This window comes from Sarcophilus harrisii, chromosome 1, assembly GCF_902635505.1.
Source record: "Sarcophilus harrisii chromosome 1, mSarHar1.11, whole genome shotgun sequence".
In the NCBI taxonomy this organism is placed as follows: Eukaryota; Metazoa; Chordata; class Mammalia; order Dasyuromorphia; family Dasyuridae; genus Sarcophilus; species Sarcophilus harrisii.
In genome coordinates this window covers 156,167,645-156,578,303 of record NC_045426.1, presented here as the reverse complement: position 1 = coordinate 156,578,303, position 410,659 = coordinate 156,167,645, and the positions used below count along the sequence as shown (strand labels likewise).

The 410,659-nt window shown below is 34.9% G+C and overlaps 5 protein-coding genes and 1 pseudogene across 13 annotated transcripts; 2 read left to right on the top strand and 4 right to left on the bottom strand.

Annotated features, from left to right (window-relative positions):
* Positions 1-119,391: 119,391 nt before the first annotated feature.
* On the bottom strand, positions 119,392-256,661 carry NLN (neurolysin). 2 transcript variants are annotated; one of them, XM_031965579.1, is made up of 13 exons: positions 256,544-256,661; positions 212,074-212,333; positions 203,415-203,563; positions 182,635-182,742; positions 178,228-178,330; positions 177,201-177,361; positions 171,622-171,757; positions 168,348-168,714; positions 164,314-164,515; positions 136,441-136,627; positions 135,129-135,257; positions 133,292-133,428; positions 119,392-121,707 (listed from the first exon to the last, which is right to left on the bottom strand). In XM_031965579.1, the coding sequence occupies exons 1-13, from the start codon at positions 256,582-256,584 to the stop codon at positions 121,573-121,575; spliced, it is 2,115 nt and encodes a 704-aa protein (XP_031821439.1). In that variant the 5' UTR covers positions 256,585-256,661; the 3' UTR covers positions 119,392-121,572. The 2 variants fall into 2 exon arrangements, with proteins under 2 accessions (XP_031821439.1, XP_031821442.1); XM_031965582.1 differs by having other exon boundaries at positions 256,356-256,633.
* Positions 232,854-235,674, bottom strand: LOC116423262 (annotated as a pseudogene).
* Positions 256,509-331,942, top strand: SGTB (small glutamine rich tetratricopeptide repeat containing beta). Of its 4 annotated transcripts, none has more exons than XM_031965648.1 (11): positions 256,509-256,527; positions 258,854-258,981; positions 277,761-277,864; positions 281,220-281,289; positions 295,711-295,810; positions 321,767-321,871; positions 323,143-323,281; positions 323,387-323,449; positions 324,470-324,507; positions 324,863-324,946; positions 327,056-327,195. In XM_031965648.1, exons 2-11 carry the CDS (start codon positions 258,882-258,884, stop codon positions 327,165-327,167), a joined length of 915 nt encoding a protein of 304 aa, XP_031821508.1. In that variant the 5' UTR covers positions 256,509-256,527; positions 258,854-258,881; the 3' UTR covers positions 327,168-327,195. The 4 variants fall into 4 exon arrangements, with proteins under 4 accessions (XP_031821508.1, XP_023351548.1, XP_031821498.1 ...); XM_023495780.2 differs by lacking the exon at positions 256,509-256,527 and adding an exon at positions 256,960-257,042 and having other exon boundaries at positions 327,056-331,942; XM_031965638.1 differs by lacking the exon at positions 256,509-256,527 and adding an exon at positions 257,062-257,205.
* Positions 331,269-368,886, bottom strand: TRAPPC13 (trafficking protein particle complex 13). 4 transcript variants are annotated; one of them, XM_003759402.4, is made up of 13 exons: positions 368,805-368,886; positions 360,372-360,440; positions 359,227-359,326; positions 352,249-352,333; positions 347,632-347,759; positions 346,176-346,248; positions 345,431-345,475; positions 341,719-341,736; positions 339,727-339,860; positions 336,301-336,499; positions 334,752-334,852; positions 332,969-333,119; positions 331,269-332,788 (listed from the first exon to the last, which is right to left on the bottom strand). In XM_003759402.4, the coding sequence occupies exons 1-13, from the start codon at positions 368,848-368,850 to the stop codon at positions 332,681-332,683; spliced, it is 1,257 nt and encodes a 418-aa protein (XP_003759450.2). In that variant the 5' UTR covers positions 368,851-368,886; the 3' UTR covers positions 331,269-332,680. The 4 variants fall into 4 exon arrangements, with proteins under 4 accessions (XP_003759450.2, XP_012396519.2, XP_003759449.2 ...); XM_012541065.3 differs by having other exon boundaries at positions 332,969-333,116; XM_003759401.4 differs by lacking the exon at positions 341,719-341,736.
* SHLD3 (shieldin complex subunit 3) lies at positions 364,127-368,913 on the bottom strand. The gene is made up of 2 exons (XM_031965683.1): positions 368,805-368,913; positions 364,127-365,099 (listed from the first exon to the last, which is right to left on the bottom strand). The coding sequence occupies exon 2, from the start codon at positions 364,968-364,970 to the stop codon at positions 364,218-364,220; it is 753 nt and encodes a 250-aa protein (XP_031821543.1). The 5' UTR covers positions 364,971-365,099; positions 368,805-368,913; the 3' UTR covers positions 364,127-364,217.
* A 418-nt stretch (positions 368,914-369,331) lies between these two features.
* TRIM23 (tripartite motif containing 23) lies at positions 369,332-408,141 on the top strand. Of its 2 annotated transcripts, XM_031965595.1 has the most exons (11): positions 369,332-369,709; positions 375,280-375,442; positions 383,756-383,877; positions 393,149-393,427; positions 394,882-395,064; positions 395,316-395,531; positions 397,733-397,867; positions 402,113-402,242; positions 402,895-403,005; positions 406,712-406,836; positions 407,653-408,141. In XM_031965595.1, exons 1-11 carry the CDS (start codon positions 369,428-369,430, stop codon positions 407,830-407,832), a joined length of 1,926 nt encoding a protein of 641 aa, XP_031821455.1. In that variant the 5' UTR covers positions 369,332-369,427; the 3' UTR covers positions 407,833-408,141. The 2 variants fall into 2 exon arrangements, with proteins under 2 accessions (XP_031821455.1, XP_031821464.1); XM_031965604.1 differs by lacking the exons at positions 369,332-369,709; positions 383,756-383,877 and having other exon boundaries at positions 375,348-375,442.
* The last annotated feature ends 2,518 nt before the right edge of the window (positions 408,142-410,659 follow it).

Below are 410,659 nucleotides of genomic sequence, written 5' to 3'. Positions count from 1 at the left end.
GAACCAGATTGGTGGTCACTTCCTGAAAATTCCCGCTCATTAGTGTTCGGATCCCCACCTCTTGCCTTTGTCTCCCCTGAATGAAAGAGCTCTATAAAAATCTTTGGAATCTCACATTCCATGCTGAATTCTTTGAGATGAAAGTCCAATTCAGCTCTGGGGGGAAATGGATCAGAATCCATTTTCTGATCTGCCCCCAGAAATTCAAATAAAATATTAAAAACTCTCTAATCTCTATCTTGCCCCAGTTTCCCCATCATTATACCTTCTTCTACATTCCAGGGGCTTTCAAATATAAATTTTACCATCATGCTTCCCTCTATAACAGAGATCGTTTTGCATTCTTATGATGTATTTTTATAATAATAATAATAATAGCTAACAATTATATAGCATTTTTTCACAGATGAAGAAAATGAGGCAAACAGAGGTTAAATGATACCTAGTGTATTAGAGACAGCTAGTGACTGTCTGAGAGAAGATTGAATTCAGGCCTAGTGCTCTATCTAGTTCACACACACACACACACACACACACAGTTTGCTATTTTTCAATGAGTTTAAACTATGTTTTTCCATGTTCATACCTCTTGATCTGGTCAGTGACTTTGAATGCACTCCAAGTTCCAAATTCTACAGCCAATGCAGTTACATACTAAACTAGAATATCTTATCTTGCTTTAAATCAGTGAACAGGGCTTTTCTATTATCTGTCATTGTGCTCTTCTTGAAGTAGGCTCCCTAATCTCTTCAAACTGGGGACTGCATGAACTAAGTGCATGTTCATTAATTCCTCCTGCATTAGAAATAGAAGACATTTTATTTTTCTTCAAGAAAGGATAAATTATCTCTTAAACTTTTCAAAAGGTTTTGTGGAGTAACAGAAATATGATTACAGACTGTATCCTGCTTTTAAAACTATTATAAATGAAAAATTCTACATAATGACAATTTTTTTCCTCAAAATCCCAATTGATATCTAATACCTTCAAATACAATGAATTTGAACACCTTATTGACACCTGCAACTGTACAGTATTGGAGGGAGGAAGGAATAAGAAGAAATAATCATAAGGAAGAGAATTTCTTTTCACTAGGTCAAATATAGGGATTTTAATTTTATTATAAGTAGTAAAGGTTCTTAATCAGTTCTGAAAGATGAGAATAAACATGATTGTTATAAATAATTTTACAAAAATATTTTGAAAGTATTTTCTAATTTGATACTTGACAGTTCTTTTTTCTGCTACTATGTTTCTTTTTTAAAAGTTTATGTAGATGTGTATACATATACATATACATACATATATGTCTTTATTTTACTAGTTACATGTAAAACATTTTTTACATTTGTTTTTAAAACTTTGAGTTTCAGATTCTCTCCCTTTCTCCCTTCTCATTCCTTGTCCCCTTGAGAAGGCACTCGAAGTTATGCAAAACATTTCCATAAAGGTCATGCTGTGAAATAAAACATAGATCTCCACTCCTCCCCCTACACCTCCTACTCTGCAAAAACAAAAACAAAAAAACAAAAAAATCACTTAAGAAAAATAAAATTGAAAAAAAATATGCTTCAATCTGTATTCAGATACAATTAGTTCTTTCTCTAGGTATGGATAGCTTTTTTCATCATAAGTCCTTCAGAGTTGTCTTGAATCATTGTAATGCTAAGATTTGTACCACTATATTTCAATGACTCTTGTGGCCTCAGTGGAGTGAATACTCCTTTCACCTTCTATCACCTTTCAATTCTTAAACAAGTGTTTTCATAAGGAACCTACTGTTGTGATGACCTTTCCCTTGTTCTTTTAGTATTTTAAGAATATAAATGTAACTTTAATGCTATCCATATATTATCTTTCATTTTTACTACATGACAAGTACATTTCTTCTAGTCACTCATATTCTCAATAATGTCTTTTATGTAGTCATCATGAGCATTAAGTCACAGCTTATTTAATGTTCATCATGAGTCATTCTATTACTTTTGTATTCTTTTTCATTTTGATTCCAGCATTGTACAGGTCCTTGACTTGCAGCAACTATACATAGCACCACCAAAAGAATATTTATAGATTGAGCTTTAAAATTATAGGATATTGAACTTATATATATTGAGTAGTATATGTAATGAATCTAACCATAGTTTTATTATTTTTATTTACTTGTTAATTTATCTCTCAACCATCTCCCTAGTATAAACCACTAATTATTTTTTATCATTTTGTAATATTCTTCTTTCCAGATCACAGATATGCTAAATGAACAAATAAGATCTTAATACTGACCTTTGTGGCTCTTCAGACTTCTACTGAACAGTATCACCTTCTTTTGGACACTAACACTACAATTTCTCTACTCAATGCAACTCTACATCTACCAACTTTATAAGTTATTTTTATTAAGTACCTTACTTGCTCATCATATAAACTTCTTTCTTTTCATTTCAGCCTTCCCTTATCCCTTCCCACTTAACAATATCTACCTAGATATACTATGTAGGTGGAGTTAAGTGAAAGTTGGGAGTTTGGCAGATTAAGAAAGACTTTCTGGAGGAAATGAATTATAAGGTAAAGATATTCAGGGAATGTCCTGGAGAAGATCCAATTTATCTTTAACCAGTCCAAACTTGAATGTAAACAAGGAATTACAAAGAAGGGAAAAGTTTACATTTAGTGGATTTTTGAGAAGACAGGTCTTATTGCTTACAAATGGACTTGAAGGACATGTAAAATCTTTATTGATCATCTGTTAGAGTTCCACAGCTATTGAAATTTGAAGAACTTGAATTGATCATTAAATTAAAGACATCATTAATGGACACTTTCAATACAATGGAAGTTCAATTATTGCTACAACAAATCAGTGTATTTTCTTTACCAAAAATCAAAATTATAAACAAAAACAACAAAACAATCTGATGTTAGTCTTCACAGCCCTATTATCTCCTGTTTTTGATGAACAGTTCCCCCCCAACCTTTCTTTTACCCTCGTAAATCGATGTTTTATATAACTATTTAATAAGGCAATGCATAACCACCCACTTTCTCTTCAACATATGAGTTTCATATTTTACTCTTCATTTCTTACTTGGTTCACTTCTCCAACTTCTCCACCATGTCCCAGTAAACTCATTATTGGGAAAATCTCCTTATGCAAGATCCCACCAGTCTTGCCATTTCACTTCATCACTATCCCTTTGTTCTTCTGATGGAGAGTGGGGCAATGAACTCAAAAGCTTCTATCTAAAAGGAGCTCAGCTCTAAATATCTCCTCATTCTCCACCTGACTCTAGTACTCTGATGATCCTGGGGTGGGATTGAGAAGGAATAAAGAGCAGTACTCGGAAAATTTGTATTGGTTAAGAAATGGGAATGCTAAATAAATGCACAAATCCATGTTTACCATCACCTCTTGCCTCTTGATAGAATGCAGAGGTGAGGTGGGAAGTGAGCAGACCAACCCGAGCCCAAAGGAATGAAAGAAGACAGTATAAAGCAGTGTCCAGAAAGGGTGAAGTATAGATGGACTGAGAGGGTGCTGAGATTAACTTGAGTATATAGAGATCACTGAAATATGTAAACTTGGTCTACAACACTTTTTTCTCCGCTCCATGTCAGTAGGGAATGGAGTTGAGGAAGGTGGATGGGTAATTTGAGAGAAGGGGAGAAGCTGCAGTGTCCAGCACTCATGTCCATCACTCAACTTCCTATTTCTCCTCTCATTTGATGTTAGGAAGGCTGTTGGGGACAGAAAAGCTTTTTGAATCCTCTCAAATGTTATCAAAGCAGTCACAAGTTGGAAGTTTTATTCCTTTAATTGCTTCTTCCATTTCTATGTTATTTGAAACTTTTATTGAGAAAGGAGAATTCAAAATCTAATGAGGAAAGAAAATTCTTCCCCTTCAGTCTCTCTCTCCACCCAAGCATAGGCTGAGTAGGAACAGAGACACTGTGGCAGCTCAAAAAAAAAAAGTGGATTTTTTTTTTTTATTTCTACTTTCCCCTCTTGTTCCATCACTCAGGACAATTTTCTAGGATTATTTCCTGCATTATTCTGTCAAAGTTCTCTTTCTGGTCACAACTTTCTGGCAGTTCAATTATTCTTATATGTTCTCTCCTTGATCTGTTCTCCAGATTTGTTGTTTTTCTTATGAGATGTTTCACATTCCATTCTATTTTCTCATTTCTTATAATTTTGTTTTGTTATTTCTTGGTCTCTCACAGCTTCATTGGCTTCCCCTTGCCCAATTCTAATTTTCAGAGTTATTTTCATCTTTGAGACTCTGCACCTTTTTTCCTAATTGGTTAACTTTTTTCCCCCATAATATTTTTGTTTTTCTGTAATGGTTTTAATTTTTTTCTTTAGTTTTTCCTCAATATTTCTCATGTGATTTTAAAATTCTTTTTTGAGTTCTTCTATAAATTCTCTCTAGTCAAGGAGCCATTTCATGTTAGTCTTTGGGATAAAAGCTTTTTTTTTTTAAACTAAAGTGTCCTCCTCTGAAGATGAATCTCAGTTTTCCCTGTTCCTATAATATGTTTCAGTGGTGGGGTTCTTTCTTTGCTGATTAATTTTTTTAATAAGAGGTATTAGTATAATATCTGTAATTGTGGGGTGGGGGGATAGTGCCAGAGGTGTTTGCACTCAGATGGGTTAATCCCAGTGGGGGTCTTTTTTCATATCTTATTAGGTTATATCAAGAGGACCCATGTTCTGCCCTGTCTTCTTGGTTTTTCACTAGTCTATGTTCACCCCGCAGTGCAAATTTGTTCTATTTGTGCAGGAAATCGGGAGAGTTTGAAATTTACCAACCTACTCCTCTATCTTCCCAGAATCCTCCTCCACAATTTAAATTTTTTAAAAATAATATTTTCCCATACTATAACTGTTTGCCCTTCCTTTCTCCAGCTCATTTATAGATAAGGAAACTGAAGTAAATAAGGTCACACAGTTACTAAGTGTCTGTCTGAACCCAGATTTGAGCTCATTAAGATGAGCATTTCTTACTATGCAATATAATGTTTGGGCTAGCTTTCTGGAGGTCCTAGGGACCAGCCTTGATCTTAGTGCAGGAGTGAAGGAGGTAGAAGAGCCACCAGGAGGATTGTCAAAGATGGAATGTCTCATTTCCAGTCCTCCTTAACCCTTATATACCTTATTGTAATTACATCATTGCAGCATAATGATTATGTGTGAACTAGAGAACCATTACATCACTATGCTAAGTACTAAGTGAACTAGAGAACCATTATCTCATCAATTCCATTGAGTTAACATTTTATTTCAAGTATAAAGAGAGTTCCAGTCCTCTACAATGGAATATTATTGTTCTATAAGAAACGACTAACAGGATGATTTGAGAAAGGCCTGGAGAGACTTACATGAACTGATGGTGGATGAAATGAGCAGAACCAGGGATCATTGTACACGGCAACAACAAGATTATATAATGATCATCAATTCTGATGGATGTGGCTCTCTTCAACAAAGAGATGATTCAAACCTATCCTAATTGTTCAGTGATGAGGAGAGTCATCTATACCCAAAGAGAGGACTGTGGGACCTGAGTGTGGACCACGACATAGCATTCTCACTCTTTCTGTTGTTTGCTTGCATTTTGGTTTCTTTCCCAGTTTTTTTTTTCCTTTTTGATCCAATTTTTCTTGTGCAGCAAGATAATTGTATAAATATATATTCATATGTTGGACTTAACATTTATTTTAACATATTTAACATTATTGTACTACCTACCATCTAGGGGAGGGGCTGGGGGGAAGGAGAGGAAAAGTTGGAACAGAAGGCTTTGCAAGGGTCAATGTTGAAAAATTACCCATGCATATGTTTTGTAAATAAAAAGCTCTAATTAAAAAAAAAAAAAAGAGTATTTCTGACTCCAGGTCTAGAATTCTATTTATTGTGCTATCCTGCTATCTACTCAGACTATTGAGGCTAAAATAAACTTGATGAAAAAGAATTAAGAAAAATAGGAAGCACAATGTAAATGTCTTATTATTGATGCTGTCTGATTTTATTCAGGATTTCTGTTATTATTTATGTACACACATATGCATGTATACTATAGATGTATTATGTACATATCATTATTTCATTATGAGAAGAAATAAATCAATTTTTAATTTTTGGGAAAAATAATCTTTTCCCATCAGAAGGAGCAAAGATAACTATAGTACTATCTTGGTTAAGGCAGAAACCAGAATAGGATAAGTATACATGAATAGTATTTCTTGGAAAACCTGTTAGGTATTAAGAAAATTTACTTCATTCCATCTAAATCAGAACTGGCAAAGGCAAAATAGGCACTAGTTAAGATATAACACATAGGGTGGATTAGGGGAGAAACAGAGCAGCATTATTAATACTGTTCTCTCTGTTATTCAAATAAGGCACCTCATCTGCTAACTTCATGCCTTTTACCCCTTCTTTATGTCCTATTCATAGAATCTTTCACTTCCTTTAAAACACATATCAAGCATGATACTCTTCCAGTTCCCCACCTGTTATCATTCTTCCTCATCAAGAATCTTGCATTTAAATACTTGTATTTATTATATGCATGTTTATTTTGCATATATGTATATATTTATGTATTATTTCTTTTATAGAATGTAAACCTTTTAAAAGCAGGAATTTTTGCATTCCCAGCTTTGTATTCCCAGCACCAAATACAGTGCCTCTTTGGCATAGTAGGTACTTAATACATGCTTGTTGATTGATCCCATGCCATTTTTATATGTATATATTCTACCTGTTCATAAGTTCATAGGTCTATTATTTTCTTTCCTAAATATGTTGGTAATATATTTAGAATATTTTGTAATGCATCTAGTGGACATACATTTTTGTGAAAGAGTATTTTATATGTTTTTCTTTTCTAAATCTCTTTATTTACATCAAATATCTCTGATTAAATTCTGATATACAAGATATATAGGGAATTAACATATAAAGATGATTAAGAAGCCATTCTTCCAATAAAATAATGATCAAAAAATTTAAAGAGTTTTCAAAAGAAGAATCACAAACTATCAATAATATTAGGGATTACTCCAAATAACCAATAATGAAAGAAAAATATAAATTAAACTCTAAGCATTTGATATGCATCCATCAAATTGATTAAAATGACAAAAATAGTTGATGTTGGAGGAACTTTGAGAAAACAAGTTACCCTAACCAGAACTCTGTGTCATACTGACTGCTTCCCACCCCCCTTGAAGTAATTGGGATTAAGTGACTTGCTCAGGGTGTGCTAAGTGCTAGGATGTGTTAAGTGTCTGAGGTCACATTTGAACTCAGGTCCTCCTGACTTCAGGGCTGGTGCTCTATCCACTGTGCCACCTAACTGCCCCCACTGACTGTTCTTTAAAAAAAAGTCACTAAACTGGTCTAGAGATCTTACTACTTGGCAATACCACAAGAATTTAAGGATAAAAAGATCTTATACATACAAAAATATATATAGTAGCATTTTTTTGTAAGTAGAAAAAAAGAAAGAAAAGAAAATGAGTCCCAATCAAGGGGAAAATAGGTAAGAGTAATGGAATGTTATCTGTCAGTAAAAGAAAATGAATATGAGAAATTCTGAGAAACATTGAAAGATGTGTATAAACTGGTGCAAAGTAAAGTAAGCTAAACCAAGAAAACAATTTTAACAATAATTACAATAATGTAAATTAAAAAAAAAAACTAAAACAAAAAAATTGAATTTCATGTAACTGTAATGACTAACCTTGTTTGGAGAGATTAGGAATAAATTTCTTTCTTTTGGGTGATTCTATGTACAAAATGGCATGCATTGTTGTCTTGGTTGTTTTTGCTTAACTGTGTTTCTTGATTACAAGGGAGGACTATATAGATGGAAAGTGGATATGTATCTATAAATGATGTAACAACAAAAGACATTAATACATTTTTTTAAAAAAATCCTTAGCAGAAATTCTAAAGAGCTTTCTTTAAAAAAAAAAAAAAAAAAAGCATAGGATTTTGACAGGGAAAAAAAACTCATGATGCTTTGTTTTTTAAGCATTGTAATTAACAAGGTAGTAAAGGAATATTTGTGCAAATAATTGCTTTCTCCAAATTTTGCAGATTATGAAAAAAGATTCCTTGTTGTCTTCCAAAGCAAAGAAGAATAAAACTGCTTTGAATCTGAGTTTAGTATCTCAAGTACAAGTCTTTATTGCTCATAATTTTATTAATACTTTTTAAAAGTTAACCACGAACATTTGTTTCCAAGGCAATACCACAAACCTTGAACAGGGCACAAGATATAAAGTATACCTCTGGTGAGGATAAGGCAGGTCTAAAAAGACACAAAGATTAACTGAGATCCTAACAACCTGGCTCAAGTTTTCTTCAAAGAAATCTGCTATTTTGTAGTTGAGAGAGAGCAAGACTGCTCAGGGTAAATGCTTCCTAACTGTTTCTGCCATCTGGATAATAAATTCCACTGTTCTGTATTATAAAAATCAACCAATCAACAAGTATTATTAACTCATTTCAATGTGCTAGACTGGGGATGGTCTATACATACCAAAATATACATAGTAGCATCTTTTTGTGAGTAGGAAAAAAAAAAGAAAATGAGTCCCAATCAAGGGATAAATGGCTAAATGTAATAGAACATTTATCTGTCATTTAGAGAAAATGAATATGAGGAACTCAAAATCAACTGCACCAAACAAGACTCCCAAGTGGCCCCAACCAGATTAAAATGTAATTGGGAAATGTTTAATTAAATAAACAATACAAACAACATATATGATATTGATTTGCAGTTTTCTAATCAATATACAACAGGAATCAATTTCCTAAACTTCATGGTCCTAAACCTCAAAAGCAATCCTTGCCTTCTAAGTTTGTGTTCAAGGGAAAAACTCCAATTACCTTTCCCTAGTACTGCTGGTACTTTTCCAGCAATCTATATCAATTTGAAGATTAATTTTGGAAAACTTCTCTTTAAAATGTAAACTATGTTAATATGTATTTTAAAATATTTATTATGAAAACAACTTTATATAAATATATTAAACAAAACTATTTACAATATAGAACACATTTAAATATAAAATAACAATATTAGAGTATTGGTAATACCTAAACCATTTTCCAGTCTCAGTGATTATATGCTCATATTATAAGAATATTTAAGAATATAATTTTCAAAAATTAAATCAATTCATATATTGTTTTAGTTCTCTTTCTTTGAAGGGGAAGAGCTGTTTAGAGCTTTTTTCTCTTTTATCTACATTATTTAATGTGTGTTTTTACATATTTTTATAGTCCTTATTTATAATGACAGTATAACATTCTACTATTCTGATATACCATAGTTTGTTCAGCCATTCTCCAACTGTTGAACATTTAGCTTATTTCCCATTGTTCACAATTACCAAAAAATACATCTATAAACATCTTTGTACAGATAGTTCTTTATTTCTGTTTAATTACTTCCTTAGCATGCATTTCCCAAAGAAGGATTAAAGGATTAAGGGGGTATGATAAATTTTATGACTCTTGTTATATAATCAAATTCTTTGTACACCTATCTATTCTCCTGGGCTGAGTTTATAATTAGCAACATAGTTAAGCAATTAGGATGGAAGGAATGGTTACTGGCATTTTTAGACTAACTCTTATTCTTTTGGACAATGAGAAATTGAGTGCAATCAGATAGGACCTTTGTTGCAATAGAGTAAAATGGCTCTGATGGCCAGGTGTCACTTGGAGTTTTCCTTTGCATGTTATATCACTATGTCTTTATGGTTTAAGGAAAGTAACCATGAAACTGTCCCTTGTGCATGTTCTTAGAGGTGTCTTAGGTGCCTGTGGCTCTACTGACCAATTTCTTTTGAAATTCAGGTGTCTACAGTATAATACCACTGAGGAGTCAATCTATAAATATTTTGTGCCTCTGACTCCTCAGAAGCTATATCCTAATAGCATCTGAGATCATTCATTTTGCTTCAGATACTATCATTAAGACTGTCACACCCCAAATAGAATATATCTGTCAATAACAACATAGACCCGTTTCTACAAACTTCTTTGGACATATAAAAAATAAAGTTTTTAAGTGAGAAGTTGGAATTGTAAATATAAAAGATACCAATGAGTTAGATATGACACTTTTATGGAAATACTACATAATGGTACCTGTGAAAATATAAGCCTAAACTACTAATAAACTTACAAAAATATTAAGTATCATTCAATAGCAATCTAGAGTTATTAAATAAATCAACTCTTTTTTCTCTTTTCTATTGCTGCCTTTTGTTTTTTTCATCATCATCATTTCTAAGTATATTCATTCCTCCCTCTTTTATCCAATATATAATATCTTTAAATAAATACTTTTTAACAAAATAAGGAAAAATGTAGTTTAATCTAAACTAACCAATGCATCAACCATGCCTTACAGTATACACAATGTTCTACATTCATGGTCCTTTAATTCTGTAATGAAAGATGAGAGGTGCATTGTCTCAATTCTTTTCTTGAGGTAAGGTATAATTGTCGTAACTATATAGCATTCAATTTTTATTTTACCATTCCCTTCATTTAATTGTTCTGATAATTGTACATAGTTTTCCTGATTCATCTTCCTTCACTCTGTATCATATGTTTATATAAGTCGATATTTCTCTGATTTCTTCATGTTTATCTTATGATACTATAAGGAGAAGTCAAAGCTTAAACTATATCATAAAATATGTCTTTAGAGGAAATAATGCTTTTAAAAGGAGTATTTCTGATAGGAGAAGTGTAATTATAGATTGAATTCAAAAGGAAGCCAATATTTCAGGAATATATCCTTTATTGACTGACTACCTTGTTTTTTCACATTACGTTCCCCAAATCTTCCTCTATCCTCAACCCCCAGCCCATACATACATGCATATATATTCCAGCTAATGATTCAGTAGATAACTTGACTGAAAAGACTGAAGCCATTTCAATGGAATTTCCTCAACTTTTCCTGTCAATTCCTTGAAATATTATAGGAAAGATATCAAATATATGCCTTTGAATAGACACTCTTTTTTTTTTTTTTTTGAATAGACACTTTCTAGTGCAGTCAGAACCAGATTAAAATGTAATTGGGAAATATTTAACAAAATAAATAAAATTATAATAGAATATGGATAACATTAATATAGCGTTAACGGCATTCAACAGCTTCAAAACTTGTCAAATTCAGTATTCTATGCATTTTGATAAGGAAAAAAAATCTTTAGCACTTGATATTTACTAGTCATTCATCCCATTTAAATGTTGTCTTGGTTGAGCAGTAGGGATTTGAGGTTGGCCAGGCATACATAACACCACCACCAATGCTATTATTGTCTTTGGCTATGGACAGCTCCTCCCCGTGCTGGACTGTCAGGTTGGAGCCCAAGATGCTGAGTTTGTTTATATAAGTAGACAGGTCTAAGGGCAGTTCCTGCATGATGACAGGGCTGCAACATGTAGTATTCCAGTGCCCAAAACAGTAGTACTAGAAGGGGTACTCAATAGGAGGAGAAGCAGCAAGAGCAGAAGCTCCTAGATGCAAATAGTGGCAAGCAATCAGAGCCATAGACAGCAAGGAATCATAGCTTCTGCTTCCACATCCAGGTCCCAGTCTTCAAGCTTAGAGAGAGTAAGGGTTGGGGGGGGGGGGGAGAGAATATAAAAGTCAGGATTCTTCTTGGAAAGTGAGTTGGTCAGCAAAGGAGCTGCCCTGCTGGGCTGCGCTAGACTGGGCTGGCTTTTTCTCAGCTGGAAGCCCCACTTACCCTTTTGAGGAATTGAATGGGGAGAGATTGTTAGGCTGTAGATTGGAGATGTACTCTATGAGAAAAATTTATTCTGGTACTCCTCATTTTTCACCATTCATAGTGCCTTCTGGAACTAACTAATGAAGAATACAGAGATACTATTGTATGTGGTTTTCTAAGTCAATGTGCAGCCTCCAGGTATGATTTTGCCATTTCTGTTTGAATTTGATACCACCACTTTACAGAATCATGAGCCACCCACCATCTTCTTCTCAAACATCTCAAAAGGAGATTTTCTCCTCTTTATTAACTTTAATACCTCTAATTGCATCTATGATCCCATCTCCCACTCATCTCTTCTATGACAACTTTTTTTCAGCAATCATCTCTTTATTCTTGCATCTTCAATCTCTCCCTCTCTATCATCTTGTACATCTGCCCACAAGTCTGTTTAGGTATCCCCAATGCTGAAAAAAAAATCCAACCCCATTTTTTCTCTCCCTTTCTCTTTTTCTTTGTTCTCTCTTTCTCCCCCATACCCCCCCTCATCTTTTTCCTTCACTTAATTGGCAGATTTTTTGGGGAAAAAGTACTCTACCTAATGCTATTTCAACATCCACTTCAGATATGACTGTTGTCCACATAACTTTTCTGAAACTGCCTTATCAAAATGTTACTAAAGACTTCTTAATCACCAAAGATAATGACACTTTTTTAGTCCTTATCCTCTCTGATTAATTGTAGCCTTTGGCTCTTCCTTCCACTTCAATGAAATCATATTCTCCAGGCTGTCCTGCTATCTCTTGAACAATACTGGTCTGTATCTGTTGTTTTCTCATTCTATTCTTAATCCTTAAGGTTAATTCTCCCAAGGTTTTGTCTTCAATCTTTTCTCTTCTAACTTTACATTCTCTCCACCATCTACTTCACTCTATTATTTCAAAACTTTATTGTTAGCCTTGCCATCTCTTTTGAATTTCCACATATACCCAATTGCCAACGTGGTATTTCTATCTAGATGTCTGATAGAATAACTAATGGATAGAGTAAAAAAGGCCTGGGTGGACCACATATAACAGAAATTTATACATAGATCTGGAGTACCTTCTATCTTTGTGGAGATTAGAAAGATACATATGACTGGATAGTTGTAATGGGCTGAGCCTTGAGTTGATGCACTGAGATCCCAAGCACGTGAGGCTAAATAGTAATTGGACTATACTCTATTAATATGCTTGAATAAAGAATGGCCCCCTCCCATTCTCTGTGCAAGTCCTGATGTGTTGTATAGGAAATGACGATTTTGGTGGGTGGAGGCAGAGAGACAGGAAGAGAGGCTGAGAGAGATTGGCCTGGGTTCTATGCTGGTAGCTGCTGGTTGTGTGGCTGCTGGTCTAGCTAGCTTTTTGACTCAGCTGCACACATTGCTGGTGCCCATTCTCATCCACCTCTGATCTTTCTTCACTGAGAATAAAGATTGACGATTTTCCCCTAACCTGAATTCCTGACTCTGGCTGATTTTAAAATACGCGGTCTTCACAGATAGTCACTCCCTCATTCTCCTATCTTCAAATGGGACACAAGATTCAGAATTATGTCTAAACCACATCAGATATTTGCAGTTTAGGAATTCAGTTAACTTGGGGATTCAGTATAAAAGCTAACTTCCTAAATTGCATAGATGGGAAGACTAATTCCACTTAACCTGGAGGGTAAAAGCATAATTTTGTCTAGTTTAACTTCCCCTCCCCACCATATACTTATTACACCAAAGACATCATATATAGTGAATACATATACTTTTTGAAGCAAACAAGACCCAGGAAAGTTCTATAAATTAGTTAAGGTGACAATATTCATAATAGTAAAAGGGGATATAAAATCCAAGAACCAGATGAAATTATAGCTCGACCAGGTCAACAACAATCTCATCTGCATAACCACTTTGAGTCATATCTGAATGTGCAGAAATTGGGAAGCAAAGGACTTGTTCAATGGATGGCTCCTTCATAATGGTAGGGACCTCTGATTCTCCAGTGTCTGCATCTTGCTCCATCTCTTACTCCATCTCCTCTCATTTTTTTCTTTTGCTTTTCTCTCAAAAGTTTCTCAACAATCAGAAGTTAAGGGTTAGATTCCAAATCTGTATTCTGATAAAGCTTCCCAGATACTGGTGAATCAACAATTTGCTTAGGTGGCAAATTCTATCACCTATCAGTTAGGATTATTTTCCTCACTATATATTCCATCTTCAACCCATTACTCTCTAGTACTTGTTGTGACAAAATTAACCTTAATCCTAAATTATATCCACCACTTCCTGTATGCTCTTAATAATGAAAGAACAGTAAGAATTCATAACCCAATATTAACTATACCCACTGAGCAGTGGGGCAAAATTATTTTATCCTAAAGAGGAAACATGGAAATCAAAACAAATATTTTATTCCAATCCCCTCCAAATAGATGGAGAAAGTGGTTCAGATAAAGTTAAACTCTTTGCCTAATCCACAGAGCTGGAATTTGAACTCAGATCTTCTGACTCCATATCATATACTATTTCTACTACACCAAGTGACTGAAGGTCTCTTCTAGCTCAATTTTTGATAAGTATGATTAAGAGATTCAGGGTTGATAGAGGTATTTCATCAATGTTTTTCCATTAAACCATATCCTTAAGTTTCAAAAAGGTATTCTAGAATGAGGGCCACTATCTCTAGGATCAAGGTCAAGGCTCCTAGTAGTGAGGATGCAGATGAGTTAGAAGAGGATATGATTAGCATACTGCTTGCCATGAAAGAATGCTTTCTTAGGTAGGAGGTGTTTTGTGAGATGAGCTGTTATTTGTCAAAGCTTTATGGTAGTTCCTCTATAATAATATCCCCATTAATTCAGTTCAGCTCCCTTCCTCTATCTCCATTGTTTCTGACTGCTGCTACAACCTCCATTTCACAGCTGCTCCCTAACCTTCTGCTTTTGTTGATACTTGTGAACTTTGTGGCTACAGTCTGATTATTGTAATATAATTATGTAGACCATCCCTCAAGTACATGCTCTCCCTCTGGGCCTGTTAATTGCTCTCCATCCCAAAATGATGTGTGTTCACTTTGGTTAAAAAAAAAAATCCAACCACTTTTTCAAAAATTATTGTAAAATAAATACACATCCAACCAAAACTAAATGCTAAATAGCCAAATTGCAACAGAGACCACAATTCATTCAGTCAATGTAGTTTTTACTCAGTAAAACTGATGGAAAATAAAATCCATTATGCACAATTGTCATTTACATAGAATCTTTTTTTCTTTCTCTTCCTTTAACTTAGAAAATGATCTTTTTAATGGTGTTGCCATTCTTATGTATGAATATGATGGGTAAAAAATAAACTGTGAAGAGGGTTATGAGTGATCTTGAATCCTTTTATGGTACATGTTTCATGGTCCTCTGATGAGCAGCTGTGAGTTCTAATTGCAGGACCCATAACTATTTCCTTCATAGGCCCATACTCAAAACAAGTCACCACATTGTTGATTGCTACACAACAGAGAGCTAATGCAAATTTATTTCAAGGGATGATTCAGTGTGCTCTGGCAGAATTTCTTTTTCTGTTAATCTTGTTTATAGTTTCTCCATTTCAGTCCACACAGTTATATAGAAATCTTGTCAACCTTTTTTTGTGACATGCTTAATGAAGGATAACAAAGCTTTGCTGATCTGGGTTTCAGTGTTCTACTGCTGCCTGGTCTCCACAATCTTGTTCTTATCACACCTTGATTAATAATATCCTACACAAATCAAGGAAAAGTGGTCCAAAGATTATAACTATTTCATCAATTGCAGATTTCATCTCATGCCCTTTCTCCCAGTCTTGTCTGAAAGTTTGTGTTAAAATGAATATGCTAGTCCACTAAAATATTATATTCCCTAACTGTGCTTCAATAGAAGCAAAAAACTAGATTATTAACCTGCTGTTCAATCCCTGCATAAACTACAAGGCCTTTCAGGAGGAAGTCAGGCTGTGCCAAGAACACTAAGGATTGCAGTTTCAGCATTTCAGGGTCAAGTTCAACATTTGTTCCATTCACAAAACTCCCACTGACATCAATGGGAGTTCTGTGCAGTGGAGAATTTCTTCCTCAGTTAAAATGATTTCTATAATGCTTTCTATTTTGCCAGACTATTTTCAACAACAAATGAAGTGAAAAAAATGTATATGCTGTTGTTAAAATTTTTCCCCAACATGTTATAAATATGCTAAACTGGATTATAATAAAAGATAATCTGCAGAAAAGATTTTTAAACAATTCATGGTATTTATTTAGATTGTAAACAAAATACATACAATTACATTTCTAACAGATTTCTTTATCACATTGTCTCACTGAGTTATTTTTCACATTTTCCAAGAAATTCAACCATTTATAGACCTAAGAAATTTTATGATATATGATCTTTCAAAACTGACTTATTGGGAACATTAATTTCTTAAGTTTATTAGACCTAGGTATATGAAGCTAAATTTCAATTTCACAATTCATAGCAAAAGCACATATTTTTAAACTCTGAAGTTTTTAAAAATTGTTCTTAAAATTGCTAATGTATGAGCTTTCCCCCTTTAAAGAGCAATTCTTGTTTTCTGATGAACATTTTCTATATTAGGAATTACACACTGATTTACATTATATCTTCTAGCACAATTTCTGGAACAACATTTGTGACCTCTAAAATCAAGGCAGCGGAAATGAGCTTTCTTTCTAGCAAAAGAAAAAAAAGTAGATTCTTTTAAATAACAGGATTGTGTTTATTTGGCATAGTTCTTTAAAGACTGATTGGATTAATTTTTTAAAATGATAATTTCTCTATAAAAAGTTTTTGCATGGTACATTTATACTCCATACAGGATGATGTTCATACTTTTCTCTGCTTCTAAAAAACAGTTTTTAGTTTTGGTTTAAAATAAGGTCAGAAGCGAAAGAAAGAAAGCTATGAAGCAAAAAACAAATAACAAAAAACTGTGATGAAATATAACTCAAGCCAACATTCTGACCTTCTTTAATTCTGTTTTGGGGACTTTTAGATGCCTCCTATTAGCACGACAAGCTTTTATAATGAAGTATATTCAAAAGAATGAGGCCATTCATCTTTGCACATTGGATTTCTCATGTTTACCAGGAAATCCTGGGATCACCTACCCTCACTAGTTTATGCTGGATTTCACAATACTCTTTTTTTTGTTGTTTTTTGAGAATTAAAATTACTCTACAGAAACTAAGTTACTAAGACTCAAGATAAACCATTAAGATATATTGCAACTTCTGTTTATTCCATTATTGTGAGGCCTGGGAGAAAAGTAGACAATGTAACAGGGAAGCGGTCAATTCATTTATGGTTCTATAAGGTAGTCCTGCTGGTAGTTTGGGGATATTGGCTATGTGGGGTTCAGAGGAATTAATTATGTTTGGTTTAAATATGTGTCTATTTTTATTTTTATCTTAGGAGTATAGGAGGAATTTTATTCAATAGAAATATTTTTAGGTTTCAAGCTGAGATAATAATGAGAAACTATCAGTTGGGAGGGCAACTTAAAAGGTGCTCATGACCCTATATTCCCTATCAAACATTGATCTCACACTAATCAATTAATCTATCAATCAACAAACATTTATTAATTGGTCATTATGCATCAGACCCTGTTCTAAGAGCTATGGTAGAAAGATAAAAATGGAGCAGCTTCTATCCTAACAAACCCCATTCCATCTGAGAGACCCCGTGTGTATATGTGTGCACATACAAAATGAATACAAACTAATTTTTTTAGGGGTAACAGCTCTAGCAGCTGTGGGGATGAGACTATAGCTACTGACTATCTCCATTATGACATAAAACAAAGCTCAAAATTGTTCTTCACAATTTTTGCCATTTCAGCTGTGTTCTTTCGGCAGAAACTCAAACCACTGTTGCTTTTTGGATGCATAATTTGGTTTTTTATATGCCACATTGATGTGTTTCATTTTATTGAATGGTATCTGATGTTTTTAAAAACTTTAATTCAACTCAATCTAATCCAATAAGTATTTATTAAGTGCTTATAATGGCCTAGACATTAGGGATGCAATGGAAAAAATGGTAAGTTCCTTTTCACTTTGCCAACCTTATTTTTACTTAAGAATTCCTTGATTTTTCCAGCTGCCAACTTGAAACCACCCCACCATGAATACTGTGTTTTAATCTGATCCAGCAGCTGAATTCTATGTAAATTGTGTGTTCCCCTCCCAACCCCATATTCAATCCCATCTATCCCCAAGAGGTCTCCTAATGAAGCTTGGAATGCTGAGTCCTGCATTCTGGCCACAATGGGTCACAATCATAGTAGCATCCACTGGGTACTTAGAATTTGTTCTGTGACATCTCCACACTGGGACAGACTTTTTACTGTTTTAAACACTAAAAACACAAGTGAAATGCTTCATAATAAATTAATTGAGACTTTATTTTAAAAAAAGAAAGAAAAAAAGAATCCTTGATTTTTCTTTTAATTTTTGCTTACTACCTAGAAGTATTTTGGTGCAATCACATGTGTCCCATCCTCCAAAACTATCCTAATTTCAAAATACCCCAGGGGTTTATGTTAAATGAAAATCATAGTTCATGAGCACTTATCAATGTTTACTTTTATTATCCAGAAGAAATGAGAGCATGCAGTGAAATAGCATAATTAGAAAAATGTCAATAAAACATTGTAATCCTGGGATACACTCTTCCACAGAAACATACACCAACAGATATGCATAGGAAAAGTCTTGAGTGACCTCATGTCAGTATCATAGAAACTATTTTCATGATTTTCTTATATTATATATATATAATTATTTAGTCATATTGAATATGTTTTTCAGTTGGTTTTGCTCTTCTGTGTTGGTTAAAATGCCAATAAGGTTGATATTTTTTGGTTTCCAAGTTTGGCAAGGTTTGTGCCTTTTCCTAACCAGCAATTTTTAGCACCTTGAGTTCCCAACCCTATTATGAGTCCAAGGCAGCTCCAAAATCTACAAGCTCTTAAGGCACTATCCCCCAAAGTCTGAGCCAGTGTGAAGATAAAGCTGATTAGTTCAGTCACTGTTTCTTACAATCAATGGTTATCGTTCATTCTTCATTTCTGAGGACAACCAGTGACATGATGGGGTGAGATCTTGACTCCAGCTTGAATTGGATTGAAATGAGGCAGTTGCATAATGTCATCAGCCTCACTTTCTCTCCCAGAGTCATTGAAATCCAGTGGCAAGACAAAAGTCAAGATGCCTGAGATGCTCTGGGACGCAGTAGTTTCTTTGATGTCTGACCAAGCTCTTAAGAACTCTACAGCACTTGCTTCAGCTACCTTCATGGCCACTGGAACAAATTGTTCTCATCTACCTATTCTGCTGGAGAGAAGCCTTCACATACTTGAGGTAAGTGAATCTCAGAATCTGTTCTGTGACATCTCCACTGGAACAAATTCCCTAACTCATCAACTGGTTTGGGGGCTGTCAGTTCCCCTTTTACTAGAGTCAGGCTGCTGCACATGCTATAACTTCTTGGAGCCACAGATGAGAGTGCAGTGGTAGCTAAACATCAAAGGTGGATTAAGAGCCTTGAAAAGGGCTCAAAAAGCCCTCACATTTATTTCTCCAATGAATCCAATGGACCCATTTTGTCAGTCAGAGATTAAGTAACTTGCCCTAGATCATATACCTAGGAAGTCTCTGAGGCAGGATTAGAACTCAGATCTTTCTTACTTTAGGCTAAGTATACTATCCACTAAGCCATCAGCTACCTCATTATGCCTTTTATGCTTCGTAGCTTGACATACCCACTGAAAATGCTAGCACTGAACCACCCTTCTGACTTGAATTTACCACTTCAGTTTGTATCTTGGCTTAAAATTTCAATGTATAGGTGTCCCAAAAATTTTAGTTCTGTGTTTAAATCATTTAAAAGCTTAAATAGCTTAAAACAACACTAAGACTTTTGGAAAATCCTGTAAATTATCATTAGGAGGCCATTTCAGACAAATGAATAAATGTCAGAGATCCTGTTTGGAAAATTATAAGTTTCAGTATATTTCAAAGATTTCTTTTAAAAGCAATTTTAAATTATCAATATTAAAACTGCCTACAGCAAGAGGATGAAAAAGTAAGCCTCATTCCAAGAGAATATCCAGTCGTGCAGAAATGAAGCCCAAGCATGCAAAAGAACTGAGTTAATAAGGGTCAAATAGGGATAATGAAATAGGCCTTGAGCTACATACATTGTATCTGACAATTGGTTAAATAGAACTTAGGGACTTAAAATTCATAGATTTGTCCCTGTTTGATGCCCAAATATTTGGCATTGCACATATTTTCCTAGTCAAGCCTTAAACAATAAAATATCTTATATTTATATGGTCCTTTATAACCTACAAAGTGCTTTCACAAAAGTGAGTTTAAGTAAATCATTTCATTTCTAGGTTGCCCAGTTTCCTCTCCTGTAAAATGAAAGATTTAGAATTTCAGTTCAATAAATATTTAGCTTTAGTTAATCTATCAATTAATCAATCAAGCACCAAATACTCATTAATCTACCACAATATGCCAGGCACTTTGCTACTAGACCATTGGGTAGCTGGTAGTGCAAGTAGATAGAATGATGAGTCTGGAGGTAAGAAGACCTGAAATCATATATGGCCCAGTAAAATCATTTAACCTCTGTTTTCTTCATTTTCTTCAGTTATAAAATAGTGATAATAACAGTACCTACCTCCTTAGTATCATGGCTGGCACATAGTAAGGGCTATATAAATGCTTTTTTTCCCCTCTAAATTTCCTCTATTGGATTACCCCACTTGAATAAAAAAAGGCATTCCCATTATTCTAATACAAAGGATATAAATTTTCCAGTAATCATTTCTCTCACAGTTTTTATATTTTTTATTTTGAACTTGATAAATAGCAATAAATATGAACTTTCCATATAACAAAAACGGGAAAAAAAGAATTGTGTGTGGAACTATGAATCTCCACTTCATACATTTTCTTTTTTTTTTCTAAGGCAATTGGGGTTAAGTGACTTTCCCAAAGTCACACAGCCAGGAAGTGTTAAATGTCTGAGATCACATTTGAACTCAGATCCTCCTGATTTCAGGGCTTGTGCTCTAACCACTGTACCAATTAGCTGCCCCCATACATTTTCTTAAAGAATGTAATGAATTCCTATTAGATTGTAATTTCCGTAAAAGGGAGGAACTGTCTTTTGCCTCTTTTTATATCCCCAGTGTTTAGCACAGTGCCTGGCACATGGTTTATGTCAGTTTCAAAGCTCTTCATAATCACTTAAAATATGTACAAAGAGTAACGAACAGTCAACATTTGTCTATCCTTATTGATAATAAGGAACAGCAATGTGGAGAATTTTTCAAGTGAGTATAATCTAAAAGTCATTTACATTTGGTTTTAGAACACATTATATTATCTTTAAATTGGAAGTCTGCCTTATAATTTATGCTTTGCTTAGGCCAATATTCAAATTAGTTTGTATTCCCTTCTGAGCACCTGAGTAGTATGAAGAAATACAAGAAAATCTGGGTCAGGATGAAAAATTTACAATAGAAAATCTACTATATGGATAATCATTGTGTTGCTCATTAAAGATATTTTTCCCCCAGAGGATTCAGAGAATATTAATAAGAACCCAAATTCTCTTCTCAACAGGGACTGAGTGATATAATTTGATATTAGCATTACAGGTAGTTATGACTGCCTTCCAGCTGAACCCTGAGGACTTGAGAGATGAAATATTTCTCTTGTAGCAGAACATGATAGCATATACTGCATAGCTTGGAGCTTGTTAGTTTTAAATCACTGGCAGCTGGAACAGCAGAGAGACTGCCAGGCCTTTCGAATCATGAGACTGAAACTCAAAAAGTAGGTTGGAACTGGAAAGATACAGAATTGCTAACTAAAGTATGACAATTTTGACTGTCTAGATACTTTAAAGGGTGTCTAGTGATAGTGTTTCAAAAAAGAAAGAAAAATATATCTATAAAGCAGTTAAAGAATGTCAGTCAATAAACATTTACTGTGTCTACTCTGTGCCAGAAATTATGCTAGGTGCTAAAGATACAAAGAAAAGGTGGGGGGGGGGGGGGGGGAACTCAGCCCCCTCCTCCCAAAGAGTTCATAAAATGAAATAGAACTTTGTACACACAAGAGATATAGTTGTTGTTCAGTCTTGTTCAACTTTTTATGACCACACTTGGGGTTTTCTTGGTAAAGATGCTGGGGTGGTTGGCTATTTCCTTTTCCAGCTCATTTTACAGATGGGGAAACTGAGATAAAAGACCAGATGTGAATTCAGGAAAATGAATCTTCCTGATTCTAAAACCAGTGTGCTATCCACATCCAAAGAAAGAACTACGGAGACTGTGGATCAAAGCATCCTATTTTCATCTTTTTGTGTTGCTTTGTTTTTTCTTTCTTGTGGTTTTTCCCTTTTGTTCTGATTTTCCTTTTTCAATGTAGCTAATATGGACATATGTTAAAAAGGACTGTAAATGAATAATCTATATCAGATTGCATCATGTCTTGGGGAGAGGGGAGGTAAGAAAGGGAGGGAGAGAGAAAAAATTGTAATTCAAAATCTTACAAAAATGAATGTTGAATATACTTTAACATATCTAACATGTATGGAACTACTTGCCATCTAGGTGAGGGGATGGAGGGAAAGAGGGGAAAAGTTGAAACAGAAATTTTTACAAGGGTCAATGTTGAAAAATTACCCATGCATATGTTTTGTATATAAAAAGCTATAATAAAAATAAATAAATAAATAAATGGATTTTTTTTTTTTTAAAATGAATGTTGAAAACTACTTTTACATATAATTGGAAAAAATAAACTCATTATTTAAAATTCGCCTGTGGTAAGTTAGTTTTGAGCTAGAACTTGAAGGAAGCCAGAAGATGGAATTGGGGTTTGGGGGCAAAAAGTGGAGAGAACATTCCATCAATGAGAAAAAACCATTGAAATACCTATAGTTGGAAGATGGGTTGTCTTGTGTGAGGAACCCAACAGCAGGATATTGCAATAGTCCAGGCATGAAGTAAACAAGGGCCTGCAGCAGGATGATGGTAGTGTTAAAGGAGAGGAGAAAACATATGAGTTGTATAGGAAAGTACAGAAAGTGTTTCAGAGGGAAACAAACAAATATGACAACTTTGGAATTAATGTGATGAAAATGATCTATTCTTGAAAACCATCTCTATGGAGGATTATGCCATATTAGATTTTTATTTTCTGTATGGAAATATATACATGTAAATCTTTATGTTTATTGGAATTTATTAATTTAAGAATGACAAAAGATTTTGAAATTTTAAAAAAGAGTACCTCAACACGTGAGATTTTGATTGTTGGTTGTTTTTAAAATATTAACCCTATTGCCACTTTCTAAATCCCTTACAACAAATGCAGGATCTTTGTAATTCCTGTTTACTGCATCCCTAGAAGAAAAAGAACAACAATTTAAAAACAAAAAAACTCTAGATTCCAATCACCTATACTTTTTATGCCAAACAGTTTGAAAATTTTGTTTATCTCCAATTTTACTTCTTGCAAACATACTGAGTCCAGGCTTATATGGAATTCTCCACAGTCAGGTCTAGCATTCTATACAGTTTGGGGGAATATCAGAAGCCATGCCATCAGACTAAATGTTCATGGCTTTGAATAAGAACTATATTGAACTAGACTAAAAGTCTGGTTTTTTTTTTAAGTAAACATTTCCTATGGATGACTAGTCTGAGTACCTCTGACAGCAAAACACCTAAAAAAAAAAAAGGAACTGAGTACAGATCTGATAAAGGAACACTTAAAACTGCATAGTGCTACTGCTTATCTTACAAATTTTCTGGAGAGCAAGACTGAAAAGGGCTGGCTGTCACTGATGAAAGTAGAAAGCTAACCTCCTCTTCTCCCATTATCCTACTCCATTAATTTTCCTCAAAACTCACTTTTCTTGTGATTTCACTATTTTTATACGTAAGTCACCCTTCACCCAGTTTCCCATCTTTATTACCTTGTAATTAGTTTTAATTCTTCATTTTATCTTACCTCTTATAGACAATCAATTACTAAGACCTGTTGATTTTACACCAAAAACACTTGAAGCTCTCTCTTCTTTTATGTGTCCCATTGCCATTAACTATAGTACAGATTTCCATAAATTCCTTATCACAATTACCTCCTAGCATCTTCTAGTCTTCCTTGTCTCCTTTCTCTTCCTTGTCCCTCTTTTAATCTGTTCTTCACACTGTCAGATTTACCTTTCTTAGAAATAAATTTAATCGTGTCATTACCTTCTTAATAAACCTCCAATGACTTCCTATTACGCAGAAAGTAACATTCAAACTCTGCCCAAATTTACTAATCTCTACCTCCTAGTATATTACCTAACTTTTTAGGTTTATCTGAAATAATTCCTATTTGTAGATTTTATGCTTGAGTCAAACTGGACTACTTGCTCATTCCTACATGCTGAATTTTCCCATTTTCCTGCCTTTAGTGAAGATGCTCTGTTGCCTGAAATTTCCTCTTATGCCTATTCTTGAATTCTAACCCATACTATAAAACCCAACTCAAATACTATTTCCTCCACAAAACCTTTCCTTCTTTGCTGATTCTTCCCTTCCCCCAAATCAATAATCACCTTCTGTTCTCCCTCAAAATTAATCTAGCATTTTGTTTGTGCATTAAACTATGTTATTTATGTTAGAGTTACTGGCTTATTTCTTATATTGTTTAATAGACTGTACACGCCATAATAGTACTGACAGTAGTTCATCTAAACAAAGGACCTAGCACAACATGAAGAACACAGTAGGGCATGTTATAAATGTATATTAAGTTTAATTGCTGTTCATTTAATTTTAGTCATTTCAAAGTTAAAGTTAGAAGTTTTTTAATGGATTAGAAAAGATTAGAGGAGGCAAAGCATAAAACTTTTAAAGAGGCAACAGCTTGCTTTAAAAGAAAAGAATTAATGGAGAAAAATGTTTAGAAGATAAAAGAATAAGGAGATGCCAGTACTAGAAAATGCAATATTTGACTAAGCATGTGGAGTAGCAATTTTGTCCTTGTTAGGCATTCAGGGCAAAAAGTGACTAGCTCTTTCTTAAAGTTCTAAGGTCAAAATAGGCAACATGAGAATGTCGATGAGTTAAAATAATGTCTTCACTTTAAGTGATATAAGGAACTTATTGCATAGTATGGCATCTCAGAATTAAAGTCATTCAAAAGTAGATTTTTAAATGCTTAGAACTAGATTTAGTTGTCCAGGGATAGAACCATAAAAGAGCTAAAGATAAGTCCTGGCTTATAAAGAACTGGCAGGATCCTTGAACAAACAAAAAGAAAGAAACAGGAAAAAAAAAAGTAATTTTACCCAGCAAAGAGCAACACATTGATTTCACCAAGGAAAGGAAGTAAATCTACAATATCAGAGGCATAAATTGCTTGGATCATACACATTGATCATCTTTATTCCTTCTCCATGTGCTCCTCTATGATAGTTCTTTGTGTATGTTTCCTACCCACAATTCCTACCATGTATGATCCTTACATATGCTTCTATGCTTCTCCCCTAGTGGTAGGGCAGCACCCAGTGGGAAAATATATCCCTATATGTATGGGGTTTAAGAGTGGGAAATCTTTTCTGTCAACCATTTTGTTATGCTATTTATTTAAATATCTTGATTTGAACTTCTGTCATCTGGTTGGTATAATAAAAGAAACACAGTGATGGAGGATCATGAATTATAATTTTTTGAGTCAATGATTTCCCATCAAGTGCTTTGAATCTGGAGTAGCTTTTGGGAAGCTCACATATGATGAGAATTTAAGTGCTTGGTAACTAAAACAAAGACCGTAAGTAGAATAGTAAAAGAATAGAGTTTAAAAAAAAAAAAAAAAAGAAGCAAATGAAGTTGTAGTTAGTAACTTTTTTTCTTACTGACAAGAAGATCCTTACTTAGCCATAACAGGAAAAGTTTAAGCAGGAAAAGTGCTGAATTAATTTAATTTATATAGCTACTCTGCCTTTAAGTTGCTTGGTGGTCCATTGGTCAAGCAGAAGGGACTTATTGGAGCTTCTTGAGCTTTTTGTACTCAAGCAACTGGGAAATGATAGCTCAGCAGCCTTAGTACTCTAAACAGTTAAGTCTCCAAAACTACTTCAATAATGTTTTAAAATTCAATTGAATCAATAATCAAGCATTTATCTTTTTCTCTTCCTTCCACCCCCATCTGAATAAAGAAAAAGAAGAAAACTTTCTTTAAAAAAATGTCAAAGAAAACAATTTCCCATACTGATCATGTCCATTTCATTCTGTATATTAATCCATTTACCTCTATAAAATGATAAAGGAAGGGACTAGCATTATCTGTCCTCTGGAATCATGATTATATATGACTGCATAGATAAATTTTTTAAGTTTTTCAAAAATTATTTTTTATTTACAATGTTCATATTATAGTAGAAATTGTTCTGGTTCTACTCACTTTACCCTGCATCAATCTATACAAGTCTTGTCAGATTTGTCTTCTGGTTAGTCTTGATGGCTTTGTGTAATTGAGCTCTTAAACTGTTTAATGGAATAATTTAGACTATATCCAACAAACTTTTGATTTAGGTAAAAATAGAACTTCTTATCCATAAAGGACAAATTAACTATAAAAATAAGTAATTCATTATGAAAGGAATACCTGTCATTGCATAATTTGCCAACAGTTTTTCCTGTGATTATCTATAAACTTGGACATTGCAAAGTGAATATCATCCAAGAGTTTGTCCTTTAATTTATTGGTGGTTCAATGAAAAAAATAAAATTTTTTACATTTACATTTGTCTTACTGTCAATTCTAACCTTCATTGTTCTCCACATAATCAACCACACATTTGATTTTGTCTTAGCACATTACATTCCAATCCTATTACCAGAAGTTTAACTCTTCCTGGCAATTTACCATGCTATTATGAATATGACTGATTGAAGCAGCTATATAATCCAGTACGGGTTTTCCAACTTGATATATATAGAATAATGAATGCTACAATAAGCCCAGTTATGACTTTCTATTTCTCCTACCACAGGACAATGCAACCACTGCATATGCAAAATCCTCAAGCTGAAAATTACTACTAATTAGCAAGACACTGAATGTTGTGATGAGAAACATTTAGAGGAAGGTAAAGAGGTAAAAGAGAGATATAAGCTGATTATAAAAATATGAATTAGTGAATTTAAAACAAAGGACCCTGAAATATCTTTATTTTTTTTAATAGATAGATTCATTAGCCAGGAGTCTTCTTCTCCATGAGAAAGAAGAAGAGAACCTTCTTTTTCTGTGATTTAAAAATTTAGTGAAAAGATGAAGAAATTCCTGTTTCATCCAACCTTGACTATGCTTTTCTTGTTTTATGCCTGGATGCTAAAGAAAAGCATAAACCTTCCCTGCCCTTTAAATATAAAATTGATTCTCAAGTAGTATTGGGAAACTTTTTAAAATTTTCTCCTAAGAAGTCAAGGGATCATAGAAAATAAATTGAGGCCCACAACCAAAATAATTTAATTATTTGATTAGAGAGAGATAGAATAGGATCTACTTGATTACCTTTTTTTTTTTTTTGGAGGTCATCAGTGTTTTAAATGACATGCTCATAGTTACACAGCTAGTAGATACATTTAGGTCCTCCTGGCTCCGGGGCCAGTGTTCTATTTACTGCACCATAGAGCTGCTTCTCAACTACTTTTTTAGAAAGGGAAGCAGTTTTGGGGCAGCTAGTTGGTATAGTGGATAGATCACCAGCCCTGAAGTCAAGAGTACCTGAGTTCAAATCTGATCTCAGACACTAAACACTTCCTAGCTGTGTGGCCCTGGGCAAGTCACTTAACCCCAATTGCCTCAGGAAAAAAAAGAATGTGGGAGAAAGTGAAGCAATTTCATGGCAAAAAGGTCCCCGAGGTCCTACTCTGATTCATCTTTGTAGAGGGCTGAAACTATTGAGTCCATGCATTGAGGTCAGGACTGCTGAGCATTTGAGGCTAACTACCAATTGGACAATACTCTATGGGCATATGCTTGGAAAATGGTCCTTTCCACTATTCATGCTGGCTCAATGATTGGTGTATGCAGAGGATTGTAGGAGGGACTAGGGGATGGAGTAAGACTAGCCAGAGTCATACTTGTGGTGGTAGACAAGGAAGAAGGTGGTTGTGGAGATTCTGCTTCCATCCTGTTCAATCCTGCATCTAAGACCAAGAATAAAGACTAAGGACTTTTGCTTACCCTGACTCTGGCTGATTCTGAAGTATCTGGGGTGCTAGTGGGTGGCATAGCAAGTCCCTTTGGACCCTTAAAGGGTATTCAAACAGAGTCTACCTTTAAGCAGTTCCTACCTAACTGGAAAATACAATTCTGGTATCAGACCATTTTCTAAGAACCAGCTTAGCTAAACATTAAATGTGAAGAAGCTAATCATTCATAGTTTGGATACTTGGTGATGAAGTCTTTGGAATGGAAGCCTACAAAACAAAACAAAAATTTTATACACACACACACACACACACACATACACACAAATGGCCTTCAGTCCTGCATAGTCCCATTATGCTTCAGTAGTAACTATGACACAGCAAGAGAAAAGGAGGAATAGGGTGCCTCACAATTTTCAGATCAGCTTTAGTCAATCAACAACATTTATTAATCACCTACTATGTGCCAGGCACAATGATAAGCACTAAGGATACAAAGAAAGGCAAAAGACAGTCTCAGCTAACAAAGAGAAGTCAGGAAGCAAAGAAGAAAATAGGAAGATGCTAGGGATCTTTTCTTTGGGCTATATTTCAAAAAAGTGGAATTATTAGAGCAGAAGGCATAAACAGTTTTATAGTTTTTATTATATATAGACAGATTGTTCTTGAGAGTAATTGAATCAATTTATCCTACAACTAGACTGCCTAGAGCAAGGATAAATATTTAATTTTATCATATGCATTATAGACATGTCTGTCTATCCCTCTATCTACCTACCTATCATCTCTCTACCTTATATGTCTATATTTATCTATCCCTCTATCTCTCTGACCTGTTAAAGTGATGGATTTTCTTTATACATTTCCTTGTCCATATAAGTCTTGAATTATACAGATGAATCCCATTTGATCATAGTGGTTAATTCATTCTTTCCCATATTGCTGCATTTTCTGTACTAAATTTTTACTTATTTACATTTAGATTCATAAATTAATTAGCCTATAGTTTTCTTTGTGTGTGTGTGTGTGTATGTGTGTGTGTGTGTGTGTGTGTGTGTGTGTGTGTATTGTATTAAAACAGCCCAAGATTACATTAGGATTTTTTTGGTTATAATATTGCACTGTTGACTCACATTAACTTTATTGCTGTACTATGACTGCTGTGATTAGTGTCTGGTTTGTGTTTTCTATGATCCTTTTTATTATATGCATAAGGATATATTTTCTTCTTAAAATTTCGTAGTCATAAGTGCCACTTTCCCACTGGAGAAGAAAAATAAATCAATATTGCTAGCTAGAGAAAATATATGCATATTACAGTTTTCCATAGTTATATCAATAAATAAAATCTTATTCTACTCTCATCCATGCTCCCCCACTTTGTTAGAATTTTTTGGTATTGAGATTCTATTTCCTTACTCTAAAGAATTTGAGTTAGCATCCATATATAATGTCCAGGCAAAAAATCATAAGCATTTGCACAAGTTTTGATACTTACTCTAAGAACAAATCTAGAACATTCCACTGGAACTAGCCTTGTAATTTAAGGGTCAGAATATTATGGGAAGATTCATAAGCATACCCATTGGCTAGTATCCTGTAAATGTTAATTTTCTTTGTTTCTTTTACTTTCACTCTTAAAACTAATCCTCATGTTTGTGGCAGCCCTTTTTGTAGTGGCTAAAAACTGGAAACTGAATGGATGCCCATCATTTGGAGAATGGCTGAATAAATTATGGTATATGAATATTATGGAATATTACTGTTCTGTAAGAAATGACCAACAGGATGATTTCAGAAAGACCTGGAGAGACTTACATGAACTGATGCTGAGTGAAATGAGCAGGACCAGGAGATCATTATATACTTCAACAAAAATACTATATGATGACCAGTTCTGATGGACCTGGCCATCCTCAGCAATGAGATCAACCAAATCATTTCCAATGGAGCAGTAATGAACTGAACCAGCTATGCCCAGAAAAAGAACTCTGGGAGATGACTAAAAACATTACAATGAATTCCCAATCCCTATATTTATGCACACCTGCATTTTTGATTTCCTTCACAAGCTAATTGTACAATATTTCAGAGTCTGATTCTTTTTGTACAGCAAAATAACGTTTTGGTCATGTATACTTATTGTGTATCTAATTTATATTTTAATATATTTAACATCTACTGGTCATCCTGCCATCTAGGGGAAGGGGGGGGGTAAGAGGTAAAAAATTGGAACAAGAGGTTTGGCAATTGTTAATGCTGTAAAGTTACCCATGCATATATCCTGTAAATAAAAGGCTATTAAATAAAAATAAAATAAAATAAAATAAAACTAATTCCCAATAAATAATCTCATAGAATTATATTCATCAGAACCCAGATAGCACTACAGTACCTGATATCACATCTGAAATCCACATTTAAACATTAAATAAATTGGGAAATATACTTCTTAACTAGATTCTGCATTCACTCATCTTATTCCACACTAATCATCATCTCTGTGTCCCCAAAGAGAAGAAACTGTCTCTAGCACACATCAGAAATGGGACTTTTTTCTTATATGAAAAGGTAAAATTGGAAGCCATTTTAAAAACTGAAACACCACCCAATTTGATATGGATTTGGAGTAGCACAGCATCCCATTCATCTCTAGCTCTTCTGAGACCTTAGTAAACTATAATCAATAACCTTTGGATACTTATTCTTATTTACTTAGGACAAGACTCATTGATAATATTTGTTTGTTGTCTCCCTCATTAGATTAGTGAACTCCTTAAGGGCAGGGACTGCCTTTTGCCTTCTTTGTATCTCCAATGCTAAGCACATCATAGGTGCTTAATAAATGCTTATTGACTGACCAACTGATTTGATATATGGTTGGGAAACAACCTGTAAAAGAACTTAGAAGGTGATGTTTATTCTACCAATGCTTTTTCATAATAAAAAAACAACAAAATGGAATCATATTCTTTACAAATTTCAATTATTTGTGAAATAGTAAAGATTTGGACCATTGTTGAATACAGTTTTTGAACATCTGTTTGTTCTCCATTAATAATACTTTCATTGAAGATGCCCTCAATTCTTTATAGATGAACCTCATAAAAATGGGCATATTTGGGAGGTAAGATTATTGACTGGTAGTTACTGGTCAGTCTTGCTCTCTTTTAGGGGCATCAGGGGAAGCAATGAGATTTAAATTTTCCCCCCACATCTTCCTTTAGATACTTTATAAATCAGTTTCTCAAAGCTTTCAGAAATGCACTGTCTTTTTTTTTTTTTTTATTTAATAGCCTTTTATTTACAGGATATATACATGGGTAACTTTACAGCATTAACAATTGCCAAACCTCTTGTTCCAATTTTTCACCTCTTATCCCCACCCCCTACCCCCTCCCCTAGATGGCAGGATGACCAGTAGATGTTAAATATATTAAAATATAACTTAGATACACAAGTATACATGACCAAAACATTATTTTGCTGTACAAAAAGAATCAGGCTCTGAATTATTGTACAATTAGCTTGTGAAGGAAATCAAAAATGCATGTGTGCATAAATATAGGGATTGGGAATTTAATGTAATGGTTTTTAGTCATCTCCCAGAGTTATTTTTCTGGGCATAGCTAGTTCAGTTCATTACTGCTCCATTAGAAATGATTTGGTTGATCTCGTTGCTGAGGATGGCCTGATCCATCAGAACTGGTCATCATCTAGTATTGTTGTTGAAGTATATAATGATCTCCTGGTCCTGCTCAGAAATCCACTGTCTTTAGCATGAACCTCCTCTCTATATACTTGATGTAACTCAGCTGTTTTTCCCTGTCTTTGCTCTTCTTGATGTCATTTCTACTTCTCTGTATGTAACTCAAAGACTACAATATTAGGGTCCAGCAATGGTGGTTCTACTATCCTTGATGGAGAAAATAATTCCTTGTAATAAATTTTGCAATTTTTTTCCATCTTTCTCCTTTTTGTAGTTCTTTCTAGGATCTTCCTTAAATGCCCTTAAATGAGATAATTTTGCTTAGTTGACTATTTTGCCAAGCTTTCTTTAGGCTGGCTTTACCCTACTATTCCTTTTTTTTAGTTTATGAAAAAAATAGTATTCCTAGTTGGTTGTCTTTCTTTTATTAGCATAGGACTTTACAGTAGATTATATTCTTACTTAGTAGAAAAACAGAAAAGTTCTTTTTCCCTTTTTATTAGCAGTTCCGTATTTTGGAGCAACTCAGAGTGCTCTAACATGGCTGCTTCTAACTATTCAAAGGCAATATTCTAGAAAATAGCTTCAGGTAGGTTGCTAAAAGTGTTAAATAGGGAACCAATTACTATTATCTCATGGTGACTTGGGGAAAAGTCAAAAACATCTCAAGGACATTAACTGGCCTTTATTTTGCTCACAGTAATTCTTAACAAAACTAAATTCTCCAGATTTTATAGACTCTTTTTTTTCCCTTATAAATTCTAAAACAGTTTGAAAAATGACAATTTTAGTTATCACTCAGAGTGATTTTAGAACTTGACAGCTATCCTGAATGTTGCTTCATTGAATTCTACCCCCAGAGAATGGTGTCAATTTCAGGGGGAAAAATGGGGGTGTGCTTTAATTATACTTTATCCTCAGGACAATTTCCATTTTTTACCTCTTTGGAAGCTCTCTTGCTTTTTAATTTTAAAACTCATTTGATGAAAGAGGCATTAACTAACAAATCGATCAATCCCTTTGATCTTGTGGGAGGGAGAGGAGCGCTTCTAATTACTATTAGCTGATAGTGAAGCATTGTTTCAATTTTTGTTATTAGTCAATTTGATAACACTTTCTATTTCACATATTATAGGTCCTCTTCTCTGAAAAACCCTAAGTGTTTTGGGTTTGTTTTTTTTTTAAAGGTAAATATATTAACTAGCTAATTGATGGCATAATGGATAGAGTATCTGGAGTCAGTAAGGAAGATTTAAAGTTAAATTTAGCCTCAGATACTTACTAGTCATATGATTGTGGGTAAGGGATCTAGTTATCTCAACTCCAAAGTAGGGGTAATAATAGAATCTAGGGTTCTTGTGAGGATCAAATGAGATCATATTTGTTAAAGTGCTTAATGGCAGCTAGAGACCTTAGTGGAGAGAATTCTAGGACCTGGAGTCAGAAAGATTCACCTTCCCGAGTTCAAATCCAACTTCAGATACTTGTTAGCTGTATGATCCTAGGCAAGTTCTTAACCTTGTTTGGTTCAACTTTTTCATCTGTAAAATCAGATAGAGAAAGAAATGGCAAACCACTCTAGTATCTTCGCCAAGAAAACCCTAAATGGGGTCATAGAGAATCAAACACTACTAAAACAATTGAATAACAACAATAAAATATTTAACATGGTGTCTGGCGGATAGCAGGCGCAATCTAAGTGATTATTCCTTCTGTTAACCTAATTATTCCTTACAATATATTCATAAAATAGGAGTGTGTAGATATTATAAAATTATGTTATAAAATAGTTATGGAAATATTTTACCAGAAGTCATTCTATATATCTAAAAAATCATAATCTGGATGAGCAAATGGGTGGATAGAGTTGGGCCTATTTGTGGAACATCCCAGAAATAGAAGTTTTGATAATTGCTTCTAAGTTCCATTGATCACTGCCCCATTCAGCTGCTATTTTCCCAGACCAGGATATTTACGTTTTCAAGAGGACCCTGTCACTTAATCTGTTAATTGCAAAGGTAGCCTTAATGAATAGTGGTCAATGCAAATTGAGTTTTCTATGCTTCTGTTTAAATGAGATGCTAGAAATTCTTATCTCAGTAGTTATTCTATTATACATGTTTAACATATATTGGATTATATGCTGTCCAGGATAGGGAATGAGGGGAAGTAAGGGAGAAAAATTTGGAACACAAGGTTTTGGAAGGGTAAATGTTGAAAACTATATTTATGTATATTTTGAAAATTAAAAAGCTATTATTTAAAAAAAAAACAACAACAGAAAAAAGAAGTTATTCTGGAGAGATTGTGGAATAATGACTAGGTATCTGGTCTCAGTGTCCTGAATGAATGAATGAAAAGGGATTTGTTGAAAGTCTTCTATGTTTCAGACACTGTGTTAGGTACTAGAAGATACAAAGGCAAAAGTGAAATTGTTTCTGTCCTCAAGAGGTTTACATTCTAATATGGCATATCTAAACTCTATAAGGGAGGTTCTCCTTCTCTCTTCCATCTATGAAATGGTTTAGGTATCTATGTCCCTTTCCTCATCCAGCAAAAAACATGGAAGTAATAGTGGCTAAGAGGGGAAGAGGGAGAAAATCCTTATTTTGAAAGAGAAAATTAAGCTTTAATTTAGCTCTTTTGGATATTGTTAAACAATGGCAACACTGACTCATTGGAAAGAATATCTGCGCGAGGGGAGCTCTAATCTTCTCAATATGGATATTTCCTCTGACAGGGTAGATTGCAATCCAGGCACACTTACTTATAAATCTTCCAGAGACTCTACCTAGCATAAGGGAAATCTTCCTTAGGTCTCTTTGAAGTCCATGGGCACCATGTAGCATTTATGACCATCTGTTCTTCCTACTTCTAGCTATTCAAACTGACCCTCTTGCTTTCCTATATCCTGAATACTCTGCTTTACATCACTTCTTATGCATAGGTCTTTATTAGAAATATTCTGCACTCTGTGTACTCATGCCTGATTAATTTCTCCATTATAGTCATTGTACTTATTTTATCTCATTGGAAAGACACATTCAAAAGAATAAAATTAGATCAACAGTTAAGACCTTTGAGGGTTACCTGAACTTCTTGGTTACTCTCTAATATTAAAGACATTTAAATCATATATATGAATTCCTTGTGATGAATCTCTATTTTGACCTTAAAAACACGTGACTTATATGTCTAAAGCCTGTTCATTTACCTCTATCTCAAACAAGATACGGTTAGACAATAATTGTCTTGGGATTATTTGAGTGTGAGTCTGTTTAACAAAACAAATGAACAGATAAGCCTACTATAGATTTCTGAGATTTTATAATCTTGAATGTATCTAAGATAAATATATAGCATATATTACTTCCCACCACTTTGAGAAAAGAAGTGGTGATGCAGTAGGAAGTATATTCAACTTGGAGTCATGGGAACTGAGTTAGTGGCTAAACCCATATGACCTTGAATCAATTATATAACCTTTCTGAGATCTGCAAAATGAGGGCATTGATCTAGATGAATAGAGTCAAAACAAATAAAAATGCATCCCTGTGAGCTTCAAGTTGACTTAGAAAACCATAAGGTAACAATATCTGTTTTATTGAATTTTTATTTACTTTGTTAAACATTTCTTAATTACATATTTTGATCAGGCAATTAAGTTTAAGTGATTTGTTTAGGGTTATATAACTAAAAAATATAAGTGTCTGATATCAGATTTGAATTCAGATCCTCCTGACTTCAGGGACAATGTCCTATCCACTATGCCATCTAGCTACATTTTGATTTGTTTCCAGTGCTTGCTATCTGTTTGACAGTTCTGATCTAAATGACCTTTGAGGTCCCTTTTAGATAGATGATCATATGATATTATGATAAGGCAACATGTCACTCCATCAAAGACATTAATTATTTTTTAAAAAATAAATTTTTATTGCCATCTTTCATTTTTAAAAAGCCCAAATTTCCTTCCATCAATCTCCCTCCATGAAAGTCATCCCTATGACAAAGAGTTTTTTTAAAGAAAAAATCAAAAAGTAAAACTGATCAATTCAAGGAAAAGTCACATAATACAAGGCTCCATATCTGTGAATCTTTCTTCACTTCTATTAAGTAGTAGGGAGTGGAGGTATGGTCTCATATCTTTTCTTTGGAGCCAAAGCTTGCTTTTTGCAATTTTACAATATTCATTTTTTAAAAATTCTATTGTTCTTTCCATTTGTATGGAAAAACATACATATATTATGTATATTATTTTCTTGATTTAACATTAATTCTTAACTTCTGTATTTATTTTTCCAAATTACATGTTAAAATTTTTAACATTTATTTTCAAAAATTTTGAGTTCCAAATTCTCTCCCCTCCTTCCTTCTCCCCTCCTCCCTTGAGAAGGTAACTAATTTGATATAGATTATTCATATGCAGTCTTGTAAAATCTGTTTCCATATTGTTTATGTTGCAAAAGAAAACAGACAAAAAAATAAGGAAAATTAAATGTTTTTTAAAAAGTGTGCTTCAACCTGCATTTAAAGCTCATAAGTTTTTTCTCTGGAGATGAATGGCATTTTTCATTATGGATCCTTTGAAATTAATCTCAGATCATTATTTTGATCAGAGCAGAGAAGTCTTTCACAGTTGACTTCTCACAATACAGCTGTTATTGTGCACAATGTTTTTGTGATTCTACTATCTTCCTTTTTGCATGAGTTCATATAAGATTACCCAAGTTTTTCTGAAACCATGCTGCTTATCACTCCTTATAGCACAATAGTATTCCATCACAATTATATACCACAACCTATTCAGCCATTCTCCAATCAATGGGGCATGTGCTCAATAACCAATTCTTTGCTACCACAAAAAGAACTGATATAAATTTTATATATATATAGGTCTTTTTACTTTAAAAAAAAATTAAATCTCTTTGGGATATAGACCTAGTACTACTCTTACTGGGTCAGATGGTAAACAGTTTTATAGCCCTTTTAGAATAGTTCCAAATTGCTTGTCAGAATGGTTGGATCAATTTATAACTCTACCAAAAATGCATTCGTGCCCCAATTTTTCCACATCCTCTCCAACATTTGTCATTTTCCTTTTCTGCCAAGTTAGCCAGTTTGATACATATGAGGTGGTACCTCAGAGTTGTTTTAATTTGTATTTCTCTAATTAATAGTGCTTTAGAGCATTTTTTTCATAATGAATATAGATAGCTTTGATTTCGTCTACTTTACTTCATAGCTTTTGACTTCTTATCAATTAAGGAATGACTTGAATTCTTGTAAATTTGACTCAGTTCGCTATCTATTTGAGAAATAAGACCTTTATCATAGAGATTTCCTGTGAAAATTTTTCTGAGTTTTCTGCTTGCCTCCTAATTTTGGCTGCATTGGGTTTGTTTGTATAAATCCTTTTTAATTTAATGCAATCAAGTTTTTCATTTTATTTACATAATTATCTCCATCTCTTGTTTTGTCATAAGTTTTTCCCTTATCCATAAATCTGTCAAGTAAGATATACTATGCTCCCCTAATTTGCTTATGATATCACCCTTCATATCTAAATAATGGGGGCAGCTGGATAGCTCAGTGGACAGAGTACCAGCCCTAGAGTTAGGAGGACTTACATTTAAACCTGGCCTCAGACATTTAACACTATGTGACTCTGGGAAAGTGACTCAACCCCAATTACCTTGAGGGAAAATGTATATATATAAGATTTTCCCATTTTGACCTTATTTTTAAATATAGTATGAGATGTTAGTTTATATTTTCCAGTTTTCTTATCAATTTTTGTTAAATTATGAGTTCTTATGCTCAAAAAGTTATCAAACTGTGCATACCCTTTGATCCAGCAGTGTTACTACTGGGCTTATATCCCAAAGAGATTATAAAGAAGGGAAAGGGACCTGTATGTGCACGAATGTTTGTGGCAGCCCTTTTTGTAGTGGCTAAAAACTGGAAACTGAATGGATGTCCATCAGTTGGAGAATGGCTAAATAAATTGTGGTATATGAATATTATGGAATATTACTGTTCTGTAAGAAATGACCAACAGGATGATTTCAGAAAGGCCTGGAGAGACTTACACGAACTGATGCTGAGTGAAATGAGCAGGACCGAGATCATTATATACTTCAACAACAATACTATATGATGACCAGTTCTGATGGATCAGGCCATCCTCAGCAACGAGATCAACCAAATCATTTCTAATGGAGCAGTAATGAACTGAACTAGCTATGCCCAGAAAAAAGAACTCTGGGAGATGACTAAAAACCATTACATTGAATTCCCAATCCCTATATTTATGCACACCTGCATTTTTGATTTCCTTCACAAGCTAATTGTACAATATTTCAGAGTCTGATTCTTTTTCTACAGCAAAATAACGTTTTGGTCATGTATACTTATTGTGTATCTAAGTTATATTTTAATATATTTAACATCTACTGGTCATCCTGCCATCTAGGGGAGGGGGTGGGGGGGTAAGAGGTGAAAAATTGGAACAAGAGGTTTGGCAATTGTTAATGCTGTAAAGTTACCCATGTATATATCCTGTAAATAAAAGGCTATTAAATTTAAAAAAAAATTATGAGTTCTTGTCCCAAAAGCTTAGATTTTTTGGGTTTATCAAACACTAAATTTCTATGGTCATATTGTGCACTTAATCTATTCCACTAATCCATCATTCTGTTTCTTAGATATTATCAGATTGTTTTAACAATTACTGCTTTGTAATAACAGTGTGAAATATAGCACTTCTGGGCCACGTTCCTTCACATTTTTTCCCCAAGAACACTGTTTAAAAAATGAAAAATAGCCAATTTTATTCAAATTCACAATATTTCAAGTTCTCTCTAGAACTAATGTTTTGTATGATATGTTTAAGTTGGAATTTTTCAATGTGTTCCTCTTCCAGAGTATTTTAGTAGAAATCAGAGTCTTGAGTAGCCTACTTAGGAGCCTCTGACCTACTATTCTAATTAAGTTTTTTCTCAATATTTTTAGTCAGTAGCTGGCTTTGAAAAGAAAGGCTTTTAGTCATATCAATCATTTGAAGATAGGGTGACACTACATTGTTACCCATAACCACATGACCCAATTTGAAGTCACTCTTGGCATCAAGCCTGGCATTTCTAATCAAATTGGTCATCCATCTTTCAGCTTTTTCAGGAGAACATTAATTTTTAAGGAAGAAGGTGACCAAGAGAATTAGTGACATCTTCTCTAGTAGTTCCTCAGTTATTTTAAGATACTTATTCCAGTTAATGGTTGTTCTTTTTGATCCATTTTTCAGTCATCTCTGACTCTACATAACTCCATTTAGAGTTTTCTTGGCAAAGAAACTGGAGTCGTTTTCCTTTCCTTTTTTCAGCTGATTTTATAGAGAAGGAAACTGAAGCAAACAGGATTAAATGACTTTCCCAGAATCACACAGCTAGGAAATATATGAGGTCCGATTTGATCTCAGAAAGATGAGTCTTCCTGGTTCCAAGCCTAGTATTCTATCCATTGTGCCTCCTAGCTACCCAGTTAATGGTTAATGAAGCTCAATGGCTAATTTAAAAAAAAAAAAGTTAAGCCCACAGATTGAAAGAAGTGAAAAAAAATTTTTTTTTTTGCTTTTTTGCCGAGGCAATTGGAGTTAAGTGACTTGCCCAGGATCACATAGCTAGGAAGTGTTAACCTGATTTCAGGGCTAGTGCTCTATCCACTGCAACACCTGACTGCCCCTTGAAAATAATTTGAAAAAAAAAAAACCTTATTCTGCTTAAGCAAAATAATTGAGTCATATATTTATAAAACTTTTGTAATAGAGAAGAAGAATTTTCTTCCAGGGTCCAGCTTGTTAACCCCTGGGTGGTAGATAATCTCCATGGTTCATTTTGCCCAAACCAATCTAAATTCTTGATCTTTTTTCTTCAACCATTGTTAACAAATCATTTAAGCTCAATATCATTAGTAAAAAAGAATTTTCTTAAAATAGTAGTCATGAAATCCAAGAAAAAATACTATTAATAAGCACTCCCAACTTACCCTCAAAGCAAACCACCTCACTTTCTCCCAACCCTCTTTGTTCTACCATTCACTAGGTTGATTTTGGGTCTCAGAAAGTGAGAAAAACAGGCCTACTCAGAGAGAGCAAGAGATCTCTCAATTGTTCATGGCAACGAGGAAGTACAGGGAGTATGCTTAGGTTTTCCCCCTGAGCTCTGATGGCAGGAGAAAGGTAGGTTCCTGACAAAAACAGTACAGAGGCACTGCATTGCCTCCGGTTTGGTCAGCTGGACAAGACAGTAATGATCATTGGAGGAAGTCATTACAGGTTGGAGAAAGATTGCTCTTCATCTGTCCTAGTGCCAGAAAAGAAATTGCACAAATGATTATACCATGTTAATTTGTTTCTCTCATCTTTCTCTTGGCCAGTGTTCCTTTAGAAAACCCTGTCACTAAGTGTTATCTAGTGAGAATCTTAACTAAAGCAATCATCAGCAGTGGGACATTCCTGATGCTCAGGTCTGTGCCTTCAGAATAAGAAGAAAAAGAATCAACTGTATTGATCCATAACGGCCCCTGGCATAGACCCAGGAAATATTCTTCTCCTTTCTCTGAATGAATCACAGACTTATGAAAAAAAAAAGAATGCATAATAGAGAAAGTACTATTTTTTTTTAACAGAATAAAATCTCTGCTGATTTTCTCCTTTCATGCCTGTAGGCTCTTCTAAGATATATCAGCTGAACACAGAGTCTGTGGAAGAAGAAAAATTGGCCTAGAGTGGTGAGTCTGTTTGTCATTGAGGAACAGCTTAGTTTATGTCAGGACCCCACCACTCCCAGCCTTGTCCATTAGATTTTGTCAGCCAAGGGATCTCATGAAAATAAAGAGGTTGTCATCTGCATTGGTGGAGAGAGACACTAAAAGAAATCCTGGTTCTTCAAAGTATTAAAGTATAAATAATCTGAGAAAAAAACTTGGAAATATGAAGATAAATAGCAATCCCTTATCTTTTTTTCTGGCTTCAGTAAAACTATATGAAAAATTAACATTCCCTGTGGGTTCTTTGTGTTCATACCCAAAGGGAACTTAGAAAGTAATTTTGCTCAAAAACCAAAATTAAATACATTACTAATTTTAACTTCATCTACTCCCACATGATAAATTGCAATTAAAATCAGATCTTGGAATCCCAATCCATCCTGAGTTGATGGTTACAAAACATCTCATTCCGGATTCTTAGATGAGCAGCTGAAATCTTATAAATCCTTTCTGTTTAATTGACATTTATACATCTCTTATATTGAAACAATAAAGTTTAAAGGTGAATCTAATCTGGGTGTAATTAAAAAGGTATCTGGGAAGCATTCTTTGATAGGATGTTATCTACACAGTTTGTTAATGATTATGAAACTTAGTGAACCACATTTCCAAATAGTCACTAAAGTTTTCTGCCATAGTAACTTAAAATGCTCTGCTGAAAAACATTTTCCCCCCTCAAAGTGCTTTCATGATATTTGCTCATCATTCTTTACTATTTTCCTGAGGTAAATAGATAGAAAGTATTGTCCACATTCAACAGACAGGGGAAAAAGACCAAGAGAAATGAATGAACATGTCCAAGGTTACATAATATATCAGTAGCAGAGCAGAAAGAAAACTCAAGTTTTCTAATTCCCAGGGTTGTGATATTTTGCAATACTTTACTTAGTCAGCCTAAGTCCTTAGATGTCAAGCTTGCCCATATTATAAGTCCTTCAAGCCTGGTACAATCTGCCAGAGCTTTTGCTCCTTAGGCATATCCTTTAGAACATGGGACACCTCCATACCACAGTGAGGTATTGTACAATTTTAGCAAAGGGAAGCAATGTGCTTTTAAAAATCTGCCATGTGGGGGAATAACCTTTAAAGGAAGAATATTATATTGGGTTCCCCCCCAAAAAAATTTGCATTTCTAAGTGTTCCCTTTGTTGACAGTGATTTGGACATAGTAAATAAAGTACTGGACTTACTAGGTGTAATCATGGGAAAGTCACTTAGTCCTTAGCTTCCTCATCTGTAAAATGAACTGGAAATGGAAATGACAAAACATTCCAGTATCTTTGCCAAGAAAACCTTAAACTGGTTGCAAAGAATTGGACAAGACCAAAAAATGACTAAACAGCAATACACACACACACACACACACACACACACACACACACATATATATATAATAGTTATTATATAATAATAGGGCAAGGAATCAAATCAGTTCTAGTTGGATTTGGTCCATTGGAGTACATATTTGTAGAAGACAAGCATCAGTGTGATTTTGCCTTTGTATCTCTTGCAATATGTATCATTTATGTTGGCAACAGTTATTTTTTCAGGCTGCTATAGTTAGACTAAGAGTCTTCATTTGGGTAAATTTAAACATAAAATAAAATTTAAACATTAGTCTTAGTGAATTTGAATTGGCCACTTACTGCCAGTAAATTCATTATGCAGCTTAAAAGAAAAGTAACAACAATCCATATTTATATTGCACTTCAAAAGTTTGCAAAGCACCTTATGTACACTAGCCTAGTTGATTTCACAGCCACCCTTTGAGGTAAGTGTCACAGTTTTACAGCTATTATGTGTATTGCTATTTAGTCATTTTTCAGTCTTGTCCAATTCTTTGTGACCAATTTAAGATTTTCTTGGCAAAGATACTGGAATGATTTGCCATTTCCTTTTCCAGTTCACTTTACATATGAGGAAGCTGAGGCAAATAGGGTTAAGTAACTTTTCCAGGGTTATACCTAATAAGCCCAATACTTTATCCACTATGTCCAATTCACTGTCAATAAAGAGAATGCTTGGAAAGATAAAAGTTTGGGGGGGGGGGAACAGTATAATATTCTTCCTTTAAAGGTTATTCCCCACATGGCAGATTTTTAAAAACACATTGCTTTCCTTTGCTAAAATTGTACAATACTTCACTAGTATGGTATGGTATGATATGGAGGTACCCCATGCTTTAAACGTTATGCCTAAAGAGCAAAAGCTCTGAAAGATTGTACTAGGTTTGAAGGGCTTATAATATGGGCAAGCTTGATATCTAAGGATTTAGACTAAATTCTGAGAAGCTCACTGCCAAAAGTCTTCTCACCAGGAGGGTGAGTTTCTTTGGCCCAAGGGACTATCAAAAGCCAACTGCTGATGTGGTAGAGGCTGGAACTAGAGGAGGAAGATGGAAATTCATGAAAGTATGAGCCTCTAAACAGGTTTAGGTTTCTATTGAAAAAAATCTGGAAATAGCTTTTATAATCATATTGTTTACAGTATAAGTAAGCTCATAGGACCCAAAATTTTATATTGATTTATATTGATTAAGGCCTTAGAGATCCCTATTTCCTCCATACCTACAATGGCATCTCTACTCTTTGAACCCCTGGTTATATACATAGTCCTCTCTCACTTGCATGTCATGGAATCACTTCTTTGATGTCATGGTCCTCTTCAAGAATGAAGGACAAATAACAATAACATATACAAAGCTATTAAGGGGACAGCATGCTGGTGCAGTGGATAGAATCCTACCAGACCTGGACAGGTCACTTAACCTCAGTTTCCTGAAATATAAAATGGAGATAATAATAATACCTATTTCAAAAGGTTATTGTGAAGATTAAATAAGATAATAATTGTAGAGCCTGTTACACAGTAGGTACTATATACATGTTAGCTATTATTATTTTTACTTTACTCCCAAAGCTCAGGTTAAATGCTGCTTCCTACATGAAACCTTGCCCAGTTCCCTAATACCTAGAATGCCCTCTCTCCACATCTCCACTCCTGATTTTCTTATCTTTAATCAAGTCTCAGCTAAAATCCCACTTTCTAGAAGTCTTATCTAATGCCTTGCTTATTTCTAATTTATCCTGTAAAAAACTTTTTTTTTTGCAGAATTGTTTAATATTGCTTCACACATACACATACATGTCCATAGTAGGAACTTAGTAAATGCTTGTTGACTGATTGATTCATAGATTTAATCCCATCTCTATTTTACTCCATATATACTTCTCTGAACTGTGTCTGACTTCTCCACCTTTTCCCCTTTCCCTTTTCTCCCACCCACTGATTTTTAGCTTTAGTTCATGATCAATATTGGGAGGTTGAAGGGAAGGAGAAGAGAGAAACAGACAGTGAAAGAGCCAGAAAGAGAGAGACAGAAGGTATGGGCAGGGATCAGGGAAGTGGAGAGAAGTAGAAAGATAGAAGATTGGCAGGTAAGAGATGAGATTTCACCACCTCAGAAAAATAAGCATAAATTAAAATTTTATTCTCTTCCTTAGGCTGCTCTCTCCTTGCTCCTGCTCCAATTCCATTGTTTACCTCTTCTGCTTTCTCACTAACTCAAACCCTGGTATAAAAGGCCTTGACTACAGAACTTCTGCCCTGTCTCTTTCTAACATATTTAAGACACGGCTTCTATTTTCAGCTTTTTACCCCTCAAAGAAATCCACAAATCAGTGCTTAGAAGGAGCTCAGATGAGGAGATATAAGGGATCAGGGCTCCCAGAGACAAAGCCAGGAAGGGAAAATATACTCCTGGGCCCAAAGGCTAAGGCAGTTTCTACTTTCAACTTAAGAACAACTGTCCAGTCATAGCTATTGTTAAATAATAACATGAACAGGGAACAAAGCCTTTGTTTATGCAACTACTGCTGGCCAAACTGGTTAGATAACTTCTTTCTAACAACAATACTCGATTCAAAAACAACATATTTTTATGACAACTGTCAAGAAACAGTGTCATCGTTTATTCAAAGGGACAGGTTCTCAGAAATGAAATCTGTACAAATATTTAATTCTTTTAAAGTTAAAGAGAATGTGAGCATCATCTCCACTAGACAACTGATTTGCTAAAGAATTCAATTATTTTTAAAGGGAAAATTAATATACAAATAAAATTAAATCTAAAAATGTGCCAGGCAGTTAGGGATAAGAATAATGTGTTTTAACTCACTAAACCTATTTTACTGTAACTTTTATTAATTTTTTTAAAAGGAAAAAAAAATTCCTGACCTTGTCAAACTACACATCCTGGAAAAAATAGATCTTATAATCGAGAAAGACTATTATAACCTAAATTCTAACATATTAATGGTATAATTCTAAGGAAGGTATCTGAAAAGAAGATGAAGTGGCAGATAATTGATTTTTGAGCTTAGTACAAATTTTAAAGATATCTTTGTTCAAGAAAAGTAATAAAAAACTTAGAAATCCAAATCTCTTATTAAACCATAATTGTGATTGCTGTGGAAAAAAAATTGGATCACCCCATTTATCAGTGTAGTGAACTTTAAAATTATTTTTACTTACTGATTAGGCTGGAGATATAGAGGATTGCATATTTAGAGTCAGAAAGAATCTTTGAGTCCATCCAGTACAATTTCCTCATTTTATAGATGAGGAGATTCTAAGAAAGAGAAAAAGTGATGGGGAGGGGGAAGGAGGCAGAGAGGAAAGAGAGCAAGGGAGGGAAAGAAAAAGGAAGATAGAGAGTGTCTCAGTATCTCACAGCTAACAAGTATATAAGAAGAGATTTGAATCCAGATCTGTCTGACTCTAAAATTCAGTTGTTGTTTGTCCTTTGTTCTTGAAGAGGACCATGGCATCAAGGAGGATGCTATGACTTGCAAGTGAATTGGACTGAAGTGAGAGAAGGCTGTGCAAGGTCACCTGTCTCTTTGTCTCCTCCAGAGCCACCTAAGTTCAGTGGTCAGATATAGATCAGGATGGCTGGATGCATCTTGAAGGTAGGTGCTTTTGAACTAACACTTGATATTTGTGTATGGCAAGGCTTATATTTGACTCATCTGAACATGTAGGTACTCCCTTTAGCTTTAATAAAGATGGGATAGGGTTCATCTAATGATAAGGTGTTTTTTTTTTTAATTTAATGGCATTTGTAATGTCCTGGCTAGCTTTCTGTAGGTCCTCCAGAAGGGCCTTGGTCTCAGTAGGATAGACGCCACGAAAATAGACAAGAATAGAATCCAAAGTTTTTACTGTCTCTTACACAGAATGTGTCTGTCATAGTCTGACCCAGTCTCTTTTGGCAGTCTAACAGTCTGACAGTCTCCCCTTGAGTCTGACTGCCTGTCCCCAGTTCTTATATACCCTATTACAATTACATCATTACAGCATACTGAATATGTGTGAATTGGAGAACTATTACATCATCATGTTAAATACTAAGTATATGTAAACTAGATAACTATTGTCTCATTAATTCCACTGGGTTAAACCATGATGTAAGTATCCTTGTTTCAAGCATAATACAGGTGGTTACATACTCCTTGACTTCTCAGGAAAGGTGAGAACATCAAAAGGAGGTGAGAACACCAAAGGTGAAAATGGGAAGCCAAACCAGATATTATTAGCAGGTTCCCTCTGGGCTGAAGGATTTTATACCTCACCCAGAGTTCCCCCACTATCTGTGGCCCTTTACAGGTATCTTTTGTTGTTTACAACACTGTCATTTCCCAGGCTAATTCTCCTTCCTCTCTCCAGAACAACCCCTTTATAACAGAATAAAAAGTGGGGGGAAATAGTTCAGTAAAACTAACCAACATATAGAAAAAGCTTGACAATTTAAGCTAGGAAAACTATTTAAAACTTCACTAAGTCTATAAAATAATTTAGGTAGTTTGATTGGTTTGGCACTAAGTAAATTAATTTAAGTAGAATTGTCATTTTTATTATATTAGCTCATCCTACCCATGAACAATGATATTTTTCCAATGAGATCTGACTTTATTGTACGAATAATGTTTTGTAATTGTGTTTTATTAATTAGTAGTTCCTGAGTTTGTCTTGGCAAGTGGACTCCTGAGTATTTTATATTGTCTGCAGTTATTTTAAATGAAATTTCTCTTTTTATCTCTTGTAGTTGGGCTTTGTTGGTAATACACAGAAATGTTGATGATTTATATCCAGCAACTTTGCTATAGTTGTTATTTATCCCAATTATTTTTTAGATTTATATGCACAAAAATAGTTACAGCTGCTCTTTTTATGGTAGCAAAGAATTGGAATTTGAAGGCATGCCCATGAATTGGTGAATAGTGGAACAAATTGTGATACATAAATGAATACTATTTTGCAATAAAAAATGATGAGTAGTCAGATTTCAGAAAAAAATTGGAAAAGCTTACAATAACAGATACTGAATGAAATGAGCAGAACTAGAACTTTGTACACAATAACAGCAACATTGTGTGATGATCAACTATGATAGATCTAGCTCTTCCCAGTAATACAATGATCGAACATGATTCTAAAAGACTCATTATGGAAAACGTTATCCATATCCAGAGACAAAACTATGGAGTCTGAAAGCAAATAGAAACATACTATTTTCACTTTTTTTTTTTTGGTTTTTCTTTCTGGTGATTTTTTCCTTTTGTTCTGATTCTTCTTTCACAACCTGATTAACTGAAAATATGTTTTAAATGATTGTACATGTATAATCTATATTAGATTGTTTGCCATCTTGGGGAAGGAGAAGCGGAAGGAGAGAAGAAGAAAAAATTGTAATTCAAAATCTTATAAAAGTAAATGTTTAAAACTATTTTTTACATTATTTAACATTAAGTGGGGGAGAAAACTTCACTAAGACTTTTGGGATCCATTGTCAATGCAGAATTTCGCACCCATAATGCCCTATCTTTGCTAAGAAGAAGGAGAAGCCTTTTTATGTCTCTTATTTGGCACCAAGTTTGGTCATCATGACTTTACAGAACTGAGTTTTGCTGATCATGTTCTTGTTCTTTCCATTAATAGTGTTACGCTCATAGTGCATAGTCTTTCCTTGATCCCTCTGATTCAGCTTACTTTCCTTTATATTACTTCATATAACTCTTCCCTGCATAGCAATAATTTATCAAATGTATCACAATTTTTCTAGCCATTCCTCAACTGATGGGCATTTACTTTGTTTCTAGTTCTTTGGTGTATGTTGAATACAAATAGTTTTTAACACAATCAATATAATAATTTCACTTGAAATTAAATTTCAAACTTGATGTCCCAACTATTACACAAAACTTGTAGTTTATGACCTCATCCAATACAGTCAAAACATGCAGAAGCACTATGTTACATATAGTTGTAAGAGACTTGTATTAAGGAGAGGTTTGAATTCTATTTATTATTTTAATTTTTTCCCATTGTTTTCTTTAGTTATATGAAAGTTCTAGATTGTCTTTCTCTCTTCCTTCCTATCCTGTACTCTTTATTTCAGATTTATAAATGTATGTAAAACCATATCATGTGTACTTCTATTTATCAGTTCTTTCTTTGGAGATGGATAAGATTTTCCTTCTTAGATCCTTTATAATCTGAATATTTATACTACTCAGAATAATTATTATACATTTATTCTTCAAACTCTTGACTCACTTCACTTTTCATTATTTCATACATTATTTCCATGTTTTTCTAAAATCAACCAATTCATCATTTCTTTCAATATGGTAGTATTGTCACAATCATATTACATAATTTTTTTAGCCATTCCCTGACTGATAGGCATTCCCTCAGTTTCTAATTCTTTGCTACTACAAAGAGAACTGCTATAAACATTTTAGAACATATAGGTTCTTTTATTTCCTCTTAGCCCCAACACCTTATGATACAGACCTAGTAGGGGTATTGCTAGATCAAGGGGTATATATGCAGTTTTATAATTTCAGACTTGTCTTCAAAATGATTGAATCAGTTCACAATTCCATAAACATATATTAATGTCTCAATTTTTCACATCTTTTCCAACATGTTATTTTCCTCTTCTATTGTTTTAGCTACCTGATTGGCGTGAAATGACATCTTAAAGTTGTTTTAATTTGCATTTCTCTTATCAATAATGATTTAGAGAATTTTTAAATTGATTTTTAATTTTGTATCTAACCCTGAGCAAGTCACATAATATCTTTCAGTCTAAATTTCTTTATCTGTATAGTGGCAATAATAATACTCAAAGTATTTACTTACTTTACAGATTGTCATGAAGATCAAACAAAATAATGTATGTAAAATGCTTTGAGAATCTTAAACTTTATACAAACACTGCCTACTATTGTTATTGCTCATGTAGTTTATTTGTACCCTGAAATGTTACCCCTCTTCACTTGTGGAATCCTGACTTTCCTTTAATGTCTAATTCAAATGCCTCCAGTTCCCATCCCTCCCCTTACCTGTAAGACTCTCCATCTTCAGAAATTACAGCATATTTTGTTTTGTTCTCTTCCAAGGCACATAAGTAATCTTATAAAAGATGTCCTTAGTCTCAGTGGAGTTTCAAGCTCCTTTAAAATTTCACTTAAGATTTTCTGTACATGATGGATATTCTTTATTTATGTGTGTATCTTATCCCTTACTAGATTGTAAGTTTCATGAAGGAAGGGGAGGCTCAGCTCTAAATTGGCAGCAGGGGCTGCTGGGAATTGTATTATTCTAGCTATATAGGAGAGGGATATAGAAAACACACTTACCAGCTTCTTAAGTACTGATGTGCCTGAAAATAACTTTCTGTTAGCATATCCTTGTCTTGCAATACTACTGGGCCCTGGTAAGTTTATCTGGTCTTTACTTCCTCTCCTCCTCCCTGCCCTTCCTCTAGGTTCCCTGCCCCCCAAATCCACCCATTTAGCAAATCAGTCTATATTATTTCTTTGGTTTCTGATCCTTTAAAATAGAGTTTATATGCTGAATGTATATGTAAAATGTCTTTTGTTTCCAGATAAAGATAGTATGACTTTCCTTCTGAGCAGATTTCGATACAGAGGAAGTAGGTTAAGCAGTGACTAGCAGTTTTTGGAGTTTACTGTGGATCAGAGAGGAAGTTTCTGCTCAGTGACTAGGGAAGACAAAGATTTCTTCCTAGTCTGGGGGTTCCCAATTTACTTAATTCCATTGTTATTTGGTAAAACTAGCTCCCTAAAATAGCAGAAAGGGAAAAACAAGAATGAATAGATAAAGCCAAGTGTCACAGATTCTTTCTCTTCACCTGAACCTCTTGGACCCCTTGGCTAATTGTAACCCTTGGCTTAGAACTCAGATCCCAAAGCCATAATCCAAGAAAACAACTATTATGAAAATGCTATCTGGCATATCAGCCACTGAAAACATAGAAAATAAAATTCTTGCTACCCCAAATGCTTGGCATTATCAAATGGTTCAACTTCAGAAGCATTATGTGATTTTATCAGTGGAAATTAAATTACAGAAGATACATTACCATCTTTTTGCCACTGAACCTTAAGATTCATGGAGCCTTTCCATCTTCATTTGACTTCTAACTGAAACATCCTTGAAGTATCATCTCTCCCATTAAAATGTAAATTACTTGAGATGGGGGACTATCTCCATTTTCCTGTTTAATAGTTGACACCATAATAAGAGTTTAATAAAAAAATTTTTTTCATTTATGTATTCTTTGATTATTTCATTTGCCTGAACCCTTTGATAACTACCACAGTCAAATAGGCTACATGAATTTATTAAGCACATATTAAGTGTCAAACACAGTCCTAAGAATAGTGGATACAAACACACAACAAAGAGTCTTAATTCTTGCATCTTCCACAGACTGAGGCATCTTTGAGAAAGGCTTAGGTTTCCATCTCACCCAGACCACCCACCTGAATCTTTCAAGTGGATAAATTTTATTGGAACCACTGAGAAAAAAACTCAAACCGACTAGTAATGAATTGAAATAATCATGGGTGCTATGAAATGTGAACAATTATTAGCTGTCTAAATAATATAAGTTCTAATTTTTTTCTATTTCCCCAAAAAGATCAAGCACAAAAGAAAGGAAGAGTCTCCCCTCAATGGACACAAAAGGGAGCCACAAAAGTGCCAGTGGAGGACTGGAAATCCTGAAATTTACAAGCAGACACAAGAGGAAAACAAAGGTTGGTCCAGTCCTAGACTTTTCTCCTTTAAAAGTGAGGCCCCAGTAGAAACTTACCTTTGAGAAAAGAGTCTCTAAATGGTGGAGAAATATTCTCATTTGAGAAGCTGCTGAAAAAAAATGGCTAACTGCCCATAGAAGCTAGAAGACATCAAGTTCATTAGAGATGGAAGGTGATTTACCTTCCATCTCTTTCGACCTCCTCATTTTAATGATGGAGAATCTGATACCCATAAAAGGAAATAATTTGCCTAGAGTCACATCATGAGTAAAAAGCAGATGAGAAGGGGACCCCACTCTCCTGACTCCCAATCCAGTGCTTGTTTACTACACCACATCTTAAGCCTGTTTCAGGTCACAATGACAACTTCAATTAGTGCTGTTGTGTAATTCTTTTAAGTCTACTACAAACAAGACTGTAAAACAGAATGGTTTTATTCTATTCAACTTACATATCCTCAGTGGCTAAAATCACGAAGGAATTTGGGCATTTTTGGTTATTTCTAGTTTTTAAAAGCCTTAATCTCAGAATTTGAGTGGGGTGCTTAGGGGACTTCTTTTAGTTCAATTACATTACTTGCTATTTTATTTAGGTTTATTTTTTTAAAGGTGTTATTGCTTTTTATTGATGTTTTTAAATATCATCTCCCAATTATTGTGCTCTCCCACTTCTGAAAATATTTTTGTGACAAAAAGAACAAGCTAAGCAAAATCTGCCTATTTATCAAGAGTGTTTGATGAGAGCAATCAATAGCTGTCCTCTCCATTTAGAGGAGAGAAACGTGTTGTTTCATCTCAAAAAAAAGCAGACTGCTTATTTTTCTTTTCTTTTTTTTCCTAGTTTTTGTATCCTCAGAACTTAGCATGATGTTATTGAGATTCCCCATAGAGGATCACCAAAATATTGAGGTGCAGTTAGACTCTTTCTATACCAGGCCATCAGAATGTTGGAGTTGGTCACCAAATGATGAAGTACTGGGTGATACACCAAAAGTATATAGGGCTTATGGGCCAGTATTATGAGCTGTACTGAAAGAATTTTTAGGGATAGACCTCCAACTCAAGGGGCAAAAATTTTATTACACTAAGAACAGGTCAAATCCATAAGGGTTTTTAGAAATTAACAAGGGGGAAGACAAATTCCCCAGCAATAATCAGGAGGAAGATGCCATTAAAGGACAAGAAGCTAAAAGGTGGGATTACAGCATTGACTGATGTGTTAAATTCAGAGAAAGCAAGGATCTACAGTAAGAGCAGATGTTTTTATAGGGGAAATATAACTTTGGGGACATGACATCATAACTGAATATAATAAAGGTGGGGTTTCTAGACTGTAATCAGAAGTTCACTTGAACAACAACACTTAAGGCTGAAAGGATCCCATCAGTGCCCTTTCCTAATTGCCTCAAGGAGTATCACAATCCTATGTTCAGACTTTCTTTGAGAAAGACTACATGGATACCCAGGAACTCACTAGTTATCAAACACTTAATAGACATTTAATAAATGCTTGTTTATCAATCAGTTTTCTCCCTTGTCCCAAGATAGAATATTGCAAATAGAAAATTTGCACTGGACTGGAAAAAAGAGTCCAGGGATCAGACTACTTTGAATCAGAAATTCTCAAATCTTATTTTAAGTGATTGTTTTAATTTTCTCAATCATTATCTCCCCACTTCAAAGCCCTTAAGAATTGGCAAAAGTGATAGACTTTAGTTTCTTCTGTTTCCTGCTGGCTCTCTACTTACCTAGTTGAGGAGGCAGTTAAATGGCCAAAAGGGAAGACACTGGACTGGTGGACACCAAGGATAATAAGCAAATTGGATAATTAAACCCCAATTAATCTAAAACTGGCTAGTTAAATTGATCTCACTATTTAAACCTATATTTAACACTTTAATTCAGCATTTAACAGAATGAGATGGAAAAATACTAGTCCTGGGAGTTTGAATGACATAACATAAATATAAAATTAAGGAGAATTGGGTAGTTTTTTAAAAACAAAGATGGGGGAAAAACCCTTCTGATATTTAAATAAAGCAACTGCTAAATGACATAGGATATACAAATGAGGCAAGTAAAATCAATCAATTGGCATTTCTGAAGCACTTCCCACTAGATCAATGTTTCCATTTCTAGTCTATAGTAATACAGAAATAAATCAAATAGTCCTGGTTCTCCCAGAGTTTGTATTGATTCCACCAAATAAAAAAGAAATGTAGGAATGAAGAGATTGAGATTTTTCCCTGACCAAAATATAGTACCAAAAAATTAGACTTTATAGTAAATAAATATACAACATGGGCTGATGGATGGAAAGCACGGACTGGAATTCTTTAGGTTTTCTTTTGTCCAGAATCAAATTCATTTGTCCATACGAGTGAGATTTGTAAGAGAGTATAACCTTAAATAAGGTAAGTACCTGCAACTTAAAGCTTTGGTATCTCTACAAACATAGGGATCTGAAAAGAATAGACTACCTGAAGACTTTCCACTTGGCTTTTGCTAACTGAGTAAGAGTTGATTGAACCAGATGAACACCAAAGGTGAATGAGCACCCTGAAAAGGGCTCAGCAAGCCCCTACATCAGAGGTGCTAGTCTTCCTGAATACCCCAATATATCCTAGTATTGTGGTTCTCATAGTGTGTTCTTGGAAATCCTCAGCTATTTTGAAGGGATTCACAAGATGAAAACTATTTTCATAACTATAAGACCTTTTAATTAATAATATTGTAAATATTGTTAGATATCAATGAGACCAAGTGAAGAGTTCTTGAAAAGTCTATGAATTGGAGTAGGTCAGACCCTTTGCCAAACTTTCAGAAACTCCCTATTCTCAGGGCTGTAAGATAAAAAAGGTCAGACCCTAAGTCTAAGCTTCAGGAAGTTATGTGACCCACAGGAAGTAGACAGCATTGCTAAGCATTGGTCAATAGTTACTTCCTTTTCAGTCCATCCAATGAACCCAAGTCTTTTGTTATTTAACTAATTCAACATTTCTAACTCACTCCGGCCAAACACTATGCTGGGAGAAGGGAGCTGAAAGGCTCCATCTGCTCATCTAGTGTATTTGTACCTCTCCTTGCAAGAACCAAATAAATGCTTCCTGTTTGTATCTGAAGATGCTTCTGAGTAATCAATTTGGGTAAGAGAGTCTAGCACCCATCCCACACAGATATAATCCATATAAACAAAAGTTCTTGGGGAGGGAAGATTCTTAAAACAACAAAATCGGAAAGATATATTGAGATCAAAAAGTTTGACATTCACTGAAGTAGTAAACTGAAGGTCCATAAGAACAGAAACCCTTTGCCCTACAGGGAGCAAGGTTAGCAGACATGTTTTTGAAGGAGCCAGAACAGAGGAGCACATCCAGCAGAGTCATGGAATAAGTCAGAGAAGAGTGAAATAATGTGATGACAAGTTGTCCCCGCAAGCAACCATCTCTAACAGCTTGATTTAAACTATGGTTAAATTCCAGGGTTAAATTTATAAATATAAATATTATATTTAAAAAATCAACAATTACAAATAAATCAGACCAACCACTGCAGCATCTCTTGCCAGAAAAAAAAAATCTAAATGGGGCCATAAAGGGTCAATATGACTGAAAATAACTGAACAACAAGAACTAGACAGAGCTCAAACTGCAGTGATAAAACCATTAAGAATCCACAGTCACTTCCATTTCATAATGAGATATCAGATTAGGATTTCAATGAAACAATAACAACAATAATAGCTCCCTGTTCATTTGGAATGCTAATCTTGTGAGATAAGGAATAAATGAACTGTTATTTTGTTCCCAGATAAAGAGCCCAAAGGGCTATCAAACTGTACATACCCTTTGATCTACCAGTGTCTCTACTGGATCTGTATCCCAAAGAGATCATAAAAAAAGGGAAGGGGACTTACATGTTCAAAAATATTTGTAGCAGCCTTTTTTGTGGTGGCAAGGAACTGGAAACTGAGTGGATGCCCATCAGTTGGGGAATGGCTGAATAAATTATGGTATATGAATGTTATGGAATATTATAAGAAATGATCACCAGGATGATTTCAGAAAGGGCTGGAGAGACTGACATAAACTGATGCTAAGTGAAATGAATAGAATTAAGAGAACCTTGTACATAGCAACAACAAGATTATGTGAGGATCAACTCTGACGAATGTATCTTTTTTCAACAATGAAGTGATTCAGACCAGTTTCAATAGACTTATGATGGAAAAAACCATCTGCATCCAGAAAGAGAATTTTGTGGGGCTGAATGTGGATCACAAACGTGGTATTTTAATCTTTTTTGTTGTTTGCTTGCTTTTTTTTTTTCTCATTTTTTCCCTTTTTGATCTTATTTTTCATGTGCAGCATGATAAATGTGGAAATATGTATAGAAGAATTGCACCTGTTTAACATATATTGTATTGTTTGCTGTCTAGGAGAGAGAGTGGGGAAGAGGGAGATGAACATTGAAAACTATCTTTGCATATATTTTGAAAATAAAAAGCTATTATAAAAAACAAAACAAAACATGCACTGGGTTATACACATAGGAGCAGCTGCACAGGAAAAATCAAATCAAAAAGGGAAAAAATGAGGAAAAAAGCCAATGAACAAGTGCTGCCTCTGAAGTCTAGAAAACTTGTGTTCCAATCTAGGCTTAAAAACAAGATGAGTGTCTATAATAATTTTACATATATGTATATATGTATTATATATAATTATATACACACATACATACATATATATACATATATACACACACACACACACACACACACACACACATATTTGTGTCTAATGATAGCCATGAGGGAGCAGGGGAAAGATGAGAAAAGGGGGAAAGGAAATTTATTTGATAACTTTGCGTATTTGAAAAGGAATAGCCAGTTGTATGTAGTGGATTTTTAGTTTCATGCGCAATCATCTTTTTTACTGGATGTTATGGAAATGCTTGTTTTATTCCTTAAATTAAAAAGATAAATATTTTTTAAAATATGAAAAAAATAAAAGAAAAAACTTAATAAGAAGTGTATAGCCCATTATCAAATAGCTATCACAGCATCAGAAGGTATATATTAGATATGGAGCTGAAAATAACCTCAGAAATCATCTGGTCTCCAATTTTCTTATTTGTCAATATAGAAACTGGGACTTAGGAATAGGAAGTGGCTTTCCCAAGGTAATAAAGGTAATGTCAGAGGTGGAATTTGAACTTAGGTTTCCCTGACTTCAAAGATGGCACTATACCATTGGAATTTAAGCCCATGGCTCTCTAATTAAAAAAAAAAGAAAGAAAGAAAGAAAGAAAGAAAGAAAGAAAGAAAGAAAGAAAGAAAGAAAGAAAAGAAAGAAAGAAAGAAAGAAAGAAAGAAACTCATCAGAGTGGCAAGAGTATTTCCATGCTTTCTTTTCTTTTTTTCCTTCTCATTTTGGGAGCACATTTTATTTTATTTTATTTTAAGAGTTATTATTTTTCCAACTGCATGTAAAGATAGTTTTCTACATTCATTTTTATAAGATTTTTTAGTTCCAATTTTTTTTTCCTTCCTTCCCTTATCATTTCCCTTCTCAAGGCAGGAAGTAATCTGATATAAGATATACATTTTAACATATTTCCACAGAGTTATGAAAATTAAATTTGAAAAATGAAACTTAAATTAGAAAATTTAAACCCACAAGGACATCAAAGAATAATCAGGGGTGAGGTTTTATATTTGAACAAGATCCCTCTGGATTTTCCCCTCTTCCCCTCTTCAGGTTATCTTTCTCCAAAAGAATGAAACAACGTAAACTCCTTGGGGACAGGGGCTGACTAGGTAATGAGAGGTAGACATTCACATTCCATAACTTTTGTAACATCCAATTGATGGAGAATCAGGGGAGGAACTTGTGCTTCCAGATAGGAAATAAAATTCTGCCTTTGCAATTTCAAAAAGATGTCTGCTAAACTAGGCACCTATTCTTGCAAGAATGTAAAATAAATCTTTTCTGTATTCATCAGCGAGTCAGTAAAGTTCTTGGTAAGATATTTTGTTTCTTACAAATAGTATGCTTCAATCTATATTAGTCTCCATAGTTCTTTCTCTGGATGTGGATGACATTTTCTATGTTTTCTTAAGAACAAAGGTTATTAGCTAACAGAATTCTCCAGCAGGGCTGACTGTGGGGAGATGATAGGGAAAGGCCTACAATAGGTTCATACTTCTTTTTTTTTTTTTTCAGAAATGAAGAATTCAAGAAGCACCTGAAGCAATTATAACCCAAAGAATAAACCTACAGCTTTGATTACTGTCAGCCAACCTATTATTTGCCCATTCTGATAGTGATGTTCCAACACTGCTACCACACTGCCAAGTAATTAATCATTTACTCAAGAAAACAGAACATAGTACCTACAAATCCATATCTTTCAGAAAACTTAGAAATTGGTATTTAATTTTGTTATTAACAAGTTTTATACTGAATCTAAGTACTGTCCTTTATAGGTAGTGCTGTGTAGTGCCTTCCCTTCATTTTAGAAAGTAAGATCATTTTAGATTTCCAGTTTTTCCTGTCTATAACTTCTTTGTACATAGCTGTTGACCCCATTACATACACACAGACACATACACTTAAATTGTGAGCTTCTTGAGGGCAAGAACTGTCTCTGCCCTTCTTTGTAGTCCAAGCCCTTAACACAGTGTCCAGCACATAGCAGGCACTTAATAAATGCTTGATTTGACTTTGATATAGTCTATAACTGAGTTTTTCCAGTGATGGTGAAAGGATTTGTCTTAAGTTATCCACATGACCTTTGTAGCAGAAAGAGCAGTGGATATGGATTCAGAAGACTGGGAGGAGCAGGGAAAGTTATTGAATCCTGGCTTTACCTTTTCTTCCCCTAACTTCAGAGCAAATAAGCTCTGTGGACTTCATTTTCTGAAGTTGTAAAATCCAAGTATTTTATTACAACTCCTTCTACAATTCCTTCTAGCTCTAATTCCTCTAGAAACTAGAAGGTAGGTAGATAGCTAAGACATGAGTTCAAATCCAGCCTGAAACACTAGTAATCGACTCCTGATGTGGGTAGGCAGAGAGAAACTGAAGCATTGATAAAATTGTTCCTTGGAGCAGACAGGAAGAAGGCTCTGATAGAGATCACTTTAGTTCCATAGTCCCACCCTCTTGTGGAGATAATTCAATCAGAAATCCAAGTTATGTCAAATCCATGAGGCTAAATTTTCCCTATACATCTACCATGGTTCATGTCATATGGACTGAACCTCCTTGGATCAGTCCATCACAACAGTCTGTCTCATGGTATCTTTTCCCTTACCCCTCATGTTGTGTCTCTCCTAACCCCACCATGCCTTCTCTGTCTCCTCTCTTGACCCTACTTTTTCTTCTAGCCAACTAACTTTTTTAGGGTGTTGACTCCCTTTCAGAATTAGGCTGCCAGTTAAAAGCATGTCCCAACCTCATGGAGTATTTCCTTTCTCCTAATAAATGGCAAGTTCCACTAGGGAATTTGTTTTTTCCAACCCCATTTCATATTTATCATTCCTGGTATCTATTATATCTCTTCATTTTGTCTGTAATCTCTTCTAAATAGACCTACTTTTGCCAAAGAGAATGGACATTATGAATTTTTCACATGATTGAACTCCTACATTGTCTACCATCATATGGTGTTTGCATCAACCATGTCACTAGCTATGTGACAGAGGCAAGTCACTTAACCAACTCAGTCTCAGTGTCTTCAACTGTAAAATGGGGATGATAATAGCATCTACCTTGTAGGATTGTTAAGAAAATCAGAAGAGATTATATTTGTAAAAAACTTGGCATATAGAAGATGCTTAATAAATGCTTAACAAATAATTATTATTAATTAATAAATAATAAATAAAATAATTTTTAAAACCTCTCAAAAATTGATATGGGTCTTTCTTCTCATTGATGGAGATTGTGCCACAATTTCAAGAGTGGAGTTAGTGAAAACTAGAGAAAAGAAAGATTCAGGTCTTCTAGTTTCTAGCTTTGAGAGAGAAGTTATTTGATGTCAACCTTTCTCTAGGCCCTTGAAAAGAATTTAGCTTTCAACCATTCTACTCCTTGTAGGAGCACAGATTAATCTATCTCCACCAATGAGGAAAAAGTCTCATACTAATAGGAACTGAGGCTCTGGTTATATTTAATTCCTTATAATCGTTAGCACACATTTTTCAGGTAGTTGATCAGGATGTGAGGTCACAACCTAACTCCGTCATTTTTTTAGATGATATTATTAAAGATTTATTAGATGATAAACTCTGGGGAGTGGTAATAGAATGAGGAGAGTTGGATTAGACTTAGTTTCTCAAACTTTTTCCACTTGTGATCCCTTTTCAACCAAGACATTTTTGAATGATCTTGGGTATATAGGTCTTTAAAATAGGTACACAAATCAAACATTTACTGTTAATAAATCATAATTTTACAACTCCCAATTCAGTTACAAAACCCTTTGGGGTTGTGAGCCACAGTTTAAGAACTGGGGCGGGGGGGGGGGGGGGGAGGACTAGATGACCTCAAGAATTCCTTCCAGCTTTAGATCTTGGCTCTTTTGCTTTCATATAAAAAGTCTTCAACTTTGACAGATTATATTTATGATCACAATGTTACACAAAACAGCCATGACAAGGCATAGCCAGGCTTATCTTAATGCCAGATGCAACTGTCATTGCTATCAAAAAGGAGAGATTCTGCACAGTCACTCAGTAACCATGTTGGACAATTTAGTAAGAGCAGGACACATTCTGTCAGAGGATGCCAGTGGAACAAGGAAGGGTAGAGATTGTTCCAACCAAATGAATTAGTCATTTACCAATATCACTCAGTTAAGGTAAGCATATTTGTTTTTAAAGGTGAAAAATAATGGGGACAAGTTTAAATCTGTTCTTAAGAGACAAAAAGCACTTGGCAAATTGACTTAAAACATGATTTATATCATCATCCCATTTGACATTTACATAGCTCTTTTACAAAGCACTTTCACATAGTACATGAGGAATAGTACAGAGGAATACCAGGAAGTTAGGTGGCACAATGGATAAAATATTGTGTTGGGTGTCAGACATCCTAGCTTCAAATTCTAGATCTTCCTTAGTTTCACCTGTGTGATCTTGAGTAAGTCCCTTTCTCTTTCTGTGCCTTAGTTTCTTTAGATATAAAAAGGCATTTGGAAGAGAGATGATCTCAGAAGTCCCTTTCAGCTTTAAATATATGTTCCTACGATCTCACTTAATCCTCTTTAAAGTAAGAAGAGCAGATATTAATATATTCATTTATAGATAAGGCAACTGAGTTTGAGAAAAATTAAGAACTTGTTTAGGATGCTAGTGAGTGGCAGAGTTAAGATCAGATCTAAGTTCTTCTGGCTTCCAACTCACTGATGTTTACACTTCACACTGCCTGGTTGTGTCCCTTTGTTCAGGAGCTCTCCCGCCAAACTCTTTTCACCAACTTTCAAGATCCACATGATATAGCATCTCTTTAACCAACCCTATTTCCCCATTATTCTCCAACAATCAATCAATCAAGAAACATATTAAGTACCTCTTGTATCAAGCACTGTGCTAAGCTTTAGAAATACAAAAAGAGGCAAATGACAGAACCTGTCACCAAGGAGAGCTAATAAGAGAGACACCATGCAAACATATAGGTAAAGCAAGCTATATATGCGATAAATAAGAGAAAATTAACTGAGGAAAGACACTGGAATTAAGAGGGATTGGGGAAGGCATCCTATAAAATATGGGATTTTAGTTGGGACTTAAGCCACTTACAAGCATCTTTCTGTTCCCAGCAGATTATTTCCTTAGTGTCCATTAAATGCCATTCTCATTCTCCTTTTCTTCTAAGCTCATCATGAGCTTGTAATACCAGTCTCGTATCACAACTGGGGAGCCTCCAAAATGTAATGCTGGAGAAACTGAGGCAAGATAGAGATTAGAGAGGTTTTAATATTTTATTTGGATTTCTGAGAGGGAAAGATAGTCTGGAGAAAGAGCAGAATCAATTCTGCCTCCAGGGCTGAATTGGACTTTTGTCTCAAAGAATCCAACATTGAATGTGAGATTCCAATGATGTTTATATATATATATAGCTCCAGAGATCAAGGGAGGCAAAGGTAAGGGATGGAGTCAAGCACTGGTGGGCACTGGAATTTCCAGAAATGGACCATCAATTCGGTTCTGACAGGGAGGGGGGTGAGGACCATAAATTCTGATAAACTGGGAGTGAAGGGGGTAGTCACTACAGACAGAAAGTCTGGAATTTAGAGATAGAGGATACTAATTAGGTGTCTGAGATAGGACATCTGGAGTTTTAGCTTTTGGAATGCCAGAGTGGCCAGATCTCTACAGCCCTAATTATCTCAGCCCTAATGAACAGGAAAGGGGAGTTGCAATCAGGGGGATTGAGGCAGAACAATTCAAGGAAATGAGGCAGAACAATTTAGGGAAACTGAAGCAGGATAGTTTAGGGAAACTGAGGTAAGACAGTAAAAGGAAACTGTGGCACAACAATCTGACCCTGTAAACATGATTAGTCGTTGCTTTAGTCAGCATTATTAAGTCTTTCAAAGCTGCTTGTCTTTACAATATTGTTATTTTGTAAATTTTTCTCCTGATTCTACTTGCTTCACTCTGCAACTATTCATAAAAATCTCCCCAGGTTTTCCTAAAACCGCACCATTCAATTTTTCTATCATAATTTGTTCAACTGTTCTCCAACTGATAGACACTCCCTTAATTTCAACTTCTTTACTCCCACAAAAAACATTTGTAATTTAGATTATATTAGAGGGACTGAAACAATTATAATACAAATAGTAAAGATGTATCCATGAGAGATACAAACAAACTAATATGAGGTCTGAGTAGGGACAGGCTATTACAGATTTTGAGGTAGTAGGGACTTTGAACTAGGTTTTGAAGGTTGGACAGTAGTTCAAGTATGAGAGAAAGGAGGTGGAGAGAGAATTCCAGATATAGGTAGCTAGGAGAAAAAGCAAAGAATCAGGAAAACATTGGGTGTTATTGTAGAGCAAATAGTAGTTTTTTTGGAGCATAAGTATAGGTGGAAGACACAAATCTAGTCAGACACTTATTATCTGTGTGACTTCTGAATAAGTCACTTAATCCCAATGATGGGAACTTTAAATCAGCTTGTGAATTCTAAACCAGCTTATGCTCATGAATTGCTAAAAACAAAACAAAATGAAATGAAATGAAACAGAACAAATAAACAAACAAAATGAGCCCATCCTGTTCCTATTATTAATTATATAATCAGGTAAGTTCTCCTAGGAAGTCCTGTTTGTATAGAATGATGTGAAGTCAGAGTCCATTGTTAATCCATTCATCCAGTCTTCAATATTTGAGCCTGTCTTGATTAGCATATTTTTAGACAACCCAGCTCCTTCCTGATTCATTCTCTAACTTCCTGGGTCCTGCCCCTCTAACACCACTCCTTCATCCTGAGACTTTCAAAGTCTTGTCCCCCCCAAAAGGAAGTTGCTCAATCAGTGTGATTCTCCTTTGCCTAGTCATATTTGTTTATGCCCAATGAGATATTTCATGTAAATAAGTGGCAAAACTCTGTTATCTGTGATGGATATTTATGTCATGGCTGTAATATGTCACTAACCACTATGCTTCAAAGAGAGAGAGAGAGAGAGAAAGAGAGAGAGGGAGAGAGAGAATCCCTGATATAAATAAATGCTTCCTGGGTGTTTCTCCTTTCACACTCTCTACCACGCAACTCTAGTCTAATTAAGTTTTAGAGTTCATATGAAGGGATCAAATCAATCTATAGACTGAAGCCCTACAAGGGTCCTTTGTTACAAATAATTGTAAGCTCAAATTCAAATATTTGCAACTCAAGTTCTATTGCTAGTCTGATATTACATTCAGTGTTTCACACCCATAGTCCCCCACCTCAGTAAATAAAGGAGGGAGTCTAATAATGATGTAAATAAGAATTAATTTAAGAGAACAGAACTAATTCATTCTTCTCCCTTCTTAAAAATAGTCTTAATGTTACCTTTTGTTTTTACAACAGATAATTTCCCTAACAGCCTCCCTTGAATGCTTCCCTGTAACAACAACAAAAAAATTATGCAGAGATCAACATAGAAATTGCATGTGATAGTAAATATCATATTCCACCATAGTGTACATACAACATTCTTCTATTAAGAAAAAAAGAATAATTATTGTTTCCTTCTTATTGTTTCTTCAGGACCAATTTTGTTCAATACAAGTTACTCACAGTTCAATCGCTTTTTAGTGTTTTCATTTGTGTTTTTATAATTATTTGTATATATTGTTCTTTTGTTTCTGCTTTCTTTGTTTTGTATCACCTCACATTTCTCATATTTTTCTGAATTTGTCACATTTGTTATTTCTTTGTCATTTTTCAGTTGTGTTTGACTCTTTCTGAAGGTGGTATGAGTTCCATATCTGGTCTCTCTATCCTAACCATAGAATTTTTCATACACTTGACCCAATTATTTGTCCATGTTACTCTCTACTTCTTACTTCATTTTCCTAAGCTCTCAGGGATTCACATAATCACTTGTCTTGGTGCTAGCTCTCCCCACCTCACCCCCATCTTTACCATGAGTCCAGTGTTTTCTAACTTTGTATAAAAATTGTCCAAAGATTTATTGATAGGTATTGCTGGCAATCATATTTATCAATGTGAGTGGGGAAAAAAGCTACAAATCTATGTGCTCAGAGCCTAGACCTATGGTTTCCAAAAATTGATGGGTACTGAGCAGCAATTTTATCAACTCTATATTGGTTTTAGTTACCTAGGCAAGATGGGCACAATGGAATCTTATAGAAAGAAGAGGGGAAAGATAACAGCTTACACTGCAAACAATAGCAGAAGAGAAAGACATATATCAGGTTAAAATAATATATTAGTTAGCAACCACTGTGGGGCTATAGCTGGAATTTGCAAACCAACCAATTAATAGCCTGAGCTAAAGTCTGATATTTTGGCTTAATTATACAGGCTATAGCTAGTTATTTGACTTGTTCATCTTAGGTAAATGATGGCAAAAAAGTTAAACTAAAAATTCTCTCATCACAACTTCCTCTAGAGGAAAAAGCAGCTTTTCTGCCTACTTGTCATGGGCAACTGACATTTTCCTGGACAGCTACCATTAATGGCAAGGTAATCCCATACTATAGAACAAGAAGAAAACATTATTTCTTGGCCAACAATCTTAAAACACATGGAATTTTCTACTTGTGAGTATGGTAGCTTTTTTAAAATTAAAATTACATTAAATATTTTTATTAACATTTATTTTTTTTCTACCTATTCTCCAATAAATAAAGAAAAACAAAATCCTTTGTAACAAATAAGTATAGTCAAGTAAAACAAATGTCCATATTATTTATGTCCAAAAATGCACAACTTACTCTGTTTCTTGAGTCTATCTTCTCTTTATCTGGGTAGATAGTGTACACCATCATGGATCCCCAAAAATTTTGATTGGTTACTGAATAAAATTCTTATGCCTTGGAAAGTTATTCATCTTTATAATGTTGTGTATTGAACAAATTGTTTTCTTGGTTTCATTCTGTATCAGTTCAGAAAAATCTTCCTAGCTTTCTCTGAAACTATGCCTTGCCTTTCATCATTTCTGAGGACACAATATTATTCCATTATATTCATAAATGATAACTTGCTAGGCCATTCTTCAGTTAATGTTTTTGTGCATATATACATATGTGTGTGTATATATTTCTGATATTTCTTCAAATAACCTAACATTTTGTGTAGTTAAGTATTGTACAAAATTGTAAAAATGATTCATTTTGTCAATATAGAAGTATAGTCACTGAAAAGAGAACATAGTCATTAGTTCACTTTCAGTAAATTATTTTTTTATTATGCCAAATGACATGATTTTTGATATTGCAGAACCATGGTTCTTCACTATGGACAATTGGTGATAAAACAAGCATCACTAAACTGTGTATGATTAGATACCGCTATTAGATCTGTTCCCCAAAGAAATAAAGAAGAAAAGGACCCATGTGCACAAAAATATTTATACTAGCAACAATTAGAAACTGACCATGTGTCTGTTAGTTGGGAAGGGGTTGTACAAGTTATGGTATATGAATGTAACAGAATATTATTGTACTGTAAGAAATGAAAAAGGAAATCATTTTTAAGAAACCTAAGAAGAATTGTTTAAGATGATGCAGACCAAAATGACAACCAGAGCAATTTGTACATTAATAACAACCATTTTGAAAGAATTAGCTGATCAATGAAATGACTAACTAGAGGATTTGTGATGAGACATACAATCCACTACCTGACAGGGAAAAGTGATTGACATAAAATTCAAATTAAGACACATTTTTCAGACATTGACAATTCAGAAATTTATTTTGGTTGATTATGCATATATTTTACTTTTTTTCTTTCTTTTTACTTTCTTTTTCATGGGGAAAAAAGTAGGAGAGGGAGAAAATAAAATTTTAATTGAAAAAATAAAATAAACTTTTGAAAAGTTCAGATCATTTGCATTATGTTTATCATCATCACTGAATATTTACTAGATCCCTCCTATTATGACCAAGGCTGTGCTCTAGGTGACAAAGGAGATATAAAGATACAAGGGGAAATGACTCCCTTTCTCAGGGTGATTACAATGTAGTTATAGATGACATATACTTGTAAAAACCCAGTATATTACAAAGTAGTATAAAGGCCAAAGTAGTTGTTCTGCTAATGTGTTGTTGGAGCTCAGGGGAATGAGTGGGACTAGGTGAAGATTTCTCAAAAAACCTATGAGATGGAGTGAGTAAGACCCTAGATCTAAGCATCAGGAAGTTACATGACCCATGATATGGAAGAAGTAGACAGCATTGTTGACCATTGGTCAATGGTTACTTCCTTTTCAGTCCATCCAATGAATCCAATCTATTTAACCTAGTCAACATTTCTGGCTCGTCGGGCCAAGCATACCATGCTGGGAGATGGGAGTTGAAAGGCTCTATGTCTGCTCAACTAGTGTGTTTGGACCTCTCTTTCCAAGAACTGAATAAATGCTTCTTGTTTGTATCTGAAGATGTCTCTGAATAGTCAATTTGGGCAAGGGGGTCTGAAAAAAACCCGGGAGCACAAGTTGAAGAAGAAGAAGCCCGAGGGTAGGTGAACAGTCAGGTAACTTGTGTGTGCATAATTCAGAGGTAAAGTGGAAGGAGCAGTCCAGAGAGTATAGCTGCTCTCCCCAGAGTTAGTGCTTCCTGTGCCCTTGGGCTGTCCTTAGGCTAAAGGACACTGGGATCATCAAGGCTTGGTGAACCAACATTAAGAGGTGCCACCTAGTAAGCTAGAAGGAAGTCATGATAAATGGCACAGAGCAGGAGCACTCTGGATGACTGCTGGATGGAAGGCACTCCTCCAGGCTTGAGGATCCGAGTAGAAATGTTGGCTCTGTGTATTATAGGATCTCAAGCTATGAGATTGGAGTTGCTCTCCCCAGAAGAGGAGAGGAAGGAACAGTTCTAAACCAAATCTTCAGAACAAAAATACACTTGATGAAATATTGCTGTTTTGTGTGGAGGGAAGGGATAGTCTTTTTCCATGCAATTTTTGTCTGTGTCTCCCCTTCTCAGTATGGACCCCACTGGGCAGGGCCAGCTCTATGATCCTTATTAGTCTGAAGCAACTCCAGAAGATGAAATCTTCATCCCTCTCCCCCAAATCAATCTGGGTCTCGACTGCTTGAGGTGGGAATGATGGGATAATGGCTCTGAGGCCGCCCTACCTCCACAGTGCTGTAGTTCCACAGATAACACTGGCTACCAGATGTCAATCTGTTGGTCTGTGATGGCAGGGTTTCCAAGACAGATTGTGGGAGTTGGTGAAAGTAGGATCTCTAATGTCTGCTCATTACTTTAAGCATCAATATCCCAATGAAGCAGGTTGTGATCCCTTTAAGAAACTATTCCTTTCTGATTGATTTATTCCTTTCTGATTCCCAACCCTTCCTAGCTGATACATTATCAATTCAGGAAGCTAGGACCTTTGATTCACAAATCCTGGTCAAAAGCACCCCTTTGAAATCCAATAGGAGATCTGGGCTTGTCCCAGCCCCCACCGGATCTGAGCCAACTTGGGATTTCACCCACGGGCTCCCTTTAGCTAAATCATTATAAAAGGAGCCAAACTAAAATCCTCTCTTTGCAGAGGTTCCAAACATGCCAGCCCTATGCTTGGCACCTCAAAGAGCCTCTGCCCATTGGAATACTGTTTCCAGTGCCTTCTTTTCTTTACTCTCACCTATGTCCTTAACTAGACTTTAAGCCAGCTCAGCTGGTATGTTTGGATTTCTCCTTTCAAGGACTGAATAAATGCTTCTTGTTTGTATCTGAAGATGCTTCTGAGTAGTCAATTTGGGTAAAGGGGTCTGGCACCCATCCCATACAGGAAAGGAAAAGAGACAATTTTCTTTTCTTTCCTCCCCCTCCCCCCACCCCAAATTGAGTATGCAAGAAATTTAATATAGGTTCTACATATGTTTAATTTAATTTTTTTTTTTTTTTTTGCTGAAGCAATTGGAATTAAGTGACTTGCTCAGGGTCACACAACTAGGGAAGTGTTAAATATCTGAAGCCAGATTTGAACTCAGGTCCTCCTAACTTCAAGGCTGGTGCTCTGTCCACTGTACCACCTAGTTGCCCCAAAAGAGACAATTTTCTAGCAAGAGGGATAAGGCAAGAGACATTCGACTGGGGTTTTGAACATCTGACCTGGGCTTTGAACACTAAAACTTTGATAAGTATAGAGGAAATGGAAGATCATTTGAGGAGGATGACTAACATGCCCTAGAGCCCAGAAAAAAAAAAAAGCACAAAGTAGGTTTTGAAGGAAGAACAGGTTGCCTGAAATGCACTGGAAGATACTTAGATATTTCAATGCTTCTGTTTTCTCCCACAGACCACATCTTTACAGTCACATAATTAACTAAACAACAGCAAGAATCTATGAGCCTGCTGTGTTTATTGTTTGCCGATTACAAAAAAAGCATTTGACCAAGTAGAGCAAAACATAGCCTTTAATCTCCTCCAGTGATGTTTCACCCCTACAGATGTTCAGATCATAGAAGATGCCTTGATGGATGCAACCACAGAGATTAATTTGTAGGATAGTCCTCTGGTTATAAATATCAAGTGAATCATAAAATGGGCTCTTGAAAGGTATGCCCTTTTTAGGGCATAAGGTATAAGGTATCCCAAGTATAAAGTATCCGGAAGGAAAGAAATTACTATGACTGGTAGGATCTTCGAGTGTTCCCAATTGCAGGTGACATTGTGCTTGTGTCTTTCACACCTACTCAGTTTTCAATCCCTTTCCACTACAAAAAGAGCTAGTATAAATAATTTGTTATTCTTTTGGATCCATTTCTTTGGGAATATAAGTCTTGTAGTGGGATCTAGCTAGGTACAATTTAGTGATGCTGATTTCACCCCCAGACTGCCATACTGTAGAACCATGATTCTAAAGTATTAATAATCATGTGAATTTAGAATCATAAAAACAAATTTTTTACTGAAAGTAAATTAATAAATATCTACGTTCTGTCTTCATTGAGTATACTTCTATACTGGCAAAATGAATCATTTGTACAATTTCATATAGTACTTATTACACAAAACGTTAGGACATTTGTAAAACACCATCATGCCATTGGAAATTAAGGGGATGCCCATCCACTGGAGAAGAATTGAAAAAGTTGTGGTATGTAATTATGATGGAAAACTATTGTGCTATAAGAAATGATGAGCAGGTTGCTCTCAAAAAACAAAACAAAACAGAAAAAACCTGGAAAGACTTCCATGAACTCTTTCAAGTTAAATGTATTATGTACAAAGTAACAGTACTCATATAAGATGATCAGCTGAGAATGTTATTCTCAGCAAAACAATGATCTAAGACCACTTTGAGGGACTTATGATGAAAAGTGCTCTTCATACTTAGAGATAGAACTGATAGTGTATGAATATACACTGAAGCCAATCTTTAAAAAAACAATGACAACCTTTATTTGAGTTTTTTTGGGGGGGGAGATGTGGGGAAATATATATATATATATATATATATATATATATATATATATAATATGACTTTTATGGAAATGTTTTATATAATTTTACATGTGCCTTCTCAATGAGCAGGGTAACAGTGGAGAGGGAGAAAGGGAGTAAATTTGGAACTCAATGTTTTAAATAAATGTTAAATATTGTTTTACATGTAACTGGGGAAAATAAAAAAATATTAAGAAAAAAAGGAAGGAAAGAAAAAGAAAAGAAAGAAAGAATGAGCAAGATGATTTCAGAAAAACTTGGGTAGATGTGTAAACTCATGCAAAGTGAAGTTAGCAAAACCACAAAACCATTGTACACTAAGCAGTATTGTAAGGCTGATCAACCATGAAAGAATTAGCTACTCTGAATAAAATAATGATCTGAGATAATTCTAAAGGACCCATAATGAAAAAATGTTATCTGCTTTCAGAAAAGGGACTGATGAACTCTGAATGCAGATTGAAGCACACTTTTCTAACTTTATTTTTTGTGTATTTTTTAAAAATCTGTTTTCTTTTGCAACATGGCTAATATGGAACTATGTTTTGCATGACTCCACTTGTATAATCAACATAAATCACCTGCCTTCTCAAGAAGGGAAGAGGGACAGCAAAAGGAGAATTTGGAACTTGAAATATTTTAAAATAAATGAAAATGTAATTTAAAAATACTTAACAAAAATAAAAACATATTTAAAAAAAAGAAATATTACCATGTTCCAAACTTTAAAGAGCCTCTTCAATTAAATTCATAGTAATGCAAAGGCTTAGTAATCTTCCTAAGAAGACTGGCCAATGTTCATATTATGACATACAGTCAGATAGTCATACCCTTGTCTTAATCCATAAATACAGATATCTCAGATAGGTTTTGAATACAGATAATGAAGTGAACCCTGAAAAGAATGGATTATATTTGATTTGACATATTTTATGGAAGAAAAAGTAGGTGGATGGAGAGAAAGAGAAAGAGAAAGAGAAAGAGAGAGAGGAAGAGAAAGAGAAAGAGAGAGAGAGAGAGAGAGAGAGAGAAAGAGAGAGAGAGAGAGAGAAGTGTTTGGGGTCAGATTGCATAAGGCATCAAGTGCCAGATTAAGGAATTTGAACTTTGTCCTCCAGGGTTTTGCTTGGCATTTAGTATCTCCCTTTAGAAATTTCTGGCATCCTCATTAACATCCTACTACGAGGGTTAAGGATGTTTTCCTGAGCCTGGATACTATCAATCTCTTTTTTACATTGAGGATGACTATAAATCGTCAGACTAACTTACTTTGTACTGGTCCTATAAAAGGGAGACTCCTTCTGAGAGATTCTATGATGAGGAGAGAACTGTGAGCGAATTAAGAAAAATCTGGAGACTTGGGAGATAAAAGCCTATGCCTGAGCACTGTTCGTGTTTGTGGAGCAGCTAAGAGCAATGTAAGAGATTTAGGAATGGAGACTTCTGCTACCACCCATAAGGCCTGAGAAGTGTCAGTGAGTTAGAAATAAGGCATGTGATTCCAGGACATGGTGGAATCACATGATACATGAATAAAAAAATGAAAAAAAGTATTAAGTACTTCTAATGTTTCAATTTCTAAGAAGAAGCTCATATGCTAAAAGGGGGAAATAACCTGTAAAATTGCATTTCAACTGCAAGATAGATGAAAAGACCTCATTGTGCATAGAGTACAGAGAAGATGGTAATGAATCTTCTCTAATGTTATTTCTACTGAGAAAAACCATATTCTGTTGCTGAACTATTTTTGACAAGGCCAGATTGAGGTGAGAAGCACTTTCTTTTCCATATCCACTTGCCTTCATAACTGTGGCTGATGAGGAGACAAGGGCTACCTCACTTGTAGAGGGGTTTTCCAAGTCTCATCTGCACAGGGATTGCAGAGGCTAAACTAAAAGAATGAAGTCATGGTTGTGGGCAATGTGGTGTAGAGAAATAGTCCCTATGGGGACCAAGCTAGAAATAGAGCTAATAATATGAAGACTCCTTCTTTTTTGTGCCTCTTCAGTTTACCTGCTGTGGAATTCAGCCCTTTGGATAGAGGAGTTGGGACACATTTGGGGAAGATGGTTTTCTGAATAAGGCCATGTTCCTTACCTATACTTTTATAAAGAAAATGGCACTCAAAAGGAAATTAAACAAGCAGGTTAGCTTTGAAAATAAAATTTTTAATTCATTAGATTTTTTTTAAAAAAAGCAAGTTGTAAATAGATTTGTATTCTCTTTTATAATCCTCATATACTTAGTATATAGAAATGTCCTTTTTTCCCTATTTATTAAATTAAGAATAAAAATAAGTAATAATATTAAAAAAAAAAAAAAAAAAAAGAAAAGAAAATGAGGATATACCTGAAGCCATGTTGCCTGAAGTTAGAAAGATAGAATGGAAGGGAGTCAACACATGAAGAAGCAAAAATCTAGACTTTGCCCTGTACTACAGCCATAAATTATTCACATGGTATGTCTTTGATGAGAAGGGATCTACCTCTATTTCTACCATATGTTGTTTTCCTTCCAGTGGAAATCCAAATCTTTAGTACAGAACTATTAGGTTGATTAGGTTCTTAGACAAATGCATGATTTGCCAGAAAAGTGAAGGGGAATTATATTGATTAAAGGCCATAATTTATGTGTCTCTATCATTTTGCATTTTCTGTGAGATAAAGTAAAGCATGTCCTGTGTCTTAAGTGGCTGCTTAGGAACTGAACCCCTTTCACTCACAACAGTAGAGAACCACACATAAGTTTTATTCTAAAGTTTCTTGAAGAAATTCTGGGTGGGAACCACAAACCTGAAGATTGGGATTCTGGGTCCTGAGTTACATAGCACTACAGAATGATCAAATAATAAATATTTATTGACTCTAATACACTGTGTGGTCTAGGAACTGTAAACAGGGCCAAGAGTTCTATTCCCTCCTCCCATTAGTAATATAATAGAACAATGAGTTTATCAGATTAGTTTATTGTTACCTTGGAAGGCAGGGCAGTAGCCAGGGTAAGATATGGGATAGGTAGGAGGAAGAAGTAAGTAGAGCAGCTGTAAAGGATGGGGGAGGGCTCCCTGAATGAGAACAATGAGTGAAAGAGGGCTCCTTATGAGGCTCCCCAGTGGCTTCTTTGTGCTGTGGGAAATCTAGGGTGGGGCAGGGAATAGTGGTGGAATATGAGAGCTGTACCCCTCAGATCTACTGTCCTTCAAGGCTAAGGGTTCATTGTTCAGGAGAGTATCTGCTTGTTAATGAGATGAGTCAAAACCCATAAAGACTCATTCAGCCTCTCTATGTACTTAAAAGTTGCAACTTGGCTTCTTTCTGGGTGGTTGAATGGGCTACTCTAAGCAAAGAGGCTTTTTGACAGCAAGAAAGGTTTTTTTTTTTTTAATGGAGTTTTAGGAAAAAGTAGTCTGTTGATGATGTATAGAATGATAAATGCATCATTTTAAACTTTTAACTAATATTTTGTATAAAAATAAGAATCTTCGCTCTACCACACAGGAAATAAATAACAATAGCTGTCAAAGGGTGCCTGGAACACAAAATAATTAGCTTTACCTACTGCAGAAGTATTTTTTTCAGGCTTTAGGTGCAATTTGAAACAAACGAAAAGAAAACTAACAGTTTTATTAATAAATACTTCTTTTCCCTTTACACTACAGTTACTTTTCAGCTATATTTCTCACCTCACCACTAAATGAGACTTCCCTTCTAATAAAGAAAAAACTGACCACAGAAGTAGTCACATATGACAAGGGCTACAACCTCTACACTTATTATTCACATCCTCCTACCCAAGAAAGGAGCTACTTCCTCATCTTTTTTTCAGATAAAGATTTGGTTTCATTTTAGTATTTTAGATGTTATGTCTTAAAGATATTATTGTGTACTTCTTTCCAGCCCTTTAATTCATACCTATCTGATCTAGCTTTTCCCCATTAGAAGAAATTTAGGTTACTCCCCATGTAACCGTCTCAAAAGCAGTATCAAAAGTAAAGGGATAGATTTCTAGACTGAGGAGAATCTCCTTGGATTTAAATCAGGACCTGGCTAGTCATCTCAAGGACCGCATTTTAGTTTGGCTAAGACCATAGAATGTTTAACTCAGTCATTTCATTTCTCCAACTTGAGCTTGAGAGTCTTTAAGATAGACCCAAGATTAGGCTTCAGGTGAATAAAATAGGGGCCAGATAGATAAACAGCCATAAACAAAGTAAACAAACAGGGATCTCAGAACATTTCCAGGGAAGATGGAATGTGCAAGTTAGAACAGTTCTGGGCAGGTGTGCCCTAGCTTGATTGACATGTACAAGAAGCTGGAATCTCCTCAAGCCAACATGACAGAAGAAATGAGTTGGCTCAAGTAAGAAAATTATTCCTTAGCCATTTCTACAATTTTACAGCTAATGTTTCCCACATTAGTAAGAGGGGAAGGAAAGTCCTACTGGTTTTCCACTACTGATGTTTTCTTTGCTTTCCATACTAAAGAAGGAGGTACCCAGGCTGTCGTCCCATCCCCTGCCCCCAACTTCAGGATATTTTGGATATCCCCTTTAAGCTATTTCTGCCAAATAGCAGCTGACACTGTGAAGTCACCTTCTGCCCTTCAAAGATGGAAATAGATTTCTACATATTAGCATATAAAGTTTCAGAGGAAGCTTTGACTAGTAGCTGAGGATGCTATGACTTTCCAGGCATGAGAAGTTTGCTGTTTATTGACTTAATATTGGCTTGATGGCTTGACATTAACCTTACTAACCAACCTATTAATCTACTAATGCCTTAATTCACATCTAAAAATTGATGCTTCCACTCAGGAGAAACATTCTTAGCTTCCTGGTACATGAATAAAAGGTCCCCATTTCTGCCTGAGGGATTGTCTGAAATATTTCTCAGCCCAATGTAGATAAAGAGCCGCATTGGCCCATCAATGAAGTCTAATTAGATGTGCATCAAAACAGCTCAGCTCCCATACCATTTGTTTTCTCAGTGCTCATTTTTTAAAAGATTCCATATGAGAAAGATAAGGTATTGGTATAAATCCATCATCATAATAAGACAAGGAAAGTTGTATTGACTATCTGGGTTCAAATATTGCTTGATTCCTGAAGACTAAGCTACAATGTTCTTATGATGTGAATCCTAAAATAGCTTATTCTTAGGAATTGCTTGAGGGAGCCCATACTGCTCCTTTGTCAACTATGATCAGGTTAGTTTCCCAGACTGTACTGTTTCCATAGAATGATGTGAAGCCGGAATTTTTTTTTTTTAATAGCCTTTTATTTACAGGATATATACATGGGTAACTTTACAGCATTAACAATTGCCAAACCTCTTGTTCCAATTTTTCACCTCTTACCCCACCCCCCCCTCCCCTAGATGGCAGGATGACCAGTAGATGCTAAATATATTAAAATATAAATTAGATACACAATAAGTATACCTGACCAAAACGTTATTTTGCTGTAGAAAAAGAATCAGACTCTGAAATATCGTACAATTAGCTTGTGAAGGAAATCAAAAATGCAGGTGTGCATAAATATAGGGATTGGGGAATTCAATGTAATGTTTTTAGTCATCTCCCAGAGTTCTTTTTCTGGGCATAGCTAGTTCAGTTCATTACTGCTCCATTAGAAATGATTTGGTTGATCTCGTTGCTGAGGAGGGCCTGATCCATCAGAACTGGTCATCATATAGTATTGTTGTTGAAGTATATAATGATCTCCTGGTCCTGCTCATTTCACTCAGCATCAGTTCATGTAAGTCTCTCCAGGCCTTTCTGAAATTATCCTGTTGGTCATTTCTTACAGAACAGTAATATTCCATAATTTTCATATACCACAATTTATTCAACCATCCTCCAACTGATGGACATCCATTCAGTTTCCAGTTTTTAGCCACTACAAAAAGGGCTGCCACAAACATTCATGCACATACAGGTCCCTTTCCCTTCTTTATAATCTCTTTGGGATATAATCCCAGTAGTAACACTGCTGGATCAAAGGGTATGCACAGTTTGATAACTTTTTGAGCATAGTTCCAAACTACTCTCAAAATGGTTGGATTAGTTCCAACTCCACCAACAATGCATCAATGTCCCAGTTTTCCGCCTCCCTCAACAATCATCATTATTTTTCCTGTCATCTTAGCCAATCTGACAGGTGTGTAGTGGTATCTTAGAGTTGTCTTAATTTGCATTTCTCTGATTAATAATGACTTGGAGCATTTTTCATATGACTAGAAATAGTTTCAATGTCTTCATCTGAGAATTGTCTGTTCATATCCTTTGACCATTTTTCAATTGGAGAATGGCTTGATTTTTTATAAATTAGAGTTAATTCTCTATATATTTTGGAAATGAGGCCTTTATCAGAACCTTTGACTGTAAAAATATTTTCCCAGTTTATTGCTTCCCTTCTAATCTTGTCTGCATTAGTTTTGTTTGTACAAAAACTTTTCAGTTTGGTATAATCGAAATTTTCTATTTTGTGATCAGTAATGATCTCTAGTTCTGCTTTGGTCATAAAGACCTTCCCCTTCCACAGGTCTGAGAGGTAAACTATCCTATGTTCCTCTAATTTATTAATAATTTCATTCTTTATGCCTAGGTCATGAACCCATTTTGACCTTATCTTGGTGTACGGTGTTAAGTATGGATCAATGCCTAGTTTCTGCCATAGAAGCCGGAATTTTTGATAATCCATCTAGCCTGCTTCAACCTTGATGGGAATTTAGATTTCCCAGCCTGTCTTATTAAGACAAGACAGACACAATGTGAACTCTATCAACCATAATTGCATACAAAAAGGAAGTTAGCTTTCCCAAATTGTCTTGATTAGTATATCTTTAGATAAGTCAGGATTCCACCTGGCTCCTTCCTTGATCTCTCCCCGGTTCCTCCCCTTATTTCCTAGATCCTGCCTCTGCTCTCCTGAACTGTGTTCCCCAAAAACAAATTGCTTAGTCACCTAAGACTCTGCCTTGCTCTGTCATGGTTGATTAAGCCCGTGTGTTATTTATGTAATAAAATAGCAAATCTTTGGTACTATGATAGATGTCTGACTTGATTTTTTTCAAGTCGATTGAACTTTATGCTCTCCCAAATCTACTTCATATTACCATACCTCAAATTTTTATTACCACTTCACCTAGGCCTTAGTTTCTCATCTTTAAAATGAGATGATTACATTAGATGGTCTTTGAGGTTCCTTCAAGCCCTAAATCTGTGATCCTATGAATCTCTCTTCTGTTGGTTAAAAATAGAAGTAGTAAGTGTTTTGGCCTGGAACCATGAAATATATTTATGATTTTTAAATGTTTTGTCTAATGCCAAGTCCACACATCAACACTAGCAATTACTGACTGAGAACATATGCATCTCTTCTCAGCTGAATGACATAGATACCCCTTAAATGATGGTCACATGCTCTTTGAGGAGTGAGCAGCTGTTCTTTGTCCCATTTTATTTGGCCTAAATATAAGCTGTTAGCTCTTTGGAAGATTGTACTTGTCTGTTTCTCTGGTGAGGCTCTGAGTATAACTAATGAAGTATCTTTTAGAATAACAACAGATTATTTCGACTGATTCCTTATTAGCTCTCTTTCAAAAATGATCATTTTAGGATAGGTCTTTTTAACCTGTTTTATGATGTTGACCCCTTCTGATACAGGATTCTACCCCTTCTGAGAATAAGGTTTTGAAATGCACAAAATAAAATACATATAATTATAAAGAAAGTCAATTATAATTAACTAAAGTTATCAAATTTTAAAAAGTTTTTAGAGCTCAAATTAAAAAAAACCCTGTTTTAGATATATACCAAAATATTCATGGCAGCACTTTTTGTGATACCAAAAAGATTGATCACTCCTTTATTGGCCCCAGTCTCACTAATTTGTATCTCTCCTCGTTTAAGGGTTGTTTACTAGCTGCCTATACCTTCTCTTGTCCAAATCTCCTCCACCTTCAAAAAACTCCCCCTTTATCCATCTATGCTCTCTAGATATTGTCCTACATCTCTTCCTTGCTAAATTCCTTGAGAAAGCTATCTTCATTCTGCATTTCCTCTTCCTTTCCTCCTGCTGTTTCACCTCTGTGCAATCTGGCTTAGGATCTTAGATGAAATAGCTCTCTAAAGTTACCAATGATTCTTGATAACAAATCTAATGGCATTTGTCTCCATTTTTATCCTGCCTGACCTCTATGTATCCATTAACACTGTCAATTATCTTCTCCTTGAAAATTTCTTTAGGTTTTCATGACATTGCTGATTTTCCTCCTATCTGTCTGACCAATCTGTCACACTATTCTTTATTGAGGATAATTTGAGGATAAATTGAGGATAATTGAGGATAAATCAGAGGCTTGCTTTATGCAGATGATTCTCAGATCTTTTTATTCAGCCCTAGCATCTCTTCTGACCTCCATTTTCTGTCTCCAAATATTTATTAGATATCTCAAACTAGATGATCCATGTTGTTTTTCAGGTATCTTTCAGTTATGTTCACCTCTTTATGACACCATGTGAGGTTTTCTTTTTTTTTTTATGTTTCTTTTTTTATTTACAAGATATAGGCATAGGTAATTTTTCAACATTGACCCTTGCAAAACCTTCTGTTCCAACTTCTCCCCTCCTTCCTTCCACCCCCTCCCCTAGGTGGCAGGTAGTCCAATACATGTTAAACATGTTAAAGCATATTTATACAGTTATCTTGCTGCACAAGAAAAATCAGATCTAGAAAGAAAGAAAAAACCTGAGAAGGAAAACAAAAATGCAAGCAAATAATAGCAGAAAGAGTTCAAATGCTATGTTGTGGTCTACACTCAGTTCCCACAGTTCTCTCTCTGGGTATAGCTGATTCTCTTAATTACTGAACAATTGGAACTAGTTTGAATCATCTCATTGCTGAAGAAAATCATATCCATCAGCACTGATCATAGTATAATCTTGTTTTTCCCATATATAATGATCTCCTGGTCCTGCTCATTTCACTCAGCATCAGTTCATGTGAGTCTTTCCAGGTCTCTCTGAAATCATCCTGCTGGTCATTTCTTACAGAACAATAATATTCCATAACATTCATATACAATAACTTATCCAGCCATTCTCCAATTGATGGGCATCCACTCAGTTTCCGTTTCTTGCCATTACAAAAAGGGCTGCCACAAACATTCGTGCACATACAGGTTCCTCTCCCTTCTTTAAGATCTCTTTGGGATGTAAGCCCAGTAGTAACACTGCTAGGTCAAAGGGTATGCACAGTTGATTGTTGAGTTGATCGTTGAGCATAGTTCCAAATCACTCTCCAAATTGGGTGGATTCATTCACAATTCCACCAACAATGTATTGGTGTTCTAGTTTTCATTTGGGGTTTTCTAAGCAAGGATAATGAAGTGGTTTGCCATTTCCTTCTTCAACTCATTTTATTTTTATTTTATTTTTTTTCAATTCATTTTACAGGTGAGGAAACTGAGGCAAAATGGGGGTAAGTGACTTGCCCAGGGTCCAAGGCTGGATTTGAATTCAAGAAGAGAGGTCTTCCTGACTCCAGTAGATCTCCCATAGACATCTAAAGTTCAACATGTCCAAAACTGAACTTGCTACTCACTCCCCACCCCCAAATACTCATCTCTAATTAATTTTTCTTTTATTGTAAAGGACACCATGATCCTCATAATCACCTAGGTTTACAACTTTGACATCATTCTGGACTACTCATATACACTCGCCCTATATCTCCAATAAATTGCAGAGCCCTGTCTTTTCTACCTTCACATCTTTCATAGTATTCCTCCTTCTTTCTTCTGACATTGCTACTACCTTGGTGCAGACCCTCGTCCTCTCACAAGCGAATGGTTACAATAGCTTGCTGGCAAGACTACCTACCTCAGTTCTTTCTCCACTTCAATCAGCTGCTAAAGTGATCTTCCCAAAGCACAGATCTGACTATGTTATGCAGACTCCTATTCAAAAAGTACCAATGACTTGGAGTTTCAAAAAACTCCAAGATGAAATATAAAATCTGCTGGCATTCAAAGCCCTTCACAACCTGATTCTTTCCTACCTTTTCAGTGTTCTTATACCTTACTCTCTTTTGTGTGCTCTGTGATCCTGAGATGCTGATACCCTTTTTTATCCTTCACACAAGACCCCTGTATGCCCTTTCCCCCCATCTCCTGACTCTATTTTCACCGACTGTCCCCCAGGCCTGGAATCCTCTCCATCCTCATTTCTGCCTCCTGGTTTCCTTCAAGTCTCAACTAAAATCCCATATTTTACAGGAAACTTTTCCAATCCCTCTAAATTTTACTATCTTCCCTCTGGGATTCTCATTCTGTATTTTGCCTTGGTACAGAATGGTTTGCATGTTGTCTCCTTCATCAGACTGTGAACTCCTTGAAGTCAGGATCTCTTTTTGCCCTTTGTCTCCTTTGTGCCTGGCAGAGATTAGGTGCTTAATAAATGCTTGCTGATTTGAGTACTAGAAAACTGACAACAAAGAAAGCGCTTATTGACTGGGGAATGGCTGAACACATTATGGCAGATAAATGTAGCAGAGAATTAGTATAAAAAAAGCTTATAAAGATTTAGATCAGCTCAAAGGTTTTCCAGACTTTGCTGGCCATATCTATATGTGATAATCCAGGAATGTGGTTAATCAGATAGGATTGACAATGACTTTGCTCCAGTAAAACTGTGAAACTGATTATGATTGATTAATAGCTAAGAGTTTTAGTTAATCATTGCAACTAATATCTATGGATTGTATTTGAGTCAAATACTGCAGGCCTTAGCAGCTAGAGCCTATAAACCCAAAAGGCTTGTCTTTGAGATAAGAAAGATAAGGAGTAGATGAATGGGCCTGATCATGAGGTGTTCTGCTCAGCACTGGATCACTCTGCTGCTGATCTGTTACAGGACTTTCAGAAGGCTTTACTCAATTCTGTGTTTTCCCTGTTGCTGTGGATTTTGAAGTTCCCTCTTGCAAGTCCATAAAATATAAGCCCACCTTTGCTACTAATACAGACCAATCAGTCTTAGTTTGTGTCACTGAACCTTACATAACCACCAAACTATTAAAAACTGCTCTGACTGTGAGGTGTATCTTTGGTCACCGAGAGACCACTGACCTCTATTATTGGTAATTCTAGACGTGTTGATAGATAAATTGTGCTTGGAATTTTGTGTCCAGTTTCTCTTAATTACAGATTTATAGCAACAGGGTTTTTGCTTTTTTTTCTGTGCCATTTCATTTTTTACTCAGATGAGGAAAAAAGAAAATATAGAGTTGAAAAACTAGGGAAAACCAAAAGTAGGTTATTTGGTAGTTAGATTAATGTAGAAGAATATGAACCAGAGGTAGTCTAAGCTTCCATAACTGAAACTGGGAACTATGAAGAATGCTCATCATAAGATTTCAAAGGTAATAGGGAGCCATTGGCATTTATTGAGTTGGGGGAAAGGTAACATGATTAAGTCTGAGCTTTAGGTAGATCAGTTTGGCTCTTGATTAAAGGATAGACTGGAGTTGGGGAGAGACAAAGTAGAGAAACCACTAAAAAAGCTATTGGAATAGTTCAGGAGCAAGGTGATAAGAACTTGTACCAAGGTGAGTATGTGAATAGAGAAAAGGGGATGTGCATACAAGAAATATCTTGAATTTAGAAACAAGGGTTGGCAATTGATTGTGTGTGAATGAGAAGTCCAGATACACTTTAAGCCAGGCTTTTTGATTTAAAACCTGGCTGACTGGGAGGATATTGGTAACCTTGACAGCAATAAGAGAGTTGGAAAGAGGAGAAGATCTTGGAGGGAAAGATGAATTCACTTTTGGAGATGTTTTGTTTGGACTGCCTATAGAACATCCAGCTTGCTTTTTTCTAAAACTGTTAGGATTAGAGCTCCTATTGAAATAGAAGAAAGAAATGTTATTAAAAACCTAGTAGAGCGAGTGAACCCAGGTGGATTACATTACATGCTGCAGTAGGTAAAAAAGGATGAACATTGATGAAAGGCTTTTAGATTTAGTAGTTAGGATTCATTGATGCAAATGTATCACCTAAAGACATCAGAATTCAGATTAATGTAATGATCACTGGACTCTAGTAAATTGATGATGAAACATATTCCTCTCATCTTATTAATAGCCCATTTGATGGGCTATGATGTAAAATGGTGTGTCTGAATTTAGACATAGTTAATATATTCATTTGTATTGGTCCTAGCTATTTCTCTTTGAGACAAGGGAGGAGCAATGAAAGTGAAAATTCTAAAAAACGCTAATGAAATATTTTAAAAGATTATAAAAGGAAGAAAGCAAGGGATGGGAGTGAGAGGGAACAATTTAACAAAACCATTCAACACCTTAACTATGACAGTAAATACAATATTCTACATGCATAGTCACTCACCTCTAAAATGAAGGGACAGATTAATTTTCTCAGTTTTTCTCCATGCTTGATTAGCATAAATACAGAGCACATATTTCTATTTTACTATTTCCATTTGCATTATTATAGTAACATAGGCTCATAGGATACTAAATTTAGAGCTAGAAAGGATCTTAGAAGTCATTTAATTCTATTCCCCTTATTTTACAAATGAGAAATATTGCGTGCAACATATTTTTTAATTATTCCTTCATCCATTGGACTTTGATGTCTCTGGAGGACAGAGTGAGGCTGATGACTTTAAGCAACTCTAATTCACAAGTTAAGACATCACCCGTATAATATTATTGGTCCTTTTCAAGAAGAACAAACAACAACTTTGTTTTGTTTTCTTTGCTACCATTAATATTTTGGTGGGTATAGGAGCTTTATTTGTGTCATTGCTATCCTGGAATATATAGCTAGTAGGAGGAATTCAAGGTCAAAAGGTAGGAACCGTTTAATTTTTTTGTATAATTCCAAATTGCTTTCAAACAGTTGAACCAGTTAGGTTCAAATTTGCAGAAGAGATTGAACTGAGAGTGCAGTAATGTATCTGTTTTTCCATAGTTTCTTTGGTCATTTCCTTCTTTGTAACAGTTCTCTTGGTATGTTTGAGATGAAATCTTAGAGTTGTTTTTGATTACATTTATCTTCTTGTCAGTGATTTGGAGCAACATGCATTAATTCTTTAAAAACTACATGTGATCAATTGTATCATGAAATTACAAATGAGAGTAATTTATAATCTGATGAATTTTAGTAGCAGTAGTAACCCATAATCATTAATTTTTTTTCATTTAAAAAATTCTCTTGATAAAGATACAGTGGTATAGTTACCTAACAGCTGCTATTTTGCATCATCCAACACTTGGCAGAGTGCCTGAGACATAATAGACACTTATTAAATGCTTATTGATTATTGATTGATCAGTAAATGGAATTTCCTTTTTGGCAGTTCATGCTAATGAAACTCCAGGTGGGAGCAAACAACAACAAAAAAGAAAATAAAACAGATCAAGATCTGCTTTATTTTTTGTTTTCATATTCCTAGTGCTTAGTACAATGTCTGACATGAAGTAGGCACTTAATAAATGCTTGTCTATGGATAAATTGATTGATTGACTGGCTATTGACAACCACTAAATAGCACTTCTGCCTCTAGCTGACCCGAAGTAGATTGGGACTACTTAGCACAAATGAAACCATGCTCCATTTAAAATACATCCTTATTAGAGAACCCTGTTTACCATTGCTGCCTGCTGATTTTAGAAATATTGTCCCCTGAAACTAACACCAGGAATCCTTGATTATACAAATAATCAACATGTACAAATTTGCCATCTCATAATTTAGCCAGTAGGAAACAAACCCATAAGACATGATCTGAATTTTGAGATTCCCTTGGACAGAGCTGTGTCAGTGTCTTTTCAATACGGTCACTTGGGTGATAGTTGGAAACTAGGGATACATTTTGCATGTTTCAGGGTTTGGGTAGAGATAGTGCCTTACATTTTTATATATATCCAAAACATTGTAGAAAAGTAAAAGATAAATTGTAGGGAAAGCTACATTTCAGGAAAAGAGTAAGTGTACTAATTAGGCTCTGTTCTGTCTAAAGCAAGGGTTATTAACCTAGAGTTCATAAATTTGTTTTTAAAAATGTTTTTTGATAACTATATTTCAATATAATTGGTTTCCTTGGAATGCCATGCATTTTATTTTATACATTTAAAGATATGAATTTAAGAAGAGGTCAGACAAATCATTTCCAATGGAGCAGTAATGAACTGAACCAGCTACGCCCAGAGAAAGAACTCTGGGAGATGACTAAAAACCATTACATTGAATCCTCAGTCCCTATATTTATGCCCACCTGCATTTTGGATTTCCTTCACAAGCTCATTGTACAATATTTCAGAGTCTGATTCTTTTTATACAGCAAAATAACGGTTTGGTCATGTATACTTATTGTGTATCTAATTTATATTTTAATCTATTTAACATTTACTGGTCATCCTGCCATCTAGGGGAGGGGGTGGGGGGTAAGAGGTGAAAAATTGGAACAAGAGGTTTGGCAATTGTTAACGCTGTAAAGTTACTCATGCATATAACCTGTAAATAAAAGGCTATTAAATAAAAAAAAAATAAAAAATAAAATAAAAAAGAAGAGGTCAGAGACTTCACCAGAATGCTAAAGAAGCCCAGCCAGTAAAAAAAAAAAAAAAAAAAAAAAAAGGTTAGGAACTCCTGCCCTAGAGTAAACATAGTGAAACTGGCAGCTGGACATGGAAGAGCAACCTATTTGAGGCTCCATGGATTGTTATCCAACAATCCTCTGGAAGACAAAGCTAATGATACAATAAAAAGAATATGTTGTTCCAGGGTACATAGCTACTATTAATAACACAGACTCTATTCAGGAAGTCTACACAGATAGCTCACAAATACAGGAAAGTAAATTAGAAGCCCACTTTAAAATGCCTAGCTTGAACTCCTGCAATTGTCCAATTACTGATAATGACACATGGCACAGACAAAATGAATCAAAAATTAGGAATAAGACTAGAGTGTCTATTATATCAGGGCTTAAACTTTTTCCACTCATGACCCCTATTCACACAAGAAATTTTTATGTGAGCCTGAGTTTATAGGTAATAAAATAAAATATTTATTGATAATAAATAATAAAGGAATTTTTAAAAGTAATTTTTGGTATAAATACAATTTTGCCATTTATTAAAAATCAAAACAAATTTGTATATAAAGAGATAGATGTTCTTGCTTATTTTTACACAGAGAATTAAATCTTAGCAGAATATTTGATAACTTTTATTATCAATTTTTTCCCAACCCCCACATTCAAAAATGCCCATATGGGGTCATGACCTACAATTTAAGAAGCTTTTTATTATATTATTCAATGCTAGAAATATTATGTTTTTGATGTTCTAAATATATATATGTATAAGTGTGATATGTATTATGTGTGTATATGTGTGTGTATGTTTTCGAGGCATTTGGAGTTAAGTGACTTGCCTAGAATCACACAACTAATATGTGTCTGAAGTCAAATTTCAACTCAGATCCAACTGACTTTAGAGACCAGTCCTCTATCTAGCTGCCCTCATATTTTTTCTTTTAACAGGATAAAGAAACTGAGAGAAGGTAAAAAACCCAAACTCAGGTCAAATATTTATTGATAGAATTGGGACTGGAATTCTAACTTCTCAGTTCTCAGTCTCTTTGCATCAAAATGCACCTTTTAACTTATTAAAATGACTGTTTTTTGTTTCCAATTTGGTTTATGTGAAAGAAGACAGTACTAATTTCTATGTCTGTCTGGTAGATACTTAATTAGGCAGATTATTCCTGATCCTCATACCAGAAGCTGTCTCATAAGTCTACTGGAAAGTTCATCCTTCCTCAGGGAGAAAAACAATTTGTGATTAGAAGCTAATTTGATGAAGTTTGCAAACATTTCTATGACAGGAGAGAACAAATTCCCAGTTGGATACTTCTCTACCTCTATGACTCATTCATTCCTTCAACGAAGCATTGGTAAACACTGTAAATCAGGATCACTGTCAGATTTGGGGAAATTCAAAGGTATAAACAAAATAGCCCCTGCCTTCAGGGAGCTTATATTCTAATGGGAAAAACAATGTATACACAACAGTCAATACCACACACACACACACACACACACGTACAATAAGTGCCTCATGGTAAGTGACACACAGCAGGTAGTTAAATACTTGTTTATTAACTCTCAGAGTTGTTGCAAGAAAGTACTTTGTAACCCTTCAAGTGCTACATAAACCCTCAATTTTTTTCTCTCTCTCACATATTTCTATGTTCACAGCAGCCCTTATGGTGACTAAGGTACTGTGGTGCTTGACTTGGAGGGTGAGGACGAATATGGTGCTGCATGTGTGTTCATATTTACATAATGCATGTTTGGTAATCTGAACTTTGGCAATCCTGTACAAGAGATAATGCCTGGAACACTATTTTGGTGCCCTTGAGAAATTCACAGAACCAGAGGAAGGTCTGCACATGATTGGTTTATTCTCCATGGGCAAGTAATAGAAAGAATTGTACAGTGAAGAGAGATCGCAGTTTTCATCGATACAGGGAATAGCCCACCCATAACAATTTATCTCAATTATAGTTTAACCATGCCAAATCATCATAAATAGGGGTGGGACTAGAGCCAAGAGCTGAGATCTGGATTTGGATTTGGATAGACCTGGATTAGGATTCTACCTCAGACAATTTTTGTTGGGGAGATTGGTTCTTCCTATCTTATCCAGGCTGAAAGTACAATAGCCACTCATAGTTGGATTTTTATCCTCCCTTAGAAAGACAACTTCTTTGAGTCACAGTTTCCTTATCTGTGAAATAGAGATAATAATAACCTCAGTATTATTGTAAGGATCAAATAAGCTAATATATATATATATATATATATATACACATATATAATGCTTTTAAAATATTATATTTGTATAAGCCATTACTTTTTTGTTATTATTTATCTGTCTGGCATTGAATTTGTCTCTTCAGGTCTTCTGTCAATGAATGTGTAGCTAAGTGGACATCAAATGTAAAGGTGGGCTCAGAATTATACAGAAATTTATTATGAAAGGGGTACCTACTGGATGACCCAGGCTTCTGGGTCTGCTAAGAAACCAGGAGAAAGGCAATATGTGGCGTCTTGAGTCCAGCGAGCTTTGGTGAGCTTAGTTAGAGGACTCAAAGCATGTATAAGAAGCTAAATGAAAAGACTGATTTCATCATCACAGGTTGAATCATCCAGGAATATCTGGCCGGTGGGAATTGCTTCAGGTATACCAGCCAGAATAGCAAATATGAGGTAAGGCCAGAGAGAGAAAAATCCTGGGAAAATCTGACTCACTCCCCTTTTTGACTTATTTCTCTCTCACTGCTTAGCAAGAAATCATTTTCATAATATAAAACATAGATGTCTAACAGGTCCTATCATGGTAACAACATCACCTTCCAAATTTGTTTTAACTAAGATTATTGGAAACTCTCTTATTATATTTTAGTTTGTAGGGAACCAAGACTGAAGAGATATGTGGTGAATGATTAATAATAACTGAGGAAACAATCCAAGCTATATCCAAGCAAAACAGGCATTATCAAATGGATTGATTGACTCTCCAGTTCAGTCCCCAAACACTAAATATTGAGACAGACTTGCATGAATTAAAAGCAATCAAATAAAACCAATTAATTCTATTTTAAAAATTGACCAGTGTACAAGTCAGAGTACAAAATTAGGTAATCTGATTTCTAATTGGAGGAAATATTAGGGGCTTTCCAAGTTGGGGTGGATGAAGAATGAGTTTCAGCCAAGTTTCAAAGGTGATGAGTTAGTTTCGGGGTCTTTCTTTTCCCAGGATTGAGAGATGCTAATTAATTGCCTCCACCTGCATTTATAAAACAATAGATGACTTATATCATCTAGTTTCCCAGGGTGATTTGCAAAGAAACAATAGAATAAAGGAGAATACATGAGGCAGCACAAAATGGAGTCACTGTTCATGATATAGATTCTCATTGGTTCTCTTGATTTCCACATCAAATTAACTCCATTTTATAACTGGCCTTTATCTCATCATGAAATCTTCTTTTTAAAATCTTCTTGAATTTTTTTTCCATTTGTGACTCCTTTTCACCCAAGAAATTTTTACATGATCCAGGTATGTAAAATAGATATACAAACAAAATATTTACTGATAATAAATAATAATTTTGCTACTTCCACATTCAAATATGGTGTCATGATCCACAATTTAAGAAGCTTTGGAATGGAGGGACAACAGTTTAGACAAGTGACTAATCAATATATATTATAATGGCTTACATTTATATCTGTTAATCAGTAAACATTTAGTAAGTTAATAAGTTGCTGTTTATTATTTGTCAAACCTTGTGCTAGGCATGGAAATTCAAAGACAAAAAGAAAGCATTCTATAGAGGCAAATGATATGAAAGCATAAAATGTAAATATAAAACTAATAAATAAAGTAAATACAAAGTAATTTTGAGGTGAGTACACCTCAATTTGAGGTGGGAGGCAGGGATCAGGAAAAACCTTTTAACACTTGAACTTGAATGGGATCAGGTGAAGTTTCTCAGAGGCTGTTGGACTTTAGGCCTAAATTTCAGGAAGTCACATGATTCCTATTCTCATGTGGAAATGAGGGCTGCAGTGCAGAAAAGGTCAGACCCTAGGTCTAAGCTTCAGGAAGTTAAGTGACTCACAGGAAGCAGATAGTATTGCTGACCATTGGTCAATGGTTCCTTTTTAGTCTATCCAATGAATGGGTTGAACCCAAATCTCTTTGCTATTTAATTCATTCACTTATGCTGGACTGCTCAGTTGATGTGCTTGGATGTGTCCTTGCAAGGACCAAATAAATGCTTCCTGTTTGTATCTGAAGATACCTTTAAGTAGTCATTTTGGGTAAGGGGTCTAGCATCCATCCCACACAAACCCAACTTTTAAGGAAGCAAGAGATCCTAAGAGTTGTCAGGGAGAAGGTAGTGCATTCTAGGTATGGGCAGAAGAGATAAGATAATATAATGTATGTGAGAAAGAGCAAGTTGGCCAATATGGCTGAAGTGGAAGAATGTGTGAAAACAGTAATAGCTATCAAACTCGAAAAATCAAATTGGAATCAAATTGTAATGCATCTTAAGTGCCAAAGAGCAAAATCTTTATTTGGTCCCAGAGACAATAATGAATTCCTGGAATTTTTCAAGTAGGGGAGTGATATGGTCAGATTTATGCTTTGGAAATAAACTTTGGCAGCTGTTTGGAGAATTCACTGAAGAAGAGACTGGATACAGGGAATCCATTGAGAACTACTGTGATGATCTACAAAAGAGGCAGTGAGAGCTTGACCTGGGTTATGGTTTGAAAGAGAAGGGAATGGATTTGAGAAATATTGTGGTGATAGAATTGATAAAACTTGACAGTTGTTTAGATATCATAGTAAAGGAGAGTGAAGAGTTTAGGATGATTCTGAGTGACAGGAAGTGGTGATACTTTTGAGAGAAATAGGATAATTTAAAATAAAGGATAGGTTTTTGGGGAAAGATTAATGAGTGCCTGGAGGAACTAGTATTGCCCTTACATGTGCTATGTGTTTAATTGAAACTATGGAAAAACTAAGATGTCATTACACAGTGAAACAGGTAGAAGAAAAAAACAGTATGATACAGTAGAAATAATGATAAAAGTGGCATCATTGTGGAACCTGAAGAAACTTAGATTGAAATATTACCTCTGACATTTCCTAACTGTGTTACCACCAACGGTGATATCATACATTAGCTATCCTCAGTGCTTGGTGATGAGGGGAGCCCCAAAACTCTTTCTCTTTTTCTCTATCTCTCTCTGACTTTGGGGGGAATGCTAAGCTCTCCCCTGAGAGACCCCCCAGGGAATCAAGATAAAAATGGGTTCATTCTGTTATCTGGGTGGGACTAATTGAATACAGGACCACTCCTAGCCCTATTGAGTCGGAAATTAGCCCAGAGACACTCTTTCAATTCCAAGATTTTCTATTCTGCTCCCAGCCCCCATCAAGAGCTGCCACCAGCTTCTAGACAAGGTTCTAGGAAGCATTTTGGGGCTCATTCCTTGCAGAAGACCTAACCTGCCATGTCAAGGAACCTCTCTCTCCTCTTGGTATAAGCTGCAACCCTCTGCCCACTGAAATGACATTCTCTTTCAGCGTTACTCCTTCCTTATCTCTCTCTCTCTCTCTCCTATTTCCCTAACAAGACCTTATTCACTTTCTCTGCTAGGATAGGATTTTTCTGCTAAAAACTTTATACCTTCTGTGGGGACCTTGCCATCAAGGAATTCAGTCTTTCTACCAAAAGCTGACTTCCCAATGCCAATAAGAAACTTCTTTTTGCCAGTCTAGCTTTTTGGGTTCATAAATTCCTTTATGAAGGACCTCTGTGCCGACCAAAGGGGTTTCCACAACTCCCTGCCCTGTGTCGAACCTCATCATTTGGGGACACAACCCCAAACCTCATCACTTGGGATCTTTTCATTCTGGAACATTTATCCATTCCTCAAAGCTTATACCCTAGAAAATCTCTCAGTTTGGTCAACCTTCTTTTCCCATTGGTGAATTCCTCCCTGAGTATCTCCATTTGGGAAAGGGGTTCAGGCTAGCCAAATTTTACTACCCTCCCAACTATGCATTTGACTTCTTGGACTTCAACTTCATGCTCCTTAATTTCCCCTAATTCCTTTCACTTTTCTTTTCCATTCGTATGTATAGTTTTTCCTCTTTAGAATGTAATCTCCTTGAGAGTGGGACTAATTCTTTTGTTTATATTTAAATCCTCAATGCTTAATACAATGACTGGCACATAGGAAGCCGTTAATAAATGCTTGCAGCTTACCTACATGTTAAGTTTGAGACATCTGTGGAGCATTTAGTGGAAAATGTCCAATAGATTGCTGACAATGCAGGGCTAGAGTTCAAGAGCAAGATTATTAGTTTTTGCCTATTAAAATAGTTTTCAAATTTCAGCTCAAGAATATGGAATACCTTTGAAATACATTTTGAAAAATAGAAACTTACATGGAAACAGCACAGTGTAAAATGACAATGATATTGGAGTGGAAATCGGAGGATTTGGATTTGAATCTCAGCTCTGATATTTAGCAGTTGTATGATAATGGCAAGTTATTTTTCCTTTTGGGGTCTCAGTTTCCTCATCAACAAAATGTGAGAGTTGAACTAGGCAAAATCTAACGTCCCTTTCAATGAGATCCATTGACCAACCAATCTGATAAAGTCAAATTTTCATTCTTTTTTTGTCCCCACATAAGTATTTTATTTTACTTTTTAAAAATGTAAATTAAATTTTAAATACACATTTCTTTATGAATCATGTTGGGAGAGAAAAATCAGAACAAAAGGTAACCATGACAGAAGAGAAAAAAGTGAATATTGTATGTGTTGATTTCTATTTAATTTCCATAGTTCTCGTTCTGGATTCAGGTAACATTTTCTACCCAAAGTTTTTTGGGACATTCTTAATAAAGAAAACATGAAGTATTTATGAAAAGGATGAAAAAGTTTTAAAGGAACTGATGATTATACTGGTGAATTCTTGATTAAATCAGCTGTAAAAGATACTGTTTTCCATATTTGCCCTGCAGCCTCTAAAGTCTGTTCAGCAATGCCTGAATGCACCTAGAGTAGAAGAGATACACTTGAAAAATGACCCTTTAAAAGGTATTGGTGGGTAAGAGGGTAGTCAAGTTGTCATGTTATCTGGGGGCACCATGGCAACCAGGCAAAGGAGTTCATTTGTTTGGAAAAGGGCAGTTGGAGGTGGAGGAATGGGAACAATGCCAAGTATAGAGATTTTAGCTGGCTGGGTGGTCAGTGGGTCAATGGAGGACAGAACAATGCTGAACATTGTAGATATAAGAGATAAAGGGGCCAGGAGGCAAGAAGGAAAAGATACAGGAGCAAGGCAGGTACATGTAATATCCAAGGAGCTGATTTAGAAAATTGGAAACTAAGGGCAGTTCAAGAGCAAAAGCAGGGAAATTAAAATCACCTCAAGGGAGGACAATAATGGGATTTTTTTTTTTTTATGAGAGACCTTTTTTTCCCCTTAACTTCAGATAGGACGGAGGTAGCAAGATGAGGTGTTTGGTAAAGAATAGTTTCGAACCTCTTCTCCAAGATTAAGCTAGATAAATATGAGGAAATGGAAGGGAGGGAAGGGAAAGGAAGATATAGGTTCAAACCTCATCTTACTTGATAGCTATGTGACTCTAGGCATATCACTTCACTGGTCTATCAATCAGTCAACCTTTATTAAGAGCCTGCTTGTGTCAGATATTGTACTAAGACCTGAGGATACAAAGAAAGACCAACTATAATCCCTGAGCTCAAGCAATTTACAATCTAGTGGTAATGTGCAAACAAATAAAGTATGGAACTAGTGAGGATACTCAATGGATAGAGCTCTGGATCTGGAGTCAGGAAGATCAGAGTCCAAACCTGCCCTCAAATATTTACTAGTTGTGTGATCTTGAACTGGTCATTTAATCTCTGTTTGCCTGCTCCACTGGAGAAGGAAATGGCAAACAATTCAAGTATCTTTGCCAAGAAAACCTCACGAAAATTATGATTCATGATGTTATGAAAAGTGAGACAGGTTTAAATGACTGAACAGTAAACTATATATAGGATAAGTAGGAAATGAAAAAAAAAAAAAAAAAAGGAATGTACCAAAATTAAGAGAGGTTGGAAAAAGCTATAAAAGATAGGATTTTACTTGGAACTTAAAGGAAGATGGAGAAATCTGTAGATAGTTATGTCATCTGTAAAAATGATGGCCTCTAAGGTCCTAAATCTATAATTAATTAATATGGCAAATTAGCCTGTTCTTATGAGATTTTTCATCTCTATGTATGGAAGAGCAAAGAATGGGGCAGAAATCCATTTGCTTAAATAAGACATAAGGTTATATGCTTAAATAAGGTATCATGGTGATTTGCATTTGTGTAGCACTTTACAATTTACTTATATCTCAGCAACTACTCCAAAGAACCTGCTAAGATGGGAAGCACAAGTATTATCATTATGATACAGATAAGAAAATCAAATTAGGACAGCAGATGAACTTGCCCAAAGGCAGAAGTAGTAAAACTAGAACCATAATCCAGATCTTTCCAGATCTGTAAATGTTGTCTAATCTTGGTAGTTAGTGAACAAAGGAGGGGATATCATTTTAAGGACAATTTTTTTTTATGTTAGTATCTTTGATAATAAATTCATTCATATTCATATATTTTATTTTTATATTATTTATATTCCCCATAACATTGCTTCCTTTCCAACCCTCTCACAAATCCATCCTTTTTTTCCCCCTGAGGCAATTGGGGTTAGGTGACTTGACCAGGGTCACACAGATAGGAAGTGTTAAGTGTCTGAGGTCAGATTTGAACTCAGTTCCTCCTGATTTCAGTGCTGGTGTTCTATCCAGAGTCACCTAGCTGCCCCAGATCCATCCTTTTTAATAAAAAATAAAAAAGAAGGGGGAAAATTCTACAAAGCAAACCAAAACATTGAAGATATTAACATTTTGTGAAATATGCCAAACCTGTTCATGTAAAATTACTTGCTACTTTTAATCCATTCCTTTTTCTTTAATATTCCTGAATTCCTACCTTAATAAAAAAAAATTTCTATTACTTTCAATTAACTATCCATTTTTATGACCCTTTGTGAGAAATTACCTATGCTGCCAATGAGAAGTGGTAAGATATCAAATAATATGTGCTTGATCTTCTGAACAGCAAAAACAAAACAAATCATGAAAATACATTCTTATTTTAAAATTATTTTATGTGATGTCATCCAAGACTATCTCAAAATATTCCTAAAGATGTAATCCACTCTACAAGGAATTATTAATTGAGTGGATGCCCATCAGTTGGAGAATGGCTGAATAAGTTGTGGTGTATGAATGTAATGGAATATTATTATTCTATAAGAAATGATGAGCTGGCTGATTTTAGAAAAGACAGGAAAGTACTGATGCTGAATGAAGTGAGCAGAACCAGGAGAACATTGTACACAGTAACAGCAAGATTGTGTGATGATCAACTATGATGGACTTAGCTCTTGACAGCACTGCAGTGGTGGAAGACACTTTCGATAGGCTTGGGATGGAAAATGCCATCCACATCCAGAGACAGAACTATGGAGACTGGATACAGATTGAAGCACACTATTTTCACCTTTTGTTTTGTTTGCTTTTTCTTTCTTGTGGTTTTCCCCTTTCGTTCTAATTTTTCTTTCACAACATGATAAATATGGAAATATGTTTAAAATTTTGTATACATATAATCTATATCAAATTGCTTGCTGTCTTGGGAGGAGGGAGGTAAGGGAAGAAGGGAGGGAAAAAATTGGAACTCAATCTTACAAAAATTAATGTTGAAAAGTATCTTTATATGTAATTGGAAAATAAAATACTATTCTTTAAATATATACACTAGCACTATATAGTAAAACAAACAGAATTTGGAATAAAACATTGGGTATATAATAGGTAGATTATTTTACCCAAGTATCTGTTTTTAAAATGGGGGGCGGGAAGCAGATCTATTCTTATACCCTTCATTTTTGACCTTGGCTTTGCACAGTTAGAATCATCAAAGACATCCCACAGTGCTCTGCAGCCTAGGGAAGGAAGTCAAGAATATTAAATCTTCCTGCAGTGAAATTTTTCTGAAAGGCTGAATGGAATTACTCCACTTGAAATGCAGCCAGAACTCTGGAGTAAACAACCCCACCCTTGGTATTTAAAAAAAGGGCCCAGGAAATCTTTCAGGGCTCAAGGTAACCTAGGCACTCAACTCAATCTCCTCACAAAGGCTCTGAGCAGGCCTTTGTACAGCAGAAGCATGCTCCTGGGGGGCAGGGCACATTCCAATCTCCAGCTGGGCCTCCTGAAGGTGTTCCCTGGGCAAAGTATTAACTCTGCCTCCTTTTCCTCAACCCCACCCTTCATCCTTCACCCAATGTTTGTAGTAAATGTCACATACAGTAATTCGCTAAGCCAAAGGTATTGATGAATAGAAAAGGAATTCAAGGGAAAATATGAAAAGGCGGGGCTAGTTTATCATTATTCTTGTAGCTTAGCTTTGCTTTGTAGATTGTAGTTTTGCAAAATTGTTATAACCATATCTCCAAAATTGATTGGTGTAAAAATGCCATTCTTAACTGTCATTAAAGTTACACAATAAAATGTATATAAGTCTTGTAGAAGATCATAAATCTCCCTACAAATGTCTCATATTGAAAAAGAAAAATTGATTCTCAGGCAGAGATACCTGTAAGAAAAGACAGTCTACATTTAGAGAGAACAACACAATAGTGGGGGAGGGGAAAAGAGGGAAGAAAGGAAGGTATCTAATAATTTACTGTTCTATAGTGCTTGAAATGTTTAGAGCTTGAAAATGGTCTTTTCCCATCATTGCTAAATATTCAGTATAAAAACAGGTATTAAGTGTCTACTATGTGCTTGAGATTGTATTAAATGCTGAGAATAATAAAGAAAAAGAGTCCTTTCCAAGTTTCTCTACAATAATATTCCTATAGTAGCAATTATCAACCTCAATTTGTCCAGCCAGCCCCAATCAATAAGTGTGTTCTTGTTCTCTCTCTCTCTCTCTCTCTCTCTCTCTCTCTCTCTCTCTCTCTCCAATTTTCAATTAGTCAAGTCAACAAGTATTTATTAAGTATCTACTATGGACAATCACTAAGCACAGGGGATTGTTGTTCAGTTGTCTGAATTTTGTGACCAGATTTTGGATTTCTGTGAGAAAGGTATTGGAATGTTTTGCCATTTCCTTTTCTGGCTCATTTTACAGATGAGGAAATCAAGATAAACAGAGTTAAGTGACTTGCCCATGATCATAGTAAATGTCTAAAGGATGAATTTGAGCTAAAGTTTTCCTGACCCCAGGCCAGGTGCTCTATCCACTGCACCACCTAATTGCCCCAAACTGGAAATACAAAGAATCAAAAGATTTACTGCCAAATCATAAAGGAGAGAAAAGGACCCACATGTGCAAAAATGTTTGTAGCAGCTCTTTTTTGTGGTAGCAAAGAATTAGATAAGGAGTTGATGTCCATCAGTTGGGGAATGGCTGAATAAGTTGTAATACATGAAGGTAATGGAATGTTATTGTTCTACAATAACTGATTTTACAAAGCTGATTTTACAAAGACCTGGAAAGATTTACATGAACTGATGCTGAGCAAAACAAACAGAATCAGGAATACATTGTACACAATAACAGTAAAAATGTGCGATGATCAAATATGAAAGACTTGTTTTTCTCAGTAGTTCAGTGATCCAAAGCAATCTCAATAGACTTTGGACAGAAAATCCTATCTGCATCCAGAAAAAGAACTGAGGAGACTAAATGTCAATCAACATATGCTATATGTACTTCTTTTTTTAAAAAACTCTCTTATGGTTTTCCCCTTTTACTCTGATTTTTCTCTCCCAACATGATTCATAAAGCAATATATATTAAAAATAAATACTACAATAGAAAAAATTTCCTGCCTTCTAATTACATCCAGACAAACATGTACAAAACAAGCTATGTACAAGTCAAATAGGAAATAATAAAAGGAAGGGATTGGAATTAAGAAAGATTTCTTGAAGAAGAGGGAATTTTAGCAGAAACTTGAAAGAAATCAGGAAAACCAGGAGACTGAAATGGGGACATTCTAAGGATAAAGGACAATCCATGAAAATTCTTGAAGGTAGGAGAGGGAATGTCTTATTTGTTGTTTCAGCTGTTTTTCAGTCCTGACAGATTCTTTGTAACACAATTTGGGATCTTCCTGCTTCCAGGACCAAGTTTTATTCACTGTGCCATTTAGCTGCCTAGTGACTGATGAGAGAGGAACATTCCCACAATCACTGGGTTGGAGAGGACACTGTGTAAGCATAAAGTGTAGGAGGATTGGAAAGGGAGGGAGAGGCCAGGTTATGATTCTTACCTTGAACACATCTGTCCATTTTATGAGTGCATTCATGAGTGATTATGTGGAACTCTTGGCAATAATAATGCCTTCCTTTTTTTTTTTTTTTAAAAGTTTTATTGATTTTTTTTCCTGTAATTTTCCAAACTGCCTTCCTCCCCCAATGGAATTGTCCTGAGTAACAATATATAACTGAGTATAAGAACTGACACACTAGTTATATCTGTCCTTCCTGAATAGCCCTCTTCTACTCCTCATTCTCATCGCCCCCTTCCAAGAACCTTCTTTGGTGATATAGGAAAAAGCAAACAAAAGGAACCAAAAGATCAAACTCTATATTCCTATCTACCACAGTTTGCATTTCTGGTCAGCAGAGTTTTTTTCCTATGAAAAAGACTTTCCTTATTTTCCCTTCAGAAGCTATAGATAGATAGACGTATCTTTATATAGGAATGAGAGACAGACACCTCTCTATAGAACTATTACACACATGTATAGGTATATAAACACCCAGAGACACATCTTTCTCTCCCTCTCCATGTATGTATGTGTGTGTGTGTGTGTGTGTGTGTGTGTGTGTATGGCACAGCAGAGAGAGTTCTAGGCCTGAAGTCAGGAAGTATTGTCTCCTCTCCTGTAGTCAGATCTGGCTTTAGACACTTAATAGTTGTGTGACCCTAGCAAGTCATACAATCCTGTTTCCCTCAGTTCCTCATCTGTAAAATGAGTTAGAGAAGAAAATGTCAAATCACTCCAATATCTTTGCCCACAAAACCCCAAAAAGGGTCATAAAGAATTGACACAACTAAAATGACTGAATAATAACAACATATATCATATATACACACAAATATAATTATGTATATTTATATATGTATAATTTAATTTATTTTTGAACAAGTTATTTTACTGTTCATCTTCAAGTATAAATATTTGATTTTATTGAGATCCAACCTCTACTACAGTATCACTGTGTAAAGCCTCAGATAGATGCCATCTTTTCCATTTCCAACATCTCTTTATGGGTTATCTCTTTCATTAGAATGTAAGTTCTCTGTATCAGATTGCTTGTTGTCTGGGGAGAGGGGAAGGAGAGGAGAGGGAGAAAAATCTGAAACAGGGTTTTTCGAAGGTGAATGTTCAAAATGATCTTTGCATGTATCTTGAAAAATAAAATATCATTAAAAATAAAGTTATCACCAAAAAAACCCAAAAGAATATAAGTTTTTTGAAGGAAGAGACTGTCTTTTGTAGATAATATAGACCCAAAGTTCATTAGTAGAATACTCTCCTCACTGGTGGAGATCACTGTGCCTGTGTGAGCCATGAAGTAGAGTTGGTGAGAGTTTCTTTAAGTCTCTTTGGTTTCTGACTTCAAGATAAAAAATGCACAATATTAACCTCTCATCAGCTTCCCTGAAAGGAGAAAGACCCTGGGAAGAAGCTGACATGATAGCAGTGGTCTCTATCCTGTCCCTCTCCTTACCTTGCTATATGAGGAAACTTTAGGGAAGTTCCTTCTTTGGGTTAGATGTGTGACTTTCTCAACTGAGTTATCTCACTCCCAGAAGAAGAGATCATATCCTATGTGTATTGTCTGGTACGTGTACACACACACACACACACATCCAGTCTCATATATTACTTTCTTAGATTTTTTGTTGCTATCAATGTGAATAAATGTATTTCTTTGCCATTTGTTATGTGTGTCCATTTTGTAGAATTGGTATGTGGTGAGAGGAGGGTCAAGTCTTGGAGATAAATCTTGGAGCTCTTCTTTCCCCATTAAGAAATAGTGATCCAATAACAGCACAAATGCACGATGATCAACTATGAAAGACTTATTTCTTCCCAGAGTTTCAGTGTTTCAAAACAATCCCAATAGACTTTGGACAGAAAATTCCATCTGCATCCAGAAAAAGAAAAAGGAGACTGAATATAAATCGACACATGATATAGTCACTTTTTTTTTCTGTTGTTTTTTTTTAATCTCTCCCATGGTTTTTCCCTTTTACTATGATTTTTCTCTCCTAACATATTTCATAAAGTAATGTATATTAAAAATAAATAAATTTACTAGGAAAAAAAAGAAATAGTGATCAACAATCATTCTGAAAAGTAATTTGGAATTATGCCCAACGGGCTATAAAACTGTGCATACCTTTTGACCCAGCAGTGTCTCACTGGACTTGTATCCCAAAGAGATTATAAAAAAGGGGAAAGGACTCACATGTGCAAAAATGTTTGTAATAACTCTTTTTGTAGTAGCAAGGAATTGGAAATTGAATAGATGTCCCTCAGTTGGGAAATGGCTGAATAAGTTATGGCCCATGAATGTAATGGAATATCATTATTCTATAAGAAAGGATAAGCAGGCTGATTTCAGAAAAGTCTGGAAAGACTTACATGAACTGATATGTCAAATGACGTGAAGTGAGTGGAACCAAGAGAACATCGTACACAGCAATAAGATTATGTGATGATTAGCTGTGAAGGACTTGGCTCTTTTCAACAATGAGGTGATTCAAGGTAATTCTCATAGACTTATAATGGAAGGAATCAACTACATCCAGAGAGAAAAAAAAGAGAACTATAGAAACTGAATGTATATCAAAGCATAGAATTTTTACCTTTTGTTGTTGTTCTTTGTTTGCTTGTTTTTGTCTTTCTTGTTTTTTTTCCCCTTTTGATCTGATTTTTCTTGCACAGCATGATGAGTATGGAAATATGTTTAACCTATATTAGATTGCTTGCTGTCAAGGGGAAGGGGGAGAGGGATAGAGAGAGAAAAATTTAGAATACAAGGTTTTACAAGGGTGGATGATGAAAACTATCTTTGTATGTATTTGGAAAAATAAAAAGCTATTATAAAAAAGAAACAAAAAGAAATAGTGATCAAGAGTTTAATTTGAACCTTAAAGTTATTTCCCATAATTAACTATTTAAGGGAGCAGATAGGTATAAAGTTAGACTATTTCTTATATTTGAAGAGAGTAGAGTGGCCAGTCTCTGACCTTAACCTCCAACTTTTCCCTTTGGCAAGAATTAAAGTTTGCCTTGGGAAAAGGTAGAGAGTAGAAACATTAGATATAACATTTTTATCTTTTTTCTAGCCACACATGCCATCTGTTGTTACAAGTGTTTACATTTATAACTCCATTGCTTAGTACAATACCTGTAACCTAATAAGGACATAGTAAATGTTTTGTCTCTCTGTTTCTGTCTAAATGAGACTAAAAAGTTTCTCTTAAAAGAAAGTGATTATAAATGATTTTACATGTAACCCTACAACTATGTTATCTATTAATTATTAAAAGAAACAAAATCTTTGTACATTAGTGTTAATAAGGTTGGAATAAAGTTATTTTATGTTCATATCAGAAAGAAAACTTTTCTTTGTAATTTATGTTGTCACATTTACCAAAGATTAGGCTGGTTTTTTTTGTTTTAATGTTTTCATTTTTATTATAAACTAATAAACATCAATAAATAGGAGCACTTTATAATACAAAGAAAAATTAAAAAGAGAATTATAATGAAACTGTACATGAAGTTGTTTTCCCCCAATTTATTTTGTATTCTTTTGTGTAATTCAAATTTAATAAGGTAATTCTATTTTTCTGCTTTCTCCTATTTTAATGATAAATTAGTATCTTTCTTTTCTTCCTTTTTGAAAAATTATCACTAATACTACTTTGCCGATCACCCTTTCTCCTTCAAAAAAGAAAAAAATAAAAGCCATCCCTTATAACAAATAAGTATATTTATGAAAAGCAAATTCATACTTTGGCTGAGTCTGAATATCCTATTTTCCTTCTGTACTTCTAGTTGATCACCACTCTGCTAAGAGACAGGAATTGTAATGATCATAGTTAGTAAATCTTTCAAGATTATTTTCCTTCATGCATACTTATATTGTATTTAATTTATATTTTAACATATTTCACATGTATTGGTCAACCTGCCATCTGGGGGAGAGGATGGGGGGAAGGAGGGGAAAAATTGGAACAAAAGATTTGGCAATTGTCAATGCTGTAAAATTACCCAGGCATATAACTTGTAAATAAAAAGCTATAATTTAAAAAAAATTTAATTTAATTTAAAAAATTAATTAAGGGAAAAAATTATTTTCCTTTAAAATTTGTAGTCACTGCATAAACTGTTCTTCTGGTTGTGTTGACTGAGTTATATCACACTGCATTGTCACATCTCCTATGTTTCTCTGAATCCTTATTATTTTATTTGTTACAACATAATATGTCATTTAATTTATATATGATAATTTCTTCAGTCATGTGAGAAAATACCTTACCAAGAACTCCTTGCTGTTGACTTGCTGTTGAATCCAGGAAAAGATTTTATTTTACTTTCTTGCAAGGGTGGGCATCTAAGCTAAGTAAGCACACCCTTGTAGCACAAAAGCATAGTCTTTTATTCTCTAAACCAAAAGGCAAGTCCCTCCCCTGTTTCCCTGTTTCCCCCACATTGTCTGGGTACTACAGAGGTTATAGTCTATCCAAAGCATCTAATTCCCCTCCATGAGTCTCCATTCTTAACTACATTTCCTCTTGCATTCACCTTGTTTGGAAATAGTTCAGTCCCTCCCCTGAATCCCCATTGGCTGGGTACTACAAGGATTATAATCTATCTGGAAAAACTAATTCCCTGACTTGATTCTCAATCCCAATTATATCTTCCCTCCACTTGAGTGTGAGTCCCCACTCTGATTACATCTCATAAAGCTTCATATTCTAATTTATGACTTCCCTCCATAAGTTTTTGTTTCTCCTTGTTTTACCAGCTTACCCTTTAGATTCCATTTCTTAGGTTTCAATTTCATTGGTTTTTTTTTTTTTTTTTCTGATTTAAGTTTCATTTTTCTAATTTAAGTTTTGTAATTTTCTGGAAACTAAACCCTCATTGAAATTTCACATTCCCCTTCAGCCATTCAATTGGCAGAAACTTCCTTTGTTTCCAGTTCTTTTGTAAATATGAATCCTTTTCCTCTTTTTTCGATGACATTGGAGTATATGTTTAGTTTAGTAGTGCTATCACTTAAAGAGTATTCACAGTTTAGTGACTTTTGGGATACAGTTCCAAATTGCACAATTCTAACAATAGCATATTGATGTGGCGTCAATCTTATACCCCTCCAGAAATTTTCCATTTTCATTTTTTGAGGTTGTGAGGTGGAGTCTTAGAGATGTTTTACTTCATATTTTTCTTTTGATGAATGACTTGGAGCACTTTTTATATTATTGAATTTTATGCATTTTTGAAGTTATCTTGAAGTAATACAATTTAAAAAATTATAATTTCTTCCTAGCTTTTGTTAGTATTGAATTGAAATATCACACTGTGCAATTCTGGTTTACAGTTGTTCAATCATTTTCAATGTCCAAGTTTTTGTGACTCTATTTGGAGTTTGCTCGAGTGGTTTATATTTTTCTTCTCCAGATCATTTGATAGTTGAGGAAACTGAGGCAAACAGAATTAAGTGACTCACCCAGGTCACATAGTGAGTTTTTGAGACTGAATTTGAACTCAGCTCTCCCTGATTCCAGGCTTCACACTCTTTCCCCCATGTATTTGGCCAATTTTGGTTCATATCCTTCCATAATTCATTCAGAAAACATCTGCTTAACCATTCCTGGAAATCACTGAACATTCCATCACTACCCAGACTGCCCCTCAGTTGTTTTTCAATGATTTCCAAATACATAATGTAAGCATAAACTCCCCTCAATAAATTGGATACATTTAGGGGTGAACAAGGCACACAAAAAAGCTATAGTGATGTGCAAACTGCTTTTAAAAAAAAAAATCAAGAAAAAAGCTCTCATTACTGTGTAGAAATTCAGAATATCAAGTAGTATCTTCCATCAGGTTATGCTGAGCAAAGCAAAACTTTCTAGCCAAAAGAAAAAATGTCCAGTTAGAGAGCTAGAGGTCAGACACGCTCCTCCCCCTCTACCATCTGTCCAAAACACTTCTGTTTTAAATAGTTTTGAGCATCCCCAGAGATATTCTCAAAGGAATCTATTAAGGAAATTACTTGTCACAATCCATGCTAAAAAAGAAAATGAAGAAGTAAATGCGACACTTTTATAAAAACACTTAAGTTTTTCAAAGTTCTTTCTTCAAAACAGCAGTGAAGCTGGCAGCACATCTTTGATTACTTATATTTTACAGATGTGGAAACAGAGAAGCCTGCTCATGTTTCTCACACCTAGTAAGTACCAGAGCTGGGGTTTGAAATTTAGTCTCCTGACTCTGACTCCCATGATTTTCCCCACTATACCACAATGACCAAGATACTCCGTGAAGTGCATATTTTTCTCATTGAGTCACAAACCACACTTTTTGCCAGGATTGGTAGGAAAAGAGCATAAGATTTCAATCATGCCCTAGTATCAGAAGTTTAAAGGTTGGGGTAGTGGAAACACATCCACTAAACTTTTTCACTGACTCATTGTAGCATGGCAGTGACCCTTATTTCTGGAAGGCCAGGTCATTAGGACATGTGATCTGGCAGGTTCAATCGAGGCTTTAACTATGGGGCTTTTGTCTGTGAATCAGGCTAGCTAAACTTGAAAGAATTCGTCACCAAATTGGCTTTAAGATGATGAGCTTCCTCAGCCAGAATAACTTGCAAATAATGTCTCCCCAGATGGAGAAGGATTGTGATAGGTTTTTGGGAAGGGAGTCTCCCCACCAATGAAATGATGGGTTTTGGAAGTATTGAATCAAAACAAACAAACAAACAAACAAACAAAAACACTGGCTTTAAAGTCAGGTCAGGATTTGAATTTCTGTTCATTCTTCTACTTACTATCCCAGTATGTGATTTTAGACAAAGTTTTGCTTCCATGAGTACAAGGTCCTAAAGGTCACTAGCCTTCTTTATTTAGCAGCAGGTTAACCAATCCCTGCCTTTTTTTTTTTTTTTTTTCTGTCCATGGAGGTAAACAGAAGAGAAAGCAAATCTGAAATTACTTTACTTAGCAGAAGTTAAAACTAATAACTGAAAAGAACTCTTAATTTAAAGATATTGAATATGAATTTCATTTATCAAAATTTACCATCCCTACCTTGTCTTCCTGACAAATTGTCAGTTTTTTGTTTTTTTTTTTGGTAGAAATCAGATGTCAGGTATATTAATAAACCTGAAAACAAAACAAAACTAAAGTGAAATAAAAACAAAACTTTAAATAAATTTCTAGGTATATTCTTTAAAAGAATTGTAAGTTCAATGAAATATATATTTTCTTTCTTTTCCTGGGAAATGACTTAACATTGTACTGGTTTCTTTTTTCATTCAGTGAGTCACTACCTTATACAGCATAACATATATTTTTATTTTTAAATATTAATTGAATAATGGATGCAGATTTGATTCCCTTATGCTTCAGATTAGAGATGATCTCTGCATTGAGACTGTCAGCTCCTTGAAGGCAGAGAACATGCCTTATCTAAATTCTTAGTCTCTTTGAGCATTTAGCCTTGACCTTCATTAGCTTATTGGATAAATCTCCATGAATATAAAAAGATTAATTCCAAGTACAATTATAATTGGGAATTGAATTGTTGTTGAGTTGTTTGAGTTGTGTACTATTCACTGTGACCCCATTTGGTTTTTTGGAGGGCTTTTTTGACAGAGATACTAGTATAGTTTGCCTTTTCCTTCTCCAGCTAATTTTACAAATGAGGATCTGAGACAAACAGAATTCAGTAACTTGTATAGGGTCACACAGATTGTGTGTCTGAGGCCTTGTTGAACTTGAGTCTTCTGGATTCCAGGCTCTAGCACCCTAGTACCGCATCATCTAGCTGCCTCTAATTGTAATTACAAATTGTAATTATGTCCCTCCTAAATTTTCCTTCTTTTTAGTTCTCTGGTATCCCATTCGCTTACTAATCAACTTAATTTCACCATAATTGCTTCTGATTTTACTCCTTTCAACTTCTAATATTTATAAGACATGATTTCCCACAGCATATTTTATATATCTATATCTATATCTTTTTTTTTCCCCATTCAGTTGACAAACATTTATTAAGTACCTACAAGGTGCTAAATGAGTGTATAAGAGGAGTTGAGGATATTAAAGCAAAAATGAAAGCATCTCTGCTCTCAAGGATCTTACAGTTTTATTCATCCTCCTATCATTCAGGTTTATAACCTTGACATCAACCTCCATTATTCCCATTCACTTAGCTTCCAAATCCAATAAGTTGCTAAATCATATCAAGTCAATTGCTTTCTCCCTTACCAATCCCCTTCTTTCTATTCACCCAGATACTTCTCTAGTTTAGATCCTCATGTTCCTCCCTTAAATTATTACAATAACCCAATTGGTCTTCCTGCCTCCAATTTCTCCTCTGTCTTCCATATAACTACCAAAATCATATTGCTAAAGCTCAACTCTGACTGACCATATACAGTATATTACTCTCCTTCTTAAGAAGCTCTAATAATTCTCTATTGTTTCTAGGATGAAATTCAAACTCCTTTATCTGGCATTTAAAACTGTTCACAATGCAGTTCCAACCCACTTTTTCCATACTTATTACATATTGCCTCCCTTCTGGCACACTCTCTGGTCTAGCCCAAGTCTAGACTTTTTCCACTCTTGACCCCTTTTTGCCCAAGAAGTTTTATGTGACCCTGGGTATTTAGAGATATAAAATAGGTATACAAATCAAACATTTATTGATAATCATATTTCACAACCCTCACATTCAGTTATGAGTCTTCATATGGGGTCGAGAACCCACAATTTAAGTTGGGGTCTAGCTAAATGACCTATTTGCAATACCCCTTCCTGCCATAACATTCTGTTTTTCATCAGCTTATGTACAGATTGTCCCCCATGTTTAGAATGATTGTTTCCTCATCTCTATCTTTTAGAATCCCTAATCTCCTTCAAGGCTCAATTCAAGCATTACCTCCCATATGAGGCCTTTTCTGATACTCCCTCTATTAACACTCTACCCATCATTTTGTATTTACGTTGCATGTATTTTGAATCAATTTATATGCTACGGGTCTTTCTTTCCCTTCGACAGAATTGAATTTATTTATATTTATATTTTGTATATTTAGAAATATATTTATATTTCTTCATGTTTATTTATATTTAGTATTTATTTTTTTTACCTCCAGCACTTAGCATAGTGTTTGGCACATAGTATTTTTAAAAGCCAGGATTATTTTTTAAAGTACTAAGTGCCTAGATTTTCCAAAGTGAATTGATTGGTAGGAGCTAGGCACTGGAATAAGGTCTATAAAAACTTAATTCCAACAAACTTGATCAGGAAATTGCTTTTCTCCATCTACCTCATTGTGGACACCTATTGTTCCAATATTTTCCCTTTCATTGCTTTTTTTTTTTTTTCTCTTTTCTGAGGCAATTGGGGTTAAGTGACTTGCTCAGGGAAACACGGCTAGGAAGTGTTAGTGTCTAAGATGCATTTTGAACTCAGATCCTCCTGACTCCCGGAATGGTGCTCTATCCACCTTTATATCTTGCTGCTTGTTTTTAAAAAACATATACTATGCAGCAAATACATTAAAAAAATGAGACAGTAAAAAGAGAAGAAGAATAAACATTTATTAAGTGTCTTCTGTGTCCCAAACATGGTGCTAATATAATCTCTTTTGAATCTCCCCACAGCAAATGAAAACATTACATTATTATCATCATTTTTTAGGAAACTGAGGCAGACAATTTAAATGGTTAAGTGAAATCCTAGGGTCACACAGCCAGGTAGCCTCTAAGATTGATTTTGAACTTGTCTTTCTGATTCCAGTCCTAGCCTTCTATCCACTGTGCCATGTATACCTCCAAAGGTTCAGATAGTTTAAAACACTTTTCTTTCTTTTTTTTTAAAAATGAAAGCTTTTTATTTTCAAAACACATGCATAGATAATTTTCAGCATTCACCCTTGCAAAACCTTGTGTTCCAATTTTTTTCCTTCCCACCTCCTCCCCTAAATGGCAAGTAATCCAATATATATTAAACATGTGCAGTTTTTCTATATATATTTCCACAAATATCATGTTGTACAAGAAAAATCAGATCAAAAAGGAAAAAAATGAGATAGAAAACAAAATACAAGGAAACAACAACAAAAAGAGTGAAAATGCTATGTTGTGATCCACTCTCAGTCCCTGCAGTCCTCTATTTGGGTGTAGATGGCTCTCTTCATCACAAGATCATTGGAATTGGGCCTGAATCATCTCATTGTTGAAGAGAGCTATGTCCATCAGAAATGATCATCATGCAATCTTGTTGTTGCCATGTACAATGATCTGCTCATTTTACTTAGCATCAGTTCATGTAAGTCTCTCCAGACGTCTCTGAAATCATCCTGCTGATTGTTCCTTACAGAACAATAATATTCCATAGCATTCATATACCATAATTTATGCAGCCATTCTGGGCATCCACTCAGGTTCCAGTTTCTTGCCACTACAAAGAGGGCTGCCACAAACATTCTTGCACATGTGGGTCCCTTTCCCTTCTTTATGATCTCTTTGGGATATAAGCCCAGTAGTAACACTGCTGGATCAAAGGGTATGCACAGTTTGATAGTCCTTTGGTAGGCCATAACCCTTAATCTGAAATCACCTAAATTAGATTTTGAAACACAGAGATACAAAACATGCACACAATAATATACTGAGGATGTTCATTCAACATTTATTTATTTCTCAAGTCAGCTTTGTGAAACTAGTCCCTACTGGTTTCTGGGATAGCTAGAAATTGCTTAATTGGTTAAAAAAAAAACTTTTCTGGAAGAAGTGATCCCAAAGAGGGATTCAAGAGAACACAGAATCTTTCCTTCCTCCCTTCTTCCCTCCTACCTTCCTTCCTTCCTCCTTCTCTTCCTTTCCTTTCCTTTCCTTTTCCTTCCTTTCTCTTTATTTTTTTTCCCCGGTTACATGTAAAGATGGTAAGCAATTTGGGATAGGTTATATGTAGATGATATGTTAAGTATATTATCATATTAATTATGTTTTAAAGAAAAGAAATCCTCAGTAACCCATCATACCTTGCTTAATCACACCCCCACAGGATACAGCAGTGACTAATATTAAACTATGAATGAAAGTTTGATTGAATCATCTGATGGGGAAAAAAAAACGAACAACAAAAAAGACAAGTGGAAAAATAGTATGCTTTAATCTGCATTCAGACTCTATCCGTTCCTTTTCTGGAGGTGGATGGCATTTTTCATTATGAGTCTTTTTGTCTTGGATATTTTGTTATATTGTCTTTGTGCATTTCTGAGGAAAGCTTCATCCTGTTGCTTTTCTTACAAGAGACTGAAACATCCTACCTAAAAGAGATAATACCTTACACAAATTCATTATAATAAATAACAGTAAGCTCCTAAATGAGTCTCTTAAAAAAAGTTAGAACATGAGAACACCAGATTCTTAGAATTTTCCAAAATGCATTGATTGGCATATGCTGGGGATTGGAGTAAGGTCTTTGAAAACTTGATGATAACAAATTTGATGATTAGGAAATTGTTTTCCTGCCCATACCTCATTATAGACATTTTAATTAGGTTCTTCCAGTCTTTCCTCCTTCATAGTTCTAAATTATCAACCTGCTCTAGTCTTTTGAATAGATGTTCTTTTGTGTTGACGTAAGTTGTAATTGTAATAACACTGAAGGGAAAGTAAATGTGAAACACGCCTGTGCCATAAATTTCTATGTAAATACCTGTAAAAAGATTAAATTTTTCAAAAAATGTGGGTTTTAAGAATTTCAAGGGAATTAATGAAAAAAAAAAAATCAAATGAAGGTGGCTTAGCTGTACCAGATCTAAAATTATATTATAGAGCAGCAGTTACCAAAAGTATTTGATATTGGCTAAGGAATAGATTAGTTGATCAGTGGAATAGTTTAGGTTCAAGGGATAAAACAGTCAACAAATATAGCAACCTAGTCTTTGACAAACCCAAAGATCCCAGCTTTTGGGATAAGAACTTACTGTTTGATAAAAATTGCTGGGAAAATTGGAAACTAATATGGCAGAAACTAGGCATTGATCCATACTTAACACCGTACACCAAGATAAGGTCAAAATGGGTTCATGACCTAGGCATAAAGAATGAAATTATTAATAAATTAGAGGAACATAGGATAGTTTACCTCTCAGACCTGTGGAAGGGGAAGGTCTTTATGACCAAAGCAGAACTAGAGATCATTACTGATCACAAAATAGAAAATTTCGATTATACCAAACTGAAAAGTTTTTGTACAAACAAAACTAATGCAGACAAGATTAGAAGGGAAGCAATAAACTGGGAAAATATTTTTACAGTCAAAGGTTCTGATAAAGGCCTCATTTCCAAAATATATAGAGAATTAACTCTAATTTATAAAAAATCAAGCCATTCTCCAATTGAAAAATGGTCAAAGGATATGAACAGACAATTCTCAGATGAAGAAATTGAAACTATTTCTAGTCATATGAAAAGATGCTCCAAGTCATTATTAATCAGAGAAATGCAAATTAAGACAACTCTAAGATACCACTACACACCTGTCAGATTGGCTAAGATGACAGGAAAAAATAATGATGATTGTTGGAGGGGATGCGGGAAAACTGGGACATTGATGCATTGTTGGTGGAGTTGTGAACGAATCCAACCATTTTGGAGAGTAGTTTGGAACTATGCTCAAAAAGTTATCAAACTGTGCATACCCTTTGATCCAGCAGTGTTACTACTGGGATTATATCCCAAAGAGATTATAAAGAAGGGAAAGGGACCTGTATGTGCACGAATGTTTGTGGCAGCCCTTTTTGTAGTGGCTAGAAACTGGAAACTGAATGGATGTCCATCAGTTGGAGAATGGCTGAATAAATTGTGGTATATGAAAATTATGGAATATTACTGTTCTGTAAGAAATGACCAACAGGATGATTTCAGAAAGGCCTGGAGAGACTTACACGAACTGATGCTGAGTGAAATGAGCAGGACCAGGAGATCATTATATACTTCAACAACAATACTAGATGATGACCAGTTCTGATGGATCAGGCCATCCTCAGCAACGAGATCAACCAAATCATTTCTAATGGAGCAGTAATGAACTGAACTAGCTATGCCCAGAAAAAGAACTCTGGGAGATGACTAAAAACCATTACATTGAATTCCCAATCCCTATATTTATGCACACCTGCATTTTTGATTTCCTTCACAAGCTAATTGTACAATATTTCAGAGTCTGATTCTTTTTGTACAGCAAAATAACGTTTTGGTCATGTATACTTATTGTGTATCTAATTTATATTTTAATATATTTAACATCTACTGGTCATCCTGCCATCTAGGGGAGGGGGTGGGGGGGTAAGAGGTAAAAAATTGGAACAAGAGGTTTGGCAATTGTTAACGCTGTAAAGTTACCCATGCATATATCCTGTAAATAAAAGGCTATTAAATTAAAAAAAAAATGTGGGTTTTATTGATTTTTTTATATTATTATTATTAGTGAAGCAATTGGGGTTAGGGGACATTCCCAGGGTCACACAGTTAGTAAGTGTTAGATATCTGAGGCTGGATTTAAACTCAGGTCCTTCTGATTTCAGGGCCGATGCTCTATCCACTGTGTCATTTATCTGCCCCCTATTAATTTCCTTTTACAACATAGTGATGGGAGGTGGGTAGGGAGGACAATCTTTTCACTTACTCCACAGTGAACTCTCCCTTGTGACAATTAAGCAAAAACATTTGCTATAGTGACAATACCTAGCAGAATATACAAAATCCATTTTCTCTCTGTTGTTTCCATGTCATTGTGATTGGTCTTAAATTTGTATCTGCTGTGAGGAATGGAATGTTTTCCCCTGGGCTTTCCAATGATTTAGTAAGACTTTAAAATCAAAGGCTATGAGAGTATCTCTTGTACCCAGCTTTTTGCTAGTCTTATCTGTGATTTCAAAGAACAGGAACACAGTCACATTCACTAATGATAGGATTTATTGACACTATAGAATTGGACTTCGGAACACTCATTCCTACTGTAAGGATATAATAAGATACATATGACAGTATTCCAGATTTCAATTTGAATCTGACTTTGGAGAAAAAAAGCCAGTTATGGAAATGCTGCCAGGAAATTATTTCTGAAGAGACTTAGAAATAGATTCTGGATAGCTCTTGAGTTTTAGGGGCTAAGTGGTTTTATCCTGAGGCACAATGGATAGAAGGCTGAGTCTGGAGTTAGGAAGACTTGAGTTCAAATCCAGTGTCCAGACAATTACTAGCTGTGTGATCCTGGGCAACTCACTTAATTCTATTTGCCTTAGTTTTCCTCATCTGTAAAATGAGCTAGAGAAGGAAATAGAAAATTACTCCAGTATTGCTGCCAACCTTCCCTCCCTCCCTTGCCCCCAACCCCAACCCAAATGGACATGCCTGAAAATGACTGAACAACAGCAAAAGATAAACCGGTTGAGAATATGCAGTCCCTGAGTATCCCTTAGTAAACCAATTATGAGGTCAGACAAGGCTATACATTGAGATGAGTAGAACACTTGGAGTCAGGGGCACTATTTATGGATTCTTTAGCTGCTCTTGTATCTTTGATATATGTCATTTCCTTTTGTAGTCCTACCACCCTGTATCATAGACAAGTAATTAAGATTATGTATGTCAGTAATTAATAACCAGTTCCAAAGACAACGAAATACTTATATATAGAACTATTTATATTTATATATTTATATGTAGAACTATAGCTCATTTGGTCTTCAAAGTGTCTTACATATAGAATTTCCTTTTTATGAAGACATTTTATAGACAAGGAGACTCTCAAAGAGTTTAAACAATTTTTCCAAGGTCACACAGCTAACAGGTGGCATCACTAGCCATTCTGTGTTCATTCAAGTGGAGATAAATAGAACCCTGTTTTGTTGATTAAAGTTCTTTTCAGCACCATAAGGCTGCATTCTGTTTTCAAAGATCACTTTGATGTGAGCTCCTTGGCTGTTTATGCTATTACAGCATAGTTCCTTGAAGACTGTGTTTTGGAGAAATAATGCAAGTAAATGAAAATTTATATCCTTCTAGAAATGTAGAAACATGGAAAACATAGAACCAATATGATAAACAAACACAATTTATCATTAATAAAATAAAGATGAAAAAGTATGCATGCTGAGTGAAATACTATTATATTTTCAGGCAGTTTGGTTGGGAGAGAGAACTTGGGATAAAGGAATGAGTCAGTTTTCCAATTCCCACATTTCCACTCCAAGAACAGTTGTATCAAAACAAATATACAGTTTGATAGTTCAACCTGCTTTACCTTGTGAACTTGATATGCCAGTGGGTAAATTTACAGTGAATTTGTGGGCATGGAATTGTAAGGACATTTGAGAGGAAAATCATAATAAAAATGATAATTTTGAAAACTTAAAGTTTCAGCCCTTGGTTGGAGAGTTTATCTCATGCAGGTTCTTAAGAGATTTGGATAGTACAATTTGTTATCTCCCTATTCACTACATTACTGAAATATCATAAGATTTATATGAAATTGTATTAGAAAATATGTTCAACAGCTCCTATCATTCTTTTCTCTCTTAATAATGGTTGCTGTCTTATATTTCTAACAATAGTATTTCATTGATGGGAATGAAATAATGAAGAGTTAGAAGCAAAAGTCTTTACCCTTTGAAATGTGTAAAGATTTTAAAAGAAGATGCTTTAATCCATGTTTAATCATTTTTATTGACCATTAAATTATTTTTTATAAGTTATATCTTTTTCTTTTTCATAAACTGATATTTTAAAAAAAATTTCCCCAATTACACATAAAAATAATTTTAAACATTCATTAAAAAAATTTTTTTTGAGTTCCAAATTCTCTATCTCCTCCCTTTCTTATTTCCCCTCTATGAGAAGACAGGCAAATTGATATGGGTTATACATATGCAGTCATACAAAACATATTTCTTATGTTAGTCATGTTGTAAAAGAAAACAAAGACAAAAAAAGAAAAAGTAGAGAAAAAATATGCATTCATTCAATATGCATTCAGACTCCATAAATTCTTTCTCTAGAGATGGATACAGCAGTTTTTAATCATATGTCCTTCAGAATTATCTTAGATCATTGTGTTGATGAGAATAATTAAGTCATTCACAGTGTCATCATAATATTGCTGCTACTGTATACAATTTTTTTTGGTTCTATTCATTTCACTTTTGCATCAGTTCTGAGAGTACCCTACTCATCATTTCTTTTCTTTTAAAAAATTTTAGTAGTATTTTTATTTTTACAAATACATGTTTTCAACATTCATTTTTATAAGACTTTGTGTTCAAAATTTTTCTCCTTCCCTCCCTTATTTCCTCCCTCTCCAAGTAAGCAATCTGATTTAGGTTAAACATGTGCAATCCTTTTAAACATATTTCTCATATTTGTCATGTTGTGAAAGAAAAATCAGATCAAAAGGGAAAGAAAAAAATTAAACAAACAAAGGTGGAAAATACTATATTTCAATCCACTTTCAATCTTCATAGTTCCCTCTCTGGATGCAAATGGCATTTTCCATTCCAAGTCTATTGAAGTTGTCTTGAATTACTGCATTATTGAGAATAGCACAAGTTGATCATCACATAATCTTGTTATTACTATATACAGTGTTCTCTTGGTTCTGCTCATTTCACTCAGCATCAATTCATGTAACTCCAGACTTTTCTGAAATCATCCTGTTCATCATTTCTTATAGAACAATAGGATTCCATCACAATCATATACAACAACTTGTTCAATCATTCCCCCCTGGACAAACATCCTCTCAATTTCTATCTGCTTGATTAAAAAATCTGCTATACCAATATCTGATTGCTTGCTGTCTTGGGAAGGTGGGAAGTAAGGGAGCACAGGAGAAAAAAATTTGAAACTCAAAATCTTACAAAAATGCATGTTGAAAACTATTTTTACATGTAATTGAAAAAATTAAAATGCTATTAAATACAAAAAGGGAGTTGCTAAAAATGTCTTCTCTTTATGTTGATCCCTTCCTCTTCTGTTGTTTGTTTTTTCTCTTTTGGGTTACAGATCTAGTATTGCTTGGTCAAACAGTATGCATGATTTTAAAGCCTTTTGGACATTATTAATTTAAGTTTTATTTTATTTTAAAATTTTATTTAGTATTTTATTTCCCCCAGTTACATGAAGAAAATGATTTTTAACATTTGTTTTTGAGTTCCTGATTCTTTCCCTTCCTTCCTCTCGCCCCCTCCACCCCAAATTGAGTATGCAAGCAATTTAATATAGGTTCTACATATGTTTAACTTAATTTTTTTTTTTTCTGAGGCAATTGGGGTTAAGTAACTTGCCCAGGATCACACGGCCAGGAAGTGTTAAGTGTCTTGAGGTCAGATTTGAATTGAGATCCTCTTGACTTCAGGGCTTCCACTCCACCAACTAACTGCCTCAACTTAATTTTTTAAAAGCCCCAAAACTTCTTTAAAGAAGATGTAAAATTCTTTATTTTATAGTTATTTTGAATATCGATAGCTTCCTTTAATTTAGTTTGAATTAAAACATTAGCAGCAGAAACTTGAAATGGAATAATTCTTTCTATAAAATAGCACTGTGGTTATTGGTTTTGTGATCTCAAAGAGTCAGGCACAGAGTAGACACTTAATAAATGTTTTTTGGCTATTCTCAGCTACATAATAGCCCAAGAAAATTCTGAAGGGCTTATTATGAAACGTGCTATTTATCTCCAGAGAAAGAATGATGGCGTCTGAATGCAGATCGAAGCATGTTTTTTAAAATGTGATTTTTCTTGTTGTTGGGTTTGTTTTTTTGGAGGGGCTGAGTCTGTTTTCTGTTTTAACATGATTAATATAGAAATATGTTTTGTAAGAGTGCACATGTATAACCTATATCAAATTGTTTGCCTTTTCAAAAGAAGGGAGGAAAGAGGGAAGGAAATGAAAAGGGAGTGTTAGGGGTGGCTAAGTGGTGTGGCAAATCAAGCATTGGTTCTGGAGTCAAATTTGACCTCAGACACTTCCTAGCTGTGTGACCCTGGGAAGGTTATTGATTCTCTTCACCTCTCCCCCCCCCCCCCAAAAAAAATGTTAAAATTGTTTCCACATGTAATTAAGGAAAAAAATAAAAAGAACTGTTCTTGACTTGTTCACCAACCTTGCCTCAGTTTCCTCATTTGTAAAAATGAAGGGTTTGGACTGGCTGGTCCTTGAGGCAGTTTTTAGCTCTAGATCTGTGATCCCAGCTTTGACCTTTCTCAGCTCTACTTGCTTGCTGTAAAGATTGTTCTTGTGTTGCATATAAGCTGTAACTTTATCTTTACTGTCATCATCATTTTCTCATAGGCACTAAATCTTGATGGCCAACTATTGCTTTCAGTCTCAATATATATGATTGTCATTGCAATTTTAGGTGTCACCAAACCCCAGCACGCCTTGTGTTTTAGTCTCACTAGCTCGCCCTCTCAGCTGCTGGATGCACGACCTTAACCTGGGAGCGACTCAGTGTTTTCAGGGTGAAGGCAGTTTACTCTGGGCACGTGATTCACTTTCTAATGCAATGACTTCATTTCTTTTATCCCAAAGGAATGCAGCGGGTGTACTGACATTTTGTACATTGGCACAGGGGAAAACAATTCGTTGCTGTGCTACAATTCCCCATCTGTGCCCTGATAGGATGCTGGGGACTAACTAGGAAAACTGACAAGCCCATCAGTCTCTTTCAAAGTTTAGGTTAATACAGGTGCACACTATGTTTAGAGACCAAATTGGTTTTTTAACTAGCTGTTAAGATGGATTTTCTAAGGGAAGCCTAACTTTTTGAGACCATTTGGTTATTTGGCACATCATAGAACTTGTGTGTGTGTGTGTGTGTGTGTGTGCCTCAGAGATCATTAATCTAATTCAAATGCCTCACTTTTTTTTCCCTGAGGCAATTGGGGTTAAGTGGGGGTACTCAGGGTCACACAGATAAGAAGTGTTAAGTATCTGAGACCAAATTTGAACTCAGGTCCTCCTGACTTCAGGACTGGTGCTCTATCCATGGCACCACCTGTGCCCCTGCCTCACTTTTTAAAATGAAAAAAAAAATAAACTGAGCTTAAGGAGGTCAGCAAGTAAAATACCCCAAGAAATTGCCCTGTAAAATAATTATTGAAATGAAAGAGGAATTAAAGAAGTGAGTCTTACAAGCTCAGGAGTCATTCATTGGGTCTCACTAGTTCCCCAATAAACTTTCATTTTACTTCAGAAATGCACTGTGCTGTTCAGTCACCTTCCTAAAGAATTTAACAGGAGGAAAGACAACTTTGTGGTTGCCCCCAAATGAAACAAAAAAGGGACCATGTAGAGACATATAAGGACTTGTAGTTTGAAAAAAGGGTCATTTCCTACTACCTGCTCCCAACTAGAAATTCACTTCTCTTCTAGTCTCTGACATTGGGACTGCATGTGAAAGAGCAGTTTCAAAGGCTCTGGCTGGAGCCCTAATAATTGAAGCTGAGCAAGAGTGGGCCATGTGCATTTTGAGAACAGTGAATGCATTGTTCATTACAATAAAAGTTCCACTTGTCAGCCACACAAATATTTAATACTCTGAAAAGGCAGATCTGATTTGTAACTAGGAGAGCAAAATAGCTCTTTTGGTTTCTCCCACTCTGATTTGAGTAGACTAGAACTTACTATTCTCATATTCTTGTATGAAGTCACACAGTTCTGCTAACTCCAATTCAATCATGAAAAGGGAGTGAGTAAATTCCTGCCAGAGCAATCACTCCAGCCCTTGAAGAGGGAAAAGACATCACAAAAGCAGCCAAACTATTTCCTGTTTATAACTTTTAGTCATGAATGGGTACTCCTCCAGATTTACCTCTAATACCTCTTGGACCTTATATGAAAGACCAAGTTATTCTCTGTGACCTAGAAGGACTCAGTAGTGACAAAAGTGCTATTTGTTTGTACCCATGCTTTAATAATGTGTTGTGTTAATGATGTTATGATGTTAACCAATGTGAAAGGTTGTTTACAATTTTTTAATAACTGAAGAAGGTAGGATAGCTAAAAGGTATTACTCAAATAAATATATGGATAAAAAACTAGATAAGGGAAGAATAAGTTTAAATTCAGAGCCCTGAATCTCTGCAAAAAGCCTTTTCTTCAGGCTTTTGCCATGTATATATTTTGAGTTTTTAAAAATTCTTATATGGACCTCAAAGCAGAATACGACCTGTTCAGGGGATAACTAAACCTACAAGGTAATAAACAGCTGAAGAAAGCTACATATAATTGACACTAAGGTCTACTTTTCATTCTCATCATTTCTTGTTACTAGCTATAGTATATGGAGTAGTAGGTCTCTAATACTAATGCTCCCTGGCTTACTCTGAGTATCTCTATATAATTCTCAGCAATATAAATTTTTAGCTTTAGGCAATATTTATTGGATAATTAATGTTTAGCATGTCAGGAAGGGGAGTAAGCTAGGATGGAGCATTGGACTCAGAATCAGGAAGACTCATCTTCATGAGTTCAAAATTGACTTCAGACATTTAATCGCTGTGACTCTGGGCAAGACATTTAAGCCTGTGTGTCTCAGTTCCTCATACTTAAATGAGATGAAGAAGGAAATGGCAAACCACTCCAGTAACTTTGTCAAGAAAACCTCAAATGGGGTCATGAAGAGGCAGATATGACTGAAGAAACTGAACAACAATAGGTCAGGAGGAGCCCCATGCCATTCATCAATATAGCTAAATAAAAAATGTACTTGTAGGGGCAGGTAGACAACACAGTGGATAGAGTATTAATCCTGAAGTGAAGAGGACTTTGAGACCAAATCTGACCTCAGACACTTAATACTTACTAGCTGTGTGACTCTGGGCAATTCACTTAACTTCAATTGCTTCGACAACAAAACAAACTAAAAATGTACTTGTAATCAATTGATTTCACAGATTAGTGAAAATTTTTTTTACTTGATATTTTTTATTTCTTGCCTATTAAGATTTTGACCATAAGATCTAAGAAGCTTTTGAACAATATTCAATGTTATAAGCACTTTGTTCCAGGAATCATGCTAGGTGTTAGGCAGTTGAGGACCAAATGGAAATAGCTCCTGTGCTCAAAGTGCTTATATTCCTCTAATGCACTTCAACCAGCCAGAACATTATCAAAAAGAAAAAAAGAAGCTTATTTGTAGGGGAGGAGATGATAAAGTTTTAATCACTATTGGTAGTATTATGGTAATTATGTAAAATTGATGGAATTTTTAAGAGTTCAATTTTACAACATAATTCATTGTTTTTAGAATTAACAGGAAAACAAATGGCTATTTTAAAAGGGAATTGGGTGTATATGCAATTTCTTTTATGCTCAGACAGGAGAGACAGATTCTCAGAATTCAATTTAATTCAGTTCCACTAATATTATTTGAGAATGTGCTATATGCAAAGCATTATTCTACTGCTAGAAAAGTATTCCCAGGATCATATTTTCCTGTTTCTAAAATAAAGGTCACTGCTTCCATGATTATGCCTATGTAGAAAACCTCTCTGTTTTATGTAGATAAAGAGCTTCCTGCTGTGGAAATCTCTTCCTGGCAGGTATGAAAAGAATATCTCACCCATGCATTTTGAAACAGCTTCATCTGAAAAGTAGTTATCTCACCCTTGCCATAGAATGCATATTTTTTTCACACAAAAGGACCTTTTGAAAAAAGTACACGATAATCTTAGGCTTTATTAGAATTGTTTTGATGTGTGGAGAGCAGAATGGTAAATCCCAACATTGTGTAAATCCTCCTGAATGAATCCCATGTGCCCTAAGTCTCCTCCCTTCAGTTCCAGATTATCCATAGTACAGTTAATCTACTTCTGGATAATCAGTAGTTAATTGGGGCTGGGAAATTAATTCATGCTCAAACCACACAATTGGCTCAAATATTTATTGTATATAATTGTAGAGATCTAGCACAAAGACATATTTCCTGAGCAGTATTATTTCAAATCTATAATGTTGCAAAAACATCATAAAAAAAAAACCCAACCTATAATTGTGAATTCACTTTCCCCAATCCTTAGTGTTTTCTTTGAAAGAAAAAAAAAAGATGATTCAAATGCTTTGTCACATTAATGTCATTAGAATCATAAAAGTTGAGGGGTGGAAGGGACCCCAGAGGCCATCTCATTCAATTCAACTACAATGTATAGTTTATAATCTAGATGTAATAATACAGGTCATTTGTAGCTTGTGTTTAAGATCTTACAAACCTGCTTTATACCTTAATACAGTGTTTACTAGCCTGCTATTTACAAAGGAGGAAATATTTTTGGTGGACATTTCTCCAATAAAAATAATTCTAAATCAATTTTGTCTATTTGTCGCTCTAAGAAACTGGCTGTACCAAATCTCTTCTACTTTATCTCACCAAAATTTTAAAACAGGATGAAGATTCAATTTCCAAAGGTGTATCCAATTTCAGATAGGAAATATACAACTATAATGCAGTTGTGGTGTGGTGAAAAAAAGAAATGTTCACTGCTTCCATTCAAAACAGATAGAGTTTCACTTTTAACACTCTTTGGGCTCAGTTAACTATATTTAACTGAGGAAGTCAGATATTTTCATGTACCAGCTAGCCTCTGAGCAAGGAAAGTTCTAAATCAGAACAGAATAAAAACTAGTGGCATTCAAACCTGTTGTTTCAATGGGCACACAAGACCACTGCATGCCATTAATTCATATGTGAAGACTGAAAACAAAACAAGAAAGCAGAAAATTAAATTCTTTTGCTAAAAGTCAAGGCTTTCAAATTACAGGAACATATACATATTTTCTCCCCATCAGATCATTGTCCACTCAATATTCATTTATTATACAATCCTATATGTCAAGACCAAAGAGTCCAGGGCTATGATTTTCATTCTGTTTTGGAAAGGTGAAAGTCCTTGACTGTCAACAATTCAAGTAAGAACTCTTTAAGTAATAACTCTTTTATTATTCTTACAAAGTTGACATTTATTCTGGAGGAGAAAACCTGTATCATTGGCCATAATATTTTTTCTTCAGCTCCTTAAATGAACTCTTCAGCCATTGCAGTTAGACTCCCACTAATAAATATGTGATGGTTTAGACCTTGTTCTTGAAGACTTAGATCAGGCTGAAATTGCCTGGTAACGAAGGGGAAACCTAGGTAACCAAAGAGACTTTGTTATATGTGACTCAGTTCATAAATCAGTAGAATATGTTTGCCAAATTTCAATTTCTGTGTTTATCTGCTATTCAGAGGGCCTCCAAGACACTATATACTCTGATCTCAAAATAAGAATGAACAGATGGATTGCTATATTTTAAATGGCCTTAAAAAATAAACCTTTAATTTTATTCTCCCTAAATCATGCTAAAAAATACTTTCTGTGAGGTTGTGGTTTCATAAATTGTCTTTTTCTAAGCTTTTGAAATCAGGCACAGATCCAAAATGAGAAGTGCAACCTCAGGAGTTATGATTCTACATGCTCTAATCTTACATGCAGAAAGAAGCAATTCTAGAAATGCTTCTTTCTTGTATATTATGATACAATTTCATTGTACACACTCCCTTTCATACAAATTATCTATTTTTTCTTCCTATGAAATAATGTAACATTCAATAATGTTAAAAAAAAATGAAAGCAGAGGGAAAATACATTGGAGAACAGAAGAGTGAAGAGAGCTTTCAGTTGAAGTGTAAAAACAGGATACTATGAATTCCCAGGGTATGGCAAAAGGGCTCTATGGGGGCCAAACATTGGCATTCTAGCTGCCTCAGTGCAGGGGAAAGGGAAGCCAGGAAGGCTAGGTATCCAAAAGAGTATTCTAAGCATTAGCTTGTCTTTAGCAGGCCTGCTACTACTTCTGGAGTCTGCAACATCTGTTCATCAATGTTTCTTGATAGGAATTTTTCTTTAGGGTGAATAGCTAAAATAGGGATTGAAAAATAAAAGGTTCTTATTCATTATGTCCTGAGCCAGGAGGACAACTAACTCCTCATTTCAGGATGGGAAGCAGCTGGAACAAATATCATATTTAGAACGTGGAGGGACCTTGAGAGACCATTTAATTCAAACCCTTCATTTGATAAATAATGAACTGGGATCCAGAGATTCAGTGACTCAATTACAGGAAGTAGCAGAGCTAGGATCTGTATCCAAATATTCTGGGTTATGTCTCTCAATCTAGTATTCTTTCTAGGGGAACTTCTTTCATAAGCAGCTGAGGGAAATGACCCTAAGAGCTCGTCTTGTTCACTAGATTGCAAGAGAATGTACAGTAGGAGTTTAAATTCATTTTCCAATTAAGATCACATGGATAGTTTTTCCGTTAGGTATAGGAAAAAAAAATTACTGTTTACCTGGACATATAGTAGATAATTAGGACTTAGGTAAGGGAGTATTTCTTGGTGACCAAAGGAAAAACCTTCAAGATTGGTGATTAAAAAAACAAACAAACAAGAGATAAGATAGATTTGTAAAGCCTATCTGATTTCTGTTGTAAGTGTTTTATATAAAAGTACAGTACTAGAATAATTTTTTTCCAACTTTCTGGCCCATTGCTTCTCTTCCTCCTTCCTTGCAATCCTTACCTTGACACTATTTCCTTCCTTTCATGGTACTTAAGCCAAGATAGGTCCATCTGCCACACTACAGAGTTTCTTAGAATAGGTTCCTTACCACTCCTCTTATTGGAGAAAAACTTATGTGGACTTACTACTACTTTGGCAATCATAGAACAAGATAGAAATCTTGTGTTATAGCAGTTTGGCACAGACATCTTGGACATGAATTTGTGATCTATATTTGGCCCCCAGGTGACATAATCCAAATATTACCTGGCATATCCTGACTAAAATAAATTCAGACGAAAGGGTAGAAAAAGTGAGGGACAAGAGAAGGGATGAGAAGAGAGGATCTAAGTTAAAGCCAAATCTAAATCATAACTCATAATCCAAATAAGTGTAGCAGAAAGTTGAAAAGATGAGATCTGATGTGATAAAGTGACTAATATGTCACTGAGGCAGATACTTTTAGCCCTGAACTATATAGCCAAGGTAATGGAGGTACCTCTGTGCTGGTAAACATCCAGTTAAAGTTGATTCAAAGCCCCAAGGAAATATTTACAACATAAGAGAATTATGTGAATATTCATTTGTATTCACAAAAATCACATGTATAAAACTTTAAAATGTAAGAATGGACTAAATTAACTATTGAACAATGTACATTAATTTCAATTCAAAAACTGTTAGGTTTCTCACATGTATATTAATTAGATTACAATTTAAAAAAAACAAACAATATGAAATTTTTATAAAAAGAAGTTAACGTATATACTTAAATGATGTTTTTATAACTATGATTATTTTCTAATGGGCTGTTCCTACAATTACATTTGGGGTGGGGGTGGGGAGGTTGGAATTCAGTGGTTAAGCTTGTGCTTTTTAAACATAATGAAACTCTACATATTTTCAGGTGTGACATCCTCTTCTGTTTTAATGTTCAAAAAACTCTTCAAGAAACATCAATTTGTCTTGTAGACATGACTGCTACAAACGATTCCCAGTTTTACAGAGTGTTCAGGCCTTTACTTATTAGGAATGCCTTTTGGTTTGGCTCACGTTTCAAGAACGTTCGGAGCATGTCCATGCCGTCTTGTGATCCCCCAGGCTTCAGGATAAGGTTTCTGTATTTCATTCCAACCTAATAAAATAAAACATTATGTCTGAGAGTTCATGTTTATACCAATTTTCCAAATCTATATATAGGTTTTTAAAAGTTGGTAGGGGGAAGGGGAAAAGGAAAGAAGTGGAAAGACAAGAACTTCTAGCTGGATTCTCTCCTCTTGGAATAGAATTGCTTAGATTTTTCTTAGTATTTTTCTGGAGAGCAGATTCAGTTGTTCTTCTCTGATTCTCTTTCTTCTCAGAAGTTAGACTTCAGGTGTAAGGCAGGGAAATAAGTACAAAAAATATCTGATATGTTAATGTTGAGGATTCTCTAGCAAGCAGAGCTGCAACTTCTGTATAAAGTAAACTTGCTCCATTCTTAGTTATTCCCTCAAATTACCAGTTCTAGCTCTAAGAGAAAGCAAACAAAACAAATGCTATAAGGGAGGATTCTAATGATTTGAAGTTACTGCTGTAACTTTCTTAGAAGAGGTTGAATTACAAGTAGCTCCCACTAGATTTGGGGCCCAAAGAGAAAAAGTCCCATTACGGTGATGGTGGAGTATTGGGCACTTCACAAAGTTTGGCTTGAAAGCCTAGGATTCACATGTATGACATCCATCTATCTATCTATCTATCTATCCATCCTGTAATTTAATTTGGGGAATCCCTATATTTTATGCATCTATTTAAACATAATTCACTGGAGAAGGAAATGATAAACTACTTCAGTGTTACTGCCTAGAAAACTCCATACAACATTACAATACACAACTGAATGACTGAACAACAGTAACAACATGAATATAACAAGTATCATTTGTCCACTATAGAGTAATGAAGCCGTTATAACTAAAGGCTGTGACGACAACCTCTTCAGCACAAAAAGGGAGTTTCCAAAAGGAAAGGTAGGAAATAATCCTTTGATGGAAGATCTAAATCTTTTTGGGTCAAGAGGACTAAGACTCCACTCCCTTTAAGATGAGCTAGAGAACTGCTAGTGAGTAAAGCAGAACAAACTTCTGACACACATATGATTCTGAGTAACAACCACGAGGGAAGTGGCAATGGCACCAAACACATTATTAATATGGAACAGGGAAAATGGATGCATGAAATCAACAGATTACCTCTGCCACATATTTCAGCCAACTCTTGATTTTTCTCCTCAAACAAACCTTTCATTGCTAGATAAGAGGCATCAGTGACAGATGTGCTTTACCTGATTCTTTTACTTGCTTCATAAACATAGTCAATAAAGATTTATTAAGTGCCTACTATGAGCCAGGGACATAGTTGGGCAGGAAGGTGGTACAGAGAACGAATGCTAGGCCTAAAGTCAGGAAGACTCATCATCCTGAGTTCAAATCTGACCGCAGACACTCTTTGTGACCCTGGGCAAATGACTTAACCCTCTTTGCCTCAGTTCCCTTATCTACAAAATGAGCTAGAGAAGGAAATGCAAACCATTCCAGTATCTCTGCCAAGAAAACCCCAAATGGAATCATGAAGAGTGAGACATCACTGAAAAACAACTTAAAAACCACTCATGTCAGGTATTATCCTAAGTGCTGAGGATACAAAGAAAGGCAGAAGATAATTCCTTCTCTCAAGGAATACATACCCTAATGGGAAGACTCAATATATAGGATAACAACATGTGGGATATATGTACAAACAAGATAAGATAAGTGAAATTGGAGATAATTGATAAAAGGGAAGGCTCTGGCATTAAGGGGGATTGGAAAAGGCTTTTTGTGTAAAAGGTGGGATTTTAGCTGTCCAGAGAGTCCAAAGACATAGATGAAGAAGGAGAGTATTTCAGATATAGGAAACAGTGGAAAAGACATGAAAGGAATATTGGAATAGCTGAAACAATAATCTATTGTATATCATCCGAAAAGTAAGTTAAGGTATGAGAAGTGGATATGTCCATTTTGGTCATGACTAGAGGTATTTGTCTTGTACCAAGAAACCCCAAGTCAAAACTTTAAACCTCAGCCACAAGTTACATCTTTGACTCTTATGTTTCTTTCCTTTTTTTACATCTAAATTTGAACTATGCTTTTCATCACAAGTTGCTAAATAATGAGATAATAAGTAGTGAAAAGAGAGGAAGAGGAAGAGGTCACACTAAGTTAATAGTCCAACTGAGGATTAGAGGAGTTACAGTCCATTTGGCTAACAGATGGGAAGAAATCTGTCTTGGTAATAACATATGTGTGCACATATCATGTTTATTTAGCTTTTTAACATTTAAGAGCCACTATTTAAAGATGATACACAGGGAATTCTCTTCATCATTTTCCTAGCTGGCTACTTTCCTGGACTTCATCAGTTACAGAAACTATCATTCTGCAAGATGAAATCACACCTGCTCTGATCACTTCCCACCCAGATTGCATGATCATGTCATGTCCCTTCAGGTAACCTTGCCCCATTTTCCCTTTCCAACCTATCTGTAAGGATTGTATCCCATACTGTGAGCTCCTATGGGCAAGGGCTGTTTGATGCTTTTTTTTTTTTTTTTAAATCCTCAATTCTAGCACATAGTAGGAGCTTAATAAGGGATTTCTGACTCTGACCTAGAGTACATTCGTCATTAAAATCTGAATTAGTGAGTTAGTAAAAGAAACTTTTCCCACACTTTATGCAGGAGGATGCTGAGATGCAGGAAAGTTAAATAGCACGACTAAGACAAATGTTAAATCTAAGAGCTGGGATTGGAATCCAAGTCTTTTGACTCTAAGATCTTTCTACTATCAATCAGTCAATCAATAATCATTTTTAAGTGCCTACTATATCTTAGGTCCTGTGCTAAACTCATATAAATATATAAAAAGAGGCAAAAAGCAATCCCTACCCTCAAGGAGCTTACAATTGGATGGAGGAGAAAAATGATCCATAGCATGCCAGGTCCTTATCCTCTATTAGCTCCCAAAAGCTGTCCAAGCTCATAGTCATTGCTTCCATGACAGCTCATCTTCTGCTTTTGCCTTCATTCTTTTCCACTTTCAGGGTCTTTTCCAATGAGTCCTGTCTTCTCATTACATGGTCAATGTAATGAACAAAGTAAATACTGGATAAATAGTAAATAACTAATAGAAGGAAGACACTAGAATTAAGAGGGAGTAGACTAGGCTCACTGTGACAAAATGATATTTCTTATTACCTCTGCCCAGTAACATTTGCAAGCCAATGACCTTGAATCCATCAGGGGCTAATGGTTAGATAACCTATAGCAAAGTTCCTATCTGCAATTTGAAGTTGAGAGCCTTGAGAAAGAATTTGGGCTTACTGGAAGAGTTGTTATTTGTACTTTTAGAAGGGTACGGTAAAAGAAAAAAAGCTTATTCTTGCTAGTAGTAAGAGAACAAAAAATAGACTTTATCCACTGACTAGCCTTGACATTCATTTAGCTACTAAATGACAGGCACAGATTAAGTGGCAGTGTTGTGATGAGGCAGCTCATGACTCATCCAAAAGGCCAAGTCATTTTGGAATAGGGCACTACTCAGGCTCACACTATGTGGTTTAATACACTTCAAGCCTTTCACTGCTTACCAGCTCCAAACAAGTTGATTCAATTTCCTGAATTACAGTGCAATGGTCTCTTAATAGTTTCATTTCCTTCACAATGAGGTTTTGAGAAGAAACTCAGAGTCCTTGTGGTAACAGGATCTTGTTTTTCTAAAAAGGGTTAAGTGAATTCTTGTGCTTCGGGAAAGCATCAGGCTCTCAGGGTAAGGGAATAGAGCCAGTCCAACCATCCTGGACAGAGAAGAGGCAAAAGCCTCTATCTTGAACTGGTCCATTATATCCAGGGACTAGAGGTTCATGGGGTCCATGTGGGACAAAAGTGGATACTGCTTCCCGACCTCTTAAGCCAGTTGACTCTGTAAACCCTTTAAAAGACAGCTTTATTTTCTTTTTAGTTTTGCATCCTAAGCATTTAGCAGGATATCTGGTAAATAGGAAACTAAGTTTCTTCATTTGTAAAATGAGCTGGAGAAGGAAATGACAAACCACTACAGTGTTTTTGCTAAGAAAACCCCAAATGGAGGTCATGATAGGGGCAGACATGGCTTAAAAAAGGATAACAAGAAATGGTAAATAGAGGCACTAAATAAAATTTTGAAAATTAAACTGAATTAAAGATGTAAATAATTACCAATAATAACTATTTTATAAGGAACTGGTCATTTCTGAGATAAAAGCATGAACACAGGATAGTCGGGGAACTCCTCTATTTTATACAATATAAATGAAAGGGAAAAGTTCAAACATTTGGTTCAGTGGCAAACATTCTTTAGTCCATGAATGAATTGGTTCTGTGGCTAATAATTTTTGCCCCAATGAACCAAACTCTCATAAACCAATAAACACTTTCAGCAAATGGGGAGACTGAGTACTTTCCCAATTGTTCATATTAAAAAACTATCCCTGGATTGTTTGCCTATTCACGGGAACTTCTTGCTAGCAATACTGTAAAAATGGGTTCATATCAAATTATGTGTGTATGCCTTTTAATAATAGAATCCTTGTGTCTTTAAGAGATTATATAAGTTCTCCCTAGTGTTGCTTTCTAAAGCCTGGGATCTTCTGGAGTGTTACTTATTGGCAGTATCTATTAAATAGTCATTTCTTTTACTTGAAATTCTTTTGAAAATACTAATGTTCTGTTTAATATATATTGGATTACTTCTCATCTAGGGAGGGGGGTGGTAGAAAGGGAGGGAAAAAATTTGGAATAAAAGGTTTTGCAAGGGTGAAAGTTGAAAATTATCCATGCATATATTTTGAAAATAAAAAGTTTTAATTAAAAAAAAGAAAAAACCCTAATGTTCTTTTAAATAAAGCTAGAGGTAGAACAGTAGGTGTTTTTATTAGCACATATGTGGAAGCAGTCATCATCTCCATTTTTAAAATAGATAATGACAAAGGTAATATTTTGTCCGAAGAATGACAAATAGGTAGGATGAGGCATTTAAATTATTCAACTATTGGGCAGATCTATAATCATTCAAAAAAGTTTGACTTTTCCATACAGGAAACAGCAAGGCTATGAAAAAAATTTATTGTTCAGACCATAAATAGCAATTAAAAGGACAAACTACAATATGTATCCATCACTATATATACACACACACACACACACACACACACACATATACATGGCTTGGACAGATACCAAAGTGTTTTATATATGTCTAGGAAAGAGACCACATGTGGACAATGGATTGCATCTAGAATTAGACAAAAGAAAGAGTGGACGGGGTTGCCTTTGTGACTATGCAAAGATGTTTAAGTAATCTCAAGTTTTTTCCTCAAACAAAGGCCCATCTTTTAAATACCAACTTCTGATATTGTTGTATGGCTATAAATCCTAGAACACTATATTCTCTGAAATTCAACCTATTGTATTACCCTCAGCAGTGAAAAGTACACGTAGGATATGAAGCAAGTTGCCATATATTACAAAGAATTCTTAAAGGAGAAAGGTGTAAAGGTATCATCAAAGAAATGTGTGAGTAAAAAAGAGAGTCTAATCACATGGTGATGGTAAAGTATAACCCCTGGACATCTTATGTGCACAACTGATGTTAAAAGAAAATGAAAAGGCTCCTAAGTATACTAGGTAGATCCATTGTGGTGAATTTAGGGGAACAAATGAATTGGAATGACCCAGGATAGGAAGTCCTGGATAGATTGTCAATTTCTTAAGCACTTTGTATATGCCAGGCAAAAACACAATTGTCATTTCCCTCAAGGAGCTCACATTCTATTGGGAAAAAGGAGTAAAATAGCACTTGGCTATGGGATTGTTTATATGGTGGTGATAGAGAAGAAAGACAGCTGGATTTACTGTTGTGGTTTGAATCACTAGAGAAAAATCTAGTGATGAGCTCATAGACCCACTGGAGTTTAGCATATGTGCTTTGTTTGAGACATCATGTAGAGGAAAATATAAATAGATCTATATCAGTGTGTGTGTGTGTGTGTGTGTGTGTGTATACACATATATATTTCAATAGGTTTTTAATGATGATCTCTCATCTTCATATCACACGGATTTTCCCTGTCTCTCTTCCCATTCCCTACTTCCAGAGAACTATCCTTTATAACAGACTTTAAAAAAAAGGAAAGAGAAAAAAATCAGCAAAACTCATTGATATGTAGAAAATTCTGATATTTAATGCCTTGTTCTACATTTATAGAACTCTCCCTCTGCAAAAGAATAAGAGAAGAAATCTTTGCATAATTATTACTTGGGGATAAGATAATAAATTACTAATAGCATGGCAGGGTGAAAAGCAGCATGATGTAGGAGATTAGAGCTGGAGTGAGGGAGACTTGGGTTCAAATATTGCTTCAGACATTAGCTGTGTGATCCTAGGTAAATTATTTAACCTCTCTGTGCCTCAATTTCCCCATCAGCAAAATGAGGGGTTGGACTTGATGGCTTTCTAAGATCTTTTTCAGTTTTAAATCTATAAGTTGTGAACAACTGTAAATTAACTGAATGATGTATGTGAGGCTAAAATACTGGGAAGTTTCTACTTTATTTATCTCTCTCCCTCTGCCACTTCAGTAGCTTGAAGTATAGATGTGGTCACAATTGACTCCTCATTCTACTGTTATTATTCATTCCAGTAAAAGCACCAGGAGTTTTACAGAGGATAAGAACACATACAACATACCTTGCCCAGAACATGCCTGTCCTTTCTCAACTTGCCCACAAATCCTCCTCAATTTCCCACCCCCTACTGAGTGTGGCTCACAATCTAATATTTTGATTTTTTTTTGGTTGCTGTTTGCTTACACTTTGTTTTCTTTCTCATATTTTTCCTTTTTGATCTGATTTTTCTTGTGCAGCATGATAGCTGTGGAAATACATATAGAAGAATTGTAGATGTTTAACATATATTAGATTAATTGCTATCTAGGGGAGGGCAATAGGGGGAAGACAGAGAAAAAAAATTGGAACCCAAGGTTTTGCAATTTTGAAAATTATCTATGTATGTTTTGAAAATAAAAAGCTTTAATTAAAAAAATCCCTACCCCCTATTTTTTAAAGGATGATAGAATGAAGGTAGAAGAGGAGAATTTTGAAAAGGTTAATTTGGCAATAAAAAAAAGGGAGGAGAAAAGTCAAGGAGAAAGAAAAAAAGAGGCTGTGCATTACCTGTACTTAAGGCAAATCTCAAAAAGTCAACATTCTCTCAAGAGGCTAGAGACAAAGAAATATCTATCTATCTATCTATCTATCTATCTATCTATCTATCTATATGTCTCTGTCTTTCCTATATCTTATATGTTGTCTCTCATTAGAATGTAAGCTTCTTGAAGCCCAGAACTATTTTTTCATTGTTATCTTTAGTCCTTGGCAGAGTACATACCACCAAGTGAGTAGTTAAAAATGCTCAGTTACTGGTTGAATTTATAATTGAAATGCTCAGCAAGTCGTTTTTATTTTTCTTCTCTTCTCTAAGTCAGGCAAGAGAATAAAAGAATTCTGAATCTGGGATAGGGAGAGGAAATGATGAAAAGAGAGACAAAACATATTGGAAAGAAGACCAATAAAAACATAAGGAAGAACCCACACCTAAATATCCTAAACAGAAAAGAAACTGCACAATCTTTAATGGTCTCCAGAAAGGGAAAATCCACAAGATACCTTAGAAACTCATTCTAATTACAGTTTTATCAAAATTTCCAAAGTTCGAAAGATTCTGAAAAAGACTACTACTATACTAAGACCTTGACAGTGGGGTCATTTTTCCTGATGTTAACCCTGAATTCTTCTTGGTTCTCTGTGTGTCTAAACTTGCTTATGTAAGACTATGTCACCTCTGAATAGAATAAAAGATTAAAATAAAAGCATTACTTATATTCTGAGTCTTTTCTGAGATACTTTTGAAAGTGATGCTTAAACTTAATTTCTTTTCTTTGTTAAAGGGCAAGTGAAGCAATTCCTCAAAATGGAAGAAAAAGAAAATAATTTTGACCAAACATATAATTGTCCTTGAATTGAGAATGTTTGTTGTTCATTTGAAAAATTTTTCACAATGAAGTTGATCATAAACATAAATGATTTCTGCCAACCCCAGGATAAGAGGCTTGTTTTTTTGCAACTACATCTGGTGTATCCTTCAGAAAACTGCAGCCATACCAGAAGCTGCTACCCTAGGCAGCCTCTGAAGGAGGTGACTAAGGTCTCAGATGGCAAAATGACTTTTCCAGGCATCTCCCAAATTTCCCCAAACACATTTTAGCTGCTATCTTAAAAGCTAATAAAAGAGTTGGAGTACAACTAAAGCTTTATTTTCTCGGTGAAAAGAAACCCAAGAAACTGACTGCAGGTGAACTAGGCATAGGCTGAAATCAGAGAAATAAAGTTTCAAGGCATTTACCAGAAATCCAACAGCTTTAAATATTTATAATTAAATTAAAATTATTTAAATCTATAATTATAGAAATATGACAGCTTTAATAGTCTGATAGTGAACCTCAGACTTCCTACTATGTCTCTAAACAGACTGTCTGTATATGTATAGAGATAAATACATACATTTCCACACGTACATATTCATGTTTGTAGGAGAAGCAGTGAGGCACAATGTATACAGAGCTGGCTTCAGAGATGTAAAGACTTGGCTTTGGTATGCGTTTGTATTCCTGTATGTCTCTTTGAAAAATCGGCCCACCTATTTAACATGTATAGGAGGACTGCTTGCCATCTTGGGGAGGGGGTGGAAGGAGGGAGGGGAAAAATCGGAACAGAAGTGAGTGCAAGGGATAATGTTGTAAAAAATTACCCTGGCATGGGTTCTGTCAATAAAAAGTTATTAAAAAAAAAAATCAGCCCAGTGTCTGCTACTGCTGACTCTAATTCCCAGTTCTGTGCAAGATTTTTTTAATAATATGTTCTCTAAATGTCCCTTCCACATAATGTTCACGGTTGTATGTATGATCTGTCACAAGAGTAGAACAATTGTTCTAAGCTTTCATGGTACCAGTGTCACTGATGCTATGAGAATAGGAAAGAAAGAACTGGATGTCATAAGAGTGGAGAAGTCACAAGAAAGGTAGCTCAGAGCAATTGACAGGATGGACAATAGTATCAGAGGGAAGTGGTTAAGGGAAATTAGGTGGCATAAAGTCTCTTAATCTATACTATGCTACTGAAATACAGAATCTTGGGGAAGCTAATTTTGTTTTGATTCAATTCAAATAAATGGCTTCATGCTCTCTTCCATCAGCTTTTTAGTCATTGGACCTTGAAATACTGGAGTCTGATCATCATGCCTACTTGGCTTCTAGAAATCCAACTCCATTGTATTCCTGAATCTATATTAAAAATATTTTGGCTAGTAGATTACTAGAGAGTTTCAAAACAAGACCAACATAGCAGTATACAGAGGAAACAAAGACAGTTCTTGAATTGTGGAGTTATCCATCATCTGACTGATCCTTTAGCATATAGTAGTCTGGTTATATAAAAAGACATTTGAGCTGAGAAAAGTCACTGATATTGGTAAGATGAATGGGACCAGGAAGGAGATGACTGAGCGGAATGTATAGAAAGAGGTAGTACCTTAAGTTTTTCAAAGAAGCCATTTAGGATTTATTATAAGTGAGGCCATCATAATTAAGGCTTTCTTGGTGTGTTTAAGTCCCATATAAAGGATAAAATCTATTTAAAGTTTAAAAAAAAATTAGATATGCTCTCTTTAGTGGAACCAAGAGAAAGTAAATCCAACCAGATGTTTTCCAAATTAAATCATTCATCCATTCAAGAAATAACCATTTATGTGCAAGCATAGTACAGAACATAAAAATATAAAAGAAGCAATCCTTGCCCTAATGACCTTATAATCCAGTGCTGGAGTTGAGACATAAAAATAAAAAACAAACCAGTCAAGAAAATAAGTGCCATATGAATGATATAAATAAACTTTAGAGAAGGAAGAGCTCATTTCTGGTTGGAGTGATTAGGGAACACTACAAAGACATGGATGAAGTATTTGAGTTGGTTCTTGAAGCATCATAAGATTCTGATAGCTGAAGATGAAGGAGAAGGCAACTCAGGCATAGTAAAAAAACATGGGCAAAGCAAAAAAGAAGCTATCCCTGTGTGTGTTTGTGTGTGTGTGTGTGTGTGTGTGTGTGTGATTGTAAAATAAATCTGTTTGACTAAAACATCAAGTTCATCAAGGGAAGTAATAAATGGAGATAATTACTAGAAAGGCAGATTGGGACCAGATTGTATAAGGCCCTAAATACTATGTTAAGAAAAATGTTGAAGTTTCCCCCTTTCTGGTTTATGTCATAAGATTACTTTTTGTGCCTTTTAGACCAGCCATATTGAACTACTTAGTTTCCTTCCCACTGCTCTGCCTTTGTTTGCAGTTTCCTAGCTTTAGAATAGTCTCTACCCATATTTTCATCTATTAGAATCTAAACCACTCTTCAAGGTTAAATTCAAAGGCCACCTTCTCCATGCCCTAGTCATCCCTCGCTATCCTAGGAATGTTCTAATCCAAAGAACAAGAATGGAGAAAGCAGATAGTGGGGGCAAGATTTAAGAGACCAAGGAAGTTAGGGCATCAAATAAGCTCAAGTTAAAAGACTGATCTGTGTCACAGCTGGACAAGGTGTCTAATTGGTAAGGTTCTAGGCATGAGAGATCCTAGATGAAATCGGTGCAGGATGCAGGAGAGGTGAAGGGTACACTTAGGCTTCAGTCAGAGTGAGGGCACAATGCTCTCAGATCATATAAACAAATGTTTTTTGAGCATCTAGCATGTGGAAGCCACTGTGCTTCTATGCTGGAAAGGCCAAGGACAGGAAGGACTTTGAGAAGCCTCCACTTTAGCTATCTATTCTTCTGACCATTGCTTCAAACCACAGGAGTTCAGAACTATACTATAGTATAGTTCTAATAGAAACTATTAGCAGTAGTGAACACAGTGCCAGTCAGGTGAAACTTCAGTAGAGCAGGATGTAGGGCTGTAACTAAGGAGTCTTTGGCTGGTGGCCACCTGGTAGACTATTCACTGTACAGTGAAAGAAAAAGCTCAGGTTAAAGAAGTAACTTGGATTATTGAAAGGCATTCCTGTAACTGAGTAAGCCCCAATAAGGGGCACCAGCAATGGAGAAAAGGTGCCTTCCACAGAAAAAGTCCAGTGAAAGCACGCACACAGTATCAAAACCCAAGGAAATCATTTGGATCTGGAAAAAGCTTACCTTCTCCCCAGTTCCCATAATGCGAAAACATAGCAGAGCACATGTCAAAACAAGAACTATAATGCCCAAGTGCTGTCAACAAAGCTTTTAATTTTTTAATTATGCAACATATTGGAATGTTAATGAGCAAGAAAATGTAGTTAGCATTAAAAAAAAAAAACCTTATGGAATTGGATTTAATTACTTCTATCTCTCAATTCATTACTAAGCATGCATGATTTATAGAGATACAGAGGGCTAGAATGGAACATAAACTATTACAATACTCTAAAATTTAGGTCCATCAATAGTTTTACTACTTACAGAGAGAGGGAAAGAAAGGACCTGAGATTAACCTAAGGAAAAAAAAAAAAAGCAAATACTCTACCTCTGGATTCATAATTCCTTCTTTTTCAAAACAGCTATAAAATATGTCCATGGAAAACACTTCACTCCACAAATATCCATAATACTGGGCATCATAGCCTCCTGCCAAATGTCCAAAAGTTGCTGGCATGTTTGTACCTTAAAAGAAACATAAAGGTAAATCAATGCCATGAATAAAGTGAACAGTTTGAGACTCTCAGCTGGCTAAAGTTTCCATGCTGGAGGGGGTGCCCAGTGCATCTGACTTCCCCCATAGTAAGGCTTGGATTGCTGCCCTAGGCCAAGGTGTTTACAAACGGCTCTCTTATCTTAGGCCCCAGCTTAGGGCTTTTAGCTCAGGAATGTCTAACAATAGTTTCAGAGGCCCTGCCCATAGCCTTTGGATGTTTCAGAACTCATCTGTCTCTTTAATGCCTATTAATCATACTCCTGATCCATCTCTCTCTATTTTAAATAGTAACATGAGTATTAAATATTTCAGGACTACACTTGGGTTTTAGGATAATAACTACTTAAATGGGTGCTTTTTATTTAAAGATTATCAAAAGTGTCTCACTAATTAAATTTAACTTGCTAATTTCTACCACAAGACTGAATAGCTTCTTGAACCCACAATGGGGAATATTAGTGACCCAAGGCACAAAACTGTCCTGTTAATAATCTAAGTTACATGACTGATTGGTTACGCTAATCTCTCTTCTATCTTTATATGTGGCTGAATCACTTCAATAAATATTTCTGTCATGAGTATTATTGTCTTGGCTTATTAATATCCGAACTAAAAGGAAACTCAAAAACTTTCTAAGTTGAACTCCCTCACTACACAAATGAAATACCTGAGGACCAGAGATAACAGTGTACATCCCCTACATCTCAGATTAGGAGTAGCTATTAAAGTAAAAAAGGAGGAAGTCAGACTCTGCCAGTCAAACAAATTCAAAATAAATTGTGTCAAACTATGCTTAATTTTTAGTTCCAGCCTTTAGGAGTAGAAAAGTCTGTGGCTCTGTAGAAGGATCTGTGTCCTTCCTTCACAGTAGCTCCTAGTAGAGTGGAAGAAAGCTCCTAGTAGAATTGCACAGGTTAGCACCCAGGAGGTAGGCCTGTTATCCCATCTTTTTAACTCTTTGACTCTGGTCTTACTGCAAAAATATCCTGTGATGGGGTAAAGCAATTTTGTTAAGGTGTCAGGAAGCACCTTTGTACTTATTGGAAGTAATTAGGACTTGACAGGAAAACAACAAACCCAAAAAATCCAGAAGAGATTAGGTCATCAGTGGCTTCCAATTGCCTCCAGGACCAATTAGTAAATCTTCTGTTTATCTTTTAAAGTCGTTTCCTACTTTTCTTCTCTCATCTCACTCTTCCACCACATAAGGGACTTTGGGCAACCTTGCTGGTTCATAAACAAGACACTGTGTCTCCAGACTCTGCATTTTCACTGGCTATCCCCCATTCCTAGAATTCTCTCTCTCCTGTTCTGTGTCTCCTGGTTTCCTTCAAATCTTAGTTAAAACCTCACTTTTAGCAAGAAGTCTTTTCTAATCTTCCTTTATGTTAGTGCCTACCCTTTAAGAAGAGCTCCAGTTTATCCTGAATATATCTTGTTTGTATACAGTTGTCTGCATAATGTTTCCTCTCATTAGATCAACAGCTTCTTGAAAGCAGTGACTGTTTTTGCCTTTCTCTGTGTCCCTAATGCTTAACAAAGTGCCTGGAACAACAGTAAACACTTAATACATACTTCTTTTCTGGGTTGTCTTCCTACCATGGTTAAGACCATACCCTAGGCTGCACAGAAAAAAAAGATAACTAAACCAAATTTTTGATTTACATACCTGGGGTAGCTGAAATGCCTAGAATCTCTGAACAGTATCTGGCATATTCCTTTGAGGAATCCAATGATGCATCAGTATGGAGAGCTTGATCAACTTTGCTCAATACAATCTGGCGGAGGGTCAAAAGACCTAACAGAACAAAAGAGGAGACAGGTTTTTGATGAAGAAGAAGTATATGTTCTTTCAAACATGCTAAGATCACAGATTCCTAAAGAAACACTGATTTCAAAAGAAATAATCATGTTCTCTGAAGAGTGAGAACAAGTTATAAATTCTTTGAAAGAGTATTTCAGCATGTAAAAGCTACTAAACTTCTCCCTTTAGATTCATTTCCAAAGCTTCTTAACTCCAGTAAAATTATCTCCCATTATCACTAATGAAAATGTTTTTTTTTTTTACTTTTTAAAAATTTTTTAAATTTTTTAATAGTCTTTTATTTACAGGTTATATGTATGGGTAACTTTACAGCATTGACAATTGCCAAACCTCTTGTTCCAATTTTTCCCTTCCTTCCCCCCACTCCCTGCCCCAGATGGCAGGATGACCAGTAGATGTTAAATATATTAAAATATAAATTAGATACACAATAAGTATACATGACCAAACCGTTATTTTGCTGTACAAAAAGAATCAGACTCTGAAATATTGTACAATTAGCCTGTGAAGGAAATCCAAAATGCAGGTGGGCAAAAATATAGGGATTGGGAATTCAATGTAATGGTTTTTAGTCATCTCCCAGAATTCTTTTGCTGGGCATAGCTGGTTCAGTTCATTATTACTCCATTGGAACTGGTTTGGTTCATCTCATTACTGAAGATGGCCAGGTCCATCAGAATTGATCATCATATAGTATTGTTGTTGAAGTATATAATGATCTTTGGCCCTGCTCATTTCACTCAGCATCAGTTCGTGTAAGTCTCTCCAGGCCTTTCTGAAATCATCCTATTGGTCATTTCTTACAGAACAATAATAATCCATAACATTCATATACCACAATTTATTCAGCCATTCTCCAACTGATGGGCATCCCCTCACTTTCCAGTTTCTGGTCACTACAAAGAGGGCTGCCACAAACATTCGTGTACATACGGGTCCCTTTCCCTTCTTTATGATCTCTTTGGGATATAAGCCCAGTAGTAACACTGCTGGATCAAAGGGTATGCACAGTTTGATAACTTTTTGAGCATAGTTCCAAATTGCTCTCCAGAATGGCTGGATGTAATGAAAATGGTCTTAAGGAGGAAACAGGATCAAGTGAAGGACAGATCATAATTTTGCACACAGAGACTTCTTCCCTAGCTTTCAGTCATACCTGTGTTGACCAGTCGAGAAGCAACAAGTTTTTCAAGAAGATCATCTGTTATAGGGTTCCCATCTTTATAGTGCTTTGAGAGTCGTCGAAGAGAATCCTTGTCCCACACCCAGTTCTCAAGCATTTGGGAAGGCACCTCCACAAAGTCTGTTTCTACATTAGTTCCACTAAATCGAGCAAAATCAGTCTGGAAGGAAAGACATATAAACATTACAGAAAATATAAAATAATTGCAACTTATTTTTGCAGGATTTATAGAATGTTATATTGCTGGATTCTCACAGTAATACTAGTAAGAAGATAGCTAGTATAATCTTGTTAACTCCCTTTTAAGGATCAGTAGAGGTAATGTGCCTTGCCTGGCTTTTCAGGGATCATAGCCAACTCTGGAATCCAGGGTCTTTTGACTCCATATGTAGTCATTTCTTCTCTGTATCACACTTTTTCCTTAAGTCACATGAGGATATTCAAAAAAATCAGAATAGAAAGAATTCAAAACTAGTAAGCATAATAACACACATTTATATAGCATATTATCATCTGCAAACTCTGGGAGGCATGATCTAGAATGAGGAAACTATAATGGGGAATTAGGAAAACCTGAGTTCAAACCCAGACTCAGACACTTCCTAACTATATGATCCTGGGGTTGTCATTTAACCTCTGTTTGCTCCATATGGATAATAGCATCTACCTTGCAAAGTTGTCAGGATTAAATGAAATAATATTGTAAGAAGCATAGCACAATATATGGCACATAGCAGGTGCTACATAAATGCTTATTTCCTTCCTCCCACATATATTTTTTCTCCCAAACAAGTTTCATTTGTTTAGGAAAGTCTTTGGTGAGGAAACTCACTCCATCATTGTTTTAGGGAGATACTGAGGCACTGAGAATAAATGACTTGCCGAGGATCACAAAGTCAAGATGTTTTGATCCAGGTCTTTTTGACTCCAAGATCCACCTACTATGCTATCATGTATATCAACAATCTTTTTTACAGATGAGGAAACTGAGCCTTAAAGAGAAGCCAAGAGTCAAAAGTGATTAACTTCAATGCTGGAACTAGAACCCTAGTTTGATTTAAAATCCAATTTTCTTTTCACTTTGACATCTTACCTCATATACAGATCAAATAAAACTGGAGTTCACCTCAGCCCTTTAAAAAAAGCAATATTAAAACAACCTCAGGCAATCAAATGAAAATAAAATATTGTATTCAAGCAGCATGAAAAATAACCTGCTTTGTAATCTATATTGAGCAATTATTTCATGATTTCTCAGCCTCAGACACTTGAAAAATCACCAGGAAACCATGACTGACATGAATATTGGCCTGTACTAAAAATAAAGAATAAAAATCTTCATTTTGAAAGTCAAAATATTTCTAAAAAACGTTCCATTCAAAACAAAGAGTTCCATAATATAGGAGAGGCAAGTTCACCTCAACTCCCTCTTCCAGCTGCTCACTTATGTTTATTCAATACATGCCTTTCTAGAACACTCATCACCCCATTGCTTAAGTATTCAAAAACTAAAGAGTTAAATTATGGTACTATGAATTGCCTCCACATTTATTTTTTCATTTTGGGAGGCAAAGGAAGAATTATAATCTAAGTTTAACGATGATACATTTATAGTCTCTGAAAAAATGAAAATCAACTAGGGAGACTAGGTGACAAATTGGAATCAGCAAGACCTGAGATGGATACTTATTAACTGTGCTTGCTATCTGTGTGATCTTAGGAAAGTCACTCAAACTTTTCCAGTTGCAGCTTTCTCATTTGTTGTAAAACAGGATGGGAAGAGAGGATCTACTTCCTAGAGTTAGTGTGAAGTTCAAATGGGATAACATGCAAAGAGCCATGGAAGTACTAGTTGTTATTATTGTTGTTGTTAGATGCATAACAGATGTGAGTAAAATAAAACCTTTACAAACAAGGAATTATGAAGGGGAAATAGTGGAAAGTGTCATCAAAGAAAGTATGGATGAAAAAGAAGGGCTACTAGCCAGTGGTAAAAGCAAGGAGTTCAGCACAGAACATCAAGAAGGGAGGAAGGCCAAATCAATCAATAAACATTTATTGAATTCTTACTATGTGCCAGGATGGTTAAGTGGCATAGTGGACAGAATGTCAGGCCTGGAGTCAGGAGGATCTGAATTCAAATCCAGTTTCCAGGCAATTACTAGCTGTGTGATTCTGGACAAGTCACTTAGCCCTGTGTGCCTTGGGTAGGAAATGAGGACATTTGTAAAGTGAGCTGGAAAAGGAAATGGCAAACCATTCTAGTGTCTTTGCCATGAAAACCCCAAATGGGATGACAGAATTGGACATGACTGAAATGACTGAACAGCAAATGTGTCTTATACCATGCTGAACATGTCAAGGGCAAGAAGCCTCCTTATTTACTAGCTCTTATAATAATAAGTATGTTGGTAAAAGCTAAATCAGGAAAAGCCAAAACTGAAAAAGAATATTATCAACCAATTTCCCTAATGAATATTGATGTAAAATTTTTAAATAATGAGAGTGTGTTTGGTAAAAGTTAAATAAGAAATATCAACAAAACTTCTCGACCAAATGAACTTGGTCAAGGGTCTACAATAGGGAGACTCCAGAGATGAAGTGGTAAAAGGGCATGGACAACAGTTATATGAGATGGGAAGGCATGGATGTGCTGAGATCTGCATCACAGAAGGAAATATTCACATCAATAAGATCACCTGTGCATAGATCATTAAGAAGAAAAGCAAAAAGACTAAGTGAGTTTAGACTGTATTTTGGGATGTCCAAGAAGGATATGGGTGTCTCAAGGACACCCATTGTGTCCTTGGAACTTTAGGAGGAAAAGATACTTTAATGGAAAATTGTAGAGGGCTGGAACTCTCTATCTCCCCCTTTAGTTCCGGCTCTCTACAGAAAATGAGAGAAATTACTAGTTGGTGGGAGTAAGAGTGGGGAGGAGAGAAGGAGATTTCAGCAGAATGGAGGGATCACATGATTTAGAGAGCATTAACAGGCTTTAGAAATCATCTAGTCCAACTTCCTCATGCATAAAATGGGAAAAGAAATAATTTACTAAAGGTTACACAGGTAGGAAGGTTTTAACTTCAAGACACTGGTCAATATTCAAAGCTCTGTCCAACAGAAGAAGGCAAACTCCTTTAGGAAGGATATTGCCTCAGTACATGCAATTCTATTAGAATTTTCTAAAAATAAAATTTTTCTTAAAATAGAAGGAAGTCTTTGAAGGAAGCAAATTCTCTATTATTGAAGGTCTTCAACTGGAGACCAGATGACTATTTGTTGAAATTATTGGCGAAGGAACTTCAGTTCAGATTGGGTTAAGGGAATTCTGATGTTTAAATTCTATAATTTTATACATGGATGTGGAGCTATTGGAATACACTGGAGTCACCTGACAGTGGCTGCTGGAGATCCAACCCAGACCTGCTGAATGGATCTCCTCTTGTGAGAGGATGATACAAAGAAACTGAGTGACAATTTCTGTTCTCTGACTTTTCTGACTGAGAGGCTGTTGCATTGTCTGACCTCTCTCCTCTTCCCTCTGCCTCCAATTTATCCCATTCCCAGTGCACAACACTTGTGTCAGCAAAGGCTGCTTTGCAACTCCTTCAGATGCTGTGATCCACAGCTGTGGAGACTCTCAGAGAATTGACCAGCCCCCTTAATGGGGACCTGGAGTTCAAGTTCAGGCTCAGACCCTAGCTGTGTGATAGTAGATAAGTCACTTTACCTGATTTGGACACAATCCACAAGGGTCATAAAGAGTCAGATGTGACTGAACAACAACAAAAGAGAAAATGACATTGGAAAAGGTAAAGAAATATTTACTGGCTTTGGATAATAGATTTTTAAAAACAGAACTGTTAAAAAGTCATTCAAGCAAAAAACAAACATCTCAGACAAAAAGTTTTAGTATCATTGGTATGAACCAATACTTTTTAACCTTCTTATATTCTACAACACATTGGTAAATTGCCATTGGCAGTGGAAACATGGCCCTCTTCCACCTGGGTAGTAGGGAGAATGGTTATCATCTGGTCTTTTCTCCCCAGATCTTTGTCCTATACCTGTTTCTCTCATGCTATTTTTACTCAATGCATTTTTATTTCTTCAGTCTCTTCACCTAGGGTCCTAGTTATAGGGACCAAAAAGGGATAATTCTGTCTATAGCAAGAGTTAACAGATGGGATGTAGTATTGGCAGCTTCTCCTATTTTGTTCTCTGCTCTAGGCAGGAGCACAGATGTCAATCCAGTCTTGCGTTCTGCTGCCCTCTTTTTAAACAAGAAAAAAAAAAAAGATTGCTCATTTTCCTGTGAAAACTGGGCTGATTACTGAGGTAGAAAATGCAAGTATCAAAGAAGAAAGAGAATTAGAGGGGCAGAGCCAAGAAGCTGGAGAGAAGCCAAGGAAGTTGCTTGGGCTCTCCCTTGCTTCCCTTAGAAACAACATTAAATCAAGCCTGTAAAAGAATTCTGGAGTGACAGGATCTACAAAAAGATGGAATGAAACAATTTTCCAGCTCAAGATAATTTAGAAAGATTTTAGGAAAGGTCTGTCTCATTGGGGTAAAAGGGAAATGGAACCCAGTCCACTGAGGCCCTATCCCCTCCACAGTCCTAGTTTAGCATACCAATGGCACTGCAGGCCAGCTGTAAGGGCTCTAACTCCAGGACAACAGGCAAACTTCTAGTCCTAGAACTCAGGGCACAACAGGCATGACTAGGCTGGGCCACTCAAATGCAGTGGACAAGCCACCAGTCTCAGAGACTCTAATGCAGAAGCAGTGATCAAACCCTTGGGCACCAGTGCAAAAAGTTTGGGACAATGTCTCCTGTGCTCCAAGAGCAAAGCTCAACTTTAAAAAGTGAGTTAAAAAAAATTCCTGAAAGCTATTATGGCTTTCTATGATTTTCTAAGGAAAATCAAAATACAAACTCAGAAGCCAACAATGTTAAAATGCCTACATATAAAATCTCAAAGAGGAAGATGAATCGGTCCCAAGTCCAAAAAGTCCTCTTGGAAGAACTTAAAAAATATTTTAAAAAATCATACAAGTAGAAGAAAAATTGAGGAAAGAAATGAAAGTTATGCAAGAGAATTATGAAAAAAGTCAAGAGCTTAGAAAAGGAAGCAGAAAAACTGATTGGAGAAAACAATTTCTTAAAAAAATAGAATTGGTCATATTTGAAGGAAGGGAGGGAATCCACTGAAGAAAGCAACTCCTTTAAAAGTAGAATTAGCCAAATGGAAAAGGAAGTACAAAAGCTAACTGAAAAAAATGATTCATTAAACTTAGAATTAGGCAAGTAGAACCTAATAACTCTGTGAGACATCAAGAATCAATCAAACAAAATCAAAAGAATGAAAAAATTGAAGGAAATATAAAATATCTCACTAGAAAAAAGAATTGACCTGGAAAATACATGCAAGAGACACAATTTAAAAATTATTGGACTACCTGAAAGACATACTCATAAAAAGATCTTGGACAGCATCTTTCAAAAAATTATCAAGGAACACTGCCCTAACATTTTAGAACCAGAGGGTAATATAGTTATTGAAAAAAAAAATCCACTGATCACCTCCTGAAAGAGATACCAAAATAAAAATTCCAAGGAATTTAGTAGCAAAATTCCAGAACTATCAGGTTAAGAAGAAAACACTGCAAGAAACTATTCAAATATCAAGGAGCTATAGTCAGAATTACATAGGACTTACTAACTTATACACTTAAGAATCAGAGGATTTGGAATATCATAGTCTGGAAGGCAAAGGAACTGAGATTACAACCAATAATATTGTTGTCACAGTGTATTTTCCCTGTTTTTCACTTTTGATTAAATCTATTTCAACTTTAACTTTGTCTGAGATCATGTTATTATCCCTGCTTTTTTAATATACTAAATTCTACTACTATTCTTTATTTTATTTTTATGTGTAACTCTCATTTTTGTTTCCTGAAAGCAACAAAATTGTTGAATTTAAAATTTTAATCTGCTATCTATTTCTGTTTTATAGATAAATTCATCTCACTTTCTAATATACAATTATTTCTGTATTTTTCTCCTTCCTATTTTTCCTCACTATCATTCTCAACCTATTTTCCCTGTCTTTTCTCACTCCTCTGCTTTACTTCTATCTGTTACTTTGCCTTCCTATTCCTTAATCCTCTTGCCCCACCATATCTTTGCCCTCATTTCTTTCTGAATCAGTAGACTTTTATAGCCTTCTAAAAATATGTTGTTCCCTCTTTAACCCATTCCCCAATGAATGCAAGGTTCCAGCATTCCCCATCCTCCCCCTACTACCTTCTTCAGTATCCACTTTTCTTTTTATGCATTTGTATGAGATATTATTCCTTTTTATCTCTCCCTACATAGTTTTATTTTTTTAAGAATCTCCCTAGCATACTCAGTTCAATCCACACCTTTCTTTTAAATTATCAAATATAGATGACAATCATAGGAGTATTGCTACTACTATTTTCACATATGTGAAATAAACGATTTGATCTTATTGAGTCTGTGTGGGAAAAGGTGAAGAACTTACAGATTAAGCACATATTGACCAGAAACTGTTAGCTAAAGTAGATCAAGCTTATAGGCCTCAGTGTCGGCTCCTCCGGAGTCACGTGATTTTACATAAGGCCTGGACTATATTCCATTGTCCAATGTGGTGGAAGAAGCTGTATATCACCTTGTCTACTACATTCCACTGATCAACTAGGGGAACAGTAGACTTATGTGACCAATCACAACACATAGAAGGCGGGACTTTGGAGGTTCTTTGTCTGAAATGTATAAAAGCTGTAAGCATTTTCAAGGCTCTGGCCCTATCTGCTGTGAAATTTGGCTATTCTGCTTTCTATGAGTGATCTTGGTAGTAGTCAAATTGGGTAGGTCTTTTTGTCCCAAACAAGTCTCTTATAATTGGTCTTAAATATTTACCTTATATTTTTCCTGGATGTCATATGTCAAATTTTATCTTAAGTTCAGGGGATTTTGTCACAAAAACCTGAAAGTCTTTGAGTTGATTAAATGTTCAAATTTTAAAAATTCAGGATTATATTTAACTTGGCTGGTTAAGTTACTTTTTATTGTAACCTCAACTCTTTTGCTCTATGGAGTATAGCTGCTAAGTCTTCTGTAATCCTTAGTATAGCTCCGCGATATTTACATTTTTTTTAAATTGCTTCCAATATTTTTTTCTTAACCTGGGAGCTTAGCTATGATATTTCTGTAAGACTTCTTCCTGGGATCTTTTTCAAATGGTGATCAGTGGATTTTTTTATTTCTGCTTTGCCTTCTTGTTCTTGAAGTTCAGGGCAATTTTCCCCTTGTAATATTGTATCAAGATTATTTTTTATGGCAATTTTCAGGTAGTCCAACTATTCTTTTTGTATTTCTCATCAATTTATTTTCCATATCAATTGTTCAATATCTCTTCTATTTTTTCATTTTTTTTTCTAGTTAAACATGTACATTCATTTTTTAAAAAAACACATTTCTATATGAATCATGTTGGGAGAGAAAAATCAGAACAAAAAGGAAAAACCATGAGGGAAAAAGAAACAGAAGAAAAAGGAAAAAAGTTAATATAGGATATGTTGATTTACATTGTTTCCATATTTTTTTCATTCTTTTGATTTTTTTTTAATGATTTCTTGGTTTAGAATATCATGAGCTTCCCCTTGCCCAACTCTAGTTCTCAAGAAATTTTCTTCCTCAAGTTTTTGATTTTCTATTTCCAATTGATTAACTTTCTTTTCATAATTTTATTGATTTTCTTGAATTGCCCTTTTCCCCTATTTTTCCCTTGATCTGTCTAATTTGATTTTTTAGAAGCCCTTTTAAAGTTGTTGCAAGAACGTTTTTGTGCTAGGAAAAATTTGACATTTTTCATTGAAAAAGAAGTGGCTTTTAAAAAAATCTCCATTATATTTCTCTAAATATGAAATCAGATCTTCTCTATGCCCATAGTAACAATCTCTGGTAGGGATCTTTCTCCTTTGCTTACACATTTATATTTATTTATTTACTGCTTTATTTTGTTTCTAGTAGCTATCAAATTGTAATGTCAAGGTATGGGGAATGATGTCCCAAATCTCAGGTCCCCAAGGTCTGTCTTGGGGTCTAACTTTGGAGACTCCTCTCCACAACTAAGCTACAGTTAGGGCTCCCAGCCACAGTGTTCCACAAATGATTTTGTTCTCTGTAATTTCTCAGGTGGTTGCAAACTACAGCTATCCTCTCTATCCTAGAACTGAAAGCAGGGTATTTGCCCTCCTGCAAGGGTCTCTGCCTCTACCTTTACCCTGTGTCTCTGCTTCACAGAGACTTCTTGTAAACAATATATTGTAGGATTCTGGTTTTTGCTCTCCTCTGTTTTTGTTTTATGGGAGAGTTCTTCCCATTCACATTCATAGTTATGATTACTGTGTATTTTTCTTCATCCTATTTTTCCTCCTGTTTGTCTTTTCTCTCCTTCCACCTCTTCCCTCCTCACCAGTGTTTTGTTTCTGTCTACCACCTCCATCTATCTGCCATCCCTTCTGTCAGTCCTCTCCTATACTCCAATCTCATCTCCTACTACTTTCCTGTTGGGCAAGATGGATTTCTATATTCAAGTGATTGTGTATACTATTCCCTCTTTTAACCAATAGTGATGAGAGTAAGGTTTAAGTGATGCTCATCACCCACTCTCCCATCTTCCCTTTTACTGTAATAGGTTTTTTTAATGCCTCCTTTTGATTATGGCTTTCAGGATATATAATGATTCTGACACTATCACTCCTGGATCTATTTTTCAGATTTTTTTCCAGTGAGGTATTTTATATTTCTTCTATTTTTTCATTTAAAAAAAAAAGTTTGATTCTTGCTATATCATAGAATCATTAGCTTTCAGTGGCCAATTTTAAGGAGTTATTTTCCTCAGGTAGCTTTTGTACCTGCTTTTATGTTTGACCAATTTTACTTTTTAAGGAGTTGTTTTCTTCAGTAGATTTTTGTATTTCCTTTTTTTCCACTTGGCCAATTCTACTTTTTAATAAGCAATTTTTCAAGCTGTTGATTCTTTTTTTATTTTTTTTAATGCTTAATCTTATTTTTATTTAATATTTTTCCCAGTTACATTTAAAACAATTTTAAAATATATTTTTTAAAAACTTTTAAGTTCCAGAAGCTCTCCCTTAGTCTCCATTAAGAAACCACATGTGAAATTATGCAAAACATATTACAACATGACTTTTATGGAAATGTGGAAAACATATTTTTATGGAAAACATAGATCTCTTACCCTCAAAAAAAAAATCCTCAAGAAAAACAAAATTAAAAAAGAAAGAGAGAGAGAGGGAGAGAGAGAGAGAGAGAGAGAGAGAGAGAGAGAGAGAGAGTATGATTCAATCTGTATTCAAATAGTCAGTTTCTTCTCTGGATATAGTTAGTATTTTTCGTCATAAGCCTTCCAAAGTAGTCATGGATTATTGTATTGCTGAGAATGACAAAGTTGTTTACAATTGGAGTTGAGTCTTTTTTCATAATTCTCTTACATCACTCATTTCTTTTCCCATTTTTTCTTCTATCTATCTCATATGATTTTTAAGCTCCTTTTTGAGCTCTTCCATTTCTTTCTGGGTTTGAGATCACTTCCCAATTTTCCCTAGAGTTTTGTCCATAGGTGTTTTGACTTTGTTGTCTTCTTCTGAGGTTGTGTTGATCTTCTCTGTCACCATAATAACTTTCTATGATGAAATTCTTCCTTTTGTTGTCATCGTTTTGTTTTTTTCTCATGGGAGAGGGTATCTTTTTCCTTTCTTTTTAATTTGAGGTCTGCTTCTGTAATGGAAGGGACATGGTCTCAGGCTTCTTGTGTCAGGGGCAGACCCTGGCAATTTACCTGACAGTCCTACACTTAAGTACTGAGAATACATGAGGGACCTTTGTATCTGTTACCATGCTGAAGGAGTGATTTGAGGGTGGCTGGCACTGCTGAAGGTTGTAAAGGTCTGCCAGCTTACTTGGTACTGAGCTGAGTGTCTAGTGTGTACTGAGGCTAGTAAACGGTTTCTGTGTTTCCCAGGGGTACACTAAAATGCATGGTGGTCTGTCCACTAGAGGCTGTTTGCTTGCTCAGGGATATGCTGACGCACTTGGTGCTTCACAGAGCTGGAGTCTGCCTGTTCTCCTGATTATGCCAAGGTACATAGAGAATCCTGATGTTGGCTTTTGCCAGATCTATCATATTGGTAGATCTGTTCAGGATCTCCCACTGGTTTCCCAAAATGGGGCTTGCTGATATGCTTACTGTCTAGGACTGTACTCCCCTTTAGCCTTAGTGACACAGACATTTCTTGCTGATCTTTCAAATGTCTTAGGATTCAGAACTGCTTCACCCCATTTTTTTTGCTTGTTCTGCACGATTTGTTTGGGGGCACTATTTTATGGTTGTTTAGAATATGGAAGAATTAGAGTGACTTTCACTGCTTCTTCCACTATCTTGGTTCCTGGAAGTCTCCAGAAATCAAATTCTTAGAGAAGTTAAGAGAACTACAGGAAGAAAGAAAGCAAAATTATACTAGTGAGGTTCAGAATGCAATAAAGCTAACCACAAAATGAATGAGAGAAATTAAGCATAGAATTTTAGAAAATTTGAATATGATAGATCTCTGGAGAGAATTGAGTGGAGTCAGAAAAGAATATAACTTTTTTGGTGTTAGATGGCACCTACATAAAAATTGACCATGTATTAGAGCATAGAAACCTCTGAAGGTTTTTAATGGGAAGGCAGAAATATTAAATGCATCCTTTTCAGATCATATTGCAACAAAAATTATATACAGTAAAAGACCACAGAAATATAGATTAAAAATTAATTGGAAGCTAAATAATCTAATGCAAAAGAATGAATGAGTTAAACAAGAAATCAAAGAAACAATAATTTCATAACATAGCCATATTTATGGGATACAGCCAAAGCAGTCCTTAGCATAAATTTTTTATCTCTAAATGATTATATGAATAAAACAGAAAAAGAGTACATCAATGAATTGGAAATGCAATTTAAAAAACTAGAAAGAGAAAAAATTACAAATTCCCAATTACATATCAAATTAGAAATTCTGAAAAAAATCAAAAAGATTAATAAAATTGAAAGTAAACAAACAAACAAACAAACAAACAAACAAACTATTGAACTAAGACTTGTTTTTTGGGGAAAAAACAATCAAATAAACTTTTGGTTAATTTGATTTATAAAAAGAATTTAACCAAATAACCAGCATCAAAAGTGAAAAGGGGGAATTCATCACTAAAAAAGAAGAAATTAAAGCAATAATTCAGAGCTATTTTGCTCAACTGTATGCCCATAAATTTGACAATCTAAGTGAAATGAATGAATATTTAGAAAAATATAAATTGCACAGATTAACAGAAGAGGAAATAAAATACTTAAATAAAACCACATTTTCCCTAAAATTTAGAAACACACGTTTTAGGGGAAAAAATTAATAAGCCATTAATGAAATCCCTAAGTAAAAAATCTCAAGGGCTAGATGAACTTACAAGTGAATTCTACAAAACATTTAAAGAACAATTAATTCCAATATCATATTAAGTTAAATTATTTGGAAAAAATAGGTGGAATCCTACCAAATTCCTATTATGACACAAATATGGTGCTGAAAGCTAAATCAGGAAAAGCCAAAACTGAGAAAGAAAATTACCGACCAATTTCCCTAATGAATATTGATGTAAAATTTTTAAATAAAATATTAACAAGGAGATTATAGCAGTTTATCACCAGAATAATACACTATGACCAAATGGGATTTATACTAGGAAAGCTAGGCTGATTCAACATTAAGAAATCTATCATAATATATCATATCAATTGCAACTAACAAAAATCATATTCTTATCTCAATATATGCAACAGAAATTTTTGACAAAGCAGCACCAATTTTTTTCTAAAAAAAAAAAAAGTTAAAGATTATAGGAATAAATGGAACTTTCCTTAAAATAAGTAGTATCTATCTAAAACCATCAGAAAGCACTAGCTGTAACGGGGAAGAGCTAGAAGCCTTTCCAAGAAGCTCAGAGTGAAACAAGATTGTCCATTATCACCACTATTACTCAGTATTGTACTAGAAATGTTAGCAATAATTTTGATTACATTAAGTTAAAAAGGTTTTGTACAAACAAAACCAATGCAACTAAGATTAGAAAAAAAGCAGAAAGCTGGGGGACAATTTTTCCAGCCAATGTTTCTGATGAAGCCCTCATTTTTCAAATATGTAGAGAACTGAGTCAAATTTGTAAGAATACAAATCATTCCCCAATTGATAAATGGTCAAAATATTCAATAAGCAGTTTTCAGATGAAGAAATTGAAGAATATTCTCTAATATTCTCTCATAAGTAAATTCTCTCATAAGAAGAAATTCTCTAAATCACAACTGCTTAAAGAAGTACAAATTAAAACAACCCTGAGGTATAACCTCACACTTATCAGATTGGCTACTGTGACAAAAAAGTAAAATGATAAATACTGAAGAAACTACGGGAAAACTAGGACACTAATGCCTAGTTGGTAGATCTGTGAACTGATTCAATCATTGTGGAGAGCAATTTGGAACTATATCCAGAGTCAATCAAATTGTGCATACCTTTTGTTCTAGCAATATCACGATTTGGTCTGTATCCCAAAGATATCATAAAAAAAGAGAAAACAACCTATATGTCCAAAAAATATTTATAGAAGCTTTTTTTTTTTTTTTGTGGTGGCAAAAAAGTGGAAATTGAAGAGATGCCCAACAATGGGGAATAATTTAACAAATTGTGGTAAATGAATGTAATAGAATACTATTGTGCAATAAGAAATGATGAGTAGGCAGATTTCAGAAAAACCTGTAAAGATTTTTATGAACTGATGCTGAATGAAGTGAGCACAACCAGGAGAACACTGTACACAATAAAAACATCATTGTGTGATGATAAATTATGATTTATTTTAGCTCTTCTCAGCAGTTCAATTGTTGAGGGGTGAGAGACTCTAACAGAGTTTGAGGGTCCCCAGGCTGGTGTCCCAGGTTTTACAAAACAATTTGCGGTCCCAATCTCCAAGTGAGGTTTTGGCAAAAATGGGTTATTTTCACTGAGCAGCTCTTTCTCTCAGTGGGTTAGTTTCTGATTAGGAAGTTAGAAAAGATTTGGGACACATGGTTCAATTTTAGCTTTTTATGGCCTGAGGCTAGGGAGCAATCTTTGGATGATTTGAGGGACTAATTTCCAGGTCAATATTGGGTGGTGATTATTCCGGTGGCCAAGTGAAAGAGCTAGGAGGAGCTGTCAAGAGATTCAGGGTTTTCTGACCCAAGCCTTCCCCCACAAAGATCAGGGGATCAAAGAGTCCTTACTACATCACAATGATACAGTAAAATTCTTCAAGACTTATGATGGAAAATGCTATCTACCTCTAGAACTATTGGAGCCTGAATGCAGATAAAAATATACTATTTTCACTTTCCATTTTTTGTGGCTTTTCCCTTTTGATCTGTTTCTTCTTTTACTACATGACTAATGTGGAAATGTTTACATGATTGCACATAAATAGCCTATATGAGATTGCTTGCCATCTAAGGGAGGGGTGGAGAAGAGAGAAGGAAATAAAAATTTGGAACTGAAAATCTTATAAAAAATGAATGTTGAAAAATAACTTTACATGTAATTGGAAAAAAATACTATTTACCACCCCCCCAAAGAAAACTTAAAAAAAAAAGAATAGAATTAGCAGCTAGAATTTTTTCTGCTGCTACTCTCAAGAGTATCTAAATTCTAAAAGGGAATCCTTGAAAAATGGATCTTTGGGAGAACATTAAATATCTTAGAGCTCTGGTAAGGGGCACATATGATAATACAGATCCTGACAAACCGCCTTTCTTTATATAACTTACAGTATATTCCTCCTTTTTTTTTTTTTACTATATATAATATATGTTATATTATTATTTTTAATAATTATAACTTTTTATTGACAGAACCCATGCCTGGGTAATTTTTTACAACATTATCCCTTGCACTCACTTCTGTTCTGACTTTTCCCCTCCCTCCCTCCACCCCTTCCCCTAGATGGCAAGTAGTCCTATGCAGGTTAAATATGTCACAATATATCCTAGATACAATATATGTGTGCAGAACTGAACAGTTCTCTTGTTGCACAGGGAAAATTGGATTCAGAAGGTAAAAATAACCCAGGAAGAAAAACAAAAATGCAAACAGTTTACATTCATTTCCCAGTGTTCTTTCTTTGGGTGTAGCTGCTTCTGTCCATCATTGATCAATTGAAACTGAGTTAGATCTTCTCTTTGTCAAAGAAATCCACTTCCATCAGAATATATCTTCATACAGTATCGTTGTTGAAGTATATAATGATCTCCTGGTCCTGCTCATTTCACTCAGCATCAGTTCATGTAAGTCTCTCCAGGCCTTTCTGAAATCATCCTGCTGGTCATTTCTTACAGAACAATAATATTCCATAACATTCATATACCACAATTTACCCAATCATTCTCCAATTGAAGGGTACCCATTCATTTTCCAGTTTCTACCCACTACAAACAGGGCTGCCACAAACATTTTGGCAGAGAGTATATTCCTCCTCTAGATGTTTCTCTGGGCTGATAGCCAGAATTAATTTCTCCTTTAAAACTCTTAGCATCTCATTCAAATGATCTTTATCCATTTATCATATTCCACTTTGCTTTGTTATTATTTATTTTGTTTCTTAGATTGCAAGTCTCTTGAGGGCAGAGTCCCTAATTTATCTCTGTAACTGTCCACAAACTAAGAGAAGATAGCACAGTGTTTAGAACGGCCAAACCTAGAGTCAGCAAGATCTGAGTTCAAATGTGACCTCAGACATTTACTAGCTCTGAGACCTTGGGCAAGTGACTTAATACTAGTTGCCTCAGACAAATAATTGACAAACTACTTTAGATATCTTTGCCAAGAAAATTCCAAGTGGGGTCACAAAGTGTTGGATGGAATGGAATAAAAACAAATGCAGAGAATTGTCTTGTATGAGAAGTAATATAATGTGAATCTGGTACTTTGGTAATTATGCCTTCTGGAAAAATCTTCCAAGACAGTATTACCTTAGACTGACTTGTCTGTCGATAGTAAATTGTGTTATTTGAATGAATTTATTCAATACTTATCTAGTCTCAGATAGGGAGCTAAGACTTGGGGATACCAACATAAAAAAAGGAGCCAATTGTTGCTTTCAAGAAGTTACATTTTGATGGGGCAGTGAAGGAGAAAGATAGCTAGAAAGGGAATTTTGGTCTAGGGAATGACTGAATAGAACACTGAATCTTTTTTTCGGGCTAGAATCGACATCAATACTTTTTTGATTACAGAACCAAGAGCAGATAATAGAAAGGAGATGGGGAAATAAGGGTGTGGTGATAGAGCAGAGAGCTATACAGATAGAAAACATTATCTAGTCTGGGATAGGCTAGTTTGTACTCCCATAATCTTTCACTGAATAACAGCCCTAAGGTGGAAGTTCCACTTAAGTAGAATGGATTAATTCCTGTAGTGAACTGGAGGCATAGGGTAAAGCTTCAGTGTATTTCCTTGGTTGTAGTTGATTATCTTATAGCTTGGATGACTGAAACTAGGGTTATGGTGCACAAATTCTCAATGAGTGAGTGCCCTAGTTCCTGTACTCTGTCTTGATGAATTAATTTCACTACTCCTGTACTGCTACTCTACAGAATTCTCTTAAATCTATACATCTTATCTCTTTCTTGAGGAAGAGGAGTAGTCTTCATCCTCTTCTTCTTTCTTGTCCGGATTCCAGGGCTAATGCTGTATCCACTTAGTCACCTAGCTCTTCCTCTGCATCTCTAATTGCTGGCTGGATATCTCCATCTAGATGCTCCATAAAAATCTCAAATTCAACATGTCCAAAATATAATTTACCATCCTTCCCTGTCAGATTCACTTTTATTTCAAACTTCCCTGTTACTGTCAAGAGTTTGTCCCAACTTCCCAGTCATTTAGGCCTCCAACCTAAGTGACTCGCTTCACATATCCAATCTGTTGCCATTATTTAACTTCACAAGAACATTTGTTTATATCTCCTTTTCGCCTCTCACATAATCACCATCCTAGTTCAGGCTGAAATTACCTCTCCTTTGGATTATTACAATTGCCTTTTAACTAGTTTCCCTAACTTAGGAATCCCCAGTAGGTGGCTAGGTGGAAAGAGCACTGAACCTGAAGTCAGAAAGACCACAGTTCCAATATAGCTTCAGACACTTAACCCCTGGACAAGTTAGTTAACTTTAATTTGCCTCCATATCCTTATCTTTAAAATGCCCCAGGCATTGTGAGGATAAACTTCAGTAATTCCCAATTATCTCTAGAATAAATATGAACCTTCCCTGTTTGTCATTTGAAGTTCAAATAATGGCCACTTCTTATCTTTCCAGTTTAACTATAACTCCTTTTCTTCTTATTCTATTATCTAGTTGTTCTAGCCTGCTTGTATTGAGAGCCAGGTGGTACAGTGGATAAAACCCTTGGCCTGGAATCAAGAGGACCCGAGTTCAAATTTGACTTCAAACATTTAAACTGTGTGACCCTGCACAAGTCAATTAACCCTGTTTGCCCAGTTTCCTCATCTGTAAAATGAACTGGAGGAGGAAATGGCAAACCTCAAATGGGATCAACAGAGCTAGTGAACAACACCCATAACGGCATGTTATTACAAGAACGTGACACTCCATTCTCTCCTATTTTCATGCCTTTGCACTGGTTGTTCTTCATGCCTGAAATACTATGTCCTCCCCTTTACCTCTTAGGGTTCCTTGGCTTCCTTTAAGACAGTTCAGATCCCATCACTTGTGTAGGAAGCATTCCCCAGATTAAATCTTGTCTCCCCACTAGAATCTACCCTCTTTGAAGGCAGGGACAATTTTTGCTTTTTTTTGTATCTCTGGTGCTTAGCATGGTCTCCGGCACATAGCAAGTGCTTAATAAATGATGCTAAATTTATAGTTCTAAAGGGCAGGTCTGACCATATTATTCCTTTGCACACAAAACTTTACTGGCTTCATATTATTTATAGGATAAAATGCAAACTCCTTAATTCTGGCCTTTAAAGTCTTTTACAATCTGGCTTATCTTCCAGGTTGATTATACATTATTCCCAGTCATACATTTTATGCCCAAGCCAAAATGGTCCATCTGCTATTTGCCTGTACACTAGACAAAGAATTAATACATAGAAGTACGTGTAGAATGATTTTTACATATATATATTTGTGTCTAATGGTAGCCATCTTTACGGAGAATGGAGAGGAAAGAAAAAAACTTACACAACTTTACTACATATTTAAAAGGCATAGCAAGTGTTATATAATAGATTTGAAGTTTCATGTGCAATCACCTTTTAAAAATAAAATAATTTAAAAAAAAACTTGTAATAAAAAACAAAACAAAACAAACTTGTAAGACTTAGTATGGCCTTATCTGACAAAAAGCTCCCTAACAGTAGTAATTGTTTAACTCAATGTAATTAAATCTCCATTGCCTGGCACACAATAGGCACTTAATAAATGCTTGTTGACTGATCTGTGACTACGTTGAATTGTCACAGTTACAAAGTAAGCTCCTTGAGGGAGGAAATTGTCTTACTTTTTATCTGAATCTTCAGTGTCTAGCAGCATTTAGCACATAGAAAACATTTAGTAAATGACTGATTAATCTGTGACTGAAGCAAGCAAACCTCTGATGATTGTAATTTAAAAATAAAATAAAGGTAACTTTATAGTATCAGCTAGCACCATTTAATGGTTCAGGAAAAAATGTAGTCTTGATATTTGGCATGCATATCATGTCTATGCAAATTATTTAAAAATGATTTGCTTGTGAGGGGAAAAAACCCGTCAACCCGAGAACAAAGCCTGGGAGTTTCAGTCCTCTGAAAAAAGCTGAACAAACGAATGTCTAACAAGAAAGAACTGAGATGCAAGAAAAGAACCACTGGAATGTTTGTGTCACTCTGGTACAGAAGAGAAGGCTTATTTTGCTCACAAGCCATTTCGTAGGTGGGGAGAAGAAGGGGGAACACAGCCAGTGAATGAACAGATCAACAATGTCTTCTAAGGAACAAAAGGAAATATTCTGAAGGAGGGGAGTCTAAAAATAGCTCCATCACTCATTAATTTCCCGACATGTCAGTCATGCTGATTCTCTGTGTGCCCTCAAGGCAACTCCATTTGCATAATTTTTTTTTTCAAATAAAAGCAGCAAAAACCCAGCAAAATTCAAAGACTCTATTTCCAGTAAACAACTAAAGCTCCAAACAGACAAGAATTCATAGTTAACCGCTACTGGTATGTGACCCTAACAAAAAAATCAGCAACAACAATATGTTGTATATGGGAAAGAGCTAGTGCCAGCAGAGGCTGGGAACCCCTCTACATAATGGAGTCAGTCCTACATTGAGGAGTTGGGGGCCTTCTCTGTGGGTGTAAAGCAGCCTCTGAATTATTTACTCTTCTGTTACCGGGGCAAGTTTAATTGTCCAGCTCTCTGACTCATCTCTACATTCCTTAAATCCTTCCTATAGTTCTCAATGTGAAAAATTGTAGGGTGTTGAAGTAAACTAACTCTGAGAATTAGAGAACGATGCTAACAAGCATTCCAGAGATACTAGAGTATTTTAAAATTAGATTCGATGTCCCACAAAATAAATAGAGTAATTCACTGAATCAAACCCAGGCAGGTGGCAACCCCAAAGTAACCAGGTCCTACTGCGGCAAGAAAAACTCTGACATGAAATACCTAGAAAACAATGCAAGCATTAACTCCAGTCTGGTTAAAAATCCTTGAGAGGAGAAAAGTTCCCTGAAATCCATGCCTAAAATCTACTTCATTAAGAGCTCTTAACACTCCAGCAGAACCTACAACAGATGACTTGATACTGTAAAGAGAGATTAACTTGCCAACTCATACATTAGAAGTGTGCCAAAATAAACTTTGTATGAACTGAACTACTGAAAATTCTCAGCTACAACTCGGTTTTACTTAAACAACAAAGTCACCTGGCTTGTCCTGCTAATTAAGAAACCTGTTTTCAGCAGTCCCACCTAAGGGTTGTTTTCATAAGCCAGAACCCCAGGAGAGATGAAGGAGACTGCTGAAATCAATGATGGTACTTGATTTGTAAAAGACCCGTCTCATGAGACTTGACCTTGGTGGTTCCGGGTTTTCCACATTATCGATTTCTAAGTCGAGTTGCTCTGCCTCCTGACCTGAAAGATCTATCGTCAAATTCAAAGAATACAGAGAAGTCCTTGGAGGGAATAAATTCAGCCACAGAAAAGGGACAGCTGCAACCCACAAAGAGAAAGCTGAAACACCATTGGCTCTTTTCCCAAGTGACCTGTATTCCCATCCATCACTGGGAGTAATAATAGTAAGAAGACTATGAATCACACGTTTAGTCAGAATTTTATGTTACTTATTAACTACCCTTCTCACAGGATTGTTGTGAGGAAAGCATTTTGTAACCCTTAGAGTGCAGCCTAAAGGAAAATTATCATTATTGTTATCTACTCAACATCCCTGCAATTCAAGTAGGTCAGTTTCATCATCTCCATTTTGCAGATGTATAAAATGACACGTGCATTAATTGCCTGGGGTCAGTGGCAAAAGGAAACCAGAATGCTGGAGACTTAAATTCCTAGGCCAGCCAGTTCTCTCCTACCTTTCCTTATTGACAAAGTGCTTTTCATTTCCATCTCCTCCTTAACAGATGGATATCAGTAAATTACTATTCAATTTCAAATAAGGAGGCATTTTTTAAAAAGTGACCTGTATTAAGCTCAGTTCATTAGCCTGACATTAAATGACAGCAAAGAGCAAGAGAAGTAATAGTTTTAGTCTGTCAGAAAATGGTTGGGTTGCCTGGGGTTGAGGTGAGTTACTTTCTGGGACTGTCTTTCCTGCCTCAATCCAGGCTGAAAAAATGCTAATCAAATTGTCCTCCTAATATGCTCATTTTCCTTCATTTAAAATTTATTTTCAGTTCCAAACACTCTCCCTTCCTTCAGTCCTCCTCCACCCATTAAGAAAGCAGAAACAAGATACCCATTATACCTTTGAAGTCATGCAAACAAATATTCTTATTTTTAATACTCATCCTGAATTTTCTGTTCTTACTTCAGAAAGAGAAGTTTTAATAACAATTATAATAAAAAAACTATGAAACATTTAAAGTTCACAACATGCTTTTCCCCCCACATATTCCTCCAGTCTGAGCTTCTCACCAACCTCTCAAGGTAGGTATTGCATGGATTAAAACACTCTTAACAGATGGGGAAACCAAAACTGAGAAAGATTAAGCAAATTGCAAACTATCATCTATCAAGTGAATTTCTGCAGCAGGAAATGCACTCTGGTCTTTTGGACTTTATATGAGGTCCTTTACACACTACATTAAGCTGTTTCTCATTAGTAGGCAGCCTTCTCTCTTAAATTGCTTCTATTTGAGAAGGGTGAGGCTCCACCAGGGACATATATTGCCTGAGGATTCACCAGGTACAATCTCAACCCTGAAAGCAAAGCTATTGCCAATGTAGGAAATAAGCAGAAGAAAGGCAATATAACTGCTAAAACCTAGCTAGGATACAAGTGGGTGTGAAAGGAATGGGGGTGGTGGCTAAACCTAAACTAAGATTTAAAAAATGGTAGCTTAAGCAGGAAATGTATAAAATCAAAAGAGAAAACATTCTCTCTGGATGAGCCCAACTCTAGGGGTTGGCAAATTGGAAGTCTATTTTTGTATAGCTCTTGAGTGAGAACAGTTTTAAATAAAGATTTGATTTAAATGAAATTAAAGTATTTAAAAATGTAAAAATCATTCTTAACTCAAAGACTGTATTAAAACAGAACCCTTTCCCTCTCCCTAGTTTGCCAATCCCTGCAGACTTAACTGCAGAACTGATGGTTCTGTCTCTTGGCATCTCAACATCTCTGAACTGCCAATCTCTATTTCTATCTAGACTTTGGGAATTGATCCCTGTTGATTCTAGACCCTGCCTGGTTGTTACTCAATTTTAATTGGCTCTTTTGTCTTTCTGTGACCTCTCAACATGTTTCTGGGCACACTTACACTGAATAGCAACTACACCAGGGCCCCAGACAAGAAGGAGTAATACATATGCATGGCATTGTGCAGTTCTTTAATTTTAAAGCCCAGGGTTCTTCACAGTTTTTTGTATCATGGATCCTTTTTTGCAGACTGAGTACTACTCTTCTCAATGACTTTAAATGCATAATATGAAATACATTGGATTACAAAGAAAATCATTTATAGTGAAATACAGTCACCAAAATATATATTAAAAAAAGTCATGAATCCAGGGTAAGAACCCCTATTCCAGACTAATTTGCATGTTACCCCCTAGATATCAACATTTTTCAGTGTACTTTGGTGCAGTTTTACAAATGCCATAATTTATCTTTAAAAAGTACACTTCTATACAATTCAGTTCAACAAGAACAACTAACAAGTAAGCATTTTAAAATGTGTACCAGGTGCTAGGCTTTATATTGAGTACCAGGACACAAAACGCAGTTAAATGGGCCCTGTCTTCAAACAATTTACATTTACATGGGGAAGAGATTATGTACATTGTAAATATGTACAGAATATAAAGAACATGAATAGTAGTATATATAGTATATAGTAATTTGGGGAAGAAGAATACTAGAATTTGGGGGAAATGGGAAAGACTTCATATAAAAGGTAACATTTAAGCTGTTTTTTGTTTTTTTTTTTTAAAGCAAGAATTTTTTTGGAGGGGTGGTGGGGGAATGTTTGAAGCAAGCCAGGGATTCTAAGAGATGGAGGCAAGTAGGGAAAGTATTTTAGGCTGTGGGATTCAGAATGTAGAAAAGCATGGAGAAGGGAGATGGTGCTCTTTTGTGTGAGGAATAACAAGCAGACCAGAATGGCTGGACCAGAGAGGACAAAGACTAGGGAAACAAAGGAAGAAGGTTCTAGACGTCAAAGAGCTTTAAATGTCAGACAGAGGATTTTATATTTGATCCTAGAAGTAATAGGATGTTGATTGACAAGGAGGGTGATATGGTCAGACCTGCACTTCAAGTAAAATTACTTTGCCAGCTCTGTCAAGTAAGTACTGGTGTCGGGAGAGACTTAAGGCAGGAAGACTAATTCGGAGGCTATTACAGGACTCCAGGCAAGAAGTGAGAAAGGGCAAGAGCCAGGTGACAAAAGGTAAGCTAGGTTAATGGCTGAAGTGGACACATTATGTGACACATTTAGAGCCAAGTAAGGCATTGAGGATACAAAAGCAGAAAAACAATGTCCTCAAGGAATTTACAATCTAATTGGGGGGGTTAGAATCGCAGATACCCAAAGAAACATAAGGTAAACAAGAACAACAAGATGTCTCTGTCTGGGATAACTTGCCAGCTTGGAATCAGGAAGACCTGAGTTCAAATCCAGCTTCAGAGACTTATTAGCTGTAGTCAGTTAACGCTGTTTGCATCAATTCCTTATTTAGTATCTCTTCCAAGAAACCCCCTCAATTGGAAACGACTGAAAAACTGCTGAACATACAATTAAGGAAAATTAAAAGAACATTTTAATACCCCTTTCTCTACAGGAAGCCTTTTTAGATCCTTTTTAATTTTAATGTTCTCCTGTTGAATATTTCCAATTAATTCTGTACAAAGATTGTTCATAAATAGTTGTTTACATGTTGTCTCCCTCCATTAGATTGTGAGTTTCTTGAGGGCAGGGACTATCTTATCTTTCTTTGTATCCACTGTGTATGCTTATCATAGTGTCCGGCACATGGCAGGTGATTAACAAATGCTTATGATGGCATAATTTTTCATACTTTTCAAAAAGGGCTTTCACATTACCGAATTGGATTCTTAACAACAGTGAGGTTAGTGGGGTTTGACCACTTGCCTCTGAGTGATACAGAGAGAAGAACCAGGAATCCAGATACCCAATGCAGATAGTGTTCTTTATTATACTATGCTATCTCCTGATTAATGCAATACTGGCTTACGGACAATCGTCAGTAAGTTAAAAATAATCTGATAACAACATGAAGTCTTTTCCTTCCCTTCACACTCTCCTCTTTATCCTTTAACTTTCAAAATTACAAGGTTTTACTGTAATCCTGGAATATTAATGTATCAAAGTTGTCACCCGGACTTAGTATCATGTAAACCTTATGATTGTGCTTAAATCACAACCAATACCAAAACCAGAATGGAGGTTGGTTTTTTAAAAAATCTCTCTCTCATTCTCTTTGTCTCTATCTCTGTCTGTATCTCTCTGTCATTCTGTCTCTTTCTTCCTATGTATCTCACCTATCTCAGAGATGAGAGAACAGGACTTGAAAATGTCAGTGATTATTGAGATACCAAACCACAACAAGGCCATGAAATAGGAACAGATACCAGGAGATTCTTTAGATCATTATCTTCCTAATGACTTAGTAGTGACAACATGAAGAAATGCATTTAGTGATTATCTCTCTCTGAGATACTGACCAAATATTGAACTAGTGTTGCCTCACGCCTGAAAACTGGCCTGTTCTACCAACACATCCCCAAGACAAACCCAACAGGATTACAAATCTACAGACAGCTGTGATGGAAGACTCAACCACTGAACCACCATCTTTCAAGCTAATCTGCTAAATGTGTGTTGCAAGCTATTTATTCACTCACTCTTCCCAGACAGACAAGACAGGCTATTCTTGTATGTGGAGATGATGCCAAAGCACCATTATGTTGTTTAGGGAAGAAAAAAAGGGTCTGAAATTGTTATGCAGCTGGGTCTTGGTGGGACCTATCAAAAACTTGAAAAATAAATCCACTAAACACTGGCTCCAAATATTGCTCTTTAAATATATTTTAAAGCCTTGGACTATGGGAGCACTTAAAGGGATTAATAGTCAAGCAAATAAGAAATTTAAATAGTTATTTAGAGATAATCCTACAAGAAGTTTGACCAATCAAGGTAATGTATTAAAAGCCCTGTTTTGCAGGGTGTGACACATTTGTGTGCATTAATGAGGTCAGGCAAAACTCACACTGCTGGATATATTCTTCTAACATAAGGAAGAGATTCCTGTCTGGTAAATGCAGTATGCTCAGGTATGCTGATAAGGGAGGAGTTGATCAGATATGAAATATCATAGTGCTTAATAAGTAGTTAAAAATTTTTTTTCTATTGATATTTTATCTATCATCCCTCCTCTTACCCTCTTCTCAGAGGGCCATACTTTATAATAAAGAAGAAAAAAAGAAGAAAAACCGTTCTGCAAAACAATGAAAAAGTTTGACTTTTTTTTTTTTTTTTTTGCGGCAATTGAGTGACTTGCCCAGGGGCCCACAGTTAATAAGTGTTAAATGTCTGATTCTTGAGCCAGTGCTCTATCACTGTGTCATGTAGCTGCCTCCAAAAATCTAACTTTAAATGTAGTAAAGAACATAATTTTCAAAATTGAAGCAGCTGATCTCATGATAGTAGCAAAAAACCTAAAATCTAAAGGGGTGCCCTAAACAAATTGAGAAGTATGAATAGAATGGAATACTATTTTGCCATCAGATGAAGAAAGGGACTAGTCCTGATGGATCAGGCCATCCTCAGCAACAAGATCAACCAAATCATTTCTAATGGAGCAGTAATGAACTGAACTAACTATACCCAGAAAAAGAACTCTGGGAGATGACTAAAAACCATTACATTGAATTCCCAGTCCCTATATTTATGCACACCTGCATCTTTGATTTCCTTCACAAGCTAATTGTACAATAATTCAGAGTCATTCTTTTGTACAGCAAAATAATTTTTGGTCATGTATACTTATTGTGTATCTAAGTTATATTTTAATATATTTAACATCTACTGGTCATCCTGCCATCTAGGGAGGGGTGGGGGTAAGAGGTAAAAATTGGAACAAGAGGTTTGGCAATTGTTAATGCTGTAAAGTTACCCAATATATCCTGTAAATTAAAGGCTATTAAAAAAAAAAAAAAAAAAAAAAAGAAATGAAGAAAGGAATAATTTCAGAGGAAACTGGGAAGATCTCTATGAATTGACACAGAATGAAGTGAGCAGAACCAGTTTTTTTAAAAAATGGAAAAAAAAATTAGAGACAAAACAGATTTGAAAGACTTTAGGATTATAATCATAAAAGTTATAAACCAGAAAATAGACTGAAAATGCAGAATGAGACATATATTATTGGATATGCTCAATATGGGAATTTGCTGGACTACGCAAGTTTGTTATTGGTGTTTTGATTTTTTCACTTTTTTGTGTGTGGTGGTGGTGTTCAGTTGGAGAGCCAATGCAAAGGAAAAATGAAAAATACTTGGGAACATAAATATTTTTAAAAGGAAAAGGAAAGATTAAAAAAAATAAAAAGTAATTGGCCCAATTTAATTGCACAAATGACTTACAGAAGTAAGGAAGATTATAGTGGGCTTTAGGGGGTCTATGATGTGGTCAAGGTAAAAAGCAATAAAAAGCAGCTAAGTGCAACAGTAAAAATAAATGCTGGACATGGAATGAGGAAGACCTAAGTTCAAATACTGCTTAAAACCCATATTAGCTGTTTTGGTCATGTATACTTGTTGTGTATCTAAGTTATATTTTGATATGTTTGACATCTACTGGTCATCCTGCCATTTGGGGAGGGGTGGGGGGTAAGAGGTGAAGGATTGGAACAGGAGGTTTGGCAATTGTTAATGCTGTAAAGTTACCCATGTATATATCCTGTAAATTAAAGGCTATTAAATAAAAAAAAAAAAAAAAAAAAAAACCATATTAGCTGTATAATTCTGAACAAATTGCTTAACCTTTCAGCCTCAGTTTCTTCATCTAAAATGGAACAATAACAGTACCTGTTTCCCAGGGTTGTAGAGAGAATCAAATTAAATAATACATTAAAATAAATCTTCACATGCCATATAAATACTAGCTATAATCATTATTATTAATGCTATCTATATCTATTTACCTATCTATCTATATATGTATATATATATATATATATATATATATATATATATATAAAACCATTAAAACTCCTTGAAAACTTATTTCAGTGAAAGAAACCAAAGTATTAAAATATCTTTGCATGAATTCTCCAAACCCAAGAAAGCACACGAGCTAGAAACCAATATGCTTGCTTTCCCTAAGGTTAGCCCACCACTTCTCCAGAATCAGAGACTTAATAGGACCCCAGCAACAATCTATAACTTGAAGATAAGAAGTTAGGTTTTGAATTCCTAACCTCCCTACTCACCAAGGTTAGTTTGTATAAAGCTACAAAATACAACAGATAGAGACCATTAATTTTTCCCTTCTTGAATGGTCAGTCTGTCCACCGTCTATAGAATCTAAACTGTTTAGGGATGATTACTTGGGACTTGCCAAGACACGCTGAACCAGTCCTTTTCTCTTTGATGAAAATCTGCACTTTTACATTTCATTATTTTCACTCTCCTCATCTTCAGAACACAAATCTTTTTTTTTTCTTTTCTGAGCTCCCAAGAGAGTCTCCAATGCCATAATTCTCAAACCCCTTTTCCCCATGAGAATCCTCATGAAGCCTGTGTCTTTTGAAAACCAGGGTGGGATATTTCTCATGTTTCTTGTGTTTCTGCTGCCTGGGACACCACTGACTCTGTCCTCCTTCAGTCTGCTAGGGATTCGTGTTTCCAGGTATGCAGATAGCTTCTGGGATGATTTTTGAATGTTCTAAAGTTCTGTGCTTTTTGAACTTCCTAAAATATTTGTTTTAGTTGTAGAAAAAGTAAAACAGGAACTGCTCAGAGGGAAGGAAAAGTAAGTCACAGGATATATCACTATGGAACAACTATTGAAATATGGCTCATTGGTGCCATGAAATAATTATTTAGGTACCTTGGGATGAATTTTTTAAGTATTCTGAATTTCTTTCACTCAAAGTAAAGGAAGGTGGGGAGGGGAATAATCACATTATGATTTGGATCTGAATACATATATTGTATCATTTTGTCTCTTTTTAAAGATACAATATGTCATTTCCAGGAAATAAATAATATAAAACTGAAGTTAGTAAACAAAAGGTTAATGTGCACAAGAAACAGATCAAATTTCAGGTACTATTTATCAATTCTACATCAAGGTCTTACAGGGAAGAATAGAAATGAAAAGTCAGTATATGGCACCCAACCAAAGAAGTTTGCTCTGTTTCCATAAGCTGAGTTCTCTTAGGCTTATGCCTCTGAAGTAGGGTGTGGTAATGAGGAGCCACACAAGCTGAAGGTTATGTAACTTTGTCCTAAGATCTACAATTAACACAATGACCAACTGTAATTCCATAGGGTTTATAATGGGCTCAATATGAAGAACAAGACACACTTTTTTTGCACCTTTGTCCAAAGTAAAGATTTGTTTTGCTCAATTCTGCAATTTTTATTTTAACAAAATAAAAATAGTTTTGGTTTTCTTTCTTGATGGGGACATATAGAAGGAGGTAGGAAGAAGAGAAGAATTTATTAAATGGGGAAAAAAATTTTAATTCAGTAGAGAAAATAAACAAAACGTTATAACTTTGTACCATTGCATAATAATGGCAAAACCTTTGAACAGGTTTTTAAAAAAGGGATTTTTAGGTGACAAAACAAGATACCAGTCAAAAGAAGAAAAAACCATGAGATCTGGAATAAAGCAGTGGTAACAATGGGGTTTTGAGGGGGAATGAAAGATTTCAAAAAGCCACTCACCTGTGCACATATCTGATGCATGACATGACCAAACTCATGGAAGTAGGTCCTCACTTCATCATGCCTCAGCAGGGAGGGACGGCCTGCAACAGGCTGGGAGAAATTTACTACCAAGGCAGCCACGGACATCATTCGGCTCCCATCAGGTAGGAGACAGCCTGGCTGAAGGCCAAAGCAGGCTGCATGGCCATACTTTCCTTCCCTGAGTCAAAGAGACACAGAAACACACAAAGAGGTTAAATGCCTGTGACGTACAGATTGAGAACTTATACAAACAACGGTCAGCCACCATAGCATGCCAAAGGAGATGGAGAGTAGAAAAATATGGATGTGGCTCTTACTATACTTCATTCACTTTGTGGAAAACAAGGTAGCTTGTGATTTTTGCTTGTGTTTTTTTTTTTTAATAATTTCTTTTCTAATGACATATAAATATAAGTTTTAACATTAATTAAAAAATTTTTTGAACTTCAAATTTTCTCCCTCCCTCTCTCCTCTATTCTTTCTCTAAAAAGGTTATAGGTTAAATAAGTTATACATATATAATTATGTAAGATATATTTTCATAGTAATCATAAAAAAAACAAGCCAAAAGGAAAAGAAAAAAAAAAACATGAAAAAAAAGTGAAAATAGTATGTTTTGATCTGCACTCAGATTGTAAAGGTATTAAAAACACAGCCTTGAAGTTATATAATCAAGACTCCTTTTATTGGGGAATACGACTCTTTGAAAATTATTCCTGTCCTGGCACATTTGACCACCCAAATTACTTTAATAACATCCTTGTCATTTTTGAGGATAGCACCAATTCAGCTTTTATACTTAGCACAAAGGTAAAAGCCAATTTGAAGTCAAAGTTAGTTTTCATTTTATACAAATGGTTGTTTCTTCTCATAAGACTGGGATCCAATTCTAGACTAAACCAGAAACAATTCAATTCTTCCTTTGTTCAAAAGGGAAAAATTCATACTACCAAAAGTAGTCAATTTATAAATAGGACTGTTTTGTATGAAACAGAATACTCTGCCTTCGATTGGAAAGAGGTACCCAATACCATATAAACTCACCTCTCCTTGGAGGGAAATAGTATCAAGAATGATAACTTCAAAGCTATAGATCACCTTATGAAGGCCATAGGACTTGCTTTATTCCTTTCAGATTTATGTTTTTTTTTTTTTTTTTTTTTTTTTTCCTTTGCTTTGCTCTTTCCTTCCTAGTATCTCCCATAATTTTCTGGCTCTTATCTGCTGAAGCTGCTACAGTTAACAAGGAATTGGTTTATCTTGAATCTATTCTGAGTCCTTTTTATTTAGAAAATCTATGTCATATAGAACCCCTATTTTAATGTTTATTCCCAAACTTTCTACATTCCCACAAAAGATAATTACAATTATAGTTAAGGCCAGACTTTAGAAAAGTGATGGTAAGGGCCTATTCTCTGAAAATCCAATTCAATTGAAGCCAATTCAATAAACTAATAAGGTGCCTATAGCATGTAAAGCATTATGCTTGCTGCTAAGGAGATGAAGAGGAAAAAAAAATAAGCCCTGGCCTCAAGGAGCCCATGTCTACTGAATGCTGATAAATATGATGTCTATGACTAATGCAAAGGAGAACTTCAACCAAAAGAGACTAAGACTAGTATTCAATGACTATAGTGATCTAATGTTTGATAAACTCAAAGATTCCAGCTTCTGGGATAAATACTCACTATCTAACAGAAATTGATGGGAAAACTAGAGAATAGTATGTCAGAAACTAGGCATCAACCACTATCTAACACCCTGTACCAAGATAAGGTCAAAATGGGTTCATGAAGACAGAAAGAATGATATTATAAGCAAGTTAGGAGAACAAGAGGTAATCTCAGATCTGTGAAAAAGGAAGAAATTTATGGGGAAAGAAGAACTAGAGAACATTATAAATGCAAAATGGATGATTTTGATTATATCAAATTTAAGAGATTTTGTACATACAAAACCAATGCAGTCAAAATTAGAAGGTAAGCAGAAAACTGGGAAAAATACTTTTACATCCAGTGTTTCTGATAAAGGCCTCATATCTAAAATACATATAGAATCAACTCAAATTTATGAGAATACAAGCCATACCTCAACTGACAAATGGTCAAAGAATGTGAATAATTTTCAGGTAGAAATTAAAGCCATTTCTAGTCATATAAAAATATAAATCATAATTTATTAGAGAAATGCAAATTAAGACAACTCTGGGGTACTACTTCACACCTCTCAGATTGGTTAAGATGACAGAAAAAGATAAAGATAAATATTGGAGGGGATGTGGGAAAACTGGGACATTAATTAATGGTGGTGGAGTTGTAAACTGATCTAACCATTTTGGAGAGCAATTTGGAACTGTGCTTATCCTTTGATCCAGCAGTGTCACTACTGGGTCTGTATCCCAAAGAGATCATAAAAGAGGAAAAAGACCCACATGTGTAAAAAATACTTCTAGCCCTTTTTCTAGTGGCAAGGTATTGGAAATTGAGTGGATGTCCATCAACTGGGGAATGCCTGAATAGGTTATGGTAAATGAATTTATAGAACATTATTTTTCTATAAGAAATGATGAGCAGGTTGATTTCAGAAAAGCCTTTGGAAAGACTTACATAAACTGATGCTAAGTGAAGTGAATAGAATAAAAAAAAAACATTCTACACAATAATAGCAAGGCTATATGAGGATCAACTGTGATGGACTTGGTTCTTCTAAGCAATGTAGTGATTCAAGACAATTTCAATAAACTTGGGATGGAAAATGCCAATTGCATCCAGAGAGAGAACTATGGAGACTGAATGTAGATCAAAGCATAGTATTTTCATCTTTTGTTGTTTGTTTGATTATTTTTTTCCTTTCTCAAACCTTTTGATTTGATTTTTCTTACACATGACAAATATGGAAATACGTTTAGAAGAATGGCATATGTTTAGCCTATATTGGATTGCTTGCTGTCTTGGGGAGGGACGGGGAAGGGAGGAAAGGAGAAAAATTTAGAACACAAAATTTTACAAAAATGAATGTTCAAAACTATCTTTACATGTATTTGGAAAAATAAAACACTATTTAAAAAAGGATTCTAAGAATACTTGAAGAAGGATAACTCACTTTCAGCTAAGGTTACATATCAGGACAGATTTCATGGAGAGAGGAGACAGTACCAAAATTTATTCTTAAAGGGAGAGGAGGATTTAAATGGGGGGAAAAGTGTTTTCTATACATAGGAAATGGCCTAATGTGAAGACACATGGACGTGGGGCAGTATGGGATGAGATCTGAGAACAGCTGGTAGACCATTTTATCTGAAATGTAGAGATTATGAAGGGGAGTAGTGTGAAATAAAGGTAGGTTGGAGCCAGATTGGAAAACCTTAAATGCTAGGCTAAGAAGTTATATTGAGTGTATCTTGGCAGAGTGAGGGAGATTTGCAGGCAAAAATAATTACTCTTGAATCTGGAAAGGGACCTGAGTAAGAATTCTGATAACTATCACTGCGGTCTACATGTTCCTTGGTACCTCTCATTTTAAATAAGCATTTTAGTGATTTTATTTTAAGCAATATAATTGCATAGAACAGCTAAAGCTCGCATTGGACACTAGTTGAACTATAACAATATTGATATGGTCAACCAGGTGCCACTAAATGCACCAAATAACTACTCATCCTCTTACCCAGCAACTACGGGAAGTCATTTAGAATAGGTAATTTCTGCCAATTAGTGACCTGGGGATACTATATTTTCTTTTGCTGTAGCAAAACTGAGGACTGAAACTGATCTCCTAGGGGTTTTACAGACATTTTTAGAGAATGGGAAAGAGAGTCAGAAGAACAGATCAGATTTAACACCTAGCGCTATGCAGCAACTCATATTGAGAATGAAGTTGAGAGGATTAATTCCAGAATGGAGACTAGTGGACTCTCAACAATGTGAATTTTAAAATAGCCAAAGGCAAAGAATGTAACAGAATTATTATCAATATAAGGCTAACAAAGTGAGGAGTGATTATAGAATTACCTTGGGTATAGGTCCAAGTAAAACTGCCCTAACACTTCTTCAGTAGCTTTATCTTTTACCGTATAGAGAGTAACGCTTTCATTCCAGACATGTGCATCAGTCACTTGCTCAAATGAAAGGCTCAGCACCTCTTGGTAAATGTTTAGAAGACCTTCGGTGACCACTTCCATTGGGAAGTATTCTTTGAGCTTCTCTTGGTTGATGGAGTACTTGAGCTCTTCTGCCTGGGTCATGTAGTAATGCAAATCCCATGCATTGATTTTTCCATCATATTCAAACCCTTTTTCCTCACATTCTTTTTTCTTCAAATTCAGAATGAACTCTCTCTCTTCTTCACCCAAAGGTTTTAGTTTCTGGCTCAAGTCATCTGTAATGGTAATGAAGACGGTTAATATTTTGATTTTTTTCAGTAGGGTAATTCATTCATTAAACAAGAATTTATTAAAAATTTATTATATGCCAGATACCATGCTAGAGAACGTAAGGTATGTATGTCTAATACATATATTGTTTTTTTACATACAAATAATGTTTTGCTTTTTTTTTTTTTTTTTTTTTTTAACACAATGTCTTCTTTAAAAACAAAGCAAAACTTTGAAGGGGTCTGTTTTTGTCTATATCACAGTCACTTATGGAAAAAATTCCTCTTCTCCCACTCCCTTCAGATTGAACCCTATCTCATAACAAGGAAGAAGGATTAACCAAAAATTGACTACAAGTGACAACATATTTCTATAACATTCTACCTTTGTAGCTCTTTGTCTCCTTGATGTGAAAAGGATGGTATATTTTACTATTGATTCTCAGGAATGACCACCATTTTTCTCTTTTCCTTTTTTACTCTCTTTTTAGAGATTAAAAAAAAATTATACTGTTATAGTCATTGTGTCATGTCTCTTTGATTCTGCTTATCTCACTTCACATCAGTTTCCTTTGCATCAAACTTTCTTTGCTTCTCTGGATTTCTTAAAGTAGTTATGTCTTCCTAAAGGACAATACATTGCACTGATATGTCATGATGTATAGCTCAGTCATTCCAAAACTGGTGGACATTCACCTTGTTTTTGATCCTTTGCGGCAAGAGTTACTGCTATGAATATTTTGTAATAATTTAGATCTTTTTTTTTTTCTACCTGTCTTCCTTAGGGAATATGTTCAAGTGTTAGGCTAAAGGTAGTCTTAGTCACTTAGCTAGACTTAGTCACTTTTCTTGCAGGATTTCAAATTAATATCCGTAACAGTTGGATCATTTCATTGCTTGACCAGCAGATTCCTGTTTTAGCACAGTCCTCCAGCAGTAACTGCTTCTGTTTTTTTTTTTTTTTTCTTTGCAGGCGAGGGGGACATCATCATCTTTGTTTTTAATCTCCATTTTTCTTACTATGGGTAAGATGCATGCTTTCAAGTGATTATTTAATCTTCAAATTCTTTTGATAATTGTTCATATCCTTTGGCCACTTACCTACTGAAGAGTCAAAGCATCTTCCTGCACAGAGAACATGCTCGGTAAACGTTTGCTGAATGAATTCACTATGGGGTTTTGTAAGAGCAATGCTAATTTCCTCTCCCACAAAGTTTCTGTGGCTTCTCTTGCCCTGGTACATTTTGTACCAACAAAACCCTAAGTAGATGATATTCTTTTTCTCACATGGACAGTCTGGCTAGAATTGATTCAGAGGAAATTTTAAGTTTTTAATGTCATGATTCAAGGAACCAGGAAGTACAGAAACCAGATTCACAGACATGTTTTTCTCCTAAAGAAGGTTCATATCTTTCATGAAGCTAGAGGAAGAGAATATAAAAATATAATTTGAATTGTTTGGTTGATCTTATCTACAAAAAGTACAACTTATAAGGCAGATGGCATTGGGCCTATCATCAAGTCATCTTTATGAGGGGTGAATAATGGGACAAATTCCATTCTATAGATGAGGAAAATTGCCCAAAGAAACATAATGAAGAAGTAGCAGATTTGGGATTTGAATCTAACTCTCTCTCCACTGTATCATCTGCTAGCATGAATATTTTGACTAGGAATACCAAAGATAGAATTTTAATGTAGAGAGAACACAAAAAAAATTCAAAAGTAAACATTACAAAATTATAAAGATTAAGTAGGACTTGAATGAAGAGATGTGATAAGACACCTACAACTGCTCCTTTGTGGAGTGGAAGGACTAAAGATTACATATTCTGCAGGTTTTTGGACTTTTTCTGACTTTTTAGACTTTTTTCTTATCAATTAGTTATGATGACTTTTTTTTTCCTTCTTAAAAAAAATACTTTTTGTCATATAGGTTGATTTTTTGGGTGGGGGAGGGACAGGTTTATATGGGATACTATGCTAATGTAAGAAAATGGAAACAGACACAAAAATTTATTTTTAAAAAAAGTAGTCTAGAAGGAAAATTATAATATTCGCAAAATAAGAACAACTCTACCCTAGAGGCTAGTTGTAAACAAACAGAATTTGTATATAGTATCTGCCTCCCTCTGTTTAAGGGGAAACAGAATGGAAATAAATAGCTGACATGAGGAAAAAGTGATATGAAGTCCACAACTAAGTGACATGAGCTGACAAAGCTATGAATTTCAGAAACAGATTATAATATATAACATATAAACCAGATGTGAATATAGTAAGTAAATAGTTCCCTGAACATTTAATATTTATTTGCTATCTGGTATCAATGGTTTGGCAGTTCATTTGCGCACTGACTGCTAGGCCCAGAGTCAAGAAGCCTCATCTCCCTGGGTTCAAATCTAGTCAGACACTTATTAATTATGTGACCCTGAATAAGTCACTTAACCCTGTTTGCCTTAATTTCCTCATCTGTAGAATGAGCTGGAGAAGGAAATGGCAAGTCATTTTAATATCTTTGCCAAAGACAAATAGGATCACAAAAAGTTGATGTCAACTTAAAAAAAAGACCAAACAACAAACCAATGGTTTAGAAAGATGTTAAAAAAAATTTTTATTTTTAAGTACCTTGTTTCCATTTTCCAGTATGTGCTATGCATCTCCCAGAAATTTTCAGTTTTTGCTAGATCTTGATAGCAGTGAATGAAAGAGATGTAGTAACACTCTAGTTGGGACTTTAAAGGTCTTATTAAACATTACTACAAAAACAAATTTGACCCTAAAAACAACAGACAAAATGGAGTTCATATACTTGTTCAGTTCTGGCTCCTTCTGCAGTACTCCTGTACTGCAAAGAGCCCAAAAAAGAGGAAGTATAGAGAAAGATTCCGTGGTTTATAAACTAGAACCCACCTAAAAAGTCAGCAACACAGCTTGTACTCTTGGCAGTGTTAAGTTCTAGTACAAAGTCAGCATGAGTGCTATAGCCAAGTAGTTTTGCTACTTTGGCCCGCAGTGGAAGTAGCTGTTGCAGAATTTTAGTGTTTTCCTGAAAACCAAAAGACAAATAAAGATAGTCATTAGCAAAAGACAGACTTTTAAAAAGGGAAGAATTATTTTTATTATATTTTGTAGTAGTAAGAAGTAATAAACTTTAAGAGACTTTTAGTAAGTGATTCATTGAGAATGCTATAATTTGAATAACATTTATTAGGTAAAAGGATAGAGTTGGAAAGATAATGGAATTTCTCAGAGATGAACTATGATCCTAAAGGAGGAAAAAAAAATTGTATTTCCTTCCTACATGTGTTTATATCAGTTTTATAAGTATAGTCATGTCATTAATGGCAATCACATCCCAGATGGCAGTTTTGAAATTTATATAACTTAAGCACTTCTAATATGACTGCATGAAATAGGAACCATTAACAAGGTTTGAAAGTACATGATAATTTCCAACTGTTCTTCATTCTTACTTTTATTTAACTTTTTTTTAAAAGATATTTTTAGGTATTTTTAGATATTTAGATATTTAAGATATATTTAGATCTTTTAAGATCTTTTTAGGATCATTTGTATGCAGTCAAAACATTCACAAGTAACATTTTCTGAAAAACTTGAAAATAAACAATAAACCTAGATTACCTTAAAAATTGTCATAATCCTATTTACTTCTCCCCTTTCACCTGAAATAGTGAGGTTTGGCTGAAGTGAGATTTGAATTTGCTAGCTAGCTAAATAGAAGTATACCTCGATTTAAGTAATGCTTAATTTTCATTTGTTAAAATTATAATCTTAATTTCCACTTGAACCCATAAACTGGTAAATAACATAGGAGTTCAACTTTGAATTCTAATTTTGACTCTATTATTAAATTTCCATGACCATAGGCAGATGGTTTCATCTTTTTGCATTTAAACTGGAAAATGTGAATAATAATACAAAGCCCAATTTATATGATTGTTTAAAGTTTAACAAATGGATGTCTTCAAGGTATTTTCAGAGCTGTTTACATTTTCAAAGGGCTAAACATGATCATTATGGAACCAATATTAAATCATGTCAGAAACTATGTTACATTTTGGTGTCAGCCTGCACAATTATTGCTGTCATAAACAGCCTTCCTTTTTTGCAAGATAATGATGCCATTATAATAATTTGTACTAGCATAGCATTTTCCAAAGAGCTCAAAGTGCATGTACAAATTCCATACTATTTACAGAGATTTACAAAAATCCAAAGACAGATGACAGCATCTCCATTTTTTTGATTCAGAAAATTTAAGCACAGAAAAATAACACAATTGGCTACATAATCATATAATGATTTGTGATAGAACCAGAAATTCTGAGCTCAGTTCAAATCTAGTGCTCTATCTAGTGCTTGATAATGTTCATTCAACTTGTTCATTCATTCAACTTTCTGGCAGTTGATAGTTCTTCCATAACAAAACCAAAGAGCTGAAGTTTGCAAGTATTTCATGAGCAATGTAAAGAACCTTTCTGGACTGTGGGAAATGAGTGTGGACCACAACATAGCATTTTCATTCTTTTTGTTGTTTTTTGCTTGCATTTTGTTTTCTTTCTCTTTTTTTCCCTTTTTGATCTGATTTTTCTTGTGCAGCAAAATAATTGTATGAATATGTATACATATATTGGATTTAACATATATTTTAACATATTTAACAAATATTGGATTACTTGCCATTTAGAGGAGGTGGTAGGGGGAAGGAGGGGAAAATTTAGAATACAAGGTTTTGCAAAGGTCAATGTTGAAAAATTATCCATGCATATATTTTGAAAATAAAAATCTTTAATAAAAATAAAATAACCTCTCTGAGCGAACAAATAATAAAAGATGAACACTAGTGATGGTCAGGGGTGACAGGTATATTGCAGGCATCCTATTACACATCCTATGATGTGTAATGATAAAGAAGTAGATAAAGTGATGGATTTGGAGTCAGAGAACCTGACTTCAAATCTTGACTCTGCCATTTATTACCAGTATGTTTCACCAGTCACTTTATATAGCTGTGTTTCTCCAGTGTAAAACAAACAAGTTGGGTCATTTCTCCAGGATAAAACAAAGAGGTTGGACCATAAATAGTACTGAAAATCTCTTTCATCTCTAAATTTATGATCCCAAGATAGTTCATTATCTAAGCTGATGGACCATAGATAGAATACATAACTAAAAGAATGATTTGTAAATGAGAGGAGGATCATGAAAGACTGAGTAGTATAACAAATACTATAGATAAGAAGTAAAACACCTGGAAATTTGAATAAAGAATGGATGAATAATCTTGACTAACTCTTTGTGACCCCATTTGGGGTTTTCTTGACAAAGATATTGGAGAGTTTTGCCATTTCCTTCTCCAGCAACTTTTACAGATGAAAAAACTGAGGTAAACAGAACTTGCCCAGGGTCACTAGCTATTGTCTCACTGGATTTGAACTCAGGTCTTCTAGACAGCATATAAAATGGAAAATCACCAAAAAGAAAGAGTTTACAGTCTTCATAGGTATCACTGTCTTGTGCAAACAACCATGTATCTTTGTACATGAGTATATGGTATTCACTTTCTGTCATATCAAGTTTTCATGTTGCAATATCATATTTAAACAGTATGCTTAAAATTATCTTGGCTACTGAATTTCTTTTATATATATTTAATTTAGCTAGCTGATTAGGAGGGAAATCCCTTATCCTGGAACTTCAATCATTGTAACATAGGAGTTTTTAATCTAGAGTTCATAGATTGTAAATTTGGTTGAGATATAAATTACATCTTTATTTATACTAATCTCTGATTGAAATTTAGCATTTTCTTAATTTACAGATGTAGGCAATAAACAACAGCAGTATTATCAATATCTGTGATTTTGTCATCAATAGAAATCATCGATATTTTCATATTCTATTATAGTTGTTGAAGATATCTTGAAATATAGATATACATTGTTACTTTGAAATCACTGATTATTAGACTTGCCTCTGCAGCCCTTTTTGTAGTGGCTAGAAACTAGAAACTGAGTGGATGCCCATCAGTTGGAGAATGGCTGAATAAATTGTGGTATATGAATGTTATGGAATATTATTGTTCTGTTAGAAATGACCAACAGGATGATTTCAGAAAGGCCTGGAGAGACTTACACGAACTGATGCTGAGTGAAACGAGCAGGGCCAAGAGATCATTATATACTTCAACAACAATACTAGATGATGACCAGTTCTGATGGACCTGGCCACCCTCAGCAATGAGATCAACCAAATCATTTCCAATGGAGCAGTAATGAACTGAACCAGCTACACCCAGCAAAAGAACTCTGGGAGATGACTAAAAACCATTACATTGAATTCCCAATCCCTATATTTTTGTCCACCTGCATTTTTGATTTCCTTCACAAGCTAATTGTACAATACTTCAGAGTCTGATTCTATTTGTACAGCAAAATAACGGTTTGGTCATGTATACTTATTGTGTATCTACTTTATATTTTAATATATTTAACATCTAGTGGTCATCCTGCCATCTGGGGGAGAGGGTAGGGGGTAAGAGAGGAAAAATTGGAACAAGAGGTTTGGCAATTGTCAATGCTGTAAAGTTACCCATACATATAACCTGTAAATAAAAGGCTATTAAATAAAAAAAAAAGAAAAGAAAAAAAAGAAAAAAAAAAGACATGCCTCTGGATCACATATGATTGTAGTCTTATTGCCTTTAGACTATTTCAATATAATTTGTTTCCTCTATAATTTTATGTATTTTATTTTTTGCATTTAAAAATATTATTCTGAGAAAAGGTCAATAGAATTCACCAAGCTACCAAAGGGGTCCATTATATAAAACAGGTTAAGGATTCCTATTCAAATACCATCTTGGTTCCTAAAAGAACCTGGGATAGAATTAGATATAATTTTTACTCAAAAGTTTTTTTCCCTTCTCCCAAAGAACAGGTGAGAATTAGCTCCAGGAAATATTAGTAGGAATCAATCTGAAGGGGTTGGTTTATAATTGTCTGCCCTTTCCCTTCATCTTGAAGATGAATCAGTGGAAATCCTAGAGATGAAACTGGGAGAAAGAGAAATACAAACAGTTGCAAGAACCTTAGTGGTAGGATTTGAGTGGGGAACGGGGCATGGTTAATGATGACTGCTTTTTATTCAGGTTTGACTCTCACTGAGACATGGTCTTTCTATCCCCTTCCTCATCTATTTTATCCCATATGCTCTTCTGCTTCCTAAAATCTTCTGTTTTATAATGCTAGATTTCTTTGCAGGATATATGACTTAATCATTGTAGGGAAGTCCTGTTGAAGAAATGCACTTCATTAGTATAGATTTATAGGCTTCCAGAGTGCCTTGCCCTACTTGCCCAGAATTGAATCTGGGTCCTTCTGACCTCAAAGCCACCCTGTTATCCATTGTACTACATTTCCTCTCATAGAAAATGGTGTATGCACCAAGGTTAGAGTTTTTGGTGAAGTGGCTTAAACTCTTTTTGGAGTAATAATAATACTATTACATAAACAAAATGAAGAACTAAATACTTATTAAGATGAATTAACTAGATTTTAAAAGTAGGAACAAGTCTTCCAACGCTGTGTATTATATTAACATTTCCAGTCAACGGTATCTGTACTTTGGGCTTAAATAGAAGTGAATTTGATCTGACAAATATGCCCACTGCTTCCAAGAACTTAAGGCTGAAATGTATCAGAAAATATGAAATAACTGTTTATTGCTACTTATCAAGATGACTAAAACCCAATATATTTTAAAGGAACCATCTATGAAAAACTTCATATTCAAAACGCCTGAATATAATTTTTAAAGCTAAAATCTTATAACCTTCCTTCTAACACAGATTAGAGTGACTTCTGCAATGGAAAGCATTTTCTAAATATAGACTCAGAAAAACAACCTCTTATTATCCTTGATAGAAAAGTTTCTTCAGATATGTGAATTATAAAAATTGTCAGCCAAGAGTACACTTGATCAACTTGGCAATTACTCCTGAAAACTAGTTTGATAAGGTTGATAAAGAAAGCAGACAGATGTTCTGTTCAAGGGAAAATAGATCCAAATGATTACACAGTAGATTTTAGAACAGACTTAGAAGCCTGACCTTTTGAAGGTACAGTTTGTTCCATTCACATCAAAAAAAATATAGACTAAAATAACATAAATAAAATTTCCCAGAATGCTAACACCAACTAAGTTTTCTTCCCTCTGTCTCTAACTTTATTCCTCTATTTCCCAGCCCTCCTCTTTCTTTCTGTTTCTTTATATCTATTCCATAATGGAGAAGTCATTAGGAAATAAAATAGCCGGAGTTGAGTCAGCTAATTAAAATAAAAAAGCATGAATCATGCTCAAATTGGAAAATACCTCTATAAAAGTTTACTGCAATTCTGATCAAGAAAGTAAATCTCTTTCGTTATCATTTGTAAGTCGAAAAGGATAAATGCAAACATTTATCATACCTCTTTGCATCTTGTATTAAAAGCCATTTCCATCTTCCTTCTGGTTTCTGGGATACAACATTTTTTCATAACAGGAAAGTAGTGGGGATATTTTAAGGTTACTTTATATTTGTTATCTTCTACTTTTTCTAAGCTGTCAAGAAAATCATCTGGAAGAGCGCCTGCAAAACACAATTTTCTCATATGTTAATTTCATACCTTAAAGATGAGTCTACTGCAGAATTGGCAAGGAGCCTATAAGAATCTCCAGGTATTTGGAATTAAGTGAATTTGAAAATAAGAACAAGATAAATTCCCACAATATCCTAAGGGCAAAGTATTCTAACTATGAATATGCTTAACTGTTCCTATAAGATCACTGTGTTGTTAGAAAATCAAACTAAAATAGATATAGAAAAAGAGGAAAATTGCTTAACTCATCTATTAGAATAAAAGCAGAATATCTGCTAAACACCAGAAAGAGTACTATTCAGGGAAGCTGGAAACTCTCCTTTGGAAATCTTTAAAATTTGTCTGCAATTGGGGATGGTTTGAACATGGCCCGTTCTAAAGAAAGGGTAACAGAATAAATGACTTCTTTTTTAAGAATTGCAATTAATCTTTTTTCAATTTTCAATCATTTTTTTTCTTCCTATTTCCCTCTCCAATGGAAAAAACACAAAAACAACAACAAAATCCTTGTAAGAAAAAAAAAAGCATAGTTAAGCAAAACAAATTCTCATATTGGTCATGTCCAAAAATATATGTCTCATTATGCAGGTTTAATTCACAACTTATGTCAAAAGGTAGGGACTATGTTTCATCATCATTTTTCTTAATTAGAAGTGATCCAGTGATCAGAATTCTATAGTTTTGAATTTTAATGAATAGTTTCTTAAGGGTTCTCTCAATCTTTACTTTTTAATTTCAATATGAAAAATAAATTGAAGCACAGTTTAATAAAGAACTTGCCCATATGATCATATACCATTTAACCTATACCATAATACCATTTAATCGTTTAAATCTATGAAATTTCAATATTTACCAAGTTCTTCCTTAGAAAATATAAGAAAGGTATTATCTTCATTGAGGTTTTTGTTGAAGTCTATACATAATTCACTCATTCTCTTCTTCATTGCTTTGATTTCCTGGATTGAGGATAAAGATTAGTAAGGGTCAAAAGTCAAAATAAACTTTTAATATATTTTAAAAGCATATTCAGATTTTTATTTTTTTAAATTTATTTAAAACATTTTAATTTTAATTTATTTTCAATAAAAATAAATTTTAAGTATTAAAAAAAGAAGTTTTAATACCAAACTTATACAAAATGTTTTACCATGCTTGTATGTATGTGTATATACATATATTCACACATACACACATATACACATAAACACATATATAGATGAAATTATAGAACTGCATTTATGTGTATGCCCACACATCTGAGTAGGAGGTAGAGAGACTTTATACTTGATGTATTCCTCATACTAATGAAATCATAGGTCTGGACCCCAACTTCCCCCAAATACATTCCTTTTTTTCCATATATAAGAAACTAATTTAAATTCACTGACACGTTTGATATTTTTGTCTTGCAGAAAATTGGCTGATGGTCCCAAAGTTTGGAGAGAGATACACAAAACAAAGAAAGCAGAAGAGAGAAGGGAGTCTGTGCCTGAAAAATTAAGGTTCAAATGCAATAAAAGGAACCATTACTCAGGAAGTATTTGTAGCTTCTTTCAAAAAAAAAAATGGCAGCATAGACAAAATAGCAATTCTGATGATATTATAAAATGTATTATAATATTGGATTACTTGCTGTCTAGGGGAGAGGGTGGGGAAATGGGAGAGGAAAATTTGGAACACAAGGTTTTGAAAGAGTGAATGTTGAAAACTATCTCTGCATATATTTTGAAAATTAAAAGCTATTATTTAAAAAATAAAAAATAAATTTAAAAAATGTACAATGAATTGGGAGATAATAAATGAAAACTTTCAGTAGAGTAAAAGCTAAGTGATTTAATAATTAATTTGAAAGCTCCGGGAGCCAAAATTTCTTATATTTTCTGATATGAATTTTCAAAAGCCAGCCCAATGCAGAAGCTAGATAATTAAAATTTATTTCTCACTTTAGGGTTTGCAAAAATCCATATGTTATTTCATTTGATCCTCATAACCCTGAGAGGTAGAGAAGCTCTTACTTCTCTATTTTACAGATTTGGAAAATGAAACTGATAGAGAGGTCAAATGACTTGACCAATATCACACAGCTAGTAAGTATCTGAGGCCAGATTTGAACTCAGAAGGTTAGCGCTCTGGGCACTATGACTCCTGATTGCACTCTATCTATTTTGCCATCTAGCTGCCACTAAGAGTCAGCATATGTAGTATTTAGGAAGAAAATTACCAGGTCAGAACTCAAATGGTAAAGGATTTCTGCTGGTCTCATACTGACTAAGAATACTACAAATTAACTTTATCTATTTTTCACGGTATTTTTGTTTATTGTTTTAAACATTTCCCAATTAAATGTTAATCTAGTTCAGGTTGTACTACATGCCATGCATTAGTTATCTCTATATTAGTTCCTAATATGGTTCCTAATTTTTGGAGTACCTTTCATGGGCAAAGATGATTTACATTTTGAAAGTCTTAGTGATACCAAATGGGAAGCAACAAAGACATAGGCAAAAAAAAAAAAAAAAAAAAAAAAGATTTCATCAATGGCTACTTTCCCCCAATGAATTTGGTAACCAAACTTAAATTAATCAGATTTTGAGAAGGAGCAGGCAAATATTAGAAGTTGCAATGTCTAGTAAGGAATAAGGCAGCTTGTTATAAATTCTAAAAATAAATGGACTTGCATAAAGTATCCAGTTTTCTGTAAACTCCTGTTATCCTCAACATGTTTGCTGAATGATAGTTACCAAAACTTGTTTCAACTGGTTTTGACTTTTTAAAAAATCTGAATTTCTATTTTTCTGATAAGAAGAGAACTGAGATTCACTGATTGGACTTCTTTCCCTGAAAAGGGAAAGGATGGAGAGAAAACAAGTCTGCAGTTGTAGGAAATTAATTAACAGGATCAGAAAGGCATCCTATTGGTTCCTTCCTTATCTTTAACCCTTCTCTGATAGAGATCTGAAAGGAAGGGAGAACAAGGAGCTACACAAGTTCTTTCTGATCCCCTTTTGCCAAAATCTAAGTTTGCCTAAGAAGTTATAGTAGAAGTAGGGATTGTTACTGTTCATTCCATGACTTAATTCCAAATTCCAAATAATGTGAAAAGGACCTCAATAATCTCCTTGACCTGATAATCAGAGAGGTTCAAATCCCCTGGGTTACCTCATCAAAGTTTCTTCCTTTGAGTAGTTTGAAATTCAAATACCTGTCCAATCTTAGGTGTCTTTGTCTTTGTCCTTCCATTCCCACAACATGAATCACAGCACCAATTCCATACCTTGAACTTTGACCTGTCTGTCACCTTCAGGATTTTTGCTTACTTCCCTCAGAGTCTAATCTGATTGCAGTAAGAATGCTTTAAAAATCCACTAAAGGGGCAGCGAGGTGGCGCAGTGGATAGAGCACCTCTCTGAAGTTAGGAGGATCTGAGTTCAAATTTGATCTCAGATTCTTAACATTCCCTAGCTCTGTGACCCTGAGCAAATCACTTAACCCCAATTGCCTCAGCAGAAAAAAAAATCCATTAGAATTTACTTGTTTCTGTGCTACAACCCACTTATCCCACTTCTTCTACTTGAGATTTCAATGGCACATGACCTTGTAAGCACCCACCCTGACTATCCCTTCTTAATGCAAGAATTTTCTTTGAATGAAGCTCACTGGCCATACTTTCTGCTGACTCTCATCTGTACTGTGTTCTGTCTTGTGGCATTCCATGCTTACTTAAACTACATTTTGGAATCCTGAATCTCACTAAAACAGCATTAAGATAACATATCAGTACTATTAGCATTGTATTCTTTTTCTTAGAGTCAAAACTCTTCTCCCCAGTGTATGCTGTTGTTTGTTTGTTTGTTTGTTTGTTTTAAACTAGTATTTCATTCTCTAATCTATTATTTCTCTTATCTTTCTACAAGCTTATACAGATGATGAAAACTTCTCATTTCCAACCCTGGAGAAGCATAAGGAAGTTTTCTAGTCTTGTTAAAGAGTTCTTTCTAAAGGCATTTAAAGTCCAAAACTTATGTTTCCCTCTCCAAATGAACTCTTCCTTTAACTTTCCTAACTAGATCAATGGCATCAACAGCCATCAACTCAATCACATATGATTAAAGCCTTAATATCATTTTTAAGGGGGGTATTTTCCCTCTTTATTTCCACTGCCACTAGTGGAGGGTCACTAGGCTTTAGCAGTATCTCTGTTGTTTATTGCATCTTCCTCCTAAGTAATCAGTTCACCACCAATCTCTTCCCTCAGTGGATAGAGCACAAGGCCTAAAGTCAGAAAAATGTGAGTTCAAATTTGACCTTAGATATCTGGTAGCTGTGTGATTTGGGGAAAATCACTTAACACCCATCTAACTTAGTTTCCTCATCTGTAAAACAGGGTTAATGATAGCATCTACCCCACAGGGTAGATGAAATAAATGAGGTAATGTTTGTAAAGTATGGTACAAAGTCAGACACATGGTAGGTACTTAATAAATGCTTCTTCCCTTCCCCCCTTCCTTCTCCAATTCATCCTGAACACTGTTGCCAGATTAATCTATCTCATACATAAAATTGATCAAGTTATTCCTCTGCTTAAAATATTTTGATAGCTCCTCATTGCCTACCATGTAAAACCTAAACTAGCGTCAGCATATCTCTTCAGACTTACATCTCTTCTGCCCTTCAAGTTTTATCAATCTCCCTGCTAGACTGTAAGCTACACAAGGCCAGAGGCCACATGTTAACTATGTATGAATCTTTCACAGGGTTTTGCCAATTTTGCCAATAGGAGCAACTTTTTTGTCTCTGTCTCTTCAAAAATATACACATAAGTGTGTATATATGTATATAGTCAATTGATTGATAGGTAGATATTTATGGTGTTCTATTGCAAAGTAATCTTATTTAATAACTCAGTGAATAATCATCAGGTACATATACCTAGCACTGAGTGGAATGAGAAGAGAGAGTTAGAGAGGCAAAAAGATACAAAGAATAAGCTTTGATCTCTGCCTTCGGGGTTAGAATCTTGCTGGGGAGGTGGAAAAATAGAAAATAATTAACTAACAGAGAAAAATTAAGTCACAATTGGAGTTAATGTCCTGAAATTCAATAAGAGTTCCCAAAAAAGAAAGCCAGAAAGTGAGCTTATAGGTTCAGTTTTCAAATAAGGATTTTAGGGAACAAATAGCCCAGTATCTAGAATCTCCAAACAATCTAAGCATGTCCTTGCTTTCCAAAAGTGGCAGAAGGAAAAGAAAATTAAACTCACATTTTGTATTTCTTCTGGAAGATGAAGTCCATTTCTCTTTCCCATTTTAATGGACTTTTCTAAGTAGCGCTTAGCTTCAGGCTTTATTGTTTCAAGATCACAGGTTTCCTGAAATTAAAGGAGGGGATAAACCATTTCTTATACAAGGTCACAGTGGTACATTATGATTTGTTTTTAAATTCAGGGTTTATTAGCTCTGTTGGACTATGTAACATGTAAGTGACTAAGAGTAGGTTATATACGAAAACCTAATTTTAAAGTTCATCATGCCAGAATGTTTTCCTAGGACAGATAAAGCCACCCAGAATTTCCTTGATATTCATTCAAATGCAGAGGAAATGCCTGCTACACTAGGAAATGGAATAGCAGAAGTACTCTTGTATATTCTTGAATTTAGAGCACTCTCTTCTAGCTGTGGAATATTCTTTTTCATAGGCCACATTCCTCCTCACAAATCATCTGGATTTCATTTTCAGTCATTTCATGTCAGTCATACTTCTTTGCTTAGGAGATAGGATAGGAAGTGTGGAAATATAATGCACAAATGGATGGTAGCCAGAAGTTGACAGCATATCATCCAAAGACATAAGGATTAAAATGCTGGGCAAAAGTCTCGCAAAACTTTAATTAATGCCCTTCTTGTCACTTCACAATTGGGAGCAAGGGGATGTAGCAAACAGTAGATACAGAAATATCTGGGGGAAATGAGTCAGCATCACGTAAATAAGTATAAAGCTGGGCAGTTAACACAAGTTTACATGCAGCAATGCAAGCAAGGTTCATTTAAAAGAATGATATACCCTGCAGGAGAATGGAAAATGTCTTCAGTAGTTGCATGGCAACATGGGGCATGACAGAAAAGCAGGTAGCCAAGTAGAAGGTCACTCAGACCTTCTGGGAAAAGATGGCAAATGTGCTGTCACTGAGAGGAAGAGGAAGTCAAAATCTGGAGGGAATCAGCAGTTCTAAGTCTTTCTTTTATAGATCTAACATGTGAAACTTGTTAGCTGGTACTTAGTGAGCTCTTAACCTTCAGATATCTCAGGCTCAAAGAAAAGTTTGAAAATAATTTATTTCTCTTAGGTTTTATATCTTGTCAATCAATTTGATTTTTAAAAGTTCAGGAATAATTTAATTATGGATTCTGATAATCAGTAATTGTTTTCCCTTATTATGGTGATAATTTTAGGATTCCCTAAATTTTTCTATTGAAGTGGTTTATCCAAAAAAAAAAAAAAAAGGCAAATTTTACTTTGTTCTACAACACTTGTCTGAAAGTTAATTTATGCTGGAGCCTAGAACCCTCTGTGATGGTGTTTTGCTCATAGTTTTCTCTGGTACTATGCTCACTAGAGAAGAATTGTTTCTCTTTCCTGTAATGATAAAATAGGTGTTTAGAGACTAAATAAGCCTTGATGTAGGAAGAATGTGGCCATGGAGACCAAGCACCAACTGATTGGAAACTCAGTTTTCTAAACTATGTCACAACTTAATCCAAACCATTATATAGACAAATAGATACAGACTGCAAGGATATATTATAAGTTGAGTAAAGTAGAGCTAAATTAAGTCCAAATTAAGACTAGATGAATTAATTGGGCCAAATTTTTTGAAAAGTATTATTTGATGATAGTCACACACACAAAAAAAGGAAATTAATTTCATTCATAGTTGTTATCCTGTTTACCTCAGTTTCCTCAACAATAAAATAAACTGAAAAAGCAAATGGCAAGATACTCCAGTATCTTTGCCAAGAAAACCCCAAATGGGATCATGGAGAGTCAGACTTGATTGAAATGAATGAAGAAAAAAAAAATGGAAGCATCTGAGGCATTCCTCAAATACCACCCTTTTTTTGTTCAGAAGAAAAAGAATTCATTCTGAAGGGGGGAAATGATGGAGGTGAATGCTGAAACTGTCCTCCTTGACTTTTGGGATGAGGCTGAAACTCTCCTCTGACAGAGACCCACTCTTCAGTGCAGTTAAGTGGTTTCATTAAGATTGGCCCAGGACCACTCCCTACTTAGCTCAAACTTAAGTGGACTCATTCAACTAGAAATCTAGGGCTGGGGACAGTGACAACATTGAAGGAATCTCAAATGAAACCCCATTCTCAGATATTTTATAAAAAACAATTTTAAACTCATATCTTTGCAGAAGTTTGCCAAGGGACCTTTCTTCTTGGCACCGCTGCCTACCAGGACTCCTGCCCGCTGTGAAGAGACCTTCTTCTCAGTGAAAACCTCTTGTATTTTCTCTGCAAGGACCTCTTGCCACTGAGGAGTCAGTCTTCCTAAGCAAAGCTGGCTTCTCAACCAACAATATACTTCCCTTTTGCCAGTTAGACTTTTCAGGTTCGTGAATTCTTTCACATTGGACTTGTGTGTCTCTGACCAAAGAGGGGATCCCCATAACTCTGCATTGTCATAAACGCATCAATTCCACCTTCCTATGTTGCTCTTCAAGGAGGTGGACAACAGACTCTGTGCTTGTCTCACCTCCTAGCCTTTTGAGTTAATACCATCTGTGACAGGGAGTTTGAAGCAGCCAACATTCATTTCCTCAATGGAGACTCTCATATGCAAAGATAATCAGTTTTCTTCTAATTTTCTTTTCTTTTTCTTCTTCTTCTTTTTTTTTTTTTAATGTTTTCTCCTACTGTTAAGAACATTTTTTTGGCAAGGAACCTTTATACACATGCATTTGCATGTATTATTTGTGTAGATACTCATGTTTATATTTCATTACTTAAGGGCCTAGTACAATGTGTGGCACATCGTAAGAGTTAAATGGAAACTAGTTGAATGATTGACTGAACCAAGTAGCCTGGCTTCAAGGGATTGCACACTCACTCCCTAACTTGAAGCAAACTGGATTCTTCCCAGTATAACTTTTTAGATGACTTAAAAGAGTTGGTGTGGTTGAAAAAATCATCACTATCCTGCAGACAACCTAATAATGAATTTATTTGAACTTTATCAAGTTGGGCACCAAATGACAGACATCAAGTCTATCACCAAACCTATAATGGAAGAGTTTTTAGTTGATAGTATATGCATATAAATTTACATATGCTATCTTATCTTCCTCATTCCCATCCCCCTTAACCCTCTCACTTTAAAATTTTAATTAAATATCTTCCAACTCTTCTGGAATACCTGTTCCATATAAAAGAAACATTTCTTCATCCTTAATCTTTTCCTCTCTTATTCCTGTCCACTAGCTATTTACTGAAGCTCTTCCCTACACTACCTTTGTCCCTTTCCCCAAAGACACAGCCTTTCTAGACACTCTCTCCCGTACTAACTGTACTTTGAATCATTCTTCTTGGCTCACTGGTGGAAACAAGGGAGTTAAACTACTTCTTGTTTCCCATAGCTATTTCCAGGTTCTCCCCCTATCTCCATCACTCTGTAGTAACTTTTCTTTCTTTGAGGTTCATACTATTCATATCTACGACCCAATTAAAATTCTGGTAGCTGTTGTCTATAAGCTCTCAGTTTACTCTTTTTCTTTCCTCAATGAATTTAGTACATGGTTCATAAGTTTTCCCTTTCCCAACTCCTGCCCTCAGGCAAGGAGATGTCATCAACGTATTGGCTCTTCCCCAAACTCTCTTACCACTTAATTCCTCAACTTGCTTATTTCCCATGAACTACTCCACTCTATTGCAGACACACACGCAAAGATAATTACACCCTTCATCTTGCCATCAGTCATATATATACCTTCATTTTAAAGAATTCTGAAATATCCTTATTTGACCATAACCTCTGGGATTTTCATGTCTCCTTCTGCTTTTCCTTACAAAACCCCACTCTTCATCTACCTTCTGACCTCCAAACCCTGCATTCCTCAATTCTCTCTTAAATCCTCTGAACTAGTCTCATCTCTCTTCTTTCTTCATCTTGACTTCTTGGTAAACCAATTCACTGTCTATACTGTCCTTCTCTCTTGATTTCCTAGTCCCTTTGTGTCACTAATTACACCTTGTCAGGTCTCCACTTTGGATCATTCATTTGTTGTCTTCACTCCTAAAAATGTGTTGCTAAATGAAGGTGGAGAAAATCATACATCCATTCTGATTTATGACACACAGTCTCAACTGGGTCCTCACTGATGCTAGATAATCCCACTAGAACATCCTTATCAGCTCACTATCTTGCTCTCCACCATGGCTTTTCCAAACCTTTCCATTCCTCCTCAAACTTCCCATGATTCACTCTTTTACCACCCTCTTAGTTGAGATCTTTGTCTTGTATTTTACATTAAAAAATGAGACCATTTACCATGAGCTCCCTCTTCTCCCTTCTTCCTTATCTCCTCATCCCTCAGCTACTGTTTGCCACTCTTTCCTTTATCCTTGTCTCTCATGATTAAGTGACCTTACTTCTCACCAAAGCTAATCTTCTACCTGGCCAAGCAATCCCATCTCATCCTGTTTCCTCTAACAGATTGACCCTTCTGCCATTCCCACTTTATCTTTTATTTTCAATCTCTTCCTGTCTACTGGCTCATTTCAGAGCACCCTACAAATATGCCCATGTCTTTTCCATCCTGAAAAATCCTCACTTCAATCCCTGCTCTTGTCTTATATCTTTTCTGCCCTTTGTAGCTAAATCCCTTTAAAAGTCAAGGTACCTTTACTTTCCGTTCAATCCCCTTATAATCCAGCTTCTGAATTTATCATTCCAGCAAACTGCTCCCTCCAAAGTTATCAATGATCTCTTAGTTGCCAAATGCAATGGCCTTTTCTCCATCCTCATTCTCCTTGACCTCTCTCTAGTCTATGACACTAATCGGTCACTTTCCTTGATATTATCTCTTCTTTAGGTTCCCCTCTAACTATCAAACTTTCCTTCTCTACCTCTTTTACTGGATCTTCATAACCATAACTGTCCCTCATTGCTTTGTCCTAAGCACTCTTCTTTCTCTATACCCCAGTTTCTTAAACTGTAGGTCATGATCCATATGGGATCTTGTAATTGAATGTGGGAGTTGTAAAATTATGATTTATTGTCAGTAAATGTTTAGTTTGTATGCCTATCTCATATATCTATATACCTGAGATCATGTAAAAATTTCTCAAGCGAAAAAGGATCATGAGTAGAAAAAGTTTAAAAAGCTCTGCTCCATACCCATTCACTTAGTGACCTTATAATCTTCCATGAATTTAAGTACTCTCTTTAAATGTTGATGATTCTCAAACCTACCTTTCCCAGAACTTTCTGTTGACCTTCAATCTCAAATATCCACCTGCCTTCTAAACATCATTTTAAACTAAGCATCATCTTAAACTAAACTACAAAGAACTCATTATCTTTCCCCTTAAACTACCCCCCTCTTATCTTCCTTACTACCATAGTAAAGGGCTTCTTAAATTTTTTTCACTGGTGACCTCTTTTTACCCAAGAAATTTTTACGTGGTTTTGGGTCAAACATTTACTGATAATAAGTCAATAATAAATCAATCAATTAATAAATAATTCTGCACCCCCCTTTCAGTTATGAGAATCTAAATGGGATCACGTACCACAGTTAAGAAGCTAGAAAGTAGCAGCATTCTCCCAATCTCTCAAATTCACAATCTAACTCCTCACTATCTCTCACCTCCCACATACAAGCTGTTGCCAAATCCAGCTTCTCTGCTATATGACCTCTTCTCTTCTCTGACACTGCTACCACTCTAGTGCAGGATCTCATTATCTCATGCCTGAACTGTTGCAATAAGCTGGTAGTGAATCTGCCTGCTTCAAGTTTTCCCCTATTCCAATCCAGCCTCCATTTAGTCACTAAAATGACTTTTCTCAAAATGCAGGTTTGACTGTGTCAATTCTCCTCCTTCCTCTCCTTAGATATATTTGAGAATTTTAGTGGCTTCCTATTGCCTGCACAATCAAATAGAAAATATTGTTTGGCATTCAAAGCCCTTTGCAATCTATCTCCCTTTTGAGTCTACTTACACATTAACACTTCCCATCCCCCCCTCCCCTCCTGCCCCGGGCCCCATATATACTTAGATCTAATGACACTAGTTTCCTAGCTGATCCATAAACAAGATACTTCATCTCTTAGTTCCAAATATTCTGCCTTGTTCTCTAAATATTTTCTCTCCTCTTAAACTGAACTTTTATGATAAGCAGTCATAATCCGACCTCAAGTACTTACTGGCTATATGATCCTGGGCAAGTAACTTTATCTGTTTGCCTCAGTTTCTCATCTATAAAATGAGCTGGAGAAGGAAATGGCAAACCACTCCAGTATCTTTGCTAAGAAAACCCCAAATGGAGTCGCAAAGAGTTGGACATGACTGGTACAACAAAAATGCTGTGGTTGCTGGGAGATTTGATATTGAAAATACTTGAAAATATAAATTCAATGCCATATCACTGATTTATTTTATTTCTTACCTAAAGATTCCCCTTTCCTTTGTAGTATACTTTTGATTCTGAGATCTTATTTTGCTCCTAGATAAGCCAATGAATTGCTGGAAACTAAAAATGTTTCTCATTCTTGTAGATTTTCTGAATCCATATTTACAGCTCCTAGAATAAGGTCACTCCCTACTTCTTTTTTTGTCTTCATCTTTTCAGCTTCTAAAATTACTATATGACACAATATATACTTCAACAAGGGCTGCTGCCTGAGTGACATCTGTGGTGATTAACCCACATTCTTCTAATCCTTCTAGAATATGTCTGCAGTATTCCAATAACACATTTTAAAAAATTATTATTACTTATTGCTGTATATACCACAACACAAGAATGGAAGCTAATTAGCAATATTCTCAATCTTAAAATGGATGTGATTGCTGCTATTAGATTTTCCCAGTGTACAAAAGACCAATCTAGCCTTAGTATCTAATTATTTAAAGAAAGAATTCAAAGTAATTACTAGCCCGTGGAGATATGGATGATTAGCTCTAAGAATGCAAATTAAATGCCACATAAATGTAAATACTATTCCCTAGAAGAAAAATAAGGTAGTTGAAAACTTCAGAAGTAGGAAGAAATTGTCCTTTCCCTTTTCTCTTCCATCTTCACTATTCCTAAAATCAGATATTTGAGGAAAATCCAAGTATATAAACTATTTATTTGGACCCAGAGAAATTAAAAGAAATTATATTTCTAACTAAGTGGCCAAGCCAGTCTTCACTCTAGTACTCTTGCCACTTTACCATTCTGCTAAGATTTTCTTAAAGATTTTGTTCATCATTTTAAAAAATCACAATCTAAGAATCTTTCATTTTCTATAATTCCCCTTTAAAAAAGGAGAGAGGAGAGTTTTTAGGGGAGAAAATTTGACTGCAATGGGAAAATAGAATGAAAATGGTTGAAGAAATGGGAGAAGGAATACAAAATGGTTACCTCTTCAAGGAGCCCAGTGGGCCAAGAAGGGAGCAAGGAGATTACATGGCAGAAAGTGCTTGAGTAGGAAGCACAGGAAAAGAGAAAAAGGTCATTCTTAACACGACCTTACTTGGGGCCAGTTCAGTATCTACAACCCATATGCCTGAGGTGAGTACTTCTGTACAGCATGTATCTCTGCCTTCCAGCTGTCCTATATATCCAATGGCTATTTCTGGAGAAATAGAGCTTGCTGCTGAGCACCTCCTCCTAGGTCTCTCACTTTCCCCCCCTTACCTTCATGGAAACCATCTGGTTCCAACATTTTCCAGCCTCAGTTCTGTGACAGCGTTGCTCACATCACTGTTTTTATTCATTTCAAACAAAAATATTACATTTAATTATTTCTAAGCTGACTACAATTCAGAATTAATGGAATTGATGAATTAAAAGAATCAAACACCTTGTCTTGAAATCCTTTCTCCACATGTTCATTTTCTATATAATTATAATGCCTCAGTTTCCTGGAATTGTTCTGCAGCAGTTTTTCTGGTGGCAACCCCCTCTTTCTTGCCTCATTGGGACTGAGAGAACAGGGGCCTCTGACCATTCTCACATTCCTGTGAATCATAAAACTCTAGATGGCTTATCTCAAATACTTGAGTATTTCCTTCTTGACTCCCAATCTGTCAGAATTAAAAAGTTATGGTACTTCTTGAAATTTCCGCTCACCCAATGCTCTTTACCCTCTCCATCCCTACCTCGCCTCGACCCTTGCTTTTGTTTCCCTAATAGCTGGAGTCCTATAAAAGTCTCTGGAATAATTTGCTGGTTGCTGGTTACTTTGAAACAAGAGTCCAACCCAGCCAGCTGGCTATGGCTAGTATGGCTTTGCTAGTCCAAATTCTCCACTACTAAAATATTAAAAACCCTAATCTCTGAATTGCCTCAATTTCTTGGCAATACATAATAAGCTTTTTTTGGATGCCTTTTGTTTTAATGACATAGTCATTTTGTGATATTTCCCTACCCCATCCCAAACTCCCGTTCTTTTTTGCACACTAAATCAATATTTTAGTAACATTTTGTTCTTTTGCTAGCTTTTAAATTCATAACAACATAGTTCTCAAAATTGAGGGCCAGATTAATATTAAAATAAAACAAAAAGTATATACATTGTTCTGAAATTTACCTATCAATCACACAATTCTAAAAGATTTTTTTTAAGGTCATTTCTCCTTAAGATGGTGACACAAAAACAAAGAGAAGTCCAACTCTCCCACAGAAATCACAACAAATATGTGAAAATAATCCCAGAAAGATCATTAGTAAATAAATATAAAAAGACTCAAAGTAACCTCCTCTGTCCAATCTAAGATTTGCTTAAAAAAAAAAATGGCCAGAAAGGTTTGGAAGTTAGGAGAAGTCTTGAGTCAGGAAATCCAGCTTGCTCTGTAATTACCTAACCAGAAAACAGCAGAGGTAAGGAGAGGAGAATTAAAGCAAACTTCTAATAATGACTCAAAGACAGCTGCAATAATTAGCCATCTGAAGCTGGAACAGAAGTAGGGATAGAATCAACTCCCACAGGTAAATGGTGTCTGGCTATCTATTTCTTTGAGCACTATGAGTCACAATAGGCAATGGACAACTTTTTGCCTGGAAGCCAATGTTAAGGACTGATATCAAAAAAATTTCAAATAGTCTACTGGGTTCCCATAGAGAATTATGCCAAGAGAAAAAGAAAGACCTACTGAATCTTGAACCTGTAGTGGACCATCAGATGAATAATGGGGAAATCAGCAAATAAGGTTGAAGATGGGAGCCATGTAGTCATTTCTTCAGACTCATGGTAACAGCAATGGTGATAGCATTCAGAAAAGCAGAAAGGTCAACACTAAACACAATTCTAATTAAATAAAGTCAAAAAATATGAGTAAACAGAAGATGCCAAATACAATGAAGAAACCTTATGAGTTAAGAGAAGCTATTCTATTTCACACAAAACAAATCTGGAAGAAGGAAAAAACCCAAAACCTAACAACTGTGAATAGAATCTCAGATGAAAAATATTTTATCATAAGAACTCATAGCTGGAACTAAAGAAGCAAAGGATAAAAAATTAAATTAGAAAGGATATGAGAATTTAGGAGGAAAAAGACTAATAGGAGATTAAATAGCTTAGAATACAAGCTTAGGAAACCTTACCCAAAATCAATCAAAAGAAACTCAATGACTCCATGAGAAAATAAATGTTAAAATAAAGTCAAAACAATTCTGAAGGACTTATGATGAAAAATGCTATCCATCCGTAGAGAAAGAAGGTGTCTGAATACAGATTGAAGTATACTTTTAAAATTTTCTTCTTGATGTTTTTTGGGGGAAGGGGATTATTCTTTCATAAAATGACTAATATGGAAACATATTACATGACTATGCATGTATAACCTATATTGAATTGCTTGCCTTCTCAATGTGAAATGGGGATGATGGGATGAATAAGGTAACTAGATGGGCCCTAAGGAGGGGCAATTGTCAGGAGAAGGCCTTTGTTGAATTTAAGTGGAATTTAAGTGGGTGGGCCTTTTCTGTAGTGGGCCTTAGTAGAATGCCCACAGCTAGTCCCTGAGGCAAGCAGGGAGGAGCATTGGCAGCATTACTTTGTCCTTAAGTGGGCCTTTTGTTGTCCTTAAGTGGGCCTTTGTTGCAAGGGGCCCTTGATAAATTCCATTTGAATTCCTTGCATTAACAAAATTATCATGACTCCACAGTTTCTGTATCCAATCCAAAGGCCAAGCTATAGATGTCAGTCCCTAAGGTTATTTTTCCACCTATAAAAGAATCTACTTCTTTGCTAACTCCTTTTAGGATTAGTGCCATAATGTTGAGTTCTGCTAGGGAATTTAGATTATTAATGGAGTAATCTCTCTAGTTTCCTTAGGAATTTAGCCTACCTTATGGGTTACTAGTTCAACAGGAATTTAGCCTGACTTAATGGCATCTTCCCTTTTATTAGGATATCTTCCCCCTTGCTAATGGCTAAAACTCCTTTTTGGAAATTAGCTTGCTGCAGACAGCATAATAAAATTTTTGTCTCTTTATTTGGACTTGTTCTATGCCGACAAATTCTTCTGAGACACCTTGTGACATCAGCCCTAAATCCTATGAGAGTTCAAACCTATACCCCAACATTTGATGGCTCATTCAGGAAGTCTTGAACCCCATCAGGAATTGGAGAATTAAGAAAAAAATGAATTTAGAACTCAGTTTTAAAAATGAATATTAAAAATTGTTTTTACATGTAACTGGGGAAAAATAAAATGCTAAATAAAAAATTTTAAATTAATTAATTAAATTAAATAAAAATTTTATTGTCCTGACTCAGTTTCCCTAATTATCCTGACCCAGTCCTGAGTCAGTTTCCTTAATTATTCTGCTGCTCAATCCTTCAGAATTATCCCTCTCTCTTTATCAGAATATTTGATACGGATAAAAAGATCTTATGTTTTAGAATATCTGAATGCCTCTCCCCATCCCAAGCACTCAGAATATCAGATACTATCTTATTAAGATACCTCCCCCCATTATATCATCCTCATCTTCAGTGGTTTGCCCCACCCTGTCAGAGTCCCATTCCCATTCTCAGCACCCTGACTCCACCCCTGCCTCAATATACCCTCAGAGTCTGAGCCATGTGTATATATGTCATTGAGAACTCACATTGTTTGCTGGATTCTTGGAGACAATAGTCTCATTCAGCCCTAGGACCAAACCATGGATCCATTTGGTCCCAGTAAATCTCTCTATTGAATAAATTATTAAATACTCTCTAATCTCTATCTTGCCTCAGTTTCTCCAGCATTACATTTTGGAGGCTTCCCACCAAGATGTTAAAAAATGATCAGGATTAGAGATAAGAGACTTTCGGGTCTCCCCCTGGGGTTTCAGGGCAACTGGGGATCTGAATTCTAGGCCTGGAGAGGCTGGCCCCCTGGATTTTTTTCCTGAGTCTCTGGGAAAGGGCAGTTTCCAGCCACAACTGTGCCTGATGCTTAATAATGGACACTCTATTTGGCCAAGGAAGAATCAGGTCTGAAACCCCGTCAGGGTAAGTTTTCTGTCCCGTCTGATTGCTAGCAAATTTGGTCCCCAGAAAAAGTTGGGCTATATGAGCCATATAACTCAGAAAAGCAGAAAGGTCAACACTAAACACTAAGTGCCAGTAGGACACTATGTGGTACTATCTGGTTCTGAAGTACCTTCTGGGTGCCTGAGTGCCTTTTGGTACTACTTGGTTTTAATCTGGGTATTCTCTGTGAAGGCAGAGAAATGCACCAAACTGGGAGAGAAGACTCTGGCACTGACAACTTCCCTCAAGGCTATCCTTTCCAGATAGCCCCTGCTCTCTGTGTTAAATGTTTTTGACTGCGCAGTCTATGTCTCTTCTGTGTGACTTGTTTGTCTGTTCTGTTGTTTGGGAGCTCTGCTAAATTAAGAAATTTGGGAATTGGTTGTTGCAACTTGTATAAAATTTGCTTGTGATTTTAAACTTCTAAAAACTGGCATTTGGGTAGTTTAAAATTCAGTTTAAATTTTAAATTTTAAAATTCAGTTTAAAATTCAGTTTAAATGGAGTGGGGAGAAGGGTAGTCATATGGAATTCCACCTGTGTGTTCCAAGTGTGTTCTAGCCTCTTTCTGCAGAGGCTTGGCTTTGGCAAAAGATTTCAAGGCATAGACCCAATTTTAAGTTAATTGATCTATAATTTTGTAGGGCTATTTCTAAAAGTTTAAAGGATATTTTTAAGATTCTTTCAGATTCTTGTATGTGGAATTGGGTATTCTGTGTAAGTTTAATTGATTGTATCCTAAGGTTATGCCCATCATCTAAAGGGCTTCTGAAAATAATAGTTTTTCCTTGTCCTTTTGAAAATGTTTCTGTTAAAAATGAAAGATAACTTGTGAACTTACTGAAACAAATTTATTACTGTTATCAATATGAAGTTATGGTATTTCTAAAAGTTTAACAGTTTTAAGACCCTCTTGGATTCTTTTATGTGGTATTAAGATATTCTATATAGGACATTTTAAATTTTAATTGATTGTATTGGGTCATCCTGAGATCATTTAAAGAGCCTTTGAAAATATTTTTTGTGCTTTTGAAAATGTTTATTTTTTGGACAATATGTAATTTGGGATATTTATCTATGCATTAGGTATTTTAAAAGCAAACTGATTTGTATTATACATACAAATCAGTTTGCTTTTAAAATGTTCACTTATGGAAACATCTACTTAGACATGAAAGAAATGAACTTACTGAGACAAATTCTTATTGTTATAAATATAAGGTCATGGTAAATATCCGTTTAGGATTTATCTGAAACTTCAGCTAATGGAATTTGTTATTGGAAATAAAATTCCTTGGGCTTACAATTAATGCAATTTGGGAGTTTTAAAGCTCCACCCTCCAACAGTTAGTGGGACAATTAACTGGAATAAAAATGAATTAAAGCTATTTTATCCTGTTTTCCTGAAAGTTAAGTTTTAACTGCTTATGTTATGGTTGTATCCCTGCATTTTTTCTTTCTGTAACTAATTTCTATGATCAAAGCAATGATCAATATTAAACTGTTAATGCAATTCAATTATGTCATACCTTGCTACTTCCAATCTGGTTATATGTTATACCTTGGTGTTTCCAACCTGGTGATATGTAATCACTATATCTTGAATACTTGGCAATACTTGGTAAATGAAGTTCAGGTTCAGATATTCAGGTTTTTTAAGGTTTCTAAATAATGAGAGGACAAAAGCCTAACTGCTATTTTATCTATTGGGAAGCTGCTGGCCAATTCATACTGGCCTCTTCACATTTTGTATCAGTCTGCTTTAACCTTTACTTGTTAGATTTGTGTTTTTTGTTCTAGATTTTGGTCAAATTACAGGTATTGACTTGTTTCTGGGACCTAGATCAGCTTTGATTGTCAGTACACCAGTCCACACCACATGTATCCTCTGCATGGACTGAGAGTCTCCTGCCAGTGCCCAGCCTGAAGCAGTTTTGAATGAAGCTTCGTCCCTTACCCAGGATGAACTGATATGGAGAATTTAGGAACCCTGATTGGGTCATCTATTACTGTGTGTTTAAAATTTGGGATGGATTTGTTAAAACTGTAACTATTGCTGTATATTTGAGGGATTTTTAGGAAACTTACTATACTAGTTTGTTATGTGTAGGAATTTGATTCCCTCTTGGGATTTATGTGTAGAATGGTCATTTGCTAATTCCTTTCTGTGAGCAAAAAAGGGAGGAAGAAACTGGTTGAACTGGTTAGGAAATTGGGAAAACTAATGTGTTTTTCTTAGGCACTTCTGTCCTATCTCATTAGTTCAGATTGAGTTGGAAATTATTTTAAACATATTTTTTCGTTTTTACTCCATGCTTAAAATTTATTAGACTATGATTTGCTGGTTATGTTTTAACTTTGAAATCCCTTAATCTGCTGGAATTGCCCTGGCAGATCCAGTTTTGAGGATTATTTTTTACAAACATACAGAAATTAGACACCTGTCCTGGGACTAGCAGTCTCTCTGATCTGTTCCTCCACTCCTGTGACCTCAGTTCCTTAATTAGTATTTCAGCAACAGGGCTTGCCTGCCTTGGTCTAACTGCATAATTTGCTCAGAAATCTGTTTCCTAGTAGCAGCTCCTATTCTATAGAGAGGGGACAGGTGGAGTTACTCCAAGCCCCACTTTTCCCCCCTTTGGAGTACCGGATAGACTTGGGGTGCCCTGTTAGGATGGGCAGCAGGACTGTCTTGAGCACTGCTACTCAGCAGAGGCTGAGTTAAATGCACAAATGTCCACAGACCTAACTCACAGTGAACTGTCCATCTCAAACTGGATTCTCTGGCTAAGATGCTCCCCAACTGCAGAGGACCTGCTATTTCTGCAACAGGAAGGCCTGTGTGCCTCTCTAAATGAGGAATGCTATTTTTATGCTAATAACTCTGGGATTATCAGGGAGAGACTGGTCCTTGACAGTCCTTGCATTTTTCTAGTTTTATTTTGGTTTATTTGCTTTACACAGGGTTGGTCAAAATTATGGTGTTAAGACTTTCTGAGGAAGGTAATTCAATGATTTGAATATTCAGAAGAGAGAGAATGGAATGTTATGCCACAGTTCTCTTTTATTGTCCTGACTCAGTTTTCCTAATTGTTCTGCTGCTCAGTCCAGCAAAACCACCCCACCTTCTTTATCAGAATATTTGATAAGGATAAAGGATCTTATGTTTTAGAATATCAGAATGCCTCTCCCCATTCCAAGCTATCAGAATATCAGATACCTGTCTTATCAAGATGCCTCTTCCCATCTCTGGTGGCTCAACCCACCCTGTGAGAGTCCTGTTCCCACTCTTAGCACCTGGACTCCACCCCTGCCTCGATATACCCCCTGAAGCTGAGCCATGTGTATATATGTCATTGAGAACTCACATCGTTTGCTGGATTCTTGGAGACGATAGTCTCATTCAGCCCTGGGACCAAACCATGGATCCATTTAGCCCCACTATATCTCTCCCTTTTAAATAAAATTATTAAATACTCTCTAATCTCTGTCTTGCCTCAGTTTCTTTGGCATTACAAAAGTAGAACGAATCCACTGATTACCTTTTGAAAGAGATCACAAATTGAAACACCAGAGAATGTCATTGTCAAAATCTAGAGCTTCTAAGTCAGAGAAAAAATATTTCAAGCATCCCAAAGATAAAAATTCAGAAACCAAGCAAGTATACTAAGGATCATTTGTTAGCAAACTTAGCAATTACTACAATGGCTATAAATAAATTCAAGGAAAATGGAAGGCAATACCTTTCCCCAAGTACGGATAGGAGTAGAATTCTTGAGGACAGAGATGATTAAAGAAGATAAAACAGACCATTTTCATTGCATATAGAAAAGCATATCAGAAAGGAAATAGTTAATTGGGGAGAAAAGTTTGTAGCAATTTGATACAAATTTGGTAGCTAAAATGTAGATATTGATACAAATATATAAGAACAAAAGTTATTTCCCAGTAGACAAAAGATTAATCAATGAAAAACATTTGTTAAGTACTTACTACTTCAGATACACCTCTTAGTATTGAGGATAGAAAAGGATATAAAAGACATCCAGGTCCTCAAATTTGTAATTTAATGGAAGAGACACTGTGTAAACAAATACGTATAAAACAATATATATACAGAATAGATAGGAGATAATTAATTCAACGGAAAGGAATTATAAAGGATAGGGAAAGGGACTATTTGTATAGTACATTTCATTTATATTTAGTCTCAGTTAATGTTGTTAGTAATATTGTGGTTTGTTTGTTTTTTCTTTTAAAATATTCTTGTTTTAGGGAAGGAGAAGAAATAAATTTAGAAATCAAGGTTGTATATGTTATTTTATTTTATTTTTTTTTAAAGAACTAACATCAAATTAATTTTAGAATAGAGCAGGGGCTATTTTTTTCTTCTTTTTGTATCCCCAGAATTTAAGAGTACCTGGCACATAGTAGACACTTTAAAATGTTTATAATATATGTTTCATGTTTCAAAAACTGTTTCCCTAAACAAAAGTTTTCCCTACTCCATTCTATAAACTATAATAGCATTTTGTTTAGCATCATGTCTTTTCACAATCTATTTGGTAGTATATTTATTTTTTTTAATGGCTCATTCTCTTTGTCCATGAGATTGTTTTGGGAACATTAACTGTGGTATTCATCTTGGTAGGCTGAGTTTAGGATAATACTTTGCAGATAAAGAGGCTTATAATAAATGTTTGGGAAATGAATGCCCCCAAAACACTGCTATATACTCACAGTGATTCCGTGCAGCTATTAGGAAGGACGAAGCAATAACCCTAAGGCCACCTGGCCTTAGGTATTTCTTCCCTTGGGTTATCCTGCTCACTATACTCTTTTTGACCAAGATGTTATGGCTACAAATATTGCTAGTTGTCAAATAACAGCCTGTTGGTCAGTACTAACAGTTTATGATACTAATGAGCAACAATAATGAGGTGCTAAAAGTTGAAGCAGATGCAGAACAAAATTGAGTATCTGCCACTTGATCTAGATGTGTTTCAGGCCTAAAACACACTTCCAAAAGATCCCCCCAAGAGTTCTGCCCAGAGAATTATGGGTAGTACACCTATGCATAAAGTCAGCACCAGAACCACTCTTCAATTCCACCTCTAAGCCATAAAATTAGCATATCAGGGACATGAAGAATGTGGTCTTCCTAATTTTCCATATAAACTTATCTTTTTGGCTCTGGTTCATTGATAACTTCTTTTGGAACTTAGACCACTTTAATTGATGTTACAATCATAATAAACTTTGTCCCTTGACTTAGAGATGGGTCCAAGTCTTCAAATTCTTTTGAGATACCTTGCAATGCTAGTCTGAAACTCTAACATTTTTTGACGTCCCCTTTGGACTCCAACATAGAGCCAGAAATCATCTTAAACATCATCTGATTCAAAAAGAACACTGCTCCTTGAATCAGAAGACCTGTGTTCAAATCCCATTTCTGATGTTTACTAAATGGGTGTCATTGGGAAAAACACCTTGTAGTCTCAATCTCCTCATCATGAAGTGAAGGCAAGATAAAGCAAGCTGACCTCTGAGCTCCCTTGTAGTTTTGTTATCCTAAGCAAGGGTACCCTGGCAAGACAGGTCCATTGAAAATCTAATTTATTTAAAAAAAAAAAAAACAAAACAGGATTATAGAATTTGTCTCAATAAATTGCTGTTTCAGTATTGAGTCATTCCCATAGAAAATACACAACCAGCAACATATCCTGGGGGGTGGGGGTGGGGGGGAAATGAAAATATCTTTTAAAAATATCTCTATGGTCATTCAATATATTCATTCACTTACTTATTTACTGTATGCCTTCTGTATACATAATGCTGTAGGTTATCCAAAGAAGACTAAATCCTGCTTCCTGCTCTAAAGCAGTTCATAATCTAGCAAAGAAAATAGGACAAGTAAGCAGATAAGTACCCTGAATATGGGATAAACAAAGTTAGTTGCTCCACTGAGTAGAGGTATCAGATGTTGGGAAAGGGACAAAGAGAACTAAAAGCAGATTTATCTCATCAATCCTTATTTGTTTTTCTAATTGTTGCTTACATCCAAAGAACAGCAAGAGCTATAAAACAGGTCTGTATCAATTTTGGCTAATATTACATTTGGTATTTACAAGCTCTTCATAATGTCATAATTTGAAAGAAAATGCTATAAAATGGTAAATTACTCTAAGTTCTACTTACTTTAAACTTATTGTACCATTTTACTATCACTGTCTTTCACTTAGAATACCACAGGGAGAAATATCAATAATCCTATTTTAAGTGCCTATTTTTAGAAACTTCCTAATTTGCAGATTAACCATTGCTATGAGATAGTACTCCACTTGCTTCTACTGCTTTGCTTGATTTCAGCTCCATCCAATAAAATGTCTCTTCCAGGAGAAGCTCAGCATGTCTAAATTCATCATTGGGTGCTAACTCAAGCCTTGATTGATACTGCCTTCCTCAGCCTCCTCTCTCCTCTGATTGAAGTGGGAAGAACCAAACTTTTCCCAATGCCTTCCTTTAGAGAGGGCAGAGATTGGACTCTGCTCACTCTCTATTTTTTTATCTACTGCCCTACCAAGTTTCAGTTTCATGTAACAAGATGCCCATTGGCATTTACTATTCCCCCCTTTCCTGCCAACTTTTGTGTGTTATCTCTCTGTCTTTAGAATTGTAAACTCCAATTTGGAACTAGGTCCAAAGGTCTATAAAATTGTACATACCCTTTGATCCAGCAGTGTTATTACTGGGTCTGTGTCACAAAGAGATCATGAAAAAGGGAAAAGGACCCACATGTGCAAAAATGTTTGTAACAGCAATTTTTGAAGTGTCAAGGAACTGAAAATTAAGTGGATGCCCATTAATTGGGAGAATGGTTGAGTAAGTTATGGTATATTAATATAATAGAATATTATTGTTCTACAAGAAATGATGAGCAGGTTAACTTCAGAAAAGCCTGGAAAGATTATCATGAACTGATGCTGAGTAAAGTAAGCAGAACAGGAGAACATTGTAAACAGCAAGATTATTTGATGATCAACTATGATAGATTTAGCATTTCTCAGCACTGTGGTGATACAAGACAATTGCAATGGACTTAAGATGAAAATGCCCTTCATATTCAGAAAAAGAACTATGAAGATTAAATGTGGATGGAATTTGGATCAAAGCATAGTATTTTCATCTTTTTTGTTTTTATTTGCTTTTTCTTTCTTGTGGTTTTTATTTTTTCCTTTTGGTCTGATTTTTCTTGAACAACATAACAAATATGGAAATATATCTAAAAGCATTATATATGTATAATCTATATCAGATTGGTTGCTGCCTTAGGGAAGTAAAGGAAGAAGGGAGAAAAAATTTGGAACACAAAATCTTGCAAAATTGAATGTTGGAAATTATCTTTACATGTATTTGGAAAAAATAAAATACAATCGAGGGGAAAAAAAGAATTGCAAGCTCTTTGAAGACAGGGACTATCCTCTTAATTAACTGTTTGCAGCACTTGGCCCAGTGCCTGGCTCACAGTAGGCATTTAAAAGTTTATGGATTTGATTGGATGTAGAAAATACATAGGGATATTAGATAATCTGGGCTCATCATTTCACACCATTATAGTTAAAGAAAACAATTCAAGCAGTTTCTATGTCTCAAATAAAGCCTTTAAAATAGAATTTGAAGAACAAAACAAGTGATTGAGAAAATACATAAGTTATTTGTCAGTTGCTAGACTAGAATGATAGTAAGAAAGAACATAGAAGTCTTTTATGTTTTTACTTAATGATCTTTGGGCAAAGGAACACTAAGACATCAAGTTAGGAATTCAACTTTAAATTCATCTGTTCCTATGAAGCCAGAAATCAACCCACTAAAGAAGAATCAATGTGTGTGATGTTGGGTTTTTTTTTTTTTTTTTCATTCCACTATAATAAAACAAGCACCAAATTTGGAACACAGGAACCTGGGGCCAAATATTACTTAAGATACTAACAATGTGCTCTGGAACAGGTTGAATGATCACAACTTCAAACCTATGACCCTATAACCATTATACTCTTTTTTGGGGGAAGGGGAGGATGCAAGGCAATTAGGGTTAAGTGACTTGCCCAGCTAGTATCTGAGATCAAATCTGAATTCAGGTCCTGCAGACTCCAGGGTTGATATTCTATCCATTACAGCACCTAACTGCTCCTAACCATTGTACTCTTAAGAACAATTTACTAAAAAGTGTTCTTTAAGGATGAAAACAGGATTAATCACAGGGAATTAGAAACCCTAGAGAAAAAATCAGTATGTATTCTAAATACAGTCAAAGAGGAATTTAGATTACGGGATAAAATAGAAAATGAGGATTAGCAAATACTATAGTCCTAGTCAAAAAAAAATTCATCTCTAAAGTGGGATGGGGGCGGGGTTCAAAAGGAGAAAAAGAAGGAATTCATTTGCCAATAGCAATCGTGATGAGATTTCCATTTATTTAATTTTCAGCATGTTAAGGGTAACCTACCCTAAACCATGGTTGCTAGTGAATTTTAAAGAATAAAAAAAATTTGGGTGACACAAGACAATGAATACCACATATCTAAATATCTAAAAAATTTCAACAATTTCATTAGGTTGATTTTTAAAAACATTTTCATACAAAATGTTTTATATTAATTTTAAGCACAAGATGGTTACAAGAAGCAAAATAATAACAATGATATTGCAAAAGAAACATGCAAAAAGAATAAAAAATTGGAGCAATAAAGCCTTTGTTTCTTAAACAGACTACAGAAGTAATACAGAATTACATATCAAAAACAAAGACAAATTTTTTTTAAAAAGACTAGGAAGCAAAACAACAAATCTTTGAAGGCAGACCCACCTAGAACATTCATTATCCTTAATTCCCGTCAGTCCTGCAAAATGTAAGGATAACATACAGGAATGACTCTGGCTTTCAACATTAACACTGTGTCACCATTATATAGTCATCAATACAATGTATTTACTAAGAAGCAATTGATACTGTCAAAGTTTTAGTGGGTTCTAAGCTAAAAAATATATGCTATGCATAGAAGATTTAAATTAAAAGGCAAACTGAACTTCGTCCATAACACCCTACATTGATAGTTATACACATTTAAGACAGTTTTAATTTTGGTCCTCACTTTGAAATGAATATAGTTATTAACAATATAAAAATAGCTAATAGTGTTTATCAGTACAAGCATCTGAAAATCAGATTTCTTGGCAGATTTAAATGTCTTTTACTGATGCAAGAGGTGTGGGAGAGAGTTTTTATTATTTGAAAAATCTACCTGTAGATGAACAATTCTCTGAAATACATCCTCTCTCATGCTCATCTCAATGTCGAAACGAGAAAGTCTTTTGTCAGCCTCTGTACTTGCTGCTCGTACATCTTTGTCAGAAGAGATATGCTGGGGAAAATCCAGCATGCTTCTTTCCACTGTTGGCAGAGAAAATTATTAAGTGATGCCATACCATTCCAACCAGTGTTATGCTAAATATTTTCCACAAGTGCAAATAATTATTTTAATGGTTCCTTTCTCTTTTATATACTTGCGAAGACTCTCAAAATGATAAGGAAACCATATATATAACACAGGTTCAATGTGAAGAATTCAAATATAAAGCCCTGGAGAATCTTAGCTGGTATTTAGCTCTGAAGAGCTTCCTATATAGTTTGGGAGATCAGGAAACTACACATCATTCCAAGGAGTCAGTAATAATATTCTGCTTAATAGTAAATGTGCTTACTTCTGAGATTACTGCCAGACCCATCTTGGAACAGTTATGTTTTAGACACCAGGAAATTCAGGGCCTCACATAAGAGATTTCACAGATAAGATTATTAAAATACTTTGCTAGATGTCATCAATCATTGTGGGGCCCATTTGGCTTTCTAAATATGGATGCTCCCCAAAATTCTGTCCTGGCTCTTTTCTTTCTCTACACACATAATTTCTCTTTCTCTCTCTCTTTTTCTCCCTTCCTCCCTCTCTCCCACGTCTTCTTTCTGTCTTTTTTTCCCCCTTTCTCTCTCTGTTTCTGTTTCTTTCTCCTCTCCCTCTCTCTTCCTTTATCCCTCTGTTGCTCTCCCTCTGTTGTCTTTCTGTCTCTTTATGTCTGTTTGTCTCTCTCATATCAACCTCATCCAATCCCATGGTAAAACGATCTAAATATCTGGTTCACAAATTTTTATTTCGTCTTGCATGACTAACTAGGATAATGGCTATAGAGGGAACCTGATCGAGGGAAAGATCAGTTTAGCCTATACTTTTGGAATTTGAGGAGACAGAAGAATAGACAAATAGCAAGTATCTGAAGATGTAGTACTGAAATTTAGAAGGGCATGCAAAAATCTAGATGATAGATTATTGAATGGTAAATGTTAATTACTACTTAATTCACTCTTTATAATTTAAGGCTGAAACATGAACTCAGGACAAAATCCTGGAGATGGCTAGATGGCACAGTGGTTGGAGCACTGGAATTGCAGTAAGGGAAATCTGAGTTCAAATCCTACCTCATTCATTTGCCAGTTGAGTGACCCCTGTTGAGGGTGGACTTAATCTATCTCAGTTTCCTCATTTGTAAAATGGGGCCGCTAATAGTACCTATCTCCCAAGGTTATTGCATGAATCAAATAGTAAATATTTGTAAAATACTCTGCAAGCATTAAAGTATGATCTATTTAATGATGGCCATTGTTACAAACATTATCATCAGGAGAATATTCATATTAAGAATTTATTTGTATAAAGTAGTTGCCAAGGATCATAGAAAGCCTGAGTAATTTCACAATTGTATTCTAGCATATACTTTTCCCCTTTTTTTAGTTCTAGGGCAAGCTCTATATCCAACTGCATCATATGTCCTAGAGAAATATACACATACACAATATACATATATATGTATATCCATACATATATACACATGTGTGTATATATATAAACAAGCATGTATATATACACACATATAAATGGGGTTTTTATTCAGTTGATTATTATAACTTATACATAACATATCATGTACCTGTCCCTTATGACTTTTTTTTTGTTGAGTTATTAAGCAAGTTTTTTTGGGGTGATCTTATTAAGTAGGCTTTGTAGTATCATTTACAAAAAGAAATCATCAATAGATTCCTACCATTTATAGAGTCTCTTTTCCATTTTGACTATAAAGAACAACTTCAATGACACCAGCAAACATATCAGCAATAAACATTTCCTTCTTTATGGTGTTTGTCACTTAGTTTTGTAAGATCTTGACCTATAATAGGAGGCACATTGTTGGAGAATAGCCTTTAAGGTAGTTTGGAAGGGGGTTACTAGTCACAGGAAAGGAATCAGGAAAGGACTCATACATAAAATGATGATTGAGCTCATCTTTTTTTTTTCCCAATACAACATTTTCATTTTATTATTTGTGTTATTATATTTTAATTGAATTTTTATTCTGAACTTAGCAAACACCAGATAAAACATAATTTTCATATAGAACGTAGAACAGAAGAAGACTGAATATGAAATTGTGAACAATTTACTTTTTTTTATTATAACTTTTTATTGACAGTACATGTGCATGGGCAAATTTTTTTTTTTTTACATTATCCCTTGCACTCACTTTTGTTCCAATTTTTCCCTTCTCTCCCTCCAACCCCTCCCCTAGATGGCAAGCAGAATTATACATGTCAAATATGTTATAGTATATCCTAGATACAATATATGTGTGCAGAACAAAGCAGTTGTCTTGTTGCACAGGAAGAATTGGATTCAGAAGGTAAAAATAACCTGGAAAGAAAAACAAAAATGCAAACAGTTTACACTCATTTCTCAGTGTTCCTTCTCTGGGTGTAGCTGATTCTGTCCATCATTGATCAATTGGAACTGAATTAGATCTTCTCTTTGTCAAAGATATCCACTTCCATCAGAATACATCCGATTGAGCTCATCTTAAAGGAAGAAATGGCCTCTGTGAGGTAGAGGTAAGGAGGAAGGGTGCTCCAGGAATAGGAAATGAATTGGGTGTTTTATGAGAAGAAAAGAGATAGAATATAGAATGGGGAGTAACATCTAACAGGCCTAAAAAGATTGGGGTCCAGTTGTATGTAAATAGAGTTTATGTTTTGTCCTAAAGACAATAGGAAGCCATTGGAGTTGAGTTGAATCAGATGGTCAGATCCACATGCAATGAAAATTATTTTGGCAGCCATGTATGGGATGAACTAGAATGATGACAGGCAAGGTAGGGAAACCAATTAGAAGACTGTTGTAATAATCTAGGCAAGCAGTGATGAAGGTCTAAATTAAGGTGTAACTGTAAGTGGAAAGGCGTTAAATGTAAGAAATAATGAAGATAGAAATGGTAAGATCTGGCTACTGTTTGAAGATATGACATGAAAGTAAAGAACACAGGATAATGTAGAGATTTCAAACATGGAAAATTGGAGAATGAGGGCACTATCAATGGAAATAGAGAAGTTTGGAAGAAAAGATAATAAATTTTGTTTTAGATATATTGAGTATAAGGCATGTTTATGGGAAATCCAGTCTGAAATTTCTAACAGTTTACTAGTGATATGGAACTGAAATTCAAGGGAAAGAATGGAACTGGATGTATCAATATGGAAATAGTCATCTGCTAAGAAATGAAATCTGATGAGTCTACCAAGAGAGACAGTCTAGAGGAACCAGGGAAGAGGTCCAAGACAGAATTCTGAGGAAAATCCACACCTGGGGGTCACCCTGTGGATAATAAGCTAGCAAAAGAGACTGGGAGGCAGACAGACTGAAGGTGAACATGAACAGAGAAATGTCATGAAAACCCAGAGAAAAGAAGAGTGTTGAGGAAGAAAGAGGGGTCACTAACATCAAATGCAGTAGATAGGTTGGGAAGAATGTGGACTTCAGAAAATTATTATACAGTATTTGGCAATTAATGGATCATTAACTTTGGAAAGAGCAGTTTCAGAGGAGTGATGACATCAAAACCTGATTGCAAAGAGTTGAGAATTGAATGGAAGGGAGAAAATGTAATTAGTGAGTGAAGATAACTTTTCCCAAGGAGTTTGGTTAAATAAAACTATCAATGATTTTGGGCTGACTTGACTGGTTAGGTCCCTTACCCAGCTTTATGTAGGCTCACTGTTCTCTTCACTGCTTTCCCCCCACCCCCCACCTCTATTCTGTAACTTGGAATCTTCTACTATCTTATTCTGTAATATTTACAATTAAGCTTTTCTTTTAAATTAGTATTGATTTTGGTTTCTATGTCTTGCCCCTCTTGCAAAGAAAGATTTTGGGAGTGGGGAGCTGAGGTAGTTTTGGGTGATTTCTCCTGTTTTTTTAAGAAGTGTGCCAAATCATTTCAACTTATTGAGCAAATGATGATAATCAAGGTCAATGTCTTTATTTATATCTTATTTCCAGTTGTTTTAATTTTTTTAAACTTCAATAGCTTGTTTAAATATGATCTGCTCTAATTGCCAGGAATGTTATCTCTTCTTTATCTTTTCACCTCTGCTATAAACAGGTGATGGTATGACTAACATAGACAGCTGATTCAGAAATGTCTTCCATGTTAGTAACTAGTAGTTTCCTGTCTGTTCAGATAATAAGTTTCTTGTGTGTGCGTGCGTGCGTGTGCGTGTGTATGTGAGAGAGAGACAGAGACAGAGAGATACTATGAGTTGCACATGATGTTTAGTGCCTTATGATTCACTTCTGGAAAAAAGTATACATGAAATATATGTGAGAATTCTGAGTTCCTAACTAAGCTTTGGTCCCTCTCTCTTTTTTTTAATCCTCAACTTTGATTTCCAATATAATTTTTACTCTTGGCCTTTGGAAAGGGCCAAATTTTGAGGTTCATGTTTAAAAAAGCAGAAGATGAAGGTTTAGTGAAAGATTAAGAGAGATGTGTCACTTACACAGGATTACCATGACATTCTAATGTCATGCAAGTCAAGGAAAAAGATATGGCGAATGAGAAAGGGAGGAGAGGCAATGCCACAAAACAACAACCCAGTAACAATGAATTTGGTGATAAAATCAGTGATTATGGAGAAAGTGTTTCAGTAGAATGGTGGTAATGAAAGTCTAAGTGGAATTGTTAAAGAATGAGTGGATGTTAAGACAGTGAAGGCAGAACATGTAGATTAATTATTCTGTAAGCTTGCAGTGGAAAGGAAAAATTAGAATCACTTGGAAAACCACGGTCAAGGGATAATAAGGGGAGATATGAGCATAGGAAAAATGGAATTGGCAGAGAAGGATAGACTGAATACAAAGGAGATAGAAGTGTTTTATTTGTGGAGCAATATCTTAAAACCAGTGGATTACACTATTTACCATGAAATTTCATCATGATCTTAAAGTATTTTTTTACTAATGACTTTTGCATGTGTGATGTAATCTTTGGAAAGAGAATGAGGATTTGCATTATCTAACAAGAATATAGCCAAGAAAATATTCTAGGTTCCCTTTTTAAAAAGTGAAGTTTTATAGTAGAATTTATTTTTCAATTTTTATTTTGTTTTTTGCTTTTCTGTAAATTGTAAAGTAACTTTTCATTTGTGACATCACCAGCCTCATCCTATATTTCCATATAAGGATATAAACTGAATTATGCATGCTGTATCTTTTTCATGGGAATGGTAATAACATACCACTAACAATAACATTATTACAATATAGGACTGCTAGAAAGTCTTAGCTACTAATGCATTTTTTCATCTACTTTTCTCAACTATAATTAACTGTATGATTGCCAACACATGGTAAAAATCTTGTAATGTTTGCTTCTATGCACCTAATATGAAAAACTCTGAATTTTCTTGTGTCTTTTAATAGTACCATTCTAAAATAAATTGAGTATAAACATATTCACAACTTCAAAAGTAAGTAAATAAAATGATTACTGACCCCACACAGAGATATGAAGACAAAAGGTCTTCACTTGGTCAGATTTTTTTTTTTTTTTACTTTTTTGGCAGAGGCAATTGGGATTAAGTGACCTGCCCAGAGTCACACTGCTAGAAATGTTAAGTGTCTGAGGCCAGATTTGAATTCATGTCCTCCTGACTCCAAGGCTGGGGCTCTATTCAACTGGGTCTGATTTTTGATGAGGAGTTATTTATTATGAGCTGGCTTCCAATCTTTAGTATGTAAATAACCTACAAGCTCACAGTTCATTGTGCCATAAATTCTTGCACATGATTGAAAGGATTTTTCCAATGGATTCTAAAACAATGATCTTCCATGTCATTCATAAAATCTATTCATGAAGTAATTCTGACTAACAATAACATTATTACAATATAGGACTGCTAGAAAGTCTTAGCTACTAATGCATTTTTTCATCTACTTTTCTCAACTATAATTAACTGTATGATTGCCAACACATGGTAAAAATCTTGTAATGTTTGCTTCTATGCACCTAATATGAAAAACTCTGAATTTTCTTGTGTCTTTTAATAGTACCATTCTAAAATAAATTGAGTATAAACATATTCACAACTTCAAAAGTAAGTAAATAAAATGATTACTGACCCCACACAGAGATATGAAGACAAAAGGTCTTCACTTGGTCAGATTTTTTTTTTTTTTTACTTTTTTGGCAGAGGCAATTGGGATTAAGTGACCTGCCCAGAGTCACACTGCTAGAAATGTTAAGTGTCTGAGGCCAGATTTGAATTCATGTCCTCCTGACTCCAAGGCTGGGGCTCTATTCAACTGGGTCTGATTTTTGATGAGGAGTTATTTATTATGAGCTGGCTTCCAATCTTTAGTATGTAAATAACCTACAAGCTCACAGTTCATTGTGCCATAAATTCTTGCACATGATTGAAAGGATTTTTCCAATGGATTCTAAAACAATGATCTTCCATGTCATTCATAAAATCTATTCATGAAGTAATTCTGACTAAATGCTGTGTCAAAATAGGGAGAGGAAACATTTAAGTACTAATTATGTAACAGACTGTGTCAAGCGTCAGTGCTCCAAGTATAAGCAAATTAGTCTCTGTCCTCAAGAAGTTTAAAGAAGACAATACATCTCAAAAGCAGAGTATTGTGAGGATCAAATAAGATGACATTTGTAAAATGCTTTCCACAGTTTTTGACACATAGTAAATACTTAATAAATTCTTTTTGTTTCCTTCCTTCTTTTCAATCTCTCCAAAGTTGTGAAATAAATAAAGCTCATACATTCAAAATGTGGAGAAATTTCAAAGAAGCAGAGCTCTTTCAAAAAGGGAAAGAATGAAATACACACCTGTTAAGTACTTACTATGTGGCAGGCACTATACCTAGTGCTTTACAAATATTTTGCCTTTTGAGTCTCACAACATCAATAGAAGGTACATGCTATTATGGCCCCCATTTTACAGTTGAAGAAAGTGAGACAGAAGCTAAGTTTGAACTCAAGTTTTTCTATTTCCAGCTCAGGCCTCTACCCAATGTAGCAAGTAGCTGCCTCAGAAGAACCACAAGTCTTTAGATACATAACAAATGTAATCCTTATTAAAGCCATTATAATATCATTGTAAATATCTAAGTAAATAAACCATCTCTCTGCATTATCACATTGTAATGATTAGAATATTAAGACCTGATTAAAATAAATTCATTCTCTCTTCCAAAGAAAGAATAAAATATAAATATAAATAAATATAAATGTGGCTAATAATACAATTAAGATCTTGATTGGATTTTTTGACCTTAACAAAAAATAAAAAGGAAAGCTAAAATGGCTCATGATCTCAAATCAGTAACATAACAGGCACAGAGAAATTTAGAAACATGATTTTAAATAAACAATAATTTGAAAAGTTACTCCTCTCTTACTCATTCACAAAGAACTAGATAGAATTAGAATTTGCTTTCACTATTGAATTGGGCAGTCAACAACTTGGACACTGAACACCCCACATTATATAATTGTGGTGCAACACTAGGAGATGGCTAAGAGCTGGCATGATTAAATTTTGAACTTGGATCCAGGAGGTGAAAATTAGTTTGGTTTTTTTTTTAGTTGTTTAAGACATTATGCAAGCTTGGTTCAATGTTATCAGTTATAGGCATATTGTTAGTAGCTTCAAATTTAGAAAGAAACTGGAAAGAATAACACTCAACTAAAAAATCTAAAAATTGAATAAGCAGACAAAACATAACATAGACAATTTAACACAAAATGATTAGTTAACAGGCAAAATTTTAAAAAATTCTTAAAAGTTCCAATTATTATTTCCTTATTAGTGCAAATTTAGTATCCACTTGGACTAGGGATGTATTTATGTCATGATCCTCTTTGCAACCTGGTGAAGCTGATTGGATTCTTCTCAAGATGTTAATAAATTTTTATAATAACACACAGGATTATAAAGAAAACTAATTATATTGAAATATGTATATCAAAATATTTAAATAATGAATTTATGAACCATAGGTTATAAATCTCTGATCATGGAAGGCATGCTCCTTGAAAGTAGGGGCTATCTCCCATTTTGCCTATTAATCCTCAGTGCTAACACAATGGCTTGTACAAAGTAAATGCTGATCAAATGTTTGCTGAGTTTAATTTAAAATGCTTTCTTATGACTCAGCCTTTTTCAGCAATACAGTGATCCAAGACAATTCCAATAGACTTAAGATAGAAAATGCCATCCACATCCAGAGAGAGAACTATGGAAACTCAATGTGAATGGAAATAAACTATTTCCACCTTTTTTTTGGTTTGCCTTTTTTTTTTCCCTTTTGGTTTTTTTCCTTTTGTTCTTTTCTTTCACAATGACTTCCTTTTGTTCTTTTCTTTCACAATGATTAATATGGAAATATGTTTAAAAATAAAATAAAATAATTTCTTATTTCCTAAATATTTTGTTTTGTGAATAATATAATGGGTTTTTTATATATATATATATATAGCAATATGCCCTAATATACTGAGACTCACCTGCGTATTTCACTTCTAAATCTGCAAGTGCTTGCAAACTGTTCTCGTATGTCACTTTCTCAATATCAAGCATTCCAACAGTGTCATACACCTGCTTGGTTTGTTGTATAAGCTCCTCAGTTCTTGCTTTAATTTGTTCTGGTGACAGATCCCATTTCAAAAAGTTTTTTTTAGTTGCTGAAGATGAAGACCTCAATTGAAGAGGGGACATAATTTCTCTTCCTAAAGTCATTCTTAAGAAAATCCTGGAACCACCAGTTCTGAAAAAGATTTAGGAAACAATTTTAATTAGAAGACAGGATCATAAAAGCTGGTACAGACGAGGAAATTGACTTCAAGAGTGGCAAAATAATTTGTTCAAACTCAAACAAACAAAAATTTAGAATTGGGATTTGAATCTAGGACCTCTGATTCTAGTTTTTTCCCCATACCATGTTTTTTGGTTCTATCATTCTTAAAATACTTAAAGTTAATACTTAACTTTAAATACTTAAGTAATAATGTTTGTCACCTAGTTGAATTAAGAAATAAAATATAAATGAAGACAATTCTAAACAGAAAGGGTCAATGACTGAAATTTTTAAAAAATTGAACTTAACAAACACTAAATAAAATGAGCGTTTCCACTAAGAAGAAGGGAATTAAAAAATCCTTCTATCAAATATGCAATCAAGCAAAACAAATCCCCATTTGGGCCATGTCAAAAAATATGTGTTTCCTTCTATGCCTTGAGTTCATCACTTCTTTGTCCGAAGGTGAATAGCATGTTTTATTATATGGCCTCTGGTCATCAAAATAATGAGCATTCTCAAGTCTTTTTTAATTATCTTTTTTTAAAGTATATTTTTAGCATCAATATTCTTTCAGTCATGCTCTTTGAACCATGGAATGTCAAAATCACTGAAGAATCAAAATTGCAGTGCATCTAAAGGATGATGGAGAAATGCATGATGGGTAAAAATACCAAAAACTAAAAGAAATGCACATGAAAAGTCATGTAAAAGATAAAATCAAAGACATGAATGACAGAAAAAGGAGGGCCGTGGTTTACAGGGCAATGAGGAGGGATGACAATTGGATTATATTTGTGCAGCACTGGTATCCCTATAAGATCAAAAAGCTGTAGTTCAGTAATCCAGTATCAGTGGTGGGGGGGAGGTAACACACATTATTGAAACTACAGATATCCTAGAGTTTTAAAGGATAAGTCTCTCTTCTACTAATTCAATCAAGTGCCAATCTATTATGTATGTTTGGGGAAATCTACCAATTAGAGCCGTCATTAGGAGCATACACAATGTGCTGTGATGAATATAGTCCCTTCACATGAGCTTTGAAGGATACTTATGTATTCTTGCTGACGACTGTTTCCTGTCTGCTTACTGAGTAGTGAAAAAAAGGCCTCTTCAACTGGTTCCTGAGCTGGAATTGGGCCTGCAATCAAAAGGTTCCTATGGGAGCAAATTGTTCTTTTTCCTCCTTCCCTGTGTTTGAGTGAGAAGGCAATAAGTTGTGAACTACCAAGTAGAGAAAATACCTGAAGCTTACTCTTCCATTTGTATAACATAGCACTATGTGCAAATAACCCTGCTTTTGTCCCTGCTCTAAGTGAAGGAGTATTGGAAACACAAAGAGTTAGATTTTATCTTTGTGTCAGATTCTGTGCCAGTTTACTGGGTGCCAAGCCCAGTGAGGAGGAAGCTTCTTGACTCTTCAAAGTAATAGATCAATGACAGCTAAGAGTAAACATTCATTGGCTATGTCATGTTTTGGAAATGAATTTGGCAAAGCACATTTTTTAAAGCAACTGCTTTAAGTGTGAACCCATTTTCCCCAGGCACTAAAGTGATTTAGAGAGTGTGCCCCTCATATAGATGGGATGTGTTTATACTTTGGTTCTTGCTATATCTTCTTAGTAAAAATGTCTTAATAAAAGCCAATTGCTATTAATTGATTAAATGGTACTGGAAGTTAATTACTAGGCCAAACATTTAGGGAGGGAGGGGGAGAAATAGTAAATATACCTGGTGATTGATATTAAATGGGTGCTCAAGCCTATAGGATCAGGAGAACCACTCCACTCTTACCTCCCCACACTTTTCAGGAATACTGTTAAAACTCTAAGGGAAAATTTAGCTATCCTTGCTCTGGGAGCCTGATTTGCTGATGAGGGAAGAAGAAGGAGAAAGGGGAAGAAAAAGAACATGAAAAGCACCCATTACATTCTAAGCACTGTGCTGAGTAAATACACACAGTAGGTCCCACAGTGCTTTGCTGCATGTACATATGTGAATTAATATAAAATCTTTATTTTAATTAAATAGACAAAGGTTTTCTTTTCAATTTGAGTAGCTATTCAACACAACTACTAATTACCAAAATTCTATGGAAACCAACAAAGGCACTTTGAATTTTAAGGCAAGGAAAAAAACTGATAGCTGAAGATATCATCTTCAGTTAATTGACAAATGTGGGAAAAACAAATTAGAAATGTAAATTTAAACAGATGATTTTAAATTCTGATTGAAGTTCAGCTATACTAGGCAACATTTCATACCAGGAGTACAAATTTTACTGGTTAGGCTTACATTTTCCACAGAACAGCCCCTATCTGTGGTAATTTCACTCCTATCATATATATCATTTTGACTATGATAAACACATCTGATTTTTATTTAGATATCCTGATGAAAGAATGAATACTTTCACCTTGACTACAAAGATAAACTATCATTCACCTATTCCTGAATTTATTACCTTGATATGTAAAAAGCAGTGCCTTTCTGAATTCATTAACTACTGTAATCAGGGTCAGTAGAGGGAAAAGGAACAAATTAGAAAGTACTTTTCAATTTAGTTGCTGGTTTAAAAAAAACTAAACTAAACTCCAAAAGACAAAAAGAATTTTTTTTTCTCTCTTCACAGAAAACTTTTCTTCCCTGTCTCTGGGTTTTTTCCCCAGTTCCTTCTTTTCTTATTTTCTTGAGCTGGAGGAAAAATATAAGTCCTCCAAAACTTATATTTAAAACACTTCCAGTTTGTCCCTCTTGTCTCAACTTTATCCCTTAGACATTTTACTTCACCCTAATGTTCCTCCCTTCTTTCCCATCTGTTTATTTTTAAGATTTTGCCCTTGCTGTAGGTCCCTAGCCATTTCCCCCCATTTCTTGTGTCTTACCAGCACCTGTGTTAGGTTACATAGGGCTTTTAAAGCCAGGGAAACAGCTGTGCTTATTGCCCTTAGGAATAGGACTAAGACAGTACATCACTCCTCCACTTCCTCCAATTGCCAAGCCTAAATGCTACATGCTATGCATTGAGGATAGGTGTGACTTTTTCTTTTGCTATGAAATACAAGGATGATTTGAAAACAAGAATCCTTATAGGAGAGAAAATTCCCAAAATGACATAAAATTCTGAATTTTTTTTCTCAATTAAAAATAATTAGGCTCTACCAACAGTTCATTTCTTTCATGCTATTTTTAACTGTTTCCATTATCTAAACTATTCCCAGATACACATGAATATGTGATTTCCAGTCCTGAATGGTACAATTTTCATCAAAATTTATGGGAAAGAATAATGATGGGGGTAAGAGGAGAAAGTTATGCCTCCTGTGTTGCAAAGGAAAAATGCTTATAAAGCAGAGAGTTGGCAGCTAGATGACCAAAGGGATAGAGCACTGGGCCTGGAGCCACAAAGACACTAGCTGTGTGACCCTGGGCAAGTCACTTAAATACTGTTTGCTTCAGTTTCCTCATCTGTAAAATGAGTAGGAGAAGGAAATGGCAAACTACTCTGTTGGTTTTGCCAAGAAAACCCCAAATAAGTCAGATACCACTGAAAAATAACTAAACAATAAAGTAGAGACAGGCTATTTAAGTTTTAGCTAATGAAGCTGTTGCAAAGGCATTTCATTTGGCTATAAGATTTGTCATAGTTTTTCTCTGAGTTAATGTTTATTCTCTTATTTTGCAGGATGTTTTGAAGATTATGTTTTCAGAGTTTTTTCACTTAACTGAATGCATTTTTTTTTTCCAGAGTTCACCTCAAATACAAATTTCACCTTGAAGTTTTCCTTGACATTATTGCTTTACATGATGATCAACTCCTGTTTCATTTATTGTCTCTTAATACTCACTTTGAAACTCACTCAAAATTCTGTTTCATGATATCTGGTTATGACTTTCCTCTCAAATATTATTATAAATTCCTTGAGGACAGGAAACATACCTAAATCAATTTTATTCATCTAATATGCAAAAGGACTTTTGTCTGGTACTGGTAGTGGGGTGAGAAGGGCTAAAATCTAGTTAAGACACTGTCTTTAATTCCAAATATACTCACAGATTGGCAAAGTCAACAAAAAAGAAAAGTTACAAATACTGGATGAACTATGGGGAAACAGATACATTAATGTACTGAAGAAAATGTGAACTGGTCCAACAAATCTGGAACAATTTGAATATAGGAAACACTTAATAAAAGCATCTTCCCAGCTTCTGCATATCTTGTGAACCAAAGATACCAATATTAGGCTTATAACTCAAGGAGAGAAAAATAAAGAAGAAAAGGACTCATATGTTCCAAAATGTTTATTGCAGCTATTTTTTTTATGGTGGCAAAAAACTGGTAAATGAGGAGGGGTAGCATCAGTTTGGGGAATGACTGAACAAATTATGGCATATGAATTTGATGAAATGCTAGGGGGTCAGTTTTAGAGAAAGCTGAGAAGGCTTGTGTAAATTAATAAAAAGAAAAGTAAGCAGAACCAGAACATCTTTATATAATATCATTTTAAAGACAAAAAACTTTGGAAGACTTTAGAATTCTGATCAACATAATGAGCAACCATGATTCCAGAGAATTCATGATTAACAATGCTACCTATTTTCTGATAGACAGGTGATGGACTTATTTATTTTGCTTGACTATACATTTTTGTAACAGAGTTTTGTTTTTGTTCTTTTTACAATGTGAAGGAGGATGGGCAAATAGGGAGAATAGCAGATTATAGATTAAAATTTTTTTCTAAAAAATGTTTTAAAAAGAGGTAGAGATGAGGAAGAAGCGCATTCCAGGCATGGGGACAACTTATGCAAAGGCACAGAAATAGAAAAAAAAATTTATAGTTAGCAAAGAATATGCATAATAGGCAATAGCCTTTGTGTTAATTGTGTGGTTACAAGACTATAAATATGATCTACTATAAAATAAAAGTTGTTAAAGCCTGATTGTCCTCTTTTATGAAATTTGCTTTGAATATGTTTGTATATTCTTAAAGAATGGGCCAACATTTTGTAGAACTGGTAGTCACTGATATTTTGGTAATAATAAAAACTGTGACTCCCCTTCCCCCATCTTTTAGTGTTCTCTCTCCTCTTTCACACACACACACACACACACACACACACGATATAATAAGTTCCTTAACTCTCAAAATTATGTCTCTTCCAATATAGCTCTCTAGCTTAGTCCTACTGCTTATGCACTCTTTTTATTTTATTTTTTATTATATATCTGATTCTCTGAAGGTTTTCCTGGAGAGCAGCCTTAGTCTCAGTTGAAATAAATAATTACTCCAAAATCGCAGCCAGCTGATAAAAATGCAAACGTTTATTTCTCCTTGCAAATTAGCCCGGTTAGTTCAGAGACCTATCTCTCTGCTTGAGCTCTTGCAGCTCTGTCCTTGGCTTCTGCCTCTGTTTTCTTCAGCCTCCAGCCAGCACCAAGTTGGAAGATGCAATGGATCTTTCTTGCCTCGAAGATAGGGCTTGTAGGCTTTCTTCCAGAGTCTCTCTCTCCTAAGTCCCACCAGAAAACCTCAGCCCAAGCTTCAAAAGCTCCCTATATATATGTGATCTCCTAAAGGTTAACTCTGCCTTCTGGAGGGAGAGGGATTCTGGGTTATCTCCCAGAGTGCTCTCTGGCCATAAGGGAGGTGTGAATTCGAACTAAGCCCTACACGTGTGAACTCCATTGAGTACTTAGATACTTATGAGCTCTCTAAAGGTGTGAACACAAGCATCATTCAATCAGTTCCACTTAGTACCTTGTTGCAAGTTCTGGCCCAAAATAACTCTTTCTAAGATTAAATTAACTCCAATGGCTTAACAGTTTGTAAAAGATTCCAACAATTCTCCAATAAGTATTTCATAGACTGTTATGTTGGAGTCCCAATACAGGTGTTCCACTGTTGGTGATGTAGGTAAGGCTTTGTTATAGAAATCTTGATATGTCTTTTCTATTTTTCTTCTGTTTCTTGTTTTCCTTCTGGTTTTACCCTTAAATATTTTTTAATAGGATTTGGTTTAAATGGCAATCTTACTAATCTTAATTAAAACTTTTTTTGTGTGTTTCTTACTATTATATGAAGTAGTACCATAATTTTCTTTATAAAGAAATTTCTATTTTAAATTGGTGATGTTTATTCCTTTTATCAAGTTTCCATTTTTCAGTTTCAGTAACTTGTTTAAACAGGTCAAGAAGGAGATGTTTTAATTGTTTGCTATATGGTCTCATTTTAATTTTTTTCTTCTAATTTGGTACTGACTTGGATGCTTATTCTAACAAGTACATGGTCTGAAGTACATGGTCTGACAGTACACAGATAGATGATTCTGTTATAAGTTCCAAATTACTGCCTGTCAATTTTTGTAGGTTGTAATATATTCAATGCTCACTATATCCGATTCTTAATTTAAGATCCATAGATGTGAGATTCGAAGGACTTAGAGAAAGGTCTCATTGAAGTGACAGGAGAGTTCAGCTCAACTCATTCAGTGACTAGGAAAGCCAGTGAGATGGATGGTCAGGGTCTTAATAAGATCATATCAGCAACTAATACCCTCTGTCTAGGCTCAGTAGTATAGCAGACCAGTGGGGCAGTTTCCAGTCCCAGCTTAGAAGGCAAATTGCCACTTAGAGAAATTGGGCTGTTTCCTGGAAAGATTACGTAGGTCTACCCTCTGCTGTGGGCAAAACACCAAATAGGGACCCATGTGCTAAAAGCTCTGAGCCAATTAGAGCTGTATGAGAAGTTTAGGACAGTGCCCCCTTTACCTCAGGAGCAGAGCTCAACTGTAAAAGTTACAAAAGAGGAAATAAAAAAAAGAAAAGGAAAGAAAATGAGCAAGAAACAGAAAAGAACTTTGACTATAGAAAGCTACTATGGTGATAGGGAAAATCAAAACACCAACTCAGATGAGGATAAAATGTTCACAAAGAAAATCTCAAAGAGTGATATGAAATGATCTCAAGCCCAAAGAGGCTTCTTGGAAGTGTTCATAAAAAATTTTAAAAGGCAAGTAAGAGAAGTAGAAAAAAAAATGAGAAAAGAAATGAGAGATATGCAAGAGAGAGTTAACAGTTTGGAAAAGAAAAGAAAAAAATTTACTGAAGAAAACAATTTCTTAAAAAATACAATTGGCCAAATGCAAAAAAAACCAAAAACCAAAAAACAAAAAAAAACTTGAAGAAATGAATTCCTTAAAAAACACAATAGACTAAATGCAAAAATCCATTAAAGATATATAGATGTGGGAATTCTGAACTGTCTTTTGCATTTAATGCTCCTAATAAAAATTTTCTAACACATGGTACCTTTGACTCAGTGATCCCACTAATGGGAATACTCACTAAGGAATATTCAGCAAAGAAGTAATTAAGAGGAAAACAAAGAGCTTCTTGTATAATTTATAGCTGAGTTGTATATAATAGTGAAAAATGAAAAAGATATTTCCCACTACTGAGCATAATGAAGCAAGGCATAATATATAATAAAATACTTACTACAATACTCCATGACAACAAAAAACCTGGAAATTAAGAAAGTATCCAAAGATTGGAGAAAGGACTGGGGACAATGGTATATAAGCTATAATGAAATAATATACCATAAAAAAATGATGAAGATTTTTTTTTAATGGGAAGGCTTGAATAAAGTAATTTGGAACAAATTCAATTTAATTTAATAAACATTTATTAAGCATCTACTATGTGCCAGATACTGTACTAAGGGCTAGGAATATAAATAAGAAAAAGACACACTCCCTTAAATCAAAAAACCTACAATATATTGAGGGAAGACAATACTCAAAAGAATCTGGGGTATTGCAAAGGTACTGTAGTACATCAAAGTAATATGCACTATATTGCTATCAAGAATAACAAGAAAGAACATATAAGAAAATTGGGTGAAAAGGGAGTTGTTCAGGTCACCTAGCTAGTGTCAGAGGATGATTTCAATTAAGATCTTCCTAAACTTCAAGTAAAGCACTCTTTATGAAGTCTTCATCAGCCATCTCTTCAGTACAATTATTTCACACTCTTTATTTCCAGATTTTTCCTTCAATTCTGCCTTCCCATTCTTACCAAAATTGCTTTTATTTTAGCCGAGCATACTACTCCTTAAATTGTTAAAGAAGTGTAAGTTTCCAAAAGCTTTAATGACTAGAATTCCCTGGACCCTTCCACATTCTTCCTTCCTTCTTGGACCCACATTTACTTCCCTACTTATCTCAGGCTCAACAGTTTCCTTTGTGTGTTGATATTACTCAAAGTCCTTAGCTTCCTGCAGAAGCTATTTATTTATTTAAAAAAACTTCTTAAATCTGACTTAGTCCAGAGCCCATCCAATCTGGAAGTTCTCAAGATCATTCTCTCAAATCATCCTCCAATTATGTTACTTGCCTAAACTCCATCCCATTGCTGAAATTATCTTATTCTTTCTGCATATGTTATGACTAAAGACCAATGTTGACTCACATCCAAAGCCCAGAGGAACAATTAACTCATACAATGTGCTTATATTTACACTTTTAATCTCAAAGGCAATTGAAAAAACCTTCTACCTTGATTAGTTGCTTAGTAAATTCAGCTATGCCAGAGTCATCTAAAACTCTGCAAATCCTAAATTTTAATGCAGAGATACAGGCTTGGCCAATATCTTTTTTATACCAAAATAGTAGTAGAGCCAAAAGATTTTATTAAAGCAAATAAATACCCCTGGGAATAAAAGTGTAAACATAATCAAGTGTGTTAATTTCTAAATTTTTCATCAGGTGAGGATATTTTTCAATATAGCTAACCACAGCAAAAAGTTGGCTGGATTTGGAGTGAGAACGTAAGTCTGAATTCTGGTTTTGCTACTTATTATTTATTTAATCCAGGGCAAATTTCTTAAGCTCTAGAGGCCTCAGAGTCCCTATCTATAAAATGAGGAAAGACCTCTAACCAAGACAAGAAGACCTCTAAAAGTTTCTCCTTGGGTCTTTAAAGCTATAATTATTGTTATAGCTTTCTCTTATTATTTGGACATAATCTGTTAATGAAAACTGTTTATAAAGTGAAAATAATGGACTATGTTGTGACCCAGCTTTGGAGGCCAGGATGCTGCAAAGGGTCAGGTAGGTATTTATTTCTGAATCTTTTTTTTTCCTCTTAAATATTTAAACAGACAGTACTTCAGAGGACTTTCAGAATAGTTCCATCAGAGAAACTGGGACTTCATCATAACAGTAAAAAGTAGTTTATAGTTTATATATTGAAAAATAAGTACATATTATTATTTCTCAACTAAAAATCTCTAAAAACAAGGGTCAAGGGTATAGGATTATCCAGTTTTTAGCTGTGGCAGTTTACCAAAATACCTATTCACAAATGGTTCAGAATTTTTATTTTACTATTCATATATATGCTATCTATTCTATGGAGTTAACTCAGAAAAGGCAGAGACTTCTTTTAGGTTTTCTTGTTACTCAATCATATCTATCTGTTTGATAATTAAGTTAAGTAATTTTACCATTTCCTTCTCCAGCACATTTTACAGATGAGAAAACTGAGACAAACAGATATAAGTGACTTGCCTAGTCACACATCTAGTAAGGATGTAAGGTCAGATTTGAACTCAGGAAGATAAGTTTCTAAGTCCAGTGCTCCATACACTATGGTGCCCCCTAGCTACCTACAGAAGGATCTAGCTATGCTGTAGATCAGTGACATAATTAAATACTCAATAAATTATGTCTCCTGATGATGATGAAAGACAGAATCTATGTAGTTTAGTATCTGAGAAAGAATATGGCTGGTAGTAGCACAGTGGAAGGACCAGTCATAATGACCAGTGCCCACAAACACACTACAAGATGCTGAGTGAAATGAGTAGGACCAGAAGATCATTATATAATTCAACAATATTATATGATGATCAATTCTGATGGACGTGGCCCTCTTCAACAATGAGATGTACCAAATCAGCTCCAACAGAGCAGTAATGAATTAAACCAGCTACACCCAGCGAAAGAACTCTAGAAGATGACTATGAACCATTACATAGAATTCCCAATCCCTATATTTTTGTCCGCCTGCATTTTTTATTTCTTTCATAGGCCTATAGTATACTGTTTCAAACTCCGATTCTTTTTGTACAGCAAAATAACTGTTAGGACATGTATATATATATTGTATTTAATTTATACTTTAACATATTTAACATGTATTGGTCAACTGACCATGGTGGGGAGGGAGGGGATGGAAGGAAGGAGGGGAAAAATTGGAACAAAAGGTTTGGCAATTTATCAATGCTATAAAATTACCCATGCATATAACTTGTAAATAAAAAGGTATATTAAAAAAACAAACACACTACAAGAATGACTGATATGTAAACTGATGTTGAGTGAAGTAAGCAGAACCACTGTACACAGTTAACAGCAATATTGTAAGATAAACAACTGTGAATGATTTAGCTCTCTATTCTTAGCAATACAGCAGTGATTCAAGACAATCCCAAAGGACTCATGATGAAAAATCCTATCTGACTCTGAATACTGACCAAAGCAAGCTTGCTTCCTTCCTTTCTTTCTTATTCTTTCTTTCTTAGAATTTTCTTCTACAAAATGACTAATATAGAAATGTTTTACATGATTGCACATCTATAACTTATATCAGACTACTTACCATCTGGGATAGGGAAAGGAAAGGAATAAAGGAGACATTTGGAACTAAAAATTTAAAACAAAAAACATAAAACCCTAAGTGTTAAAAATTGTTTTTGCATGCATTTGGGGAAAAAAAAATTAAAATTAAAAACTTACTGATGAACTAGGGAATTGGTACCTCCCATTTCTTTAGCCTTACAACTGGTCACTTATTATCCTTGAGGTTTATGGAAGGAAAGAAAAAAGGAAGAAATAAGCATTTGTTTAGTGCCTACTGTGTGGCCGGCCTGGTACTAAGAGTACTGTTGATTCTCACAACAATCCTAGGAAAGAGGTGATAGTTTGTCATTTTGCAGTAAGGAAATTGAGACAAAATGAAGTCATGTGACTTGCACAGGGTGACATACAACTAGTGAGGGTCTAAAGTCATATCTGAACTCAGATTTTCCTGCCTCCAGGCCCCATCTATTGTGCCTTCTAGCTAGCTGCTTCCAGATGGCAAGATAATTGGCAATGGAACTTAACATACAAATTTTTTTTCCTCTGAATCTGTGATTTCAATGATATAAGGAACTCCCAGGGAGGAAATTCCCTCTACAAATGCAAATTAGCAACTTTTCTGCAGCCTTTGCCTGAATCACACAGCAAATATAAAAACACACATACACACACACACACACACACCTTAGAGATAAGACTTCAACCCAGAGGTACCAGGCCCTAAATCTGGCTCTCTATAGCAATAATAGTCCTTTTCATTCATGGCAAAATACTGGCAACTGAGGAGATGCCCATCAATTGGGAAATGGTTGAACAGGTTGTGGTACATGAATGTAATGGAATACTACTGTGCAATATGAAAAGATGAACAGGCAGATTTCAGAAAATCCTAGACAGATTTGTATTAACTGATGCAAAGTGAAATGAGCAGAACAGGAAAACTGTCTATAGTATCAGGAACATTGCATGATGACCAACTATGAATGACTCAGCTCTTCTGAGTAAGACAGTAATCTAAGACAAGTACAAAGGACTATAGTTATAGTCACAAGAGGTGAATGAAATGACAAAAAGATAAATAGGTTTGTAACTACACCTAAGAGGGGTTATACAGAGAGATCATCTGGTCTAGCAACTTCATTTTTAAGTTGAGGAAATTAAGGTTTAACCAAGTTAAGTGCTTATTCTTAGATTACACAGTTTACCACAGGTACCTAGTGGCAGAGACAGGACTTGAATCCTCTGAATCACAATTAAAAAATAAATAGCTCTTTCTATTCTATCATGTTTTATCTTAGTTAAAAAGTTTTATATACCCTCCAAAGAGAAGCGTGTGTATGTGTGTGTGCGTGTGTGTACATATGTGTGTAGTGACAAAGAATTGGAAGCTAAAGGAATGTCTATAAATTGGGGAATGATTGAAGAAATTATGGTATACACCTGGATATGTTAGAATACTACCATGCTAAAAATAAGTAAATAAATAAAAATTTTAAAAAAGAATATTATTGTGCTATTAAAAATGATAAAGGTTAAACTTCAGGGAAATCTGGGAAAATTTGAATAACTATAAAGTGAAGTGAGCAAAACTAGGTGGGCTATCTATACAACAATAACATAAAGACAATAACTTGAATGATTTAACTCTAATCACAGAAATGACCAACTACAGTTATAGAGGACTCAAGATGAAGAATGTTATTATCTCCTGACAAGTGATAAACTCAGAATGCAGACATATGTCTGTATCTATATATATCTATATAATACATATACATGTATTATATATATGTATATGTATAAAACACACATATGGCCAATTTGGGCATTTGTTTTACTTGACTATGCACCTTTATTATTAGGATTTGGGTTTTATATTTCAATGGAGGGGCAAGAGGAAGGAAAGGAAATAGATTTTTTTTTTTAATTGCAAAAAGAACAGAATAAAACTTTCAAAAAGTTTGATGCAATACCCTAAGTCATGCTCAATTACTCAAGTTATGGATATTATCTTTGCATGCATTAAGTGAATTTATCCTTCTTTAATGCATTTGTGCAAATATAAAGTTAATTACGTAGTTGGGTCAAGCTGCCTCTGAGTTGTCTGTATCACATGTTGTCAATGTACTCCTAAGTTAAATCACTGAACTATGACTCATTTGTCACCCATTTCTTCTGTCAAAAAGTTGTTAAAACTGGAAAAAAAAAAGGAGTGGGAAATATGTGAAATGAAACTAATAGGCCAATTACAAAGAAATTATCAGGTATGACAAGGAAAACAGCAGGGAAACTCTCCAGTAATTCATGGGTTGTCATTTGTGCTTCATTTTCTTTTTCTTTCTTTCTTTTTTTTTTTTAAATAAGTTTTTATTGACAGAACATATGCCAGGGTAATTTTTTTACAACATTATCCCTTGCACTCACTTATGTTCTGACTTGTTCCTTCCCTCCCTCCACCCGCTCTCCTAGATGGCAAACAGTCTTATACATGTTAAATATGTTATAATATATCCTAGATACAATATACGTGTGCAGAACCATAAAGTTCTCTTGTTTTGTGCTTCATTTTTAAAGAGAACCAATGACATTACAGGCCAATGTCTTAACTTGTGCATATGATATTTAAGTGAGGCAAAGTTGTACCAAGTTTTATCTCTCTCTCCTAGAGTTAGGAAAGTTCTGTGGCAGGACAAAAGGCAGGACAATCATTAATGGCCTAGGATGCAGTGGATGACCTGGGCTTCTTCAACGGATATCTGACTAAAAGCTTCACAGAGCCTGACTCAGTTGCCTCTATGGCCACTAGAACAAATTGTTCTCATCTGGCTACTCTTCTGGGGAAAAGTTTTCACAAGCTTGGGTAAACATTTCCCCAATTCACAGACCAGTTTGGGGCCTACTGATTATCTTCAATCTCATTTTGTCCGTCTGTTGAGGTGGTTTTACTGGCATGCGGACAGTGTAATAATGCAATTTCTTGGAGTCACAGGTAAAAGTTGGATGACTGATTGCACACCAAAGGTGGATGAGCAGTCCCCAAAAGGCCCTTACACAAGAGATGCTAGTCCTCCCTGAACATCAGCTATATCCTTAAGCAGGGAAATACAGTACAGGCTAATAAGGAAAATTGTCAGTAATTTATAGGCACCAATAACTGGGAAGAAGCAGAATCAACATTCATGGCTCAATATAACTATAATAATGTGCAATATATAGGTAATAAGTAAAGAGTCTTAACTGCCTTCTATTAAGAACACATAGTTGTTACCAAGACTTAATAGGACAAGTCTCATAACTAGAATACAGCAATAGAAGGGTAAATCTTGTATAAAATAATCAAATCAGATTGATAAGGGCTGTTAGAGTGGCTTTATATATGATGAATACCTATGCTAAAATTTAAGAAAGTGAGAGGCACATCATGGTGGAAAACTTAGAAGTAAGGATCAAAGGAGGATTAAAAAAAAAATCAATATCCTGGGATAAGCATTAATTTGGATGATTTTATTCTAATACAGATTACAAAATTGTTACGGTTAACAACAAGCTGAAACAATTTGGCTGTGATTGAAGAATCTCATTATCTGAACATCTGTTAAGAGGTTTCTCTATGCTAAAAGCAAAGAAACTGGTATATATTTTTTTTACTTGTTTTGATAATAACTTTATTCCTCATAATGGAAATGAAGAGACCAGGGGAAAGGCTAATCTGATTCTTATCAATAAAAAGGAATGGATGTATTGGGGTCAATCTTTTTGCCACTAATGGGAAGATCTAGGAACACAAACTACAAGAAAATTGGTTTTGGTTTAATATAAGGAAATATTCTCCTCCTTCCCCCCACCCCCCTTTTTTTAAAAAGTTTTTTTGCTGAGGCAATTAAGGTTAAGTGACTTGCTCAGAGTCACAAAGCTAGAGAGTGTTAAGTGTCTGAGGCCACATTTGAACTCAGGTCCTTCTGACTTCAAGGCTGGTGCTCTATTCACTGCACCAACTAGCTGTACCAGGAAATATTTCCTAATAATTAAAGTCCATAAGTAGAATGGAATAGCTTGGGAGCTCTTTCCTTATCATTTTAAGCAGAAACTTTGTAGTCATTTGTTGCAGGTGTTTTACAAATTTTAGAGGAGGAAATAACCTTAAAGGTCATTTAATCCAACTTCCTCACTTTACAAGATGAAGAGACTAAGGCCCAGAAGTTGTAGAAGAATTTATGTTTTATATAAAGACTAGAATATAAGTCTTTGGATCTCTTCTAGCTCTGAGATTTTATAATTTTATGACTTTCTCTCTTTATCACTCCTACTTTTAATGAAGAAAAGTATGACAACTAGATGCATTAAAAAATGTTTGTAATGACAAATTTAATAGTCACTAACAAAAACAAATACACAAGTATAACGATTATAGTCCCACTTAAAATTCTTAATATTTAACTAATAAACAACAAAGAAGCTATAGAAATGCTTTTGTTGTATTTGAATTCCAGATCTATTTGAATTTTTGTGAGTAGACAAATGTGATTAATGTGTATTTTATTTGTAAGACTGTTCTGTTATCTGTACTACTATTAAAGATGGTTTCAAAGATTATGGATGGGTGGGTGTCTCCTGTAGAATTCCTCCCGTTCAGGGACTGGACAGTTTCATTCATCTTTTATTAAAAAAAAAAAAAAAAAAAAAAGGAGTCGCCTAAAACAGGAATACATTGGTAGTTGCACTTTGCTCTCTGATCTGATCCTATACTCCCTTTTTAATTAATTAATTCAGGCCATCTTTGGCAATTTGTAAACTACTCAAGAAAATGTTTTCTCTGAAGTCTGTAAACCCTTTCTACAATTCCTTCAATGAAATAAATAATTCAAGGTAGTTTCTTTTCTTTTCTTTTATCAAGGTGATGTACTTAAGGAAATCTTAGAAGCTTTTCTTAATGCAGAACACTGATTCTTTATTCCCTTGTGATTCCTTAGATAAGGAATAGTATTGGCATATCTCTACTTGGCAGAACAGATGTTTAGCAGAGCTCACTTTAAAGGGAATTTCCATTAAGTGACTGCTATTTAATCACTGATCTCCACAATTAAATTGATTAAATCTTTGATTTGACTGAATTGAAAAATGCTGATAATGAAACGGAATGCTGTGAAATAATCATGACCAAACTTATTCCTAAAGGAGAGATATAAGATGATCTTCTGCTTGTTTCTGGAGGTAAAGGATTATGGATATAGAACACTGCATATAATTGTCAGACTTTTTATCATATATTGCTTTATTTTCCAGAACTGGGTTTTTTTTTTCCCTTTTCCTTTTTTTTTTTTTCCTTTCTTGAAAGAGATAACTCTCTGGGAGAGGAGAAGGGACATATTGGGAAATATGAGTAGTGTTAAAAGATAATAAATATAAAAAGAGTAATGTTGACAAAGAATTAAAATAATGGGCAATACTGGGGCATACAAAGGGCACTATACTACATTAATAGGGATCTTACCCTATGATTTTCTTCTTTCCTGACCATAATATTTCAATGTCATTTTTCAGTAGATGTTGCTAATATGATTCCTTCCAAACTTGAAAATACTTTAGGTTCAAAGCTTCTTATCCTATAAAATATAATGAATTTGCTCTACTAGTTCTTTAAGTTAGAAAGCCTGTGTATCAGGTTTATTTAAAATGACAGATACCTGCACCAGAAACTGGCTTTGGTGTTTATTAGAAGAAAAAGAAATAATTAAGGTCTTAAGAGCAACTCAGGGATGAAACATTTCAGGAAAATGGTGTAAATTGTCAAGAGGACAAGCCAGATTGTGTTGGTTGGGATGAGGCAATATATAGCAATAATGTTTGAGCCAGCAGGGAATCAGAAGTAAAACTTGGGCCATTTGGAGCAAAAGAATAACTTACTAGATATAGGAAAAAATTGAGGTTAACAACAAAAAGATTGGAATTCAAAAGAACAGGTTGGAAACATGATATTTATGGAATCCTTAGAACAAATAGACAATATGGTCCAAGATCAAGATATCAAGAAGTTATAGGGAGTTTACATTCTTCTGAGGGTGGGAGGATATATAATATATACACAGATAAGTATAACTCCAAGTAAGGTGTAATAAGATTAAACAGAACTTCAAAAGGACTCAAGAGACTTGAAGAAATAATACTTCTTGATTATTCAAGAATAGGTATTTCAGCTGGAGAATCATGAAAGGCTTTACTAAAGAGGTAGAATCTGAGCTGATGTTTGAGAGGAAAAATGGACTATGAAAGGTAGTGATGAGAAGGAAATGAATTTCAGGTATACAGAAGTTCATGGAGGTAAGCATGTATGGCACAGTGAACAAGAGAAACTGCTGCAACATTTCCCATAATGCTTACTTTCTAAAGTGCACAAGGATATGGTCTCTTTTTTTAATCATATAAGGACAAATCTACCCTTTCTCACTCTAAGGACTATGAATGCATCAATCTGCTTTATATAGAACACATACATGCATACATATTTATTTATTGATGTGGGTACATTAATAACTAAGGCTTTTATCCTCTTATTAAGATCTTTGGGTACTAGAGTATTCTCCTTACCCTATTTGTTAGTATTTTGTATATAGCACTCCAAAGATGAAAATCCAAAAACACCTCTATAAAACCTTTGCTTCCTTACTTGTGGGAATGACCTAAAGGCATTCACTAGCACATCAGATTGTTGTGCCACAGTACTCTTTTATTGTACTGACTCAGTTTCCTTAAATTGGTTATGTCTCAGTTTCCCTAATTGTTGTGCCTCAGTTTCCTTAATTGTTCTGCCTCAGTCCCCTTAGTTGCAACTTCCCCCTCTCTCTTGTTCATGAAGACTGATATAACTCAGGGCTATTTGCTCTAAGATTATAAATTGTCAATGTGTAAACTCAAAAAGGGGGAATCCAGACATTCTGTCTCTAGCCAGATACTTTCTTAACTCCCAGCTTGTTAGAATTTATGGTCCTACCCCCCAACCTGTCAGAACTGGATTTATGGTTCTGGCCTGGAGATTCCTGATCACCAGAGTTGGACTCCACTCCCCTGCCTTTGTTTAGCTACAGTGTATAAATATGTCATAGAGAACTCACATTGGCTGTTGGATGCTGGATTCTTGAAGACAATAGTCTCATTCAGCCCTGGGACCAAACCATGGATCCATTTGGTCCCAGTAAATCTCTCCCTTTCCAATAAAATATTAAAAACTCTAATCTCTATCTTGCTTTTTTTCCAGCATTACAAGATAATCAGCATGTATTTTCTGTTAATTGTCACATATTTTAGATAGATAGATAGATAGCTGTATAGAGATAAATATACTCTTTATTCAAAATTAACTTTATAGAGTCAGGGTCCAGATGGTCCCATAGCAGCAGATATCACAGAAAAGACCCTTCCTGTCCCTATTATGAGCAACTCTGAGTATAGCAGTAAGTATTCTACTTTCATATCTTCACCTCCTTCAACCAATTACTTCCCTCAAAGATCCCAAAGTATAGATTTGAAAGCAGAGTGCTGATTTCTCTCCCCCTGAAAAAAGGAGAAAGCATCTCTAACATAGACATTAAAAGTGGGACTTTACCCATGAAAAAAAGCATTTGGAGTTGTCTCACCACCCAAATCTAGGTAAAATAATTGTCTCAATTGACTCAATAGAGTTCCATGGTATCATTCTCTCAATTTCAGAGAGCTATAAAAAAATGTCCTTTGATTAATTTCCTTTTGACACCTAGTCCTGTGCATGGGTCTCCTTTTCCCTTTCCTGGTACAGCTATAGAGTTATCACAATTATTTAGTATGTGATAATTGAGAGATATTTGCTGAAAATGAAAGATTTGAAATGGGTTATTTGATCAAACCTCATCATTTTCAAATTCCTTTAACTCAAGGAACCCTCATTCCATTTGTTATAATGAATCATCCTAATTTAGCATGTCAAACCTGAGGAACAGTTAATAACATACAGTGTGGCTTAAAAATATAAGGAGATTGTTGAGAAATAAGGTGGGAAAAGGTAGATTGGAGCCAGAACATGGAAGGTATCATTCAAGATTTTGTATTATATCCTAAAGACAGGAAGCTGTTGTTTTTTGAGCAATGGAATAACAGAGGCAGGTAGGTCATTGCCTTAGGAAAAATATTTTGGCAACTGTGTGAAGGAAAAATAGCTAACAAGTGGCTTTAAGTTTTGTAAATGTCACCTTATTTGAAGCTTATGACAAATCTATCAGATAGGTTCTATTATTATTCCCATATTACTGATGAAAAAATTCGGACTGAGGGAGATTAAGTTATGCAGCTAGTAAGTATCTGAATCATGATTTCAATTTAAGTTTTCTCGACTCCAGGTGGAACATTTTAATCCATTATGTCATGTCACTTAGTTGAGTCAAGAAGGGAAAGAAGAGGCAGGGAGAGGGAATAACCCAAATGAAGAGATTAGGTGATAAACTACAGTGGTAGAAGTAAGTGGAAAGGAACAAAGAGATATTCTGGAGAAAGTAGCAGAACTATGGACAGTGGCAACTGATTATATATGAGAGGAAGATGAGAGAGAATAATTAAAGGTGATACATATCTGAGTGATTGAGGGTTATTAGAGAACAAAAGAAAACTTGGCAGGAAGTTTAAGTTTGGGGGTGGAGGAAATGAGGAATTACATTTTGGATATGTGACAATGACTTGCCTATGGGACATTAAGGTAGAGCTATATAGACCAGGAGGTAAGAAATGGGAAATTGAACTTCAAGGAGAAGATCTATATACAAAGATTTGGAAATCATCTTGGTAAAGGGCAGCTGAGATGGTTCAATGGGTTTCTGAACACTGGACTTGGCAGCAGAGAAAAAGTGAGTTGCAATGCTTTCTCAACCACTTACTAGCTGTGACCCTAGGCAAATCCCTTTACCTTAGCCTGTCTTAGTTTCTTCATCTGTAAAATGGAGATAATAATAGCACTTAAGAGTTGTTGTGAAGATCAAATAAATTTTTGTAAAGTGTCTGCAAAGCTTTAAATAAATGCTAGGTAAGGTCAGCTATTATTATTAAAGGTGATAACAATCCAGATAAAAGACAAAGCCCTGAGGGATGCTCATACTGAGAGCAAGTAAGAGATGGTGAGTCAATGAAAGAGATCAAAGAATAGTTAGTTTGTAGACAACTTGATCCTTGACTCATTTGATATGCAGACAGGAAGGTAAGGGATGAGAAGGGAAGGGAAGGGAAATACTATTTATATAGCTTCTACTATGTACTAGACACTATGCTAAATAAAACAATTACTCTTCTCAAGAAATTTCTATTCTATCAGGGCAGTCGATATATCTGTATATCTGTAAATATATTTATAAAATAAATATAAGCAGAATAAACACAAAATGTATGCAAGATATTTGAGAGATAGTCCTAATAGATAGGAAAAGGTGGGATGAGGTAAGATACCAGATAGAAGATGGTATCATGCTGTGTCTTAAAGGCAATGAGGCTTCTAGGAGATAGAAATGAGAAGGAAGTGCACTGCAGACCAGATGAACCATCAAAGCAAAGGTACTGGCAGGGTGCCAGAGTAAAGACTCTGCATGCTTGTACAGAATGCAGGAAGGAGAGAAATGTATAATGTTGGAGAGGCGGCTAGGTGGCCCAGTGGATAGAACCACTTAGGTCAAGAAGACCTCAATTTAAATTTGGTCTTCTACATTTAATAGCTATGTGGGCAAGTCTCTGTCTGCCTCAGTTAGCTCATCAGTAAAATGAGGCTAATAATAATAATAACTATTTCCCAGGGTTGTGGTCTTATAAAAAACTCAGAAAAATCTTAAAGGGCTAAAATAAATGTTAGTTAATAATAATAACAAGAAGGTTATAATGATGTTGGAAAAAATAGTTTGGGGCTTGGTTATATGAAGGACTTTAAAGTCAGATGATGTTTGCTCCTAAACAAGGTTATTTTTCTCCACGCTTAATGAAAACTTACTTTTTTTCAGAATCCAAAAATAATTCATTTGACATTAAAATGCAGATATACTCACTGCTTTGTAGCAATTCACCTAACTACTCCTTCTCTGCTTACCTCTCACCCCCTGCCCTCATCCCCTCTAGTATTTCGTCCTGTCAGTGGCTAAGACTAAAGAGGAAGGATAAGGAGGTAGGCCATGAGGTTACTAAAGGAAATCTATGAAGCAGAAAATCTCTATTCTGTGATAAATGAAGTAGGCTACTAAGTACAGCTGTATAATCCTCTCAGATTTCAGACAATTTCAAGTCCAACATTCAGTTTTAGAATATCTCAGGATCACAGAGTTTTAGAAGTATAAAGAATCATCTATTCCAAACTTTTCATGTTTAAAAAAAAAAGCCAATGAGACCTAAAAAGATCAAATAACTTGCGTGTACTCACAGAGCTAACTATTGGCAGGACAGAGACTCAAACTCATGTCTCCAGACACCCACTCAATGCATTCCAATACCCAAGTCTCCCAATGTGAATTGGGAGTGAATTGCCAGTGAGGACACAAGCACTCAGTCATGTCCCAAAGAATCTGTTCAACGCAAGTCTGTATATCGTGTAAGTGTTTCTGTCGGGGAAAGGGGAAATGTAAATAGATGAGGAGGGCAGGTGGATGAGGAGAACATGGTAGCCAGTTCAGCTTGTCTCCACTCATCTCCTAAATCGTTTGAGCTGATAAACTGCTTTCTCAGCAAGATGGACATGCTGGCCACAGTTTCCTTTCAACAAGTCACAGTAGCACTAAAAGCAGCAACAGGCTATAAGAGAAGAGGAAAGAAGCTGGAGTTGAGTGGATCTTGGAAGCCAAGAGTTTTTTTTTTTTTTTTTTTATGTACACAGAGGGATAAGAAGTTTTTGAAGAGCCAGTTGGAGTAGATAGAGCATTTGAGTCTTTAACTGCACTCAGGACTCTTGCATTCCCACCTGGAACTTCTCATACAAGATGTGGGCTAGAATCCCATTCACCACACCTAGGGTCTCATCCTTCTGAAACATAATCTCTCTGTTCCTCTATGAAGTCACACTGATTCACACACATTTAGGAATCCTATACTGGATACCCCATCAGCCATAGTCAGGTTGTCAGTCAGCAGGAGAATAGTACTTTTAGCCTGGAAGCTAGCTGTTCAAAGTATTTGGAGTCCTCCACATAGATGACCCTTGAAATCTTGCAAATAGCCATTTTTATCAAAGTCCTTGTAATTGGACAGGACATGTATATTGGGATAGAAAACATTCACCAGCCTCATAATCTCTTCCAAAATGTTACAATACTGGCAGGAAAGATGAAAAGGGGAACACTGCTTCAGTAAAGCCTATTGAAAAAGATGTCTCAAACCCTTCCTTGAACATTACATCTCAATCTCTAACAATATGGGTTATCTGACACTTCTGAACTTCTGTTGACACATGAGATTGTGGGCTTTAGTCCATCATTGTACCATAATGGGGAACTTCTCATTGTCCTGTTTGGATCAATCTTATCTGGGTAATAGTAGTGAAGAAGATCCTTTAACTTTTTTTCTGACATTTTTCACTGAGGAACTTGCTATTATCTAGGATTTTGTAAGATAAAGGGCAGTGCTTTCTTTCCATTATTTCCAAACCTAGTTAGGATCATGATAAAGTCAGAAATGAATTGTAATTTGTTGCATCCTCCCTTCCTGAGGGAGTAAATGATCTCCTGAACTTGCTGGGAGTGCCACATGAGAACTGCAACCTTCCATCATATCTTTCACTTTCTCCTTTACCTCCTCTGCTTTAGTCTTCCTGTCTGCTCTTGCTTGAAAATTTGGGTTTTTTTCTTCTGAAATCATAGACTTTTCAAGCTAGACAAGCCCTCAGAGCTGACCTAGTTCATCCTGTTCCTGAAGCAGCATTGTTGACTCTAACATCTGTAACACATGGCCTTCCAAGTTTTTTTTTAAAACACTGAATGAGGGGAAACTTCATTATCTCTGAGGAGGCTGCCTATTTCAGTTTTTGAAAGTATTAAATAATATCAAGTTTTTTCTTATGTATTGTTATCTATTGCTTCCTTATATCTTGTACTATATATATATATACACACAAACATTTTCAGTGTTTTGCAGTTTTATATTATTCATATTCCTTTGATTTGGAGTTGTTCTTTCTACCTACATTGTTGTAGTTATTATGGGTATATTTTTCTCAGTTTTATTTTGCTTACTTCATTCTATGTCAATTCATATATCTTTTCATGCTTCTATGAATTTATCATAGTTGCCATTTCTTAAAGAAAGTATTATTCAATTACATTCATGTATCATAATTTGTCTAGCTATTCCTTAAGTAATAGACAACTATTTTATTTTCAGTTCCTTGTTACCACAAAGAATGCAACATTTAATATTTTGGTATGTATAGAGTCTTTCGTTTTTACTAATGGCTTCTTGGGAATAAAATAGATGTCTAATAGTGGAATTTCCTGGTTAAAATGAATGGGGATTATATTAAATTGGGGGAGGGCATAATTCCAATTTGCTTTCTAAGTCACAGTTCACCAACAATGTAATAGTGTGCCTGAATTTCCACCAAATCTCTGACATTAACTAGTTAGAATATGTAAATTTACATTTACATAAAGAATATTTTGATTTATAAGAAATGATGAGTATGAGGAATTCAGAGAAATGTGTAAACACTTGTATGAATTGATATAGAACAAAATAAGCAGACTGAAGAGAAGATCCCTAAAAGGAAGTCAAACTGAATAACTTAAAACTCAATGAAATTTCTGGAAAACAGATAATGAAACTTTCTTGTTCACTCATGGAAAAAAGGTGGGGGAGTAGGAGAGCAAAATATTGAATATACTGTCAGAAACCATTACTGATTCAGATGTTTCAGCTTAGTTTTTCTTTGGAGAGTTTGTTTGGGGGAGGGGTTTAAATGACAAATAAAAGATAAAATACATCAATAGAACAAACAAACAAACAAAAAGCCCTTGGGAGCAATGGAGTTGCTATTTAAGAATAGGAAGGCAGTGGCTATGGGGAAATTTATTTGGGTAATGATTTTCCTTTGAAAACAGAGGGAATACACACATAAATTCATAGTCTTAAAAAATTACTACTGAAAACATATTCAATTCCTATCAGCATCTCTGTCAACATTTCATCAGAGTAATAGCACTAGGTAACATTTCTATGGCACTTAGCACACTGGAAACTCTCCCAGTTTTTTTAGGATCTGTCTCATGCATCTTATTAATCTAGCAAACTGCTGGGAGGGAGAGTGGGTTTTGTATCTCTTATTATAGTAACTTTTTATTGAAAGAATCCATGCCAGGGTAATTTTTTTTTTTACAACACTATCCCTTGCACTCACTTCTGTTCCGATTTTTTCCCTCCCACCCTCCACTCCCTCCCCTAGATGGCAAGCAGTCCGATATATGTTGAATATGTCGTAGTATATCCTAGATACAATGTATATGTGCAGATCCAAACAGTTTTCTTGTTGCACAGGGAGAATTGGATTCAGAAGGTAAAAATAACCCGGGAAGAAAAACAAAAATGCAAACAGTTTACATTCATTTCCCAGTGTTTTTTCTCTGGGTGTAGCTGCTTCTGTTCATCATTGATCAACTGAAACTGAATTAGGTCTCTTTGTCAAAGAAATTCACTTCTATCATATTACATCTTCATATGGTATCGTTGTTGACGTATATAATGATCTCCTGGTTCTGCTCATTTCGCTCAGCATCAGTTCATGTAAGTCTCTCCAAGCCTTTCTGTATTCATCCTGCTGGTCATTTCTTACAGAACAATAATATTCCATAATATTCACATTCCACAATTTACCCAATCATTCTCCAATTGAAGGGCATCCATTCATTTTCTAGTTTCTAACCACTACAAACAGGGCCACCACAAACATTTTGGCACATACAGGTCCCTTTCCCTTCTTTAGTATCTCTTTGGGGTATAAGCCCAGTAGAAACATTGCTGGATCAAAGGATATGTATGCACAGTTTGATAACTTTTTGGGCATAATTCCAGATTGCTCTCCAGAGTGGTTGGATTCGTTCACAACTCCACCAACAAATGTATCAGTGTCCCAGTTTTCCCACATCCCCTCCAACAATCATCATTATTTTTTCCTGTCATCTTAGCCAATCTGACAGGTGTGTAGTGGTATCTCAAAGTTGTCTTAATTTGCATTTCTCTGATTAATAATGATTTGGAACACTCTTTCATATGGGTGGTAATAATTTCAATTTCATCATCTGAAAATTGTTCATATCCTTTGACCATTTATCAATTGGAGAATGGCTTGGTTTCTTATAAATTAGAGTCAGTGGTTTTGTATCTCTTAATTCTTCATCTCCCCAGTGCCTAGTGTAGCATATTTCATATAAGAGGTGGTCTACAATGCCAGGGGCAAAGAGATCAAACTAGTCTGTCTTTAAATTATCCTGAGATTTGCTCAAGGAACCAAAGTAATCAAAGGATGCATATGTATAATGAAACAGGCTGGCAAAATACTGAGACTGAATGAAGGAGCAGAGCCCCAGAAAACTGCACACCAAAAAGATTCTTCTCTTTATGAATAATAAATCTATAAAGGATGAATTGGAAATTCACTGCTTTTCTGCTGATGCTGCTTCCACCTACTGGAATAGGGAAGCACCTTATTTGTTTGATCCTGTACTATACAGTGAACACTGGAAAATTATATAATAATTAACACTAGATAGTGAAGTATAGTAAAAGAGCATAGGAATAAAAATACCTGAGCTCAAATTTCTTGGTTCTTCCATTTAACACCCATAGGATGAGGGTCATCAATCAAACATTTGTTTATTGTTCTAGAGGGCTAGGGATAGAAAGGCAAAATTTTGATCTAGTCCTTACTTAGTTAATAAGATAAGAATTTATGTAATTCCTTGAGAAAGAACATCCCAATGCTTAGGCCTGCAGTTTTGAAAGAAACAAATGATTATCCTTGAAATAGTAACCCAATTGTAAATGATTTACAGGGTAGTCAGATTTCAAGGTGTGATAACTGTATTCCCAAGGTATTATCTCTCTATTGTAAACTATTTCTCAAAACTTTATCATATTTGCATTATATAATAAACATCCTCAATTATTAACTTTTTTTAATGGAAGCCTTTTAAATCTGATTTCAGGTTGTAAGAGCATCTTAATTGTAAATTGTGTTATAAATAAAAGAAAGGGGATTTTCCCAAAATCTTTGCAAGAGAAATTACTATCAAGATGTAGTAAGAGGACAAGCTCATAGAACTTGGTGGTACAATGTACAGAGCGCCACGCCTAGACTCAGGAAGATCCAAGTTCAAATCTGGCCTTAGACCCTTACTAGCTGTGTGAACCCAGGTAAGTCACTTTAAAAAAAAATCTGTTTGCCTCAGTTTCCTTACCTACAAATTACAAGTAATAATATACCTGGTTTGATAAGAAAAGATAAATAATAAATGTTGGAGGAGATGTGGGAAAATTGGACTAATACATTATTGGTGGAGTTGTGAACTGATCCAACCATTCTAGAGAGCAATATGAAATTGTGTCCAAAGGGCTATCAAACTGTGCATACTCTTTCTTTAATCCAACAGTGTCTCTACTGGGTCTGTATCCCAAAGACATCATAAAAAACAGAAAAGGACCCACCTTTAAAAATGTTTGTAGCAGCCCTTTTTGTAGTGGCAAGGAACTAGAAACTGAATGGATGCCCATCAGGTAGGGAATGAATAAGTTATGGCATATGAATGTAATGAAATATAATTATATTCTATAAGAAACAATCAAGATGATTTCAGAAAGACCAGAAAGGGCTTACATGAACTGATACTAAGTAAAGTGAGTAAAACCAAAAGAACATTGTACACATTAACAACAAGATTATGTGATGATCACCTGTGATGATCTTGGCTCTTTTAACAATGAGGTAATTCAGGGCAATTCTAATAGACTTGTGATGGAGAAAAGCCATCTGCATTCCAAAAGAGGACTATGGGGACTGAATGTGGATCACAACATAGCATTTTCATCTTTGTTGTTCTTCTTGTTGTTTGCTTGGCTTTTTTCCTCATTTTTTTCTTTTTAATCTGACTTTTCTTGTATAGCATGATAAATGTGGAAATATCTTTAGAAGAATTGCTCATGTTTAACCTATATTGGATATAGGGATGGGAGGGGGAGGAAGGAGAAGGGAGGGAGAAAAATTTGGAACATAAGGTTTTTCAAGGGTGAATGTTGAAAGCTATCTTTGCATGTATTTTGAAAATAAAAGTTATCCAAAAATTTTAAAAAGAAGGGTTTTTGGTTTATATTTCTGTTAGCATGGTATTAACTAAGAATCTAAACCTAAACTGAAGTTCCTCATGGATATGTAGGCTCAAGCCACCGTTACCAAAAGATACTGACCTAAATTTGAAACTATGTCCAGGTTGGACTACTTTTTGAATGGTATTAGAATAGAGGGAAAAAAGAGAAAATACTTGAAATCAAATTGGAGGAAGAGTTTGATGAAATTTTAACATTTTTACTTTCACCAAGTTGAACTTTAAAAATCTAAAGAAAAAATGTTTCAAAATGCAAAGTAATTATAAGGAAAGATGCAAAGAAAAAATATCACCCTTATTTAAAGATCTTTAAATGATAACCTAATCTTAAAATGATAACTTTAAATGATGAGAATTATTCAAATTAAATCAGCAACTACATATAAATCCTAAATAAATGTTGGAGACAGCTAGGTAGCACAGTGAATAGAATTGCATTATTTCAAATTTTTCCTCAGACACTAACAAATTTTATGATTGTACAAGTCCCTTAATCTCTTAACTTAAATTTCCTCATTTGTAAAATAGGGATAATAAAGAGCATTTACCGCACAACGTTGCTGTCATATAAGATAATTATGTAAAGTACTTTGCAAATCTTAAGGCAACATATAAATATTTGTTATTATGAATAAATATTCACACAATATTCAGCACAAACTGTACTATTTAGCAAATAAAGCTCCTTTGAGATAAAAGAAATGAAAAAAAAAATGGTACTTCTCTAAGAAATCAATTCCTCATTCATTAGTAAAAGGGTATGTCTTCATGCTCTGAAAACCACAGCTAAAAACACAATTACCTCCAATTTCATTTTTCCCAGAGAGACCTGATATGAATTTGGGAGGTTTAAATAGAGGCTTTGCAATTGATTATCTAAGCCTCTAGGAAAAGAAAAAAAATCTTTAAAAAAATTCTCTGATCAACTTAATATTGCTTAAAATCTAGGATTTTTCTTTCAATTTGACAAGCATCAATAATCATCAACCAAATACTGTGCTAGGCACTTGAGATATAAAGAGTTGAAGGAAGAGGATGAAATAGTCCTTGCTCTTAAAAAGCTTATATTCTAGGAAGGGTAATATGGAAAGAAAGATATACTAAGTGACAATTATGCAACTTTCTTTTCCATTGTGTTCTGGAGAAAGTTAGAGGCTTGACAGAACCAGATTAAAATGTAATTGGGAAATGTTTACAATACAAATAAAAATATAAATACAACAAGATAATGTTAATTTGAGGTAGTCTAAGTCAATTTGCACCCTGTAGGAATTCCTTTCTATTTGAGTTTACCTTCACTGCTATATAACATTACCAAAGAAAAAGGTTCCAATTTCTATTAGAGACTTCAGATAAGTGAGATTTCACTCTTAGAATATGCTACTCTCCAATAGTTAATATATTCTTCCTTCAGATCCACCTAAGATCTGTCTCTCTGCTACTTCTACCTAATGTTTCTAGTTTTTGCCTTTTATAGTCAAAGGAGAGTAAATCTTCCATATGATATCCTCTTTTCTTTCATTTTCTTATTATTTTTAAAATTCTGAATTTAACAATCCCCCAGATAAATAACTATTTCTATATTGAAAGCAGGCTGGAAAAATAGCATTGTACAAAAAATTGTGAAACTTATTACATACAACTTTTTTTTTTCCTTTTAAATAATAAAAATAATGAATAGCATTTATATAGTACTTTAAAGTTTATATAGTGCTTTATAAAAGTTATCTCATTTTATCCTCACAACCCAAGCCATCAAGTGCAAAAGACTTGCATAATCAAGCAAAAGAAATTCCTACATTGGATATCCTTTTAATTATTTAAAAACAGATATCATATCTCCTCCATGAATCTGCTGGTAAGGCAAATATTTTTAATAGCTTTCTTTAATATGCTTGCCTACTTTCAAAATAAAATTTATAATTTTTTACCTAATTCTAAAAAAAATAGACCAATGGTAGTATATTAATCCATAAATTAATTTGGGAAGCATTGATATTTTTAGTATATTGGTTTGAGCTTGCCATAAAAGTCCCAACTGTTTATTTACTTGTTGAGGCTGTATTTCTTCAAGCTGATTTTATTAGTTTTTCTTACACAGCAGTTCTTTTTCTTCCCTTAACTTTAACCAAAATGTCCACATATGAAAGGTGTCATGCTATATGCTATATATTTTCATGCAAGTTGTCTCTTCTAAAAGTGTGTGTTCATAAATTTTTTTCCTCCTTTGCATATGAATATCTAGCATCTAACACAATGCTTGGCACATAATAAAGTTTTATATAGATACTTGCTTATTCGTCTGACATCTGGCAAGCACGTGGTAGGCCTTGGTTTAACAAACTTCTCATAGTTTCAAAGATACAGAGGTATAAGGGATGATAAGTATCTTCTAGTCCAGTGCTTTTATTTTACAGACAGGGAAACTGAGATCCCTAGATAGTAGGTGATATGTTCAGGATAAAGAGCTAAAGACAAGATGTGACTTGAACCTGAATCATATCCTTGAAATACAGCACACTTTCCATGATACTATGTTGTTTCTTTTAGCCTTTCAATGCCTAGAAATGCATATGCAGATTAACACAGTGTGTTTTACATAGTGTTTATTGAATTTAATATTGATGTCTCCAAGGCTGATATGTGCAAGTGGGATAGGGAGATAGAATATGAGCTTTGTATTTGTTGAGAGAATGACCTAGAGATTGGTAGACGACAGGAAAAAGGATCAGGAGAAGCAGGCACAAATAGATTTAGTAGAACTTAGAAGAATAAAGACAAGACTGTGGAAAGGAATTAATTAAGAGCAGCAGAGAGAAACAAGGAGTATGCTGACCCCTTGGACTATTCCTGTGAATTGGGGGTCATCAATGGAGAGGATTACAAGCCATATGCTGCTCAGCAATGAGCCAGGTTTCCATTAAGTGAAAAAGTGGAATGAATGTTGGTGTAAAAATTTATAATTGTTGAAGAGTTTGTGCATAACAGTGTAGGAACTCAAAGGGACACAATTGTTCTAGTTTTGGATTAGAGAATAGAAAGGAATAGTAGTGAATATAAAAGAGGTAAAGGTGAAGAAAAAGGAGGATGGACATGTCATTCACACCTAAGGCAGTAAAATTGGATGAGTGGGGTTAGGGAGCTTCGATGAAAGGAAATAAATTGGTGTGTCATAAGTCTTGTAAATAAGCACTTATTTGATAAAGGATTTGCAGAGTTAACAAATGTAAGAATTGGAAATAGAAATTAGAACATTAATATTTGGGTCTGTATGTCTATGAGCCTTCTCCATGGATATTTCTGTCTCTTGATTGAAAGAGTAAGGGCTCTTGGGTTACCAGATTGATTGAAGACCTCCCCCCACAAATGGAAACTCAAGAGCTGAAGCATCAATCTGGTGAAGGCCAGGTTCAGTGACAGCTGTTATTATCTAAATTATCCATTTAGTTGATTCAACCAGCCTTAGTCAGGTGCCTGGAAGCATGTCTTCCTTTCCTAACATGCCACTTGACTCAAATTCCCAGGCAGAAAGGCTGACTCCAAAATAGCTTTAATGCCTTTTAACAATTTTAGCTATATAACAAAATTCTTTGATATGTTTATAGTTGTTTGTGTGTTGTATCTCCTATTAGATGGAGGACCTTGAAAGCAGGAACTATTCTTGCCTTTCTTTGTATTCCCATCAGTTAGTACCTATTCACTCATTTTCAGTTGTATCAGATTTTTTATCACCCCAATTTGCGTTTTTTTTTTGTTTTTGTTTTTTTTGTTTTTTTTTGGCAAAGACTCTGGAACAGTTTGCCATTTCCTTCTCCAGCTCATTTTACAGACAAGGAAACTGAGGCAAATAGGGTTAATAACTTGCCCAAGGTTACACAGCTAACAAATTAGTAAGACCAGATTTAAACTCAGGAAGATGAATTTTCCTGACTCCAGACCTGGCACTCTATCCACTCTATCTAATTGCCTCATCATTTAGTACACTGTCTTCTAATTGTTGATTGATGATATTTATTCAGTAGGTCAGAAATACAGGAAGGTAGGGAAGGGGAAGAAGGATTATAGAGTAATAAAGAGTCAAACACTAAAGTAGCATGTTCATAATCAGGGGTGGGCTTGGAGCAAGAAAGGAGGTCTTGAAGACAAGGAAAGATAGAGGAAATCACTACAGTGAGGCAACTAGATAGTGCAATGGATAGAGCACAAGCCATGGAGTCAGGAGGACCTAAGTTCAAATACAGCCTCAGATGCTTTTGAGCAAGTCACTTATTCCCAATTGCCTTGCACATACATACAAAAAAGCTTTTAGTTGGGGAATGGCTGATTAAATTATGGTATGTGAATGTAATGAAATATTATTATTCTAAGAGAAATGATGAACAGACTGATTTTAGGAAAGCCTGGGAAGAAATCACTGCAAAGGCAAAGTGATTCTGTGCAGATGAGGTCTAAAGCATGGAAATGTCATTATATGACAGAAGTATGGTGAAGAAGAAAGCTGCTGACTTGAGGCTAGTGAGGAAAAGATCATAATGAATATGAATATTATAAGGTGGAAATAATTAAGAGAAAAATCTGTGAAGAAGTGGTGGTAGATCTTCAAGAACAAAGTCAAAAGGGGAAGATCATTTTTGGATGCTTTGGAATGGGTCTAAACAGTTGGACTTAATTTTAGATAATAGGAAGAACTACACTCTACTGAGGATAGGAGAGATTCATTTCGGCCAAAAAATTCAGGAAAAGTTTTATCAAAGATTTGGTATCTTTGGTATATCTCAAAGGAAAAAAAAAAACATTTTGATAGACTGAAATTAGGAGATAATACATTTCAAGCATGGAGGATTGATTGCCTATGCAAACCCATAATAGTAATAGGGACAGCATTTTCAGTTTAGGGAAATGTTTATCTGAAATATAAAGGGCATGAAAAAGAGGAAAAAAATATAGGGGTTTAGAAAAGTAGGTTGGAGCCATATTGGGGAGGGACTTAAACATCAAGCTAAGAATTTGAGTGATAGATATAAAAAGGAGCTATTTAAAGATTTCTGAACAAGGAGAGAAAGGATAGACTGTACCTTAGAAGAATTACTTTGGCAACTATGCAAAGGATGGACTGGGGAAAGGGGAGATTGGAAGCAAGGAAACTGGTTTGGAAGCTAATGCAATTAAGGAATGTCTATGGCCTGAACAAAGGTGTTATAGGGTGCAATCAGTAAGAGTGGAATAAAGTTATGGAGTAGAAGGATATTGTGGGGATTAAACTAACAAAACATGGTAACTATGTGAGAAGTAAGGCAAAGAGAAGAGTAAAGAATGATTCTAAGATTTTTGAATCTGGATAATAAAAAGGATGATGGAGTCCTCATAGAAGTAGAGAGGAAGAAAAGGAGGAAAGAGGGGAAAAGAACAAGGTGGGGGAGAAGAAAAGGACATAATGAAGGAAAGAAAGAAGGAAAGGAAAGGAAAGGAGGGAGAGAAGGAAAGAATGGAAAGAGGGAGAAAAGGAGGGAAGAAAAAGAGGGAAAAAGAGACTTTGCCAGGGGCAAAATAACAGAGGGAGGGAAGAAAGAAAGGAAAAAGGAAGGAGGGAATGCTGGAAAAGTTATTAAATTTGAGATCTCAGGGGACATTGAGATGAAGCTATCTAACAGGCTATTTCCTATCACCAAAGACCACCCAAGGTCATAGATTTTGGGCAATCACTTAATCTGTGTGGGCCTCAGTTTCTCAATCGTCATATAATCTTTAAACTCCCTTCCAGATCTAAATATATGAAACTAAAAGCAGTTGTATTTTTGGAACTGGAGCTCAGAGGAGAGATTAGGGCTGAAGATCCAGATCTGCATCATAGAGGTGATAATTGAACTCTTGGGAGCAAAACTGATGAGATCACTAAGGGAAAAAGCTTAGAATGTAGAAGGTCCATAGAAAGAAGCAAAGATAAGTAGAGAAGATATAAAACATATATGTTGAATTTATTATTTACTTAAAAGAAAAAAATGTGTCAGGTGCTTTAAAAAGGAGAGCAGAAAGTGTGGGAGAAAATTTGGGGGAGAGCTGTACTTAGAAGATGGGAGAAGGTGGTGAACCAGACAAAAACAAAAAAGAAGGGTTAGAGAGGAAGGAAAACCAGGAAAGAAGAGATTTATTAAGAGGGAAAAGGTGGTCAACATTGTCAAATGCTACAAAAAGTTCAAACAGATTCAGGATTGAAGACTCCATTGAATTTGTCAATTAAGAGGTAATAAATTAAGTCCTCTTGTACAAAATTATTAATATGGAAATGTTTTATATGATCGTATACATATAATCTATATTGGATTACTTATCTCAGGAAAAGAGGAGAGAAGAAAAGGATTGAAGGAACTCAAAACTTTTTTAAAAAATGTTTTTACCATGTAATTGGGAAAAATGACATTCTACAAAAAGAGGTCATGGATAACTTTTCGCAAAAACAGTGGCAGAAGCAGAAGATAACTACCTTTTTTAAAGACTTTCGGATAGAAATAAATTAATGTTTTTAATAAATCCTAAGGGCTTCAGGATTGAATGAGTGGTAAAAAGTGAAAGCATGGCATGTAGCTTCTCTTTTTCTACACATTTAAAAGGGGGAAAGGAAAACATATATAGGACATAGGACAGCTTAAGGGACAAAGAAGAGTTTTAGGGTGTGTGTGTGTATTATAATAACAGGAAAACCTGAACATTTCAGCTAGGTAGCCAGTGCGTAGAATGTTAAGAAGACTCATCTTTCTGAGTTTAAATCTGATCTTAGACATTTAACCATGGTATATCACAGTTCTCTTTTATTGTCCTGACTCACTTTCCCTAGTTATCATGACCCAGTCCTGACTCAGTTTCTCTAATTGTTCTGCTTTAGTTTATAATTATCAGTTCAAAGCTCAGTTCTGCAAAACCTCCTCTCCCTCTTTATCAGAATATTTGATAAGGATAAAAGATCTTATGTTTTTAGAATATCAGAATGCCTCTCCCCATTTCCGGGATTCCTCCCCCCATTAGGTCATCCCATCTCCAGAGGCTCACCCCACCCTGTCAGAGTCCCATTTCTGTTCTCAGCACCCTGACTCTGCCCCTGCCTCAGTCTATACCCCCTGAGTCTGAGCCATGTATATATATGTCATTGAAAACTCTCATTATTTGCTGGATTTTTGGAGATGATAGTCTCATTCAGCCCTGGGACCAAACCACGGATCCATTTGGTCCCAGTAAATAGCTCCCTTTTAAATAAATTATTAAATACTCTCTAATCTCTATCTTGCCTCAGTTTCTCTGGCATTACAACTAATTGTGTGACCCTGAGTGAATCATTTAACCCTTTTTGCCTCACTTTCCTCATCTGTAAAATGAGCTGGAGAAGGAAATGGCAAAATATTCCAGTATCTTTGCCACAAAAACTCCTCGATACAATCAAAACGACCAAACAATAACAAATCTGAATGTGTTTATAGAAGTGTTGAAAGAACTAGAAGTTAGGTGCAGCTAGTGGCACAGTGGATAGAGCACTAGCCCTGAATTCAGGAGGACCTGAGTTCAAATATGACCTCAAACACTCAACGCATCCTAGCTGTGTGACCCTAGGAAAGTTACTTAACCCCAATTGCCTCAGGGAAAAAAAAAAATCAGAAGTTGAAGGGGCAGGGCAGATATTAATAAATAGCCCCTTTAAATCAATCTGATTCCCTTTGGAAAACTGCATGATTGTTTTAGTCAACCACTCATTCACTCAACAAAGATTTATTAATCTGTTCCAGTGTACCAGGCACAATAGGCCCAAGCTTCTGCTTACAAAAAGAGTCCTCTTTTAAAGACCATTATTTTTATGGTGATATTGTGATGGTTCCAAATCATAGAACACTAGTCTCTAAATAACTGAAGTTGACAACCACCCAAAGGGAAATAGATGGGTTTGTGGTGCGTGTGAGAAGGTTACTATATATTTCAAATAAGAATTATACAGGAAAAACATTGTAAACAGTGTAACCAAAAAAATATGACAGAAAAAAGATGATCTGATTATATTGCAAAGTGAACAACAGATTGGCTAGTCACTTAATCTCTGCCTGCTTGGGTTCCTCAATTGTAAACTGGGAATCATAGTATCAGCTACCTCACAGAGCTGTTGTGAAGATGTACTGAGATAATATCTGTACAATGCTTAGTACTGTTCATAGCATCCAGCAAGCACTTAATAAATGCTTATTTTCTTTCCCCCTCCCCTATTAAGACCAAATTTTGGAGTGACTATGGTCACTTAGTAGGCTCTGAAAATTTCAGGTGCTTGTTACAGTCAGCACAACATCAAGTAAATAGGAGTGTCCAAAGTAGACAGGCTACTCTCAAAACCTCCCATTGCTGCTCAACCAGATTAAAATGTAATTAGGTGAGAAGTATTTAATAAATTAAACAAAAGTAAAATACAACAAAAAAAAATTATGTGAATTTGAGGTTTTCCAAGTCAACACGCAGCTTGCAGGCATTGTTTCTATTTGAGTTTAATACTTCTGGTCTAGAGATAGCAGGGTTTCTTATACTTTGGGGGAACCATGTCTTCCTTTAGCTTTCTAGTGAAATCTATAGATCCCTTCTCAGAATAATGTTTGTAAATGCATAAAATAAAATACACAGGAATACAGAGGATATGGATTATCTTGAAATTTTTATCAACATATTTCAAAAACAAGTTTGTAAGCCTCAGGCTAAGAATATCTGATCTGTAGGGAGTCCTTTGACTTGGACTCAGTGCTGATCCTTTTATTGACTGATGTTAATTGGAAGTCCACCTTCTTTCCTGCACTCCTGCACCTGTGTGACCACTTCCTTTCCATTTGTTCACAAAAACATTAAGATCATGGAAACCTTAAAAAAAAATCTTCTCTTGATTTTTCAACCTCATTTACTAGCAACAGCCCCAACTCCGCCATCTCCTCTTTCTGTCTCTGTCTCTCTCTTTTAAACTACTAAACTTTTTGCTTTCCAAATCTGAGGCCAGCTTTTTAATTTACTTTGTAACATTACCTCCTGAATTCTCAATTCTTACCAGGCCTTTAACTATTGAATGGGGGTTTTCTCAGACAAACTGAAATTGGGGAAAGAGCTTAGCTTAAAAAGGTCAAGATCTCGCACTGCATGTGGGGCTATCTCCAGTCATCCTGACCTATATCTTGCTACTAGACTTAGAAGAGGAAGTTAGATTCATGACTTTGCATAGCTCTGCCTCACTTAAATCCAATTCACTTGCAACTCAAGATATCACCCTCCACATGAGTCCTCTTCAAGAACTAAGAACAAACAATTAAACTTTTAAACAAACTTTTCTAAAATGGCTAATGCTAAAATTTGTTTTGCATGATTACATATTTGTAAGGGGTTTTATTTTTCTTGGTTTCTCAATGTATACTGGAAAGTGAAGGAAGAGAATTTGGAACTTAAAATAAAATAAAATTTTAATTAAAAAAAAGAAAAAAATTTTTTATATGCTGGCTTCTTACTATTCCCTCTTTACAACTTTTTTGCAAAATGGCTTCTGCCCTTACCAGCCTTCTGCTGTTTCTACAGTTACCTGGAAACTAATTGTCAAATTTGGTGACTTTCAAATACAAGATACTTTTGATAGAGACATCTGCATCCAGAGAAAGGACTATGGAGACTGAAAGTGGATCACAACATAGTATTTTCATCATTTTTGTTGTTGTTTCCTCATTTTTTTCTTTCTCATTTTCTTTCCCTTTTTGATCTGATTTTTTTTTTTTTTTTTTTTTTTTTTTTTTTTTACAGCATGATAGATGTGGAAATTTATTTAGAAGAATTGCACATGTTCAATATATACTGGGATTACTTGCTGTCTAGGATAGGGAGAAAGAGGGAAGGGAGGGGAAAATTTGCAACACAAGATTTTGCAAGGATGAATGATGAAAACTATCTTTGCATGTATTTTGAAAATAAAAAGTTATATCTAATTAATTGCCATTTCCTTATTAGATTATAACTTCTTATACTGGGGTCTATAAACCACAAAAAGTCCATACATAGATTTCAGAAGAGCTTTTGTAAAGGAAATAAAAAAATCTCCCCAAAAAACAAACCAAAACAAAAAACCCTACACATTTATTTTTACTAACCTTTAATTAAAATTTATCCTTTCATTCCAACTTTGATTTTTTTCTAAGATGTCATTCTGAGAAGAGTTCCATGATACCATGCTCCTACACTAGATATGTTCTTTCTCTGCTTGCTGGCTTTGGAGGCACCATGATCTTTTGGTTCACCAACCTTTCCAATCATTATTTCTGTTTTGTTTCTGATTCCTCATTCTCATTCTCACCCTTTAATTTGGCTGTTCCTCATAAGTTTGTCATAGGCCTTCTCTTTCTATACTTTCTGATTTAGCAGTTTCATACTCTTTTACAGCTTAATTAATCTTCTCCCTTGTGTTGATCATTCCCAAATCTACTATCTCTTGAACTTCAGACTGTCATTTTTAGCTGCCTGTAAGTAATTTTCAACCTAAATGTTTCACATTCAAAATCAAATTCATAGGGATCCTCTACTTTCTGACCACTATTTTTGTCTATTATATCCACTACTCAGTCCATCTTTTAAAATTCTTAACCTTCAAGTTATTTTGAGTTTTCCTTCTCTTTCATTTTTCATATGCATCTTTCCCAAAGATTCTATCTCAGCAACATCTCTTAAATCTAAACCCTCCTCTCTACTCCTGCTGCTGATAACACTAATACAAACAAACTTGGCTACATGGCTTTCATGCCTAGAATATTCTCCCTCCTCATTTCTATTTCTTAGAATCCATAATTCCCTTTGAGTTCAGTTTAAGTACTAACTTCAACAAGAGGTCTTTCTTGATTCTCTTAATACTTAGCACCCAAGTTACTTTGAATTTATTTTGTGTTTACTTAATTGAGTATGTATTTATATCCAGTAGAATATAAACTTTTTTGAGGGCAGGGATTGTGCTAGTTTTTATTCTAATGAACAGATGCTATTACATAAAGAGATTCTTAATAAATGCTTATTGAATTGAATTGGCTGGCATTCCACAATCTGGCGTCACACTACCTTCCCAGTCTTATATTTATCATTCTCTACTCATAGTGTATTCCAGCCAAAATGAATAAATCTTTACCTCTGAACATATGCTTCTATATCTTTTTTTCAAGCTATCTTTATACCTTGTGTGTCCTTCCTCTCTCAGCCCACAGATGTTGTGACTATTGATTGTTATTCATCCTTTAAGGTATGACTCCAAATGCTACCTCTTCATTGGAATTTCCCCTCCTATTAAACCCAATTAAACCTTACCATGTATTAAGTGAAAGATGAAATGCGGGAGGAAACAAAGGTTCAAGCTATCAAGGAGCTCAGTTTATTAAGCAAAGCATGCCAATTGCTTAACAAATCAGGGTGGGCTTCTTTTTCAGCTTATGGCAGGACCCTGAATATAGAGGGAGACAGACTTTTACACATTTAAAAACAATCAAATAAGAACATTTAATTAAAAGGAAACAGCCAGAAAAGAATTTCAAATGAATGTGCAATTGTGAGAAAATTTCTTACATCAGTCTTTGGATCTGACTGAGTTTCTGGTCAGGCTAGACTAGATCCTTAGTTAAGGATCTCTTAGTACCAGATAGAGGTAGTCCAGCTTTTTAGGCACATATGGCTAGGTTCAAACAATGCCACAGTGTTTTCTCCCTGTTTCCACAATTGATAAAAGTTTTCTCACAAGATAGAAGATGAACAAGAGCCGTAATTGAATGGAATTGAATTAGCTCCAGAATTGAATCCCAAGATGGAGTCGATGTAGTTCATCAATTTCCATCACCATTTGCTGCTCCACTCCTCTTAATTCCCTTACCCCTAAGAATTTACTTTGTTTTATAATCTTTCAACACACTTCTCATGCAAAAACTATATAGTATATTGGTGTTGGGATGATTTTCCCTCTTACAGACCTGAATCTCTTTAAGGACAGGGTCTAATCTTTAAACTATGGATCTTCCTCCTATTAAGAAGCATAGTAAACATTTTATTTGTTATATGATATACTTATGGTTAATCAATGTCTTCAGCTGTTATTATAGCTAAAAATTGTGTGGATTTTTTATATTCCTTTTTTTTCTGAGGCAATTGGGGTTAAGTGACTTGCCCAGGGTCACACAGCTAGGCTGTGTTAAGTGTTGGAGGTCACATTTGAACTCAGGTTCTCCTGACTTCAGGGCTGGTGCTCTATCCACTGTGCCACCTAGCTGCCCCAATAGTGTGATTTTTAAAAGTATACATACATATATATATATATGAATTATTTATTTTTAAAGCATCTAGATATGCAGCAAAAAGAAAATATCACTGTAAGAATCTTTCTCCTATGTTTTTCTACAGAGATTCACATTGCTAAAATTCATCTACAATGTACATTCCATAATTTTCCATTATTTTCCTAAGAATGTTTTCCTCTTAGCATAGTTTGTGTAGCTACTCCTCTCAAAAATAGCCTCCAAGTGTTATCCTATATAAATGATAAAGCTGGACTCCAAATCTGTCATCTGAACTATATGAAGAATCTAGACTCAAATCTTGCTTCTGAAGTTTGCTATTTATGTAATTTTTGGCAAGTGATTTACTCTCCCTGAGTCTCAATTTCCTCATGTGTAAAAATGAGGTGGTTGGTCTGTATGGTTTCTGAGGCCCTTTCCAGTTCTATATATGTAGATGATGCTGAAACCTCCATTTTTTAGGTCACATGATGGCTTATAACTAAAGTAGGTAGTGGTCTGCAAAGATCACAATGACTAGACTAAAACTTAAAAGAATATAGGAGTTCACTCAGTATTACCAATGATACATATGGTCACTCATCAATGCCTGTGAGTTCTGTAGGATTCTTGTCTGTATCCTTCCATAAATTCACCATAAGGGGTCTACTCAAAATACCTAACAACTTCCTTGGTTTCTCCTGATAACATGAGAATACCAAAAAGGTACTCAGGTTATCTATGACCCCATTCCATGCCATGTCCTTGATATCTTTTATTTTTTTAGATGAGGCAATTAGGGTTAAGTGACTTGCCCAGAGTCACAAAGCTGGTAAGTGTTAAGTGGTTGAGGTTAGATTTGAACTCAGGTGCTCCTGACTTTAGGGCCAATGTGTATTTTAGTTGCCCTGACATCTTTTATTTTTATTAGAATTTCTTCACTGTTTATATGATACAGGACAGTTAGGTAGAAAGCAAATAAGAGCGCTGGCCTGAAGGCAGGAAGATTCATCTTCCAGAGGTCAAATCTGGCCTCTGACAATTCTTAGCTGTGTGACCCTAGACAAGTCACTTAACTCCATTTGCCTCAGTTTCCTCATCTGTAAAAAAGGACACCATTCTAGTATCCTTGCCAAGAAAATATCAAATAGGGTCATGAAGAACTGGACTTGACTGAAAAGCCAACAACCAAACAAATTCCATGATTTAGCCTATTCATGTTACCATCATTCTCTAGTTAAAAATAAAAAAGTTGGAGTCCCCTGATTTGTATTCTGTAAGCTGAACTGTAGTGCTACTTTTAAGTAGCTTTTGTAGACCTGTACAATATCTGCTATAATTTAGGTTTGCAAAGCACTTTACAAACATATTTCATTTGATGCTCAAGGATAATCTTGTGAGATAAATACTATAAACATTATTAGGCCTTTTTTTAAAAGGAGATCAGGGCCATTCTCCAATTGAAAAATGGTCAAAGGATATGAACAGACAATTCTCAGATGAAGAAATTGAAACTATTTCTAGTCATATGAAAAGATGCTCCAAGTCATTATTAATCAGAGAAATGCAAATTAAGACAACTCTAAGATACCACTACACACCTGTCAGATTGGCTAAGATGACAGGAAAAAATAATGATGATTGTTGGAGGGGATGCGGGAAAACTGGGACATTGATGCATTGTTGGTGGAGTTGTGAACGAATCCAACCATTTTGGAGAGTAGTTTGGAACTATGCTCAAAAAGTTATCAAACTGTGCATACCCTTTGATCCAGCAGTGTTACTACTGGGATTATATCCCAAAGAGATTATAAAGAAGGGAAAGGGACCTGTATGTGCACGAATGTTTGTGGCAGCCCTTTTTGTAGTGGCTAGAAACTGGAAACTGAATGGATGTCCATCAGTTGGAGAATGGCTGAATAAATTGTGGTATATGAAAATTATGGAATATTACTGTTCTGTAAGAAATGACCAACAGGATGATTTCAGAAAGGCCTGGAGAGACTTACACGAACTGATGCTGAGTGAAATGAGCAGGACCAGGAGATCATTATATACTTCAACAACAATACTAGATGATGACCAGTTCTGATGGATCAGGCCATCCTCAGCAACGAGATCAACCAAATCATTTCTAATGGAGCAGTAATGAACTGAACTAGCTATGCCCAGAAAAAGAACTCTGGGAGATGACTAAAAACCATTACATTGAATTCCCAATCCCTATATTTATGCACACCTGCATTTTGGATTTCCTTCACAAGCTAATTGTACAATATTTCAGAGTTTGATTCTTTTTGTACAGCAAAATAACGTTTTGGTCATGTATACTTATTGTGTATCTAATTTATATTTTAATATATTTAACATCTACTGGTCATCCTGCCATCTAGGGGAGGGGGTGGGGGGGTAAGAGGTGAAAAATTGGAACAAGAGGTTTGGCAATTGTTAATGCTGTAAAGTTACCCATGTATATATCCTGTATATAAAAGGCTATTAAATTAAAAAAAAAAAAAAAAGTAGTTTTTAGAAGTGAAGAGTTTTGTTTGTAGTTATGTAGCTCAAAGGTATTAAAAGCATCATTTGGATCTAAGTCTTCCTGATGCCAAGTCCAGGGCCCTTTGGAACACACTATGCTGCCTTGGCAATAGAAAAATTAATTTCATTGTAAAAAAAAAAAAATAGAACATTAAACAACTAGGAAGCTATAAAGGCCTGGAAAGACTGGCTGAACTTGGAGCCTCAAGTTCCAATTCTACTTCTGTTTTATACTATTTGGGTTACCTTTAGAAGGTAGGAAGTATTTGAATAAAGGAAACACTCATTTATTAAGCACTTATATGCCAGACATTATTATAAGAGCTTCATCAATAACTCATTTGATTCTCACAACAGCCCTAAGAGGTAGGTGCTGACAAAGGATAGATCCCCATTTTGCAGCTGAGCTTGCTGAGACAAATGATGACCTCTAAAATTCCTCCCACTAATTGTGAACACATCCAGCCATTCTGGAGAGCAATTTGGAACTATGCCCCAAAAGTTATCAAACTGTGCATACGTATCCTTTGATCCAGCAGTGTTTCTACTGGGCTTATACCCCAAAGAGATACTAAAGAAGGGAAAGGGACCTGTATGTGCCAAAATGTTTGTGGTGGCCCTGTTTGTAGTGGTTAGAAACTGGAAAATGAATAGATGCCCTTAATGGTTGGGTAAATTGTGGTATGTGAATATTATGGAATATTATTATTCTGTAAGAAATGACCAGCAAGATGAATACAGAGAAGCTTGGAGAGACTTACATGAACTGATGCTGAGCGAAATGAGCAGAACCAGGAGATCATTATATACTTCAACAACGATACTGTATGAGGATGTATTCTGATGGAGTGGATTTCTTAGACAAAGAGAAGATCTAACTCAGTTTCAATTGATCAAGGATGGACAGAAGCAGCTACACCCAAAGAAAGAACACTAGGAAATGAATGTAAACTGCTTGCATTTTTGTTCTTCTTCCCGGGTTATTTATACCTTCTAAATCCAATTCTCCTTGAGCAACAAGAGAACTGTTCGGTTCTGCACACATATATTGTATCCAAGATCTGCTGTAACCTATTTAACATGTATAGGACTGCTTGCCATCTGGGGGAGGGGGTGGAGGGAGGGAGGGGAAAAATCGGAACAGAAGTGAGTGCAAGGGATAATGTTGTAAACAATTACCCTGGCATGAGTTCTGTCAATAAAAAGTTATTTAAAAAAATTAAAAATAAAAAAAAATTCCTCCCACCTTTTTATCTATAATCCTTGGATCTTTTTGGTTGTTCACCTATATTCTTACTTAGTATTAAGATAGGATTTGTAAATGTAGGGGCCTTGCTTGTGTAAATCCTCACAACCACCTAGTAGGGAGGAACTTTTAACTCTATGAAGTATGAGAAAGACAATATAGTTTGGAAAGCAGGTGAGAAAGGGTACACAGCAGGAAACGGCTAATTGTAGCCTCTTTATTGGATGGCAATCGCAAAATTGGCCAAAATGAAACTGCTCCCAGAAATCAATTTTCCAGGTTGTGCCAATTAAGTCTCTATTTAGAACAGGAATTTGAAAGCAATGAAAAGCAAAGGTGTTATGCTTGGTGGGCTTTAAGGGACCAATGCTTAACGACAGACCAATGCAGAGTAGCATGCTACTTTTGAGAGGTCTGCAGCAGAATTTAACAGGTCAGTAAGTAAGCAACTCAAGGCTGAATAGACCATCTTGGCATTCTTGCAGTTAACATGGCTGGATAGTGCTTTTCACTGCAGCAAAGACAGATTCCTGGGACTATAAGGGATCTTAGAGGTCATTTAGAGTAACACTCTGTCTGGTGCAGTGGAGAGGACTTCCACCGACTTGTATTTGAAAGCTCTCTCTGTCACTCTCTGACAACCCTTGGGTAAGTCAAGAAAAACCTATCTGGGCCTCGGTTTCCCCATCTGTAAAATAGGTACAGGGCTAGATAGGCTCCGAGTTCTTTAAATACACACGCTATAATATACCTCGCCTGAAAAATGAATGATTCTTAAAGCTGACTCCAGCTCTAAATCTAGGATCATAGAGAGCATTGTGCAGATGAGGAAACTGAGGCATCCAGGTGGGAAGTCAAACAAAGGGGACATGCATACTCTCCCCGGAGATGGAATGAGAAAGGAAAACACCCTTACCGGGTCCCAGCAACCCGCAATCCTCCTCGGAGGTGGGAGTGGTGGAGGGGGATTTCTGGCGGGGCTTCAGGGTGTCATCGCTTACAGCAGGGGCGCCGCCCACCGCGGCGGGGCAGAGTCACTGGCCGCCGAGTGCCCCCGGGGGGGAGACGCCCATGAAGGAGGAGTGTTGGTGAGTGGGTGGGTACCTGTGGAGGCCTTGCCACGCTGAAAAGCCCCTGGCGAGCATGAGGAAGGCGGAGGAGACTCGGGCGGGTGGCCTGGGGGGCCGCGGGGGCTTCGCAAGCTTTCTGCGGCGGCTGCTGCTGCGGCTGCTGCTGCTGCTGCTCGGGGCTGGGGAACGCGGGCGGGCGGACACAGCGCAGGGTTACCGCGGTGCCCCTCAGCCGCGTGTGACAGCCCCACGCCAGCGCCCACTTCCGCCCGCGGCCCCGAGCGCGCCCGCGCTGCATGCCCGCGCCTGCAGGAGAGGCTCGGGAGCGCGGGCGGCGGCGGCGGCGGCAGCGGGAGGGAGGAGGCGGACATCGCGAGCCAGCGGCGAAGTTTGTGCAGGCGGGGCTGGCTGGGGGGCGGGGCGGCGTCGGGCCGGGTGGAGCAACGGGAGACGCGCTCCTGTGGTCCTGCCCGCGGTCCTTCGGCAGCCCGCCGTACTGTGGCTGCATCCTCGCTGCTCATCCTTCTCGCAGGGTAAGGAGGCTTCTGCCAGAGGAGGTCCCCTAACCCCGCTGCCTCCCCGCTCTGGAGCAAACCTCCGGGGTCTTGCATGAGCAGGGTCTGCTGCAAACTCAGCCCCCACCCCGCCTGGTCCGGGAGCAGGGGGAGACGTCCGGGGTGCAGGAAGAGAAAGAAGGTGTCGTTGTTGCTTTTTTCGCGGTGGGGGGGTCAGTGCAGTGCAGAAAGATGAAGGTATAATATGGAGCATCCTTCCTCTTTCTCCTCTATCTCCCGTCTCTCTCCTTTTCCTTTCCCAATCTCCTCTCTTTTCCTCCTGCTCCTGCTCCTTCCCCCTTCACCCCCAAGAGGAAGATGAGAAGTGCTAGGGAGAAGGGGTGCTGGGAATGGGGATGGCGTTATCAGCACCTGCAGCCTTAGGGCCTTAGCCCTGGGCTCATCCTCCCCCATTCCCCGACCCACTTTATTTTCTGAGAACATCAAGTCAATAAATGAAGAAGGGGGGAAAGAAAGCAGAGGAAGCCAGCAGCAGGTACCACACCCTGGCTTTGAATTAGAGAGATTAGAGAGCCAAATGAAGGTATATTGAAGAAATTAGAAGCCAGAAATATATAGACTGGCTCTGAGCCACCATTTAAATGTTTTCCAGTGTTTTGAAGAAAAAAAAAAGGGGGGGCCCATGAATGAATGTTGGTGGGAGTTTTAAGCTGCACTGGACAAAGTTATACATATGTATACTGTATTAAAAGATGTTTACAGCATGCACGGATAAATTTGAATAACTAATTATATGTGTAAAACTTAAAAGATAAAAGATATAGTTCTATTTTTATGATTAGCATGTATAATATATATTCATACATACGTTATTTTCATTTTCATTACTGTCCCCTACAAGTTCCTTAGACAGTAACTATAAGAACAGAAAAGAGATTCCTCCTCTATCTTCCTCCCCCCCCCCATGATGATGCATTTAAGTACTGTGCCATTTTATTCAGTTTACTCTTTGAGACAAATGCTAAGAAAGTTGAATCATCTTAAAGTTGTAACTTGTGAATGGAGAGGGATGACCAGTTTTGAAGTTAGAATGTTAATTATCAGGAGTTAAAATGGAGTTATTGTATTTTGATTCTTAATGAGGACATAGTGGTTAAAGAGAACTTGAGATTGTGATAAGGAACATGTGAAAAAAATTACATACAGGTCTTTATTGAACCTATCAGCTCAGCTTAAATTCAGCATGCTGTCGGAAAGAAAATTGCTACTTTGATAAAAACTGTTGCCTAATCTAATACAATGTTACTGTATAAATAAAAAGATGTCATAAATTATCCATCATGAGCTTTGAGCTCATTTGACTTAAAAGGAATATGGTGTTGACTTTTAAAGTATAATTTTGTAATTTAATTTGTAGAGCCTCTGATCTTAAAGAAAATTGCTACTTTGATAAAAACTGTTGCCTAACCTAATACAATGTTACTGTATAAAGAAAAAGATGTCACAAATTATCCATCATGAGCTTTGAGCTCATTTGACTTAAAAGGAATATGGTGTTGACTTTTAAGGTATAATTTTGTAATTTAATTTGTAGAGCCTCTGACACATACCATTGACCCTAGAGAAGTCACTTAAACTGCCAGAACTGATGGAAATTCTCCATGACTTCAAGTTTTAGAGCAGTTGCCTTTCAGCACTGGTAGAGGGAGTTTCCTTACCAGCTCTATGTTACATTAAATAAAAAATTTGGCCCCAAATTTAATTTATAAGTTTCACATTTTGTTTTTAATAAACTATCTTAGTAAACTTAATATTTCTCTTTCTCTTAGGTAGGAGTTCATACTCCAAGCTTGCAAAATGTCATCTATCAAGCATCTCGTCTATGCAGTTATCCATTTTTTGCGGGAACAAAGCCAGATAGATACTTATACTTCAGATGAACAAGAAAGCTTGGAAGGTAATGTTAAGGGTCAACTAGGTATCTTTTTATGTTATTTTTTTATGAAGCAGTGACCCAATGGATAGAGTACTAGACCTGGAGTCAAGAAGATCTGAGTTCAAATCATTTCTCAGACACTTAATAGTTACTTGTCAAGTCACTTAATATCTTTTAGCATCAATTTCCCCATCTCAAATCGAGTTATAATAGTACCCTCAGGATTGTTGTGAGGATCAAATAAGAATAACATATATAAAGCATTTTGCAAACTGTAACACTATGTAAATGAAAGTTATCACTATGATCATAAATCCCATATAGTATGGGGATGATCCTGGGGTCTCAGAAACTGGGTTAGAGAAACACAAATCCTGTGAAAAAAGACTGAAAAGGCTTCAAGTTTAATCTGTGTGTCCATTTTCATAGATCAGCCTCCCTAAATTCAGAGAGACTCTAAGTTTGCTTCAGGGTGAAGAATTTTTTTTTGTCAAGGGGGCTATCTGGCCCCTGACATCTATTAAGTCAAAGGAGATTGTTTGCATATTAGTTTAAAGAATATAATGAAATCAGAGATCATTGAAGTGTGGTTTTAAATAATACACAAATATGTTTTTAAGCACCTAATGTGTAGATACCATTCTAGGTGCTAGGAAAGTGAAAATAAAGATGAATTTTTTCTGGTCCTCAAAGGAGAAAGGGATGGATACAAAGGATGTGGACATAAAATCTGTAAGTTTGGTAACTGATTGAATATATGGGGTAAGGAAAGGTGAAAAGAGAAGTATAATTCTATCTATGTTTGCAGACTTGTGTGACTGGAAGCCCTGAACAAAAATCATGTTAAAAGAGAATAATGATTAAAGGAATGGTCAATGAATTCTATTTTTGAATGAACAGAATTTGAGATGCCTATAGAACATTCTGTTTAAAATGTCCATTGGGCAGTTCATGATGTGGGATTCATTTTAATAGAGAAATTAGATTTACAGAGCTGGACATCATCTGCACAAATATGATAAATATGATAAGATCACTAAGAGTATAGAAAAAGAAGGTGGCACCATAGTGCACAGATGTCAGGCCTATATTCTGGAAGACTTCCTGAGTTCAAATCCAGTCTCAGATACTAACTAGCTGCATGACCCTGAGCATGTTAGTTAACCCTGTTTGCCTCAGTTCCTCAACTGTACAATGAGCTGGAGAAGGAGATGGTAAATTGGTATAGTATCTTTGCCAAGAAAACTCCCAAAGGGATTACCAGCAGTCAGATGTGATTAAAATGATTGAGCAGCAACAACAAATATAAAGAGCTGTGGTACAGTTAGGAGAGGGGATATGATTGCTGATCTAGCAAAGGGACTGAAAAGTTAGGAGGAAAGGCCATAGAGGAAAGGCCACTATTGCTTGCTTCAGAGAGATCAAGAAGGATAAAAAAAAAAAAGACATCTGATTTGGCAGGTCATTGGTAACTTTGGAGAGAGCTACTACTTATGTTTTAAGGCAAAAATCAAAATATTTTGTTGACCTTTCAGGAAGAGATGCTGCGATGAAAGAAGACATCTTTTCTCTAAGGGCTGGGTTTTTTGTTTGTTTGTTTGTTTTTTAATTAAGAAGACATAGCATTCTGTTTGCAATTGATTGTATTGACATATATATTTCTTTGAAAAGTAGGTGGATAAAGAAAATTACATCTCTGAAGCACCCAACCATTGTACCACTAGTAGAAGACTCTGAACAGATTATGTATAATTGGGAACTGTTTAGCTGGAAGAGAGATTTTCCCCACCAAAATATCAAAGCTTTTTTGTCCTACGAGAGTCTTTTGTTGTTTAGTTAGGTGATCCGCAGTCACAAAGAATGTCACTGTCACATGCTTTCTTGAGTTTATGTTCTTTCATAATAAAATGCAAGTTAAAAATAGTCATAGCAGCAGTAGAATTCAGCAGATGGATTTGTGGTGGTTCACTGAGCCTACCTTCCTTGTGGCTTGAAAGATTTAATTACTGCAGTGAGGCAGTGCATTGGGTAAATTGTAATGAATGGTGGTCCAGTTATTTCCTTTTCAAAGATATATTTCTTCCAAAGGGACAGCTTTCACATTGGCTTCTGAGAAAGTCTCCCTTGTGGATGAACTTTTAGGAAAAGGAATGAGAATTGGGCCTTTGTTTAAAATGTACTTGCCTTTAGTGATGGAAGAATTCCTTTCTAAGACTGTCCTGAATAGCAGATGACATATGGTCAGAGGGTTGGAGAATATTGCTTCAGTCCAGCTTTCTAATGAAATTGCTGGTGATTCTTAATGTTCTGATTAGTAGAAGATGAAGGTGATAAGAGGGGAGTACATGAGTTTGGGTTGCCATATCACAAATGGATAAGTGACATCACTAAGAGAGAGATTTGTTTTCTAACAGAAAGAGAATATAAACTGCCAGAAAAACAATCAAGCTCTTCTTTTCACCAAGACTTTGAGTCCTATTTTTAGCATTGTATGCAGCCAAAAATATGGTGCTTTTGGCTTTCTTACATGGCATTCAGAAATGTTGCCAGCTAATTTGTATGACTGCTCCCCACTTTTAAAAGAAAGTTTTTTTGAGTCTAATTTAGTTGAACATGAAAATAAAGTGGAAGTTTAAGCCCTGGAACAGGCCAAATCTTATTAGTAACTCACTGTGTGACCTTGAGTCTATTATTTAATCTTTGGGAGGGCATCTATTATTTAATCTTTGGGAGGGCATGTCTTTTAAGTATGGAAAGTAGAAATAATATATGCCCTACTTCCTCCATAGAATAGTTGGGGGAAATCAACTGAGAATATATATGTTTTTTAATGTGTTTTGTAGCTACTTCAATATAAATATTATGGGTTTCAGACCTGGGATTATATCTGTGTGGAATATTCCTGGTGTGGAAATTCCTTCCACTGACTCATATTAGCAATTCATCTCCAACTTAGTCTTAGAGAATTGTCTGGGACACTGAGAAATAGAGTGACTCATCCATAATTTCAGAGGCAGGTCTTGAAGCTGGGTCTTCATGTTTAAAAGGTTGCCTTTTCATCCACTAGACTACCTTTCCTTTCTTTGGAAACATTTATTTTAATAAGTGGATATTTATTTTATTTTCTTGAAGATCCTCCTTCTCTCCTCCCCAACCTCTATCTCAATCCCCTATTAAAAAATCAAGGAAAACAAAAGTTCTCCTTCAAATATGGATAACAAAACAAAACAAATTTGACATTGACCATGTCCAAAAAAAATCTCTCTGTACTCTGAGTCTATGGATTCGCTATCAGGAGGTTAGAAGCATGTTTCATCATGAGTCTTCTGTAATTGTGGTTGATCAGAATTCCCAAGTTTTTCAAAGGTGTTTGTTTTTATCATATAATTGTCATTGTATCTGTTGTTCTCCTGTTTTTGTCCATTTCACTCTATATCAGTTCAAACAAGTCTTCTCTGAAATCATTCCTATCATCTTTTCTTATAAAGTGGTATAATTATCATTTAGTAAGAAGTAGTTGCCTCTCTTTAGGGCTACAAATGGGTCTATTTTCTCTTTTTAGGTACCAAACAGATATTGTTTCTTTTTATTACTTTTGGATTAAGTAAAACTCAAGGCAATATATTTCATTAGTATTGTCCAATATAATTCAATATATTAAGCATCCAATGTAAGAAAAAGAGTACTGTTCTTGACATTGGGTGAATTGTAAAAATAGATAAAAATAAATCTCCTTTCATGAAGCATACAAATAATTAAAAGTACATAAGAAAGATAGGAACAAAGTGTTAAGTTATTTCAGAGCGGGGAAAAGTTATTGCCAACTGGGGTGTATGGGGAAGACTTCATGAAATAAATGACATTTGAGTTGGACTCTAAAAATGGAAAGGAATTCAGTAGGTTGAAGGGTAAGAAAAGTTTATATTATGATTCATTCAATAATTTCTCCAAGAAGATTTGAATATTTCTGCATTTTAAAGATGAAGAACATGAGGTACAAATAAACTGACAAAAACCATATAATTTATTATTTGCCATATAATAATGGCTCATGCATATATAAAATATAAGGTTTTACAAAGTATTTTCTTAGCAATAATTCTGTGGCATAGATAGACAAATATCACCCTCATTTTAAAAGTGAATAAACTGAGGCTTAATTGACTTTGCAATGGTCACATAATAAATAAGTGGTAGAGTTGAAGATCAAATTCAGATTTCCTGCCTCCTAGTTCAATGTTCTTAGTAGCAAAACACTTGAATTATAAGGATGTGTAACTTGACCCACTAGCCAGTGCCTGGCAGATAATATTAAATACTAGTTTTTATTATCATAATCATTACAGGTTGCTTTTTCATTGAGATAATTCACCTTTAACATATTTATTATTTCTGTTTTCCTAAGATATTTGACACCTTTCCCTTCTAAAAATAATTTCCTCTATATATATCTGTTAGTGAAGGAAACTCTTCTAGTAGTTCTGAATGTGTGCTAATCTAAAATCTGAACATTTTAGAAACATAGAGGTTGCTTATTTTAAACTGAACTGGAGTTCTGTTTTGAAAAGCAAAAACAAACAAATTAACACCCTACTTTTAGGTGTATTCACATGGATATAGCTTATTATGGTTCTGTCCTCTAGTGTTACAGACAATAATTCTAAGCAGTTAAATTTGTTCTACAAAACAGATCTTGAAAATTCCTATGAAAGGAGAGCTTTGAAGGTAATTCGGATGCTATTGCTTCCTCTTTTTATGGGGATTCAGGAGTTTGGAGTAGCATGGACACATTTGAAGAAATAATTGAAAGGGTCTCTTTATTGATTGAATATAATGGACAGCATAGTATAGTGGAAAGAACTCAGAGCTTAGCATCAGAAGACCTAAATTTTAAAAATATATTTATTTTTCTTTTGAATATTAATTATTTATTTTTAACATTCTCAAAAAAATTTTTTGAGTTCCAAATTCTTGCCTCTCTGTCCCCCAGTCACCTACTGAGAAGGCAAGCAATGTGATATCAATTATACATACGAAGTCACACAAGACATATTTCCATATTAGACATATTGCCTCCCTCCTAAAAATGCAAGAAAAAATAAGAAAATTGGGGAAAATATACTCAGACATTATAATTTCTCTTTCTGGAGGTAAATAGCATTTTCAACAAGAATCCTTTGAAATTGGCTTGGATCATCATATTGATAAAATAATTAAGTCTTTCACATTTGTTCATTGTTTCAATATAGCTTTTATTATATATAGTGATCTCCTAGTTTTGCTCACTTTATTTTGTATCAGTTCATATAGGTCTGGCCATGTTTTCCTGCCTCCCCCCCCCCCCCCCCCCCCCCCCCCCCCCCCCCCCCCCCCCCCCCCCCCCCCCCCCCCCCCCCGCCTTCACTCTTTCTTATAATTTCATTCTTTATGTCTAAATCATATATCCATTTCAACCTTATCTCAGTATAGGGTATTAAATGTTTGCCAATGCCTAGTTTCTGCCATACTATTTTCCATTTTTCCCTGTAATTTCTGTCAAATAGTGAGTTCTTATTCCAGAAACTGAAATCTTTGGATTTAAGGTAATAATAGTCATTGACTATTATGTTTTGTGAATCTAACCTCTTTCACCCATCAACATCTCTATTTCTTAGCCAGTTTTAGTTTTGAGACCACTGCTTTATAATATATTTTAGATCTGGTACAGCTAGACCATCTTTATTTGCATTTTTGTCATTAATTCCTTTGAAATTCTTTAATTTTTGTTTTTCAAATGAACTTTGCTATTATTTTTCTAGCTCCATAAAGTAGTTTCTTGGCAGTTTGATTGGTATGGCACTGAATAAGTAGGTTAATTTAGATAAAATTGTCATTTTTTATTACATTAGCTTGGGCTACCCATGAGCACTTGATATTCTTTCAGCTGTTTAGATATGACTTTATTTGTGTGGAAAGTGTTTTGTAATTTTGTTCATATAGTTCCTGACTTTGTCTTGGCAGGTAGTTTCCCAAGTATTTTATATTATCTACAGTTATTTTAAATGCAATTTCTTTTGTATCTCTTGCTGCTGGACTTTCTTGGTAACATATAGACATGCTGAAGATATATGTGTAGTTATTTTGTAGCCTACAACTTTGCTAAAGTTGTTAATTGTTTCTAGTAGTTTTTTTTAGTTAATTCTCTAGGATTCTCTAAGTATACCATCATATCATCTGTAAAGAGTGATAATTTTTTTTCTTCATTAACTATTCTAATTCCTTTTTTCTTTTCTTCTCTTATTGCTAAAGCTAATATTTCTAAAACAATATTGGTATAAAATAATAATGGTGATCCACAACTTTGTTTCACTTCTGATTTTTTTAGGAATGCTTTTAGTTTATCCCCATTACATGTGATGCTTGCTGATGGTTTTAGATAGTTGATACTGATCATTTTAAGGAAAATTCCATTTATTTCTATACTTCTAACATTTCATTCTTTCTTATAGCACAATAATACTACATCACAATTATATGTTATAACTTGTTCAACCATTTCCCAATTGGTGGGTATCCCCTAAACTTCCAATTCATTGTCACTACAAAAAGAGCTACTATAAATATTTTTGTACATATAGTTCCTTTTTCTCTGATTTCTTTAGAGAACAGACTTAGTACTGTCATTACTGGACCAAAGGATATGAGTTTTATAGACCTCTGGATATAAGTTCCAAATTCTCCAGAATGGTTGGACTGATTTTTAACTTTATTAACTGTTCATAATCTCATTTTCTTCTGTTTTTAAACTTTGATTTATTGTTTCTTACTATCTTGTTGAATCAACAGCTTCTTTCTTTCTTTCTTTCCTTCCTTCCTTCCTTCCTTCCTTCCTTCCTTCCTTCCTTCCTTCCTTCCTTCCTTCCTTCCTTCCTTCCTTTCTTTCTTTCTTTCTTTCTTTCTTTCTTTCTTTCTTTCTTTCTTTCTTTCTTTCTTTCTTTCTTTTTCTTTCTTTCTTTCAGGCAATTGGGGTTAAGTGACTTGCCCAGGGTCACATAGCTAGGAGATGTTAGGTGTCTGAAGTTAGATTTGAACTCAGGTCCTCCTGACTTCAGGGCTGGTGCTCTATCCATTGCACCACCTACCTGCCCCCTAGGTGTTCCTTTCTTTATTAAATGTTTGTGCTGCTTTTTGCCAAGTTGCATCCCTTCTATAATTTGTCATTTCTGAAAGGTGGGAAGTAGTACCTCAGAGTTCTTTTAATTTGCATTTCTCTAATCAGTAGTAATATAGAGCATTTTTTTTTCATATGAGTATAGCTAGCTTTGCTTTCTTTGGAAAATTGCCTTTTATATCCTTTGACCATTTGTCAATTGGAGAATGACTCTTCTTTTTATAAATTTGACTCAGTTATCTATACATATAACAAATGAGACCTCAAAGAAACTTTTCAAAAAAAAACTTTTCAAAAAAATTTTCAAATATTATTTCACTATGATAACTTTTTAGCAAAATATAATTTCCCTGATTATCTTTTAAAAATAGATTTATTTTTGCTTTTGCTTTGTCTAAGACATGATTGTTACACCTGCACTTTTTTACTTTAACTAAAGCATAGTAGAGTCCGCCTTTTTGTTTCAAATAGGTTTTTTTGTTTGTGTCTTTTTGTTTCAAATAGATTATAGACAATAGTCTTATAATAAACAAAACTCTTATAAACAATATATTGGATTCTAGTTTCTGATCTATTCTGCTGCTTCTGTTTTATTGATGAGCTTATCCCATTCACTTTTAGTTATATTTAATGTGTATTTCACGCCATTCTATTTTTCTTCTATTTATCCTTCTTTTTCTCCTTTTCTCCTGTTCTTCCTCAGAAATCTATTTTGCTTCTGATCACTGCCTCCCTTAATTTCTCTTCCTTTTTTTTTCTTTGTCATCTTTCTCTTATTCCCTTCTCATCCTATTTCCCTGTTGCATATGTTGTATTTCTATACACAATTGGGTGTGTATATATACTTTTCCCATTTTGAACCAACTCTGTTGACCATGAGGTTCAGATATTACTCGCCACCCCCTCCTCACTCTCCAGGCATTTTTTCCTTCACTATAAAAACTCTTTCTTGCATGACTCTTTTATGTGAGATAATTACCTCATTGTACTTCTCTCTTCTCCCAATGCATCCCTCTTTTTCAACTCTTGATTTAAAAAAAAAAAGATCATTCCAACATAATTGACTCACAGCCATGTCCTCTGTGTTAGCCTTCTTTTAACTATCCTAATAATGCTAAGATTCTTAGGAATTAATGTGTATTATCTTCCTTTATGGAAATGTAAATCGCTTAGTTTTATTGTCACTTATAATTTTTCTTTCATGTTTATTTATTAAATTTTTTGAGTCTTGTGTTTGAATGTCAAATGTTTATTTAGCTCTGGTATTATCATCAGGAATGCTTGAAAATGTCTTCTATTTCATTACATATCCCACCCACAAAGGGTTATGTATAATTTTTTTTTCTAGGTAGGTTATTCTTGGTTATTATCATAATTCCCTTATAGAATAACATATTCCAAGCCCTTTGCTTCTTTAATCTGGAAGCTGCTAAATCTTGCATGACTCTGACTAGTTCCATGGTATTTGAATGAGTTTTGAACATTTTTCCAATGAAATATTTCACATTTTCTTCTATTTAAAATTTTTTTTTGTTTTATTATTTCTTAATATCTCATGAAATCACTTGCCCAGTTCTAATTTTTAGGAAGTATTTTCTTCAATGTACATTTATACCTTGTTTTTCATTTGGCCAATTCTGCTTTTTAACGTTTTCTTTAGTTAATTTTTGTGCTTCTTTTCAAGCTGTTAATTGCTTGTTTCATAATTTTCTTGCATCATCATAATTTCTATTCGCAATTTTTCCTCCCTCTCTCTCTCTCCCTCCCCACTCCTTCTTTCTCTCTCTCTCCCTCCCCCCACCTTTTCCTTTCTCTCTCTCGTTGCTGAGGCAGTTGGGATTAAGTGACTTCCCCAGGGTCACACAGCTAGGAAGTGTTAAGTGTCTGAGGCAGTTATGAATTCAGGTCCTCCTGACTAAAGGAACTGGTGCTCTATCCATACACTATCATCATTTTCTTTACTCTTTCAGTAATTCATATTGGACCTGTGTCTAATTCACTTTTTTTTTTCTTTTGAGCTTTTGTTTGTGGCTGTTTTCATATTTTTGTTGTCTTCTGAGTTTGTGTCTTGTTCTTTCCTGTCACAGAGTATTTTTTTTTTTTGCTGAGGCAATTGGGGTCAAGTGACTTGCCCAGGGTCACATAGCTAGGAAGTGTCACACGTCTGAGGACAGATTTGAACTCAGGTCCTCCTGACTTCAGGGCTGGTGGTCTATCCACTGTGCCACCTAGCTGCCCCACAGTGAGTATCTTTTCATGGTCAAGCTCTTTTTTTTTGTTTGATCATTTCCAATTTATTTTTTGACTTTGAACTTTATGCTCCTCTCCTTAGGGGTATGGAATTAACGTTCTAAGCTCCAACCTTTTTCATGCTTCTGATTTCAGAGCTAGTTCTGGGGATTGCAAGTTTTCAGTCTTTCTAAGATAGTGTGATATGGGGAGAGCTGTGGTCATTGCTTTTCTGGTCTGTACTCTGGTTTTTACTCAGGAACCCTTGTTCCTTTGCAGCCACAAGTTCTAGTGCTTCTCATTGCCTTGTATTGTAAAGGCCTATCACAAATGCTCCTTTTCAGCCTGGAACTGTGACTCAGAGCTGGGTAGACAATAAAATTGCCACTCAGCACCAGATGCACCCAGTATCAGCAAAAAGTCTCCTATAATCTTTTTCTAATCAATTATCTACCTTCCTTACTATCTTTGGTCTGAGTGGTACCAAAGATGATCTTGCCATTGTTGCAGCCATCTCCAAAGTCCAAGCTGGTGTTGATACCACAGGGTTATGAGCCAAATTCCTCACCACCGCCTGTAGCTATCTCATATACCATTTTTGTCAGCTTCTTATGTCTCACCATGAACTTTTGTTGGTTCTGCCACTCCAAAATTTAATTTGAGACTTTATTTTAAAGTTGTTTAGAGAGGAATATTGGGAAAGTTCAGTTGAGTTGTTTCACCATTCAAAAGACCTAAATTTTAATCCCAGTTTTGCTGTTTGTTGACTGTGCAGATTTTGAATAATCACTTTATGTTTTTGTACTTCAAGCTTACCTAACTGTAAAATGGATTCTAAAGTACTATATATCTCACAAGATTATAAGGAAATCACTTTGTAAATTTAAAGTGTTACATAAATTTGAAATTGAAAGAGAAAAAAGTTTCAAAATTAATTAATTCAGTTAGTAAACATTTATTAAGCACTATTATGTACCAGGAATTGTGCTAAGCTCTGGAAAGATAAAGAAAAGCAAAAAACAATCTCTGCTGACAAGGAGCTTAATGGCAGAGACAACACACATACAAATTACTATGTGCAAAGAAGTCATAAATTACAGGATAAATTTAAGATAGGTTCTAAGGGAAAGATTTCTTGGGATTTTAGCTGAAACTTGAAGAGAGCTGGGGATGCCAAGAGGAGGAGGGGTGAAGAGAGCATTCTAGGCACAGATAAGAACTTCAAGTAAGAATATATGGAACTGATATGGTCTTTAATATCTTGATATCAACATGGAAAATCTCTAATAGAGTGTGCTAGGGAATCTATGTCCTATTGGATATTTTTATTAATGATATAGATGAAATACAATAATGTGCTTATCAAATTTATTGGTGTTATCTGTGAATTTAGAAGGCATAAGAGGAGGAAAAGAGAAAACAACATTTATATATCACTGACTGTGTGCTAGGCATTGTACCAAATGCTTTATAAATATTATCTGATTTGATCCCCACACAGTCCTGGGAGGAAGGTACTATTATTATCCCCATTTTATAGCAGAGGAAACTGAGGCAGACATAGCTTAAGTGACTTGTTCAGGGCTACACAACTAGTAATTGCCCAAGACAATTTCATATTCATATCTTCCTAACTCCAGGTCCAGTGCTCCACTGTGTCACCTAGATGCCTCTGCTAAAATATTTGGATGACAGGTTTAAGATCCAAAAAAAAAAATTGATGGTCTCATGCAAGGGACCAGATTTAATATGAACTTTAATCGAGACAAAAAGTCTTATATTTAGGTTCTGAAACATAAGTTTTACAAGTATAGAATAAGGAAGCTTATCTAGATTGCAGTTCATCTGAAAAAGATCTGATTATGTTAATGGATTGCAAGTGCATTATGACAGATGAACGAGGCAGTCAAAAGAGCTGTCTACATTAAGAAAGGCAGTGTCAAGGCTAAAAGAGATGACAGTTGCCTTGAACTCTGCCCTATCAAACACTATCTGGAGTTTTATGTTCAATAACAGGTGCCTTTTTTTTTTAAAGCTTTTTATTTCCAAAACATATGCATAGATAATTTTTCAACACTTTTTTTTCAACATTTTCCAAAGCATATAGCTTTGTGTCTCAGATTTTCCCCTCTTTACCCCCACCTCCTCCCGGAAATAGCAAGCAATCCAATATATGTAATACATATTAAAATATATCTTAAATGCAATATGTGTAAACATATTTATATAATTTTCTGGCTACACAATGGCTTGATAAACTGGAGATTATCTAAATGAGGGGTCTTCAGGATAATGAAGTTCATGCCATATGAGTATCAGCTAAAGAAACCCAAGTTCTATATACTGGAGAAAAAGAAAATTTAGAAAGGAGGATATATGTTAGCCCTCTACATATTGAAGAACTACTTATGAAAAAAAAAAAAAGATTTATTCCAGTTGGCAGAATGCAGTGATATGGATAATAGAAAAAAGTTACAAATAGATAGGTTTAATATCTATGGGAAAAAACCAAAGCCAATCTTTCAAACAGAAGTATATGAAAGTGAAATGCGGTGCCTCAGAAGGTGGTGAGTTCTCTTTCAATCTTAGTCTTCCTTACATAAGACTCTCCAGCTCCTGACTCCAGGTATTTTTATTGATTGTCCCCCCCATTACTAAAACTGTGTTTCTCTTCATTGCTACTTCTTGGTTTCTCTGACCTTCAAGTTTCAGCTAAAATCCTGTGTTCTATAAAAACTTGTCCTTATCTACCTTAATGTTAGTGCCTTCCTTCTGTTGGTTATCTCCAATTTATCCCATCTTTATCCTGCTTATACAAAGTTGTTTTCCCTGTTAGAATTTTTGAGAGAAGAAACTGTGTTTTGGGTTTTGTTTTGTTTTAAACTTTTCTTTACTTGCCTAACAGTACAGTGCCTAGTATATAGAAGGCATTTAATAAATGCTTATGGGTTTGAATTAAAGACTGGATGACTTCATATCTAGTATGATGTATTATTAGGTATGAGTTGGACTAAAAAGCTTCTAAAGTCCCTTTCAAATCTGAGACTTATGAATGTTGTATAAGTGCTTCCATAGATTCCCCCAAGATGTTGAAATCCTTCTTTTGCTTTAAGCTTCATCTTGGGTCACACTCCTCTAAGAAGCTTCACCAGTCCCTTCAACTCTTCCTTCAAATGCTATTATTTTCTCATTGATATTCAGACTTTACTCTTATTAGAAATAAACTCCCAAAGGCAGGACCTGGACTTGATTCTTATCTTTGCACTCTCATATTTGAAAACATTTTCCCCTAGTACTTTTCTGTAATTTGTTCAGTTTTACTCCTACTTCTGTATCCTGATAGAGATTTTTAAAAAGGGACCTATATATACAAAAAATATATATACATATCAGCTTTTTGTGGTGGCAAAGAATTGGAAGTTGAGGGAATTGAAGAATAGCTGAACAAGTTGTGGTATATGCTTGTAGTGGGATACTATTGTGTTATTAAAAAATGACAAGCAATTTGCTTTCAGAAAAACCTGGAAAAACAGATACAAAGTAAAATGAACAGGAGAACATTATACATAGTAATAGTAATATAGTACAGTAATCAACTGTGAATGACTTAGCTTTTTTCAGCAATGCAACGATCTAAAATGCTTCTGAAGGCCTTATGATGAAAAATGCTATTCACTTCCAGAGAAAGAACTTTTGGAAACTAAATTTAATTTGAAGTATATTTTTCTTTAAAACTTTTATATTTTTCTTGAGTTTTATTTTTTTTTGTTTGTGTTTTCTTTTACAACATGACTAATATAGAAATATGTTTTGTATGCCTGCACAGGTATAACCTATAACAAATTGTTTGTCTTTTCAATGAGGGGGGGATGGGAAGGAAGGAAAAGAGATTTACAACTCAAAACACTACAAAAAATACAAAAAATTGTTTTTACATGTATTTTTTAAAAATAATTTTTTAAAAAAAGAAACAATGAGGCATTGGAGTTTCAGGAAAACATGGCAAGAACTGATACAAAGTGAAGTGAGAAAAATTGAGTGATTATTATGCACAATAACATAATGTTATTGTGATCATATGTAATCAACTATGAAACACTTGGCTACTCTAAGCAATGCAATGATCCAAGACAATTCCAAATGACTCATGATGAAAAAATGATATCCATCTCCTGTGAGAGAACTAATGAACTCTGAGTACCGACTGAAGTATCATTTTCTCACTTTTTTTGTCAACATAGCTAATATGTAAAAATGATTTCACATGTATAATTAGTATCGTATAGTTTACCTTCTCAGTGGATGAAGGAGGTAAAAGGGAGGGAGAGAGTTTGTAAAGAAAAAAAGTGTTAAAAATAAATAATGAATTAAAAAAAAAAAAAGAAAAACAGTTTGATCAATGTAAAGAACAACTTGTTTGGAAACTCCTTCCACTAAAGCAACTTTTCTGTAAGTTTTGGATTTAGGGAGTTTTCTGAATTACTCAAAAGTTAAGTGGCCACACCTCTAGTATGTGTCAAAAGTAAGACTTGAACTCAGATCTTCTGGTTCCAAGATTAACTCTCTCAATACTGTGCCATGCTGTTTATGCTTCATTTGGATCCATAAATCAGTATTAAATAAGTAGGTCTTGAATTTAATTATTTTCATAGTTCTTTGTTTTCCTTAAAGAAGTACTAACCTTAGTTGTTATATATTCTTCAATAGTAGTAGTAAAAAAAAAAAAAAAAACATAATAAAAGCTAACACTTATATTGCTCTTTAAGGTTCCTAAGGTGGATATATATATATATATATATATATATATATATATATGTGTGTGTGTGTGTGTGTGTGTGTGTGTGGGTATATATACATTGTATGTGTTTATATACACATATTATATGTATATAAATTGTACATGTGTGTATATATATATTGTATGTGTTTGTGGATGTATGTATTGCATATATGTGCGTATATATCCATATTTTATGTGTATGAATATATATGCATATTGTATATATAAGTGTGTATATATATATTTACAGACTCACAATACAATCTGATTTAATACTTATACAAAGTAGTTACTGCAGGTATCACTATTTCCATTTTTAACTGATCAACAAATATTTATTGATCACTAACTATGTGCCAGGACTATGTTTAGTTCTGGGTTTACAAAGAAAAAGCAAAATTAGCCCCTGTCTTTAAGGAACTTTTATTCTAATAGAGGAGACAACATGTACATAAATACATGCAAGATATATACAAATTAGATACAGGATAACCTTAAAGGGGATAACACTAGCAGATGGAAGAACCAAGAATTCCTGGAGGAGTGGCAATTAATATGAGTCTTGAAGGAAGCCACAGATTCCATAATATAAAAGGAAGGAGGGAGAGAATTCCAGGCATGATGGATAGAAAAAGGTATAGAGGTAGGGGTAGAGAGCCTTGTGTGAGACCCAGCAAGTTCACTAGAACGGTTGGATGGAGAGAAGAAATATATAAGAAAAATGAAAAGATAGGTGGGAGGGGGGATCGAGAGAGAGATGAGGCAGGGAGAATAGTTGGGAGGGTATCATACAAGTCTAGTAAGAGATGATGAAGGTTATGTGTGTACAGATAAGGGAAGGGGATGGATGAGTACAGGAGGTGTTGTGCTGATAGAAATAAAATTTGACAGTTGATTCAATATATGGGGTGAGTGAGGAGTTGAGGATGATCCCTAAGTTCTGAATCTGGGTGACTAAAAAGATAATGGTGCTCTTGACAGTTATTGGGAAGTTTTGAACTGGGATGGAGTTAGAGGAAAAGTTCTGTTTTGGACATGTTGAGTTTGAGATAGTTAAAATGGCTAATCTATTTAGAAATGTTTGATCGGCTCTTTATGATGAGGGACTGGAGCTTAAAAAGAAGTCTGGAGTTGAATATGTAGATATCTGAGTCGTCTGTATGGAAATAAAAATTGAACCTTTGGGAGCTGATAAGATGGCCAAATGAGATAGTATAGACAATAGAAGAGGGCATAGGTTAGAGCCCGGAGGTTCACCTATATTTGGTAGGCATGATACAGATGATGATCTAGCAAAAGAGATGGAAGAAGAGTGGTAAGACAGGTCAGAAGAGAACTGGGATTGATCATAAAAACCTGGAGAGCAGAAAGCATGTAAAAAGAGAAAGAAGGTGGTCAAAAGCATCCTGTGCTACAGAGAGGTTATCTGAAAATCAGAGGGGTGACTTGCTCATATCACAATTCTAATAAGTTATCACTGACAGGATTTAAACACAAGTCTTAGCTGATTCAAAATACAGCTTCATTCTCCTCTATCCCATTCTGCTTTCAGTAAAGGAAAGACAATGTACATGTCCAATGTTGTGCATGACTTCTTGTGTGTAATGGGCATAGTATTTCCTGCCTTCTCAAGAGTGGTGGAAGAGGGGACAGAATTCAGAACTGAAAAATAAAAATTAAAAGAAGAAAAAAAGACAGTAAGATTTCTGCTGTATTATTAGCTAGCAAAAACCTGATAGCTGGTTTAGCTGGTGATGCAGAAGATAGAGTGCTGAGACTGGAGTTTGGAAGACCTGATTTCAAATTTAGCCTACAATATTTACTAATCTGTGTGATCCTTGGCAAGTCACTTGATCCCCACTTGTCTCAGTTTCCTCAGCTGTAAAATGAGGACAATAAGATCTACTTTGCCAAGTTGTGAAGATCCAATAAGATGATTTTTTTTTTTTTACAAGATCATATTTGTAAAAATACTTAGCATGGTGCCTGACTGTAGGAGGTTCTTTGGTCCCTTCCTTTGCCCTAGGCTGAGTAAGAATAAATAATATGTTAGTCACAGACTATTTAATGAGGAAATTTAAAATTTCAAATATGAAGCTTCATGCTTGGTACATATATTCTCATTTGATCCTTATAACAACAACCCTATGAAATAAAGAAAGCAAATGTTATCCCATTTGACACCTGAAGAAACTGGATCTCATAGAATCTTATTGATATTTTGGTTCAGTTTATTTAATATCTATTCTGAGCAGAATACAGGGCTAGGAACAAAAAAAGATAAAAATTATAGATAAGAAATGATCCTTATCTTCATGGAGCATACCAAATAGTAAGAAAATATGCTAGATATGCAAATGAATACAGAACTTATAGCCTACTGAGAATATGACATTTATATAAATAAGTATAATAAACACACACATATGTACAAATACACAAATACAAATATAATGCACATGCTAAAAGAGTTGCAAAAAAAAAATCTCTGTGAGATAAATCTGTAAAATTCTTGATTGAATAAGATATTGGATTAGGAAAGTTTTATGGAAGAGGCAGTATTTGAATTGGGTTTTAATAGACAGAATTGCATAGAATTGAGTTCAGTTGATTAGAAGGTGACAGAGGGAAGAGAAGCCAGGTTCAGAGAATGACCGGAAAAAGACAGAAAAGTATAAAGATAAGTAAGGTGCTTTGCAAACCACACACACACACACACACACACAGAGACATACATGCATATGTGTAGTCATTCTTTCCATTATAGGTGATTTGCTCAAGACTATACAACTGGTATGTGTATGAGGTATATAAGGAGTGGATAGGGTGTTCAGGAGGGCTAGCGCCTCTGGTGTGAGGACTTGCTGAACCTTTTTCAGGCCTACTTATCCACCTTTGGGGACTACTTGATTCACTCAACTCTTAATTGTGTCCCCAAGAAGCTATATATAGCATGTGCCGTGACCACACCCCAATAAATCATGTCTTGGCAGATGGGCTAAATTAGGTTGAGGGTAATTGGCAGGTCTCAAACTTGAATCAAATTTGAATCAAATGTTTCCCCAAGCATATAAAGACTCTTCCTGTCTCACAATGGAATAAGAAGGGGCAGCTAGGTAGTTCTGTAGATAAAGCACCAGCCCTGAAGTCAGGAGGCCCTGAGTTCAAATCTGCCCTCTGACACTTAATACTTCCTAGCTGTGTGACTGTGGGTAAGTGACTTAACCCCAATTGCCTCAGCAAAAAAACAAAAACAAAAACAATGGAATGGGAAGATGGAAAACAGTTTGTTCCATTGGCCATTATAGGCACTGTGAAGTGCTTAGAGCTTGGTCAGACATTGAAGAAGCCAAGGTCATGCACTGTATCCTGGACCATTGCCAGTAATCTTGCCTTTTGTCTTGCCATGAGACTTTGATGACTCAGCAAGAGAGAGTGAAGCTGAGGACTTTGTGCAACTCTGCTTCATTTAAATTCCATTGATGCACACAGTCAAAGCATCACTCACAATGCCATTGGTGCTCTTTGAAAATGACGGACAGACAACAACAGCTAGTGGAGTCCAGATCCTTTGACTTAAAGTCCTATTTTCTTTCCACTGTTTCATGTCCTTATAATTTGGAAATGATGCTTCATTCATAAATATACAGAAAATGGAATAAATAATAAAATACTTTATTTAAATAGGACAGATTTTAGGCAATCATAGTAGAATTTAAATCTGGAAGACATAGAAATGTCAGAGACACAGGAAGTCAGCTAACTTGGCCCCATTTTACAGAAAAGGCAACTGAGAAACAGAAAAGTGAAGTAACTTGCTTAAGATCACAAAGCTAATTAATGGCAGAGCCAGCTTTAACATGTAGGTTTATGGGTCTTATAGCATTCTTTTTCCTACCATACATGCTAGCTCTAGCTTTTGTAACAAAGTCCAAATTCATGAGAATTTTAAAAAAAAAATTATTTTTTTTCTCTATGACATATCAAAACAAAAAAACTTTTTTTTAACATTTTTAAAAGACATAATAGGATCATAGACTTAGAGGAATGGAAATCAGAAGCCACCTAGCCCAACTACCTCATTTTACTAGTGTGGCGTCTGAGGGTTAGGGAGGCTGTGTCTTGTCCAAAGTCACATGGCATTAAGATAGCAAGCTCTTTGACTTCAAACTAATTACTACTTCCTATTTTTATTGGCTTCTTACCAATTTCAGAATTTCTTTACCTTGTGGTTTTTTTTAATTTGAGATAAAAACTACTTTGTACTTTCTATTAAGAAAGGATAGTATTGCTTATTAATAAATTAAATTTGAAGTATTCACAGCAACAAATGTTTGTTGAATTGAATAGTTTACTCCAGTGGTAACCACTTATTGAGTAACATAAAGTGATATAATGGTTGAATATTGCTTAGTATTATCTTCCATATTACATTTTAAAATGATTAATATAAATGCACATCTCTTTCCTGAAACAGTTGGTTTATAAACAGAATTTTCTATATACAGCTGAAACATTTATTTTGCCTTATGCTCTTGGCTCAGAAATGCTAACTATCATAAACTGTGATCCCACTAGGAAAAAAAAAACTGGCTTCCTCATCATTGCTTTTTTCCCTTGACTGCTTTAATTTTTTTCTAGTTGCAATTCAGTGCTTAGAGACAGTTTTCAAGATCAGCCCAGAAGATACTCACCTTGCTGTATCACAACCGCTGACAGAAATGTTCACAAATTCCTTCTGTAAGGTAAGCTTGATATGATCTTCTTCTTTTGTGACTGATTCAAGTGTGACTAGAATTGATGCTGTGTGAATGGTGTAATTGTGGAGTCAGATGTTTGGGTAACAAAGTACTCCCAGAGAGCATTAGGGTCCTATGGGTACCATCTAGTGCTCTTCAGTTAGTTAATTGTTCAGTAGTTAACTGAATTTCATACATTGGGGGGAGGAATTTTCCCTCCCTTCTCTCCCTCCCTTTCTCTCTCTCCTGCTTCCCCTTCCTCCTCCTCCTCCTTCTTCTACTTTCCTCCTTCTTCCCTCCCCCTTCCTTCTTTCCTCCCTCCTTCCCTTTCTTTCTTTTTCTCTCTTTCTTTCTTTCTCTTCCTCCTGCCTTTCCATCCCTCTTCCTTCCTTTTTCTTTCTTCTCTTTCTCTTCCATCTCTCCATCTTGCCCTTTCCTCTCTGCCTCCCCCTCCTTTTGCCTCACTTCTCTCCCCTACATCCTTCCCTTTTACTTTTCCTCTCTCCCTTCCCTGTTGATTCCGTAATTGAGAGGGAAGCCTCTCCAAGTAGTAAGCGTCTAAGGAGTTCAAACACTTTAAAAAATTTATAAAGCAGCTGGCCTTTTCTGAAACATAGGGCACAACTACATGAAAAAATACCACTTGGTTAAAATTAGTTGTAGTTCAATGAAGTCATAGATATTTGAAGTATTACAGAAAGAAAAAATGGGTACATGACACAGCCATAGGGAATGATGTTCACACCATTTCTGGTGCAGGTTTCATCTCATCTTGCTATTGGCAAGAACTAACAATTGAAGTAAATGTGTATAACATAACATTGAAACCCAGGTTTTCTCACTCATAGTCCAAAGAATTTTTCCACATGAGTTCTATTCCAAAGGTTTTTTCACTTCTAGTCTTTTTTGGAAACATACTATAAAACAATGAAAATTTCCAACATTGGTCTTGTTTTGTACAAAAATCTGTTCCCTCTTTCAACTCTGTCATTCACCTCATTAGACTTGGTCTTCTGTATGCTGGGGACAGTTTACTTATATCTTTGATATTGGCTGCCTCCAGATTTGAAGCTCTCCAAAGTGAGAATTGAAAGGTATCCATTATGCTAGGTATGGGACAGGTATTCTTTACACATAAAAGAGATGTTAAGTAAGAATTATTCATAAATATGCATTTAACTGTTGTCAAAGTTAAAATAGAATTCAGTAACCTCAAATAGTGTTGCAATTTTTGTGGAAGTCTTATACTAAAAACTCATTGTTTTTATATTTTAACTAAATACGTAATGCATTTTGTGGGCATGGCTATGAGGCATTTTATACTTTACCTCACTTCTGTGCTACCCTAACAGTTTTTTGGCATTCTCTTGCCAATGGTAATCTTCTCTGATAGTCAAGAAATTTTTTTTTTTTTACATTATTTCCAATGGAGCTGTGGACTTCTCAGACCCACAAGTTTATCTCTGAGCCTGGGCAGATCTATCTTGGGATGTATGTTTCTACACATACTCCCTGTAGGAAGTAATATAAAGTAGGAAAAACAAAAAGCAGCCAGGATCTCATGTGCAAGTTTATTTACTTGAATCTATCTTCAATTTGGAACTGGCACAGCTAGGAATAAAAACTGGCCTATCCTCCATCTGGAAGTCTCAGGGTTAATGATGTTACCCAAGAAAGTCCAAAGAAGAAAGTGAGCTAGAAGTTGTTAACTGACACAGCACCTTACCCCTCTGATAGGTGCAGGAGGTAAGAGAGGATCAGTCATTCAGTAAGTATTTATTAAGGGTTTGCTAAGTGCCAAGAACTGAACAAAGCTGAGGGAGGGGGACAAAAAGGCAAAAACCCTAGTTTCTGCAAGGCCTTTCAGGAAAACATGATATTTGAGCTCAGTCTTAAAGGAAACTGGGGGAACCAGGAGATAGAGGTGTGGAGGGAAAACATGGGGGAAGGTAGGGCAAATGTGTAAAGTTGCAAGATAGAATAGAATGTGTGAGGCTAATTTAGCTGGATGGTGTAGTATATGGAATCTGTCATTCAGTAAACATTTATTAAATGCCTACTATGTTCTAGGCATTATGCCAAATATCATTTCATTAAGTATGTTTGCTACCAAAAAGTCTGCAAACATATGCCTAAAATTGAATAATTTAGAAAACAAAAGAAGAAAGTTGACTTTTTTGCATTCTGCTCTTCCCCTTCTTTTAAATCCAACTTAAATGAAATTAGTCTCCAAGTCATATGATGGTCAAATTTACCTCCAGCTCATGAGAGGTGGTTTTAGCTGACTTTATAAAATTGGAATTATATCATTTAAATGGAACATTCCACTTTTGGGGATCTAGAAAGAATAAGTTATAATTTAGTTTCTAATATTAACTTATTAAAAATAACATTATCAAATATGATATATTATATATAATACAATAATATTACTAAATACTAAATATTACTAAAGCTTGAAGTTTTTAAAAAGTTAAAAAAAAATGTATCCATTACTTTGTCTGGGTTTGCTAGACGTTTAGAACTAAAACAGCAAAACCCCTAAAAACCCTGAAATATTCAGAGGAGGGAATGCAAGGCTGTTCCAAACTTGTTTTCATCTTATATAGCTATTTTAACTAATTGTAGCTGTTTCCTATTAGACTTTCAGCAGAATTATAATATGCTTTTTTTTTATTCCTTGAGTTTACTTGTTTGACTTAAAACAAGAAAAAAAACTTAATGATTTATCTAAAAACTCAATGGTGAGATTCAGATGTTTTATTAATAATCCTTAACTTTTAGTCTGACTAGCATTTATTAAATGCTTACTTATAAGAGAGGTACTAACTATGCTAGCAGCTGGGAATAAAAAAACAAAACTATTAGCAGTTCTTTCCCTCAATGAAATAGGTAATATTTATAGCATTTTAAAATTACACATACTTTAATTTTAATAACATTGACTCACAGTTAATGAATTTATTATGAGCATTACAATTATAAACCATATTTTCTGGAAAATTATAAATAGTTTTATATACTTGAAAAGGTTAATCCAAGATAAAAATAAGCATGAAACTTTACATGTAAGCAGGTAGTGAAATACAGGCTCTTCATGTGTCTCTTGAGATACTGGATTGTTTTATGTTTGTGATTTTTACTAGTGCTGCCTGTTGAGTATTTTTTTGGTTGGTTGTAGGTCTACTCATAAAAAATCTGAATAAATGGTAGGGATTGATACCATAGAATGGTTTCTATAGCTGATGGATGATGTATGATCACAATCTTTAATTTGGCATTATTTTGATAGAGGTTCTGTTGGATGAATCTTTGTTGGCTTAAATGGAAATCACATTGATTTTTTTAAAAAATGTTTCAGAATGACATTTTGCCACTCTCAAATTCTTTGCCTGAAGATGTGGGGAAAGCAGATCAATTGAAGGATGAAGGTGAGTAATTCCTAGGCAAAATTGCTTTTCTCAGAACCTCTATTGAAACTGGCCCTGAAGTATTAGAAAAGGGGTAAGAGGAAGAGTTTGGGTATGCTTTTCTGGGGCACACCACCACAGTTAACTTATTAGCCAATCAAAATTCATATCAGAATGTCAGAGCAGAAATGTACTGGCTATGGCCAGAGTTGAGATAAGGCATTTCTATGTCCAAAGTAGGGTTCAAAAATTGAGTTCTCTTTGTGTTACTGTCCATGGCAAGCTTTAAATATTCACTTTAATCAGCAATTTGGTTTACAATCAAATTAATTTCTCTAAACTATGAAGAATGGAATTTTCTGCCATCAAAATATGTTCATTTAGATTAAATAATATTTTTAAAGAGTCTTTGTGTTACCTTGAATTTTGAACTACTTAAATTTGAACTATTGAACCAAATCACTTTAACCCTATTTGCCTCAGTTTCCTCATCTGTAAAATGATAGAACCACAAAAAGTCTATACAATGAGAGATGATTCCTAGGCAGTACAGGTGGATCTTCTTTTAAAAAATTCATTATAAGAAAATGTAAACTTATACAACAGATAACTTAGACTTCTATTACTTGTATCGTATTATAAGATATATGATAGTTTGTTAGGAATTTTCTGTGTAATGATAATTGACTTCATAATGACACAAAGGTCCTGTGAGATCTTTACACTAAGTGCATTGGACTAGATGACTTCAAAGGTCCTTTTTAGCTCTAAATGTATGATTAAGATGACTTCTTTGTCAAATGAGGCTGAATTTATATCAGTATTGTTTGATTTGAAGTGTTTTACTGTATTTTTATTCTTTAAAATTGGCATATATATATATATATATATATATATATATAGCATATGAGGTAAATGATTAACCAAAATAGTTGAGTAAGGAGTTTTGATTTCCTGACCATGATAAATAAGAGAGATTATATAAGATAATTATTTGCTTTGAAGAATACAAATATAACAATAAGTAGTAGATACTTATTAAGTTCCTATGATCCCAAACTGATCCCTTACACAAAAACATGTCTTTCAAATAGTTTTTTGGAATGATTCTTTATAGTTGTGAAACATTTAAGTCCCTGAAGAATGAAAACTGCTGATCATCGAAAAGAAATTGGAGACATGTAGTGGGTGCAAATAGCCCAGGTTACAAAGGCATGAAAAGCATGAAAAAGTTGTATGCCGTAGAAGTATAAAATTAGAAAAGCTGGTGGATTCTATGTAGGAAATATTTAGGGAGGATGTGGATTAAGTCAGTCCTGCTAATTTATAGGAATAATTAAAGATGATCTTAAAGTTACAAATGTGAGATACCTTGAATGGTGATTAGGTTAGAGGGAGGAACAGACAGGGGAAAATCATAAGGTCACTGTTGAATAGGTTGACTGGAGAAGTTGGTGGGATATCCAAGAAAAGAATTCCTGAAGGCAGTTTGAGATATGTTCTGAAAATCAAAGGAAAGGTCAACAACTAGAGGTTTAGGTTTGGGAATCATTTGCATGGAGATGGTATCAAAATAATGGGAGTGAATGAAATTGCCAAGAGAGAATATGGAGTGGAAAGAGACAAAAACTGAAAACAAAGAATTCAGAAGAAAATGATTCAGTGAAAAAAAAAATAATAAAAGAGAAGTGATTAGAGAAAGAGATGGAGAGCCAGGAATGTATGATGTTTCTGAAGCCAGGAGAGAAAACCAGTATTCAAGAAGAGAGTGATAGTCAACCATTTCAAAGCTTGAGAATGGTCAGAGAGGATTAGGATAGAAAAAGGTCACTGTACTTCTAATTGGCATTTGTTTCTATGATGACCTAGTAATACAAAGGAAAGCAGTTTTGGTCAACACAGTGACTAAACATGAGTATAGATGACAACTTTAGAAGGCTGACAGTAATGCATGTCTCCTATCTCTTAATAGAGATGGATGGGATGGATTAGAGGTGCACAATGAGACATGAAAATCAGATACTGATTTGTTGGATCATTTTATTTAAATACACTTACTTGTTCCAAAGTGGAGAATCCTTAATGGTTAGTAAGAATGGTATAAAAAGAAGGAAGGAGTATTAATAAAGCTTTAAAAACACAGAGGAAAAAAAAAACAATAGAAGAAAGTTTGTAGGGGAATGGAGAAAACCAGGGAAATTTTTTACTACTTTGGTAAATTTAATTATGCTTTAAGTACTACACATGACAGAAGTTGAATGATTCATATAATATCTTTTTTGTTCTTTAAATATTAAAATGTTTGTGCTGCTAAGTTCATAAGAAAAAAATGTTATTTTTTAAAAAAGATGACCTTAAGATCATCTTCTGCAATGACTTGTTCAGCAAGCTTAACTATAAAAAGAGGCAAGAAAAACTGGACAATAGTTAAATAGAATGGAAAGGAAAGGAGATGGAATTTTTTGAAGATTGATGGGGAAAAACAAAGTGGATGAAGATTGGCTGTTGTTCATAAAGTCATATATAGATGGGTGGTCAACCCCTCAATTTGGTCTATCACTACATAGATCTTAGACAGAGACTGCTTAAAGACAATAAACTTAAAGACAAACATTGAACTGAAAGGATAAGGGAATAAGATTGTCTTTGGGAAATTTCATGGTGCTCTTAATCACCTCAAGCTACTTCTTCAAACATCTTTTTTCTTTTTTTTTTTAAATCAGTATTCTTCTAGTGGATTTATATGGTTGCAAGTCATGGAATTCTAAAGAATTAAAACTTCATATCACTTAAAAGACAAGGCGCATGCTGAGTATGAGTAAGATCCATATTACCTATAAACAGTTGTGCGGGAGAAGCACTGTAAAAAATAAAATCAGAAAAATGTATTAGTGGGAAAAAAAGGAAGGCCAGTCATGTATAAATGATAATTGATGGATAACTTTGGTGCTCCATTAGTATCAATACAATGTCTTAGAGGATAGTCCCAACAAGTTGGATGGACTTCCCTATGGAGTACTTATAGGAGATTATAGATAATAATGACAGAATGAGAAAGCATGTATTGGTCTCATTCTATCTACATGAATGGACAATATGTTTCTTTACAGGTTTCAAATTTTACTCTTTAAGATTTGGCTCAATTGCCAACTCCTATGTGAAGCCATCCTTGATCCTTCCAGATAAAAGGCAACTTTCATTTTAAAAAAATTTCTCTAGAATCCTATTCAACAAGAACTGAATCATTTTTATTATTCATATTACATACAGTGCCTTGCCTATTGTAGATCCTTGCTAAATGTCATTTAGTCAAATTTACAAATGACAATGTCGTTTAGTCAATTTGTCAAATACAAATTGAATGTGGAAATTTCTAATTATGGTATCAGGTACAAATGGAAAGGAAGGTTATGAACCAGAGACTAAAAATTTGTAATCTAAATAATGAAAAAATTGGGAGATCAGTGAGTAATAATAATAAGGATTGGGAGAGAGTGGTATAAGTAGATTGTATAGACCTACTCAAGTGCTAGAGATATAAATAAAAAAAAGCTAGACACTTCTCCTTCGCAAAGAGCTTACATTTTAATAGTGGGAGTTTCATAGGTATTTTACCTGCTAGACTGCTTCTGGACATATCTGGTTTGTACTCAAATCCATTCCTGTTTGGCAAGGTCTAATTCCTGTCGTTAACATGAAAAATACAGGGGTCACCTTGATAACTAGATCAAGCATTAGAGCAAATTTAAGTGGAAGAATTTTGGATTAAAAATAATAAATTATATTCAATATTTAATATCTAATTCTCCATCTCTACAAAGGATCAGGTTCACATAATATTGGTTAGTTTTTCTGAACTTTTTTTTCTCTTGTTTATTTTTTTGCCATAAAGGATGACTCAGAGAGAAGGGAGAACATAGGCATGCATTGGAAAATGTAGACTATTTAAAACCAAAAAGCAATTTTTAAAAAAATCTCATTTAAAAACAACATATTAAGCTGCTGCTTTTCAGAACTCTATTATGTATAAAGGAAGATATATTGATAGAAGGGAGCCAAGGTCCTCCATAGCTTATATATATATATCTCTGGGCCCCAGTTTCTTTATGTAGAAAATGATCTGTAAGGGCTCTTTTTGTTTTAAATTTTATGATTCCATAATTCTTTGCCCAAAACTCTTATGGGGGGAAGGAAAGGGAACAACTCTAGAATGGAGGTGAGGAGGAGGCTATGTTGATTGAGTGAGAACAGTAAATTCTCTGCCACCTATGCAAAGAACTGACTCTTTTGAAGTATTGAGGAACCTATTACAGGAAACAGATCCTAATGTCCTAACTTGTGAATGAGAACTAATGAAAGTCCCTGTGGTAGCCAGAATACTTATTTAGGGAACATGCTGTGCGTTAAAAATAAATTAAAAAAAAAAAACTATGCATTCCCCTCACTCCTACTTTCAGGCCTACTTTAGCCTTCTTTTCAGTTTTCAGTGAAAAAAAGGTAATTTGGTGCAGAGTCATATGCCCAGCAGTGACAGAACTGCTCTTCCTACCCATAGGCTATTTCCCTTAGAGCCTGGGGTATTCTTCTATTCCCTCTGGCCTTGATCCGGAGTGCTGACTCATGGAAAACATTCAGCAATTCCTTGTGAGAGAGCTAATCCATTTCCTACTTTTGTTCTAGGATTCATCTCAAAGGCATAAGCTAACTACTTTTAGGGCAGAAAGGTGGTGCAGTAGATAGAACACTGAGCCTGAAGTTAGGAAGACTCATCAGGTCAAATCAAGTAAGTGTGTGACTCTGGGCAAGTCATTTAATCCCACTTGCCTCAATTTCCTCATTTGTAAAATGAGCTGGAGAAGAAAATGAGAAATCATTTTAGTATCTTTATAAAGAAAACTCCAAATGGTGCCACAGTGAGCTGAACACAACTGAAAACAGCTAAATAACAACACTTTTAAGAACCAGGATATGAAGCACTTGTTTGTTTCTTTAAAAAATATATATTTATTTAACATTTTCCCCAATTAAATTTTTTTAAAATTGCAGTTATTTTTTAAATTTTTGGATTCTAGATTCTCTTCTTTATCCCCACCCACAATTAAGAAATCACGTGTGAAATTATGCAAACCATCTCCATAAAAGTCAAGTTGTAAAAGAATACATAGGTCTTTTACTCTAATGAAAATTAAAATCTTCCAAAAAAAAAAAAAGTTAAAAAAAGAGAGATTAGAGAGAGAGAATTCTTCAGTAGGTATGCAGACACAATCAGTTCCTTCTGTGGGTATGGATAGGATTTTTCATTATAAGTCCTTCAGAGTAGTTGTATATGATTGTACTACTAAGAATAGCAAAGTCATTTACAGCTAGTCATCTCAGAATATTGCTATTACTTTGTATACAGTACCTGTCATTTTGTTTATGGAGTTTATGGAGGATTTTCCATGTGTTGTTTATTTGTTTGTTTGTTTGTTTTCTGAGAGCATCCAGAATCCAGCATTATCCATGATCCAGCATCATCATTTCCCTCAGAACAATAATATTCCATTACAAACTCAAGTGTTTGTTTCTAACAAATATGTTGGTTTCTCTACTTTCAAAAATGATTTCTCCTAAAACTTGCTAACAACAGCATACCCTAAAATTTGAATGGAATGATTTTGATGAAGCACAAGAAAAAAAAAAAAAACAAATAAGAGGAAATAAGAAACTATTTAATATAAAATACTGAATGAGGCTTTTTATTTATGTAGCTGTAAATGTTCATAGAGTTCATAGAGTTGGTCTCTAATAGCTATCACAAAGACTGACTTTGATCTTCATAGTAACACAGTTGACTGAAGAGCATAAAGGACTATGTTGTCTCACTGTGTTTATTGTTTCATTTTTTCCTGATAATTTAAATTTTACTTTTTTAAAAAAAAATCTATATTTAACAGTGTTTTCAAATTTTGAATTCCAAATTTCTTTCCTCCTTCCTACCCTCTTCCCCACCCACTGAGAAGGCAATTATACATGTGAAATTATATAAGATATATTTCCATATTAGATATATTGCAAGAAAAATAAAGTGAGAAAATCATATTTCAACTTTTACTAACAATTTATTAGTTTTCTCTTTGGAGTTGGATAGCATTTCTTCATTAGGAGTTCTTTGGAAAAATCTTTAACAGTTGATCATCATTACAACATTTCTGTTGCTATACACAATGATCTCTCACTTCTTGCTTCACCTTGCTTTTGTTCATATAGGTCTTGCCATGTTTTTTTTTTTTTTTATAATCACTACTTTTACCATTTCTTGTCGCATAGTATTACTCCATTAAATTCATATGCCATAACTTGGTTAGCCGTTTCCCCAATTGATGAGCATTCCCTCAATATCCAATTCTTTGCCTTCACAAAAGAGCTGTAATAAATATTTCTGTACAAATAGATCCTTTTCCTTTTCCTTTGATATCTTTGAGGTACAGACCTAGTAGTGGTATTGCAGGTCAAAAGATATACATATTTTGGGCATAGTTTCAAATTGTTCATAAGTTCACTAGGGGAAGTATTTTACTCTCATCCCTCCAGCATTTGTAATTTGTGATAGAAATGTGAAGTGATACCTCAGAGTTGTTTTAATTTCAATTTATTAAAATCAAGAATGATTTGAAACATTTTTATGTGATTGTGAATATTTTTGATTTCTTCTGAAAACTGATCACATCCTTTGACTATCAACTGGGGAATGGCTCTTGTTTTTATAAATTTGATTAATTTCTATACTTAGTATATATTTGAGAAATGGTATATTTACCTGGGAAACTTTCTGGAATTAAAAAAAATATATTATTTCATTATTTATGGTACTGTTTAGCAAAATGCAGTTTCCCTGATTATCTCTTTTAATTAGGTCTCTCTCGCTTTCTTTTTTTTTTTTTTTTTTTTTTGGCTTTATTTTGTCCGAGATCATGATTGATATCCCTGCCTTTTTTGTTTCAGTTGAAGCATAATAAATTCTGTACCAGTCCTTTATTTTAACTCTGTGTTTCTTTCTATTTCAGGTATGTCTCTTATAAACAGCATATTCTTGGATTCTGGTTTCTAATTCACTCTCTCTCTCTGTGTCTCTGTGTTTCTCTGCCTCTCTATCTCTCTTCTTCCCCCATTCTCTCCATTCTCCCTTCTCTCTTCCCTTTCCCCCCCTCCTGAAAAGTCTATTTTGTTTTTAACTAGTGCCTCCTTTAATCCACCCTTCTTATTATCATCTCCTTTCCCCCTTTCTCTTATCTCCACCTCCCCCCTCCTTTTTTCTTTTGGGTAAGTTATATTTCTATACACAGCTGAATGTGTATATATATTCTTCCCACTTTGAACCAGTTCCAGTGAGAGTAAGGTTCAAACATTGTTCATTTTCCATTTTCCTCTCCACTATAAAAGCTCTTATTTCCATGCTTCTTTTATATAAGAAAAATTTCTCCATTTTGTCTTTCTCTTCCATCTTCTCCCAATACATCCCTCTTTCTCACTGCTTCAGTTTTTGGAAATCATTTTTAACATTATTGACTCATACCCATTCCTTCTATGTAAAATGCCTTTTACTTTGATAATGTTTTTTAGGAGTTAAGTGTATTATCTTCCCATACAGGAATGTCAACAATTTAACTTTACTGAGTCCCTTATGATTACTCTTTCTGGTTTCCTTTCTTATGTTTCTCTTGAGTCTTTTGTTTGAATGCCACATTTTCTAGTCAGCTCTGTTTTTTCATCAGGAATGTTTGGAAATTCTTTATTTCATTAAATATCCATTTTTTCCTCTGAAGGATTACACTCAGTTTTTTCTGGGTAGGTGATTTTTGATTGTAAAACTAACTCTTTTGCATTCTGGAATATCATATTCCAAATTTGCCACTTCTTTGATATGGGGCCGTCAAATCTTGTGTGGGTCTGATGGTGGTAGTGTTTCTGAAGAAGTCATCTGACCCCGTTCGGGGTTTTCTTGTCAAGGACAATGGAGTGGTTTGCAGTTTCCTTCTTCAGTTCATTTTAGAGATGAAGAAATGGAGATAATTGGATTTAAGTGACTCATGTGAGATCACCTGCTAGTAAGTGAGGCCAGTTAACTCAAGAAGATAGCTTCCTGACTCCGGGTTCTGCACTCTATCCACTATGCCACCTAGCTGCCTATATTCTGACTTTGACTACATGATATTTGATTTGCTTCCTTCTGGCTGCTTGAAATATATTTTTTCTTTGATCTTAGAGCTCAAGAATATTCATGAGAGTTTTAATATTGGGAATTCTTTCAGGAGGTCATTAGTGGATTAAATTAGTGGATCTGAAGACAGAGCAGTTTTTCTTGATAATTTCTTTAAATATGATGTTTAGGGTCTTTCTTTGACCATGGCTTTCAGGTAGTTCATTATTTCTTAAATTATTTCTCCTCAATTTATTTTCCAAGTTTTTTTCTAATGAAAAAATTTTACATTTTCTTCTGTTTTTCATTCTATTTTTTTTTTTTTGTCTTATAGTTTCTTGATATTTCATGAATCATGGAGTCCTTAGCTTCTGCTTGTCCAATTCTAATTTTTAAGGAATTGTTTTCTTCAGTGAGATTTTGTATCTTTTTTTCCATTTGGGCAATTCTGTTTTTTAAAGGAGTTTTTTTTTTCCTTATGAATTTTTGTATCTCTTTTACCATAAAATCAAGTCTGTTTTTTAAGGTGTTATTTTCTTCAGTATTTGTGTGTGTGTGTGTGTGTGTGTGTGTGTGTGTGTGTGCTGCTTTTACCTAGGTTTTAATTTTCTTTTCATAATTTTTTTTTGCATCACTTATTTCTTTTCTCAATTTTTCCTCTATCACTCTTATCTCTTTCAGTAATTTTTGTCAGACTTGGATTCAACTAGCATTTTTCTTTGAGGCTTTGGTTTAGATGTTTTTATATTGATGTCATCATTTGAGTTTGTGTCTTGGTCTTTCCTGCCACCATTGTAGCTTTTTATGATCAAATTCTTTTTTTTGTTGTTGTTATTGTTTTTGCTTATTTTCCAGCCAATTTCTTTTCTTTGAACTTTATTTTAAAACTGGACTCTGGACTCTGCTTACCTGAGAATGGGGAAGTACTGATACAAGCTTTAGGTTTTTTTGTGCTGTTATTTTCAGAGCTGGTTCTGGTTTTTGGTTTTTCCAGGGTGGTGTACTAGGAGAGGTATGGTCACTGCACTCCCAGTCTGTGCTTAGGTCTTTACCAATGAAAGGCTGTGTGGGCTTTAGCTCTTCTTTGTCTTGGAAATGTAATGAGGGCTCCTTCCCCCTTGTGACTGATCACCTGTGCTCTTCTACGTGGCTGAAGCTATGATCCAGAACTACATATGAGTAATGTTGCTGTCAGTCAGCACCTGCTGTAGCTAGTGTCAACAAAGGTTCTCCTGTAATTTATTTCTGATCATTTATCTGACTGATTTGCCATCTCTGGACTGAGAACATCTGAAGCTGCTGCTGCTGCAGTCACTGTTGCTGTTGCTGTGGCTACTGTTGCTGTGGCTTCAGAGTGTGTTGACTCTGGACAGACTTATACCAGACCTCTACCCTGATGTACAGACTTCTCCTGCTGACCTCTTAAGTTTCTTCAGGCCAGAAAAATGTCTCATCTTGACATTTTGCTGACTCTGTTGCTCCAAAAGTTTGATTTCTATTATTTCATTTTTTAAAAAGTGATTTGATAAAGCAAAAGTCAGATAATCCCTGAGGTACTTTGTTCAGGACACCATGAGTGTATTATCAAGCAAGGCATAAAACAGGGAGATATATGCTTACCAAGAATTTTTACTGCTTTCATGGAGAATGTTGAATAGTAGAGTCTAAATGAAAGAATGAAAACCTATGATATGGGGCCTTCATATTGTCTTAATTGCATCAAGTCTCAAATACTACAGAATTCTTAAGCAAGGTCCACTACTATTCAAAAGTTCCTTACAGGCAAAACTTAATGAGTAAAGAATAATTTTTTTTCTAGATTGTGCTATGAAGGTGAGTACACAACTCATGTTTGATTGTCTGTCAGTGAATGTATCTTAGAATAGTCCTATAGTTGTACAATGATCTGTGTCCATGAATTTAATAGATAGAGAAAATCAGGCTGACTTGGCTTTCAAAGACTTTAATAATCCCAAGCTTCCCCTGTCACACAAACCAATCTTTTAACACCAGTATTTTTTTGGTGATATATTATGATGGCAAATAATGGAATTCTGCCATGTAGGGAAGCAAAATCAAAAGACAGTGTTAGCTATGTACATTGCTAATGGTAAATTGGTGTAAGACTTAGTCTGAATGATGTAGGGGATGGGGAGGGAGGGAATAAAAAGGAAGATAGGGAAAGTATCTGAGCCAGTAGAAAAAGGAAGAGAGAGCATATGAAGAGAGAGCCCAAGTCCTGCACAGGTCCTTGTGGAATGTTAAAAGATCTTAAAGAAGGCCCCAAATGGGTTGGGTGCTTTAATGAAACCATGAAATGAGAGTTGAACAGGACGCAAGAAATTATTGCTAGTTTGAATTTTCACCATTAAAAAAAATTCAAATTGAAATCAAATAAGTTGGAATGATAATTGGAGAACATTTAATTAGTTAGATTGACATGATCAATCAAACCCATCCCTAAAATACAGTAATAGCATTTTGAAACATTAAATGCAAGCCTGGTCATGTTTCAAAGTTGGTTCATTGATTTTATATTTGATTATGTGATATTTGGAGCAAATTTTGGTTGCAAATGACATGGCCTGAATAATGAATCATATTCCATATTGCCTTTTTCTTTCTATAGTGTCTGTTAGGATGGCATATAGATGATCACAGGATTATAAATGTTAATGTAGAGGGGACTTTTGGTGACATCCAGTTCAACACTTTCTACAAATAAGGAAATTGAGAAGTGAAGCTGTGGTGTTTTCTTCTTTTGTATAATATATGATGGTTTTTTCTGGGAGAGCAGGTTTCTTGGGGAGGTTTTTTGGAAGCAACCTTAGTTTCAGTTCAGAGTAATAATCACTCCAAATACAGCCAGCTGATAAAATCCAAACGTTTATTTCTTATCTCTTTCCTTGGGCCTGGTTAGCTTTCTTAGAGTCCTATCTCTCTGCTTGGTTCCAAGCTCTTGTGGCTTGTCCTTTGCCTCTACTTTCTTCAGCCTCCAGCCAGCACAAAGGTGGAAGATGGAATGAATCTGTCTCCGCCTCTGAGAGTGGGCTTCTGTATCTCCCAGAGTGCTCTTTGGCCCTGAGAGCTTCTTGCTTATATGCTGTACACCGAGTACACACCAATCATTATATCACTGGGAAACCATTATTTGTTGTAGGATTAAATCAATGCTAACATTGTCTCCTCAATTCCACTTAGTATCTTGTTTCAACTTCTTGCCCATAACATCTCCTTGTAGGATCAGATCAATCATACTGAACCATGCTAAATTAGATAATTATTGTCTCTATCAACTCTAATGAGTTAACACTTTGTAAGGATTTCAATATGAAGCAATTTTACCATGATGCTATGAGGTAGTAAATGGCAGACTCAGCATTCAAATCATGCCCTCTAAAAGTGTGTTTGTCTTGTACATATATAGCAATTTATATTTTGGTTCTTTCATTAGAACTCATTGAGGACAAGGATTATATTTTTGCCCTTTTTTTGTATGCCCAGGCTTTAGCACATAATAAATCATTAAATAGTGCTCATTGACTAATTGACTTTAACTCCAAATCCATCTGCCATTTGGAGGTTTTATTATTTGCTTTTCTGAAATGTCTATATATTCCCTATAAAACCTCAGTTTTTGCACTGGGCAGACTCCATGTAGGGGGGTTCTGTTCTGATACAAAGAGCAGCAAATCTTGAATTAACTCACCACATTTGTCTTTTTCCTATATTTCCCATGTTGTGAGAAAAGTAAGCTGGCATCTTCATAGACTTTTGTTTTGCTCTGTTTTGTTTTAAATGGATTATGCCATGTGTGTTGGGGGGAGGGGAAGATCATCCAAGCAGATTATTGCATATGTTCTTATCTCAGAATACATATTTTTAACTTATTTGTCTATAATCAGGATCTTTAGTCAACTCCTTATTTTGACATTTATATAACATGTAAGATAATCTTTCTTTCTCAGAAGAACTTGGGTGAGCTTAGGGAAAATTCTTATTATTTTGTCCTGCTAGATAACCTAAGGACAAATGTTCATTACATTATAACTTGGATGTGTTCCTAAGGGGTTGATTATAAATCAGTTTTTTGGGTGTGACTTAAATCTTTTCATCTGTCCAATATAATTTCAAACATAGATAATGTTTATTTGTTCCTTACTTACTGTTGTATTAAAGAGCATGTCTGTAAGATATTGTACCTTCTCTGAACTCTAGAGAGATGATATATAAGTAAACAGTTAGACTTATTAGGAGAGATTTATGAATTAAATGAATTAAAGAAAATTTTGTAGTGAAAGTCTTCTGTCCTTTTTCTTTCCCATTCATATTCTTCCTGTTCCCAAGAAACATACCTCCCTAAATTATATATGGTAGAAGTTTGGGTTTCCTTCTGTTGGTTTTCTTAAATTATGTGGGACACATTTCTCTGCTAATAGGGATACTCATTTTATCCATTGTGCTAGCTACCTTAGTCATTTGTCAACTCATTTAAATTAATGTCATTGCATTTGCTTGATTGTTTGGTTTAAAAAGTGCCAATGAATGATATACTTTAGCCCTTAAAAATATCCCAACTATACACTGCCATAATAAATCCATCATTTGTCCTTTATCTCTTATTGCAAGGCATTTTATTGTCAAGAGTAGTATGTTAAAACTTCAGTATTCTTGCAAAAAATATTCTGAAATAGTTGATCATATTACTTAGCAGAGAAAGAGAAAATAAGAACTAACACAAAAAAGGGAGGAAGTTTTTGAAGGAAGGAAAATATTTTAAAAGGACTTGATGCAGAACATGAGTATGTCCTGGAAAAAGCTAGAGCTGGGGATTCATAAGAAATAGTTGGCAGTTGGGAGTAGAAGTGGAAGAAGGCTGAAAGAAAAGGAGGCATCCCAAATTTTGCCTGTAACTAGCCCTGTTTTTTAAATAATTTCTCCTTGGATTATGCTTAAAATTAAAGAATTCTATCTTGTATAGATAAAGATGTAGATTTGTTAAAAATTCAATTCAAATGAATATGTTGCTACTTTTTCAGTAGCATTTTAATAGCAAAAGTACAGATTGGACAGCTGAAAGCCTAGGTTTTATTCCTAGCTATGTCACTTCAATGTCCTGTGTGACTCTGGGAAGCTCAATTAGCCTTTCTGAGATTTGGTTTCACCCTTTGTAAAACAGAAATAATAATACCTACCCTACCAAGATAACAGGGTTGTGTCAAGATCAAATATAATAGTCTATATGAAGAAAAAAAAAATTTAAATAACATGTGAAGATGCCTTATAGATAGTGATATTGCTAAAGATAAACGTTCTTTTGGAAAGTCCTCGATAAAACTTAGTGTATTTATAAACATGACATTATGTGAAAAGATATGTAATAGGGACAGCTAGATGGCACAGTATATAGAGTTCTAGCCCTGGAGTCAGGAGGACCTGAGTTCAAATCTAGCCTCAGACACTTAATACTTCCTAGCTGTGTGACACCGGGCAAGTCAATTAACCCAATTGCCTTGTAAAAAAAAAAAAAAGAAGAAGAAGGAAAGGAAAGAAAAAATATATAGTGTGGCAAAAAGAGTATTGAACTTGAAGGAGGGATTCCTGGATTCAGAATCTGACTTTGACCCTTTTTCTGACTTCTCAGAATTTCTGCCTCCTTATTTATAAAATGAGGAAATACTTATCTTATTGGTATGAGTAAAGCATTTTATAATACTTGGGATTTATAAACTAGGATTTCCTGGGCATCTATAAAACATGATTGGAAAAAAAAATCATTTTCACTAACCCATAACTGAAATTTTGCATTTCTTTAAATTATTTAACATTATTCTGAGAAAAATTTCACAGGTTTCATCAGATTGTCAAAGAGATCCCTGATAAGAAAAAAGTATAAAGACCCATTCTTTAAATGCTTTAGAAATGAGAAGAGGAAGATCTGAATTTGATTCATACCTCAGATACTTCCTAGTTGAGTGACACTGGGAAAGAAACTTGACTCCTTTCAGCCTTGGTTTCCTCATCTGTAAAATGGGAACAATACTAGCATAACAACTTTCAGTATTGTTGTGAGGATCAAAAGAGATTAACATTAAAGGACCATCTAAATCCTTGTTGCTGTTCATCACAATTATCTCTAGAAAGATTGAATTGTGCCTTTGAGTCACTATGGGTAGGAGGTTCAATATGAATCTTTCAGACAATGAATTATTTCCTTCCTGCATTTTGTATCAATTTTATGACACTGTTACTGTCTTTTTTAGGTAATAACCACATGAAGGAAGAAAACTATGGTGCTGCAGTGGACTGCTATACACAGGCCATAGAACTGGACCCAAATAATGCAGTTTATTATTGCAACAGGTAAAGAAGCATTTTATTGGAACTAGTTTAAAACTTTAAACTTTTGGACATAAAACTATGGGAGAGAAAATTGACCTATGAATCAGAAACTTTTTAAATCTCCTAAACTTCTTGACCTTGTCTAACAAAGATGAGCCCTTGGGTTGCAGGTGAAGAAAACAATCAGTAGTCTAGGATGGCTAATACTTTTCTAAACTGTGCTTTAAAGGCTCTAGGTTCCATTTCCTGTGTTTAGGTCCAAAAATCTCTGTCTCCATTTCTTAGTTTGACCTGTGGAATTTTATAAGATATAAATTGTGTAATTTATATCTTAAAATATGCTATGCCATTCCTGGGATCAGATAATACCCAATACAGGAAATCCTGCCCCTTTGGAATAGCCCAAATCTCAATATTAAAGAAGTAAGAAATAGTTTTAATTATGAATAGATTATGGCCCCTATTTGAAAATTTAAAAGAGGTCAGCCAGCCCAGATAAGCCCATTATTTATAATGAGATTAGGAATTCAGGACTGTTATATGTCTGGCAGTGCAGTGTTAAGTATAGCCAAGAATCTTTCCATGCTTGACATTCACTCGGCTCTCATTAAATCTGAAATCTATAATAATAGTACTTTTGCATTTAAAATAGTGCCTTTCCCCAAAGGAGTCCAGTAGAAGAGTGTTTAATTTACAGTAATTAGAATATTTTATTCTTATGTTTAAACCAATATTGAATAAAGCTCAAGGATAGCTTCCAGTCTTTTAGGTGAGAGTCTCATAGCTCAAATGTCTATAAATATCTCGATAGACGGTTGCCCTGCCAGCTCCCCCATGACGTTTCTTTCTCAGCCAGCTGGCTACTATCATTTAGAGGCTCAAATGAGCAGATATGAATATTTCTTTTGAGCTTTCTTTTTATGGTCTTATTCATAATCAGAAATATTTCTTATATGTCATACTTTTTCACAATAAGCCTGTTTTCCCTTTTACTTTGTGGGATTCTTAAAAGAATAGGAACCAACCAATAAACAGATTTCCCCTTATCTTCATTGGTCAAAATCCTCTCTGCCCTTCAAGATCCAACTTGGACCAAGATTGGACCTGAAATGTGAAGCTTTTGCTGAATAACTTAGATAAAAATGAACTTTTCTCTTCTCAATATGTAGAGGACTAATTATATAAGCCTTGTCTATATATAGCACTGGTTTTTAATTGTTTGTTTTAGATCAGATCTATGATTTCCTCAGTGTGGGGAACTTCTGGGACTAAAAGTCTTTTTTTTAATACAGATCAGCACCAAGTCTATAAATAAAAGTTTTGAGAGTTCCTGTAGAAATTGTGTTCAATGATTTCATTTGTGTCTGAGTCTTTATGACCCCAATTGGAGTTTTCTTGGCAGAGTTATTGGAGTGGTTTGCCATTTTACAGATGAGGAAACTAAGGCAAACAATAATACAACTCAAAATAATAAAACTAGTAAATGTTTGAGGTCAGATTTAAACAAGGAAAATGAGTCTTCCTGATTCCAGGTCCAGTATTTTTTCCACTATGCCACCAAGCTGGCCACTAAGAGGTTAAAAGACTTGCCCTTAGTGACACATCTTTTATTTGTATTTTATATGTGATTCCAGGGCAGTGAGGTGATGCAGAAGATAGAGGATTGGGTCTGAACTCAGGAAGACTCATCTTCCTTGGTTCAAATCTGTCCTCAAATACTTACCAGCTATGTGACCCAGAGCACGTCACTTCATTTTGTTTGCCTCAGTTTCCTCAACTGTAAAAGGAGCTGGAGAAGGAAATGGCAAACTACTCCAGTATCTTTGCCAAGAAAACCCCAAAGTCATGAAGACTTGAACATAACTGAAATGACTGAACAACATTAACAATATGGGCTTCCAAAGCCATCCCTCCATTTACTTTATCATGTTGGTTCTTAGTTATAGATACTGGTTTGTCTGTGAAATCTATATAGCTATATATTATAATTATTTGTTGACTTGTTTATTTCCTCAATTTGAAAGCTTTTAGAATCTAAGAAAGATTCTTAGAATCCAGAGAGCATTTCTTCTACTCTTCTGTATACAGTACAGGGCCTCCCAGTTCATCAAAACTCAATAAATATTTATTCAAAAATGATTATATTTGTGGAAAACATTAAGGCAAAGCCCCTGCTCTCAAAGAGCTTCCTTTCTGCTTAAAAAGACCAAGATATACTCTCTTTTATCTATTCTCTGATCTAGATGTGTGTCTTAAGATATTGTGAGAGAGTGATATAGGGAAAGGAATTAGATCTGTGATTTCATTGCCATAGGGAACTCCTTGATGAATTCTCTCTACCAATCTAAGTCAGCACGTTTTTGTGGCTTAAAAGTCAGTTGAATATTAAGGGGTGAAATGATTTGATTAGAGTTACCCAGCCAGTATGTATTTCAGGTAGGACTTGAATCCATATTTTACTGGTTTCCAAGAGAGCTTTCTATCTTTTGTAAAATCCTGATTTTGTTTTTGTTTTTTTCCTCTAGCTAACTTGTGGGCAAGGGTTTCTTTGTGAAATACAAATTTTAACTGCAATCCTCTTCATGCATTTATTATTTATCCATCCATCCATCTGTCTGTCTGACAATTCCTCCGTCTGTCCATTTGTCTGTCTGTTTAAATACCTATCTATCATCTAGTTTCTAGAGACAGTGAGGGTCAAATGATTTGCTGAGAGTTACATAGCTAGTAAGTTTCTGAGTCTGGACTTGAACTCATATCCTCCTGGTTCCAGACTGACCCACTGCTTCAACCCTCTGGTTGCCATGTACATAGTAGAAACTCAGTACTTGATAGATGGATGAATGAATAACAGTTCCTAAATTTTAAAAAATTGTAAGAAAACAATGAAACCATCTTGGACTGGAGTGATTAGATTTTGTAAATTAAGCTAAAGAGAGTAGTTGGGTAGGGCTTAAACAGGCATCTAAGGTAGTGAGACTCAATAAGCAGATACCATCCATTACAGATAAGCAAATGGAATAGCAGAAATAAACAAACAAACAAAAAAAGAAATCTTTGAGTAGTATATTAAGGAAGAGAATGCCATTACTGTGTCTTCAGTGTCTCAGTCTACTGACTCTTATTTAGGCTTCTAATTTCAAAAGAATAATCACAGACTCACCTTTTAATCCCAGATGCATTTATTAAAACACTTACCCTATGAAGTGTCATGAGAATCATATTTGTAGATATATACATATATTTACATATATAGTGCTTATGTATTACACACATGTTCACATGGCATTTAAAAAGTATCATTCATGTTTCTACAACATTATGAGTTGATGTAGCATTAAAAGGATAGATTCTTATGACATTGCAAGGTGGTTTACTCTTGTATCTAGGTTGATGGTCTTTCTTTTTTAGCTTATCCTCAGCTGAAAATTCCAAAATAGATGTCCTGGACTACAGTCTTCCTGTCTCTGGAAATATAGTTAGTTTTTAATCATTTGAGTTGCTGTCAGGTACCATTTAGGTGAATGATTGCAGGCTGAATGACTCTAGTGGGCCATTACACTTGGAGGGCTTTGCAGCTCCCAAGTCTGTCTTCTTCCCTCCCTCTCTTACTTCTTCTTCCCTTCTTCTTTTCCTCTTTTGTTCCCTTCCTCCTCCCTCCCTTCCCTCCCTTCTCTCTTCCTCCTTTCTCTCCCTTCTTTCCCTCCCTCCTCCCTTTCTCCTCTTTCCTCCTCCCTCCCTCCCTATTCACAGATTCTTTAGAGTCTGGGCTAAGAAGTCTTAGTTTAACATATCACAAATTCAGGCATATTTAATCAGTTTGCTCATAGTCTTCTCTATCCCATAAGCCTTTGTGTCTGGCATACAAACACGTAGGAGATAATTGGGGCTTTGTATTTTGGATCAGCCCTACCTTTCACCATCAATTATTGTGGTATTATTCAGGAATTGGAGCTGTTTGATTAATGCTTATTTGAGGGGAATCCTACAGTTGTCTACATAATGCTTGATGCCATTCAGTCAAAGATGCCTATATCTTTCTTGAAAACCAATTGAAAGATTTGTTTAGTGGTCAGAACAAGTAGTTTGTTAAGGATATTCTCTAAATCCCTGATGTACTTCATATTTTAGTTGAGAAATTAATTGACAAGGATTTTAGGCACCACTTGAGTGTTTTTTCTGCCCTATTTGCTATAAACATGGAACACTTGGAAACCATTTTTGTGCATTCCATCTAACAAGCTAAAGCTATTAGAAGTGCTCACCAAGATACGATAACACTGAATGCATTATTATGCTGAAATTTCATTAGTTCTGCCCTGATAAGCAGACAGTGCATGCAGACAGCTGATCACATTGTTATTCAATTCAGATGTCAGGATTTTGGCTTCCCACTGAGGAGCTACAAATATAGTCTCCTATTCCCTTCTTAGCCTTTGATGCTTACTCTTCTATCTATGGTTTGTGCTTAGGTATAGCTGAGTTCCACAAGCAGCTCTTCCCCTTGTTGGTTGGTGAGCTTACAGGCTGTCTCAATGAAGGAAGAGGCAGATTTGCTTATTGTACACATACTGAAGATTTTTTTTTCCCAAAGGGAAAAAAGGAGTTGAAAACGCATTATTCTCAGGCTCCTTCTGTGAGCCTGCCAGTTCTAATTATATGCTCTAGAAACATGATAGAGACATTGAGCTGGTAGAGGTCATAAGATCATAGACTGAGAGTTGGGAAAGACCTTAGAGATCATCAAATTCAACCCTCTCCTTTTTACTATCAAGAGAAAGAGGATAAAAGAAACTCAGTGACTTGACAGAGTTCACACAGGTAGTAAGAGAGTGAGCCCAGATTTTTGAACCTAACTTTCTTGTTTCCAAATTTCATGCTGTTTCCATTACAAATCTCTTTCCTGCACTTTCCTCTTTTTTTTTTTTTTTTTTTTTTGGTTTAAACTTCTTTTAAGGAGGAGTCTGATAGCTTTGGACTTCTTGAGGATTCTAATTTCTAATGAAATGACTTCAAGGATTCCTTTTCTGCCTATAAGGAAAAAACCCAACCAGATTTCATTTAGATTCAGTTTATCAAATTGCATATTGTCAGGAAACTTTTTTGAGAGGCAATGGGATTATATTGATGAGCAAGCGACCCATTATATCCTTTCTAAATTACTTAGAATACCTTTTATATGTGTTGTATCAGGGTTTCTTTTTTGTGGTAAGAAAATTTTTGTTATTCATTTAGAACCTTCTACAGAGTGTCAGGACAGGCTCTGCCATGACAGCTCTCAATCTATGAGGAGAATTTTGTTTGGAAGCCACTGCTGTTACAGTAACTCTCTTTTAGTCTTTCTCACATTTTAAGATGAATCATATAGTGCTATGTTTAATATGAAGTTGTTATTATGGCCCTTCTCTGAATCTTTTGTTTGAAATATTGGCTAGCTCTGAGAGACTGGGCAAAAGACCGCTAGAGGGTTTTGTCAGGTAAGGTGGCCATAAGCTTATGATTGACAGGACTAAGTTTTGCAATTGATCTTGTCAATGATTCCTATGTCACATGGTGCTCATGCATTAATACAAGACTACCTTGCTTTTTAAAAAATGGGTGATTTAAAGATAAAAGTTGGTAAAGAAAATATTAATTACTTTTTGAAATAGTGTTTTCATAAGTCTTAAATTAGGTTAAATGAATTATTTGATGCCAGTTTCAGAAAAATCAGAATGTCAATAGACAATCACAACTTTACAAAACTTATGTGAAAACTAAGTTTATTATAAGAGAAATGACATGAAAATGGAAACCAAAGAATTTATAGACCATATGGAAGATCACATTTTCATAACAGTAATAAAGAGGGTTTTGATATTTAAATACAGTTGGTAATGGTTTCTGAGTTTCAGAATACCAGGAGTTTTATTCCAACTTTTTAAAAATCTAAGACAGAAAGCATCAAGCTTTTAACATGTGTCATTATCAAGTGTGTCAATGCCCAAGTACAGATAGAATTACTGTTCTACCAAAACTTACATTTTGCCCAAGGAAACATCAGGACAAAACTGGCATTCCTCTTTGTTTTTGGTTTCACTTTGTTTTTGAGATTGAGTATCTATTTTGCCTGAGCTCGGAATACAGCAACCACAGCCCTGATCCTATTGCTATTTGGCATGGAAGCTTTCACCTGATCTCCTTCTGACCTGGGCCAGTTTATCCTTCTTTAGTTGGTTTTGTGGCCCGCTATCAGTAGGGGCTTGCTATATTGTTATTGGACTTAGTGTAGTCATCCGATCAGTTTTAGCCCTCTTACAATTAGAACTCCCTAGCTCAAGAGAGCTACCAATGGCCCAGTTCTAATGAATCATTACACTATTTTGACTTGGAATGTGTTTACAGAAGTAGGTTTGTTAGGGAATGTGTTATAAAACAAGAAACGCATTAGAAATCAGTAATTTTTACATTTATATTTTGTGTCCTATGTTCATTCTGAATTTTTACCTTTGGTCCTCCATTTTAAATGGATTATACATATATACTATATATATATTATACATAATTACATATTTTTATTTATACATCAGCTTGAGATCGTCAAAAGACAATATAGCTGTATTTAATATTTGTTTTTCTTGTTGTTGACTCTTTTTTTTGGTTAAGTATAATCCTCTTAGGTGCCATGTTATTAATAGTATCACCAAATTATTATTTTCTTCAAACTATTAGCAAGTTCGTTCTTTGTTCAATAAATAACTCCTGAGAGTCTATGTTAAAGGCACTATATTAAGTAATATGGAAAAAAGACACTGTATTCAGTGATGTGAGAGATACAAAGATGAATAAGATATGAACTCTGATCTTAAAGAATTTACAGGGTAGTATAGAGAATAATATATGCACAGTCTACATTGTGTTATAGTTACATATGTAAGAAGAGTAAAAGATGCTTTAGGTCTTAAAAGAAAGAAATCACTTCCAGATGGGAGAGATTATGTAAGACTTAATGAAGAAGAGCATTTGAACTTGGTGTTGAAAAATTGAGTTGTTCAGAAGACAAAAGCCTGGAGGTAGGAAAGCAGGAAGCATATTTGAGGACTAGAGAAAAGTCCAGTTTTATTGGAAGTTAGTTACATATGGTATGTTAGGAACATTGGGACCAACCAAATGAGTGGCTTTAAATTCTGGATTTTATTCAATAGAGTGAGGAAAGAGAGAAAGGTGGGGAAGAGGGGGCTGGGGGGAGAGAGAGAGAGAGAGAGAGAAGGAAGGGGACTGGGGTAGTGGCAGTCATGAAATGAAAAGACACTTAGTTCTTGGAAGAGAAGTTATGGAAAAATCTGGACAGCATACCAAAAAAGCATAGTTATCATCTTGCTTACAAAAGTCTGTATAGTCAAAGCTATGTTTATTCCAGTGTGGCTGTGAGAAAGCTGAGCTTTGCAGAATTGACACTTTTGAACTGTGGTGCTAATGAAGACTTTTGAGACTCTTCTGGACCACAAGAAAATCAAATCAGTCAATACTTAAAGAAATTAATTCAGACTATTAATTGGAAGGTCAAATACTGGATTGAAGTTTAAATACTTTGGCCACATAAGAAGTATTTATTGGAAAAGACCTTGATGTTCAGAAAGATTGAAGGCAAAAGGAAAAGGGGATAGCAGAGTGGGAGATAGATAGTAACATGGAAACAGTGAACATGAACTTGGTTAGACTAGGGAGGAGGATAGAAGATCCAATTGTATTATGGTCCATAGAGTCATGAAGAATTGAACTTGACTGAATAGCAACAACAAAAATCCTTTGTAGATCAAGTGATCGATATTGACCTTTACACTTCTTAGATTTTTAGTTTTTCTTCCTCATATGTATTTGTTCCCATTCTTGCCTTTTTTATCATGACTATATCATTCCCCTAATAAGCATATTCCTTTATAAGATAATAAGAGCCTTAAGGCTTGTGGATCTATGGAAAGAAATGAGAATTTAGCATGGGGCAAAAATCTGTGAGTAGTAAAACCCAAATTAACTGTGATCTTTAATTAACTTCATTTTTTCATGTTTCTTCCTTTTTTGTAACTTTGCTTTTTTGAGCAATTGTAATGTATGTTATTATTCCCATCAAGAATTTAGTCTCCAAAGCAGCTTTTTCATTCATCCCATCAGAACACATTTAGCCCAGCACCCCCTGCCTGTATTTAGTCTTATAAAGAAGTGATTTTCAGAAAGATAACGCTGAGGACCTACTGCAGAGCCCTCAGTCTTTGATATGAGATTGGCTATTCTTACTTTTTATGCCAAAAGTGAACTACATTTTAGAAAGTTATACTACAGCACTGAAACTAAAAGGTTAACCCGTAGTTCCATCTCATTGCCTTCGTCTTCCAGTTAAGAAGGGTTTTAATCTACTGGCTACAGATTTATAATGACTGTTACACTATATTGGTTTGATGATTTTCAGTCTTAGTCTTTTTTTAGAGGTTTGGTTTCTGATTGTTTTCTATGTCTCATATTGGTAAGCACATGAAAGAATTTCAGAGAGCGTTAGTATCTAAGGCAATGTCCATAGCAAATATTTACCACTTATTTATTAAATGTGAAGAATTTCATGGCTGTTATTTTTAAATGACCATAGAATTGACCTCCTTAAAATAGAACTCGTGCATTTCTTTGGTGGAATAGAAGAGCAGAGTATCTCTAGATAGTTATGGGGTAAGGAATTTGCTATATGAAAAATTTTACAGAACTTTTACTTGCTTTGTGATTTTTTTCAAATGTCAGGTACTTAAAGACCTTAGTAACTGCTACCATGGGAACTAAATATCAAATTAATTTTACATCTATATACTATAGTTTTATGTTTAGAGACAAAAACAAGAAATGTAGAATAAAGAAGTGAGATTCCTGGGTGTTATAAGATGCAAATGAAATCTAATTTTGAATATTTTTGCTCTATTATTTTTCAAATAATTGTTGTCTAGTTGTTTTTTAGTTTCTTGGATTCTTCATGATCCCATTTGGGGTTTTCTATAAAGATAATACTAGAGTGTTTTGCCATTGCCTTCTCCAGCTCATTTTTACAGATGAGAAAACTGAGGCAAGCAGAGTTAAGTGACATAATCAAGAGCAAAAAAGCTAGTAAGTGTCTCAGGCCAGATTTTAACTTGGAAAATGAGTCTTCCTGATTCTAAATCGGACTCTATCCACTCTATCCAATGCTCCACCTAGTTAATTTTTTTAAAAAATGATTTGATTTTATATAGTATCATATTTGGAGAGCTCATTTTAAAATTTTGAAATCAAATTCATGATAACAAGTGGAATGAACTGCCAGAAAGGGTTAGCAGAGAAACACAAGGAAAATATTTAGCTATGAAAACAGTTGATGTGTATAGAGCATTTAGAGCCATAATTAGGAGGCACATGCTGCAGTAGAAAAAGCACTGGGTTTGGAGTCCAAAAAATTTGAGCTCAAGTCCCAACTGTTACTTTGGACAAATTGTTTAATTTCTCTAGATTTCAGATTCCTCATTTTTAAAATAGGAAAGTTGATATAGAATAAAACTTCTTAGATTGTGGGTTATGAAACATAACTGAATATGGGAGTTGTGAAATTGTGATTCATTATTAGTAAATGTTTGATTTTGTATATCTATTTTATATATCTATTAGATATTCAGTCATGTAAAAATTTCTTGGTCAAAAAGAGGTCACAAGTGGAAAAAGTTTAAGAAGCTCAGATTTAGAGCACAAACACATGATCAGTAGACTCATATGACCCACAACACTCCTGAGTGCTGCTTAACCAGATTACAATGTAATTGAGAAATACTTAATAAAATAGATAATACTACATTTTAAAATTACATTATTATGTGGCTCTATTATGTGAATCCTTTTGTATGCATTAGTAGCCTCTGTTTCTATTTGAGCATTTATCATCACTGGTCTAGATGACCTCTGAGGATCCTTCCAGGTCTCAAGTTTGTGAATCACTGGATTCTTTGTCTTCCAAGCCCATTTTCCTCTGGGTTGGAAAGAAAGAAATAAGTATTTATTTATTTATTCATTTAGAGGGAAGCAATGGCGTCTTGGATTTGAACTCAGGTCCTCCTAACTCCAGGGCCAGGGATCTATTCGTTGTGTCACCGAGATGCTTTAGAACACACTTTATTAAACACCTATCATGTGCCATTTATTGTGTTAAGCAATTTACTAATATTTTCTCATTTGACACTCTCAACAACTCTGATAGTTAAGTGCTATTATCATCCTCATTTTATAGTTGAGAAAACTGAGGCAGACAGAGGTTAAATGACTTGCCCAATATATTGCCAATATAATATTGGCTATATATTAGCCAGTGCTAATATATATATCTAAGGCAGAATTTGAATGCAGTCCTCCTGATTCCAGGGCCTGTGCTCTAGCTATTACACTACCTAGCTGCCTCTGACTCATTCATTATTTTTAACTCCACAACCTGATGATAAATGAGCCTAGAAAACAGGTCAGCATGTATGAAAATCCTACATTGTTATTTTTGTAGAGAAGTACTCTTCTTGTGACAGTGAGCAGTTTGGAATATAGCATCTGCTTTGTACTGTGTCCTGGCATGTATTATTCATCTCTGAGAATTGTGTTGTTATTCAATAGATTTTTTTTTTAAGCGAGCATAATTAAAGATCCGGGGCTTTAACCATCATTAGATCCATTCAAGATTGAAGCAATAATAGTTTGTTGTACTCATGTAGCAACTTGAATAAATTGAAAGTACCAAAATGAAATTAGCTCATTAATCCTGTCATCTCCACCATTAGTGTGGGAATGAGCCACTCTTGCTTTCAAAGGACTCTTACCCTCTCCTTGTCATTGTACAATAGGACATCTCTCCATTTTTACCTATGAGATTGGTATGCATGATGGCTTCAGAAGGAGGGGACGGTTTTGCCCTGAGGGAGGAAAGAGTAGGAGCCATTTGAGGCTGAATATGGTGACAGATGGACCTATAGCTTCTTTCTTCATCCTGAAAGAAATGTCTGGAGTGGTAAAACTGGACCTCTAATAGCCTTGACAAGGCTTATCCTCATTCTGTTGGTGATTGAAGTAGATTGTTTTTATTTTAAATAAGATCTCATGCACAAAGTAACTAACTCAGAGGTCAGTTAGTGAAAGTATGGTAAAGAATTATAGATGCCTACCTTTAATACCAGTAAAGCTGTACCATATATGCATACATTTCTTATGTATTAATATATTGCTTCCTCAATAGATAGTAAGCTTCCTGTGGGCAGGAAGTATTTTTGTCTTTGTATCTTAGTGCTGAACACAGTCCTGGCCATCATGGTATCTTTAATAAATATTTTTTTGATTCATTTGATTTTGCTTATAGAGTGAGAGTGTTAGGATTTAATAAAGATTGAGGGAAGCTAAGGATTTAAAAATTAAAATGTAACAACAAGGAGTTTAAGAAATAGATAAAAGCCCAAGTGATAGAAAATCAAGGATTTCCTTGCTCACTGACACCATGGCAGATGGGATTCATATGAATGTCATTAGTAAAAGCAGAAGCATGGCAACACCGAATGTTCATTTTGAAAAAGACTGTTTTTTAACCCTTAAATGCCTGTCTCATGATGTGTAGCAAACATCCAGTTTCTGATTAAAATTTTTAAATCACAAGACAAAAATCTAAAGCATGGGATTTTTGACAGTTTTGACATTTTTCAGTTAATGCCATTCGCAGCATTTGATATCAATATTTTTTTTTAATTCTCTTTTTCCCTCCCTGTTATATAGAACAGTCAGATAGAATCATTCATCTGTTTTATAGCCACCTCTAGGAGGCTGCCAGACCTGCCTAAAATATATATGAGACAATAGTGCTTTCTTTCCTTCCTAATAGCCAGACGTTCATTTGGATTGGACACAGATCCCACATTTAGTTTTTGAACCAGTTTCATCAGTGACTCCTGAATGCCTCACTAAGCAAAGGGAGATCACTGGAAATATCCCCTTGAAGCCTGGAGTCAATTGGTATTTAAATCAAGTGGAATACGAAGAAGCAGATTTAGCTTAGACCCACAGGGCAAGATGGTGTTTGCTCCAGGGACTCCATCAATAGAAAATTGCTTTTTGTTGTGAGGATTGAATGAGATATGGGTAAAGTGCTTCGGGAATATGACTGTTCAGTACAATTGCTAGCTATTACATTTTCAAAGTTAAATAAAGACAGTTTGAGAGGGAAGTCATTAGTAGTTGGGGAGAACAGAAAAGGCTTCATGCAAAAGACAGTGTTTGAGCTGCTTATTAAAGTTTGAGACTCTATTAAGCAGAGGTAAAGAGGCAGGGTCTATAGAACCCCCATTGTAAAGGTGGCAGAGAAATGGATGATGGCGTATCATAGATGGATGGGAGTGGGGCAATAGATACTGTTGTATGAAGGAACAGAGAGAAAACCAACTTGCTTGGATCACAGATTGAAGGAGGAAGAGCGACAGTGATTTGAGAAAGATAAATTAGGGCCAGGTTATATAGGGCTTTAAAAGTAAGAGACTTAAATGAACTGCTGCAAAGTAAAGTTCATAGAATGAGGAAAGCAATATATTGTGGTAACTACAACAGAACAACAATGTAGAATAAAAACAACTAAAATCTGTGTTGCTGTAATGATAAGCTTGATCCTAGAGAAGTGATGGAAAAAATAACCCTTTCCCCAGAGAAGTTTTCTTTCTATCTTAAAAAAAAAAAAATTTTTTTCTAAATTTTGAGTTCCAAATTTTCTTCTTTTTCCCAGAGTAAGCAATGTGATACCTATTATACATGTGAAGTCATACAAAACATATGTCCATATTAGCCATGTTTAAAAAAAAAAAAGCAAAGGAAATAAAATGAAAAAATGCTTTAATCTCCAATCAAAGTTCTTCAGTTCTTGGAGAAGTTTTCAACCTCATATCACCAAGTAGTCTGGATAAGAGTCATCTTTGGAGAGATGGAATATTGCATATATTGTCAAATGCAGTGTTTTGTGTAACTATTTTTTGTATGTGTATTACAAGTGAGGTTCACAGAGGGGGAAGAAGGTTTCTCTGGAAATGACAATGATATAAAAAGGGAAGGAAAGAGAATAAACATTTACGAAGTACCTGTTATGCACTAGGCACTGTGATAAATCCAATTTACAAATATCTCATTTGAGGCTCACAACAACCCTCAAGATAGGTACTCTAACTACCCCCCCTGAAGAGCAAAGACAAGTTAAATGACTAAGTTAATACAGCTAGTAAAATCAGATTTGATTGCAGATATTCCTGATTCCATTGCCACATCAGTTACTTCTGAAAACACTGAGGCATCCACAGCTTCTAGAGATTAGTGAGGTGATAGTGACCACTGCTCTCATCAAAAGTCACCTGGAGCACAGTGCTGAGTCCTTGGCACTGCAGGGTGCAAGGGCCATAGATAAGCTAGAAAGTGTCCTAGAAAGGGGTAACTTAGGTGATGTAGGGCTTTGAGTGTATGTCAAAAGAGGAATGATTGAAAGAATTGGTTTTATTTAATATGGAAAAGATATAGAGGAGACATGATAGCTACCTTTGAATATTTGAAAAGCTTTTAAGTGAAAGGGAAACTGGTTCCCAGAAGGCAGAGCCAGGAACAGAGAATGGAAGAGGCATAGAGTTAAATTTGGGCTATATATAGGAAAAAGTTCCTAAGAAATAGAACTGGAATACCCAGCCTTCACAGTGTGGGGTGGACTGTGTTCCCTTTCCATATCAGTCTTCCAGCAAAACAGTAGAAGCGTGAGGTGCACAAATTTAGAGATATTCCCATTCCAAATGTTCGTACAGACTATTCATGCCCAAACTGTGGTAGAACCTTCTGAGTTCATATTGGTCTAATCAGCTACAGTTGGATACATCGACCCTAACATGGTGATGTGGTTTTGAAAGACAACTAACCAGGTTTTCTAGCAAAGATTTTGGTCACTTCTCAGGTATGTAATAGTAGAGATTCTTGTTGTGTTATGGAATGGATTTGATAGTCTTTTCTAACTGCCAAAATTCTGTAAATGTATAATTAAATTTATTTTTAAATGCTGAAACTTTGATTACAAGCTTCATGGCTAAACTATTACAATAGTTGCTGAGGGGGGTGTCTGTCTGCCTCATCTCTCCCCTTTTCCAATTCATCCCCCATTCAGTTACCAAGATGATTTTCTTTTTAAAATTTTTTTTAATAAAAGCTTTATTTTCAAAACATATGCATGGATAATTTTTCAACATTAACCCTTGCAAAAATTGTGTTCCAATTTTTCCTCCTTTCCCCCACCCCCTCCTCTAGATCCAAATGATTTTCTTAAGGCATGTGTCTAAGTATGTTTCCCCTCAATAAACTCATTTCTCATTGCCTTCAGAATCAAATACAGAACCCTCCCAACCTCCTCCTACTTTCCTCTCCCCCCATGTTTTGTTCCATTCAATGACACTGGCCTCCTGGATGTTCCATGAACAAGACACTCACCTCTCAGCTCCAAGTCTTTTCTCTGGCTGTTCCCCTCATTTCTCCTTTACCTGCCTTTCTTCTTCATCTCTACCTGCTGATTTCTCTGGCTTTCTTTTTGTCCCAAGTAAAATCCTATTTTCTATAGAAAGCCTTTTCTACTCATAATCTAGTGTCTTTTCTCTATTGACTATTTCTTATGTCTTCTGTATATAGCTTGCTCTGGGTATATGTATGTGTGTGTGTGTGCATATTATCTCCCCTATTAAACAAATTGTGACCTCCTTGAGAACAAGGACTGCCTCTGTATCTGCACTTAGCACATGGTAGATACTTAATGAGCTCAGCTGCCAGGTATTGTGCTTAGTGCTGCATTTGCAAAGATAAAATAGGGTCCCTTGCTCTCAAAGAGTTCACAGCCTAATAAGGAAGACAGCAACATGTATGGAAGGCCCCTAGAAGCCTCCGCTCTTGGCTGGGAGATGTTCTTGGGAGCCATGGGCATTTTATTTAGTGGAGCCAGACAATATTGTTGATTCCTTGCATTCTTCCTCAGGAATCAGCCCTGACATCCCCTGCTAAAATATCTGGTTTCCTGTTTATCCTTGCCCCTTGCATTTCATCAGTGCAGAAAACCCAGCTTAGCCTGGCGTTTTGTCTGTGGACGCTTGGATCGGTGCTCTTCAGACCAAGACCTGCTCTGACCCCAACCCTTTCCAGGTCCCTTTATTTTGGGACCAGCTTGTGTTGGTCTCCCAGAGAGGGAAGCGGGGATATGAGACATTCTTTCTCACTGTGATACTGTCCCTGTTACCATAAGGTCATCCAAATCTGCCACCTTGCGTCTTCAGGCAGAATGTCTAAATCATTTCATGCCGAAATCTCCCTGTTAACTCTCAAGGGAATTAAAAATCTCCAGGATGGGGAATGTCACAGGTGACACATATTAGGGTTCCACGGAGGTGTTTAAAGGATGTGTGTTTCACTTGTGAAGTCGTTCTGTTGACTTAGAAAAGAAGCTAATGAAAATCCTTATTAAAGGACTGCTAGAATGCCAAGTAGTTTGTCCTCCATCTCAAGGAGTGAAGGATTTTATTCACTAAGAATTTGGGAATTTGGGCAGCTGGATGGTACAGTGGATTCATCTTTCTAAGTTCAAATCTGGCCTCTGACATTTACTAGCTGTGTGATCCTGGGCAAATCATTTAGCTCCACTTGCCTCAGTTTCCTCATCTGTAAAGTGAACTGGAGAAGGAAACATCAAACCACTCTATTGTCTTTGCCAAGGAAACCCCAAAAGGGGTCACAAAGAGTCAGACATAACCAAAATAAACATGAACAACATTTATCAACTCAACTGTTTATTTGTAACATATTAATATAACATTCTAAAGTTTGCAAAACATTTTACATTCATTATTTTTCCTTGAGAATTCAAAACAATCCTAAGGGAGATATCACAGATAGTCTTATTTCTACTTTATAGATGACAAAACTGAGTGGTAAAATAAGTAGAGTAAGTTACCCACGATCACACAACTAACACCAAAGATATGATTCTAACCTGAGTCCTCTGATTATGATTGCAATGTTCTTTTCATTTATTAAATATATATAAAATGGAAGAAGAGGGGAGAGGTAGAAGGATGCAATTTTTCCAATTGCTAATACTCTAGTATTCTAAACTTGATAGCCAGAACAAGATTAAAATTTTACTGGAAAATATTTAACAAAATAAATAAAATGCAGTGCAACATAGGGGCCACTAAGTGGTACAGTGGGTAGAGCGTGAGGGCTGCTGTCAGAAGACCTAAGTTAAAATTTCACCTCAGATATTTTACTAGTTGTGTGACCTTGGACAAGTCACTCAACACGTTTTCCTCATTTCCTTATCTGTAAAATGAGGATAATAAATCACCTACTTCCTAGAGTTGTTGTGAGGATCAAATAAGATAGTAATCATAAAACATTTAGCACAGTGTTTAGCACATGGTAGGCAATATATAAATGTTGGCTAGATGATGATGATGGATAATAATTTGTGGTTTCCTAAGTCAATATGGGGCCCACAGGGATCTGTTCCTATTTGAGTTTGACACCACTGAAACAGATTAATGTTTTCATCAATGTGGATAATCCCTGTAAATGATTCAGATTGCAGCCCTTCTGTGCTTGCCACCCAGTCTGACTTTTTGTTCAATCCCTATTATAAATCTGTCACGGGGGCTCCACAGAGCGTGCTGAGAATCTCCTTCTCCTTGACATTGCCTGAATACTGATAGAGCAGAAGGCTGCCTATCCCTCATTCTTGATACATGATCAGTGAGTCTATTTTTCCTGTAATATATCTCTTTTTTAGTATCTTTTACATTACTTGTCTTTTATACCATTATTTATTCGGTAGTTTGTTGGCATAGTGGATAAAGTTCTGAACTTGACTGTAAGACTGGAATTGAAATCCTGCCTGTCACTTAGGAGCTGTATGACCCTGGGTGACTCAAGTTACTTCTTAGCATTAGTTTCAGTCTGCAATATGAGGAGAAAAATATGAGCACCTACCTCTCAAGGTTGTTGTGAGGAGTAAATAGGATTATATGTTAGTGCTTTGCAAACTTACTGACCCTAACAGCAACACTCTCAGTTCAAGTTTGATGTTGGTTCAAAATGTATTTGCAAGTTCATGTACATTTATAAAAGTTAATTTGCTTTGCCCTAAAACTATGAAGGAAATGGGGCTACTTAGCTTCCCCAATACACAGTGTCTCTCCTTGTCTTCATCTCTAAATGAGATAATACAACAAACATTTAAAATACAATAAACATACTACTACTCCACTATTATTACCCCCCCCACTACCACTACCACCACTACCTCTACTACTACCAGCTAATATCTATATAGTACTTACTATGTTCCAGATTATACAAATAAGGAAAAGAAAGACAGCACTTATTCTCAAGGAGCTTACAATCTAGTAAGTATGAAGGAAAATAACACATAAAATGAATCTGAATATATAATGGTGGAATGAAACCAAGTAGAGTAGCGTGGGAAATGAACTGAATTTCTGGATCTTCTTTGGAAGTTCTCTTCCCTCTAGTTGTTCAAACAGAAAGATAAAAGCAACTGAAGGTACTGATGAGGTGTGACTGAAAGTCAAAGTTTCATGAAGAAAGATTTGAAAGAAGGAAGGGAGATGGTTCATTGTGTGGGCCGTAGTTTGAGGACCCCTGGCATAGGGGATGGAGCACTGGACCTGAAGTGAGGAAAACCCAAGTTTAAATCCAGCCTCAGACACTTGTAAACTGTGTGCGCTAGAGCAAGTCATTTAACCTTTTTCCATCTCAATTTTTTCATCAATTAGATGGGGATTATAATAACAACACCTATTTCCCAAGGTTATTATGAGGGCCAAATAATATATTTGTAAAATGCTTTGAAAATCTTAAAGCACTTAATAAATGCTAGCATTTATTTTTACTGTCTCCCATGCCTAAATTGTTTCCCTTCTCATCCTTACCTTTTGGTTTTCTTGACTTCCTTCAAGTCCTAGCCAAAATTTCATACTCTACAGAAGGGGTCCTCAAACTAAGGCCACGGGCCAGATGCGGCAGCTGAGGACGATTATCCCCCTCACCCAGGGCTATGAAGTTTCTTTATTTAAAGGCCCACAAAACAAAGTTTTTGTTTTTACTATAGTCCGATCCTCCAACAGTCTGAGGGACAGTGAACTGGTCCCCTATTTAAAAAGTTTGAGGACCCCTGTTCTACAGGAAGCATTTTCCCAATCTCTCTCAATTCTAGTGGTAGGCATTGTGCAAACCTCTTTTAAAATTTTCTCTTGTTTGTATATTTGTTGTCTTCCCCAATTAGATTGTGAGCCACTCAAGGACAGGGACTGTCTTTGGCTTTCTCTGTATCCCCAGTGCTTAGCATAATATCTGGTATACAGTAGGAACTTAATAAGTGGTTATTGATTGACTAATATGTTGAAATTGTTTGCACCCATCCTATGTCCTTTGGTGGATTTTCCATTTTAATTCCTCTCCAGCTTGTATTCTATGAATTACCTCCACATCATCATCATCATAATATTGGTATTTTTAAAAAATTAAGCCTCTGTTTCAGAGAGAAGCTTGAGGTCACTAAAACTCTATATTTTCCCAAAGACAACCCACTACTCTCTCCTGTTCAATTTTGGGCTCTATTATTAATCCGAAGTGTCTAAAACAAATCTATCAGTGGCTAGGCTCTCTGATTTGTCCATTCACAAGTATCATCATCTGCACGATAGGCATTCTTAATCCACTTGGATTTTCCTTTGTGGATACCTAACCCAACCTCTTCTCTATGATTTAGGAGGTTCTGTAATATACTTAGGATTGATACTACCAGAACACATGTCCACATTATTGCATGTGCATGAATATGAATTTAACTCTTATTATCATTAGAATTTTACTAAAGGGAGTGGATCAAGGTAGAACCTATTTGTAGAAAGAGAGACAAAAGAAATTTTTTTGTGAGTTCTCTAAGAACCAGTTTGTGAATACGCTACTAGCAGAAGTTCTACTTTACAGTTATACACCTATGGCAGCTTGGTGTTAAAGTGGGTAGAGCCATTGCTCTATTGCTTTCTCATTAATGACAATATCAGTAGGTATTTAGTGGAAAGATGGTTACTTTTGGAAGTGGTCCTTGCTGTAATGAAGAGACACCCAGGGCTGGGAGTCAAGAAGTCATAAGTTTAAATCAAACCTCAGATGCTTATTAATTGTGTGAGCTTGGATGAATCACTGAACTTCTTTGTGTCTCAGTTTCCCTAGATGTAAAGTGCTCCTTCCTTCCAGGTTTTTCCAAGGATAAAATGATATATTTGTAAGACACTGTAAAACATTTAGAACAGAGAAACACTAGCTTTTCTCTCTTTTTCTCTCTCAGTCTCTTATCTATTAGTCTCTTTTTCTATCGATCTTTAATTATCTTCTTCAATAGAAGACAACTCTTGTGGTGATTACTCTCTGTTAGTATGGAGATGTCCTAAGAGGCCCATTCTGCTCTTAAGTTCTTTAGGAGAGTAGTAGAATTTCCTTTTGAGTCTAACTTCACCCCCGGGGTGGATAGGAGCAGTGAGAGCATTTCTGCCAACCATAGCATCAGTCTACAACTTGTAAGACCCTCTGGAATAAAAGGCTGAGTGGGTAAAACTTTCTCCCAAACAGATGTCACTTTTGCTTGTGGGCATACTTAGCTGATCTTCAGTAAATGCACATTAACCTGCACTCTTGTGCTCTTTCCTGGGTGGGTGACACAATAGAAATAGCCCAGCAGGATGGAACTTTGCCTAGCCTGCAATATGGAGGGAGTCCAACCCAGGCTGGGGTGGAAATTCCACAGCATGTACCTGCTGGTCAGTACTTAGTCAGCTCCTTTACACCCCTCCCTAACCCAGCATGTGCTCCCTGTTCTCGGAAGGGTTTTGGCAAATGCTGCCTTCCTAAAAATTGGCAACCCTGTTTATAGCCCTCTCCCTTCTGGCTGAACCCATAATCTGTTCTCTCACTTGGTTTGTGTTTCATGTAGTGTTTTAATATTGGTAGGTATCTCAAAACTCCTTTGCTCAGCTTCTTAGGGAATGGTCACAGACCTTAGTAAATGATTGAACTATTGTACTAAATCTAGTATTTATGCAGGCAACCTTATGCTAGATGCTATACAGGGAGTAGGATTATACATAGTCTCTGAAGAGAGGTCTCACCTCTTAATTTGAGAGGTACATGAGTCACACTCGACAGGGAGAAGAGGGCAGGTACATTCAGAGGAGGCTGATAAATGTGGAACTAGGGGGTGAGAATGGATGGTATTTCATCTGCTTTGTTGCTTCTCAACTATGTTTAGTGAGATTAGAATAGCTCCCTGGAGGAAGTGATCCATGAAGAAAGATTTGAAAGAAGGAAGGGAGATGGTTCATTGTGTGGGCAGTTGTAAACTTTTCCAGGGCAACAGAAAAAGAATGTATGTGGGTGAAGTGAGAGAAGGGAACAAGTGGAACAAAACTGGAGTAATGTTTCTTAAGTTGCTGATGGAAAGCAGTTGTGGTTTGTTGCTTTTTTTTTCCCCTGGGAGAAGGGAGAGAATTGTGATGGTGGTGATGACATGTGTGCATTTAGGGGGAAAGGATTACTTAAAAATGTCATAGAAGCCAAAGTACAATGTGAGAAATCAGGAAAGTATTTTTCTGGTTTTCAGGACAGCTCACAACCATGAAGATGAACTGCAGATTGTATTTATAGATAAAAATTCAGTGCTTCTCTGCAGAACTTTCAGGAAGTTCCCCTTCTTTCTCATTAATGACGATATAAATAGATATTTTGTGGAAAGATAGTTCCTTTTGGAAGTGGTCCTTGCTGCAATGAAGAGACACCCAAGATAGCATCATTACATAGCACTATAAACCATCTGACAAATGTCTTTCTGGGCATATAATACCCAAGAGAGAATGATGAAAAATAACGCCTTCAGTTGGTTTTCCTTTTTTTCCTTTTACTATTTTCTTTTATAGTCAGCAAAATTCTGCCTTCTCACCCTTTTACCACCTCTACTTCTCACTCCAGCCCTTCATTAAAAATGAAAAACAAACAAAACTCATCACACAGCTGTAGAGCAAAGAAAAACAAATTTATACATTGGCCATAGCCAAGAAAATATCTCTTCCTGCACTTTTCCATCTCTTTATTAAGAAGATACTAGCATGTTGTATCATTGGTTCTCTGGAATCCTGGTAGGTCATTATGCTGGTCAGAGTTCCCAGTTCTCTCAGAGTTGTTTTTTTTTTTTTTTTTGTTATTGTCTTTATTATATAGTTTTCACTGTATAAATTTTTTTCTTAATTTTTTTTACTTTGCATCAGCTTATATGTATTTTCCCAGGTTTCTTTAAAACCATCTCCATCATTTTTATTTTTTACAGCATAATAGTATTCCATAATATTTATGTACTAACTTTAGTTGGTTTTTAGTACAAGTTCTCACATTGCCCATCTCTTCATGACCCCATTTAGGTTTTTCTTGGCAAAGATACCATTGGTTTGCTATTTCTTTCTCCACTTCATTTGACAGATGAGGAAACTGAGGCAAACAGGGTAAAGTTACATGCCCAAGGTCACATGGCTAATGTCTGAGGCTGGATTTGATCTCATGATGATGATTCTTCATTGCCCATCTCCTTCTACAGAAAAGAAAATTGCTTCCATTTTCCTCTTATAGAATCTCACACTTGGAGGGGAAATTTGAAGTCTTCTGTTCCCACTTCTACCTGAAAGGATCCCTTTCTCCAAGGTATCTGAAAATTAGCCATTTAGCTTTTGGCAGAGCCCCCACTCACTTCTAAAGACAATTCATTTTACTGTTATTAGAGTTATATGTAATTAATTAGAGCTATCTAATTATTTGAAAGTTTTTCCTTTTCATATTCTACTGAAATCTATCCCTTTTTCCTTGTGAGGGCAAGAAACACTGTCAGTCCTTCAACACTTTAAGACAGCTATGTTCCAATTCAGCCCACTTCCCCATTCCCTACATTAATTGGTTAAAAATCCTTATTTTGTTACAATGACCTTCATATGGCATGAAACACTTTTTGTTCATGACCTTCCTAAAATATGACAGCCAGAACTGAATATACTATTAAATGTCCTGTGACTAGGTAAAAGACCAAGGAAAATTCTACCTTCCTTGTTCAAGATTTTGTGTCTTTCAGTGCATAATAGCTTTTGGGCTGCTATGTCATACTTATGGCTTATGTTCATAAGGCTTTTGGTTCATTTCAATGAGCACTTATTAGGAATGGTTAAGGACCATCATTAATTACTTGACTAATTATAAGGCCTAATTTTATCTAGTCACTGAGGATGGCAAAAGGCAAAAATGAGACAATTGATAACCTTCAGAGAACTTAAATTTTTCTAAAATCCCCTCAATCTTTTTTTACATTAGCTGTCGTCTGTCCATGATTCTTTCATCTTGTACTTATAAAATCAACTTTGTTGTAAATTTTTAAAGGGTTTTTTTTTTTTTTAAAGACAAATATGTGCTTTGGCCTTTTTCTTTCTTTTCTTTCTTTTTTTTTTTTTTTTTAACTTTATTAAATTAACTTCAAATTTCTAGACTACTGAAATCTTTTGGGAATCCAATTCTGTCATCTAGTGGATTAGTTCTCTCTTTAAGTTTTATGTCAGCTGAAAATTCGATAAACATGCCATTTGTGCCTTTATTCTATGTTATTGAGGCACGTTGCATAATTTTATATCATGATTTCATTCTTGATTACTGCCCTTGCCTATTGGACCTATTTCCCTGGTAGAATGTTTAGGTCATGGATTTCATCTCACATGGAGTCCCTCCCTTTTCTCTACCTTCCCTTTCCCTTTCCCTCCCTTTCCCTCTCTGTCTCTGTCTATTCTCTTTTTCACCTCAGTCATTGTGACAGTGAGGTTCCTTATATGTCACATAATAATTTAGAATACCAGTGTTTAAGAAGTAGTATGGGTTTTCTGATGAAAGCTACTTTTATGATCGAGGAGTCAGAATCAAGGGAAACTTTGGAAGCTGATAAGCTAAGAACACTGGATGTGGAGTTAAAGAACTTGGGTTCAAGTTTGGCTCTTACTATCTGAATGACCTTTGGTTAAGTTACTTAACCTTTCACCCTCATTTTCCTTACCTCTAAAATGAGAGGTTTAGACTAGCTTTTAAAGGATACTTCTATCTCAAAAATCTGTAATTCTGCTGTTATGATCCCAACTAATAAGAGAGTCTAGGATACCTAGCTTCTTCATCTTCACCACTTCTCAGTTTTGTGACCCAGGCATACACTCATCAAGTGTAAGATTGGAGGAACTTGATTTGCTTAAGAGGAGGTCTAGACTTTTTTTGAATTATTTGGCTCTTTATACCTCCATCTCAGAACCCTGGAAAAATTAATTAAATTGGGCTATGGTTCATGACCAGGGTCTTAGCAAATTGGGGAAAAGGTACTTAATAGACAACATAAATCAGATTAACAAAAGAAATAAAATATTTAAATAACCTAATCTTAGAAAGGAAATTGAACAAGCCATCAGTGTTCCTAGGAACTTCCTAGGAAAAAATCCCTAATACCAGCTAATTCACAAGCTAATTCTGCCAAACATTTAAAGAACAATTAATTCCAATAATATATAAACTATTTGAAAAAAGAGGTGAAGTCCTACTAAATTCCTTTTATAACACAAATATGATGCTGATATCTAAAACAGGAAGAGCCAAAACAGAGGAAGAAAATTATACTTCAGTTTCCCTATTGAATATTGATTCAAAATTTTAAAATAAAATGCTAGCAAAGAGATTACATTAATATTTTGCAAGGAAAATACACTAGGACCAAATGAGATTTATACCAGAAATGCAGGGCGAGTTCAATATTAGGAAAACTATGAGCTTAATTGTCCACATCAATAACAACAATAACAGAAATCAAATAATTTTCTCAATAGATGCAGAAAAAGCTTTTGACAAAATACAGCACCTATTCCTATTAAAAAAAAAAAAAAAGACCTAAAGAGTAGCTTACCTTAAAATGATAAGTAATATTTATTTAAAACTCACTAAATGGCCAGTACTCAGATCCAGCCTCCTTACCTTACTTTTTGCACTCATGGAGTGAAGAACAGAGGGACTATGTAGGGCACATGTCTTTAAACTATTTTTGTGTGTGTGTTGTGGACCACGTTAATAATCTGATGAAGCCTATATATATATATCCTTAGGATATATATTTTTAAAAGTAACTGAAGGAAATATTAAATTTCAATTGGAGGTTGGTAGGAAAAAATAAATAAGGGCAGCAAGGTGGCACAGTGGGTACAGTGCCAGGCCTTGAGTCAGGAAGACTCATCTTCCCAAATTCAAGTTTGTTTTAAGATACTGCCTTTGCTGTGTGACCTTGGTCAAGTCACTTAGACCTATTTATCCTAGTTTTCTCATTTGTAAAATGATCTGGAAAAGGAAATGGCAAACTGCTCCAGTATCTTTGCCAAGAAAACTCCAAATGAGGTCACAAAGAGTTAGAAATGAATGAAAAACAGCTGAACAGCAGAAAATAGAAATGTAATTTCCCCCCAGTCAAATGCACAACCTTCCTGAGATCCATCTATGTTTCTGGAAGTACATGGATCTCAGGTAAAGAATCCTTGATCTAAGGTTTACTATGTCATGCTGGATTGGCAAACCAGTGTTGAGCCATGTATGTTTGTGGAAGTTACCAGGGAACTGAGAAGTGAAAGCATGGCACAGTGGCACAATTCACCTCCTTGTATTCTCTGTTAACCCTATGTTCTTAGAATTTTCAGTTTCATTTTTGAGTGTGTGAATTAGCTAGCTCTGTCACTCCATTTCTCATGTATACATAAAAGCAGATACAAGGAAATCTTGGGTGTTTGGACTGTTCTGGATTTTTAGGAGTCAGCTAATTAATTGGTGCACCTTTAAAATCAGAAGGGATAGGGCTTCAAAGATCATTTGAGGGCATCAAAAATGCAGAATCTTGCATTGACTCTGTAGGATCCACTTAACTAATTACTTCAGCTTGCTTTGTCATTAAACCAGCTCTGCTACTTTGGGCTTTTATTTTCTGGTTTTCTGCCTGGCACGGTCATTTCAAACCGCTTCTCCCTTTGTAGCATTACGTTCCCAGAATCTAGGGCCCAACCTTTGTGTCTGCTCTTCCTTCCGATCTGATGGCCGTTCATCTCCCCATCAGTCCCGGGGTATGGACTATGAGCCGAACATCTCGACTTGTGGGCTAAACTTGTGTGTCCCTAGAGCTGACCCGCCGCCTGTGCCTGCCGCCCAAGTTACTAGATGCGGCTCTCTGCTGCCCTCTGGGTTCCTTCTCAGTGTTTGTGTCCTCATAGGACCTTTTGGATACTTAGCACCCTAGGGGTAAAACACCGCAGCTTCCTCAAAAATGAAATAGCAGCATTTTTAAATTTGGTGTGTGTGTTTTTACAATTGATATGGCTGTTTAACACCGCAAGGCTCCTAGAATTATTTTATTTCTAATTTTATTGCCAGTTTGGGACAGGAAAAACTATGCTTTGCTGTTTAAAAAAAAAAAAAAAGTTAGCTCCCTCCACCTGTGAGATTCTGAAGATCCGAATCTCTGTCTCTAAGGATGTCTATAAACATTTTTATTTCTCTTTTCTCTCTCCCCCTCTCCCCTTCCCTCCTTTTCCCTCCCTCTCTCCCTTCCTCCCTTCCCCCCCTCTTCTCTTCTTCACTCCCCCTTTTTTTTTTCTCTCTGCCTGTCTCCCCTGCCCTTCCCTCTTCTCCTGTCATCTCCTCTTTTCTTCTCTCTTTCCCTTTCTGTTCGCCTCACTCCCTCCCTCCTCCCTCTCCCTCTCTCTTTCTATCTGTTTGTCTCTGTTCTTTCTCCCCTCTCTTTCCTTTTAGGGCTGCTGCCCAAAGCAAACTAGGTCACTACACGGATGCAATAAAGGATTGTGAGAGAGCAATAGAAATCGATTCCAAGTACAGCAAAGCCTATGGGAGAATGGGGTAAGCTCTCTAGAGGGATGTTCAAATCAGTCTTGGCATTCCCTGCTGCTCTTATATACATGATTCTTCATTTGTCACTTAACATTTTATCCCCTGAATTGATGTGGAGACTTAATATAGTTGAGGGAAGGGAAAAAGAAATGACCTAAGTCCCTGTGGGTTTGTGGGTGTGAGAATTAGAATTAGGGTCTCTGGTCTCTTTGTACTGGCACACTAGTAGAAAATAGCTTTTTGCTTCTAATGCTAATCCTTCTGGCACGATGAATAATTAACTGTATTAAGTGAGCACTGAAATTTGTCCAAATGGCAAAAGGCTCTGTTGAGCCAATCAGGCTAGAATGGAATTAGTCTGATTTTAAAACAAAATCAACAAACAGCCCAGCTTAGCGCCTGTAGTTGGCCCTTGTTTTTCAGTAGGATTCCAATGATTATCCAATAAAAGGATTCTGACTAGGTGGAGCTGGGCACTGAAATGGGATAAGCACGTGCTTAGGGACACAGTTTATGGGATGGAATAGAGAGAATGCTGGGTGTGTTCCACAACTCAAGTTCCTTTTTTAAACAAGCCTACAGAGTTTTATTTGTTCCCTCTGCTGCTAAGAAGGAAGTGAGTCTTGAGTCCTTAAAATGTCTATCCCAGGAAATTGCTTAGCATACCGGAACTGTGTAATTAAAAGGATCTAAATCAGCTGTGGTGTTTGCAGAGCTCAATTTAGATATTCATAAAGCAAAATATTCAGAGTACCACTCTTAAAAATGAAAAGACAGATGAGGTGATGTCTGCCAAACATGACACCTCAGTGGCCAAGAGCTAGACCGCAAGTTCTTGTAGCCCTGGAATCCTCTCCAATCAGATTTGTTACAGTGAATTTCACTGTGGGGTTCAATTCTAATATGGACTGGATATTATGAGAGGCAAGGTGATATAAAGGTTGGGGAACTATTGAGGAAGAGGGGATTTCAATTATTCCTCTAACATAGGTTAGCTGTGTGGCTCTGGGCTGTCACTTAATTTCAATGCTCCAGGAAATTGTCTAAGATTATAAATTGTAGAGAAGATGCCAACCTGCATTGGTAAAGAGAAGTTCTTAACCCTGGAGTCCCCTATTCCAGTGAAGTCATAGATGTAATCCATTTTCCTATCCCCCTCCCCAGAGAAACCTTGGTGATGTATTGTCATTTAAAAAATTTTTAAATGAATAAAAATTAAAAATTAAAAAAAGAATAATGTTATATTTCTGCCCTGATTTTTTTTTTTTTCTTTTCGTCAGGCTGGCCCTTACTGCCATGAATAAATATGAAGAAGCAATTACAAGTTATCAGAAAGCATTGGATCTTGACCCAGAAAACGATTCTTATAAGTCTAATTTGAAAATAGCAGAACAGAAATTAAGGGAGGTGGCTAGTCCTGTAAGTTTTCATGATAGAGCACTGGAATACTTTTCTCTGATATATCTACACTTTGTATGAAACTATAATGGGGTAGAGTGATTTTGGGGCATACTTTCATTACAGACGGGTACAGGACTGAGCTTTGACATGGCTAGTTTGATCAACAATCCAGCCTTCATTAGCATGGTGAGTAAATAAACTTGCTTGATTTCTTCTGTAACTGTGAGTGCTTCACAGAAAATATGATATGATGAGTGAAAGTAAAGACTGGCCTTATGGAAGCTACCTTAGAAGGTCTAAAGCTTTTTACCACAGTGATTTTCTTAGATCTTCCCTTTCCTCCCCCTTCCTGCTCCTCTTTCTCCTTTCCACTTAAAGTACCTATTTGCAATGCATGGGCAGGCAATTTAACTTTTTGAATATCCAATTTCAGTATCCCCAAGACTTTTCCCAATTTACCCTGACAACAATAAGAAGTGGGAAGGTTTACATTTTGCTGATTGGTTCTGACATTTCTGTACATAAATGGAACTCATTCTGGGCTTTGGATTATGTTACTAATTTTTAGGGTTAATTGTTGAAGTCTAATTTAAGATCCTTGATCAGGAATAACACTTGACATTCCTTTTATACCTTTCTGGTAACAAAGCAAATGGGATTTTTTTTTAGCACTTCTCATTTAGTGTTTCTACAGATTGACAGCTATAAATAATAAATATTTTCAAAACCTTTGCCAATGTACCAAGCAGAAAACAGGCATTTATCCAAAACAGTACATGGGATGGTTTTTTTTGAATAAGCATTCAGGTCTAAATGCTTAAAAAAAAGGAATAAAACCTTTAGGTCTTACTGAGCCCTCCTCCCTTCTTATTGGCAAATGGGCCACTTTTTACTGCAAAGGGATTTTTGGGTCATATCTTTAATTTGTTCTCATTCCTTTTGACTCAAGCTCTTAGTCAATGGAGTAACTGCCATCATTGGAGCATGATAGTGTTATTTGAAATCTCTCTGCCCTTGGAACATAATTCCTCAGTGCCATTTTCTCAGTATCTTATCTTTCTTTCCACACTCACTTATCTTGCACATTATAATCAAATTCCACAAGATATAGATGCATGCTTTATGCTTCCTACCCCTACCCTACTTTTAAAAATGTGCTTGTAAATACTAACCACCTTAATGGAAATGATTTCCTGTCTATTTCAGGCGGCAAGTTTAATGCAGAATCCTCAAGTTCAACAACTGTAAGTTATTTAAATATTCAATTGAGAGAGAGAGAGACAGACAGACAGACAGACTGACAGACAAAAACCGAGAGAGAGACAGAGAGAAAAACAAAGCATGTTCTATATCATCTTCATACTTGGGGGTTAGCTACACATCTCAAAGAGTAAGAACTTAAGGGAGATGCTAGAGATTACTCTGAACTCAACTTTTTTGGGGAGCTCTCAATCAAAATTATTCACCTCTAGTCCTATAATGAACCTGATCTTCTCTGTATGCTAGGGTACACCCTACTCTCTCTAAGCACCAAACCTTATTAACTGGTTTGTTAAGAAGGCATAACCATCCCTGTAACTTATCTTTTGTATATTCTAGCATGTCTGGAATGATGACAAATGCCATTGGGGGTCCTGCTGCTGGGGTTGGAGGCCTAACTGATCTGTCCAGTCTCATCCAAGCGTAAGTGTCACATTTAAAGGAATCCCTTTTCAGTGTTTTGCAAAAAATACTTGAGCCCAGCTTTCCTCTAAAGTTCCCAAATAATTTTCAGTAGTAATTGTATATATAGCAAAGTTCTCGTTAGTGTGTATAATGAAACCATGAAATGATCCATGTATTCAAATTCATACTACTCAATTTTACTTTTTTAAATTTTATAAATATTTTATAAAATTATATATATATATATATATATTTTATACAGTTTTATAAAATAAGATAATTGGTTCCAGCTCAAAGAAAACGCAGTGTATATTCAGATAACATGACTCCTTTCCTTATTAGTACTCATTAGGGCCTAGCTGTAGTTGAAATAGGAACAAATTTGAAACGGTGGAATTTAGAGTTGAAGCTCTGCTACTTGCTAGCTATGTATGTGACTTTGGACAAGTCTGTTTACTTCATTCAATTTCAGTTTCCCCATTTGTCAACTAGGAATCATAACTTGAATTTCCTGCCTCAGAAAGTTGTTGTCAGTATCTTTGTATGTATAGCATAATATAAATGTCACCTATTATTATTTTATCTTTACTTCTGCTACCTCTACTATCCATGTGGATGATTCAATAGTTAGAGCACTAGACCTGGAGTCTGAAAGATCTGAATCAAATTCAGCCTTGGATTCTTACTAACTGTACAACCAACTTTTCTCCCTTCCTCTCTTCTTCCCTTCCTCTCTCTCTCCTTCCCTCCCTCCCTTCCTTCCCTCCTCCTTCTTTCCTTTCCTCCCTCCTTCCTTCCTCCCCTTTCCTCCTCTTCTCACATAAGCTAAGCTCACCAGCTAGAGTGAATAGATCACTAGAAGATAGTATATTTTATTCAAGAAACAGAATATAGAATAGAAGGTTATGAGGATACTTTATGGATTAGATTCTACTTGTTTTGACCTGTAGAGTACATATTGAACTTTCATAGTTTTGCTAGTCTTTATTCATCTTTTTTATTCCTTTTAACAAAAATCCTGAGTAGATTTTTTATCTCAGAATTGCCAGCTTTTACAGTTTGTCAGTGCATCCCTATAGTTTCTTCCTCAGTTTGTTGTTTTTTTCCTATAAATGAGAGAATTTAATTGCTAGGTTTCTGGCTAGCCAGGTAGGAGCTCCTCTTTTGGGATGAAATCAGTGAAGGCCTTAAAAAAAGTCCTGCCTCACTGTCATGTCTCTGCTTGACTATTTCTTCCTATTGCTCATTGTACATCTACTAAAAATCTCAAATCATCTAATAGACCTTGAGATTTTAAATATCATATTGCAATTAACAATTGTAAATAATCTTATTTAATATAAATTTTACTTATCTATCGTCCATAGTATGATTAGTATTTTATTCATAAATTTTGCAAAACTCAAATGTGGCCTAGACTCACACTAGCTGTGTGACCCTTGGAAAGTCACTTAACCTGTGCCTTAATCTGATGGAGAAGAAAATGGCAAACCACTCTAGTGTCTTTTGGCCAAGAAAACCCCAAATGGGATCACAAAAAGTTGGACACAACTGAGCAACAACTTGCTTTTTATTTAGGAAGACGAATTTTCCTTTCAAAGGCTTACGTCTTGGGCAGTTTCAATCAAGTCACCAAATATTTATTAAAGTTACTTTGGACTAGGGAGTGTACTATGTTCTGGGAATATAAGAAGAAAAAAAAAGAAAATTCCCAGCTCCCAAGGATCTCACAATCTAACAGGAGAGACAGAAAGCAGATAACAATGTACAAATAAGGTAAAATTGAGGGTAGAAGGAAATCATTAACATTAAGCAAGATGGAGAAAAGCTTTTTTGCAGAAGATGGGATGTTAGCTGAGACTTGAAGGAAGTCAGGGAAGCCAGGAGGATTAGATAAGGAGAGTACCAGGCGCTGGAAGATGCATGCAATGGGGTGCTGGAATGTCCTATGACTGGGAGCCTCAGGGAGGCCAGTCTAGTACCTGCAGTGTGGTACTGGTAGCATTTGCATGGCCAGGTACATTCTTCATAACTGAGTTCCTATCTCATCTCCGTTTTCTTTTACCTGTGTCCCATATCTTATGATCATTTTCCCTGCTCTCATTGCCCCCTTTCTGTTTGCTGCAGGGGACAGCAGTTTGCTCAGCAGATACAGCAGCAGAATCCTGAGCTTATTGAGCAGCTGAGAAATCACGTCCGGAGTAGATCCTTTAGCAGCAGCACTGAAGAGCACTCCTGACTTGTTGGGAGACTTCTCCTAGAATTACAATGTGAATGGTTTTATAGGCCTGACATGTTTGCTGTAGTTAGTTGGGGGGTGGGAGGGGGGAAAGAAAGAAAGAAAAAAGAAAGAAAGAAAGAAAGAAACAAAGAAAGGGCACCATTTTAACTCTGCTGCTTGGAAATGAGATGAAGAGAAAACCCTGGTGTGTTTCTTTAAGAATAAATCTGTTTAGAAAATAGATTTACCAATCACAGACTTGAACATATCATTGTACGTACGTAGAGTGATTCCTTTGTAACTGAATATTTAATAGCCTTATTAACTAGGATACCAACATAACAGTTGACAAGATTCTATTTTCAGTCTCTATCCTGTGTATTAGTATTGTGTCAGGGCCTCTTCACAGAAGGAAATATTAACTGAACACTAGGCTGTTTGTTGGGGAGGGCTTTGGCTCAGCATGCCTTTGTGGGGACAGGGGTAAGGCAAGATTTTTAAATGCCACCTTATTCCTTTGACTTTTTGGTCAGATGTCTTTTGCTCTGTGTCCCAGAAGCACTGTATTTGCACCTGAGCAGCATGGAGCCAGGGCTAACACAGCTCACCCTCACCCTTACTCTCAGCGAGCTCCCTTCTGGCATTGCTTGTTCATGTCAGAGGATCCAGACCATAGTTACTAGTGTCAGCTAATTTAGTATTATTCATGGTAATGGGTGAGAAATAAACTAGGAACTGGTGAAAAGGAAAGCTTGGAGTAATTTAGAGGGGAAAAAAAACAAAAAAACAATGTCAAAGAGCTGGATAGAGAAGGGGAGAGGAATGGAGATTGAGAGAAAAGAGGTAGATGCCAAAAATGAAATTGGGGTGGCATGCCCAGATTTTCTATGAAACAGCCCTTAGGGAGTCTTGCTCACAGTGTGGTACTGGTAGGATTTGCATGGCCAGCTGTGTTTTGTATAAATATGCATCCATATGCATATATATGAATGTGCATAATGAAATATGCTTAGAAATCTTTTGTGGTGATACATAAGTCAGCTATGTAATGGTATCATTTAACTAGCACAATTTTGACCACTGGAAACCTCATCACAGGCAAAATAGAAAACAAAACAAAAACCCTTAACATGGGTCAGTATGGACATTAGGTTCAAATAAATCAGTGGCTTGGACTTGAGGGTTTTCTAAGTGTATTTAATTATGTTCTAATAAACATTGGTTTTTTGATCTCAGAAATTTTATGATGGATCACAAATGATATCCGACAGTGACTAACATTGCTTGCTCATACAATCATTTGCTTCCTTACGCTTAATTTGTCACACTAACCTTCTGTTTTTAAGCCTCTGTCAAATACAAAATTTAACCATCACCTTTACCGGAAATATTACAAGTGATTCATTCCATGCAGGACGCTGTAATCAGAGGAGTAAAGGTGTTATGAGAATACTAAAGAGGCCTGCGGCTAAAACAGTGGACTAGGCTGGGTTTAGTCCCGTGTCGACTTCAGTACAGTAAGCCACTAGACATCAGCATATCTGTGATCTCATCCCTGATTCAGGCCATTGGTACAGATCACAGCCCAACCATGCCTTCTTTTATTCTGTGACATTTTATCTTTGTTCTTCTAGACCCTTCACAGGGGAGCTATACAATGTATCAGACTTTTGTTTAAGTTCTTTCTACATTTCATGGGTTCAAATATAGCCTGGTTTATGTGTTATCCTTTTCCAGCCAGACATTTGCTGATGTCTGTAGGTTGCTACTTGAATCAAGGTAGGTTACTAGTTTTATAAATAGGGTCAATACATAAATCTCACAAGTCTTATGAGAGGGGAATTTGTGAGAAAATCACCAAGCCCTTCATTTCCTTTTTTCATTTATCAGTGTTTTTCAGATATCCTGTCAATGCCAGCAGTTTCTCATTTTCATTCTTTTAGCTCATTTTGGAGTATCCCAGTTGCCAATCCCAAATTCTTACTTCCTCCATCCAATTTCTCATTTCTGAAGAAGGGATTGCAGAAAATCAGCTTTTCAGTGCAACTTTGTGATCTGGTGTTAATCACAAGGTTAATTTCTTCCCTCCTTTCCTTCTCTTATCTCCCAATCAACCCTCTCTTTTTTTTTTTTTTTTTTTTTTTTTCTTTTTCTAATCTCTCAGAGCCAACAGTTTTCTGTGTTCCATTTTGGGGGGGAGGGAGAGGGAAGGCATGCTAAAGATAATGCAAGGTTTTTCTTCCAACTTGACATTTATCAATCACCTAATATGTGCTAAAGATACACTAGGAAACAATTTAGCCTAATGCAACGCACCCAGCTTGATGTTATCGCTGTTCATTCCTTTTGGCTTCTCCATTGGTTCAGAGAGGATGTTCTTTCACAGCTGTCGATCTGCTCTATGGCAAACACTGCCATCTATTCATCTGACTTCACCCCATCTGGATAGGGGTAGGGAATATCCTGAAGGTGCTATGACTACTAAGCTCTCTATTCAGATGAAATGTACTATGATTGTAGTGGCAGAAAATCGGCTACCACCCATCTTCCCAAAGGTCTCAGCCCAGATTTTCCTTATATTATGGTTGTCAAAGTTTCTTCTGCAGTTAAACAAAATATTTTAAGAGTTTGGCTTCATGAAGCAGGGGGAGTAAGTATAAAGCCATAGTCCTATCTGGCAGGGAAGATGATAGTGGGAAAGGGAAGGACAGAATAACTAAAGTTGCCATAGTAAGCCCTAATGTATTTGTATGTGAGACACTGAAAGAAGAGGTTGGTTATTACTCGCTGGTCTCAAGTATTTTACTCAGAGCAATACATCTTATGGGCTCAAGGCCAGACTCTTTGTACTCCAGGTTTGCTCCCAATTAACTCACATGAAACCTTATTAGCCTTCAAGATACCCTTGTAGCTCAACTCTGGCCTCTTGCCAGAAGTCGATTTGATTTTAATGAATAACTAATCATCCTTGCAAATATCAGCTGTTGACATTAGATCTATGGGTGTAGATACTCTTCAAGCACATTAAAAACATTTTGAAAACCTAATTTCTTTATTCTCTGGTGTCTGTGGTCAAAATATACTATTCTGTGTTAAAGTGGTTTCCATGTATCATCACCTTTGTTTTATGGGAAGTGCAAGGGCATTTGGCTGATGGCACTGTTTCTACTTCCTGCTTTTAACCCTCCTTGACTTCAAAAGATCTCTTTCCTGAGATTTTTCATTTTCTTAAACACAGCCAATTTGGTATATAAATCATATAATCTTAGCTTTTGTCTGCTCCTCAGGATTTATGATTTATCTGGACATTTGACTGCATAAAAGAATTTCCTGTCTCTCCCTCATTAGGTTAAGGAGCTGGATATTTTGTCATCTTTATTCACATTGAAGAACCTCTATTGTTGATTTACAGGGTGAAATTTTTGTAGCCTTTTCTTCTGCTCAAGGTTGCAAAAACAATCCCAGTTTTGGGGACCAGTTCTGATCAATTTATACTATTTATTCAATTGAAGGTTAATTAAAAAAAAAATTTTTTTTAAAGTAAGGCAAGACACAGGTGTGTGTCCAGAATTGTGATATCACTGATGTAGGGATTTTCAGGAGTTTCAGGTTTAATTCCCTCTACTGATGTAGAAGACTCAGAAAAAGTTTCTCAACTTCATTAAGTAGATTTCTGCTGTTATGGTTATATTAAGGCATTGTATATATAATCCTTGACTTGTGCTTAGGTGGCAATGTTCACTCCATGTACCATGCAGCAAAGAATTAATTTCATACTTATATTTTACAATATGTAATACAAGTACTCGTCTTTTCTAACTAATGGCATTATATAATATTACAGGGTTACATTACAAGTGAAAGTATAAACTGTGCGAGGGTCCAATTACTTGTATATTAACAGAAGAGGCTTTATAATCCTGAAACCAAACAATGTAGCAACTCCCAAGTGACCACCACACATTAAATGCTTTTCCATTTGAATCTGGGAAAATAGAAGGGTCCTCCATGAGTAAATGTATGATGAAAAACTAACGAGCCAATTATACTGGCTACGTGGTTTTGCTGTCATTTAATGCATCTTAAATCACTGAGGAAGAAAAAGAAAAAGACACTTTATAATTTAACTAATTGCACTTTATTTTACACCGAGGACATTTCATACAGATTATTCCAAATAAAGTGGCTAACCATGTTCTGAAATCACTTTCATTTTAGGCCAACAAGTTTGTCATGGTAATTAATAAATACCAATGCATTTAAAATAAATGGATGTTTTTAAATTATTTAAGTCACACTTAAATTGCATATATAGTCTAAATTTTTAATATTTCAGCTTGACAAATTAATATTACTTTTTACATAATGGTTTATGAGCTTTTATTATGCTGACACAATTCAAATGACTATTATTATTTCACAAAAAGCTTCATTTCACTGTATATTCAGCATTTTCTTTGGCTGCGTGATAGTGATAAGCAAATTTGGTGATAAAATGTAACGAAGGGGCAATTTATCATGAGAAAATAAATACAAGAAGCACTTAAACTTCAAACACAAGACATATCAACGTCTGAACACTGAAAATCATCATGGCAAGCGGGGTAGATTTTAGGTTGCAGCAAATCATTTCCTGGCTTTGAGAGGCACGAAAATTCCGTTAGATTCCTTATTTAGTAATAAGATGACTGAGTTATCCCATAGTTATAACATGGCCCAAATGTGGGAGGAATAACTGTTGGAACTTGACCAATTCTGACCATGTTGTTATGGCAAATATAAAAATGTTAATATCAGGGGAAAAAAAAGGAAGCTTCATGTGTTTTAAACATGATGCACTTTGACATTCCCAATAATTTCTAAGCCTACGAGACAAACACTTGTACATTTAGGTAGTAAATATCACAGATTAAATGAGGGAGACTGGCCTCAGTTATTCTTAACATTGTCCTTGAGAATCGTCTACTCTGAAAAGCTGAGGGGGATGAGGGGGATGAGGGTGAGAGTGGGCATGGAGGGAGGGAGAAGCAGGCTAAAGAGGACAGCTATGCCTTCTTTATACAAGCTACGATAGAAAAAAGTCCACAAACCTTCTAAGTAAAAAGCATTCTATTACCTAGGTTGCCACCTAGAGTTGAATGTAGAATGACAGCTTCATTGTTAGTGAGGCCCCATCATTTTCAAGTGCTAAACTGACAAAGGAAGGGACTTTGGTGACTAACCACACTGAGTTCAAATGAGGTAATACTGCAGAAAATATAGATGTGTAGAATTATAATTTATTGTCTTAAAGAAGATAAAGTCAGGAGAGAGTTCCCTTTAAAATATAACATAGAATGTTTAGAATATCCAAAATCTTAAAATTATCTCAAGGAAGAAATTTAAATAATAATAAAATTGCTTGTGATGTGCTTACATTCCTAATATAACCTGATGGTTAAACATTTTTAACATCCAGATTATAAACAAAAAGAATAGAAAAAGGTTGTATAAAGAAATGCCATATAAATCAAAAAGACAAATGACAATCTTTAGCCTTCTACTTGAATGGTTGATGACACCACACAGACTTGGGCAATATCATCATATTCATATGTTCTCTTCAAGAATGTGTCTGTTAATCGTAAGCCAGAGACACTCTGATGGGAGAAAAAGAAAAAGAAAGATAGCAGTTTTCGTTAATTGGTTAAGCATATAGAGGGCTGAATTATTATGAATAAAACTTGATTTAAGTGGCACTCAAAAGTCTAGATTACGATTTGAAGGCGAAGGTTATGCCTACAAAGTGAATATTACTAAAAAGAAAAAAAGTCACATACTTGCAGTCCTTGTACAGAAGAAAGCAGTGTGAGGGCAAGATAAAGAGATGAACTGGGGTTCAGTTTTCCAAGCTGCCTTCCTGAAACTCCACACCAGTGGATAGAATTTGTATTGCACATTTCCAAAACCAGGTCCATGGTCCTTTCACTGCTAGAGAGATCAGAAAAAGCAGGAATAAATCTAGTTCCTTTCAGAAAAGCTTACAGTAGCATATTTCTTCAGTTTCAATTAGTGCTCCTGTTAATTTTGGTTTAATAAAATTCCTTCCCAGAAACAGAAAGGAAAATAAGTCACAAGTAACGGCTTTGACAAAGTATTGTTGCCTGGTTTCACATGAAGTTTTACATTCTAAGCTCATGCACTTGTTTGTAAATGGAATGACTTTGTAAAAGGACAACTTTGAATTCTCTCCTTTACCCTTCACATCTCTTTTCCTCCTTTATCCCTGAGATACAAGTTGCCATTATCTTCACTTTTTCTTGATTCCAAGATTTAAAATGGCATTTAAAGCAATTGTCTGTCTGGATGTTGGACTTTCTGGTTTTAATTCCAGCATTGAACCCCTGGTGCTAGTCGTCTCTTGTTCAAAGTGTTGTTCTTGCTCTGGAAAGTATTCAGAATTCTTGCCTAATCCTGCCGCTTTCTAGCTCTTCTGTTTCTATTAAATTCTCTTTGTAAGAAATAAAAAGGGTAATCTGGTTCTGTTCCAAAAGCCATTTTGATATTTAATCCAATTCTCTGACTATGATTTGTAGTGATAGGGCTTACAGACGTGCAGATACATGAAAGGATCTGCCCAGAAATGAAGGATCATAGGATTATGTTCAGATTTGATCATTATTAATAATATTCCATCTAAAAAATCCTACTGCTTGCAATATTGCACTAAAGTTTCAATCTAAATGGCTTTATTATATGCTTTTATAAATGATAGTTGTTTAAAACTCAATTTTTATGACCAAGTTGGGCATAATATCCTAATACATTAGATAAATGATTTTAAGAGAAATGTTATTACTGAATCACCTTCAGTTAAGATAGTAACTCTGAAAGAAAATAAAACTACTGACTTTCATAGTTCCTCCACTGTCTGAGATATATACCTTTAAAGTGCTATAAAACCCCCAGACTGGGGATGGGGAGGTTTTGGGATGTTTGTAGAAGATTTCTCCTGTTTCTGAATGTTAGGAATGTCATCCACTGATGAACAATTACCCAACTATCTTTACAGAATTAACAACAAATACTGTCACTTTGAACTACTTTAGCACCAAGGCTTTTCAAAATATTTTCACATCCATCCTCATTTTCTCCTCCCCCTTTGCCTTGTGAGAAGGAAAAGGAGAAGGAAAGAAGCATTTATTAAAACACATACTCTTTGCCAAGCACTGTATTAAGCTTTACAAATATCTTTTTTGATCCTGTGAGGTAATTGCTATTACTGTCAATTCTATTTTATAGTTGAGGAAACCAAGGCACTCCAATTTTTAACTTTCAGGATACAGAGGATGGATGATGATATAAAAATGTAAGGCAATACAAATGAGTTTGAAGTGCAGCATCTCATTGCTTTACTATTGTATTTTTTAGGTATGTTGGCTCTTTAACTATTTGAGAGAATATCATGTTCTCAGTTGCCCAAGTTCATAAAATTCAACATTACTCAATAAAACAGAGGATATCTGCCAAAACCATACTTAAGAGGATAGAGACATTTTCCAAATAAAAAACATATTTTGTTTTTTTAACAAACCGAGTAAAAAGCCGGAACGTGGACATTACCTGCAGTTTGTTATTTTACAAGTAATATGAAAAGGTTCTTCAAGATTTACAGTATCTGGGATTGCTTCCAAAGACAACCTAACATCACCGTAACCTGGGGCCTGTAGGAAAAGGAATAAATACTCAGAATTTTATTTAATAAAGAATACTGTTAGTTCATCACAATCAAAGTACCAAGGAAAAAAAGGATATGGCCCGGGTTATACAAAAGCGTTTATGTCTCACAGAATGGCATTGTTAGATGGAAGTTCTAAATGTTTAATTCATTCCTCTTCTGTTGGTTCCTCATCTCTACTCTTTGTGACACTGCTATCTTACTAATGAGAAAAGGGGCCCAGAATTTACTTGTTTTTGCTATAATTGTCCTTTGGCCAAATAGGAAGAACTTGGCAAATGGGTTGGATGTGGGCACAAAGTGAAGATGGCACTGAGTTTTAGGAAGGCTCCCAGAAGTGTTATGGCTTCCATGTGCTCAATAAACATACTAGGAAGAAGAAACCACTATACTTACCACTTTCAAACAACTGAGAGGGGAAGCCATGGTTTTTCACAGATATATTAGCAGTAACTATGGAAGCATCAAGATTAAAGTAGTGATGTCAAATATTGTGGAATAAAAGAAGATGAAGTGACAGCTAATGCCAATTAAGTCCATTTTAAAATTGTCATTAATTTTTACATTTTTATTGGTTTATTTTGTCTTTATATCGTTTTTATCTTCAAATATCTCTTTCTCCCTTCTTCTATAGCAGGGGTCCTCAAACTTTTAAAATAGAGGGCCAATTCACTATCCCTCAGACTGCTGGAGGGCCCAGATTATAGTAAAAACAAAAACTTTGTTTTGTAGGCCTTTAAAAAAAGAAACTTCATAGCCCTGAGTGAGGGGAATAAATGTCCTCAGCTGCTGCATCTGGCCCGCAGGCTATAGTTTGAGGGCCCCTGCTATAGTCCAATCATGCCTTGTAATCCAGAACTTTTTTGAAAAAAAGAAAAGAAAAAAAGCAATTTTATCAACAAAATGTGACTGTATATGCAATATTTCATACCCATATTCTCCCAATTCCCTGAAGAAGGGAGGCATAAAATTAATTTTCTAATAGTCTGACTGACTCAGCAAATTATTTCTTCTTGGGGAAAAAAAAAAGTGGCTGATTAAATAATGTGTATCTTTCCTTCTGAAATGACTATTCCAGCATGGAGAGTGACTATTTTACTCTGGCAATTTAGAACAAGGAAATTTTTCTATCAGGCAGTCTTAATAGTCTGGAGGGGACAGAGACCTGAATAGTGGTCCTTATCTTTGAAGCAGGAGCCACAGAAAATAAACCATCATTTCCACATTTTTTTTTTAAAATATAAGAACTCAAGCCTGCTTTAATTTGTTTAACATATTTGCTTTGTAAACAATGAAGTAATTTCTAAAAGAGCTGTAAGATAGTTTTTTGAATGTTGTCCTCTATAGTGACGCTGTTCTCTTATTTAATGATAAATGCAAATAGGACAATTTATTTAACAAAAGGAAAGTTTGACATTAAAAAAAAGTTCTCACCATTCTTTGCAGCTGGCTGGTCTGCAGTCTTCCTCTCTCACCCAAGTTTGTTTTCCACACTATATCTAATTTTCCGATTACTGTTACTCCTTTAATAATGCCAGCTTTTTCTGCAAATTCAGGCTTGGGCTTCAGACAGTATAAATACTGCCGGGTATCCATTGGTTGCAAATATGTCCGTGAGCCAAAAGTGGACACACTGAAGGAGGAATACAATGGACAGAAATCTTTAGCATCTTTTAAAAAATGAATGCCTTCCACCTCAAGCCAGATTGAAGCTACCGCTTCAAATAACATGATACATGGATTATTTAACAGGCACAATACAGAATCACTGACTTAAAATACCTGAAGGGCTGTTATACTTTCTTTGGTAAATACTTCAGGGATAGGAGACAGCAAGGCTGTCAAGGCCGTCTTCAACTTCATGATGAATATTCATCAATAAGGTCTAGCTTTACAAAGTTTTAGAAAGAAGAACTAGGAGTAATAGGTAGCAATTAACGTTTTAGTCCAATTTCATTTCAATACAAAGTTTTTTTTTTTTTTTTTAAACAATTAAGTGGGCTGCCTTGTAAGAAATTACACACTTCCATAACTTAAGGAATTCAAGCAGAAACTTGATAAACAATTTTTTAGCGATATTATAGAGGGGATTTATTTGACTTGTATAAGACTAGATTACATAACCATCCAGTCTATTTTTTTTAATATTTTTTTTTTATTTTTATTCATTTATTTGTTTGTTTTTATTTAATAGCCTTTTATTTACAGGATATATGCATGGGTAACTTTACAGCATTAACAATTGCCAAACCTCTTGTTCCATTTTTTCACCTCTTACCCCCACACCCCCTCCCCCAGATGGCAGGATGACCAGTAGATGTTAAGTACATTAAAATATAAATTAGATACACAATAAGTATACCTGACCAAAACGTTATTTTGCTGTACAAAAAGAATCAGACTCTGAAATATTGTACAATTAGCTTGTGAAGGAAATCAAAAATGCAGGTGGGCATAAATATAGGGATTGGGAATTCAATGTAATGGTTTTTAGTCATCTCCCAGAGTTCTTTCTCTGGGCGTAGTTGATAACCATCCAGTCTAATGATAAAAGGTCCAATCTGATGATAAAAGAATTGTGATAAATTTAATGTTGATAAATTTTGTTTTCATATCATTTTCATTTCTGAATAACTCTTCCCCTTTCTCTTAAAAAGTAAACCATTCCTTTTAAGAAAAAATGAAACACAGCATACACAGTAATATAAGCAATGTTGCTTTCCCATGGTAATAACCGAAGTCATCATATTTGCATATTATTTGACTTATTTTAAATTTTTCACTTGTATTACTGTAGCTACTGTACATATACTTTCCCCTCTGATTTTGCTTACTTTATTTTTTAAGTTTCCACTGCTTCTCTTCTTTCCTTGCTTTATATTCATTGTTCCTTATGCACAGTAACATTAATGTACAATTTCACGTTCAGCCATTTCCTATCTTGAGAGGCATCCATCTTGGTTTTGAATCATTAGCTACCACAAAATTTTCCACTACTAATATTCTCATGCATACTTGGACTAATATGCCCTATAACAGTATTTCTAGTTTAAAGCACATGGACATTTTATTTGCTTTCTTAGCATAATTTTAAACTAATTTTCAGAACAGCAGGACCAATTCAAAGCCCACTAGCAATTATTTTCTTAGTTCCTAATCTAATACCTTATAAATATACGCAACGTTCCATAGGGAACACTGTTGTGGAAGATCTGGGTTCTTGTTCTGGCTGTGCTAATTAATTAGTAGGCCTGTGGAGTGAGTAGTAGGCTGTTCAACCTCACTGAGCTTCAGTTTCCTGTAAAATCATAATAATTGCTGACATTTTTGCTTCATGGATTGTTCAGAAGATCAAATGAGAAAATATTTATATATATATAAAAATATTTAGAAAGATATAAAAGGTATGAGATGTAACAAACTACTGTTTATTAATCTTATCCAATACTCTCTACCTTTTATCTTAAATATATCTCATTTTGTGCACACAGACTCATCATTCCAATTAAATTTCCCTTGCTCATCTCGGGCATATGAACCACATTCTCACTGTTTGTGGCATGTGGTATAGGTCTAACAATAAGTACTCAGAAAAAATGTAGCCTCTATTTTTACAGATCTGTGAATTATGTGGAAAACCATCCACTGAGAACATTTTTCCTTTTTTTATTAGTCCTATGTGCAAGGTATTCAAGAAGGCAGTTTTGGGAAAGAGAGAACAAATATTGTACTGCTTCTCCATCCTTAGCCCCAATTGGATAAAATATTTTTTCCCTCCTTTATCAGGTTAGAATTGAGAGGGGGAAATTCAAGTCAATGGTATCAAGTGAAAAGAATGGATCATTCTCATGATGATAGGGCCACAGTGATGGTTCTCATCCTTCAGGAAGGTTGCAGATTTTGTTTTTTCATCTATTACCTTTTAATAGATTCTCCTTTCTTCATTCATTCTTTCTTTCTTCCTTTCAAAGGGGAGAGATTTCCTTTTCACAAATGTTATCTACTCTATGCCTGAGCCTGCACTTGTGCATCCTTTTCAATCTCAAGAAAATCCATCTGATGCTCATGTCCTCATGATCTAACCTTTTAAATACTCTTCCTATCTGCTTTAAATATGTTTTCATCTTATCTACACAGAAACTCTTCTCTCCAAAAAATTAAACTCCTGGACATAAGCACTGCTCATTCCAGCTTCTGTCTTTGCTCATTTATTTCCTTTACCCTAAATACCATAATCTTTATCAAATATTCAAAATCTGGTGCATAACTTGTGTGTGTGTTTGTGGGGTAAGTAAACAGAAAACTTCTAAGAATTTCTAAGGTGTTTTCTGGCTCTAGAGCTGTGATCCTATGGCCTCTCAAAGCCTCTGCTTTCACATCTATAAAATGAGGGGACTGGATGACATGATCTCTAAGGTCATTTGTGGCTCTAACACCTATAATCCTAAGGATCTGCCTCTGAGTAAGTTCTAGCCAATCTAAATATCAGTTTCGTTATCTTTAAAACAGGATTAATTCCTATCCTAGTAACCATATACATTTACAATATTAATAATTAAGTATTGATCAAAAATTATATATTTAATGTACTACAAAAATTGATAAAATATTGTATTATACAATTATACATAATGTATTAATTACATATTTATGGATATATAAAATATATATATTTAAGTACTTTGAAAAATAAAAAATGCTGCATTATTGTCCCATAATTTTGTACTTTAGATATAAGAATCATAATAATGGCTCTAAAGTTAAAGTTAAAAAAAAGATGAAAATAATGAATTTAATAAATGTTAGCATAGACAGATAGACTTTGAAGTTAAGACTATCTGAAACTTTATTTGTACTCACCCTTCACCAACCTGTTTCACAGTATTTAATTCTACTACATTGTACATCATAGATGGCTCCAATGAAACCTTCTCCATAAACATAGGTGAAGTTGTAATATTTTGAATTTGGGCTTCAAGAAATACTTCATCTGTCTAAAGAAATGGGAAAATGGCCACCAAAGCACAAAGGTATTTTATAAATTTGCAGTATCTTAATTATTTGAAAAAATTAACCACAAATGTGATTAGTTCATGCCTGCAAATCAAAGTTACTGTAATTAATGCGAGAAAAGAAATCTTTATCCCAAAATAATTATCAGGAGCAAAAGTGTTAGTCAACTGATATCTTGTCAAACAATGGATAGGGGAATAGCTGTGATATATTTTATACTTGAAATTCTAAAATTAATCAGAATTTCATTAGAACAGCCTAATTTCTCAATAAGCTAAGAATTCAGGGTTTCTGAGTTAATCAGAGATATATTTTTGATATGTATGAACATTCCTTTAGAATCTTAATTTTTCTAAAGTGATAAGATATAGTGAAAAATAATAGACTCTCTTAATAGTACATCACACTAATCTCATTTTCAAGTGTCATGTTGACATCAGAGTGATCACTAGCACTATATTTAGTCTATACACACACACACACACACACACACATGCACACTTACTATGACTGTGCAATATATTTTAAGTTCCTTCACCATAGAGACTATCTGCTTATTTGATTTAACCAGGTACTTTCTTACATTCTATGAGTGTTCAATCTACTAAATTCCTAAGATTATTTTCTAATAATATATATGGGTAGTTAGTATTATAAAATGTGAAAAGAGCCAGAAATGGGGAGTATATATTTTTGGGGGGAGTGGGATAAAGAATCTCTGAACTTTCAAAACCAGGAACAGGTAATTTAGCCTTGCTGACAGGTTTGAAGATTTGGCATGAAGCAAAGTTTAAAAATCATGATATAGATGAACTTGGTACTTTCTGGGCATCTGTCACACAAAAGGCAACACAAACTGAAATCAACCTGGAAAAATATAACTACAGAGCTACAATCTAATTACTAAAATTTATAAATATTTACTAAGAACACAAGTTCTGTAGTATATTGCTATTTTTTTTTCCTAAAAAAGAATAGCAATGTGCTATGGTAATTATAAATGACATTATTTCATGGTTTCATTCTGTTAGCACTTCCCCAAAAGGTAGGTAAATATCATATCCCATCAATCCATTGCTTTAAAAATCACCATGGACCCAAACTTCAAGTTATTTTCAAAGGCATAAATTGTCAGCATAAATTTAGGAAGAGCTAAGTGGGACAAGAAAAGAAATATAAGCAGCATAATGGAAAACCAAATTAGTTTGAAAAAGAAATATAAAACAATTTACAATGAAAAAAAAAACCCAAAAACAAACTAAAGTGATAATGCTAATAAGTCAATTGGTATTTGCATTAACTACAGAAAGACACAAAAGATATATGAACTACAGCAAACATGATACAAATGCTGCAAATTTCAAATAGCTAACTAGAAAATATATTCTTGTTTCTAATATTGTTAAAAGATCCAATTTTATCTACTTCAGTTTAAAACTTAAATAATTATATACTTGCATTCAAACAGTTAACTACTCTCCACCTTGTTTACAGTAATTCAGGTGGACGGTTTAGATGAAGGTAACTGAAATCCCCTGATGGAAAAAAAAAATAATATGCTTAAAAAAAAAAGGCCAAATGAGAAACAAATGGTTCAAGTTATAATTGGTTTAATATGGTAATTTAAAATCTGAGCTGATGTGTTAGATAACCTAGAAGAGGACCATTATAATTTGGGAAAGAACATTTTCCCAGCTAAATGAATAAGATCATAAAGCAATATTCACAACCAACTTTGTTTTTCCACTATGCTTTATAAACAGATGTTAAAAGGCAGAGAATCAATTAGTAGACAGGAAGAAAAAGCATACAAATTTGTAATAAATTAAATAAAATTACCACAGAACTGAGGTCACTCTAATGGAAAAATAAAAAAAGAAACATTAGAAAAATTAGAGTTAAATGTTAAAGAAAAAGGATAACTAACTTTCAAATAAAATGCACTACTGCATTTTTGAGTATTTTCTAAACACGACAGCATTAGTAAACAAGAGTATAAACAGAAAGACACACAAAGAAACATGACAATCATCCTTCTGAAAAGGTACAGCTTAGTAAAGTTAAATGGTATAGTAGGATTACTTATACTTTAATAAGTTTTACTGACTTGAATAGGGGACTGGGATGTTGCATAGGTATTAAAGGAATAGAATTTTGTTGAAATGTTTTCCCCCTCAGATTTAATGCGACTATTTTACTGACACAGTAATTTAATGGGGGGGGGGGGGGGGGGGGGGGGGGGGGGGAGGGGAACCTAATAGAAAAACTTGTACTTGGATTGTGTTCTTTGGGAAGAATTCAAAGGCCTTCAGAGATATCTCATTTGTTACTTTATGGAATTATAGGCTTTTCAGCACAGGAGAGATCTTAATTAGGAATTTATCTGGCTACATTCCATCTCAGATGACAAGCCTATTTGATTTTTAAAGCCCTTCCTTGATTTCAAAACCTCTCAAAATTCAATGATTTTTCCTTCCATATCTATATTTCATCAAGATATCACAGCTTAACCTCATTTGTTCTTTCTCTGCCCTCAGCTGAAACAGAGATGGATATTTTGTGCATGATATTCTTTCATAATTTTTAAGACTATTACTAGACTATTCCTGAGGCTTCTTTTCATGCTATTTATTCACACGGGCTAACATATAATTATAGAAGGGGAAAAAACCTTTGTAAACAATGCTTTAGGCAAATAAAAGGATAATGAGGTACCCTTGGGCCACGATTTCAGCATAAGAGAAGCAATTTACTGAACAGGGGGGAATGGGAAACATGGGAGAAAAATCACACACTGGCATAGCAGTAACATGATAGTTCTCAACACCAAAACTAATATAATTTCATGTCTATGTTCATTCCTAGTCAATGTTGGCTATGGTGTGGATATTATCGACTGGGCATTGAATACCTAGAAGTCAAAACCAATCGTCAAGAAAATGATTAACAAGCCCATGAATTGTTTGCCCTCTGATTTAAGTAGTGCTTTCAAAAGAAATATGTATAATCAGGAATTTAAGGTATTAAGATGCACCATAGCATAATGATTAGCGATCTGCCCACAGTAAGGAAGACTAAGTAAGGCACAAAGTTTGCCTCTGACACACATGACTACCCTGGTCAAGTTAGCAAATATTTCAGTGTTCCCGGCAACTCTCTTAGTTACAGGGAAGATAGCAATCTGAATTGTTATAGTTTTCCCATTGGCAAGGCCCTACTCTAATGAAACCACTGGTCTGGTTTTTTAAAAAAGTTTTTATTAAAAAAATTTCAAAATTAAAACTTGTCAGGAAACTAGATTTAGAATTATGTGTAGAACCAATTTCTAAACATACTATGTTCATAGAATTAAAAGGTTAAAGCGGAAAGTTTATTTTAGAGATCATCTAATCCAATTTCCTCAATTCAAAGATGAGGAAAAGTAATCTCAGATGGTTATAGGATGTATCCAAGATCCTGGAAAGAAATTATAGAGTTCTACTCTACTACAAGAATAGCCTGTTTCCAAACTCTTAAGAATTTCTGTGATCATTTTTAAACTAAACCTAGTACCAAATATGCTATTACTGGAATACATTTTCATAGTCAGATAATCACATTCACAAAAAAATGAAAATAAACACACCCTATAAAAGTTCTCCTTACTCATATATAAAGTAAGGGAACCAATGGAGGTACCTTTCAGTTCTGAACTGATTAATGATTCTGTTATGTTTCTTGCACTTCTATAACAAATTTACTCTTTTAAGACATTTTCACTTCAATCTAACTATATATTAATCCTCTACCAGGAAGGAGAGAGAGAAAGGAAGGGGAAGACAGAGCGGGGAAGAAAGGCAAGGGAGATAAAGATGGAGGGGGATAGGGCAAAAAAGAGAAGGGAGGGAAAGGGGGAAAGACGGAAAGACAGACACAGACAGACAGACAGACACACACACACACACAGAGACAGAGACAGACAGACAGACAGACACAGAGACAAAGAAATAAAAGAGTATTTTAATTTAATCAGACTGAATAGTTACAGAATATGATTATTTCATAGTATGTGATTAATAATAAGAATGCTGGGGCCAATATTCAGCAAGAAAAAAGAATTAACTAAATAAATAACATCAATTGTATTCAAAACTTTTCTCCCTATTCCTGAACTATGTATTCCAGTTAAACTGGTTTATTCACTATTCCCTGAAGATATGAGATCCATTCTCACCTTCTTGTTCTTCCTCATATCATTCTCTTCGTCTGAAATGGCCTCCTCCTTCTTATCTATGTCCTATACTTTTTATAAGGCCCAGACAAAATCTTGTTTTTTCAAAAATTGGATGCTATGATTCCACTGATTACCTAGTCCTTTCTGATTCCTATTGGCCTTATTATGTATCACCCTTTTGGCACTTAATATCTTTATTTTTTAATAAATAACTAGATTTTAAAATCCTCCCTATGGTCATAAGGCCCAAGTTTTCCAGAGTAGTCCTAGATTTTATGAAAAGAAAGTATATTTTAAATGATAATAATATTTTGTCAAATTACTTGTTCTGATTTTCATTTCATAAAATATGATCACCACATTATATCCCTAATGCCAAGTGGATCAGTACATATTTGTTGTTGATATAAAAATTAGTTTGAAAAGTCATTACAAATCTTTTTTGATTACATTTTGAACTAATAGATGGGTATTTTAAAATTCAAAATGTAAGGGTTCTTTAAGGTAGTTACAACAATATTATATTCATCATGTGAAGATTTCTTTCACTATTAATTGGAACTTCCTGAGATCTAGAGATCAAAATGGAATAGTAGCACAAATAATAAAATTGAGAATGAATTTAATAGGGTCCAGTGATTGAACACAGACCCACCTCTGTAAACTATACTGGCCTCACTTTTGATCAATTTTAGTTTTCCACAAGGCCATCTATTCCCAACAGCAGTTCTCCTCTTTTCCACTTGACCAGTCTTACTTTTTCCAGAGAACCTTTTAAATAACAATCAAGAATAATAGGTTTAACGTACATCTAACAAAGCCTTTCAACTTCCCAGTTCAAACTCTCCTATCTATCTTAGTGCTCTGTGGTCAGTTTATGGGAAGTTACTAGGAAAATTCTCTATAATAAGGTTATGCCCAGTTCTTTTTTAGTCTTCAGAACAATGAAGTGTTTGCCAGGTTTTTATTAATAACAGTTAGTAGGTATTAATCCTGTTTTAAATAACAATGACTAAGAAGAATTATAGGAAAGGCATTTCATTAAGAGGAAATAAAACAATATTCGCAAAGAAAATTGCACAAATTCTATTGCAGATAGCCCATCAACATTTCTTTAAATGAGGGGAATAATTGATTAGATGAGGCTTAATATCTAATTTATTTTACCTACTGATTAAAACTGTTAACTCATTTTTCACAAGCATAGTTAGATTAGCAAGTTTTTTTGAGAAATGAAGGAAAAGGAAACCTATGACTTAAAAAACAAAAATGATTTTGATATTTAATTGAAAAACTCATTAAATACCAAAAATCTTGGGTAAGAAATCCAATACTTACCTCTGCATTATAAAACTTGGTTTTCACATCTAAAGGTTTAAGAACCTGATTGAAAAAGCACATAAATTAGATGGGAATTTGTCTTTTTTATGCTTCAAAAAAATGTCAGGGTATAAAATTTAATTATGTATATCTAATTACAAAAGTTTTTAAAACTCTTTAAAACTTTTAATAAAAAAGGCTCTTAGAAGGATTGAAAACAAAAATCCCAAGTACATACTGTTAAAATTTGGTTATTATTTCACTTCTCTATAGTGAAAAGACGTATATATTTGTCCAGGAGATGCTTTAGCAAATTAATGGCAAATATCTTTCCTATTGTGTTAATTTTCCTTTTATGGTCAGGCCTCCAAAAACAATAGTGGAACTGAAAAATATCAGTACTTTAAAATGGTTTTCTAGAAATTAAAACAGAAAAGTTAAACATATTAAAACTTATTTGATCTGGATCATTCTTTATGCTACATTTTGTAGTATCCACATTTGTCACAAATATTCAATCAAGAACTCCCAAGTTTGGGTGAAAATTTCAAAAGTTTCCCTATAAAATTATTGCTCATGCTACTGTTTTTTGTTCAACTTAATTCAATCCTATTTTCTTTTCAGTTGTGAATAGGCCTGAAAGCTATTCACTTAGATTTGAACATGTCTACATTCATAGCAGAGTGACAGGGTTTATACAGTATGAAATAAGTAAGCAACAGCATCTCATGGCTAAATAGTTTGTCTTACTTAAATGTAATACCTGAAATTTGAAGAATTTCCTAAAGTACATCTTTTCTCCACTCTGAGTAGTATAGCTGACTGCACACACCAAGCTGAAATAGACAGAGGCTTGCTTTAATCATTCTGAATCACTTCCAACTGTGTGGTTCTCAGTATCACTTCTAAAATGTAGAGAATATATGCAACACTGCTATCCTAATCATAGTTTGTGACATACATCTACTGTAAAATCTCCAACATTCTTGGTTTATAGAAGCCAATATCAAAGAATGAGGGTAACTTAGATGCCAGTCAAATTTTTCATTTTATAGGAGGAAAAAAGGCTTATTCAGGTGAATAATTTGCCTAAGATAATACAGTAAAGATCTCAAACTTCAACAATCAGGATTTTATTTCATACAATAATTTTTTGTTTAGTGAGATGCTATTTTCTATATGTCAACAACTACTTTATAAAGTATAACAACAGTGTGTCATTTGATAAATTAGGTACAAAAAGACTCTGAAAATGGCCATAACTTCCTTGCTTTAGTTAAGAATTAAAACATTAAAAAGAATTCTGACAATGTTTAATCATGTTTTTAACCAAACCTAAAGGGCTCAAATTTTTAAAAAGAAAACTAACATTAATAATTAGACTTTTGCTTCAGAGCAAAAAGAAATGTTTATCTATACACATAGGCACAAAAGAGGCAAAGGTTATAAAGTAAAATGGTCTTCGGAGCTTGCCTCTGTTTGGTTTTACACTGCTGTTTTTATTGGTTAGATGTTTTATTTTTGGATCAGGCTTTAATATAGGTCTATTTCAAGGTAACAGCCATGCATAGCAATAATTAGCATTTTACAAAGCTTTCAAAAGATTTGTATTAAGTGTTGTTTTACATCTCTGCTTTAAACTAGTATTACCTCTATAAAGAATTGAACATAACAGTGAATTAATCCCAAAGTTAATAGGGCATATAGTGATTAGCATCTCAAAAATGTGGGAAGGTTTTTGCTTCTTCGATTAGTGCTACTTAAGAGGAAACAGTAGGGTGGCTCAGGATCTTTGGGGAAGGTAGTTTTGGCTACAGCTCATGAAGTTCCTAATACACAATTTCTTAGTATTCCTCAGGAATGATTTAAATGTTAATGATTAAAAATTTTAAAATGTTGCTTATCAGCTCAGGCTATATAGGTTTTGTGAGGACTAGAATTGTCTGATTCTTCTTTGCATCCCTCACAATTTCACACTTGTTCAAAACAGGTATTTTTCTGACTTCCTACCTTGCTACAATTCAGATTTTCTCCTGAGGTAGTTTTCAGATAGATTTCTAAGTGATTACAAAAATGCAATTAGAGGTATTAACTCTTATCACATAACAAAACACTATTTTAGACATATAAGGTAAAAGCATTACAAAAAAAAAAATTAATGACATATATATATGTATATAGATATGAATAGACATAGATTGTGTTTAAATGTTCCTTACATATGTGTTCCAATTTCTTTCACTTCATGGTGGATGACATCATCAATACAACAATCAGATTTAAGTTCTGCAACTGTAGCATTGGAAGCAGAAAGATTTAACCGTTGAGAACTTGTCTGAAGATCAGCCTTGAAAGAGGAAGAAAAACCTTAGAAGACAGTGTGCAACTTGAAGAGAATTTCAACTTCTAAAAATGATTTAGAACAAACATTCTAAAAGGATTGTATTTTTAAACAATATAAAGTGAAAGTCAGATTTGCCAGAACTAGATTACTTTATTACGGATTAGATTTCTCAATTATTTTAAAAGAAAATTCCTTTATATGTACACACACCAATACTGATTAATATACTCAAAGTTAAAATGTAATGGACAAATATTTATCTCTTGGCATTATGATGTGGAACAGAGTCAAATAGCAGAAATGACAATCCCTGACCTTCAAGAGTTCACCACCTAGTTTGAGAGACTAAGGGTTGAACACATAAAAAATTAAACAAAAGATGGATTAAATTATTTTCTATAAACATTTTCCAATTTTTTTGGTTGTACAGAAAATTTTTTAATGTAGTCATGCACATCTATCTGCTCTTACTAATTTTCTTCAAGTATTAAATTCAAAGAAGTTCATTTGCTCTGCAGAGCAAAATAGATTTAAGAATCCAAGCGAGGTTTCAAATAAGTAATTACCAAATGAATCAGAGACAAAAGTGCCAGACTGCTTCAGAAAAGAAAAGGAAAATTCTGGCAAAGGTGGTAATGGAAAGCTTTTAAGTTTTCTTTTGAAGACTGAGTAGGATGTAGATGGGTGGAAGAGGGTGGGCAGAACAACAAGTAAAATTAAAGGAAAAACGTGGTGTGTTTTGGAGGATGAGGACTAAGCCAATCTGGGTTGAAGTAGAGGTATTATGGAGAGAAATAGGAAAAAAAAAGAAAAAAAAGGGAATGATTATTAGACTATAAAGGTAGTCTAACTATACTTTAAACAAATCTGTATTGAAGGAAATACTGATTTTATGTTCCTGACTTATTTATGCTTGATTACTATTGTGTCTTTTGGACATAATGAAAATTTTCAAAAATAATAACAGCTGATGTTTACAAAACACTCTCAGGTTTGTATAATGCTGTACATACACATCTTATTTAATTTAAAATAAAAAATAGTGCTAGTTTTTAAAAATGAATTAAATATTTTAGAAACCTAGCACTAAAAATCAAAACCCAAGAAAGTTACCAGCTACTTGTTAACAGTCAAACTAATCCATTTCACCACAAAGTTTCAACACGTTTTAAATTTCTCCTCTATATTTCCATCAGAGTCCATTCACTCTCAATTGGTTTTATTCAAATGGTCTTAGTGTGCATTCTTTTCTCCTGGGACTTTTTTTTTTTTTTGCTCTGTAGTTCTCATTACTCAGTCTTAATTGCATTAAAATATTTTACTACATTAATGTGGTACCATTTAACTATTCCCCTATTGTTGTTAGGTTATGAATGGTAAATTGCTTTTCTCATGTAATACTGCTATGAAAACTTTTGAACAGACAGCTCTTTTGTTCTTGTTAACATTTTCAGTTACACTCTTAAAACAACTTAATTACATGGTCAAAGAATTTTTTTAGGGGGCAAAGGATTAATTTTTGTGGGCTATTACTAGATTGCCTTATCAACTATGAAAGGTAAGTTATCATTATGACTTTTTAACATATCTATGTATATTTTAATTGTTCAATTTTTATCATCATATTTGCTATAAATACTTTTTCCAATCTTTTTTGTTATACAGAAATTTTTTAATGTAGTCAAGCATATCTTTCTCCTACTAACTTTCTCCAAGTATTAAATTCAAAAAAGTTCACTTACCCTCCACAAATAAATAATTTATTCTGTTTTTTCACATATGCTTCATAGTTTTTAAAGGTTTAAATCCAACTGGAATTTGCTGGGTACATGATTAAAGATGTGGATTCAAATCCAACCAACTTCTCAAGTAAATAATGAATCCTTCCCTCAGTTGTTATTTTCTAAGGGTTCATAAAGTCTCCTCTTTTGTATATATTTGATTAGATATCTGGTATTTTCATTCTATTCCATTGATTTATTACTCTATTTTTTTCTGTACCATGAGGTAGTAGACACTACTTTGAAATTGTCTTAAATCTGTACGTCTATTATTACCTCACTTCTGAGTTAGCACAATTATTTCCTTGCTGGCCCTTTTCTCTCTCCAAATAAAACCACTGACAAAATAATTTTTCTTTTCTATTTTTTTTCTGTCTAATTGTAGTAAATTTATTTATTTTTTAATACACATTGCTTTATGAATTATGTTGGGAAAGAAAAATCAGAACACAAAGGAAAAACTATAGAAGAGATTAAAAAAAAACAGAAAAAAGAAGTGAACATAGCATGTGTTCTTTTACATTCAGTGTTCTTAGATCTTTTTCTGGATGCAGATAGCATTTTCTGTCCAGAGTCTATTGGTAAAAGAACCAAACCATTCATAGTTGATCAATGCATACAAAATTATTTTTTTTCCTTTTTTCTTTTTTGTGGAGGCAACTGAGGTTAAGTGACTTGCCCAGGGTCACACAGTTAGGCAGTGTTAAGTGATTGAGGCCAGATTTGAACTTGTCCTCTTGACTGGTGCTCTATCTCTGGCACCACCTAGCTGCCTCAAAAGATTTTTATTAAAACATTTCTTTGTATACATTACCCTTTTTGCCAGAATCTTTTGGTTCTCCAATGCCTATAAAATGAAGTTCTGATACATCCTGTGTCTTTTAAGAGGTTTTCATACCTGTTGCACCTCAAGAAAACAAATGACCTCTGCCTTGCATCTTTTTTCTTTTTTTACATGTATGATTTATTCATTTTAAAAGAATTAAAATATAATAAACACTATTACATTATGAATTAAGTCTTTCTTTGAGGACTTTGAAGCCACTTCATGATCTTGCAGGGCCTTAAAGGCATCATACTGAATATTAATTCATTGTACATATGAATTGGGAAAATTTTATTTAATAATATCCAGGATGAAAACAAGCCTCTCTCTCTTTTTTCTCAGTTACTCTATCATTAATCTTTAACTCACCTAACCACCCATCCATCTTGGTCCTCTCCCTTTGTGAATTAAAGAAGGGACAGGCAAAGATCCTTTTTTTTAATTTTAAAGTTCCTCTTTTTTTTTTTTTTTTTTAAATTTTAAAGGAATTTTAAAAGTTCCTCTCTTTGTGCCCTCAGATCTCATACCAACAAGCATGTCCAAAAGATTTCCTTCTTGATTTTTTAAGGTAATGACTTATTTATTTATGTATTTACTAAAAGGAATTCATTTATGATCTTCTTTCCTCCTCTGTTCCAAACACACAAACTGGGTCTCCTTTATGACTTTGTAATTTCAATTAACAAGTGACCCTGTGGGAAAGAGGCTGGGACTTAAAAAATTTCAAACCCAGCCACACCTGAGCTGTTCTTTCCTAACTCTCCAATATGCTACACTGTTTAGGTGACGGCCTTCTTAGATCCCTCTCCCTGAATTACTGCCACAAATCCTTTTGTACCTCATATTACTAATAGCCACTGAGGCATAATTACAAGTACTACCTAGTCATATCACAGTGCAGAACATGCACTTCAGAGCCCTACACAGTGCCAAATTAGTCTTTCCTAATAACTGAAATAACTAGAGGTTATTTCAGAATCCTGGGTGTTTTAATTGTGTGTGAATAGACCATTACAAAAATTATACCCTACCCTTACTCCTACCCCTTCCACCTAGGTACTCAACAGCAAGTCTTTGCGATTGGATTGTTTCATTTGATGTATTTATATCCTTGGTGTCTGCCAATTTAATTGGTTAAAATTTAATTTAATTAAATGCTCTTGGGTTGGGTAGCAGATCCTAACCTATAGAAAGGATGTCATATCTGGTATAGGATACCCAGAAATAGTAGAACAAATGTTAGACTGGATGTCAGCAGAGTTAGGTTGAAACCCAGCTCTGCTAGCTGTGTGATCTTAGATGAGATATAATGAAGATTCTTTTCAGATCTCTGTTACTTCATCTGTAAATTGAAGGAATTAGGACTATTTGATTTTTACAGTTGCTTCTGTCTCTAACCTTTTTTGACTAGCATTATCTTCCTTATATGTATGTAGGAAGATGAGGTTCCTTGGTTGGTGTTTTTATTCTAAAAAGAATTGAGGAATGGATTGTGGTGGGCTGGAGGTCTGGAAGGAAAGATGGTTTAGAGAAAGTCTTTTTTTCTCTGATATATTTACCCAAGTCAATCCTTCCAAATCCAGATTAAGTCCTATTTCCAAATACCTAAATTCCCAAAACTACAAAAGAAACCTTGCTACTTGCCCAAAGTCACTTACCTTGTTGAGGCTCAAAACCAGACAACCCATCCCCAATTCAACAAATCCTCTACTGCGACACAGTGTCCTCTGGAAGCTTCCTTTATGAATCCATCCCCAACTTTTTTTTTTAAGTCTGGCATAATGAATTTCTAAAGCATACCAATAATAAAGGAAACAGGTAATTGATGAAAAGGCAGGAAAATATACTCTTACTCAGAAACATTCAGAATCAAAATGTTACTTACCTTTACCAATATGTCCTTTACAATCTGGTTGCTATCATTATGAACGCTGATATAACTGGAAAAGGTTTCTCCCAAAAATATATTTCTGTCCAAAAGAAAATCATCATTTAGAAAGTAATCTGCTTCAGCCAAGTATAAGTACATCACCCTGAGGAGTACTGAAACTTTCACTTAGACAGGATCCATCACATCTTATGCCCTAAAACAGGGGTCCTCAAACTTTGGCCGTGGGCCAGATGCAGCAACTGAAGATGTTTATCCCCCTCACCCAGGGCTATGAAGTTTCTTTATTTAAAGGCCCACAAAACAAAGTTTTGGTTTTTACTATAGTCTGGCCCTCCAACAGTCTGAGGGACAGTGAACTGGCCCCTTATTTAAAAAGTTTGAGGACCCCTGCCTAAGGGATGGTGGCCACAAACACTGCTCCTAAATTCATTTATTTCCTAGTGCCATGTAAAATATTGAGATAATCTATGAAATGTTATAGAGTCCCTACCAAAAGTTATAAAGATCCCTGCCAACTGTCCTGTGACATGTCTGAAAGGGATGGAAAAATGAAATTTTCTTTCTTTCTTTCTTTTTTTTTTTTTTTTTTGAGATGATTTTAACCCTCTACTAAGTTACTGAGCTTTAAGGAATCATTTGCATTTTACTTAATATCTTTGAGTAAAATTTTGTCCAGTAAAATTAAAACTGGTTTTATCATTTTTTCCCCTTGAATATAAATCTAAATTTTCTACTAAAAACTCTATTCTGATACTTTTTTATACTTTAAATCTAAGACAATAAGCATATCTTTAGCACTTACCATGTGCCAGGTCCTATGCTAAGTATTGGAGACAAAAAACCAACCAACAAACAAAAAACCTCAGTGAAGAGGGAGAATATTCCAAGTGCAACAGTCAGTCAATGCAAATGCCCAGTGGTAGGAGATTGTGTTTCTAATGAGGAACATGAAGCAGGCCAGTGTGGCTGTGCATGGAGGTAAAGTCCAAGTGCCTGTTCATGAACTCTGAAATTTTTCTCTCTGCCTTTGCATCCCCAAACCCTGTTCTCTGTGCTCACCATGACCTTTGTGTCTTCACTTTCCCAAGCCATGCCCCCGCACTCGGTAATTTTCTTCCCTCCCCCATCTTGACCTCTGAGGGAAGCAGTTCAACTCTACATTGTCCTCTTCTCTCAAATTCCTTGCTCCCTCATTTTATCAAACAGCTTGTTCTGCCAGGCTTCAGTCTGGGAATATTTTAGCCATTTCTGCCTTCATTCCTTATCAAGGGCCACTAAATAAAGCTGGAGAAAATCATGACACTATGCTGACTAAATCAACGACAAATTTAAGTTCCGTGAATCTCAATGGACCCTCACTGCTGCAAAATAATCCTTCTACATCTCACTAATCCACTAATCATTAATCCAAACCTTTTCATCCTCAAAGCTCCATCTCTCCCCTTTCCCTCACCCTCTCCAATAGGAAACCCCACTTCATATTTCACTCACAAAGAGCTCTTCTTGCCCTCTCATCTCACATCACTTACTATATTTTCAGATATCCCTCCTTCACATCTGGGGGAGGGGATCCCTTCTCCTTGCTAAGACAAACACCTCTATATGTACCTTTGATCTCATCATATTTCATCTTCTCCAGCAGATGAGTCCCTTCTATTAACCTTAAAATCTCATTTATCTTCACTCTCTTTTTGTCTACTATTTTCCTACTGCCTAGAACCATGGCCACATCTCTCCTATTCTTAAAAAGCCTCACTTGGGTCATCCATTCTAGATAGTTACTGCCTCATTTCTCCTCCTTTCTGTACCTTAACTACCTGAAAAGGACAATTAATGCTACCAATTCCCTTCCTCTCACCTCTTAACTCTTTATAGTCTGCTTATTACATTATTCAACTGAAATTGCTATTGTCAAAGCAGTGATGTGCTGGTAAACTATTTAACAAACAGCTCTCTGGGAGAAAAAATAAGCCATGACATATTTTTAAGTTTAATCTAAATTATTATTTTTTTTAAAAAATTTATTGTATTTGAAAAAACAGTAAGAAAAAAGAAAAACAGAAAAGGAATACAAAATAAAAGAGAACATTGTCATGTACCCAGCAGAACATCAGAGATGATTAAAAATATATAACAACAAATTAACAGATCAAGAAAGTACATATATTAGAAGAAATTATATTCATGAACATCCATTTTTTTCTTTACTTCCTTGCAAATTGCTCTTTCGTTCTCTGTTGTTCAGCTTTTTTTTTTTACTTTATTTTTTTTCCTCCTTTCCCCCACCCCAATTATTCCCAAGCTACAATTAAGAAAATTTATTTATGTACACGTGTGTAGATTTATACATACACACATACATATACTCCCAGACACACCACATATATAATCATTCCTATCTCTGCTGACTTTCATTGAATTCTGTTCTATAACTTGGCTTACTATTACTTAAACTTCTCCCATCCAAGGTTTTTTTTCCCCTCACCCTTAGTTTCCCCATCTGCCCATTTCTCCCCTTAATTCTTTATAGATTTTGGAGAGTACTATACCTTTTATGGTATATATGTAGTATTGACTATTGAATCCATTCCCAATGTGAATAGATTTTCAGAACTATGAGCCTTCCTTCCCCCTCTAATGCCTGTGTGTCTATTCTTCCTCTGTACCTCATTTGTATATCATGATTACTCTTTTTATCTTAATTCTGTCAATCTTTCTTTTGAACTACTCTATTGTTGATGTGAATCTTAAACGTATAGTATACACTTCCTATGTAAAAAAAAAAAAAATTGTCTATGTTCAAAGAGTTTGTCCATGTTGAGTTTCTCAAAACTTATCTTTGATAATTGGCTCTATATATTAAATTTTTTGTTAAATTTGGGTTTGTTTGATACCAAGTCCTGAAAATCTTTACGTTCATTCAATGTCCATTTTTTTCTCATTCAAAATCACAGATAATTTTGCTGGATATGATATTTTTGGCTGCAAGACTTAGTTCTTTTGATTGTTGGTATGATGGATGATTCTAGGACCTGCAGTTCTTTATTGTGGATGCTGATTAAGTCTTGTATAATTCTAATTGTAGCTCCAGCATACTTGAATTGCTTTTTTCTTATTTCTTGCAAAATGTTCTCTTTGATCTGGGGATTTTGAAATTTGGCAATAATATTCCTGTGTGTTCTCCACAAAGGATCTCTTTGTGGTAGTGACAGGTGGATTTTTTCTATTTCTACTTTACCCTCATGCTCTATCACTCCAGGCAAATTTTCTTGTATCATTTCCTACATTATTGTGTCAAGGTTCTCTTTTTAGTCACAACTTTTTGGCAGCCCAATTATTCTTATATCTGTCGTTTTTCTAGTTAGAGGTTTCATATTCTGTTTTATTTACTCATTCTTTATGTTTTGTTATTTCTTGCTCTCTCATAGCTTCACTGGCTTTCCTTTGCCTGATTCTAATTTTCAAAGAATTATTTTCATCTGTGCTTCCTTTTCTAGTTGGCTAATTTTTTTTCATAATCTTGTTTTTCTTGAATGATTTTTATTTTTAGTTATTCCTCAATGACTCACATGATTTTTAATTTCTTTTTTGAGTTTTTTCTCTTTGGGCAGGCAACCATTACCCCACATTACTCTTTGGGGTAGAAATTTTGTTTTTACTAAAGTGTCCTTCTCTGAAAATTAACCTTGCTCTTCTCTGATCCCATGTTTCAATGGCAAGGTTCTTTCTTTGTTGCTGGTTCATTTTTTAAATAAAGAGGTATTTTCCAGTAATTGTGGGTTGGGGAGATGGTGTCTCAAGGTTCCCTTCAGTTCTCCACTCTGACCAAGAATCCCACACTAAGAGGTCCACCTTCCTGCAAATGTCCATAGCCAGCAATGTCCCTGCCCCACTGCTTCTGTATTCATAGGGTGCTGGTTTTCTCTCACCCAGGGCCAAATCTCAGCAGCACAATTGGGCCTGATGTTCCCAATCTGCCAAAATTCACTCAGTTCCCTCCAACTCAGATTCCAACTGGACATAGTCTGGGAGCTTTAAGTCTTTGTGATTCCTGCTGAGGTTGCAGTCACACCTAGCTAGCCCGAGGAGTACCCACTAGATACAGAGCTAGTTCAAAGATATTTGCACTTTGGACAGATTAATTCTTAGTGAAAGGTATTTTTTCAGATCTTCATGGTTGTATCAGGAAGACCCATGTTCTGCTGTAAATATTCTTGATTTTTCACGACTCTATGTTTGCCTCGAGGCACAAATTTGTTCTATTTGAGGGAGAAAATCAGGAGAACTGACATTTACTAACCTATTCCATCACCTTCCCAGAATTCTCCTCATCTAAAACATTAATTTTTCATTCTTCACTTTCATAAGTTTAGACAATCAACAAAAATATAAATCAAACCCTGGTTACCAAAGTGAAACCTTACACTAAAAATTTAATAATTCATTTGGTTTGAGTTGATCCCTAGCACTCTCATTGTCTAAAGTTAAATGAAAAATATAAAGGCCTTTTTTCAATTCTCTGCAGTCTTTCATTCGATTAATCTACTTTTCTTTCATATTCTCTTCTCTCTAGGTTTTCATTATTACTCTCTCCTGTTTTGCCACATACCTGCCTAACTGCTCTCTCTCAGTCTCCTTTGTTGGTTCTTCATCCTAGGTAGGCCACAAACTGTGGGTATGTGCCAAAGCTTTGTTTTGGACCTTTTCTTCTCCCTCTACACTATTTCTAGTTCAGCTTGGTGACCTCATCAGATCCCATGGATTCAATGATTATGCTGATGACTCTCAGATCCCTTTGCCAATCTCTAACTTCTTTTAAGATACCCAACTGCTTAAATACTCAACTGCTCATTGGACAGTATTATAGATATTTTAAACCAAATGTGTCCAAAACTAGCCTCATGATCTTTCCATTGGAACCGTTCCCTCTTCCTAACTTCCTTTTTACTGTTGAGGAAACCAATATTCTTAATCAGTCAGGTCTGCAATTTTGGTTTTATCCTCCATGCCTTACCTATCATCATCCCAACCTATGACCAAGTTCTACCTTCAAAGCATCTCTCCAATGTCCTCTGATAAAGGCCATAAACCCTGGTATAGACCTTTCTTACTTCATACCTTGATTACAAGAGAATTCTGGCAATTCTCCTTAGCAAGTCTCTCCTCATTCCAGTCCATTCACTTGGCTGCCAAACTGATTTTCCAAAGCCCAAGTTCAACCTTGTTACTTCCCTTGTGCTCTAGTGGTTGTTTATGATCGCCAGGATCAAAAATAAAACTCGCTGATTTACTCTTAAAATTCTTCAAATTCTGTCCTCTTCCTCCCTTATAATTTTCCCCTTTCCCACCCATGTATTTTGCGGTCCAGAGATATGGGCCTTTTCAAATGACACCTGAGATTCTGATTCCAGGCATTTTCATTGGCGGTCTCCATGTTTCCTACTTTCTGCCTCCTGGCTACAAGTCTTAGTGGGGAACCTGTCCTTTTCTTCCTTAATATTGGTGCTTTCCCTGAACTGATTTCCATTTGCATAGTTTTGTTTTGTTTTTTGCTCCCTTACCTCCTATTAAAAATGTGAACTCCTTGGGGATTTGGGAGGGGAATAGGGAGAAGTTGTTCTTTGCACGTGGCAAATGATGGTATGCACATGGTGTTTAATAAATGCTGTTATTATTGCTTGTTGCTGAAGACTAGAAAGGGAGAAAAAAGCTAGATCGTAAAAAGCTTTAAAATCCAAACAGTGAAACTTTACATTTGATCCTAGAAACAAAAGATAGCCATTAAAGTTTATTGAAAAGGAGATGACATGATCTGACCTGCACTTTAGAAAAATTATTTTGGCAGCTGAGTGGAGGATAGATTGGAGAGAAGAGGGTATAATGGAGGCCAGTTAGGCAGGTACCAATTAGAAGGTTACTGAAATTGTCTAGATGAGAGGTGAAGTGGGCCAGATTTATAGAGATTACTGTGTAAATGGAGAGAAAGGTATGTAGAAGAAAGATCTAAAGGTAGAAATAACCAGATTTGAAAAAGGACTGGATATGTGAAAGATGAAGATAACCTTGAGGTTGTGAAGTCTAGGTGACTGATGGTGCCTTTTGACAGTAAAAGGAAAGTTAGAAAGAAGGGAAGGTTTTGAAGAAAAGAGCTGTTTGGACATGCTGAGTTTAAGATGCCTATATGATATCTAGTTTGTGATGTCCAAAAGGCAATCAGTGATGGTGTGGCTGTGACTGTATTCTGGAAGGCTCTGAGCACAATAAATCTTTAGCCAGTTCTCTGAGGCAGAAAAGATGCTGATATAGTTTCAGGGTTACCCTAACAAAGTTTAATGACACTCTTTTTTAAAGACTGGTGCCATAAGGAGGTGGATTTTGGATGTCATGGTTATTCATGAAGGCTATTTATTACACTCTGGAAGGATTGTATTCTATACCTCAGGGTAAATAACATCTATAACAAATGAAATGACAGATTAAAAAAAATTATGTTTACATGTATCCAGAGGTACTATCTCATCATCCCATTCTATAAATCTCAACTACTTCAACAAATTTCCCAGATCAGTGTGTTCTGACATTCCCATGGTATTTGTCTCTATCCTTTCTTTGGCATTTGCTACATACTACATTTTAATGCTATTTATTTATTTTAATATATAAATCCTGCATAAGAACGTGAGTATCTTTTGGAACAAGACCATGTTTAACTAGCTTAATAAGTATTGCTTTTAGACTTCACAGTGCCACAGAGCCTACAGAGTAGTTTTCATGAGGTTAGCTATCCTGAATCCTAGATTACAAATGGGTACTGGTGAATGCACATTGGTTAATCGTTAGGGGTAGAAATCAGTCCTAAAAGATACAGGTTATTAGTATTTATTAGAGCAGGGAAACAAGAATAGTAGAACAGTTGGCAAAATTCACAAGCTAAAAATCTCTATCTACTTTATCTGAAAATATAAGTCTTACCCAAAGTTCTGAGGCAAGGTCAGCATTTCTCCAAGCATCAAAGTTTCTGCACCATTTACAGTGGAAGGATCATCTTTCATGAGCTGATTAAAGAGATCTCCTGTAGCAATATAAAACACATTTATAACTCTGTTCTATGTAGAAATTTAATTCAAAGAAATATCTAAGACAAGATTATCTGATAGGAAATTTACAAATATCTTTTTTTCATACCTTTAAATGTTACTCATAAAAGACAAACCTGAATAATTTCTAGGAGAAACTATTTTCCATGTGAGACAACAGATAAATCATGAACATTTTAGGCTTCTATCTTATCTGTTAAATAGGGGTTAGCCCAGCTGATTTCTAAGAGATTCAGTTGTGTTATGCTGTTATTCAAACTAAAGTTTATGACACTCTTTTCTCCTGAAAATATAATGCAATCATATTCATATTTAAGATTCACACTGTTATGCTATCATTATCCTGAGCTCTATTTATGAGCATGATATTTATCAGTCCATTTTCTATTTTGGCATGAACACTCATATACAGCTACTGACTTTTAGAAAGTTAGCATTTAAAAAACAAATTTGGTTACAAATGTTTTCTGGATTAATTGTCCCAAAATATGTCAAAATATGACTGGGGCAAAGATCATTATAAGATTAGAGGAAATTAGATGATAATTTCCGTCTACATTCTATATTTACATCATTCTCATTTTTAATCTTCGATATCATGTTCTTTTTTTTTAAAGCACTGTACTTAAAAGAGGCTGGACATTTTTTATAAATGAAGGCATTTCTAATGAAGAATATCATATTTTTTTATGGCATAGGGTAGTAAATTCAGTAGTGCCCCCCAAAAGAAAAAGTTCCTAGTTTTAATTCCCAAAAAGTCTTTAAATTGGAATACTTAAGGAAAATAAAGTTTTAGTAATTATTACAAAATGTAAATAACATATAAAAATTCAAGTCAGTTTCACATCAGCAAGCACTAGAAACTATTGATGATGAGGAAGCAGCTGAGGTATTGCTGCAATTAATACATAACTTGAGTGTGTAATGTTTCAATGAGGATTCAAGGACAAAACCCACAAATACCAATTTCTTTAGATACAGACAGGATAAAGTGACATGCATAAATATCCTATGGCATACCTGGTAAGTCTCTTTCTTCACATGTTACTGGAATATTGGTGAATAAAGTAGGTTTAGTCAACCTCATCACTGTAAGTTTAGAGAGAAAAAAAGAAAAAGAAAGAAAAATTTACAATGTCATTAATTCCCTGGGTTAATATTTACAAGTAATATGACTGCCGTTTAACTTCAGATTTCATCCAGTTAAAACTTCTTAATGAATGAATAGCGAATTTTTGGGTAACAAGCCAAAAACACTTCAACAGGGTAATGTACTGCATCTATTATGATGAAATTGAATATATTTTATATACACATACAACAAATGTAAATTACTTAACTGGTTAAAAAATCAATTGCATAGGTTAAGGGGAGATATAGATAAGACAACAGTATGTGTGAAAAATATTTATGGGTGGGATGCAAAGTAGAGTGTGCCAAAACAATAAAAAAAGAATAGAATATAATCTTAGAAGCATCAAAACAAAGGACATGACAGTGATGTGTTCTACTGTACAGACCACATGTCTGATCCTGTGTTCAATTTTGGTTGACATCATTTTAGTAAGAGATTGACAAGAGTACTAAAGGAAAACAGCATGGCAAGATGCTAGAAAACCATGCTACTTGAGGATAGTTTGAAGGAAATAGAAGTATTTACCTTGAATGAAAGAAAACTTAGTGAAAAATATAAGTTATTTTCAAGAAATGGAACAACACATGGAATATGTGCTCTTCTTGGTCCCATAAGACAGAGGTAGGAACAATAGATTAAAGTTGCAGAGGCTGAGTGAAGCTCAGTTTAAGGAACACCTAAAGTGGAACGAATGGCCTCAGGGTTTCCAGTTATAGAGGTCTTCACATGGGAGCAAGATGAATGATTGTCAGGGATGTTTAAGAGACGCCTTTTCCGATCAGGTTAGACTAAATTATTTCTTAGCTCCCGAGTCAAGGATTTTGTCATTTGTGTCCATACCCTTATCATGGAACAATAATATGCCGAAGGCAGAATGTTATAGTGGAAAAAATGCTCAAATCAAGTCACTAAATCTCCTACAGTTGCAGTTTCCTCATTTGTAAAATGGGATTTATTCACTTTTGTAAACTAAAGTCCACAAATGCTAGCTATCATTCTTAAGTTAAAACTTGACTAAGATGTTTAATAAAAAGTAGTTCTCAGTCCTGTTCCCCCCAAATAAACTATGCTCCATTAGGCATCTATTCACATATTTTGTTATGCCTGAAGTAGTTTCTCTTAGCTTTTAATGAAGCTCTCTTTCAAATCCTAAATAATATATAGGAAAATCTGTCAATATCAAAGGAGAAAAAATATACTGTCTTTGGATAGTCAACTCAAATCTTAAAAAAAGATTGAAAAGCTTCAAAAAACATCTTTAGAAAAGCCAGAATATTAAAAATCCTAAATTTCTTTTTGTTCTAACATTAACTTATTGATCTAGTAACACTATAAGGAAAAATTCTTCAGTCACACTATAGATTATTAAAGGCAATAACTTTGTAATTATATGTCCTAATCTACAGTAGGATTTAATATAGACAAGATCCACAAGCACTGGGTTGGCACAATAACAATACTGCTTTTGCAAATAATATCCTCCCTAACTATTTACCTATATTTTAATATGAATTTGGTAAAAATCAATATCAAATGTATCTTTAAAAGATTTCCCTTGGAAATTATAGATGAATAGTCTTATATAAAGTACCAGTCACCTTTATTTACTGCCACAACCTAGCATCCTGAGTTATTGCTAACAATATGTATGTACTAACAGTAACAGGTTGAGATCTTGCAAAGCAAAAAGCATATGCAAATTACTTTCATTTGAGGTAAAGGGAGGGTGTTACTTAGTTCCTTACCTCTCTTCAAGTAATAAAAACAAGCTGTAGGGAGTGAAGTATATTTCTTAAACTTTATTTTTCTCTGTTTCCTTGTACAATATGGTTAATATGGAAATATTTTGCGTGACTTCACCTATATCATATTGCTTGCCTTACAATTGGGAAATATTTAATAAACTAAAAAATATTTTTTAAGATGCAGAAAAAAAATCTATTTTAGCTTCATATTGGCAATACAAAAACACTATTATATAAAAATTTACACCTATTAATTTGGCTGTAGGTTCAGACAGTAAAACTAGGGCAGTGAATGGGAACATAGTATTATGTTTAGGGCAAGCAGGTCTTAGAGGTCATCTAGATTAAGTCTCTGACTTCACAGATTAGGAAACCAACATCTAGAAAGGTTAAATACACCCAAGATTACACTGGTAATAAATAGCAGAGCCAAGATCTGAACTTCAGTTCCCTGACCACAAATTTCAGCATTCTTTCACCATGTTGCTTCCTATATTGTTTATAAATGTCATGTAAGGCAAAAATTTTGAATTTTCCCTTAAAACCTGATTATGCAGTTTCATGGAAAAAAAGATCATCAGTTTTAAAATAGAATTTCTCATATAAAAATGACAAAAACCAAAATCTATTTTCCTTTCTTCATGGGATTGTATCTAATTTAGTAGCTTAAAAGATCTCTCATCAGAAAAAATATCCTGTGAATTCTAGGATATTAAGAACATATTTATTATTAGGAGCTTTTGCTCTTAGTGTGCCATAGTGTGTAATGACAGGTATAAATGGTTAAATTTTGATTAATCAGAATATCTCATTCTTAATTATTTCTCTTAATTGGAGTTTTATTTCAATGAGTTGAATCTATATCTCAAAATCTCTCAATTTCCCACAGTACTTAATACAGTGATTTGCAGAGTAGAAACTTGACAGGGTTGTTGTCAAATAAAATTAGTCAAAAATAATTCAAGGACAATGAAAAATAAGTTAATATTGAGCCCATACATTAAAAATAGTCTTATTTTAGTCCCTTTAGCAGAGATGGCCACGTTGCTGTATTGTCAAATGTGTGAATGGGAATAAAACATAAGATGCCTATAAGAAGGTGACAAGGGGGAATGTTATGAAGAGTTTTAAAAAACAGTACTTTATATTTAATCTTTGAGGCAACACAAAATTCCTGGGACTTTCTGAGCTGAGGACTGACCAGTAAGGCAAACTTTAGAAAAATGACGCTGTTAGCCAATGCAGGGCAACCTGTCAGGCCACTTCAGAGGTCCAAGTGAGAGATGATTAGGGTTTGCACTAAATAGTGTTTGCATGAATGGTGGGATGGAGTCATATAGGAAAGATGTTATGACGAAAGAAAACATCCAGCTTTGGCAATGGACTAGATACGTATGTTAAGTGAAAAGAGAGAAGTTGAAGATAACAATGAGGTTTCAAACCAGGTGATTAGGAAGATAGAGGTACCTTCTAGAGCAATAGGAAAATTCAGAAGAGGGAAGGACTTTGAACCCATATTTTCCCATATTCAAGTCTAGCTCTTTACCCATTATTCCATGCTGCCTGGGATATATCTCTAAGTCTAATCACTTGAAAAGCAATAAGCCATAATGAAGAATATTTTCTCTCTAAAGTTTTGACATCCAGGGGATCTGGAATGATATATTCAGTCCTGGGAGGACTTTAAAACATAAATAAAGAGAAAATGACTTAGAATCCTGTTTATCTGTCAGAAGGGGTTATTTATAGAGTTCAGAATTCTTGACTTTACACATCAAAAATTGTACTCTTATCTAGGCACATGATGAAATTATTCCCCACACGATGTATTAAAATTCACAAAGCAAAATAGAGAACCACAATTTGAAAGAAAATACTTCCCATTAAAGTTAAAAATAAATTCCAAAATTTATTTATCGCCTATATTTCAGTGCACTCCTCACAGAGAATACAAATTTAATTCTCTGTAAAAAGAATTCATTTCTATTACATACTAAAAATCACTCCGTATTTATGTACAAATAAATTCATTTTTCCTTTAAGACCTAATCTTCCTTTAAGCAGATTACATACATATTCACAGTGCACAATGTCACAGAATACCCATATCTGGCTCACATGTCTCTGTATTGTAGCATTACAAAATGGAAGTTCATTATGCCTGATAAGTCGATTTAGTTTTATCCAAATATCTTCCAAAGTTTGGTTGTTAAAAACAGATTGTTCTATTGTCCATCTTGCTCTATATAATGAATGTAGCTTTAATTTTTCTAAATTCTGTTGTAATTCTTTAGATAAAGGCAAAACCTTTTTTGTAAAATTCCTGGAAACTGAAACACTCCAAGACCTTTTCAAATGCCGTTTTGTTTTTTTAGTTTGTTCATCTGGATTTCCACAACTAATCTGTTCATCCAGTATTTGTGCCCGGGTTAAACACTTCATCTTTTCCAAATTTGGTTGAAACTCCGGAAGGCCCACTGTACAATCATAATTCTGAGCTTTCCTGTGATGTTCTGAAATGGTAAAGTGCTGGTCCACTTCATTAGCTGCCTCACCAGAAATAATCGGTGGTAGTCTTTTAGGTTTGAGGGGAAGTTTTATTACATCATTTGGAAACCAAGGTATAAACCTCAATAACGGTCGAGTAGGAAATTCATTAATAGCTTCTTCTGCAACTTTGTACAATCGTGTAGGGTCACTTTCACATGGCCGGTAGTATAATACTACCTCTGTACTCATTTTGTACAAGTCCAGATACTAATAATGGGGACACAATAATTCTTGATCAAGATCCTCAGTGCTAGAACTTATTAGACTTTCTTGTCCTTCTTTCCACATTCTGCACTGATGAGAAGGAAGAAACAGGACCTAAAGCAAAAGTATTACAAAGAATAAGATACACTGGGTATCTCAAAATAGGTCATACATAAATAGGTAGGATAAAAATGAACTTGTAATACTTTATATTAGCTAGAGCAGCTACTGGTAATTATAAACTTTAAAAAATTAAGAAAGCTTTTTAAAAATGACTTGTAAATTTTTAAACAAAATCTTCATTTTAGAAATTTAGTTTGATGTTTATCTGGAACAAAAGCAAATACATTTTAAAAAAGCAAAAAATTTAAATAGGACTGTTACATCCAAATGACTTATACCATTACAGTGGATAACTCTGAAATAACAGTAAGGATTGCTGGGATTTTAATCATAGCTTTCCTCTGGATTAGCTGTGTAGCCTTGAACAAATTATTCAATCTCTATCTCAAAAATGAATTATGAAGTCTTAAAGTTATGATGAGATGAGGTTCTAATTGCATACGTTTTTATTATTAAATATTAATCATTTAGAAGAATAAAGCAAAATATTCTTATGCAATAGTTTTAAAATTATAATTTAAATAAAAAACATATTTTTGATACCTAAATACTAGTGTCATGTGAACTAAAGAAAAAGTTGATTTACAAATTTGTAAAGGTTAAAAGATTCCTATCAAAATGTAGAAAAATAGAGATTAACTTTTATTTACAAGGACTTTTTTTATACTTTAAAAGTGGATTTAAAGAAAAGTAGTTGTTTAGTTGTGACTGACTATGGACTATACAGTCCATGAGGTGTCCTGGGCAAAGAAAGATTTGTCATTTCCTTCTCCCATGTTTAAGATAAACGGAGGTCAAGTGACTTGTCCAGAAGAGTTTACACAGCTACTAAGTGTCCAAGGCCAGATTTTTGAATTCAGGTCTTCCTGATTCTAGGCACAATGACTGCTCTATTAACCTAGCTACCTCTAAACAAATAGTTTTTCGGTAATTTTTGTCAAATATATTTGTGCCATTCGCAGTAACCAACATTAAATATAGATATGATTGGATATTGCATTTTAACCAGGTTAAAATCCATTAATGGTTTAATTACCATTCATAGTTAGTTGATCATTGCACACAAAATGATTTTTCTTTCTTTCTTTTTTTTTGGGGGGGGAGAGGGGCTGAAGCAATTGGGGTTAAGTGACTTGCCCAGAGTCACACAGCTAGGACGTGTTAAGTGTCTGAGGCCAAATTTGAACTTGGGTCTTCCTGACTTCCGGGCTGGTGCTCTATCCACAATTACATAACTTTCACTAGGTAACTTGGTTTAGTCTAATTATTCTAACCGAGGGATTTAACATGTTTTGTGTCAATATCTATATTAGCAAGTTGATGAAACCTGTAGATCCCTTCTCAAAATAATATTTAAAAAAAAAATAAAATGTGTAGGATCACAAAGGAAACCAATTACACTGAAATATAGTGTGAAAATATCCTGACTAGAATAGGGACTCTCTCTTTTTAGTCATGAAGTACCCAGTGCTGCAAGTCAAATCCGTAAATAGTTCCTACAGCTTACAATGTAGGCCATTCTGATTGGTAGAACCACGGTACATTCAGATTCACAGAGAGGTATTTGGGGACTACATCTCACACAGGACAAATTCTTAAAGCAGGTAACAAAGGTCTGTATCAGAATGTTTCAGGCTTCATTTAAAATCAACTACAAACCTGATCAGAAGAATCAATCATTGAATTTTCATTAACAAAATGATTATTCTTTGGATCTATGTCAGTTCAATTTTTGACGGCCCATGAATTTGTATCCCCCAAACTTTCAAATATCTATGACTGTGAAATGCAGAACATTTTATATTTGAATATGGGATAAAATATTCAGAAATTAAGATTATATTTTTTCCCTGACCATGTCCACAGAGACAAAAACTTAAGTAACACTGTATATACTCCTAAAAGCTGCCACTTTTGATTTCTGGTATTTGATTTGTTCTGGTCTGGACAGATAAAGAAAGGAAAAATGGAGAGGGGAAGAAAAAGTATGTCTATACATGTCAATATTTTAATTTTTTTTTCATCAAAGCTTTTTATTTACAAAGCATATGCCTGGGTAATTTTTCCAACATTGACTCTTGCATAACCTTTTGTTGCAAATTTTTCCCTCCTTCCCCCACCCACTCCCCTAGCTGGCAAGTTGTCCAATACATGTTAAATATATTTTAGATCCAATATATGTGTATATATATATATATATATATATATATTTATAAAATTATCTCATGTCAATATTTTATCAGGCTATAATATGTATATGCTTTATTGCACTATAACATTATCTTACAAAATGCAAATAAGAAAATGTCAATATTTAATTTTGTTTTCTAAAGAAAATTCACCAATCTGTAAATTGTAATGCATTTTTCCATATACATTTTTTACCCAAGCTACTCAGGGGGGGTCTCAAAATTGACTACTGTTTGTCAAAATTTGTCTGAGTCTTTGAGGCAGAAACGAATGGGAATTGGGACAGAGCACAGAATGGATCTCTTCTATCTAAAGATTTAGCCACATGTATGATAAAAAGCCAATAAATAAAATAATTAATTATAATCCCATAAAGGCTGATAAGGGAATAAATTCTGAAAAAATATTACCTACTTAAATTCTGTCAGCTTTAAAAATTAGGTCTATCAATAGACAAGGTTGGACTAGATGGCTTCTAAGGTCCTTTCAAATTCTGTACAATTATGAATGGTTACAGCCAGGGACGGTTGCAAAAGAATAACAGGCTAGCTGGCAATATTTGTCTATTAATTCTTCATAGTGTAATTTTGATTAGTCTACCAAAACTATCTAAAAAATGGCACCAAGAAGGAAGTATGACTACAATACAAAATGTAAGTGCTCTACTGAAAATAAATTATCACAAACTAAACATCAGTTTGTATACAGTAAAAAGGGAGATCAATGAAACAGATCAATAGGAGTCCGCCCAATTAAAAAATATATTTTTTGGCCTTCCAAAAAGAAAAGCAATTCTCAAAGAGTAATATTTTTTAGTTTAGATCTCCACCCAACTCCCTGTATCAATTATCTGCAAAACTCAAAATTTACTAGTTGCATTCTTAACAAAATTAGCTTATAATTAACCTTTGTATTTTGAGAAGGTATTTGTGTAGGATACTTAAAATTTATCCCCTTTAGATCGCATTTAGCAAATGATGTATTATAACCTAATAAATTTAACGAGTTAGTGAGACAAATTTGGGATTTATTCCGTAACTTTGTGCATTTTTGCCCTTAGGAGTAGGGACTTTGAGGTAACACCAAGTGGCTATTAAAGTTATTATTATTAAATATTAAATTATTTTATTATTTATTATTAAAATATTATTAAATATTAAAGCTATTAAAGTTATTACTGAGGAATACTGGAAGCTTTCCCCAAAGCGGCCCAATGAATTAAGGAAGAAGGGGACAGTTGTCTCCCAACCACCAAAAACTTCCTATACTTTGACTCAGGAAGGACAATGGTGTCTCTGGGATGGCTATGGCCTGCATGGGTGGCGGGACTCTGACGGAGCAGGGGAGTCGAGCTCCAGGTCATTCTAGGAGCCAGAGGGAGCCAGCCCCGCTCGCCACGATGGCGGCAAAAGGGATGCAGAGGATGGAAGTAAAAGGGTGAGGAAGAAAGCGTCATGTCTAAGACAAGCCTCTGCAACTTTTTTTTTTTTTTTTTTTTTTTTTTACCTTTTAGCGCCAGTAAATGTTCCTGTTTTGGTGGGTTCACCTCCATCTCCACCGGAACCTTAGAGCTACCGACAACGGAGGCTGGCGAGGCTCATCAAACAATGCCCCGCCCCCTCCAGCCCGGAAGAAAACAGGAAGACGCGCGGGAAGAAGAATCACGCGTCAATCTCGTAATCTGAGGCCGGCGATTCCTAACGTCACTCCCACCTTCCCTCCCAATCTCCGCCCGGGAGGAGTTCCTCCGCGAGTTGGTTCCATCGAAGTCGGCTCTCATTCTCTAATCGAACGTACGCGAAGATAATCTGATTTGTCCTTCTACCCTGAGAAGCAGCTCACAAAATCCAATTGCTTCTTCTAGCCACACTTTCCTTCTTACCCATCACTTAACCATATAATTTTGCAAAGGGTCGTTTCTAGACACTGGTTGTTAGCGGCCTTATCTCTAAGCAGGCCAGGGTGCCAGAGCGTTAAAGAAGCAAGTAGCATGCCGGGATTTGTAGTCTATCCCGATGCCGTGTTGCATTCTGGGACTTAAGTAAAATTGGTCGGAATGGGAAACGCCACCACAGCCTCAGGCAGGACGCCCCTCAGGGTCCTACCTAGCTCAAGTGCTTTAGCGTCAAATGTGCGCACGCGCAAAGCCACGCCGACATAACGCCCCTGTGTGTCGTTCCCAGGCCACAGCGGGCAGGGCGGAGCTGCGCCTCGCCGCTCTCACTGTCCTTGCCTCTCGGGGCGCCTCTTTGCGCCTGTGCAGCCCGATGCGTAAGTGGAGGCGGATCTTTTCCCGCCCCTCCGTTGGCTGCGGCAGCGGCGCTGCTGCGATGGCGGCCCTGCTTGTAAACAAGCCCGGTGCCGGCATCGAGAGCGGGAAGCACGGAACTCGGGGCCCAACCGTCGTTAAGGTGAGGCACCGTCAGTCCCCGTCTTCCCCTCCCCCCCCACTATAGTTATCTTTCTGCTCCCCTCCCCTTCGACGGTGGAGGACCACTCTGGGGTCTCCCAGGGCCCGGGGGTTGCTGCGACGCCGATGAGTTGCTCTTAGCACCCTTTCTCGCAGCCTCGGCTGCCTTGGGACTCTGGGAGAGCCCTGCACTCGCTTTCCCTGGCCTGGCTCATCCCCCCTCCCCCACTCACTCCACTCCGTCTCTGCATCCTTGGGCTGCACTGGACAATGGATAGCTTCCTCTCCCCCCTCTCTTGATCTCCCACTTTCCCTTCCAGTCCCTGCATCCTTGGGTTGCCCTGGACTGTGACTAGCTCTCCCCTCTTCCCTCCGTTATTTCGTAATTGTCTGACGCTTTATTTCGGAAGAAGCACTAGGTGAAGGTTTTTCTCGTGGGCCACTGCCCTCCTTATAGATATGGCATCTTGGGGAGCCTTAAAGCTGCAAGAAAGCTTGGACATAATCTAGGCCAACCGTTTTCCGTGTCATGGGCTCCTTTGCTAGTCTGGAGGAGCCAATGGAGTCTTCTCAGAGGAATGTTTTTGGTTTGTTTGTTTTTTTTCAAGTGCACAAAACAAAACATAAGATTTCATAGGAAACCAGCCATATTGAAAATTATCGCAAAATTATTTTTTAAAGTACCTTAGGTTAAGAAGAAGATTCAATTGAAAAAAAATTTTTTAACAGATGAGGAAACTGAGGCTTGAACAGGTGATGGAAATGAGTTGCTTAAGAGAATATAGGTATTAGGACTATCTTTGGAATCTACATCTTTTGACTACAAAATTAATATTGTTTCCATGATTCCGGGCATTATTGGTTAAATATTTAGAAAACTCAAAGAGAGTATATATCTCAGTAATGTTTTAGTCTTTATGGGCTGTTCTAATGGCTTCATGCACCTCCCACAGCCTGTTCATTATATTAGATGGACTAGTTATCAACGCATGAGAAAAATGTGAACTGAAGTGCTTGGAACTCATTTCTCACATTTTTATTGTCTGTTCCAGTGCTGATAATTTGTTAACAGATTGCATTCTCATTATTCACAATAATTCCAGAAGTAGTTTTAAGTTATGTAAGCTTAAAAGGGATCTAAAAGCTTAAAACTGCATTAAGATTTTGTATTTAATTGGCCGTTGTGCATTATAGAAAAGGATTGTAGATTGTAGAAAACGATTGTAGATGATAAACTCCACAATTCTCTATCCTAAGGAGGGTGATTGTGAAGTTACATAGCATTCAGGTGCTTCAAAGAGGGCATAAAACTCATTTAATTCACTTGGGAAGTGCTGCATTTTGAAATCTTTTTGTGAAGCCTGTCTTTTGGAGTAGGATATCAGCAGATTATATAGCTATATAGTTATCTTTAATATCTTTTTTCCCCCTGAGGCAATTGGTGTTAAGTGACTTGTCCAGGGTTACACAACTAGGAAGTGTTGTGTCTTGAGATCAAATTTGAACTCAGGTCCTCCTTATTTCAAGGCTGGTGCTTTATCCACTGTGCCACTTAGCTCCCTGTCTTAAATATCTTGAACTAGTATACTATCTAAAAACTAGTGCAGAATTCAGCAAGTAACTAGTGAGTGTTAATGGGTTGTTTAGCTACCATAATTTTTAGTTCATTTTAATTTTAAAAATTTGGATGATGTCACCGTCATTGCAGGAATACTGTGGAGCCTAAATATGTTTACTGAAGCATACAGTGCAAATGTGGTAAAACACTTGTTTGCTATAGACTTTGTCCATGGGGATGAAGTTAGTTACCTGAAAGCTCTCTACTGATAGGATGCTCCTTTTTGAGTGAAATCTGTAACATGTACCTAGAGGATAGTGTTTTAGTTAGGTCCTGTTATAATATCAAGTAATTCATTGGTACTATCACTCATTTCAGTGTTAATATCTTTAGAGATTAAAAAAACACCCTAGAAATCTATATTTGGAATGAATCATTTAGGCTTTTAATTATAATAGGTAGTATGATGCTTTTGTGTGATCTTAAAAAATGAAGTAATCATTATCTAGCTCTGGAGCAGATTTGATTTTGAATCCTGACTCGTCTAAAGCATAGGTCTGCCTCACTCAGTTTTCTTCATCTGCAAAATGAGAATACTACTTGCTTTTCTTAACTTTATAAGGTTATGTGGATCAAATAAGATAATGGGCTCTTTGGCCTTTTTTCAAGAGGGTTTCAAGATGTCAATATATTTCCTAAAACCTGTTACCCAGAATATAATATTCTACATTTGGTACTCTTACATGGAATATTAGCTTGACCTGGGGCTATTTGGACTAAGAGGACTTGGATTCAAATACTGTTACTTTAAGTATATAAATCTTATCTGGCCTCAATTTCCTCGTTTAGAAAATGTAGGGATTACAGTAGATGGCCCACAAGTTTCCTTTTGAATTCTAAATCTTGAATTCTTTGAACACAAAATATTTTATAATTTAGTATGTCAAATAAATGTAAGGACTGTTATTCATATACCCCCCCCCCCCCCCCCCCCCAGAAAAACAAAGGTATAAAAAATCTAAATGTTAAAAAGATTGAGATCATCAGCTCAGTTTAACAGCTTTGTTCAAAGTCTGTTGTTACATGTTAAGGCTCCATGCTAGGTTTTAGAGAACTACAAAGATGAACAAAACCTGGTTGTTAAGTAATGTATAATTAGGAGATTACTTAAGTATGTATGCTTCATGTTACAAAAAGATTTATTGCAGTTTTCTTTTTTGACTCAATTCGCCTGCAGGGTTTTTCTGTTTTGTCTTGATTTTTCTTATATTCTTGGAGATTTAAACCTATGACCTCTTATTTGTAAATGATATGATATATTTCCTGTCTAGGGATTTAGGTTCACATATGCCCCTGTTAGTCACTCATTCACAGCAGGCTTTTGTTAAACTGAGCCAGGCATTCTGCAAAGAAAAGCAAAAATCAATTGCCCTCAAGTTGTCTGATTGTTTAGGACACAGAATTCAAACAGCTGTGTACATAAGGAATGTGAGAGGGAAGACTTCAGCAAAATCATCTATATAGGGGACCTGAAAGATGGGTATTGAGTTGTGTTAAGGAAGTTAGGTGAGGAGGGAAGCCTTTCCAGGCTGGGGGACAGCCGGTGAAAGGGGGAGTGAGCCAGGAGATGGAATATCTTGTATGAGGAACAAGAAGGCCAGTGTTGCTGAATAGTACTGTACTTAGAGGGGAATTAAATGTAATAAGACCAGAAAGGTTAGACAAGGGACAGATTATGAAGGTTTTAAATGCTAAATACAAAATGGCATGATCTTTTGATTGATTGATTTATTGAGATGACATTATTTTAAAGGAATGCATCAGTGCCATCTTTCATCTTTGTGCTTTCCACAAAGAACTAACTCTGTTCAGAGAAAAAACATGGATGTGTTACATGGAATTTATAAAGCCAATTCTCTGAATTTTCTTTTAAAGTATACCTGAAAAGAAATCTTGCTATTTTACTGACTTAAGCTACTAAATCTTTAATTCCTTGAAGTATTTATTGAATTATCTTATAGGATTTGATTTTCCATGTTATATGACATAGCAAAGATTCTTTTTTATAGATAAAAATATTAACAATTCGTGAGTGCAATACATAATAATTAAATGTCTAAAAGAAAAATTATTTATTTACCATAAAAGTAATAATGACATTTTAAATTTATATGTTACTTTATGACTAGAAGACATTATCATTTCATTTGGTTCTCACCTTAACCCTGTAAAATAGGTGTGAAGTTCAAATATTATAATGTTCATTTTACTAATCTAGTAAAGTAGCAGAGATGTTGGTTTTGTGCTTTTTTTCCTACTGTAAATAAAAAGTAGAGTGTGATAGGTATATAAACAAAGCTTTTCTTAGGGCCTTTTTTTTGGGGGGGGGGAAATAGTTGTGGCAGAAAAGTTTTTCTGTTCTCTATATTGCTATTGGTGCAATTTAAGGCATTTTGAACTTAGTGTTATCTATGAAGTAAATTCAGGTTGTGGAGAAAATAGTCAACATTGATGGAAATTATATTGTAGTTTCAGAAGTAGATTTAATAAAAAATTACATATATTGTAATAGCTTTAAATGACTGCTAAATAATTTCTTTTAAAAACAAATTGTTTCACTTAATTATGGAAGACTTTCAAATCAAATACAAACTATTTCTGTTCTTCCCTAGAATGTAAAATTATATGTATATTTATTTATAGTGACAAATATGTAGAGTTTATAGTTCAAGGTATGTAATAAATGATATAGATAAGTTTAAAATATTTGATATTAGATTCAAATTCTGGTTTTCAACCATTCATTTCAGCTGTATTTGAGTCTTTTCATTATATATCTTTTGCAGAAACAATAAAGTTTTACTATAAAGTCTGGGATAAGAAAAGCCCATCTGAATTAGAGAAATGCCTGAATTGCAGAATATTTTGAAATAAATTCAGCATTATTTCAGCTGAAATTAGCTGTAGTTCAGCACTAAAGAAGCTGAACTACAGTACTAATTGGTCTTGCTTAGATGAAGAATGATTTATTTCTACTTTCATTTATATTTGTATAAATTGAATGTTTCACTTGATATTTATTCTCTTTCAGTAGTTTTGTAACCTTTGTAATTTTATTTATAGTATTAACTTTGAATTGAACTTATACTAAATCCTTTCTGCCATCAAGGCACTGTACTGTATTAGTGACAAAAAACTTTAATTTTCTTAAAATTTTTCTTTATAAATATAAAACTATTCATAAAAATACAGATATAAATTCAAAACAAACTCTAGCTTTTATCGGAGCAGAACCATAAAGAATGACCCAAGATTAAGATACTTTTTGAACATCTTTTTATGGAAAGAAAGGTCAGCTTTCATCGCAGAACAAATTCTAAATTCCAATTTGTTGTTTTATTTTAGAGTTACCATAGGAGTTTGTTTAAAAAAGGAATACAGAAAAATAATGTGTTTAACATAACAGATTTAGTTATATAATTTGGATCACATGATATTCAGAGTTTATCATAACAAAACTTACTACAGTGATTATGCTATATGTAGTTGGCTTGTTGCCCACCTTTACCTCCTTTTAAAATAGCTTCCATTGTGACATTCTCCTAGTAAGATGTATCAAATGGACAATTTCAAAGTACATTTAAAGAGTCACAATTTGGATAATTTCTTAATGAAAAGGAAACTCAGTAAGGAAGAATAAATTATTAAATGAGTGAATTAAGCTACAATGCATTTATTTAAAATTAATAATGATAATAATATTTAGCATTCATATAGTACCTACTATTTGCCTGGTACTATGCTAAGCACTTTACAAATATATCTCATTTGATCTTCATAACAGCTCTGGAAAGTAGCTGTATTATTCTCATCTCTAGTGTACAAGTGAGGAAATAAGACAGACAGAGGTTATGTGACTTGTCTAAGATCACACACAGCTAATTGATGTCTAAGACCAGTTTTGAACTCAGGGAATTACTAAAAAGTCAATCTGTTTCCTTTTCAAATTCTAGGTTCTAGAATGTGGAGTTTGTGAAGATGTGTTTTCTTTGCAAGGAGACAAAGTTCCACGCCTGCTTTTATGTGGCCACACTGTGTGTCATGACTGTCTTACACGCCTTCCCCTCCATGGAAGAGCAATTCGCTGCCCATTTGATCGACAAGTAACTGAGCTAGGTAGAAAAAAATTTTATTTTAAATTTTTATATGTTATATCACTTTAATCAAAAGAAAAAAAATTTCTCCATTTGATTTTAAATGATCAAAAGCATAATACAATTAAAAGGTTATAGAAAGCTAGTATTCTTTTGAAAAATGTTAGCCTTGTGAAATATGACAGTAAATTGGAATAAAATTTATCTCATCTGAAGTACTTAATTGCTGTTTGTATTGTTTAATATACATAGGAAAATAGACTTTATCTAAAAGAACAGTGATTTAATTCACTGGTAAGTGCAGATAGACAAAGTGGTATAATTTAGATCTAATTAAATACCAATATATGATGTATACAGTCTTAATTCATTAAAAGTATTAATGGAAGTATTGTGAATTTATTTATGTGTTTTGACATGTTTTCATTTATATGTAGGTTATGAGTAATACCTGAGAAATGAAGAATTTGCAACATATATGTGATAATTTCCCATGTTCTTTCTGTTATTAGCTAGGTTTTGTGAGTTTTGAGATATCTTCTGTGTAGTTTTAAAACTTAACTAAATTTTCATTGAAATTTTCTGAAATGTTTACAGCTGAATATTTTTTCTTTCAAATAGATTAAGGCCTAGCAAAATTCTATGTAAAGTGAATGTTAGTTCAGAAGAACTAGGTATTAGGGATATTATGAATTTAAAAAAGGAAAACCTTGTTTAAATTCATTTTAAGTATAACAATCACTGAGTATGGCTTCCTCTTCATAGCTGCCCTACCTATGGCCTGTATCTTTGTGCCTGGAATATCTCAGGAAGTGCTGTGTTGCCCCAGTAAGCCTGTAGTCTTCTTGTCTCTGAGTCTTCTTGGGGTACCTGGGTGAACTCTAGTTTCAGGCCTCTGGCCTTCATCTTTGCCACAGGGGTTTTCTAGTTCTTTGGACACTGTTCCCAGATAAGGCCCTTCTCTAGCTGTCACTTCTGCCTCTTATACAAGTCCCTGCTCCCTCCCTACTAAGAATTAGTCTTCCATGACTCATCAACACCTGCCCCTGTTAGACAAGGGGAGGATACAGTCTACCTCCTTTCTCAATGGATTTCTCTCCAGGAACTAATAATAATTTTTTTTTTTAAACACTCTTACCTTGTCATACCATCTCTATTCCACTGATTCAGAATTCTTTTTTGGGGGGAGGGGTCAAAAGGGGAGGGTTATTTATTTTTCTATCTTTTTTTTTTAATTATTTTTAAAAAATATTTTATTTTTTCAAATACATGCAAAGATAAGTTTTCAACATTCAACTTTGCAAAACTTTGTGTTTGAAAATTTTCTCCCTTTCTCCCCCTCTGCAAGACAGTAAGCAATCTGATATAGGTTTAACATGTGCACTTTTTCTAAACATATTTTCTATTTTCATATTTGTCATTTTGCACAAGAAAAATCAGATCAAACGGGAAAAAAAACATGAGAAAGGGGGGAAAAAAACTAGCAAACAGCACCAAAAAGTGAAAATACTATTCTTTGATCCACATTCAGTCTCTGTAGTTCTCTCTCTGGATACGGAGATCCAGATATCTGGATCACTTTATCATTATATGTCTATTGGAATTTTTTTGTGGTTAAGAATTCTTACTGTTTTTGTGCAGACTCTGTTCCCCAGATTCCACTATCTGCTCCCTTAATCACATTGCGCTAATTTCTGCTCCTAACATTCCATTCCAGATATATATATACCCCTTTTATTGTGTTCTCTGAATGTTTGCTCCATAGTTAATAATCTTTGCATTTTAAACCTTTTTCTTCCATCTTCTGACATTCACTGATGCCTAACAGTTCTCAAGTTGACCTCTCTACTCATTGGGTTTCCCTCTGGCTCACTTGTCACTGTGGGGAGTCAGAATCCTCCTTCCTTCCCATGGCAATTCCACACTCTTCTCTTTTGAGGTTCATTCAGCCCATATTTATTCCCTGGTTAACTGTTAGTGACTCCTTTCCTTCCTTCTCCAGTGAGTTTACTGCCTACCTCTCAGTCTTTCTCTTCTTTCCAACTTCTGCCCTTTTCCTAGGGAACTGTAACTTACATATCATTGCTTCATCTATCCTCCAGCTTTCAGTTCTTCAGTGTACTTATTTCTCAGATGTTCTTATCCTCCATCTAAGCCACATACAAGATGTTCATACCCTATCTTACTATCCATTACAGGTGTTTCACTTCTGTGTTCATGAACTCTGAAATACTTTATCAGATCATAATCCGTCATTCGTTCCATTTTTGCTTTACTTTACAACTCTTAACCTTCTTAGTTCTCACTGTCTCTCAAGCTATTTAGTCCCTTGGCTATCACCCTTACTCTGGCTACACTCTCTTTTCCTCATCTGAAAGTTAAGTGAACTAGTTCAGCTCTGTAGTAATCTCCGTTTGAGTGCCTTGCTTTCTTCTGTCATAAACTACACTTGATATAATCCCATTTTGAGAGCACTCCTTCCATTTGCTGCCTTTACTCCTACCCATGTGTTGCTGAATGGAGAAACTGGGTTGCCTGGATCCACTACATATTTGTTACATGGTCTCATCTGGATTCTCACTGCAATAAGGAATTATTTTTTGTTTGACCAATCAGTTCATTATCCCTGTCATCATAGCAACTTATTCATTTTTTTTCTGGTTATATCTGTACATTTTTAAAAATACATTTTTAAAAATTTTAAAAATTATGAATCATGTTGGGAGAGCAAAATCAGAACAAAAGGAAAAAAATCACAAGAGAAAAAAAGTTTTGTTTTTATTTAGTGTTTTGCTTTAGTATGTTTTGATTTACATTCAATCTCCATAGTTGTCTCTCTGCATGGAGATGACATTTTCCATCCAAAGTTTATTGACATTGCCTTGGATCACTGAATTGCTGAGAAGAACCAAGTCTGTCATAGTTGATCATTGCATAGTCTTGCTGTTGCTGTGTACAATGATTTCCTGGTTCTCCTTATTTCAGCATCAGCACATGTAATTCTTTCCATTGGCCTTATGTTTTGCTGAAGAAAAAAAAAGTGAAGCCATTTCCCAAGAGCCCCTTTTTCTCCCTTAATTTCATGTCACTCAGATTCCCACTCCTATCACCTCCTTTATCACTTTCTCAGAGTAGTCTTTTCCTCGACAAGGCTAAGTCCTCTATTATACACCCTTCATCCCAGTCTTATTGTCTTCTTGCCTTCTTTCACTTGTTTTCAGTCTAGCATTGTCTGTTGGCTGCTTCCTTTTTATCTACAAATACTCCCTTGTCTTTCCTGTCTTTTAAAAAAACCCTCATTTGATCTGTATATCTCCACTAGTTTTTTTTTATCTCCACTAAATTTTTTTATGCCTCCCTTGCTTTTCTCCTTCAAGACAGCAAGCAGTTTGATAGAGGTTATACATGTACAGTCATTTTAAACATATTTCCACATTAATCATTTTGTGAAAGAAAAGTCAGAATAAAAGGGAAAAATCACAAGGGAAAAAAAAAACAACCCCCCCCCCCCCAAAAAAAAAAAAGATGAAAATAGCATGTTTTGATCTGCATTTAGTTTCCATAGTTCTCTCTCTGGGTGCAGATGACATTTTCCATCCTATTATTGCCATTGTCTTGGATCATTATTTTGCTGAGAAGAACCGAATCTATGACATTGATCATCATACAGTCTTACTGTTAATGTGCACACTGTTTTCCTGGTTCTTTTCATCAGCATCAGTTTTTGTAAGTCTTTCTAGGCTTTTCTGAAATGACCCTGCTCATCATTTTTTGTAGAACAATATTCTACTACATTCATATATGTTAAATTACTCAGCCGTTCCCCAACTGATCCGCGTCCACTTTTCCAGTTTCCTGTCACCACAAAAAGCTGCTACAAATACTTTTTTGCACTTGTGGGTCCTTTCACCTCTCTTATGATCTCTTTGGGATACAGACCCAACTCAGTAACATAGCTGGGTCAAAGGGAATGTACATTTTTATAGCTCTTTGGGCATAGTTCCAAACTGCTCTGTAGAATGACTGGATCAGTTCACAACTCCTCCAATAATGCATTAGTATGCCAGTTTTCTCACACCCCCTCCAACATTTATCATTATCTTTTTCTGTCCTCTTGGCTAGTCTGAGATGTATGAGAAAGTCTTGACCTTTACCCCCTGGCTTCTTTCAAATTTTTTTTAAATTATTATTTTAATAATTTATTTATCCATTCATTCATTTATTTATCTATCCATCCATCTATTTATTTATGTAGCTCAGGTGATTGGGGTTAAGTGAAATGACTTAAGAGAAGTGACTTGCCCAGGGTCACAGATAGGAAGTGTTAAGTGTCGGAGACCAAATTTGAACTCAGGTCCTCCTGACTTTAGGGCTGGTGCTCTATCCACAGCACCACCTAGCTGTCCCGGCTTCTTTCAAGTCTCAACCAACCTCTCTTCTCCAAGAATCCTTTTCTGATCCACATCAATAATAGTGCCTTCTGAAATTACCTCCCATTTATTTTATCTGTCTTTTGTATATACATAGTTGCTTATATGTTTTCTCTCCCCTTAAAATGGAATCCTAGGGGACAGGAACTGTTTATGCAGTTTTGTGTGTTCCTGATGTTTGGCACAGTATCTGGCACCATAGCCTACATGTAATAAGTGGTTCTTGACTTAGATGAATGAAAAAAGCATTTTTATTTCGTACTGCTATGTTCAAAGAATTGTGCTAAATTCTGGGGATACAAAGGGACAAATAAAATAGTCTTCTTGTGTTGCAGGAGATTACTTTTTAATATGAAGAGACAACAAATAGAGGAAATGTCAAGTGCAAATCTGAGCTAAAAGGCCTGATGCACCTTAGCATGTAATAGCAGCAAAGTAGATGTGAATGTATTTTTAGTTTCATTTTCTTTGACAAGGCTACTTCCATTTCTGATGTTGAGGTATTTGACAGTGCAAAATACTTTGTGATAACTTTATTTTCAGGCTTGTTAGTACTAAGCATAACTACTAAGGAGGCAAATATGTAAGTATCCATAGAGCAGTTGACAGATCAGTTGTCTAAAAGGGTTCTTGCCCTTTGGTGTCAGTTTCAAGGAACTGTGATTTTTCAGGCACCAATATTTCTGTTGTCCTTGGATTTTATTTGCTTTTCTATGGCATTTGGGGTTGATGTTAGTACGTATTGCAGGCTTATTTTCCAAATAAGTTGTTTCCTTTTATGATTTTTGTTGTAGTTGTTAGGTCTTGTCTGACTTCATGACTCTGTGTGGGCTTTTCTTGGCAAAGATACAAGAACGGTTTGCCATTCCCTTCTCCATCTCATTTTGTAGATGAGGAAAATGAGATAAAGAGTTAAGTGACTTGCCAGGGATCACATAGCCAGTAAGTGTCTGAGGTTGGATCTGAACTCTAGTCTTCTTGACTATTGAATATGCTACCTAGCTGCTCCTTCATAACAGTTGTCATAAATTGCTGTATGTAACACATTGTGCTAAACTTCAAGAATGTGGAGACAAGAACAAAAATTCTTGTCCTAAAGAAGTTTATATATTACAGCAAGCTCAGAAAAATGAGCTCGTTGAGCTTCGTGATATGTTATTTGCTCTATAGATTAGGTATGGATAGTTTCCTCTTTCTAAGTCTTAAAGAACATGATTCTGTCACTTATTTTTGTTATCTCTGATTTGTTTAAATGCAAGGGCAGGAATTTAGGTCTGCGTGGGGAGAGGTATCTTTTTTAAAATTTAAAGCGATGGAAACTAGTTTCCACATGTATTTCTGTCTGTATTGTTTCTGGGTTTCTGAGATATTTAAGTTTTTGTTATATTTGTAGCTGAGAAAAGGATACAGTCACACCCCTTAAAGGTGGGACACAACAAATTCTGTGTCTTGGTCCAGAATCAATGCTTTGTTGCTACCATGTCAAGCATGCTCAGCCTTATGGTTTTCTGAGTTTTCCTTTAAATCTGGAGCCAGGTTTTAACTGTGTTGGTCAGCAAGGTTAGAGCTAGAGGAGTATGAATTTTTCCTGGCCTTTTATGCCCATGTAATTGCTCCAAAACAGCCCTCCAAAAGACTTTTATAATGGAAATAAAATTTCACATTGTTTGTTAAAAGCTATTTAACATTGACTTACACATTTATTGCTAGTCTGCATAAATATCATATATATATTTTAACCCAGAGTTTTTTTTTTCCTTCTCACATTTAAGTTGAAAAAGTCACTTTCTGTTAATCAAACCAACTAGCCACCACCTTTGTCAAAGGAAATATTTAGCTTTTAAAGGTATAAAGTTATTTCTTCTCTTTATCTTCTTTTTTTGATGATTCTATTAAGTATTTCAATATATGGAGGGAGAATTTTGAATTATTACAGGAGCAGGAGGTGGTTGATAGTAGAAGATATCAAAGATCAAAGGTCTGTAAGCAGCACAAATTAACATTGATTAGCATTTCTCCTCTTCCCTCCCCAAAGAATTTAGACTGTCAGGAAAACTAGAATGGCATTGGATCAAACATATTTACTTTTGCCTTTTACAGGCAATACAATATGATATGTTAACTCTTTGAAGGTGTCAGAATGTTCACCTTCTTTGGGATAACATTGTTGCGGTTTTATTAAGTATTAATGAACATTGTTTCAGAGAAGGGAACAGAAATATGATTACTTCTTTGAGAAGCCGTGTGTTAATAGTGAATGACCACTGTTTTTGAAGTCCTGAGCTTTATTTATATTTTAACTTTTCTACTTATACCTTTTGTTAACCATAAGCAAATCACTTAATCTCCTACAAGATCCAAATGAGGGAGTTGGACTAGATGAATTGTAAGATTCCATCCAACACTAGGTCCCATATCCTATGACAATGAATTCTTTTTATAGACAATTGAATAGAATTTTGAAGACGTTTATATAGTGCCCTATAAGTTTTAGTCACTTAAAATCATTCAAAAAGGTAAGCAGTAGGAAAATATGTATATAAAGCTGTCTGCTAAATCAAGTCATGACTATGCCAGTCTGAAAGATTCACAGTGTGTTGCAGCACATTTTATGTATTTGAAGCTCATTGGTAGAATTAAGTGTAAGACTTGATTGTTTTGCATTTGACTGGCAAGGCAAGCAACACATTCAGAACTTGATAGCAAGGCAAGCAACACATTCAGAACTTGATAGTGAGAAGATATTTTAAAATGTTATAGAATAGGGCATTTTCAGTGTTTGACCCAGTGTTGAAGGTTGTGATCTCACTGACCTCCTTTCTTTTAAAAGATTTTGACTTTTTCATTGTAGTTGATAATTAAGTCTTGTGAAGCATGTGAAAATAATTGCTCTGGGTTAGAAATTCACATGATTTTTTCTTTTTTTGAGATAAGAGTAGAAAGTGATTTTGCCTGCCTTGTGACTATAAAATTGGATCTCCATGTAGGAGAAGATGGAATATACAACCAGAGTTAAATACAGCTCCATGATAGGAGAGAACTAATAATCATAGACATTTTAGCTCATTTCTGTTTTTAGAGTTTAAATTTTAGAGAGAGAAACTTGTTTCCTTATATAGTTATTGGGAAATTAGAGTTTTTAAAAAAAATTTTTTTTAACATGAATATACCAAATTTATGTAATGATGCCAGTATTCTCAATAGTATAAAGCATTTTTTTCCAAAGGAAATTAATTTTATAACTTGGATAACTTCCTGTTACATTAGAAAAAAATTTAAAATCAAGCATATGTAGACTAGAAAAAGAATATTACAAATGAAACCATGAATGTTCAAATTGTACAGCTTTCTTTTCCTTTTAAGTATTTGAAAAATTCATTGCATGACTTTCAAAGCTGTTCTGCACATTTGTGTTTGCCTTTGGTTTTGGGGCTTTCTTGAGTTTTTTTCCCTCCTTTTATGCATTCTCCTCAATGGCCTTTTCATTCTTTTGCTTCAATAACCTTTTCATTTTTTGGGGGGGGTGGGATAGTTAGCTTCCCTCTACTCCCATTCATCTCTAGTTCAGAAAAAGAAAAAGCATAATTTCAAGCAAAGGAAATTAAATGAGAACTTTTTCATTTTAGAAATGTGAAAATTATATTTTATGTTTAAAAATTAGATTATGATTTAAGTAAAATTATTATTATTTTTAATATATAGCAATGTAGAATGAAAGGCATGGTGGTGTTTTGTCAAATTCATCCTTTACTTTTAAACTAGATTTTCAGGTTTCTGTAAAGAAATGTAGAAATTAATATTTTATTTTTAAAAATTAGATTATGATTTAAAAATTGTAGCTGAAGTGTAGAATGAAAGTTATAGTGTTGTTCTGTTAAAATCATCTTTATTTTATTTTAAACTAGGAGATTCAGGTGTCTGGGGATTGAAAAAAAATTTTGCATTGTTGGAGCTTTTGGAACGACTCCAGAATGGCCCTATTGGTCAATATGGAACAACAGAAGACTCAGTTGGATTATCTGGAGAGGTATTGACTATGTTCAGTTAAATTTTGGATGGGAAGCTGGGGGGGCAGGTATAGAACTATATTTTTATTTAAAATGTTAGAAATTTGACAAAATATTTATCCAGCTTCAGATGTGTAGAATCCAGACCTGAGAGGACAATTGGGAAGCTGAAATTAATCATAAAACCCCCTGATGACACTGAAAATATTTTACATATACATATGATTTTTTTTTTTTTTTAAATGAGAGAATAGTAAATCATTACCACACTTTAAAGGCAAGAGCATCTTTCAGGACTTAAGTAATTGAATGGATCCCTGATTTTATCAAAAGAGATATCTTCTTCCTGGGCTTCAAGTTGTCTCTGGCTGTATCTAACAGTCAAAATAGGAATCAAATAGGCTTGTTATAGAACAGAAGAAAAGCATTTTTTGAGAGACTTTCAGTTTAATCAACTCATTTCTGTACCCAAGATTCGTGCCAATATTGAGTAGATTATTTGATCCAGATTACAGAGGCACAGGATAGAAAACTTGTTTTTTTTATTCTTTGCAGTTCTTTTACATGACCATACCCATATTCTCTCTCGATCTGTCTAGGAAATTGAATGTTTTCCTTAAAGTTTTTAATATTTAATAAGTGCCAATCGGGAACTCTATTATCCATTGCTATGATTGTAGAGAATTGTAGGTGCACAGATTTAGAGCTGGAAAGGATCTCAAAGAACATTTTATCCAACCCCTTTATTTTGCAATGGAAAAATTCAGGTCCAGAAATGTTAAATAATTTAGATGATGTCATATAGATAGTATTTACTTGAGTCAGGATTCAAATTTAGTTCTCCTGACTTTAAATAAATCCAATGAAGGTAAAGAATTAAGCACACATTTGCCAACCACTATGTTAAAATACCTTACAAATATCTCATTTGAATTTGAATTTTTTCATTCTACTGCACTACTGATTTTATTGATTTATTTATTTTTTGCTGAGGCAATTGGGGTTGTGACTTGCCCAGAGTCACACAGCTAGGAAGTATTAAGTGAGACCAGATTTGAATTCAAGTCCTCTTGATTTCAGGGCTAGTGCTCTATCCACTGTACCACCTACCTGCCCCTGGTTTTTTAAAATTAAGTATTCTTTGCATATTTTTGATATCACTTTTGTTCATAAATTATCATCGATAATATGTTCCAGTTTACTTATGCCTACCATGTGTATTTTTATAGTTTTTTAGGTCAGTTTTGATTGGAGATTGTAGAGTTCTGTGATTTCACTTTCATGAATTTCGTTTAATTTAATCATGAAATTAAAATATAGGTTTTTATTTCAGGAATCAGCTTCACTCCATACAATTTTCCAAATCGTTCCAGCTCTCTTATATGATGATAAACCAATTTTGTGCTTTACCTGTTAAATCAGGTCTTTGCTTTGTCTTAATGTGGACTGAGACCTATTTCTTTTGAGTAATGAAGGGTTTCAGTGAGAGTAGAGGGGGGGATGTCCTCCGCTTGTTTGCTTGCATTTTGTTTTCTTTCTCAGTTTTTGTTCCTTCTTGATTCAAATTTTCTTGTGCAGCAAGATAAGTGTGTGTATATATATACACATATACATATATACATATATTGGATTTGACATGTATTTTAACATATTTAACATGTATTGAACTATGCCACCTAGGGGAGAGGGTGGAGGAAAGGAGAGGAAAATTTGGAACAGGTTTTTCAAGGATCAGTGTTTTTTGCTTGTCCTTTTTTTTTTTTTTTTAATTAAAGTTTTTTATTTTCAAAACATATGCATGGACAATTCTTTAACTTAGCCCTTGAAAAACCTTGTGTTCCAATTTTCCCTTCTTTCCCCAAGCCCTCGTCTAGATGGCAAGTAGTCCAATAGATGTCAAACATGATAGAAATATATGTTGAATCCAATATATGCCTACATTTTTATATAATTATTGTGCTGCACAAGAAAAATCAAATCAAACCAGTTTAAAAAAAAAAAAGAAGCAGCAGAGTAAAATGCTAGAAAACAACAACAGAAAGAGTGAAAATGCTATGTTGTGGTCCACACTCAGTTCCCATAATGCTCTATCTGGGTGTAGTGCTTTGCTCTCTTCATTACTGAATTGGAACTGGTTTGAATCATCTCATTATTGAAGAGAGCCAACCCATCAGAATTGATCATTGTATAATCCTGTTGTTGCCATGTATAATGATCTCCTTGTTCTATTTATTTCACTTGGCATCAGTTCATGTAAGTCTCTCCAGGCCTCTCTAAAGTCATCCTGCTGGTTGTTTCTTACAGAACAATAATATTCCATAACATTCATATACCGTTATTTATTCAGCCATTCTCCAATTGATAGCATCCATTCAGTTTCCAGTTTTTGCCACTACAAAAAGAGCTGTCACAAACATTTTTGCACATTTGGATCCCTTTCCCTCTTTTAAGACCTCTTTGGGGGGGATATAAACCCAATAGAAACACTGCTGGGTCAAAGAGAGTATGCACAGTTTGATAACTTTTTGAGCATAGTTCCAAATTGCTCTCAAGAATGGTTGGATCTATTCACAATTCCACCAAGAAATTATCAAATTTATTGGCATAAAGTTGGACAAAGTAACTCCTAATTATTGCTCTAATTTCCTGTTCATTGGTGGAAAGTTCTCCCTTTCATTTTTGAGACTAACAATTTGATTTTCCTCTTTCCTTTCCAATAAAATTAATTAAAGGTTTATCTATTTTGTTGGTTTTTTCATAGAACCAGCTCTTAGATTTATTTATTAATTAAGTAGTTTTTTTACTTAAATTTTTACTTAAAATTTTATTAACCTCTCCTTTTATTTTTAGAATTTCAAATTTGGTATTTGATTGGGGGTTTTTACTTTGTTCTTTTTCTAGCCTTTTTAGTTGCAAGCCCAATTCATTAATTTTTCAATTTCTCTCTTTTATGCAAATAAGCATCTAGAGATTTCCTCTAATAACCGCTTTGGCTACATATCACAAAATTTTGGTATGTTGTCTTATTATTGTTATTCTTTTGGATGAAATTATATGTCTGTGTCTATATGCGTCTATGATTTGCTGTTTCACCCATTCTTTAGGGTGAAATTTAGTTTTCAATTACTTTTTGGTCTATTTTCCCTTGGCTTTTTATTGAATGTAATTTTTATTGCATCATGATTTGGAAAGAATGCATTTAGTATTTCTGCCTTTTTGCAATAGATTTTGAGGTCTTTATGTCCTAATATACAGTCAGTTTTTGTATAGGTTCCATAAACTGCTAAGAATGTGTTCTTCTTTCTGTCTCCATTCAGTTTTCTCCATAGATCTATCATACCTAATTTTTTTTTTTTTGTATTCTATTTACCTCTTTAATTTCTTTCTTATTTATTTTGTGGTTTGATTTAAAAAGTTCTGAGAGATCAAGGTTGAGATCTCCCACTATTATAGTTTTGCTATTTCTTCTTGCATCTCTCTTAACTATGCCATACCAGTTGGTGCATATATGTATTGATATTGTTTCATTGTCTATGCTATCCTTTAGCAAGATAAAGTTTCCTTCCTTCTCCCTTTTCATTAGATCAATTTTTGCTTTTGTTTTGATCTGAGATTAGATGGCTACCCCTGCTTTTTTTTTTTTTTTTTTTTTTTTTAACTTTACCTGAAGCATAATAGATTCTGTTCCAGCCTTTTACCTTTACTCAGTATGTATTACTCTGCTTTAAATGTGTTTCTTGTAAACAACATATTGTAGGATTTTGGCTTTTAATCTAGTCAGTTATCTGCTTCTGGTTTATGGGAGAGTTCACCCCATTCACATTTACAATTAAGAATACTAATTCTATACTTCCTGGTGTCTTATTAACCCCAAATTATACTTCTCTCTTTCCTTTTCCCCTTTCCCTCCTCCTCAGTATTTTACTTATGAGCACTACTTGTCTCAAGCAGCCTTCCCCCTTTAGAGTCCCTCCCTCTTTCTTAAACTTTTCCCCTACTATTTCTGTTTTCCCTTCTATTTAGCCTACCTCTTCCCTTTTCTCCTTTCTCTTCCTACTTTTCAATGAGGTGAGAGAAGTTTCTCTATAAACCAAATATATCTAATATTTTCTCTTTGAGCCAAATCTGATGAGAGTATGTTTTACACAATGTTCATCCTCTTCCCTTCTTTCCCTCAAATATAATAGGTTTCCCTTGCTTCTTTGTGAGATGAAATTTCCCTCATTTTACCTCTAATTTCTCCTTTTTTCCAGTACAATGCCCTTTCCACCTCTGTTTTTTATATTAGAACAGTAAAATCAAATTATATATGCACTCTCTATGTATATTCATAATAGAAATACAGTTCTCAGGAGTTCTTTTCTTTTTACCTTTTTATGCTTCTCTTGAGTTCTATATTTGGAGGTCAAATTATTTGTTTAGCTCTGGTCTTTTCATCAGAAATAAATGGAATTCACCTGTTTTACTGAATGTTCATCTTCTTCCCTGGAAAAAAATGCTCAATTTAGCAGGGTAGTTTATTGGCTGCGTTCCAAGTTCCTTCACTTTTCAGAATATCAGATTCTAGGCCCTTCAATCCTTTAATGTGGAAGCTGCTAGATCTTGGGTAATCCTTATTATGGCTCCTCGGTATTTGAATTGTTTCTTTCTGGGTGCTTGTAATATATTTTTCTTGGTACAATAGTTCTGAAATTTAGCTACAATATGAGAAGAGGTCAAAAAGAAATGTGTGTCCTTTCTGCCATATTAACTCCTCCCTTTGCAAGAATCAGTGTTGAAAAATTACCCATGCATATATTTTGTAAATAAAAAGGCTTTAATAAAAAAATGCAAGTCATTCCCCAGTTGAGAAGAGATCAGTTCTGAACTGAATAGTTCTCAGATGAGGAAATTAAAGCTATCTGTAATCATAAGAAAAAATGTTCTCCATCACTATTGATTAGAGAAATGTAAATAAAACAACTCTTGAGTTACCACCTCACACCTATCAGGTTGGCTAATATGACAGAAAAGGAAAATGATAAATATTGGAGAGGTGAATAAATTGGTAAAATAATGCATTGTTGGTGATCCAAACATTTTGGAGAACAATTTGGAACTATACCTAAAGGGCAATCAACTGTGCATATACCCTTTGATTCAGCAGTGTCACTACTAGGTCTATATTTGGTTTTTTTGTTTGTTTCTTTTTTTTTTGCTAAGGCAATTGGGGTTAAGTGACTTACCCAGGATTGCACAGCCAGTAAGTGTTAAGTATCTGAGACCAGATTTGAATTTGGTCCTCCTGACTTTAGGGTTGATCCTCTAGCCACTGCGCCACCTAGCTAGATCTAGATCTAGCCAGCTAGATCACTGTCTATCTTTGAAAGAAATCACTTTTTAAAAAGGCAAAAGGACTTATGTACAAAAATATTTATATAACACTTCTTTTTCTGATGGCAAAAATAAAAAAAGGAAACTCGGGGAATGCTTATCAGTTGGGGAATGGCTACACAATTGTGCTATATGAATATAATGGAATACTATTGTTCTATAAGAAGTAATGAGCAAGACAGATTTCACAAAGACTTACATGAACTGATACTGAGTAAAATAAGCAGAATCAGGAGAACATTGTACACAGTAACAACAATATTGTGCCATGATCAGCTGTAATTGACTCAGCCTTTCTCAATAAAAGGAGATCCAAGACAATTCCAAGAGACTTTTTTTTTTTTTTTTAATTTAATAGCCTTTTATTTACAGGTTATATGCATGGGTAACTTTACAGCATTGACAATTGCCAAACCTCTTGTTCCAATTTTTCACCTCTTACCCCCCCACCCCCTCCCCTAGATGGCAGGATGACCAATAGATGTTAAATACATTAAAATATAGATTAGATACACAATAAGTATACATGACCAAAACGTTATTTTGCTGTACAAAAAGAATCAGACTTTGAAATATTGTACAATTAGCTTGTGAAGGAAATCAAAAATTCAGGTGGGCATAAATATAGGGATTGGGAATTCATTGTAATGGTTTTTAGTCATCTCCCAGAGTTCTTTCTCTGGGCGTAGCTGGTTCAGTTCATTACTGCTCCATTGGAAATGATTTGGTTGATCTCGTTGCTGAGGACGGCCAGGTCCGTCGGAACTAGTCATCATATAATATTGTTGTTGAAGTATATAATGATCTCCTGGTCCTGCTCATTTCACTCAGTATCAGTTAGTGTAAGTCTCTCCAGGCCTTTCTGAAATCCTCCTGTTGGTCATTTCTTACAGAACAGTAATATTCCATAATATTCATATACCACAATTTATTCAGCCATTCTCCAACTGATGGACTCCAAGAGACTCTTGATGAAAAATGCTATCCATGTTCAGAGAAAGAATTAAGGACTCTGAATGCAGATGAAAACATAATATTTTCACTTTTTTCCCCCCCATGGTTTTTCCTTTTGTTCTGTTTCTTTTTTACAATTTGATTGATGTGGAAATATGTTTAACATGATCATGCACATGTACAACTATACCAGACTGCTTCTCTTTTGGGGAGTTGAGGAGAGGATGGAAGAGAGGAGAAAAATTTGGAACTCAGAATCTTACAAAAATTTGAATGTTGAAAATTATTTTTACATGTAATTAGAAAAAATACTATAAAAAAGAACAAATTATAAACACAACAAAATCTTGTCTCTATACCATTAGTCATTTGTATATTTTCATTTCATAGATTTTTATGCAGGTAATTCCTACAAAATAGATAGAATTGAGAAAGGAGATCTACAAATGGGTATTTTACTTGAACTCTTATGATCCTTTCTGGAAATTCTCTAAATCCATGATCCTTGGGTATTGATCCTTATCATCACTATCTTCTATTTTCTCTTGTTTTGTATTTTTGTCTTTCTGAAATGTCTTGGAATATCAAATAAATACTGCTCTGACTATGCAGAATCTGCTCATTTGATGACACATGTTGATAACCAGTTATTTCCTATCCTATTAAGATATATTTGATTTCTTGTAGTGGTGGTTCGTGCTTAGCTTGGCCAGGGCCTTTTCACCCTTCTTGAAGACTATGCTTTTTTGTGATTTCAAAGCTTTTTAGTACCCTGTAAGCCTTTGACTTCTTTCATTTCTTAATCTTAAATCATATTTTTGTTATATTCCTGATGACTGTCTTCAATTAGAAGTTACCAAATGTCAAGGCATAGCTTGACCCTATTTGGAATGTCTTAAGCTCTTTCTAGAATTTCTCTCCTTGCCCCTCTGCATCAAAATTACATAAAATCATTGTTGGTAATTGTCTAACCTAACTCACGCTTGAGGGTTTCCTGATGAGCATCATCCCTTTCAAGACCTTTAATGTTTGGGGGATCTACTAATTTTCCAGGCAACCTATTCTACTTTAATGTATCTATTATGTATAGGAAGAATGCAAATATTGGCAAGATTCACTATCTCAGTGATATATTAACCCATTTGCTATTGAACAGTGGCCTTACTTTTGTTTGTATTACCACTTGGAATGAAATGTTTTAGGGGACAAAACAAACTGCATAATCCTTGGAACTCTACCTCCTCCCTGTCATCACTGGGAAAGCAGGAGGGGGCAAGACAAAATAGGGCTCAATAATCCATTTATTAAGTTTATTTTATTTATTATTAATTTTTTTATTTATTAAGTGCCATGATCAAAGAATAAGCTAATGTTTTAATGGTCTGCTTACTTTCTGTACTCGGCTAAGCTGATCTTATCTTAAATAAGAGATGCTGTGATTACAATTCTGATAACTTTAATAGCTAACAGAGTGCTATAAAGGTTTACAAGTACTTAGATATAATCATCTCTTTTGATTCTCACACTCCCTTTATCAAATAAAGTACTATTGTTATGTTCATTTTACTGGTGATGAGAGAAATTTAGTGATTTGTCTAGGGTGACACATGTAATAAATACCTGGAATAGCATTCCAGCTTATTTCTTTGAATCCAAGGCTAAAATTCCACCTCACCTCCACCTCACCAGAATCTTCCAATTCATTGAAAGTGGATTAACATTCTACTTGTTTTTGGCAACTTTCTCAGACCCAGCACAGTTATCCCTTCCATATCACTGGGGTTAGGGGAATGATGGTACCTCTGGATTTCCAAAATCATCATCTCACTTTTTAGCTCTGACTTCATAACAGAAAGCAAGAGTCAATTACTGTGGTATTAAAAGATTAAAATTTGTTACTATCATACAATACAGTACAGTTGTTTTATGCATTTCTGAGTCTTTGTCATCTGCTGGCCTTTTGCATGTCATCTGTGGCTTCCACAAGATTCCCCCAAAATAATTTCTTCAGCTAACTTGTGATATATCAAAACCATGATATAGTAGAGCTAAATTGAATATTTTCTACAATGTTTCCAAATGTCCATTAATAATAATGTTATTGATTATTTCATTTTTGAATGCTCTGTTTTAAGCACAGTAAGAGCAGAATCTTGATTGTGTGCAGAGTGAGTGAGTTAGAATGGGTGGGTGACACAGGGTGGCTTGAGGAAATTATCACAAGAGAGTAGGGACACACATGACGTAGTGTGGACATTGAGGGCCTCATAGTGCCAGGAAGGGCAACGATAGCTTAGCCTAGCCTAGCCTCTTAGGAGGCTCTTAGATTTGAAGTCAGAAGACCTAGGTTCATATGCTGGCTTAGCCATTTGTGATATTTGTGGTTTTGGGCAGTTTACCTAATCTATTTGGGCCTTAGTTCTTCATTAGTAAAAAGAGGGGTTTGAAATAAGTGACCTCTTAGACCTCTTGCAACTCTAAATGTATCATCTTAAAATGGGATTCTTACTGTGTCAATTAAATAAATTCTTTTAAAAGATGATACTTTTTTACCTAGTTTTTTATCTTTTAAATTCTGCCTGGGGAAAAAATAATCAATTGCATATTCATGGAAATTTTGAGTCCAGAAACTTTAGGGGCAAGTAGGTGATATAATGGATAGTGTGTTGGACTGGGAGATAGGAAGATCTGATTCAGACACTTTCTAGTTGGGCAATATGCTTCAGCTATCTTGTTCTGAGATTCTTCATCTCTGGGAACAGGGATAATAACCCCTATCTTTTGTTATAAGGATCCATTTGTTATAAGGATCAAATTAGATGATGTATGCAAAGAGCCTTGAATGAGTCAGACTAATATAAATTACAAGAAAAAAAGCCACTTGCATTTTGTCCTTTTTTTACTTAGTTTTTTTATTGACTAAAAGTCATCTTTAATGCATTAATGCTACAATTTTGTTTTCAGAGCATCATACGCTGTGATGAAGATGAAGCCCATGTTGCATCAATGTATTGCACTGTTTGTGCTACTCATTTGTGTTCAGAGTGCTCCCAACTTACCCATTCTACAAAGACTCTTGCAAAACATAGGCGTGTACCTCTGGCAGATAAGCCTCATGAGAAGACTATGTGCTCCCAGCATCAGGTGCATGCTATAGAGTTCGTTTGCTTGGAAGAAGCTTGTCAGTCCAGCCCTCTTATGTGTTGTGTCTGCAAGGAATATGGAAAACACCAGGGTCATAAGGTATTTATTTTTTTCTTTATTGCTATGGCTTTGTAAATTAAAAAAGAAATCAGCTGGTCAGCCAGTTGTCCACTACAGTCCATAAAGGGAATAGGAAAGGGAATTCAGGAAAATGCTGAAATGGTCAGCTGATTGTCTGTAATAATTTTTCCTTTTTCTGATGCAATTGGGGTTAAGTAATTTGCCCAGGGTCACACAGCTAGGAAGTAGTAAGAGTGTGTCTAAGGCTGGATTCGAACTCAGGTCCTCCTGACTTCAGGGCCAGTGCTCTATCCACTGTGCTATCCAGCTGCCCCAGTAATAACTTCAGGGCCAGTGCTCTATCCACTGCTATCCAGCTGCTCCAGTAATAACATTTTTTTAATAAATGAAATGGAAATATCAAATCTATGTTAAGTTTAATTTCTCAACTTGCCAACAAAATTTTTAAAAAGCTTTATTTTCCTTTTTTGAAGAAAAAAATAATCAGGTCTTCAAAATAGAGAGCTCCCTCCTTTTCTTCTGTTCTTTTGTTGGGTACATATGCAGTTAATGAAATTCTGAGGGCAGTATTTGTGCCAAAGCAACATGTTATAATTTGATTTTCTTCCATGAACATGCTATCTTTTATATATATTCCCAAGTTTTACAAAAAAGTTGGGTTCATGTAATTTTAGTACTCGATCTCTCTCACATGTCTTTGAGAATGATAACATAAATTTATTGGAAATAATTAAGTTATATAACAGTGATTTTGGGAAAATTTAACTTCAATATAAGTATCATTGCTCATTTTTTAAAAATGAGAACTAGCTTAATGTAGTAGCTACTATGCATTCTTTGACCTGATCAGACCACATCTTTTTTAGTTTGGTATGTTCATTGGTATCACATTTTTGAATTAACATTGATCAATTTGATAATATCCAGAAGAAGGTAACTAGGATGGTAAAAGACTTTGAGTTCATGTTACATGATAATTGACTGAAGGTACAAAGTAAGTTTAATCTAGAGAAGTAATATTTAGTGGGGGTAGTTAATAGCATCTTCAAGTTTTGAAAATGATTCAGTTATTAGACTGATTTTCTATATTGTTAATCTCTACATTGCAAATCTAGGAGAAAAGTTGCAAACAGGGATATAAAGAAAATTTTCTTGATGCTTTTAGATATCTAAAAGTGGAACCAGTTTGTTTGGGAAGGTTACCTTCTTGAGAAATGCTCAAGAAAATAATGGATGACCACTTTCAGGGAAGAGGGGAAAATCTTGTTCATGTAGGGAGGGTTTATAAGATGACAACTCTGAGATTCCATTAAATGAATTTTTGTTTTATCTTTCCTCATTCTTTTTGTTCCCTTCTATTAAAATCATGAGGTGTTTTTTGTTTGTTTGTTTTTTGGTGGTCCTTTTAATGTAGGATATGTAAGAGTATACTTTTGGTCTTTTTAACATAAATTTCATTTTTCTTTTTATAGCATTCAGTATTGGAACCAGAAGCAAATCAGATCCGGGCATCGATTTTAGACATGGCTCACTGCATACGAACTTTTACTGAAGAAATCTCAGATTATTCCAGAAAATTAGTTGGAATTGTTCAACACATAGAAGGGGGAGAACAAATTGTGGAAGATGGAATTGGAATGGCCCACACAGAACATGTAAGATTCCCCTCCTCCCCCCTTTAATTTTGAGGAATACATGGTATCTTTGGATTAAGAGGGTATCCTTCACAAAAGTAGACATTATAGTGTAATTTCTAGCCATGTTAATGGCATTAATCTAAATTGAGGCCATTTAAAAATGAGATCCTGTGGTATAATTTCACCTTTTAAAATTTTTCTTAAAAGCAAAAATTATTTTAAAAAACAACAATAACAAAAAACCCAACAAAACTTAATTTCCTACATAGGTACCTGGTACTGCAGAGAATGCTCGATCCTGTGTCCGAGCCTATTTTTCTGATTTACATGAAACTCTGTGTCGTCAGGAAGAAATGGCACTAAGTGTTGTTGATGCACATGTTCGAGAAAAATTGATTTGGCTGCGGCAGCAGCAAGAGGACATGACTATATTGTTGTCACAGGTTTCAACAGCCTGTCTCCACTGTGAAAAGACACTGCAACAGGTACATAGTTGAAATGTAATCAGTTTGTAATCTTTTTAAAAATTAAATTGTAATAACTTATATTTGTCACACATATTTCTCACTCTATACTCTTCCATTGTCATTCTTTATTATAAAGAAGAAAAAAAAAAGGAAGAAAAAATGTTCAATATTTCAAAAATATGTCAGCTATTTGATGCAAATGTCATATTCCTAGTCACCTCAGCTTTTGTACAGAAGCTGGGAAAGGTATCTTCTCATGTCTTCCTTTGAGACTGGTCCCAGTGATTTTAATTTCTCGGCATTCATCTTAATTTGTCTTCTTGCTAATTTTTTTGTTTTTATTAACATTGTTTATGTGGTCTTCCTGCTGATTTCACTTTGCTAATTTAGTTCATATCTCTTAATTTTATTCTTTATAGTCATCATTTCTTAGGTACATTTTATGACATTCTCATACCATAGCTTGTTTAGGCTTATTTAGCTATTCCGCAATTGATGACTCTACTTTGAGAAAATTACCTTAACTTATATAATAGAAAAACAGTAGAAAAGTTAAAAATATTTTTTCTAATTTTGAGGTTTTATTTAATATTATTTATTTATGTAATTACCTGTTTTTTCCTTTTTTTCTTCTTTCAGTTAAACCATTCAGAATTCCCTTCTTTAATTTCTTATATTTATTAATTTCCTTTTTTTGTGCCTTTTTCTAAAAAGAGATTTGTTTTTTGTTTGCTTTACTTATTCCTTAACTTTCTTCTGAAGGTAGCTAGATAGCATAGTGGATTGAGTACTGAGTCTGAAATCTGGAAGACCTCAGTTCAAATTTAGCCTCGGTGATCTCTAGCTGTGTAATTCTAGTCAAGTCACTTAAACTCTTTTGGCCTCTGTTTCCTCATCTATTAAATGGATATAATAATAGCACTTACCTATCAGGAATATGTGAATCAAGTAAGAAAATAATTTTCATAATGCTTGGCACAGTGCCTAACACATAATAAGTGCCATATAAATGTTAGCTATTTTGAATTTTTCCTCTCTGATTATTTAATCTTTTTGTGTTTTTTCTTACTTCTGAATGAATAGATTTAAGGTTCTTCTCTTTTAACCATCTGCTGTTGTTTATCTTCATAAAATTTGTCATATCATTTTTTTCCCCTTGTGGTGCCTCATTCTTTTTTTTTTTTTTTTTTTTTTAATAACCTTTTATTTACAGGATATATGCATGGGTAACTTTACAGCATTAACAATTGCCAAACCTCTTGTTCCAATTTTTCACCTCTTACCCCCCCACCCCCTCCCCTAGATGGCAGGATGACCAGTAGATGTTAAATATATTAAAATATAAATTAGATACACAATAAGTATACATGACCAAAACGTTATTTTGCTGTACAAAAAGAATCAGACTCTGAAATATTGTACAATTAGCTTGTGAAGGAAATCAAAAATGCAGGTGTGCATAAATATAGGGATTGGGAATTCAATGTAATGGTTTTTAGTCATCTCCCAGAGTTCTTTTTCTGGGCATAGCTGGTTCAGTTCATTACTGCTCCATTGGAAATGATTTGGTTGATCTCGTTGCTGAGGATGGCCTGGTCCATCAGAACTGGTCATCATATAGTATTGTTGTTGAAGTATATAATGATCTCCTGGTCCTGCTCATTTCACTCAGCATCAGTTCGTGTAAGTCTCTCCAGGCCTTTCTGAAATTATCCTGTTGGTCATTTCTTACAGAACAGTAATATTCCATAATATTCATATATGAGGTGCCTCATTCTTAAAAGTGTGAGAATTTATTAGGTAAATAATATAGGTAAAAGTACTGTACTATGGTATAAATTACCCTGTGTCCTAAATTGTGCAGTTCTCTCCCACCTCCCACCTCCTTCCTCTTCCTATGGTAATATTTTTCTTTGCATTGGCCGTGATAGTCCATCTCTGAGTCTGTTGTCCATCATTACCCTTTCTTCTCTTCTGGTTGACAGTTTTCGTTAGGAGCTAGCATTTCTTTTCTTGTGAACTTGTGAGGTTTTTTAACAGAAACACAGCACCCTTCCGTTATAGTGGATATTTCTAGAAAGGTTTATGACTTGAAAGCAAAAAGGCATTAATTCAGATTTTAAAAAATAAGCTGTCATTTTAATCTCATCTTTCAAACCAAACCACTCTTTATAAAAACTAATCTGTGAAACAAATGACTTTCTTCTCTTCCTATCTAGGATGACTGCAGAGTGGTCTTGGCAAAACAAGAGATTACGAGGTTACTTGAAACATTACAGAAACAGCAGCAGCAATTTACTGAACTTGCAGATCATATTCAACTGGATGCTAGTATTCCTGTCACTTTTACCAAGGTATATTTTTTTCACTATGTATCTCATATAAATATGTTCTAGCCATTTCTACTTATAATAATACTTGTATGTATGTTTCTATCTGTAAAGACTATGTGATCTTGGGCATAGCAGTTAACAACTTCAGTGGGTTTCATACTAAATATTGAAAATAAATAGATAATTCATGGAATCATGTATTCATTAGTTATGTCCTATAGGATTTAGATAATTTAAATAGGAATTTGTTTTTTGAATTAAGTTGTCATTGAGTATATTGGCTCTCTCCGTACTATCACTTTTTTTTAGTAGAAATAATTTCTAACCGGAATTGCTTTTTTTTTTTTTAATGCAATAAAATACTTTTTCCTCTGGTGATGAACTTCTGTGAAAGTAGAGATAATTTGCTGCCAAATCTACTTTGTTTTAGAAAATAACTGCTGGTTAAAATTAGAATTTTTTTTCTGGAAGTTGCTATTTTAAAAAAGAATCTTAGGCTACAAAATGTATGTATTAATTTTAATTAAATAATTAAAGTATAGATGTCTTTAACATTTATTTCAATCAAGTAATAAGGTGCTTATTAACTGCCTGTTATGCTGCACTGTGCTAGAGTAAGATACAAAGAAGGACAAAGTACTCATTGTCAGGGAGCTTATATTCTAACCACTAATATATGCTCAAGAGGGTATTGATAGTCAATTCCATTTTTTTGAAATTAATTTTTATTAATGCCTTCTGTTTCTTATATCAGGTTATCCCAAGTATCCCTTCCCAGAGAGCCATCCCATATAACAAATATTTTTAGAGAGGGGAAAAAAAAATGAGCCCAATTGATAAGTTTAAATTATACACTATAGACTCCTCACCTCCACAAAGGGATGGGTGGAGGCTTTCTTCTCATATTCCTTCATTTGAATTATGCTTGATCTTTCTAATTTTGATCCATTTACCTTTTATTTTTTGGTATATAATCATTGCTTTATCTAGTTTATAAAGATCTTTCCATACTTCTCTGTTCATTATACACATAATTCCTTACAGCAGAATAATATTGCATTACATTTATATAACACAATTTTATTTTTAGCCATTTCCTAATAAGTGGGCATTTACTTTGTTTCCAATTCTTAGCTATCAAAAAAAGTGCTAATATAAAATATTTTGGAGTATTTGAGGAAGTTCTTCTGATTGATGGCTTCCTTGGTCTCTTGTTCAAAATTGCTTTCTAACATAGTATAATTATCTTTTATCTTTCCACATCCTTGTTTGTGAGGCAGTTGGTGTTAAATGGCTTGCCCAGGATCACAATAGCTAGAAAGGTTTAAGTAAAGTCTAAGGCCAGATTTGAACTCAGATCCTCCTGGCTCTAGGTCTGGGACTCTATCCACTATGTCATCTAGGTGTCCCTAAATTCTGCTATTTTTGTCACAAATACCTGAAAGTCTTTTTTTTTTTCAGAATTGTGTTTAACTTTTCTGGATAAGTTACCCTTGGTTGTAACCCCAGTTCTTTTGCTCTATAAAATACAGTATTTCAAGACCTATATATTTTCAGTATGGTAACTACCAGGTCTTGTATAATCCTTTTTATAGCTCCAATCCTTTTCTCATTGCTTCTAATGTTTTCTTCTTAACCAGGGAACTTTGAAACTTGGTTATGATATTGATATAAAATTTCCTCCTGGGATATCTTTCAGTTTGTGAACAGTGGATTTTTTTCTATTTCTATTTTGCCATGGTCTAGAACTTCAGGGCAATTATTTGAATAATTTCTTGTGATATTGTATCAAAAATCTTTTTTGTTGTAATTTATTATCATTTTCAGATAGTCAAAACTATTTTTATCTTATTGCTCCTCAATCTCTTCTACAGATTGGTTCTTTTTCAGATGAAATGTTTCACTTTCTCATATTTTTTTCATTCTTTTGGTTTTGTTTTTATTATTTATTGATGTCTTAGAACATTATTAGCTTTCTCTTACTGGTTCTAGTTTTTAAGAAATGATTTTCTTAAATTTTTGATTCTCTTTCCAATTGGTTGATTATATTTCCATAATTTTCTTGATTTTTCTTGGATTGATTTTATTTTTTTCCTAATGTTGCCTTGATACCTCATTTGATTTATTAGTTTCTTTTTAAATTCCGCCAAGAACTCTTTGTGCTTGGGGAAAATTTGACATTTCTCATTGAAGAAAAAAGTAGCTTTTTAAGTCCATTATTTTCCTCTGAATATGAACTCAGATCTTCTCTATCCCCACATGTAGTTCTTTCTTTTTCGCTTACTCTTCTTTAAAAAAAAATTTTTTTTTTTTTTTTAGCAGCTATTAATGTAATCAAATTGTAGTCCTGAGGCATGGGGAATGATGCTCCAAGCCTCAGATCCTTATTCTGATAATTTCTGAGGTCTCTCCCAGGTCACAAACTTGGGCTTTCTTCTCTACTTCTAAGCCACTGCTGGGGCCCCCAACTTTACTGTGCCACCAGTGATCGTGCTTCCTGGAATCCCTCTGGTCTCTGCAATTGGAATTGAAACCAGGGACTCTCCTCTCCTAGAAGCACCCACAGTCAGCAAGGTCCCCTCTCTGATACTCTGTTCACCAGAAGTGTACTAGCTTATTCTCTGCTGCAGTCTGGGATTTATCTGGTCAGCACCTGTTTGGTGCCTGAACAGCAGAAGGTCCTTCGATCTTCTACTGTCAACCCCCTTCCCCTCCATTGTCTTCCTGGCTGCAAGTTTTAAAGGTGAGGCTACCTCTGTACCCACTTCGCCCCAGGGACTTGTTTGTTGATTCCTTGCTTTGGAAGTATTTGCACTTTACCTAAGCCATTATCTCCACTCTTAGTGGTCTGGTCTTTTCTGGAATCTTCTGAAGTTGTTTTAGGAAGACAGTTGCTTTACCCCAACTTTTATTTATTTTGATTGTTCTATGTTCCCTCTGAGATGATGTTCTTTCTTTCTTTCTTTTTCTTTCTTTTTTTTTGGGGGGGGGAGTAAATTTGGAGAGCAGAAAGTTTCCTGACCTATTCCTCTGTCTTCTCAGATTTCTCTCCAACTGTCCATTATTCTTCATATTAGCATTGTTGCATAGGTCAGAAAGCTAACCTTGACCTGGTAAGATGTCCTGTTCTTTTATACTGTGTGATCTTGGGCAAATAATTTGTAAATCCTTGATGCCCCAGATGACATTTCAGGATTCTCAAATTGCAGATCAATTGTTCATTTACTTTCAATCCCTATAAAAGAGGTTTCTTTTCCAAGAGTTCTGTACATCAAAGAAATGCCAGACCTAGACCAATATCCTCTCCTGCATCCCCCTGAAATGTGTTTTCCACTTCACATGTGCCTGAAGCTGTAGTATGCTACAGAAGATAACTTATGGAAATTTGTTCTTTTCTTTTTATCATCTTTAAATGTGCATATAGGTTTTTTTTTTTTTTTTTTTTAAGATATCAGAAAGTAATTTCTGATGAAATAAGCTAGGTAATTGTTGATGTACTATGTCCTCTAGATTGTCCATTTTACATAACATACTTTCTGAGCTTTGTGACTATTTGGCATTTTCTCTTTAAACTGTCTTGAGTATTGATTTTTTTTTTTCAAGATTTTCAAAGGATTTTTGTAGTCCTTCTGACCTCCTGCTAGTTATGTCTGGTATCCTGCTATGTTAGATACATGAAAACTGCAAAGCTAAAACCATTTCACCAGCATTTTTCATTGTAAATAGAATAAAAATGTGAAATTTAGCAGAGAGTGGCAACAGAACAAGTCATTCACTATGGTTTGTATCCTTATGTATCTCATTAAAATTAAAATTTTTAGAAATTTGGAGTTTTTAAAAGTAATATTGAGTCATTTTGCCTTTTCTCATTTTAAAACCTGTTCCATTCTTTGTAAGACAAAACATAAATGATCATTTTGTACTCCAAATTGCATCTAATAAATTTATGCTACTTAACTATAGGATTTTGCTTTTTTCAAAAGAGCAAAATTTTGTAGGCAAATTTAGGAGTAAATACTTTAATGTATATTTTACTTAGCTCTTGACCAGTCTTTTTTAATTGAGTTTAATTTAAAATTTGAGATAAAAATGGAATGCAAATAATACCTAAGCCAGTAAAATTTGAAGCTGCCCATTTAATCTCTTGTATCATTTCCTTGTGAGTGGCATGACTATCAATATTCACATTATTGAATAGATTTCTGAATATTAGTTAAATGGCTTAATTTCAAAAATGCATTAAATTTTATTTCTCTTAAATTGCAGGATAATAGAGTCCATATTGGACCTAAAATGGAGATTCGGGTTGTCACTTTAGGATTAGATGGCGCGGGAAAAACTACCATTTTATTTAAGTTAAAACAAGATGAATTCATGCAGCCCATTCCAACAATTGGTAAATATGAATGTTTTCTAATACAATAGACATTTTACAGACAGATCTACAAAAGGAAAATTGCTTACGTTCCATAAAATTGTGTTTAAGTAGATTGTTTGGCATTCAGAATACATTTTCCCAGAGAAATGTTGTTAATAAGGTTTCTGGGCCAGGCCATTTGAAACCATAATGTAGTTGAAATATTAATACTCTAAAACCTGACTTCATGGTTTTATTATTATTTTTATGGCCAAGTACATTGAAAGTAATAACATGTATATTGGCACATCTCACCTTTTGCAGTATTGAGAGTAAAGTATGCTCATCCAAATTTTCCATATTGGTCAGAATAGAGATCCTCTTGTCTTTGAGGTTCCATTCTTGAGACCCTTGGAAGTGATAACTGATGGAGAAGGAGAAAAGATAGGTATTTGGTGAATGGATGTAGGGGATGAGTGAGGATAAAAGTGACTTCTCAGAATGATGACTGGTATGGAGGGAGTGTCCTATACCAGAATATATCCTGTGACAGCATCTTTTGCCTCCACAGGAATCCATTTTTAGAGGAAGTGATTCCTGTTTTTAATAAGTTACTTGTCGGGGGGGGTGGTGGTGTTCTTTATTCACTAGGATATGAAAACTGCATATAATTTTTTTTTTCTTTTAATAGGTTTTAATGTGGAAACCGTAGAATATAAGAACTTAAAATTTACTATTTGGGACGTAGGAGGTAAACACAAGTTAAGGCCATTATGGAAGCATTATTATCTCAATACACAAGGTAGGTAAGAATAACAGCAGTCTTCATTATTTTACTTATATGTTGGGATTTTCTTTAACTGGCCATATGCAGAAATTACCTCTTTTTGAAAAAAATGCAATAGTTTAATATTCAAATTGCCATATTAAATTATCATAGCAGAAAAAGAAATTTAAGGAATTTGTTAAACAAAATTTAAAAATACTCTTAAAACTTAAATGAAAAAAGTGACTTCACAAAACACTTATGTGAAATAATAATTTTACTTGTATGAAATGATTTATTGAGTAGGTATTTGAACAGTTATTTTAAGATTGGTTTGCATATTTTAAAATTTATTTTAAAAATTCTATTAATATTAATTTTATTGATTCTGTTCCTTTTTAAGCTCTGAGTATTTTTTTACCTTGTAGATATGTGTGTATATATGCATTCGTGTGTTTATTCAAAATTAAATTTATCAATTATGTGAATAGCAAATAGCAGTAAACGTGTTCACTAATTTGAATTCTATATTTATGTGAATAAAAATATTTGTAAGCTTGAGGACCTTCTGCCATGCATTTAGATTGCCTTTATATATATAAAATCCTATTCACAGAATGACTGTCTTAGTTTCAGGCTCCAGTTACCCTCTCCTAGACTCTCGGAATAACCTCATTTGTTTTACTGCATCCATCTCCTATTTTTTACAATCTATCCTTCACACAGTTATCTAGTTGATACTTCTAAAGCACAGATCTCAGTTTCTCTATTTAGGAAGCTTTCCTCAGTTGCCTCTAGCATCATACACAGGCTCTTCTACTGAACATTTAAAACCCTTCATAATCTGACTCCAGCCTATATTTTCAAGGCTGATTTTACATTACTCCCTTTCATGTACCCTGCCTTACAACCAAACTGTCCATCTTGATTTTCCTTATACAATATTCACTTCACTCCCTTCAAGCCTTTGCATAAACTATTCCCTTTACCTAGCATTCTCCTTTTTCCTCATTGCCTTTTGGAATCCCTAGTTCCTTCAAAGATTAGTTTCTAAGGCTTTTTAAAATTCTTCTAGGTTTTATTGTCATCATTCTATCTCAGCCGTTTGAAATTACTTTGTATTTATTTCCTATACAAATTATATATCAAATAATAAACACAAAGTAATCTCAGTGGAGTGAGGTGTGTGCACAGTTAACAACTATAGTGGATCAGGAAATATACTTAATATAACTTCGTTGTATTCCCCTACTTCCTTCCCTTTATCAAACTTCTCCCCTATCCCAAGACCTGAGATGCTCAGGTCTGATATGGGTAGACTGATTTTCACCATGAGATTCTTTTCCCTGCATTACCCCTCCCTTTTGCTCTCAGCTTTCTGGATCATTTAGGCAACAGGAAGACTGTATCCTTGGTTCTTTCTTCCCTTGCTTGCTTCATGTGGCCTGGGACTTAGAATAACCATGTTGCTTGACTGTCATAGCACTTCAGAAAAAAAGTCACTGGCTCTGGTCTTTTAATGGAGTTGTAAAACTAACAGAATTTGTTTGCCCATTGTGTTTGAAGGTCTCTATGCTTTACCATCTGTTCTGCCTTATCTCCTTATGGCTACACAGTTATCTGTCTGATTGCTGCAACCCGGGGATTCCCTGGGTTTTGTCTTCTGTTAAACAACTCATCCCTCAGGACTTCTGTGCTTCCCATTCTGTTTTATTACTGAATTTTCATTTACATGCTGTCTCCCCTAACTAAAGTGTAAGCTTCTTGAGAGCAATTTTTTCTGTTTTCATTCCCAGCACTTTACAGTCCTTATGTACACACTAAATGCTTAATAAATATTTTATGCATTCATTCATAGGAATCATTTTTTTTTTGTCTTTATATTCCCTGTTCCTGACACATAATAGGCATTTAATAAATGCCTGTCAAATTTATTATAATAAAAATTGTCTAAAAAGCACAGCTGAGGGCAGCTAGGTGGTGCAGTGGATAGAGCACCAGCCCTGCAGTCAGGAGGACCTGAGTTCAAATGTGGCCTCAGATACTTAACACTTCCTAGCTGTGTGACTCTGGGCAAGTCATTTAATGCCATTTGCCTGGGCAAAAAAAAGTACAGCTGATCCCAGAGTGTAAGGGATATCTTTTCTGAAGGTTTCTAGTGAAGGGCTTGATGACTGACTTCTTGTTGATTATATTATATCCAAAAGGTATTCTTGTTAAGATAAGGGTTTTTTCTGGAGGGCCTTCAAGATATTTTTCACTTTTATGAACCACTTTAGTGATTTTATGATAAAGGCAAAGGAAGGTAATTTAGTTTGACTTGTTCTTAGCTTAATCTAATCCATCTTTAATTTTATAGGTGTGAGGAAGCAAGAATAAATGTTTTGTTCAAGGTCATAACAGCTAATTAGTGCGAAAACCAAGACATTTTTTTTTCCCTAGTAAATTTGTTTATTTTTAATATACATTGCTTTATTAATCATGTTGGAAGACAAAAATCTGACCGAAAAGAAAATAATCATGGGAGAAATTAAAAAAAAAAAAGAAAGAAAGAAAGGAAAAAGAAGTGAAACAACATGTGTTGATTTACATTCAATCTCTTTAGTTCCTTTGCTGGATGCAGATGGCATTTTCTGTCCGGTCTATTGGTATTGCTTTGGATCATTGAACCATTGTGAAGAACTAAGTCTTTCATAGTTGATCATCGCACATTCTTGCTGTTACTGTGTACAATGTATTCCTGGTTCTGCTTGTTTTGTTCAGCATCAATTTGTGTAAATCATTCCAGGCATTTCTGCAATTAGCTTGTTCATTTTATTTAGAACAGTAATATTCCATTACTTTCATATACCACAACTTGTTCAGGACAACTTGTTCAGCCATTCCCCAGTTGATGGGCATCTACTCATTTTCCAGTTCTTTGCTACCACAAACATTTTTGCATATGTGGGTCTTTTTCCCTCCTTTATGATTTCCTTGGGATACAGACCCAAGTAGGGGCACTTCTGGGTCAAAGGGTGTGCACAGTTTTATAGTCCTTTGGGAATAGTTCCAAATTGTTCTCCAGAATGGTTGGATTATTTCGCAACTTCACTAACAATGTATTAGTGTCCCAGTTTTCTCATATCCCCTCCAATATTTATCATTATCTTTTCCTGTCATCTTAGCCAATCTGAGAGATGTGAGGTGGTACCTCAGAATTGTTTTAATTTCCATTTCTCTAATCAGTAGTGATTTGGAGCATTATAATTATAGATGGCTTTAATTTTATCACTTGAAAATTGTCTGTTCATATCCTTTGACCCACTTATCAGTTGGGAAATGACTTATCTTATACACTTGACACCATTCTTTATATAATTTTAAAATGAGATTTTTATCAGAAAATTTTCTCCCAGCTTTGTACTTCTCTTTTAATCTTGTTTCTATTGGTTGTAATATAGTCAAAGTTGTCCATTTTTAAGACATGTTATATGGCTTCTAGGTATTTTAAAAGTTCTTTGAAGTGATTTTTGAATTAAATATTACAGAAAATGTGTGATATTTCACAATGTTTTGTTGATTGCAATAACTTTAGTTTTCCTAAGTTCTAAAATATACTTTATCTGCCAAATGTAGGTGGTAGTCACATCCTAAACAGAAAGTAGCATGTTAAAAGTTCTTGGCCCATTTAGTTGCAGTTGTTTTTGACAATAATATTTTACTTTTATTTAAGTGAATGTTCTTGTGTTTCTTTTGTTAGCTGTTGTATTTGTCATTGATAGTAGTCACAGGGACAGAATAAGTGAAGCACACAGTGAACTTGCTAAGTTGTTAACAGAAAAAGAACTGAGAGATGCTTTGCTGCTGATATTTGCAAATAAACAGGTATGGAGATGGCTGGGTTTTGCAAATTTTTTTGTCTTTTAACATTTTCCTTTGTCTTGAAGGATTCAGTGCCTTAAGGTAATTGGGAAGAGTTAAAAATAATTTTTTAAATGAACAAATTTAAGAATTGCTTCCTTAAAATTCTCCTCTAGTGTTCATGGTGGCCTTCATATTCCCCTGAGAACCTGATCCCAGCACTGCAGACTGCTGGGATAGGGTCTGCTAAATATTTAAATGGCCTTGAAAAAGAAAACTTTGTTTCTGTCATCCACAGGAAGCATATTAGTTAGCATAATATTTTTAATCCATAACAATGCCTGAAAATCATGTATGCTACAGAATTGGAAGGACATCTATCTATCTATCAAATTGTGTTTCCTTAAATTATTAAAATTAGAATTCAGTGAGATAAAACATTTAATAATTTAGCTACTTCTTAATTTAAAGTTTAATGATATTGTTGCTTCCCATTACAAGCCAAATTATTTTAAAACTCAGTTAAATTTTTTTCATAATGTGTTAATCACAATTATGTCAGCTAATTTTTTGGTGCATGAGATTTTAAGAACTCAAATCTTAACTGTTTTATGGTAATTTCAACAATCTCATGTAACCATTTTTTGGCTTACTCTTGTCAAAAAGTAATGCTGTGTAATGCAATTGATTGTAATGAATAGTGGCCATGGTAAATCTATTTTTAGTTTTAATTCATGATATCTGGATTTAGGATTTGGAATAAGCTCTGACTGAAACAAAAGTAAGTAGAAAATATTAATGAATGGCTTTAACATCAGAACATTTATGAATCTCTTATAGGATGTTGCAGGAGCACTTTCAGTAGAAGAAATAACAGAACTTCTTAGTCTCCATAAACTCTGCTGTGGTCGAAGCTGGTATATTCAAGGCTGTGATGCCCGAAGTGGAATGGGACTGTATGAAGGACTGGACTGGCTTTCAAGACAACTTGTGGCTGCAGGTGTACTGGATGTGGCTTAAATTCACATACAGCCCTTGTTTAAAGTTTGTGGTTAACTGTTATTTGCACATGACGGATTGTAAGAAATTCTGCATTTCGAAGATGGCAGTTAATGTAGGATTTGTGTTTACAGAACAAAAAGTTTGTATCTTCCATTGGGAATTCAGTTCTTTTTTTATACTCATTAGAGTAAACTAAAATGTTTTCCCTAGCAGATTAAGTTGGTTATAAAGATACTTTGAATTCACATCTTTTTAGGTGAATTTGGACATTTGAGTTTAGATTGCATTCACTACAAGCACATTGGAACAAAGAGGAGGAAGGTTAAATTACATATTTGATTTACATTGAACATTAGTCATGCAATTAGGAAAGGACAGCAATTCCTGCAAAATTGTCGTTTCAGTTAATTTTTATACTGTTTCACTCTTGAATAGGGGAGTGACTTAAAGTTTCAGTTAATTTTTATACCGTTTCACTCTTGAATAGGGGAGTGACTTAATGAGACCAAAACCAAACTGTACCTTCCACTGAAATATAAGACTCTTTAACCTGACTTTTTTTATGTTCAGTGAAATAAAAAACCTATAACTCTAAAAATTAAACTCTAAAATTATAAAAATATTTTATACTTATTTCTTTATTAAAAACCTAAGCTAAAGTATACTTTATATTATAATAAATGAGACTTAATAAAATTTTATCTTCATAGTCTGTAGACCAGGACTGGTTTTATTGTACAGGCAAAATAAGTATCTTCTTTTAGTTAAAATATATATGTATAATAAGCTGTGAAGATCAGATGATTTCCAGTTCATCTGTGATTATGAAAGATCCATTGTTAGGCCTGAACCTAGGTAAGCTGTTTGCTGCTTTCTAGGACACAACCTCATATTGGTGGTCCTTTCTGTTTTCAATATCCTTTAAACCAATAGTGGTTTCATAAAATACTAATGTGCACCTTTGATTGTAGCACTCTCAGTGAAGCAGCTTTTTGTCATGACTATTTAAAATTGTAGCAAACTTATTGAAAATAGGGATGGATCCAGCGTGGGCTTTGAGGAAAAGATACTTAGGTATTCTGTTAGGAAAAAGCCTTTTACAGTATGGGAAGTTGTTCAAATGACAAAATATGTATGTTTAAGCAAATATTTTCTCAGTGTGAGTACATTTCTCATAACATTGTATGATAAGGTCAACTCTTGTTTATTTAACAATAAAGGCCTTGAAAATTTAACATGTGGGGGAAGTTACATGGAGAAAATGAAAGAAAAAATGTTTACATCCAGTTTGATCATGCAATGTTTTGTATAAAAGGTTAAAAAAAATCTGTGGAGTTTTTGTCCCAGTTTTTCATATTTTAAAGTTATTATCTTATTATGCAATCATGATTCATTATGTGTAAAAGATGTATGTGGCCTGATATGTCATTGCATCAGTTATTTTACATATTCATACTCTTGTCTATTTTTGTTTGTTTATTTAGAATCACATTCTGTTTTTATCCCATCTAATATGTTCAGTGCAATTCTCCAGAATTGCAAGTGAATGACTTAAGGACAGAATGGTGACCTTTAAGTAGTAATTTTTTTTCCTTTCATTGATGTAAAATGTATTTTTATTTGCTTAAAAACAAAGTTTTTTATTATTTAAAGAAACAAAACATTCGAAAAAAACCTTTAAAGACTTCTGAAAATATGTAAATAATATTTAATCATATTTTATCTTTTACTTTGTTAGACTAAAGTAAATGCTGTGCTGTGTGTGTTGTGTGTGTATGTGTGTGTGTGCACATGCGCATAAAAGTATTATTACAAAATGTAAATTAATATCTGACTGATTGTAGTAACTGTGAAAATACTGCATTTGCCTGTAAGCTTTTGGAACTGTTTTCTCTATTAGATACCCTGTTTACTTTCTTTGTATAAGTTATTATTCTCTATGAACTGATTTACTTGTGTATTATGTTTGTTTGACCAGTTTTAACTTAGTAATTCACAATCCTAGCATCTTCCTGAATATAGCCTCTGATATGGAATGTCATTTTCTTATGCTTAAACAGATTCCAATCTATATTTTGGGAGTGTGGGGGTTTGGGAGTTTGTATTTTAAAGATTATATTTTAAAATTCATTATATCATAATTACCAGTAATCTTTTGGCAAATATAGTTTAGTTATTTTTCACTGCCTAAAAAAATTGCACTACTAAATATTTTGGTTTAAAAAAAATTACCCTTGTGTTGTCAGTTATGAGGTGAATTATTGTAGTTTGGGAAGCTAGATAAGTTTAAGAGGGGGATATGTTGAAATTTTGTGTTTAGTGTTTATTAGGGACTGAGATTATAGATTCAGAAAATTCTCAATTAAAAATCATTTACTCCAAACCTCCTATTTTAGAGATAAAACTAAAACTAAAACCCAGGCAAATTACATTACTTGCTGAAGATGATACTTGTTGAGTTGTGAGTAAAGCCCAGGTCTCCACATTTGTAGCCATACTTCCTTCCCTTCCCTTTTCTATTTTATTATTGTATCATAGCACCTGAAAGAAGCTGCAGAGAATACCTAGTCAAATCCTCTTGTTTTCCAGATAAGTAAATCCATAGGGGTTTAATAATTTGTCATATTATTGCACAGGTAATAATTTGCAGAACTGGGACTCTGAAACCAAGTCTTCTGAACCCAAGTACAATATTTTTTATACATACTGCTGTTCTTCAATAGAATCAAACTTTTTAATGTCTATTCATTTTGAAAGCAATTAATTCCCACTTATTTCCTGAAACGGCATCATTAAGTAGTTGTATCCTGTGAAATTTTTTCATAAGTTGTTATTAATATTTGAT

Excerpts from the sequence above, each read along its gene's own strand:
- NLN (XM_031965579.1), bottom strand. The coding sequence starts at position 256,584 with ATGCTCGCCAGGGGCTTTTCAGCGTGGCAAGGCCTCCACAG. Across the intron at positions 212,334-256,543 it reads GCGTGGCAAGGCCTCCACAG|AACTGGTGGTTCCAGGATTT; the intron begins GTACCCACCCAC and ends AATCTTTTTCAG. Across the intron at positions 136,628-164,313 it reads TGCATCAGATATGTGCACAG|ACTGATTTTGCTCGATTTAG; the intron begins GTGAGTGGCTTT and ends CTTTCCTTCCAG.
- SGTB (XM_023495780.2), top strand. The coding sequence starts at position 258,882 with ATGTCATCTATCAAGCATCTCGTCTATGCAGTTATCCATTTTTTGCGG. Across the intron at positions 295,811-321,766 it reads GCAGTTTATTATTGCAACAG|GGCTGCTGCCCAAAGCAAAC; the intron begins GTAAAGAAGCAT and ends CTTTCCTTTTAG. Across the intron at positions 323,450-324,469 it reads ATCCAGCCTTCATTAGCATG|GCGGCAAGTTTAATGCAGAA; the intron begins GTGAGTAAATAA and ends TGTCTATTTCAG.
- SHLD3 (XM_031965683.1), bottom strand. The coding sequence starts at position 364,970 with ATGAGTACAGAGGTAGTATTATACTACCGGCCATGTGAAAGTGACCCT.
- TRAPPC13 (XM_003759402.4), bottom strand. The coding sequence starts at position 368,850 with ATGGAGGTGAACCCACCAAAACAGGAACATTTACTGGCGCTAAAAG. Across the intron at positions 360,441-368,804 it reads ACATTTACTGGCGCTAAAAG|TGATGAGGTTGACTAAACCT; the intron begins GTAAAAAAAAAA and ends CTAAACTTACAG. Across the intron at positions 332,789-332,968 it reads CTTCTGTACAAGGACTGCAA|AGTGTCTCTGGCTTACGATT; the intron begins GTATGTGACTTT and ends TTCTCCCATCAG.
- TRIM23 (XM_031965595.1), top strand. The coding sequence starts at position 369,428 with ATGTGCGCACGCGCAAAGCCACGCCGACATAACGCCCCTGTGTGTCGT. Across the intron at positions 369,710-375,279 it reads GGGGCCCAACCGTCGTTAAG|GTTCTAGAATGTGGAGTTTG; the intron begins GTGAGGCACCGT and ends TTCAAATTCTAG. Across the intron at positions 402,243-402,894 it reads GCAGCCCATTCCAACAATTG|GTTTTAATGTGGAAACCGTA; the intron begins GTAAATATGAAT and ends TTCTTTTAATAG.